The sequence below is a fragment of the Anabas testudineus genome, chromosome 18, assembly GCF_900324465.2.
Source record: "Anabas testudineus chromosome 18, fAnaTes1.2, whole genome shotgun sequence".
Classification (NCBI taxonomy): Eukaryota; Metazoa; Chordata; class Actinopteri; order Anabantiformes; family Anabantidae; genus Anabas; species Anabas testudineus.
This window is the reverse complement of record NC_046627.1, coordinates 29,852,449-30,395,548: the sequence shown is the minus strand read 5'-3', so window position 1 is coordinate 30,395,548 and position 543,100 is coordinate 29,852,449. Positions and strand designations below refer to the sequence as shown.

Below are 543,100 nucleotides of genomic sequence, written 5' to 3'. Positions count from 1 at the left end.
CTGTCTAACCTGGTCACTCCTAAGGAGAACCTCAACATCTTCAACTCTGCTACCTCCATCTCAGCCTCTTGTCTCTTTCTCACTGCTACCGTCTCTAACCCATAGAGCAGAGCTGGTCTCACCACTGTCTTGTAAACTTTTCCTTTGAGTCTTGCTGACACTCTTCTGTCACACAACACTCCTGACACTTTCCTCCACCCGCTCCAACCTGCCTGCACTCGCCTCTTCACCTCTTTTCCACACTCCCCATCACACTGAACTGTTGACCCCAAGTACTTAAACTCCTGCACTTTCTTCACCTCAGCCCCCTGTAACCTCACTCTTCTACCTTAATCCCTCTCAATTAGACACATGTATTCTGTCTTTGTACGACTGACCTTCATGCCTCTTCTTTCCAGAGCAAACCTCCACCTCTCCAGCTGTTCCTCTACCGGCTCTCTACTCTCACTGGACTACTCTGACGTACTTCTCTGCCACTCTCGACAACCTCATACAGTACCACAGCTCCTCCCTCGGCACCCTGTCATACACCTTCTCTAAATCTACAAAGACACAATGCAGCTCCTTCAGACCATCTGTGTACTTTTCCATCAACATTCTCAAAGCAAAAATGGCATCAGTGGTGCTCTTACGGGGCATGAAACCATACTGCTGCTCACAAATCTCCACCTTCTTCCTAAGCCTGGCTTCCACTACTTTTTCCCACAGCTTCATGGTGTGGCTCATCAACTTTATTCCTCTATAGTTGCTGCAGTGCTGCGTGTCACCCTTGTTCTTAAAGATCGGAACCAGAACGCTTCTCCTCCATTCCTCAGGCATCTTCTCACTCTCTAGAATCCTATTGAACAAACTGGTTAGAAACTCCACTGCTGTCTCTCCTAAGCACTTCCACACATCCACAGGTACGTCATCAGGACCAACAGCCTTTTTCTTCTTCATCCTTTTCAGAGCCTTCCTAACCTCATCCTTACCAATCTCTGTTACTTCCTGCTCCACAACATCCACATCTTCCTCCCTTCTTTTCCTGTCATTTTCCACAATCATCAGCTCCTCAAAATACTCCTTCCATCTTTTCTGCACACTCTCCTGGGTTGTTAGCACCTTTCCATCTCTGTCCTTAATCACCCTTATCTGTTGCACATCCTTCCCATCTCTATCTCTCTCCTTCCTTTGTGTCTAACCTGTCATACAGCTCATCGTAAGCTTTCTGTTTGGCCTTTGCCCCCTCTCTCTTCACTCTACGCTGTGCTTCCTTGTACTCCTACTTTTCTCAGTCCTTTCTACATCCCACTTCCTTCTAGCCAACCTCTTCCTCTGGATGCATTCCTGTACTTCCTCATTCCACCACCAAGTGTCTTTACCTTCTTTCCTCTTTCCAGATGACACACCTAGCACCTTCCTACCTGTTTCCCTGATAACCTCTGCTGTAGTTTCCCAGTCATCTGAAAGCTCATCCTGACCGCCCAGAACCTGTCTAAACTTCTGCCTTAATTCCTCACAAGTTTCTTCATTCTTTAGCTTCCACAACTTGGCCTTTTCTGTCTTCCCTCTCTTCTTCTTCCTGACCTCCAGAGTCATCTTACACACCACCATGCGGTGCTGTCTGGCTACACTCTCTCCTACCACCACTTCGCAGTCAATAACCTCTCTCAAATGACCTTATCTACATAGGATGTAGTCCAACTGCGTACTCCTACCTCCACTTCTGTATGTCACTCTGTGTTCCTCTCTCTTCTGGAAGTAAGTGTTGACTACAGTCATTTTCATCCTCTTAGCAAAGTCCACCACCATCTGTCCTTTCCGATTCCTTTCCTTTGCACCATACCTCCTCATCACCTCTGTTGCCCTCACCAACATGCCCATTAAAATCTGCTGCAACAACTAGTGTCTCTCCTCTGGGGATTCTCTCTATGACCTCATCAAACTCACTCCAGAATCTCTCCTTCTCTTCTAACTCACAGCCAACTTGTGGAGCATACCCACTGACTACATTCATCATCACCCTTTCAATTTCTAGCTTTAGGCTCATCACCCTGACACTCTTTTCACCTCTAGAACATTGTTCACAAACTCCCCCTTCAGGATCACTCCTACCCCGTTTCTCTTCCTATCCACACCATGGTAGAACAGTTTGTATCCTCCTCCTATACTACGTGCCTTGCTGCCCTTCCACCTTGTCTCCTGTATACACAGAACATCTACCTTCCTTCTCTCCATCATGTCTGCCAGCTCTCTGCCTTTCCCTGTCATTGTGCCAACGTTAAGAGTCCCTATTCTCAAACCTATTCTCCAGCCTTTTATCTTCTCTCTCTGTCCACAGACCCTTCTGCCTCCACTCTTTCTTCGACCAACAGTAGTAAAATTTCCACCGGCACCCTGTAGGTTAACAGCATCGGTGTTGTTCATTGTTAACATGGGCCTCGACCGATCTGGTATGAAAGTCTTATTGATGATTTGTGTAGCCCGTTGTAGGCTTGTGCCCTACCCTGGCTATCTAAAACCTACACTTCTGAACCTGACTGAGTATCTAAGTTTATTTGTTATACGTTTCCTACTGAGTTTGGGCACAGTGTGATTCAGATCTGTAGGGTACTCAGATTTAGGGTTCTTTGTGTTCATTTATTACTGGGTTCGGTAAGGAGACTGGCAGTAGCAACTCTACAAAGAGAGTGAAAAGACCTCCATCCCACTAGAAATTCACACATACACACTTATGAAAATAGCAAAAGGAATGTATTTATAAAATGTAACAATTAGCAAAAGTGAATAATAAATAACTTATTTCAGACCAATTACTAAAAAATGATAAGAAAATAATTAACACAACATAAATAAACAATTCTTTTCAAGTCAACCCAAATATTCAGTTATCAGTTCTTATTCTTTTCTTGAGTTCCTTGTTGAAAGATTCCTTTTTAACAGTCTCAGTTTCATTTGTTTCAATATTAAACCAAAATTATAGCCAACATATCAAACGGAAAAAATAGAACGAAAGGGTGAATTTCCCTCGAAGAGTGTCTCCTTTAATCTGTTCCTACCACCGCCTAGGAGTGAGGATCTTGGAGTCCTGACGAGAAGACTTCAGCTCCACGACAGCAGAAGAACTGTTCCTCAACAAAAAAAAAAAAAAAAACAGCCAGGATAATCTGCTTAATTGAACGCCCGTCGGGGTTTTCCTCTCGCTCCTTCAATTCAGCTATCTTCTCTAACTCTTTTCACTGGCAGTTCCAGCTCTATGGGCTCTAAACAGCAAACGTCTAGTCAAATGTTCTTCCTAACTTTTATGAATTTCTACTGTTCTTTCCTCCTCCGCTCACACACCTGTCCTAGTTGTGCGGTCTGCTAGAGTCATGATGGGAGTAGAAACTTCCATGTGCCCAGTATCCCAGAGACCTGTTCAGGATGCGTTTAGGAAGACTGTGTAAATCACAGCTCTGAAAAATAACCTGGGTTACAATTTGCATGATTGTTTTTGGCAATTTTTACGCCGGATGCCCTTCCTGACACAACCCTCTCTATTTATCCGGGCTTGGGACCGGCACAGAAGTCACTGGCTTGCAACCCCTGTGGCTAGATTAGAATTTAAACACATTGTTGCTCTGTATTTCTTATTGCAACCAATGACAACTATGGCCCAGTACATGATCATGACAAAAATGTGACCAAGCTTACCGGCAGGTGGGGCAGGGACCTGCTAACTTCAGAGAAAAAGGTTCACTGAATTGTGTGAATCAAGATTCAAAAGATGTTTTGCCTTGTTAGAATTACTCTCATTTCAGACAGAAAGAAAACAAACCACAACTAAAAATGATTTATACCAACAGAAATAAAGAAAAACACCAATAAAATAAACACAGACAGAATATGTAAAGATGGACTAAAATAGGTCAATAATAACAGTCCATGGTGGAATGTACACACAGACGTGGACCAAATTATTGGAACCTTTCTGTTGAAGAAAGAAAAACCCACAAAGGTCACTGAAAAAACTTGAAATTGACAAAAGTTCAGAAAAGACAAGAAGGACAGCATGACCAGATCAACAACTAAAAGGTCAGATGCATACACACACATAAGTTATGTGATGCAGGAGCATGTGGATCTGTGATCACTGATAATAATGTGTTTTATTTAACCTCATCTAGGGAGAGAATACATGTTGGAACAGTGAAAATAATAAACAATAATAAACAATAAACAACAATAAACAGGAGAACCAGACAGATTGAATATGATTTATTATTAAATATTCAAAGCAAATGCTAACATCAGAAAACCATTGCTAAATACCGCAATTTGTAGTTTTGAACGTGTGTCTAGTAAATCTGCTGGGAAATTGATTAACTTTTATAAGGATAAGGGTAGATATGCAGGGGCAGTGTGGCTACAAAGGGAAGTGCATTCCAATAGGGGGCACTCGTCTCAAACCAGTGAAGAAACCAACAATACTTTTTTACGGACTCATCTCAGGGTACTCTTCCATCATGTAAAGCAGACGCTGACACTCATCTAAGAGACCACCTTGGTGTGACTTATGGTTAAAATTACGGATTCTCATTGCTGTGACTTTGTTGATCATTATACTCATATTGGGGCATAAAATATGACTCCAAGAAAACAGACTGATAGAAAACTGAGAAACAACATATTATGAAGAGGGTGATAGGACAGGAGTGAGAGAGAAAAGATATGAGAAAAGGGTCAGTGATGATAAAATGCATAGACAGGTAGACGTGTGCTTCCAAGGTTTATTCTTTTGTTGCATGTACAGCATCAAGATCATTCTTGGCCACCTCCCCCTTCAGACTCACCACTGCCAGTGGGCTGGAGGTTCTCAAATGTATGCTTTCATTATTTACAGCCTCTGCAGTTCCCCAGAACCAGACTTGTAAAACTATACATTTCTAAGCATTAACATCACCTCAGGACATCTTCCCTATAATTCCTTGTGGTTTGTAAACCAAACAGTAAACAGGTCAGATTTCCAGGTTTCCAGCAAAGGCACCTGCTCAGTTGCTAGAACATCTCAATACTCCAAAACACCACTGTAACAAGTGACAGATTGAGTTTGATTACTGCTACAGGGGTCACTCGAGGTGTACCCGATGTATATAAGGCAAGAAACCAAATTGGTGCTAGATTTGAATAATGACCAAGACTATGTATGAGCAACAAAACATTGAAGATGAAAACTACACTGAAACCTACATTGAATAAGTTCTAAGTCTCCTGATACTGAAGCGAATACTTGTGTATTATGAAAACCTAACAGAGTGTTATATGGTGATATCAATACAGTACATAGTATAATATGATAATTTTATTTTAAATGATCTCCTTTTATTAATTTCCTTTTTTATTGTGTTATTGTTCATTATTATCAACTTGAATATGAAAAAACAGAAAACATCCATTTACTTTTACACAATTGATGAGTTACTGTTTCAATTCTTATTTACGTTTTATTCACAGTTTTTGACATTCACTTTTATTTGTCCCATCTGAATGCTGTGTATGTAATATGTATGTAAAAGTATAAACAGGAGGGAAATGTTATAAAAATAGTATAGACATACATTTGTTTCAACAGCCAGATAGGATGTTCCCACATGGAATTCACCTCGAGATGGGAACCAACTGCAATGTCACAAATACCATATTTGTTATATCTTTAGTTACAAACAGGAAAAACATCTCCCTCCCCTCTGAAATCCATAAAAAGAACTTTATGTGCTAGATACTTGACTAGATGCCTCTACATGCTCTGAGTGCATGCTCCCTTGCCCAAGAGAAAATAAACCACTGCCTTATTAAAACTCATCTGTGGTCCTCAGAACTTTGTTACAGAAAGTTTCCTTAAAAACAGAAGTTTTTTAAAAAACAAAGTAATGAAACTGGCCTGGACAAAAATAGTCAAGTCAACTTTATTTATAAAGCACTTTTAAAACAGCAGACTGACCAAAATGCTTAACAATTTAAAATAAAAGAATAGAGCATAACAAAAAGTACAATCACAATAAAATTACCAACAATACATTTAAATCAAATTTCAAAAATGTAAAAAACTAAAAGGAATAAAATACAATAAAAATGGTAAAGCCAAATTTTCATACTGGGTCAAAAGCCAAGGAGAAGAATGAGTTTTAAGCTTTGATTTAAACACAGTCAGTGAGGAGGCCTGTCTAACTTGCAGAGGCAGTGCATTCCACTACTTGGGGCCTGCAACAGCAAATGCCCTGTTCACTCACCAGTCTTCTCTCTAAAGATCTGAAAAATGTCAAATACTGGCACCTAGTCCACAGATAGAAACATAAAGCTTATGTCCCCCTACATGTACTTAGAGGTTAACGTGTGCACTATGACTATTATTATATACTATTGGGAGGCAGAGCCTTTAGCTATCAAGCCCCTCTCCTGTGGAACCAGCTCCCAGTTCAGGTTCTGGAGGCAGACACCCTCTCCACATTTAAGACTTTCCTTTGTTATAAAGCTTACAGTTAGAGATGGATCAGGTGACTCTGAACCATCTCTAAGTTATGCTGATATAAGTCTGTCTGCTGGGGGACCTCTACTGAGAAACTGAGCTCCTCTCCTCTCTCCTTTCTCCTGTATCAATGCAAATGCCACCATTGCATGTCATCAACTTTGTGTCTTCTTTCTCTTTTAGTCGTCCTCCTCTTTGTCTCCCTCTCTTTGTACTTTTCTGCAGGTATCCTCGGCCTGGAGCTGTACATCTCCAGAATCCAGTTGACCTGCCCAATGTTTTGCTGCTGAATATATATATATATATATATATATAAAATTGAATTGAAAAATTGTATTGAGTTGAGCTCTGCTGATACCATTTTGCTGATCAAATAAAAAATAGGAAGTAATTGTAACACATTTGAAAGGTGTAAATGTACAGAAATGACTGATGACTGATGACATGATCAGAAACCAAGCTATGCAACCCAGTGCTGTTCTGCTGCACCCAAGCAGACTGTCTGTCCCTGGTAAAGGACAAGCTAGAGCATTTTGTAATGGACCAATACCTCTCTATACTGGATTACCTCACAAACTGACCACAGTATGTGAGGGTTCGTGACTGTGAATATGACATTGTGGTCTGCGATGAGGGAGCCCCGCAAAGAACAGTTCTGGCTCTGTTCTTATTTTTTTTAGTTAAGGTAGGTTGCTTGATAAATAAGCTACGACCACTGTCAGTTATTGAAGATCTATAAAATCTATTAATCATCTCTCAGAAGATGCGATACGAAAAGTATGTGCAAGTTCTTTGCATAAATACCAACTAGACATAGTTGGACAAACATTTTTTGTCATTGTGTTACTGACCTGCGGTACCTTGCCAGACTTGACATCTGCCATTTTTCAAATTTTCCACTCCACTTTATAGTTTTTTTTTTTTTTTTTTGGCTTCAGCAGTTTAAGTATATGGCAAGATGGTAGTCTAGTACATAATTTTATTGTTGTAAGATCCGTTTAGCTTTTTATCTACATGAATGCGTTTTAACATGTTGCTTTTGTTGTACAGTATGTGTAGACCAGGGGTGTCCAACCTTAGTCCTTAAGGGCCACTGTCCTGCTTATGCTTGTTTCCCAACTATCCCTTCCCTACCCACTGATGACTACATGGATCAGGTGTGTTCAGCCAATCAGAGGCTGTAAATTTTGGATGCGGGACGGGATTGGACAAGCATTTTAAATTTGGTGGCGCACCAAATTCAACCAGTACAACTGAAGTTGAACTACACTATCTACGCGTAATAATGCCACAATAATACATCGAATAATCAGATTTTGTCTTTAAAGTTGCTGCCTTGCCTTTATTCGGGTACCTTTAATTCATTCAGGAATCTGGAGCCAGAGAAAATTTGAAGAGATGAGATGAAGCAAAGCTCTTGGATTAGGTTCCAGGAATGAAGGGGATGCATTCACCGTATATCAATTTTAATGAACAGATTCCAACTATTTATTTTTTTTACAAATCCTATGATTCACAGAACTCATATGTGGGTGGTTTAAAAAAGAAAGGGCTTAAGAATGAAGAAATGTCCTGTAACTACTAGGAGTTCACAACAGGTTTGTCACACTTTTTGGGCATGCATCTCATATTCTCATGACACAAACATACCGCAGATTAGCCTTTGGCTCCTTTCTTGTTCAGTCTCTGTTGAATACATTTCTGAGTATACGACAGCTCCAGGAATGTCTAATGAGGAAAACTGATGGTGTTTCATGAAGACAAAGAGTTTCCTGAGTGACTGCTCCATACCTTATCCCTACAAATCAGTTTCCATAAAAACCTTTCTGGAAACAAATTATTGTAATTATTGTACTCTTGACTCTAAGAGAGACAAAATCATGTTATGTGATTATGTTATGTGAAACAAAACTGCTGTTTTGTTGTTTACCTGATTATTATGGTGATCTCCCACCATGTCTGTAGCTGTTTTCACAAATTGCACTGGAACCCTGAACTTCTCCAGACTTTAGCCTGGTGGGCTGCATGCAAGAACACACATGAGTTATTCAGCTCAGAGATTACCCGGACTTTATCCTGTGAGCCACCTAGTTCAAAGTCTGTGTAATGTCCTTGTGAGCCTTGGTGTGAATACAGCAGGTTATCCAGAGTATTTACATCAAGCAAGTGGGTGTCCCCTTTCAGTCGACCTGCTCAGCACAACATTAGAAACTACAGGAGATACCATGCACTCAGACTTACATACTATACAAAACAGACTTGTTCTACTGATGTGCTGTAAACAAAACAATGAATTTCCACTGTGTACTTTTTTGGTTCACATTAAGCCTTCTGAAACTGACTATTTTCTCTGACTATTTGCCCCAACTATCCTGTGCTGCATGTGTAAATGCACAACCTCCACACAATGTCCAAATATGTCTGCATATGTGGCAGTGGCTATTCATAGTTTTTTAGTATTGTGCCTCACTTGTGCCTGCACATTAAAGTGGGTGATTGCTTAAAGTCAATAATTTGCCAATGTAGTGGATCTGAGTCTGTGTTGTTTGGAATGAGACACCTTCTTTTATATTAGTTAGCCAAAGACAACAATTAACATCCTATGTTCAGTTTTACCAGGAATCAAAACATATTCAAAATACCTGCTGTATATAGAGATCACAACAAGTATTTCCTTAAAGGGGTTCAATAACATACTCTATGTCATATTTGGATGCAACATCATAGTGCTTGTTGTGTTGTAGAGATGTGTACGTGTATAGTGACTTAATGTTTTTTTCTTTATTGGGGCTCTCTAACTCATTATGCCAAGTGGTATTTAGAAAGTTTGTTTGTTAAATCAAGCCTGTATCAGCACTAGCACTGACCCAGAACAAGCACCTAGTTCATGTTGGACCAAAAGCTTTTTAAAGCAAGAAATGTGTTTCTTAGCATTCGGAGTGCTAACGTAGTTAGTGATTTTGTTAAATATTTCAGATGACAGCCACCAGGTGTGAAAAGAAATTGGCAATTTTGAGGTCATATGTGATATTATATGCAAACTTTGTTTTGGCACTAGACTGTCTTCATCACAGAAAAAAGGTCAGTTAAGGTGTTATTAATTCACATTTGTGTTGCTAAATTTTAACTCAAGCAGCAGGAGGCAGCTGTCATTGAAAAAAATGAAAAATCCACTGCCCACTACTTGCTCATTAGGCAGGCATGAGACAGACACAGGGACTTTCTGGTGAAGATATGGGTAGATGCAGGCACAGAGAACAAATGGACGAAGCTTTCATTTTTGTCATTGCAGTTTGTTGTTTAATGGACTGAGAAACACAGACATGGTTGATAAATTGTGTCATCATCAGTAGCCACTAACCATGTTTGAATGCTGACAGCTTATTATAGCTCAGCCAGTTATTAAACTGATGGCAGGTGTTTTGTTTTTCGGGAAAAACAGAGGACATAAGGGAGACAGTGAGCATGGTGAAGGGGTTCATACTTTTTGCCTCTGATTCATAAAAACTGATGGTGAGAGGGAAGCTGCAGATGGACAGAACTTAGACAAACAGCAGGGACATGGAGGCTCATTTCTAGTTTTATTTTTGATTATCAGGCCTTTCTTCAGCTGAAAACATGTCTAACATCAAGATCAAGAGGATGTGGAGACAGAGGATATTAAACAGAGGCCAGAGGATATTGTTTCACAGCAGGACATTGCTGCATTATAGTCCATCCAAAGCATTTGATTGATGATGTAACACATGATGGCAGGAGCAAAATATACCCAGAAGTATATTGAAACATTTTGTCTGCCAATTTAAAGACAGACGCAATCAAACCAATTGAGAGATCTAATATTATTCAGCAAGATAATGACCAAAACACACTGCTAAAACGACAAAGGAGTTCCTAAAGGGAAGGAAATCAGACTGACCAAGTCGATGTCCAGACTTAAAACCTATAGAGCCAGGGCCCCCAACCCCCGGGCCGCGGACCAGCACCTGTCAATTGATACCGGCCTGCACAGAAAGAATACTTACTGGAATACTGGAAACTTACCGGATTCTCTCCTCCATATCTGTCTATGACTCACTCATGATGCATGTCAAGATACTACTTCCTCAGTTACATCTCCTACCTACATCCCCCAAGCAAGCAAAATGAACAAAAAACAAATGTCTTTGGAAAGTTTCTTTGCGCAGAGTAAAAGCGCCAATAAGGGGATAGAAGAAGAGCCTACATCACAGAAAAAGAAAGCTGCATTCAACAGACAGTACCAGGAGTCCTACTTGAAATATGGATTTCTTGAGAAAAAAGCAACACAGAAGATATTTAACAGTTTGCTGTTGTCAGTGGGTCACAGGCTTGATGGAGTATATATTAATATATAAAAATATATTATTCATATAACTATTATCTGTTCCAGTACTTTTGTTCTCATAGAAAGTGGATGGGTTCAAACAAAAGGTGCTATCTGAAATGTAGGTTTTTTTTTTATGTCAAACTCAAATGTTTTGCGTCTACAGCAGATTGCTTCCTTTACCTTTGTTCAATTACACACATCTGGGGGTAGGGATAATTAGGCATAATTGCAGCCTTCAGCTTTGTTTTCCCCAGATAACTTTGGCCAGCTGGAGGTTTCTTTGATATTCTGATTGTCTGATTGTCTAACATTTCTTCTTGTTGGACATGTTCCCAGATCTTGGCAAATATCCTAGTGAGCACTATGTTATTATTACTGATAAAAAAATATGTAGAAAAACACTGAAATACCTATTTCAAAATAAAGTATTTATTGTGTAATAAAAATCAGCTGAATGATTTCTGATCATCTTTTTAGACAACTTTTCCAAGAGAAAGAGAAAAGTACAGCTCGACTCACTAATGGCTGGATTGTGTCTGTATACTAGCTTGGAGATGGGATGACAAAATTCCAAATATAGGTCAGGGGGGGTGAGTCAGAATGTGAGTGACATCCCCTCTGAGAGCCACTCACAGAGCCAGAGCCTGTTTTTGATCAGCACATTCCATTAGTCAGTACAATTACAATGCTTTTTTACCATCTGTGGGACTGTGCTCACATATCCTGTTTTATTTTCTGTATAAAACTCTTCCTATAAACAGTCAGTCCTATGAGGACCATGGTTGAAATTCCATATTATCACACACCCACCCCTCCCTCTGCCCACACTGATATCTCAAGTTTTCATAGGAAGTGAATCTAGATATCCCATGGTCAGAGCAATGATGTCATTTCAAGTGCAAAAACAATTGTAGTATATGCAATGAGACAAAAATGTTTTGTTCAGTTACATCGAACTAGCTTTCTTTTAGCTTTAGCTTCTAAGTTGCTTTAGTGGTCATTTTTTTAATGTTAAAATTCATCCTATAACAAATCCATGAAACGCACTGAAAAGTTCAATAAATGTATTCACGCAGAACCCTTGTCATAGTTTTTAATTAAAAGGTTTTTAACATGTAACAGAAAATAGTAGAAATCAGTTGTTTCTCATATTCCGACCAATAAAATAAAGATGCTTCATATGTGAATGTGGACTTTGTTTCCCCAGCAGTTCAGTGGAAGTGCCTATAATTAGTTGTTACTTTGGCCTATAACATTCATACACCCAACATCTCTGTCTCCAAAACAGTGTAGCTTTCCTCCCATGTTTTATTTATAATTCTGTAATTTGAGTTCTGTAATCTTTACGATGCCTTTGTATTCTTTAATCGTTACAGCTGAAATCTCACCAGCAATTGCAAAGTGTTGCACTGATTGCAGTTTCACACATATTGATATGATCCAAGGCTGCTTTCAAAACATTTCAGGACTGTTTCAAGACATGACCTACTAGTGCAGACATATGAATAAGAGTTACAAAGGTTGACAGATGGCATCTTGATCGAGGTCAAGGTTGATGTCAGCTACCAGCTCCAACATTTCCTGCGCATGATGAACATCTGCATTTTAACCTCTTTTCAGAAAAGAAAAAAGTCAAAGAAAGGAGAAGTCTCTTAAACTGAACATGAATGAGGAAAAACATTCCTATGTGCAGAAATCCCTTTGTATCACCAGGTTTATGGGGTACATAAAAAAGGTATGCCATTGAATTATAACAATTGTACATTACCCAAAAATAGATGATACAAACATAAATACAATAGAACCACAACATACAAGAAACGTTTTGGTCTCAATTCTACTTATTCAAAGTGGTTTGAAATCATTGTTTTCCTAGCATTATCATCTGAGTGCAGAATATATTTTCTGTAAGAGCGATATTTGCTTAGTGTCTCCTTTCACCCACAGCAGATAAGAGCTAATAATACATCTATATCCCTTTGACACAGTTGACGATAACAGTTATTTCTGATATGCTGATAAAATGAACTAAGCCTGAGGATTTTTCATGAAAGACACCTCATCAAGTCAAGTTTTGCTGTCTCAAAAAGACAGAATGCCTATGCTATCAATAAAATGATTACCAAAGACCGAAGCAGAATCTGGCTCCAGCTGTGAAATGCTGACATTAAGAATGAACTACCCACATTATTCTTAGATAATAGTACATTTTTTGACACTGTTATTGAAGACGGTGATAGTTTATAAAAATGTAGTTTAGTGCAACCATGGCGCAATCAGATCTTGTTCTGTGTGGTCAGTGTATGAATTATCAAAGCTATTTGTACCACATAGTAATAGTATGACTTAGTATAGTCATGATGTTTATTGTATCTTTCCACTTCTGTTTGTTGAACAATAGTATCCCAATGAGTTCAAAGAGTGGGCAGTTCCACAGTGATAGAGGGAAAAACATTTGGTTTGTTTGTTTCCAGGTTCATTATTTACTCCTGCTTACCTCTAAAAGAGATTCTGTTAATGTAAATAACAGCTATTCTCCCCCCTTCGTCTAAACATGGGTCTTGACCCCTACTGAGGGGTTAGCAGCTCCCTGTTTATCATGAGCCCCAGAGATCCAGTGGTAGCAATCAGAGGCATTCTTACTGCGTGGCTGAACAGCACAGCGGGTGCAGTAGACAATGCCCAGCACCACTATCACCACAATGATAAGGCAGATTGGCACCAGGAGACCCACCAGGAGCCCGGTGGTGGTCTGTTTCTGTCCTCGGTCTTCCTGGACAGAATCCACAATATCGTCAATCTCTGCAGCCTTAATCAGAGGTGACTGGGAAGGAGGAAGCTTGGTGGGAGGACCTGGGTCCTGGGGCTGTGTGATCTCCACATAGTTCTTTTTCTCCTGCCCCAAATCCTCCACTGGGAAGTGGGAGTTATCTTCTTCATTGTAGTTGCTGAAATCTGTAGGCATATTGACTAGATCATCTGGTTCCTGGCTGGAGGTATCTGACCACCAATTCCAAGCTCCCTCAGAGATTGTGGGGGTGGAAAGAAAGGGAAGAGCTGTGGTGGTCTCCTCCTTGTCATGTTCATTTATGTCTGGGGTATTGGTGTAGCTGGTGGTGGGTGAGGGTCTGGTGGAAATGATGTTAGGCTCAGACTGAGACTCAGACTGAGATATCTGGTCCCATTTTAACCAGTCTGCACCTCCAGTGTCTATGACTTCCTCATCATGTGCAGCTACATGTGTTGGAGGGTTCTGTGGAGCACTGGTCACCCAAATGGCATCAGAATTCACAACTTTGGTTGGATCAGTCAGCCTGTCCACAAACTGATCTTCCTCTGGAGGCCAGTCAGTGTGGCTTTGTTGGGGGTTCCAGTCATAATCCACAGGGTCCCATAGAGATCCAGGCTGGTGTATAACCCAAGGAAAATGAGGGGTGACAGGAGATTGGTCATCTCCTTCCCCTCCTCTTTTCTGACATGAGTATTGATCAGACATGAGTTCATAGCCTTCATCGCAGTGACATTCAAATCCACCTTCATAATTTACACACATCTGCTGACAGGTCCCAGGGATCTGGCACTCATCAGTGTCATGGCATCGGCTAGGGTTTTCAGGCATTGGAGAAAAACCCAGATGGCAGTGACAGATATGTGAGCCTGGGGTGTTCTCACATTTATATTCACACGGATCATTTATACACTCATCTATATCCTTGCATACACCCTCATCATCTGGATAGTAACCCTCCAGACATCGACATTCAAATGTACCCAGAGCATTCACACAAATCTGTTCACAAGGACTCTGTAAGCACTCATTTACATCCAGACAACTACGTTCATCTGGTGCAAGCATGTATCCTTCAGGGCAGGCACAACTGTACCCATCTGAAAGGGGCAGGCACTCAAACTCGCAGGGAGCTCCTTGACAAACATTAGACAGCTCACAACTCTGCCCATTATCTGCTAGCTGATATCCACTGGCACATTCACAGTAGAAGTGAGCACCATCCAACTTGCAGAAATGCTCACATCCACCGTTATCCTTGTCACAACGGTTGTGTGATACAGTGGAATCCCAGCAGATGGGGGATTCTTTTGACCACCCCACTGAGCCATCTTCTTTTAACGTACACAAAACCGACTGCTCCTCCTGGGTGCCTGCTGGGCAGGGCACAGTTGCAACAGTTCCAAAGGGTACATGAGTTAGCAGTGTACTTAGAAGGTTAAATGGTGTTGAGTAGAGGGCATTGCCTGCTCCTTCACTCCACAAGGCAGGACACATTCCTTTGTAAGTATAATAGCAAAGATACCCATCTACAGGGACTGAGCAGGGTCCATCCAGCCATTTTAAGTTATCATTTGGCTCTTGAGTACTGTAGTCCATGACCACGCAGCGTGGCACTGAGCACATACTTGGGGAGTCCTCTCTCTGCCAGTTTGAATACTCTGTGTCCTGGTCACCGGTAGTCCATGAGTAACCACGCAGCAGACGTGTGGTGCTACACTGACGAGGCTGGCGCTGCAGGCCAATCCATACCCGCACCTTGGTTCGTGAGTTGCGCAGGTCCAGAGTAGAAAAAAGAGTGGCGATGGTGGCTGCCTCCTCCTTGCGTTTGATGGTAGCTAGGTTACCACCTTTCGCTTTGCAGGCTCTCCATGAATCCAGGAAGGTTTTGCGTTGAAAATAGACCACATAGCAGCCGTCTGCTTTGCATATTGCATCCCTCTCTGTCAGGTCCTGGCACAGTACTGAAGAAACTTCAAAGAGTAAAGCCAGTAGGAAGGTTAACAGAAGAGCAGCAGCACTAAATATGAGGGAGCCCATTGTTCTATAAAACTGAATACTGTCTATCTCTCCACTCTTTAAATGTCTCTTCCCCTGACTTTCTATACACTTTTATGTCCCTGCCTTTTAACGTTTCTTTCAAAGTGTCTTTCTCTCCTGGCTCACTTTTCTTCTCTATCTGAACTTTTCTTTCTTCATTTGTACCCTGATTTTTTTCCACAGTCTGTGTTCCTCACTCGATCCTTCTGAAATGGATCTGTGCTGGAGTTGAGTGCATGTAGATTGTCCCAAGATTTCAAGCAAGGAGGGAGGGGAGAAAAGGGAAGAGGAGTAGAGGGAGGGCAATATGGCAAGAAGGAGGGCAGGCTAGAGGGGAGAAAAGGGACGAAACGAATTGTATGTTTTTGGAAGGGGGGTGGGGAGTACTATATGTATGTGTGTGAAAATGGGGGGAGGTTCAGCACATTGCATTTCTTTCTTTTTCAGAGCATGTCATATGGTTTTCATAAGCCCCATTCATGCACATGCATGTGCATTCCTCTTTCTGTCTTTGTCAACATTTTCTCTCAACTTTAAGTGGTGTACAGCTCAGAAAAGCATATTCTTAACATAGAGTTCAATACATTTGACACTGTGAGTTTTGCAGCAGTTGACTCCATACAGCATGAGGTTTTCCAGAAGGCATATGCATTATCAAGTTACTCAGTCATTTGACAATGCTTTATATATTAAAGTGCACGTCTCTTTGTTTGATCTCAAGAATGAGAAACCAGCTTTGGACTGGCTTTGGCTATTGTTTTTTACCACACATTTGCCATACTATTCAAGCAACAACTGAAGACTAGAATATAAGATATCAATACTTCAGCAACATAAAAAAAAAACAATGATCTCCTCCGACTCCAACTAGATAAGTAAGGAGAATTCTTAAAGTCACTGGTGTGAAAGAGGGACTTTGGATTTGCTATGAAAACAAGGCAAGCTGCTGTAATGTGTTTTTCAATGAGGGAGTTTGAGGGAAGAGGGTCTAAATGTGTGTGTGTCTGGGAGAGGAGGCTGAGGAATAGAGAATGTGGGGTGGGGCGGTAGCACAAGTGCTGTCTGCAATAAATCCAACTGACTGTTGTTTGAGACTCCATACAGTGTATCGTGCACCTCACAATTAAACAGCAAAAGACAAAAAGTTAAAGAGAACTTGCTCAATAAACACCTGTGAAAGTAGAGTACTACATCAAATGTATTTCACTGAGTGGAAAAAGGAAGACAGATATACAATTTGGTATTTTATTACTTTCTTGAGATGTACTGTACCACAGACAGACAAAAAAAGATATCTGGGGTCTCAACTTCTGAAAACAACACTTACGAATGCTCTGAAGTCCCAATACAAAAGCAAAAAAAAAAAAAAACCCTAAACAAACAAACAAAAAAAAAAAATGCTGTATTGTGATTGTTTTCATACAAATGATCATCAGAGAGGATACATCGGTCAAAGTGAAAAAGATATCCTACCTCTCCTGGAAAACAGTCTCCCACAAATCAATATCAGTTCCCTGACACCCACATATCATATTCAATATTTCAGGTATTTCTTTTTTCCTGTCCTAAGTGGACCTATCACTAGCTTTATCAAGTGTTTATATGATAAAAGTAACAGGAAGCACAACGTTAACAGTCTGTCATAAGTTGGAATGCGAACTGCAATGTAGGCTAATGGATCTGGGTCTGTTTTATATGATCAGCACCTCCCCTCTCAACAACATAATGTACCAGGTATCTCCCAAAACCTTAATTTTCAAAAATGCAAATTAGGTGTGGTAATATTTCTTTGACACTGTTTACTGTTAAATTTTGGATCTAATTCTGTCTCAAACATATGTGGTTGGATTTTTGATTGAAGACATGTCAAGTGATTAATGAGCAAAACCATATAAAATTTAAAAGGTATTGTTTGATTGTGCAACCTCTGGAACCAGCAGAAGAACAGGATAGTTCTCAGTTTTGGTTGAAGCTCAAATGAACCATTGCTAAAATCAGCCATTTTAGATAGAGGTTCAGAGAGGTGCTACATATAAGCAGATAAAGACAGTTTTTTTGGAATTGTAAATCATCCAAATCTACTTCAGTAAAGTCCAATGATAACAATATAATAATAATGATGACAACCCAGATTATGTATAATATGACTATGTTAGAAAGGACTGACAATAACTAAATATATTTATAATAATATATATTAATGAAATAAAAAAAATATCTGAGATAGAAACATAATTGTTCTGCAAAAAAACTGTGTTGTTTAGAAAAGGTACTGTATATATGAGAAATTACATTTTGAAAATTTAGTACCACCCTGACTATGCAGACAATGAACACAGTTGCAAAGCAAATCAATAAATGGAAATATGTGAATTTCTCTCCTAGTGCTCTTTCACCTTGATATATATATATAATTACACATTCTATTCACTGACACTTTATCTGCTGGGTGAAATTCAAACCACAGGTGAAGTAGGACATTTTGCCCCCTGTTGTGAAATCACTCACTCTAGCTGACATGGCTTGGCCGTCCTGTTAGTATGTGATATTTTGAGGTTAAATGGTGTTTAATGACTATAACTCTCCTTTAACACACACAGCATCCATCAATATTCTATGGTTCCCAGTGTGAGAGCAGAGAGCATAAATACCACGTTTGGGTCGCTATCACAAGATAACTGTTCTGCTGCTGTGAACAGTATTTGTGGGCAGGGTGCATGACAGTCTGGCAGCTTTATTAGGTTATTTGTGCACATAGAACTTTCATTCACACACAGGCACATGATGACTTCACAAAAAAATGTGTCTTTAGCACATGAACCACATTTGACCTGTCAGTGGTCAAGTTCTCACAGGATTATTTATATATGTGTTTATGTGTGTGGGACTGTTTTGGTTTATTACAAACTTGGGTTTTACTTTAATAGTTCTGGACAGTAATAGTAGTCTCATTATAATGGTGCACAAAACACATAAATGTATCTCTCTAAAAGTGTCTAATGTAGCCAGAAGCAGACAGGAATACAATTGTAACCTTATTACAATAAATATGCAGAGCATCATGCTGGCTATGAGGAAGTAGAAGATGTTTCAAAACTTTATAGTTGAAATGCATTGCTGGAATATAAACATAACAAAAACAAAATATTTGCTTTGCGAAGGTATTAATGTGTTATTAACCAATTTGAAACTGGTTTATTAGATTGTTTTGTCATACTGTATATTGTATAATCACCATGGGCTTTTAATAATAATAATTAATACTACTTAGAATTAGAAATTAAAATACCGATTTACAAACATTATCTGCAAATGAAAGTCAGAAAGCTGCATCACCTTTTATATTTATGTGCTTCCTTTAAAAAAACACTATGTACTATACATAATGTATCCTAGTTTGAGCTAAGCTGACCTTTTCTGAAAACCAAAAAAAGGCAGACATGCAAGAACAACAGTATGTTTCTTAGGTGAAATTGATTTGAGCAAGATGTGCACTGATGTTTTAAGACATGAGATCGAAATCACATTTACGAAAGAGGAAGGAAGAAGAAGCTGAGGCAGTTAGAAAAACATAAAACACCTAAAAGATCACAAATGAAGTATTCTAAAAAACATTTTTCCACACTTCATTAGTAGAGTGCATATCTATGACTGTGTCTAAAGTTTAAAGTGAGTAAGAGGAAACCTAAATCTATGTAACATACAAGCCAGGATTTTAAAGTTGTTGCTCGTGGTTACAGGTGTGTACAATATGTACAGTGTGATATGGAGTTGATTTAGCTTCCCCTCAATATCTATTGTCTGTATCACTCCAGTGATGGTTAGTTTCATGGCCATTTTGAAATAAAACTCATCATCCTTTGATGCCTCACACTTCACATGTAGTAGTAGGTGTAGTACTGTTTGACACAATGGAAATAATGGCACCTGCAGGTTTGACAATCATCATGAAAGCATACATAAAAAGTCAGCTATAGCTGTGGAAACATTACCATTTGGTTGAGTTTACACACAAAGACAACTGAGTTTGGGTTAGTTAGGTTAAGTGAAAAGATAAAATAAGACTCATCCAACTGCTCCTTCTTCCCACCTGCGTCGACTTTTGGCTTAATATTTAATATTATTGCTGAAGGTAACCTACAAACACAGTACTATATAATATTAGCATATGTAGCCTTGATGTGCCCCCAAACCCTGTCAAGTTCAGTTCAAGCACAGTTACAAACAGTTTTATTAATTTCTAATAATATTAATAAGAAAGCAGAAAAATCTCTAAAAATATTTATTAAAGCCCCAGTGGGCAATAATCAGCCCTTGACTGAAATTAGTTTTACAACATCAGAATTAAATAAATCAATGTCACATTCTCAACTAAATATATGAATGACACACGCTCATAATTACAATTTTGTCAAATATCAGGCTTTCAAGTCCCCACAAAAACCCAGCAACCTAAAACCTAAGTTATGCCTTTCCCAGGAAACTCTCTGGACTTACAAGTCACTATACAAATGAAACATCAATTAACCAGCACTCAATTAAAAAATCTAATTGTATGGCATAGCATATAGTGTACTGTATATTATGTAAATAATTGCAATTAAGTGTATGTTATTAATGTTTCATGCAACCAGAGGGTACAAAAGACTGAGTCAGACCACATCCAATTCCTTGCTTGTTCTTTGCAAACTTGGCCAATTAAGCTAATTCTGATTCTGATACCATACCAAGATGTATGCTATACCATACAATCCCAGGAATCAACCACGCTGTACAATTTTTAAAACAGTTTCCCTATAGAATTTCACCAGTTGTTTGTAAAATACAAATGACGTAAAATGGTATATTAACAATAATGCTCAAATTAACCACTTACCAGAGACCTGAACTGAAGCACAATGACGTGCACCTCATGTGAAGTCTTTTATTAGTTAAGCTCCCTTCCATTAGCACCTGTTCCTCGTTCCTCATCAGATCTCCAACCCTAACTCCATGGATCGTAGATCCTCCAGTCCCCCACACTACACATAGAATGCAAATTAGCACACATAGCATAAGCATTAATATTAGCACAGTATAAATATTTTCAAGTGTTCCTTATTCCCTACTGCATCTTAACCCATAATGTATCTAATAGAATGTCATTCATTAATCAGACGTACCTAAATGTTCACACTCATTATCATGCAGACCCCAAACTCCTATGTACTGTGTTTGTTACGGGAAAAGTAAATGTTTATTAAAGGTAATATACTATATATAATATACTTTAATTAAAGGTTATTCTTTAAATACACTAATTCATTATACTATAATCATGCTTGGTATGAGTTCATGAATGTAAAAGCTTAATATCATGGGCAAAACAGTTTACACAAAATGTAGACGGCTGGATAGTGTAGTGGTAATATCACCGCTCTCCTTGCGGGAGACTGGGGTTTGAATTCCAGCTATGACCTACCTCCACTAGTGGTCCTTAGGCAAGACCACCTTACGCCTACCCTGCATTTGCTTTGTACCCTTTTAAGTGGCTTTGGATAAATGTGTTTGCTAAATGTAAATGCACAGTGAAGGGATTCACTTTCTGATCTTGTTATGCTGACTAATGTGCTACTGCATTTCCAAGCTGATGATTCACAGCTGGACTCTCCTGATATATTTCCATTTACTGGAAAAGGACATTTCTAGACACAAAGAGCGCTTCAGATCCAGAATCCTCTGGGATTTTAATGGTGTCCCGCGCAAGTCTAACACTCTTAATGAGTCATGTCTAAATGTCAGGAAATCTATGCTGATACACAACTATTGTGCAGAAAAAATGACATTTTTGAGTAAATGTGTCACTGCCCACATTTGTTTTTATTCTCTGCATATAATACAGAGTATAGCATATAAAGATGATTTGTAGATCTGGTCGGGTTTCTTCAGTTTCTGCTTATTATTTTACTTAATTTGTGTGGTTAAAATTGTACATATAGTAAATAGTCTGCAGTTACTTTGCATTTCTCTCCCTTATTGTTACTCAAAGCATTGTTTCTTATTCACCTATTTACATACACAATAATTACACATAATCAGTGGTTCAGTGTCTTGCCCAAGGACACTTCAACAGATCCCAGAATGGACACTACATGCAGGATAAAAACCAAGACATGAAGTTCAAGGAACTGCAGACTGCGGTGAGATGTAGTTGAAGACAATTGTATAAAAACTAGGGCAGTGCCAATGAATACTCTAAATTGTGTTATATAATTTAATAGTAAAAAGAAAAAAAAAAAGACATTGTTCTCGGTTTCCCAGCTGTTCTGCCTCATTGCCTAATGCACCGTGAAAGCCATTTAAGCAAAGGGAAACATAAACACTCTTTATGGAACTACACCAGCAGAGACTTTAAAGGCTGTTTAGGCTGTTTGTACTTTGCATGCCAGTTGTCCAGAGGGAGCATATGGGCTACAGTATCTAACTTCATATTCCTTCACCACCCCTCTTCACTTAACCTCACAATTTCCCATAGCTTCCACAACAACAGCCAGGTTTATTATTGTGGGTGTCTGAGTGTGGAGTAGCACTGCAGCTGTGGATAGTGTCAAACGACACCTTTTCCTATGTCACCACTCACTGAGCAGTTGTGACATGCAATCTGCTTGAACTATACTTCTCACACTCCCGAACTTTCATCTTGTTTATCTTACAGAATTAAATGGTGAGAAATTACACTCATTGTTCCAGTCAGTACAGTTGGAGCTGTGAAGGTTTCTATTCCAGAGCAAAAGGATAAACAAGGATAAAAACAGTTAATTAGTAGAATGAAACTTTGAAGGGTTACATGTTTAGCCTTAATTTAAAATCCAATTCAAATTGGAGACTAATGGTGACTCTATTGTGCATGCAGACACACACCATGTTATAAGTGTACTTTCTGGTTTTGTAGAAATCAGTCCTAAATGACAAATGGCACAGGGACTCGATCCCTGCTCAGGCTCGGTCTAAACTTCTCTCACAATGACAATTCGACATATTCGACTTTCCTGGCACAGCAGGCTCAGCAGGACACTGCTCACCTTTTGGATATATGGACAAACTCAGAAGTCTATCTTCTTCTTCCATCCTCTGAGGAGCTGAACAAACTGGATTTATTTGGTTTTGATGGAGAGGTCCAGTATACATGCATATATGTAAAGTTCCAACCATTTTGTGGATGCTAACTTAATTTTAGGACTGAACCTCAAAGATGGACAGATTCTAATGGAATGAGTGTCAGGTTTAGTTCACAGACAAAGTTTAAGTCATAAGTGTTACCAATGCCAAGTATTTGATCTTGTTTGTTCACTCGGTTAGCTTATTAAATGAAGCCACATTAGCAGCTCAGTAAAGCCAAACAGCTAACATAACCAACGTTACCATCTTATAGTCTCTGGAGCAGAAGAAATTTCCGGGGTAATTACACAATGGGACATTCATGTCCGAGAGACACTGCGTGAGTATATGGCGGTAGTGAACTGGATGATGGTAAAGTAATATGTTTATCTGACTCCATTATACCACAAAAGTGTTCACTTTTGAGTGGGTCTGTCAGTGCATATTTTCAGACAGTGTACAGTCACATTTTGGGGATTCAAGGACCTGTCTTTTCAGTCCTACAAGGGGCATGATAAGAACACTTTAAATCCTAATTCCTCTTCTGATTTAATGTATAGTGTTTGTTAATTACTTCAATAAAAACATTTTTTATAGAGCCAAATTGGGGGTGAGTGGAAGGAGGAGAGAGAAAAGAACAACAGGAAACAAAAAACAACAACAAGCAGGGAAAACACTGGGCAGGTTGGTAGGACCAGTAACAGAAATATACAGCTCCAAGGCCGAGGATACCTGCAAAAAGTATGGAGAGAGGGAGACAGGGAGGAGGAAACACAACTACAGGAGAGAGAAGACACAAAGTTAATTACATGTATTAGTGGCATTTGAATGGATAGATGAGAGGAGATGAGCTCTGTGCATCAGTAGACTAATATAGCATCATAACTATGCCAGAGTCACATGAGCCATCTATAATTAAAAGCTTTATAAAACGTTTTTAAGTCTAGTCTGAAATGTAGAGAGGTTATCTGCCTCCTGAACCTGAACTGTGAGCTGGTTCCACAGGATAGATAACTAAAGGCTCTTCCTCCTATTCTACATCTGGAAACTCAAGGAACCAGAAGTGTTTTATATGTGGGGATATTGCAGGGAGCCAATGGAGAGACGATAATCTAGGAGCAATATGAGCTCTCTTGCTAATTCCAGTCAGAACTCTAGCTGCAGCATTTTAGATTGAAGGCTTTTTAAAGCAGTTATTTAGACACCCTATTAGTTGCAAATTAAGAACTTTGTTTTCTATTCATGAAGGCTTATACATCCTCCGCTGTATGATATAAGGGTAGTGTTTGTGCAGGCCTCTTGTGGTCCCATGGTTATCACTGAGTGCAGCTTAGAGTCTAAAAAATGCCTTTAATAATTGTGGACTTTGTGTCTGGGTAACTGCAGAGGGAAGATAAGGGCAGTTATAGTAAATAATGGTGGTATTAGTTGCACTTATGGAACTAATGTATGTTATTTAATATACACCAGTCTCTTTCGGGGTCCTCACATGGTAATGGTTTAGAGGCTTATAAGCCAATGTTGCAGCAGCCTGTCATTGCCTGTCAACATGACCACTGCCACAATTAATTTCCAGTGGGTCATCAGCTACCCAAACAGCCTGCATCTGAGAAAGACACACCTGTTTGGACTTCATCCCATCAATTCGGAGCCAGTACATTTAGATTCCCATATTCAGGAAACAGTCTTGAGGTTTTGAGGCTTACCAACCCAAGGTTTGGCACAAACTGAGGAACAGTTGGGATTGTCCGATTCAAAGGGGTGTGTTGTTTGCATTTCTTTAAATCCTTCTTTAAGTCCCTGGTATTGAGACCAATAGGCTGTCTGGAACACCCACTGTTTGGAAGGAGATGTGCCAATTGTATTATTTTGCACTTTTGTGTTTGTCAAAAAACACAATAAATGTTAAAACAGTTTATGATTCAGCATATTCCTGGTGGGAGCCTCTGCACCTGCTCCCACCATGGACAGAGGCTGTTATGTGGACTCCAGAGGCAGTGAGTGAAGACCTTTTCGGGAGTCAGCCTTTTTTGTCTCTGTCAGGGGAAGTGTGGAAGGGCTAAAAGCTCAGCTAAAATTAACACTGCATCAGGATCTTTACACAGCACTTTTCCTGCTAATGTGCATTCATTGGCAAATAAGATGGACGAGATACAACTCCACAACACTCACACTAAGAGCATTATGGACTGCAATGTAAGGAATCATGGTTACATTGTGGCGTACCCAACAATGTGATTAAGCTAGCAGGATGCTACACATGCCAGGAAGACATGACAGACCAGAGGCAGATGAATGTGCAGTTGACAAAGCTTGATGTCATGGTTCCAGCTCCTCCTGCCTGTCTGCCCCTGATTTCCTTGTTTTCTCCCTCCTCTGTCAGGTGACCTGCTGATTTGCAGATTGTCTTCACCTGTGTCTCGTCTCTCTTTATTAGCAGGTTTGTCAGTCTCCTCTTTGCCAGATAGTCTCACATCAACCTAAGGACACACACTATCTAGCATTTATTCGGACTGACTACTTGTGATTAACCCTGCCTGGTCTGAACCTGCCTCTGCTCTGCCCTTCGGTTCCGTGAATGTTTTCTGCCTGACCTGTTCCTGTTCCCTTCTGCCTCCTTTCCTGTCCTGACCTGTGTTGGATTTCCCTGTGTTGACCTGGATTGATGTTTGGACCTCTGATCTCGCTTTACAGACATTAGTGCTTGGACTTTTGGCTTTTTGTGCATGACCCTGGATTTGTCTCTCACTCTGCACCTCGGATTTCTGGAGAACTATCAACTATTTGTGTTCACTAACCCATTGTGCTTTGCCACTAAGCCTGTTCTGCAGACCATATCATTCCTCCTCTGCTCCCAGTCTACACATGCTTCATTCTGCTGTTGGCCATCTTGGAAGCTCCACCATGTTCTGCGGTCTACAAGCCACCACCACTTATGGTTCACCACTCAACAATCTACAACTCCCCACAGTCTTCTCTCTAGTTCACTTCCCCCTGCCTCTCGACCGCAGCTCACCAAGACTTCAGTGAGTACTTCAATATAAACATTACCCAAGATCCAGCCAGACTTATTCTAACTCTGTCCCCTTTTCTAGACCACCATACTCACCTGACTTTTATCCACCTGGACGCTAATGCTAAACTAGCTATACATGATCTTCATGCAGCCATTGGCAAACAACAGACTGCACACCCGGAGGCTGCATTTATTGTTGGGGACGCTTTCAATCACTCAAACCTAAAGACTGTGCTTCCTACATTTCACCACCATGTTTCCTGCCAGATAAGGGGAACAGAGCTTTGGACTATGTTTACACATACACCCCTGGGGCAGTCAGACCACCTTTCTGTATTTCTCATACCTATGTACTTGCTGCTTGTCCAATGAGTAAAGTCATCTGTGAAGACCACAAGTGTGGCCAGTGGGGACAGACTCATTACTTTAGGACAGGTTTCAACACACACTGTTATGTATGCCTCCCAAGCTGCCTCAGCTCTCATATGGACATGCCTATACCTCCTATGTGTTGAACAATATTAACATCACTCTTGAAAGAAACAGATCAGCTCGTACCCAATTCAGAAGCCATGGATGAACAAGGAGGTGCGGCTCCTGCTAAAGGTTTATGACACTGCCTACAGTTCAGGTGACGCACAGGCCTACAGTACATCCAGAGCAAACCTGAGGAGGGGCATCAAGAGGGCCAAGCACTGCTACAAGTTGAAAGTAGAGGAACAAACTCTCTAACTGTGACTCCTGAGGTCTGTGGCAGGGCATCCAGGCCATCATAGACAAGCCCAGCAACTCCATTCGGCATTGAAAGTGCTTGGAGTGGCTACCCCCCCCGTAGCACTAACACCCATTTTTATGAAGTGCTTTGAGCGACTAGTTCTGGCACACCTGAAGGACAGCGTCCCACCCACACTGGACCTCTACCAAGCTCCAGTCTGATCAAAAAGGCTCACCAGCTCCTCTTCTTCCTGAGGACATTGGAGAAGAACCATCTGTCTTCTTCAACTTCTACTGCGGCACAATAGAGAGCATCCTCACCAGCAGTATCACACTCTGGTATGGGAACTGCATTGTTGCTGAGCGTAAGGCACAGTAGTGGGTGGTGAAAACTTCCTAACGCATGACAGGGACTCCACCTAAAGCCATTGAGGATATTCAGAGGACATGCTGCCTGCGCCGAGCTGGCAGCATTCTTAGGGATTCCTCCCACCCTTCCCATTCACTGTTTAACCTTCAGCCCTCTAGCAGGCACTTCAGGAGCCTCCGGACTAAGACGACCAGGCTCAGAAACAGCTTCATTCCCACAGCAGTTATACTTCTGAACTTACATCTGTGCCCCCCGCTGACCCCATCACTCAACTACACTAATCTAATCTAATCTAATAACACATTAAATAGACGCAGTATAATAATCAGGAAGACTGCACAAACATTTTTATGCTCCATTTTGTTTTAAATTAGTTTATGTTAAGTAGTAAACTGACTATCTTGTATGGTCACATAATATGAAAACTAATCCTACCAGCTGGGCCACTTTAAGGACACGTTACGCCACTATGCTTCCTGTTGCTTCCCGCATCAGGTTCAAAGCACTGACCCATGCCTATAGAGTGGTCAACTCAACAGTACCTAGCTACCTGAAGTTCTTCATCCAGGTCTGCAATCCCTCTCAACCAATGCACTTCACCAATGAACAACATCCAGTGGTCTCCTTTCCTCGGCTCATAAGATCCCAGCCTAAGCTCTTCAGCTCAGTGATGTCATGATAGTGGAACAAGCTACCAAAAACCTGCAGAAAATAGAACTCTTCCGCAACTATCACCATCAATAACAAGGGAAACCAAGACTTACTACAAATGAGAGGCATTGGATTTATCAATGCAAGCTTTAAATTGCACATGGCATAACTTTTCAAAGCTTAGCCACAGTTCCTGGTAGCATGGTACTCTGTACCTAATTCAATTCAATTCAGTTTTATTTGTATAGCGCCAATTCACAACAGAAGTTATCTCGAGGCACTTTACAGTGTGAGGTTTAAGACCTTACAGAGAATATTTATACAAAAAAATTATAGAGAAAACCCAACAATCCCATTTGAGCAAGCTTTAGGCAACAGTGGAGGGGAAAAACTCCCTTTAGAAAAAGAAACCTCCAGCAGAAGCAGGCTCATAGTGGGAGGCCATCTGCCTCGACCGGTTGGGTTGAGTGGAAAGAGAAGAGAGATAAGAACAGCAGGCAATAAGACAACAACAAGCAGCAAGAACATTGGGCAGGTCAACTGGATTCTGGAGGTGTACAGCTCCAGGCCGAGGATACCTGCAGAAAAGTACAGAGAGAGGGAGACAGAGAGGAGGAAACACAACTAAAAGAGAGAGAAGACACAAAGTTAATGACATGCAATGGTGGCATTTGCATTGATATAGGAGAGAGGAGAGGAGCTCAGTGTATCAGTAGAGTTCCCCCAGCAGACTAACTTATATCAGCATAACTAAGAGATGGTTCAGAGTCACCTGATCCATCTCTAACTGTAAGCTTTATAAAAAAGGAAAGTTTTAAGTCTAGTCTTAAATGTAGAGAGGGTGTCTGCCTCCCGAACCCAAACTGGGAGCTGGTTCCACAGGAGAGGGGCTTGATAGCTAAAGGCTCTGCCTCCCATTCTACATTTGGAAACTCTAAGAACCACAAGTAAACCTGCAGTCTGAGAATGTAGAGTTCTGCTTGTAAGATATGGAACTATGAGGTCTTTAAGATGAGATGGAGCCTGATTATTAAGTGATTTATAAGTGAGGAGAAGAATTTTAAATTCAATTCTGGATTTTACAGGGAGCCAATGGAGAGAAGCTAACATAGGAGAAATATGATCTCTCTTGCTAATTCCAGTCAGAACTCTGGCTGCAGCATTTTGGATTAACTGGAGGCCTTTTAATGAGTTATTGGGACATCCCATTAATAAGGAATTACAATAGTCCAGTCTAGAAGTAACAAATGCATGGACTAGTTTTTCAGCATCACTTTGGGACAGGATGCTGCTAATTTTAGCAATGTTTCTCAGGTGAGAAAAGGCAGTTCTAGAGATTTCTTTGATGTATGAAGAAAAGGAGTTATCCTGATCAAAGATAACTCTGAGATTTCTTACAGTATTACTTGAGGCCGATACTAAATCATCAAGGGTGAGGACGTGATTAGACATAGTGTCTCTGAGATTTTTTAGGCCCAAACAGTATAACCTCTGTCTTGTCTGGATTTAGGAGAAGGAAATTGGAGGACATCCAGGCCTTTATGTCTTTTAAGCATTCCTTGAAGTTTGACTAATTGATTAGTTTCTCCTGGTTTCATATATAAGTATAGCTGGTAATCATCTGCATAACAATGGAAATTTATATAGTGTTTCCTAATAATATTGCCTAAGGGGCACATATATAAAGTGAAAAGAATCTGTCCAAGCACAGGTCCCTGTGGAACTCCATAGCTAACTTTGCTGTGCATGGAAGATTCATCATTAACATGTACAAACTGAAATCTATCTTAAAATAAACACTGCTCCAAATGTTATTTGCCTTATGTTCACATGATAAAGAGAGTCCTCAATAATAATAAAAAATAAATAACAACACTAGTAAGGAAAAAAAAAGCTTATGGAAGCTGTCAAAAAATACATACATATTAGCTGCACACTAATGCTATGTTACCTTCTCTCATACCCCAAAGCGGGCTAAATCTTAGCAGGGCAGGACAGTCAGAATGTATGGCTGTGTGCATGTCATTTCATTAAGACTTTTTGGGCGTTGTAACTACACTGAGCTAAAGGTATTATGACATATTGTAATCTACATACAATGAGGTAGGTAAAACTACAGAATGGCTTTGAAGACATAAAACCCCTCTGCCACAGCCCAGAGGCCAGACCTAACCCAATAGAGATGCTGTGAAATGATCTCAACCAAAGGTGGTTCAAAACACAGCTTCACTTACTTTTCCATCATCATTCCATATATTTAATGGGTGTATTCAGTAAATACATGAAATATTGTCAGTACTGTTAATATTAATGACCTTGATGAAAATCAGATCATATTTATGATTACATCCATTCATTTATCTAACCATTTATGGGGCAGTGACTGCTAAACCTCATCTCTTATTTCTTTTCAATTTTGCTTGGTTATCTAAATACATTACATAAGTCATGTGGAGATGAAAATACAGTATATATAGGTACATTTCTATGTATTAAATGTAGTTTATGTTTTTTGTATTGTTGATTTCTGGTGGTTATATAAAAATCTGAGCCACTCATGTTACCATGGATTCAAGCTGTTCTCATTGGTAAGAGGTATTGGTATTAGAAAGAATGTAAAAACTTTTAAGCTTTATAGCTGAACAAAATGGGGTTTTGAAATATCAAGTGCTGCTAAATGTGTTTTTGTTTTTCTTTAGCTTACCTGAAGACACTACATTAGCAATTATAATAATGAATTACTCTCATTATTAACCAAACTGAAATTAATTGGGAAGTGAAGCAGAACTCAGAAAGGGGCATTCTTGGTCACAGGCAGTCCATCTGTTCAGCATTAAGCTCTCAGCATGGTCCATAGCTTCATCTCTTGCTGTGTTCATATAGAAAGTGTAGCTCAACAACATCAAAATGTGAAGAAGTGTCTGTATATCTTTATATATAACCACTTGTGAAGAACAGCATGAAGGATGTGGTAGAGTACACACAGCACCTACAGTGCATGAAATGAGCATCTAGTTGAGATACTAGTCCATCTCTGAAATGAGAACTGAGAACAAGAGGGCCTGGGAACTAACACAGGCTGTATGTCACTGCTGTGACCCCTTATCAATAAATTAATTGATATATGAAGAAAATATGAGTTAATATTCATTAACCAATACTATATTAACACCCACGCAAAACCATGATGGCTTGATATTTGTTTTTTATGCCTTTAATTTGATACTAAGAGTAGAAATTCAAAAAGAGGGGCAGTAAGAGGAGGAGAAATGACCACATTATTTTAATTCTTTACTTGGACTCCCCCTAAAAAGAGAAATTTCAGTTTGTTTTTCAGTTGAGTTGTACAGGTTATAGGTCACATTAAAGGTGAAAATAGTTCTGAAATGATTTATCTTGGTCAAAATTTCTAAACCTGGCATTTTCACAGAGGTTTGTAGACTTTTTACATCCCCTGGAAGTGTCTGTGTGCAGAATATAGCACATAACAGACAGATCTGGGTCACAGATCAAATAAGCCAATTGATCACAAAGCCAGATTCAAAAACTGACATTTCTACACTCTTCACGTGTCCACATCCAAACACTGAAGTAAATATACTGTGTATAAGATATTTTTATTACAAATAGTGCTCCTGCCCAATGTTGCCCAACAAAGCAAATAAACCAAACTAATCTAAACCGCTGACTCAAACATTGCACAATGATAAGACTCCTTACCTCTTGCATGGCCACTCATTGGTCATGCAACCTTTAACCATTTGTAACCTTATGTTATACAGTGTCATTCACACCATATCAAAACAATACAAAAACACACATTCTTTCAACACAGGCACAGTCCTCTGCAAACGATGAGTAACACTGCCTGTAGAGCTCCATTAGGTGAAGGCTTAGGAGGGCAGAGCTGCGTGTGAAATTCGTAGAATCATATGTATGTACTGGTAATCTTTGCTACATCGCAAAGTTAAATATTACTCTTATATGTGAGTGGGTAGGCAAATGCCTTACCGAGATCAATCATATCTCCATACATAAAGAACTGTGTGACATTTTTCTGAGCTTAAGAAACACCAAGACACTGCACAGTTCATTTACACAATTTTCCTTTAACAAGTAACCTTGTAGAATGCAGATCATTTTTGAGAACTTCAGGATCACATTCATACAGCTCGAAACTGTTCCCTCTAGTTGATTAATACAGGGAGTTTTTAGTCTTGTGTCATAGGCAACAATATTTGTAATCAGGAATTTATCTACAGTAGTCTCTGAAGTAAACAGAAAATAAGACAGTAGATAGTCTAGTAGTAAAACTGCTATTTGTTATACTCCTTAGTTGCCCCAGACTAAGAATAATGAAAGTTTAAAACAGATTAGAATTTCAATCAACTGTTAAAATTTTTAGATGTCTGCCATTGGAGGTTTATTTAGCCATATGCCTGTGTATTATTGTCTTTTAGGACTTTCCAGTACTGCACAAAGGGTAAACTTCCCTTGTCATTTAATGGGGAACTTTCATCTAAATTGGCAAGAAATAAAATATAAATGATCTTCATGTTTCTCCTTTGGGTACATGACATACATTTCTCTGGATTCAGTTAGAGATATATGAAATTTCATTAAAATCACAATAAAATGGAAGGGAGTGGATTTCAGTCCACAAATCCAATATTAAACTATTTACACTGCAAATCATTCCTGTGATTTTTGGACTGGGCCCCCACAAATGTTAGGGCTGGTCCTGCTATAACATTTTCTTTAGTGCCTAGGGCCAGATTACATTGAAATGGACTTAGTGTCCTGAAGTGGTGATATTAAGTAAATTTGATGTAGTAGAATAATGACCCTCATCTACTACATGGCTTCAGCCTAATAAAGATGCTGTGTTATGACATTAAGAAAGTCTTTCACAACAAACATCCTAAGAATATGTCTGAGCTGAAGCAGTTCTGAAAATCACTTTGTTGTGCATTGAGTATAAAAGACTGCTTACACTGCATCAACACTGACTAAACAGTTGAGATGTGTGAGATGTGCACAGCAGTGTAAATGTATGTTTAGCCTCTGCGTTGATCCTGGTTACAACAACACTGCGCTTCTCTGACACCACTGATGCCCTCTCGTAACTTTGAACCACAATATTAGATTTCTAATCAATCCCATACCTTTCCAAGAACTATATTATTTTTTAAGTCAGAGCCTCTGTGTTTAACTGAATGGAAATACAGGAAGCTCTCATGAACCCACCTTAGTCTGACCATACTTTACTTTTTAAAAAAGATTCCTGTTTTATTTGCGTGCCACAGACAAACTAGTTTTCTTTCATTTTATCGATATTTGTGGTACCATGTACCACAATCTAATCCAAAATTTAGTTCTCAGTTCTAATAATATTGCTCTTGATGTTTTGCATTTCCAATAGTATTATTTCTATAGATGGTCCTTTGTTTCCTGATTCATCTGACTCACCACACTGTCTTGTATCACACAGCTTTTAGAAAAAGCACTGAGGGCACATACTTTATGTCTGTATGGTTTTCTTTGACCTCTTGGATTGCATAATATCACATTCCGTTTTTCCTGTGAAGCATAACATGACTACAGGCAGCCTGGTTTGCTGTCTGCTAGCTTTTTCCTACATAATCAGGAACAGTAACTGTGGGACTACCTTTTGCTTAATGTTGCATCACTTTCCACATTGGATACTGAAATGTTCATGTTAAATACCTGTGTTTTTGTTTTTCTCTTCTGCTCCACTGAAATCATGTTAAAGTATAATAGTCACAAATAGTCAGTCCCGCCAGGAATTCAGGTTGTTGTGTTGTTGTGATCCAATTAATACAAATTCAGCCAAAATCCACACAATTTAGTAATTTTGTCCCTGCAACTTTTCCACTAATTTGACCTACATTGTGTATTGTCCCTAAACGCCTCAAATGTACAGTGCACCAGAGCTGCACATGGGCACTTGTTAAAGTTACAAAGTGTTTTCTAACTGCACTAAAGGGCAAATAACCACTTTCGACTTTTAGGAGAGGTGAGAAGTCTGTAATAATTACAGACATACATTTCCTTGGAGTACAGAAAACCATTTTGCTCCATGTACAATGTTTTCAACAACAAAGCAGCTGGGAAACAGGAACAAAAGACAAATCACTGCAACTGACATTCACTTCTATCTACTTCAAGTGCTGAAAGGGTCAAGGAAAGTTGCTGCTAGCCATATACCGTTTGTTTTGACACAAGAACATTCCTAAATTTCCATTCTTGCAGGATTTGTGGGTTTGTCAACCACTACAACTTCCAGTCATCACTAACTAATCAGTCTGAGTGTTGCCCACATTCTACTCAGTCATCAGGTTAGTCTGCTTTGATACTATGAAAACCAGAAATCTGTGACAGCTAGTGGAATCAGTCCTTCAGTGTGAACTGTCCAAACAGACTTACTTCAGGTTTGTACATTATTTAACTCCAGGATGTTACTGCTATTAGCACAGGTGTTCCCCCAACTGTAGCATATCGTGCTCTACAGCCTCAAGGATCTTTCCTATACTTACCTATACTCCTTCCCTACCTTACACTGTACTGTAATGTAAATGTCATTTAGTGTCACCATACCAGTGCTACAGCCATTCTTTACTCTGTAGCCTTGTTGGCATTTCTTCAGACTCATCATTAAGTGCACAAAATGTTTTTACTGCTACTAAACACAAGAGCCCCAGCTTGTCTTACACAAAACTCTGCCAACACATGTATGCTACATGCTGGATATATTTACTGCTGTATTTATAGAGCATTTTAGGAGCAGCCACTTTCCTTCACACTTAGGTACAATATACTGTACAAAGACCCAAAAGTACAATTCAAATCATTACCTTTTTCCTGGCCTGTAATTAGTAAATGGGCTGTTTAAACCTTAATTAAAACTCTACACAGAGATGTCATATGTTTTTTAAGACTCTATTTCCAGACATTTGAAAACCCAGACAAGAGGATCCTATAAAGCCATGTTTGAAGATACTGTATGTGTGCTCTATAGCCAAACCAGCATTTCCCTTAAAATGCTTAGGAAAGTTACAGAATAATAAATCACAAGCCAAACAACTCCTCCAAGTCTGCAGGCATCTAGGTTAAAGATAAAGAACTCTCACTTCTTGAGATGCCATTTAACCACAGCACTGAACCTGCCACCTATGACCCTTCAAATCCTTTTGCAGTCAAGAGCTAACAGTCTGGAATGTCTGCTTCTCATTCCACACTGAACTACAAACAGGGGTTCAATAGATCCCAGCTGAGATCTCCTGACATCTACATCACAACCTGTCACAGCTCAGCTCCACTCCTGAAAACCACAGTTTTTGTCAGCTCTCACAATTTTGTTATGAACATCACAGTTGTCAGACAACACATCTCTGACATGACATGACTTTATTTGACCATCACAATCTTTAACCTCACTGTTCCTGACACCATTATGTTTTTCATAGCTTTTGTCTGCATAGCAAATGAACCTGACCTCTAAAGACCTGAGGACATCCAAGTTCTATTATTCCGACTGACACATTTGAGAACATTTTTTGTTAACGCTCTACATTTTCTTGGAATATATATTAATATTCTGGAATATTAATTCTCAAACTGCAAATTTCTTTCTCATTCTCAAGCTGTTTTCCCCAAAATATTGTTTAAAGGTATTCAATCTCATACTCTTCTCTCTCCAGCCTTATCAGTGAGCATGCTGCAGCATGTGATGCCATTTTCACCTTTGACCACCATGAGACAAAACCTTACAGATGTTACAACTCTCCTATTAAGACGAAGTAGGCTTGTTTTCAAATGAATCTAGCCATAGGGGTTGCAAGCCAGTGACTTCTGTGCCGGTCCCAAGCCCGGATAAATAGAGAGGGTTGCGTCAGGAAGGGCATCCAGCGTAAAAATTGCCAAAATAACCATGCGAATCATTCACAAGACTTTCATACCGGATCGGTCGAGGCCCGGGTTAACAACGACCACCACCGATGCTGTTAACCTACAGGGTGCCGGTGGAAATTTGACTACTGTTGGTCGAAGAAAGAGGGGAGGCAGAAGAGTTCGTGGTCAGAGAGAGAAGGGAAAAGGCAGGAACATAGATTTGAGAATAGGGACTCTTAACGTTGGTACGATGGCAGGGAAAGGCAGAGAGCTGGCAGACATGATGGAGAGAAGAAAGGTAGATGTTCTGTGTGTGCAGGAGACAAGGTGGAAGGGCAGCAAGGCACGTAGTATCGGAGGAGGATACAAACTGTTCTACCATGGTGTTGATAGGAAGAGAAACGGGGTAGGAGTGATCTTGAAGGGGGAGTTTGTGAACAATGTTCTAGAGGTGAAAAGAGTCTCAGACAGAGTGATGAGGCTAAAGCTAGAAATTGAAGGGGTGATGATGAATGTAGTCAGTGGGTATGCAGACTTTAATGGGCATGTTGGTGAGGGCAACAGAGGTGATGAGGAGGTGATGGGCAGGTTTGGTGTGAAGGAAAGGAATCTGGAAGGACAGATGGTGGTGGACTTTGCTAAGAGGATGGAAATGGCTGTAGTCAACACTTACTTCCAGAAGCGAGAGGAACATAGAGTGACATACAGAAGTGGAGGTAGGAGTACGCAGATGGACTACATCCTATGTAGACGAGGTCATTTGAGAGAGGTTAGTGACTGCAAAGTGGTGGTAGGAGAGAGTGTAGCCACACAGCACCGCATGGTGGTGTGCAAGATGACTCTGGAGGTCAGGAAGAAGAAAAGAGGGAAGTCAGAGAAGAAGACCAAGTGGTGGAAGCTAAAGAATGAAGACACTTGTAAGGAATTCAGGAAAAAGTTGAGACAGGTTCTTGGTGGTCAGGATGAGCTTCCAGATGACTGGGAAACCACAGCAGAAGTTATCAGGGAAACAGGTAGGAAGGTGCTGGGTGTGTCATCTGGAAAGAGGAAAGAAGGTAAAGACACTTGGTGGTGGAATGAGGAAGTACAGGAATGCGTCCAGAGGAAGAAGTTAGCTAGAAGGAAGTGGGATGTAGAAAGGACTGAGGAAAGTAGACAGGAGTACAAGGAAGCGCAGAGTAGAGTGAAGAGGGAGGTGGCAAAGGCCAAACAGAAAGCTTACGATGAGCTGTATGACAGGTTAGACACAAAGGAAGGAGAGAAGGACTTGTACAGGCTAGCCAGACAGAGAGATAGAGATGGGAAGGATGTGCAACAGGTAAGGGTGATTAAGGACAGAGATGGAAAGGTGCTAACAACCCAGGAGAGTGTGCAGAAAAGATGGAAGGAGTATTTTGAAGATCTGATGAATGAGGAAAATGACAGGGAAAGAAGAGAGGAAGATGTTGATGTTGTGGAGCAGGAAATAGCAGAGATTGGAAAGGATGAGGTTAGGAAGGCTCTGAAAAGGATGAAGTAGAAAAAGGCTGTTTGTCCAGATGACGTACCTGTGGAGGTGTGGAAGTGCTTAGGAGAGACAGCAGTGGAGTTTCTAACCAGTTTGTTCAATAGGATTCTAGAGAGTGAGAAGATGCCTGAGGAATGGAGGAGAAGCATTCTGGTTCCGATCTTTAAGAACAAGGGTGACACGCAGAACTGCAGCAACTATAGAGGAATAAAGTTGATGAGCCACACAATGAAGCTGTGGGAAAGAGTAGTGGAAGCCAGGCTTAGGAAGAAGGTGGAGATTTGTGAGCAGCAGTATGGTTTCATGCCCCGTAAGAGCACCACTGATGCCATTTTTGCTTTGAGAATGTTGATGGAAAAGTACAGAGATGGTCAGAAGGAACTGCATTGTGTCTTTGTGGATTTAGAGAAGGCGTATGACAGGGTGCCGAGGGAGGAGCTGTGGTACTGTATGAGGTCGTCGGGAGTGGCAGAGAAGTACGTCAGAGTAGTTCAGGACATGTATGAGAGAAGTATGACGGTGGTGAGATGTGCTGTAGGTCAGACAGAGGAGTTCAAGGTGGAGGTGGGACTACGCCAAGGATCAGCTTTGAGTCCCTTCTTGTTTGCTATGCTGACGGACAGGCTGACAGATGAGGTCAGACAGGAATCTCCCTGGACAATGATGTTTGCGGATGACATTGTAATTTGCAGTGAGAGTAGAGAGCAGGTAGAGGAACAGCTGGAGAGGTGGAGGTTTGCTCTGGAAAGAAGAGGCATGAAGGTCAGTCGTAGTAAGACAGAATACATGTGTCTGAACGAGAGGGATCAAGGTAGAAATGTTAGGTTACAGGGAGCTGAGGTGAAGAAGGTGCAGGAGTTTAAGTACTTGGGGTCAACAGTTCAGTGTGATGGAGAGTGTGGAAAAGAGGTGAAGAGGCGAGTGCAGGCAGGTTGGAGCGGGTGGAAGAAAATGTCAGGAGTGTTGTGTGACAGAAGAGTGTCAGCAAGACTCAAAGGAAAGGTGTACAAGACAGTGGTGAGACCAGCTCTGCTCTATGGGTTAGAGACGGTAGCAGTGAGAAAGAGACAAGAGGCTGAGATGGAGGTAGCAGAGATGAAGATGTTGAGGTTCTCCTTAGGAGTGACCAGGTTAGACAGAATAAGGAACGAGTACATCAGAGGGACGGCTCACGTTGCCTGTGTTAGCGACAAAGTCAGAGAGGCCAGACTGAGATGGTTTGGACATGTTCAGAGGAGGGATAGTGAGTATATTGGTAGAAGGATGTTGGAGATGGAGCTGCCAGGCAGGAGGGCAAGAGGACGACCAAAGAGGAGATATATGGATGTTATAACAGAGGACATGAGGTTGGCTAGTGTTAGGGTAGAAGATGTTCATAATAGAGTGAGGTGGAGAAGGATGATTTCGCTGTGGCGACCCCTGATAGGAAAAGCCGAAAGAAGAAGAAGAAGGCTTGTTTTCAAATGCAACAGGAACTAGGGTGGCATGAGAAATAATTAGATCATGAACATTCGTGGATCTTCTTTCCAAAGAATTGACACATTTAATAGAATGGAATTCTGTAAGAACCACGAGGTAAGTGAGTGGTATGTGTGAGAAAAACAGAAACATTTTGCATGTGAAGCAGCTTTGAGTTGCAATAACTAGCTATGCATGGTATTTCAGTTGGCTGTCCTACCACTTTGTTCAAAACAAAAATATCTTAGCAACTGACTCCATGTACTTACTACAGTGCTTTGGTTTATGACAAATACATGTACATCATTACTTATATAGTACTTATATATTTATATCAGAATCAGAATCAGAATCAGAAACATTTTATTGCCAGGTGCGATAAAGGGCATTTTACAGTACTAGGAATTTGTCCTGATGTTAGGTGCAGACATAGAATAGAATAGCAGGAAAAACAAACAAACGTAAATACGCATATTCACAGTCGGTAGGGAGGGGGGGATTTGTGCAGAGGTAATCTGGGGGGAATTAGGGAACTGTTCAGCAGGCTGACAGCACCAGGGATGAAACTGTTCTTGTGGCATGAGGTCCTGGTCCTGATGGACCGGAGTCTCTTGCCAGAGGGGAGAGGTTGAAATAGTGCGTGGCCAGGGTGAGAGGGATCAGCTGCAATCCTGGATGCACGTCTCTGGGTCCTGGAGACGTACAGGTCCCGGAGTGATGGAAGGCTGCAGCCAATCACCTTCTCGGCAGAGCGTATGATTCTCTGCAGCCTGGCCTTGTCCCTGGCAGTGACTGCAGCAAACCAGACTGTGATGGAGGAGGTGAGGATGGATTCGATGATGGCAGTGTAGGAGTAGGTCAGCATCTGCTTTGGGAGGTTGTACTTCTTCAGCTGCCGCAAGAAGTACAGCCTCTGTTGAGCCTTCTTGGTGAGGGATATGGGGGCAGACACCCTCTCTACATTTAAGACTAGACTTAGAACCTTTCCTTTGTTATAAAGCTTGTAGTTAGAAATGGATCAGGTGACTCTGAACCAGCTCTTAGTTATGCTGATATAGGTTATTCTGCTGGGGGACCTCTACTGATAAACTGAGCTCTTCTCTCTCCTTTCTCCTCTGTCCATTCAAATGCCACCATTTCATGTCATTAACTTTGTGTCTTCTCTCTCCTGTAGTGGTGTTTCCTCTTCTCTGTCTCCGTCTCTCTCCACCTCCTTGGAGCTGTACATCTCCAGAATCCAGTTGACCTGCCCAATGCTTGGGCTGCTGCTTGTTGTTGTATTTATTGCCTGCTGTTCCACTCACCCCAACCGGTCGAGGCAGATGGCCGCCCACTATGAGCCTGGTTCTGCTGGAGGTTTCTTCCTCTAAAGGGAGTTTTTCCTCTCCACTGTTGCCTAAAGCTTGCTCAAATGGGATTGTCGGGTTTTCTATATCATTTTTTTTATATAATTATATTTTATAAGCTCTTAAACCTTACTCTGTAAAGTGCCTTGAGATGACTTTTCCTACCACAAACCACAAACAATTACAGCAGACTTGAATTGAGGGCTCATGTTGTGGAAAAATGCTTCAATAAGAGACTGCAGACAATAAGAGATTCTACAATGCAGAAAATGACTGCAATTAATCAAATACATCTTAACTATATTATACTTATTCAGCATAGTTTGAAAGCCTCTGTGTGTGGGAACCCTGAGGGAATTTCTCATAATGCCTTCCCTTCATGATCTTAATGATGCCTGAACTGCTCACACAAATACAGAAAGCATAAATATCACTGAATGTAATGCAATGTTTTGCAGAACTGTTGGTGATAGAGTTCATAAACACTCTCTATTTCACTACTGTAATGCTAAATGTGTTTAGAAAGCAGATGGTTTCTTCCTTCCCATGTGCAGTAAGGAATCATACACACACTGTTCTGTCAGCGCCATGATGGTTCGACCTTGGCTTTTGACACAGGTGCACTGTGTATATGTGGCTGTACAGTTTTATCTTGCTGACCAGTTGGTTGAATGCTGTCACATTGCATTTTACCATTGTGAAGCCAGAGTACTGCGCATTATGTTGAGGCGTGATGTTGTGAGTGGATTTGATTGCTTGGTGTGTCCCTTCAGAGTGAAGGTCAACAGGCTACAGACAGGCATTAAATGAGGATCAACAAAGTCTTTCTGAGCTTTGTGCTCCCAACATGTTAGGGGAGGGCAGAGAGAGCAAGAGGCAGAGGCTGCCAAAACAAACCTGGGAGCTGACCTTGTTCTCTCTTCCTCTGATGTGAAGCTGCTAAACTGGCTGAAACTCCAGTGAAACAGGAAGATTAGAGAGAAGTCCAAAGATGCACAGACTTATCATGGTCTAATCAGGAGATCCTGCTTATTTATCCTTAGGTAGCTGCTCGGTTAGAAATTATGCTAATACTTACAGCCAGTCAACTTCAGTAAAGCTACACTATGTAACATTTTCAAATATTTATTGAGTAGAAATAAGTTCCGAAAGGCATGTCATTGTAGAGAGATGCTGCCAACACCTATCATAAAAACTCACCTGGCAGCAAAGCAGATATATTAATGTTAAAATGATTTGGATTATGGCCACTCAACTCTTGGATTAGTAAATTTTATAGCTTTTTATTTATTGTAATTTGATAATGGCTAATACCTGAAGGGCTGTGCACAGCCTGACTTGCACCACACACCATGTAAAAATGATTGGGAAGTGTGGAACCAGCTGAGGAACATGCTGTGGGGCTAAATGTAATTCATGTATGGCTGATTCATGAGCTAGTTATGCTAGTTATGGATCTATTACAATATTTCCATAAAGCTATTAGATGCTGCTATGGGATTCTTTTTTACTACTCACAGCATTCTGCATAGCGCCACATACAGTAAAGCTATGGTACCAAATTCCTTTCATTTGTAAACAGCTTGTCTACCTGTGGACTGATACATTTCTAAGCTCTTTGAAAGTCTTTCCAGTATTATGCAGTTTACACTGCTTCTTTTCTGAGATCTTTTTAGCAAGGCATGTTTTTCTTTAATTGTACTTTTTCCAAGTCAACATCCAATTGTGTTTTATTGATTAGACTTCAGGGGCCTCATGTATACTAGTACACACAACATGAAACATATATGCAGAACTTCCCATGGAAAAGTTGAAACAAATTTCATGGGGGAAATGTGTGTACCTGTATGAAAACCTTGGAGAACTGTTAACACAGATGGTGAAAAGATGAACTGAAGCCAGATATCATGATCTTTCTGAGGATTACAGAGAGGATGACACCAGAATGGGGACTGTACATGGTCATCTAGTTATCTCAATACTTTGTTCCTACTTAAGTGTATTAGAACAGATGGATTCCATCACTGGATGGCATGTTTCCAATTGACTATGTCCTAATAATAAAGGAGACAGAACATTTTTGCATGGTCCCCACCCCTAACAATTTCTACAAAGACACTAAACACTATTAAAAATACTATTATTGAAAACTGATAACAGTAACCTCCAAATTACATGTGAATTCTGAATGTTGTCATGGTTGTCTTACTCGTACTCTTCATACTCTTAGCTCTACTGCCATTAATACTGAAACAAAGACAAAAACTGAAAGGATGAGACTGAAAGGTTCAGACCACTAACAGGCATAAGAGGACACGTCAGACAAGGGAAAGAGGTGGTGATTGCAGGGTAATGGAATCCTAAGGGGGAAAAGGGCAGCTGGTGTGAGCAGGGTTGCTGGAGAGGTGAACGGCAGCCGAGGAAGGTACCGTGTGTGTCCGTATCAGTGCAAAGCCAGAGGCAGACAGAGAATGAGGTCCAGAAATCCAAAACAATACGAGAGTCAGAGAAAACAGGTCACAGGGTCCAGGGAGGCAGTCAGAGAGAGACAAACAAATCCAGCATTCACAATCCCGGACAGTGTTTCAGCCTAGGTCAGTAACAGGTTGGCAGAAGAATCACTTAGTCAGAATTCTGGAAAGTCACTTTGGGGAGAACGCAGACGACGTGGTGGGGAACAAAGGGCTGCAGACATGTTTATATGTTGGAGAAGGACGGCAGGTGAAACTGATCGGGTAATTAGAGGAAGAGGCACAGACAGAGAGCTTAATCTGTCCATATACGGTCAGTGCAGGAAGTGGAAGGCTGGAAATGCTGGAATGCTTATCATCCCATTATAGAATACACAGACGTGGGAGGGCCTTTTTTTCTAAACCACACTGGAGTTAACAGTTATCCTGAGTAAAATCAGAAAATAAAATGTGCCAATCTTTTATGTGTGTCACACTTGTGTCATCCCATGATTCAATCTCTTGCAGGCACATGCACACATACATGAACAGTACATGTCACACAAGCATTTACTGTATACAATTGAAAAAAGTAAGTAACAAAAAGTAAGTGAACTGATTTCACTTCTTTAAAATTTAAACACACCTGTTAAGTATAGTGAATGATGGTGGAAATATAACAGTTCACTTATTATAGCAATATATTTCTGTCATTGTGGATATTTTGCATTGCACAGTAGTCTCAATAAAAGACACACATCTTATTGTAATCTCACATTATTACCATTGATTTTTGTGAGTTGCTCATGTAAAAATAGTTTATTCATTGTTGGGTGAAGTTCCTGGCATGGCTTTAGAAGTATCAGCAAATCTAGGATCAGGTCAAATTAGTTGCTAAACTGTTAACCAGCATATGAAGAATTAATATAAATAAGAACAATACAATGAAAAGGGCTGTGCCAGTATGTTCACAATAAAAAAGATCTGATTAAATTTTAAGCTAGAGGTAAATACATTTATAAATAGATTTCCCTGAAAGAAACAGAAGTCTATCTAATCTCTTGCTGCTCCCCAACCTAGCAGGGAGAGGAACAGCAGCATAAGCAGGTCAGATATGGAGGTTTGCTTTAATGTGTCATTGATAAAACTGAGGTTTGGCTTCAACAGGGTCACTCTCTCTCACTTCATCACAAAAACAAACACAGATTTTTCCATAGTTCCCACACTAAGGTTTATCCAGCTCCATTACAGCTGAAATCACTTCCACAGTCATTTACATTCAATGTAGATAATAGAAAATCGCCCCAGACCACATACACTATGGGCTGTGAGAAAAGATGGAAGATGGATAGCCAGACTACACAGCCACTTTCAGCTTGGATAAACAGTGAACAGAGCTACTGCAAATGCCTCCTCCACTGTGTATTGTTTTTTCACAGCTGAATTGTATGATTATGCTGCTACAGGGTTGGCCAAGCCACACTGTCTCCTCATGGGAATGACTGCATGTGTGAATGCAGAGAGCCAGCAAGGTGGCTGTCATGTCTCAGGCCTGGCTGAGGTATGGTAATTTGTTTAGACTACTAAACTAGAGAGACATTCGCTGCAGTAATGAGTATGAAGAACAATGTTCCAACTTTATAATTATAATTTACCCTTTAATTTATATTGGTCATTATGGTTTTTAACCCAATAACTTCATTAATGATACTTTATTGATCCACTTGGCAAATTGGGGTTGGACAGTCGACAGACAGCACATATGCTTCTACAGGGGTTTCAGTGTCTTGTGCATGGACACCTCGGCAAGTAGCCAGAGATTCAGGAATCAAACCACTCACCCTGGGGTTTGTAGACAACTACTCTACCACCTGAGGCAGTGCCGTCCTGCTGCCCAACTGCCATTACTGACGCTGGGGGAACTTTTAAAATGTTTATTAGTTTTTCAGTTCCTGTTCTCCAGCATAATGTTATAAAGTGCAGTGTTTCACTGGAAAAGCACTTGGAAATTACTGACTGTGAAAATGATTTGGCAGTGTAAACCTAACTAATTGCATTTCTGCCTGGTCTTAGAACTGCAAACCTTCTGAAATAAATTGTGGGAAATGTGTAGTTGAACGATTAGCTAGTAGATGAGTTAAAAAACAAAATGAAGCCAATATGGTCAAACCAGGTATTTAGCTGTTTGGGAAACAAATCCAAAATAAAATCTCTATTCTAATTCTGGAACTCTTTGGGGCTTCTAGACTAGTTCTATGAGGACTTATTAGTTTAATTTTTTTTTGTCTAGTTGCAGCCTTGATGAACTTTGGAATTTGAGTCAACAGCTAGCTGAAATGAATTTAGACAGTTAACCTTTGAAAGAAAGTCAAAAATGTGCGAAGCACTCTCACTTATACTGTGCCACCAACATTTGTGATCATTTCAATTGGTCTAAACACAGGAAAGAGACCAAGAGAGTCAAGGATCTATATTATCCACATCCATTTTTACAGTATCAATGTGAATATTTTCCATTTATATTTACTTGTGTCTGTCAATGTGAATCTTAATTTCACTGTTACTGACTGTAAGTACATTAAGAGACACTTTCAAAGCAGGGTCAAATTCTTTCTATGGACAAGCACACATGCATTTTGATTCTGACACAAATGACTTTAGGCATAAATTAAGCTACAATATTCCATTTCTAGGAATCAAGCTAGTGATATCAAGTAAAATCGTATTTACTCTTATACAAAATATTTCTACATAAACTATTTTAGACTTATATATATACATTCTATAGCTTTAAAGTAATAATTGGGTTGGCGCCAGTCTTCTGTAATTGTTCACTCGTCATCCCCTTCTTCACTTGCTTTGACCTGTGACCAGTATATATTAATGGCGTAAATACAGGGAAATGCCAGATATAATGTTTTAGTGACACACCCAGTATCTATGTTTGGTTTGACACTATTAGCATCTACACCCATGATAAATATTACTATTATAATAAAAAAAAAAAAAACCTGATGATTATCACAGTGCTAAGTGACCACCATAATTAGGACTCTGTTCTATTTTCTGCACTGATTTTCTGTGTGTGCAACACTAAACACTACTTGTTTGTTAATAGTGAAATACCCAAATACAAGTCAATTCAATTCAGTTTTATTTGTATAGTGCCAATTCACAGCAGAAGTCATCTCAAGGCACTTTACAGTGTAAGGTTTAAGTTTTATAGAGAATGATATAAAAAATTATATAGAAAACCCAACAATCCCATTTGAGCAAGCTTTAGGAAACAGTGGAGAGGAAAAAATCTCCCTTAGATGAAGAAACCTCCAGCAGAACAAGGCTCATAGTGGGCGGCCATCTGCCTCGACCGGTTGGGGTGAGTGGAAAGAGGAGAGACAAAAGAACAGCAGGCAACAAAAACAACAACAAGCAGCAAGAACATTGGGCAGGTCAACTGGATTCTGGAGATATACAGCTCCAAGGAGGAGGATACCAGCAGAAAAGTACATAGAGTTCGGGAGGCAGAGGGGAGGAAACACAACTACAGGAGAGAGAAGACACAAAGTTAATGACATGTAATGGTGGCATTTGAATGAATAAATGAGTCTAGTCTTAATGTAGAGAGGGTGTCTGCCTCCAGACCTGGGAGCTAGTTCCACAGGAGAGGAGCTTGATTGCTAAAGACTCTGTCTCCCATTCTACATCTGGAAACTCTAAGAACTCTGAGATTTTTAGGTCCAAACAAAATAACCTCTGTCTTGTCTGGATTTAGGAGAAGGAAATTGGGGGACATCCAGGCCTTTATGTCTTTTAAGCATTCTTGAAGTATGACTAATTGATTAGTTTCACCTGGTTTCATAGATAAGTATAGCTTGGTATCATCTGGATAGCAATGGAAATGTGTTTCCTAATACTCTAATACACTAATATATGCTTGTTTTGTTAGCTTTTTGCAGCAGTGTGAGCCTGGTGGGCCAGAGAATGCACATAGGTAAAAATAATACATTAGTACTAATGATACCTATTTTAATGATTTGTCTGGTGTTATTCAATATTTTCCTATATAGAGCTCTGCAAGTTGACATCACATAATAGAAAAAGAAAAGGTAACCTGTTTATCACAATCAGCAGTAAAATAAAACTACCACATCAAACCACTAGTTGTGAAACTGTTTTGTCTAATCAGTCTAATCACTCACTTTAAAACTCCCCCTGGCTTTAGCTGTTTACACTGTAAGTAGAACTCTATAAATGACTTTTCTAAAGATACTGTCCCAGTCCTATGTGCAAAACATTTGCACAGTCAGCTCCAGTTACACATGTTGTCTAAAGCTTGCTCAAATGGGATTGTTATAAAATGATTTGGTGTTATAAAATAAAATTGGATTGAATTGAAATTTGTACCTATGTACCAAATTCGCAGTGGGCCAAAATTAAAAACTGGGATGAAGTCGCGGGCCAACTCCTTTGTAACCTTCGTTAAAAAATAAACTGCAATTGTGCATGTTTTCTCATCTCTCCAGATATGTAATGTTGAATCTTTTCATATGGAAACAAACTTTAGTTTCGCGTAAACATTGAATCTGGAGCAAGCAAAGCTTAATATTATATACAAATGAGAAATTACATTTGAAATAAAACACACATCAGTGGTATTCGTTTCGTAGAGCAGTTGACTGCCAACCACAGGATTGGTGGTTTGATTCCCGGCTGCCACGTCATATGCCAAAGTGTCCTTGGGCAAGATACTGAACCCCTAGTTGCCCCCGGTGAGTCAGGTCAGCTGCCATCGGTGTGTGAGTGTGTGTGTGCTTGTGTGTGCGAATGGGTGAATGAGACACAGTGTAAAGTGCTTTGAGTACCAGCTAGGTAGAAAAGCGCTATATAAGTGCATACCATTTACCATTTATTATGTCTCTATCTGTAGTCTTTCGAGTTCCTTTTTATTGAAAATCTTTTCTCACAGGCCAACAACAAAACTACCAAAGATAATAATAATTTACTTCAATCTTTCAACTATTAACAGTGCATAAAGACAGCATTCATTCAAGGTCAGTTTGTTACACTCTGATTTATTCTGATTCACACTGGTTCAAGCCAGATACTTGGCATCTCTTCTTAGATGTAAGTGCATCAATGTCTGGGGTTAGGCTCTGAGCTGAGGAAATCCTCAAGATTGAGTGATTTGTGTTCATCAGTGTTTATCAGTGAGACGACTCCTGAGTGGTGTTTGGTTCATCTTCATCAACATAGATGTGTGCTGCCGAACATAGTGAGCATTTGAGCAGCTTGGGCACTGAGTTGGGGCAGTAAACATACAGACACAACTTAGGGTCACATTAGTATACAAATCCTCCTTTTGAAGAACTTGTTGTTGAATGTACATGGAGTCGTCTCACTGATAAACACTGATGAACACAAATCACTCAATCTTGAGGATTTCCTCAGCTCAGAGTCTAACCCCAGACATTGATGCACTTGCATCTAAGAAGAGATGCCAAGTATCTGGCTTGTATATTATATACATTTAGATACAACTTATGGTAGTTTCTCCCACTTCTAACACAAAACACAAATTATTGACAACATAACATAACGTCATTCTGTAGCTTGTAGCGTGGGCCCACACACACTCTTACACGCAAACCAAAATAAAAATAAAAATAAAAATCCTCTGGATTTCCCTCAAACTAACAGCAGCCACTGCAACAATTGAACTGATATAAAGTGCACCAAGAAAGCCACCACATCAGCGAGGCTGACCAAAATATTAACATTTAATTTTGAGTAGCGGTCTAATACACTGCCTCATTTTGAATAAGACCTCAGGTTAGCACATCAAAGAAGATCCATCTAAATATGTCCAATAGCAATTTTTGAGCAGTCAGATGAAATTACAATATGTCCTTTCTAACATAGCACAGACTATAATGAAAGAATGGCAATGATCAAAGCAGTCGGCCAACTCAAAGTGCTTACACAAAGCAGGTAATTACAGCAAGATGGCTCACACTGGAACTGAGGCACTAGGAGGAAATGCTGGTAGATCATGATGATGACGTGTTCGAGAAAAGGACAAAATGCTTCTTCACTAAACTTAGTTAGTTAGTAAATGAAGCTTTACTTATTCACAAGGTCCCGTTAAGATAAAGATCACTTCACAAATTAGACATTTGACACACTAATTAAACATTTGCCAATTCAAAATATACTGTATGTATAAGTGTGAACGAGTTTTCCAGTAGTAAGGCGATAATGTGGCATTGTCTCTCAAAAATGATCTTCCTATGCAACTTAAATGCAATATATTTTGTAAGACACAATCACTGGCTGGATTATGATCCAGTGCAACTATATTCTTTCATTAATAAAGTGCAACATGTATACAGAACTTTACCTGCACTTAATGTTAGAGTAGGATTGTGATTTAGTTTAAAAGCAAAGAAAGACGTTGTGTTTTCTATCAAGCCAGAGCACAAACTTTGCCCTACCCTTTGTTGTTTACCTAAATCAGAAGCTGGAATGCATTATCTAAGATGAGGGTGGAGTAGGGGAAGACAAAGTAATGGTATTCAAGGAGTGGAATTGCCCACCTTAGGTCTACAGACATTATGATGCCACAAACAATTATCTTAGAGAAAATTATATGTGCATGACAATTTGACCAATACAGAAATCACAAAATATAAAAACAACAGTGCTCCTTGAGTTATAGTGGTGATGTGGAAACAGAAACTAGACCAGAGACAGTCTGTACAATAATTTGCAGCATCTAATCCAGGAAATTACTTCTCCCAAGACAGGACGTTAGAAGCATGGATTCACAGACTTGTTTATCGGCCCTCAGTGTATGAATCATTAAATTCAATTAAATTTTATTTGTATAGCCCCAAATCACAACAGAAGTTATCTCAAGGCACTTTTCAGTGTAAGTTTTAAGATCTTAAAACTTATAATTGTATAAAGAATGATATAGAAAACCCAACAATACCATTAGAGCAAGCATTAGGCAACCAGGCTCAGGGTGGGCGGCCATCTGCCTTGACAATTAATGGATTGTTAGAAGCAGACTGTACTTCCTCAAGACTGCTTTCTGATTTGATTTATAGAGAGACAAGTGGCTGGACTTTGTAAATGTTGATTGCTTTTGAATGCTTAAGCAAATAGACAAATACCCACCACATTAATAGCTAGGTGGAACCCTATTTCATTACAGACATTCACTGTATGAGCCCCACAAGCATTAAAGCTGATGCTATATCAGTTTAGAACAGTGAGGTACAGCATTTAAAACTCTATCTAAAAAAAGGCAATAATTGCACAATGTCATCACAAATATTTGTGTTAATTACTTACATGTTGTTAGTTGAAATATTTAGTTTTTAGCAGCTGCAAATTGTTGTCACAACCACAAGGAGAACTGATCCTTCCTGGGCATCACTGTTTGATGGCTGGGTCACAAAGCAAGACATGACACTGACCTCTGTCAGACCTCGGCAGCAAAATCAATACTATTGAAATCTGTCTTTTGGCAAGACTGACATCACTGTCCTTCTTGCTTGCGTAATATAGGTTAAGTTTTCTGTTGGTTTTATAATTGTTGTCAGCACTGTTTGTGCAAAGCAATGTTTATTTTGGCACCTGGTTTTGGATTCAGTTTTAGTCTTAGTTTTCTAAGGAAAATGTAAATTAGATTTTGGCAAATCTTTGTCATTTTATTTTTGATAATTTTAGTTAGTGTTAGTGCTCATTTTCGTCCTGTGTTATATTTATCTGTATACATTAATGTTTGCATAGTATTGCAGTATTATGCACTATTTTTGGGCATATGTAGGCATTTTGAGGCAACAGCCTTCTGTAGGATTTTGAATCATGTTTGACGTTCCTACCTTTGTTTGCAAAGTAACAAGTTAACTGAACTATTTTAGAAAAAAAACTTGTGAAAGTTTATCATTCAAAGCAGACATAACCATATAATATGACACATAGGAACCTCTCTTTTGCTAATAACAGCTGGCATAGTGGACCTTAGTAATTATGGAAACAATCATGAAAGTTAAAATTATACAACCATCACATTTTGGTTAGGACATAAAAACTGCTCTGCTGTAGTCACACTACACCCGCTACTAGACGGGGCAAGGCAAGGCAGCTTTGTTGATATAGCACATTTCAGGCACAAAGACAAAAAAGGTGCTTTACATAAAAGCTTTAAAACCAAAAACAAAATTAAAATAAAAGGAAAAATACAGCTTTAAAAAACAACAGGCATTAAAACCGGAAGACATAATTGAAATCAAATAGCATGCATAAATCTTAAATAAAATAGACAGTCAAAGGCATTTGCTAACTAAGGATCTAAGAGTCCTGCTGGGTTTGGAATCTTCAAGAAGATCAGAAATGTACTTAGGCCCCAAGACATTAAGGGATTTATAAACTAGCAATAGTACTTGAAAATCTATTCTAAAGGTGACAAGCAGCCAATGTAAGGATGAAGAACAGGAGTGACGTGTTCACTTCTCGTAAAGATGTCTTACAGTGTTTTTAGGGAGACCAGACAGAAGACCATTACAAAAGTCCACCCTGCTCTAAATGAAGGCATGAATTAGTTTCTCTAAATCCTTTCTAAACATAAATCCTCTAAGTCTAAGGCTATGTTCTGACTTAGTATGACAGAGGACAGAGGGCAGTATGTGGAAAGGACGGAAGGCTTAATGGTGTGTGTGTGTGTGTGTGTGTGTGTGTGTGTGTGTGTGTGTGTGTGTGTGTGTGTGTGTGTGTGTGTGTGTGTGTGTGTGTGTGTGTGTGAGAGAGAGAGTGTGAATGTGTTTGTGGCCAAACTACCAACCCTGAAAATTACAGAGTGTAGCCCAGCCGTTTCCAGCCACCCACAGAACACAACCACGACTATGCTCAGCTGTCAGCCTGACAGCCACTAATCTAACCGGACTGTGGTGAAGCTTCAAATCAGAGCCTGTAATGAAACACATTATAAGAGCTCCACAGGTTGTAAGGGAGCTGAATCCATAGAAGGCAGACATTAGGTCAGGCTGTGTGGGGCTGTGGTGTGGGAGTCCTGGAGGTTTGCCAGCTTGGTTGTGGGAGAACTGTGGGAGATGTTTACCATGCAAAAGCTCAAGGGAGGTCCAACCATTTTTCCTGTTTTAAATTAGGCAATGTGGGGTCTGCTTTGGCACCCTACCTCCTGAACTTACCTACCTACAACAGAATTCTCCACGACTGTCTCTAGAATGCATATTTTGACTTAAGGTTAATAATTGACAGTTGTTGACTTGTTGAGCTGTAGATGAGCTATAATAGTAGGTAGTAGTAAGGTCTTTACGACGACTCATGACTCTGTTTAAACTAGCACACCGCTGTCTGTTGCTACATAAAGAAGGAAACTATTAGCTCAAACTCATGTGGTTAAGTAATTGGAGATAATGTTTTTTCCTCTCTTCGTCTTTTAATTAAACCTACACTGGGGGGGGGAAACAAAAAGGCTCAAATGACACGTTTTGCACTACCATGCAAACCATGTCATTTGAAGAGGCAGATTTAATCAGCTACGTATCAAACTGTGACAAAAGGTAAAAACATTCCTGATGAACTCTAATAAATCCCAGGCTCTGTGTCCTCACATCGGGGTCAGGTTTACCAATGAAATGTTTGACGCTGTTTGTGTATGTTGATTCAAATACCACTGGGTCAAAAGACAGCCTGCCCTGAAAGCATTCTCACGCTCCAACTTAGCCTTCCCCCAAATACAACAGGAAGTTAGGGGTTAGACCATGATGAGAGGGGTCAGGCAGTGGGGGAATGGAGGGCTGGCTAAACAAGTGAGTCAGAAAAAGACTGATTTGCAAGGACATAGTATTTTAGTGCCATATAAGTCTGTATGTCTATGTTGGAGTTGTCTTTTTTCAGCACTAGTGCATATTTAGCATTTTTCTGGTTCCAGCTGAGTTATATGCAAAATACCAATAACAATAACATCCAAATCAGTCTTTAACCTTGAACCTCTGAGACGCTTTATATCTTCCTCAATAAATAAGCCAATAAAAACAACGATGAAATGTACCCCAGGCACCACATTTTAGCCGGAAGACAACTATAAGTAAATACTATGACATGAATTAGGCATGCTTAATAAACAATAATTCAGTATTATCAGTTACTTGTCCAAATGCAAAAGTTTTGCATTTGTATGATTGCCTAACAAGGTCAACCAAGCTTATGACAAAATGAAGAAGATTATGTCAAATTGTCTCTTTGTCTCTTTGTCCATTCACACAACTACTTCTGTTACTTTTGTGCAGAGCTGGAAACAGTTATGGATGCAATTTTCTATATAGTTATACTGAGAACACAAGCAAAATGATCTAATTTGCACAAGAATGCAAACTTTGTTTTCGAGAGAAAATGAGCAATTTGGAAAAGGGAGAGACTGTGGGATAAAACTAAAGCATAACAAAATTTTGCTTAGATAGAATAAGATACGTAAAAGCATGGTTAAACAATGTTAAATAGTAAATATCTATTAAACCTATTTGTTCTCTTGTAAGACAGATATGTAAATGTTTTAAAATGTGCTTTTTTGACTTTTTAAGAATACATTTCATGCTGATGACCTCCTATAATTCCAAACTATAATTCTCCATAAGGTGACAATAAGAAAATGTTGTTCTTGTTTTGAGGTGTTGAGACTAAGCAAACTGCTTACAACTTGGAAATATGCTAGGAAGCAATGTTGCCATGCTAGAGATAATAGTCTAATAAGTCCACTGAGCTTATAAGAATGTAACTATTCCTAGGTAATACTTATGCCGTCATCCTGTCATTTGAGGGCCAGCTTATGCATAGCAGTTTTGAGCCTCTGACCTTTATAATATCAATTCATTCCTAGGTCAAAACTTATCTGTTTAGGTTTTCATAATCTCTATTAGTGGTAGGCCTTAACATATATCCATACAGATTACATTAACAATTGATGTTTATTTATTTTATTTTATACAAGTATTTTATCTTGTATGGAATTCTGCCATATTGCTTTTATCTGTACGTCCAGTGTCATTATTTTTGATTGATTTATTATTAAAGATAGACAATGTCAGTTTTACAAAGAGAGAGCTGCTTAATTCGGGATGAATGTAAACATGAGACATTGATGCATTTCACGCAAATCATCGTAATTACAGTATTAATCTCACTTATTGATGTTTCACCCCTATTTTACACCATTTGTAATAGAAACAAAAAATAGGGAAGTCCTCACCCATTATACAACTACACTGATCAGCCATAACATTTAAACCACTTGCCTAACATTGTGTACCCACCCACCCCTAACTTGTCAACGCATAAAGTCCACAAGACCTCTGATGGTGTCCTCTGGCATGTGGCACCACAGTGTTAGCAGCATTTCCTTTAAGTCCTAAGTGGCAATGTGGGGCCTCCATGGATTGAACACCCATAGTAAATCCTGGTGCTACCACAAACCAGTAAATGAGACACCCTGTCGCTTGTTTACCTCTGTATGCCAGAAACACACTACAAGAACGGCTGTTTTAGAGATGTTACCGCACAATCATATAGCCATCACTATGCCCAGATCCTTACTCTTGACCATTTTCCCGGCTTTCAAAAAATCATCTTTAGTGGTTTGAATGTTGTGACTGATCAATGTGTATTTGACTGGATAGCAATATTAGGGAGAATTTAACTCTAACTTTGCTATGGTTGCTGAATCAGGCCTGAAACCAGGCAGTTTACACAAACAAACACGTACAATGGTAATGTTTTTAGCCTATTTGTCTAATGCTGTGACCAATCATTAGATTGTCTGAACTGACAGCAAAAGGGATCCAGCACTAGACAAAGGTGAGGTGCTAGACTAATTTTCCCTAAGGCATTCACTGCACCACAGTCTTACATGGGGAAAAACAGGATTATTTGATTAAACATTAAATTGCGCCGTCACATTCTCATCGCCACTACTTCATTGAGGAATGTAACCAAGCAAGTTAAAGTCACCACCGTGAAAAATATGCTGGATATTTTAAGTTCAGAAAACAATGGAAGTGGAGGAAGGAGTATGTACAAAAACAAGCTAAGCTGTAGAAGGGATGACAGACTGTGGTTTCACTGCTTCTCATCAGTGTTTGTCATCCGGATGGAGGGAGAGAGAGGAAGGCCATGGGCAAAAGAGGAGAGATGAGTAGGATGACAAAGTCAGGGGAGGAAGGGGTGTCCTTTTCATCCCAGAAAGAGATGACCTTACTTAAGGATAAAACAGATCAACTCTGCAACCCCCCAAAGTTGCGTCTGGGCTTTTGTATGCTCTATAAATAGCTGCATATGCTCCAGCTGAGTGGGAAAAGGCTGTACCCATCACCCCGAGGAGCAGAGGAGAGAATGAGAATGACAAAATCCCAGTAAGATCCCGTCAACATCTTGCAGGCAACACAAGCTGGTTTCTATCATCAGCTAATTAAGTTGAAGTTTAAGCAAATAAGTTTTTTATAGCACCTTCATGCGCTGAATGTGGGAAAATGCTTCAGTTGGTAGTGAAACAAGTTTCATTTAGATAGAATTGTAGCAAAACCTGTTTTCACACCATCTGTAAGTGTTGGAGCAAGAAAATATGGCCTACTTTTGAACATAGTGTATACAGTATGTGATGCTGTCCCACAGTAAGTATAATACCATCATCAGGATTGATAAATAACCACTTTTCAGATCTCTGCACTGGCTCCATATAGCTGCCCACAACAGATGCTTGCCTTCAAAGTGCTCAACCCAACAGCTAACCTGAACACCCTCATCCTGGTCTACAATCCCTCCTGCCCACTGCACTTTGCAAGCCAACAACGTCATGTGATCCCCTCACCTCACCTCAAAAGATCTCAGGCAAAACTTTTCAGTTCTGTAGTTCCATGACCTACCCACCTCTGCACTCTCAGCTGCCTCCCTGTCAACTTTCAAAAACTTAATACAGAGCTCTTCTGTTTTCTTTGTACTTCAATCTTTCCTTGCACTTAAAACTTAAAATACATTTTTAAATCTTGCACTCATACCTCATGAAACTGAAACATCTATTTCAAGATATGGCATAGATGTTTGCTTTGTACCTCACTTGTAAGTCGCTTTAGAAAAAAACATCTGCCAAATAATGAAATTTAAACCTGATGTATAGTTTTGTGTAGCTTGTGATTTCTGTTCCTATCCTCCAATGTTTTAGGAGGTAAAGGCCTGTTATCTTATCTTACTTAAGATAAAGTGTTTCACCAGCCACGTGATCCTTATTTGTGCTACAGTGTTTCAGGGAAATTGTACTTTGTGAAATTCACTTCAGTGATTTGGCTGAACAGATGCTCCATTAATGGATGAGTTCAAGCAAAAGAAGAACCAATTCAGATAATTGGTCACCAGTTCAGGTCTCATGTTTGGCAGTACCAGCCAGGTTCAGCTGCAACAGGCAGATGGGTTTTGATCTTAACAGGTCTATAACTGCAAGCCAGATAAATGTCACCTCTAGAGAAAGGTAAAGGCATATTTTGCATTTTATGAGATGTGACAAGTATGATTTAGCTCCGTTATGCATGACCTGTTTTAGAAAGACACTGCAGCGCAGACAAATAACTGAAATCTTAACAAATGTGGGACCCTACAGAGCCATAAAGTGGTTGTTGTGATGCACAGAGAAAGACCTGATCAACAATTATTATTATTAAGCACTAAAACTGTTGAATAAAACAAAATAACCAAGGTTGCATCTGCAGGTCTTTAGCCTACCACAGCACTGGAACAGGCCCAGCAGCTATTACTGCCTTTTTGTTCACCTTAATGGTTAATCTACTTTCATTAGTGCCACTCATCAAGGCTTAAATGCCTCAGCTTGCATAATCCCAGTGATGGATGACAGAGAGGAGGCCATTTAAACACAGAGATAGAACCACAGCACGGTCTGACTACTGATCTATCTCCCACAAACACACAACAGCTAATGAATGCAGATGTGGCTGGTGGCTTCTTCCTAATGGAGTATGGTGCCTTCTCCAGCTGATTCCTCAGCACTGCCCAAGTTCAGGGTCATGTTGTCTGCTGCTGCTGACCATGCTTTAGTTAAATTTTGTGTCTATCTTGTCATCATACATCTCTTTATTGTCCTTTCATTTATTTCTTATTAATTTACGCTAATAAATTATTTGATTCTAAATTAATGGCACACTCAGGACAGAAAAATCACAGACATTTAAATAAATTAGCAGATGTTTATAAGAAAAAACATTTTGTGGAGACTGGTGCATCTTAGATATAATTTAGATAATAATTTTCAGTCCAACATAAACAACCACAACGTCCGACTGACAGCTGATCAACAGCTAATCCACTGTCATCAGAAACAGATGTTGCAGCAGATGACTGTTCGGAGGCGAGGATGTCTCATGCCTCTGAAAACCCTGTTTCCCCGGTTCCTCTCTCCTGGAATCTTTTCCTTGCATCCATACATGTATGTTTAGTGGTAGGGACTAAGGCATAATTAAAGGAATTGGGATCTATCTATGGTCACTTTTTCCTGTTCAGTGTTTTTCTTTTTTTTTACTCCTTTTTTACTCAATTTCTTGTAGTTATTGTAATTTACACAAGTTTCTCTTGAGCTTTAATGATCCCTCCTTTGTATATGGTTCTTCTTGTCACCATTTCTCCTTGCCTTTTATACCTGGCATGCTTATGTTGTTTTAATTTCAGTATACAAAATAACAAAGACTATAGTGATTCACATATTGGGTAAAGTTGTTAAGGGTTTTGCACATGGTGGAGCCCCGTGCACTTGAGAACAAGAAGCTTTAAAAGGGAATTTTAATGGGGTTGTGGCAGACAAATGACAAAACAAAGGGGCAAACTAAACATCATTCCTCAAGGAGGAAAACAACATAAAGCTAATAGAGAGCAAACAACTAAAACATGGAGAAACTTTACAGAACAGAATAAAGAAGCAAAATAACTACCTGGACAAGGCATGGGCAAAACTAAGACTGCAAAGTCAAGGCTAGAAAAAGGAAAAACTGAAATACGAAGTGCATAACCAACTCACATAAGAAATCGAGGCAGGAAAACAAGCAACCATGTAGACCATGTACGATGTACTGTACCAGACCAGTTTGCATGTCTCTCCTGTGTAATAAAGCTACATTGTCTACTGACATGGGATTCACAGCCCCAAGACAAATGACACAAGACAGACAAGTGACCTGAAGGTAGCAGTCTTCATACACTGTAACACATCCATTAGTTCTGTGGACCACCTTGACAAATAAATTTGATCTACTTAGGAAGATAGCAATACATCAGACAAAATGCACAGTGTTAATAAACCATGCTACTGCACCATGCAGGTTTAAAGAGAGATATTGGAGTTGCCTAATATGTCCTATCAAGTAGCTTTGTGTGATAATCTTTGGTATTCTGCTTTGTTTATTGTCATACTAAACATGGGGGTTCAATATGATACTGAGCTAAAACTGTGTCCACTTTTTTGGGACTTGGGTGGAGAAATGGCAGTGGTCATTGCTTCCACTATGACCCTGCTTTCTACAAAGTACTGAACTGGACATTAGCACTTGGAAACACTTGCCTGCTTCTGAAAAAACATGCATCATTTCATACAGCTGGGTGTCAGCAAGGGAGTTGAGACAGTCTCGCACAACCTAAATGTTTGGTTTCTTTTTCTCACAACTGGTTTTCACACAGTGCTCTTCGCTGCCATGAGCATATGAAGATCTACAGTCTTATCAATCCCAGTGAAATCCCTATGACACTTGTACAGATGTCAAGTGCACAGTGACTTTTTATCTATTGCTGCTGTTTGCACGTACTCATTCAGTGAGGTGAACTGAAGCTTAACTCTCAACTAGTAAAGAACAACGAAGATGCTATGATGAAGAAATTCTGCAGATTAGCAGTGAAGATGGAAGAGGAACAGGGCTAGGTTATTAATAAAGTTGTGTGTGTGTTTGTGTGTGTCTGTTGGTACCTTGTGTAAAGGTCACATTGCATCATCAGGTTCATGACTACATTACCTGCTGCAGTTAGTGATGTTGGCGTCTGGCATTTAAGGCATCTCCCTATGTGGAATGGCAGTACCAGCAAGACCTGTAGTTGGTGCAAAGTTCTTGTTATCACTCAGTGAAACTTGTTTAATGAATGTTAAGTGTTGAGCAAATAAACACACAATATGACATATTAATAATATCATTGTTTTGTTTCAGTAAATGTAATATACAGAAAATAAAATATAACCTATAATACAAAAATGGTCCGTTTTTTGGAGCTGGACCTAAACATCTCTGCAGAGGCTTTCAGGTGAGTAATTTTTAACCAGTGTGACAGGCAATGTGAAGCCACAGCCACCATCCTTCTGTCTTTTTACATTTCTCCCAATCTATAGCTACAGAGCCAAACACTCAAGTTCAAAGTTCAGTTTCCCTATAAGACAATCTCAGGTTATGAATACACTTGTATACAGCATAGTTAATTTGTAATACTGATAGCATCCACACTAGAACCTTTGTTTAATTTTGCATTATTATTAATACTGAAATTGTGTCATTTGCTTTTTTTACTGTCTTGATGTTTCTAATATGTTGTCTATTGCACAACTTACTCAATCACATCATTGATGACTCCACAGTCTGCATTAACCTCTTAGGACCTGGCTTACACATGAGTCTACATCACATTTTGGGTTCTTGTGCGTGCAAGCTGATCGCAACTGTTACACAGCCTTTCACAAATAGGTGTGTAAAGAAAAGGGCTTGCTTTTTAAAACAAAATGTTTTGAATGTGTTTTAATTTGTTGTTGTAGGCATACGATGTCTTCCTGAAACTGTTTGTGAAAAGATTATGCTTAGTTTTTATACTTATTAGGAATAAAAAATGCATTTAAAATTAGAGCTGGGGTCTTAAGAGGTTAACTTGTGAACCTCAACTTCAAAGCCAGCTGAGACAGGAGAACATTTAACTGCTCAGAAAGAAATCTAAATGTTATCTTCTGTAATAAGCTCCACTAAAGCCACCAAATGGACCTTGAGGTAAGTGCCCTCACCAAAATGCGAGTCTGTGTTCCTTTAGGTCCAGTATGAATACTCTTTTCGGATGTTGATTTTATTTTCTCAAGGTGAGGGAATGAAATAGGAAGTGAGTGTGATTCTGAACCTTGGGAATGAAAGTGCTGGAAGCATAGAAATCACAGAGCAGAGGGCATGCTAATTCTGCTTGATTCTATATAACTCAATACAGAGCAGAGTTTAACCCCTCTCATCTCCCACATAATCACTCACAAAGGTAAAAATATACAAAGGTCTAAGCAGGGGCACTTAAAGTCCACCTCTAATGCAAATTTTGATTTGATTGGAGTCGTCAGTATGATATTTTTTATGTGACATAAAAAGATAAAACATGTCACTGTTGCAAATAAATATACAGTACGTGGCATTTTCTTTTTCTGGATTTAATATTAGGTGATCCCATGGTGTGATACCCCAAGCTGCAGAAGTGTGCTTTGGAAGGCAGGGGACAGATGATAAGAGACCACAGAGATGAAAGCAAAAAGCACACAGATAAGTTGAAAGGGAAGCTGGAAAAGGCCATGTGCACATTTAAAACATCTGAAAGAACTGCTGCTTTCTCATCATTTAATAATAAAAGGTAGTGCTATAAGCATTGTACCTCCTTCTTTTACTAATGTTGTATCGTTACTACTCTCTTAAACTACCCCAGATATATTCACATGCCATAGATTTCTGTATTATTTGTGAGCATTTGGATTGCTAGAATGTACAGATGTCTCTGGCCAGTGCTTTTTCACTTCTGCGTGACACTTCAGTTCAGTGCTCCCCAACCTTTTTGTTTTTTCACACCTTAAGGAATCTCTTGTCACAACCTTTCTTGACTGTACAGTACACTTCTGTTCAAAAGTATGGAGTCACTTTGAAATGTCCTTGTGTTTGAATAAAAAATATATCAAAATGAAGAAGTATTGAACATTATGTTTATTTTTATAGACCAGACAGTCCAGCTGCCCCCACAACAGGTCAATAGATTTGTAATTGGATGAATGTGCTGGTCACTGTACTATAGATACAATACCAGCTGACTGCTTCTTCCCTAAACAGTTCTTTTATAGTTTGGACCTGCACATTGGCTCCTCTTGTAGAAAGAAATTGGCACTATTCAGAGGGTATGACATAGTGTTCAAATAAAGTGATAGCCTTCCTTCTTCAAGATTCTTTGTTCTGTACACTGCTGAAGCAGCTCCAGACCATCACATTGCCCCACCACTTTGCTCGAAAGATGGCTGAGTCTGAGTCAGAAACTCAAGGACGTTTTTCTTTCTTTCTACTCTGGATAAAGCCAGTGAGTGAATAGAGTAACACACAGTGTTGTGTGAGATCGGCACTTTCTTGGCAATTTCTTACATGGAATAGTGAAGACAGAACAAAAATAGATGAACAATTTGAGTCTGCAGTTAAACCCACAATTGCTACTCCAGATCCTCAACCAGTTTGATGATGTCTAGTTTTATTGCTTCTTTAGTTAGCACAACAGTTTTCAGCTGTGGCATATTTCAGATCCTCCATCCATTATCCTAACTGCTGTCCGTGATAAGGGCCACTGGAGTGCTGAAACCAGTGCCAGCTGTCATTGGGAGAGAGACAGGGTACACACTGGACAGGTTGCCAGTCTACTACAGGGCTGACATATAGAGACAGACAAACATTCTCCCTCACATTAACACCTATGGGCAATTTGCCTTTGAACTGTAAGAGGAAGCCAGAATGACACCATACTGCCATATTTCAGATCAGTTTGATGCACAGTTTTGATAGTTGTTGTGCACCTGTATGTGTCCAGCTTTTTTTCTCACTCCTCTCTTTTTCCCATCAGACCACTCCCCTCCCTTTGCCAATTGCACATCTGAGTACAATCAGTGGTCAGATGAAGGGAGGGTGAGGGTATAAAGAGAGGTAAGTTGTGTATGTAGACAGGGAAGACACACAGGGGCTGCACCGTAAATGTTGGTAAGATGTTTTCCCCTTTCCTTGCCTTTTCCCAAGCCAGTTGTCTTCTTCACTGCATGCACGTTAGGTGCTTTGTGTTAGTTTGGGCTGGAGCTTACAGGTCACACAGGGATTCGTCTGTGTAGGTTTAGTTTTCCTTATTTATTAGGTAGGTTATAGGGAGGTGCAGGGAGCAACAGCCCATTGCGTGGTCTCCTACGTTGTGGCTTTATTATTTGAATATTTTTGGGTTATGATGAAGCGTGTGGGTTTTTTTTGTGATAACTTTGTCCTTGGAGTCCTCAAATGTTCCATCCTCAAAACTCCTAGAGCCCTTCTGATTAGTTTTATTAAAGGACCACTGTGGCTCAGTTGGTAGGGCAGTCAGCATTTACCTATGAACCTCAGGCTTGACAGTTCGTTTCCTGGCTCCCGCTGAATCCTGGCCACATGTTAAAGTGTCCCTGGACAAGACACTAAACCCTGAACTGTTGGCGACTGGTGCATGCTGGCAACTACATCAGAGCTTGTTTTAAAGACACAGATGATGAAATATCTATCTGAACTCCAGTGGAATCACAAATGTATAAAGGAGAAGGAGCAGATGACCCATTTTTAAGGACCTCTGTTGTTAAGCTGCCTTGTTTTAAACAGTAGACAATCTGGAATAAAGGCCAAAATAGGATGACAGCATTCACTGCACACTGTGTCTTTTAGAACTGCCATACTGCAATATGAATGATGACAAGTTTCATAAAGATGTGCTTCCATGAATCTTATCACAAGCTGTCATGATCAGCAACAGGAAAGTGATACAGTGTTTACACTGCTGAAAGAGATTCCATCGGTCCGCATAAGTTACATTCTGGTTCACAATGATATGGGTATTTACTGTATACTAAATATACTGTCTGTTCAAAAAAATCATTGGATAATTACTGCATGGATGAATTTTTTTTCAGCTGGCAACAAGTTATTTAACCCTAACTGATGCAGTAAGTAGCTTCTTATTTCTTAAGAAGCTACGTCCTGTGATCTTGGAAAATATGTTAATCTGTTTCAGAAGAGTCAAATTATTGGCATCAAACAAAGAAAACATCTAGGGAGATTGCTGAAACTACTAAACTTTTGTCACAGGCATATTTCAAAGTGACAATGCCAAGATTCATCGGACTCAAATTGTGAAAGAGTGGTTCAGGGAGCATGACACATAATTTTTTTAATAATAATGAATACTTTATTGATCCCCTTGGGGAAATTGTGGGTGGACAGCTGCTAGACAGTATGTCAGCGCTACACTACGGGGTTTCAGGGTCTTGTCCAAGGACACCTCAGCAAGTAGCCAGGAGGAACTGGGAATAGAACCACTCACTCTGGGGTTTGTAGGCGACTGCTCTACCACCTGAGCTACTGCTGCCTCACACATTGGAATGGCCACCACAGAGTCCAGACCTTTACCCAATTAAGAACCTTAGGGATGTGCTAGAGAAGATTTTGAGCAGTGGTCCAACTATCATCAATACAAGATCTTGGAGACAAGAATGAATGCAACTCTGGACGGGGATAAATGTTGTGACATTGCAGAAGCTTATCGAAATGATGTCACGTTGAATGCTTCCTGTAATCAAAGCTAAAAGTGGTCCAACAAAATATTAAGCTAATAGAGTGTGTGAACTTTTTTTGGACAGGCAGTGTATGTAACATATGAAAAAGTGGAAATTTTCACTCAGTCATTTCACTCATCATTACATTCAATCTGATGATAGCAGACTAAAGTCCCTTTTACACATATAGTTCAGTTTATTGGGCCTGGATAAAAGACAAAATAAAATTTGGGGGGAATTTCCTGTTTAAATTTGCTGATTACAAACCAGCCAAATAGAGGAAACCTGCAGTCACATACTGAGAAGGAACTCATTGACTGGCCCTTTGTCCTCTTTTTTATAGTAACAGCTCATTTCTAATTCAAATTAAATTACACATTGCTTTCAAATGCTGCTGCCCCAACCTTATTATTGAGAACCTGTGTAGAAGGTTGGTTGGTATATTTGCAATGCAAACCCAAACCTGTTTGAACATCACACTTTGCACAACCCCTACCATCATATGAAAGTAAATCACCTAGATTCTTTAGTTCATTACTTGTTTCTCAGTATTCCTAAGCTAATCTTGCAGGACAGTGAAGTTTCCTAGCGGATATACTTTTAAACCTTGTGGATACACGCAACATATGCAAAATAGTTCGAAAGTCTATACAAGTAAATATAACTTATTATTTGATGGCATATCCCATGTTTACAATAACTGCATCATAACTGCAGCCTGTCTTAATTTGTTTTGGGGGATTTCTCCTTCTTAGCTCCTCTTCAGCAGGTGAAATGTCAGTTACACTGATTTAAGGTCTGGTGATTGTAATGGCCAAAAATAAATCCTGACTTATTCCAAAAGATTTTTGAATGATCGCTGTACTTTTCTTCAAACTTCAATTTGGCTTTTTGATTCCTACTGCAGAAGAGGGGTTTTCATCTTGTGGTGTAGCCTCTGTATCTCTGCTCTTGTAGATTTATTTAGATATTGGATTTTAATAGGTTGTTGATTATGTCAGTGACTATTGTATGGATTTTTTCAAAGGAACTGACCATTCCATTACTTACTATTACTGAGGGGTAAACTACACAATATATGGACCTAAATCATAGTGGTTAAGAATGTTTTACTGTGTGTTTCAACACTAGCCTAGAGACAGAAGTCTCTAAAGTCAACATGAGTATTGCTTAGTTGCAGCTGATTATAGTTTATCTCACATCCTGAGATAACACCATGACTGCCGTGTAAACTGTGTCCATGCCTGTTTAGTAATTTCTTGGTTGTGGTTATGCTGCTAAGGCTCACAAATTGCATGCGCAAAGGTAGGTGCAAGTGCAATTTTTGTAGCAGAGAGGGATATCTAAAAATAAATTTTTTTTTTTAAACTTTAGTTTATTTAGAGTGTGGCTATGGTTGATATTGGTGCAGTTATGTACTGTATTCTAATATTTACAATAGGGGAAAACACACCCAACAAGTCCTCCTTCGGAGCCCCTTATTTGGGCAAAAAATGTGTAATGTCTGGCTCTCTAATGGGAATGTCAAAGCTCAATACATCTAAAATTGCCATGTGTAGGTTCGTATTGGAGTTAATAAACAGCCAGAGCAGTTACTCTGGGCTGTACAATTGAAACTCCTTAATCTGCACTTATCATTTCTACATTAACAGTTAAACAACTGTGCATTTTTCCTCAAAATGCTTTTCATGGAGTATTAGCTCATAGGTTTTGGTTTATAGCCCACAGCTTCATTGTTTTTTGATCTCTCCCAGCATTCTCATAGGCACAGTTCTCATCACAGGGGACTACATATCCAGTGGTGACAAACAAAAGACAGACACATAGAAGAACTAACTGGCCAAGATGCTAGTGTGTTAAAGAGCTACAAAGCCACTCATCTTTCCCAGAATTTAAAACTAAGGCAAAGGTAATATTGGGTTTTTATTGCTCTGTGTGTCCTGACTATGTGAACAGACAACAGTTTGCTCACATATCCATGTACTAACGTAAGCTGATTATATGTCAATGTCTGTGGTTTGTTTTTATCAGAAAAAAAGGAGCAAAACAAAAGAATTTGCATGTAAACAAGTCAAACAAAGGGGCAGACACCCCCTAATTAAACCTTGTCTTTATCAGCCACCAAAAAGATGTATGTTGTGAGTGTGGGGTCCACTGGTACCCTCGTCTTTCCCCTCAAAGGTGCAGATTTTTGTACTCTGCCCGTGAGCCAAGGACTTATGGTGTTTATACCTTACAGAGGACCTGCATTCTCCAAGAAGCTAATATTGTTTTGCTACTATAACAACAATGAAGTACTAGATTGAAGTTGCCACCATACTTCCATGGTGATGTTATGGTCTAAGAAATATAATCACCCTGGATTATATTGCCACCCTGTGAGTGTGTTGTATTTATGGGCTCAGTGCCACTCTAAGATAATTGAAACTGTACATTTTCCATAGCTCCCAAGTAAGCAGCTCTAACAATAACAGCAGGAATCCAGCAGAGGCTGTTACTGTTAGTATGAAGACAGAATCAACTGCAGTGAAAAGGGTCAAGGTCATTTTCACTGCATACCAGAGAACAGATTCTCCTTAAATTAAAATAGCTTGAATACATGGATGTATATCTTCAGTACAGAAGGAAGCCTGGTTGCTGTAGTGACAGGGGTAAAAGGTCAGACCACACTGAGCAAAACCTCTTGACAATGTTATTGCAGGAGCGCCCCCAAGCTGTGGAAGCTGTTGCTGATGCAACCTGAGACCACAGACGGATGTGGGAAACCTTAAAATACATACTTTTTGTTGTGTTTTCTTTTTGAATTTGTCTTCAAGCTATGATACTAAGTTATATTAAGATTAACTTTTTTTTTTATCTATGTTCTTCACCCTTCTTATCTACTTGTCTATTATTACTTTTCTGTTGGGAGAGATTACATCAGCAGCTTTTCCAGAGTTTCTCAACATCAGTAATTCTGCTACTGTCACAAGGATAATATTGTAGTTACATGAGTATGGATATTTTTTTGAAAACACAGATACAGAGGAGATACTGTACTGCATTTTAGTACTGGGTCTACTCTGAGCATTCAGAAAGCAGTCTTTAGCACTGCAAAGTAAAAGTTGCAGACCTCATTTAAATGAATCACAGAGCTGCTGCTGTTTTCTCATGTAAACTTAAAGTCTGTGTAAAAAGGCGTGGCAGTCAGGAGACTGAAACAGGCATCTTATAACAATCCTGCAATTGTGTCTGTTTTGTTTTAAATGTAAGAAAGACATAGTTTCATTGTGAAGTTGGACATAACACAGGTTTATTCAGAATTATCCAATATCAACATTTTGTCTTCCAGTAAAGTTTGTCTACAAGGTGGCCCATGACGAGACCCTCTCCGGCACAAAAAGTTGCACAAACTCATTTGTGGCTGTAACACAATCTATTGTACATGTCTTTTTTTGTGATTATTAATGTAAAACATATAATATTGAGTCAAGTAATCAGTGTGGCTCTGTTTCCCACTGCTTCCACTGTCAGTCATGGTTACACAGAAATTAAACTGTCACGCAGCTTTTCATTTGACATTAGAAGGCTGACTTCCCAAATTATGGGAAAGTTTCTACAGATCCACGTTCTCTGTCTGAACTATTGTTTTCTTTTACCCACCCACAGCTGTTGAATATGAACACAGATGCAGAATAAGGAGTCTAATCTAAGCAGGCAGGCATTCATCCAGCATATTTTTCATCTTGACGATAGGAGTCATGGCTATATAAGGGTGGTGTGAATACTGTATACTCTCTGCCCCATCTAATGAAACTATGACCTGGAAGATAAAGGCGCTCAATTTTTTTCTGCTCTTTTTTACTGTGTACTGAGATGCACATACACATTATTCTAGTCCTTTTCACTCTTCATACATGTTTACACAACAGAGTGTTGACTAGTCCTACAGTGTGTCCTGGACACAGTAATTAACAGCCTTCACAGCAGATAAAATAACAACCCTCAGTCTGACCTGCCATGAGATCATATTGAAATGCAGTCATCAATAGAAATGCAACACTCACATGTTAAATGAAGCCTGTGTGTATATTTGTGTCTACACATGCACATACTGAGATGGTGAGAGGTACAGGGCAGAAGGGTGAGGGTTAACCAAGCAGTGCTATAACCTGCCAAGGGGCTGATATTGCTGGGGCTTGGCTCTGTTTATTTACTGTACCTGGAGACGAGAATGTTGCTATACCTGAGAGTCTCCTTTTGAGTGCAGTGGGAGGAGAAATAACATGAAGAGAAAACCCAGTGGGACAGACATGAAGTGCAGATACAACACCTTGATCAATCGTTTGGAGAAGATTTACACCATCTGATGAATCAAATAACAAACCATACTGCAAACCTCTTTATAGATGCAGTACTTTAATACAGTTGTCGTTACATATTTACTACAATTTATAAAAGGAAGAATTAAAAGGCAATAAGCATTTTTTCATATTGGCAGCATTTTGTTGTCATTTGTATAATCTGAAGTACAACAAAAACCAAAACCAGTGATTTATTGTTTGAACCTTTATTTATCTGAAAAAAGTACAAAGAAAAGATTTTGAGTGTTTCACTGACCAACATAATTTTATTTTGTGAAATAATTGTCAAAAGAAATATTTCTCAACACAGGATTGCAAAGAGTTTAGGTCTTTCACCATCCACAGTATGTAATATTGTGAAAACATTGAGGGACTCCAAGGAAATCTCTGTGTGTAAAGACTAAGGCCAAAAACCACTGATGAATGTGTAACGTGTAACTTTTAAGTCCTTAAGGGACATTGCATGAGAAAACCTCATGCAAACATGATAAACTTATCCACACAGACCTGCCAGTAAGTTGGAAAATGATTGTCACTTTTACAGTAGACATTCCAATTAAAATTCAGTGTGGAACCCAAAAACAAGCGCATCTCAGCGGTTACAAGCGGCTATTATGCACACTATTTATTAATAGGTCTACTCTACGTAAGAAGCCCCTGTTTGAACTGCCACCTTATATGAATGACCAAATGCCCAAATGACCCTATGAGCTATGTTGTTGGGGGTTTAAAGCCCCCAGTAGGGTCTACCAAGGCAAACAGGTTCTAGGCGACAGGCCAGATGAAGATCAGTTCACAATGAGAAGAAATAAAACAAGCACAGCTACCCTGAAGCTAGGGTAAATTGTGGGAAGGTGCCTAAACGATCCAATCCCTGGACAAGGAATCTGGCTATTGGAACATGGAACATCACCTGCTAGGGGGGAAAGAGCCTGAACTTTTGTGGAACCAGAGCAATACTCAATAGAGATAGTCGGGCCTGCCTCTACACATAGCTTGGGCTCTGCAACCAAAATCCTTGAGAGAGGTTGGACCCTCTTCCACTCTTCTCTCCTCTTCTAGCCTGGGCACCAAGTGCGCTGCAGCCTGGGCAGTCACAGATACAAAAACTTGGAACTGGGAGGAGTTGGGCTAAGCTGTGGAGGAGGAATATCAGACAGCCTTGAAAAAATTCTGGTAAGCCCTTCGACGTCCAGGAAAGGGAAGCAGTGCTCTGCAAGCACTGTTTACAGTGGAGGTGGGCATCTGCTGACCTCAGTGGACGGTGTAAGGAATGTTTAGAGGATTTACTCAATCCCACCACCGTGACTTCTGCAGAGGAGGCAGAGTCTGATGACTCAGAGGTGGATTTGCGTTCATCACCCTGACTGAAGTCACTGAGATAGTCGATAAGCTCTTCAGTGGCAAGGCAACGGGAGTGGATGAGATTCACCCTGAGTACCTTAAGTCTCTGGATGTTGTGGGACTTGGCGGTCGGGAACAGTGCCACTGGAATGGCAGACCAGAGCGGTGGTCCCTGTTTTTAAGAAGGGGGACCGGAGGGTGTGTTCCAACACCAGGGGGATCACACTGCTCAGTCTCTATGCCAGAGTACTGGAGAGGAGAATTAGGCAGGTTGTCAAACCGCGTGGACTTAAAAAAGGCATTTGTCCATGTCCCTTGTGGTATTCTGTGGGTGGTGCTTTGGGAGCACACGGTCCGGGTTAGGGTAAGCCCTCTTTTAGGGGCTGTCCGGTCCCTGTATGACCAGAGCAGTAGCTTGGTTTGCATTACTGGCAATAAGTGAAACCTGTTCCCCGTGCATTTTGGACTCCAGCAGGGCTGCCCTTTGTCACCGGTTTTGTTCATTTTTTTCATGGACAGAATTTCTAGGTGCAGCCAAGGGCCAAAGAAAATCTGGTTTGGGGACCACAGGATTTCGCAGATGATGTTGTCCTATTGACTGTGATGCGAATCAGCACCATGGAGGACATGGTTCTCAACTGGAAAAAGGTGATTTGTCCTCTCCAGTTTAAAGGAGAGATCCTACCTTAAGTGGAGAAGTTTAAGTATATTGACAAGTGAGGGAAGGATAGAATGTAAGATTGACGGATTGGTGCAGCAATGGAAATTTTATTGATAATCAACATAGTCGAAGTGTGTTAATAGTAGAATTTCACATATTTTGAAAGTTCACTCTATAATCTGAAATGGTCATATATTCAATCTTTCATGTCTGCAATTTTGCAGTATGTGAATTTGTTTAATTAAGAATGATGTAATCTGCAAGCAGATTAATTGTATGGGTTGTTGTTGTTATTATCAGAGAATCACAAAATGATCTTCTTTGAGAGAAGATGAACCATCACTCTTACAGTTCAAAAAAATGATGTTAGTCACACTTTTCCTAGTGTGACTTTTCTCTCTTTGGGCTCTTGAATCTCTCTTGAGGCCATTTAATTCCCTTCATTTTAAATTTACCTTTGATTGTTTTCAACTGAAGCTGAGCGATTGTGACAGAGGAGAATGAGGTTCGAGGGGAAGATGTGACAAGACAGAGGGAGAAAAAGAGTGAGGAGATGAGTCAGATGAGAAAAGAGAGGAAAGCAGTGGAGGAGGAAGAGATTGAAAGGGACAGCAGGAAATTAAGAAAGCATGCAGAACTAACAGCAGACTAGAGGTAATGAAGGATGATAAAGAGGACATGGTGACTTAACAGAACAACAGTATATATGTATGTAGCATGTGTATCAGAGCTACAGTATGCTACAAGGGCTGATTCAGTGCAGAGAAAACAAATTCAGAAATTTTAATACCTAATAAGATGCTGAATGAAAGCCACAGTTCATCCATGCTCCTATGTGAGTGTACAGACTTCTACCACAACACGAAAAATGACAGTTTGATGAAACATCCAAGGGGGTGATTACTTTTTGATGTGTGGAACATCGGTTTAGTTTATTTGAATAAAAATCCAGTAGGCTCATTCCTCAGCTTTGGTCAGACTAGAAGTTAAGGAACTGGAATTTTATTTTAATTGTTAGGAAACTTTACAAGAAAATTAGCATTTCCTAAATCTCTAACAAGGATGTGATACACCCATCGAGTTACCAATAGCCACAACTGTAATCTTAAGGCTCAGCTTGTTATTTTCATTTAATTTTTCAGTAGCACTGGAAGAAAGGAGCTGGTGTTCCAGACAGCATACATATATGCATCTATTTTTGATTTCCCCCACTGCTGAAAAATCCATTTTCATTTTAATGCAGTAAAACACAGCAAGGTAGTCTGTTCTATGAATCCTGAAACTCTCAACTGTCAATTAGAATTATCTGCTTTTTAAAAGCTTGTTGGATTCAAAAAAATCCAACAAGACTGGGGAGGATAAGTTTATTCTGTAACATCTCAAGGCCGAGATATAACTAAAGCTTTATAATTCAAACCACACAATATAAGGATTGGAGTGTGTAACTGCGATTACTGGCTCTGTTAAATAATATAACATGCATATAGCATGCCACAAATAAACGTTAAAATTACTTTATTCCTTTTTATTATGTTATGTTATGTTTTTATTGTCAGTATCACATATTGCAAGAAGGCGGTTTGAATATACACTCCGGCCACTTTATTAGGTACACCTTACTAGTATTGGGTTGGACCCCCTTTTGCTTTAATCCTTCGTGGCATAGATTCAACAAGGTACTGGAAACATTCCTCAGAGATTTTTGTCCATATTGACATGATAGCATCACGCAGTTGCTGCAGATTTGTCGGCTGCACATCCATGATGCGAATCTCCCGTTCCACCACATCCCAAAGGTGCTCTGTTGGATTGAGATCTAGTGACTGTGGAGGCCATTTGAGTACAGTGAACTCATTGTCATGTTCAAGAAACCAGTCTGAGATGATTTGCACTTTATGACATGGCACGTTATCCTGCTGGAAGTAGCCATCAGAAGACGGCTACACTGTGGTCATAAAGGGATGGACATGGTCAGCAACAATACTCAGGCAGGCTGTGGTGTTGACACGATGCTCAATTGGTACTAATGGGCCCACAGTGTTCTAAGAAAATATCCCCCAAGCTGTTCACCAGCCTGAACCGTTGATACAAGGCAGGAAGGATACATGCTTTCATGTTGTTGACGCCACATTCTGACCCTACCATCCAAATGTCGCAGCAGAAATTGAGACTCATCAGACCAGGCAACGTTTTTCAAATCTTCTATTGTCCAATTTTGCTGAGCCTGTGTGAATTGTAGCCTCAGTTTCCTGTTCTTAGCTGACAGGAGTGGCACCTGGTGTGGTCTTCTGCTGGTGTAGCCCATCGGCTTCAAGGTTTGACGTGTTGTGCGTTCAGAGATGCTCTTCTGCATACCTCGGTTGTAACGAATGGTTATTTGAGTTACTGTTGCCTTTCTATCAGCTCGAATCAATTTGGCCATTCTCCTCTGACCTCTGGTATCAACAAGGCATTTACGCCCACAAAACTGCCGCTCACTGGATTTTTTCTCTTTTTCGAACCAATCTCTGTAAACCCTAGAGATGGTTGTGTGTGAAAATCCCAGTAGATCAGCAGTTTCTGAAATATTCAGACCAGCCCGTCTGGCACCAACAACCATGCCACGTTCAAAGTCACTTAAATCACCTTTCTTCACCATTCTGATGCACCGTTTGAACTGCAGCAGATCATCTTGACCATGTCTACATGCCTAAATGCATTGAGTTGCTGCCATGTGATTGGCTGATTAGAAATTTGCGTTAACGAGCAGTTGGACAGGTGTACCTAATAAAGTGGCTGGTGACTGTATATCATCCAGGTTTGGGAGGGGGTAGCCCATAATCCTTTCCACCATCTTCAGAATCTACTACAGGTCTTTTTCTATCCAAAGCAGTGCAACAGTATGTTAAAATAATTTCAATTGTGCAGGGGTAGAAACTGATCAACAGTCTCTGAGGAAGCTTTTTACAAGACCATCAAAGAACAGCCTTTGCTGGGCTCTCTTTAAACTTCAGATCAGGTCCTTATTGATATGCACTCCTAAAAACTTGAAACTTGAAACTCTCTCCACTTCCGCTCCATTGATACACAAACTTTGCTTTAAGTTTATAATGATTTCTTTAATAATTTTTGCATTGAGAATGAGGTCATTGTCTTTGCACCAAGGCATGAGTGTCTGGACCTCCTCTCTATAGTCACTTTCATTATTCTCAATTATGAGCCCCACTGTTGCTGTGTGATCAGCAAATTTAACAAATGTGTTGTATTTGTGAGAGGAGATGCAGTCAGATGTAAACAGAGAGTAGAGTGCTGGGCTGAGAACACAGTCTTGAGCGACCCCAGTGCTAATGGTGATGATGGAAGAGTAGTGATGGCCATACTTGACACTAACAGGCTAAACAAACTGATCAGGAGGGCTCACTCTATTTTGGGGGATGACACTGGACCTTCTACATGTAGCTGAAAGGAGGATGCTGTCCAAACTCCTCTCAATGCTAGACAGTCCCTCCCACTCACTACATAGTGTGCTGACTGGACAGACGACTACATTCAGCCAGAGACTGATCAATATCAAGTGGTCCACAGAAAGCGATCCTTTCTGCCTATGCCTATCAAACTGTACCACTCCTCCCCCCTCTGTAAGGGAATGGACTGACTATGGTCAGTATCATTATTCATGTTATCATTCCACTCTGGTCTATAGTTATTGACCCATTTCATCCATCTTTTGATATTGTGCATACAGTGGTTTGTAAAAGTATTCATACCCCTTGAACTTTTTCACATTTTCTCACATTATGACCACAAACAAAAAAATATTTTATTGGAATGTTATGTGAAAGACCAACACAAAGTGGCATACAATTGTGAAGTAGAAAGAAAATCATACATGAGTTTATTTATTTTTTACAAAAAATAAAGGGGAGTGGGGGGGGGGGGGGGGGGGGGGGGGGGATTGTACAGATTGTTGGCCACAGGTACAAAGGATCTTCTGTGGCGCTCTGTGGAGTATTTAATGTTAATAAGTCTTTGACTGAACGTGCTCCTCTGTCCAGCCAACAACTGTGTAGTGGGTGGTAGGGATTATCCAGGATTGAGAGGAGTTTGGACAGCATCCTCTTCTCAGCCACAACATGTAGAGGGTCCAGCTCCACCTCCAGAACAGAGCCAGCCCTCCGAATCAGTTTGTTCAGTCTGTTAGTGTCTGCCACCTTCATGTTGCCGCCCCAGCAGACCACAGCATAGAAGATGACACTGGAACCACAGACTCATAAAACATCCGCAGCATGGTGCTGCAGACGTTGAAGGACCTGAGTTTCCTCAGAAAGTACAGCCAGCTCTGAACCTTTTTGTACAGTGCTGCTGAGTTCTTAGTCCAGTGCAGTTTGTTGTCCAAGTACACTCCCAGGTATGTACTCGGACAGGACTTTCACCTCCTCCCCCTGTATAGAGAGAGGGATGACAGGACTCCTAGATTTCCTGAAGTCCATCACCAGCTCCTTTGTTTTATTGATGCTCAGTTGAAGATGGTTGAGTCCACACCAGTCAACAAAACTGTCCACCACTCCCTGGTACTCTGTGACATCTCCACCCTTAATACATCCAACAACTGCAGAGTCATCAGAAGATGACAGGACTCTGAGTTGTACCTGAAGTCTGAGGTGTACAGGAATGGAGACAGAACTGTCCCCTGTGGAGCACCTGTGCTACAGATCACAGTGTCAGACACACAGTTCTGCAGGCAGACATATTGTGGGTGGTTAGTGAGGTAGTCCATGATCCAGGAAATCAGGGGGGTGTCAACCTGCATGTTTTATAATTTCTCTCCCAGCAGTGCAGGTCGGATGGTGTTGAATGCACTGGAGAAATCAAAAAACATTATCCTCACTAAGCCCGCCGTCTCAAGTGATTGCAGTATAAAGACATGTGTCTGGAAGGGCCAATCACTGGTTAATCAGTATTCCTGGCTACTATTACACCATAAAGACAAAAGAAGCCCTGGAAGGCTTGTTAAGGTAGAGGGTAACACAAATGCGGCAAAATATAGGATGATCCTGGAGGACAATCTTATTTAGTTTATACATGCAACACACAAGCTGACATACCATCAGCTCAGGTGGTAGAGCAGTTGCCTACGACCCCCAAGGTGAGTGGTTCAATTCTCGGTTCCTCCTGGCTACCTGCTGAGGTGTCCTTGGACAAGGGACAAAAACCCTGTAGTGTAGTGCTGACATACTGTCTAGCAGCTGTCCCACAATTTCCCCAAGGAGATCAAGAAAGTATTCATTAATATACTGTAGGTCAATGTCTGATCAAAATAGAAACATGTCAGTTGTGTTATGTGCATATCAAAAACAGGACTGACACTGTGTTATAACCTGGAAATGCTACATGACTTGAAAACATATCTTAAGCTTGATTTTTTTGTATAATGGTGTGCAGGTTGGATATCGTAATCTCTGATGGAGGCAAGAAGAGGTTTGCTAGGATATTTTTAAACAAAACAACAAATTCACCTTATGTTATATGTTTTATGTAGAGCCACTGTACTTTTGTATTCTGTGAAATAAACATGTTCTATTGATAACATCTGGTTTCTGTCAGGAAGTGTTTCCATATGGCCACCCACTTGTGTTGCAGGGGACACACTTCCGGCAACACCAATTCATTACAGGTCATTGATTCTCAGTTCAGTGAGGAAAGCTTTGTTTCACTGAAACACTGGTTCATGACCTCCTTCAGCCCTGCAGCTTATTAAACTGACACTTGGGTTTTAAAGCAGGCGACCAGCTTTCTGTTTTAAAATGTCTACACCCATTTTTGTTGTTTTGTTGAGTGTAGTGCAGGACAACATGCTGCATATGTCAAAAGAGAGAAATTCCTCGGAGCTTTTTAACTGTTAAGTGCTTCTTTCATGTCTTTTATGGTGATCGTCTAAAACTCACAGATCCAACTGTTGATCAAGTGTCTCCTAATATAGTACTCTATCTTCTGTCTTCACCTCATCTGGTCTTTCCTTCCCAGGCCTCTCACCCTCCAAATATGTTTATTCATGTCAGCTACAATATGAGCAAGCAGGCAGAAAAGGAATTTGTCTCCTTACAAATAATACTAAAACAAACCAGTTGAGGCTTTGCTGTGTAGAGTCTGGATCTTCTTCCCTCTCTTCAGGGTGGTTTTATTCAGGTACTCTGGTTTCCTCCCACAGTACTACGACATGCAAGTTAACTGGTGACTCTAAATTGTCTGTAGGTGTGTGTGAGGGGATGGTCACCTCTCTCTGTGTCAGCTCACCCTGTCTGTGACCGACTGTTGACCTTTCTGTGGCCCTGTGTCATTTGAAATAGGCTCCAGCCTATTGCAAGCTGTATTTTTGAACTTGTTGAGTGGGTCGAGCCAAGTTGTTTCATCCTGTCTTATGCTAAGGTAGGCTAAACATAATTTAGAAACCATCCCCAAACCAATAAACCAGACATCTCCTTGAAATAACTATTTCAGGAGTGGGATGTATGCTATAACACCAATACTACATATAGAAAACACCGTATAAAACATTGACAGTGGCAGTTTGTTGTAGATTCAAGTATATACGTGCACAACATGATCATTTATTTTTCTTGAAGTAAAGGTTTCCAAAAGGTTTAATCAAATGTGCGTGTGTGTTAAAGGAAGGAGCTCAAGAAGGAGCGTCATAAAGTCTGATGAATGTGTTCAACTGATCACTTGACTCAGTAGTATTCAGCCCCAATTGATGCCATGTTTGAAATAGAAAGTTTTGGGTGTCAGAAATACATAAGCTTGTCAGGCGCATTGAGATCTAGGCTCTGACTCAGCCACTGAGATGAGATTTCTTATCAGCATCAAGTAAAACTCGCATTTCATCACAGTGTAGCTCCATCACAAACACACAGACCACAGAGAGGACACAAAAAGCCTAACCATTCATGTGTGTATGCTTGGGGTCACTGTGTTCCTGGAAAATATATTGTGCCCATGTAATGTGACATGCATTAAAAATACTTTAATAAGTCATCCAGGGGTCCGACTGAAGCATTGACTGACTAAAAGAATGTTTCCATCAGCCATACAAGACTCCCTGCAGTGCTGCCATAAGAATATCTGAAATCAAATGGATTTTAAGCTTTTGTTGGTGCAGTAAATTCTCCCTCTGACATTCTGCTGCCCCCTAGTCCTATTCATTGGTATTATACATGTGCTGTGTTGCAGGGCTGTTTCGTGTTTACAGATTAGCCACATTGACACCATCTGCTGGTTTTAATATTGTGGTGAACAGAGCTCAGCATTGGGATTGTAATGCTGCCATGATCACCAGATGACAGTACACACAGTGCATCATGGAGCTGCCCGTGGAAGTACTACTAAGATCATTTACTTAAGTAAAAGTAGCAATTTCCCAGTGTGGCACTACTCAATAATCCAGAGCAATAATAATATAACTAAACACCCACATTCAATGCTACTTAAGTAGAAATAATTTCTCAAGAAATACTTTAAGTATCAAAAGCACTGTACACATTATACAGAATTGTAAATTATATTATACACTATTATGATGTTTTGGATCTAATAATTAGAATTATAACTACTATAAATAAAAACAATGTAGTAAGTTAAATCTAGCTACAAGACATAAGTAAGCACAATACTTCTGTAAACGTACTTAGTTACTTTCCACTGATAAAGTAGCTGCAGACTGCTCAGCGTCATACTGACCCCTGGTGGTAGTACTGTGACTGGTTCATTTACTCCTTTTAAAAATATACTGTATATTATTCAGACGTTCAGAAACATTATTATGTTTAATGTTTTGAAGCAGTATCAAATCTCTTTAGAATATGTTCATCTTAAGTATAATAAAATATGTGGTATATGTGTAAAAATAAACATTACAAGGTCATAACATCGAGAGGAAATTGTTCATTGTGCAATCAAGAGACAAAAACAAAGAGATTAATTCCACCGACCTAATGATGCAGAAATAAGAGCACAGACACAGTATGTACAAAACAACTTTATTTATAAACAGATACTTTGCAGTGATTTATCTCTGTAAAAGATTGTCGTACTAAAAGACGTCTCTGTAAGCTCTAATTTGAATTGTACAACAAGTGTGACACAACAGACATAAAATACATGCACATATCTGTACACTCTGTTCCTGTCACCAAAATAGATCTGAATACAAAATATAGTGGTCAATATAAATATCTATAGGTTTCACCAGCTGGCTTAATGTTCATACACTGTTTTCAGAAAGTGTTGCGAGTTTATTTAAAATTCAACTGCAAAGTTTGCAAAATGAGGAGTAGTCTCACTACTGTCTGAAGCCACTGTGTTTCACAACTTCTGAAAATCCACATTTGCAATGTTTCCACATGTGGGTACTGTATTTTAAAATGATGGAACTGCTAAAGTTCAGCAAAAATAGAGTCTCTGGAGGTTCAGCATCTTAAGCAAATACTGATGTGTGATTGTTGGCTGAGTCTACTGTTAAGCAAAGTGTTTTCTTGTTAAATCAATAAAAGCAAAATGAGCATTATGACATTATGTGACATGAAACTCAAAAGCTCCAATCTGCCAAGGACAAGGAAAACGTATTGTTAGTCAACAGCCGTCTCCACGCAACAACATTTGCTCAACGTTTGATTGCTTCACACTACTGTTGGTTCAAACAGAAAGGCATGGACAAAGCCGACGTGGTTAGTCGATCAGAGAATGACCAGAGCTAAGAGTTCAATGACCAGGACAAAAGCAATAGGGACAGGGAGAAAGCCCTGGTGTGTGCCTCTTCTTCAAGGACAAGACTGCATTCTAAATTTCTATCATCACCACCAGTAGCTTACAGGAAGCTTAACAAGATGTGGACAGATAAAAATCTAACTTTACTGGAAGTGATAGTTTTCCTTTAGAAAATAGTGCTCCAATAAGACAGAGATCATAGGATTCTAGGCCCTTGGTTCCGCATGGACAAAATGAAAAGCTTGTAGGAGGTTTCTCCAATCCATCTTTGTGGTTATTCGATTATCTGATTTTCATTTTTAAAAATTAAAACCACTATGTGCAGCATTGTAGAATTCCAGTAATGCACACGCAAATAAATCAATATTTACTGATCTGTGTTGGTGGCAGTGGTGTAAAGCCAAGAATAAGATATAAATAACTATTGATTAATGAACTGATGGTGGAGTTTTGAGGCAGATACTGATTCTTTCTGTGGAAATAAAAGAATAACACCATATATCACCTGAACACTCTTCATCCAAATTGGATTGTTTGTTACAGTGTAGCATCTACACTGATGGTCAGTTACACTGTTTCCAAGTTATCTCACACCTTAATTTGGTATTCTATTCTGCCGTAATTAATTATTAATTTGCTATTAATGAGACTGCAGGAGATTGTGTGTGTGTTGTATTATTTATTTAACAGGACTGCATGAAAAGCATGTGAGCAGTATTCAGCTTGGGGAAGTACACTCAACAGGTAGTGAAACCTCATTTACTTTATCATTATTCTTATTCAGAGAAGAAGTCTCTTTGACATATCCTCAAATAAACAGGGAGTGTATATGCAGAATATTCAAAGTACGTCCACATCAGAATCAACACACAACAACAGCCATTGCCACTGCAACTAAAAAGCTGAAACCACATTTAAGTTGGATAAAGGCAAAAACATCTGATGAATATAACTCTCCATGCACTGTAAAATGTACACATAGCAGCTTTAATTGAGTTTGAAGCTCAGGTATATTGTAACTTCTCTATGATCCGTTTGAAGTTTGAAGTCTGTTTACAGTACTTTGCCCCTAAAATACAAAAACATGGACATTAGCAAGGAAAGACAGAGAAAACCTTAAAGGGGAAAGAACTATGTAGACACTAAATGAGACCTGAGTCAGAGTGACTGGGTCCTTCAGTGACAGCAGCTGTGTCTCTCTCCAAGTGCTCTAACACACTCTGCTGGCAGCTTTCGGGAGTTACAGCGCAACACACGTCACAACAACATACCTTTGTAAACTTAAAAAATTACCCGCCACAAATAATTTAACACGCCAAACCAACGAATACACATGCATGACCCGTTTCAGCCATAGAATCTACTGATTGATTTTCAGTAATATATAAAATGGGTCCACTTATAGATTTATTGCTTAAGACCCAAGCAGCCTTCATTTCACAGTATCAGTATAGCTTATAGAGTGTGCTTGCCATTTGAGTCCTTTGTTACTTTCAGAAGCACCCTAACTATCACCATCTGTGAGCTAGAAACCCCTTCAACAGTGGAGTATGAGGTTACCGAGTCAGACTGTGCCAAAGAAAGAATGATTGTGTGCATCTACACATAAGTTGTTTCACAGCAATGACCCTGGGTGGTTGGGACTTTATATTAAGAACTCAACTGTGACCAGAGAAGTGGAGAAGATATTATATGATTGTGCAGAATTCTAGTGCAAAGGACTGTAACTGTCAAATGTTACATGCTGGGTGTAAACTTAAGTTAAATGAGTAAGCTTGAATCTCATCTTGTCAGTTATCAACAAACTACATTGCTAAGGTCTAGTGAAGCAGTCCAGCACATGGCAGTCAGTGTCATCATGTGTAAAGTCCACCGCTGAACCATATCTAAAGCACTTATCTGCAAGTGAAGCTCAAAACACCTACAAATTCAATCTCTAACTGATTAACAGAGCTATGCTTTACAACAACCCATTAGATTGTGTCTTGCAGAGGTACTCTCACTCAAAGCCAGCGCAAGTTCATATGAGAAGACACAGTTCTGCATGATGACACAGAGATGAACCAGGCAAGGTGTACCGATTACAAATTCTTCCTTGTAAAGACATGGCTGCATAGAACGGTCATATATTCAAATATATAGCACCTAGCTAATGTGGACAGATAACCACGACAGCAAGAAAAACTAAATGCAACAAAAACAATTTGACATTTTTAAAATGCACTACCTTAAAAAAAACTATTACCATGACAATAAGTCTAATAACAGCAGTTACTTTGAGCAGATTGTGTCTCACTTGGGTTTACCTCATGGAATGTCAATTCTACAGTACAATAATGGATGGGCTTTTTCTTTTCTAAGAAATGCAGTATTAACTTCATAACTTAACAATGCCAGTTGAATAACGGGCAATAACTCTAATGTCCAGGAACTTTCCCAGGAGTTAAATCTCACATAGGGCAGTGTGATTCACCCTGGGTGCATCCTGGAATTTTCAAGACCATAAAGCAATTAGTCAACTGACAAGTGTCAAAAACACATTACTACTGCATGTACTATTGTACACATAACAATAAAGATGACTAAATAAAAATTAAATAGCTGCTGAAAAGTTGTCCCATCCTATTGTAGATCACAAGCTACAGAGAAAGCAACATATTTGCACTTCTTTGCAATATTTGCAGTTAGATGCATAACAATGCTGTGGAAAACACTAGCATACCTATGATTAAAGTTCCTGGACATTCAGGAGCGTTAAACCTCTTTTGGCATAAATGAGATGAAGTAAACCCAATTAAACAAATGAAAAAAAAAATCATGCATGATTTTTTCCAATTTTTCACTAAGGGAAATAATCCAATCTTCAATTCATATTTAAGTGTGCTACAACTCTGAATTCATTGAGATGGAGAACATTCAACAATAGTGCTTTCCACCCCCGGAGCGGTCAACCAAAAAAGATCACACCAAAAGCTTTATATACCAGGACTTCACAACAAACTCCAGGGTAATATTAAAACTAAAGGCCTCTCTTGCAATGGATAGCATCAACGCTTATCATAAGGAGACAATGAACAACCATGGTGTTCATGGCTACTCTTCAAAAGGAACATTTCTGACTGTCTACAGTTTGTCCAAGGCCATGTGGATAAATCAGAAGGCTAATGGAAAAATGTTTTGTCTACAGATGAGACCAAAGTGAATTTGGAAGCCCTGTGTTTGAGGGCAACCACACTTTACATGCCAGCACAATAATCTGATCCCATCTTTGCAACATAATGGTGATTTGACTAGTCAGTATTTGTGAAGCTTTGAGTTCCATGTTGTACAAGCTAATTCTAGAGGAAAATGTCATTATATTCCTTAATGATCTGAAGCATAACAGAAAGGGTCTCATGAAGTAGGACAATAAAACGTCTAAAATCCCAGCAAGTCAACGTGTAAAGCTGACAGTTTCTCGAAATGTCTAGATTAAGTTATTGCTGATAGGTCATTTACTAGGTTTTCCTATAAATAACTAAATACATAAACAAACGTAGCTTTTCGTTTGATTTGTTTAAATGGGTTTTCTTTATCTATTTTTAGGACTTGTGATCATGCTTCAGATGCAGAAACTGAAACTTTTAAGCACCGCTGTACCTTTGGTAGTGCTGAAAAGGAGCAATGATGAACAAAACAAACAAACTCACAGTTCCCTTCAGTTAGTTATGTGCTGGTGGCCAACTGAAGCATTTTCTAGTTCCTTTTTGTAGTAAAGCTGTTTATGTGGGTCTGTATTAAGGATATCAACTAGTGCAATGTAGTGATTGGATCATTGAAGTATCCCTACCTTAATCTGCCTTCAAATAGTAATAGTATTAGTCTAACTCTTGAGTTAGATGAAGATCAGATAATGTTTCATGACAAATTAATGCAGAAAACCATAACATTTTGACTTTTTCTTGCCTTATTTCTGATTGTACACCACTTATACGGAGCATAAGTTTTAGTACAGTTTTAGGGGGAGGTATAACAAATATCTCAACCACCATCATCAGCAAAGTAACACTTTATAACTGCCAGCACTGAAACCTGCAGAGGTATTTAAATAACCATTAACGTATCCATTCACATACTGAACAATGAGAGCAAAGTCAGCAAATTACAGCAAGTTCAGCTAAATAAGAAATGCTGCAAAACTGTCACTGTTAAAACCAAGTCAATAACATTAAAAATATGGTGATGTAGGCTGCATTACTACAACCATTTTTCCTAATGGTATCCCTGTACTCCTGAACTCTAGCACAGCTAAAGCAGTACCATCTGCTGTTTATCAATCCTATAGAGGAAAACCACAAAATACAAGAGGCAAAGACCAGAACGCAGAGCAGCCAGAAGATGTGTTGTAGTTTTTAGTGAGGGTTTTAACTCCAAGTGTCTTAACTGGTAAAACAGGATTTTCAACAACCCACAGCTGAAAGCATGTCCAAGTCTTCCTCTAAGGTAATAACCAATAACTAACTTTATTACAGCTCAGTAGAGCTCAGCTGGTGCATAAAGTTGGTTGCCTTTACAATTTAGCTACGTTTTCTCTGATAACCTTGTCACTTAGATGACTCTAAAATTAACCTGAGATATGAAGGTACTTGTTTCAATCAATAACTTCCAGGCTAATGCAAAAAAAAAAAAACTACATTGGAAAATTGATCAAACCTGAACTTAAACCTAAACCGCACCATATGCAACAAAATAGTTTCAACCTGACCTAAAACCCAGATACTTTGTCAAGCCACCGGTTACAAGGACCAACTTCAAACAATTAGACAGGTTGTGAACAAACTCTTTATCCAGATTATCTAAAGCACTTTGTTTGGAGGTAAACCTAAGGGTTGTGACACAATTAGGCTGTTGGACCAACAGTGGGCATCCGTCAGCTAGTTTGGCATGAGTCAGACCCTGTCAGTGGTTTGTCAGCCAATTCAGCATACTGAAACTGTATGAACACTACTGCTTTCTTTATGATTTGTAGCCAAAGTCTTAGGTCTTCTACTTTCCATTCTCATAATATAATACACACTAGCACCAACTGCTGGGAGTTATTGCTCATCACGCTGGCCCAGAACATACATGCTATATGGATACTGGCTAATGTATTTGTTTTTTGTCAACTTAGTGTGTGTTTGCTATAGAATTTAGATCAGTATACCAAACTCATACTGGATATAAACACTATAGATTATTTAAATTAGGGAACAACAAAAGGTCAAAGGTCAACAGCACACACTGGACATTTTATTCAGTCAGGAGACCTGAACAAGGTCGAGCAGCTGGGATGTGCCAGATGTGATCAAAGTTCAATAAAATGCTATTTTCTGGAGTAATAGAGATATTATTAATTACTTTTTAAAAATGGGTAAACTCACAACCATGGTCAAATTGGAAACAGGAAGTGTGGCTGTAAACTGTGACAGATGTTTGAGTTTGAGAAAAAATGTACCTGTCACCCTGGTTTTCTCTTTGGAATAAAATCTGGAGCTTTGTTTACAACCATCTGAATCAATTGGACCTTTATAGAAAGATCACACGCTAGCAATGATCCTGAAGAGTGCAATGCTATTGTAACCAGTGGCTCATTGATGGCCTAGAACTACAAAAAAAACGACATTAAAATAAACCAGCATTAATCTTTAAAAAGACTAAGCAGACATCAATATCACAAATTAATTGAGATCATTGAGTGTAAGAGGACGTGAGGAGGAACTGTCCTTAAGTGTTACATTTGTCTGCACTACAATCACATATCAGGTTGGCAGCATAGACCTGCAATGACACAATATTTCCTTGGAGGTGGACAGTCTCAGCGTCATTGTTGCAACATGAACCACATTTACTCAAAGTGAGTGACTTTGCACAAAGGCTTTAGCTGATTCACTGAAATATGTCATGTAAATGAACTGACATATCAATGGTCCACACACTGTACAAAATGGCTTCAGAATGCCTCACCTCTCCATGGCTACGCAGCCCACATGGCTCTTAGCGCTGTCGGTCCAAATTGGACCTGACCTGAACTCTAACTTGGCAAAAAAAAACAGCCTTGACTGCTTCATCAGCAGAAGGTGACTTGACAAAAGCAGGAAGGTGTGGGGAGGGTTTGCCAGGGGATCAAGAGAGGCAGAGGGAGCTGGGGGAGGAGGTGAGGGTGCAAACCGGTGTGGGAAGGACGTAGTAGTATGGATCAGTGAAAGGAAATAGAAAGAGGAGGAAGAGGAGGACCCCCAGCAGGTAGGAGGAGAGGATGGTAAGGCGGTGGGGATGTTCCAGGGCTGTGCTGATTGCAGGGAAACCCATATAGTTACAGAAGGAGTGGCAGAGGACTGGGCCCACCAGGTGACCTGCAACATAGAGAAACAAAGAAGCATTAAAGGACACATTCACAATTTTTCTGAAGTCTGTTATAAAACTTAAAAAACTGCTTTGCACCTTATTTGGAAAGTTTGGCATTAAATATTAAACTTCCTAATATTAATTTCTCATGGGACAGACATGGAGTACTGTGGATTGTTGACAACTACACCGCAGTAACAGTGTATGTTGACCACACAGGAGAAGCAACTTTCCTAATGTGAGCAGATATCCATGAACGCAGTTCAACTCCCAGTTGCCAGTTTCTGGACAAGACACTCAAAAGACACTCAACTCCAAACAAAAGGCACTTTAAATGCAACTGTTAGTCAACAAGAATTTCCACAAAGGAATTAAAGTATTAATTACTAAGCATTTCAAAGTGGGTAATCACTCTTGACTGGCCAACAAATTCTCAGAGTGATGCAATTTTTAGCAGCAGGAGTGAGAATATTGTATTCTTAACCTAGGAAATCACTCATATTTCACCTAGTGGTGTCATGCAACTTAGTCTGCTTCTTAAGAAAATTGTACAGAGTTATCATTTTACATGTGTTTCTCTCATGAACCTGACATTTTTTATAACTTAATGTGACTCTTGTGAAACTTGCCTTTGCCCTAGTGAGCTAGTTCACCTCAAGACGAGAATCAACTGCAACGTCACAACTGCCATTGCTATGTCTTTACTTACTTAAGCAGAAAAACATCTCCCTCCCATCTGCGATCTGTATCACCATCAGTATCAATCTGTTAACTGTTAACTTTGAATTTTGCCTCTGTCCATGCAAGTTAATTTGAATGTGCAAGAGAAATTAAACTACTGCCTTATTTAACTTATTTGTGGTCCTGAGACATTTGTTACAGAAAGTTTCACCATTTCTATCAACTTGGTTCTTCTCAATATCCTCTGCAATGTCTAGACCACAGGACCTAAGACCGTGCACGGGGGACTCTGGGACTCCTGAGTACAGTAAGTCTTACGGCGCACTTCTACTACAAGAGTGTTTTGCCATTTTGAGAGGTCAGGTTCCCCTGGACGTCTGAGAAGTGACGGGATCGAAGAGAACCAGGACAAGGGATTAATAAGGTAGGATCTACTTTTTAATTAAAGTAAAAAGACAAGAAAACTATGGTAAAAATCAATAAAATAAACAAAAAAGGGGGAAAAAAAAGGTATAAAGTAGTTTTCAATTAATTATGTGATAATCGATAAGTGGGATATAAGAGTAACACATGGTCTCTGTGAGGCAGCGTACATGACCTCACTGTGCTGAACCCTCTTAAAGTTACTTTATTTGATTGGGTTGGTGTGAAGAAAATAATTCTTAATATAATCTGTCTCTATTTTACTTCTTCTTACCTACCAGCCAGCAAATACATGTGCTTATGCTGAATATGGCACATGTATATTCTCCTGAGTTCATGTGGGACACAAGTGAGCTTACTGTAAATGTCAGTTTTTGAAACCAATTTTACATAATTTGTGCTTTTTGGTATTTGAATTTGATTTAATGTTTGATAAACAACATCTGCATGTAAATTTTTACAGGAAAAAAGGTTTAATAGCAGCATGTTCATGCTACTTCAACAGAAAAGGACAGTTAGATGAACCTAAAATGTTTCTTTGTTTAATTTACTACAGGTTTTAACTGTAAAATTTACTGACCAAACTTTGCAGGAGTTCCCTTGTGAGCTAAGGGGAGGAAATGAATAATTAATAAACCATATCCAACTCACCTAAGACAGACTTTTTAACCAAAATACAAATGTATGCTCAATAATTTAACTAGGTGCTGTTGTGTATATAATTAGAACAGAAATTTTTATATGACAAAAACTTTGTGTTAACCATCGAAGAGGGAACAGTATTAGTTTCCATACCTGATACTCTGTGGTTAAAAGGTTTAGTTGAGAGAAAAGATGCCCTGTCAATTAGATTATTATTATTTTATTATTACAGTAGTGTCAATACACTGTAAAATGCAACTTTTTTTTACATCAAGCCAACAAATGCAATTTGTTCTTCTAAGACACCCAAAGGTGATCTTGACTAAGTATAGTCTGCTGTGTAAACTTATTTTTTTGGTTTGGTTGATTTTGATTTAGATTTATATGTTCATTGAACAAGTTAGGCAGTTGCTCTGACTTAAAGATCTAATTTTATTTGGACAATCTGTTTTATTGATACAAGTCAGCTTGATCTAATACTTAAAATGCTCATAGTTTCATTAACTTGCACAACATCTACAATTTTCTCAGTTACTCTGAAGTAACTCTTCAAACTGAGTAGAGCAACTACGGCCCTGCATCTAACTTAATATACTGGCTTCTTCTTGGGTCAGGGAATACATTACAATTATGTTAAGTGTACTGGGGTAGTGACTGAATTCAACACCCACCTCTATCAGTTTATACTGGTGTGAAAGTAAACAACAAAATATCTGTTAAAGACACATAGAAAGTTCTATCATGACTATTAACACCTAAGAAGAACAGTATTTTGAGAGCATTAACTTGATAAATGCATGTTGAGAAATCTACTAATATTCTAATTAGATTTGTATTAAATTATAAAAATTATTATTGTATTTGTATTATTAATATAAAACTTAGATATGTAGGTTAAATTTATAAAAAAAAGGAAGATAATTCTTTCAAGACTGAACAAGAATACTGTTTTAAACAAGATGCAAAGAAAAAAAAACCTAATGGAAACTATATGTGATCAAAAAACAAACCCATCCATCCTCAATCTTTGGGGTTAAACCATGTCTCAACAGGAGGTATGGTACATATGATAAATGAGATATTTTACTATTACTAAAAACATTTTGTTTAGGTTTGTTTGTGCAAAAACATAACCCTCAGGGTAACCTGAAACTAAAATAGTCTTATTCCCACGAACAAAACACCTTTTTCAATTAAATTAAATAAATGTAAAGGGAAGAAATGTTATGATAATGTCTGATAATTTTAGACCAATTCTCAAAATTTGTAGAAATATTTCTTTGCTAATATCCTGAAGCTCAAGATAATAAAAATAGAATTAGAAAACACTGTTCTGTGGTCTGCAGGATTAGTGGAAAGAATTAATAGAATAATTGACTTATCCACCTGAGCCACAGAAAAAAAAAAATGTTCCAATAACTCAACTTAACTAGTGTCACTTATAGAGTTATTGGGATTTTAGGGACACATCTCAGGGCACTCTCTACCAACATGGTAATCATTTAGGAGAACACCCTGGTGTGGCCTAAGGTTAAAATTACTGATTCTTATTGTTGTGACTTTGTTGCTTTTTATAGTCATATTGTGGCATGAAAATATAACTCCAGGAAAAAAAGACTAATAGTATTGAAAAACAACATATTATGAGAAGGGTGATAGGACAGAAGTGGGAGATAAAATGCGTAGACAAGGAGACGTGCTTCCCAGGTCGATTTTTGTTCTATAGTATGCTGTTCAAGACACTAGCGTCACAACTGCCACAACCAGAAAAACACCTCCCTCCCATAATTTGTACTTTCTGTCTGTCATAAAATCGTGTACAATGTATTTAGTCCATAGATATCTTTCAGTGTGTTTCTCAGCAGTGATTCTGGGACACTTGATAAATGTGAGTCTAGAGATGGAATATCTACATGGTGCTTTTTTTAAAAGTAAGTTACAGCAAAAGTGGAAGTGGAACTGGCAAAAAACTGTGTTTTCTCATTGTTAAACCATAATAAGCTTAAACGTCTATCCATTATCTATACCAACGTATCTTTCAGCAACACAAAGGGTCTGGAGTCAGCTGCCATTGAGTCATTGAGTAATGGCATGGCCGTGATTTGTGCAATACAGAGCTTGAGCCTGAGCACCTCTACAACATTAGTTTTCCTGTGACTCGTGCCCTGTAGAAACAAGGATGACATTTACATAAGAAAGCATTGAGTCTCTAAGTTGTGAAATCTCCTTACCTGTTCTGATGAAAATAAAGGCAGTGTAGGCCCCAAACACTGCTGTGTAGGAGAACTGGAACACTGTTGTAGATAAAAAAAAAAAAAGACAAACATGATCAGATTCTTACTGCTACCATTTCTTCAGCACTATGCTCTTTTGAAAAATGACGTTGATCATTAAACTGCAAGTTCTCACCTGCAGAGAGGAAGATTCCTGACAGTGTTCCTTGTCTGAAGCGCAGCAATTCAATGACATGGTGGAAGTGTGCTTTAAGAGAGATGATGGCATTAGAGACCAGAACGCACAAAAATGCAGCAAAGTGCAAAAACTGTAAAGTGAACAGAGGCATCTTTTCTGTCCATGCTGTCAAAACCAAGCATTTAAATGTCAATTTTAAAATTTTTTTAGAAATATTAGTGCTTCTAGAAGTGTTTCTGAGGCATTATTTGCTTACTTCATAGTGTAGTGAGACAGAACATGTTAGCTATATTGGGTAATAATTATTAATGGTTATTAATCCCTCGCACCATTTTTAAAATTTCCCTCAGACAGACACACATGTGCTTCTATTCACACTGCAGAACATGATTGCAACTCTGGACAGTGGGAAGAAGATGTTTGTTGTATTAAACAGAACATCGTGAAGAAGTGGGAAAAAAATAAAATGTGTAACGGCTTCATAAGAACTGTGTCAATAGTGTTGAAAGAACTTTGGATTAATGAAGTGTCTAGTTTACTTGTTTGGTTGATGTGAATTCCAGATTTGCCAACAGTTTTGGGCAGCGCAGCATGCAGTTGTTTTATGTAGGCACGGCCATGCCCTCAAAAAGCTGTATTTTTCCATGCTTTCTTGTGTTTTAACAAAAACAGCAAACAAAGCCAGCTGTGTCAAAACAGGTTTTCCCATTTTGATGTAGAAGACTTTGACTGTCCTATAGAGAACTTGTTCCTGACGTCACCCTCAAACTGTTTGGGAAGGGATGTAACGCTGACTCATCAAACATCATGAGTTTGGTTGCCAACATACTTTGTTCAAATGTTCTTGTACTTTTGGCAATATAAAGCAAAGCAGTATACAAACTGCTTTACATAATGCATTCAAACATAAAAAAATGTAATGAAACAATATACATAATGTAGCATTCCATATTACAATGAATGACAACAAATACATGTTAACTACTAACTACTACTAAAATCTGAAAAGTACTGGTCTTGCCCTTGAAGAGATACAATCTATCTTTACATAAATATGATAATCATAATGCTAAACACAGATTATTTTATACTACAAATTTTTATTTTTCCTCATAAATACATCTTTATGAATTTATTTTAGAAACATTAGACCAGTGGTGTCCAATCCTGGTCCTTGAGGGCCACTATCCTGCTTGTTTTCCCAACTCTCCCTGCCCTGCCCATGCCCGATTACCTGAATTAGGTCTGTTCAGCCAATCTAAAGCTGTAAGTGCAGGGATGTTGGAAAACATTTAGGACCATCGAGTAGCCATCGAGGAGCACAAATGGACACCCGCTTTTAAGGTGAATAACACATATGCTGATACTGTTAGCACTTACCCACTCCAAAGAATAGAGGGCAGGTGAAGATGGCAATTGAAGGGCTAGCACAGGGCACCAACATGGGCAACATGCAGGCCCTAAACACCAGCTCCTCTGTAAGTGGTGCCACGACCTGATTCCTCAGCCAGCGCATGTCACTGCCACACAACATCCAGAACCACGGGTCTGCAGGAACACGAGGGTGGAGGAGGATGTTTTTTTTTTCCATTCCATTCATTACAGTATACTGACAAGTTTTACCATGAAATGGAGTCTATTCCTGTAGTAATGTTTGAGACGAAATTTGATTTTGAGTCGAGGAGAAAGTTGTTCAAAGCAAAAATTAACAGAAAATGTGTCAAAAGCAATGAGGTGTAAAGTTTGATGAGGCTCTAAATCCACAAAGGGAAGACTAAATCCAGAATGCTGGATGTCTCACCAAAGGCCACCCTCATCCCATCCATGAAGCTCCAGGGACAGTCCATGGCCAACTGCATAAGGGGGCCCAGAAACAGGACCTGCAGAATACATATATACACACAAACATTCTCACTTCAGACAGTAGATGTGATTTGAATGGTCATTGGACATTTACTGTCTAACAGCCAGAATATCCTTATATAGAGAGTTGACTTTGAATATTTAGATTACTTTACATTATTTGAAGTGTGACATACAATCAAAAATGTAGCAACAATCAGTTGCTACATTTTTCCTACAGCCCAGTAGACTTTCAACCCACTACAAGTTTGTAAGTCAGTCATATATTGCAAAAATACCTGTCGTATCTTTACAAAAATGTCTGTAAGTGATTCTAAAGCAAGTTCTGGAGTTAAATGCATACATTTCCATAAAGGATTTAACCCCTGCTAGATTTACGTGGATTCAAAGATTTCCTCAGTACCATTTAGTGATTAGTAACCTGCACAGCCAAGAATGCCATGCAAACTGAAACTGTAACTCATACATTTTTAATAAACTTTTAATGGTGCCTTTCACCCAAATATCAACAAATATAGATTAATGAAAACTGGGCTACGTTGTAGTCCACAGCCGAATCACCGGCTCCATTGCACTATTACAGTATCCTTACCATTTACAAAAGCCTCTCTCTTTCACCTCACATGATATTTTAGCTTCTCTCTCTGCAACACTAGTTGCAAGCCAGCAGTGAGGAAGATAAGATTTTTACCATGGTGAGCAGAAGAGGAAGAATGATGGCAGGAATGAGGCCCTCAAGCCGGATCCCCATGAGAGCCAGTAGCGACGGGCCAGTCTGACACACAAACACACAGACAATTAATTAAAAAAAAAAAAAAAGAAAGAAAGAAAGAAAAAGACCCTCTCACAAATGATACAACAGCAAATGTATCAGGCAGCATCACAAGATAACAGTACACAAGTTCAATCCTCAGGTCAGGAGCTGAATGAAGAGTTTCTGAGACATGGACTCACCCTGACACCTGTGAATTCTCTCCAAGCCCACACAAACAGAGGTGACAGAGCAGACACGATCAGGACACTGGTGAAGCGCCTCTTAATCACGGTAGGGTGATCCCTGACAAAGGGCCAATAAAGACACTAATGAACATCACAGAGCACTGGACACGAATGTAGTTAACAACTGGCTTCTTGGCTCTCCGAAGAGTTCGCACTGTGACTCAAATGTATGTAATACACGAGAGGCACAAGTCACATTAAACAATAAAAATGCATTGTCTATGCTCTGTGACATAAAACATACTAAGTGTACGCGGGTGGGGGTGTCAGTAGGTGCCACTAAGCAAACTCCAGCCCTCCAAATTCGTTAGTGGAGATATGGGCGCAGCTCCAGTTCAACAGACCGATCAGAAAGATGTGTGCCCTTTATAACATGTATTGATTGTCATTTCATGTGAAAGCCCATTTACTGCTGAGTGCTAACTTACATATGAAATGAAATATGGCATGATGAATCTGTGGTATAATTAAAGCGCAATAAAACTACATGTCTATCTCCAACATGTTTGTCTCACCTCGGCAGGTCACTCCTCCACACGTATAAACTTCCAACATAAGAACAAGCGAGCAGCAGACAGGACAGGACTGACACCCAGCATAAACCCTCTGGAGGTACGAAGTCGCCATTGCTGTGTTCCAGCTCCCCTCTCAGTAGGTTTACTGATAAATCCTCCTCCGCCGCCATTAGGTCTGCCGGTTGAGACTACCAGACAACTAGTGCGCAGCGGGACGGCTGCTGGACCATCTAACGGGATAAAACATCCACCAACATAAGTTGTGAGGCTGACAATTACCTTCTTTCGAAACGTGAGCTAAGGTACTTAGCGGAAATGCTAGCTGCTCCGTCGCTGTATATCTACGTCATCACAATTAGCTGTTTCTCTTCTTCTTCGAGTTTTCGCCGCCTTTGCTGTTGCTTTACTGCCGACATGTGGAGTGAATGTGAACTTCACTTACACCTGAACTTGCAATAAAAGGAAGATCTGAAAAGAAACACTAACTAAAGAATATTATTCATGAATATGATTTTCTTAGCGTTAACTGGCAGGCCTTTGTACATTTAGTGAAATAAAATGGAAACCAGTTGCTGTCACAACTTACTGTGCTTTTCATAAAACAAGTCAAATGAGATGGGTTGTATGAAAATAGTTAAAATGATCCCTATTTGAATAAGACATGGTTTTATTCATTACAGCAAGTGATATAAAATAGTACAAACTATTGCAGCTTGAGGTTCAGCTTAAAAGTTGAGACAGCAAATCATTCTCTGGAGGCTATAGGCCTACATGTCTGAAGCAAATATCAAAATATCAATTAGATAGCTGTGGAGATTCAAAATGACAACTGGCTGTAGCAGATACTGATAAGGCTCTTTAACTTCAGCTAGATGGCCACATCAGCCTGTTCTTAATTGTTTGAGTTATTGAAGACATCACATTGGAACCACGAATTTACCAGGATCACCTAAAGGCACCACTATTCTTTAACGAGAGAGAGAGAGAGAGAGAGAGAGAGAGAGAGAGAGAGAGAGAGAGAGAGAGAGAGAGAGAGAGAGGCGTTACCGGGCTGTCGGGAGGAATGAACGTGAATCAGTCTCCGATGTAACGTGAACGGAGGAGAATCGATGCTGCCTCTGCAGATGCCCTGCGCTGCTTCTTCCTCCTCCTCCTCCTCCTCCTCTTCTACTACTACTACGACTCTCCTGCTCTGTCTTTACGCTCCCTAGGCCTTACGGGGACTGACACAACCCGCGCGCACAAAGTCCCATCCTGGGGGTGGAATCATTTCAAGCCCATCTGAGCCGGACCTCCGTTGGCAAACATCAGCGGGTACGGGCCTGTTTATCTCATCTGTCCCAGCACCTGTCTTTATTACAGCGGCTCCATCCACAGACAGAGCGGCTGTCCGGCCTGTTGTCTGCTCTGCTGCTTGTCTAGGCTGAAGATGGAGGTTAGAGTCACCTTTTCATTTGTGGACGCTGACTTTGACACCTTTATCTAAACTGACGTGTGTCTTTATGAGGTCAGTTGTTTGGTAAGTGATGTCCAACTGATGGAGGTGATGTGAAATGGAGCTGTTTTGTCTTATTTACCTCTACATGACTGCTGCTGTCCAGTTGCTGCGTTACAGGGGGACGTGTGTCTGTGCGTAAGGAGGGTGTGCGTGCTGATGCCTCCCCTGTGTGGAGTGTGTGTTGTCTGCGTGGTGGAATCCCCTGTGTACAAACCCAGCCTACAATGGCACAATAGACTGTGTGTGTGTCGCCAAACAGCGTTTCTCTGCCAAAACATAAGGAAATACTCTGCGTCTAATTTTCTCTATTGCATGTGAATTTCTTTATAAGCAGAATATTAGATGATCGTGTCCTAATAACGACAAGAACAAATGCGCGTCCGTCCCCCACTGCATGGCCCTAAGAAAACGCAATCCGTTGCAATCCGCGCAGACAGAGCAGGGATGATAAAATGACATAGAGGCCACGTTCGGCTCATCCTGGATCACATTTGAAGCATTTCTGGCGCAATAACATTTTCCTGCAACATTTCCGAGCTTCTAGATGGTTCCAGGGTGAGCAGAGGGCGGGATGCTTCAGGAAAATCAGCTTCTGTGGCTCATTACGCAAAGCTCGGAGCTGCGCTTTGGTGCTGCTCATGATCCAAACATGTTTTTAGTTTGTTGGGTAGTGGCTCGTGTTTGCTTGCTGGGAAATGACAGTGTAGTGATCTGACGGTGAGCCTGAAACAGATCATTGGTGCTGTGAATAGGATCCGGCCGGTAAAGCCAAAATCTGCCAAATCAGGTGGTACAGTCAGTGTTGTCTACTCTGGACATGATACACCTATTATTTCACATTTATTATCCATGTGCTGAGGGCTGTCTCTGGGAGCTTAACCTGAAGTGACGTATTCCTAGACACTTTTTAGTTTATGCCATTTAATCAGTCTCCTATAGCAGTGTTGGAATAAAGAGACCAGTGGTGCAATCTAAGTACCTTTGCTTAAGTACAATTTGGAGTCATTTCGTTTCCTACTTTTTCATATTTAAACTTCACTCCATTTTGTGGCAATATCATACTTTTACTCCACAACTTTTATTTGAGAACTTTAGTTACTTGTTTATCATTCAGATTCAAGTTAAACATACAATAAATTCTAATTAGATTCAGACCACATGATCATTAAAACAGTGTCTAAGGCTGCTGAAGTCTTCTCCATTGTTACCAGCTCCAACATGAAAGTGATGCATCAGTAATTATAATCCAATAATATCATATGAATTGATGTGAAGTGAGTCATCCTAAATAAAGAGCACCTTTATTTCTGCTCATTTATTACACGTTTGAGCTAATAATGTACTTTTACTCATATTTTGTCATATTTTGAATGCAGGACTTTTACTTAACAGATCATCAGGAAGTGGCTGGATAGAGTAGTGGTAGCCATATCCCAGTTAGCAGGGCCACGTACCACAGGGTCACTGGTTGGATCAAGTGTCACATGTCCTGCAGGGCAGTGTCCATGGTGTGTATGTATGTGCGTGTTACTTGATAGTCTCTTTGTGGGAATAATTTCTGCAACTCTAATTGTAATACTCCCACTTTTAGTAGTGATGCTAGTAATGGTTTTAGATTAGTAGGATAACTAGGCAGTAGTAGCAGTAGCCATTACAATATAAGGAACTAAAGTAGGAATGTCAGTATAGGTAGTAGTAATATAGCTGATTGTAGTAGTTTTAGCAATATTAGTGCCAGCAATAGTAACTTTAATAGTAACACCATGGGAGTGCTGGGAGTGGCAATGGGTAGCTGGTAGAAGTACTATTAATTTTAGCAATGGTATTAGTAGTAGTATTACTACAACTTTAGTGCCATTAACGTAAGTAACAGGACATGAAGAATGGTAATAGTTATGGTATAGCTGGTATTAGTAGTAGCACTTGATCTTAATGCGACCAGTTAAAGAACTGGTACTACTAATTTATACTAGGAAGTAGTAGAAACAATACTACATATACCTACAAAAGATCATTTTGATTGTGATGCAGCTTTTTCTAGAAATAATGCAGCAGAGTAAGCTCAAGTAGCAAACAGAGGTAGATCTGCTGCTAAAGAAGCAGTTCAGATACAAAGTAACTGACTACTGAGAATAACTCCTTTCTTAAGCTGTAGTATAGGTAAGACCTGATCATCTCAAAATACATTTGGGTTTATTAGTCAAATACACGATGATGTCTGTTTCAAACCAGATATTCTGTGTGTATGTGAATGTTTGTGTGGTAACAGTAGCAGCCCACCTATCAGAGCCTGTGGTCAAACTGAGGGATAGTGACCCTGCGCTAATACGGAGGGGAGACTAAAAATAACAAAACTAGTATGAGCTGCTAGTAAGATGTTGTGAGATGGTTCATAAAGGTCTGTTTTAAGTCACTTCAAACAGTTTATTGAGGAAAATGGCATTGGTTAGAATCCAGTAGGGCCAATGTAGAATGTCATCACAGACGCTCATTTGCATGTGAATGAGAATACCACACTGATGCTGAGTTACTGAATGGTCCTCCACTGGGTATTTACATGGCTCCAATTGTTTGTAGGAAGACATCTTTATGGCCATCACTATGTAGATTTGGGATTTGCAGCTGGCAAATAAAAAAAGTTATTTTGGTACTGCCAAATCAAGAAAATTCGTGTCACTTCACTTTCCCATAGAAAAGTTGTCGGGAATAGCATCATGTGCTTAATTTTCTGGGGTTTCACAAAAAGCTGACTTCTGGTATCAGAATAACAACCCATGATGATCTATTATGCAGCTCATTAGCTAATCTAATACTTTATGTTGCATAGCAACAAGCATGGTGTAACCATGTGTGGTGCCACTGAGCCTGTGGTTGAGCTTTGAGTTGCACAATCTCAGCACCTGGTTAAAAACTGCTGAGTCACTGGTAACACTTACTGATTGTCCCTTTTTCCTTTTTAGATATTAAATATCAACACACTATCTCAGCATCAGTTCACATACAGTTGCCCACAGAAAGCCATGATGGTGGTATGGTGAATGTGTTGGCCCCTGTCAGCTGTTTGTGTGTCTGCTTTTGATTGCACCACCTTGTGCTTCATACTGAAAGGAGAGAGCAAAGGTGACACGTTCATCTCTACTCCCAAGTACAGGCCTGTTTGGAAAAAGGGCTGTGTGAATCGGCCTTTGTTTTTCCATATTCAAATAGGGCTGACCAGTAGTACAGGTGCATTCTCTGTGGGAGCGTTTACTATTCCTGTTCTGTCTTACTCTCTTTCTGTACCCCAGACAGCAGGGCTGTTTAACAGCAGACAGGACTGTAGGACACATACTCCATCACAGTATAGCAACAACCAGACCCACACGCAGACTGATATATCACCATTGCTAGCTGCCTGGGTTTATCTTTGTGGAGAGAAGTTTCTGGATTATGGAAGTTATGCAGTGAGCATACAGACTGAAGATAAGCCTGATAATACAGTGACACTTGTTAAGTGGTAGACATGGTTGATATAGTGCAGTCTGATTTGTGACAGTTGTACCCAAGTACCCAGAAGCCTTCATATATACTTTATATACTTTTCTTCCATTGATCAGAACATCTATGTACTTAGGAGGCTCAGGAGTAGGTACATCACGCCTGATCCAGCCAGTCTGTGCTTACTGTGTGGGATCTGAAGTTATGTAAACTGGTTGCCTTTTTATCTACTACCAAAGCAGAGCCTCTTTTGCTTCATTTCTGTGGTTTTCAGTATTATGTTGTCATAGTAAACAAATTGAATGTATTGGCATTTTGTAAGAGTCATGTTTACATGGTTTTTATAATATTTACAAGATTTAATTTAATTCAATTTCATTTGTATAGTGCTTTTAACAATTGACATTGTCGCAAAGCAGCTTTACACAAGCAAAGAAACTATGAAGTTTACATGAACAGTGAATGTGTATGAATCATAATAAATAGATTGTATCTGATGAGCAAGCCGAGGGCGACGGTGGCAAGGAAAAACTCCCTGAGAAGGCAACAGGAAGAAACCCATCCTCATATGGGTGATAACAGAAAGCAGGAATTGAGCAGTTTACCATTGTAGACAATACATATACATATTTCATCACATGCACAGTTTCTGAAATCATTATGATTAAATTCTATCATTGACTTGTTTTGTCACATCATTATTATTATTTTTTATTTTTAGTTAAACTATGCTTTTGGTGAGTTAAGGCAAAGGTCTTTAACCAGTGAGACATGAAGCACATGGTTGGTATGTCTCATCAGACTGGAGGGTCTCTGCTTTAGAAGAAGTGCAAATATTGCGTTTGTAATGTAACAGACATGTAATTGTCTGTTGTGTTTTCGTTGTCAAGCTGCAACATGATGAAGCTGGAGAAAACATATGTCCTGATAAATGATGTTTCTATCTATATAAGTATAATAATAATTTCAGATTCTAGATATTGAAATATCTTTCAATTCAGTTTAATTAAGTTTCATTATATAACACAAATCACGTCACAGCACTTTATATTGTAAAGTTTAATGATTATAACAACATACTTTGAGTCCCTAGGAGTGGGGACTGCTCTACTAACTGAGCGAACTGCCGCCCCATATTGTTAGACTTTATATTGAAAACATATACAACTACATATAGTTCTGTAGAAAACCCAGCAAATTCTGTCTTCTCTTTTTACGCTATAGTTAAAGATACAATATGTAACTTTCTTTAGTGTTTTGTTTGTTTACTAGAAATACACGCCAAACTTTATCCTAACTGAACAGCAGTGCAGAGGTACTCACTTCTGTAAGTCTTTGAGTATTGCCCACCCCTCTAAGCAGAGAATTTCAATTATTTCTGTATGTTTAGTAAATGGTAAATGGTCTGCACTTAGATTGTGCTTTTCTGCCTAGCTGGTACTCAAAGCGCTTTACACTGCGTCTCATTCACCCATTCGCACACACAAGCACACACTCTCACACACTCTCACACACCAATGGCAGAGCTGCTATGCAGCTGATCTGACCAACCATAAAACTTTACACATTAAGCTATCATCATTGTAGAAAGTCCAGCCATGTGGACCACAAAGTGTCCTTGGGCACTTTCTTAGTTATTAGATTTAGATTCAAACTTACAAACTATGGATTTGGACTTTTGTACATTTTGTAATGATGTGGAATAAAGATCCAAAAGTAGGTAAGTTTGTAAGAGTTTACTGTATTTCTAAGGACAATGATGAGGCTCGGCAAAGGAAACTGCAGAGACGCTGTGTTGGCTATCTTTTCCGCAAGTGGCCTATATGCACAGCAGTGACAATTAATTCATGACTCCAAAGAAACTGTCCAGCAGAGAAGGGTTACAGACCAGGAGGGGTAGATAGAGGTGAAGGTCCTGCAGATCACAGGTTTGATACACAGGCAGATCAAGGCAGGTTATCAGGCTGGAGAGTATCTGTCCCAGGGGAAGATTGCAATCTGGCAGAGATCAAGTGCAGTCAAAGGGCATGTATAAAGGAAGAGAGTTACCTCAAAGCAGGGATGGGTGGACCTGAACAGAGGGACTTAACCACAAGCAGGGTGGAATCTGTTACCTACAGCAGGAGGAGAGATCGTCTGAGTGAAAATAATACTGATATGATGCAGGATTAAGAAAATGACATGCTGGATTGCATTATGGGAAGTGTAGGCTTAAGTGTGTCTGGGTTTTGACCTATGCTAGAGACAAGAAGTCAGGATATGTACGTTTTTTTAGTTTGTTTCTTTGTTTTGTTTTTTTTAAACAAACAATTGAGCGTATGCCTGTTTACCTAACTTTACAGAAGTGACATATGGGGATATCCCCAAATTCTACAGCACTCATCTCACCCACACATTGCAGTTTATATGCCGCGTTTTTTTCATAGATGTAGCTGGCAGCTAGATAGCTGCTTTGTATGACAATAACATCTCTGGTCTTCCGAGGGAATGGGTTCGATTTACCTGAAAATATCACTAAATAAACCCATGCTAAAACATCATTGGTGATTTAAGATTTAGGATTAAAAAATGAATGGAGCCAAGTGTAAGCAGAAAGAGAAATGTGAAAGAAATTGAGAATGTGGAGGCTGCATGTGGTAGTGTGGGAGTGTAATATAACACTGACTTGTAGGATTTGTACAGTAATAAGTGTTACATAATGTGGAGCAGGCATGCTCTCTGGCTCTCTGATGCTTTCACATCAGAGAACATACACAAGCAATCTGTGTATAAAACGCTGTTTGATACTGTTACATGCATTACATTTTTTTACCTATAATCAGAAAATTATAGCCTTCTACAAAAATCACAGTCTCAGGTACAGTGTCTCAGAATACGTTCAGGTTGAAAAGGAGATACAGTACGAGGAGTTTCATCATGAGGCCATAATTCACTGCTCACTGCAGTTCATTTGTCAGTCGATGTATATTTAGCTCTCTGTTCATTTGTTTCTGTAAGAGACAAATTTAACTCCCCCTTTCTTTCTCTCTTCTCTACACACACACACACACACACTCACCCTAACCCCTGGAGTAGGCGGCTACAGAGAGTGAATTCTGGGAGTGAGGGAGAGGGAATCAAAAAAAAAGTTATGGAAGACCACAAATGACAAATAAAAACAGTATTGGGCTGAAATGCTGAGCTAGAATATGAAAACCATTGACAGCAATTTTACTGTTTTCTTATGGCTAAAATGCCTGTTGTTATGAACTGACGAACTAACAAAGAGATGAGAGGTGGACAAACAAAAAAAGGATTTAATGTCAACTCGGTCCAAAAAACAAACAAACAAAATCACTGCAAGGGCGCGCAAAATACAAACTAACACGCAGACCAACAATACAAAGTAACAACGAAAAACTATGCACTAATGCAGACGAAATACAAACTAACAGACTAAGAAGAAATACAAGGTAACAAACAAAAATCCCTTCAAACGCAGGCAAACTAACTCACAAATAGGGGAAAACCAAGTCCAACAAATGATGGGAAAGTCCAGGGAGTTAGGGAGTATAATCCAGGTAACGAGCAAACTAATGTGTCTAGAGTCATCCAGTCGACTGACGAACGAAAAAACAAACGTGTCATCCTGGGTATGGTGCAATCCAAGACCAAAGCAATCCAACTGATGAACCAATGTGTAGTGAATTGCAACTAACCATAATTAAGGTCAAGGAGCGTGGAGGGTGAGGAAGTCCAAATAAGGTTAAACAGGAAGTGGCTGGCCAGGTGAAACAAACAAAACCAACTAAAAGGGGACGAAGGGAGGAAATGTAACACCTGTGCTACTAAGAAAACATGAAAATGAAACTAGTCGTCCACCAATCGGGTCTTTGGTTTGTTTTCCTGCTCCTCCTGTCATATGATACATTTGATCAAGACACTGAACTCCAAGATGTCCTCAGTGAGTCAGGCAAGTGTAGGACAGCTCTAGCATCAATGTGTGAGTATGTGTGTGAATGGGTGAATAAGAAGCAGCGCAAAGAATAGTGCTCTGTAAATACCGATCATTCATAAAGAGAAAACACAACCAAACACAGAATCGTTTGAATTTGATTGTATTTTCGGGTTTTTCTACATGTTGCACCTGTGTGGGTGCAACATGTAGAAGGGTGGTTGGGTTTTCTATGTAATTCTAATAAACCCACAGTTCTGTTTCCTCACATAGGAAAAGCAACGGGACCCAGTGACTCCACATTATTACCATTCATTTTCCCATTTGTTTGATATTTTTAGGATAAATTAAGTATGTTAAGGCAGTAGATTCACTGAAAGTGAAAACATGGAGCACTAAAGGTTAAATCCAAATGCATGTTGTTAGAAATGTAGTAAATCCATTACAATATAGTAGTAAATAAACCTCAGTGCTAACCTGGAAATCCTTTTTTAATTTCAATGTGAAGTTCTGTTGTGAAGTAGAGATTTTGATGTAGGGCCTTTGTTGCATTGTAATGTTTTATAACAACAACTATATAACTAGCTGACATGAAGTCTGTATTGTACTGCTGTGATGTGTTGAGCTGCGTGGTTTTGCATGGCACACAGGGCGGTGTCATTTACAGTGTGCTGTGTTGTGTAATATTGTGTGTGTGCGTGAGAGAGAGAGGGAGAGAGAGTGCATGTTAAGCCTGAGCATCAGCAGCAGCAGTTGTTCCTACTGCTCTGCTCCTATCAACTGCATTCCCTTTGTCTATTTCCCTCTGTTATTCTCTCCTTCCTTTGTCAGGCAGCTTTTCTTTGTTTCTCTCTCTCTCACTCTCTCTCCACCCCCAGGTTGTGACTGTGGGTTGATTAGAAAACGTGTGGCACAGAACAGGCAATCCATCACCCTGCCAAAGCCTGCCGCTTCCGCACATGCGCATCGTGGCACCTACTCCCAAACACACACATACACCCTCCACCTCGCTGTTCTCTTCTTCATTTTTCCTTCTCTCTTCATCCACCCATATTGGGTGTGCATTCTTTTTCCAGCATCCCACATCTGGCCTGCTTTTCATTTCTGTCCTTTACCTCTCCTTGCCCTCCAAACCCACTCCTTCTCCTCCTCATCATCCTCCCACCTCCCACACCTCCTCCTCCTTCTTGTCTGCATCCACTCATCCAACCAATGGCAGTCATGCCATGGATCATCCTCATTTTGCTCAGTGAGATCATTTACAGTGGAGAGACAAAGGAAGAGGTGGCCACCTTTGCTGTAAAATATTTATTGAACTCTTGTATGTTCAGACAGGCTGAATTCTCATCTCTGCTGCTGCACTGCAGTATCCTTTTGTATTAAAGCCATCAAATCAACGTAATATTAAAAAACACTCACTCACTAGACTTGAATGGTTAGAATGGGGCCTTTTATCCAACATCGTCTTTGGGGCTGTTTCTTTTCTACATGTCTAGGTTTTTCTGTATCATAGGTGTTGGATAAACCAATAAACAGATTTAGATTCAGGCTTTAGAATGCTTATACCTCAGTTTCTGGTCTGACAAAAAGGTTGAAGTCTTTTTTGAAGAACTGGTGGTTCCACAAGTCATCTCAGCCACTGTGAGTCCACATTTTAGTGTTTTCGTTTAACTATAATCAACTTTTCTGTACATAGAAACACTCGAGTAATTTAACAGTACTCTAGGTGTTTGTAATAGCTATCATTTAGAAAATTATCAGACTTGTTTTTTTCATCATAGTGAAGCTAAACCCGTGGGCCTATTTTACAGAATTGTTTTGACTTTAATTTCTTTCAAATACATGGGTTTTTCAGCATTGAACTAGTGCTGATGTTTGACTCCCATTCTTTACCAGTTCAAATATAACATTTAAATTCAGTCATACAACACACCACTACCTGCTAGCTAGCAGCAACATCTGTAGTTTTGTCAGTTAAGGTAAAGGAAAGCCCCATGTAACGACATATAAGAATCAAGAACCGTTTTTCCTCAATATTCTCGCTTGTTTTGTTGTGTGTCACAGTGAAGTTGATGCTGATGTTGATCTGCCAAAAGCAAGTAGATTAAAGTTAACTTGAGTTGAGTCAGCACCACAAGGTGGAAAATGATTCTTCAGATGAGACCAGGGTTTTCATAAGTAAAATTGTGATAAGTAAATGGTCTGCACTTATATAGCGCTTTTCTAACTAGCTGGTACTCAAAGCGCTTTACACTGTGTCTCATTCACCCATTCACACACACAAGCACACACACACGGATGGCAGAGCTGCTATGCAGCTGACCTGACTCACCAGGGGCAACCCAGGGGTTCAGTATCTTGCCCAAGGACACTTTGGCATGTGACATGGCAGCCAGGAATTGAACCACCAATCCTATGATTGGCAGACAACTGCTCTACCTATTGATCCACTCCAGTAATAAGTCCTTCTCACAGATTTTAAATGTATCTGAAGGAAGACACTCGTATTGAATCAGGACTCTGTACTGAAAGAAAAAAGTGAGATAGGCAGCTCCCAAACTTTCCAGCCTGCAAGGAAGCTGAATTTTGACTTTCATTTTTAAGATAAATCATGTTCACTGATTTGCTTCTATTCACTCTGCCCCTGAGTCTTCTGAGTTCTGCCCACTGCCATTCGTCATCTAATTACAACCAGTATTCTCCTCATTTGGTCTCTTCAGATGGCCAAAATCTGATCACATCTAATAGTGACTGTTCAGTTCACTCATGGGTAGTGTAGCCTGTATGGGTTCTAAAAGGGACAGCTTACAGCAAGGAAGAAGAGAGCATTCATACCTAGGATAGTATTTTCTGTATTATTGTATTTATGCTCCCAGGATGATTATCTAATCTGCTCGAAGGGAGAACAAAGCTTGTAGGTCTTTGTCGTGCTTTTGCACCACTCACTTTTTACCATGTAGGTGGTCTCGCCCACTTTTGATTAATAATAGGCTTGAGCATTAAAGACTGGCTTAGAACCTGTGCAGAGGAATTGAGCTTTATTTGACGTGAGTAAAATAAATGTCAAAATAGGCATATGGTAATTTAGTGATCCTGTTCCTTTTACCATTAGCAAGATTCACATTTTTCCACTCTAATTAAATACTTGTCAATGGACATTTCGAATGTGTATTATTTATTTCTTTTATCAGAAAATTGTATGTTTAATCCGATGTGTTGTAATGCCAGCCTCTCAAAGTCATTTGACAGGGCTGCAATCAAAACTATTAAAATGCAATGTTAATAAAGCTCTTGTAGAAGTGAAAGGCTGTAATAAGAAAGGCTCCACAACACTCTGTATTGTTGGCTGTTCCTCCAAGAATAATGCAGCATTCTTGGGCTTTTTTAATCAATTGATGGTTATCTGGTTGTTAACTATAAAAGTCCATAAAGTGGACATGCGCTCTTATTTCCAGGTCTTTTTCTGGTCAGCATATCACTGGCCAGTAGTCACTAAGTATATCTCACCATGAGAACAATGGCGTGGCGTCATTGAGGCCTCATAAAGTATTAATAGAGTTCACAGATCCAGGTATCAGCTGATCTGCCTTTGTGGAAAAAGCTAGATCACTTGTGCCAATTTAATCCTATTAGGATGGGCCAGCTGTTTTGCAAAGGCCCTGGGTCAGCAAACAGAAAGTACTTCAGCTGCATGAAGAGGATGACAATTACCAGAACAGCCACAACGTCACAAAGACTGAAATAGGCCATGCATTTTGTTCTACAGTAATAATGTTTTGGTTTGGTTGTTGTTCTCTGAGACCAGAGAGGGGATCTGTGCACCAATACATACATAAATAATAGTCTGTTTAATATTGAGTTTAGACTGGGATCCACTTTAACATCAGAAAATGGTAAACAATAATGGCCTTTAGCAGTGAATACAGCTCAAATCTACAAAAGTCCTTTTTGATATAAGTGGGTAATGTTAACATGACCTTTTTCATCAGTGTCATCAGGAAAGCAGGGGTTACAGCAGGCAGAAAACACCAAAAACATAATTCAGTGAGGGAGAAATCGACTTTCTCCCTCACTGAATTATGTTTTTGGTGTTTTCTTGTATGTCATGAAATTAATTATACTAAAAAAAAAAAGAAATCTTAAATCAATGTCTGTTTATTAATTTTAAACAGAAATTTCAACAACATACTGTATGATAGTCGTGATGTTCATTCTGCAAAATTGGCAAATTCGATCCACTTGCTCAAATTGAATCTTTAAACAACGTGAACATGTCCTGACAAAATTAAATGTAGATACTGTTACCCACTTTTCATTTAGCAAATATCCAGTCTACAAAATTTGCATATGGAACACATTAACACATATAATTGTGTGTACAACAGCTCAACTTATCTTGCAGTGGAGTAACACACACTTTTTTCTCTCTGTAACTCCATCTACCCCTCCCCAGCAGTGAGCCCCTGTTGTGGCCGGTGGGCATGGTTTTGGAGGGTAGCTCAGAGGCGCTGTGTCCCCCCTCATCTCTGGAGCTGCGCCCATCCTGCAACAAAAGTCAGCCCTCGCCTTCTTTGAGCTCAAGCTCACAACCCCACGACGGAGTTTTCCCGGAGGACAAGGAGCCCATCAAATACGGCGAGCTTATCGTCTTAGGGTGAGATCTTTTGTTTCCTTTCAGAATATTTGGGCTTCTTTTTTAATGAATCTGTACACTCCAGGTATGTTTCTAGATGTCTGTTTTAGAATTCTCTCTGAAGTGCTGTGCTGTCGTTGATTGTCATTGCTATAAGTAGACACCCTCGAGCATCAACTTGGTTCCTAATGAGGATGTCTCCATCTCTTTTCTTTCACTCATCTTTCTTCATGATCTGATGCCAGTCCCTTAATATTTGGTATCTACCAATCTACCAACCTTTAGGGAAATGAGAATTTTAAAAAAGTTGCAAACATTTACCTCCATGAGGAACAGCCAGCAGTGAGAAGGATATCTCTCCCATATGGATGGTATGGTGTTATTCCAGGCACAAAGACACATACAGATGCTTCCACTCCTTGACCTATTGATCCATGCACTGATGCATGATGAGGCTAGCTTCATTGTGATTAGGGGGGGGGGGGGGGGGGGGGGGGTCAAGCATAGGGAGCATGAGCTTTTTAGCCACCACCATTCCTTGATATAGATCTGAGCATTTTAAGCATTTATAAGAGCTTCAGCTGAGCACCCCAGGATGGCCATATTGTGATTGGGCTGTATATCCAGAGAGTAGGCTGTGGAAAGCCATTCAAAGATCAAAAAACAAAAAATGTGTAATACTAGACAAAACCACAGGTGTGCCAGCATCCCTTCCGTAGAGCCACTCTTGTCACAAAGTGGTGACACAGATTGGAAGATTTAGTTGAGTGTTTCTTAGAATAGTGCAGCATTAGCATCATATTAAATCAGATCATTTTATAGTGTGTGTTAATAGGGCAATGAATGCAAGACATTGCCTCTTCCCAAAGATTGACTGGTACTTCTGCACTCAGGTCATAGGCCCATGCCTCACTTATTCTTCCTGAAAAAACAGGGGTGAAAAAGTAAGTAAGTAAATAAAGTAACACAGTCAATTTAGTCAAGATGCCACTACAGCCATTTTGGGATGTCTAGGGGACTCACTATATCTGGAAAAAAAGTGGTTCTATATACTCAGAGATTTCTTCCATTTCCTCAATAAGTTAAACTACAAGTCCACATTGCAGTACAGTGGAGGCGCTGAGCAGCTCCTTCAGTTGCAGACTGTTACACCCTCCATGTAGGAAGGAGCGGTTCTGCAGGTCATTCATTCCAACAGCTGTTAGATTGTACAATGCCACAGTTTAAATATACATGTACAAAACCGGTTATCATGCATCCATAGCCCATCTGACTATATTGTTTTTTACTTTATTTTATTATTACGTATAACATATTATATATGTTTAGTCGTAATAGTGTATATAATTGTACATTCTTGTACAAATGTTTATTACCTTTGTATTTTTTGCACATTTTAAACACCCTTTCATTCTTTTTGCACATTACTGTTGTTTTTTTGCACTGACCTGCTGTAACAATCGAATTTCCCCAATGTGGGATCAATAAAGAATATCTTATCTTATCTTTAGGTAGGTTACCAAATTTAAATTATTTGGTTAAATGCTGTTTACTAAAAACCAATCAATCAAAATTGAGACAAAGTGTTATGTATAGTTTTCATACAAATAAAAAAATGACTAATGTCATTACTTTTAACTGCAAAGCCTGCTTTAATTTGACACAAAATAAGATGTTATATCTCTTTGACATTAATAAAATATCCCATTTAAAGCTACAATATGCAACTAATTGCAAATACTATGTATGCATCTATTGTATGTACTATAATTGCATCTGCATGTAACAGTTGTGTTAAGTAAAGTCTAATTATTTAATTAAATTCAGTTAAAATAAGTTAAGATAACTTAAGTTATCACATTCAATTCAATTTACACTTTACAGTGTAAGGTTGAAGACCTTACAGAGTATAATTATATAAAACATTATATAGAAAACCCGAAAATCCAATTTTAGCAAACAACAAGCATCAAGAACATTGGGCAGGTCAACTGGATTCTGGAGATGTATAGCTCCAGGCCGAGGATACCTGCAGAAAAGTACAGAGAGAGGGAGACAGAGAGGAGGAAACACAACTACAAGAGAGAGAAGACACAAAGTTAATGACATGCAATGGTGGCATTTGCATTGATACAGGAGAAAGGAGAGAGGAGAGGAGCTCAGTGTATCAGTAGAGGTTCCCCAGCAGACTAACCTATATCAGCATAACTAAGAGATGGTTCAAAGTCATCTGAGCCATTTACTTAATAAGAAATAGTAGTCCATAGTTTGACAAATAAATAGAGATTTTGGACATGAATCAATGTCTAGATCTAACCTTGAATAACGACACTTTACACATCTACAGTATCAAGAGAGAAGTCTTGCCTTGTGGGATATATTGAACATTGACACCACATTTTTGGTTCTACAGTTGGAAAATTTGAGGTCACACAGAGTGTTATACTTGTTATACCTAGGCAGTAGTAAAAGCTCCTTTGATGAGACCCAAATGTAAAAGTAGTCCAGTTACAGATAACAGTATTTCTGTTTACTGAAAGTTTCAATTACATTTTCTTCTTTTATTCCACAGGCACAATGGGTCACTGGCCAATGGAGACAAGGGTCGCAGAAGAAGTCGACTGGCCCTTTACAAGAGACCCAAAGCCAACGGGGTCAAGCCTGATGTTATCCACAATGTCTCAACACCTCTGGTGTCAAAGGTAAAAAGTCATAGTACTGGACTTACAGCTGTGGTTGTATTCAGACTAAATGAGCATTACCTGATTAAAAGGGCGACAATCTATATTCTATAACACAAGAAAATAGTTTCTTCTGTAATACCAACTAATTAATTTGCAATCTTTGGTATGTATGAAAACATAACAAGTCAAAGTGGTAATTAAACTGTAGTAGCTTTACTGAGGTGCCGATTCAAAATGCCTAGATAGCAAAGCTCAATAGAAAAAATAAATAAATAAATAAAAACAGCTACTCTAATTTGACCAAAATGTTGAAATATCACAATTAGCCTTTATAGAGATGGAATCTAATTAACTATACTTGTCATATATTTGGTTGTACCATATCAACAATACTAAACGCTACAATAATGATTCAGTCTGATTTTGTTACAGACTGCTGTCTGCTGCTGTTTTGATTTTATTGACATTCACAGTTCAGTTTCAACAGTTACTTTGGTAGGAATGTTGGGAATTTTCCAAATGCCGCTAAGCACTACAATAAACCCAGGGAACTCTTCTTTAAAATTGAGAACTAGAGTAACTGTACATTAAAGCAATAACACTCACCGCATTAGTCAAGAATCATAATAAAGGATGACAATTTTCATGTTTACTATTTTTTCAGCCACGAAGCAGTATGACCAAACATTCAACATCCCCAGAGGATGAATCCTACTGACTACTTTATTCTAGCACCAACATAAAATGTGTGTTTGTCTCTACATTATATGGATAGATTAAGATTAAATTTGTTACAGATGCTCATGATCCCATTAGGATGAATTGTAAAACATTTGGTGGTCTCCTAATTTTTCATTTTAAATCATCATTGGGTCAAATATTTAATTTGTAACTTTGCTTTGAAAATGACATTCCATCTGGGAATGGCTGGTAGTGATATATCATTGAAATAATCACAGAATATGTTAGCATTAGATTATCTTTCTCCATCATAACACTAAGTCAGCTGATTAACTCATTATTAATATCAAATATAAATTACAAACAGAGTTGTTCATCTGCATTAGGAAATGTGGTCTGGGTAGATTTTTCTACAGGACAGACCTTCAGCTTTCCTTGCCATGTGACCTGGCTAATATCTTTTCTATTGACAGGCCCTCAGCAACAAAAGCCAGCACAGCATCTCCTACACATTGTCACGGAGCCATTCTGTCATTGTGGAGTACACCCATGACACCAACACAGATATGTTTCAGGTCAGTGTCTGCACGTTCACACACAAACATGCACATGTGCCGTGCAAATTCAATATTTCAGCATGGTGGCCTACTGTATAATTAATAATTAATAAATATTGGCAGGACAAAAAGGATGTTGGCTTTTATCTTCATTTTTATTTTCCACCAGTACAGAATTAAAAATTATGCTGCAAGTAGTGTGAAAAGTTTTTATGGACATTTTGGCACCACGTTTTATGTGGTGGGTGTATAGTAATAAACAAGAATTGTGACTAATTGTCATGTTTCATTAGCACATTTTAATTTGAGAATTAATAAGGAAAGTTGTTACTACAAAAATGCGAATCAGCAGTAACTGATGATACCAGTAATTTAAGAACCATGCTTTAATCATCATTAATACTGTTGTTGTTACTGTCATTTCACTGTTTTATTCTGGTTATATACGTGACTATAATAGTTACGTATACGACTGGTACAACTGTAGCCAATGAAATTTAGTGAAATTTCAGTATAGTTCCCTAAAGTAGTAATATCTAGAACACTTCACATGTCTTGGCATCATATGTACACTGACTTCAAAAAGTTAAAAAATGGTTTAACCCGTAATAGAGTAAGAGTAAAGTAAATGTACAGACTCTGATGTTTTATTGGCTTGAAAATTCAGCCTTGCTGCTATTGTCATCTTTTTGGTTTATGTGTTAGGCAAACAATCTTTCAGTGCATTATACAGTTCTACAAGTTTCCTGTGACATCATGATTTCATAACATAATGTAGCTACTCATCATCTGCTATCCTTAACCTCTGCCTGAACAAATTCAAGGTCCCAATTTTAGAAGAACATTATTCATGAGACACAATATAGTTACTATCTTAGTTTATTGTTTGTTCTACCAATTCCATTCTTTCAGTACAAAACTATATAAACACTGTTCATAAGGCTAAAAGCAGACTGGGGCTAATTACAACTTGTATTTTATAGCTCATGACCTGCTGGTTCTGAGAAGCTAGTCTCTGCAGGAGTAGACAGAAAAGTTCTGGACTGAACACTATGTTCCCCAGTCTATATGCCTATAAAGGTAGTTTGTTCTTTCCTTTCTTACGACTCACAGGACCATCTCTTGAAATAGAGCTCTTTTGACAGTAAGTGTCTCTTGAAATAGCACTCCAATATAAACTTGCAGATGTCTCTTATGGGGAGATATGGGAAATAACTCCCATGTAGCAGCAGATGTCTGTTAAGGTAGCATCTTAATAGTGACTAGTGTAGGGGACCTTTCTCTTCAAGGAAACTACTATAAACATATTTAGGAATCTGGAACCATAACCAGGTCAGACCCCAGACCTCAACTCAAAAGAGATGCTAAGGAACAACTTTAAGAGAGCCACATACATGAGACGTCCAAAGAATACAACAGAGCTAAAGCAGTTCTGCAGAAAGAATGAGCTAAAATTCCCCCTCAATGATGTGAAGGTCTGATCCACAGCTACAGGAAGCACCTGGTTAAGGTTATGGCTGCCAGTTTTTAATTCTTGCCACTGTATCTGCTTTAAGAGCTCATGCCATAACACCATCTATGTCAGTGTTATGGCAACATTATTGTTTGCATAGCATTCACAGTATTTTCCAACTTGTATATTATATTGTATAGGGTCAGTCAGTACAAGTCAGTTGTCAGTTGTACAAGTCAGTACAACACCTACTGGTTGTAGGCCACAGCTGGGATTCAAACCCCAGTCTCCCACATGGAAGGCAGGGATGTTACCACTACAATAACCAGCCACTTCTTCTTATTATTATTACTTTTTTATCATAATTTTTATGATACCAATGTTTCTGTCTTGGTTCTCTTAGATTGGCCGGTCCACGGAAAGCATGATCGACTTTGTAGTGACGGACACAGTAGGCAGCGGCAGCAGTCAGGGTGGAGGAGCAGCAGTGGAGGGTGGCGGTGGAGGACAGTCAGCTCAGAGCACTATCTCCCGCTATGCCTGCCGCATCATGTGCGAACGCAGCGCTCCCTACACGGCCCGCATCTACGCTGCCGGTTTTGACTCCTCCAAGAACATCTTCTTGGGGGTGAGTGTTCTCTGCCATGGCTGCCTGGCTTCTCCTGGTAGACTACACAAGTACCATGGTTACTAATGACAAACACAGTGAGAGCGACAGGAGGGACATGGCTGTGCCACCCACAGTTGATATAATAGCTATAAGGTCATTATATGCAACCTTCTTAAATACACATGGGAGTAGAGGGAGCTTTATTCTTCTCACATACTGTAACATGCATTATATCAGTGGGGTGGTCTAAAAGAAGAGCCATGTAATACAGCAGAATTACTCCTTAATAGAAGAGACTGCACTGCTTACTTTCATTAATGCAGCACAGTCATGCACCAGCTCAGCAGTCCTCATCTGGACACTCTCTATTGCTGTATCGTCACTTCATTAAGTACAGCTGTCTGCAGCCTCACCTATCCACAGATAACAGCACATGGTAAATGGTCTGCACTCATATAGTGCTTTTTTACCTTACTGGTACTCAAAGTGCTTTTACAATGCTTCTCTTACACCCATTTGCACACACAAGCACACACGCACGACACTCACTGCATGCACTGAATCACCAGGGGCAACTTGGAGTCTAGTATCTTGCTGAAAAACACTTTGACTTATGATGGGAGTAGCTGGGAATCAACTGGTAGACAACAGCTCCCCTTTCCAGAGTCACAGTCATCCTCTATGTAGAGAGACATGAGAGAGACATATAGACAAATTGTAAAATGTAATTGCCCGACCCAATAACGAGTTGACATGTTTTGCTTTTAAATGATTAATTTTTAATAGTTATTAATTTGTTTTCCATTAAGAACACATTTGTTTTTCATGCCTCAGTCTGTAGACTTTTGCTTTGCTTTTTAAGATGTGAAAACCTCCAAAAGCAGACAGCAGAAACAGCTTGAAAATAGGATTTCTAGGTGCCCAATTTATACAAACCAATAATAGTCCTATCTCATGACTGCATGACTTCATCCCATGCAAGATTCATCAGGACTGTCAACCAGGTCAGCAGTCAGAAAGCAAACAAACACACAGTTCACTTCAGGGGTATGTATAACTCCCCCTCCCCCACCATCAGGAAGTTTACACTTACTCTGAAGTATGGAACAAATATTATCCTTCTATTAAAGGTCTGGTCTGAGTTGGGCTCTGTGGTTCACCTCAGTACAATAGATGTGATGCTGGTAAGACACTGTTAAATAATGCATGGTTGTGTGGGAGAATCCTAAAGTACTTTTCATTATACCAGACCCACTTCACACAGTTTGATTACATATGTACGTATATGTTACATATATATATATATATATATATATATACAAAACTGTGCTGCTCACAGCTGTCTCTGTCTACTAAAAACTCATCATGTCATTTGACTGTGCTCACATAAGTCTAAATGTTTTCTCTAAACCTGCAAAGATTGAGTCAAAGATATGAGATATGAGACTCAGTGACTGTTACAGAATTATATATCGTATAAAGATATACTGCATATGAGTTATAGAAAACATTTAAAATTGAGATGTACTGTATTTGAGTACCCTCGATGGACAAAACACCTTACAATTGCTGATGACCCCACCCCAGAGCTTCAGGATTTTGGGTTTCAAATCCAAAATGAATGGATATTTCAAATTAGATGAAGACTATGTTTTAAAACAGCATCCTAATGTTTGGTCAGACTCACCTGCAATACAACATATTTTCCATTCCTAAATAACTTTTCTGAAGGTTAAAAACAAACATGAAAGGATGTCTCAGCTTTGTTGTAGCTTGTCTTCTTACATCAACTCTAAAAACATTTAATCAACAAGTTCATGCTTTCTTCTAAGTTGAGTCTTTATTTCTTCCTTGGACCAAATTGGAAGTAAATATCTTGTCTTATCCTCCCCTAGGGTGCTTCTGTGGTTCATGTTTGATTATTTTCTAGTTATTTGTCTCCCTGTATTGTCCAAGGAGTGACAATAGCCTACATCAACTTCCTGTAATTAGCCCAAAGGTCAGAAACATTCAATAAAGGTTTTAACAATTGATCTTGACCAAACCAAATCTTTTGATCAGACTAAATTCCAGTTCTCTGGTCGAGACCGTGGTCTGAGGTACCTTTCACACCTGCTGCTGAAATTTCCTGTTCTACTCCATGGTAGTCAATTTGTGTTCATAATACATTTTTAATTTTTCTTAGGTATGGGTTATTAGGCATGGGTGTATCACCGTGCTTTAGCCAGCACTGTAATCATTCTGTACTGAGCTAAATAGCTAATAGCTAAATAGCAGCAGAAAAAGCTATAGCTGTTTTTCTCACCAGTCAACTCTGACATCCACCTCCATTATATCCCTCTGTGGTTCCCCATCATTCCCCTAATCTTTAGGTATGCCATTCTGTGTGTTGCATGTGGGGGGGGGGGGTGTCTCTTAGGAGCGGGCTGCCAAATGGAGGACGTCGGATGGGTTGATGGATGGCCTGACCACCAACGGAGTGCTGGTGATGCACCCAGCGGGGGAGTTTGTGTCTGAGCCAGCTCCAGGTGTCTGGAGGGAAATCTCAGTTTGTGGCAATGTCTTTGCCCTGAGAGAGACCCGCTCAGCACAGCAGAGGGGAAAACTGGTAAGACAAAATGGGGTCGATGGGAAAAAGTGTCAGGATGCAAAAACTGCAGCTATTCTGGTGAAAGTTGGTCTATCGCTACAGTATATTGTCTTTTTTTTTTTTTATTGACGTCCCATTACAGGTGGGGAGGTAGTTATTGCCAACAATGTGCAGTTTTATATTTGTTGAATATCCCAAAAACCCTAGTGCAGGGGTGTCCAATCCCGATCCTCGAGGGCCACCATCCTGCTAATTTTCCTACTATCTCTGCCCTACCCACTGCTGCTTACCTGGATCAGGTGTGTTCAGCCAATCAGAAGGTTCAAGATTCAAAAACTTTATTAATCCCAGAGGGAAATTGTTTTGCCTCATTACAGTTGTTGTCAACACAGACAGAAAGAAAGGGAACCACAACCAGGAAAGATCCACACCAACACAAATACACAATAACATCAATACAGAGAACTTAATATATATATACAGAATATGTAAAATAGATGAATGAAAATGGGTCAATATTTATAGTTCATGTTGGAATCACAGCAATTATAAGACATACATTTTCACCTCGCCTCCTGTGGCGCTCTGTGGAGCACTTAATTAAATTAAATTATTATTAATGTTAAGTCTTTGACTGAATGTGCGCCTCTGTCCTCAGTGTGTAGTGGGTGGGAGGGATTGTCCAGGATTGAGAGGAGTTTGGACAGCATCCTCCTCTCAACTACAACATGTAGAGAGTCTAGGTATTTGTATTTGTATTTGTATGATCTCAACCTTTCCACCCTGTATAGAGAGAGGGATGACAGGACTCCCAGATTTCCTGAAGTCCATCACCAGCTCCTTTGTTTTACTGATGTTGAGTTGAAGGTGGTTGAGTCTACACCAGTCAACAAAACTGTCCACCACTCCCTGATACTCTGTGACATCTCCACCCTCAATACATCCGACAACTGCAGAGTCATCAGAGAACTTCTGAAGATGGCAGGACTCTGAGTTGTACCTGACGTCTAAGGTGTACAGGGTGAAGAGGAATGGAGACAGAACTGTAGGCATCTTTAACTTTAGCATACAAGAGGTTCAATGTCCTCTCCCCCCTGGTGGGACAGCTCACAGACTGGGTAAAGGTAGGAAGTGTCTTGGTGAGGGTGGCGTGATTAAAGTCTCCAGAGATCATAAAGAAGGCGTCGGGGTGTCTGGTCTGCAGGCTGAAGGTGACCGCCTGAATGACATCACATGCAGCATCGGTGTTAGCAGATGGAGGAACATAAACAGCGATTAATATGGAGTTAGAAAACTGTCTGGGCAAGTAATATGGACGGTCAGCCAACAGTTCAATATCAGGGCCGCATACATGCTCTTTCACAGTTACAGAAGCTGGAAGTGCAGGGCTGGTTGTAAAACAAGCCGGACAGTGGACCTCGAGGACTGGGATTGGACACCCCTACCCTCGAGCAACACAGTGTAAATAACTTTTAGGCTGTGATACAGCCAACATTGGGCCATTGTGTACTCAACCCCCCTTGGTGGCTTTTTATGTCATTCAGGGGGTGACCATTCTGATTGGTTTGTAATTAAGCAACTAATCAGAGCGGTGCAGTCGAATCACTACACAAAAAGAGAAATGTACAGTAGTGCCATTTACAACTTATCAGACAAGTCTAAGTCTAGGTATTTGATGTTATATCCTGTCAGTATTGGTGCAGGTACTGGCAGGATGGGTATCAGGATAAAAAAAAATCCTCTTAAATAATAACCTTTCTTGTCTTCTCCTGCCTTTTTCCTCTTGTTCTTGTTTTAAGGTTGAAAATGAATCAAATACTCTACAGGATGGTTCTCTGATTGATCTGTGTGGGGCTACGCTGCTGTGGAGGACCCCTGCCGGACTTCGCCACACCCCTACCCTCAAACAGCTAGAGTCCCTTCGCCAGGAGCTGAATGCTGCCCGACCTCAGTGTCCTGTGGGCTTCAACACCCTGGCCTTCCCCAGTCTGGCCCAGCGTGAGATTGTTGACAAGAAGCAGCCCTGGGTCTATGTCAACTGTGGCCATGTGCATGGCTATCACAACTGGGGTTACCGCAAGGAGAAGGGTCCCGCAGGACCTGGGGGCACAGCACCAGCCAGCACTGGGGAGAGAGAGTGTCCCATGTGCCGGCGAGTGGGCCCTTACGTACCACTGTGGCTAGGCTGTGAGGGAGGATTGTACCTGGACGCCGGGCCACCCACTCATGCTTTCTGCCCTTGTGGCCACGTATGCTCAGAAAAGACAGTGGTCGGGTGGAGCCAGATCCCGTTACCCCACGGCACCCATGCCTTCCATGCTGCTTGTCCCTTCTGTGGTACTTGGTTGACAGGAGAGCAGGGCTACATTAAACTCATCTTCCAAGGCCCCGTCGATTGAACCCCAGACCTGGAAATCACTCAGAGGAAAGGTAGGTGTGGATTGGACTGAGCCAGACCAGTGAAGCAAAGACTGTGAGAAAGCAAAGGTGACAAGTACAGGGAAAGCATTGTTGATATGATGCACTGAAGGCGAAATGCAATAGTAAATGCCAAGGCTTCATAAGGAATATGAGGTGTATGGAGACACTGTAAATAAACTGTGTGAAACTGAACATGAGTTTAGTGATGTTTGTTCTCCTCGTTCAGTACAGGTTTCTACTGATCTACATGTGTGACACTGCAGGTTTGTTAAAATAATTGTAAAGGATTATTATTGCTTAATACATTATCATAGTGGGATCGGAACAAGAAGTCAGTCATCCAAGTCATGGTAATCCCAGAGACGCTATATTGTGGTCACTGGACTTGCTTGAAGTTCTTGGAGAAGTGTTGCCTTATTTACTTCCAACTGACTGGTTGGAAATCAACAATCTTCAAGAACTTCAAACAAGTTGAGAATAGCTCCTTTGGAAGAAAAGGAGCAAAGGAACTTGCTTAGAACTACATGCTGGTTGCTTCACAAACAGTATACTCACAGCCACACACACACACACACACACACACACACACACACTTTCCATCGTCAGATTAGGGGATGGTGTGTCTAAACCTTTCTACCACTTTCCAAAAACAACAATTCAACAATTATACCTACTTTATTTGGTGGTTGTCCAGCTGTGTGGAGTGAAAGGGATTGTAGGTTATATTTTTCTCTAGTTTCATTTGAACAACCTAGGGCAAGACTGTGACTTCTTCCATGATCAAATGTCAGAATATTAAGCCATATTGTCTCTCTTACCCTGCCTATATACAGATGCTGGTCATATAATTAGAATATCATCAAAAAGTTAATTTATTTCACTAATTCTGTTCAAAAAGTGAAACTTGTATAATATATTCATGCATTACACACAGACTCATATACTTCTAGTGTTTATTTTTTATTTTGATGATTAGAACTGACAGCTAATGAAAAACACAAATTCAGTATCTCAGAAAATTAGAATATTACTTAACACCCATACAAAGAAAGGATCTTTAGAAATCTTGGCCAACTGAAAAGTATGTACATGAAAAGTATGAGCATGTACAGCGCTCCTTTTGCCTGAATTACTGCAGCAATTTGGCGTGGCATGGAGTTGATCAGTCTGCGGCACTGCTCAGGTGTTATGAGAGCCCAGGTTGCTCTGATAGTGGCCTTCAGCTCTTCTGCATTGTTGAGTCTGGCATATCACATGTTCCTCTTCACAATATCCCATAGCTTTCCTATGGGGTTAAGGTCAGGCGAGTTTGCTGGCCAGTTAAGAACAGGAATACCATGGTTCTTAAACTAGGTACTGTTGGCACTGTGTGCAGGTGCCAAGTCCTGTTGCAAAATGAAATCTGCATCTTCCTAAAGTTGGTCAGCAGCAGGAAGCAGGAAGTGCTCTAAGAGTTCCTGGTATATAGCTGCTTTGACCTTGGACCTCAGAAAACACAGTGGAGCAACACCAGCAGATGACATGGCACCCCAAACCATCACTGACTGTGGAAACCTTACACTGGACCTCAAGCAACGTGGATTCTGTGCCTCCTCTCTTCCTCCAGGCTCTGGGACCCTGATTTCCAAAGGAAATGCAAAATTTACTTTCATCAGAGAACATAACTTTGGACCACTCAGCAGCAGTCCAGTCCTTTTTGTCTTTAGCCCAGGCAAGATGCTTCAGACGCTGTCTGTTGTTCAAGAGTGGCTTAACACAAATGTAGCCTACAGAATTAGACTGAGAGACCATTTAAAGGCCTTTGCAGGTGTTTTGAGTTAATTGGCTGATTAGAGCGTGGAAAAATGCTTCCTTTGTAATGGTGTTAAGTAATATTCTAATTTTCTGAGATACTGAATTTGGGTTTTTCATTAGTTGTCAGTTCTAATCATCAAAATAAAAAAAATAAACACTTGAAATATATGAGTCTGTGTGTAATGCATGAATATAATATACAAGTTTCACTTTTTGAACAGGATTAGTGAAATAAATCAACTTTTTGATGATATTCTAATTATATGACCAGCATCTGTATACTCTTCAATAGATTTAATGTGGTTAGGTGACATATTGTGTGAATCACTCCTGTAATGTTAGCCAGACTTTACACCCAAACGCTGTGCAAACAGTTGTGCTGCTCTCAGTTTGCCAGCCTTTAAATTAAGACCTCTCCCTATGAAAAGTTGTCCCTTGTTAGGTGCAGCCAGCAGAGAGACTGTGCTGTAGTAAGCTGCCGACACCACAGAGTGTCTCTAAGCCGTGCTTCCAGTTTGCAGCGCTAAAAATAACTCAAGGTCACTAGCAGCCCATGTCTCCCTACCAGGAGAGAAAGAGAGAGGAGAGAACAACAGGGCAGCTTTTTTAAAACCTCGCTGCACATCACATAGTCAACACCTAAGGAAATCTGCAATGATAAAGCCTTCGATTTGTCCAGATTCTAGAACCCTGCAGCACATTTCACAAACTGCATCTTCATACATATTATGCATATAACTATTTAGTACTTTTCATCGGATATTAGCAGATTTTGCCTGTATGCTCACCTGTAATCCCACTGCTGATATGATCTTACTGCAAAGCAGATGCAGAGAGCAGCTGCAATCCCACCTCAAGCTGCTGCAGGGTATTTACCCTGCCAGATCCAGATCATTAACAACAACTAGCAAAATTCAGGGTGAAAAATCTCCTCATTTACCATTCCAACATTTCCTTTTGATACAGTCATGCATTGGAGCTGTGTAACCTTCATATACCATCAATGTGTTTGGTTTGTGTGGGGGGTTATTTAAAGGCTCACAGGGAGTGCTAATGGGAACAAATCAAGGACATCCACCATGTGGACGACAGACAGCACGGGTCTACTGTATGTTAACTGTAGTAATGGGGAGGGATATGTTTCCTGTGGTAACTCCAGCAGTACACTCCTATGAAGAGTGTGTTCTGTATGTAACTATCAGAAACAATGCATCCAGAAAGTATTCACAAGATTTTTTTTCACATTTTGTTATTTTACAGCCTTATTCCAAAATGGATTCCATTACTTATTTTCCTGAAAATTCTACAAAAAATACCCAATGTCTAGTACTTCCTTTACCCTCTAATAGTAAGCCCTGACGCCCTAAGCTCATAAAATTTATTTCACCAAGTTGATTTATGAACATCCCTTTAAGTTTAAGAAACAACAGAATGTAATCTAGCAAGATATTCACACTCCTCCTTATAAATTGTCTACTGTTCTGTCTCAGCCTATAAAACAAATCACAAAAAAACGACGATGTCCCCAAATTATAGCCAAATCTATTAAATAAAAGAGAAAAAAAAAAGTAAAAGTACTTTTGTTGAGCCAAATGAAATATTATCTCCAGATGGATGTCATATAACACACTTATATATGTACCTTGAATCTGTGTGTTTAATACTTAATATTCCACAGTTAGGAATCAGTGACAAAACTCTGTATTAAAAACAAAGAAAAAGGAAAGAGGTACAACCAGGTAAGACCAGGCACACACACCAGCTGGCAACCAGAGAGAAAGCAGATAAATAAAATAAAAATACAACAAACCCCCTGTTGCATCCCTGGTCGACACTTGGGAATGTGGTGGCCAAATGCCCTTTCACTCTAGCAAGCAGAACGTTGGAGTAATCACATCCAACCATTGTCAATGTCCGTGTCCAAAAGCTCCACGCTGCCGGGCTAACAGCAGTGGGCAACAGGAGTCAGTTGATCTCTGCCCAATCATACTACTAAACCACTGTCATGACACTTCATTTTCCAATCAAAGTAACAGAATTAAACAACATTGGTGGTTCAAAGCACAAGCACATGTATATAGTACATTGCAACCAAACTACAATATACACATCAGTCCCAATGTAAATTATTTCTATTGACCTAAACACTAAATGAAAAATAAAGAAACTGGAGACAATTTTACAAGATAAAAGAACTGGTTATGCTGATTAGTGAGTATTGAGTATTCTCCCCTACTGTAGGTACATAAGATATTAGTCTAGGGGCTACAAATGTCAAAGTGAAAAAATAATTTTTCAAATTTTACAATTTATTTTAAAATAGAAATTGAAAACAAATATTCACAGTATTTGCCATGGCGCACCATATTAAGCTCTGTTGCAATTCTACAAGTTGATTGGATTCCACTTGATGAACATGATTTGGTAAAGCATATATAAAGTCCCACAGCTACCAGTCCATGTCAGAGCACAAACCAAGCCATGAAGGCCAAGGAATCTTCTTCTTCTTCTTCTTTCATTGTCTTTTTCAGCAGCAGGACCTGGGAGACTAGTTAGGATTTAAGTAAAGATGAATGCAGCAATGTATAGAGACATATTTGGTGAAAACCAGATTCCAGAGCAGACTGGGGCGATGGTTCATCTTTCAACAGGAACAGCCAAGATACCAAAGAGAGATGGAGAGAGCTAAAAATGGCTGTGCACCAACGCTCCTTATCCAACCTGATGGTGCTTGAGAGGTACTGCAAAGAAGAATAGGAGAAATTGCCCTAAAATAGGTGTATCAAGCTTTTAGCATTATACTCAAAAATACTTGAGGCTGTAATTGGTTCTAATGGTGATTCAACAAATTTATGTGGGTATTGTTTGTAGAATTTTGAGAAAAATAATGAATTTACCGCTTCTGCTGGAATAAGGCTGTAACAAAATGTGAAAAAAAAAGCACTGAATATTTTCTGGATGCACCATATATTTGGTCAGATCAATCCATTTAGTCAATTTCCCTAATCAAGAACAGCAACAGCAAACTATAATAATGATCTTTAAATAAATAAATTGTTCTGATGACCTTCCTACCCTTTTCTTTAGCCCAAACACCAGGACAAAACTTTTACATGTGCAGAAAAAATACCAAATTTTTATTGAATTTTCCTGTTTTCTAAAAAACAATAGTCTTTTAGATGAAGCTCAGTGGATCCTACATTTCCTACATCCTACACAAAAGCAGGTACATTTCAACAGGTGTGTAGTGCCCCTTTAACATTAGCATGACATTGTGCCACATGTTGAGTCCTCGTGTCAAATTAAATGAAAACGTGAAAAATCAGTGTACTGGCCCTTTAATATTGTTTTTATACATGGCAATGTATCCCAAATTGCTGTTATGAGGCCGTTTCCCCTTAGAACATATGACTGAGTGTGTGATTAAACAGACACAAAAAAAGAACAAGAGATAATATGGTTTAGTTAATTTGATGACCTAAACCTTTAACTACAGCTGTTTCCTTTCTCTGTTGCCTGTGGAGTGTCAGAGTAGCACGTTTGGCAAAAATGGTGTCAGTAAACAGCATACTTCATACCCAGGGCTGTTTTGTCCCCTGTGAGGGCAACTTTGTGTCAAACAGAGTGCATGCATTTCTTTCTGTGTGCTACCTGCTGTCACTGCAATGCTGAAGGGCAAACAGAGGAATGCTCTCAAACAAGCAAGTGAAGGAGCTGCAATACAGGCCTGACCGGAGTGATACCTGTCAAAACGGTTAAAGAAACACTCCATGTATTTTACACTTAAAGTCACGTTTTCTGCATGAGAGGGGTACTGTTCTTCTCAGACTATGAAAACAGTTTTATGTCATCCGTTAGCCTGACTTCTAGTCTCTGCCCTAATTTGATCTAATTCTGACTTCTATACGTTTTTCAGTGGGAATCTAAGAGTGTAATAAGTATAATAAATACTGCACCTGTAGACAATTCCTTGCATTGGGAGAACATCAGTATCGACAGTAATGTATAGTCTGAGAATAACAAATAGTGTTTTCCTTACTATGCATATGGAAGCTTATTTTTCCATTTACTTCAGTGATTAGAGTTTCAAGTTTGCAGTAATGACACCACTGCAAATATTGTTACATTTATGAAGCAAACATAACATTTGTAATAATTCTACTAAACTGGACACTGGAACATAGCACATTGTTATGAAGACTACTGTTGAAAAAAATGTAGCTTTGATGGCACTGGAATTATCCAGAGTACAGCATTTTACTACATGAGCTGTGAATCAGTGTACAACAGTTTGTTGTGCAGAAAAGCATTTAGGATATTTTATATTTTGATGTTAACAACAAAAACACACACAGAGTTCTACTTATTTGTTAAGTGATAGTATGGGTGAGTGCTCTCTGCCCATCCCAACAATTTTCATACATTCCTATATAAATGTAAAAACGCTACGCCACATCACATGTTCAGGTTGATCTTTTTTATTATTTTATTATATATATATTTATAATATGTACAGAAAAAACATGATCAAACTCAGCAGGGAGACAGCACCAAAGTGAACAAGCCAAACAGAACATGATAAAAGGTGACTGAGGGTCGAGCTCCTGCCCAATGCTTTCCATTAACACCTAGTGAATGCCTTTATTAAGCCACTGAACAGCGATGAATGAGTGTGCAAATGACATGGAAAATACCCTTTTAAGCCAAATCAATACAAAAAAGAGAAGTAAAGAAAAGTGAAGCATTGTTATATCAGAATCACATTCATAAGCAAAAGCCTCCCCCTACAACTTTTCAACCCCACCCAGGGTCCCCTCATACTTCCATGGTCTAGACAACACAGTACATTATCCAATGAAGTCATTAAAAATAGTAGAAGATCAAAACTCGTTAAAATAAAGGTAAAAAAGCAAAACAGAATCAGTCATCAAAGTGAAAAACATCCAGTTTACGTGTGTGACTCCAGCGTTAAGTTTCTAGTGACTGCTTGTTCTGCATCTACTCGAGTGAGACTGGTGTCCAAAAAGCTCAGGAATGTTACACACGACCCTTTCCTGTACTACTCTTAAAAACAAAACACACACACGCACTTATGTATGGTAGTCAGCGTGAGGACACTTATTGACATAATTCATTCCCTAGCCCTGTACTTTCACATAGGCCATGCTAATCTAGTCTGTTTCAATTTTTACCCGTCACGTGTACTGCCTTACCCTAACCCTAAAACCGATTCTTAACCCCAAAACTGCTCTTTTTAAACACCCTTCTCATTGTAAGGACACGCTAAAATGTCCTCACTTGGTAAAAATGTCACTCAAATAGTTAAAAATTAATGCTGGTCCTCTATCTAGCTACACACAAACACACACACAAAGAACTGTTTCCTTCCATTTGTCTTAATGCTAGAATGCACAGCAACGTACAGCATTCCAATACAGTCCTACGAGGCTAAAGACACGTGTACACCGACGCCAATACACATACGGCTCATCCATGAGTGATGCCAACATGATCAGAAGTAATTTCTTCACTTTTTATTTTTCTTTTTGCTTGTGGAAGGAACAACCAAAACAGCCTATCTTGGTTGTCCGAGTTGAAAGGCCAGTTAGGAAGGATCTTGAGGAATTCACAGAGTTGCAGTGTCATGGTTGCTGGAGAGGACAAACAGGAGTTCATATCCGGTCAACAAACCAAGACCAGTCAGTCCCTGAACTTCCAGGTGCCCCGAAACACTACAAACATGGTGAAGACACGGATGCTGCTGTGCATGGTAAAACCAGACCAGAAGGGTCATGGTCATCAGGTGAAAGGCAGGTTGCCACCCCATCACAAGGTCACCAATTAACCTAGCATGTCTTTGGAGGTAGGAAGCCGGAGTACCAGGAGAGAACCCACACAGACATGGGGAGAACATGCAAACTCAACACAGAAAGGCAACCTGCTGACGAATGGATTTGAACCCGGGTCCTTTTTTCTAACTACACCACTGTGCTTGATAATGAGTCATGTAAAAAACTAAAATGTAGAGAAACTACACAAGGCCCAAACTGTGACACTAAAATGTCAGAAACCAGAAATACTAAATAATAATAAAAAAAACAAACAAATGAACCAAGAATCCAAATGGAAAACAACAGGTCATCTCGGGGGAAGGAAGAGCAGTTTTGTAACACCCACAACTCCTCAGCCAACAGACACCGCATCTCTACTCAGCTTCATCTGCAAACAAGCAAGAATAAAAAGCATGCTATGGCCTGCTTTGAATATAGTTATGTACTGAAAATAAGACTTGTCTCCATCAAAAGTTGTCAGTGGGGGGAAAAAAAACACAAACACCAATTGTAAAGTCGATGCAGGAAACTGACAATTTCTTCTGTGTCAGAAACTCCACCACCTCCTCCTCCACCACTTTTATCATGCCTCATCATCTATGCACAAGGTTACCTGCCCTCAGATTGCATTATGTAGTGTCATTCCAGGACATCTCTGCTAAATATTACAGCATTTTGTCACATTTGTTTCTTCTACAGACTAAACAAAAAAACAAAACAAAAACACCATATACAACAGTTCTCACCACCACCAACTCCATCTTTCTTTTACATGTGGAATTAACCATGGTATACTTGGACAAAAATGCATTTGAGGAGTTCTTTTGAAGCATAACAAGCATAGCAAGAGTTTAAAGGTCTGTTCCACAAAATGCTAAAATGCGAATTGTAGACTCAATGTCTACAATTCACATTTTAGCATAGCATCTATGCAAACTGCATACAAAGTCAAGAGAGAGACACAAGAACGGACAACAATTTGCCAGGCATGGTGCAAATTGGGCCAATGAGACATCTGTACTTCTTTATAAAAATACAGAGGAAAGAGGGAAAAGTTGCAAATGAAGGGAAAGAACCAAAGTTCTTTTCTGACTTCTAAGTGAAGTGGCCAATATTGTTACATATTGCTCTAATGAGGAAACACTTTGTTAGACCTTGAATACACACACACACACACACACACACACACACACACACACACACACACACACACACACACACACACACACACACACACACACAAAATGGGCCTCATACAAGAACATTTTCACATTCATTGTAAAGCATCCTCTCTTTCTCTGAGGTTTGTTTATGCAACTGTGGATGCATTAGTTTAATCAATACCCTTAAAATGTCTAACAAACCTGTTTTACTTTTATTGTGAAAATGTTTTTATCCACAATCAACATGTAGCAGTATAAAAGAAGAATTTCAGTGTAAAACTTCAAAAAACAGCAATTAGTTAATTAATTAATTAAAACATGGCAAATATGATTATTCATTTAGCATTAACTTTGTGTATATTAGTAATTCTATTATTTCTGTATCATATGTTAAAAGATCAGAAGAAGTATCAGAAAGAAAGCAATCAAATTGGTGTTCTTTTGAATAGAAATTAATCCAAATAGAAGGGATCAGCTTTCTGTTATTGTTTCATGCTGTAGTGCCCCTGGGTCAACGCCCAGACTGCAACTGAGGCTTGTGTCGCATTAAGCTTTTTTAAGTGACACATTCATAAAGAACATGCAAAACAACCTTTGCATAGCCTGAGGTGCTGGCATTCCTAAATATTTGAGTGAACCATGTTTGGGACCAAGTCTTGAATCAAACGTGTGGACATGTCTGCACCACTTGCTAAGTTCTGGCATTGCCCAATTTTCAAAGAAAATTTGCAATGCCAAGAATGCTTTAAAATCACTCCTATGTTAACAACAAATCTGTTCAAGCAACTGGTTCTTGTATGAGGCCTACAGGTTTGTGAATACATGTATTTAAACATTATTTCCAAGAAGCCTTCATATTACAAAGAATTAGGTTCTTAATTTATATTTTCAAATCAATAATAATCTAATAACTGAAGAGGGTAGCTGCTCCTGTAGTTAATGTTACCACAACTGGCCAATTTCCACCTGCTAGCCACTAATTTTTACCTTGTTTTGGCCCTACGCATATTAGCTATGAAACCCTGTTGCTGTAAACTAATAGTGTGATTGTGCAGATAGGTTTGGACCTCAATGCAAAACAGGTGTATTTATCAGAAATTGAATCAACCCTACTTAAGCCATTTGAGAGGAAGTTGAATAAGAAGGCAGAGGAAGAGGAGGAGGCTCACTGAATGGGCTCCCTGCATCTTCATTAATAAATGGCAATAATGAGACACTTATGTGCTTTTCGGGAACACTTCCTACTGTGTACAGAGCATGTGCAGTGCATGGCTCAAGCACACTGCACCTGTGTGTGACTGAGAATTTGGGCCAGAGTGGGATGAGGGGATGGCAACAGGACAAGATCAGCAAAAATAGACAGAGTCTGAGGGGAAAAGTGACCAAGAGGCTTACATCTCTTTAACCCATGCCACCCAACTAGAGTGTGTGTGTTTGTGTGTGAAGATAAACTTAATAGTATCTAAACTTAATCTTCCACTGGTTCTATTCCACTCGATATCAATAACAATCTTCCCCCATGTGTGTCTTCTATGTGTCTTCTTGGCAGACAGCAAAAGCTGCCTGTGTGTGCGCATGTGTGTGTTTCTCCCTCCCTCACACACTGCTTGCATTCTTCTCTCTTTTGTGTGTTGGGTGTGTACAGGCCTGAGAGTGGCACAGATAATGGGAGGGAACTAGAAAGAGAAGACAAGCAGATGTCAGTGTAGAGATGGTGGAGGTGATGGTTGGGCCAGTGGGGGCCAAGGGGTCCTTTAACAGCAGCCCCCCCCAGACTGCCTGACAGGGGTGCTCTCGATTTTCAAGTTGGGCTTGTCACCACCAGCTGTGGCCCCGGGGCCCATGCGCTTCTTAATCTCTGCGGCCATGGTCATGAAAGCCTGCTCCACGTTGGTGGCATTCTTGGCGCTTGTCTCCAAGAAGGGGATGGCCAAAGAGTCAGCAAACTCCTGCCAGAAAAGACGAGAGAAAATGAAAGGTAAAACCTTCCACACAAAACACAGAGAGCTAGTTGTAGAGTTTTTACAGTTCAGGGTCACATTTGGACTGTGCATAATCCTATAAAGACCTAAATACAGTAATGTTTTAATAAGCAGTTCTTCCAGGTGTATCTTGCTCTTCTGTGCTACAGAGCTCTACTCTTGAGTCATCAGTATACAAACATATCAATAAGACACTGTTGAGATGCTCCTTCATTACCATAAACACAATGTATTTTATTTTGATTGAGCTCCAAATATACTGTACTTACTAAAGCAAAAAACACGGTTGAATTGCCAACAAAGTATGAACTGTTAGTGTGTGCTCAGTATGAACTAATGGTCTTAGAGTCAGTACAGGCAAACGGTTTATTTTGGTAATCTTGAAGATATGGGAAAACAGCAGGCCTGTTAATCAACACAAGCCCTTTTAGGTGAGTCTTCACAAACCATCTGTTTGCTTTAGGTAACAAACTATGTGTTGCTCTGTATACATTCCAAACAGGTGCAACTGCACCAAGCAATTCAATGTCCTAAATAATTAAAAGTAAAAAGCTTTTGTTAGACTATCAACTAACTACACCATGTAGGTCACATTACTTCACCATCCCTACCCCTAAGCCTGATCTGATCTTCATTGCTCGAGTTTATGATACAGTTGTAATTTACTAAAATGATGCTTTGGCCTTTTTGTACTACAATAACTGACAGAAACATTCATCATTAAAGTATGTAATGCAGTGTACTCAACCCTTTCAGTAAATCCAGCAATGAATTACTGAGTTACATTATTCACTCAATTCTACTGCAGATACCATCTAGAAATAACTTTTAACATAGTCTGGTCACTGTGAGTTGATCATAATATCATCAAGCATAATGGGTATGCATTGTTGTACCAAAGAGCTATGTACATTTACCAAGTCAGTCATTATGAAGTCATTTCACCAGACCTCTGTGTTTTTTAGTAGACATGGCCTATGTAAATAGTCCTTTGTTTCGATTAATACTAAACGCTGAACGAAATGTGAATGAATGTCCTATGTGATATGCTCTTCTTATTTCACACACAGAACGCAGCCATACCTTAGCTGTTGTGTAGTCCACTACTTTTTTAGTGGTCAAGTCACACTTGTTGCCCACCAGAAGCTTGTTAACGTTTTCACTGGCATAGCGGTCAATTTCCTGAAGCCACTGCTTGACATTGTTATAGGACTCCTGCACAGTGAGAACAACAATATCGGCATGGCATTAGACACTGCAACTCACCACATTTCTGGTACCTAACCTAACTTTCACAAAACTGTGGCTCCATAAAAGAAACAGAACCCATAAAAAAAAATAATAATAATAATAATGTATACTTTATTGAAATTCGTTTTGGACAGCTGCCAGACTGAGTCGGCGCTACAACGGGGTTTCGGTGTCTTGTCCAAGGACACCTCAGCTAGTAGCCAGGAGGAACCAGGAATCGAACCACTGACCCTGGGGTCTGTAGGCGACTGCTCTACCCCCTGAGCTACTGCCGACCCCCCAAAATAAATTCTAAACAGCAAGTAACAGTAGAAAACATCAATACCAAAATTAATGAGGTTGAAAATAGTTAAGATTCAGCGATGGCTCACCTGATCTGTCACATCATATACGACTATGATGCCATGAGCTCCACGATAGTAGCTGGAGGTGATGGTACGAAACCTCTCCTGACCTGCAGTGTCCCACTGAGAGATGAGCAGACACACAGAGATACAAAGTCTGTTCAACAACTATTTTGTTGTAGGCAATAAAAGAGTAAAACCGAACGCATATAACATTAACACCCTTCCTTTGCCTTCTACCTTCTAAGTCGCTTTAGACTTAGCATTCGCATTTTTTTTAAATGTAAATAAATAAGTGTAAGGAGGTCTTGCCTAAGGACCCCTACTGGAAGTAAGACACAGCCAGGATTTGGACCCCGGTCTCCTGCATCCCAGGCTACATAACGATGTTACCACTAACCTGTTCAGCACAGTGATGTGTTCCAGCATGTTTTGTTGTGAGATGCTTATGCATTGAAGTAGTTTTGCTGTGGAAATGCCTTCATTGTTTTACAAAGCATCATTTTATTAGGTGTCTCTTTAAAGAATACCACACTTCTGACTTTTTGGGATAATGATGCATTTTTGCCATGCCATGAAGTAGAAGCTGGCATAATTTAGAATGAATGTAAACATTGTGATCCATCAATGCATTACATACAGACTGACGTATTTATCTAATCCACCTACTCCAACTCAATTATGTTTGAAGGGTAATTTTAGTTATCTTAAATCACAGATGTCTAGATGAGCCACCTCAATCCTAGATCTCATAACTTCAACAACATATGGACCTGAGCTCTAGGTTTGCATTTGAAAAGATATTATCTCTGGCTACATGATGTGAGGCTGTGAAAGAAGACTGAACAGTGCAAATTCTGTCCCTTGCAGGTCTCCAACACAGGCTAGCCAACTGTCTGCAAACATCAGACTGATGTTTAGTCAACACAAACAGAGCACATGATCACTAAAGGGTCTAAAAGTGTTAGATGTCTAACAAGCATTTTAAAAGTTCAGGCTATGGAAAGCACAGTGTTAGGAATTGTTACATTTCTGCAGTGTGAAAGGCCTAAATGAGTGCGCAAGTACACTAAACTGTGTATTTTTAATTTTATGTGTGCAAGTATAATGAAGCTTAGCTATACATGCTTAACAGGTGTCTTTAAAGTAGAACAGCTTCTACCATTAATCAAAACAGGATGCAGTCACCGCTGGTGTGCATGCACACACAGACACAATCACACACAAGCAAGCCTTTCATGTGTTTTGATAACAAAGATTGAATCTAAACCCTGGACCAGGTGAGGGTTACAGAAAGTGTTCTCTGCATGTGTTTGTGTGTACTCACAATCTGCAGTTTAATGGTCTTGCCATCCAGTTCAATGGTGCGGATCTTGAAGTCCACTCCAATGGTGCTTATGTAGCTCTCAGTGTAGGTGTCATCCTAAACACATCGCAGATACAGTGAAATAGAACAGGACAGAGTCAGAGCAAGAGCAGAATGAGGAAATACCAAAAATGTGTTGATGCAGAGACATAGATACTAGCAGTAATGGAAAAACATGTTTTAGAACGTGAGACAGGGCTACTTACTGCAAAGCGCAGCAAAAGACAGGACTTCCCTACTCCAGAGTCTCCAATGAGCAGGAGCTTGAACAGGTAGTCACTGAAATAAAAACAATGAAGGTCTGAACAAGGAGGACACACTGACTGTGACAACCTATGACTGAAGCCCTTCTGGCACAAACCTTACAGATCAGACTGATAAAGTCACCTGACCAGTACTTTACTAAGTATAAACATGTTTTCCAGACTGACGAAACATGACACTTCCCAAGTTTTTGATATTGCCCTGATGTTATCAGGAGTTCAAGCAGTGTAGGTGCTGAGTATAAGCCAACAGTGTATAATGCAGTGCCGTTTAAGTACAACAATCATGAGTTTAAGTGTTAGGACTGAGAGAAAAACAGGATCACATGAATTTGATACATGGCACAGGCAGATGCGGAGAATTACCCAATGCTAGTGCTATTCTTGTGTCATAGGAAAATGACCCGTCATGTCTCACAGCCTGGCACTAAATCAACTGACACCATCTCTCAAACACTGGATGCAACAACACTGTTGCAATCAGTCCAGATCACATTTCTACATGGTTACAGCTTGCGTTGATGTCTGGTCAGTTTTAAAAGAGTAACCTAAAGCCCGCTTAAGTGCACTGCTTTAAGCTGTGAGGCAATCTGGGCTGCATATCATAAGAAACCTTTCAATACCTGTGACAAAACAATATCTGATACATCTATGATCAGATTTTCCTACAAGTTGATTATATTCCATAAAAAAAACTCATAACAGTCAATAGCAAAATGGCAAATGGCAAAAATCAGATTTTAACTGAGAACTATCTAGTTAAAGAACACATAGACAAGATTGGGAGTCTGACCATCAATCTGAAGACATACAGCACTTTCATTTGTTACCAACAATTCAATAAGGACAACAGCACTCTGTAGGCACTGTTGCAGCCTGTCATGATGTCATCTTCTGGAAAGGAGGTAAAAACTTACTAAGCAAGCAACAATACTTCAGTACCAAGTAAATACCAAAATTCTCAAAATAACTTACGCCAATAACCTTAAATTCACTATAGGTCCTTGAGAATGCAATTACTCTGGCACTGACAAGAGCAGCAAAAAAAGTCTAGTCAGATTTTTAATGCAAAGAGAAAAAGGAAGGTAACATTAACACTAACAACATGAATGCTTCCTCCTCTGCTGATAGGTTTGTGACGCCCACAACATATTTAACACAAACCATGCTGAGCCTACAGAAGCAGACACTGAGGGTAACTTCACAGTTTCCGTAAGTAAATGTCGTAAAGCATTTGTGCTGAGATCTAGTTGCGCTTATGTCATTACAGTATCTACATTTTTGCCCCACTCTGTAATTAAGAACTTTTTATAAAAGGATTTAAAATAGCATAATTGCTTTATAAGTAGTTAATACATCACTTGTAAATCAATAAAATACCATTATAATTATGCACCCAAATACATTTCTCAAAATTTTAATAAGCAGTGATAAATGTTAATTAGCCATTAATAAAGGCTTACAGCGATCACATAAGTGAATGTCTGGATGTATGTCTACAAATTGATAGTGGCCAAAATGCATTAAAGTTAAAAGGCAATTAAAAGATTCAACAAAAATCAAGATGAAAAAGAACAAACACAAGTGAAATTGTTTTTTTTACTAAAACAGCGACTTAGAATCACTCTGTAAACGATTCAATGTTTTGCTAACTATTAATGCCATTACACACAGTAAACCCAGAGTGGACCGCCTCATTAAAAGCTGACACCAAATGTTTTAAGCTAAATAACCAGCCCTCAAATGCATTTACAGGTACCATGTGTACCAAGATACAGTGTCTAACAGTAGGCAATATCACAGCATTTTATGCAGGGCAACAAAGACTGTCTGCTAAGGGTGTGGAGGTGCTAGCTAAGCTAGTTAGACAGGGTTTCTTAAGGATTTAAAGGGAAGCTTCAGCTCTGAGTTTCAGTATACGTTTCACCACGATCCTAGGGATTCAGTGACAAGCCTGTGTCCTCTTATTTCAGTGTTTCAGCTCAGCCGGTTAACACTTGGTACCAGCTACATTGTCTAGCGTTAGCCCACATACGCTCCGCAATGAAGAGAAGCCAATTTTATCAGCTAAATTAAATAGCAGGTACTAAATATTCAGGACCAGTGTTACAAACGGCTGGTTACCAATGTTTAAATTCGGCACCTGCCGAACAGTTTTACATATTACATGTTGTTTCATATTAATGCAGAATGTAGTCAGCTCATAAAAGATCAAAGCTTTACAAAAGCAAATACCGCTGTCTTATTTCGTACAATGCAACCGTACGTCTTAATAATGTTTATACAGACGTATGAATGTATTCCAAAGATGGCAAAGTAAACAGAGATCTCCATATGAATAAACAGTCAAGGCTGTTCACGAAGATACTGGTCGGCCTTGACATTTGTTACTTCACTAATTCATGTAACGTTAGTGTCAAGCTAGCACTGTTCGTCTCCATGCTAATGTTAAGTAACGTTACACGGAACTACGGCAGTGTAATCTGATCGTTTTCCTCTGGTTTTACTAATGAATACAGGAATATCTGTTCATTTGTCTGGTGAAAGGTCGCGTGTCGCAGCCGATACGGTGAGGCACGAGCAGGCTGTCAGCTGGCGACCAGACATGTTCGCAAGACTGACACATTAAAGAAGGTGTCCGCGCCCTGTTCACGAGAGCCAGCCAAGCTAGCTAATGTTTGCTAACACATTTAACACACACTTATATAAAATTACACCATAACTACAAACGTGAAATTGGGTTTTTTTAACGGAGCACAACATAGGGCGCTTTACAGTTGATTGTTCAACTGTAACACTCACTATTCGGGGTTCATGGTTTCACTCTGGATGTGTTTGTCTGTCGGCGACTCGAGTCTTCCTTCCTAGCTATTCCGGCAAAAAATATGACTTGTAGCTCCGGGGATCCGAGGCACTTAAATGGCTGTTGTACCGTCTCCGTCACTGCCTCCAGGTCGCTCCACTGTATTCGACCTTTACTGTTTCATATGTCCTTGATTCTAGCAGACATTTCCCTGTCTCCTCAGCTTGGACCGGTATATTTTACTTATTTTTTTTCTTCCTTTCTGTGTCCGTTGCTTGCTAGAGGGTTAAGATGGCTGCGCAGGTACGGTAGTGACGTGGCACTACAAGCAAATCAGAAAACAGCTGCAGAACGACAGCAAGGCTGGGATTTGTAGTTTAACATAAAAGCAATGTTAAACCATCACAAAACACTTCTCAACAAAAATGTCCTAATGTTTGATTCGAACTGCTACCGAGGCTGGCTGAGATCAAATATATTATTCTCAATCATGTTCAAACAATCACAATCTATATTTTTCATAACATATTTAGTCAGAAACTCACTTTGCAAAATTGATTTATTTACAAAAATAATATGTTTTTATTGTTAAAAAAAAAAGAAAACTGCAATTTATATTTACAGAGGATCTATGGTGCACATACAGTATAAAAGACCAAAATATAAACATAAAAAAGCGAAATAAATGATCAAAGGTGAAAATTATGAGATACCCTGTTAACAGCATAGTAGCCAATTAAGTGTATTACTTATGAAAGCACTAGGGGTTAGATGAGTTGATGTTGAAGTGAAAAACCTTGCACAGGTTCTCGGCTCTCAACTCTGTCTCTGTGTTTGTGTCAAGCAACTCGGTACAGCAGGCTCCCACGGTGGTCATTTCAAGGGGGAGCCACCAAAGGCAGCCTGGAAATGCCTCTGAATCATTTACTGTAAACACACACACACACACACACACACACACACATTTTTTATGGCAGTCAAAGCCCCCCTAACGCCCCTAATGTCACCTAAGCTATGTTAGTTTACCCTGTTTTCAATTTTAAACACCCTTCTCATTGTGAACGTTGCCTAAAATGTCCTAAATTTGTAAAAATGTCCTCAGTCCAATAATTAAAATTTATGCTGGTCCTCAAAATTATAGCCATACAAACACACACACACACAAACACACATACACATCTCTTTCACACACCTACAGTTTACAGGAAGTTTAAGAAAATAATCTTTACAACAGTGTTACATTTTGTGAATTACAAAAACACTCGGCTTTTTAGTAATTAGAATTTGCAGTGATATACTTCAGGTAACCATCCTCAGTTTCCGTGTCTTCATTTCTGGCTGCAGCAGCACCCACAGGATTAGGCAGGTATACATTTTCCCACCTTCCATTGGAGTCTGTCTGTGTCTCCAAAGAGGCAGCTGCAGCAGCAACCTCCAGGCCCTGGTTAATGTAGCTGGCCTCCTGGCTGGCCTCTAGGACTGGCAGCTCTGACAGAAGAACTTTCAGTGTCTCACCCAGTTCCTTGAAGCCAGGCCTCCAGTTGGGTTCCTGATGCCAGCAACTCTGCATGACTTCATAACTGTGTTTCATGTCAGATGGAAGGTGTATTGTAACCACAAGTCAATTACCAGTCTTCCTTCATAAACATAAATTCTAAGATACACGTTTTCTGTTAAGTATGATCATGAAAGAGAATGTTTTAAAATGTATTCTGTTTTAAAATAATATGTTAAATAATTCATTTCACTCACACAGGACAGTATATTTTGAGAGACTACAAAATAACACTTCATTTATTTGTTGTTCTAATTAAAATGTTGTAAATATTTGTGTGTAGCAAAAGAATGTGAATATTGTAAAATAAGGCATGGGTAAATGCTGTGGACCCCTTTTTCCAGGTATAATTTCAGCTGCACATTTCCAGTAACAGTTTATGAGCCCTATGTATGAGCCTTTACTCTATTGCTTTTCTCATGTGTTTAGAGTCATTCTCTTGTGGCATCCCGCTTCAGGTCACACATGATACCTTGACATTACCTATAGAATTTACTTCTAGAAATCAACATTCATTCAACGGTATCAATGATAACAGGTGGTCCTGGCGTCCATGTTTCACAGATGGTATAAGGTTCTTATGCTGGAATGCCTTCTGACTTTCTCAAATGGCTTTGGCTCTTCTCAACTCTGAACACCGTTGTTGTTCAAAGCTCTCCTGATTGTTCAGGATTGTTTTCCTAGACATTACCCCGGGGTTCCTTGTGACCTGCAAGATTATTACACGCCTTGCTAATGGTGTGATCTTTATTGGTCAACCACTCCTGGGGAGGGTAAATATAGTGCTGAATATTTTAAGTTTGTACATGATCTGCCTGACAGTTGACTGTTGGAGTCCAAACTCCTTACGTTTTTAACCCTTTCCAGCCTGTTGAACATCAACAGCTCTTTTTCTGAGGTTTTAAGACATGTCTTTTGTTTGAGCGATAACAAACCTCTACACGTGTGTTGTCAAGATCAGACTTTGATATTAAAGACCCAGATTTGTCTTTAACTAAGGCAGACATTCACAGCTGATTGTCATCCCACTGACACCTGACTCTAATTTCCGCTTTAAATGAACTGATAATCCCAGAGGTTCACATACTTTTTCAGATTTAAGATTTGATTGTTTTTCACAATAAATAAATGAATAAGTTTAATGTCATTGTCTTGTTTGTTTATAGGGTTCCCTTCATCTGGTCTAGCGTTTGTGTGAACATATGATGTTTATATTAATGCAGAAGTAGAGAAAGTGGGTCAAAAACGCAACACAAAATGAGAAACATCTCTGAAGGAACACAGGAACTTACAGTTTCTGGTCACAGTCCTCGGGTGGTTTGAGTCTATGTCCCGACAGCAGCAGATCTAACAGCTCGTGATTATGGACTCCAGGATAAGGAGTCCGCCCACGAGATACAATCTCCCACATGGTCACTCCAAATGACCACTGAGACAACCAGGAACCACAAAATCATAGTTACACTGAGTATATAAAAATATCAAAAGGATCTAATATCTATTTTCAAATGGAGTGGAGACGTAAAGCCCCCCCTCAAGAACTATACTTACCACATCAGTTTTGGTGGTGTAGACAGACTCAGATAGGCTTTCCATGGCCATCCACTTGATTGGCACACGTATAGCTACTCTTTGACGATAATAATCGCTGCTGTAGATTTTCTTGGACAGGCCAAAGTCAGCCACAGACACCCTGAGGTCATCGCCCAGCCTGTAGATTAAAAAAATTGGTTAAAATAAGTGAGGACATTAAATAAATAATATGCATAATCCGCATAGGCGGACTCAGTAACATTGCTTTTATTTTTTGTTCCAACATAGAAAGTGTCCCCTGAGGCCCTTGGATTGTGTCATTCAAAATAAAAGCAGCTTCCTTCCGATACAAGCCACAGCTGAATACTAATGGCTGAGGACAGAGACACAGTCATACATGAACAAGGAGGCCTTGATCTCCAACCTCTATCTTTCTTCCTCTCAATGTCTCCCTCTGATGGACTCACATGCAATTGCGTGCAGCCAAGTCCCTGTGCAGAAACCCTTTGGAGCTGAGATAGTCCATCCCTGCAGCAATGTCAATCATGAAGCGCAGGAGACTCTGATGTGGCACAAACTAGAAGAGAGGGTAGAGGGAAGTGGATCCTTTCATTTATTTTAAGTGACAAAACATACAAACAGGCCACATGTTGTGAGAATGTTGTAGTGGAGGTCGTCATACAGTAAATGAGGGTTTAAGAAATGTAAATAAAAAGATGAGTCATGGAAGCTGTCCTTATTGTTAGGCCAAAACGTTTCACTACTCCAATCCAAGCAGTTTCATCAGTCTGAAGATAGTTGGTTAGAGACCACATATTTATCCTCCAGGTTTGGTTTCACTCCACCCCATGGCCTGAATAGGTTCGTTAGGTGAAACAATGGAAGAGGAGGATGTGAAGGATGTAATAGTCACATCTCTGCCTAACCCCTGTTATGCTCTGAAGTGATGAATTTCAGAGAGATCTGACCAACTATCTATAGACTGATGAAGTTACTTGGATGAGTAGTGAAATGTTTCGTCCTAACAAGTCCAGTTGCCATGACCCAACTTCCAGATAACTTCACCTGGATGATGAGAATCTCCCCCGACATGGTTTAAGGAAGTATTCACCCTGGCAAGTGTTTTTACAGTTTTAGTTTTAATCTTCAACAAGTACAATAATAATGGTTATTTCAGTTGTCTATATATTTAATAAAAATACAATTTACTGCTCGGGTTTAGTTTAAGACAAGCAGTTACAGTAATTAGTAATTAATGAAAGATCAGATGGTGAGACTACAGAATATTATTCTGCAGAGTTGTCTGTTAAGGTATTATCTGTGACCTGCCACATTTCCATGTAGTCTATCCATTATCTATTCATTTTTAATGGTCAAAAATTACCTCAACAAATATTTTTGTCATAGCTCTCTGACAGCATAAGAGCCAATTACTGGCTCTTAATGGTATAAACCAGGACTGACACTGAAAGCCATTCTAAAGCTCTTTTAACTACAGGGTATTACAATGTTGGTTGCAACTCACAATACTTATATATATATTATATTATATATATAAAGTTGTGTTTAAAAGAAACTTCTGACAATGTAATGACATCCAGGAACCAGATACTGATATTGTATTTTACAAGTGCACGTTCACAATAGATCACTTTAAAAACCTGTTTCCTCAAGATAATGGATAAAGTGATGGATAACATGTCAATCACTGTCCAGAGCCAACATACAGTTTGATAGTTTTGTAAGCTGCTGTACAGTGTGTTGGTGTCTGATCTGCCCCTCCTTAATTGATCTCTGACTTGTAGTCTTATTATTTGTCTGTGCTCAAAATAGTTAAACTAAATTAATTTATCTTTTCCTCAGGCTCAGGGGTGCTTTCAAGGAGAGAATACATGCTTAAAAATGTCCATGATTTTGACATAAGATTCAGAGCAATACAAAATCACAAAGCACCTGGCCAGTAGTTGATAGTTACCTAGGTACAAAGGTATTATAATCATTAGGAATTTTAACCAAAGCAGGTTTAATTAATCTTTATATTGTGATAATCAGCCCTATATATGTACATGCGTGTGCTGCACCTGCATCTCACCATAGGAATATCACCATAGCGCGTAGCAATGAGGAAGCGGCGCAGGTCTCCATGTTTCATGTAGGGCAGAATAACCAAAGGAACAGGTAGAGAAGAGTCCTGCTCTCTCTGTAAAGTGACCCCTGCAGGACAGACACAAATCATGTGTCTAGAAGGAAGCATAGATTCTGATCTGACTTAATCTGACATCAGCTGGACAACATCATTTACCTGCATTTCAAAATGATCACCTTTATCACCAGAGATGTCCTTTTACAAAAAGATTAATTTCAGATATGGTTTGGTTACGAGGTAAGGATGAGGGGATTAGAGTTAGGTAAAAACTTATTATGTTTAGGTTGGAGTAGGTTTCCAGGAAATGGATGTGAATATGTACAGTAATGTCATAAAAATATGAATCTGTTTGTGTGCGTGTGTATACTTTGGTTTGTTATTTAGCAGTAGGTCTGAAAGAAACTAACGAACTATGCTCAGACATATACACATCGGGATCGTGAGTGGAGGGGTTTTAAGAGAGAGCGACAAAGTATGTGAACTTTGGGTACCTTTTCTATGCAAATAGAAATCAGCCATCACACTTTTCTTAAATAAATACTCACATAGCCATCATGTTCTAATTTTTTAGATACTTTTAAAATTATAATCAACTAATAATAATGATGTATTATTAGGGATTGACCAGTTCCCAATGTACAACATGTTTAAAATCTGCTCCACGCAATTTAAATTCTACATCATGTCAAGAATAACAAATTCAAAATGTCAGTTCTACTTGTAGGGGAGTATGTTCTAGACTTGCACTTTTACTTAAATTGAATGTGTGTACTTCTTCCACCTCTGTGTGTTCTTATAGTCAAGGTAAGTTTGATATTTGTGAATTGAGTGATGTGTCTTACCAAGTAGACTGACCACATTTTCATGATCAAAGTTCTGCATGATCTCTGCCTCTCTCAAAAACTCATGTAAGTCTTCCTGGCAGTTCAGTCCCACTGCATGTGTAGGACAGAGTGGAATTACTTAAACAAGAATAAGCAGAGTACACCTCTGATATAGAGCATGAGCTGTCACTGTTTACACACCTCTCATGGTCTTCACAGCTACCTTGATGTCCTCACCGTCCTCTGGAGTAAAGACCCCCTCGTAAACAGAGCCAAATTCTCCTGTATATCATGAAAGAAGCAGAAATAGCATCACCCACTGTCAGACCCAAAACAATTATGTTGTAATAGAAATAGTAAGAGAAACAGGATGAATAGTAACTTATTCAACCTATTCATTATTCAGGTCATTCAGTTCATATTCATGTCCTATGTTGTCTAACCCAACCTAAAATTTTAACAGTTTACAGGCAAATGTAAAATTCTTTTTTTGAGAAACCTACTGTAACATTCACACTCCCCTTTAGACCAAAAAGCTGCCAGCTGGGACACACTGATCTACTATTCTACACCTTTGTGAAACTCAAACCCTCATCCCAAATGAGGATTGTTTATCAGGCATCATGAACTGACCTTTGCCAAGCTCCTTGCCCAGGGTCAGCTGGTTACTTTCTACCAGGACGTCCTTCAGGCTGGCCAGCAGCCTGCCGCTGAGCCCCTGTAACAGCTGGGCCACCCCCTCTTCCACTGAAACACAAAGGAGACAGTCTGTATTAGCTATAATTCAGCTGAGGCTGTGCATCCTTGTCTACTCACATAAAAAGAACCTGTACATGTAAATATGTTTTACAATGTCATTTAGTCAAAATACAATGTATATGTGTGCCTACTGTATCTTTGTTATATTTTATCAAATCAATTTCAGTAATTTCGTAATGTAACACTTACTGTTGGCCTGCTGGGGTGCATCCTCCACCACATGTGAACGTCGGTAGGAATTATCAATATTCACAGGCAAAAGTTCAATTTCTTGATCAGACCTGTAGGAAATGTTTAATTTTCATCACTTTAACAGCACAATTGTGATCAAACTTTTATCATCATCCACTAAAGTTTTGACTATGCTGGATCGTTTTCACATGGCACATGCAGGAAGACAGAAGTAGATGGTTTCTCACTTACCAGAGTTTAGTGTAGTTTCTGCGCATGAGGCACAGCGCAGTGGGGATTACAGCCAGGAGCAGCAGGATCCCAAACAAAACACCAACAGCCAGCCATGCGGAGAAGCGACTCTGGTGCTGAGGAGCCGGCTTTCTTTCATGCGCTGAGATATTTAAGTCTGGGTGCACAGTGATCACTACAGGAGGACTTTTCCCTGCAGGAAAAATATAAATATTTAGTGTCTTGGTAAGCTATCTACAACCTACAAGTAGTGTTTTTCTCTTCCTTTTCTATCACATGTGGTGACATAAAGCTTACATACATCTATGAATAGTTACAGTGGCAGTGGATTGAAGTGGTGCCCTCAGCTGGCTCGATACATCATTCAAGGCCTGCAGTGATAGTCTGTAGTCACACTGTGGGTTTAGTCCCGTGACACTGACTGATGTGTTGGTCAAACCAGATGAGTCCGGCAGGAAAATCACATCCTCCCCACATACCTCCCATTGACTACCAACTTCTGTTTTATTCTCACACTTGAAACGATACTTAATTTCCTTTCTGCCTCCCCAGTCATGAGGAGGATCCCACGTCACGATCAGCACTGACTCATTATAATGATGAGCAGTTAGATTCACAGGAGCAGAGGGCGCCTCTGTGGAGATCAGGACAAAGTAGCAAACACATGTTTAGAGCTGCAATAAATCCAGTTATTAAGCATCAATATGATTTAATTAAACGAAAGTATACACTTAGACAGTATACCACTGTGGTATTAATCATGTTTACAGTACACAAATAGTATATTTGGATATAAGATACATATATAATATACATCATATCCATGACAGCCGAAAGAAACAGTGACAGAACCAAAGAGCCTGCTGAAATCCCTAATGCTGAAAATAAAGATAAATGTTGATAAAATGTTAACTGCAACAGTAAAAGGACACAAGTGTCTTACTGGTGCAGCCGAGATCATCAGGGTCAGTCGGCAGGCGGCTGAAATCCTGTAGACAGTCGCAGCTCTGTGATCCTTCCCTGTGTGTCCTGGAATTAGCTGGACAAGGTCGGCATCCGCCACTCTCATTGGCTGATTTGTAGAAGCCCATCCTGCATGCTGGTGACACAGAAATAGTGAGTGTTTCTTTCTGATATGGTCTGGGTTGGTAGGAAACACATTCATTGAAAAATGGTTCTGCATTTGTCACTCTAATCCCTGTGTCTAACACAGGCAGTGACACATACCTCCAAGCCACTTGCTGAAAAGTCCTTGGACAAGACAACTGAAACAATGAAGTATTTAATATTATTTTATTTTATTTTATTTTTTGTATTTATTATTTTTTTATTGCATTTTAGCATCTTGTGAATTAACAAACATCCAGCCCCATCCTAACAATTCCCTAGATTCTAGGGCCTAGAATAACAAAATTTTAGCATGTTATGGGGTTGTGATTGCCGTGTGTGGTTTAAAGTGTATCATTTACAGGGGGGCATGTTGGCAGGGGCCAATCTACAACCTTGTTTAAGAAAAACTCCAGTTCAATTATTCAGTTCCAAAAGCTGTAAAGTAAAATGATAAATATGCTCAAAAACTGTTCAAATCACTGAAACACACAACACAGAGAAAGTCAGTGATCAGAAATAACTTACTAGATGCCATTAATTAAAAACTTTTCACACTTGTCTATTGCTATGTGTGGCTCTGCAATGGACTGGTGACCTGTCCACATCTTTCAGTGGCATCTAGAAGTGTTGTTTTCCCTGTTGAGCAATGCACAGGAAACATGTCAAAAATAAAATAAAAATAGTTACTTAAACTGGGAATTATAGGAAAGAGGATGTGAAAGTCTTGAACTCTGATTCAAGAAGCAGGCACAGAAACAGAGCTTTTCCAAGGTTCTGGTACAGTGTTGGAACCAGCAGTTAACTTGTTACAAAGTAAAACTGTTAACTGTTAACTCTCTCCTACCTCATCCCACAAGAAGACAGTTTATATAGTAACAAGATGGTATTTTTGTTACATATTGAAATATTTTCACAGACAGCTTATAGCTATTGCTATGTTTTGTGTGTGCTGCCATACAATGAATGCAGATCTCAGTAGGCGGAACCCAACATGACACTGCACTTTTACATTTTACTCTTTGGCACATTGTGATTTTTTCATGCATACTGGCCGAAATACAGAAGCTTAAAGTACTTTAAGCACTCTATCTACTGAAAATATATATATATATTTTTAGAATGTACAATAGCTGTCAACACTGCCCATCCAAAAAAAGCCTCTCTTTGGATAATTACTGCATGTATGCTTACGTTTCAGCTGCAGCAATGGAAGAAGGTCATGTGGGCTGATGAGTCTACATTTACGCTGTACCAGTGTGATGGGAGCATCAGGGTAAAAAGAGAGACAACTGAAATCATGCTGATGATAGTTTCCATACCCATCATGGCTAGTATCTACCGTACAAGGCTGTGGGGGCAGGGCTATGATCTGGGGTTGCTGCAGTCAGGTCTAGGTTCAGCAACGTTATGTGTCCAAAGAATGAGTTCAGCTACCTGAATATACTGAATGACCAGATTATTCTATCAATAAATGTTTTCTTCCCTAATTGCACGGGTATATTTCAAGATGACAATGCCAGGATTTATCTGGCTCAAATTGTGAAAGAGTGGTTCAGGGAGCAGGACACATCATTTTCACACATGGACACACAGAGTCCAGACCAGAACCCCACTGTAAATCTTTGGCATGTGCTCCTATCATCAATACAAGATCTTGGAACTCTGGACAGTAATAAATGTTGTGACATGCAGAAATGATGCCACTGCTCTAATCAAAGCCAAAGGAGATCCAACAAAATATGTGTGTGACATTTTTTTGGATGGGAAGTGTAGTTTGTCAGATCTTAAGAGCCTGATTTTTTGAGAAAATATGATTAGTTTGTCTTCCAAAAAGCTGATATATTAAATACATATGTAAAGTAACGGAATGAAATAACTGGAATACCATGTGTATATACCTTGGCAGGTGTCATCCATGACTTCATGCCCAGTTTCACAGGTACAGCTCCCCTGCAGTGGACCCCACACTCCATCCAAATCACACTCTCTAACAGGTGGGGACACCTCCACAGCTCCATTTACACAGGAGCCTCCTAGAGGCCCGGACCCAGCTCCTGTCCTTCCGAACAAGACCAGATGTGCAACAATCTGAGGGCACATCCTGTAGTACAGTCTGATGGATGTCAAGAACACACATGTTCCTGTATAGGAGAAAGCGAGCTGGAAGCCTCTACCGTTCACTGACCCCAGGTTCAGAGCCAGGCTGCGGTTCAGATAGCTGGAGATTTGAGGAACATGATCAGGGAATGGCTTGGTAGTCTGAAGGTCCAAAACTGTGCTACTATCCTGAAATCTTGGGATGGGTGTGTCTGAGTCAAAAAGGTGAACTTTTACTGGACTGAGTTGACCGTGTGGCTCTTCTTCTTGGGCAAATGTAATATCCAAGAGTAGATGGTGGGCTTCTTTACGTTCCATCCACTGGCTTAAAAAGGTTCTTCTTCTTCCTACTCCTGTACAGGCTTGGAGTACAGGAACAGAACCGCCTGCACCAAGTCTCATCTGAATTGTGTTCCACTGCAGTGATAGAACCAAAATCAATGCAGTTATAAACCAAAAGAACATACAAAATCCCCACAAGACCCCCTTCTATTTTCTTATACAGTATTAACAAGTACATTTTCAATTAACAAAGGTGAGAGCCATTTGTTTGTGTGGGGTGTTTGATAGTTGCCCAGTTGGTTATCCAGCAATAATTTATCCTAATGGATGAAGAACACCTTAATATTTTGTCCCTGTTTTTACACAGTGATTAAAATAATAGAAATATTGTCAACATACTGCTCTGTTTGGGTCTGAAGTCCATCTCTGTATGGCCTGTTTCTCAGAATGGAAAATCTCCACTAAGCAGAAGAGATGAGAGTGTGCTGTTAATCAGTTCAGTTGATTTCAAGCAGCAGAAAAAAAAGTCCACCTTTATATATGTGATTGTTTTTGGTTTAATACACAAATAATCCCAATGTTTTCAGCTATCTAGTCTTTATCAGAGTGGTGTCTGGAATTGTTTCCTTTTTCTTTGTACAAACTTTTTTACATTTCAGAGGTTTATATTTTGCTCCAAAGGTCTACGAGAAGACAATATGCAGACAGATACTGTGGTTTAATTTCTTTCAAAAACCTTGGAAAGTAAACATTTTAAAATCTTTTTACCATTAATGAAATTGCTGGTAATTTTTCATTTCTAGATTTTAAATTAATTGACCTTTTGGAATTTCAACGTTTTCTGCATTAATTTGTCATCAAACATGATCTGATCTAAGTCAAGAGTATTAACAAATATAATACATCTAAAATAATAACACAAAAAATTCTGATCTTTTATTTCTGTATTGAGAACGACCATAAAAACCTCATAGTGATAGTGGAAAATCTTTTTGCCATTACGTAATGGACATGCTTCATTGTTTTTATCATTTTCCTGTAGCATCACCCAACTTCTGCAAAGTTTTGGCTGACGTACATACATTTTCACATTATTCTGAAGAACCTTTTGATGCACTGGGGAATTCATCTTCCCCTAAACTGACCAGGCCCTGATGCAGCAAAGCAGGCCCAAATCTTACTTAAATCATACTTAACAGTTGGGATGATGTTTTTATGCTATGCCCTTTTCATGCCAGATGTAGTGCTGAGTGTTCTTTCCAAAAAAAGTATTCTTAGTTTTATCAGTTCACAAAGCATTTTGCCAATACTGCTGTGGACTGTCAATGTGCTCTTTGGCAAATTTGAGATGTCCAGCAATGTTCTTTTTAGTAAGCAGCAGCTTCCATCATGGTGTGCTGCCACAGACGCCCTGCTTGTTCAATGTTTTATCTACTGTACAATCATCAACACAGATGTTAGCCAGTTCCAATGATGCCTTCAAATCTTTGTCTGTCACTCAGGGTTGTTTCTTTACCTCATTATTGAGTGTTTGTTGTGCTTTTGGGGTCATTTTTACTGGCCATCTACTTCTTGGTAGACTAGCCACAGTCCCAAAGTGTCTTCCTTTGTAGATTGTTTTGAAATCACCATATAACCATTTCCAGCTTTATGTAAATCAACAGTTCTTGATCTTAGATACTATTGAAGCTCTTTTTGGTGGGGCATGGCTCACATATTCTTCTTGTGCGGAGCAATCTCAAAAAGTTAGAGTGGTTTCATCAGTCAAAGTAGCTCTAGTCCAAGCTAATTTTGTTTAACATCTGATCTGCCAAATGAGCTAGTTTGAAGTCATTGTTCAAAGGGTTTACATACTTTTTCCACTCATAATGTTTTTACAACTGTTTTGGCATTGAGCTTTTTTTTTCCCATGTATTTTTGTGGTCTTTTGTTACCTCAGAAATGCTGCTGTGTGCACTCTTGGAGTAGAAAGTAACTAGACTGTAATTACGCAGTCAGCTGACCTTTACTGCTCGCTTTGTAGTTACTATGGTGGAATGTAAGAAAACTCTACATGACAGAATGATATCATATGTCACTTTTTCTCACTCTGTAACTGTAACTTCCACTGAATAAAAATGAGAGTAAGCTGTCTTATCTTTTCCTGAAACACTTCCTGCCAACCCTGCTCCACTGGAATATGGACTCTTACAGCAACTGTAATAGCTGAAAACTCACCTTCCTCTGCTTGATAGAGAGTGTCACAGCCAGCGCCTTGTATACAGATCCACAATAACACTAAAGTAAGCCTGACACACCCCAGTACATTGTTACAAAGAGCCATGTTTTCAGCTTGCTACAAGTCTGCGTCATCCACTGCCTTTTCCTGGTTCTTACACCCAGTCTGTCATTCTGCTGATCTGAGTGATTCCTGTGTTTACATCCCCTTATAATTTGGCAACGAAATGTCTGAACTATTGAAATGAGGGTTCCTCCTCTGCAGAACACGCCACACCCCCTTAACCAACATATAAATAAAGACAATCTATTGCCCTCCGTAAATCAATCGTTATGTTGTCTGCAAAGTGTTTTTAATAGGCCATTCTATGTCATTTATGTGTCATTATAAAAGGTCCTTGATGATAATGCTTATACATATGCCTAAAAGGATAGTTATATGTTACAGTTCCTCCCTCTGGCCCTGTCTGCAGCTTTTGTTTTGTTCTGGTCTCACACCATATATGGACTTCCTCCACTTTCCACCCTCCACTCCACACACCGGACTAATTACTGACTCAGTTCACCTGTGCACTCCCTCTGCTTTATAAGCACCCCTCAGTCCTCAGTTGATGGCTGGTTTTGTCACACATTGCCTTCACCCTGATTTCATTCATGCAGCACACTACTCCTCCTAAATCTGGTCAGTTCGTTTGTTTGTCTGTTTTTGGTTAGTAGGTTTGATTTGTTTGGTCTGCGTTTATGCAGCATTTTTAGTTGATACTTTGTCCTGTTAGTTTTGTATGTTTTGTTCTCGTTTTCCTGCCCTCGGCAGTGATTTTCGTTTGTCACTTTGTATGTCTTTTAGTGAGTTGTAGTTTGTATTTTTGTCTAGTGGTGTATTAGTTGGTACTTTGTATGTTTTGTTGGTTCGTCTGTTGCCTGCGTTCCCGCAGCGTTTTGTGTTGATACTTTGTTAGTTTGTGTTAGTTCCCTGTGTCCCCTGCCTTTTGTTAATAAATATCTTTTTGTTCATACCCGTTTGGTCCCCGTCAGTCCAGTCAGTCAGTTCGTAACAGTTATACAGCTACTAAACCTGTTAATATTATAGCTAGGTCTTATTAGATTTTTTTGGTACATAGTGCTAGATTCCTGATTTGGTATTTATATATATTTTTATTAGTTGAGACTGACTAGAATTTAGCAGGATTAAGAAGTGGGGGGGGGGGGGTTTCTAACATAGCTAGCTAGCTATCATCTTCATCAGGCTGACAGCTTACTTTTCTAATGTTTTTTTAACATTTCTTCAAAAGAGTTATTTATTAATTATGATTCATTAGCTTTAAAATGGACATATTCTATAAAATCACCATATCAGAGAGCAGCTTGTTGCCTCACATCTCTTCACTTATTTCAAGTTAAGGTAACTAATAAAGTAATGAAAAACTTGTGTTCAGTGTTGTTCATACATCCGTCCACTGCAGTGTTGTGCAAGAATTTCTCACTTCTTCTTTCTTTCTTTAGAAATGGAAAATTTTGCTTTCCCACCTATTTCCAAGCAATTATTCACCCAGCAATTTTTAAAATAGCTGACAAGGGTAATTTCATTATAATGAAATTTGCAATGTCATTATATTATAAAAGCATTTATTGTCCAATAAAAATGTTGCTGATCAGTAATATTAATTATTATGCTTGTAACGGTGCTTCATCAGTATTTCTCCTATTGGGGTTACTGATGTTTGTTGCCAGGATGAACGGAAGTTTAACTTGCTGAGGTTTGTGTGAAAATAACTTCTTTCTTGTTTTCCTTGGTTGACTGTGTTTGCTGCTCTGGTTTTACTTCCAAAACTTTCACAGCCACTAACTATGAGTTTGGGTTCATAACATATAATAGGAAAATAAGTGTGAATGCCTTATTTATAACAAATACATCAATTCATCAGATTTTTATTGTATTTATTTACATTGCATAGCATGACTGATTTCTCCACTGATGTTTTTTTAGCCTCTTTAAGCTCATTGTTTTTCTTTAAAGGCTACAGCCTGATCAATTTTCAGTGCACTAACCCAAGGCAAGTGTGCACCTCATCTAAAAAGTTGCTCTTTTTCACCTTTCTTGCATTACTGGAATTATGTTGTTGCTGCTGCTGCTGTAAGTTTGGCCTATTGTGATCTATCTCTGATTCATTAGAGGATTGAAACTGGAAGGTGTTTAACAGATGTCAGATGTCGGCATGCTACTAATTGATTGATGCCCTGAAGCTTCCAGACTTTCTGTAGGACAAGGAGAAGGAGCCTGGGAAGGCTTCTTTCACAGAAAAGCAGTTTGAGATCAACTTTACAAATAACACTATTATTAAGCAGAGGTGGTGAAATACATTTACGAGGGAGTCAGATCTGCAGACCAACCAGGATGAAGATTGTGCAAATGTCTATGCAAATGATTGTTTTGTACAAAAGGACTGGGTCAGGGACAGATAGTTAGTCAGACTTCGTGAACTGACACACCTTGTTGTTTGTCAGGGATAGGAAGATCTAGACCCAGAGCTTTGTATGCTTTATTCAATTTGCTTCTAATATTCATTTACTTTATTAATTGATTGTTAAATAAACAGATAACTTGAGACTGAAACTTCTCCTCCTATTCCTTCATAAACAAGCACGCAGGACTTGGCTGTCACATAGAAGAGAGTTTTGCTAGTAGATTGAGCCACAGTCCAACAATTTGGTGACCCCGACGTGATGAAGTGAAGACGGAGGAGGTGACAGATCAAGCAGAGAAAGAAAGAGACAGCGGATGACTGGTGTGGTGACACGAACAAGCAGCGCGGCATCAAAAAGGTAAGCAGACACCTGTTTTATCGAAGTTTTGCTATTGGCTATACCAAAATTGTGTGTTGTCATTATACTTCAAGCGTCCTAATTATAGTAAACGAATAAAGCATTGAAATAAAAGTGCACAGGTTTAAAGTCCTGGAGGTGAAACTCCTCAGAAAGCAACAACTCTGTAGCAGGTTTGAAGTCCTGGAGGCTAGTCCTCAGAAAGCACCGACTCCGGAGCAGTTTGGAAGCCCTGAGTAAAGTTAAAGTCGCATGGCGGGTTGAAAGACATATGAGATAAAGTACACATAAAATAGACCTGCACAGTCAAAGAGGATAGGTTTAAAGTCCTTCGGGTTTGAGGCTCTGTAAAAGCACCAGGTTGGCCTCAGAGGGTTTGACGCCTCCAGAGGAAGATGCATATGCAGGAATGGGCAGGAGTTATGATGAGGGAGAAGATGAAACATATCCAGTTACATTTGTAGGGGCGTTAACCAGACACACACAAGATGGCGCCAGACCAGAAACTGATCAAGAACACAGATACAACAACACAGAGAACAGCTGCAGACACCTAGCAGATACACACAGATGTCACTAATATACAAGGGGACTCAGATTAGGGAAGTGTATCAACCTTTTTCATTCACAGACATGAATTGCATCCTGGATAAAATGTCCCCTCCTACAGAAGGAGAAGGTTCCCGGATGGAGAAATTTTGTCAACACACACTAGAAGAAAAGTTAATGATGCTAAAAAGACAAATCACAAGTTCAACAGCCGCAAACACAACCTAACACCCCAGATTTATATCCAGTACCTGAATGGATACCACAACCTCGTTACAGAGGTAGAGGCAGGGGTCGCGGAGGATCCGGGGTTCGGCCAATCACATGCTTCAGATGTGGCCAGTCTGGACATTGGAGAAAGGATTGTCCTGAACTGTGGGGACCCAGGGGAGGTCCAGCTCCAGCCAGAGGTGGATATGGTCAACAAGGTCAGCCTCAAAGTTATCAGATGGCTCCACCTTGTCAAGTACCCCATGCAGCAGTGGCATCGCATGGACAGTATCCCCAGACCATAGAAGATGGTCAGGGATATGATTATTGACGAGGCGTGAGAACTCAAGGACAGGTGGGGCTGGCAGACCCCTACCTGCAAGTGAGAATAATGGACAAAGAACTGCCTTTTCTAGTTGACACAGGTACGAGATTTTCCACCATCACCTGCACAGTGTCTCGGTCCAATATCTCATCCTCCAGTGTTCAGCTAGTAGGGTCCTTGGGGTAAACAAGAAAATCTGCCTTTGACAACACCTCTAACCACCTCAGTAGCAGGACAGACATTCCTACATCAATACATATCGTCACCTAAGTGTCCAGTTAATTTGATGGGAAGAGACTTGTTGTGAGAAATGTGGGGCTTCGGTTCTGTGTGGACCGGAGGGATTGATTGTGACTTTTCCCAGTGGGTACTCTGTGAACTGCTCTGTGTCAATGGTTCAATCCAGCTCTCAGATGTTGTTGTCAGCTGATGTTTCACCCACAGCTGAAGGATTATGGGCAGACATATACTGGGGTCTCTTGGAACCTGAAAGTAAACAACGGCATACAGACCCTGTATTTCCAGTGGCGACCGTGGGTTCAAATGCTACATCCTTACTCTCCTCCCACAGACCCCCTTCACTCTGTATTATGATAGAGATGGGAATGAAATTTATGAACACGCTTTTTATGAAGAATTATAGGGGACACAGTGGGACATATCATCTAGCTGTATTCTAGTTGGAAATGAGGGTGTGGCAGCTGCAGTTGAATTAACATCAGAACAAATGGAGTGGTATGAAATGACTGAGGAGGCTGTGCCTCATGTGACATTAGCAATACATGCTAATGCGATTTCACCTGGTGCCAGCTCCCTTTATATTCTGAATCTTCCCCTGAGAGAGCTGCCAGATTGTCCTGACCCTGTGTTTGACTTTCCAGCCTTTCTAGTTATCTTGTTTGCTTATGTGTTACAGACCGGACCGTATTCTCTACCCTGAGTTTTTGCCTGCTCCTTAGAAAGACCGTGAATTGATTCTCTTTGCCTTTTCTGGTTTTGGACCCCTGCTCTCGTTTGGTTCAAGCCTCACTGTCTTATAAGCTCACCTCACTTCAGGTCCCCGTGTTCATAGATTCTGGTTCAGATGCTAACTTCCTCGACTGGAAGGTAATTCAAGACCTGCATATACCTACTGCCACATTACCTCAGCCTCTTCAGGTTCAGTCCCTTAATGACAGGCTGTTACATCATGTCACCTTGCAAACTGCACCCCTTACTCTCACCATAGACAACCATGTGGAGACGATAGACTTCTTTGTGATCCGGTCTCCCCATCACCCTGTTGTTCTTGGTATCCCTAAGCTCACTACTCATAACCCCCAGGTAGATTGGTCCTCGGGTCAGATTGTGGGTTGGTCCTCCCGGTGCTCTTCCAAGTGTCTCAGGTCAGCGGTTCCAGAGCTACACCTACCTTGCCAACCACCTGAGTCATTTCCTGATCTGTCCAGGGTCCTAGTTCAGTATTTGGATTTATTTAGTAAGTCTAGGGCCACCTCTTTACCTCCTCATCGGCCATACGACTGCACCATAGACCTACTCCCTGGTACCACTCCGGAACAGCAAGCCATGGCCTCCTACATATCTGAATCTCTTGCAGCCGGCCTTATTCGTCCTTCTTCCTCTCCAGCCGGAGCAGGATTCTTTTTTGTTGGTAAGAAGGACGGAGGCCTTCGGCCCTGCATAGACTTTCATGGTCTTAATGAGATAACTGTTAAGAACCGTTATCCTCTCCCTCTCTTGTCCTCTGCCTTTGAACCCATACAGGATGCCAAGATCTTTACCAAACTGGACCTGCCCAACACTTATCATTTGGTGCGAATCCGAGAGGGGGATGAATGGAAGACAGCATTCAACACACCTTCTGGTCACTATGAATACCTGGTAATGCCGTTTCGGCTTTTCAATGCTCCTGCTGTGTTTCAGAACTTGGTCAATGATGTGCTGGGAGACATGCTGAATAAATTTGTCTTTGTTTATCTTGAGGACATTCTGATTTTCTCCCCTTCTGAGACCGAGCATTCGTCCCATGTCAGGGCAGTTCTCCTTCGCCTCTTGCAGAACAACCTTTTTGTCAAGGCAGAGAAATGCTTATTTCATGTCCCTACGGTATCCTTCCTCAGGTTGATCGTCTCTGCTGGACAGGTCCAGATGGATCCCACTAAAGTCCAAACAGTAGCCTCATGGCCTACCCCTGAGAACCGTAAATGGGTCCAACGGTTCCTTGGATTCGCAAACTTCTATAGAAAATTTATTCGCAACTTCAGTACCATAGCAGCACCACTCCACCGCATCACCTCCGCCAAAAATCGCTTCCAGAAGCCCAGCAAGCATTTCAGTCGCTCAAAGATAGCTTCTGTTCCGCTCCCATCCTCACTCTCCCTGAGCCCAAGCTCCAGTTTATTCTGGAGGTAGATGCCTCTGACACTGGGGTAGGAGCGGTCCTCTCACAACGTTGTGTCTCAGACCAGAGGTTACACCCCTGCGCCTTTTTCTCCAGACGGTTAACACCAGCAGAACGTAATTACAGCATTGGAGATCAAGAGCTTCCTGCAGTGAAACTTGCTTTGGAGGAATGGAGGCATTGGCTAGAGGGGGCCAGTCAGCCTTTCCAGGTTCTGACTGATCATAAGAACTTGGAATACCTTCGTACTGCTAAGAGGCTTAACCCCAGACAAGCTAGATGGGCTCTCTTCTTTGACCGTTTTCAGTTCTCCTTGTCCTATCTTCCAGGTACCAAAAACGGCAAAGCTGATGCGCTCTCCAGGCTGCACAGTCCCAGCACCGAGACAGAAGAACCTGCCTTTGTCCTCCCTCATTCAGCTCGTCTCTGGGCAGCCAGGCTAGACATCGAACAAGAGATATTGGATGTTCTGAGGTCTGCACCAGGTCCCTCCTCCTGTCCTGAGGGGAAGCTGTCCATCCCAGAAGCACTCAGGGCTAAGAACTTGCACTGGGGTCATGCTTCTCGCCTCTTTTGTCACCCTGGGGCTGCTAAGACCTGCTTTGTCTTGCAACGCAGGTTTTGGTGGCCTACCCTGCGGGCAGATGTCAGAGAGTACCTGGCTGCCTGTCCTGACTGCGACCAGAACAAACCCTCCAACAGACGTCCTGCTGGTTTGCTTCGCCCCCTTCCTGTTCCTCTCTGCCCATGGACACACATCTCTGTGGACTTTGTTACCGGCCTGCCACCCTCCAAGGGCATGACAACCATTCCCACTATCATGGACCGTTTCTCCAAGATGGTTCACTTCGTCCCACTTCCCAAGCTCCCCTCTGCCAAGGAAACAGCTCAAGCACTCCTCCAACATGTGTTCCGCCTACACGGCCTCCCCTGCGATGTGGTCTCGAGTTTTGTCGCCTCCTGGGCATCTCTGCAAGCCTCTCCACTGGCTTCCATCCTCAGACGAACGGCCAGACAGAGAGGCTGACCCAACAGCTGGAGACGGCACTGAGACTGCTCTGTGGTCGGGATCCTTCCCTGTGGGCTGAGAATCTGGTCTGGGCGGAATACGCCGACAATTCCCTTCCCTCCTCTGCTACCGGACTGCCTCCATTCAAAGTCGTCTATGGGTATCTACCCCCCCGTGTTCCCGAGCCTGGACCCAGAGACCCTGGTACCTTCAGCTTCTGCTCTAGTCAGGAGATGTCAACGAGCCTGGCGGCGTGCCCGATTTGTCCTCCTTCGCTCTGTCCGTAGTTACGAGAAGTGGGCTAATAAACGCCATGCTACTGCCCCCCTGTATCGACTTGGTCAGAAGGTTTGTCAGAAGCCAGCACTCTCCAGTCGGTTCGTCCTCCACAGACTAATGGAGGATTTGAAGAAATAGTAACAGGGACGGTCACAGGGAAAGAGTCAGCACAGCTAGCTGAACTACAGGGGATGATAGCTGCCTTAGAATGGTCAGGGTAAACATCTACACAGACTCTGCGTATGTCGTAGGAGCAATACAAGTAGAACTCATTCAATGGATCAGAGCAGGATTTTTGACTGCAGCAAAGACACCTATCAAACATGAGAAAGACATCAAGCGACTTGTTGAAGCCCTAATGAAGCCTACAGTAGTAGCAGTAACAAAGTGCAGAGGTCATGATAAAACAGAGACAACAGTAGCCAAAGGAAATCAGCAGGCAGATTTGGAAGCAAAGAAAGCAACAGAATACATAGTCCAGTACATGATGATACAGGCAGGAAAAACAGTGTATGACTTACTCCCAGCATGTGATGTAAATATTGATAAAAGAGCAGCAGAAAGCCTCTCCTCAGGAACTGACGGTATGGAAGGAAAGAGGAGTGATGGAATCAGAAGGATTGTGGAGGTCACCAGAGGATAGACCTGTGTTACCCCCAGGTCTGATAGCTTCTGTGTTACAGGAAGCTCATGGGTTAAACGCATTGTGGCAAATTGCAGATGCAGAGACATCTCACACATTGGTGGCATCCGTTTTTACCAGCGATGATTTAAAATTACATCAGAGAATGTAAAACATGTACAGAATATAATATTAGTACCACAGTGAAGCCACATGAAGAAAAATTTCCTTTAACAAAGACGCCAGGTCAGGAACTTGACTACACTGACATGCTGGGGAGAGTGAAAGGATACAGGTATCTTCTGGTAGCAGAATTTGGTATCTACCTGAATGAATGAGGTCTCCTTTCAAATTCTAAAGGGTTGTTGGCGTCAGTATCAAAATACTGTCAAAGATGCTAAAAAAGAATACCTTTCAAACATTATTGCATCAAATAGCCAAAATCCACGTGTGTTATTTAAAACAATTGACTTTGTTTTAAACCCCACAACAAGAGTGTGCTGCCTGGAATCCTCTGCTGAAATGTTCAATAATTTCCTGCACTTTTTTACTGAGAAGGTTGTTGCCACAGGGGCCTCCATTTCAGCTCCTGCTGTTGATCCATCTGATTGCGCTCCTTGTTTGGCTGTGTTCGATACGCTTGAGCCGGTAACACTCTCACTTTTGGAGGAAGCGATGAGCCACATCAAGCCATCGGGCTCCCCTCCAGATGCTCTCCCTCCTCATTTTCTTAAAGAGGTTTTCCCCAGTATAGGGCAGTTGGTTTTGTCCATTATAAATGGCAGCCTGATTTCAGGTGTTGTCCCGGCAAATTTCAAACATGCCGTGATACAACCCCTGCTTAAGAAACCAGGTCTTGACCACACTGAGTTGGCAAATTTTAGGCACATCTCTAAAGCTGCCTTTTATCTCTAAAATTCTAGAGAAAATTGTTTATGCGCAGTTGAAATCTTTTTTAATTGAGCAAAATCTTTTAGAGGTTTTTCAATCTGGTTTTAAAACTTCGCATAGCACAGAGTCAGCATTGCTAAGGGTTTTTAATGACATTCTCCTGGCAACTGATGCTGGTGATTTTGTGATCCTTGTTTTGCTGGATCTAACTGCTGCTTTTGATACTTTGGACCATAACATTTTATTATCTCGGCTGCAGCATCTGGTGGGCATTCATGGTACCGCTTTAGAATGGTTTAGGTCCTATTTGGCAGACAGAACCATAAGTGTGAACCTTGTTGGTTCTGAATCGTCTTCAGCTCCCCTGTTATATGGAGTTCCTCAAGGGTCAATTTTAGGGCCTCTCCTTTTTTCCCTTTACCTACTTCCTCTGGGTTCCATCCTAAGGAAGCATGGTATTTCTTTTCATTGTTATGCTCATGACAGTCAAATCTACATGCCACTAAAGAAAAGTGATGACTTCTGCCTAAAATCACTTCTGTCTTGCATTAATGACATTAAGGAGTGGATGGCCCTAAGTTTTTTAAAGTTCAACGATACAAAAACTGAGGTGATGTTGATCGGTCCAAATGGCCTCGGTAAACCCTCCTTGGTTGACCTTGGCCCTTTGGCACAGTTTGAGAAGCAGACTGTGTCAAACTTAGGTTTTAAGATGGACTGTGATTTTAAATTGGATCGTCAAATTAGTGCAGTTGTAAGGTCTGGCTTTTTCCACCTTAGGCAGCTGGCTAAAGTAAAGCCTTTCGTAACACGGCAGCACTTTGAAACAGTAATCCATGCCTTTATTACATCTCGGCTGGATTACTGTAATGCACTGTATTTTGGTGTAAATCAATCCTCCCTTGCACGTCTCCAACTGGTCCAAAATGCAGCTGCTCGTCTCATGGTTGGGGCACGAAAAAGGGAGCACATAACTCCCATCCTGGCATCTCTCCACTGGTTGCCTGTGCATTTTCGAGTTCATTTTAAAATGCTTTTATTTGTTTATAAATCTCTACACGGTCTTGCCCCCACTTATCTTGCTGAGCTACTTATCCCATATGCTCCTTCCCGGTCTCTCAGGTCAGCTGACCAGCTCCTCCTGACAGTACCAAAGTCAAGGCGGAAGCCTAGAGGGGACAGAGCTTTTGCCGTTGCAGCACCCAAATTATGGAATGCCCTACCACTGCACATTAGACAGGCACCTTCATTGTCCATTTTTAAAACTTACTTGAAGAATTATTTTTACTCTCTGGCTTTCAATTCAGCATGAAGACTCTGTGTTTGTCTCCTTTGTTTTATTCTTTTGTTTTTATTGCCATCTTATTTATTATTCATTGTTTTAAGTATTGTCTTAATGCTTGTTTTTCTTTTGACTAACTGTGTACAGCACTTTGGTAAGCCAAAGCTTTTTTTAAAGGGCTTTATAAATAAAGTTGAGTTGAGTTGAGTTGAGTTGAATGAAACATGTGGGGGAAATAAAATCATTAAAATATCATTGTATTTGAAATAGAAATTAGATTTGTGTGGGGAAAACAAGCCACATAAATGGATTTGAAAGACAAATGTTGAGAAGCTGAGTAGTTTCACAACAAGTGTGACAGATTAACTAAGATCTTAACAGCAGGTGACTGCAGTGTTAGGACCATAGTAAAATCTCATGTGTGTATAGTGGTTAATGAAGTAAGTCTAAAATAAAGGTTGTTTTTAGTTAAACTAGCAGGTCAGCTTCAGGAAAGGAAAACACATTTGCATTTGTTTCTAGGTAAATTAGGTGGACAATTACTACTGTGAAGTAGGCCTGGGTCTGATGGCCCTGAAAATTGGTATTCAATTACTTGCATTAATGCAACACTTAACACATTCTGTGGTAGCCCTATTGTTGTAGGAAAGTTGCTCAGAAGCTGTTTTACACTCTCAGTGATCTGCTTACATGTGGAGATAAAGAAAAAATGTCGTGGCCAAGTGCAGACTCTTGTAAATGTCACCCATCCATGGAGACATTTGGGAGAAAAGTCAACCACTCCCGGAACAATCCCAATGTGAAGCCAGTCCACTGCAAGATAAGGTTTACTGAGGGCGAAAGGGACACTCTCCTCCTGGTGGCAGCAAAGGAGGCTGCCGTGGACCAGAAACTGAAATTTGCCTATGGGGTGAATGGGAAGTCTTTTTGTGGGGAAGGACTGGGCTTTCAGTGGCTGGACCATTGGGCGGATTGAATTGTATTGCATAATTGTATTTAACTGAAGTGAATTTCGATCCACTTTTGTTGTACTGACAGCAAGATCATCACACGCAGTGACCTGCTTACAAGTGGAGATAAAAGGACTTTTTTTTATTGTTTCTCAATTAGTTCTGTAACGAAACTCTTACAAATGCAGGATTTTGTAATAGAAACCAGATTTGTGTGGGAAAACTACCAAATAAACGGGTACAAAGGGTAACTTTGTGAAAGATTCCTGAGAGCTCAATGGCAGAAGTAAAATTGGTGTAGCTGGCTTTGTTGTGTGAAAAACATGGCTAAAGGACATATTTGTTTTGTTTTTGAATTTTCAACATTTGATTCAAATTACAGCACTGGTGTACAGGGATGTTTAGGAAAAATGTCCGTCAAAGAACAGAAGATGTGGACCGTTCTGGGTTTGTGAACCTTCCTAATATGGGACAGAGCCACCTAAGCGGTCGCCAGCGGTTGATCACAGAGCACGCAGAGAAAGGGTTGGCTGGAAAAAGAACATTTGACGCTTTTAAATGATGTTAGACATGTTTTGTTTGCATCAACCTTGGTAAAATGAATTCCGATGGCCCAAGACCTGCAGTTTTGAATAGATGAGACGTACACAAACTCACCTGGCTGTAAATATCTTTCTGAAAATCAGCATTGGTGCCCACATAAAGGTGTATATAAAGGTGCTTTATATTGGTGTATAGCACATCTTGGTCCCATCTTGCTAGCTGACTGTAGAGGCCTGAGAGTACACGACCATCTGTAAAACCTCTTAAAAAATGCATTGTTTGTAATAGAAAATAGAATTTTGTGGCAAAAAAGCCAAATAACATTTAATAATGAAAGACAAAGCTGCGTGTTCTTTTGAAAAAGTGTGACAGATTAACCAAGATCTCAACAGCAGGTGACCGCAGTGTTAGGACCATAGTAAAATCTCCTGTGTGTGTATATTGGTTAATGGAGTAAGTCTAAAATAAAGGTTGATTTTAGTTAAACTAGCAGGTCAGCTTCAGGAAAGGAAAACACATTTGCATTTGTTTCTAGGTAAATTAGGTGGACAATTACTACTGTGAAGTAGGCCTGGGTCTGATGGCCCTGAAAATTGGTATTCAATTACTTGTATTAATGCAACACTTAACACATTCTGTGGTAGCCCTATTGTTGTAGGAAAGTTGCTCAGAAGCTGTTTTACACTCTCAGTGATCTGCTTACATGTGGAGATAAGAAAAAGTCATTAAAATCATTAAAACATCATTGTATTTGAAATAGAAATTAGATTTGTGTGGGGAAAACAAGCAACATAAATGGATTTGAAAGACAAATGTTGAGAAGCTGAGTAGTTTCACCACAAGTGTGACAGATTACAAAGATCTCAACAGCAGGTATCCCAGTATTCTATTAGGCCAATCTTGTTAAATGATTTGTTGCCAATAAATCGATCTAGTATTACAAGATACATGTTAGAAACTAAACATTCTTGCAATCTGTTTTACAGATAATACTTTTATATAAAATTACCCTGACTCACGTGAAAAATACAGTTCAACTCCACCCCCAAGGCAGGACTGGTGTGGGGGTGGAGCAGAGTAAGTCGGCGGGCGGGGCTTAGACTACCTGAATTCACATAAATAGTGCAGGTAAAGCTCAGTGTCTTCACTTGTGTTTTCACATTTGATCACACAGGACTTCTTTGCCTTTGGTGAAGGATTTTACAACGACTTTTTGCATTCTTTTTACAAGAAGGAGAAAGAACAATGGCCCACCAGACTGAAAAGAGGAAGTAAGTTCACTTATATGGTGTTTTATGTTTCACTTGGGACCTTTCTGTGCACGTCTGACTGTGGCTTTGGAACTGAGGTGATGGATGTGTGTGTTTGTGTGTATGTGTGTGTAATGGAAAGTAAGATTAGACAAGTGCACTAAACTTACGTGTCCCTCCTCTTTCACAGTGGGAAAGAGAAAGACCGTCGTATTGGTCACTGTCTCCTGTGCCAGAAGCCACAGGAGGTTTTATCTGCACACCTAGCCAGGGTTTGCATGAAGGACAGCACAAAAGAAGAGAGGGAGGCAGAGCTGAAGCGAGCCAAGAAGTCGACAAAGTCCTGGACCCGCCAAGGGCGCAACTGGGATTACAGACAGATCTGCTCCATCGTAATGGACAGGGCTTCCAGGATGGCTCTGGTACGGCACCTGGAAGAAAGAGATTTCTTCATTTCTTACAAGCCGGAAGAAGCAGATGGAGTTGTGCTGGAACAGCAGCCCGGCCCAGGTGCAGCGGTGGCCAAAGGAGAGCCCACAGTTGCGAGTGGGACCGCCATGGATGCCGTGGAAGACAGCCCCTGGTCAGACCATGATGAGGAGAATGATGCTTCTGAGGCTCCAACATACCAAGAGTAAGTTTGAATAGCTACACAAACGACTGTTTGGGGAAAAACAAGAGATATAAGTTGCAGTTTACTTATGTTTTTACTTGCTAAATTGAAATGATTACATTTACTTGTAGCTCTCAGTTCAACTGTCAATTTGTTCTAAAATGTCCTAATGTTACATTTTCTCTGTCTTGTTTTCACAGAGCTGCATCTGCCAGCCGGGGTAGGGCACGTTGCAACATGCAACAAACTGGACTGTATGAAAAGTTCAACAGTGACAATCCACTCTTGGTGGAATTCAAGAAATACCTGGTTAATCACATGGAGGTCCCAAACTGCCAACAGGAGGTGAGTTGGTGTTTTCACATGCAGATGTGAAGGAGCGGAGGGGGTTGCTGTGATCAGACTTATTAGCATATCTAAAGGTGTTTGTTGACTCTGAAGCCTGTGCACAAGTAGGCTACATTGCTCAGCTTGCCCAGAGACACAGAGCAGAGGCAGTTGTCAGAAATGTAGCAGTTGTTTCTGAACTGAATTTCTTTCCAGTCTGACCATGATTTCATGCTTATTTCACTACAGGTTGACAATGTATCCAGGATGCTGAGATACATTCAACCGACAGGTGAGGAAATCGACATGGACTTCCTCAGAAAAGGTACAGAGGCCAAGGACTACATTGAGAGTCTCAAGGGGGCCAAGCTGCTTCCACCCACCATCTTAAACTACATCAACAACATGATCCACTTTGTCCAGTTCCTGGCCACCAGGAACATTGACGACATGGAGTTCTACACGAGGTGTGACTCGTACATCAGTCTGCTACACACCCTGAGGAAGCCAGTTTCCAAGGCCATCAACAAAGTCACGTGTAAAACAAGGTAAATGTTGGCCTAATGAACCCTTTAATGATGCTACTGTGCTGGGCACTGTGGGACACAACATGTGATTCACTGACTTTTGTGTCATTCTAGGTATCAACGTTTTCTGGGAAGCCCCAAGAGTGTCAGGGACTGCCAGAAGCTGCTGTCTGTGGCCAAGAATGACATGCTGCGCATTTTTGCAAATCTCCAGGAGGGCAGATTTGTAGGTTCAGATGAAAAGACCCTGTACCGCTATTATTGTGAAGCCATCCTCATTCTAGGACACTTCCAGAGGCCAGCGGCTTTGCAGGGAATGACTGTAAGTTCTGATTGCACTGCGTTTTTCCTCTCAGCATAGACCATTAGACTGAGGTCGTTGCTCTCTCTTTCAACTGTCTAATGGTGTGTCCGTTGTTTTTCAGGTCTCAGAGTGGCTCAACAAAACCCACGTAAACGGAAGAGTGTGTGTGGCAGTCGGCCAACATAAAACGTCCAGCGTGGAAATTGCTACATTTGCACTGACAACAGAGGAGTCTGCTGTAAGTTTGCTAACAGGATGGGATGAAAAAGGGCCAGCATCAATAGTACTTCCACTTTCTCTCCAAGTGGTAACGTCACTCTCATATCTTGTCTCCACAGTTCATAGATGCGTACTACCTATATATCCGCTCTGGCTTGGTGCATGAGAGCGTGGATGGTGGGAGGTTTTTCCTCGGTGCAAATGGACGACCCATCCGCAGTCCCACCCACGACGTTGGTCGTCTTCATATCCAGTGAGTATTATATTCATCCAGGGAAAAGGGCGATAAGATGAATTTGCTATCTGCCTGAATGAATGAATAATAATACACTAGAGACTGTCTCAGGTGATTGACTATTGATTTCTTTTTCATTGTAGCTACAAACTGCCGAACGTGACCAGTCAGGAGATCAGGGGGGTGGTGGAAACGGAGGTTTCCCGCACTTTTAGTGAGGAGCAGAAGGGTCGGGTGGCGCACTACGTGTCACACTCCACACCAGTGGCCAATGTACACGACAGCATGAAGACGCCGGAGGCAATCGTTGCCACAGCCAACGTCCTGTCGAGCCTTGCAGGGTACAGGTCAGTATGTGAGACCACATTTCCAAAATATTTGGTGATCTGTTATATGTTCTGTGAATTAATATTTTCATTTGTGTCTTTCTTGAAGCTCCGACGAGCCAGCAGACGGGATGGTTGGCAGGGGCCAGAAGAGAGCCAGGGAAGCCAGTGAGGAGGACAGCGCTACCTGGAGAGACTTTGCTCAGTTTCTGGAGGTCTTTCCAGTAACACTGACAGGACCACCGCCGACCACGAGGCAGCGAGCTGAGGCCGGGTTTCCACAGGATCGTGTGTTCTATGATAAGTGGAGGGGAGTACAGTTTGCTAAACGGGAAGAGTACCTCTTGTGTAAGTATATATATCGTCACGGAGGAAATGCAGCCGGCGAGAGCGCGCCAGCGCCGGGATGAGGTCCCATGGGCGGCCGCTCCCGTACCGGGCTAAATCCCCTGGGCAGACCCCAACTGGTTAACCTAACAAGCACACCGGGTAAAAGGATTAATGTGTCATCAGAAACAACTTTGAAACTGACATCTCTCTCTGTTTCTCTCTTTTGACAGCCAAATTCTACAGACATACTCCGACTGTGGAGAAAGTGGCGAGGATGATCAGTTGCGAGGGCTGGACAGCCAATCATCCCAATCCGGAGAACGTCGTGGCCAAGTGCAGACTCTTGTAAATGTCACCCATCCATGGAGACATTTGGGAGAAAAGTCAACCACTCCCGGAACAATCCCAATGTGAAGCCAGTCCACTGCAAGATAAGGTTTACTGAGGGCGAAAGGGACACTCTCCTCCTGGTGGCAGCAAAGAAACTGAAATTTGCCTATGGGGTGAATGGGAAGTCTTTTTGTGGGGAAGGACTGGGCTTTCAGTGGCTGGACCATTGGGCGGATTGAATTGTATTGCATAATTGTATTTAACTGAAGTGAATTTCGATCCACTTTTGTTGTACTGACAGCAAGATCATCACACGCAGTGACCTGCTTACAAGTGGAGATAAAAGGACCTTTTTTATTGTTTCTCAATTAGTTGTGTAACAAAACTCTTACAAATGCAGGATTTTGTAATAGAAACCAGATTTGTGTGGGAAAACTACCAAATAAACGGGTACAAAGGGTAACTTTGTGAAAGATTCCTGAGAGCTCAATGGCAGAAGTAAAATTGGTGTAGCTGGCTTTGTTGTGTGAAAAACATGGCTGAAGGACATATTTGTTTTGTTTTTGAATTTTCAACATTTGATTCAAATTACAGCACTGGTGTACAGGGATGTTTAGGAAAAATGTCCGTCAAAGAACAGAAGATGTGGACCGTTCTGGGTTTGTGAACCTTCCTAATATGGGACAGAGCCACCTAAGCGGTCGCCAGCGGTTGATCACAGAGCACGCAGAGAAAGGGTTGGCTGGAAAAAGAACATTTGACGCTTTTAAATGATGTTAGACATGTTTTGTTTGCATCAACCTTGGTAAAATGAATTCCGATGGCCCAAGACCTGCAGTTTTGAATAGATGAGATGTACACAAACTCACCTGGCCGTAAATATCTTTCTGAAAATCAGCATTGGTGCCCACATAAAGGTGTATATAAAGGTGCTTTATATTGGTGTATAGCACATCTTGGTCCCATCTTGCTAGCTGACTGTAGAGGCCTGAGAGTACACGACCATCTGTAAAACCTCTTAAAAAATGCATTGTTTGTAATAGAAAATAGAATTTTGTGGCAAAAAAGCCAAATAACATTTAATAATGAAAGACAAAGCTGCGTGTTCTTTTGAAAAAGTGTGACAGATTAACCAAGATCTCAACAGCAGGTGACCGCAGTGTTAGGACCATAGTAAAATCTCCTGTGTGTGTATATTGGTTAATGGAGTAAGTCTAAAATAAAGGTTGTTTTTAGTTAAACTAGCAGGTCAGCTTCAGGAAAGGAAAACACATTTGCATTTGTTTCTAGGTAAATTAGGTGGACAATTACTACTGTGAAGTAGGCCTGGGTCTGATGGCCCTGAAAATTGGTATTCAATTACTTGCATTAATGCAACACTTAACACATTCTGTGGTAGCCCTATTGTTGTAGGAAAGTTGCTCAGAAGCTGTTTTACACTCTCAGTGATCTGCTTACATGTGGAGATAAAGAAAAAAGTCATTAAAATCATTAAAACATCATTGTATTTGAAATAGAAATTAGATTTGTGTGGGGAAAACAAGCAACATAAATGGATTTGAAAGACAAATGTTGAGAAGCTGAGTAGTTTCTATCTATCACAAAGGGTAACTTTGTGATAGATAGAAACTACTGGACAGAGCCACCTAAGTGGTCACCAGCGGTTGATCACAGAGCACACAGAGAATGCCCACATAAAGGTCTAATTTTCAGCTTTATATTGGTGTATAGCACATCTTGGTCCCATCTTGCTAGCTGACTGTAGAGGCCTGAGAGTACACGACCATCTGTAAAACCTCTTAAAAAATGCATTGTTTGTAATAGAAAATAGAATTTTGTGGCAAAAAAGCCAAATAACATTTAATAATGAAAGACAAAGCTGCGTGTTCTTTTGAAAAAGTGTGACAGATTAACCAAGATCTCAACAGCAGGTGACCGCAGTGTTAGGACCATAGTAAAATCTCCTGTGTGTGTATATTGGTTAATGGAGTAAGTCTAAAATAAAGGTTGTTTTTAGTTAAACTAGCAGGTCAGCTTCAGGAAAGGAAAACACATTTGCATTTGTTTCTAGGTAAATTAGGTGGACAATTACTACTGTGAAGTAGGCCTGGGTCTGATGGCCCTGAAAATTGGTATTCAATTACTTGCATTAATGCAACACTTAACACATTCTGTGGTAGCCCTATTGTTGTAGGAAAGTTGCTCAGAAGCTGTTTTACACTCTCAGTGATCTGCTTACATGTGGAGATAAAGAAAAAAGTCATTAAAATCATTAAAACATCATTGTATTTGAAATAGAAATTAGATTTGTGTGGGGAAAACAAGCAACATAAATGGATTTGAAAGACAAATGTTGAGAAGCTGAGTAGTTTCACCACAAGTGTGACAGATTACAAAGATCTCAACAGCAGGTATCCCAGTATTCTATTAGGCCAATCTTGTTAAATGATTTGTTGCCAATAAATCGATCTAGTATTACAAGATACATGTTAGAAACTAAACATTCTTGCAATCTGTTTTACAGATAATACTTTTATATAAAATTACCCTGACTCACGTGAAAAATACAGTTCAACTCCACCCCCAAGGCAGGACTGGTGTGGGGGTGGAGCAGAGTAAGTCGGCGGGCGGGGCTTAGACTACCTGAATTCACATAAATAGTGCAGGTAAAGCTCAGTGTCTTCACTTGTGTTTTCACATTTGATCACACAGGACTTCTTTGCCTTTGGTGAAGGATTTTACAACGACTTTTTGCATTCTTTTTACAAGAAGGAGAAAGAACAATGGCCCACCAGACTGAAAAGAGGAAGTAAGTTCACTTATATGGTGTTTTATGTTTCACTTGGGACCTTTCTGTGCACGTCTGACTGTGGCTTTGGAACTGAGGAGATGGATGAGTGTGTTTGTGTGTATGTGTGTGTAATGGAAAGTAAGATTAGACAAGTGCACTAAACTTACGTGTCCCTCCTCTTTCACAGTGGGAAAGAGAAAGACCGTCGTATTGGTCACTGTCTCCTGTGCCAGAAGCCACAGGAGGTTTTATCTGCACACCTAGCCAGGGTTTGCATGAAGGACAGCACAAAAGAAGAGAGGGAGGCAGAGCTGAAGCGAGCCAAGAAGTCGACAAAGTCCTGGACCCGCCAAGGGCGCAACTGGGATTACAGACAGATCTGCTCCATCGTAATGGACAGGGCATCCAGGATGGCTCTGGTACGGCACCTGCAAGAAAGAGATTTCTTCATTTCTTACACGCCGGAAGAAGCAGATGGAGTTGTGCTGGAACAGCAGCCCGGCCCAGGTGCGGCGGTGGCCAAAGGAGAGCCCACAGTTGCGAGTGGGACCACCATGGATGCCGTGGAAGACAGCCCCTGGTCAGACCATGATGAGGAGAATGATGCTTCTGAGGCTCCAACATACCAAGAGTAAGTTTGAATAGCTACACAAACGACTGTTTGAGGAAAAACAAGAGATATAAGTTGCAGTTTACTTATGTTTTTACTTGCTAAATTGAAATGATTACATTTACTTGTAGCTCTCAGTTCAACTGTCAATTTGTTCTAAAATGTCCTAATGTTACATTTTCTCTGTCTTGTTTTCACAGAGCTGCATCTGCCAGTTGGGGTAGGGCGCGTTGCAACATGCAACAAACTGGACTGTATGAAAAGTTCAACAGTGACAATCCACTCTTGGTGGAATTCAAGAAATACCTGGTTAATCACATGGAGGTCCCAAACTGCCAACAGGAGGTGAGTTGGTGTTTTCACATGCAGATGTGAAGGAGCGGAGGGGGTTGCTGTGATCAGACTTATTAGCATATCTAAAGGTGTTTGTTGACTCTGAAGCCTGTGCACAAGTAGGCTACATTGCTCAGCTTGCCCAGAGACACAGAGCAGAGGCAGTTGTCAGAAATGTAGCAGTTGTTTCTGAACTGAACTTCTTTCCAGTCTGACCATGATTTCATGCTTATTTCACTACAGGTTGACAATGTATCCAGGATGCTGAGATACATTCAACCGACAGGTGAGGAAATCGACATGGACTTCCTCAGAAAAGGTACAGAGGCCAAGGACTACATTGAGAGTCTCAAGGGGGCCAAGCTGCTTCCACCCACCATCTTAAACTACATCAACAACATGATCCACTTTGTCCAGTTCCTGGCCACCAGGAACATTGACGACATGGAGTTCTACACGAGGTGTGACTCGTACATCAGTCTGCTACACACCCTGAGGAAGCCAGTTTCCAAGGCCATCAACAAAGTCACGTGTAAAACAAGGTAAATGTTGGCCTAATGAACCCTTTAATGATGCTACTGTGCTGGGCACTGTGGGACACAACATGTGATTCACTGACTTTTGTGTCATTCTAGGTATCAACGTTTTCTGGGAAGCCCCAAGAGTGTCAGGGACTGCCAGAAGCTGCTGTCTGTGGCCAAGAATGACATGCTGCGCATTTTTGCAAATCTCCAGGAGGGCAGATTTGTAGGTTCAGATGAAAAGACCCTGTACCGCTATTATTGTGAAGCCATCCTCATTCTAGGACACTTCCAGAGGCCAGCGGCTTTGCAGGGAATGACTGTAAGTTCTGATTGCACTGCGTTTTTCCTCTCAGCATAGACCATTAGACTGAGGTCGTTGCTCTCTCTTTCAACTGTCTAATGGTGTGTCCGTTGTTTTTCAGGTCTCAGAGTGGCTCAACAAAACCCACGTAAACGGAAGAGTGTGTGTGGCAGTCGGCCAACATAAAACGTCCAGCGTGGAAATTGCTACATTTGCACTGACAACAGAGGAGTCTGCTGTAAGTTTGCTAACAGGATGGGATGAAAAAGGGCCAGCATCAATAGTACTTCCACTTTCTCTCCAAGTGGTAACGTCACTCTCATATCTTGTCTCCACAGTTCATAGATGCGTACTACCTATATATCCGCTCTGGCTTGGTGCATGAGAGCGTGGATGGTGGGAGGTTTTTCCTCGGTGCAAATGGACGACCCATCCGCAGTCCCACCCACGACGTTGGTCGTCTTCATATCCAGTGAGTATTATATTCATCCAGGGAAAAGGGCGATAAGATGAATTTGCTATCTGCCTGAATGAATGAATAATAATACACTAGAGACTGTCTCAGGTGATTGACTATTGATTTCTTTTTCATTGTAGCTACAAACTGCCGAACGTGACCAGTCAGGAGATCAGGGGGGTGGTGGAAACGGAGGTTTCCCGCACTTTTAGTGAGGAGCAGAAGGGTCGGGTGGCGCACTACGTGTCACACTCCACACCAGTGGCCAATGTACACGACAGCATGAAGACGCCGGAGGCAATCGTTGCCACAGCCAACGTCCTGTCGAGCCTTGCAGGGTACAGGTCAGTATGTGAGACCACATTTCCAAAATATTTGGTGATCTGTTATATGTTCTGTGAATTAATATTTTCATTTGTGTCTTTCTTGAAGCTCCGACGAGCCAGCAGACGGGATGGTTGGCAGGGGCCAGAAGAGAGCCAGGGAAGCCAGTGAGGAGGACAGCGCTACCTGGAGAGACTTTGCTCAGTTTCTGGAGGTCTTTCCAGTAACACTGACAGGACCACCGCCGACCACGAGGCAGCGAGCTGAGGCCGGGTTTCCACAGGATCGTGTGTTCTATGATAAGTGGAGGGGAGTACAGTTTGCTAAACGGGAAGAGTACCTCTTGTGTAAGTATATATATATAAGCCGCCTCTGATCAGCCTTTCCACGCCGATCCAGACTGGCGCATCGTCACGGAGGAAATGCAGCCGGCGAGAGCGCGCCAGCGCCGGGATGAGGTCCCACGGGCGGCCGCTCCCGTACCGGGCTAAATCCCCTGGGCAGACCCCAACTGATAACCTAACAAGCACACCGGGTAAAAGGATTAATGTGTCATCAGAAACAACATTGAAACTGACATCTCTCTCTGTTTCTCTCTTTTGACAGCCAAATTCTACAGACATACTCCGACTGTGGAGAAAGTGGCGAGGATGATCAGTTGTGAGGGCTGGACAGCCAATCATCCCAATCCGGAGAACGTCGTGGCCAAGTGCAGACTCTTGTAAATGTCACCCATCCATGGAGACATTTGGGAGAAAAGTCAACCACTCCCGGAACAATCCCAATGTGAAGCCAGTCCACTGCAAGATAAGGTTTACTGAGGGCGAAAGGGACACTCTCCTCCTGGTGGCAGCAAAGAAACTGAAATTTGCCTATGGGGTGAATGGGAAGTCTTTTTGTGGGGAAGGACTGGGCTTTCAGTGGCTGGACCATTGGGCGGATTGAATTGTATTGCATAATTGTATTTAACTGAAGTGAATTTCGATCCACTTTTGTTGTACTGACAGCAAGATCATCACACGCAGTGACCTGCTTACAAGTGGAGATAAAAGGACCTTTTTTATTGTTTCTCAATTAGTTGTGTAACAAAACTCTTACAAATGCAGGATTTTGTAATAGAAACCAGATTTGTGTGGGAAAACTACCAAATAAACGGGTACAAAGGGTAACTTTGTGAAAGATTCCTGAGAGCTCAATGGCAGAAGTAAAATTGGTGTAGCTGGCTTTGTTGTGTGAAAAACATGGCTGAAGGACATATTTGTTTTGTTTTTGAATTTTCAACATTTGATTCAAATTACAGCACTGGTGTACAGGGATGTTTAGGAAAAATGTCCGTCAAAGAACAGAAGATGTGGACCGTTCTGGGTTTGTGAACCTTCCTAATATGGGACAGAGCCACCTAAGCGGTCGCCAGCGGTTGATCACAGAGCACGCAGAGAAAGGGTTGGCTGGAAAAAGAACATTTGACGCTTTTAAATGATGTTAGACATGTTTTGTTTGCATCAACCTTGGTAAAATGAATTCCGATGGCCCAAGACCTGCAGTTTTGAATAGATGAGATGTACACAAACTCACCTGGCCGTAAATATCTTTCTGAAAATCAGCATTGGTGCCCACATAAAGGTGTATATAAAGGTGCTTTATATTGGTGTATAGCACATCTTGGTCCCATCTTGCTAGCTGACTGTAGAGGCCTGAGAGTACACGACCATCTGTAAAACCTCTTAAAAAATGCATTGTTTGTAATAGAAAATAGAATTTTGTGGCAAAAAAGCCAAATAACATTTAATAATGAAAGACAAAGCTGCGTGTTCTTTTGAAAAAGTGTGACAGATTAACCAAGATCTCAACAGCAGGTGACCGCAGTGTTAGGACCATAGTAAAATCTCCTGTGTGTGTATATTGGTTAATGGAGTAAGTCTAAAATAAAGGTTGTTTTTAGTTAAACTAGCAGGTCAGCTTCAGGAAAGGAAAACACATTTGCATTTGTTTCTAGGTAAATTAGGTGGACAATTACTACTGTGAAGTAGGCCTGGGTCTGATGGCCCTGAAAATTGGTATTCAATTACTTGCATTAATGCAACACTTAACACATTCTGTGGTAGCCCTATTGTTGTAGGAAAGTTGCTCAGAAGCTGTTTTACACTCTCAGTGATCTGCTTACATGTGGAGATAAAGAAAAAAGTCATTAAAATCATTAAAACATCATTGTATTTGAAATAGAAATTAGATTTGTGTGGGGAAAACAAGCAACATAAATGGATTTGAAAGACAAATGTTGAGAAGCTGAGTAGTTTCTATCTATCACAAAGGGTAACTTTGTGATAGATAGAAACTACTGGACAGAGCCACCTAAGTGGTCGCCAGCGGTTGATCACAGAGCACACAGAGAATGCCCACATAAAGGTCTAATTTTCAGCTTTATATTGGTGTATAGCACATCTTGGTCCCATCTTGCTAGCTGACTGTAGAGGCCTGAGAGTACACGACCATCTGTAAAACCTCTTAAAAAATGCATTGTTTGTAATAGAAAATAGAATTTTGTGGCAAAAAAGCCAAATAACATTTAATAATGAAAGACAAAGCTGCGTGTTCTTTTGAAAAAGTGTGACAGATTAACCAAGATCTCAACAGCAGGTGACCGCAGTGTTAGGACCATAGTAAAATCTCCTGTGTGTGTATATTGGTTAATGGAGTAAGTCTAAAATAAAGGTTGATTTTAGTTAAACTAGCAGGTCAGCTTCAGGAAAGGAAAACACATTTGCATTTGTTTCTAGGTAAATTAGGTGGACAATTACTACTGTGAAGTAGGCCTGGGTCTGATGGCCCTGAAAATTGGTATTCAATTACTTGCATTAATGCAACACTTAACACATTCTGTGGTAGCCCTATTGTTGTAGGAAAGCTGCTCAGAAGCTGTTTTACACTCTCAGTGATCTGCTTACATGTGGAGATAAAGAAAAAAGTCATTAAAATCATTAAAAAATCATTGTATTTGAAATAGAAATTAGATTTGTGTGGGGAAAACAAGCAACATAAATGGATTTGAAAGACAAATGTTGAGAAGCTGAGTAGTTTCTATCTATCACAAAGGGTAACTTTGTGATAGATAGAAACTACTGGACAGAGCCACCTAAGTGGTCGCCAGCGGTTGATCACAGAGCACACAGAGAATGCCCACATAAAGGTCTAATTTTCAGCTTTATATTGGTGTATAGCACATCTTGGTCCCATCTTGCTAGCTGACTGTAGAGGCCTGAGAGTACACGACCATCTGTAAAACCTCTTAAAAATGCATTGTTTGTAATAGAAAATAGAATTTTGTGGCAAAAAAGCCAAATAACATTTAATAATGAAAGACAAAGCTGCGTGTTTCTTTTGAAAAAGTGTGACAGATTAACCAAGATCTCAACAGCAGGTGACCGCAGTGTGTTAATGGAGTAAGTCTAACATAAAGGTTGTTTTAGTTAAACTAGCAGGTCAGCTTCAGGAAAGGAAAACACATTTGCATTGTTTCTAGGTAAATTAGGTGGACAATTACTACTGTGAAGTAGGCCTGGGTCTGATGGCCCTGAAAATTGGTATTCAATTACTTGCATTAATGCAACACTTAACACATTCTGTGGTAGCCCTATTGTTGTAGGAAAGTTGCTCAGAAGCTGTTTTACACTCTCAGTGATCTGCTTACATGTGGAGATAAGAAAAAAGTCATTAAAATCATTAAAACATCATTGTATTTGAAATAGAAATTAGATTTGTGTGGGGAAAACAAGCAACATAAATGGATTTGAAAGACAAATGTTGAGAAGCTGAGTAGTTTCACCACAAGTGTGACAGATTACAAAGATCTCAACAGCAGGTATCCCAATATTCTATTAGGCCAATCTTGTTAAATGATTTGTTGCCAATAAATCGATCTAGTATTACAAGATACATGTTAGAAACTAAACATTCTTGCAATCTGTTTTACAGATAATACTTTTATATAAAATTACCCTGACTCACGTGAAAAATACAGTTCAACTCCACCCCCAAGGCAGGACTGGTGTGGGGGTGGAGCAGAGTAAGTCGGCGGGCGGGGCTTAGACTACCTGAATTCACATAAATAGTGCAGGTAAAGCTCAGTGTCTTCACTTGTGTTTTCACATTTGATCACACAGGACTTCTTTGCCTTTGGTGAAGGATTTTACAACGACTTTTTGCATTCTTTTTACAAGAAGGAGAAAGAACAATGGCCCACCAGACTGAAAAGAGGAAGTAAGTTCACTTATATGGTGTTTTATGTTTCACTTGGGACCTTTCTGTGCACGTCTGACTGTGGCTTTGGAACTGAGGAGATGGATGAGTGTGTTTGTGTGTATGTGTGTGTAATGGAAAGTAAGATTAGACAAGTACACTAAACTTACGTGTCCCTCCTCTTTCACAGTGGGAAAGAGAAAGACCGTCGTATTGGTCACTGTCTCCTGTGCCAGAAGCCACAGGAGGTTTTATCTGCACACCTAGCCAGGGTTTGCATGAAGGACAGCACAAAAGAAGAGAGGGAGGCAGAGCTGAAGCGAGCCAAGAAGTCGACAAAGTCCTGGACCCGCCAAGGGCGCAACTGGGATTACAGACAGATCTGCTCCATCGTAATGGACAGGGCTTCCAGGATGGCTCTGGTACGGCACCTGGAAGAAAGAGATTTCTTCATTTCTTACACGCCGGAAGAAGCAGATGGAGTTGTGCTGGAACAGCAGCCCGGCCCAGGTGCGGCGGTGGCCAAAGGAGAGCCCACAGTTGCGAGTGGGACCACCATGGATGCCGTGGAAGACAGCCCCTGGTCAGACCATGATGAGGAGAATGATGCTTCAGAGGCTCCAACATACCAAGAGTAAGTTTGAATAGCTACACAAACGACTGTTTGAGGAAAAACAAGAGATATAAGTCGCAGTTTACTTATGTTTTTACTTGCTAAATTGAAATGATTACATTTACTTGTAGCTCTCAGTTCAACTGTCAATTTGTTCTAAAATGTCCTAATGTTACATTTTCTCTGTCTTGTTTTCACAGAGCTGCATCTGCCAGCTGGGGTAGGGCGCGTTGCAACATGCAACAAACTGGACTGTATGAAAAGTTCAACAGTGACAATCCACTCTTGGTGGAATTCAAGAAATACCTGGTTAATCACATGGAGGTCCCAAACTGCCAACAGGAGGTGAGTTGGTGTTTTCACATGCAGATGTGAAGGAGCGGAGGGGGTTGCTGTGATCAGACTTATTAGCATATCTAAAGGTGTTTGTTGACTCTGAAGCCTGTGCACAAGTAGGCTACATTGCTCAGCTTGCCCAGAGACACAGAGCAGAGGCAGTTGTCAGAAATGTAGCAGTTGTTTCTGAACTGAATTTCTTTCCAGTCTGACCATGATTTCATGCTTATTTCACTACAGGTTGACAATGTATCCAGGATGCTGAGATACATTCAACCGACAGGTGAGGAAATCGACATGGACTTCCTCAGAAAAGGTACAGAGGCCAAGGACTACATTGAGAGTCTCAAGGGGGCCAAGCTGCTTCCACCCACCATCTTAAACTACATCAACAACATGATCCACTTTGTCCAGTTCCTGGCCACCAGGAACATTGACGACATGGAGTTCTACACGAGGTGTGACTCGTACATCAGTCTGCTACACACCCTGAGGAAGCCAGTTTCCAAGGCCATCAACAAAGTCACGTGTAAAACAAGGTAAATGTTGGCCTAATGAACCCTTTAATGATGCTACTGTGCTGGGCACTGTGGGACACAACATGTGATTCACTGACTTTTGTGTCATTCTAGGTATCAACGTTTTCTGGGAAGCCCCAAGAGTGTCAGGGACTGCCAGAAGCTGCTGTCTGTGGCCAAGAATGACATGCTGCGCATTTTTGCAAATCTCCAGGAGGGCAGATTTGTAGGTTCAGATGAAAAGACCCTGTACCGCTATTATTGTGAAGCCATCCTCATTCTAGGACACTTCCAGAGGCCAGCGGCTTTGCAGGGAATGACTGTAAGTTCTGATTGCACTGCGTTTTTCCTCTCAGCATAGACCATTAGACTGAGGTCGTTGCTCTCTTTTTCAACTGTCTAATGGTGTGTCCATTGTTTTTCAGGTCTCAGAGTGGCTCAACAAAACCCACGTAAACGGAAGAGTGTGTGTGGCAGTCGGCCAACATAAAACGTCCAGCATGGAAATTGCTACATTTGCACTGACAACAGAGGAGTCTGCTGTAAGTTTGCTAACAGGATGGGATGAAAAAGGGCCAGCATCAATAGTACTTCCACTTTCTCTCCAAGTGTTAACGTCACTCTCATATCTTGTCTCCACAGTTCATAGATGCGTACTACCTATATATCCGCTCTGGCTTGGTGCATGAGAGCGTGGATGGTGGGAGGTTTTTCCTCGGTGCAAATGGACGACCCATCCGCAGTCCCACCCACGACGTTGGTCGTCTTCATATCCAGTGAGTATTATATTCATCCAGGGAAAAGGGCGATAAGATGAATTTGCTATCTGCCTGAATGAATGAATAATAATACACTAGAGACTGTCTCAGGTGATTGACTATTGATTTCTTTTTCATTGTAGCTACAAACTGCCGAACGTGACCAGTCAGGAGATCAGGGGGGTGGTGGAAACGGAGGTTTCCCGCACTTTTAGTGAGGAGCAGAAGGGTCGGGTGGCGCACTACGTGTCACACTCCACACCAGTGGCCAATGTACACGACAGCATGAAGACGCCGGAGGCAATCGTTGCCACAGCCAACGTCCTGTCGAGCCTTGCAGGGTACAGGTCAGTATGTGAGACCACATTTCCAAAATATTTGGTGATCTGTTATATGTTCTGTGAATTAATATTTTCATTTGTGTCTTTCTTGAAGTTCCGACGAGCCAGCAGACGGGATGGTTGGCAGGGGCCAGAAGAGAGCCAGGGAAGCCAGTGAGGAGGACAGCGCTACCTGGAGAGACTTTGCTCAGTTTCTGGAGGTCTTTCCAGTAACACTGACAGGACCACCGCCGACCACGAGGCAGCGAGCTGAGGCCGGGTTTCCACAGGATCGTGTGTTCTATGATAAGTGGAGGGGAGTACAGTTTGCTAAACGGGAAGAGTACCTCTTGTGTAAGTATATATATATATATAAGCCGCCTCTGATCAGCCTTTCCACGCCGATCCAGACTGGCGCATCGTCACGGAGGAAATGCAGCCGGCGAGAGCGCGCCAGCGCCGGGATGAGGTCCCACGGGCGGCCGCTCCCGTACCGGGCTAAATCCCCTGGGCAGACCCCAACTGGTTAACCTAACAAGCACACCGGGTAAAAGGATTAATGTGTCATCAGAAACAACATTGAAACTGACATCTCTCTCTGTTTCTCTCTTTTGACAGCCAAATTCTACAGACATACTCCGACTGTGGAGAAAGTGGCGAGGATGATCAGTTGTGAGGGCTGGACAGCCAATCATCCCAATCCGGAGAACGTCGTGGCCAAGTGCAGACTCTTGTAAATGTCACCCATCCATGGAGACATTTGGGAGAAAAGTCAACCACTCCCGGAACAATCCCAATGTGAAGCCAGTCCACTGCAAGATAAGGTTTACTGAGGGCGAAAGGGACACTCTCCTCCTGGTGGCAGCAAAGAAACTGAAATTTGCCTATGGGGTGAATGGGAAGTCTTTTTGTGGGGAAGGACTGGGCTTTCAGTGGCTGGACCATTGGGCGGATTGAATTGTATTGCATAATTGTATTTAACTGAAGTGAATTTCGATCCACTTTTGTTGTACTGACAGCAAGATCATCACACGCAGTGACCTGCTTACAAGTGGAGATGAAAGGACCTTTTTTATTGTTTCTCAATTAGTTCTGTAACAAAACTCTTACAAATGCAGGATTTTGTAATAGAAACCAGATTTGTGTGGGAAAACTACCAAATAAACGGCTACAAAGGGAAACTTTGTGAAAGATTCCTGAGAGCTCAATGGCAGAAGTAAAATTGGTGTAGCTGGCTTTGTTGTGTGAAAAACATGGCTAAAGGACATATTTGTTTTGTTTTTAAATTTTCAACATTTGATTCAAATTACAGCACTGGTGTACAGGGATGTTTAGGAAAAATGTCCGTCAAAGAACAGAACATGTGGACCGTTCTGGGTTTGTGAACCTTCCTAATATGGGACAGAGCCACCTAAGCGGTCGCCAGCGGTTGATCACAGAGCACGCAGAGAAAGGGTTGGCTGGAAAAAGAACATTTGACGCTTTTAAATGATGTTAGACATGTTTTGTTTGCATCAACCTTGGTTAAATGAATTCCGATGGCCCAAGACCTGCAGTTTTGAATAGATGAGACGTACACAAACTCACCTGGCTGTAAATATCTTTCTGTACCTCATAGAAAATCAGCATTGGTGCCCACATAAAATTAGGTGGACAATTACTACTGTGAAGTAGGCCTGGGTCTGATGGCCCTGAAAATTGGTATTCAATTACTTGCATTAATGCAACACTTAACACATTCTGTGGTAGCCCTATTGTTGGAGGAAAGTTGCTCAGAAGCTGTTTTACACTCTCAGTGATCTGCTTACATGTGGAGATAAAGAAAAAAGTCATTAAAATCATTAAAACATCATTGTATTTGAAATAGAAATTAGATTTGTGTGGGGAAAACAAGCAACATAAATGGATTTGAAAGACAAATGTTGAGAAAGTTACCCTTTGTGATAGATAGAAACTACTGGACAGAGCCACCTAAGTGGTCACCAGCGGTTGATCACAGAGCACACAGAGAATGCCCACATAAAGGTCTAATTTTCAGCTTTATATTGGTGTATAGCACATCTTGGTCCCATCTTGCTAGCTGACTGTAGAGGCCTGAGAGTACACGACCATCTGTAAAACCTCTTAAAAAATGCATTGTTTGTAATAGAAAATAGAATTTTGTGGCAAAAAAGCAAAATAACATTTAATAATGAAAGACAAAGCTGCGTGTTCTTTTGAAAAAGTGACAGATTAACCAAGATCTCAACAGCAGGTGACCGCAGTGTTAGGACCATAGTAAAATCTCCTGTGTGTGTATATTGGTTAATGGAGTAAGTCTAAAATAAAGGTTGTTTTTAGTTAAACTAGCAGGTCAGCTTCAGGAAAGGAAAACACATTTGCATTTGTTTCTAGGTAAACAAATGCAAATGTTAATAAGCATGGCTGAAGGACATATTTGTTTTGTTTTTGAATTTTCAACATTTGATTCAAATTACAGCACTGGTGTACAGGGATGTTGAGGAAAAATGTCCGTCAAAGAACAGAAGATGTGGACCGTTCTGGGTTTGTGAACCTTCCTAATATGGGACAGAGCCACCTACGTGGTCGCCAGCGGTTGATCACAGAGCACACAGAGAGAGGGTTGGTTGGAAAAAGAACATTTGACGCTTTCAAATGATGTTAGACGTATTTTGTTTGCATCAACCTTGGTAAAATGCATTGGTGCCCACATAAAGGTCTAATTTTCAGCTTTATATTGGTGTATAGCACATCTTGGTCCCATCTTGCTAGCTGATTGTAGAGGCATTTTTACGAGGCCGAGATGCAAAAAGTTAATGTAACAGGAGATAAAGTCTTTCACATAGAGAAAATATTGGGTGAGCGTAAAATTAGAGGCGTAAAACAGTATCTGGTCAAATGGAAAAACTGGCCAGAAAAATATACCTCATACGTCAGAGCCAGCGATGTTGTGAATGTATAAGAAAGTACTAAAGCTCCCAGCAGCATCCACTTTCGCCGTAGCCATGGTTGAAGGCTTTTTTACGTCACACTTCCGTCCAACGCCAGCTGCGGTATTTGTAAGAACAACACAAGTTCAAATTTCCAGGTGGATTTGGCTCATCACTTAGCCCTCGAAGGCTCATGGGAAGTAGCGGTGACAGATATCTCATACCCGCATACGTGGTACGCTGTGAATAAGGAACAGGCATTTTACCGAAGCATTGATTTATGGCAACAGGGAGCTTCCGTAGTTGGAGAAAACACCCCCTCTCCAGAGTACGATTATATAAATGTTAGCAGAGTAGCCATTGAAAGTGTTGGTTTATGGCTGCTCGGTACCCGCGTTGCTGGAGAAAACGTGCCCTCACCACAGTATGAATATTTAAATCTAAGCACAGTGACCATTGAAGATGCCGTGTATGACGACAAATTTACGATTATGCAGCATTTAAACATTTAAAGCACAAGCCACGGATATTGGCTTGTCTTATGATGAAATCAAAAGAACATTTAAGTGGGTGGGGTCTGGGCGTTACGCCGTGTGTTTCTATCAGCCGCTGTCTTTTTTACTTGGCTTAAAAGAGGGTGAATGGTTCCGGGTTGGACCTGGGCCAATCCTCTCCCCCTACCCGAAAGACATCAAAGCCAGATTCGATCATATCTACATTTACACAGATATTGTGAAGCATCAGGCTGTGGGTGACGCCTACGCCCCACTTCTTCGTTTAGTTAAAACCGAGGGGAGGTACGGCGACGTCATCAGTCAGTCCTTTAATCCGCCGCAGTACATTCCTGACAGGAACTGAGGCTTAGGCAGCTGCTCCTGTTCCAGTTCCGGTCACAGTCACGGCTCCAGTTCCGGTCACAGTCACGGCTCCAGTTCCGGTCACAGTCACGGCTTCAGCTCCTGTCACCGCAGCTGCTTCAGTTCCTGCTTCAGCTTCTGCCTCCGCAGCTGCACCTGCTACAGCGCCAGTCACCGCAGCTGCTCTTGCTGAAGCGCCAGTCACCGCAGCCCCCACCGCAACAGCTCCTGTCTCGCCTCCGGGCGGGTCGACGCAGGGGTCGTCGTCGCTGTCTCCCCAGCCTGTCTTGTCTCCGGGCGGGTCGACGCAGAGGTCGCTCCTCCTGGCCTCCCTCCGCCCGCCCGGCCTGGTGTTTACGGGCCCTCCTCCGGGCCCCCTCCTCGCACCGTCTTGGTTTGCTCGCCTTCCTGGTTTCTCTTTGGGCCGTCTGGAATCCAGCCCTTGCCGGGGGGGTTCTGTCGTGGTTTCGGCCTGGCCCCGGCCGGCCTTGGTTTTCCTCCCTCTGGACTCCGCCCACCTGCCCCTTCTCTCCCTCTGTTCCCCTCTGGCTACAAAAACTCTCCTCAGTCCTTTTCCCCCCGTCAGATCGTCGTCGTTCCCCACCTGTCTCCAACCTGTGTTCCTTGCCTGTTGCTTTCCCTGCCTGTTCCCGGACCCTGCCGGCTCCTGCTCATCCTCCTCAGCCCTGTCTGCTTGCCCTGGACTCTCTGGACTTTGTTCCCCCTCTGGATTTCATTCTTCCCCCCTCTGAACTTTTGGACTTTTGTTACCTGTTTCCCATGTGAGTGTTTTCCTGCCATTGAGCAGCGGGTTTCTTTAGTACTTTGGTTCCTGATTTGTTACTTTGTTCCACGCCATTTTGGTAGTTTTCGGTTGTTACTTTGTCCTCGTGTTTTTGTCTATTTTTGTAGTGTCTGTTGACCACCCCCTTAGTTTCCCTGTTTTTGTAGTTCTCAATAATAAATCACGTTTTCAGTTCATTCCTGCCTCGTCCCCCTCCTTATTCATGACACCAATACATTTTTAACAAAAACAGTTTTACCCGATCCACTTGGACCTACAATCAAGCTTGAGAATGGAGCCTTCAGTCTAAATTCTGTATCTGTTTCCTCCATAATAGTTTGTCTTTTAGTATCCGAATGGAACGCTCTTACTACCAGGCAGCAGACGGCGTTTATCAAAAACCACCCGAAACTTTTTTCAATGGAGGAGTTTTTTTTTTAGCTGAAATCTGCTCTTGTCACGCAGAATCTTGTGCTGTGGCGCTTAAATTGCTGTGGCGGGTACATTGCTGACTCTGACGAGTCAGCAATGTACCCTTCAACCAGATCCTTGACACTGTAAAAATTAATTGACTTACAGCACTCATATGTCTGAGTGATCCCTTTCACATGCAGACACACTTTACCATTTTTGGTCTGATAGCCATAACTTTTAGGTCCAGCGGCCACATACTCTTTAATGGTGTCGCCTGAAAGTTCATCCGCGAGCTCCCCGAGCAGATTGCCTAAGGGTAGAACATTGTCCTTCCCTTTACTCACGTAGATTATGCTATCTGTGTCGTAATAAAGGGCTCGATCCTGTAACAGATCTAGATATTCATACAGTCTGAGACGTGCATATCCTGTTGTGAATGCTGCTGTAAATATGTTATCGGTCCTGTTAGGCGGTGCTACGCATTTGCCACTGTAACATTTCTGAACTATGGCCACTTTATCGTTGACAAATGTGTAAAGTATTTTATCCGGAATTCCCCAGAGAACATGGCTGTGAGGAAGTCTTGTGGATTATTTATTAGCTGCGTCTGTGTCATGTTGCTACGCTGTGCAATCTTGCCTCAGAGACTGTTAAGGCAGAGTTTTGCAACCTGTCTTTTAGCAGGATTGAGGGAGATTTTAGCTCGATCAAGTCTGATTCCCTGTCTCTTGGCATAATCCCTTACGTATCTCTTTCTGCTTTGTGCGTCTACAGCCTCGGCTGGATAACCGCTGGCCTCTTGTTTCCCTTTAAGGAAACCCTTAATATACCCCGTGAAGAGTGAGTGACTTATTTCAGGGAAGTGCCATACCTCCTTAACTTCACCACGGTATCCCTTTTCAATAGCCTTGTTTATTTCCGGGGAAACCCACACACCAATCAGAGCTTGCTCCTCGTCGCTATGGCTACAAGGCCCAGTCTGGTAATTCTCCTCCGCGCATGTGCGGCAGAGCGTGAATACCAACTTACCGCCCAATGTGCGATACGGCAAGACCAGATGAAACAACCCTCTCAGCGTGTAGACTTTAGCTTGTATGAGTCCAAATTAGTGACTCGGGTCCTGAAAGTCTCAGAATGATAATTTGAGGATGACCGATTGGATACAGAAACCCTCAAAGAACATCGGGGTATAACGATGTAAAAATCCACATAAAAACACTTCTCATCGTCAGCGACAGAATAGTGCAGGCGCGTTGGACACGTGCAGCCACCGTACAGGGCATCTCGCGGGATCAGGGGTTGGGGGGCGTGGTAATCTTTGATAAAGTCCGACATGGACTGCTCCGTTTCTGCTGTACACCAAAACTCTCCAACAACCGGAGACGTTCCTCAGTTTGCCTGTATGCACATTCAAAGCTCTCACCCATCTGAGGATTTCTGTCTGTGGGTTTGAAACACTGCGCACATCCGTGATAAAAACATCCTAGAAACTCAAAAGCCGTCTCAGCACCATCAAGCTCAGCATCACCGTCAACATAGAAATTACCAAACTGTTTCTTGCCTCAGTTCAGTGCATGTTGAATGAAAATGTTTTTCTGAAGCATGGTGTATTCCAGCCACTGGATGGCAGCGTCAGAATATCGTTTGCATTGCCGGCGGTAATTTTCCGGACATGGGAATAGCGACAGTATCCGCCGGAAGATGATTTTTTGCGGAAAACATTCATGCAAGCTGCAGCGATCGTAGCGGAGTAAAACAGATCCACAGTCGTCTCGCTTATATAGCTATTTCGAAATAAGCGGCACGCCTTTCTAAGAATGGCTGTGTCATTCCTGCAATAGAGTCCTGCCTCTTTCTGAAAGTCAAATGTACTGTGACAGACCGAATTGTACCAACAGAGAAACTCGTCCCTCTTTTATGGACCCCCATAATTCAGATTTTCAGGAGAGCTAAAACAATGCGGGAAATGACCTTTCTCCTTGTCATCAAAGCCCAAACATTTGGGTAGCTGAGACAGAGGAAAGGGAAGGAAGCAGGCCGAATCTATAAATCTCTGATCATAGTGATTTTCTCAGATTAACACAATCTTGGCACCTTGCATTACGACGTCAGGGTCAACACCTAATTCAACCATGGCTCTGACAATTATCTAGCCATCAAAACCCAGAGAATTATGGGCCACAAAAAACATTTTACTGAACTCTGGTCTCCTGAAGAACAGAATAAATTTTTTGGAGCATTCAATTCCTTCAAAACACCACTCAGTACCATGATCACTTATAGCCGAGACAAAAAAGGGTATGTGGATACCGTTGGCTGTGGGAAATGTCTCGAAATCGTAGTAGATAACTCTTAACTTTTCCTCATCATCAACACTATCATCATCATCATAGTCATCATCGTCGTCATCATCACAGACCTTTACCCGGCTTTTGCTTTGTATTACTTTTGATACTCGCTGTAGACTTTTGCTTTTTATTACTTTTATTGTTTTTCTTTTTCTCTTTCTCATGGATGGGCTGAATGTAACATTTATGAGTTTCTTTTGTCTCTTTTTCGGCATATTCTTTTCCACAAATAATGCAATAAAATGCCGGACATTTATGTTTTTCAAGCTGTTGAGATAACGGCTTGTAATAAGACCGTTTGCAGTCGGGACAATATTTATGTATATTGCATTGACTTGCATATTTCCTAGCTTTAGGTCGCCATTTTTTCTCTTTGTGTTTCTCTCTACACAGTAGAGCGATTGACACATACGCCCGCAATCGTCACATCTAATGAGTTGTTTCGGCTTTGTGCTGCTGACATCACTTATCTCATAATAATGACCCTGGAATAAGAATAAATACAGAGTTTTTGCACTCCTGGGGGTCTGAGTTTCAAAGTTCGACATAGGCCCACTGCCGTGGTTTCTGTAAAACACAACAATTTCTCTCCACCACAGTTTCAAATTGAACAATGTCTGAACAGGAGACGGGGGTCTGTTCCGTTAGGCTGCTTTGCTTCTGAATAATTCTGCCAAATTTCACAGCATCATCATCACTGCACCCGGGGTTGAGGAGATGCGCTAGATTGATGGCAAAGCATAGCTGATTGGTCAGATTACTGACGATGTACAGGCACTTCCGCTTCTTCCGGAGAATCTCACAGTTCAAGTTTTGTCTGCCCGTCTTTTACCCCCACCGCTCTCATTGCGTACAAGCTGGCCAACTATTTCTAAACTATCATCACTCAAAACAGACTGATTGGATTGAGCGATGTGGTCGAGTACCTCTTGAAATAGACTCAGATCAATACCATCAGACGTTGATACAATGGCTGCGGCGTTGTTTTGCAATAAATCACCACGTAACTCCAACTGAATAACATCGTCGTTACCAGAGGCATGTGCCTGTATTTCATCAACCAACTGATGGACCGTGTCCATAATGTGAACATACCCAGCTACAAAATCACCTATACTTCCGCTACCCCTTAGGTTTAAAGGCCGTCTAATCTCAATATTATTGAACTGAGGACGCACATGGACGCTACCATCATCACAGCTAATTTGAATTGGGTGGTCAGGTGCGCCATCTTCAGGATTTACGTTGTCACTACGGGATGTGGAAGGCTTGTTACACCTGCTTGTTGAAGGCTGATTACAACTGGTGGATGGAGCCGGATTAGAAACGCGTGATGAATGAGGATTACAACTACTTGTTGAAGGCTGGTTACTGCAGTTTGTTGAAACTATTGCTCCTCCAGTTTGCTGGTGAAGGTTGTTGACCCAGTAAATTTTCAGGAGCGTTACTCAGGTCTGGTGCCTTGTTTTGAATCTGTCTAGAAATATTTAGTATTTGATTTATTGTTTCGTCATGATCAAATGAAGGGGGGTTGGGGGGTGTGCGGGGTCTCGTGGGTGTCGGCGGAGCACTTGCAGCAGCAGTTCCTCCTTGCATTTGATGAGACAAAGTTTTTATCTCATCAATCAACGGCAGGTAGTTTTGTGAACTGTTATCACTGTGGGATACCGGTTGAGATTCAATACTATTGTCAGACAACTGGAAAGTAAGAGTTCTTATCTCCTCAATCAATGCTTGATATTCGTTTTGCTCAGAAACTAACTCTGATTGAGAGCTACGGGCAGCGAGTTGTTCTAATAGAGCATCTATCTGAGTGAGATTGTATCGCGTTACGTAGTCATCATTGCTAGTGTCAAGGATCGATGTGACAGGTCCCTCATCAGTACGCTGAGATGATGCTGGTGGTGGTAGACCGCTGACAAATTCAGCCAAATATTCCCTCAAATTATTAAGCTCCATTTTCTTACTTAATTTCACAAAATATATGACTATTAATAAGCAATAGCAGCATATAAAACCATGAACCACGAAGCAGGTAACATCAAGATTTTTTCACCCACAGACCAAACATTACATCTTAATTCCACACATTAAACCAATATTGAAACAAAAACAATGATGAAATATACATCCATGACATCCTCATGACACTTTTTTCCGCTCATGTAAGCCAAGCTACACAACAGGATAACCTATAGTAGATGAACAGGCTAGAGTTTAGGCTCAGTTGACACAAATACTATTTTCACTAAGGAATTATGAGGGTGTCAAAAGAAGTTGGAGCGCTTACATCACATGACCCTGTTTCCTGGCACCGGACTCATCCTTCGACTGTTATCCAACGGGGTAGGAAGGACGCTGCCAAGCAGCGAGCAACTGTTGGTAGAAAAATAAGATTGTAAACGCGTCACCGCTGTCACAAAAAAACTAATTGTTGAGCAATGTTAGCTACAATTTGTACTTACACTAACAAAAACTTTGCATTTGAACATCTACTAAATTTTTCATCAGTAGAATAATAGACAATAGAAATTATACTCTACCTATCGGTCAGGTCTGTATGGCTTGTGTCACTTTAGCGCAGCAGTTAAGTGTCAGCCTTATAAGCGGAACGCCCAGGTTTGAAACCCATCAACGGTCTATCACCTGATTATATATATTTATATTATTTTATACATTGATTAATCAATAAAATTATACTTAACATTGATTAAAGAAACTTACAGTTTTTACAGAGTCTGCGCTGCGCAACATCGGCCGTCCTCGTCACACTCCAGCAGACGGACGCTTCTATGACAAACTCTTCAACAGAACTGAGTTCCGACTTTGACGCTTTGACCAAACTTGGACCTTTATATGGACTGGTGAAATTTGACCATCAGAATGCAGGCTGTAGGTGTGCGTGTGTTTGTGTGTGTGTGTGTGTGTGTGTGTGTGTGTGTTTGTGTGTGTGTATGGGGGTTCAATCATTCTCTTTGTTTATCCTGAGCACTCACATCTGTTTTTTGACTTTATGAATGACCCCCTTGTATATTATAACGGTCTTAGAGGGGGTCTGCCGGATGTCTGGAAGCCATTAAAAGGTAATCTAGAAGTAATAAAAGGTCATGTGGAAGTCATTAGAGAGATATTAATATACCCAGGGGGGTTATGGGAAAATAGGGGCATGGTGACCTTTGACCTGAGGGTCATCAATCACTTTTGCCGTGACACTTTGTATTAAGGATTATCTCTATCAATCAAAGACCATAAACACCAACACATTTCTCCAAGCATTATTGTGTTCTCTATTAACACCTCCAACTCGATACAATAGTCAATCAATATACTTCACTTGTTTATAATAATAATCAATAATTTAAGCCCATGGGAACCATTGTTTTGAGTTTTTGTATCCATAGTCTCTCTTGTCTTCTACGCTGACCCTCAGTCCACATGACACACGTTTGGACAAATATTGAAGAGAATGCATCTGAAAGTGGTGTTCCAAAGGAGTGGATAATCTGGCCTTCTCAGTGCTGTGGATATGTTGTTTTAACCTAGTAAGAAGAGTGTTACCTGTTTCTCCCACATACAGTGAGGGAAAAAATTATTTGAACCCCAGCTGATTTTGTAAGTTTGCCCACTAACAAAGAAATGATCAGTCTATAATTTCAATGGTAGGTGTATTTGAACAGTGAGACACAACAATGACAAAAAAAATCCAGAAAAATGCGTTTCAAAAAGAGTTATAAATTAATTTTGATGTATATGTTTAATCAAAGTTTTGCATGGATTTTAGTCTCTATTGTTTGTACCCACTGACAGGACCACTATCTTAACAAATGGCTGTTCAGGTGTTTCATCAAGAATTTGCTGGAAATGATAAAATGCAGCGCCAGGATAACTATCGATTTGAATGATTTCATTAGTATAAGGGGGGTTGTGGAAAAGATTCGAATCGCCCAGAAACCAGATCGGTTTCTGTCCCTGGAATTGCCAATCTAATATTTTCCTCCCTTTTCTAGCTCTATGTTGAACCGGCTGATAAACCACCTCGGATTGTTGGTTTGACGTAAAACTATCTCCCACACTATCAGATGTTGAATCTGAGGAGCGTGTGTCGGTTGTGTCAGTTTCACCCATACATCATGTATGACTGAATTGAGTGGAATCAGATGGGGTCGTTCTACTATGAGATTTAGTGTGTGTATACACTTTTGACCCTTGTATCGTCATTTGTGCACCCACAATCACTTATGTTTTTACAACTGGATCAGGATGTACCGAGTGAAGATGTTTATCCAGCTCCGGCATGGCATTACGCTGTGAGGAGAGAGAAGTGTGAGGATTATTATCCATCATCTCCTGGGAGATTGTTTGGATGTCAAAGTTACACTCTCTTACTGCTACATTTGAATAAAAAGACTTTGAAGTCTGATAAGAGTTATTTTCATGAGTGTTTTTTTGTCCATTCCGTGGTTTTAAACAACCCTCACTCCTATTTCTCCTCTCCTTAGTTGACACTCTCCTCTCTGCCCTGCATGTAAAGTCATCCCTGGATGAGGGTGATGATATCAGTTGTTCGCCTTTCTGGTGTGAGAGAGCTGCCAAGACGTACTTAATGGCGGCACTACGGGAGCCTGTACGTGCGGGCGAGTTGTTACTAGTCCATTAGTGGCTATCTGCACAATAGGAGAAAGGATAAGGGGAGGAGGAGCTGGAGGATTGTTAATCATTATGTTGTGGGTCATAATGTTGTTAGTCTCATGTCTCGTAGGAGTGGACTGTGAGTTTCGAATGTCCGTTCGTTTCTTATGTATAGGTTGCACAATCTCATCTCTTAACATCATGTCCGACGTATTTGTGACAACATTCTGAGATGATGGAATTCCACCAGATTTAAGTAAAGGTGGAAATTCTTCCGCATTCTCTAGATTCAAGTTCAGTAAAATGTTGGCTCTAGATGGTTCCCTTCTAGAGGAGGAGAGAGTATTTGAGACGTGAGATGGTTTAAAGCTATTTTCTAATAAAGAACGGGCTGCGTCAACTGTAATTTGGCTAAATCTGGTTTTAAACGTTTTTGAGCCCAGTTGGTTGCGATTTGAAGGGCGATTTCATTCAGAGGTGATTGATTATGTTCTAATATGATTTGAAGATAGTGGTCCTGGAGAATAAGTAGGTTGTTTTGCATCCACTGTTTTGTATTATTTTCTACCGCTGTTCTAACGTAGTCCGTAGGAGAAGAAGGCTTTATGAAGCCTGTTAGTTTTTTAACGTTTTTGGCCATCCCTTTTGGTGGCAACTGAGTAGTTATGGCCTTGTCAACGATGTTTTTATAATGAACCGCTTGTATGAGTTTAAAGTAACCTTTACAAAGTTGTCTGGTATCCTCATCTAATTCTCTACGGGGAGCGGGAAGGAGGGGGGGTTTTAACAGATGAAATTCTTCTATTCATATTTCTTTCCCTATTTTCTGGTGGTTTTGCAGTCCCTGCTGGCAAACTGAAGTAGGTATTTTTGGACCTGTGAAATAAAACCATAGTCAGTCTACTACGTACCTTGAGGCCGACACTGCCAGGATGTATTGATGATTTTGGCCGCTCCAATATCCAGTTGAAGGTGGGTGGTGTGGAGACGTCCTGTTGCCCAGTGGAATTAAGCTGTCTGAAACTCAATCCTGAAGGCTCAAAGAAGCCAGTCTTTTAATAAGTTCTCGCACTTTCTCTAAAAATGATATATGTCTCAGAAGAGTCATATAGTCTCCATAGCAGTGATACAAGAGTTGATGGTTTATATTTCATGTGTACAGGCCTTGATTGATCCCAGACCAATGTGGTATACTAACTGTTAAAACTTTAAACTTTATTCAGTAATTTCTTTAGATTAAAAAATAAGTCAATGATGGCCCAAACGGCCAATCTTAAAAACAAGCCAAATTAGTTATGAAAAAATATCCAAAAGTTAACTAACTAATTCAGCTTAGGCCCTAACGTTTCGCAAGAGAAGTTGCTTCATCAGAGGGCTGTTTAGCGGGGACTGCATGAAGGATAAATAAAACTTCATTGGGGATGGAGCTTCCCCACCAGTGTCTAATTGTCCCTTTGATTGGTTGAAATCTAACCTGTCCCTCCATAACTTAACCAATCTAACCAATCCTCAAAATGTTTCTTTTATATGGGGAGAGAGGGTTATTAATGATAGGTCCTATTAAATTTGAGTTTAGGATGGAAAGGGATAATAAGTGGAAAATAGGGGAAATATAAGAAGCAGGAAACGGAAGGGGAAAATCATATATAAGAGCTGTAATCTAAAAATATATCTCTATGTTTTAAGTCTAACTTAAAATCCCAGAGTAGGACTAACATGAGTGGTACGTATTCTGAGGTAAAGATCAGCTCTGAATTATTTCCCTAATTAGGGTTAAGAAGAGACTTAGCAGGCTTAATTGTATCATTAAAGGTGAAGCATAAATAAATATAAAAACTGGAGGGGAGGATAAGGGAGAAGAGGGCTCATCCAGCAAGACACCAGGCCTTTGGCATCTGGCTAGGTTAGGTTGAGAGTTATTTGTTACAGTTCCTCCCTCTGCCCCTGTTTTTTGGTTTGGTTTTGTTTGTTCTGTGTCTCACCCTCCTGCCACACACCATATATGGACTTCCTCCTCTTCCCCCACTCTCCACACTCTGGACTAATGACTCATTCAATTCACCTGTGCATCCCTCTGTTTCAAAAGCACCCCTCAGTCCTCAGTTCATTGCTGGTTTGTCGCTCATTCATTGACACTCATTCATGCTCATGGTTCACACTACTTTGTTCGCACCGTATGCTCCACATATCTGGTCAGTCTGTTTGTTAGTATGTTTGTTAGTCTGTTAGGCACCTCTCGGTTTTGTTTGTACGTTTGGATTGTTTGGTCTGTGTTCATGCAGTGTTTTTTAGTTGATACTTTGTCCTGTTAGTTCTGTATGTTTGTTCCCGTTTGCCTGCCATGTGCAGTGATTTTTCTGTTTGTTACTTTGTACGGTTAGTTTGTCAGTTGGTTTATGTCCGCATTAGTATGTGGTTTTTGTTGGTACTTTGTATGTTGTCGGTAGAGTTTAGTTTCAGTTTTTGCCTGTGTTTCCGCAGTGTTTTATGTTGATACTTTGTTCATGTTTGTTAGTTCCCTGTGTCCCCTGCCCTTGAGGTTAATAAACATCCTTTTTGTTCATACCTGTTTGGTCCCCGTCAGTCCTGTCCATCTCCGCTTCGTAACATTATTAGTTTAAAAATTTTCCACATAGTGGTTAAAATTGCACTGGCAAACAAAAGTCTGTGCAGGTTACAGGATGGGCCCTACAACAACAGCTTGGGCAATGCGTCAGGTGCCAGGTCTTCTCTTAGATTATTTGAACTCATATTTTATCTCTTATTTTTGTGTGTTGCCAGGTCTGCAGGAGCAGTCAGAGGTAATGCAACAAGTATGGACCAAGAGCTGTCATCTATAAGAGCCAGTGTGGAGCAGACACACCATAAATTCATAACAGTATTTAAATAAATATTTATTCATTGTGTGTGTGTGTGTATGTGAATAAAAAGAATTAAAAGTGCTAGTTATAAAAGTGTTGGAATAAATACCAAATAATCACACACTACACATAAATATAATATAAATTTCATACATTTTGTGGCTCATATAGAGCTCCACTGAAAGTACCCTAAATAAAATAAAAAGGGAAGGGGAAAGATTAAGGTTTAGGAGTGGGAGAAGGGGAGAGGTTAAGTTTAGGGAAAGGGAGGGGGAAAGGGTTAGGGGGTTAGGTTTAAGGGTTGGGAAAGAGCCGGCCCTGTAAAGAGCCGGTACCCCCTCACGAGGAACCGGAAAAGCACGGGCCATCCCCCGGGTCCTGCAATGTAACGGGGTGTTGTCCCCGTCTTCTGTAGTGGACGTCTGTCCACTCTGCTGGAGCTCCGTAGCTCATAGTTCTGTTTCCAAAAACTGTTATTCGTTGTTGTTGTTATTTTAAAAAATTAAATAAAAATAAGGATGAAATGAAAATGTCGTGTCATTGTTGTTGTATGTAAAAGCAAATGGTGTATTGTTTTTAAATAAAAAAATGTCTTCAAAAAAGTCAAATTATCTAATTGTTATTAACTTAACTTAAATTGTGTTGTTTGAAAAAAATAAAATGAAATTGTCTTTTAATAAAAAAATAAAATCCAGAAAAAAACTCCCAGAAAACAGTAAAAACAGTAAAATACGTGCCCGTCGTGACGTTTCAACCAAGAAGGTCTTCTGCAGACAAGGGCACGACGCAAAACAATCAAAAAACACACAAGAAAGGCCCTCAGGCAGTGAGCAGAGTTGTTCCTTGAGCAGCCAAAGTACAAATGACCTAGCTCCATCCATTCATCCAATATATACCCTCCCACTTTTAGTTTTCTATCCTGCTTTAAGCTACATTTTGTTTAACTCTATAAATGCCAATTGTTTTTATATATTCACCCCTTCCCTATATTTTTACGTAAGTTATCTCCAATCTTTAGTTAAAATTAGTTAGTAGTATACCTTTATTCCCTTTTATGTAACCATAAAATAATAATTAAAATATTTTTTAATATATTTAAAACGTCATAATAAAAAATTAGTGTAATAAATAAACCAGGGACAGTTAGGGCCTTGGGGGGTTGAGGGTTAGGGTTAAGGCCAGGAGGGGTGAAGGTTAGGGCCATGAGGGTTAGGGTTAGGGCCTGGGCGGGTGAGGGTTAGGGCCAGGAGGGGTGAGGGTTAAAATTAATGTTATTTCTTTCTTAATTGAATTCTAGGTGCGCTGGCATCAGGCGGCTAGAGGAAATCTGGTATGTATTAAAATTAGGGTACTGAATGTATTTGGAAATGTTTAACCAATTCTCAATTTAGCTTCCCTTTCCGGATAGTATAAAAGGTGCTGTCTGAGTCTAGTAGATATGTCATATTTAGTTTCACCTATGTACTTTTTTTTCGCAGGAATCACAGGTTATACAATAGACCAAATTTTTTGTCTGAATTGTGCATTGGTCAGGCACAGAACAGGTCGCTCGACTTTGAGAACTGGAGATGTGTGTGATTTTTTTTGTAATGTGTATAATGTGCTTTTGTTGAACCTTGTGGCTGCCGTCGAAATGCTGCACGAACAAGTAAGTCTTTAAGATTTTTATTTTTTCTATATGCAAATATGACATTGTGATATTGAAACTCAGGCAGCTGAAACAGAAAGGATTGAAAGTTACGTTTAATGTTGTGTTGCAGGTCCAGGTATCTGTGGGAGAAGGTGGTTACTAATGGCACAAAGGAGGGAGTGCCATCTTGTGAGCAGGACCGGTTATAGCGGGTGGCAGTGACAAGAGCATTAACCTGTAACTGATTTTGGTTATTGTTGGTTGCAATGGAGGAGCGAGTGGGAGTCAGCCCAGAGAGCGTATCTCTCTTTATCTTCTTTAGGAAGGATCTAGAATAGCCTCTCCGCCGGAGACTCCTAAACAACACCTGTATTGCCTCTATCATGTCAGTAGATTTGGAGCAGATTCTATGAAAACGGATGATCTGTGACTTAACTATGCCTCTAAAAGTATGTTTAGGATGGTAGCTGGTTTTATGGAGAAGAGCATGTGTGTCAGTTGGTTTAAAATACTCTATATATTCTCCGTGGCAGATAACTGTTCAAAGAAGACTGTAGTATCTAAGAAATTAATATGTTCCTTGTGTAATGTGTACTTAAGTTTAATAGATGGGTGATGATTGTTTAATGTCTGAAAAAAATCTATGAAACTGTGTGTGTCATGTGTCCATATTCCTATGATGTCGTCCAGGAATCTCCGGTAAAAGGTAGGTTTAAATTTGGACTTTATTAAAGCCTCATGTACAGGTCTGCATATGAAGGGTTGACCTCTGGCCCAGGGCGGTCCCCTGCACCTGCAAGTAGTGTTCACTGTTAAATTCAAAATCATTGTTATTCAGACAGATTTCTAAAAGTTTTAGAAGATGTTGGTCTGGCCTCTTGGGGTCAGGATATCTATTAAAGACGGTTCGTTCCACTTTTAAACCCATTTCTGTGTTAATGTTTGTGTAAAGGCTTTCCACATCAATTGTAAACAACATAGCAGAGCAGGGGAGCACCATGGGCAGAACAATATCCAGGAAGTGGTAAGTGTCTTTCAAATAGCTGGGATGCCTGCCGGAGAGAGGTCCAAGAAAATGATCTATATATTGCAAAATATGGTAAGTACAACTATTACAATCTGATACTATCGGTCTGCCAGGGGGAACTTCGTGGGGAATTGTCCATGTTTCCGATTCCTTATGTATTTTTGGCAAAAAGTAAAAAAAGTCTCGCTCTAGGATCATTGGGGCCGTACAGATAGTCTCTCTGCTTTGCGTTGATATATTTATCTGTATAAAGTTGTTGTACAATAGACCAAATTTTGAGTTGTGTCTGAGACTGTAAACTAGTTGTAATACGTCTGTATGGTTCTTATTATACAGTTGTCTATGTGCTTCATAAGCATACTGCTGTTTATCCATAATAACTATTTTGGATCCTTTATCGGCCGGTTTAATGATAATATTGTGTTGATTTTGTAATTGCTTAAAAGCTCTTTTTTCGCTAGCAGAGAGATTATCTGCACGGTCCGCTGGCGGTTGGTAACGGGAGAGACACAGTCTTTTTTAATGAGACTTGTGAGACTTATTCCCTCTGTCCTTAATATCCCAGTTAGGGTTTGAATTTACATTAAGTTTAACTGTAATTTTTTGCACCATAGCTTAAGGATGTCCTGCGCCGTCCCCTTGGTCCAGTGGATGTTGTCAGACACTGTGTGGAAGCTGTCCTGTGGAATTCTAGGCAATGAAGGTAAGTTATTTGATATGAATTTATTGATCGTGGCCAGGTTCTGTTTCTGTGCCTGTGGAAGGGAAGCTGAATAGTTAATCAGAGGAAAAAAAATGTTAGCACAGGGAAATACCTCCTTAGCTGTATTGAATAAAGATTTCAGTTGTTTAATGGATGTTTTGAATGGATCCTGATTCCGGTTGTTAAGTCCCACTGAGAAAACCACAACCTTGGTCAGGGGATGTTTTGGAGTTTTCTGTAATAGCTTCATAAAATGATATATGTTCGCCCCAGGATAACCATCAACTTGTATCTGTGAATGTTGGAAGTGTGAGATCCTTGTCAGGTTTGAGTCTCCCAATATCAACACTGGTTTCTTTCCTTCAATTTGCCAGTCCTGCAATTTAAGTCTGGGTCTGGCTTTATGTTTAGAGGGGAAAAATAACAATGTGTTATTTTGGTTCTTGTCTCCTGATAGGAAGTCATCATCTACGTCCTTCTCACCCTGCTCTGAGTCACCTCCCTCACACAGGGAGTCCTGCTGAGCTGCTATGGAGGTATTTTTGGAGGGTTAGATTGCGTTTATTTTATTTAGTTTATCAGTAGTGAACCTTGGGGTGATCAGGTGTTTCGGCCATTACCACTAGACACTCTCGCCCAAGGGTGGCCCCCCTGGAGTGATCATTTCCCAGGGTGTGTCCCCAAACTAGCTAAGTCTATTTGATCCTATATGTCGGTGAAGATTCTCAGTCGTCCAGGTGAAGTTATCTGGAAGTTGAGTCATGGCAACTGGACTTCCTTTAGTTAGTTGAAACGTTTCACTACTCATCCAAGTAGCTTCTTCACTCTGAAGATAGTTGGTTAAAGGCCGCAATTTTATGCTCCAAGACTGGTTTAGGTCAAACAAAGGATGGGGGAGATGTGAACGATGTAATGGTCACACCTCTGCCCACCCCCTCTTAACACCTAAATGGGTTGTTCACTGTGTCCAACCTGGTGTAGGTGTGAACTGGTTCTGGCCTTTTTGGGGATAGATGAAAGGGCAGCATGATAAATAGAAGACAGGTTGTGTCTAAGTCCTCCACCTCTGTTGAGAGAGGGGGTGTTGATTTGCACATGCAGGGCTTCCCTCACCCCTCTCTCAAACTACTTGTCCTCTTTGTCCAATATTTTAACGTCACAGTCCTTAAATGAGTGTCCTTTGCTTGTCTTTGCTCATTAGTTGAAATCTAAAATTTGGGTGTTTGTTAATGTTAATATTATTTGTTGTTTGGTCTAGGTCAAAAGGAGGTCCCTGATGGTTAGAGAAGTTCTTGAGGTGGATGGAGGTTCCTGTTGGGAGCTTGGTCCAGATTAACAGGCTGAGAAGGATGAAACTAATGCGCCTAGGTCCCGGTGTATCCTCGGCCTAACCGCCTAAGCTGGGTTAGGGGATGAAGAATTTGGAGTTTGTGCATGAATTTGAAAGAGTCCAATCTCAAAATGGGGTAAGGAGGTCAGATCGTGGTGTCGTATGTGGTGCAATGTGGGCTGTTGTATGGGTGGAGCTGGTCTCCATAGAAGACTTGGCCACGTTTAAGATCCTTGACGCCGTGGATCACCATATTCCACGTGCTGTCCAAGTGGACCCGGAAAGGCCGTATACTTACCCCTTGTTCAGGTTAACAAATCGGTTGTTGACATCGTTAGGTTACTCCGATTTGCCCAGACAGGGTTGAGAGTGTGTGTCTCATCTTCAGTCTTCTTGGAAGAAGGGGGTGCGCAGTAGTTGAACAGGGAGCTCCAGGACCAGCCACAGTGAGCTGTTGCCTTCCTGGCTCAACCCAGACAACCACAGACCCCACCCGGGTACTGTCTTCCGGGGGGGTCCAGGCCCAGCCACAGCGAGCTGCTGCCTTCCTGATCCCCGGAAGGTTGTTTTGTACCCATCCTAGTCAGGCTAGGGGAAGGAGGGGGGCCACTTGAGGGTGGACAGCCCCCTCCCCATCCCTGGGTGTGCCTTGGAGGACTTCCAGGTTTAGCAGGAGCACCTCACCATCATCCCCCAAAGCAAGAAACCCTGGTGGATACTCAGGACTGGTTGTTAACACCGCTAGGTTTCTCCAGTGATGCATTATGGGTAATAGGAAGTAGTTTAAGGGCGGCAGAATGATGCATTATGGGTGATTGGGCGTGGTCAAGTGTGGAAGACTGGTGCATTATGGGGATTTTGATGTCCTAAAGTGGCTATGATTATAAATTTGTTGTATAATAGGAGGACTGACATGTTTAAATGTGGAAAAGTGATGCATTAGGGGTAATAGGAAGTGGTTTAAGGATGGCAGACTGATGCATTGTGGGTATTGATGTCTCCATGTGGTTGTAGCTGTCAATTAGTTGCATTGTGGGTAAGTGGGCGTGGTTAAATGCGAAAGTGTAATGCATAAACGTGCAGTTGCGTCACAAAGGGGGTGTGGTTATGCAAATTAGTACGAGGAATGGTGCATTGTGGGTAAAACCGTCAGTGAACTTGGTGGTTTGGATAGGGGCCACAAATTGTTCAAGGCTCCAGTTGAGAGGCTGGGGCCACAGGACTCAGCGGTATTGCACCCAGGCTATCGCTGTGTTGTAAAAAAAAAAAAAAAGTTAAAACCATTATAATATAAATAAGTTTACACACAGGTCGTTGGGTTTAGGGTCAGGGAGTTAGGGTTGAGTTTAGGCATGAATGTCTTCTTTTAGAGTTTGGGGATTAGGGTTAAGTTTAGGCATCATGGTTATCTGTTAGGGTTAGATGTTATAGTTAGGGTTAGGGGATTAGGGTTAAATTTAGGCATGAATGTTGTCTGTTAGGATTAGGGTTAAATTTAGGCATGAATGTTGTCTGTTAGGATTAGGGGATTAGGGTTAAGTTAGGGTTAGGGTCAGGAGGGGTGAAGGTTAGGTGAAATGAATTGTCTCAAATGACTCTCCCCGCCTCAGCTGCGGTTTGGCTGGTTAGTGTAGTGTAGTGGTAACATCACTGCCTCCCATGTGGGAGACTGTGGTTCAAACCCCAGCTGTGGTCTACCTCCAGTAGGGGTCCTTAGGCAAGACCTCCTTACGCTCACCCTGCCTACCATTGTACCTTGTAATGACTTGTAAGTCGCTTTGGATAAAAGCGTCTGCTAAATGACTAAAATGTAAATGTAAAAAAATGGTATGGAGAGCCAACAGCAGTGCACGGGCCAGCGCTTGTCACTCTGGTTGGTTGGTCGGTCATCCTGTGATCTTTGTATTTTTGTAAGATCCATTTTAGATTAGTAGATAGATATGTTTTAGATTGTTTAATTTTTGATTGCAGGTCCGAGTTTAGGATTATAGTCTTATGTAAGGCTAAGGGTTATGTTTATGTTGGTTATGTTTTAGGCGTAATTATTATGAAGTAGGTTGTGTTCAGATGAGAATTAGGGTTCGGGCTATCTGTTAGGCACAGCGCTCTCAGGTTATGTTTAGCGTTATATTTTAGGGTTATGGTAATATTGTGTACAAGGATTATGGTTATGTTTAGGGTTAGGGTTATGTTCAGGGTTGGGGTTATGATTAGGTATTGTGATTATTGGTTTGAATTTAAACTACTAAGGTATCATGGTCGTCTGTCTAGGTTAGATTTTTAGTTTTAAGTCTAAATGTAGTTGAGTTAAGACCTGATTATGGATTTATCAGTGTATTATTCTATGGTATTAAATAAAACTATTCTCTTGTTGGTTGTTTATTTTGGTAGATTGATGTTCAGGCCTGTCTAGAGTTTATAGGACAAAGTCACCAGTAGTGGACCTTGGGGTCATCAGGCCACTATCACCAGACGCCTTCTCCCAAGGGCGGCCCCACTGGGTTGATCGAATCCCAGGGTGTGTCCTCTAGCTAAGTTTCTAGTTCTAATGTCTATGTTTATTTTTTCTATTTTATAGTTAAAATTGTAGGAATGGAGGTTTGTATTGGTTGTTTAGTTGAATTTGGATCTGTTTATGAATGTCACATTTAGATTGTAAGTTTCCGGAAAAGTTTTTATTGGTTTTAAATCTGAAAACTTTTTTTTTATTTATTTAAGCTCTTTTTTGTGGGAATTTCCAATGTTTCTTTACTTTTAGGTTTTAAATATTTTTATTCAATTTAACATTTCGTTGTTGAGGTCTTCTTAAGGGTTAGGGTTAGGGTCAGGAGGGGTGAGGGTTAGGGGAAATGAATTGAGAGCCAACGGCAGTGCACGGGCCGGCGCTTGTCACTCTGGTTCCAAGGTACCGTCGGTCATCCTGTGATTTTTGTATTTTTGTGAGGTCCATTTTAGGTTAGTAGATGGATTTGTTTTAGATTGTTTAATTTGTGATTGCAGGTCCTAGTTTAGGATTATAGTCTTATGTAAGGTTAAGGGTTATGTTTTAGGCATAATTATTATAAAGTAGATTGTGTTCAGATGAGAATTAGGGTTCGGGTTATCTGTTAGGCACAGCGCTCTCAGGTTATGTTTAGCGTTATATTTTAGGGTTATGGTAATATTGCGTGCAAAGATTATGGTTAGGGTTATGTTTAGGGGTATGTTTAGCTTTGGGTTTAGGGTTGTGTTCTGGAGTTATGCTCTGATTTGGACATAAAAGTGATGGTTATGTTCAGGGTTATGATTATGGTTATGTTCAGGGCTAGGGTTATGGTTAAGGTTATGTTTAGGGCTAGGGTTATGTTTTAGGGCTATGTTTAGGGCTAGGGTTATGATAAGGTATTATAATTATTGTATAATAAGCTAATAAGGTACCATGGTCCTCTGTCTATGTTGCGTTTTTGGTTCTTAGTCTAAATGTAGTTGAGTTACGGCCTGATTAAAGATCTATTAAGGTATGGTTTTAAATGCTAAACTATTCTCTTGTTTGTTGTATATTGTGGTAGATTGATGATAGATTGAACCGTGTTTGCAGGTGGTGGTTGAAATTAGCTGGTCTGTGGGATTGTTGTGTTAATGTTAAGTTTGTGGGTTGCCTGCAAACAGATGGGAGATGCTTGTTGTTCCCATTTTGTGGTGGCTGGCACTAAACCCAGTCTGCTGCTCTAAGGGCTGTGTTTGAGTTATGTGTTTTTTTTTATATGGGTTGATTCTGTGTGAAGTTATTTTTTCATTGTATGGATCCCTGTGTGTGTTTTTATAAAGGGTGTCGTGTGAGTATTTTCATTAATCCAGGTATCATGCAATTCAGTTTGTTGATCCATTGTCTTTCTGCTCTACGGCGTTGGTTATGAGTCCATCCAGCTTTGTTTTCCAGACCTAATATTCGTAAATTATGTAGGCCGTGGACTTGGAAATGTTGTACCAGTTGTGTGTTTTCTTTCCTTTCCACATTGTATGTTGTATTTGTGGGCACTGAGTCGAGTTTGGAGGGAGTTCCTGGTTTCTCCCACATATTGTTTTTTACATTTCTTGCAGAAGATTAGATATACACAGTTCATGGAGGAAAGTGTGAGGTTCTTTTGTGTAAAGAATCTTTTGTGGTTCTGGTGGTTGGTGATGACGTAGTGCTGTGGGTTTGATTGTTTTTTATCTTTGGTCTTGTAGATTAGGGTTTTTTTTTGTAGGCTGAGTTAAGTTTGTATTCGTTCACCATTTGGATTGTTTGTTAGTTCTTTTTGAGAGTCTAATGGAAAGCTGTGTTAGTGGAGGAAAAAGTGGTGATGGTTTTTGTTTGTTCTTCCGATGGTGTTGGGGTTTATGTTGGGATCTGTAGGGTGTGTGTGTAGGGGTTGTTTTAAGGAAGGAGCGTGAGTAACCTCTTTTCTGTAGTGCTTGGAATAGCGTTTTGGTTGCTTTGTTTTGGTCCGTTATTCTTGTGCATATCGAGAAGTTGGGAGCGTAGAATTCCTCTAAACGTATGTTTGGGGTGGAAGCTTGTTTTATGTAGGAGGGCATGTGAGTCTGTTTCTTTGAAGTAGACTTTGGTGTCCAGTTTTCTGGTTGTTGGAAATGTAGGTCTCTTGAATGTTGTGGTGTCCAGGAAGTGTACTTCGGATTCATGCAGTGTGGGTTTCAGTTTAATGGATTTGTGATGGTTGTTTAAAATATCTACAAATTCTTGGAATTCTTTTTTGGAGTGGGTCCGGACTCCCCATATGTCATCCAAGTACCTGAAATAGGTAGTTGGTTTTTTTGGACATTTTTGGAGAGCTGCACTTTCCCATTCGGCCATGTATATATCTGCGTAAGCTGGTGAGAACCTTTTTCCCATGGCTGTGCCTTTGATTTGGAGGTAGTTACGTCCATTAAATTCAAAGTCATTGCGTGTTAGGTTAAGGTAGAGTAGCTCTATGAGATGTTCGTCCAGTCTTGAGGGATCTGGATTCTTTTCCAAAGTGGTGCGGGCTGCTTGTAGGCCCATGTCAGTGTCTATATTGGTGTATAGGCTTTCTACATCCATTGTAAAAAGGAAGCATTGTTCCGTTAGGTTTAGGTTTGCTACTTTAGAGATGAAGTCGTTGGTGTTTTTGATGTAACTTGGGTGTTGTTTTGATAGGGGGTTGAGGAAGTAGTCAATATATTCAGCTGTGCCGTATGATTCACTTTCACAGTATGAGATAATGGGTCTGCCTGGGGGTATTTTGTAAGGTGTGGACCAGGTTTCGGGAGGTTTGTGAATTTTTGGTAGTAAATAGAAATATCTGGGTCTGGGAGGGGATTGTCCTTTGAGATATTTGAGTTGGGAGTCCCTTAAGTATTTCTCCTGTGATAGTTGGTCCAGGATGTTGTGTACTAGTGTGGTGGTTTGTGGGTAAATTGGGGTATCCAAAGGTCTGTAGTGTTCTGGGTCGTTGTCGACATGCGTCCTGTATGTAGTCTTTTCTGTCCATGATGACTACTGCAGATCCTTTTTTTTGCCGGTTTTATTACAATATTGGTTAGTTCCATGAGTTCCTGCAGTGCTGTGTCCTCTTGTGTGGTCATGTTTGTTTTTTCCGGGTGTATTAGGGTTTGGGCCAGTTCTTTTTGGTCCTGTTTTATGAGTTTGCGTAGTTCCTCTGGGAGAAGTTGGTCATGGGGTTCCCATGTTGATTTGAGAAGGAAGGGCAGTGTATTTTTCTTGGTTGTAGACTTGAAGTGATTTATAAGTTTCAGGCGCCTACGGTATTGCTGTAGGTGTCCTGCTAGAGATTGTCGGGTGTTGGTTTCTCTTGTTGTTGTGGGTATGAAGGAAAGTCCTTTAGCCAGTAGTTGTATATGTTCTTTTGTGATTTTGTGGCAGGTGGAGAGATTGACTACTGTCTTTTCTGAGTTCTTTGTGGGCCCGGGGGTGTGATGTGGTTGTGAGCCCCCGGGGTTTAGCCTAAAAAAGACTGCCAGTGTTCCCAGATGATTCGGTCGGTAGTTGGTGTCCAGTGTATGTCATCATGTCCTGTGTGGAAGTGGGATTGTGGTATTCTGGGCATGTGATGGTCTGTGTTCAAAATTATTTGGTTTAGGGTTTTGAGGTTCCGTTGAAGGTTGGTTTTCAGGTTGTATGAGAAGTTAATGAGTAGTATAAATATGTTGGCAAATGGGAAGCTGTGTTTTTCCGCACTTAGCAGTCGTTGGACACTTTGTTCTAGTAGTGAGGAGTTATTGCGGTTCCGGTTAAGGTTGGTCTTATATAATAATAATGAGATTGAATGGCTAGAAAAACCTTAGTTGCTACAAAGATTCCAAAGCAGTTAGAAAGGTGTTTCCTTCTTAGATTTAGTGTAGAGGCAACATATTTGCTGCCAAATAACGTTTTGTTTATAAACATTGCTTGTACACTACACTACATACACATCTATGGTTTTGTGCTTCTCTCGCTGAGAGAAAGCGTTTGCGACCATAATAATGAGATTGAATGGCTAGAAAAGCTTTAGTTGTTACAATTCTGCTGAGCATACATTCAAATCATTGCTTAAGCATCAAACCATATCATATATTTAAAAGCCCCCCTTTTGGTCTCATTTACATGTAACCAACAAACCAGGTTTATACTGCCAACAAGGCCTCAATGTAACTACCATTCCTTCCCTGCTCTTCTCCTTACAGCAAAGCCACAGTCTCCACTTCTGTCTGTGCCTTCTGATAGAGTGCTGGACTCTTTTTCTCTATGGTACTGACAATCAACCTTTCAAAACAGAGATCTGTAGAATACTGGGGATACAACATCGCTGCAGCAGAGATTAACAGAAAAATTACCAACCATCACCACTTAGCGTGGGGTGGTTTTCCTGCTCCTATAAGTTACTTTCACCTGCTTGCTCCTACTCTGTTCCAAGGTCCTGGCTGGAGGATCGGCTTCAGCACACTGGCTCCAGTGGTAACAACCGTCTCCTTTTCCTTGCAGTCTCACTGTGTGTGAGGTCCTCTCAGTCACATCCACGTTGGCTCCGACCACTTTCTCTTGATCGCCTTCAGCAGGACGCAGTCTGTGGTGGGCGGCGTCTGTCCCCCAAGTTTCCCGTTTTGCTGCTGCAACCTGTTTTGAGAAAGCTGTGATCAATGATGTTAGTTGGTCATAGTATGGTTTATACCTCAGTGGACCGTACTCCAGCTCCTGGAAATTGTTGCCCTGCTGTATGCTCATATGGAGTTTACTGAGCTTGATTGACTGACATTGGAAATTTTCCTTTGTGTGGTTTCACTGTGGCTCCAATATTGTATTCTGTACATGTTTTACATTCTCTGGTGTAATTTTTAATCATTGCTGGTAAAAACGGGTGTTACAGTTCCTCCCTCTGGCCCTGTCTTTTGGTTTGGTTTGGTTTTCTGCTGTCTCACTCTCCTGCCACACCCCTGTATGGACTTCCTCCACTCTTCACTCTCACTCACCGGACTAATTACAAACTCAGTTCACCTGTGCATCACTCTGTTATAAAAGCTCCCCTCAGTCCTCTGCTCATTGCTGGTTTGTTGCTTCACTCATGCTCGTGTCATTCATATACTCACGCTGCTCGTGTCTTGTTTGCTCCGTATCTGGTCCGTTTTTTGTGTTCGTTTGTACGTCAGGAACCTCTGTTTTGTTTGTTAGTTTGGTCTGCGTTTATGCAGCATTTTTAGTTGGTACTTTGTCCTCTTAGCTTTGTGTGTTCTTGTTTTCTCCTGCCTTAAGCAGTGGGTTTCGTTTGCTACTTTGTATTTCTTATTCGTGAGTTTGTTTTTGTGTTCTGTTCATGAGAGTGTGTTAAGTTTCTAGTTAGTACTGTTGCCTGTGTTTCCACAGTATTTCAGTTGATACTTTTTATGTCAGTTTATGGTTTTTTTTTGTGTCTCTCCACCATGTTTTTGGGTCTTTAGTTGATACTTTGTCTGTTGGTGTTAGTTCCCTGTGTCCCTTGCCCTTTTTCTAATAAATATCCTTTTGTTCTTACCTGTTTGGTCCCCGTCAGTCAGTCAGTTCGTAACAACGGGTGCCACTCATGTGTCAGATGTCTCTGCATCTGTGCTTTTCCACAAAGTGTTAACCCATGTGCTTCCTTTAGCAGAGAAGCCGTCAAACACAGGTCTACCATCTGGAGACCCCACTCCTTCTGGTTCTATTGCCCCTCTCTCCTTCCATACTGTAAGTTCCTGAGGAGAGGCTTTCTGCTGCTCTTTCATCCACATCTTTACATCACAGGCTGGGAAAAATTGTAAATCGTACACAGTTTTTCCTGCATGTATTATCATGTACTGGGCTGTGCCCTGCTGCTTTCTTTGCTGCAGAGTCTGCTTCCTGGTTTCCTTTTGCTACTATTGTTCTTGCTTTATCATGACCTCTGCACTTTATCACTGCTACTTCTGTTGGTTTCATTAGGGCTTCAACCAGTTGTTTGACATCCTTCTCATGTTTAATTGGAGTTTTTGCTGCTGTCAAAAACCCTGCCCTGATCCACTGAGTGTATTGCTCCTACCACATATGCAGAATCTGTGTAGATCTTCACGCTCTTCCCTTTTGACCATTCCAAAGCAGCTATCTCTCTTTTCCTCTGACTATTCCTGTTACTGTCCCTGTCACTACTTCTTGAAATCCTCCATTGGTCTGTCCAACTACTGCACAGGCTGCTTTTAGTCCTTCTGTTGGGTGTCTATAGCAACAACCAGCACCTCCTCTGGATCTGTTAGGGGCTTTGATTGTAAGTCTGCTCTGACCTTGATATCTTTCTGCACCCTTTCCTCACAAACGTGGCTCTCCATCTTCCATCTTGTCTGCTTTGATTCCTTCATGTGTGAAAGTTATGTGCGGTTCATTGAGAATTTTTTCCAGTCTTGTTCACATAAGCCACTAGGCTGTGTGTTGTCAGTACTGTCAATACTGTTAACATATAGTTGTGTGCTTCTTTCTGCAAAATCTTTGCTACTCCTGCTGCATGTCTTGTGCATGGGTATGCCTGTCCTTTTGGATCTAGAGTGACACCTGCATACATCAGAACTTGCCTACCTCACCCTTTTTTCTGGAAAAGAACACCATTTACTGTGTGTGATTTTTTTTCAGACACATCTAAGTAGAATGGTTCTTTGTAGTCAGGGACTGCCAAGTCAGCTGCCTGTGTGAGCACTTGTTTTATGGAAATTCAACTGTTCTCTGCCTCTGTTGTCCACTGTAATGGAGCGGACAAATTTCCCATCCCTTGTTCATTACCCATAGCTCTTAGTGGGTGTGTGAGTTCCCCATATGATGCAATGAACTGTCTGCTGTAGCCTGTCAATCCCAGAAATGAGAGCATGTCTTTTACTGTGGCTGGTTTAATGTGGTGGAGGATGGAGGATCTTAGCGAGGGAGACAGTTTTGTTCCCCTACTAGAAATGACCCTTCCTGAGAACAAAACTGTCTCCCTACAGCACTGGAGTTTGGATTTTGAGAATTTAAAATGTGGAACAGTTGAGTCAATAGATACTTGGTAGCCTCTAAGCATGAGACATAGAAAAATGCATTGGCCAGATCAATACAGGAGAACCACTTGTGTTCAGGGGTCAGCACAGACATAGCGATGTATGGATTTGGTACTGGCACTGTAGGGGTTGAGACAGTACTGTTAATGCGCCTAAGATCGTGAGCAATTCTGTATTTCCCTGTATTCTGCTTCTCTACAGGTAAGATAGGAGTATTCTAACTAGACTGCGAGGGTTGTAACACCCCTGCCACCAACAACCCCTTAATGGTGTCTGCCATCCCTGCTTCTGCCTCAGGTTTGTGAGTGTATTGCTTTTGCCAGATGGGAGTGTAATCTGTTAGTTCAAACAAACGTGGATCGACATGTCTGCAGTGTCCAACGTCCGTTGGGTCTGCTTCAGGGCCTTCGCGACCCCTGCCGCTGCCTTTCCTTCCTCCTGTCACACTTGCAGGCCTGCCTCCATAATAAGGTCACTCAGGTACTGGATATAAATCTGTGGTGGCAACTGTTGAACCATCTGATTAGGTGTCTTTTGAATTGTCTTTTTAGCATCATTAGCTTTTCTTCTAGCCTCATCTAATTGGAGCTTAAGGAGCTACACCTGGGCTGACTCAGTGTTCTGCTTATCCTCTTCCTGTTTAGCTTTGTATCTCTTCATGTGACGTATTAAATGTTTTACCATTGCTCAGTCGAGCCTCTTTTACTGCCTTGGGCATCCCAGCCATAACAGTATTCATAAACAGTGTGGTCTGTCACTGTCCTGAACCTGGGTGGCTTCCTGTCTGTCCAGATGCCTTTAGATCTATTCAAAAATGCTGACATGTCTTCTCCTACCTTTATGGAAAAAGTCAGTGACTGCATTGCTCCGGGGGGAATAGAGAATTTATCCCTCATGGCTTTCCTCACCGCTGTAGCTTGTCTAGTGAATGGTTCTGAGTCTGGTTCTGAGTGCTAGTGCCTGCGGCAGTCAGTTTTACCCACATAGCTAGTTGTTTTCCCAGTAATGCTCTCCAATCTCCCATTGCTAATTTATGACCTAATGTATATTGACAAAATTTCTCCATCCAAGGTCCTCCTCCTTTTGTTGGTGGTGGCATTTTATCCAGGATACAATTCAGGTCAGTGATTGAAAATGGTTGATAAATGGTAAATGGTCTGCACTTATATAGCGCTTTTCTAACTAGCTGGTACTCAAAGCGCTTTACACTGTGTCTCATTCACCCATTCACACACAGATGGCAGAGCTGCTACGCAACTGACCTGACTCACCGGGGGCAACTAGGGGTTCAGTATCTTGCCCAAGGACACTTTGGCATGTGACGTGGCAGCCGGTATCGAACCACCAATCCTGTGATTGGCAGTCAACTGCTCTACCTGTTGAGCCACAGCCACCCCAAGGATGGAAAATGGTTGATAAACACTACATCTGAGTGTGTCTGGCGTGTCCAGCAGTTGGTTGCCTTTATGTCTGTCTCTCAAGTTAAATTGGTGTCCTGTTCCGCCTCCTGGTCTGTGTCTGGTCAAGTCCCCCCTGATTGTCACTGGGTAAATCACTTCCTCTTCCTGTGATTCGTCCTCATATGCTTTCACGTTCTAATCTACCCCCCTCTCTAGTATTTCCTCAGCACCTCTTCCTCTCTGTTCCTCCTCCATCAGTTCCCCTAGGTATACATTTTGAAACCAATCTGCTACTACTGCTTCACTATCCTGTAATTGGCTACGCAACCCTGATGGTCCCCCAAAAGGGGTGGAGTTTCTGGCCCTCCCATATGATCAGCTATGTTCATACTAACTTCTCTAGATTCTCTCACTCTCTGAGTCACTTCTCTCGTCAGGTTTTCTACTTATGCAATTCCCTCTTGAAATGCCTTCTCTAATTTTGCCTTAGCTCGCCTTATTCTCCTGTCCCTATCTCTGTCATGTCCATAACTGCTTCTTTAACATACATCAATGGCATCTGTGATGTAGGATAGGGAGGGGGCTGCATCTCAGTCATTTTGGGGTACAATGGTATCGATGGCTGTGGCTTTCCTCCTCCATTCCCTTTTTCTTTGCAAACTTCTCTGTCCCTCCGTCGTCTCTCATTAGTCTCTACTGACATTCACGCCGATCATGTTATGTAAATGAGCTCTTCTCTGTTCTTTTTTTCTACTTCCTCTTGACCCATACTGCCACCACATCCACCTACTACTTCCCCTAGCCAGGAACCTTGTTCCACGACTGCAAATTCTTCACACTTCATCATACTCTTTCATCGCAGCATCTTCCTTTCCTTTAGAAAGACCAGCAACTGATTTCTAGTCTTTTCCCATTGTTTTTTAACAGTCAATATTACACTGGGACCGCATCCACAATACTCTTCACTCTCCCCTTCAGTTGCTACTTTTTTTTCGTTTCTAGATGCAAAAAGCTTAATCCAATCAACTAATTCAGTAAGAAATAGTGTCTAGATGAAGTCTGATAAATTCAAGGCCTGTGGAAAGATAAATGGTTTTCAAAAGAATATAGGTCTGTGCATTATTCTTACCCTTCTAATGTATAGGCTGCCACACTGCTGATGTTTGATATGAAAAGTTCCCTGAGCTTCTAAGTCTTGCCACCCTGTGGTTTTGTCACTGACACTCTTTACTCCTAATCACAGTAATAAATAATAAAGATTCATGTATGTCAGTGTCCACTAGCTCACAATTCATATACATTATCATATTTACCAGCTTCTCCTCTGTAGTCCACAATGTTCTGAATCTTGGGAGGAGTATTGCTGCTTCAATCAGCTCAGGCTCTTTCATGACATCTCCAAAACATTTCAGGACCCCTTCCCGTAGGGCATCAACAAGAGGTCCACACACGTTGCATGATGACTGAAGTCTCTTCAGTTTCTGTGTTGGCAGCATGAAGCCCATGTGTACAGATGATTCCCCTTGGAGGATGTTAAGGGCCATGGCAACAGGCTTCATCACAGCAGTGTACTCAGCCAAAAATCCCATTTCAGCAGGATTGAACCTAAAAAAAAAAAAAAAGCATACAAAATTAGTTATTTCTAGTACAATGTATGTATTGTGCATTGTCCATGTTAAATACACAAATAATTACAAAACAAGACAGTAAAGCTATTTGATTAATATCATCCACAATTATCATTGTCTTGCAAAGTTTACTTAGACAGGTGAATTCCTCCATTAATTATGCATCAATGTTTAAAAAACAATCTAAGCTCTGTCAACTTACATCTTTATTTTTAATGTTGCACAAACATTGCGAATTACATTCCCTCCATAGCAAAGAACAGGGAGCTCCAACGGATCTGATTGGGTCTAAGAAACTGCAGTTTGCTTACACGTTCCACTGTTTCATAAGCCACGGTTCACCTGCTGGTTTTATTCCACAGAGCACGACATTTTTCCTCATACGTTTTTCAGTACAAGAAGAGGAATTTAATTTCCTCGATATTGTTATAAAGACCTTTTTTTCTGTCTTTCTTTGAAATATTATCAATTTTCTACCCAACACATAAACTATTCAGCCATCCATTGCTAATTTTCAATCCTAATGTCAATATGTTATTAGTGTTTCAACCACACTTGCATTCAACACAGCATATCAAACGCCAACTCGCAATTTCGTTGTACTGTTGAACTAACTGTGACAATAAAGGCAATGAAGCTTATCTTATCTTAGAGCACAGCGCAGAATGCTGAATGAGTTAAAGAAGCATCCTAGAGTGTCAGCTAAAGACTTACAGAAATCTCTGGCACATGCTAACATTTTTGTTGGCACATCTACAATAAGGAAAACATTAAACAAGAATGGAGTACATGGGAGGACACCACGGAGGAAGCCATTGCTGTCCAAAAAAAATATTGCAGCACGTTTGAAAGTGAAAAGAGCACCTGGATGTTCCACAGCACTACTGGCAAAAGATTCTATGGACAGATGAAACCAAAATTGAGTTGTTTGGAAAAAACACACAACACTATGTGTGGAGAGAAAAAGCACACCAACATCAAAACCTCATCCCCACTGTAAAACGTGATGAAGGGAGCATCATGGTTTGGGGCTGCTTTGCTGCCTCAGGGCCTGGAGAGATTGTTGTCATTGATGGAATAATGAATTCCAGAGTTTATCAAGACATTTTGCAGGAAAATGTAAGACCATCTGTCTGCCAACTGAATCTCCACAGAGGATGGGGGATGCAACAGGACAATGATCCAAAGCATACAAGTATTTCAACAAAAGCATAGCTTCAGCAGAACAAAATACACCTTCTGGAGTGGCCCAGTCAGAGTCCTGACCTCAACCCGATTGAAATGCTGTGGCATGACCTTAAGAGAGTGATTCACATCAGACATCCCAAGAATATTGCTACACTGAAACAGTTCTGTGAAGAGGAGTGGTTCAACATTGCTCCAGATCGTTGTGCAGGTCTGATCTGCAACTGCAGGAAACGTTTGGTTGAGGTTATTGCTGCCAAAGAAGGGTCAACCAGTTATTAAGTCCAAAGGTTCAGATACCTTTTCCACCCTGCACTGTGAATGTTTACATGTTGTGTTCAATTAAAAACATAAAAAGCATATAATGTTTGTGAACTATTATTTTCAGCACACTGTGTTTTTGTATTGTTGTGAGTTAGATAAAGATCGGAGCACATTTTATGACCAATTCATGGAAAACTCCACCTAATCCCAAATGGTTCACATACTTTTTCTTGCCACTGTACAAATTAAAGTATAAATCAAGTACTAGTGCTAAATGAGTACAAGTTAAAACATTGGTTAAGCATCACATCATATCATATATTTACAATATCTTATAGCTAGAGATGGATCAGGTGACTCTGAACCATCTCTTAGTTAGGCTGATATAGGTTATTCTGCTGGGGGACCTCTACTGATAAACTGAGCTCCTCTCCTCTCTCCTTTCTCCTGTATCAATGCAAATGCCACCATTTCATGTCATTAACTTTGTCTTCTCTCTCCTGTAGTTGTGTTTCCTCCTGTCTGTCTCCCTCTCTCTGTACTTTTCTGCAGGTATCCTCGGCCTGGAGCTGTGCATCTCCAGAATCCAGTTCATCTGCCCAATGTTTCTTGATGCTTGTTGTTGTCTTTATTGCCTGCTGTTCTTTTCTCTCTTCTCTTTCCACTCACCCCAACCGGTCGAGGCAGATGGCCCGCCCACTATGAGCCTGGTTCTGCTGGAGGTTTCTTTCCTCTAAAGGGAGTTTTCCTCTCACTGTTGCTCTAAATCTTGCTCAAATGGGGATTGTTGGGTTTTTCTCTCCATTTTGTATAAATATTTTCTGTAAGGTCTCAAACCTCACACTGTAAAGTTCCTTGAGATAACTTCTGTTGTAAATTGGCGCTATACAAATAAATAAAACTGAAACTGAACTGAATATCGACACAACGTTACCACCATCAGCTTTTACAGCATATCCAGCCCTTTGGGATGCGTTTGGAGACTGGATTGGTCACAAGCTACTATGATGTCGGTCCCGGCCTCGGCGGACATCGGAAGCTGTTTCTTGGAGGTCTCGACTCTACGCTCGATAGTCAAGGAATGGAACTAGTCTGCCTGCAATAACTAACTGGACTCCATATTAACTTAAAATACTTTAACTGTTATACTGGACTGCTGCCTACACAGCATGTAATCACCCATATGAGGATGGGTTCCCTGTTGAGTCTGGTTCCTCTCAAGGTTTCTTCCTGTTGCCTTCTCAGGGAGTTTTTCTTGCCACTGTCGCCCTCGGCTTGCTCATCAGGGACAATCACATTATTATGACTCATACACATACACTGTTCATGTACTGTTCTTTGGTTGTGTAAAGCTGCTTTGTGACAATGTCAATTGTAAAAAGCGCTCTACAAATAAAATTGAATTGAATTGAATTGAACTTCAACCAGCATATCCCAAGCTTTTATACATATATACATTCTGCGCTTGTTGGAATATTTAACACACAATAAAACATCAAATTCCTGTGAGCATAGCTTTTATGAGATCTAACTCAAGGGACTTTAAAACTACTTACTTGGGGACACAAAACCCGCGGCCTTCCATAGCTTTTAAAGAGACTCTAAACCCAAGGGACTCAGCCACCTTATAGTTGAAGCTTTCAGAGTTTTTAACTCTCAGGACTTTAAAGCTGCGGTAAACCTGCTGCACAGTTGGAGCTTTCTGAGGAGTTTCACCTCAGGGACAAACCCATGCACTTTTATTTTAATGCTTTATTCGATAACTATAACTAGGACACTTTTAGTATAATGACAACACACAATTTGGTATAGCCAACAGCAGAGCCAACAGCAGAACTTCAATAAAACAAATGCCTGCTTACCTTTTATACATGCTGCTCTGCTTGTTGTTGATACCACACTGCAGTTATCCGTTGTCTTTTTTTTCTCATTCTACTACCAACTTTCTTCCATGTGTGAGTCAAGTCCCGTGTGTTTTTTTAATGAAGGAATAGGAGAAGGTGTTCGGTCTCCAATCATCAGTTTATGTAACAGCTAATTATTAAAGTAATGAATATTAAAAGTATACAGAGCTCTGGGTCTAAATTTTCCTGTCCCTGACCAACAACAAAGTATGTCAGTTCATGAGGTCTGACTTACTATCTTATCCTGACCCAGTCTTTTTGTACAGAACAGAATGTTGTATGAACTTGCTGAGGTTTGTGTGAAAATAACTTCTTTCTTGTTTTCCTTGGTTGACTGTGATTGCTGCTCTGGTTTTACTTCCAAAACTTTCACAGCCACTAACTATGAGTTTGGGTTCATAACATATAATAGGAAAATAAGTGTGAATGCCTTATTTATAACAAATACATCAATTCATCAGATTTATATTGTAAATATTTACATTGAATAGCATGACTGATTTCTCCACTGATGTTTTTTAGCCTCTTTAAGCTCATTGTTTTTCTTTAAAGGCTACAGCATGATCAATTATCAGTGCACTAATCCAATGTAAGTGTGCACCTCATCTAAAAAGTTGCTTGCTATTTTCTGCCTTTCTAGCATTACTGGAATTATCCTTCTATTGTGATCTATCTCTGATTCATTAGAGGTTTGAAACTGGAAGGTGTTTGACAGACCAGCAGATGTCAGCATGCTACTAATTGATTGATGCCCTGAAGCTTCCAGACTTTCTGTAGGACAAGGAGAAGGAGCCTGGGAAGGCTTCTTTCACAGAAAAGCAGTTAGAGATCAACTTTACAAATAACACTATTATTAAGCAGCACTTACCTTAAAGGTAACCCTTAAAAGTATTGCAAACAGACTGGAGCATGTGGGATGGAGAAAAAGCTAATAATTTATTTTAAAATAATAATATTAATAAGAAAAAATCAAACTTAACATTTGGTGATTCCCGTGTTTTGTAAATATTCCAAGCATACATGTGACAATAGATAGTTTTTACGTTTACATTTACATTTTGTTATTTAGTAGACACTTTTTTTTCTAAGAGACTTAAAAGCGAGGTACAAAGCAAGAAAAATATCTAAGCCAGGGACACAAACTTTAAAGTAAAGAGCTCTAGAATGGGTTGTTTCAGTTTCATGGGGTATAAGTGATTTATTTATTTATTTATTTTGCAGAAAGATTTAAGTGCAGAAAAAGATTCAGAAAGGTTCTGTTTTCAGCAAGTTTTTGTAAGTTGAGAGTGAGGCAGCTGAGCGTTTCCCCCTTGTAGAGTTACTAAGCCCAAAGGTTTTGCCTGAGATCTTTTCAGGTGATGTGAGGGGACCACAGGATGATGTTGTTGTTGCATGTAGACCTGGATACGGGAGTTCAGGGAGGCTGGTGCTGTTGAGTTGATTACTTTGTAGGCAAGGATCAGGGCTTTGAACCTGAAGCAGGTAATTAGCGGAGCAGAGATAATCTATGGGGTGGCTGTGGCTCAACAGGTAGGGCAGTTGCCTCCCAATCATAGGATTGGTGGTGGAATGTCACATGCCAAAGTGTCCTTGGGCAAGATACTGAACCCCAAGTTGCCCCTGGTGAGTCTTTGAGTACCAGAAAGCGCTATATAAGTGCAGACCTGTTACATCTGTCTGTGTTTCAGACACTGCCAACATTCTATATCAAAAACAGACTCTGGGACGTTGACAGTGACTGCAGTACTTCAACAGAAACACATAAGGAACCATGCAAAGCTCCTATTGAATCAGTCATGAGGTGCTGTGGGCAACACAAAGATTGCTCACAGATTATCCTGCATAATACTCAACAAGAAAATATATCATTTCAGCCTCTCAAAGAATTTTGAGATTTCAAACTCAACAGTTCAAAGACAGCATTTCTGCTGGTATTAGTGACTTCTGTGTACTGCACACTGTCATATCTGACACCCAGTCTGCGTAGAGGACATGAATTCAATTCAGTTTAGCTACTTTAGTTTAGCTACTAGAGTCTCTCTGTCCTCTAATGACCACAAACCAAACACTTGACACTAGGCATCACCATGTTGGCTCTTGCAGTTCACTCTGTCATCATCACTCCTCCTATTCATCTAGATGAAGAATACTGTCCCCCGAACTTTGGAGTCTATACCAACTATAGACTAAGCGAAGAAATCAGACTTACAGTATGTTAAATTATTACACAATTTTATCACTGTTAAAACTGAACGTCAGATGTGAATGTTAACCTTAGTTAAGCATCCAGAACGAGGGATTCACATGTTCCTTCTTGCTCAATGCAAGTGTGATTTGATTTTTACCTAAAGCCATGTTAGTTACTGACTGGTTGTTAATTCACTTTATTATTTTGTTTTATAATTTATTATTATTATTATTATTATTTGTTTATCTGTGACAGAGAGCTGTTTCGATTTCCTTTTGCTATTAGCGACATCATCCCTTCCCATTACTGAGAGGAGGAACTACATCATACTCTCTTTCTTTTCAGTTTCTCTCAGTTTATAAGACATTTAAAGATATATCACAATCTACCATTTTGACCATGGTTTTTGAATATTAATATGAATATTTGAACTCATTGGACCAAACTAAATCAGGAATCTATGGACAAAATAATGCTCATTCACAACATACAAGGTCGGTAACATTGTCCAAAAATTCATTGTGTTAAAAATGCAATAACGGCACAAAACATGTAAAGTCATTCAAATCTGTTATATTTTCCAAACATTTCAAACAGTGCAGATTTAACATAAACTCAACACACCTCAAACACAAATAAAACATATTTAACATAAATCCTTTTCACAAGCTGTAAATAATTCACACAAATAGTGGTAAAGCTGCTGAGACCAGCAGTATGGCAACATGAGAACTGCACACATTCACACACAAAATTAAACCTTCCAGGCCCCGAAATGTCTGTTACACACGATCCTTGAACGATTGTAACTTTTCAGTGCAAAACAAGGAGGAACTTTCCTTACATTCTCAGAATATGGAAGCTCCAAATTACTCTGAGCAAATGTTAATACTGTGCTAATGAAGAAGTGGCTTTTTATCATGCACGGACATTCACATCCTTTCCTTTCATTTCAGAAAAAACACATTTGCATGATATAAAAGATATTTTTACAATACTTCAACACTCAAAGTGTTCAATATTTTAACTCTAGGGGAAGTTTCTGTATGTTAAAAATCCTGCATATACACATCTCATAAAAATGTTACTAAGTCATTAACATTAATATGGCTGTGTTTTTTTTTATGTAATGCTAGTTTATGTTATTATTATTCACGCAACATTCATAAGACTTATCTCCTTGGTACCTTCATCCCATCTGCCTTCCTTGGTAGCCATTGCTACCTTTCTACTGGTACCTTCCTGGCCTGGCAATACAATAAGATGTAAATATTTGCAAATCTTTTATATGTTATTATATTTTTATATAAACCCAAACACAAACTTTTTGGTGTATTTATCATTCACAAAAATATTTATATTTAGCTTTGATAAATAAATGAAAGATAAAAATATCCAAGCCTATGCTGACAATAAGCAGTTTTACTGGCATTTATAATGTAGCACATTTGATAATAAGGCAATTGTAGTGGCAAAGTGTCCAAAATGTTCACTGTTTGTTATTTTTGCAGCCTAACAGAACAACTATCCTGCGCACAGATGCAATAGATGCATACATGCAAATACATTTTAGAAGGTAGCAACAAATGTATTCATTTATTTTTGCTTTGTTTGGAGTACTTCTTGAGTATATTTATTGTTTTCTCATGCTGCCTGTGTGTCAGCATGATACACTGAATCCTTGTAATTTTGGATGTTACTGGTAAATATCTCAGTAAAGGTGTTTTCAGCAACCTACACCAGTCCCTAGTCTCCCTAGTCTCTGATTTTTGGCAGTTTAAGTCTATACCAAGAGTTTCCAGTCAACTGATGGCTCTGTTATGTGGGTAAAACATAAATATGTTAAAATCACACTACTGCCCTCTTCAATTACTTTGATCTTTGATTATCAGAGGAAGCCTAAAACACTCAAAGTTGCACGTCTAAAAATAGCTGGCATCTCACAGAGGCTCACTGCTGGAAGTGCATTCCCACCTCATTCTGTGGCTCTTGATCTGCGCTGTTGACTGTCCAGACCTTATAATCCTCCTATCACTACTTTAAACCACACCAATGTGACCAGCGAACGAGGAGCCAAAATCACATCCTTTATTTTCCTTATTTCAGACAGATGATCCAGTGTTAATTGCTGAATGTTGATCCAATCACTGGATGGCACATTTGTCCTTCTGCTGTTTAGCATACTTCAACCTCCGCTGCTCCAGACCTCGCTCCAGACGTTCATCCTCTTCCACAGCTCTGAAAGCGAAATAGGAGAAACAGGGGTTAGGTTAATTGGTGACTTTAAATTGCCTGTAGGTGTGAATGTGAGTGGGAAGGTTGTCTGTCTCTATATGTGTGCCCTGCGATGCACAGGCAACCTGTCCAGGTTGTACCCTGACTTTTGCATGATCTCAGCAAGGATAGACTCCAGCACTCCCGTGACCATTCAGTGAACAGGTGTTCAAGTGGTTAAGAAAATGAATGGATGGAAGGTGTATTCAGGTGTATATTTCAGCTGTCTCACATGTGATGACGACAATCAGATTACTATTAGCAATCTAACAAGGTTATCTAGAGCAGGGGTCACTAACAACGCGGAGCTCGGTCCGGATCCGGACCCAGAAGCTGTCCCATACGGACCGGGAGCTACAGACCAAACCAAACGTTTCGATTCCAAATCTAGCGGGCTACGATCCTACGTTAGTTATTATGGACGCGAGAACGCCTTGGCCAGTTGAATGTGAGTTAAGCCTTCACTTAGCCATCATTCTTGGATCACAGGCTAAAATAGCACTCACAGTAGATGAAGAGAAAGTTCGAGTGGAAATATTAATGAAACGGTGTTAACAGAGACAGAGGAGAGGAGAGATCAGAGACAGAGAGAAGGGAGGGGGAGATACAACACAAGGGAAGAATCGACGAAGAGAGGAGGGAGTGGCAGAGAGAGAGAGATACGACAAGAAGAGGAGGGAAGGGAGAGATACAGACGACAGAAGGAGAGCTCGACGACAAGAGGGAGGATATGAGACGAAGGGAAGAGTACGAGACAAGGGAGAAATTGATAAAGACTGCAAAACGAGTTTTAATTCGGAATAGACAGACTCCTTTTTGGTCTTTGCTGAATGTGTTAGGTGCCCATTCTAAAATGTAGTCTGACAAAGTGTGAAGTTGACATACTGTGCAGTCTTGGAGTAGCTTCTGTCAAACCAGCAAGCCAATGTCAGAAAACTTACACAAACGTGATCGAAGCCTTCAGGTAACACACACTCGTCCCCAAAAGTATTGGAAAAGTGAGGGCAGTTCCTTTATTTTTGCTGTAGACTAAAACCATTTAGGTTTGACATCAAAAGACGAATATGAGAAAAATATTCAACAGTTCCACCTTTATTTCCGGGTGTTTACGTCTGAATCCGATACACAACTTAGAACTGACTTGTCCAGTCTAAAAGCCTTCAACTTCTTGCCCCTGATGAATTTCTTTGTTGTGTTGGCAGCAGTGTGTTTTGGGTCTCCAACTTTCTATAGAATGAAGAATAATGAGTAATGTTTCCATAATCTTCTGAGTTCATTTTGCTTCGGCCATAATGTGTTACATCATCAGTGCAGATTAATGAGGCTTTCCCAACCTGGCCTTCTTATTCTTCTTGCTAATGAGCGGTGTAGTAGATTGTGATACCTTCACTACTTTTTGCTGATGTCACTAACACTTTTATTTATAATAATAATAATGACATACTTTATTGGTTCTCTTTAGAAAATTGGAAAGTAGATGACAGCCCTACTGTGGGGTGTCAGTGTTTGTCCAATGACACCTTAACGAATAGCCAGGAGGAACCAGATATTGAACCAGTAATCCTGGTCTTTTTAGACCACTGCTCTACCAACTGAGCTAACTGCCGCAGTCTTTCTTTACAGCTCTCACCTTCTTTAGTCTATCTGGGCTTTTTTCTTCAGGACATTCCAAATGGTTGTACTGGAAATAGCCAGTTGGTGCAATGGCTCTGGTTGATTTTTCCATCTTCTCTCAGCTTTAGCGTTTGTCTCATGTTCATCGTTTGATGTCAAACCCAAATGTTTTCTGTCTGCAGCAAAAATAAATTAACTGGCCTCACTTTTGGAGGGGGGCGTATGTATCGGTAGATAATGGACGCTTTAGGGAAGTTTTCTTGTTTTTAGCAGTTAAACATTTGAAATACAAACGCTTTGTATAATCATAAACATGCGCTGAAACCCTGTACTACTCCAAACAAGCTGCATGTGAGTATGCAAATGTCCAAATTATTCAGCTCGGAGATTACCCTGACTTTATCCTACAAGCCCCCTAGTAGAAAACGTCTGTGTAAGCTAAGGTATGAATACAGCAGGTAATAGTCTGGAGTATTCACGGTGCGCAACGGGGCATAGATCAGCTGAATCCGCTTTCTGTTGCAGGATCACATTTTTCTCCTGCAATTATATACTGTACATAAAGCATAATTCATGTGACTTGCTCTACTGATGCCCTGTATACAAAACACAATTGATTTCAACAGTTTATGTACGTTGATCCTACTGCACGCTATAAACAGAGAGCACCCCGAAACCAAACTGACTATATCACCGAGTAAGGACATACGTCACCAGCATTCTCATAACCATCTCCAAAACCACAGGAAGTATGAATGGGGGGGTTCTAAAGATTTAGCAGCAAACCAAGCCATAAATTAAAAAAAAAAAAATTAACTTGGAGTCTATTCACTCATCTGCAAAAATGTATTTGAATTGAAATATTTTTTTAATACTTTCACAGCAAACGATGTGTATGAATAATTTAGATGAAAGCATGTAATTAATTACATAAATTTTTTTCTGTTGAGAGCATTTTGATATTGTTGTTCTATCAGACGATTTTCTATCTGTGAGGTTTGTTTGTACGAGTATTCCACATCATATTAAAGGCTGATGAGCTGTTACTACAATAGTCATATCATGTGAGTGGGAAATATTAGACATGTTAGATGTATCAGATGTATCAATGTATTGTTGCAGCAAGACTCTCCTGCACACAAGCATAGCGAGCACATATCTTACCCTCTCTCTTTGGCATCGATATTCTGGACCAGCTCATCTCTCTGGTTGACCAGTGACACCAGCTCCTGAAGCAACAGCTGCTCTCTATGTTTATGAGCCTGAGTCTTCTGCCACTCTACACAGAAAAGCCAACACAAAGAAACACAAGAACAGAAATGGCACACATGAGAACTTGAAGTGGAAAATGCTGGCACTCGCCATCAAAACCTCTGGCATATTTAAGATATTTAAGATTCTACATTATGTTTCTATTTGAGCAACTCACAAGAGGCTTGTTCAACTCTTCCAGACAGTAGCTTATCTCACACACTAAACTCACCCATCAGTTTTCTAACATGTTATTAAAAGTTTGTGTGAATTATGTTCTTCAAGAGGTTGTATAAATAGCTTTAAAAGCTGCAGTCACACACTTCCCCATCAGGGTTGTCATTTGTATGATTTAATTCCATGCAATGTGATGTAGAACTAATATTATTCTTTTAATACTATTATTAGTATTAAACCACAATGAATTGTTTAAAAGGATCTCAGTCTATTAATGAGTGTTTACTGCTGTGTTGTTGAACAGTGTTTGTAAAGTTGTACCTTCAATGGCCATCATGTCTCTCAGCTCTTTGTTTAACAGCTCAAATCTTCGTTCCAAGTCTTGTTCTTCCAGCCTGTCAATCATAACATATGCATTACACAACATTGAAAAAAAGAAAAAAGCTTAGCTTAAAGCAGCTAAGTAGCACTTAGTAGCATTTATGCAGACCAATTATCACATCTCCCTGTCCTCGACAGAGTCCCCCACCAGATGTCACTGACAATTGTTTTCCTTAGTGAAAACTATCTGAACTGTAGCGTTGAAGCCTCTGCATTCTAATACTGCGTTTTCAAATTAGCAAGTTTTACATAGTACTGCTTTAAGGGCGGCTGCTTCTAGAACACGTGATAAAAATTGAGATTTTATCTTCATTATTGACCCATGTGGGTGAGTTTTAACACAGATCAGGTGTACATAAAGTGATAATAATTTTTATTTTATATGCAATATTTGTATGAAAACAATGCAACAATGTCAAGGGTCTGCATGCTTATTTTATTTATTATCACACAATTTAATTCAACAATTAATGAATTTGTGTTGCGCTCATCACTTTAACTGCTGCCCCCAAGTGGCTGAAAAAACAGCTACAACAGCTACAACAAAAGCTCTCAGTTAAAGTAGGAAATTTAAATAAGTCAACTAAGTGGACATTGTGGTGAGGCTGTTTTGTGCATTGTGAACACTGTAGTGTCGTGTCTACAATTTCCACTTTACATGTTTCCAGCAGTGTGTGCTGTCTTACAGTAACTGCAGATGGTCCTGTCTCCTGATTAAGGCGTTCTTCTTGTTGACCAGCATAAACCATTCCTGAATCAACCTCTCTTCTTCTATCTTGTCACAGCCTGCAAGAGAAAATCAATGACTTCTGTTACAGCCTCAATTGGTATAATTCTTTCTCAGAGTTGTAATGTTTAATAGCATCAGAGAAGCTTTTTTATAAGTTGTGCATTCATCTGTAGCCATGAAGTACTCCACCTGTTTCCAGTAACTGTCTTAGTTTCCTCTCCACCACACCTGCTCTGTTATCAATATGCTTCTGTTCTGCTTCCAAAGCTTCCATCTGACTGATCACATACTGGCTGGGGTCCTGGATACATTGATACACAAGCATACACACATTCACAAATGCAATTGTGTACTTACATTGCCTATGTATCAATGGTACAAAATGAGGAAAAACATTATTCACAAGTGACACAGGAAGAGAACATTGAACACAATTTAACAAATTTGGGCTCTACTAAATCCAGAAACGCTTCTAGCAATAAAAACCTACACTGAAAGAAATGGCTGCCAACTTACCTGGCCTTCTGGTTTCCGTTCCTCAACCTCTGTCTCTGTTTTCTCTGCAAGAAAAATATAGATATGAACAATATCATTTGTCTAAATAGGTTCATGGCTTAAGTATTTAGTTCAGACGAAGTCAACAAGCAAAGTTTTAAAAAGATTAGCTTAAGGTAGAAGTAAGAATATTCACAAAAAACGAATTAACACAAAAAGAACTGACCACTCTCTGACTTCCTCCGTTCTTCTTGACTTGCAATAATCTACAAAGTCGAAAAAGCTCTTTAAATTGTGTATATAATGTATTTAACAAAGTAAATGGAATAAATAAATAAATAAATGAAAGGCACCATACCTGTGATTTGTCTCCTTCATCCAGCGACCCACTCCTCCGCTGTGATCTACGTTTCTTGACTAAATCAGCATCTCTCACATGAGAGAAGCCGGACTTGGACAATAAATGAGTCCTTGGTGGTGCCACTGGAGTGCCACCTGCCCCTGCAACCTGCACGCGTTTGGTTCTGGGAGGTGGAACTACCTCCTTACTGGTAATACTGTCCTTCTCTGCTTTTCCTGCAGATCCATTGGTCTCAAGACTTATACCCTCCTCTTGGAGTCTCTGGGCACAGTAGCGAACAGTTGCCTCAGGGTCCTCTTGACGATCCTGGTCTCCCGCTATTGCATAACTGGACTCACTGCCATCCTTGTCTATGTGAAGCACACTGAGCTCTTGGCCCATGAAATGGGTGCGGATCTGGTTAAGGTAAGTCATGACAATGAGACGGTCGGGCACTGCCAGCATGACCATGTCTGAAGGTTCCATCAGCCTGCAAATGCCAAGCTCTGCAAAGCTATCAAAGGCCTGCAACAACAAAAACAGATGGTTAATTTAATTCTTTTAGGCATTATAAACATCATCACCCTCAAAAATGTTATGCTATGTTAATCGTTTTTCTCTACAGATAACCAAAGATTATACCTTTTTGTTGTTGTTCTTGATGTCATATGGGTCCAGCATTTCATAATTACTTTACAAAAGAAAAAAAGATCAAATAAATTCAGAAAACAGTAAGTTTGTATGATGTGAAAGCAGTATTTCAACCATTTCTTACATCTTTTCTGGGTGAAAGTGATGTAAGATGGCACAAAAGGCCAGACCATTCCTCCAGGAGGTGCTGTAGTTGGTGATCTTCACCCCTTTGTGGCCCTGTGTGACTTCCTGACACCATTCCAGTAGAGACTGACTGGACATCACTAGGGTGGGACTTACCAATTGGCTCTAAAACACACAATGCAACATAGGAGAATAATTGAAATATAAATTAGATTTATGGCACTACAATACAGAAAGCTTCTTAGCCAGCTAACTTTAATTGTGTAGTGTTTAATGTGAGGCAGATAGATTATCTTTAGAGTCTACAAACCAAAACAATGAGCTGAAAAAAGCACAGCTCCTTGAAGTTGATGGGAACTGTAGAGTTGCTGACAACTCAAGTTCAGCTCCTTCACACCAAGCAACATCTTTCATGTTACACACAGTCATTTGAGTGAATGTTAATACACATTTATTCATTAGTGCAGCATCAACATACTTCCAGAGAGGTGGCGCCATCTGCAGGTCTTTTCTGAGGTGTTGTTAATTCATTGGTGCAAGCATCTTGTGACTTGGTGCCATCCAGGTGAGAACCACTTAAACGCTTCTTGCCTCTAGGCACAGGTACAGGCTGACTTGAAGTTTCATTAGCTTTCTCACTTTAGCCTGGAAAGACACACAAAAATAAAACAAACACATCAATTCTGCACTGTCTATCAAAACACGGTTGCTTTGTACATTAAAACTAAAACCATAAAAAAACATATACACAGACCATACTCGACCTTTTGAAGTTGTGTTAATGCTATGTTGCCATTTCTGTAGTGTATAGAGAATAAGGGCAGTGCAACACAAACATATTTAGGCAGCCTCAAACACCCTAATGTGCACTGACTAACCTTACCTTTGATCCTCTAAACACCCAGAAGTTACATCTACAGACACAAAGCCAAACTCCACATCTTCATCCCTCAATTCATTCCTTAAGTTTATTTCCATTTCTTCACTGTCCTTATTAGCCTCTACATGCAGCCAGTCATCCTTAGATGCAACAGTGGAAGTAAGGGACCTATCAACCTCTGCTTCCAGGACTTTTTCCCTGTTAACCTGTTCAACAGTCTTCTCTGGCTCATCTTTAACAGGTTTATCTGTAAAGGTCCAGTCTTCAATATTTTCATCCAGTGCCTTCTCAGTACTTTCTATAGAGTCTGGTTGAGGACCTTCTTCTTGCATTGCTGCTAGTACTTCCTTTTCCAACTTTGATAAAACTTCATCTTCACCTTGGACTGTAACAAAACCTCCTTCAGAGATTACACTTAAATCCAGTGATGTTGGCTCTTTCTTTGTTTCCTTGCTAGTGACAGTTGAATCCTCTGGATTGCTGTGAGACAATTCCATTTCTAGATGGGATACACTGTCTGTTGTGCTATCTAAATAAGTTGCACTGAGACGTTTCTTAGCCCGAGGTAATGCAACAGGATAAAGGTTATCAGCTACTGTGGGAGGCGACAAACCAGAAACAGTAACGACATATGGAAATGAATCACTGAGACATTTCTTTACTCTTGGTTTTGGTACAGGCAAGTTTGATGATCTTGGTGTCTTCTCTGAAGTAACAGCATCCTCAGGCTGAACACTGCTGTCAGTGGTTAATCTTGTTGTCATCAATGGTACACTGATAATCTTCTCTGTAGCTGTAAAAGGCTGATCATGCAGAAAAGGTTGTGGAAAATCTTTGCATTCTTGTGCCACTGACAGTTCTGTAGTTGTTGAAGGAATGGATGACTGATTATCTTTTTTTGCTGCCTGTGCCTCTTCTCTACGGAAAGCCTCAGATGTGCTGTCAGTAGCCATAAACTCATCTGGTAAGAAGCGTTTCCTTACACGAGGCCTTGGGAGAAGATGAGTTGGTTGTTTGTCCCTCTCTGCTATCTCTGATGCCTCATCTGATTTCTGATCAGATGATATGTTGATCATCTGAACGTATGTGTCACTAGCAACAGATGAGTGCTTTATCTTTTCCATATCCCCAGTCGTAGTGTTTTCAGTCTGGACCAGTTCTACAGACTCCCTGTCTGTCTCAAGATTTTGTGCTATAATGCCTTTGTCCACTTTGCCAGATTTGCTTAAAGACAATGTCTTACCACGTTGTGGAAGATGTATCTTCTTGATAAGTGAGAAAGAAGCAGTTTGCTTAACATTAGCTACCTCTGGTTCTGGCTTTAATTTAATGATCATAGTTCCCTTTGTTGGTTTCAATGGAAGAATTACATGAGAGGAGGCCTGGACAGATGCATTGTGTTTCTTGAACCATTCCTCAGTGGAAGAGGGTTTCTTTTGTATCTGTTAAGCAGACAGATTCTGTGTCTGTTTGTTGATATGCACTGTCTGCATGCATCTTCTTGTCTTTTCTCCTCAGGGGCTTGAAAAGAGCAGTTTTCAAAGTTTCAGTGGGCAAACTATCATCTCTTCTTTTCACATGAGGAGGAGGAACAACATCCAGGGATATGTGCACAGGTCCAGTTTCACATTTTTGTTTATGATCAACGGCGTATTCTGTTGTATCTTGCACAATACTACTTTCTCCTTTATTTATTCCACAAGATGGGGTAAGGTCATTGGCTTTAGCAAAATTATCAGACTTTTGTATACAGTCTGGTGCTGATGCTGTGACATCTTTCATTTTGACAGGCTGTACTGGAACAGTGTCTTTTTTCTGATGACAAACTTTCTGTTGAGGGGGGACACCAATGTCCACTTGGGGTCCAACTGGACTAGTATTTAGATCCTCTGAGGGTTTATCCAGGAGTAACTCATTAGGTCTGTTGTTGTTAGTAAGTAGATTATTTGATGTAGGTTGCAGGGAAGTACCGGGCATGTCTTCCTTGCTTGTTTTTTGGGGGCTTAAGAAAAAGAAAGGACACACTTCAGAATATGTTGTTCTTGACTTTGTCATACAGTTGTACCATGCATCATCTAATCTGCTTGATCAACTCTGTAAAACACTATTGTCATTTTCACTATTCTGTTTAACTTTCGTATATGCACACAATAAGGGACCATGTTATCATGAAAAATGCAGAACAGGGGCACTGTCACACCATGCAATGAAACACCTGAGTGGGTCACAGTCCAACAAAACTCACCATTTATCCAGCTGTAAAGAAGATGACACGGTTCTAACCTCATTCTGTTCTGTCTCAGTATGGTGCTTTGCTAACAAACCTTCAATGCATACGGAGTAATGTCCTGTGAGTGACCTCTCTTTTTTCTGGCATTGATTAAGCAAGGCCTGTTGTTCCTCTAATTTTTCATCATCTTCTTTTGTTATTTCCGTAATGTCATCCTCTGTCAAAGGGGGCCATTTCTTCATACTTGAACACACTACAAACTTGTCATCACTGTTGGTAGTTGATGAGGGAGATGCTTGATCACCTGCCAAGTTCCATATGTAAGGCTCTGCACTTGTGCTATGTTTGGAGGAAATGTGTTCAAGAGGGCCCCCTATCCTCTGTCTAGAAGTAGTGTTGTCCGTGAATTGTGGAATAAACTCATCTGAAGGAGTCACTGTTTTATCTTTCACGTCCATAGAGGTGAAAGCCTCTATGGGCCTGGGTTGGTGATCCACTTTAGCTAAAGTAGAGCTAGATGGCCCCAAAACGGATGCCACTGTTTCATAACTGTGAGAAACGGATATAGGAGTGAGTGAGGTAAACTGGGAAGCATGCACAAACAATAGTTTCAATGAACATGTAACTAACAAAATAAACTTTTTGCAGACATCAAATTTCAAAAAGCACTATCTACCTGTAATACCATCGATTTAGGAATCTGAATAAAATTTTACAAGTTTTTTTAATTGTCAAGATGACTACTAATAATTGACGAACACCACACAATGTTGCATGCTACACACCATTTTTACATTTGAGACCACGCTTACCCTTTGTGGAATACACCCACAATAGCTTTTACTAATCCTGAGGTCTCTTCCTCCTTTGCTGACAAAGAGGATTCTGCCTGAATATGTGTTATTGGTCCCTCTGCCTCCAGTACTTCCCAACCCAACACAACCACTGGCTCTGATGTGTCCAGTGATTTCTTCATTGTTTGCGCCTCCTCTGCTGCTTTGCTGATGACCCAAATATATAGCACTGTAAGGCATAATCTATAGACAATTTGTAGCCATGCAATACAAAATGTCATATAATTGAGACCTCACAGAGATGCTGAAATTTACCATGCACTGTATATTACGAAAGCTACTCTACTGTATCTTGATTCTAGTAGTTTGTGTTAGGCAGGCACTGGATCTTCCCCTTTCACAGCAAACAGTGCAGCAGAACCGCTTATCAACTTACCCCTTATCTACAGAAACATCTATGTTTTGCTTTGCAAAATCTTTTGATTTCTTCTCTGTCAGCGAAAAGCAAACACAGAAAAAAATATGAAAAGAAACATGATAGAAATAAAAAGTGAATATAATTTTGATCCTTGCACCACAAATGTCTTACCATTTACAGGTTTTGTGCTGCGGTTGCTAACAGATATGGAGGTAACACCAGGCATTCTTGTGTCTTTGTGATATGACTGAGTTGATTGTGCATTAGACAATTCTTGTGATGTAATTGTTGTTTTTTCTGTTGGATTGAACTGTGAAGTGCTGGGGAACCCAGAAATTCGAGTCATAAGTGGACATGTTGGAGCCATTGCTACCATATACTTCATTTCATCTTGTTTTCCTGGAAAATGTGCAATAACAAACACATTCTTGTTGTTCAATTTCTCAAACAGGGACTTGCTGAGTGTTGGCCTGATTTGTATTGTCATACATTCAGAACTAAAAGTTCTTGCTGATGGTAATCCTGGGACAAATGAAACATGCGGAATAGATGTGTATAAGCTGACCATGTTTGGTTGCCTATTTACAGCTTGAGCAGAAGGAAAACCATGCACTCTGGTTTTTGTAGGGCAAGATGTCACTAATGTCACCATCCTTTTTATGTTGCAGCTATTTAGGCAGTCCTGTCCACCAAGTTTCATGATCATTTCTGTCCTCTTCTTCTGAGGCTTTTTAAAGAATGGTTTTGTTCCACTTAGCCACCCTGTGCTTGGGATTGTAGTCATGGATGCAAATCCTTTGAGACTTGAAACACTGGAGCAGCATTGTATAAAATTCTTCATAATATATTCAATCTTGGATTTGGTTTGAGGGGCAGAAGGAAACCCAGGGATCCTGGAAGCTTCTGGACAAGATGGCACTAAGGCCAACATAGTCCTCACAGTTTCCCTTTCTTGATTTGTACTGTGTATCACAAAATCTTTATCCTTTGGGAGCCTATTGGAAAAAGTGTGTGGATCAAAAAGCCAGTGTAATTTTGATCCCCTTTCAATGGATGCAAAACCTGGGAAACTGAATACTTTGGGGCAAAGAGGTACAAGACTTAGTATATTGTATCGGGGGACAGAAGGGAAGCCTGGAATCTTTGATGCTCCTGGGCAAGAAGGAACTAATGCAAGCATGTTGTTTGGTTTTACTATGTTACCTGGTGGGCTGTTGATCTTAAACTTAATATTTTTTTCTGGTCTGTCTATAAATGAAACCAGTTCAACAACCCATCCTTTTTTCTTGTAGCCTTCAACTGACGAAAATCCAGGTATGGTGGAATCTAAAGGGCACATAGGTAAAAGGTAGACTACATTTAGGCCATAATATGAATTTTTGGGATTTGGTATAGATGTAAAACCATGGATAGTTGATATTTTAGGACAGGAGGGTAAACAAGAAACCATATTCTTCGTTGCTGCTTTGTTGTCATGTGACCTGTCAAATATGTCTCTTCTCAACTTTAATAGTCTCTTGAAAGACTCCTCTTTTGTTACCCATCCTATATTCATATCTCCACCAACTGATGGGAAGCCAGGTATTTTGGAAACTCTGGAGCACAATGTGAAAAGGCTGATGATATCTGGATGCGGATAAGAGGGGAATCCTGGTGTCCATGCCACTTTTGGACAGGATGGTACAAGTGAAACCATTACTTTCATTGCTGTCTTATCCCTCTCGCATGTGTAAACCATTGACACTTGCTTTTCTTTCATTTGTCGTTGAAAAATTGGCTCCTTGATCAGTGTCCACTCTTTTAAATTATGAGATGATGGAAATCCTAGTATTTGTGACACTTTTGAGTATGACGTTGAAAGAGTGACCATATTTGTCATGTCAACATTATTCATTCTGGCTTTTGATACAGAAGGAAAGCCAAAGATGTGTGATTCTCTTGGTGAACTTTGTACAAGAGAAACAATTCCTTTCATCTCTTGGACTATTTTGATGTTCTCCAATAGTAATACAAACTCCTGTTTAATTGGCTTCTCCCATAATGGCTGAGGAATAGTGTTCCAGTCTTTGTTGTCAGCTTCCTGCATGGATGGATGGCCAGCAATATTTGTCATTTGAGAACAAGTTTCCAGTAATGTGGACTGTCTGTACTCAGTTTCAGTTGTCACATGATATGGCACACACTGTGGACTCACTGTGGAGCTTACATTTACCATCTGTTCCACTAGATCTGCCTGTGCTGAATGGAGATCCCACTCAGTAGTTATAATTTCATTATCCATGGACGGCTTATTCCAGGTAGACTTGCTGTCCTGTAGGCATTCCTGTGGTTGTTTCACATTAGCAGGGTATTCCATCCTAGCCTCTGTATTTTTCTTCTGCATTTTATTATTAATGTTTGAAATGATTGCAGCACCAGGGGATGATGGGACAATACTAACTATTTCAGTTATCATGTCCATTTCTTCCTCTGATGTATTTACTTCTGAAGTTCTCTTTGGTAGTTCCTCCCATTGTATGGTCCTGTCCTTATGCCATTTTTGTGTAGTTGCCTTTGGTAGCTCCTCCCACTGTATGGTCCTCTTTGTAGGCTGTTTTTCTGAATGCTGCTCAGCATTCTTTATTTCATTATGGCATAGGGGTACCGCAGCACCAGCAACAACTGTGCATAGTGGCTGTTGTGAAACCACGCTTTCATGTCTAAGGAATAGGTAAATGAAAAATTAGGTTAACTGTAGGAATGCATCGCATAATAATCATCACAAAATAGTGTAGGTTTGATTCATTGTTGCTTATTGAGTGGGAGAATAATAATTGCTTCACAGCAGTGTACGATTAAGTAAAAATGAATGTAAATCTAAAACTAATTACAAAATGACAGAAAAAAGTTGGAAGTAAAATTTACTATAACTATATTGCTATTCATTATTTTTTAAGGAGGCATTTTAGTCACATACCTGTAAATTAAACAAACGCTACTAAACAATTTCACTCCAAACTCATACGCACTACTATTAAAGCTAAAACTAGTAGTAGTACTAAAATGCTGCACTCCTTTGATCAAAACTTCATGCCACAGCACACAGAAGTAGATTATGTTGTTGAACACCTGTGTTAAGTGATTACTTCCAATTATATAAAGAAAACCTTCAATTTTAACACTTAAATCTCTTCTCCAACTACTAAACTTTCTAAGTAATGTGCAATTGTTTTCTGCTGCTGTTTTGTTATTTGTTTCATTATGGCAACATATAAGTATCTGTTTCTTCTTTGTGTATAAGTAACACTATCATGTGGCTATGAATTGCACCAAATTAAGCCTACTTATTATGAATCCATACAAAACCATACAACATACATTGTTACACCTACATCAAACTGACATTGCGAGCAGAGGCCATAGTATGATTCTGTCTCAAACTTACACAGGGTATTGCACACAACCTTGGTCCACATTTCATAATCTGTAGTAATGAAATCTATTGAGTCCATGGTAAAAAAAACGTCCTTTGCACTGACTGCAATGGCTAGCTAGTGTTTGTTCTTTAGACCCAAGGCATTGAAACACTAAGAAGTGACAAAGGGGGAAAATTATATATATTTCAGAACCACTGAATAACTAGAGAAACTAAATAACCCAGACAAATGACACATATCAATAGCAAATATTGAGTCAAATTCAGGGTCAGTCAGAAAATCACTTCATTATTTTTCTCTGTGCAAGCCGAGGCAACCCACCTATTCCTAACACTCAATAAAAGCGGCATGTCAGGAATGGAATGCCAAATTCTGCAATGCATGTTTCTGAAAACAGAAAAAAAAAACTTTCAAAGACTAACCCGCTTACATTACATACAGCATTCCAATTCCTGTTCTTCAACTCACTCACCCTTTTTCTAGAACAGCTACTTCTTCATCCTCTTTGGGTATCCAAAAGCCTTGTCCATCTTTTTGCATCTCCAAAGGTGAGCACACATCGGATTCTGTTTTCCTAGCATCAAAATCGAATTTGATTTGACTGGTCTCATCACATAATATTTCAGTTCCATTTACTGTAGAGGATGACTTATTATCTTGGATTTCCAAATATGATGATGGAAAGTCTTTGACAACTGTCTCAATGGGACAGTTTGATGACGCTATTGTCATTCTTTGTAGTACATCTTGGCCAGGGAATATAAATTGCAAAGGTGTCTCTCTCACAGAAACATTATAAAAGGATTGTTCTCCTAGTGACAGCTGCTGACTCATTAGGATTTGTCCTTCCTTTCCAATTCTATTTGTTCCTGACTTCACCAATAGTGTTTTTTCAACTGGCCAGCACTGTCCTGAATGGTGTATATTTGTTGATGGTACCCCAAGAACAGAGGCATTCTTTGGGCAAGAGGACACAAAATGTAACGAACTTGAAAACTGGTTTCTGTCGAGTGAGGGAACTGCTGTTAAGCTAGGCCCTGAAATGGATGTTTGGACAAGAAAGCTCAAGAGAAAGAATAGTCTTCATTACATCTTCCTGAGAACCACGCCTTTCGGGAAATAGACCCAAGTCTTGTGACTGTGTCATCATGTCTGTACTGACCCCTACTTCAGAATCAGAACTAACTGAAGGGAAACCAATTACGCTTGATTGTCTTGGGCAACATGGCAACAATTTTACCATGTCAGAATTATTTTCTACAATGGCATCAGTTGGGGCATGTGAAGCTGATGGAAAGCCAGCAGTTAGGACTTGTTGTGGACACAATGCAAGCAAACTGAGCATCATTCCTTTGTCCTTTTTTGACATTTCCTTATTGATAAAGTCTTGGTAAACAACTTCACACCTTCTATTAAATTGATGCTCCCAAGCTGCGTCCCTGTCCACATACCAACCTTCACATTTTTCTGCATAATGCTTTGCAGGTTGGCCTAAAATTTTAACATGTTCTGGTAAAGTCAATAAGCAATTTAACATACTGGGAGCCTTTTCATCCAACACTACCTCTGGTCTCTCTTCTACCTTAGATGGAATTCCAAAAATATTTGAGTGTTTGGGACAAGATGGCAACATTGATAACATAATTCTAACTGCTGACATTTCTCTAAAATGCATTCCATACTGATGTATCAGGGGCAGTTTTCCCGGGCTTGTCAAAGGCCTTTCCCATACATCTACAGGCCATTTTGCTTCATCAGACTCATTGTGGACTCTAGATGGTATTCCACAAATTCTAGAATGTCTTGGACAGACAGGCAGCAGATTAATCATGTTTGCTAAATGTGCCAACCTCTGGCATGTGACTGCTGAAAAGCCTGCTAAACCGACAGGCATCTTAGAATCAAAACAGGGCACTTCAACATCTTTTAAATCTAATGTAACTACAGACCTATCCCTTGTGTGTAGTATATTCTGTTTTTCTATTAGCCACTCAAAATGTTTGTTGGAGTTTCTTAGTGACATTCCAGGAACTCTACATTCCTTTGTACAACTAGGCAATAAATTCACCATGGTTGAGCCATCTAATAATCTCTGTGTCTGAGCGGAAGGAAACCCGGGTACCCTAGCATTCTCAAGGCAAGAGGGTAATATTGCACTCATACTTTCAGCAATGTCCTTACCAATACATGAAACTGCTTTTAGAATTGTTACTTCCCTATTGATAAAGGGAATCTCCCACTGTAAACTTTTATAAGAGAACCATTCCTTGCAGCTGGACAAACAAAGTTTCTTTGAAGGCAAACCGGAGACTCCACTATGTCTGGGGCATGAAAGCATTACATTGACCATACTGAATTTTAGTTGTGGAGCAGAAGGCAAGCCATAAACGTTGGCTTTTTCTGGGCAACTAATCAACATGTCTACCATATATTTAAGGATTTTTTTGTCTTCTGGTATCCAATGAACAATATAGGTTTGAGTATTCTTCTCCAGTCTCATGTTAATTCCTTTTCTTAAGGCATGCCAGTCTTTATTTTCATAATTCTTTTGATATTGACACATCATACCTGGAGTCTGGGTCTGTTCAGGGCACACAGGCTGAAGACTGACAATACTAGGTGTATTTTGATAGGAATTCTTCCCCATCAATATATGCCTGTCCATATTCAAACCTTGAACTTGGGCACTAACTGTATCCTTGGAGGATAAACCAATGACTTTGGGGTTTCTTTGGCAAGTCAAGCTAGAATCTTGTCTTTTTGCAAATGAAACATCAAGCACGCTGTGTTCTTTTTGTGGCACATAGGGAAAACCAGGAAGGGCTGCCTTCCCAGGACAAGAAGGTAACATATTTACCATATGCTTTATGCATCTGTTATTGCTATGTGGCCTTTTTTGAACCAGAACAGCTTCAGAACTTCTTAAAGGTCTATCCAATATAGATTCTTTCAAAACATGCCAGTTGTGTTTATATGAGGTAACACTTAGTCTAAGTGGTATACCTGCAATTATAGTCTGTTTGGGACATGTAGGAAGGAGACTGACCATACTCACAGTGTGTGAAGCCATCTGCAATGGGTCAGAAGGAAAACCTTGAACACTAGCTTTTCTAGGACATGCTGGCAATATAGCCACCATAGATCTATTCACATTAGCATCATTAGCAGTGTGTTCCTGAACACATGACATGTGGGAAATGTATGCTTCTTTTGTCTTTAATGGTTTCTTCCACAGAGACCTTCTTTTCCAAACATTCTTTTCATATTCAGTTACTAAGCCAGCAGAAGCTATACCTGGAACCTTGCAAATTCTGGCACACATTGGTAAAAGGTAAGCCATTTTTGGCACATATTTTAACGCAGATGGGAATCCAGGAATACTAGAAGAGCTGCAGCAGGACGGTGTTAAATTCACCATTTTGACAATCCCGGTTAAACTATCATCAAGGTAATTTACATAATCAGAATAAAGAATTAATGGCAATCTCTTGCTGAGTAATTTTGGAAAGAACAGTCTCCTGTCATCTGGCCAAGCTATACCTTGTGAGTGCTGTAAGGATGGAATGCCAGGAATGTTGGAATATTGTGGGCAACTTAGAATTGTAGATAGTATTGTAACGGTACTTGGTATTTTCACTGTTGCTGCTATCTGAGCTTCAGGCTGTGACGTAGATGGTAAATGAGAAGCAGAATCCCCTCTTGGACACAGAGGACCAAGTTTCACCTTTGAAGTGTACACACTCATTCCTTGTGTACTGACAGCCAAGCCTGGCACCACAAGTTCCTTTGTAACTATTTTATCTTTTTCTAGCAAGTGTCTCTTCTCCATGGACTGAGCAGCATGTTCAGTTCTATCTTCCATATACTCTTCTGACTCCAAACTACAAACAAAGCTTTTTGTGAAAGACCATTCACAGTTCACATTTTGTTCTTCTCTTTGTTTTGAAAAATTGTCTACTGTGTCTGGCTGTGCTGAGAGAACCCTAAAATGAGAAGTGCATCTTGCAGTGCCTTGGTTCAAGGAAGTTGTTTTGTCTTGTGTTGTGCAAGGAATTTCCTTGTCCATAATTGGTACTGGAACACCAGGGCTGATTTTCCGAATATATCGCTGTGGCTTCTCCCATTGTAAGTTAGGTGCAGTGGACTGTTCTCCAGACTGAGATTCTGGTGTTTTGTTCTTCAACACTGGAGAAAATGAAGAACTGGTGTTTCTGAGACAAGATGACATGGGTGCAGCCATGCTTTCTTTTCTGAAGGAGTAGAGTATAGGCTGATGTCAGGACAAAAAGGATATCACACTTAAGGAAACTTTTAAAAATACCAGAGCACAAATCTACATATTTATAATAATCATAATTTACTTTGTTAACTTGGAGGAACCGTACCATGCCACACTTACCCCAATTCCACAGTCACAGCTTCTTTTATATAGGCCACACCTATCTTTGGTTTAATTTCTGTGTCTGAGATTGCAGTTTGAGATAAGGGCAACAGAGGTCCCTGAAGTGATCTGTAAGTATGCTGGGGATCAGTAGGCTGGGTTACTAGATTCCCTAACTGAATGGACATCTTGGACAAGTTACTTCCTGGTTTAATTAGATGCTCTTTGACTGAAGTAGATGTTGGATCATGAAAATCAGGGTTTTGCTTAGATCCAGTAGGGTTGGGAGGAGGTGCTGTCTGGGTGTGGGGGAATGTCCTGGTCAGCCTTGAGTCTGTCTGATCCATCTGTGTTTTTGGCATCTTAAAATATTTTTGCCCTGGGGCTAAGGGCATTCTGGTGCTATGGGTCAGAATTGAGGCCATGCTCTCAGGTCTGAGGGACAAACAAATGTAGATGAGAGTTATGATGTTAGAACACGGTCTCCAGTACAGTAGTGTAGTTAAATCCAGGCCACAGTGACAGAATTGAATACTACTACAAAAGATTTAAATCAGTGTTTCTCAGTGCAAGACAAGACAGCGTGCCATTGTTTTGTTCAAATTTAAATTTTCTTTCAACAGCATATTTTAGGCAAATAATATTCCATGTACAGTCGAGCCAGCAATGCCAAACAAAGCCAGAGGATTATAACAAGCAGAAGCTGCTGGGTCTTCAGAAGTTAATACAGTGAAAAATAAGGGGTATTTAAAAATATTATCTAAACTGCTTTAATCTATTTATTGTAAGACATATAAACCTGCATTATAAATACAGTAAATACATTTCAGCAATGAATTTGTGCAGTGAATTTTTAAATTTTTGTTGTCATATTTGGCAATTTTGTAAGAAAATAGGCAAACATTTGGCACTGGCCATGGGTGCAACAGAGTTAGGAATTTCTTCTGGAGTTCTGTATCTAGCATTTTTCCAACTTTTTTACATTTACATTCCTTTTTTACAAGTCCACTGTAGCCAAACAAATGGGTGTTTGTGTGTGGGCTGACAAAAGAAGCCAACACTGCTTAACCAAGCCTAGCCAGTTAATGGCAAATGCAACCCAAAGCATGCGATCAACCTTAATGTTGCTTATAAAGTGTTCTGAATCAGCAGTACATGGGCTTAACCCAGAGCAAGACATCAAATTTTAGCAAAAATTGTATTTGGCTCTCTTCACCAGTTTCTCATAAACAATTTTTTTGCAGTAGCAAGGCAACATAAGTAAGCAACATACAGTATGACCATGACTATTATGACTGGCCACGTGGGCCGAGGATAACTGTAACTGTAACCCTCTATAGAACATTTAGCACAATAAACATCTGTTTGGATAGAAAAAAAATTAAAATTTTGAAATGAAATTAATTATTAAACACACTCTTTTGACAAACCTTAAGTGGCTTTGAATAACTCGAATAACATGACATAAAATACAGTTGAACAAGACAAAATGTTTTATATACTAACAACGAATTGATTGACATGTATGACTACACTACAAATGTTCTTAGTAGTAAGATACATACTATATGCAGTACGATTAATATTTTATGTAGATCAAATAAGCATAATATCTAAAATAAATGGTAAAACTGTTAAATACCCATAGCAGCCCTGTGCCTTGCATTTGAAGGCATATTTTATTTAATCTATTCTTGTACACAACCAATCATGTAAGACAAAGAAACGTAGGAAAAATGGTATTACTTGTGAAAGTTCACACCTAATGAAATACAGTAACATCTTTATACTGTTGCTATAGCAATGACAGAATGCAGGTCTCTGTCCAATAATAAAAAACACGATCACACAGATTTAAATTTGTGTATTTGTGTTTCAATTTGTGACATGATATGTGCCAGTCTGCTTTTCTCTATGCAGTATTTGTACTGGCTTTTTGAATATGTTATAAAGTAAATGTTGTGAACTGGTTCACAAAAACTTCTAGGAACTAGCAAAATGTTTTCACACTACACCCTACCATGGCATCTTTGGTGGCTGAAGCAGAAGTCATTCTTGGACTTATTTTGGTGTCCTTTAGACTGTCACTTAACCAAGATTGTCACCTAATACAGAATATCATTCAACTATAGACAAGCATCCTTAAATTAGAACATCAACCCTTAAACTAAGAATCAGGGTGTATTTCAAATATTACTTCAGGCACTATGTGGTGATAGCTCTGAGTACATTTATGTTATCTCCTGCTGCAATAGCATAATACTGTAAATGAGGATAATAAAATATCTTCATTCTCAAAAAAGAAAAGAAAAAAACAACTAAAACAAGCTAAATGAAGAGACTTGGAAGACTTTGACCCTACCACATGAGTATTGTCATAACTATTCCCACAACTAACAAGACTATATTCAGTTGTTAATATGAGCAAATAGCTACTTTCAAAGGCACACATTTAAATACTTACAACTCTTCAGACACATGCAACACTACAAACGGATACCATGTACAGTAACTGCATTGAAGTATCTGAGGGAAGGGATATTTTTTTTATAGCCATGCTGACCACACCACACAATGTTAAAACCATCAATCAAATCTGCTAGAAGACAACCTTGTACATTTACTCACCCTGGTGATGGCTTCACAACCTCAATTTCAAAACGTGCATCTCTTTTGTGTGTTAAAGCCTTTGATTGCTCTGGCTTCTGGCTGGTAGGGGCTCTAGGACCAGGGCCTGTAATATAATATTAGGTATGTGGCAACTGCATTTAAGTATTCTGACAGACAAAATTTTGTGATCATGCTTACTTGAAGGTGTTGTGCACTGATTGTCCTCTTCACTCAGTGTGCTTAACTGTCTTTTGAATTCTAAAGGGAAAGAATAGAAAAGAAAATAATAATAATTATCTAGTCTGAACGTTGATGTTCATTTGCCATCTCTCCGAAACATTGTACAGTCTTGAATCAAGTGTTCAGCTGTGTCAATGAGAACAGCCAACATGAGAAGACATTTGGATTGGATGGATATTGAATTAATTAAATAAATTTCATGCTAAATCTAGAAATTTTCATGTTTATTCTTTTCCTTTTCTGTACCTGTATCTTGGTCACTGGAAGAAGCTATGGCAGTCTGGGATATATGTGGTTGACAAAGAGGCCCAGAGAGTGCAAGAGCAGAAAGACTTAGAGCAGAAGGTGAGGGGCTCTCTTCTGTAGGGGTGAACTGGGGTCTCCTGGAAGGAATAAATCCAGACCCTCCCTGAGGTTTCTGATCTAAAGATTGACCTATAGATGAAACTAACAGGAGGGAAACAGTGGGAAAAGAAGGAAATAACGGTATAGGGGAGGTAGAGGAGAGAGAATGGAGGGAGGGATATAAGTAATGCAAATCAGACAAAAAAATAATAAGCAAAAAAGTTTTCTAGTGAACACTGAGAAGGGCTTAAGGATGAAGCAGAAAAAACAAGTGGGATGGACATGGGAAGGGAAGAATTCAATTGGTTCAATTGGAGCTCTAATGAGTATTTCAGGACTACAATGTGTTAAATGTACTGTATTTATATTAAATGTTCTTTTTCATCCATATCAATGGTTTACAACATTGATAGCCAATAAGGATACATTTAATCATTTGGCAGATTCCAAAGCAACTTACAAGGGAAAGGACACTTGCCTAAGGGCCCCTACTTGAGGTAGGCCACAGCTGGGATTTGGCGGTAATCTTACCACTATACTAACCAGCTGCTGGTACTTGTCTACAGTACAAATTCAGTGACCGTAAGAATCCTCTACACATGCTGATTCAGTAATTCGAAGTAACACATCAGTAGACTGAATGTTTAAGCAGGAGAAGCATGAAAGGAATGATGGAGATGGGGGTAAAACAGGGAGGAGGATTATCAACAGGGGGAGGATGTTAGACTTGAGTGGAGTGTAAATTAGAGCAGCATTACATGGCACTTCTATTCTCTGCTTTTTCTTCTGCACTGCAGACTGTCCAGGATCATTCTTAGAGAGATGCAGAAACGTAGGAGAGAATTTGGGTTGTGCAAGAGGGGCCTTAGATTTAGGAGGTCTCCATTCACTTTGCCAGGAAGCTGAAAACGAGAAGAAAAAAGCAGGGAAGGATAGAGGGGAAAGTTACAAGTAAAGGTGTAGTTACAGTTGTGTAAGGAAGCCCCTTACACACAGGTGATACAGGTGAAGAGAGGTTTGAACTAGAAAAACACCTACACTCTAATTCTGTCCCTCTACCTGTGTCTGGGGCAGATGGCAGACTGGTGGGTCTGGTGAGGGTGGAGTGACCTTTAGGTTGTCTGGGAGTAGGAGGTGATGGAGGTACATGAGGAAAGGAGCTAACAGGAGCTGAGGACGACGAGGAAGAGTCAAAAGAAAAAACAGGAAAGTTCTGCACTCTCCCGATATCGGGACAGTCTAAAAGATGAAGATGGAAACAATGGAAAGAAAACAATGTGGAACAAAAAAATAAGACTAATGCATCAAAAGTGCAGAGCCACAGGTTGAGTCACAATTTTACACTCAATGGAATTTAAAATAAAATACAGAAAAGTGGCATCATATGCACTGCATTTCGGATCTTCAGCTACTTCAGTGTCAGTGAGAAATCAACAATAATGATCATCTAGTACCTGTTTGTGAGGTTTCAGAGAAAGCAGAAGGATGGAGAGGTGGATCAGAAGACGGGAGAGAAGAGGTGGAGAGGGATTTAGCTGGGGTAAAAGAACAGAAAGCCTGGGCCACCCAGCCTTCAGCTGGAGAGGATTCACTGTGGAAGCTATGTGGCCTGCGAGGAGCTGAAATGGGCAAACAGAACACAGGAGAGGATGCATACAATGAGGAAGCAGGGAAAGCAGAAAGACTAATCAAAAGGCAGAAAACAGTGAGTAAAAAAACTTGCCAGAGTGGCCTTAAATCCATAAAATGTCAAAAAGTGCATATTGAACACTACTGTAGGCATTTCCCCTGGCTTCCAAGCTTTATGGTAAGTTAGGCTATCCACATTCTGACTCCACTTCTGTGCTTAACACACAGACATACAAACAGTGATTGAGTTCTAGCTAAACTTTGAGCCCTGCTCACTATTTAACTGGAAAAGCTGCAAAAAGTACAGCAGAGATACAGTAAGGCTCACTCAAAACATGACATCAAAGAGTCCAGTACCATAGCAAATGAGTTACATTAGTACACTACAAACCTCAGCCATTAAAAACATCAATATAACTGTGAAAGAAAACCAAATTGCTGTATTGCATAAAAGTAAATAATTTTTCCTTGTATGATTCCAAAATAATCACTGGCTTGTTTAATTTACCTACAGTAATTCCTAAAAGCCAGGCAGTAATTCTCTGTCATCTTTATGAAAGAATATGTTCAGACATGTTGGCACTTCTGTCCAAATCTAAACTCAAATCTTAACAGTTATATGAAGATCAAAATTTGCAAGGCACTAAAACTATATACAGTATACACAAATCTATTCCAATTTCCTTAACTTTTTTTTTTTTTTTTTCTGTTTGCTGCACATACTATACAGTAGTAAGATCGTTATTTCACTTAAACGAACTTGAACTGAGCAACAGTAGTTGTGGTAACTATAGAAAGTGGTATAAATAATCTGCAAACCCAAGTTTCAGAATATTTGGGAGTTTTTCTAAAATGTTATTACACTCAAATCTTTGTTTGAGATTTTCAGGGTTTGAAACTTTATTTTTGATGTTGTTTTTTAAAATCCCAAATATTCTCGAAATGACAAACCTACCAAATGCATGTCATCCAGAAGACACGAACAAGAATGAGAAACATCTGTTAACAAATACCTGATCCAGCGCTGGGCTGGAAGATTTTGGGAAGGACGGGAGGGTGAGCACGTGCAAAGGCTGGCAATGTGTATGCATAATGGGACGGCAGAGCCTGTTGGGCAGTACTTGGTGGGCGTCTTTGGGTTTGCAGTAAAGAACATGGAAGAGAGGGGTCAGGGGGATCAGGCAATGGAGGACAAGATGGTACGGAGATGGTGGAGGAAATGCCAGAAGATATATTCCAATCCATCTCTGATGTTACTGGATAAGAGATAAAAGATTAAACGAATGGGAGAGGCGGTGTGAGGAGAAATAGACTGGAATAACAAAATGAAAATGAAAAGGTTGGCATGAGGTTTTGCAGTATATTTGTGGAAACAGAATTAGAAAAAAGGGGAAGAGGAATGTGAAAGAGTGGATATACAAAGTGTTATGTGTGAAACACTGGGGGTGTCAAAGTTACCTGAGAGACCTGATTCAATTGCAGGTCTCCAAGCCAGATCATGTATTCTTGTAGTAGAAGGGGCAAATGCTGTTATAAGAAGAAAAGGGAAGACCAAACAGAAAGATTAAGTGAAAGGGGAAGTGTCATATAGGAAACGAAAGAGTATGCAGCAGATTGAGAAAAGCAGTTCGAAGAGGTCAGTCCAGAATGAACTAGATCTGGACTTGTGCAAACTGCAACATGCCCATGCTCATTTTCCTCAGCTCAATGTAGCTAACGGCTGTCTTTGGCTAAGGAACCAGACCAATCCTGTAGGGGGCCCAGATGAGATATAGATGATAAGCTAATGTTTCTTACCAGTAACATGAATAGATTGTCCAAAGTTGCTCCTCCGTTCCTCGCTCACTTCATCATCACTGTCATTAAAGTCATCCAGATTTCCAATGTCGCTCTGTTTCATACTCATTAGACTGGCCAAACTCTGCATGTCCTCGTCTCTGTGGAGAGTAGATGAAAAAATATCTGAAAACAGTGTGTGCATGAATATCTGTGTGCAAAAAATATCACTATTACTCCTTTGAGGGTACAAAATCAAAGTTATAAGATCTGACTACAGAGCTTTGAGGAATTACTGTTCGATGTGCTGTTGAGTTAATGACTTACGTGGCCTTGCCCTCTTTGAGAAAGACACACGACAAGTTGAGTTTAAGTGTGGCTTCCACCACTTTGACAGACAGTGGTTTAAGCTTTAATGTTACATCATACTGAGCCAGCGTAGCACTGGCATACTTCTTCATATTGACTTCAGCTGATGCCAACACTTTCCTACGGCCTTTTGTCTCCTGATAAACACAATAGGCAAAAAGTCAAAGATAGTCTGATGGTCTCCATCATCACAGTTACTAAATAGTGAAACTAAACTACAACCAAGTAGAACCCAGAATTACTGTAGCTGACTCACATTTTCAATGACAAACGTCCAGTCCTTGTCTTCAAACTCCTCTGCAGTAGGCTCCTGTTGACAGACAAATGAGTACTTGATGCCCAGCCAGACTGTCAACAATAGTAGACATTGCCTACAATCCACATAATGTATCAGTCACAAGTACAGAAAGATTTAACTCATACCTTGAAGAGTGTGACAGTGATGTCTAAACTCTCTGGGACCTGCCAAATCACCATGCCTCTGTAGGGGTTCTTTATCCCTGGCTGCCAGCTGTGGAGCTGACAGAAAACACAACAGAATCACTCTCAGAATTGCTGTCTAAATGTACCAGGGTCTGTGTTTTAGCCTCTATGTGTACCTTTTTAATACAAGACTAAAACTATATACTGAATTTGTGTCTCAGCAGTGTCTCAACAGCAGCCCTGTTGAGACAGCAGCCCTGTTGAGACGCTGTTTCGAATGCTTCTAAATAAATCGTATGTTATCATGTCTTCCTTGCTTCTTTACCTTTGTGCTGTGACGTCTGTTTCTCCTGATCCACACCACTCTCAGTTTGTCTGGTTGCCTGAAATCACAACAATGAACAAAACAATGGGTCCAGCTACACTGATCTTTACTGGTCACAGACAATTGCTGATGAAAAACCAGTTAGCCTTGCTGTGTGTCTCACTATTATTTCCTTAGAGAAATCCACTGGCTTCCCTTCCCTGAGAGAAGACACTTCAAAATGATGCTGCTTACTTACAAAGCACTCAATGACCTAGTCACACCTTACTTCACTGACCTCCTCCACCATACCCCTGGCTGCTCCTTTGGATCTTACCACAAACTTTTCAACACTGCAGCAGAGGAGCACTAAACCTTGGGCGACTAAGCCTTTGCTATTGTATTGCCTTTGTGCTGTAGTTTAACTAATGCATCTGAGTTCCTAGAAAAACACAATGGAAAGAAAAGATCTTATTATTATTTAATTTAACTTAATATTAAATTTATTTTACAGTTTGTGTTGCATTTTCATTAGAGATTAGTACCGGTTCCAATATCCTTGGCTATTCCAATGTTTTTAACAGTTTGACCTGCTGATTCTGATTTTCTTTCTTTCTAAGAACTAGAATTGACAGCATAAACAAATATTTTTGTAACTTTTCTATAATGAAGAGTTCAATCCCATCTTTCTCCCACTCTCGTTTAACTAATTCCCGAAATAAAAGTAAAGATGAAGTGCATATTTATACTTGTCCAGATGTAAACAGGTGCAACAGGCAACAGAAACAAAAAGAATTCAACATGGCAGTGAATGCTTTCATGGCTGTTACAGATACAGATAAAACAAATTGGGATTTTTGTGTCTTCATGGTAAAGAATAACCACACTGACAACTTGTGTGCATGTGCAGACCTCTGGGCAGAGAGCAGAGCAGTTTTTTTGTTTTAAAGGAGAGAGTGTGGCATTATATCCTGTTTCAATTTCACTGTGGTACTACTCACAACACAAGCCTGAAACATGTCTAAGCCTGACCCAGAATAATGGCTTTAAGGTGGACAAAGACGTAGGCGAACAGCTCGGTGAACAAGTAGCCGAAACTATCACCACTCCACCGCGCAAAGGATAGCTTATTTGTTATATATTGGGAATATGCCCATGACAGCCTGGGACAGAAACATTGTAAGAGCTGTAAAGAGAGTCCATAAACAACTGTGTCATCAGCAATAACCTTCACAGGGCAGCTGTGAAGGTCTATTGTTTACAGAAGATTTCATGAATAAAAATACAGAGGCTACACCACAAGATGCAAACCACTGATTTGCAAGAAGAACAGAAAGACCAGGCTGGAATTTGCTAAAAAGTACAGAAATGAGTTTTAATAGACTGACAAAGATTAACATTTACCAAAGTGATGGAAAGGCTAAACTTTTTTTGCACAGTCAAGTGACAAGAAATGTCAGATTTCCAGGATATTGTATTAAATTATGAACATCAGAGAGCCACTATTAAAGATCGGGAGACATGCGGGAGACTCCTTTCGCTATAGAGGTGGAACATCTCTTTCAGTTTCGCTCTCAATTTGAGAACAATTACACTCTTAATTTTCAACTACAACTTAAAGTTCAACCCATAACATACTGAATCGGTATTATTATTATTAATAATAATTAATTATAATAATATTATAATTATATTATTATATTATTATTATTGTACGTTGGCCTACTGGCTGAACTGTTGTGACGACAGTGTGTTTATGTCATAACCAATGTGTGGACTGGTGAGAAAGGTTGTGAGAGTGAGAGTGAAAGAGACACAGAGAACAGAAATAGACGCATGCCACACCAAACCTCTCGGAGGCTTAACTGCAATCCTACACCTGTTGCACTATTTATCATAGCCATGTATCAGTGCTGTAGCAACCAGCTGATCTACATGTGTACAACAGTAGCTTTAGCCCTTCTAGCCTGGATATTAGTGGTTTTCAGAATACAGTTTTTCAAGACAGACTACACCTCATACAGTACATGTATCACACACATCAGTAAGTGTTTGTCGTGTGTTTTAAGTATAAAGTGTTTGGGAATTATGGCTAGTGTGAGGGAAGTTGTTGATCATACTACTTCTAAATAGTTTTCACAGGCTGTCTAAACTCTGGGATACTCCTCAGTAATATGAGTGTACTCTAGGTGTTTTTTCCTCCTCACTTTGTAAAGTTAGCCCATCCAGCTGATCCACATTCTACACATTCTTGTCACAGACTGTTGAAGGTACAAGTTAGCTGTCTGTGATTTCTACCATTGGTCGCCATGAGTTTAATTTCCTGCTAAACGTCATTTTCTGATGTGAATAAACAATACCAGAAGGTCACTCTGCCTGACTGAGAGGTCAGTATGCCCTGTCAGATAGCTTCAATAACCACTGACACCTTTGTGATCTGACATCAGATTGGTGGGATACATCCAAGCATTTCTGACCTTCATATCCACATCAGCATAAACAGCATTTGACCTTCTCTGTCTGAGCTTGACATGGGCATCACAATTATTTCTTGAGTTCAAATATTCAAGTCAATTTAATTCTCATCAATTATTATGAAATTTCATCACCATGACATCATGGCTCCTGTATCACATGCCCATCCCCTAAACAAAAAAATATGCTATCAGCTGATGAGTGAATGTTATATATTAAATACTTTATTTAAATGTCTCCTTTAATCATATCTCCAAAAATTATTCTTAATTATTCTTGTCTTCCTTCTAGTTGGATCACCTATAAACACTGTTGATTTCTGATGTAGACTGATGAGATTCATAGGAGCTGCTTCCTTTCCAGTATAATCTGGTTCTTTCTTTGTCTAACTTCCCATAGAACGATTGTAACAAATGGTTAAGATCATCTTAACGAAGGGCATACAACATGTTGACAAGTGACATTCAGAGGTTATATAGGTGTAATTTTCAACTTTGGACCTAGTTGGGCTGGGCTGGGCTGGGCTGGGCTAGGCTAAATATACACTAATTACAACTCTATATTTAACAAACACAGATATTGATCTTTGGTATTGAAAAAAATGAATGATTCTTTTAAGGCCTATCTCAATGCCGGATTGTTAGCAGGGCACTGGTATAAATGTGGCTTCCAACTGTTCGTTTACGCAAGGAACAAATAAAATGAATCAATTCTTGTCACACAGTATAAAACCTGTTTACTACTCATTTCACACAATCAAAAGGGAACACTTGATATGTGTGTTCAGGCTGGAGCTTTCAGAGGGTCACATGACATTATATAAAGTGTGAACATGTAGAGACACAAACTCACAGCGCGCTGGTCTGTTTCCCTCTGTCAGAGAAATTAAGGAAGTACTCTGTGTGTTTAAAACCAGTGTAAAACTAAGTGCAAACATTTCAGTGTAAACATTTACCAAACAGTCAAATACAGCCAGATGGTCTTCAAGTTCTGCACTTTAATCCTTGCGTTACTGTGTGATCTTGGGTGTTATTTCTATTAAAATCAATCACAACAGAATTATGAAAGCCCATTTCTGCCAAGACAAGAAAAAGACTGATGATAAGTTTAGATTAATCACAGATTTGTTCATGTTAGTCAGATCTGGAAATACAATAATTAGACAGGGCATTATTATAAGAAAGTAAGCCAAACATCTGACTTATTACATACATGTAGTATGTATTGTAATTTTTTATAATGTATCAAAATGTAATAATATGATAATTATTAAGCCTAATAAATCATATATTTTACTAATTATCTGAATGAGGACAAAGAAAAACAACTTGACCTGTGTTGAATGAATCGAAATAGGTAGCTTCTGGAAATGTGCATTCGGCTTTTGTGCAGTAACTCTGCCTAGTGCATCAGCTTCATTCTAATAGGTGATCGGTCATATAGCTGTTTGTATTGAATAAAATGAGCTTTGTAGTGTTGTTGGTGATGTTGTTACAGTAGTGCACACACTTTAATACATCAACAGTTTTTTTGCAATAAAATTAACCCCAAAAATCTGATCATATAGCCTTGAGTGTCTCTCTCCTCGCCATTTCAGCCTAAATTTCAGAACCGTTACACCCCTATTATTTTGTCTAACAAGTCTTGAAGCTTAGAACCACCAAAACACCAGACACTGTCATCTTAAAGGTCCTTTAAGATCTAATTAAAACTTCAATTTCAACAACAAAAACAAACACTAGGATTACTATTCAGTTACAGCTTGATCCATCTTTTCTCTGTGTTGGTGTTTTAGGAAATCACAACCAATAAAGAAAAAACAAAGTGAGTGAACTTGCTCAATGACAGCATCTACCAGAAAGAGAAACATGTTGGTACTGGTTGTGTGTGTGACACTTGTTGGAAAGTGAATAAGCAAAATCACAGGAAGGTAGGGTGTCCAACAAGTCAGGTCTGGAGGATTGGAAACACATGCTGACTGCAGCGTGAGTAATGATACTGGAATTAAAGGAACTCAAGCAGTGCCAAGTGTGATGAAGCAGTCAGACTGCATGACTAACAAATGACTAACAACAGTAACAACACAGTAACAGGGCTCCATCACAGCACCCAAAGTGCTCTAATCATCCGCAGCCTCATTTACACACACACACACACACACACACACACACACACACACACACACACACAGACAGCTGATATCATGACATCAGATATATGATTTCCAGAAACTATAGCTGCAAGTATTTTTAATAACTTCCGTTTCTGTCTTGCACAGATGATGCACTTGTTGGGTTTGAGAGCATTATAGAGAGATTAACAGGAGCTTCCAGAGTCTCCAATCTAAGCATGTGCAGGACAGCAGCTACAGGATGAAAGGTCTATAGTCTGCATGATGTAAAACTACAAGATCCAGAAAATCATCACATTTAAAAAGCTCTGCCTGATAAATAATTATTACTGGAGTATCTGTATTATTAACAATCCATTTCTGCAGACTGATTAACCACTAACAGAGCTAGTAAACAATCCTTCCTGACCAATATGTAACGATTGTTAGGAGCCAGGTTGAGCTCCCACGTTGGTGGAGTCCGATCTCTACTGCAGTTAAAATTCAAGAGAGACTAAGTAGATCCCAAAAGACCCAGAATCCCTGTAGTTCGCTTTGTTGTACCTCATGGTATAAACTGCACTACATGTTTTTGTTTTTGTTGTTTGTGGTTGGTGGGGAAAGTGACGTTGTGACCTCATTGTGCTAGCATCCCGGCTACAGCCCGGGTGGTGCTGATGGTGTGGAGGACCGCAGCCTTCCTCCGCCTCACACTAACGTGGCTCCCAGAAATGAGGCTTCAGTCACGGGAGCCCTGGTGAGACGGACGCATGGTGAGAGCCGCAGAGCAGACGCGGAAGTAACGAGGAGCAACGCAGTGATGCACAAGCACGGAGGGAGAGGGACACTTGACTTTAAACAGTCCTCCTGTCTCTGTATGGACAGACGTGGACACAATGACGGAACACGAGAACCGGTTCAACAGTAACGTCACTGAAAAGACACTGGGTCGTGTTGGAAGTCTAAAAAACCACTTTTCATTTATGATGGAGTCACGTTAGCGTTAGCTGAGCATCTCTGTCTTCCTACCAAAACACGTCAGATGTCATTCATTAAACTAATAACGGTGTTTAAACAGTTCCTCACCATTTGTCCGTGCATTCTACGACCAGTTCTTGAAAGGAAGCAACAAACTGGAACTTCGACGCTTTCTTTCCGACCCGCTGGAGCCGCTTCCACACCGACGTCATGATTCAGAGAGTCTCCCGCCTCGCCTCCTTCTGCTGGGACAAACTCCGAGGAAGTATCCGGACGAGCAGCGGCGGCTCCGCTGACAGCTCCTCCCGGGCGGGGAGCCGCTCCTCAGCCAGGCGACAAAACAAACACACGGCCAGCGTCGAGCTGCCGGGATGGACCGGAACACTGAGGAGCGTGAACCTCCAAAATAAAACTCGCGTTGACGGAGTTAGTCAATGAAGCAGACGTGTGTACTGGCTCCCCGAGGACGATGGGAAACAGCAGCACATCCTGTTGGTCACCGGAGGGTGAAATGTGGCTGACTTGACAAGTCCGTCACACCCACAGTGACTTCATGCACTGCAGGATAAAATAATAATAATGTGAGGATGTTGTTGATGTGTGAGGCTTCACCTAAAGCAAATAAAGCATCAAACTAATGAAAGTCATTCTGCAGTCGATATAGAAAAGATACAACAGTGATTGTTTAGCTGAAACCCACATGCTGCTGTCTGTCCATGAACAGATTCCTGTGATTTTAGGGCAGGGCCAGGTTATTACTGTGTATGAATAAATAATTAAAGCAGACATCTCCTCTGAGTTATCTAACACGCACACATAACAGATACAGGCCCGGTCCTAAGAGAAGCCAAACAGTGATTAGTGTGTTCCCATGAAACTTTGTTAAGGGATGTTGTCAAAGACAGAAGACAAAACAGAAATTACCTGTAGGTTCCTCAGGGAAAGCGTTTCCACTGTCCTGAGTGTCACTCAGCTGGGACTTTTCAAATTTCTACTTGAATCTATTTAAAATCTGATGCTGACACATGGAGCAGCTGGGAATATAATGTACCCTCTGAGACCACACACACACACACACACACACACACACACACACACACAGACAAACACTCTGCTCTCACGCTCATATTGAGCACCATTATTATGTTTTCTACATAAATAAAGCTGCAGCACAGTTACAGACACAGGTCTTCCTCATTTACTGCGTGAAAGCAAAAGTAAAATTTGACTTGTTACAATTCAGCAACAATCTACGAGCTGTTGATCTGGGAGCAGCTAAAAAAGTCTATAAACCCAATCTCCAAATCAAAAGATTATTTTGCCATACCATAAAGTACAGGATAAATGTTCAATGTTCCCTCTCTTTGCAGCTCTGCTTGTTTCTCCACCAACTCTTAAAAGAACAACGTGTCTCTCATTCCACTAATATTCACCAGCTAGTCTCTAATTGAATCTGGTGCTGAGCAGGCTCCCACAGCAGTGGACAGTGGGCTATTAAAGATTTTTGGTAAAAAGAAATTCTAAAAATCTTTAATAGCCTCTGGCAGAGTTATTTTAAATTACTATAAAAACTCATTGTGATGTAATTTAGTATAATTTGTTCACATATTCATCTGATAACATTAAAAATTGTGTGTTCAGCTTGAAATATTACCATTACAAAACATTCACGTGAATGTACCAGAATTTTAGGACATATAAGGAAGAAGTTAAGTTAAAATTATATGTGATGGTTACACAAGTCATGTGATCAAATTTACATTGCACGCTGTATGAAGAAGAAGACAACAAAAACCTTTATTAGTTCCACAGAGGGGAAATTGCATTGTTACAACAGCAGAAGTACAGTTCGAATATCTAACAGGCCAATCAGACAAGGAGCAATACATTCAAGAATAGCACAGTTTCTGTGGTCTGTCCATTTGATAGACCTTAAGAACAAACAAAAGTACCACTGCAATATATTCTCCAGGCCTTGAGAACTAGATTGATCTCTGAATGTGTTCTTATCTGGTTTTAACATTCAATAAGTTACAGGGAGGGATGTTTACATTAGCGCGTACCAAGAAATATGACTTTTGTTTTGGAAGCTGTGCAGTCCCTGCTTTTCTCACTACATGTGCTGATATGATCAGAGAGTACAATGATCATTCATGACCACAGCTACAGTGGTAGAGTACGAAAGCGGTACATTATAGTTATAATTATCCCTGTACCAGAAGAGAGATGCTGCGAAGTGCTAACCCAAATAACCTGAATAAGTCTCGCACTTTTCAAATAAGGTTCATTAAAGTGACTCACATCTGCATAAAAGCAAACTAATGTCTATTGTGAAATCAAATTAACTAACTTCACTTCACAAAATGTCAAATCTGGACTCTCCTCAGTGGGTTTTACAAACTGCTCCACAACAACATCCTCTGTCCTTTGACCCTTGAATCAGAAGAAACCTCAAGGAAAGCAACAGAGGAGGGTCCCCTCTTCTAAGATGGACAGAGTGGTGCCGGTATCTACGGTGCACAATTTCTCCCAGAAACCAATTTGTAAAGTTTCTCACACAATGCTTATAGGAAGTTTACACCCCCTAGGATGTTTCCAGTTTTTGCTCTTTCACAACACTGATTCATGATGAGTCCGTTTGGCTGTTCGACCCTATCCATGGGTCGGCGGGGTGCCTTTCTGTGTGGAGTTTGCATGTTCTCCTCATGTCTGCATGGGTTCTCTCCAGGGACACCACTTTCCTCCCAGCTCCAAAGACATACATGTTAGGTTAACTAGTGAATCTAACCTGCTTATAGGTGGGCATGTGAGTGTAGAAGGTAATCTGTATCTGTGTGTCTGTCCTGCGATGGACTGGAGACCTGTCCACGGTGTATACCCTGCCTGTCGCCCCATGACAGCTGGGATAGGCTCCTGCACCCCTGTGACCCTTGATTGGACAAGTGGTTAAGAAAATGGATGCATGGATGGATAAAGTACACTGTAAATAAAATAGTATGTGCCCCCTTTACAGTAACTTGATCTGAAGTTAGTGTTTAGATGTACACAGTTAGTGATGTAATTGATACCAGACCTGGATAACACTGGTTGGTCCAGATGTTCTGCTCATTCAGACACCTTCACCTCCACATTTGTGAAGTCCCACATAGTCTAATCCCAGTACACCATGTCCCACGTGTCTCCATGTGTTGTTATGTGACGTGTCCAGCTCCCAGGCCAATGTCAATGTTTCCGTGACGGGACAGAATGTCTCCTGTGAATGTCCCTCCAGTCCTCCCCGTCTCTCAGCAGTTTCGTTTGGAGGCACAGTGGGAAGCAGCTGCATTTGGGTGGGTAAAAATAAAGCAAGAAAGAAGGAAGTGCAAATGGAGTGTCCACGTGTGGGAATAGAGGAGACGTTGTTGAAAAACTGATGTTTTTGCCATGGTTCTGTTGTGTTTGTCTGGGAAACTATTCTTGGAATTGCATTTCCTGGTTCCTTTGGTTTCATGACAACTCTTATTCTTTTTTCTCTTTAATTTGCAAATAAATACATTGTGACACAGCGATATGGAAAACTAACAATTATTAGCCCGAACTCAAACACAGTGGTTCCATAAAAAAAGCAGCTTTGTTTTCTGCTAAATCTTTTTTTTTTTTTTTTTTTTTAGCAGGGCGGGGGTGGTGAGGGGCTCATGGTAGTAACTACATGGCCATAGTCATTTCTAAACAATCTACTTCCTGTCTGCAGACCACCCAACAGTTGGTGTGCATCCTGTTTTGGAGTCCGGGGCATTGAAATGTAATTGAGTATACATTCAGAGCATTGCACGAGACCAGTAGTGACAGTTGTAGGTCAGTCAAGGTCTTCTGTGACATGTAATCCAATCATCCATTTTAAAAAACAAATATCAGTTGATTCCTGCTTGAGTGCCAACTGCAGCTGGACACGAAGGAGGAAGTGTCATGGAGGACAGCTGTTCCTCAAGGGGGCTGAGAATTGCACACAAAAGGACACTTTTTTCTTTTTCACTGTGATCAGTGAAAGACGAGATGAAATGGCTTTGTTCCTGTCACGGACACTTGTATGTAGGTCACGCATTAGGTTTCTAATACACAGAGGAAAATCCAGTTAGCTTTGTAACAGCATGTGATGTATGTGTCACATTTACTTAAAGTTTCGATTTTACACTGGACTTAAGTTCATTTGTGAGTCATTCATTCTGTAATTGAGTGTTTGAACTATGTGCTAGTTTACATTTCAGTTGAAAATATTCTGCTGTTATGTACTATATGTTACCACTGCTTGTCACATAACACGCAGCTTCCTCCTCTCTGTACTCTGCACCTCTGCTCCTCCGCCTGGGAGCTGTAGGTTTCCAGACTGCAGTTAATGGCTCTAGCAACCTGCCCAGTGTTTTTGCTGCTTCTTGTTGTCCTTCTTCTTGTTGCCCGCTGTCTGTTCTGTTATCTCTCTGATTCTGTCAACCTGTCCTACCTTTCTGTCTGCCCTTCCTCTCAATGAAAGCTGGGATTGTTAAGGTAATGAGTAGGATAATGTCAATGTGGAAATATTGTGATTATGAGTAATTCTGAGTGGCATGGGAGTGGCACCTTGGGAAAAGCTTCTCTGCTTACTACTCAACCTGGATACTAAAACAAAGAGAAAACACCTGGTGTTGATCATTGTTTTTAGTACTCCTTACTCTACCTTACTGCTTTAGGCATAAAATAATTACTATTAAAATGAACTTAGTTTTGTTGTTTTATGTATGTTTTATGAACTGTCGTGTAGGGAGACAACATGTAAAGGAAATATAAACATGTTTTAATCACATGTGAATCACAAAAACACAGAGACAGACATGGGACAATGATTGTCTTCCTGGGTATGCATGAACATACACTTCTGATGTAGCTCTGGTGGAGTAATCAGATCCCTGCTGGTTTCATCTCTCTCCACTTCCATCTATGACCTTTGTAAATATAGCCTGGCTAAGCCAAACACCTGTGAGCCGTCTGTCAGAGACACTGGTGGGGGGGGGGGACAGCAACAGCATACACCACAAATTTAATAAGGCCAAAGATCATGAAGACATTCCCAAAAACAATGACACAACAAACCTCACTGCATAATATTAATGTGTTTTCATGACCTCTGTTGTTTGGTGGTCGCGTGTTTTAGGTGTTTGACAGGATATTAGTTTTAGGATGAATATTATAGTTGCTGGTGTGGTGTGGTGTCTACAGCTGCTTTGTACAAAAAGCCAGATAAATATTAGACTTTATTTAAAGAGGCCATATTAATCTTTTTTTGTATGAGCATCATCTTCTCATAAATGCACACATGTGACTCCGCGCACAACATACACAGTTGCACCTACGCGCTCTTCTATTATGCATGGTTCACCACTCTGGTTCACAGGGAAGATTCTGCAAGCTATCAGAACAGAGTTGACTCAGAGTGCTGGAGGCGCCTTAGGGACACAGCAACATTACAAAAGCAGTATTTGTAATGTTGTTGAAAATCTTGATGTATCCTTTATAGATTGACCTCCTGTCATTATATGAGGTGTTTAATATTTGCACTGCCTTTACTGACTGATATTTCAGTTCCACAGTCTTTTACCATAACTTTTCACCTTTTTGTCAAACTAATCTGCACTAGACGCATTCAGTCTATATTTACGTTATCACCAGCATTAAATTCAACATTGTTTAATATACACTGTTTTCTTAGTGGAGTTTCTTTTGTACTTCAAGTAACATTCAGAGAATGTACTTTATTACTTTTAGTTAAGTAGAAAAATGGTACCTGTACTAAAGCTGCCTGTAGTCCAGTATTTTTCTGGTCAAGCATTTGCACTTTTACTTGAGAATTGAGTTTGTGTTCACCTCTGGCAAATACATAATTTATGCCATGACACCCTTGGCTCTTAGATGTCAATCTGAAAAATACATAAATACTTTTTTATTATACTTTTTTATTATACTTTTATTCTATGAGTCTGTAATAATGATGTGTGGAAGCTTTTCCACTTTGTGTCTCAGCAGTTGTACTGGGGACTGCAGTAAGCTGTGGTATTTGACATAACATTTGACCGCTCTGAGGAGGCTCGTGTATCTGGTGACTGGCCATCACAAGCCTGCCATGCCCATCAGTCATCTCATGTCTCTGCCACAGCCCTGAGCCACAGCGCAGGGCTATGAACTGCTGACTGGAGGAAGAGGACAATGAAGCCACTCAACAGTGACTCAGCTGAAAACACACCAACAAAACAACTCATATTCCACTATTTCTATCAGTGTGACTCTAAAAATGTGATATGTTTCTTTTGTTATGTATGAATTTAGTAATAAATCGTGCGTATGTTCTCAGCCAGGACACTAAGCTCGGGGCATGTTTAACTAAGCTCAGCGTACAGACTGAAAGGAAAAGGAAACATCTTATGTACACCACCTTCATTGTGCACAGTCAACATGTCAGGAGATGACAAAACATGTCTGATGATACCATATGTGAGAAAAAATGAGTGTGTCTGGGTGTGTTGCTTGAGCTGGCAGTGCTGGGCACAGGCTCAGATTGATGGTGACTCCCTCCCATGCTAGTCTGTGCTTTGTACAAACACACCCATAGTAGGAGAACACACAACAGGCCACTGTTACAGCTCCAACTAAAGCAGGCTCCAACTTCACTTGCTCATTAGAGGAACCAAACTTATTGCTTGGATGGTGCGAGTTACATCTGCAGAGTTTCTGCTTTGTTAAAACTAGATCTTATTATTTCAGCCTTTGCAGCCTCATAACTCTCTCAGTTATTACAACACAGTGCAAAGAGAAACATGACAATAACATTCAAGCTTTGAATTAGGAGCTTTTTGATAGGGTGTTGTAACTATGAGGCTCAGTATGTGCCGCGATGTTCCACACCCTCCTTATCTGTACAAACCACACTGACGCTCAGTTCAGTTAAACATTCAACAGCCTTTACTTGACATTTACACATATTAATAATAACACAGCTATAGGACTCAAACCTGATAAAAGAAATAACTGATGACGGGTTTATCATTCACCAGGCCTGCACGGCAGCTGTACCTTCATAAGTTGGCTGTGACACCTTGTGGTCACTTGTGGACCTGTTGTAAGTTCATGTAATCAGTTAGACTCAGAAACTTCTGAGACACTTTTTGATGGTTGCCACAAAAAATTGGCATTAAAAGCTCCAACGTGATGGAGAAGTGAATAAATGAAGGAAGTGAAGAGAAAAGAAGGGAAATTAAACAGCAATTCCAATGATAGTTGGACAAACTAATTACTATAAATACCATACTGCAGATCCACATGACTTGGCAAACCAAGACTGAATTACTGGACCCAAATGCACCAGCTCCACTTCATGGAGTTACCCACATATTATAAATGATCACCAAGAAGTTAATGAACAGTTTTCCAGAGGCTTGGTACTCTTTTAGAATCAATAGTTAGTTAGTTACTTAAAGCCTTATTTCATCAGGAGATCTATCATCATCTATCTATCTGTCTATCTATCTATCTATCTGTCTGTCTGTCTGTCTGTCTGTCTGTCTGTCTGTCTATCTATCTATCTATTTATCTATCTATCTATCTATGAGAAGAAGAAGAAGAAGAAGAAAGAAAGATGTGAGAACACAGTACAAAAATACAGTACATGTATACAAAGTGTAAAATATACTTTATTTACCCAAACAAACATCAGATCCAGTCAAACAGCACTTTGTTCAGTGGGCTTTACAATCTGTACAACCACAACACAGTCAGACCCTAGAATCAGATAAGGGTCATATGTATTGGGACCATCACTGTCAGAAAGGCAGCATGGTCGTCAACGACAACGAGGGGCACAGGAACAGAAATTCAGGACAGGAGCAAAGGAAGAGATGTGATGGGAAGGTGTTTGTGCCATTCTAAAACCAACAGGAAGTAATCTGTATATTTATCATTATGTCCAATGTTCATCACAACATAATTAAAAAGGCTGCAAACAGGCTAAACATGAACTAGCTTTCCACACCTTGTGTAGTGGAGATCAGGTGGTTCAGGTCCTCTGGGGGTATGAAGAAGGGCTCATCAGCTCTAATGGAGTGGAGGAGATGGTGCAGATGGACTGAGAGTAACACTGCTCCTCCTCAGGGGGTTCTTCATTCTGAGGCAGTTCATTGAGATGGAGCCCTTCCAGGTCCCCAAACCTCGGACCGGAGAAGAGACTCAGCACCACACGGACCTGTGGAACCTGAAGGACTGTATCCTTAAAGGTGATGACCACCACCAGGCCCACCAACAGGTAACCTGTGGAGAGAGAAGAGTGTAAAACGGTCAACTATAATTTGTAGGATAAAGTTACTGAAGTTAATTGAATGTGAAAGAACAAAATGTTTCTGTGTGCAGTGACACAAGGTCTTTGTTAAATTTAGAGTTTCTATGAGGCTATTTCGTCTGGAGGAGATCTGGAGGGGACTGCCTCTATAGTCAGAGCAACCACATGATGACATGGTTTACTTTTTGTTTTTAGTTTCCCAACAATCATTCCCTTTTTTATGATTCTGGTATGACGCCCATTGATCATTGATCATTGATTCTGCAGAGGGGAAAATTGTGGCTAGATCTTGAACATGTTGTGGAAAACTTGAAATGTTCTCAGTAAGGTGTCAAAGCACACATAAACTACAATGGTATTCATCTTACATGTAGTAAGAAGTTCCAGCGTCTCCTTGGCTGCTGGGCTCCAGCTTCTCCCCAGAGAGTTTCCCCCCTGACCGACAGTGCTCAGAATGACAAAGCAGTAGAAAAGAGCGTCCATGAAGTTCCAGTCAGGCTCCACCTCACAGATCAGGAAGGCAGGGAGGAGGAAGAGGAGGCACATGATGAGCACAAAGAGAAGGCCGGCGTGGAGGAGGGCGGCCCGGGGGTAGGACAAACCCCAGAAAGTGCTCAAGTGGTGAACAGGAGCGTGTGTGACGACATGGAGGAGGAGCTTGGAAAGGAGGGTGAGGAGGAAGAGGGTGAAAGGGATCCCCAGGGTGCAGTAGATGATACAGAAGAGCTTGGCCTCCTCTGATTTGGGCGTGTAGGAGTCTGAACCTGAGGAGGAACATGCAGTGAATCATCCTGTATAGTCCTGTAACACAGTAATCAGTCTTTCACTTGAACTGCAACAAAGCTGCTTTTAATGATATCTAGTTGAATAGTAGGGTTTGAGTTAACTAACCCAGTTTGTTTTTAGGGATTCCTACTTTAGTCGATTTCCATTTTCTACTTCATACTTTACTGCATAACATTTATTTAATAACTTTACTCACTCACTACCTTTCAGATTCAATGCAAAATATGAACTCCTGCCCTGTGATAGACCGACATCCTGTCCACAGTTCTAATTATTTCAAATACATATTATAGCTTTTGAATATTTTCTTTAAACTTAGAATTATTTATTATTATTTGACATATCACTAAAGCAATAATCATCTTTGCAACATCCACCTCAATGTTAAGAAATATTTCATCATACTACTTGAAGAACAGGAAGTTGCTTTGACTGAACACTGCCTTTATTTCACTTGCAGCAATATCTGATGCACTGACACAACATTCAGCAAATTAAAACCTAGAGTCAAAATATGGAAATAATTCCATTTCCATTATCTTAATTCACTTAGTTATCCTGGACAAAGACTCAAAGACCTTCTGAGATCTAGTGTAGATCATTTAATAAATAACAAAAAGAAGGATAAAAAAACCCACAACATTACAGGTTGGACATGCTTTGTCCTCGTTCTCATATTCTCATATGCTCATATGCTCTTCGTGTCTAAATAAACTTGATAAAACTTCTGCAAATTTGTGATTCATTGTGCAGCACTATTGGAACAGTGAGACCAGTACTGTAGTTTTTGCTGTAGACTGAAAACATTTGGGTTTGACGTCAAAACATGAATGTGAAACAATAGATCAACAGGTGTACATGTGGATGTGATACACGACTCAGAATACAGCACCTTTTTATTTAAACACAATTCATGTGAGCAAAAGTATTGGAATAGATAGATTTTAAATAGACTTAATATATAGTTGCAAATCTTCACTGCAGCCTCTTTCAGTTGTTGTTGGTTTTGGGTGGTTACTCCCTTCAGTCTCCTCTTTAGCAGGTAAAATGCTCCACAGGGTTTAAGTCTGGAGAACGACTTGTCCGGCCTTAAACAGTTCACTTCTTGCCTCTGATTAACTCCTTTGTTGTTTTGGCAGTGGGTTTTGGGTTAGTATCTTGCTGCTGATACTAGCCCAATCAGTTTGGTCGCATCTAACTTTAAATTTGCAGATACAATGTCGGCCAACGCCCAAGTTCATTTTGCAGTGTGAACAGGCAAAACCCAAATGTGAAACTGAGCGTAGACATTCAGTGCTGTTTATTTTTTTGAATATTCAATGTAATAGGACGCACTTGGGCAACAGAACACACCTGTCAGTCATATGCTCCAATACTTTTACTCACCCCATGAAAAAATGGATGGGTTCAAACAAAATGTGCTGTTTCTGTCTCATATTCCTCTTTTGATGTCAAACCTAAATTTATTCAGTAAACAAAAATAAAGGAACTGGTCTCACCGCTCCAATACTTTTAGAGGGGAGTGTAGATCTTGAGTCATTTACACACTTTGGTGGAGCAGGAATACATGATCGCACAATGGCGCAAACAATCCCCATCACTTGATGACTTGATGATGAGTTCAGTCTCCCGAACCCGCACAATTGAGTGTGACCTCTGTAGTCAGCAGGTACTGGGTAGCTACCAGGAGTTGAAAGAGGTGACCTGAACATGGAAAGTTTGGGACAACTAGACTCTTTCTGGGACACCAGGGGAATAGTTGAGATCAAAACCTGAAGATCAACAATGAACTCATTTAGAAAGTGAAAACATGCAATAATCTAATCAGTACAATCATCACCTGTTGCAGCCTTTCTTCATTTATTATTAACTTCCCACTGCTTCTTACCCATGGTGGTCAGAGTGACAATCACAAAGTAGAGTGATGAGGTGAAATCATAGTGTCTGTCATCAGTGTCGGCCTTCAGGACAGCCACATCACCACGGTGAGCAGAGAGCACCTTCCCCAGCAGCTCCCTAAGCCTGCTCTCCTCCACGCACGGGTGCTCCTGCAGAAAGGAGCGGCGCAGTTCCTCCACCTCAGCTCGCAGCTTCTCCTCCACAGGCCGCTCCACGGCTGTGAAAACGGCACCTCCCAGCAGAACAAGGAGTAGGTAACAGAGGAGCAGGCAGGAGATGATGTTTACACGGAACAGCAGTCCCAGTGAAGCCGCGAGCCAGGCCATCGCTGGGTGCCACTGTGGTGTCTGTAGGCTGCAACCAGACACTTGGAGCTAGTCAGGCTTTAAATATTTACAAAGGTGGAGCAGGCCACAGACACAGACACACAGACACACACTGTGGCTCAGTGATGATGAAATGAAGGTTTCAGAACTACAACGGAAACTATTTATTCTATAAAACAGCAGCTATGTACAAGACTCGTCTGAACATTGGAAGTGATCTTGTCCAGTTTCATTGTTCAGTGCCTAAGAGAAAAGTAACCACTGGAGGTGCTGCTTCATGTTCCCTCTTCAGTCTGTGTTTGCAGGCTGTTCATCATAAACTCTTCATCAAAACAAACCAAATGCAGGCCATGCAGTGTGTGTGTCATCTTCGGACTAAACAGTTCAACTGTTGTTGTAAAAGTGAGTAGAAGTCCTCAGCAGGAGATAACTGGAATGGCCGCCCACTATGATCCTGGTTCTGCTGGAGGTTTCTTCCTCTAAAAGGAGTTTTTCCTCTCTACTGTTGTCTAAAGCTTGTTAAAATGGGATTGTTGGGTTTTCTAAGTAATTTTATATACAATTATTCTCTGTAAGATTTTAAACCTTACACTGTAAAGTGCCTTGAGATGATGTGTTTGAACCCACCCTTTTTCCATGTGAGCAAAAGTATTGGAACATGGTACTGACAGATGTGTGTGTTATTACATTGATGATTTAAACATATAGCACTGAATGTCTATGCTCAGTTTCAGATTTGGGTTTTTCCTGTTCACACTTCATTTATAGTCAAGAGGTGTAACCAACATGAAAACCAGAACCATCTATGGGTGAAAAACAAGCAATTGTGAAGCTGAGAGATTGAAAAATCAATCATTACACAAACATTGTCCCCAGTCAGTACCATCTGAAATGTCCTGTAGAAGAAAGAAACCACTGGTGTACTAAGTAACAGACATTGAACAGGTAGAGTAAGGAAGGCAACAACAGCTGATGACAGAAACATTGTGAGAGCTGTAAAGAAAGACCCTAAAACAACTGTTGGTGACATCAGCAACAACCTCCAGAGGGCAGGTGTGAAGGTATCAGAATCTACTGTTGCAGATGACTTCATGAAGATACTAATCCAAAACCCACTGCCAAAACAAAGGAGTTAATCAGAGGCAAGAAGTGAATGTCTCAGGAATTAAACCCTGACTGACTGAAGGGAGTAACCACCCAAAACAAACAACAACTGAAAGAGGCTGCAGTGAAAGCCTGGAAAAGCACCACAGAATAAGAAAGCAACAGTTTGGTAATGTCAGCAGGTCACAGGATTAATGAAAGCAAAAGATTTGCAACTATATATAAAGTCTATTTAAAATCTATCTATTCCAATACTTTTGTTCACATGACTTGTGTTTAAATAAAAAGGTGCTGTCTTCTGAGTCGTGTATCACATCCACATGTTAACATCTGGACATAATGTTGTTTTTCTGTCTCATATTCATCTTTAGATGACAAATTGAAATGTTTCAGTCTGCAGCAAAAATGGAGCAAAAGGAAAAGGAACTAACTCACTGTTCCAATAGTGTTGGAGGGGAGCGTCGGTCACATACAGCAGCTTGACAACTTGCATGATAAAGAAATAAACTGCACATACAACAACAGAGTTTAAATTGGGCATTAAACTGGCATCTATTTTAATAAATGCTGCCCCAGTGATCATAAAAGGTTGAGCTGGCCCTAGTGCTCTGAGGTCTCTTGGCCCTTTATGCAAACACTGCAGTAGTTAAAATACTGGTTAACATCTTCAAATCCCTTAAACAAAGACATTTGTTGCCTTAGTAAACTCTGGTCCAAGTCCTGCTGTGGTGACAAAAAACAAATCCTTGCTCATTTCACACTGTGAACAGTCAAACCTCACTTTGTACCAACGGTGTGACGCTGTGAAGCCTGCTTCTTCAAAGAGGCAGGTGAAGGGAGTATTGGGAACATGTCCAGCGGCGTACAGGTTTGCCCACTCTGCCTATCACAGGCAACTTGTGGGCGTAGGCACGTGGTGGGATGGCAGCCGGAGGCGGAGTAGGGGCAAAGGTGGTCTGAAAGGGACGACGGCCTTGGCAGCGGCGGCCCATCTGCCGCCCACCAATAAGAAAGGAGAACACCGCATGTCCTGTCTGAGGTGATGTGAAGCGAGCTTTGGGGAAAACATCCCGAGACAGACCTGCTGCACGCTGTCCTGAACGTGATGAAGAGGATCTGGAGCGCTGCACAGAGGAGGAGGAGGAGGAGGGCCGAGCAAGGGACCTTGATGGAGAAGAGAAGGTACATGATTGAGTCCTGTCAACCGAGACAATTACTTTATTTTCAAAAATGGTGTTCACTTTACCTCCCTGATCCTGTCACAGCCAGGCAGGGTGGGGGTGGATCAGTGCGAGGACTCCCGTCCTGCCTGGGACTGATGTTGAGGTTTGCGGTCAGCTGGGGCATCTTCCGGGTGGTGTCAGGGTTGGAGGCAGGGCCAGTGGGTTCCTTTCTGGCATTACTGAGCTGGGAGTGGGTGCAGGGAGGAGAGCTGCCAAACCCTGGTCCTGTGCTAAATCTGACAGCCAGGCTGTCTCCAAAGAAAGAGTAGAGTTCACAGTACATAGCAGGAAGAGGGACAGGGGTCCACTCCTCCCAGGGACAGCCGGCCCCACCCACCTGAAGATGACTGGCTATTCCCAGAGCAGCCTCTGACAAAGGCTCCGGAGGGGGGCTGAGGCCAGGGGAGCTTACCCTGTAAGCCACAGCACCCACCACAGAGCTAAGATGACCCCTAGGGGCCCCTTCTGCTGGCTGAGAGAGAGACAGAGCCTTCATCTTCAGCAGGCGCTCCACTGCCACCTGGGGGACAGACTTAAAAATGTCAACTTTAATCATGTTAACTAAAAAAAAGTGTATAGCAGCTGTGACTGTAACCATATAAAGTTAAATTCACTGCAGTACTGACCAAGATGGCTCCATACACCTTGTGTCCATCAGCTTTGACCTGGGCATTGGAAACAGAGTAGTCATCCAACACTGCCTGCAGGTTGGCCCAGTAGGCAGAAAGATGTGGAAAGAGCACTCTCTCGACAGCCTAGCAGGAGAAACACACGAATTACAGTGTAAAAACGCCACTTGTACAATAGAGACATTTCATTGTGTTCCAACAGCCACATGAAGAATATATGTAATGCTACCAGACATGTTCACAAATGCATTACATAGATTACATTACAGACTAAAGCACATGAATGGATAGGGATACTATCTCTAATGAATAGAATGGTGCCTTTTGACTTTTTTTTGACTGTGACTTTTGGTGACCTCAGGAGCCACACATTAGATACATTGATACAGCATAGTTTGTTTATGGCAACAGCTAGCCTGCTATTAGCTACTAGCTATTAACCCTGCAGAACACAGGGAAAAGATCCACAGACGGGAACTGTTTTTTTGTTTGTTTGTTTGTATTTTGACTTATTCTAGATTAGTTTGTTTTTTACTTTCAATATAAAAGTTTGACACTGCTGCATGTGAATTTCCCCTTCGGCAGATAAATAAAGTGGTATTCTATCTTACATACCTTCCACCCCAGAGCATGAAGCCCCACTACAGCTCCATAATGGGAGCAGAGGGGTCTCACTGGGTCAGACAGAACCTTCTGGAGGGACAGCAAGATCTGGTGGTAGAGGCCACTAACCAGATCACCATGAGTCCTAAAGGGAAAAAGAAAAGGAATAGGCAATCACCAGGTGAGGAATAACTCTAATACACATTAATGTTGCTGTGTCTGATTGATGTTGCACATCTTTTATAACTATTATGTGAACTGTGATTGGACTATGCAGCAATCAAGGTTGAGCTCACCAAAAGATGTGGCTGAGAAGCAGCGCAGCGTAGTCCCTGAGGGTCCAGTGGTCATTGAGTGGGTTGATAGAGGCAGCCAGTGGCTCCAGGATGCAGTACATGACACTGGAGACCAGGCTGCGCACGTAAGATCCCAGATACAGGTATGGGTTCTGAACTAGGCTTTTCACCATGTGGAGGAGCCTGTTGAGCTGCTCCAGGTCATGGCTAACTGACTTCACCTGAACAGAAATCAAATGTAAGACCGTAAGAAGTACAGACAAAATATCATACAACTATCATAACTGTGAATTATAATTCACCTACTTACTTATTTTATGCTGTGTGTAATAACTGTTAAACACAGTCAGCTAAACCTACCCCACTGATGACATAAACAAAATATGGCAAAAGAGCAGCAATCTTAGAATTGGACTGGAGGTCCAGAAGAGCCACCTGTGGGAGACAGATTACTTTTTAATACTAACACACTAAGCAGTTGTACTCCCCATCTGTCTGTGTGCAGTTGCAGTTACCTTCATGAGGTGGGGGTCATCTCCCAAGATGGCCCGTGTAATCTGCTGGTAGTACTTCAGCAAGTCATCTGACAGAGACTGTACTGCAGTGGGAACTGAGACAATTTAACAGTCAGGTCAGAGAGTTGCAGATACACTCCTTCAGAGGCACAAGTCACTTTAGAACCTCTTCCACAGTAAACGAATAGTAATACACAGCAGTACTGTCACTGAACTGAAGCTGCTGCTGACAGGCTGCTCTCAATGTACTGACTGTGTAGACAAGTTGTCCAACACACTGTAGTTGTTGGAAGATTCTCAGTCATCTAGGTGAAGTTATCTGGAAATGTCATCATGTCCACTGGACATATTGCTACTGTGACTGAGTCTTACCTGTCCCTTGAGGCTCCAAGTTGCCTCTTCCATCCAAGTAAGACACATTCACTGGTATGAAAAGAGAAAAATACCTTGTAACACACAAGCCAAAATTGTCAGCAACCTGGAGGATGCTTCTGTGTGCACGAGAGGTCTTACCTCGCACCATGGTCTCAGCACAGCCCTTGGGTATGTTGGTGGCCAGAGCCAGCTCAACTAGGTTGATATCACGATCCTCGATGAAGAAAAGCTCACCTTCTTTCACAGAGCGGAAAGGAAGGGCATCCTGGGCTGCGTAGCCACAAATGGCCTTAAAACAGACATAAAGAAGCATAAAGGCAGGCAGCAACTGTATCCTGTACAAGTCACATCATTCACATCAACATTAGGAACACGCTGGTCACTGGGGGAGAACACTCACATCCACATTGCTCCATCTCAGAGCTCTGTTGAAGTCCTCCACTGTCAGCTTCCTCCTCTTGGCATGTCTCATGAACTGAGAGCTGCTCTGTGGGACCCCCCACAAAACATGAAGTCAGAGATACAAACAATTAGTCACGCTAGGCATGCACGTCCACCCAGAAGCCATGAACACCTTGACACCCTACACACGTTCTCCATGCCCCGCGGCACCACTGACCTGTGCTGCTTCCCTCAGCCGGTAACACACGTCTTCAGCCAACAGAGCGGCCACATCGTCGCCCAGCTCCACGCCTGTGCTCTCGGCCATGAGAGTGACAGACTCACGGGAAACCTCGGCGAAGCGACGCTCCTCCCTGTCCGCCATGCTCGTGGCTGTTATTTCCAAAACTGCGGAAAGGAAACAAACTTCTCACGTCGATGCTGGTCGTTTAGATCTTCTTCCATCTTTAGTCTATGTACAGGACGACAGGCTTTTCACAGCTTCGCGCGTTCCCGGAGTTCTTATTCAAACGGAGTCGTGTCGGCTACATCCTGAATATTATTATTGTATTATTGCTCAACTGTTTCGACCACAAGTGTCTGTTAAATAGTGACGACAAGCCAACTATTCTTCAGTTGCCTTAGCACATTTAAAACGACACAGAGTAAACGTTGCTTTTAAAATAGCAGCCAGTGTGGCTAACAAAAATGATGTATGGGTTCTGTCTATCGCCTGGAATAATGCCATCTATAACACAATGGAGTGAATATAAAATCTACTGTATCGCAAGAGAACTAACACCAAATGCTGGGTGTATTCGTGTATGATGCTGGATCACTTGGGTACAAATAAGCTCAAATGTGAAGCAACCAAACAGTGTTTGTGAGCTTCTGTGAGAGGTTGTGGTTAGCTAGCTACAATCACCGAGCGTCATAAGCTAACGTTAATAGCTGGTCGATTACGAACTACAATGAAAGTGCAATGCAAACGACCCAATGTATGGATTTTAGCTTACCGCCGTAGCTGGAAAAGATGAAGTGTGAATATTATTTTAGCCAGGTGGAAAGTTTGTATCACTAGCTGTTCTCTACAGGGCGTGCTCCATTACACTGTTAAGTTAACAACAGGAGACATGACATCCGTCAAAACCTTCAAAATAAAGCAACCGGAGAGCTTCTTCTGTTTTAAAGTATGTTGGACTAATCGTGGAAATAAAACATAGCAGCAATCCTGCTGTATAATGTTCAAAGATAATTACTGGTTTTTCTTGCATTAGGGTGAATTCATTTAACGAAAACCGCACGAGATCTGATTTAACATTTGTTATGTCATTTTAATTGTTACATTCTGACGTTTTCAGGAAACTAGTGACGCGCCGCAAGGTGAAGGTCTGTGATTGGTCGATAGGATCAGTAGAAGACGCAGGTTAGTTAAACACTTCGACACAGACTGAGCACATGTAGTAGTTACCAACGTGAACCGAAACAAGACTAAAGATATTCGATCACTTCTGAAGACATCTCCCTGTTACAATGTTAAGTCCATATGAACATGCTTCAACGAATGGCCTCCGCGCTTGTTTCGGCATCTCCAGCAGAAGTTGGAGCCTGAATCCAGTCAGCATTGTAGTTCAAATGCATCTGAGGTTTCTTTAAAGTGGGTTTGAAGGCAGGAAAGACCCAAACCAACAGGACTCCCCGTAATGAGATCGACTCATTTCATCCATCTTTTAATATTCTGTATATATAGTTTTTGTAGATCTTTTCTGATGTGGTTCAGTTTGAACTGAGAGAAACACAGCAAAACAAATTTCCTCTGGGATTAAAGTTTTGTTTTAAAATCGTGAATTATTGAACTCCATTTCCATCTCCACATACCAACTACCATCCCATGAATGATAATCCACACATTTGACTGCCACACATTGAATCAAAACAAAATCTTAAGAGGTTAAAATTAGTTTATTCATGATGGTTTCTGAGGTCATTTCATTTACTCAGTTTATTCATGAAGTATGTACAATAGTTAAAAATTTGTGATTGAGACCACTGACCTTCTGTTCAGAACTTGTCCAGACAAAAATATCTAGTTAAACAACCTCAATTAAAAAAATATATAATAAGCAGATTTAAAAAAAAAAAAAAAAAAACCCACACAATACAAAAAAGACAACACAGTATATTAAGTGGTGTTCAGTGCCGATGCTAGGTCTAACTAAGGACCAAATGTCGTTACAGCGCCCTGTTGTCCCAGATCTCCTGGGCCTTGCTGCTCTCCAACTGCTGCAGGTGGAGGGCCAATGGCAGCAGCAGGTCACTCAGATGCTGGCTGGAGAAGGTGAAGGCATTATGTGCCATGGCTTCTACAGGTGGGGTGGCGAGAGGAGAGATGGATGGAGGGGGGGAGGAGGAGGTTGAAGAGTTTGGTGAAGTGGAGGTGTAGGGCGAGGTGGGCGATGGTAAACCTGAACTACCCAGGCATGGCTGAGGGTTGAAGGACCCTCCTTGGCTCTGGTCAGAGTTTTTGATCTTGCTGGGGAGGCCGTGCTGGAAGCGACAGCGTGTGCCATACAGGCAGAAGCCAAAGGAGCTGAAGGTGCGGCACAATGCTCCACGAGGCTTCCACTCTTTGGAGTGTGGTTGGTGCTGGGAGCTGTGACCGGGTTGAGTCTTTTCACAAACATCAGGAGAGTCGACACTGCTGCCAACTTCGCCACCCTCAACGTGCAGGAAGTTACAACGAGTGCCAAAAGGACAAACACCAAAGGAGCGAAAGGTGCGACATGGGATGTTCCTGCGGCGGCGCTGGGCAGGACGCTGTTCAGTGGGACTGTGCACGAACAGGCATCGACTGCCATAGTAACAGTAGCCACTTGTGTGATAGCTGCGGCACAACTCCGTCTTGTACTTTGGGTGGCGGAAGGGAACATGGAGCTCATGGAGGCCATGGGCAAACTGACAGCGCTCTGCATACTTGCAGAAGCCAGTGGCAGAGTAGCTGGTGCAGAGCTCCGTCTTGTACCGGGTGGAACAGACCCATGGAATGAGGGGTGGGGAGGAGGACTCTACCAGGGGAAGCAGTGCTTTGGCCAGTGATAGTTCACTGCTGCCTCCATCTGACTCCTCACTTAGCAGCAGATTGTCCACCAGCTCCTCATCTTGGTAAGAAGGCAGGAACAATTCATCACTACTGTTCTGGAAGAAAACAAAAAGTTCAGATTTTGAGGTTGAGCATGATGAATTTCAGTCCTGCTCTGTCTGCTCACTCAGTTATTTTTGAATATAGTGTTTATCTACACACAAATGCAATTTAACTCATCTCTGCTGTCTAAAACCCAAATTATTTGCTCTAAAGTACACCAATGTTATTCCAGACAGGCCTCCTAAAAATGTGTGGTCTTTACATGAGAAGAGGGAACTCTACCATCAACACATTTGACAGGACCCTTTAGTTTATTGACAAGTTAAATATAAGACTAGTCTAGAACTGGACATTTACAGAAGAGGATTAGTAACAGTAGGAAGAAGCTGGGATTCATCAAGGATTTTACTGGTGGGCCCTGAACCAGCCACAGGGATTTCACTACACTACATATTAAGATCTAGGCCTTAGAGAGTTATACAGAGAAACTCAAACTTGAGTTAAAATAAGTTGGAGTGTTGAATAAAAGTCTGAAGTCAAACATTTCTATTGTTCCCACTTCTCTTCAGCAGCCTCTTGTATTAGCAAGTAACATGTAAGTTAGTTTATACAATAGACAGCACAAAACTACCATTCACTCATTTAACACGTCCAAACATACACGCTGCTTATTTGAAAGTTATTATTATTTGACAAAACCAAACTCTTCATCGTGAAGAAAAAGGACTAGAGAACAGGTGAGGTCAGGACCCGATGGATCCTTAAAGCACGACAGTGGAAACACTGCGGACATTAGAAAACGCATTATCTTCCGAATTTACCTCGAGCATGGCTGCAGACTGACGAAGAGCAGCTCGTGGTGCACTCCGGTAGTGTTGGTGTGAAAAGGTGCTGAAGCAGAACGAATGGCCCTTGAAGCAGAACGAATGGCCCTTGAAACAGAACGAATGGCCCTTGAAGCAGAACGAATGGCCCTTGAAGCAGAACGAATGGCCCTTGAAACAGAACGAATGGCCCTTGAAACAGAACGAATGGCCCTTGAAACACCGCCGTCGTATCGTGGAGGTACAAGCACAGAGCTCCTCGTCTCCGCTGCTCTTTTAAAGCGGCTCCCAGTTCCCGCCCTCCGCTCTAACGAGCCTCAGGTGTGCTGCGGCGCTACGTCACGAGAGGGCCGCGAGGGCCAATCGCGTCAACGTGCGGGTACGGACCGATTCTGTTACGTCAGTGTGTGGACGTTAAACCGCATCCATCAGCCACACTGGTTAAAACACAGGTTAACACAGGTTAAAACACAGGTTAAAACACAGGTTAACACAGGTTAAAACAGGTTAAAACAGGTTAAAACACAGGTTAAAACACAGGTTAACACAGGTTAAAACAGGTTAAAACAGGTTAAAACACAGGTTAAAACACAGGTTAAAACAGGTTAAAACAGGTTAAAACACAGGTTAAAACAGGTTAAAACAGGTTAAAACACAGGTTAACACAGGTTAAAACAGGTTAAAACAGGTTAAAACACAGGTTAACACAGGTTAAAACAGGTTAAAACAGGTTAAAACACAGGTTAAAACACAGGTTAAAACACAGGTTAAAACACAGGTTAACACAGGTTAAAACACAGGTTAACACAGGTTAAAACAGGTTAAAACAGGTTAAAACACAGGTTAAAACAGGTTAAAACAGGTTAAAACACAGGTTAACACAGGTTAAAACAGGTTAAAACAGGTTAAAACACAGGTTAACACAGGTTAAAACACAGGTTAAAACACAGGTTAACACTGGTTAACACTGGTTAAAACACAGGTTAAAACAGGTTAAAACAGGTTAAAACACAGGTTAACACAGGTTAACACAGGTTAAAACACAGGTTAACACAGGTTAAAACAGGTTAAAACACAGGTTAAAACAGGTTAAAACAGGTTAAAACACAGGTTAACACACTGGTTAAAACAGGTTAAAACACTGGTTAAAACAGGTTAAAACACAGGTTAACACAGGTTAAAACACAGGTTAAAACACAGGTTAACACTGGTTAAAACACAGGTTAACACAGGTTAAAACACAGGTTAAAACACAGGTTAAAACACTGGTTAAAACAGGTTAAAACACAGGTTAACACAGGTTAAAACACAGGTTAACACAGGTTAACACTGGTTAAAACACAGGTTAACACAGGTTAAAACACAGGTTAAAACACAGGTTAACACAGGTTAAAACACAGGTTAAAACACAGGTTAACACTGGTTAAAACACAGGTTAAAACACAGGTTAACACAGGTTAAAACACAGGTTAAAACACAGGTTAACACAGGTTAAAACACAGGTTAAAACACAGGTTAACACAGGTTAAAACACAGGTTAACACAGGTTAAAACACAGGTTAAAACACAGGTTAAAACACAGGTTAACACTGGTTAAAACACAGGTTAAAACACAGGTTAAAACACAGGTTAACACAGGTTAAAACACAGGTTAACACAGGTTAACACAGGTTAACACAGGTTAAAACAGGTTAAAACAGGTTAAAACACAGGTTAAAACACAGGTTAACACACAGGTTAACACTGGTTAAAACACTGGTTAAAACACAGGTTAAAACACAGGTTAACACAGGTTAAAACACAGGTTAACACAGGTTAACACAGGTTAAAACAGGTTAAAACAGGTTAAAACACAGGTTAACACAGGTTAAAACACAGGTTAACACTGGTTAAAACACAGGTTAAAACAGGTTAAAACAGGTTAAAACACAGGTTAACACAGGTTAACACTGGTTAAAACACAGGTTAACACAGGTTAAAACAGGTTAAAACAGGTTAAAACACAGGTTAACACAGGTTAACACAGGTTAAAACAGGTTAAAACACAGGTTAACACACTGGTTAAAACAGGTTAAAACACAGGTTAACACAGGTTAAAACACAGGTTAACACTGGTTAAAACCAGTTAACACGGTTAACCAGGTTAACACACTAGGTTAAAACACAGGTTAACACACGGTTAACACAGGTTAAACGTACAGTTAAACACAGGTTAACACAGGTTAAAACACAGGTTAACACAGGTTAACACAGGTTAAACACAGGTTAAAACACAGGTTAACACTGGTTAAAACACAGGTTAAAACACAGGTTAACACTGGTTAAAACACAGGTTAAAACACAGGTTAACACTGGTTAAAACACAGGTTAACACACAGGTTACACAGGTTAAACACAGGTTAACACAGGTTAAAACACAGGTTAAAACACAGGTTAACACACAGGTTAACACTGGTTAAAACACAGGTTAAAACACAGGTTAAAACACAGGTTAACACAGGTTAAAACACAGGTTAACACAGGTTAAAACACAGGTTAACACAGGTTAAAACACAGGTTAACACAGGTTAAAACACAGGTTAACACAGGTTAAAACACAGGTTAACACAGGTTAAAACACAGGTTAACACAGGTTAAAACACAGGTTAAAACACAGGTTAACACACAGGTTAACACAGGTTAAAACACAGGTTAACACAGGTTAAAACACAGGTTAAAACAGGTTAAAACAGGTTAAAACAGGTTAAAACACAGGTTAACACAGGTTAAAACACAGGTTAACACAGGTTAAAACACAGGTTAAAACACAGGTTAACACAGGTTAAAACACAGGTTAACACAGGTTAAAACACAGGTTAAAACACAGGTTAACACAGGTTAAAACACAGGTTAAAACACAGGTTAACACAGGTTAAAACACAGGTTAAAACACAGGTTAAAACACAGGTTAACACAGGTTAAAACACAGGTTAAAACACAGGTTAACACAGGTTAAAACACAGGTTAAAACAGGTTAAAACACAGGTTAAAACAGGTTAAAACACAGGTTAACACACAGGTTAAAACACAGGTTAACACAGGTTAAAACACAGGTTAACACACAGGTTAAAACAGGTTAACACAGGTTAAAACACAGGTTAACACAGGTTAAAACACAGGTTAACACTGGTTAAAACACAGGTTAACCTCCACCACTAAAGCTTCTTCCTGTTTTGTTTCATTACTTCCGGCTGGCTGCCATAAGACTCAATCAACATCCCGTGGCAGTGAATCCACATTTCAAGGTTTGCAGCCCAGCTCCATTTGAGATTAGTGGAATTTAACACCTCACTCGGAAGTAGTTCAAAGTAAGCTAATGAAAAGCCGTCTGATAGGTACACAGATGACCAAAAAATTTCCTCTAACTGTCGTACACAAGAAATTCACATATAAAGTCATTGTACAACTTTGCCAAAATAAAAGTGCATGAAAAGTAGAATTTAATTCAGGAATATTTCATTAAATATGATTACACATTTGCCTCAAAATGCTGACCAAGCACATTTCTGTAGTGCTCCATTATGGTACATCCATCAAAACATGAAGTGAAGTTTGCTATCTAACCATATCAAGGACATTCCTCTTTGTTAGCTGCCTGAGGAGAAACTAAAGAAACACAAGTGACAAATGAGCCTATGACTGACCACAAAGAAAAAAATCTTTATTTCTTTTCTTATCAAGATACATTAAAGGATACAGAGACATTGGATTAAAAAACACTTGAGAAAAAGTTTCAATTGTAGCATGTTTGTCTCTCCATCATACAAAATTCAGCACCCTGTTTCTTTTGAATGTCGCCCCGGATCAAACTTCCCAGCCCACCCACCCTATGAAGGAGAGTAATGTTTCACATGTACAGTAGCCTATTAGAGCCATCTCCACAACAATGGAGCAGAATTACACACTTCTGATGTAAAAAAGTTTCCAATATGCCAGTTCTCCACTTTTCTTTACACTGATTACTATTTGCTGCAAACAACACTTCAATTTCTTTTTTTGTGAGAAATATTACAAAGTCCACATTGGGACCAAACTTGCTTATAAAACCAGTGTAACCCCCCCCACCCCAACCCCCATTGCTGTGGGGATACACAGGAATTATAATTACCCAATTAACAACTTGCATTAAGTACTCACCCTTTCATAGTAGTACAAATGGGAAACTAAAATAAACTAAGCAAATGAAAGCACAAGCTCGAACAGCTGAAGATTTGGCATACCCAATCACAAACATCACTCTTGTCCTGCATCATCGGACATTTACAGAAGAGAATTAAGGCCATATGAAAATTGTTCAGAATTAATCCATATTTGGAGAACAAGTCAAAGTTTGATTTTACCCCATTTTTTTTAACTTCAGAACTCAATTTTTGGCCTAACCATACATTTGACATATTCCTACTTCTTCAACAGACCAGTAACATAGTTAGTTCAGTTTCATTCAAACCAACCAAACAGTACATCATTAACAATGCCGTGACTTTAGTCTAACATGACCTCAGGATTAAGAGTGTATACTCACAATAGAACTTTTTTCTTACACATTATGGCTTCATTTTGGACTTCAGCACTCTCAAGCACAATATGTCACAGCTGAATTTAATCTCCCATGTTGGAAAGTCACACAGTAACTTGTGCAAATCCATGGTAGCCACAGTCACTGGAATTTCCTCAAATTACTTTTGATCCCTCTTGCACTCCTAAACATAAATAGTAACAAGCTTCGACTGCCCACACAATCATCTTGGGGTGAGATTAAGAGAACAGGAGCGAGGGTTCTTCACTGTCTCTCTTCACTACTTCAGATTCTTACAGAAATGACTACTGTGATGAGAGTATACAGAGAGTTAATAATGACAAAACTATCAAGTGAGCTCAAAACAATTTAAAGCTGTTAAGTCAGGATAAGTATGTTCTGAGTCAGGATTCAGTTCAGCCTGTACAAACTACAGAAAACCAACAATTCACTGAACATGCCACAATCTTGTTGTATTTAGTTTTAAATTTGGTCAATTTCCCCCCCAACTGCTTCAATATATTCTGAATGCTAAAGAACAATTAACACCTATTTAAGCCTTAATTAACAAGCAATGTATGTGGATGTAATTTAAAAATTAAAAACAATTATACAACATACATGCTCTATTCTGACCTGTGTTTAGATAGAAACTGAACGCAAGAGAAGAGTTAAACAATGAGTGAATGGGCTATGTGTGGTTGAAGGCTGAACCAGTTAGTCTAAAAAATGAATAATTGATCCCAGCTAAATTAAATTGACTCATTAATAAAGACATACTAACCTTAAAATCAATGGGTTTGGGACTGCTGTTGAAGAAAACCCACTCTAAAGATGTCAACTTGAGCTTTTGGAGAATTTACATTTCAATGACAATTTCTTCATTAATTAAGAACATAATTGGCAGATTAATCAGTAATGACAATAATAGTTACAGCTCTACAAGAAAAAAGAAAAAAAAAAAACTATTAGAAGTCGGGTTCTAATAGTGTGGCACTTCAGCTTTTTGAGCAGTCCACCATCCAAAACTCAGTTTACATATTCACAATTTTAAAATTCTGAATACCCTCTATGTTGTCGCTCTCTGTAGTTTTGATCTGTCCTTCCACACCATCGAACCTTGACTTAAACACAGTTGAAGTTGTTTTATGCTCACTCCATATTTTTGACACTGAAAGACTTCTGTACAGATTATAGTTCAAGGTGCAAATAGGCTTTGACTGTGGATTTATTAACCCTTTAAATAACAGGCTTCTTTTTGGCTCATGACTAACGATGGAAAAAGATGACGTTACAGAAACAAGTCAGAGAAAAAATAAAATGGCAGTAGATTGGTCATACACTGTATTCACAACTGAGGGCAGCTCTATCAACATGTCTCCTCAGACCTATGACCATGTGCAGCTAGCAATGATGGCGAGGCAGATTTTTCCTGCTGGAATGAACTAAGGAGTTTATGAGTGACATGTTCAAATAAGATCAAACTAGACCTTTGGGCTGCTACAACTGTCTCACACTGTGTCCTATTCCCACACAATTTGCCTCACAAAGTGTGGTTGTCACTCCATAAATGATGCATATATTTACACCAAGATAGTATCATGGAGGAAAAACAAAGTGTGCTTTATCACAGATGCTTCAGGATGAGAAATACCTTGATTTAAATTACACGTTTAAAAACAGGTGGCATTAAAAAGGGAGCAAAATAACTCTGGAAAAAAAATACTACAGAGCCCAAGGTGTTGTGTGTCAGTGTGTCTGCTTGTTTAATATGACGGAAATGTCCAGTCATCTAAGTGCTTGTGTGTGTGCTGAATGTGTTTGTGTGTGTGTTGAACATCATAACCGAGGACATGAAAAATGACACTGAAAAAGGGAAAATAAAAGACAGTCAGAGATTTCTTTCCTTGGCCTCAGTCTTCCAGAACAATGGGTTCGCTGGTGCTAGAGGGGAGCAGAGGCATAGGCAGGGAGCGTGGGGGTGGCGGCAGCTTGATCCGGACCAGGAGGTGTGGTTTTCTTGCTGCCCGACGCATTTCTGACTGGGTCAGATGTTTCCTCAGAGCCCTGGTTGACCACAAAAAAAAAAAAAATAAAAAAAAAAAACATCACGGTCTTTAACTGTAAAATAAAAAGGATTAAAGCTACTAAGTGGACCCTCAATGAACATCTAGATGAAAAATATGAAAAAATTGGTGCAAGCTGTATTCAAGCAGACTTGTGGCATATACCACACCACAATACATTTTAACTCTGACAGTAAAGCTAACTTCCTAGTTGATGTGGTCTCTAACAGGAAATAAATGAACTGTATACACAAGCCGCTTAAGTGCAAACAATGACCTGTTACTGTAGAACATGTGACACTGGTTCCTTTTTTCTATTTGGCATTTCAAGAATTCTGAAACGATGGACCTTGCTAATATTATTTGAATTAATATTGGATAGTTTTGAATTTGGTTTAACACAAGTGAGACCAGCATCAACTATGTGCCTTTGACTTAACCAGTAGAAACTGATGCAAAGTCCAGTAAAACTTGGATGAGGCAAATATGTTCCTACATCCATAATGATGTGTCACCCAAACAAATTCAGATGACCTAAAGTTCTAAGATAGGGTTTTAATTAATAGAAGTGAGAGAGTGAAACTTACCTGGTGTCCTTTGTAGCCACAAACACCACAGGGTTGGGTGCCTCCCCATGACTGACCTTCTGCCGTTTAATGACCGACTGAGAGGTGGTCCTTGTGCCTGAAGTGTACGGTCTCCCGTTGGCTGGATAAGGAACTCCTGCAGCCTGTGAACCAAAAAAGACCAATTATGTTGTTTCAAACTAAGTCCTGATGCTCACATCATGCACATGTGTAGCTAAGATGTAGGTGCAACATACAGGCTATGCTTATAACAGTGGGTATTAGTTGTCTGTTAGCCCCTCTCTTTTACTTATCATGTCATGTTATGCCAGGTGTCTAAAAGGAAGTTCAGAAAGTGTCTTGTATGAATTATGAGTGTGTGAAGTTTGGGCACAGATTATACAGTTAATCAGGCAGATGCTGGTTCTGTAAAGCTAGTTGGACTGCGCTAGGTAGAGCAGTTGTCTACTAATCAAGGGATCAACTGTTCGATTCCCAGCTCCTTCTGTCTTATACCAAAGTGTCCTTGGGCATGATACTCATCCCAAGGTGCCCCGGTGAGTCAGGTCAGTTGCACGGCAGCTGTGTGTGTCGGTGTGCGAGTGCGTGTGCTTGTGTATGTGAATGGGTAAATGCGAAGTAGTGTAAAAGTGCGTTGAGTACCACTTACCATTTATTAATTTTATCAAATAATATGCTAACAGTGTTGTGAACAGAGTGTGTGTGTGTGTGTGTGTGTGTGTGTGTGGTTGTTTTACTGACGCTGTCAAACCCTCTCTTTCCCAGTAGGCTTTGGCCCACCCGAGGCTGACTGGCCTGGTTTCTGTTGATGGGTGTTGGGGGTCCTCTGGACGCCTTCAGTTTCAGAGGAGCAGAGATGGCTGCAGAGACACGATGTAACTCATCAATAACATCAATCATAGTACAGAGGAGAGAGAAGGTAAACACTCAGCATGTTTGACAACGAGTGCTGTCACATCACTTACTCTTACCTAAATCCTTCACTATAGTGGCCAGAGACTGTCGAGGCACCAACTTGCTTTTTTGCGGTGTTTTTGTGGCTTTGGGCAGCCTGATCATACCTGAAAACAGAGACATGTCCAATCAAATGTTTGAGCACATGTACATACATGTAACTGACTATCCTAATCAGTGAAACAATCAACGTATTGTGGATGTATGCATGTGTGTGCGTGCATACACTCAGCCTTGACAGCATTGGCGTTGATGGAGGCGTAGGGTCGTCGCGCCGCGCGACGAGGCTGCAGGATGTCCTCACACACCCGCCGAGCAATGCGGGTCAGCTTGGTGGTCTGCAGTATGAATGTCTGGCGGTTCTTGGCGAGCAGCTTGGCTCGACCCTCATTGCGGGTGAATGGCGACATGCCCTGAACCTCCTGGCGCGTCATGTGCCCGCGGGGACCTGACTCCTGAATGAGGATGTATTCATTTAAGGGACATGGTTTACTTCTGTAGTGGCTTTAATCAGTTTGAACACAGTGGAAAAAAAAGGATCAGACTACAAGGAGTAATACGTACAGAACCAGCTCGAGCAGCACCCTCTAGCTGTGTGGGGGTCTTCAGTCCTCCATACTTCTTCCAATAAATCCAGCAGGAGGCACACAGTCTGCACTGCATATTTGGAGGCCCCCAAGCATACCACTGAGGAGACTGGGCCGCTGGGTTGACAAGAGAATCTGCGTTAAAGGTGGATACTTGACACATATATTGATGAAACCAGTGATACGTGTCCATCATTCACTGAATTGGTTTAGTGATCTGCTTTGGAATTATAGATGGATTCTGAAATGGCACTGAGGTCTACAGCTTTCTATAGGTGACATGCACTCAAACATCCACAAAGTTAACTTATGACATCACTTCTACAATAACTGGCTGCACCAATGATGTTTAAGGTGGATTTCTACTAATAGTAATGTGCATGAAACTTTGGTTGTAAACAGTGTGATGAATATATAACTTTTAATGAAAAAAATTTAATTTTAAAGGATTTTGTTAGTCATGTTCAAGGAATAACAAAGTCCTGTACTCATTTTTTCTTTCAGATGTCCCGTAAGCGTATGTGTGTACTCACTGTGGCAGCTCTCACAGCTGAGTCCTTTCTGAAAGCCTGATGCCCCGTTCATTCCAGGCTTGCTTCCAGGCACCATGATCTGGTTGGGGTTGGGTTTGGTGCTGTAAAGTTAACAGAGAAGGTGGAGTTGTAAGACAGAGATTGTTCTAATGATGGGAAGGCACTTTGTGTAGCAGTTGACAGTAACACTCACTAGGTGGGGATGTACACCTGCTTCAGCTTGCTGTCTGCCTCTGCTGCCTTTAGTCGTTTCTGATAGAGAGAGAAAGTTTGGGGATGTTAGAATCTTGATTGAAACATGTTGTCAGGACCGAAACGGTATTTATGCTTTTGTCCCACCTGTTGGATATAGCGGTCAGTAGTTTTCCACATGTAGTAGAACTGGACCACACTGGCTAGAGACTTCCAGGGCAGCTGAGGAAGGAAACAAATTGAGTATTAAACCAGATGTTGACGTATAGACTAGATACAGAATAGTTCAGTTCAACTGTCCATCGGACTCAAACACTTACAAAGTCCTGGCGGATGTCGTTGAAGTCTTTGCCATATTTCTCTAGAGCCTCTTCAAACAGCATGGCCTCTGAAGCACTCCACTCCTCCATCTCGTCACGGCAAAGGACTGGACCTCCCTGAGGAACCAGGGTGGACATGGCTTTGGCCAGATCATAGTTGTTCTTCTGCAAAGTGTCCATAGCGTGGAACTAACAACAGAGAGAAAGTAAGAATGAGAAGAGTGGTGGAACGTTAGAGCTTCAGTTCTCCTTAGTGGACACTAATAGAACTATAAATACTGCCATAGTATGATATATTGGTAGGAAGATGATATATTTTAGGAAGATAATCCAAGATCAGCTAATAATTCAGAATGTGTCCCATTTGACATGTGACATCACACACCACTCACACTGAAAGCTTGGTCTGGATTGTTAGTGTGTGTATCTGTCTCACCAATGTGATGTCTCTGGAGGCTGCTGCTGCACTCATGTGGAGGCTGGGCTGGCGGATGGAGCTGCTACAGTCCAGTGCTCGAGCAAATGTCCCCACAGCTCTAAAACATACATGTTATATATCAATACTGAACCTAAAACAAGAACATTGTTTATTCAGTTGTGTGTGTGTGTGTGTGTGTGTGTAACTGTATAAAAGTTTGATTAAATATTTGGCTAGTGAACCAGCAGCAGGATGATTCCCACCAAAATCTAACTTTATGTAATTTTCCTTAAAAACAACTCTTTCAATACATATTTAATCTTGTTGCTGAAGATTCTCAGTCATCCAGGTGAAGTTATCCGGAAGTTGAGTCATGACAACTGTACTTCCTTCTTGTTAGGCTGAAACGTTTCAATATTTTATCAGTGAAACTAGTCGAAGTAGCTTCTAAGAAAGAAGTCCAGTTGCCATGACTCAACACCCACATATTTATTCTTGGTACCATACCACACTGCTAAAACATTATGTTTTAAAGTATAATTAATCTCTGGTATTTTGCGTACTGGTCTAATAACAATATGCTCTTATTACAACACTGATCACAACACATTTAACAAGAAATTGCACTTTCTTCCAAATTTTATGCATTTTTAAAAAAAAATATGAGGTCACAAGTTGCCATGGCAATGACATCTGTGATAGGCGATAAGGATGATGCAAGTGGTCTAGAGATGACAGAGCAACGTTACCTCGCCACTACCAGGAACTGGTCGATCTGTGGGTCTTTGAGCTGGTTGCTGGGGTCCCACACCTTGGTCTCCAACTTCTCTTGGACCCGGTTGTCTGATTCACCTGACACAAAGAGGAAATGGATTCAAGCTTAGAAAGGTGAACTCTTCACAGTTTTTGCTTTAATTAGCATTTTCACAAGTGGATTCTGGAAGGATATTGTTTGCTCTGCGTGTTCAACACAAATTGTACTGCTCACCCTCAGTTAACTTGTCGGGGATCTCGGCCTGGTACTTAGAGCCCACGCGGATCTCGCCCTGGTCTGCCAGTAGAGTCTTCTGAACTGGGTCGAATACCAGTGAGTAGAAGAAACAGTCCTAAACAGAACCCACAGAAAAATATTACAACAACTCACCTAATGCTGTGTGCTCCTGCTATGTCACAGAGTCTTTCTTTCTAGAATGTGGAATTGTACAAAACATGAATAAATTGGTGTTGAAGTGGTGAGATTGACAAATGAACAGCGGCCTTACCTCTTTGTCCAGGTAGCTGGCTAACACATCTGTCTCATTGAGGAGGGTGACATTGCATTTTCCCCTGTGGGCAAAGTAAGGAGCATTCAGACAGCATGATGTACACACTGGACACAATAGTTAGGCTATAAAAAAAGTTAACAAACCAAAACACTTATCAAATGCCAGATAAAAACATGCACAGTGGAACAGAGGTGAAAATGAAAACAACATCCCAACAGACTCTCTCTAAAATAGAAAGTGTGTGTTTGGGTTTGAACAGATCACAGCCTACCTATCTGAGAATCAGCTTACTGAGCAGCTCAGTCCTAATGGTGGACACAGGCTGTGCAAGTTTGAACTGAAGTGCAGCTCTTGTTAGAAAACAAACGTACCGTATGTGAGTAGCAGGTAGAGATTCAAACTGCCGCGACAGGAAGAGTTCTCTGTGCTTGAGCTGGTGTTTGTGTTGTTCAGTGAGCGGTGGCTGCTTCGACTCCTCCTCAAATTCTCCTACAGGCACATTATCACATGACAAAAATCACACCACACACCATCATTCGAAGATAGAAACTTATATACAAGATTCCAAAAATTACCTAGAGGCTTACAAACTACAGACAGTGACAGCCAAAGACTGTCTTCTGTTAGAGCACATTTGTAAAAGTTGAGAGGTCATTAAATGATTAGATCAGAGAAAAATCTGGTCCTCAGTGTTCCCGGTGTAATGTCTATAAGAATTGTCCTCATTTAGGCTGGAGATCATGCATGCAAGAGAACCAAAGACAGTGGACATTTTCAAACTAACTGACGTTCAAAGCATCTCTTTTAATGATAACCAATTATAAGAGATGTGAAAATTAAATGAATAAAATCAGCTGTGTGTGTATGTGTCTTTGGCCACTAGATTGCGCATTCCTAATTTCAGCCTGGTGAGTAATTTGTTGCAAGCTGGAGGGGAGGGACTACATAGCTCCATCTTTGTGGACTCCGCCCCTGCACTCAGCCACAGGAAACCCTGTCAGTGAGGGCACAGGAGAGAGAGAGAGACACTCACACACAGTGAGTTAGAAGGACAGTACCTTAAGCCACACCCCTTTTCTTTTAACCTCTCACCCCCCTCGCTCCTCCTCCTCCTGTCCGGCTAGTCCCTGCCAAACAAAGGAGGAAACCCTGTGTACCCAACCTGAGGTGCCCATCCCCCCCCAACATGTATCCCCAGCTCCCTCCACAACCTACCCCCCCACCCCCCACCCCAACGCGCACACACACTCACACACAAACACAAAGAATAAACCAGAGGGATACTAGCAGGATAGATAGGACTTAAACCACACACAGCAAAGCAGTAACATACTCCTTCTACATGCAAGCACACAGACACACACACACACAGACACACACACACACACACACACTTTCTTAGCTCTGGCAAAGACATAAGAAAGTCAGAATTAACTAATTGTGCGCTATGGCCTTCTGGGACACATCAAGGGCCTTTTGTTCTCACACACAGAACTGATGGGTATATATGTATGTGTGTGTGTGTGTGTGTGTGTGTAGAAGGAGGAAAACAGGAGGGGAAGTGATGGAAAAAAGTGAAGCAGATAAAGTGAGGTTTGGTACAAATGAGCAGCAGAGAGGAAGCGCCTGTACACATCTTCATTGTTGGATGTTGCAACCTCAACCTGGGGAGTGTTTCGTTACACACCAATCCCAATTGAACCATGCTTACTTCTTTGCGGGTAAATGTTTTATAAAAACTGTTCAAATAAGTAACATAAGGGAACATATTCCCCCAGGCTAGACTAGAGACACACTATGTAGACTGAGCTAGTGTTGCAGTCAGTCAGTATATAGTACACAACTCTGAAATTAAAGTCTAAAGAGCTCAGACATTTATTCTCTGTATCAGGGCTGGTTTGCAGACTTCCTCACCTAGTCCATCACAGCAGTCACTGTGCCTACCTGTGGGACTAGGATTAGAGTCAGAAATTTAGACAAAACGGAAAACTATCTCAATCCAGTCAGAAAGAGTTCAGGTTGCTTGATTATGGCCAAGGCCATATTCATGACTAGTTTGGTCAATACTGAGATCGCAATTTTTTAACAATTACTCAACATTATGTATTTAGCGATTAGTCAGCTAGCTTGCCATGATTAAAACATAAAAATGGATTGGAGCTTAAATGATCACCATTTTGAAAGTTTATGACTCTAACAGGCATTTTGATAAATTACGAGTTCTCAGCTTTCTCATCATTTCCTACATGTGTTAAACAAGCTACATTAGTACACAAATGAGACAGACTAGACAGACAAAAACAAATCGCTCACATATGTACTTCATAATAATCCGTTAGAAGCGTGAGGGGACAAAACACCGATTTCATGGCCTAGTTCTTACCAAATATTGGCCTTTTTAAATACTTTTACAGTTTAGCCGTTGTTTAGATGTCAAGTATGGTTTTAGTGCCTTTCAAAGAATAAAAAGCTTTCTGTTAGAGGAAACGACAACATCTGATCACAGTATCATGACTGTATTTAGTCTATGCCACACAGTGTCTGTGTGTGGTGCCAGAAAAAAAGGAGAGAGCGTTAATTAGTTCATTTTGAGTTGAAGCGAATCTGAGTCAGTGTGTAGATGCCTTTGTCTGGAGCAATGCGGCCCAGGATGAGGGAGGGGGAGCAAAGGGATGATGATGATGATGTTGAGGTGGGGGTAATGAGTGAATTTGTTCAGGCTTCAGTATTCCCTTAGCACCTACTTGGCACAAACTCAGCCGATAAGATGATTGGGGTGGGTAGTGTGCCCCTTTCTTCTTAAATTATAATTTAAGAAAGCTTGCAATAAATGAATTTTTTTTTTTTAAAGGAGAGAAGTGATTTAAGTAGACGATTACTCAGGAAACTCAAGAAAGATGAAGTAATCAACACACACAGCTGCTCTGTTACACAAATCCCTCTCCAAACTAGTTTCAGCTCTGAGCCTTAGACAACTGTGATGGTTCCCCTTTAACCCTGAAACAGTCTCTGTGCAGCTTCCAACATTAAAGCTGAAGAGGTGCTTTGAGGTTTTAAAGTGAAACACAATGAGGAGCAGCTTCATTAAAGGTAGTGAGCCGTATCATACTGGCTCTCAATACAAAGAGCTGAGAGCTTGTCTGGCTCTTTGGTTGCTACTCACTTGCATTGCTGTCGGCCAAAGTGTTGAGGTTGCCTGAGATGTCTCGCCTCCTGAACAGACAAACCACCTTTGCCTCAACATTCCCGTTGGCTGTCTGTAAGTGAAAGGTCAGAGGTTGTGCATTAGGGCCACAAGTCTAGTATTCTGCCACAAAAGGAAGGTCTTGTTCTATCCATGCAGTAGAGTTTCAGAGATTGGCACTAAAGCTGCTGTGGTCGCAAATAGTGGCCATCAAAACATATTCTCTCATTTGGTGTTTTGATGATGGTATAAAGAGCGCTGTCTAATACGACCGCCCAAAACTTCCCATAGGTGCTGAGCAGACATTTCTAAGCTTTCTATGGGCCCTTCTCTTTCAGCAGCTATTACAGACTTCATTGTGAAAAATTATTTGAGGGCACCGGTGTTGGTGACTGTTGAGTTTTGACATTCTTGTAGACAAAACTTTCAGGGAGCAGCTTTGCATTCTGCAGATTGTGAATTGTCAAAGTACGGCACAGATCAATTGTGGCTAATTGAGGTTAATTCAGTGACCTGGAGACCTGCCTTCATTTGACCAACTTGTTTGCTAAGACCTTTTAGGACCCTCACCAGTTTGCTCATGTACATGATGTTGAACTGATTGGACCATCAAAATTCAGAATCTTTCAAAATCCAGAAGAAAGACTGCAGTTCAGATTGTGCATTGTCCATGCTGATTAAAATAACTGCTAAATTATCTATAGGCCAGATCACCCATATCAGTACTGTGATGTGACATTTAAAAAATAAAAAATAAAAAAATAAAAACATTAACACATTAAGATTTATGCACCTTCCACATTCCAGTCTGGGCCTGCATCTCTCTCTCTTTTACTATCCATTCATTATGCTAAGCTGCCAACAGCACACAGGACAATGTAGTCCTCCTGGTGCTCAGCACAGGACCCATCAGTGCAAGAGCGTTACATAAATGAGCTTAATCTTTTGACTGGGAAACAAGTCAAATGCTGCTGCTGTTATGCAAGTGGCTCATTTACCGGTGTCTTGTCATTACAGTAGCTGTTTATCAACAGTGTCCTGTTGGCATGAGGGAAGTAGCATGAATGTACAGTATTGCTGACTGGAGCCACGTTAGCCTGTCACTCATCACCACCCTCGAGTATTTGTTAAACATGCAACACTGTCAAAAGAAAAGGAGAAGACAACCAACCTTGTTGAGCTCCTCTATTCTGCGGATCAGGTAAGGGTTGCTGGAGGAGTTCTCAAAGTACACATAGTCTGGAAGAAACAACAGAATAAAGATTAGACTGTGTTCACTCACATACATCAAACACACACACCTCATACACACCACGTTCTGCTAACAAAATTACAGGTCTATTTACACATTAAGCTGGTCCTCTGACAGTTCAGGCATGCTCTGGACTGACACCACACCACTACAGATATTCAATCTCATCAGCTCTGCACACAGTTTGTGGGTGCAATGGCAGAACTGAGCAAATTCTGGCTAACCTGATGGATAGGAAGGCACCAATTCACCCTGACACACATCTCTAATTGGAAGCCTTGTCCCTATAACACTGCAGAACTGTTAGGAGAGCCAGATTCTGCCAGCTCAGTAAGCGACTGGTGTAACATGAGTAAACGGCACAGAGAATTTATGTGATGTCATCATCTAATTTAACGCAGAAGCTATAGTTAGAAGTTAATGTCACAATTGCACACATTATGGGGTGTTACCCAGAGCATGCAGCTATGGTAATGCTCCAGTAAGACTTCTCTTGCACTGCCATGTTTCAGCTTCCTTCTCTTTTATGACTCAAAAGTTTTCTTTTTTATTTTCGCTTTGATACAAAAGAAGAAGTCAAGAATTACATATTTACACAAAAACATATAAAGAAAATTAGAAGAAGTATAATAACATCATTTTGAAATATAGATGTGTAAGTAGATGGAGCAGGAGGTATCTTGCTTTGGGCACCATAAATATCCATAGCAAATTTCAAGCTAATCTGTACATCATCATCATCCATCCCATTACTTGAAAGGATGAACAATTATCCATCTGAATATAGTTGCTAGCATAGCAGCTGCACCGACAAGTCAAAGTCTGCATATTCTAGCTCAGTGCAGCTCTGGACCAGGGTATTTGATAGATGGACAACTAATTGCAGTAAAACAGCTCCAAAACCACCATTCAGTTCAGTTTTCACTACTTTTTTTTAAGGTTTTTGTGTGGGGTGGAAAATTATTACTTTAAAACTTCAAAAAGCTTTTCACATAAGATTGATCACATCAAACTTAAAGGGAACAAAAAAGGGCGGTGTAATAAGTAATATTTACAAACAATACTGTACAGCCCCTGATAGTGTGCCTCTCGTGTGACACATTCGAATCACAGTGCCAACACTCCAAACACTCCCCATAAAGCAATACATGGAGACTGTTGGAGGATGAGGAAACTGTCACCCCTGAGAAACTAAATAATTTATGCTTTTCCTGGACTGAACTGCAGTGCGAGTCCAACTACCTAGAGTGTACAAGGTTCTTATACCTTCAGAATTTAGGTGAGTGTTTTAAAAACAACCTTACAGTTAGAAAATCTCTATGTACTTTATGGAGTATGCAGTTATCAGTGGGACTTGAACATACATATACATAATACCTGGGCTACAAAATATACATCTTGTCCTAACTTTGAACAATAATTATTTATGTAATTTATGTGTGCTATAGCCTTAATTGATAACTGAAAAATTAGCTTTTTTACATCACTAATTATGTTAGAGGAACTGTGGGTATTGAAGCGCTGTCTTACGGAACCTACAAGACTGTGACTGTTTGTATGGTTTCGGTCATGGTTTCAGTATCATAACATCCCCAATAGATATATAGTTATTTATATACCTCAAGGCACCTTAGATTAGACAATTATCTAATTGTCTCTCAGTGTTCTCACTGTAACGGGCACGTGCTATGAATGTGCTCTAGAATCTCAGCACTGTGTCAATTGTGTCAGCTTATGGTAAAAAAAAGTCCTTAAGGCAAAAACTAACAATCACTGTTGTTATTGATCAACTGTCAGTTATGTTAATTAACCAACTGATCAAATGTCAGAATAGCGACGGTTTAGTGAAAAATACACACATCCCTATTCCCTAAGGTGGGACCAAATACCAACAATCCATCATATAGACAGATCATCAGCAGCAAATATATACATTTTGAGAACATACAAGTTTCCAACTTTTCTAAACAAGCATCTACATGTCCACTGGGCACTTGTTAATGTGACAGAGAGCGAAACAGGTTCATTGGAAAATGGTTAGATTGTAGTTAGATGTACACAGACTATGCCCCTACTGCCATATCAAATATCCAACGGCCTACTGGAACCAAATCCAGAAGCTAAACTTAGTTTCCGGTATCAACAGTTGATGTTCTGGCCCTGATGTGGATAAAGTGGTCATCCAGAGAAGCTTATGTGTCTGTTTAAGAGATATCTGCATGTCCAAAGGTTAGGAGGCTACTGGGATAGCCAAAAGCAGCAGAGATGTCAGATGAGCTGACAGGGCAGATAATGTAGCTGTTTGCAGAGTTGAGTGTTCACACATGGAGCACATCAGGAGCTACATTACTGCCCCTGAGCTGGGGAATTTACCTACTGGTTAACAAACATTTAAATGTTGGCATCATGATGCAGGTGGACTCGAAGAAACAAGAATACACTATTTGTGCTCAAAAATCATCTCTTCAGGCTTTTATACTGTCCATGTTTGGAAAGCCTGAAAAAGAACGGTTGATGCTGCAAATGTTTAGTTGTTAACTTATTTTTCCATTTTTGTATTTTTTTCCCTACTTATAACTTTTTAATTTAAATTAAATTTTATCTGTACAGTGACCTGTATGGTCTCCTTGACTTAATATATTTCAACAGTGTAATTTTGTCTTTATCTGTATAGTGACCTTGAGTGTCATGATAGGCGCCCATTAATACATTTTATTATTTTTCTTATTATCTACACAGATTAGCATATTTCACAATAATAAAAATGTTACCTGTAATAATAAAATAGAGATGAAAAAACATATACCATCTGAACATGTATATCTAGTTTGGTGATGACATTGCACATCAGTTAGTGCTACCCAGTAGCATAAATTGATTCTTAATTAACAAGAGGTCATTGTACATTGTCCTGGGTTCTTCTGTTTTTTTTTTTTGTTTGTTTGTTCTTTTTAAATAGGCTCACTATACCAGCAGCTGGCAGCTTGAACTGAGAGACTATCAGTCATTACACTTCCTACTGATCAAAGCTACCTGTCACAGCACTACCACAGATACAGTACTTCCTTGTAGCTTATAATGCAGTTCTACACAGCAGTGTGGCTTCATGTCAAGCTCCATCTGGTACTCCCACAAGCGGGGACAGAGAGCCTTGGGAGAATATCCGTGGCTTTCTGATGCATCACCACAAGAAGAGATGGAGAAGGAGGGATTCAGACGGGGAGGGGATTTCTTGCTCTTTACCCGACCGGAGAAGTAGCACTTACTTCACATTGAAGCAATACAACATCACCACATTACATAACATAGGCTAAAGCACCAAAAGGGGATTTGCCCTTTCATGTCCCTGATATTAATTATTCAAGTTCTAAAGACAAGGTTGGAGTGAGGCAAATTAAAGAATGATCATGTTCTACCAGTGCTGACACCAGATGACGGTATCAATCAGGGAGTTCAGTGATCTAGAAAATAAAACACATTGGGCATCAGAGATCATAGTCTACCCTGCTGATGAAAACAACCAAGAGCATGATCATATCACCTGATAAAAGAGATCAGATAGTTTTTATCTGTGTCATGCACACAAATTACAAAGTTGAAGGTGCAAATCATGTATATTTGTTTTGTTTTTGCCTCTTTTATGCTCAGTCTGTGGCTCCCTGGCAGCCACAAAATCACTATAGCATAGCTGAATTGCCTCTTCAGCTCATACAGCAACGTCTGAACGTTAGGCTTTCATACACTTGACTTCTAGATACAGCAGATCAACATTACTGGGACCATTAAAGTTTTTGTTAGGGAAGGTACGCACGGACAGACACCTCATCCATATTACAAAACGCATTTATGTTTGTAGAGTTGTATCTCTTCAACTTTACAAATTTCATGTTTGCATGACACTGCAGGGGAACCAAATGAGTGTCTCCTAGTTTAGGGTGGGCATCAGGCATTTAGGTGCAAGATCTTGGGCCATAATTTTTTTGGATCATCTCCTTCACTTAGAAAGACCCTTCCCCTAATTATCTCATAATGCATTTAATGTATAGAAAATGTAATAAGATGGTCAGCATACATTGTTCTAAAATCATTTAAAAAAAGAAATTGTGTGGTATGCTTTGGATCATGAGCTGCTCCTTTCCTTCTCTATACTTTTATCTTCCTGTCATTCTGGTACAAGTTCATCTTGGTTTCATCAATATAAACAAAATTGATTTCAGAACATGGAAGACTTTTTTGGCAAAGTCTAATCTGGCTTTCCTGATCTTGAATGTTACCAGCGGTTTGCACCATATATTTATATGCATGATGGCGTCTCTTGACTGTAGATTTTGACCTTCTCCACAGTATTATTGACTTCTGTTGATGTTGAAAAGGGTTTTCCTTTGCCAATGAAAAGATTACAATAACCCAATTTAGTTGTCTTCTGTGGTTTTATAGGCCTTTTGAGGTTGTTCATTATGCTCATCAGTGCTTTTTTCTTTTTAAAAATGTTTAGCCACAACTAAAGACTTCTGCTATCACTCTCATAGATTTGTTTTTTTCCCGAACCTTAAGCCTCCTTCACTCACATTGAGATCTTGTTGAACTTCATATTCTGACGTCCAGTCAAACAGCTGCCAAATGCCAACTTACTACCCGATATCAACTCCAGACTTCTTATCTGCTTCATTTGTCTTTAAGGGCATCGACTGCACCCGTTTAATTAACTTCTTGTCAGTCAGTTGTCTTAAATACCTTTGACCCCCCCCAAAAGGGGATACTCTGTTAAAAATTGCTGTATATATTCAATTGTAAATGCTACATTTGGTGAAACCTCTGAAAATAAATCTAAAAGTCATTCTGATCACATGTTGATTGTTTTATTTCAAATCCATCATAGTATATAAAGTCAGAATCATAAAAACTCTGTAAAAGTGTAATACTGTACCTTTGATCCTATGTAAGTATTTTGTAATTTAGATTGGGTCTGTCTGTGTGCATCTCCACCAACGAAAACCCAAACTGTGACTTAATTGCTGAGTAATATTTACAGATCGATCTCAATATGTAAAATGTATGAAAGTCTAATGTTGAGACGTTGTTCTGTTAATTGAAGAGGCAGTTTGCCAATACTATAGTGACTCTGTGGTTTTATTTGAGCTGTCAGAAGGGGAAAATTGAGCTTGAAAGAGTCTGACAGCAAAAGCAAAAAATCGAGATGAGAGCATGGATTAAGTTATCCCTGCGTGCAGATTACTTAATTTGTGCCGTTTTTCTCCTTTATGACACTTCCTGGGCTTTAAATGTAGCAGCAGAAGAAAAGATGAGAGGAAGTGTGTGCTAAGGAGTTGCTGAGGCAGCTGTGAGTGTTTCTTGTGGACGTGTGCAGCTGGAGTGGCACAGTGGGCCGAGTGCTTAAGGGTGAATGAAGAGGAGGAAGCCCTTTGACTAATCTCTTGGTAGTTAATGATCGTACATGCAGGTTGAACACAGTCTGCTTCTGGAGGACTGGTACTACAAGCGCTCACTCCTACACAACTGCCTGCATCAGCAGGTGCACCAAAGAAATTCTTATTGAACACAAAATCCATTGGCACTTGCTTCAGAAATATGAACTTGTTCGGACAGATTAACAACATTATAAGTGAGGCCGATATTCTATCTAATTATCCATCCATTACATCCGTTCCAGATACGCAGCCATTCACTCTCACATTCACACATACAGTCAACTTAAAGTCACAGATTAACCTAATTGCACATCTTTGGATTGTCAGTAAACTAGAGGAAACATGGCCTAGACTTAGAATTACACTGTAATGTTGTATTTGCCCCATCATACCATTTTCCTGCTGTGGGAAATCCCACTACACTTGAGATGCAGTAAACCAGTGTTTTTGCAAAAAGCCGAGATACAAACACCTCATTTTACACATATGATTTTTGAATCATAGCAAATTGTTACTATTACAGAAAAGGTAGAAACATTTCTGGGAACAACTTTAAGTTGTTTCTTGAAGGGAATGCTCCATGTAAAGGCAAGTTAAATGTCAAAACTGAATGCATTTGTTACTGAAAATGTTTGCAATCCTGTATATGTTGAATTTTGTGCTCGACCGTAGATATTTTTCAGTTAGTTATTGGTCTACAAATGTCTTAAGACGTTAAGCACTGGGTTATGCAGCATATTTAGCAGTGTAGTGTTTAATCACTATGGCCCAAATCGCCTACACACTCTAACGTGACCTAACACAGCGATTAGCCTGTCGCACCGTCTCACTGTCAGTACAGCCACTGACTCTGCTACAACAGACTGTGTAAAGGTACAGTGAACTCTTAACATCCACAAATGCTTACAGACAATACAGAGGCGACAGCTAACAAGCACCCTCTACAAATCGCAGGAGACATAAAACATAAAATACACTGGAGGCAATCTAGCTGGCAGCTGCTGGCTTTTCATTTCTTGTCAAAATAATTAACTCAGCAAATGAGTGGGGTTAAATCTGCAACATTTAGTTGCATCACAGCTTCACCAGGTGAAATGAAAACTAACGTTAGTTATATAACTTTATTTTGCTCGGATGCTCCGCTTCCATCCACCGTAGCGATGAAGTGTCTTCATTCTGATGTACCACAAACACTGAAATTGTTGCAAACTTTTTTTTAGCTTAAATAATGCCATTTTACATTTTCACGTGCCAGTGTTTCATAAGAACCCACGGTGAACTTTGCAATACGGAGTAATTAGTCGTAATAAAGAAAAAAAACAATTAACAGCTAGTATTACATGAAGTTATTGAGCCGGCTAACAAAAAACTACATACAGTGCTCGGCGGTGAGCTAACACAACTTAGCAGTCGATGCTAGCTGCCACGGCTAACCGCTGCATTTGAAGTGATATGGCGGAGGTGATAATGAAATTAACCCACCCCGCCGACAAAGCTAGCTGACCAGCTATAGCTTGCTAACACAGACGCTAGAAATAGTTGAACGCCGACCTATCAACAGCTACCAGCTAATGCTAACTAGCATGGTGTTCACTTCCATGACGTTTCCGTATTTAGCTAACGCTACACGTCAGAAAATGTGACAATTTACGGTTGCTTTGCCGACTTGCAACTACAAGTACAATGATGCAAACTGTGTTGTCCACCAGACTGCATTTATTTGAAGTTAAATGTCAAGCTTCAGAACGTGTTTACGGTGATCAGCAGCCACCTACCACGGGAAATTGTGGCACAGGAAACTAGTATAATATCACAACAATATGTTTAAAAGTTCGTATTCTCACAAAGTAGCTATATAATGCTGGGTATATTAACAATATGCCCAAAAAATGCAGTGGGCAGCTTTGGCTAATAACCACCAAGTAGAAATTAAGTCAGAAAGCTGGAGTCATTTACATTTGTCCACTAGCTTAAGTCGCATTACATTGTTGGATGCTTTAATAGATTTTACGTTGTTTCATGCAAGAGTGGATGCACGTATGGACGCTAGGACAGGGCTAGCTTTAGTTAGCGGCTAACCGAGTTAACCAGACAGCTAGCGCCTAGCTAGCCACCTTACTGTCGAAACGAACAATCACGTTGTGTGGGGGGGTGTCTTAAAAATGTAAAACATTCCTTACCTCCCACTCGATACATGTTAGCCGCCATTCTCTCGTATCCTTTTTGAAAAACAGTCCTAGGGCATTCCCCGCTAAGGTAAAAAGGTCGATGTTGATCTATTTTAATCCTTCATTTATCGCAGACACCCCCGCCGTGAAACAAAGCCGGCCGGGCACAACAACCGAGATGTGGCGGGTAAAAAGTTGAAAGTTTCCGCTAGTAATGTTCCGGAGGTTAATTCCCAGAAAAAAAAATCGAGTCTTTGTTTTCGGTCCCTCCGACGACCTTCCTCTCGTCTTCCTCACTCACTCATTCACAAACAGCTAGCCTGTCTCTTACTCCACTCTTCCTCCCATCCTCCGCTCCCAGCTTCATCCTCCTCTTCTTCACCTCCGCTCAGTTCAGCACACACACTCCACCAACCCCCCTTCGTTCGTAACTACATCGTCATCTTCGGAGATCGTCGACAATCTCCGTTATCGCTCAACGTTTTCACGGCTCCTGGTTTCGGAGATCAATAAATAAATCAAAAGAAAAGTCACATATTACATAATGTGCATGAAGCAGACTGTTGCTAGATCTACATAAAGAAGGGGATTAGAATTACACGACTCCTTCAACGCTTTAATCATTATCATAAGAATTGTAGTCTGTAGGTAAGAAATGTCACAGGAGCGGTGGTCCATGAACCGCAGGGTCAGCGGTTCGACTCCTGGCTCCTTCTGGCCACATGTCTAACAAGATATGTGTGTATGTGTATATGTGTATATGTGTATATGTGTAGCCTACCTGTGACTCACTGAAGTATGTCCAAAAAGAAAAGATATAAACACAAAATCGTAACTGACATGTTTAGACTAGAGTCATTGTGGTGTTGTTCATTTAAATAATCACCTATTCAATTATTTTTGACTTACTCTCTATATTATGCAATTTTGACCTATTTCTTTAAAGGTTAACATTAAAATTAATTATCTATTTTCACTTGCTATCTCAGATTTTGAACACAAAAATTCCCAAATTGGACTTAGTTTGAATTCATGTGTCTTACGTTAGATTTTTTTAAGCGACTCTATTACCCTAAGTTTTTTTCCTTTTCTTGGCAGAAGCTTCCATAGCAAACAGATCAAACTAGCATTTCAACAGAAACATATGTTAAAAAGGTCTGAGCATTTGAACAATTGTTAAATTGTATTTTCTCTCCTAAACTGTTACTCAAATCTCTCTTCTGATATTAAAGAGCAGTGTAGAAAGCTAATTACTACTGCTACTGTAAATCCAACCTCAAGAACAAATACCCAATGCATTGGAAAGTTTCAGCTCCATTTTAACCAGCTGCTCAATTAAAATTGATAATTTCGTGTCAAAGCATCAGTAATATTTTTCAAATAGAATGTTGCATCCATTCATTATCATTATACTTTTTACACTATATATTATATATATATATATATATATATATATATATATATATATATATATATATATATATATATATATATATATATATATATATACTTTTAGGAAAGTAACTTTACAATGTTGTACAGGTACTTTATAATCTATAATATTTTCAGATTAAAATCTGAGTACTTCTTTTACCAGTGACCCACCTACCTGTTATCTTCTCATATGTAAATAAGTTTGTAACTTTCATAAACTGGACTGGATGAACAAGTTCCTACTGTACTAACAAAATTCAGTCTGAGGTTTCCTGGTCTGGGACACTGAACACATGCGTTTCCTCCACATGCAGCACAGCACAGCACAGTTCCTAGAGCAGCACTGCCCACTAGTGACACTTGAAACACAATGCACTTTCCAGTCTTCAGTTATTTATTGTGAGCTTGAGAGATGCATCACAGTATTCCCAAATGTCATTTTAAATACTTACAAAACTGTACTGAAGTCATACATTTTCAAATGTGTTATTAATTAGTCTGGAAAGTTAATTCAACTGGAGCACATTCATCACAGTCTGCAAACATAAAAACAGTTTTAATATTAACTGAGATGTCTACTGAGCACTGTGTAAAGTATGACAATTATGTAAAAAATATTATGCAAACATTTTTAGAGGCACGATGGCCACAATGCAGCACTTTGGTAACGATCCTTAAGCAAGTTAGACTAAATGTTCAGAAATGAGGAATGTTCACTGTGACCAAAGTGTCCTTTGCCACAGAAGTCAAGTAATGTTTGGTACCTGCAAACATACATGACCACTTCTAATGATCCTCGCTCACCACATATCCAATAAATGACAAATATTACGACTTATGGAAAGTATCACACTGCTCAGTTTACCAAGGATTTACAGGGCTATGGAGGTGTGGAATTAGAAAATTCTAATGGAGCCGATTCCTCCTGCACAGTATTCCTCTACATGTTCTGTATGAAACTGATGCTGCAGTGGTGCCACGGAGGACAGACCTAGCCCATAACAGTTTCTGCTTTCCACTGACTGACACCTCTTTTTCTCTACGTGTAAACATTTTCCTTTCTCTCACTCATAATAACACAAGTCTTTCCTAGGTGGTGACAGGTTCTGGAGAGCTGGTGGAACTGGATGAGACTGAGGCCAGTCTGTCCCTGCTATCGCCTGCACTGCCTCCGACCACCTTCCACTGGAGGATGCAGGTGTCCTTTCCTCCCATAGAGAGCAGGTGGGAGTCGCTGTGGGTGAAGCAGACGTTGGTGACGTGGCTGCCGTGGCCATCATACTTGTGGCTTGGTGCCTAGAGAGGAAAGGAAGATAAGAGACTTAGGATCTCTGGATCAACACTATGTAACAATCCACATTACATCCTAGCTCCACTTCCCCTCTTTGTCTTGCGGAAACCTAATATTTTACATCCAGTTAGAATGGAAAAAGAGCCATCTAAAATAATAAATTTCTGTATATATACAGTCTATAAGTCTACACAGCACTTAACGTTTTCCACTTCCAAAATGTATTAAATTCATTATTTTCCTCAAAATTCTTCAAACAATACCACATAATGAAAACGTGAAAGAAGTTTGTTTGAAATCTTTGCAAATTTATGAAAAGTAAAAAATTGAAAAAATGACATGTACATAAGTACAAGTAAGTTCACAGCGTTTGCCATGACTCTCAAAAGCTCTGTCAAGTTCTGCAGCATTGAAGATCTTAAGTAGCACACTGGCCTTTATCATCTGTAAATGAAAGAAGTTGAGAACCACTAGGACTCTTCCTAGAGTGAGCAGCCCTGAGTGATTGAGACAGAAAGGCCTAAGTCAGGGAAGTGACCAAGAACCATGGTCACTTTAAAAGAGCTCCAGCATTTCTCTGTGGAGAGAGGAGAAAGTTTCAGATGAACAACCATCTCTGCAGCACGCCATAAATCAGGCCTGTATGGTAGAGTGGTCAGAAGGAAACACCTCCTCGGTAAAGGTTTGCCAAAATGCACCTGAAGGGCTCTCAGACAATGAAAAACAAGATTCTCTGGTCTGATGACACAAAGATTGGAAGTCTTTGCCCTGAATGCAGGCATCATGTCTGGATAAAACCAGGCATTGCTCGCCACATGGCCAATACCATCCCTTCAGTGAAGCATGGTGGTGGCAGCATCATGCTGTGGGGATGTATTTCAGCAGCAAGAACTGGGAGACTAGTCAGGATGGAAGGAAAGAGGAATGCAGCAACGTACAGAGACATCTCAGATGAAAACGTGTTCCAGATAGCACTGGACCTCAGACTGGGGCGACAGTTCATCATTTAACAGGACAACAATGACCCTAAGCACACAGCCAAGATAACAAAAGAGTGGCTACTCTGCAAATGTCCCTGAGTGGTCCAGACTCTAGCTGGACTTCTAGCATCATTATAAAAAAAAATTGAGGCTGTAATTGGTGTTAAAGTGTTTCAACAAAATAATACACAAAGGCTGTGCATACTTATGTACATGTGATTTTTTTGTTTTTTTATTTTTAATAAAATTGCAAAGATTTCAAATAAACGTCTTTCATGTTGTCATTATGGGGTATTGTTTGTGAAATTCTGAGGAAAAATTTAATCCATTTTGGGATAAGGCTGTTACATAACAAAATGTGGAAAATGTTAATTGCTGTAAATCCTTTCTGGATGCACTTTACATTACAGCACAAATATCGATACTGGCTGTAACCGTTAATTCCATTATGTGTTCATATGTGAATTCTCAAGTTGTATTTTGCTACATCCTTACAACATTGAACTACAAATCCCATTTCCAGAAAATGTAGAATGCTTCGTGATAAGATATCGTCTGGATGGCAGCATGTTTCTCCCAACCTGTTTATATCACTCATGAGACCACGGGACAGTTTTCCACTTCACCTGAGTTCAAATTTAATGAGCTCGGACCCACACACTGAATCTTGCCCCATCCTTACGTCTGAAAGACTCCAGTCGTACTGACCTGTTTCTAGTTTCCAACCTTTAGATAAAAGTGTCTGACTAATGACTAAATAGATAGATAAAGATGTTCCACCAGGTGGACAACTTTTCTTTCTCTTATCTTTCCCCTGATTTATCTTTTCAAAACATGTGTTGGCATCAATTTAAAAAAATTTCAAATTTCTAATTTTCAAATTTCTCAATTTTAACATTTTATTTTTTCGTTTTCATATCACACTGCACACTCTTTATTTACATTATCACAGATTCTAAACTTTTCAGGCAACTCTGTGTAACCTAGTTCCTGCATCCGATGCAAGCTCTACATGGAAATTCCACCTTCGATGTTTTTCTTAAACTGCTGGCAATATTTTATTTGTCTCACTAAAACAGTACATAACAATTCCACTATATAAAGTACATTCACAGTACTGTAATATTTTGCTTTTTAAATCCAGTTCACACATGTCAACCCTTAACCCTAAGCAGGTTTGTCTTGCTTCTGTTAGAACCATTAGAACAAGATTTTCTGGCTGCTCTTTGAAAGTAAAACAAACCTAACCTGGCATTTAAAAATACATATGATGTATGTGAATGTTACCTTTGGTTTAGGACAGGGATACTGGAAGAGGTGGACTTTACAGAAGTCATCAGCAACAGCCACCATCCTCTCACTGTGAGAGCGACATAAGGCATTGATATCTGTTCCGTCAGAGCCTTCTAACCACACACCTGGATAGGCACAGCAGCACAGTGAGGATAAGTTCTTGATATCAGAATATGATCAACAAATTACAAATCTCTTGTGAAACACTCGTCAAAGGTTAGAAACGTTTTGCTTTCCCACCCATGACGTGGAAGCCCAGCACGCAGGTATAAGAGGCCCACTCTCTGTCTTTGCTCTCAAAGCGATTCCTCAGCAGTTTACACCCAGCTGCAATGTCCCCTGTGAGAACATAGTCACAGTGAGTGTTGACAGGCTGTGATGCAGAGTGAAGGTTTAAGGGCAAAACAATATGTTTTAACTTACAGTAAAGGATCTCATAGTCGCCTGAATTCGACATTATGTATTTCCCATCTTTGGACCAGTCAAGGTGAGTTATGAAGCTGGAGTGACCCTGATTAAACACACAAACAGACGGAGCATCACATCACGTATAAAAGACTGAAAGGTTAAAACACAAGAGTGACGTTTCTCTATAGTTTCTACATCTGGTCAGTCTCTCAGGACATCCTGATTTCACTAACCTTGGTCTGATTTGCCACTTAAGATCGAGGTCTATGGATAATGGCTCTCGTGTAGGTTGTAGAGATTCATTTACACAGATAAACTTGCCTGGATGAGAATTTTGCTGATACAAGCACAAAACTACCAAAAAGGCATCTGTTGCAAACAGTGGATCACAGTATAGTAGTGATGCACAACTAATCTATTAAGAGTTAATCAATAAACTGCAGTTGTGATGTCAGCCTGCATGATTATACATCCTTATGTACATATGTTAACGTAACAGCCTGCTGTATTCTGACTTTACTTTAGGTGAGTCGAGAACATTTTTTAATGTTAAATGTTAATATTTGTTAAATGTTTTTAATGTTTAACTTCTCGCCTGTTGTGTGACTCCTTCACTATGAGTTCAGGATGTGTTGTGGGAGCCAATCAATAGACAGAAAGAAGCAGGAAAGAAGCAACTACAAAAAAGCAAAAGTGAGTTTTGAATGGGCTTAAATGATAATTTATTTTCATTGTTTTCCTCCCTGTAAACTGCAGCTTGAAGGTTTCATTTTATTTTCTCTAAACAAACACTGCGTTGTGTGTTAATTCTAATGTCTGGATTTACTTTCCTTATTAAATCAAAGGGTTCACATAATTTTTTCGCTTGCACTACAAGCTTTTTATCATTGTTCTCAATAAAGACATGAAAGAACAGAACATTTTTTGTTATTATTTTTAGGCACATCCTATTTGCCAGTTCAATTCAATTTTATTTGTATAGCGACCTGAGCCTGGTTCTGCTGCAGGTTTCTACTTCTAAAGGGAGTATTTCCTCTCTACTGTTGCCTAATTCTTCCTCAAATGGGATTGTTCGGTTGTCTATTAAATTCCTTATACAATTATACTTTGTAAGGTCTTAAACCTTAAACACTGTAAAGTGCCTTGAGATGACTTCTGTTGTGATTTGGCGCTATACAAATAAAACTGAATTAAACTGAATTGAATTGAATAAATTGAATTTGTTGTGGAGGACTTTGAGCCACATTTGGTGTGCTAGTGACTATTTGGGGCAGCATGATTCTGTACGTGTGGCTGCGTCTAAATAAACCACAGTTTATGCCCATTGTAATGAAGCAACGTGCAAGAACGGGGTTGCAATGAGACTAAGTGATGTAAGTTTCGGAGTTTGATGGCGTACCAGTATCACAAACTGGTTAGTTAGCTTAATCAGTCACAGCCACCATGACTGAACATGCATCGAAATAAAAATGCAAAGTGGATCATGAAAAAATCTCAAGAATGAAGTGGAACATTTCAAAACAGACAACTGATAATTAACTCACATTACATTTCCCGAAGCGGTTATAGCGGCGGCCATTCTCTGTCACACTGTAGATGTAGATAAAGTTGTCGTGAGAGCCGACAGCTAAAAAGCTGCCATCTGAAAACACAACAGCCCATTCATAGAATTAAAGAGAATTTCTACCATGTCTTTCACTTAGGGTCCTTGCTTTTCCCATCAATTGCAAAAAGTGCAAAAGTGGAATTTGGTTTAGTCTTGGTTCAGTCATTGTCTGTCCGAACAGTCATTCTGCTGGGCAGCAGGAAAGTTTTACATTAATGATGCCTGCAGCGTAGCCTACGGGATGTCTTGGCAAATGTGGTGTAAATAATACTTGACCTGCTGTTAAACCCAGCTGAAATTTCTACACTTTTATTACTGAAAGTGTTAAGAGTATAGAAGGCTGGCACTGATCTCCGACCTGGTGAGTATCTCATGACGGACAACTGCTCATTTCCATCAGTTGACTCGGATACCACCTCTCTGGTCTGCAGGTCAACAACCAGCCACCTGTTACACAGGAGAATGGAAGAAGATATTATGGACACACTGGACAGCAGCATGCTCATTTGTTAAAAGTTTATTTCTGATTATTTAGTGTTCCTTACTTTCTTTGGAATCACAAATGTAATGGCACATGTTAAACTCTTATACTTGCGGGAGCAGGAGCCATTTCAGATAGAAAGTCATAAAAAGGTACTGGAATAAAAATGTAATCCAATTTTAAAAAGTCCAAAACTATTTCACTAGAGCCCCACAATAAAAATATAAACCTAAATTATGTATAATATGGCCTCTTTAACAATGGATCAAATAACTATGTGTAATGAAAAAAACATGTCACTACTAATGACAACATCACAGAGAATTATCAGCAACTCTACACTTTAGTGAGCATTTTAGCCTCTTTCAGCTCATTGTTTTGGTTTTACACTGGTGCTTTACCACCTGTCCAGAGGTGAGCGTACTCTCTCTCTGTCTCCTTTGTTAATTGTCTTTTTTAATCATTTTCAACTCATTGCCTGCTTTCACTGTCTTTGTGTTATATTACCTTCCTGTGCTGAGGCCAACTGAAACCACTGATCCATTAGGGCAGAAACCAGCACACAATCCGTACTCCTGTTAGAGACACACAGGGTTTCAACAACACCACAGAACAAAAGAAAGAAGCAATGAAAAGAGCTGTGTTTTAGAGGATTCCACAAAAACTATCCACAGAATATACTAATAAATTGAGTGTAGCAGGGTTGTAAACAGTTTTTTATGTATTTCTGGGGAGTTGGGGCCTCTACAAACATGGATGACCTACACTCTGTACTGTACTGTCCCTAACACAGTGCACTGCAGCAGCTGGACAAGCGGTTGAACAAGAAAATGAAGAGAAGACAAGAGCATCTAAAAAAATAATGTATTATATCTGTTACTACACTGAAAAGTATCTTAATTGTCAATAAAGTCAGCACATAAAGGGAAAGATCGTGTGCATGTCCTACCTCCAGGTTGATGCACCACTCCAGCTTGTGCTCCTCTGTGTTCCACAAACACACCTGCTTATCATGACCACAGGTGATGAAGATGTTCTGAGAAGGGTGTGTAGCCAACCCCCACATCTCATCTACATGACCCTGAGACATTCACACAGAGACACACACAGCCATATTTTGGTGTTAGATGAAATAAAGTGTATACAGTAAAGTGTATACAGTCTACTGGGTTAAATAAAAGATTTTTGTTTGCCTTGCACCTCACTTGTATGTTGCTTTGGATAAAAACGCCAAATGAGTAAATGTAAATGTAAAAGAAAATGTCCCTGTAAAAGTAATTTAACTCATGTCAGTTTGCTAGGATGTAGGATGAATTCAACTAGGTTGTAGGATTCATTCTTCAACTTTTAGCTTCAAATTTTGTTTGGGACACTTCAGGGTTTCCTTTATCACCAACCTTAGGCTACACTGTCAGTTTTAAATTAGAGATATCTCCTGATCTAAGACTACTCAAAAAATGACCACATGCATTCCTAAAGATTTAACTGGAAAATGTGATGAAATCTTATCTCCAGACTTTTACTCCTGCACCACTCTTAGGTCAAAGTTTATATTCCTAGTTCCACTAATGGAACGAGTTTCCACAGAATTACAAATGATCCAAATGTCTCCAAATATTGATTCCAAAAAGATAGCCTCTGTGGCTTGTATGGAAGAGGTTTCAGGACAAAGAGAAGTCAAATATGAGCAGGGAGCCACATTCCTGTGGTCAGTGGAGACATGCTGAAATGCACTGTGATGCCTGCTCATGTCTGTAATATGCTGGATCTAAACAGACCAAGCAAATCTAAGATTCCCACAATAGATTTTCACTGCCTTCACACAATAAAAGGCCTCTCTGGACATGAGGCCTGCAGGTAATCCTCTGTTCCTGTTTATAGTTGAATTTGACTGGTAGGAGTCTCTGTCCGGTTTTCTGACTTGCTGTTGTATGGAAAACTAGTTGCATTGCCATATGCTGCATGAAATCGTAGATGCTCATGATGGATTAGGAAAAGACCAATAGTTGATTGACTATACTGACTAACTCTGCTCTTGTTGGACTTGACAGAATAGGTGCTCAAGGACTGTTTACTGTAGTAGTTGCACCACCATTTCTGTAATATTGGACAATACCTACCATATACAAGCATTTGGCAGCTTCAATCCAAAAACATTTAAGCAAAAAATTTCCAGCAATTATGAGAATACCTGCACTATGGCCACAAATCCATCTGAGAAGGTGCCTCTGAGGATGGCATTGCGTGTCGTACCAACTAATATTTCCTCCCCATCTACGTCAGCTATGGTGCGGACCGCCCCAAACTTTTCTGGAATCTGAAGATATTATCATATTAATCAACAAAGACTTCTTTTGTGACTGTATATTCCAAAACCTCTATACAAACAGCACCTTACACACACATACACACAACTGTGGTTCACCTCACGCTCTCTCTCAGGTGCCAGGTCGGCACTCCAGCGGATGATCTTGCGATCTTTCCCCCCTCCGCTGAGCAGAGCGCCACCCTGCAGGGTGCACAGGGTGAACACGCTGCCTTCGTGGGCTCTGGTCTGACGCATGATCTGGAAGGTCTCTGAGGAGACAAATTAGGCTGATTTAGAGATAAATGAAGGTCAAATGATTCATCCTTCTCAAAAACTTTCAGTTGCAACCTTGTCACTTTAATTTGTCTGGATATGTGCCTATAGTCCAGCAATAGAAAAGTGAACTGAGTGGTCATATAATTCTCTGTAGACTTCCCAAGAGCACAGTGGCATCAACAATTAAAAAACCAGGACTCTTTCTAGAGTTTCTAGATAGTCTTTCTGAGTTGCTCAGTCAAACAGAGATGCAATTATTGGAGAACCTGGCAGAAAGACAAACATCTCAGTAACGCTGCATCATTGAGGCCATTATGGTGGACTGGACAGACAACAGATACACCCTGTTTAGAGTTAGCCAAACAACCAAGTTCTTGAAGTCCAGACATCTCTCCACAAAACATCTGTCGCCAAAATGTTAATTTTATTTGTGGAGCATTTAGTATAATGGCTAACTATATTTATTTTTTAAATCTACATTTTAAAAAATAAAGCGCTTTGAGTTGTAAAGCGCTTTGAGTTGTAAAGCGCTTTGAGTACCAGTTAGGTAGAAAAGCGCTATATAAGTGCAGACCATTTACCATTTTTCTATAAATCTATCTATCTATCTATCTATCTATCTATCTATCTATCTATCTATCTATCTATCTATCTATCTATCTATCTATCCTCATTTTGCATTTTGTACACTGACCTTTGGCTCCTTTACCCAGAGTTTTGATATCTGCAGCTGATTTTCCCCACGTCAGAATGTTTCCTTCCGAGTCTCCAGTTAGAACATCTCCAGTCAGACTAAAAACGAAGCACTGGATGAATTTGGGTTTCTTGTATTTCTAGAACAGAAAATAATAGACTGTTATTAACAACAGTAACAAAAAAAGTAACAATATTGATATGTAATATGCAGTTTCTCTATTTTGAGAGAATTCTGTTGGAAAAATTGGGATAATTTTTTCAATACTCCTCTGCAGAAGCAACATAAAACTACAGACGTGGACAAAATTGTTGGTACCCTCCCGTTAAAGAAAGAAAAACCCCCGTTTTTCTTTCTTTACCAGAGGGGTACCAACAATTTTGTCCATGTGTGTATCTACTCAGCTTGCTGCCAGAGTGATAACCCCAGTCATTTTATTTTTTTGTCCTGCTCTGTATTGTTTCCTGTATTTGAGTGATAAAATCTGAAGCTAGAAGAATCTGGACTCATTAGACCACATGACCTTCTTCCATTGCTCCAGAGTATGAAAAATAACATTTTCAGAATGTGTAAAAATGTTAGTGTCCAGCTCTGAAGGTCCAGAATGAAGCCTGACATCATCTTGTGAAAATATCCATTGACTTCCCAGAAAAAAGACATTGCCTTGTTGACAGCACATATCTGTCGAAAATCCTAATTTTCTGTGTTGATGGAGCCTCCCACATATGCAAGTCACCCATGCTGTGGACAGTGATGCACCCCACGCTGGCCTTGAGCTTTAGGTAGATGTTCCTTTTACCCTCAGGCACGACACCATCACCTGTCACCAATTTACCTGCTAATTGTGGAATCATACACAACAATGTCCCTTAAATATTTTAGTAAAATTAAATAAGTTTCTGTACCTTTTTTGAGTGTGTTGCAGCATCAAACTCTTAATTTGCTTCTATGTACTAAATGGAACTAAGTTGTTAAGTAAAAACACTGCAAATGTTTTCTTTGTACTTTTGTCAGACAAAATCAGATTTAAGTGAATAAAAAAGACATTTTGGAAAAATTCACAACTTGGAAACAGTGTTTGTAGTAGTCATTAAAATCAATCTTCACAATTTCAAATCAGTGTTTGATTGTAATTATGTTTTACCCTTCAGAATTCACAACTTAATGTTCACTTCTCTATGTGGTTGTGTTGTGTTATGCCCCTGACTTCCCTTTTTGACTGAGGAATCTTTGAACCTCCCTTTGCAGTACCAGTACTATGCTGGTTTTATAGGCTGACAAATTGTCAGTGTGGCACAAAGTGTCAGTGTGTGGATAAACTCAAGTGAATCTTACTCCAAAGATGCCTTGTTTCTTGGTAAACTGTCCTGCGCTGAGGGTCCAGAAGTAGACATGGGATTTACCGCAGGTGATGATATTGGTGCTGTCGCTGGGGTTGAACTCCACAGCAAACACAGCCTCATTAGTGCTCTAAAAATACAACACATAAGAAATTGTCAGGACCTAGTTGACAGTACACAGAACGCTTTGAACAACATCTCAAAAGACTACTTCTAGCACACTGCTAAGTCCAGGCCAAAAAGACAAACCTGTTGTCAGGTGATTGTCACAGGTGTATGAGGAGTTACAATGACATTTTTAAAATATGTCACTTCACATTTAAATATGAAACTCTTCAACCCAAAAGCTTTTATGTGAGCAAAGGACACAATGACTGTCTAATGGAACTTTATAGCTAATTATAGATTCTGCTAGACACAAGATCTACCTGTTCACAACCAAACAGCAGACTTAGAGACTAACTCAGTCTTTTTTCCAACTTTTAGGTGCCAAATAAGATAAAGTTAAGCTTTTATAAAATAAATCTGTTACGATTTTGACGCACAAGGTTTGGACAAGGTACCAGTTGCAGTTCTGAAGGGATCACGTATACAGTATACTACAGAGAAGTACCGAAGCATATTCTTTACACAAAAGGCTCCATTCATGGTTGAATGCTGCAAAGTGGCATTTGGACTACCCCACTGCTGTAGAGAGGGGAGGGGGTATAATTATCTTGTTCCTGTTGGATGAACTCCTATATTTATACAGTGCGGGTGAGTGTTGGCCTGTCCAACCCCAAGCTGCTTTCCCACACAGAACCGGATGCTACAAAAAGCTTAAGTTCTTGCAAAAGTCCATCACACTTTTGATATGAGATGATAATAAAAATATATAACACCTACCCATTCATTACTACTGCTGCATTAGAGGACACAAATGTACACACAACTGGACACATCCACTGTATAAAATATTTACACTGTTGCCATGGCACTCAGGCTGAAATGGCTCTCAGGGTAGTTAAGGCGCTTTGGGAAAAAGCTCATTTAAGCAGAGACATCCATGAAATCCTCACAGAACCTTTAACTGTTGTTTTTGTACTTACTAACAGGAATTTTAAACTGAGTAAATTGTATTAGCCTATTTATTTACATTTGGGCAACTGGGCATCAATTCAAGTATGCTGAATTATATAGAAGTCTCAAAGTACGTCAAAAGTATTGGAATAGTGAAGCCAGTTACTTTATTTTATAATATATATATTTTTTTATAGATATTTTTATATATAATATATATATTTATTTTATAATATATTTTATAGACTGAAAACATTTGGGTTTGACGTCAAAAGATGAATATAAGACAAAAGATCAGTTGATTCAATTCAATTTTATTTGTTTAGCGCCAACATAAGTCATCTCAAGGCACTTTACAGTGTAAGGTTTAAGACCTTACAAAATATAACTGTATATATTATATAGAAAACCCAACAACCCCACTTGAGCAAGTACTAAGCGACAGTGGAGAGGAAAAACTCCCTTTAGAGGAAGAAACCTCCAGCAGAACCAGGCTCAGGGAGAGCGGCCATCTGCCTTGACCAGTGGTGGTGAGTGGAAAGAGAAGAGAGAAAATACCAACAGGTACAAAAAAACACGGCATTTCAGCCGTTTTATTTTTATTTGCAGGTTTATGTCTATCTAGAGCACTAAGTACCTTAAATGCATCAATAATCTGAGTGCTACATCCACTAAGCAATGTATGCTGGATCTGCCGAACGTGGCAGAATCAACAAGACAAACTACTGTATTGACTTTTATTAACAAATGTTATTCAGCCACAGTCACAACCAACAGTTCAGGTGTTTTGCTTGTAAGTTCCTTTATATATAAGCATCTGCCAAATGACTAAATGTAAATGTAGCTAAGCTTAATTGTGAAATGAACAATACACAATAATGGGTCCATTGCAAATATTCTTGCTTTGAATATCTATACTTTTAAAAATGTACAAATATCTTTATTAAGTCCACTTAAAATAAATCATGACTTTACCTTAACCTCTGCATGCTTGGTCCCCTTGTTGCAGTCCCATACCGACAGCATGTGTTCATTAGAGTCATCGATTACACACAGGAACGCTCCAGAGTCCTGAAAACAACATCCCCAACAAACGCGGTCCATTAAAAAAAACTTCATCTACTAGATGCTTTTATACAAAGCAACTTACACAAAGGTAGGCAGGGTAAGTGTAAGGAGGTCTTTGCTAAGGACCCCTACTGAAGCTGAGCCACAGCTGGGATTTGAACCCCACTCTCCCACAGGGAAGGCAGTGATTTTACCACTACACTAACCAGCCACCTTCAGCCAGACATACTATGTATAGCTTACACAGCAGTAATTCCATCACTACAACAATAGGATCATATTGACTATTCTCACTTACTTTTTTTAAATACAAGCTGTACTTTAACTAATTATTCCTATGATTTCCCTGATGTATCAACTCACAGCAAAAGAAAAGGCAACTGATCCCACTCCCCTTTGGAAGGTTCCCAGGCCGATCTGCTGCAGTGTGACAAGGGTGGTGGAGTCCCAGATATGAACACAAGGCTGCAGGGGCTAGAAAAGACACACACAAACTTGATTTGCATTTATTCTTAAACAATTACAGCTAGTCCTACTTGTTATTTTAAGCCCAAATTCAACAAATATTATAGACTTTTTATTCACTGGTTAAAAGCACTGAGATTAAATTGCAGCCACCAACTATGGATATAACCAATCCTCAAAGCAAACTGCTTTGTTGTGTTTGCAGAACATCACAATATCACCTTGCCATCTTTATCCACGCCTGCAGTCTGCCCAGATGCCACTCGCACTCTGTCAGGATGGACAGTAAGGCTGCAGAAAAAAAAAAAAAAAGGTACTTAACTAAATCATAAAATGAGGTTGGCTTTCATCTCCACTTTACCTTAGCAGTGTAACACAATTTTAGTAAAAGTAAAAAAATAAATAAATAAAAAATACAGTGGCAAGTAAAATATGTGAACCTTTTGAAATTTTGTTTTCTGCATTAGTTTGTCATAAAACATCTGAATTTCAAACCTGATTATCATCTAAGTCAAGAGTCTTTACAAATATTATGCCTAATATTTAAAAACAACACATTGTAAGACCTATATGCTTTTTGCTAACAGATTATTGCCTGATTACTACAAAGTCAGCACTTTTATCTCAATGTTCTGAAATACACAAAGAAAAAAAAATGTGTCACTGTTTAAACAAAAACAAACAAACAAAAAACTGTTTTGAGACTTTAAAGTAAATTTATTTTGGAAATCAACTATCAGACACCACAAGACTTCCTATTATTTTATACTAGAGCTCTAGTATATCTTTGTTTGTCTGTTTCACACAATCAAAAACCTATAATGTTCCGCACTAAAGCTAAAGTTTATTTATGCCAAAGCAAAGATAGTAGGGAGTTTCCCTTGTTAATACTTAGAACTTAAAAATGGACTCAGGTCAGTTTCCGACATGAAACAAAACACGCTTGTTAAGCTTGGGTCTGGTTCAGCCACTACAAATAGATAAATGCAGCCCAATTTACTACATGCTCTACTCTGAGGACGTGTGTGTTAATATCTTGACTTTCAGTTCACCCAGTAAGGACTGGGAATCAGTGTGATTTGTTGGAAACAGGCATAACATCCTAGTGTACTCGACTGGAGGATGGTGTTTGAAGTCAGACATGGCCAAGAACAGTGCACGACGCATAAAGCAGCAGGGCCAAGGCTTGTCTTCAGCCTGTTTCTTTTTTTATTCTTGCTGTCAAAAAGACAGCAAGAACATCTATTCTTTAAGCTGAGGGGTATTGTGTACAGTGGTGTGGTTAAAGAGGTACAAGAGCATGCAGTAACATGCCAGAGTAACCAGAGTAACTTCCCAGATATCTAGTACACAGTCAATACTGCATCTGCCTCAAAGATCAGAGTTGAATACACTGTTGGATTAGGTGCATTTCTGGTTTCCAGCATGTTGATATATATATCAATCTTAATCTCTGTTTTTTATGTTATAATAAATGTCTTTATATATTGGCTTACAGCATAACACTGTAGTGTTTCTTCTGTTTTTTTTTTTTTTCATATCAATATATATTGAGATTTTATGATTACATTGTCTCCACTGCCATAGAGCAGTTTCCTGTGGGCTACATCTAACCCCTGCTTTTTGCTTCAGATTGGCATTAAACTAACGCCTCTATAACTCTGGTAGGAATTTTTATTCACTTTGAGCAGTGTGGTGATCTACTTCCCAATTTCCAGTATTATCATCTTCAGTCCACCTCTTTTCATCTCCTTCTCAGAAAGTGTGCAAGCATGTTAACCACATGTGTATTTATTGCTCTTATCTACCCAATGCTAAATGTGATTTTATCTTGACAACCAGTTGTCTACTGACCAGCGGACGCAGTCCGTGTGTTTACGATAGTGGCGTTGTGTGCGATTGTTGATGTGGTAAAGCACAATGACACAGGCAATGAAGTACACTGCCTCGCCTGTTGGAAGGAAGTACAGGTTGGCCCGACAGTCCCGTCCCCGGTAACCATAGCTGACGTTACAAGGTCAGGGCAACATTCATGTTAATCACTGGTCCATTGCATTAGTTAAAATTGTCATCGTGACTGTCATAATGTGGAAATCTGAACATGAATTTCTGTCTGGCATAAAGGTGAATAAATAGTGACACTATTTTAGATCTGTGCCTACACAATCAAACCACAGCGTCTGATTGTAACATAAGTCAAAATAACTCAAATATGAGAAAGAGGCTGAGCACTCTGGAAGGATACACCCAGTCCAGCTCCAGTTTCTCTGAGGGTGGCTCCATTTTCAGGTCTTCATAGTTTTGGATGTTAGAGGGGATATACATGGTAATTGGACGGCCTCGGATGAACATTTTGATTGACTGTCCTGGAAGACAAGGATAGAAAAGGAATAGAAATGCAACAATGAACACGCAACCACAACCAGTTTGACTTAATGCACAATTTCCCTCAGTCCTTTATTTGCCTTAATTTGTCATTTATTTGACAGAAGCATTTAAGTTGCCAAATGAAAGGTTAAGGAGCATTCACTATTGTAACCTATTGTTGAGACTAGAAGAAAAGTCAGAGGATCACCAAACTCCAATATTCCCTCTGATTATAGTCAGCTACCAAAAGTAACAGAAGAAGACTGTGCGTGTTATTTGAGGAACAGTGAATGGAATATTACTGGAAAAATACAGTCTGCTCTGTTGACCCAGCATCAAAAGACATAAAGACACAAAGTGACATAACAGGGAGCCTACCTTGGCTGTAGGTTCCTCTCCTGGACCCAGGGGATCCTGTGTGGGAACCAAAGCTCGAGGTCAGTCAGACAATCATCTACATTTTTTGAGCTTTTAGGCTTAATCAACAAGCTTTGGATTTCAAGCTTTTACATTTTCTATTTCTTTTAAGGACTCTGAATGGTGAAGGCAAGCAGCAAGGCGTACCAAGGTGTACCTCTATTGTTACACCATGGGCTAACAATAGAGGTAACAAGGTAAGAGACACCCTGTTTTACATGATTTTATAATGCATTTCTGTGATCTGAACACATGAGCAGAGCAGAGCAGGAGCGAGAGAGGAGCAGGAACAGGTGGATTTTGGGCAGACTACAGAGTGTCATCTTATGACACACTCCAATTTGCCTTCTGTACCACTAACAACAGGAGCCTAAAGCATGCCCAAGCCAGACCTGAAATGCACTTTTCAGTGAGAATTCAACTGTTGAGAGTTGCTTTTAAGTTCTTTCCAACTAAAGGCTACGGTTTAAGCTAAATGTGAAATACAGGTTATTTCCTTTTTTCAAGTAAGTGGTGAGTGGAGCGGGATGCAGTCTGTATTGAGTGGTGTGGCCTGGTGAATCTTTGAGCAGAGGGGGAGTGGAGTGGACAAACAGGTCCAAAAGTGAGGAGTGGAAATTCTCGCCACTCAACTATGTACATGCACTCTGACTGAGTCACTACTCGCACCTGTGTATTCAAGGTGTCCAGCACACCACTTGTGTTTATCTATTGATACTGCTGTGTCACTTCTAAAATGTGGCAATCAGACGGGAGGTTATTAAAGCACTGATAACTTCACTTCTGTAGACATAGTAAACTGACATATTTTCTGGTAACATCCCTGTTGGCACCAGATCTTGACAAACAAATCACAACAACACAAGACACAAGAAGACAATAAGAAGAACTCAACACTAGATTTTAAAAGAACCCCAATATACTGTGTAGAACTCTTAAGGTCAACTTTTTGGTAACAACAACATTTATCAAATAAAATCATAGTCACCTAAAGTTATAAAAACCTGTCTTAAATTATGGGTAAAACAAAGATTACAAACCTGACAAGGCAGCTTTCAATATTCTACAGATATATTTTGTTTGGTAACAAAAAAGTAATTTAAATTGTGTTAATTTGCCAAGAACCATGTCCTATGCCTCCCTTATTTTTATTGTTGCTTGACTGTCAGAAATTTAAAATGATAAAATTATGACAAGCACATCGATGACAAAACCTAACAAGTTAGGTTGGGGTGGCTGTGGCTCAATAGGTAGAGCAGTTGTCTACCAATCATAGGATTGGTGGTTCGATTGCCGGCTGCCATGTCACATGCCAAAGTGTCCTTGGGCAAGATACTGAATCCCAAGTTGCCCCCAGTGTGTCAGGTCAACTGCATAGCAGCTCTGCCGTGTGTGTGAATGGGTGAATGAGACGCAGTGTAAAGCGCTTTGAGTACCAGCTAGGTAGAAAAGTGCTATATAAGTGAACAGGAATAATGAAAGACAGCAGAGGAAGATTTAATAAATGTTTTAGGCATCCTTTTTTTTTTACAGATTTGGCCATCCATCATTCCATAAAGCAAGTCACAGTGGCGCAGCAGCTGAGAAAATCAGAGATATGAGCAGTGTTTAACAAGAAACTAGTTTGCTACAAATAAACCAAATTCAGACTTTCACTAATAAAGTGAGAGTAAGGGAGAGCCCCACAGCATGAATAGTACTGAATGAATGTAGGAATGAGGCTTAAATTACACTCTGCATGAACACATGGGAAAAGGCCCTAATATAAACACAATGATATGTAAAAATTTTTAACAACCTTTTTTAACACAAACAGCCTTTACTAGGGAAAACAGTCCTTGATGTGCTGTTTTTGTATTGGACACCAGATAAAACGGACACCCGCCAATTAAACAGACAATTCTTAAGCTAGCATCCGCCCTGTTCTGTGATGTCTGTCTATAGAAACTATCTGGCAGCATTGAGGAAAAACTGCCAAGAACATCATCAACATTCCATGACGTTTGATGTTAATATTCCAGCAAAACAATACTGTGAATAAAATCACAGTAGCTGAAATAATTTCCAACAGCAGTGACCCTAAGCCCATCCCACTAATCCCTGGTTATTCAGCTCTTTGTTTACATTACTGTGATGGTATCTAGGTTTCTGATTGTCCGTGTGCAGGTGTGACTTTGTATCCTTCATATCCTGGAAATCTTACTTTTGTGCTGAGTTACAACACAGTCATACATTACTGCTCAAACGAATACGGTCACCTAGAAACATCCTTATTTTGAAAAGAAAAGCAGATTCTTTGTAAAATAAAATCACACCAAATTGATCAAAAAACACTGAAATACAGTGTAGACATTGGTAATATTGAAAATATAAGAGTAAGAGTATGGAAACACGTTTTTAAATGGATCTACATAAACATACAGGGGCCTATTAAGTCAGGCAGATACTACAGATTCAGCCCTATTTTTGACCCAATTCAGGCGCGCTTGACTGATTTTAGAATCTGGCTGAATTTGTCGGGTTTGACAGCTGGTCATAAATAGCATTCCAATCCCTGAATAATCACCTGCTCCTGGACGATTGGCTGGATATCTGGCATGTCAGAAATGTTTGTCAGCTGTCTTGCAGTATGATCAGTTCCACTGTCCAATTTCCCACAAGGTTGCTTTCAAAATATCTAAGCCTAGACAAGCGTGAGTCTGTGACTGGTGGAAAACACGTTATGGATGTTGCAGTGCAGTTTACTCCAATCAGCAGCAACATTAAAATCAAGTGTTGTGGTTAATCAGCGTACAGAGCGCTGTGATATAAAACTGACTCACAGCATCTTTCAGCTGTAGTGGCTCCATACTACATTCATTCATACATTCTTTTGCTACTCCCAAGTTATAACATTGTACACAAAAAAGTCACACAGTGTCTGCCCAGCTTTATCAGCCAATTTCTTAACAACAACAGCACAACAGCCAAAAATTGTTGCATTGGTTAAGGAGGAAATGACACTGATCTTCTTTAGATTAGACTAAAATTCTTCTGAAACTTCAGAAATTAACATTATTCAGTATAAGACACTGCCAGAGAAGTGAAGATCTCATAGAATATTATATACTACTCTGTTCACAGAGCAGTGAAAACCAGAAATAAAAGAAGTGGGAGTCTAGTCTAGTTCCTCACAGGTCCTGTGCTTCATTAACCAGTACCCACAAAATACAAATCTGTTGTGGCGGGGTTGCCACAAAAATATCTCAGAGTGATTAACAAAAGGAAAAGATTAAGATGCAAAAAAGAACATAGACACAAGACAGAGGATAATCGGAAAATAATTTTTAAAGACAGACTAATCTAAGTCTGACGTGTGCCAAATTCAAACGAGAAAACTCATATGATGCTGACTCTAACTGACACTGGAGGTGGTTCAGTGAGAGATTTGTACAGGGCAAAACGAATCTTGAAGAAGGAAGGCCATCAGTCCATTGGGCAACACTATGTTTTACTCTATGGACAGGGTTTGGCTGGAACAATTACGTCCTACAACAGGACAATGGTCCAAAGCACAGCTCTAATTTATGCAACATGCAAAAACAATTTAAAGAAACAGCCAGCTGGTATTGCGTCTGTAATGGATTGGCCAGCGCAGTCACAAGATCCTAACCCTATTGAGCTGGTACACAGAGTAAGAAGTGACCATCAACCAATCCAACCTATTGGAGGCATTTCAAAAGCATGAGATGACATCTCTTCAGGTTAACCTCCACAAACAGGCTGCAAATTAAGTTAAAACTAAGTTTTAAAGACTTTATTTCAATTGAAAATCCTTATTTCTAACTTTGACTGAATTTTTTATTCATTTCATGTATGTTTTCATGGAAAAATAGGGCATTTCCAAATGACACCAAATGTTTGAGTTTTTGCCCAATCACCAATGATCAAAAGCAAGAACATTACGGTTCATTCACTCGGTAGTTGGGAGTTTAATGAGGGTTGGAATTAGGTTGAACTGTATGGCATTATCTCTTATTGAACCTGTCCTCGTTGATATAAATGAGGTGTATAGCCCAACAGGTTATAAGAGTGTATAGGTAAGGTATAGGTCAAAGCATTCAAAAATACTTCTAAGATAAGAAAAGGGTTTAAAGATACATCACCTGCACTGGCAATCAGCTCTTTAGCTCGGCTGCAGAGACAGAAAACATTTCATAAAAATAAGTATTATTTATCCACCAGTCCCTGACGTCAAAGTCATATGATGTGCATCTTTGAGATTTTTATGGGAAGGGAATTTTATTATTATTCACATGGGCCATCAGTGTTCCAGCAAGTGTCTCTTTGATGATATGTGAGGCTGCAGCAGCCATAGGAAAAAGTGATCTGTGTGAATGTGTGAGTGATGGCAGTGTGGCTCACTTCTCCAGGCTCGGGGAGCGGGTGAGGAGGTTGGTTGAAGATGCAGCCTTTTTATCCAGACGTTTCCTCTGTCTCTCTGTGTTGCCAAGTTTCTCACTGTTCCTACGAACTCTGGAACACCACAGGAAAAGAATCTGCTTTAGCTTCCAATAAACATTTAGCATGTGTCCATACACTCATTAAATCCCACACATACGGATGCAATTATCCCACTTTTTGCAAAATACCTGTAAATATCATGTGACGTCATGTACGTACACACAGTAATGTGCATGTTCATAATTATATGTCTGATAATTTATGAATTTCATACTCATACTTTCTAAACAACTTGGGTAATCTGGGAACAATTTTTATAGTTCTTGCAATCAGTAATAACACTTTAAACTGACTGCTCTCTCCCAGTTGATACCATTTATTAGCAAGTATCAGGTTTTCTAATCTAACACAGCACATATTGTCGGTCGACTGTGGATTTTGCCAGCAGACGTAACAACAGTTGGTGGCAGATTTGATCAGCTAGCAACAACATTATTGTGGTAATTAGCTGAAAACAGCTTGTCTCCTAACAACTACAACTAGTTATCTTTATTATAGTATCCTGTTATTACAAAAAAAATGTTTACTATAAATTACATTCTGAGTTGCATGAATGAGGTTAGATTATTGTAATTTTTTCCATATATTTTAACTTGTGTTCAAGAGAATGATAATATGCTCATTTTAATTTTATACATTTCATCTCCTAAATGGGCTGACTATGAAGCCACATAAATGAAGTATAAGGTCTTACCTATAAAGGTTAAGAAGAAACCTTGAGATGAAAGTTGTGCAGTAGTACATGGTTTAATTAACAATCCTCTTTGGATGGTAGCTGCATTTTTTATATTAATTATAATCAATTAATTATATATTTTCTCTGCATTTAAGATATCATGGAGAAAACCACAAAATTAGTTTTAATTATACTTTTAACCTCTTGCCTACAACTAATTTTGGCCCTCAACCCAAACCCTAACCCTAAAATTGCCAACTTGTAGAGAAGAGATTTAATATAAAATAATTAAACAATCACATTTCTAAAACTTGTGTTTATGCAGAGGGGCTCAGACTTCAAACAGGCTAAATAAACAAAAACACGTCCAAACACACAGCTGTAAACCATAATCAATCTGCTATTGTCTCTAAGGATTTCTTCTGACACACCCGCATTTCCTGACGACATGCCGTTGTACCAAAAGCATCACCAGAGGAAGTGTTACGGGACTATAAAAAGGTTTTGGTGTCCATCTAGCGTCACTAGCCTTAGATCTAGGAAGTGAAACAGCAGGCAATCAGCCTGTCACCCTCAAATGTCTGTACTAATAATGTTTTGGTATAGACAATCAACAATAACGTGTTGAATGTAGAGTGACTTTCCCAGTACCTCAGGCTCATCCATAGAGAAGCATGACAGAGCTTAGGAACTAGAGCATATGGAATTCATCATGAACACAATCCTTTATACAAGCCACAACAAAGACCAAAAGAACACATGCATGCATAAGCAAATATACAAGTAAACAAAAGCAGCAGTGCTCTGGCACTGTGCTTGCTGATCACTCTTAGAAAGGAAATCGCTTGAAGAGATCACAATGGAAAAATCACAGCATGCAAGAGATCTTTGATTTGAGAGGGAGAATGTTAAACGACGACGATTAAAAGATCAGAAAAAAAATTAATTCAAAAATAAGATTATTTTAAGCAGTTTGTGCAAAACCCAGTTCAATGGCAAATGTTCAGGGGAAATGTGTCAACATCTGCATCACCAAAGCTGTGGCTGCAGCATAACAGCAGAGGCCCCTTTGGAGTTTCTTTTATTGGATATTATAACTCTAGTGTATGCTATTTATGCAGTTATGTCATGTCAAAAATGTTCTGTGCCTGCAGGTTTAGATATGTAAACACAAACCCCTATCCTTCCTACTTTCCTCAGTCTAAGTGTATACATGCGTTAACCTTTGCCATTTTGTACATTATGCTGTGTTCAATTGCCCTCACATCACATTTTCCACTGGGCTCAAATCTTTGTGTGCCGTGAAGCTAATCTTGGCTATGTCACTCAGTGTGGATAAATTCACTATTATGTTCCACTACAGCTTTATGTTTTCCCAGCCCCCTGTTCAAACACATGAAAAAGAAAGCACATGGAGGCTAGAGTGAACATGACGACAGAGCACGTCATCCCGCCACAGGTTTCCTGCTCTAACATAGCATAATTCAAACCATGGCAACGGAACTTGTTTCATATGCAGGTTTGCACCAGAACTGGGGTTTGCAAAACCACAAGTCAGAATCAGGTAAAGAATTGATTTCTCCAAAATATAAAGTCATGCAGTCATGCAGTCAATCACAAGACAGATGATTATTGTTAAGACATTGTGGTGAAGCGAGATCACGCACAGAGCCGTCTTCTCTCCTTCCTGGATAGGTGAAAGGGGCCCATTGCGGGAACTGATGTTCTGGTCTGAGGTTTTCACTGAAGTTAAGGCAGAGCCCGGCTCGTCTGGAGAGCAGCTCCTATGCTGGAATTCCTCCTTTAGGAGCCCTCGGATCATGGTGGGCTGAATGGGCTCCTCCACTGATGATGTCCAACTCAGCTCCTTTTCCTGCTCCCCTCCTGCTTCTTTGTCTTCCTCATCTTCCTCTTCCATACCAGGGACGCGGTGGAGCTTTGCCCGGGTTTCCTCAATAGGCTCTGGAGGTAGAGCATCCTCCAAGTTCAAGCTCTGGGCTCGCCTAGGGGGCAAGACCCTGTCCTGCCCAGCATCCTGCCCAGGAAGGGTGGGCTCTGTCTGGGTTGATCTATCGACTGCTGATGGCCTGGATTCCATTGACACAGGTATTCCTATGTGGCCATTAGCACTGGTCACAGTGCTGTCTAATAGTTGGCTAGAGATGGTTCAAAGATTGAGATCAACACATAACAGTCATACATACAGCTTAAACAGGCATCACACTGACATAACTAGGCATCTTAATGAACCAAAGTGCCTATAACAACACGATAAAATGAAAAAGCCTTGAAGTATAGGCCCTGTACCTGGTGGTAGTTTGGCGGATCCCATCAAAGGCGGAGCTGGAGGACAATCTCCTGCTGCTGGTGCAACCATCTGAGCAGCACACTTGATTCAGTACCCGTGCAGCACCCGGGTTCACTGGGTAAGATGACAGTTGATCATTTGTTACTTTGCAGTAATTCAGTGTTGATTCTGATACTCTTTTTTTTCTAGCTTTTCCATGAATGCTGAGTAAGGATTACAGTGTGTACCATCAATGGCAGTTGAGTTGTACAATACCAGTACAATACCTACATTTTGCCAAAATGATGGATTCCTAAAGGCTAAACATCCACATATTCCTGTTATTCATGGCGAAACTTGACTCAGCTCCTTAATTAGGAAACCTACTGTATTCCTATTATTATTAGGAGAGGCTGTAGACAGAACTAACACTGTTCTCTGTCCTCAAATCTGAAAAGAGTGAAACGGTCACACTATAAACAACCATGTCTGTGTATGTTATAGTTGTGAAAATGCCACAGTAACAACACTGGGCAATGTTCTATTATCAGTGCAGCCTGTAGAGTGGATAGAGCATGTATATTACCCACCTGCAATGAGCTGTTGCTTAAGTAATGGGAGGAGTTGATCATGGAGGCGGATCCTGCGCAAGGCATCAGCCAATGAGGATTTGAGCAGCGTGATCTCATCCTCCTGAGCCTGCAGACGCACTTCCATCATGGATGTTCTGTCTGGGAACTCAGCACTGCTGTCTGCAGATACATCATCTATAAAGGGATCAGAATGGTGCATCACAAATGAAGCACCAGTAGGGCTTACTGTCAAAAACCTGGTTCAAATTAGTCTGAAAAATTTATGTGGATTAAACCATTTTGTTTCACTTAATGTAGATTTGTGGCTGACCTCTGTCACTCACAAAAGGATGCACAAACTGAAATTCAGAGGCTATACTACAGATGCAAACCATTGCTTAGCCACAAAACACCATGGCTATGTTACAGATTTCCAAGAAGTAATTAAAGGCAAAACTAGAGCTCTAGAAGAAGGTCTTGTAGACAGCTGAAGCCAAGATTAACTTATATCAGAATGGCAGCAACAGCAAAGTAAGGAAGAAAGCTGATCTTTACTGACAATATTACTGCTAATGTTATGTAAAATGTAAATGTATAACATTTTAACCCTCATGAAGGCACTTTTTAATTGTTTGTTCACAGACATTCACACTAGTGGCCTGCTAGAGGTCATTTTGTGGGGCTGTGACAGGGCTCATCTTGTTCCTCCTTGCACAAACGAGTAGATACCAATCCTGCTGATGGGTTAAGGACCTTCTAATGCCCTGTCCTGCTCTCCTAACTGCCTGTCTCTTGGAATTTCCTCCATGGTCACATATTGGAATTTCCTCTAATGTCACGTATTGACATGTCACTTGTATCACCTCATGCTACCAATAGTGACACTGACCCTAGCCAAATGCAAAACTTGTGAAGAAACTGTCAGTGTCAGTGTAGGTAGAGATACAGTAAAACCATTCCTGTTTTGGTGGTTGTCTCATTGTTTCCCCTCTAGTTCACATGTTGTTAATTTCATTAACACCAAATCAACTAAAACTGATTAACAACACTCTCTACCAAATCAATATGCCAGAAGTTTAACTGACTTGATGCTAGAGCAAGAGAACAAAAGGAACAAGGCTGTGCACAGTACAAATCAGGAGCATTTTTCCATTCTCCAGCTCCAATCAGCTGTGTTGTAGTTCTCATGATTGCTCAGCCACTAAATCCTTGCTCAGCCATTTTAAGTGTTAGTTTAGCACTGCAGTCCAACAAAGCACACGCGTTAATTGACCAAGGATTTCTCAGGAAATGGTCTACCACACAGTAATGAGTAGGTAAGAGACAACACACACTACTCCTCTCTGTATAAATCATTCAGATTTTAGCATGTAACAATTGAGAATCACAACCTGGAATTATACTGTGCTAGTAATTCTAGTCTACAGCTCCATTTACAAGTGCATCTAAAATTGGGCCCATACAGTGCTCGCCAGATATCCTGCTCCACTTTAAACTACCTTAGAGAGATTTAGATTTTGTTGTAGAGGCTGGAGTTTGTGCTGCTGTCAAACTGTACAACATAATACAAAGAAGTAATATCAAAGATATAAATAAGGTGAACAAAATAATAGTCACTACTTCCTCCAGTCGGTAGTGTGTAATGAATATAATGGATGTAGGTTATGATATTATTGCATAATAAAACAACACTAATCTTGTTGTTTTCATTACTCTACTAATAAAGCTTTCTCTTGTCTAACCCAAATACTCACTATCTATTCCCTGTATCTTCTACTTCCCTGTTTTTGCTTTTTTTTAATGGCCACCAATTCTACAGCTCTGTCACACATATTTGAGAAGCTCAAATGGTATGATCATGCCATGTCTGATGGGCTTTTAAATTGAAGCATGTGCAGGAAGCATTTGTTATCACTGATGTTAAATTAACACTGCTTGAACAGCAAGAAATAGAAATATTTGTAATTGTGTTAAAAAGAGACAGTGGGTACAGAGCTCATTATTACTGTAGTTAGACTGCTTATGAATGGTAACTGTATCATATATTAATGTACAAGTAATTATAGCTCTTTATGTTTTGACTAGCCATACTTAGAAACTAGAATTTAATTGTTTTAGTTGGCTGTTTGAGACATTGCATTTTTTGCACTGTTTAGGTATTTTGAATAAATATGTAGTATGACAGGCAATCTAAACACTATGTCATATCAAGATAAAATGTGGTCTGGTAGGACACAATAATTGTCACTTAATTGCATGAAAAAACAAACTAACAAAAAAACATAAAAACATTAACTGTGACTACAACTAGACCAAGAATCAAAACTGGAGTAGGTCCATAAAAAACCTGTAGAAGCAGATGCCTATGACACCACTACATGCAGCTATGCAAACATTGGACTTGATAGTGTAAATGAACTTGCCTCAGCCCATCTCCTCCACGGCAGTTAGGAATTTATTCCTTTCCGTAGAATGTCAAAGCAGCAGAGAAACAAACGGAGATCCAAAGCAAACATGTTTAATTTGTCTTGTGTTTCACACGCTCAGCTAGTGAGTCAAACAGCAGTTACAGTTCAGAAAGGATGCATGGAAAAGTGTGTTATATTCTTAGAGGGGCAACATGCACACCTGCCATATCCCAATAATAGTCTATTAATCTATTACTATAGTCTAGGTTAATACTAATAGTCTATTAATCTAATGCTATTAATCATTAATCATTAAACATACTCTCATGAAAATGTGTTACAGCTGTGCAGACATTCATGAAAATTGCTGTCTTCTGTAACATGTATTTAAGTAGTTCTTTATGTAGCTCTCAAAAAAAGTCTGCAAGTGTTCACTTCTGTCTGACCTGCTGGTCTCTTCTGATCAGACGCAGTGGTCTAGCGCTTATGGGAAATGCTGTTCACTAACTAGGCTAAAATACAGAAGTCCTTATTTGCATATATGTGCATTTCGATTCAAATCCTTACGGTTACATCTCAATATATATGAGAGCAAAACTTTTTCATTGGAGGACATATACAGTATCTGTAACATCTCCACCAACCGATGATAATAGAACTAGCCTTATGGGTCTTTTGACAAGGGTTTAAAAAAAAAAAAAAAAGAACAAAAGACACGAACATTGCATGAAGTAATTCATATAACACCAAATCTGATTCTTCATATGTGATATTTGTACAAACACCAGTGAGGATACCTCAGAGGCAATGTCTTTTTGGAACTTCAGAATTAAGATTCCACTTTGACCTCTAATGACGTTTTCTTTCTTTCTGGTGCAACCGTTTCACTTGAACAGGCATTTCATCATCAATGCTGTTGCACAACACCTGGAGCTGGCCCAACTCAGCAGAGGAAACACAGCAGAGTTCAGTTATGGAATATGTTTTCACTGCTGATCTCAGGTCTAATGTGAACAGTTTTCCTTTTTCTCTTGTTACATTGATTCGACCAGTATTACTTTACATCAAGGTGTAAAAGGTTCCTCGCTGAATATGAAAAATGAGACGCACATATTCAGACACTTACTCCTACTACTAAGTAGGAATAACAACTGAGAGCAACTGCTTCTACACAGTGGCAAAAAAACAAACCCTTTCACATTCATTTATTCCTCTGTCTGTTCATTGGCAGATTATATGTACTATATAATAACTATATGTTTATTATTGAGGTCCTAGTGGGTGGTGGAGTCGTAATAAAGTGCTCTATGTTAAGAGTTGTTTATAGTGTTTTAGTTACCCATATAAATAAATGAGAGGGCCAAAACATAAGAAACACCTATCAATGTGATGTGAGGCCTAGAGACTGTTGCGGTAGTCACTCCAGTTGTTTAATGTCGGCTTGGTGTCACAGCCTTAAGCTGTTTAATAAAAGCAGGACCAGATTGTTTCTAACATTACAGTGGTTACTGACCAGTTGTACATCAATGTCTTTAATTTATATTAGACAATATGTCAATTTGTACCGAACTGGTTAGTTGATCCAAAAAAAAGATGAAGGAAACCTACACAGGCATGATCCCTAGCTGTGAGGTGACAGTGCTAACCACTACACCACCATGCTGCCCAGTGTGCACATGTGTCAATTCAATAACACAAACTAAACAGTTCCAGTTGTTGGGATCACTTTAATCTCTGGCACTGGGTGGGAGATATGAACACATCTCTGATGAGACTAACCATAAACACTTTCTTATAACTCTCCGTCTTTCTGCCATTTTGTCCTCTACAGTAGTTAAGAAAACCTCCTCCCTACAGTTTCACTTTAGTGGTTCTCTTAAGAGATAAGATTCTTTTCAATTAACTCTTTAATCTTTACCAGGATCTAGTCTTAACTGCAAAAGGAAATTTGTCTTTAGGCTTACGCTGTGTCTCTACTGATTTACAACCTGGAAGAAGGAAGTATTTGATAAAGGGACTTAAGCAAGTCATTGGGATTTTCCAGTGAGACCACACACACGCACACACAATATCTCTTCAGACATACTGTATAAAGGACACATGCCAATACCCACTGTCCATTGCAGCAGTAAGTGCAACACATAACATAACTGGTGGATCAAAGGATTATTTGAGGGAAGAACCTCAAATAATTAGGGCAGACTCAGGTTCAAGCTCAAACTGTGCCCAGGTAGACTGGGTGATGGGGTTACTCTAATTTTCCGTCCTCTTGTCACTCCAGTATCAATATATGAGTAGGTGAATACTCTTTCTATAAAAGAAAGTGGCGAGGAGCAAATCACAACAACAATTACGCAGTTCTGTCCAAAGATTCAAATATCTTTGGAAAATATCTGGAAAAATCTTTCAGACAGTATCTCTGGCTGCAGATCTCATTGACATATTACTCTACAGTATGGGAATGACCTGCCAGATTACAAAATAAAAAATGAACAGATATCTCCTGCAGCAGCTAAAAGCAATCATTTTTTTACAGGATAATTATGAGATCCAAAGTCTAGTTTTCCCACTGTTATAAAAAAATAAAGTGATGACGATGGTCCGTGTGTCTACATTAGAGGCATTCAATTTCATTACATGGGTGGAGGTCACCTATGTTTTTTGCAAATATTTAGTGGGCTGATGTAGCTAATCAGACATCCAAGATTACTGCTGCCAAAGGATTTCACCAATTAGAAATTCAAAGTTTCACTTACCAATTTCCACCAATCAAAAAGTAGCTCTAACCTACACCTCTAATCATGCTTCATTGATTGGACTCCACATAACTTTCACTGAAATCTGTAGTCCAGCAACAATAGCACTTAATGACAAAAAAGATCATACTGTGTTGTATGAAGATCAGATTTTATGACCAATTATTACAGAAAAACAGATACCTCAATATAACTTGCTTCAACATTATGCAAAAAATATTTTGTTTAATCATTTTCCTAACCTCTTGTCTTCTTACGCAACATTGATGTCATTGGGCGAGAGGCATAGTACACACTGCACAGGTCGCCAGTCTATCACAAGCCTGATATAGAGACATGCACACTCACATTCTCACTTATCTGCAATTTACAATAACATGCATGTCTTTAGAATGTGGGATGAAGCTGTCTGTGAAGACCTTAACAGCAGATTTTAATAGCCATCCTCAAAGCTTCTCATTAAAGCCTACCTGATGATAAACAATTAAAATGTTTCAGTCCTGCTTCTGTGATGAAGTTGCTGAAATGTAGGCGGAAAAGGCTGAGAAAAGCAGAAACACGTGTGAACAGCTTATTCCTGTAACCTTCTGCCTCTTTCTACAGGGGAAACTAGCCCTCATCAGTCACAGAGAAGCATCAAAGCCCTAACATCATTAGTAAATAAAGTTTCATTCTGAACCACATGAACCACATGAACCCCAGTCTATGCCAGCACTCAGACAGTAATGGATGGACATATTACTATTAAACCATCCTTGTCAGTAAATCTTCCATGTCCTCATTTTGTAATCAGCTCACATGGGGTTCTGCCATTTAGACTTTCTCTTTGGTAGGATCTGCCCTTGTCTTTTCACATCTCTGTTTAAAAGTTAAAGTAATGGTAACCCTTTCCAGCCTAGCAACCATGGTAGATCTATTGCAAGTCCTATGATAGATAGAGCAGCAAAGAATTACTGCCACTTGTGGAACCAGTTTTCCTGACTGAGAGCGGGTTCTCTGGCTGTTGAAATGATGTTTCAAAATGAAACACTGGCTCTGAACCAGCCCTAAATGGCTTGGTTAAAAAGAACAAAAAAGAAATTAAAAAAAGGGTAATACCCTGACATTGAGAGCTTTTAAAGCAAAAGAAAGAAAGACACCTGCTGAGGAGGAAGCTGAACGTGGTAGGCGTGGACCAACATCTGGCTGCTTGGACCATCAACTACCTCACAGACAGGCCACAGTTTGTGAAGCTGCATGACTGTGTGTCTGATGTGGTAGTCTGCAGCACGGGGGCACCTCAAGGGACTGTGCTCTCCCCTTTTCTGTTCACACTGTAGTCTTCAGACTTTAATACATACTCCCACCACTGTCACCTGCAGAAGTTCTCAGATGACAGATGACTGTACAGCTCACTGATACCACGATGGTGGAATGAGCTGATCTCTGCACGCTCAGCCACCTCACTTGCAATCTTTAAAAAACTGCTGAAAACAGAACTCTTCCGCATCTTCATTTGCACTGTATCTGGGGGGGGGACGAGCAGGAGTACAGGGGGGTCTTCTCTGACTTTGTGCGCTGGTGTGAAACACTCACCGGTGAATATCCAGGGCTCAAACACTGAGACACATTTAAATACCTGGGTGTTCACCTTAACAATAAACTGGACTGGTCTAACAACATGGACGCTCTGTACAAGAAGGGCCAGAGTCGCCTTCACCTGCTGAGGAGACTGAGGTCTTTTGGTGTGTGCAAACAGCTGCTAATGACATGTTTATGACACTGTGGTGGCCTCAGTAGTCCTTCATGGAGTTGTGTGCTGGGCAGGGGGCAGTACAGGCAGAGACAGGAAGAGACTTAACAAACTGGTTAAGAAAGCCGGCTCTGTCCTGGGCTGCACACTGGAGTCCATCGAGGAGGTGGCGGACAGGAGGATGTTGGCTAAACTAACATCCATCATGGATAACCCCTCCCACCCCCTGCACCAAACTGTAGAGGCTCTGACCAGCTCCTTCAGCACGAGACTGTTACACCCACAGTGCAAGAAGGAGTGCTACCGCAGGTCATTCCTCCCCACAGCCATCAGACTATACAACACAGTACTACAGTGACACACTATGTACCTACATGGTGTATTTCATTTGTTGTTGTTGTTGTTTCTGTCGTTTGTTTTTATACTCTTTGGTATTCATTGGTTATATTATTGTTGTTTGTTGTGTAATTTAATTGCTGATAATTTAAAGATTTTTTTGCTTGACACCTTACTTAAAAATGTTTTACTTGATTTTACGTTTCCTGTATAGTTAATACTGATGCTGTCTACTGTAAACTGTTCTTCTATTCTTCTATACTGTTGTCCTATTTAATGTCACCTTGCTGCTGTAGACAAAAGAATTTCCCCATCGTGGGATAAATAAAGTCTATCTTATCTTACCTCAAATTTACCTAATCATCTCAAAAAATGTAGTTGCTATCAATCTTACAGATTATTACTTATTTCCTAAACTGTAACGGAGCTAATGAAAAAAATCTAATATAATACTGCAGCTCAAACAAGAGAACATTCTTCTCTTCAGCTAAGAAGTTCTCATGAGCTCAAATCACATTATGCACACATGGACAAAAGCCAGGGTCCGAGGCTTAACTCTCAGCAGCTGGATGAAATATACATATAGTGCATACAGTGACGTCCAAAGGTCTGAGACTACATCAGAAACTGTGATACTTTCATGCAATCTGAAATAATTTGAAAGGTTTTGAGTGTAGAGATGCAATAAGTTCTTCTGTCACAGTGCAATTAAGAGAATATATTTTAGATTCAATTTTATGCAAAGTAATGCCACTGATCATGTTAACGCAAACTTAGATCTCTGAACTCAAATCAGACATCAAGTGAATCAAATTTCAGTCATTGTTTAACTGTTATAAGTTTGGCTGTGCCTCAAGTTTCCAGAAGAACATTGCTGACCAAGCAACATAGTGATGGTGGGAAACATGGCCTCAGAATTAAGTGAAAGTGTCAGAAGACAATTTCATGTTGTCTGAGGGGGCATTCTTACACAGTATGTGGAAACTGGATCATCTGTATAAAGCACAATCAGGCAGAGCACATCATTAAAGGTACAGCACAAAGCACTAACCAGAGTTTGAGATTTATGACAGTAACTGAAGGGTTTATGTATTCATTCATATAATAGACAGTAGCTCTATTCAGCCATATGATACATAAACATTGCTGCCTTCATCAATCATTAAACACAACGGTTTTTTGTCACTGAGACAACTGTCACTTTTGTGTTAACGTTCCTCACTACTTGATATCTGTTATACACGCATTAGTTTCAGTTGTAGTTGTAGTAATTACAATCAAGCATAAAAGTTGAAGATTTCCAGTGTGGTTTTAAAAGGCCACCTTATGCAAAGACATCCACTATACAACGTTTTTCACATTGATTCTGTGTATTTAACTAAAGCCATGATGAACAGATTGCTCAGAATAAACATTATTTTACTTTTAAGTTATTCTTAAAATAGTTATTTCTAATACCGTCTCCTTGTCAAAACAAGACCAAATACAAAATGTAATCTTTTTCTATATTAAGACATATTTCTAATGTTTTAGCCTCCTCATTTATGTTTCTATTTATTATGTTTCTATTTAATATAGAAGGGTGGCTAAAACATTAGAAACATCTCTTTAAATAATGCACTCCAGTACAACTTCTAAACCCACTAAGACCTGTAAGAAGAGGCACACTTCAAGCAGGCCCAGACAAAGGCTCACCATCATGTCTGAAAGCCTGTGCAACTGGGTTAGCACCCATCTTCACCAGAATCTTCAACCTCTCCCTGGAGCAGTGCAAAGTCCCTTCCTGCTTCAAACGCTCCACCATCATACCGGTCCCCAAGCAACCCTCCATCACAGGACTAAACAGTTACAGACCAGTTGCTGTTTGTTCAGCTGCAATGAAAACCTTTGAAAAACTGGTTCTGACTGGACCCCTGCTGGACCCCCTGCAGTTCGCCTATAGAGCAAACAGGTCAGCGGACGACGCAGTCAACATAAACCTCATCTTACAACACCTTGACTCCCCAGGCACCTACACCCGGATCCTGTTTGTGGACTACAGCTCAGTCTTCAATACCATCATCCCTGAAATCCTCAACCAGAAGCTCACCCAGCTCACAGTGCCTGACTCCACCTGTCAGTGGATTAACAGCTTCTTGACAGACAGGACTCAGCAGGTGAGGCTGGGAAGCATCACATCTGGCATCAGAACCATCAGCACCGGCGCCCCCCAGGAGTGCGTACTCTCCCCATTACTCTTCTCCCTCTACACCAACGACTGCACCTCAGGAGACCCATCTGTGAGGATCCTCAAGTGGGCGGATGACACCACGGTCATTGGACTGATCCAGAACAACGATGAGTCTGCATACAGACAGGAAGTAGAGCAGCTGGCTCACTGGTGCAGTCAGAACCATCTAGAGCTGAACCCGCTCAAAACTGTGGAGATGATAGTGGACTTCAGGTCCCCCCTACTCTGCCCCCTATCTCCATTCTCAACACCACAGTACCTGCAGTGGAGACTGTCAAATTTCTGGGCTCCACAATCTCCCAGGACCAGGACCTCATACATAGACTCCATCAGGAAGAAGGCCCAGCAGAGGCTGTACTTCCTGAGGCAGCTCAGGAAGTTTAACCTGCCACAGGAACTGCTGGTCACCTTCTACACAGGCATCATACAGTCTGTTCTCTGCTCCTCCATCACCGTCTGGTTTGGATCAGCCACCAAACTGGATAAGAGTAGACTGCAATGGACAATTCGGTCTGCATAGAGGATAATAGGAGAAGATCTTCCCTCCATCCTGGACCTGTACAGGTCCAGAGTCAGGAAACGAGGTTAAAACATTTCTGCAGACCCCACACACCCTGGTAATGGACTGTTCAGACTCCTCCCCTCAGGAAAACGGTACAGAGCACTGTACACAAATACAACACATCACAAGGTCAGTTTTTTCCCTCAGGCTGTAGCACTGCTGAACACTGAGTGACAACTGGTCCTCACCAATAACTGTGTTGGAGACTTCCAATAGGCTCACACAAAAACAAGGGCAAAAAACACAACCTACCTCACACTGTACATAATGTATACAAAAGTTCCTACAGAGGGTATAATGTTTACAAGAAGTTCTATATATGCGTATATGCACACGAGTAATTTTTGCACATCTGCACATGCACCTGCAAAATATGTTTACAAGGATAAATGTTTACAAGGAAATTCTATATATGCGTATATGCACACGAGTATTTTGTACATTTTGCACATGCACAACAAAGACACTTGACAGTACAGCACAGTTTATGTTGTAAATAATCACATTGTTTTTCATATTATGTTCCCCTTTCCTGAAAAACACTGTACCTGAGAGCGAAGTGAACCGGAGTCAAATTCCTTGTTAAAGAAATTGGCAATAAAGCTGATTCTGATTCTGATTCAAGACTTCAAAGTAAAGTATGTTTATTATAAGATTTCCAGCAGCTCTATCCAGAAGCTTGGGATACTGCAGTGTATAGAACTGACACCTAAAACTGAGAATCACTACTGCATTGTAGTATTTCAGGAAGATTTTCTAACATCAAATGTATTTGTAGCAGCTGGAAATATCTGGACACAACATCGGTCAATTGTCTTACAGGAATGGCACACTGAGTTGATGTTCTCCTCCAAAAACAGCGTTTATTGGTGAATTTGTCCTGAGGGAAATCTATTAATCACAACCCAGCCTGGGTCCATCGGCAACTACTGTATAGGCACAGTAAATACCAAACTGACAATGAAAGGGAACTGTTGAGAATGCTAGTGAGGACAAAAGCTTCTTGATATTTTAGCCAACATACAGCACGTCAGAAATGTTAAATGCTGTGTCCAAGTTTAGTTTTTTTGCAGTCTATCTTGGGAAAAGCTCTTTTTAGAGTGCATGTTGTATTTATGGCAAGACTGTGACTGGCAGTTTGGTGGTACCACACCCACTGCTATAAAAGAGCTTCTTCACAGGATCTGTTTTGGCAGCGAGATCCTGTATTTGGTAGTTTTTATAGATGGGGTAGATGAATACAGCATTTTATTTTTTCACAGCTACTACCAGTGTTTTAATGTGGGACTGTGACAGGTAAATGTCTAAATGTCCAGATTACAATCAGAAATACACAAGTCAATCATTAGCTTCAGTGTCTCATATTTTTAATATTAAGATTTTACTTAAGAATATGCACACAAATATAACCCAACATTAGTACAACATAAGAACCTGGATGTCTGGCTCTATGATAATTAAACTTCTAAATCTAAATAAGTCTTGATGCACTGTGGGTCAAGCACATCAGATCTGTACATTGCCTAACATACTTTATACATGCATAAACATGGATGAAACCGATTATATTAGCAAAAAAAGTTGAGACATCTTTTCTAACAGAGGGGCTGTGTCCCCTAAGCCAGCATATTATATGTATTCTGTCAATTTTGTATTATTGTATAATTGACAAGATCAATTCTCAGTAAATGTTCTGCACTTATATAGTGCTTTTCTACCTTGCTGGTACTCAAAGTGCTTTACACTGCGTCTCATTCACCCATTCACACACACAAGCACACACACACACACACACACACACACACCGATGGCAGAGCTGCTATGCAGCTGACCTGACTCACTAGGGGCAACTTGGGGTTCAGTATCTTTCCCAAGGACACTTTGGCATGTGACATGGCAGCCAGGAATCGAACCACCAATCCTGTGATTGGCAGACAACTGCTCTACCTGAGCCACCCCCTCAGTCTCAGTAAAAGAACTGGTCTTGCCATCTCATGGATCGCCTTCGTGGTTTCTAGCCAATTATTTAACATGGTGGGTCTAACTGAACCCATTTTGAAATAATAGCCTTTTTCGCTGCAATAGAAAATATATTCAAAAGACATCTATCATTTACGATTATTTCACTAGGTTAATCACACAGGTGTAATAGTGATCATGATGTCTGCGGCATCTGTATTAAAAGAATATGTTGCCTGTTTTTCCACATATTTTATCAGTATTTGTGAATTTTTGGGCAGGTCCAGAAAACATGGCAGTGATTCTCTCAAACAGTGTCACAATTCCTCCTGTACGTATGGCTTAATGAGGTTTGGCATTTTAATTGTTTAGGAGTAATGACATAACGAATTAGTATTTTCCAGCTCACACCAATATGCAGAACAGGAAGTGAAGAAACACATACCACATATTTTCCCATTGATGGCACGCTATTTTAATGTCTCATCTTTTCAGGCTGTGCTCCCCCTCTGCCCCTTTTTGTTGAAATCCATGTTAGGACAGTCAAAGCGAGTGTGTTCTTTAATATACAGAACTATATTTCTCCAAGGGGATCAACAAAGTATTACTATGGCCACTTACTAACCTGCTTTCACACCGAGTTTCATACTGTATCATTGTCTATACAGTACGTTTATAAACCTAGTCAACATCTAAGCACAGGAAAATAGTAAAGCTGTAGTTTGTAAACAGGAAGACAGTTCTAAAAAAAAAAAAAATCATGAGGGAACTGGTGCAATGAGCTGCTTCAATGATTCTTCAGCCGAAAGTTGTTGGAAGTTGCACAGTGCAACATAAATCCTGATCTTTTTTGTGCATCTATGCAACAATGATCCTGTCAGAGGTCAGCCAAGACATCTCTGCAGCAGGGGATATCTGCTCTCAGCAGAGAGCAACCCTCTCAAATGATCATGTGAAGATGCCGACTTTCATCAAGCTGCCTCAAGCTAAATATAAAAGCTGAGTCGACTATCAAAAAAGTTATTAGACGCAATAATGGACTGATTTTCCATTTTTATAAGGACAAAAACACAGTGGACTTACAGACTGTTCAAACTGTGACATGTAAACATCTAACTGCAACACAAGCCCACATTAGCACCACACAAGTTCCCGTTTCATACAGTGGAGCATACCAACATCTACACACACAGATACACACTCACACACATCTGCATGCATGATTGCTTTCCCGCTGTACTCTGAGTGTCTGGTTTTCTTGTTTTCATTTTTTCAGTTACTAGCCAAGACTGTGGGTGAGTCATAGCTATTTGGCAACAGCTCAGGGGAAGCAGGAATTTTGATCCACATAAGAGTCACACAGTAACTGCAACTGAAATCTGGTTAATACTCAGTGTTCATCAGATGATGGGAATGTTGCATTAACATGGTGATTCAAAATTGCTATAAAAATGGATGCAGTTGAACTATCAGGAAATGAGGCAGTTTAGACATGCCTATCAAACATGGCAGCAAGGTGCCTTTTATTTTGTCTTCATGTTTGGAAGTTCAATTTGTTAGCTTATGTTGCCACCACTACAAATCAAATCCAATCAAAGCACATCAGAATGGCGCTGATCATGCAGATTCCATAACTGTAAACTGTTAAATAATAACAAATAGTTAAACATTATCGACAACATCCTAAATTGACAGGCATTTTCTCTGTCAAATCGCTGTACTGTTTTTAAGCTACAGAAACCATGTAATGATTGGCTGTTACAGAAGCTCAGAGTGGAGCAGCAGCACAGCATGTAAGCTGAAGTGAAACTAGCTTGAAAGCTAAGTAAATAGTTATCATTTTTGTATGTGTGCACTGAAGAAATAAAGTCAGTAAAAATATTGGGTTTTTTTGTTAACCATATGTTAACCACTGGTCTTATTTATCTAAACCCATTGATAAACCAAAAGCAATACACTGCTATCTCACACTACTACAACTCTTTATTCTGCACTGCTCAACATTCTGGATGACATTTTTTTATTATTAATGGAGATTATTACCAGTGTTATTGACAGTAAATAGCTACCAGAAGTCCAGATGTTATTTTTGCCTCAGAATTCCCTAACTGGTTAATTCAGCCTACATAACTAAATTCTCAAAGGGAGCTTAAGGAAATGCTAATGATTTATTAATGCTTCCGGTTACGAAGGTAAAGGAACAAGATCAAATCACCAAACATTATATTTTGCTGGTAAATCACACTCCCAACAAGTGAGTGTGAGGCCTCAGTGAGGTTTATGGTATTCAGATGAGAAGCCACAAGTATCCAATGATGTGAAAACAGCAGAATTTGATTTCAAAGCTGGAATTTCGAATCCTCTATTTGTTGTTCACTTTTGTGAAAGGCTCCGGGTCATTCCAGGTCTTGTGGGCGGTTGGCTGGCTGACAGCTGCACAGCCACACACTTTTGGAGTGATCAGATTCTTTGGTTGAGTCTCAGTGCACAGCTACAAAGCCTTTCTTGTCCAACTGGTTGATGTGCAGAACGAGTTTACAAAACCTCCCCATTTTATCCAGCCTACAGCAGAAGAAGCAGCACAAAATAATCAACCTAGTATTAGTTAGTTATACTTTCCATCTATAGTGAATCTGTGTGTAACATGGGTTTCTGCTTTTCTACATACATATTTCAAAGTTGTAAAAGCTCACATGTAAAACTAATGCCTGCTAAAATATCAGCATCAACCTCCAAACTGAAAATTGATCTAGCAGTTAGTTGAGAATCACATGCTGCATATTCTCAGTGTTTATCCACTCGTGCTGCTTAATGACCTCAACCACCTACAGACAACATTTGTCCCAAAGCACAATGTTTTTAGTCCTCTCTTTGATTTTAACGCCTCACTGCTGCTCAACATCCTGTACACCCCTGCACTGGTGTCTACGTCCCATCTGAGAAACGAAACGATAGCATTGTCTCTGAGAAACACTTTCACGTCCCCCGCTGCACCACAGTGACTGCACTGTTTGAATGGTTAAGTTATGCAACGTTTCATTCACAGTGTTCACAGGAGTAAACATTTAACATAAGACGAGTTGGCATGAACTGACATCCTGTGCAAATCTTTGGTGTGATTGCAGCCCGCAGCTCAAGAGCTCAAGAGTTATAATCTAGCTTTGTCTGCACATCTAACAACATAATATTTCAGTATCTTGCATCATCATGACTATTACCACAGGGTGACCTGTGTGATCACCACTGAAAATGTGTCCAGATGATAGGGATGAAAAAAAGACCCCAAGCCTGCCAATTTTATGTTCAATTCACCAGAAGAGATTGTGGACACTTGAAGTTCAATTGCTATCTAGATACATCTATCACCAGACCCTAATTACAGTATTTACCTATAATGGAGTCTGAGCACCAAATTTTTGAGGATTTAAATAAATATATTAGAAGGCTAACCAAGACTACATTGATTCAAATAGCCATTATGCATTAACATTTTGTGATGAAATGCAAACCCACTGCATAAGAGCCAGTAATTCTGAATTGACATATTTTCCAACATTCCCTGCACTTCCAGCTTCTGATTTGCAGATGAGGCAATTAGCAATGGGTAGGGCAGGAAGAGTTGGAAAACAAACAAGGCAGTGGCCCTCAATGACCAGGATTGGACACTCCTGATGTAAAGCCTACACAGAAAAATTTAGGTAAAATAACTGTAAAAAAAAGCTAACTTCAGATGAAGCTGTAGCTACTGTAGGTTCCTCAGTTGTGACGTCATTGGTCGTAGATAGGAAACATGTATAAAAAACTTTTAAATAAACATCTGACAGCAAATGGTTCTAGACTAAAGACTGAAACCTTTACATACACACTTAACACTTTTCTCTGGCAACTGGCAGCACAAACTCTGCCAGATTGACACTGGCCAAACTGGCCAAACTAGGTCCAACTAATTGTCACAATTAAATCATTCACATTCATAATGTGCTGTGCAGTCGTTAAGCCTTTACTCACACTTATATGTTTTTAAGATTGGAGAAAGAACCTTGGTGTCATCATTCTAAGGTCATTAGGTTATTTAGCTTGGGCCTGAACTGTTTTTTAGCTAAATGCTTGCACAGACATGCAAAGACATGGACAGACAGGGAGGGTCTGAAAACACTGTAAACCTGAGGAAAAACCCTCTAAACAGGTTCATCCAGCTGTTCTTTCTTCCATCTAAAACAGTCTGACTTCCATGATATGTAAACAATCAAGAACTGATTCTGATCCTGCTAAAACCTGTTTTAGCTGCACTACACATTTACAGTACTAACTAACAGTAGTCAACTTTCTTAAATTTGGTTCTTCACTCGACAGAGGTTCAAAGTCAACATATGCAGTTAGCTGCCTTAAGGAATAAACGTATCTAGAAATAACTTTCAAAAAGCCAGAGAAGATAGTACATGTATGAGCTCAGAGTGCTGGCAGCAGGTCAAACTGCTGTCACAGATTTGTCAAATATGCAAGACTGAACTCAATCTGTGAACAGATAACAAAACATGAATTATTCTGATGGAACATGAATCTGTGCTGATCTCCCTAAGTGAAGAGTGATGATGTTTATAGTTACTGATTTAACCACTAGAGTCTCAGAGGATAAAGATCAAATTCACAATTAGTTTGTTTTCAGTCAAGAGGCAGCTGAGAACACAAAGAGCATTTCAAATTCTAGGACCTGTAGTTGTTCTCTGTGATGCATTTTAGTTTCCTGTTTCTGTGCAATAAATACAAGGAACTAGTTGGTTAAAAGAACTGTGTATTTATGTGGGTGTATAGAAAGAACAATCAGTAACAGCTCCAAACCAGATGACATAGGCATCTTACTTATCATACTTGATCTATTATGCATCAGTTACTGTTCAACAAACTGGTGATCAGTTGCTGCACACTTCAGCTGCAAACTACTACCATAAATTAAATGCACAAAAGATTTCAGAGATAATTAGCATTGGTTTTCCCCTCATTGCTGCATGTATTTCCTTCATGCTCTTACTGTATTAGTAAAGATGATGATGTCACAATTACTTACTCACATTGCTTAAAGTGCCCCTTTTTGGTCTTAAACAACAGGCATCTGTCATATCAAAAACCCATGTATATTAAAGTTCAGAAAAATGAGGCGCTCCAAGTTACAAAGACACAGCAGCAAGATCACAGAGATTATGTGGTAGCAGCAGACACAGCTGAGCAGCACTAAGTTATAATGGTCACAGATAAACATGCTATTTTACCACCATCCAATCCACTACTGCCATAAAAATAGGTTTCACGTTAAGTCTTTAGTGCATCCTGACTGCCTCACTGTGTAATTAGCCCAAACATTTCTCCTGCTCCAGAGTCTGAGAGAAGGTAACATTAGACCAAAATGTGGATTTTGCTTAATATGGGCACTTTAAAAAAAAGTGTCCACTACAACTACAGTTCTGGCAATATCCAAATATACTATTAGTTTCAGGTTTTAGTTTTACAAACCTTGAACATTGGATGCCCATTCAGGACCCATCAGTAGTTGAGGGTCTGGGTTAGGTTTGGACAAAAATATAGAAATCCTGTTTAGATTCAGTCATGTAAGTCAAACTTTAGGCTAAGCAAGCAAAACTGTGCTTGTAACCTTAGTGTGTCACTTTAAAACAATTCAATGCCCCCCAAAAAAATCCCCCAATTATGAAAGCTCCCACTCCCTGGCATGCTGATAATGTGTCTTTATGCCAAATAGTCTGAAAACAAACCACTAAAACAATTTTGCATTATACTGTTTTGTCTTATAATAAATTATTTTAAGCAAGTTGTAGTTGAAAAAACGAGATGTACATCTTTAAATTGTATTCCTATTCCCCTGTAATATGCACAAAGACTCCTTCAAAACTGTACATTATATTTTGATCAGACAAAAATGTTTGCTGTTCTTACTATCCAACTGGTGCATACCAGTCAACCAGCAATGAGACACACAGTAACAGTTCATCCAGATCAATAATTTAAAAAAATCTTTATTATCAAACATTAGACAAGTATAATCACTGTTAAAGAAAGAAAGCACTGAAACACGTGGCAGCACATTTCCCTTCCATCCAGGACTGAGCCACAGCAGCCTTGCCCACATGATATTCACTGTTCTCCAGTGCCTTGCCACCCCACCATTTTACAACACAAGTAAACAACATCAGCACATCAGGTGGGAGAGTGGAGCCCACAGATGTGCAACTAGAGCAGCATTGTGCAACAGTAGTAGAGCTCCCAGCACTGTGAGGAGAGAGCGGGTGGAGCTTTAACAACATGAGGCTGTTGGTAGCATTCAGTTAGACAGCTTTAGAAGTTTTTTGGTTTGCTTGTTTGTTTGTTAAAGGTAAATGTAGGAATCCGCAGCTTATACAAAACATGATAAAAGATAAGTTTTGTGCAAAAATGTAATGTATTTGTAATGTTTTTGTTATGTGTTTGTTGTTTGTAATGTATTTGTTATGTGTTTGTAATGTATTTGTAATGTATTTGTTATGTGTTTGTAATGTATTTGTTATGTGTTTGTAATGTATTTGTTATGTGTTTGTAATGTATTTGTTATGTATTTGTAATGTATTTGTAATGTATTTGTTATGTGTTTGTAATATATTTGTTATGTGTTTGTAATGTATTTGTAATGTATTTGTTATGTGTTTGTAATGTATTTGTTATGTGTTTGTAATGTATTTGTAATGTATTTGTAATGTTTTTGTTATGTGTTTGTAATGCATTTGTTATGTGTTTGTAATGCGTTTGTTATGTGTTTGTAATGTATTTGTTATGTGTTTGTAATGCATTTGTTATGTGTTTGTAATGCATTTGTTATGTGTTTGTAATGCATTTGTTATGTGTTTGTAATGTATTTGTTATGTGTTTGTAATGTATTTGTTATGTGTTTGTAATGCATTTGTTATGTGTTTGTAATGTATTTGTAATGTATTTGTTATGTGTTTGTAATGCATTTGTTATGTGTTTGTAATGTATTTGTTATGTGTTTGTAATGTATTTGTTATGTGTTTGTAATGTATTTGTTATGTGTTTGTAATGCATTTGTTATGTGTTTGTAATGCATTTGTTATGTGTTTGTAATGTATTTGTTATGTGTTTGTAATGCATTGTTATGTGTTTGTAATGCATTTTATGTGTTTGTAATGCATTTGTTATGTGTTTGTAATGCATTTGTTATGTGTTTGTAATGCATTTGTTATGTGTTTGTAATGTGTTTGTAATGCATTTGTTATGTGTTTGTAATGCATTTGTTATGTGTTTGTAATGCATTTGTTATGTGTTTGTAATGCATTTGTTATGTGTTTGTAATGTATTTGTAATGCATTTGTTATGTGTTTGTAATGTATTTGTTATGTGTTTGTAATGCATTTGTTATGTGTTTGTAATGTATTTGTTATGTGTTTGTAATGCATTTGTTATGTGTTTGTAATGCATTTGTTATGTGTTTGTAATGTATTTGTTATGTGTTTGTAATGCATTTGTTATGTGTTTGTAATGTATTTGTTATGTGTTTGTAATGCATTTGTTATGTGTTTGTAATGTATTTGTTATGTGTTTGTAATGCATTTGTTATGTGTTGTAATGCATTTGTTATGTGTTTGTAATGCATTTGTTATGTGTTTGTAATGCATTTGTTATGTGTTTGTAATGTATTTATTATGTGTTTGTAATGTGTTTGTAATGTATTTGTTATGTGTTTGTAATGCATTTGTTATGTGTTTGTAATGTATTTGTTATGTGTTTGTAATGTATTTGTTATGTGTTTGTAATGCATTTGTTATGTGTTTGTAATGTATTTGTAATGCATTTGTTATGTGTTTGTAATGCATTTGTAATGTGTTTCTTGTGGTTTTTTGTGCATTACCAGGCAGCAGAGCTTACTTTGATGTTGTGACAGTTGTGCTGAAGCCATGAGGGCAGGGCCTCAATGCACAGCTCCACTTAACAACAGCGTCAGTTAGAAACCAAACGCCTGTGGATGTTTCACACTTTTAGCAAACTCTGCAGGCCCTCATTAAGAAGATGGAGAAACGCTGAAAGAAGAATGAAACGTTTCAGTCACGCCTCAAATGTGAGCCGAGCCCTTGTGAATAAAAGCCAGCTGGTTGTAAAGGCGCTGAAAGCGAAAGCAGCCAGCAGCAGAGACTGTAAGTGTTTACCAACACTTCAGGATGTGCGGCTGCTTCTACACACACTCACACACACACACACACGACACAGCCATGCATCACCTAACCTGGTGAATACTTGAGAAAAGAGACATTTAGCATTAATAGGGCTAACGTTATATGTTACTGTACGATAAATATCCAGCTGAATAATTTAACCTTAAGACAGAGATGTTCAAAAGCCACTTGTTGGCTCAGTGTAACGTAAAAACACTGTTTAACCGTGTACCAGCAGAATTCACAGCGCAAACCGGGAAACAACGGTGAAAAGTTTCTTATTAATTAAATGAACCCCACTTTGTAACGTTATGACAGCCACATGTACAACCGAACAGCCTGAACATAGCAGTGGTAAAATACTGCAAGTCATGTCGTCTGGCGTGTGTCCGTTTGCGGAAAAGCTAAATAAAAATAATCACTGCAACATGTTTACGGTCATTTGGAGCAGAGCTCCCTCCGTAACAGTACGAGAAGTGTTGAATAAAGCTGCTGTCATTAAAGAGACACGCACAGTCAAAAGGCGTTTCTGTTTCTTCACTCACCTAAACTGTTCGTAGAGGAATTCATATTCCGAAGTTGAAGTCTGTAAGTGTGTAGTTCCTCTACAGTTTCACTGTGGACTGAAGCACGTCTTCCATGCTGAGAGAGGAGTGTCACAAGTCGCACACGGCGCGCGGGTGTTAAAGTGCCAGGTTTAACGACGTGAAGGCCGGAAGCAGCACTTTGACTTTCCTCTATATAATTTAAAGAATAAAACTGTTTCAAAGAACTCCAAAAACACGACACAAGGAAACATCACATGATAGTATAAAAGTACTATAATAACGGGGTATAGTCGAATAAAATATCGAAAGAACAAACTGTTAGACACACTGTTAGTGGGGTAGCGTACTCCGGAAGTCAGGTACCCCACAATGGCCAACTTGACACAATTTGCGGGATGGGATCAGGTTGACAAGCGTTACTTTTGTCGAAAGCTGTGTTTATTAACTCTCTCAATTTGTTTTTAAACAGTTGAAATAAATCATCAATGATGTACGAACAAATGGGCTTTTAGATGTCGCGTAGCAGAACAAGGCACCGTGATCGTTCCGGGTCAAACACGAGCCGAGGCGGAGCTCTGTCGCCACCACGCGACGCGAGCTCTACAAACCGTACACAATGATCGCAATAGCTCAGTTAAGCTTCCTTTTGGCAGGATCATAGAATTTATCACATTTAATCTAAACGTCCCAAATTCCACTATTAAACAAATAGATTCTTTTAGTGTATGGGAAAACAAGGCTCACAACCCAAATAGACATATCCTAGGTAAAGCTTGTGATCAAGGAGGCTTAACAAACATTTAAGATTCGCACTACACTGTCCAACAACTCCTCTTAGCATTTGCTACTCCTATACTATCTTGAAGAATATTAATTGGAAATCAATTTTGGCTTGTAACAACAAATATTTATGTACTAACAAGGTTAAAGAAATACACTTTCAGACTGTTTTATTATTAAACAAATGCAGAAATGTAATTTCAGATTTTTGCGAATTTAGTCCAGAAACAATTATACATTTTAGGTTGTTGACAAATAACATTTTGTCTGTTTTAATTTATTTCAGGGACCAATGTGGGGTTTTCGTTCTTTAATGGTAGAATTAAAAATTCTCTATAGATAAACAAAGCTAAAGGTGTGCTGAGAGGAAGTGGCGCAGATCCAAGACTCTATCTGCTCTAGTGCAATATCAGAGTTTGCTGGCATCATTTTTTTCACAGTGTCACTAAGCCAAAAACAGAGTACTGTCAGGACAAATTCAGCAACATGTCTGACGCCACTTTCGAGTCTACCCCCTCCACCTCTCTCAGTGCTGATAAACTGCATCCATGGTTCCAATGTCTTGGAGTTTCTGCGGGATGAAAAAGCCGTGGCTCAATCTTCTGTCTTAATTCTACTTGATCTATCTTCAGCCTTTGACATAGTCAACCACCAGATTCTCCTTTCTACGTTTCCTGAGTTGGGCATCACCAGTCCAGTGACATTCATGCTATCAAAGGCCTGGCTTAAGTCCTACTTGTTTGGATGCACCTTCAAGGTATCTTGGCAGGGGCAGGTGTCTCACTCTCAGTGCCTCTCTACTGGTGTGCCACAGAGCTCAGATCTTGGTCCTATATTCATTTTCATCTATACTCCTTGGTTCCATTATCCAGTTGCATGGCTTTTCCTATCATTTCTATGCTGATGACACACAGCTCTTTTTATGCTTTCCACCAGAGGGCTTCACTGTCTTATTACGCATCTCTGCATGCCTCACTAACATCACTGCTTGGATGGAGAGAGGCATCTTCAACTTAAGGGGGTAACCTGCTGCACCATCAAACCCCTCCAGATGATCCTTTTTGATCAACCAAAAAGGACAAATGTTGCACCACGTTTCAGATCTCTGTACTAGGTTCCTGTCGCTGCCTGCATCAGGTTCAAAGCACTGATCCTTAGCTACAAAGTGGTCAACTCAACAGCACCAGCCTTTTTGAAGTCCCTCATCCAGGTCTATAAAATCCTTCTTTTCAGGTCAGTGGTTCCACAATGGTGGAATGACCTATCCATCTCTGCACACTCAGCTGCCACTCTCAATTTTTAAAAACTTGCTGAAAACAGAACTCTTCCAAAGCTTTATCTGCACTTAAATATTTCTCTGTGCTTTAATATTTCTCTGCACATAAAACCATTCTTAAAAACATCTTGCACTTAGACCACATGAAACTGAAGCAGCTGTTTTGTTTGTTTTGTGCCTCACTTGTAAGTCACTTTGGAAAAAAGCATCTACCAAATAACTAAATGTAAATGTAAATGCCTACCACAATATAAATATATATAAATTAGAGATAGATTAAGATTCTTCCTGGCTTAGGATGCAGTAGGACTTTAATACTGAGGAGTGTCTAATGTTTATATATAGTGGCATAGCATCACCAAGTAACAAATCCAGGACCTGGGCATGTCCAGGTACCAAATTTTCATATGTGTGACCCTAAATCTGGGAGCTATGTGTACATTTAATTTCTACAAGGTTTGAACACCTGACAAACACCTTGATTATTAAAGTTGACACACTTAAAGCACATCTTGACTGTTGGTGGTAAATAGAAAAAAAATAATGTTGATGGTTTTTCAAAACTCAGGTCTCCTCCTTAAATCTGTACATGAATAAAACTGAACGAGTTAGCTTTCTGCAGAAACCTGATTTATGATGCACATTTGGAATAAATCTGGACTAGACCTAGACTAAACATTCATGCTATCAAAGTCCAACAGAGAAAAAGACATTATTCTTTTAGACGCAGGTGCTTAGCTTTTCTTCTTGAGTATCCCTAACCCTATTTAAAGTGGTACTCCGTGTTTTACTTAGCTTGTGATACTTTTGCGTACACATGTTAATTTTAAAAATATAGTAAAAATTTGGACTTCAGAACTGACTTTTTGAAACACGGCAATTCAAGTGTGCAGAACACGAATTAGCGGAACAAAGAATTGCGCTCATGTTTCTGTTGTTTGGGGGACGTTTATGTGTGCTGAACCCGGATGTTCTGCCGGCTTCTCAACATGGTGGCGTCCACAGGGAGTGATTTCTGAAGGAGACTAATGTCTTTGAATGGTCGTTGGTGTAATTGGTGAGTATATAGTTGGGGATGTACAGCGATACGTTAGTACATCATACACATCTCTAGCATCCTGAAAAAAGAACGTTTATAAAGAAACCTGAGTCACTAGCTCGGGTCAGTTTACACAGATTCATTAAAGTTAGGCGAGTGTTGTCACGGTTGGAGTAAAATAGGCTTTGTGGCGTGTACAATTATAGGTTTAACGTCTTGTTATTATCTCTGTGCAGCGGAGCTCCCTGAAGGTCAGTGTGATGGTCCGACCATGAAGTGTGCCCGCTGTCTGCATCAGCTGCACGGTCTAAGACTGCTGGGCCAGTCAACCAGGTCTGCTGCCCGGTACGGTGCTGTGGTGCAGTCAGCCTCCAGCAGTCAGATCAGTGTGCTGCACAACACACAGAAACAGGTACAGTGTCATCTCTCTGCAGCTCGCTCAGCAGCACTCAGTGCAAATCCTTCTCTTAATGTGAAACAATTCCCATGTGCAATGCTAAACTAACACAGTGTCTGTACTGCTACAAGTGTTTATGTCCGACGTCTGACTTGTTTTATCTCGCACAGCTCCATGAGACACATGCTTCCTCATCATCATTACCACACTACAGCTTATTTTGACTCAGTCCCACATACTGTAGAACTTTGTGAGACCCCAAATTCTGTGAATTAATCTAATGACTCTGGAAAATCAAAATGTAATTCTGTGTCTCACCTTGTTTCTCTTGAATACAAAGTAAAATTTTGCTCTGTCTGCACATTTTTGCTTTAAGTGTCAAACTTTGAACACTTTGAAATAGTATCACCTTGATCCTTTAATAGAAGAGAGCCAGTCCACAAACATATCTTTAGTATTTCATAGAAAAACAGGATAATATTTTCACACAGTCCTAAAACTACATTAAGAAAAACCCAATAAAAGAAATCACAAAAAATACAGTGATTTGTTTATTTATTGTGGAAAATATTAAATATTGTGTGCAGCAAAATGATGTGGACCTTTGCCTTCACTAACCAGTATCACCCCCTTCTGCAGCAGTAACTACATTTAGATATTTTCAGCTAGCTGTTTATCAGCCCTGTATATCCTCAGTTTGGATAAAAGCAGCTGTCATTACTAAATGTAAATGTAAGGTAGGGTCTTGGGCTTCATTGATGTTGGTGCAAGACAAAACTTTCAAACTCCATTTCATGTTGTGTTGCATTTTGCTGTTCCATGCACCTGTAAACAGAAAACAACGTTTACTTGCAGGTGCTGAGGCATTTTCACATTAGCCCAGCATGTCCCAAGACTCGTCCAGTACCTGCAGAGTTTGTTAATGATGATAACAAGAAGAGGGACAAGTCTCTGATCACCCATGATGATTTGTTCGAGCAAGTGGCCAAAGAGGCCAAAACCAAAGCCACATTTAACAAGGTGGTGGATATCTTCACCAAGAGAAACAAAAGACGGAGGGGTCATGTGGAGTTTATCTACGCTGCTCTGAAGAAGATGCCGGAGTTCGGCGTGGAAAGAGACCGTGATGTCTACAACAAGCTTCTGGATGTTTTTCCTAAAGAGGTGTTTGTGCCCAAGAACTTTATCCAGCGAATGTTCAACCACTATCCCCGCCAGCAAGAGTGTGGAGTGCAGTTGCTGGAGCAGATGGAGAACTATGGTGGGTGTCTGTCACACAATTCTGTACGTTTAGGGTAATCTTGAAATACTTTGTAATGTTTAGAGGGCCATTTCAGGCAGGGAGACCCATAACCTCTCTCCAGATGACCAGAAAAATAATAACATATACAATACTGTATCAGTGTCTGTGTAACATCACTTTAATTCCAGGTATCGTGCCTAACATTGAGACCAAAGTCCTGCTGGTCCAGATTTTTGGAGAGAAGAGCCACCCCATGAGGAAGTATCAGCGCATCATGTACTGGTTCCCTAAGTTCAAGAACATAAACCCCTTCCCCGTTCCCAAGCAGCTGCCGGAAGATCCAGTAGACCTGGCCCGCTTCAGCCTGACTCGCATCGCTAATGACCTGAACGCTAAAGTTTCCATCTACCAGGTACAACTACAAGCTTTGTGTTGCACTTGGATGTTTGTGTGTCAGGTATATGCAGCTGGAGACTGTAAATTGTTGGCTTAGCTCATTCAAAAGCTTTAATCGATATGGACAAGGTTGTCACACAAGTTTTCTTCAACCAGGCAAAACCTAAGGTTTTGTATTGACTTGGATGTTTGTGCAGTCAGAATGTAGTTAAGACTGGAGACAACTAGCCTAGCTCTATTCAAAGTTAAATACTCCTACAGCCAGTTACAGTGATGAACAAACACATGCGCAGATCAGAGTTTCAACTCCAACCTTTCAGCTACAGTCTTAGCTCATGGCCCAAGTTTATTCGAGAAACCACACCTCAGAGTTTTTAGGTGTAGTTTTTATTTTTATTAGATGAAACCGACAAAACGTCAGTGCAGTTTTGAATAAACTTTTTCTACTTTACTAATCAAACTGGAACATGATACAAATACATTTAAGAAATCTAGCTTTTACTGTTTCCACTAGATGCCCTGTACAGACGTTTCAGAGAGCGGAGAAGAGGTAACACTTCCACATATAGTAGGTATGGAAACTCTTTGTTGAACACCATATTGCTGTGGATTTAAATACACCAGAATTCTTTGATACATTATTGTCTATATATGTAGAACCAAATGGAAAGAAGACCGCAGGACCAATTGTAACAAACCAGGAAACTCTACCATAGTCATGAAAAGTAATGTTTAAAATATTGTAATTGGAAAATGACTATGCCACCAGGTATCCAGAGCCCCAGCCAGATGGACCTGCTGGCCAAGCATAACCCGAACAGGCCAGTGTTTGTAGAGGGCCCCCATCCTTTGTGGCTCAGGAAGACCTGTGTGTACTACTACGTCCTTAGAGCTGACCCTGCACTGCCTGATGAGAAGGTGGGGAGGTCCTCTCTTACTATCCGTCCACTATACATCTGTTATCATGTCATCAAACCGCATGCTTTTTTACGTTGCATCATCAGAGGAAATGCACGAGTTAATACAAAACCTATTTGCAGAAAGTTTTTCTAACATGGAAAAATAACTAAAATGTATGTTTTGTAAATTTTCTTGAATTTTAATTTTTCCAGCAAAAGTAAAAATCAAAGAAATTCACAGTTTTCACTGACCAACGTAAAAGTGTTCAACTGTCTGTCTGTCTACATAAGAGCAAGCAGAAAGCACAGCATCCAGAAAACAGCTTATAGTAGGAAACTACAGTTGTCTTAATAACAGAAGTAGTCCTCTAAATGTCTCTCTCCATCACCACTGCAGAACGTCTTTGTGTCTCCCCACAGGTGGAGGACCCCTATGATCCAGACAGGTGTTTGATCTATCCTATGCAGCTACACCTGGATTTGGAGCGTGACCTTGGGGATGAAGAGAGCTTTGATGTGGAAGAGTGTAAGATATTTCCATCTTTCCTTGTAGCACTCATACAGAACAGACACCACAGTTTGCAGTGTGTATGATGCAGCTCTTGCGTGTGTCTTGTATGTCCAGTGGACGAGGGCCCAGTCTTCGCCATGTGTATGACTAGTCAGGGAGACCAAGTCACCCTCAACCAGTGGATCTCTGGCCTCCAGAGGAGCAACCCCATCCTGGGTCAGGTCCCCACTCTGTTTCGTCTCGACACTGGTCCCCGGGAGTTGCAGGGAGTTGACACAGAGTCAGACCACCCACGCAGGCCTGACCCAGAGACCCAGAGAGGGGAGTCGGAGCCTGAAAAAGAACCTGAAGTTATGATGGAAGAGCATCTGACAAGGAACCAGGAGATGAAACTGTGACCAGCAGTCAGTGGTTTTAAGACTGACAGAAAAATCCTGGCCTGTAGTGGCTGGTTGTAGAAGGATTTGTCCATAGTGGGGCTCTAACCACATACCCCACTACTCAGCAGAACCAGACGAGTACTCATAATAATGTTGTTAGGGTCAGGAGCCAAATAAATGAAATGAAAACATCACTGTCTCTTAGTGTCATTTTAAATGATTTTGTGAGTCTGTGGTTCCTCTGGCCCAGAACCTACACAGAGGAAACATAGTACCGCACGAGTTTAGTTTTTCTTCTAATAATAAATATATAAAAAACATTATTTAGTTGAACATGGCAAAACCTTGTGATATGTGCAGGAGAACAGTACGTTTGCATTTGAGGCTTAAAAAGCCAAAAAGGTTGGTTCTAAAGGGGGCAAAAATAAATCATTGGCCTGATCTGAGTTTCTCCTGCATCCATTGAAACATTCAGTCTATCACCTTATATTCGTATTCATGTATACATTATACTTGGATGCTGGAGCCTGTTCCAACTGTCACTGAGCATGAGACACCAGGGCTGTCACAGGATTGACGAACATTCACCCCTTCTAGTCATTTGGAGACTTGCTTAGTGCTGCATGGATATAGCAAGATTATGTGATATAACTTGGTTTGAATACTGAATTTTTTCTGTTGTAGTCGACTCCGTCTGTTTAGCAATGGCTGTTTATATATTTATTATTAGAAGAAAAACTAAACTTGTGTGGTACTGTGTTTCCTCTGTGTAGGTTCCTGGCCAGAGGAACCACAGACTCACAAAATCATTTTAAATGAGAACCTTCCCTGGGTCACAAGTCCCTTTGAGGAAATGACAACAGTACCACAGACCTGAGAACATTTGGACATTAGCTCACCGACATTGTGACAGTCAGTTGCTTTTTATGATATTATATGTGCAATCACATCATTAGGTGTTTTCTTTATGCAACAGCAGAATAGCTTATATTATTATTATTAGTAGTATTATTATAAGTGCTGCTTTGATAAAATAGATGACCTCTGAATTCCAGCATTGTTCCATTGTGATTGTGATGGCAAACAAGCAAAACAAAATAAATCCCATGTTGTCAATAAAGAAATTGGCATCACATAACCACTGTGGAGTATTTAGTGTATTTACTGTGCACACGGTTTTCTGTTGATGATGATTTATTTAAACCTATACAGAATGTGTTTTTGAAAGAAAGGCTAGGTGTGTAAATGTGTACTTACGTGTTAACTTGATCTTCAGTGTGATTAATGAAATGCAGCATAACATGAAAGCAAAATGGAAACAGTGTTAACTGCATATAAAAAATAATTAGAAAATGAATTATTACTTTCAATGAGATGATAAATGGGTGAAAAAAGGTGTCAAGCCATGAGCCCAAATGTAGAAAAGGTTTATTACTGAAAAGGCATTAAAACATTCCCTTTGAACTGTTAAACAAGTCAGAATTACATTCTTTGAAGGTAAATTAGCTTGGTAGCTTCCAGCTATTTACAGCGTGTGGCTGTGCAGGTCATTTCTCTGAGCATGACTGACCTCCACACTCTGTGCTCAAACCAGTATTTCAGCATTTTATTCTTCATGAGATTCATACAAAAATGAGATCAAATAAAATACAGGAATGCATTCCAGAGCTCATCTCCAACAAACAACTGTTCATCCACTTACTACTCATGCAGGAAAGCTTGGATCTCCAACACTCACAAACAAGATACTTCTCTAATGGAACTACTTATATGGACAATGCATCATCAGTTATCAGTTATATATGAAGAGATTCAATAAATAATTAATAAAAGTGCTTAAAACAAGGTGAAACAGTACAAAGAAGAAATTGGCATCTCATAACCACAGAGTATTTAGTGTATTTACAGAGGAGAAGAAGATTTTATGTTGATATGCTGAAAAGAACTCTTGCACAAGTCAGAAAATTGAAACAATGTCTCAATTCAAAAAGATATGAAAGAGGACTCAATGTAAGGTTCAGGGTTTCAACAGCATGTGGAGCAGTTCCTGATGCCCAAGTAACCATGGAACAACTACCAAGGGTCTAGACCTGCCTCAGACCTGATCGCAAACCTGCCAGTCACGCAGCTCTTACAAATATATTACAGTATACAATGCTGTTGTTGTGCTGGATGAATGCAGCTGCCTTCTTAGATCTGACTCACACTGGGGCTTTAACTCTAATTTACTGTATCATTTATTTTCAGCTACTCCAAGTTCTGATATGATTCTGAAAACAGCTAATGAAGCACACCTTTAAAATGTATTTTTATCAATTGAATTTCTTGATTTGTTGAACAACAGGTACAGGTAAGATGCCAAACCTACTGTGTATGAGTCTGACTTAGTGGTGAGACTAGGAGAAGGTCTTGATTGTTCTGGTGTGACACCATTAGCTTATGGTGGCCAATGTTAGATTAACTAACTATAGATAGTGCCATGTCACAAGCACTATTCAGTGTGTTTGCAGACTTCATGACCCTAATCTGCTTGTGCTGCTCAAAAGTTTAGTGAGCTCCATTTTGGAGGTTTGTAGAAGTTTGTTGTGACTGAAGCAAAGGAGATTTCTGAAGACCTCAGAAGAAGAATTGTGATCCACATGAGGCTGTAAATCTAGGAAAGGCCTTTCTCTGAAGCCACCCAACATCCCTGAGTTGAAACTGTTCTGCAAGATGGAACAGGCTAAAGTCCCTCCAAGCTGATGTACAGGGCTGATAAACAATACCTTTTAATTTTTTTTTTTTTTTGGGGGGGGGGGGGGGGGGGGGGGGTCACTCCACAAATATTTACGACTGGATCATTTTCCATAATAAATAAATGTAATGTCTATGTTACCTTTGTGTAGTTGTAGGAGTTTTGGATCACATTTATAGATACTCAGAAATGTCCACAATTCTTAGCAGACAATCTTTTGCTTTGTACTTTTTAAACTTTTATCCAGCAGCAGAGAGTCTGAGGTTCTAGGGTATTTTTATGATCTTACAGATATTCACTTAGTTGCTTTCCTTATGTCTTTAAAGCGTCAAAGTTGAAGTAAATAGCTTAGTAAACCAGCCACTTGTGGTCACAGTCTCAGCTCTCAAGCTTATTACTTTAGCAAAAATGAGCTGGCAGAGTGTTTTGTGGAGTTCAAGGGGAGTGTGAGGGGAATGTTTCTAATTTCTCGTATTGGTCCAATGTCCAAATTCGACAGAATAACTGAAGATTTTAGGAAGCACAATAATAATACAGTAGTAAGTTGTATCTATGTGTCATGTACAGAGACAAACCCAAAACACAATGACTCTATCTTAGTACAGTGCAGTTCACAGAATGTAGTTCCCAGAATGCTGGACCTTTCCTTTAAATGAATTAGATATTGTCCCAGAATCTCAGCTGTGGCAGCTTCAATATAAAAATGTCCATTTGACATATTGAAAAAGGAAAACCTATTACAACACTGATAGGAAATGAGGTAAAGCTGCATTTGGGGGTCAGTGTTCACTGTACAGCATGCACTCTATAGGCTTCCTCTTCTGGCTCGTGGTAATAAGTTGACTAATGCAGTCAGGTTCTCTGCTGATTAGTTCCTGTGTGCTTCTGCAAAACAAACCGCACAGATTTGTTAAATGAAGGAAATGCCAAGAATGTGGTATTCCTGTAAAGCTTAAAGCCAGTGGTGAGAAGAGAGAGCCTGGCTTCCTATAACATTAGGTAGTAATACAGGATCTCAGGTGTCTAATAGTTTCTAAAAAGGAATTGTGATTCTGTGCAGTTCTGTTAGACAACCTGATGCACTGATCAGCCACAACTCTGAGGCTCCCCGCATTATGTCGTACCTGCCAGGGATCTGCTGTGCTGCTGGAGTTGGCTGGTGAAGAAGCGTTCCCGCTGGGACACCTGCTCATCCCAAGCTTCCAGTATTCGCTGTTGCTCCCCTGGGTCCAGCGTCAGGGTGTCTGGGTGGGCTTCATCAATGTGAGCTCTCACCGCCTCCAGGCTGTGAGAGTACTGCAGGTCCCCACACACCATGCACACCAGCAGCTGGTTGAGCGGGTCGTAGTCCATGAGGTAGCGGTTCCTCCACACGGCATCTGAGACAGGACCTTCCTCACCATCGTTATTCTCGTAGTCGGCGAACAGAATCTCTGACTCATCTGAAGACAGAGTAAAAGTAGAGTAAGTTTTGTACTAATATAGTTTATTTTAATGTGCATTATTCTCAGTTCAAAGTGACAGGGGTAATATTCCACCTTCTACCGGTGCTGTGTAATTCGGAAATAATCCTGGGTCAGCGTCCACTGAAGTACTACGAAAGAAAGAGAAGAGTTACATCAATTATTATCCTACATAGTGCCATTAGCAACAAAGACAAAGGGGTGTACAGTGGCAACAAAAGGTATGTGAACCTTTTAAAATGTCATGGTTTTCTGCATTAATTTGTCATGATGTATGATCTGATCTTCATCTAAGTCAAGAGTATTAACAAATATAATGTGCCTAAAATAATAAAACAAAAAATTCTGATCTTTTATGTCTATATTGAGAACAACCATAAAAAAAAGGTATCTGAAGCCTTGGAATAATTACCTCCTAAAAGCTAATTGGAGTCAGGCATTAGTATACCTAGAAGAAAATTATTTTGAAGGTGTGGACTATAGCTACTTCGATAGACAAAGCTTTTGAGTTTGCTCCGCACAAAAAGAATAAGCTTATGTGAGCTACACCTCACCAAAAGAAGCTTTGATGATCTGCAATCAAGAATTGTTGATTTACATAAAGATAGAAAGAATCGGAAAATCACCAGTTTACAGTTTATCAGCAATCAATATACAAATGAAGACACTTTGGGACTGTGGCTACTCTACCAAGAAGTAGATGGCCAGTCAAAATGACCCCAAGAGCACAACAAACACTCATCAATGAGGTAAAGAAACAACCCAAAATGACAGCAAAAGATCATCATTGGCATCATTGGAACTGGCTAACATCTGTGTTCATGAGTCTACAGTACATACAATATTGAGCAGTGGCTGGATAGTGTAGTGGTAAGATTGCTGCCTTCCATGCAGAAGACCGGAGTTCGACGGTGTAGGGGCCCTAAGGAGGCAAGACCTCCTTACGCTTACCCTGCCTTTGCCTTGTACCTTATACCCTTGAAAGTCGCTTTGGATAAAAGCGTCTACCAATGACTAAATGTAAATGAACAAGCAGGGTGTCTATGGCAGGACACCACAAAGGAAGCTGCTGCTTACTAAAAAGAACTTTGTTCTGTGCCTGAAGTTTTCCAAAGAGCACATTGACACTGCACAGCAGTATTGGCAAAATGTTTTGTGAACTGATGAAACCATATCGAACTGTTTGGAAAGACCACAGCACTACATCTTGCATAAAAAGGTCACTGCATATCATCATGAAAACATAATCCAAATCGTAAAGTATAGTAGAGGAAACATCATTTTGGGCCTGCTTTGCTGCATCAGGGCCTGGCCAGCTTGTAGTAATTGAGGGGAAGATGAATTCCCAAGTGTATCAAAAAATTCTTCAGGATAATGTAAGAATGTCTGTATGTCAGGTGAAACTCCGTAGAAGTTGGAAAGGAAAATGACACAAAACACCAGAGCAAGTCCACAACAGAAAAACAAAATCCGCCTTTTGGAGTGGCCAAGTCGGAGCCCAGACCTTAACCCAATACAGATGCTATATAACGACTTGAAAAGAGTCACACATGAGACGTCTAAGAAGATGACAGAGCTAAAGCAGTTTTGAAAGGAAGAATGGGCTTAAATTCCTTCTGAACAATGTGTCAGTTACACTACAAGGTTTTTATGGTTGTTCTCAATGAAGATATGAAAGATCACATTATATTTGTTAATATTCTTCACTTAGATAAAGATCAGAACACATTTTATGACAATTTAATGCAGAAAACCATGGAATTCCATTCAATTTATTCACATACTACTGTATATACAGGAGTGCAAAAGGGGGACAGGTGCCCATTGAGTTTAAACCTCTCTGACTTAGCTAAGGCGAGCTGCTATATTGGCCATGTCTCCCCTGAAACAAGAAAGAGGACATGACCCTGAGTTGGATCTACCTTTTTTAGTGAAATAACCAAAATAAATACCTTTCTGCTGTTGTACTGCAACAAACATGCTCAGCATCTTTCACTCAAGGGGTAAATTCACCCCACCTGCCCTGGCCACCCTGCCAAAACCACATGCCACCCATTAGCCACCCCATGGAAATGTTTTCTGGATCAACCAAGTCCTTTCCCACCTCATTAGATGATCTGAATCCTCAGTTGAGTTCACCCACTGACCCGAATCCTACAGGGATAAGATAGAAAGATAGAAATAGAGAGTAGAAATAAACCAGATGTCTACAAAACATTTAAATCTGTGCTAAACAAATTTAGATTTTTTACACTGTATCAATAGAGTTTTTTTCTTACTGCGCTGACAATTGACTAGACTTTAGTGAATGACGACACTAAAGCACTGATTACGTGTGTACCTACTATTTAAACTAGGCCATGCTCAGTTCCTGTATTTAAAATACAAACAATAGCCTGTATGCTGCCTATATACATAATCAAGTCTGCAACTGCAACATCAGCAAACAGGACGCAAATTACAAGCTGCCAGTGTAGCTCATGATGGAACGCTTTCCTGTTTTCTCTGTCTCTTTATAGTCAATATCTGTCTCTTTGAACATGCCATGTCTCTCTTTGTGGTTATTTTGCATCTGTATGTAGTTGTTTTTCATCCCCTATTCAGAAGAATAGAACAGTATAGAGTGGACAGGATCAGTATTAACTATACAAGAAGAAAAAAACGAAAAACTAACGTAAAATCAAGTAAATCAAGTAAAATCAAGTAAGTAAGTTACTTTTACTACTGAAGTTACCTCATCATTTAGTTTGAACATACTTAGACAGAGCCTGTGAGTTACATAAGTACTGTAAACCTGCACAGCTCTTACCTGTGTCTGAAGGTCCTGTGCAGGTAGGATGGGCCTCCAGTTGTTGGAGGCTCTCTTTGGAGTGATTCCTTTGTCCTGAATGGCCTTCCTGGCTCTTTGCTCCTTCTTTTTGATGCGCCAGTACTCCCGTTTTCTCCTCAGAAAGTCCTCTTCGGACTCCCCAGGGATTGGCTTTGGTGGAACCATGATGCTTATATGTACCAGCTTGGTGGGAATTTGTGTCATATGCGTGGGGCTCTGATGTTGAGCACATGGGATTTTTATGGAACTGAGGGAGGAATTTGGAGTTTGGTCAGGGAGTTCAATGGGTTGCAGGTTGATGATGGACAGTGGGTTGTCTGGAGGCCTTAAAGTAGGTAATGAGGGGGATGAGTCCACATCTGTGCTTCTAGACATCCATTTCTGGGAACCTGCCACAGCTTGTTGCTGACCCCCAGGACCTCCAAGACAGCTGGATATGATCTTTGAAGACCCCATGTTTATATTGTTCTGCTCATTTCTGCTAATGGGTAGTGTGAATTGGAGTGTGTCAGATGACTGTTCATCGTTACATGTTGTAGGGCTAGTGACTAACACAGTAGGGATGCTGGGCATTGCTGTCAGAGTAGCAATTGATGGCCGGGGTTGAATCGTTAGTTTTGCTGGAGGATTTATGCCCTTACCACTGTTGATAATAACGAGACCTGGAGCCTGTTAATAGAATTAACAAAGAAATAAAAAAGGATACGTGTTACTTCAGACATTTTATCCAGAGATCAGTCTTAAACATGAATATATAAGATGTATTTGTCCTAAAATGTAAGTCATTTTGAAATAGATACAGCTACACGTCTCAAAAAGGACACCAGGACAATGTTAAACCACACACTGCATATATGACAACAGCGTGGTTTCATAGTAGAAGAGTCCGGGTGGTGAACTGGCTTGCCTACAATTAAGATCTTTCATCAACTGAAAATATTTGGTGTATCTTGAAACACAGAAGACCCAGGACTGTTGAGCAGTTAGAATCCTCTATCAGGCTAGAATGGGACAACATTCCTCTGAAGAGGAAATGCTGCACTGTGATAAACATGACTCAGTCCTAACTTCTTTTTTTTTTTTTTACATTTTGCTGCTATCAATTTCAAAATTACTTTCTCTTCATAAAATGGTCAATTTTCTCAGTTTAAACATTTGATCTGTTTTTTTGTATTCTATTTAGAATGAAATATGGGTTTATGAGTTTTGCAGATTATTATGTTTTGTTTTTAGGTAGATTTTACAGAACTTATATCATATCTATTAAATGTACACAGACAATATCTGGCAGTACAACTTTTAGTTTTGTGTTATTGCAGTTTTTAAAGGTTGGGCTCAGGCATTCATAACACTTTGTTAAGATTAAGCAAAGATTGGAGGCAGGCTTAATAAAGAAAAATGTAACAGTCACTTCACAAACAATAAACAAAAAATAACAAAAACAAACAAAAAAACTTTTTTTTACCTTAACCAAAGTGCTTTTGTTGTCTTATCCCAACCTAATATTGGACTCTGCACTTTTACTTGGATCTGCAGTTTGTCAGTCCAGCACATTATACAACCTTCATTCAGCCGAACTGCCTCCTTGCAACTAGCTTTCCATTAGAAAATGTAGCAACAAAAATGTTATTGCAGTTGCACTTTAGTTGCATTATAACTAATACATTAGTACATACATTGTTTGCATAAACACAACCACACATTGAGGTATACTGTACTGTATCTCAAATAGATAATGTGATGCTTAAACTTTAAATTTCAATTCAATTCAATTTTATTTGTATAGCGCCAATTTATAACAGAAGTTATCTCAAGGCACTTTACAGTGTAAGGTTTAAAACCTTACAGAAAATATTAATACAAAAAATTATAGAGAAAACCCAACAATCCCATTTGAGCAAGCTTTAGGCAACAGTGGAGAGGGAAAACTCCCTTTAGAGGAAGAAACCTCCAGCAGAACCGGGCGAAGTTCACTGAGACTTTAAAGAAGTCTCAGTGTGATTTTTTAACTTCTTAGAACAAGATTTAGAGAACAAATACAAACGTGAAAGCAACAAAGGCTAGTTAGCAAAGAGAACAGAACTTAAGATCTATATAGTGTGTGATTGTTGCTTCTTATAAACTTTGCCCCACCTCTCATTCCTCTACACAGGCCTTGACAAACATCAATTAAATCAATACAGAACACTGCTGTGTTAAGCATGTTCTGTGTTAATTACTTTTTACCATACTGGATATCTGCTACACTGCAACACAGTGTATCAGCATCCAGACTTTGCAGATTATGCAAAGTAAACACCTGTTACATTACCTGAATGTTTCTTGAGGAAAGGTGACTGCATTCTCCCTGGATCTCTTTCTGCCTGGCCTTCAACCTTGCCCTCTGCTGCCTCTTCATCAGCTTCCAGTACTCCCTCTTCTTCTGTAGGTTAGTCAAACCGCTCTGCTCCATCACCGCACGACTATATCTTTGTGCTGGCTGCAAATTGCTATTTTGGCATTCTTCTTGTGCCTGACACTGTTGTTCACAATGTTGCTCCTGTGGATGGAGTTGATCCATGGGAAGGTGATGTAGCTTTGGTGGCTCTGGGGAGCAGCAGTTTTGATGGCTTACTTTTTTAGTTCGAAGTCTCTGGGTTCTGCGTGGTGATGATGGGCTGTTGGTGGCTTCACTGGAGGGGTTTACCATGAAGTTTGAAGTATTTTGGGTGGAATGTTCACAAGTAGGATTGAGTACCTCATTATAAGGGGGAGCTGTCTCATTAAGGTGTGACAAGTCTTTGACATGAGGGCCTGTTGAACCTGTATGTACCAAGGCATCAGTATCTGGCTGCCAGCTTTTAATCTGTAACGTCAGGTCAGCAGCAATAGGAGACACCTCATCCTTTTCAAAAAATTGATCAGGTAAATTTGGCTTTACATCTTGCTCTGAAGCTTCCACTGTTGTCTCCATTTTGATGTCAATCTGCTCACTTTTTTGTTCTGTCACTGTGCTAAGTGATTCCTCCAGGAGTTTCTTCATAGAGGCCACGGCTAGCAGAGTGGTAGCTTGGCTGTCTGCACTCAGGGCCGTATCATACTCTGGTGTGGGCACTGTAGGTGGTGGTGGGGAGGTTGGGGGCTTGATATCTGGACAGATGGCCTGTTCTGGTTGAGAATCTAGGTCAACTGCTGGCACAGATTCACTCTCTTGTTGTATCTCATTTGCATGAGGCCTCACAGGCCCACTGGTTTTGGAGAGAACTTTTGCTTTTCCTGTATGGCTAGTAAGACTTCTGCTCAGGTGTACGTTGATTAATGCAAGCTGCTTCTGGGCCTTCCTTCTCTGTAAGGCTGCATTGGCCCTTGCATGTAAGACACCCTGTTTCAGCCGCGTTGCACGAGCTGCTCGCTGCTCACGCTTCTTTATCCTCCAATACTCCCTCTTCTTTGCCATCCTCTCCTCCTCTGTCAGCCCTGGATCCACAGAGAGCACTGATAGAGATGGTGCAGTGCTTGAGACAGCCATTTTCATGACACAACCACTGAGGTTTGACCCTATTGTGCATCCCCCGGAAAGGGTATTCAGAGAGGTTTGAGGGTGAGTGAGTGTGAGCTGACCTACAGTTTGGATTGCTAATGAGTGGGAATTAGAAACAGTTGTGCTTTCATGTTGGGAAATCAGTCTGGGAGGCTCGTTCTCTAACTGTCCAGCAAGAGGAAAAGACACTTTCACCTGAGCTGAGCAGAGTGGTTCCGCATTGGGCTGATGTTGAGGGGGTGCTGTTGTGATGAGGGTATTATTAGAATCTATGTGATTTTCTTCCTTACTTTTATGTGCTGCTGTGTTGTGATCTATACCACCCTGGGAAATGGTAGCAGTCACTGTCCCATCCTCTTTGATGAATCCTCCAATGGTCTCAGAGGCATGGGTAAGAGTGTTTCCGGCTGACTGTGTCAGCGCTCTGGCTTTCCTCATCTCCTCTAAGATTTTCTGGTAACGTTTCACTCTTCGCATCAGAGAGTCCTTCTCCTTCAACCGTGCCTTTACCTCCATTGATAGTTTAGCTCGCTGTTCACGCTTCTTAATCCGCCAGTACTCTCGCCGCTTGGCTATAACCTGCTCAGGTGTGTCATTGGGATCAAGTCTGGGGATATTTCTGCTGCCAAAAAGTGAGGCAAGCAGAGGGGATTTACATCTTATATTTCTTTGACTCATTAAATTCTTCTGGGCTTCGATGAACCTCTGTCTAGGTGTTTTACAACGTGTGATTCCTCGAGTAACAGTAGAAAGATGTATATGACTTGAAAACTTTCTCTGCGATTCCCCTGTTTTTTTCACAGCAGTAACATTGGATGTGATGGCTGTCTCTGCTGTCCCGTTCCCAAGTGTTTTTTGTACTTTGATCTGATTTGCTTGCAGGTTAATAGCAGTTAAAGTCGCTGCCCGACTTTGCAGTTTATTATTTTCCCTTTTGACAGATGTAAACAAAGCTTTAACCCGAGCAGGACACTGCTTCCGACCTTCTCCTTGAAGAACTGCTTCAGATGAAAGATGCTGAAGCCTTGTGCCACATACTAGTTCTGTTTTTTGTGCTGTTTGCCTCTGTACAGCCATTTCCATGCACTGCGTCCTCTCTCTGGCTTTGGCTATTCGCGCTGCCAACTTTGCTCTCTGTTCTCGCTTTTTTATCCGCCAGTGCTCTCTGCGCTTGGCTGCTCTCTCCTCCTCGGACTCCGGGGAAGGTTGTGCATTGCCTTTAGCCCTCTGCGTGGTGACCAAGGCACTCTTTATTCTACTTTGAGGTGTTGTGTTTGCTGTTTTACCCTCTGGTTTAATAGAAACAGGGCCACATGAAGAAGACACAAGAATCATACCTGTGGTCACATTGGTGGGTAGGAGTTTAGGCTGAATGCGTAATGCAACCTGTGTCTTGTGTTGCACTTTGGCTGATGATAGGCCCTGCATAGACACACGTGGCTGAGGTGTTGTTTTAACTGAGCTGCCATTGATAAATCTGGTCACTCTGACTGGAGGCACTGAGGAACTGGTATCCAGCTGGGTTCCACTAGGTGTGGGTGAGGTAACAGCTCTGTTCACACCACCCCTCGCTGTCAGGCATTTCACTGTGGCTATGTTGCTGGCAGCTCTGGCTGTGATGGAACATGTTGCTGGCAACTGAGGCAAGACCTTGTTGAGCTTCATTGTCTGCAACCATTTCTCCTTTTGGCTTTGAACAACTTCTAGTGAACTGTCCTCAGCTATACTTTGTGATAGAGGAGAGTCACTGACTGTCTTATGTAACTCATCATTACTCTGCAAAGTAGGAGCAGCAAATGAACCAGATAAAATGGATTTCACCTGTACAGGGGCATTTAGATGTTGGAGCTTTTCCCTGTGACTGTCTTGTGGCTTTTCTCTTCGCTCTGACAGTCGGGCCCTCTGCTCTCGCTTCTTGGTTCTCCAGTATTCTCTCTTTTGGGCGAGTGCAGCATCATCATACTCAGAGGCAGGCCGGTAGCGGTGGGACGTTGAACCACCTTTACCTTTGACAGTTGGCATGCTATTACCAGCCTGGACAGCCCATCAGTTCTAGTCCAACAGTACTGGCTCTTCCCTTGTCACACTGTTTCAGTTCATCCCCTTAGTCCAGAATCATCACTTCCATTAACTTACATCATGTCCCTCCATACTGTGCTGCATGAAGTATTGCTCTGCTGAGCAGCTGCCAGATCTCTCAGACATCCCATCAGTATCCAGACACCCTGAAAAATGGAGAACAATTATTAGATGCATCCTACTTTTTAAATAGAGGATGTGGATCAACACAGCAAAATAATTTTATATAATTTACAAAACCCAACTTTCTAGTGACAGTTAGTACATCTTCAGGTCAGACTGGAGCAATAACTTTTTCTTTGCATAAAACTACACACTCAGTTGGCACATTATTAGGTACACTTTACAACCTATATCAACAGTTTAGTTATAAACTGTACATTCACTGTCTATACTAATGCAATCCAACAGAACAGCCCTCTGTGATTCTGTGATGGTTCCGTCTTGTTGTCACTGTCCAAAGACAATAAACAGCTTTTCCAACTTATCGATTCTTATCATTGATGGCTCCACCTATAAAGTACTATAAAAGCATATTTTAAGCATATTTTGCTTGAAAAGGTAATAAAGCAATGGTGTGTTGCAGATTAATATTCTGTGAATCATCTTCTTGATTAATCGATTTTCAGCTCAATTACAAACTTCAGGGAGGAATAGTTTTACAAACCTAAATGCACCAAAAATTGGACCCTGTGTAAAATCTATTTCTTTCTATCTACATTAATTTCTCATAAAAATCACAACAGAACACACATAAGTTTCATCTGAGAAAATGAACCATTTGTTGAAAAAAAATAAGGTCATTTTGAAATTGCCGGGTCCCAACTTCTTTGAAAAATGTTGTTCCCATCAATTTCAGTTTTCTAATCTTAATATTAGACATTTGATCCGTTTTCTGTGTTCTATTGTGAATTAAATATGGCTTTATGAAATTTGCAAATCATGGCATTTGGTTTTTATGTAAATTTTACACAATGTCCCAACGTTTTTTCCAATAGAGGTTGTAGAAATACATTACAACAATATATATGAAGCCCAGGACAACAACACGTAAGTACAAATACAGTGTGGCTCAATGAACACGTTTCTGAAGGATGTAACAAAAAGTGAGCTCTAGCAGAATAAGTACCGGACTGGATAAGATATCTGGTCAGTATACTTGGTAAGTAAGTAATATTACTTCACTTAGAGCTCAGACATAGGATTTAACCACAGACACGTGTAAATCCCATTTCTCATATGTTTGTCACATGTGAAACATTTTCTATCCGTTGTTGTGGAACTTGATATTAACATAGAAATAAGTCAAATTGTTCCTATTAATAACTGGAGTGTTACCGTTTGAAGTAGATTCAATGCAAAGAGAGGACAATGCACAGACAGCTAAACGCCCCTTCAAGCACAACACTGACGACTTCCATGTGAGTCCCAGTAGCCTGCATCACACAGCTGCTCCAATGTGTCACACAAAGTGTCTTTATTACACTGAATCTTTAGTGAAACACACAAGAAGAAACGTGTCCGCTGCTGTCCAGGAACCAGGAAGCAGCGCAGTGACGCTGTCCCTTTAAACCTGTCCCCTTCTATCACAAATTACATACGTCGAGAGCCATTTTTCTTCTTTATTCTGCTCTGTTTGAGCACAAACGCATCTAGGCCAGCCAGCCGAAGCGTATTTCACATTACATCCACGAACTGGGGGGGAAATAAACGGCCACATTAGAGCGTAACCCGCGTCTGAAGCTCCGTGTCTCTCAGCGACACAATGGACAAGCTCTTCCTCCTCTTGTCCACACGGACTGGCTCCTGTCTGTGTCTGCTGCCTGTCTAAAAGACGCCACAAACCGCGCACATTACTCTCGTAACGCGGGACGCTCGGAAACATGTGGTAGAAAAACATGCACAGCCGTTACCTTTTAGTTACACCTAACTTTCCGGGACACTTTGGGGAACGTTTTTTGTGGACAGATATTTTTTTTGCCAGGACACTGCAGCTACTGTCCGCCAGCCTGCCGTGCTCTGAGGCTGCCTTGACAACGAGAGAAGTACCAGGATGTGGGACCTGGATGCTGTGTGTGTGTGTGTGTGTGTGTGTGTGTGTGTGTGTGTGTGTGTGTGTGTGTGTGTGTGTGTGAGAGAGAGAGAGAGCAGCGTGTGGCGTGGACACAGACCGTACAGTACACTTTTTCAGCCTCTACATAATAAAATCACAACACATGTCTAAACACATTTAAAACGTCATTTGGCTTGAATGTGGTACAAGAAAATTCAATGACAACTCACAGTTTGAAAAAACAGGGCACAGTTATTTCCAACTCAGAACAGCTGGACAAAGGTGATTTATTGATTTATTGGCGTTTTCTACAGATGACCTCCATTGTTCAATAATACGTTTATCTATGGAGACATGTGCATTATTAGTAATATTAGCAGCATCAGTAGTAGTCAGTGGAGTGTGGGGGCCATACATGATTTCTGAATTAAACAGCCAAACCCATTAGATGATGTCATCAGTGATTGGTATCACTGATGGCGCCACATATGATCAATTCTTAAACAATTAAATAGTGATATTGTCTATAAAGGATATTTATATTTATTTTTATTATCATGACATATTCCAGATTAATATTCTACAGAGGTAGAATATTAGAGAAGTACTCATATTGTTAGCTGAATGGCTCATTCACTAGATCAGTGAATATATTAAAGGATGCACTAATGTGTTCATCACTTGAGTAACTGTTAGAACGGTTCAGCAGATAAGCGTGGAGTTTATTTAAACACCTTCTGAGATGATTTTCATGTTGATGATTGTTGTAATAGCAATAATTTGGAGTACTTCACTTAGCTGGGTATAAAGCAGCAAAGAACTGTGCTTAGGTCTACATACAGTATTTTAGTTCCATTCCACTACTGGTGGTGGCAGTAGTAGGAGTACATTTACATTTGTAGTCATTTAGCAGACGCTAATATCCAAAGCAACTTACAAGTCAGTACAAGTGTAGACAGGGTAAGCATGAGGAGGTAGATCACAGCTGGGATTTGAGCCCCAGTCTCCCACATGGGAGGCAGTGATGTGACCACTACACTAACCAGAGTAGCAGAAGTTGTATCACTGATTAGTAGGGAGAGCCTCATTCTTTTCTAACACCAAATATATCTACACTGCTGCTCTGGCAACATGGGATCAAATAAAATAGTATTCCTAAGGTCAGCCAGCATAATGGTAGCTTTAATTAACACAGATGTTACTCTCTAACACAGATGTATGAATTTTATCTTTGTAAATCTTTATTTCTAGATGAAGTGCTGACACAAGCAGCCATCACCGGGTAAGCTAACATACCATTTTTATTTTAGGCAATATGACAATAAATAACACAAAATAAGAACTATGACTGGTATAATTGATTTGATAAACCAATAGGCTTAACTGATCAAATTGATTCTTAGATGTGCATAAAGGTTTGGTCCTGTTCAGACCTATGAGAATAAGAGATTAATCAAACTGAGCAGGTCAATCAATAATCTGAATCCAAATGAGCTTTATTGCCAGGTAGACCTTATATTGACACATGTGACAGAATAGAATGACAGGAACTGTGAGAAATAAAAACAGATATTAAAGAATAAAAATAGGACAGGTAGACAGGGAATAACAGTATACAGGTTAACAGGTTTATGTACAGGTATATTACAATAGACAGTTTTGTATGTGCAGGTTTATTATATGCAAATTCGAAATGGAAACTTATGTAAACGTATGTGTGTTAGATAAATTAGTGTATACGTGTCTAGATAGTGTTGTGTGTATAGGTGTATGAATAGCGTTGTGTGTTTATTGAATAATGAAGGTAACTGAAGTCCTGTGCACAACACCGCCGGCTTTTCTGTGGAATAATCAACAACAAACAGGATTTGATAGAAATACCACATCAGATCCCCAGCGCATCACATTATGAGCTGGAGATAATGGGGCCCTGATCGCAGTGGAGCCGCCTCAGTGTTTTAACCTGTGCTGTGCCGCACCGAGCCGCATGGCTCCGGGAGAACAGCTTAGTATTAGTGTTAGCAGCTTACCGGGGCTAGCGCCTGCTGCTCCGTTTGGCCCCCTCCCTCCCTTCCCCCCTGGGGTGGGTGTGCATTGTCGACGTTGCTACTGTCTCTTTAAATTTACCCAGGAGCCCCTTAAGGAGCCCCAGGGGCCCCTAGTCCGGCTCCCCACCCTGAAGACAAGCAGGAGCCTTAAAATACATTAGTGGAGGCCTTCGCGGAGGCGCTTCCACACAGAGCAGCACGCAGCAGCGGAATACCTGATAGTGAGGCTCTAGGAAAAGTTAACTTGGCTCCCGTGCGGGGCGCGTGGGGGGTACGTCGCGGGGCTCCTCAGCGATGGGCTCGTTATAGAGCGCGAGACAGATGCGTGGCGAACGGCGCCGAGCGGAGTGAACGTGCTGCTGCTGGAACAACATGTTACTGTCGGAACATGTTGTTTGGAGTGTGACATGTCCCGCTACAGCGCTACAGTGCAGTGAAGGAAGGAGGAACACCAGCCACTATTGAAGCAGCAGCCAGGCCAGTGATGGAAGAGAAAGAAACGGGGGAACGCGAGCCTGTGGACCTCCGGTGTGCCGAGCAGGCTGAGCTGCTCTCATTAATAATAAGCGGAGAAGAGGAAGCGACGCAAGAGGACAGTGACTTGGGAGGTAACGAAAAAAAAAAAAAAAACGGCGTTATTTTTCTTGGTGCTTCCCACCGCAAAGTGAATCTGCATGGCTGTCAGAGCCACAGCCATTGTCAGGCAGTCAGTTAATCCGTGTCAGGGACAATACCATGGAGCAGCATGGCCCCTCTGTCTCTGTGGCTCCTATAAACAAAGGCTCAACAGCACGCAGGCAGGCGGAGTGACACACACAGCTGCCACCTAGCGGAGAGCAGGGGCACACACCGCCTCATGCCCATCCACAAACAAGCAGGGTCACTGGATCAAGTCACTAGACAGTTTGGACTGGTATATATGCTCACTGGCCACTATCGGCTACATCTGCACAATGTAATATTATCCAAGGCATGAATTCTGCTTTTATAAAGTTATTTCTCAGGTGGATAAAAAAATAACATAGCTATTGACGTGACATGTACTGAAAGACATGTCACAGTTCACAGTGAGGGCCGGTGAACACGTCTGTTATTTGTTGTTTTTTACCATGTGACAGTTTATCTAATATATCTGCAGTATATTCTAGTTTATCAGTATAGTGCATTTGTACAAAAGGGACTAAATCATCAGTCGTCACATCTTATAGTATATTTCCATTTAGCCTCATTAAGTAGATCAGGCATTGGTTATATCCAGATACAGATTCTTTGTCACTGAAACATTTCTGTTGTACAACAAATCTAAAATAATCTTGGAGTATGACATTTGTATATATAGCTAAAGCAGAAGTTGTTAGCTTATATCTAGTATGGTGATTTCAATCAGGTTTACTGATGATGATGCTCAAAACTATCCCATAACCTGAACTTGCAAGACAAAGCTGGCCAGTTCTGGCTTGCTTTAGCTCTTCTCTTGTGTTGGTTGCTGTTTACAACCTTAAGTGAGGAAGCATGAATGTTTTCATACCAAACTGATCCTTGAAATGAGAGAGCTATTACCCTTAACCAGTCATGTGTAACGGCTTCACAAGCACTCATCCGTCCCTATACCTACCAGTACATGGTAGTTGATTTAGTATTACTTCCCCGAGGGATGCCGAAAAGGTGTGTTTCTACTTGAACTTGAACTTGTAGAATAAAAGTGGTCAGTTCTGCTTTGCCTTTTGCACTCATGCCCCACTAGCACCCACCCTCTCCTACTGGACTGTCCTGGAACTTGATTTAGTTCTACCTCCTGAAAAGCAGATCTGAACCAAGGGGGAAATTTCAGTTATGGGTCAGTATGTTCCTAAAAATGAATCCAAGTATTAAAAATGGTGTTAGAGAAGGTTGATGAAGAGAAGAAGAGAACAATGAAGGTTTGGCTGGCCCTTCTTTACTAGTGCTGTAAGATTTTCAGTCACTTTGAAGAGACAACATAGCAGGATTTATCTGTATCTCTGTCTATGTTCTGTCTTCTTCCTAATAGAAGAGGATGGTCTAATCAATGGTCATGATGTGGAAGAATCAGGGGCTGAGATGGTCACACCTGTCAAATCGCCAGGTACCAGCTACTGGAGCATCACAGAGGGCCCCGACCACCCACCCCTCATCTCCCCAGCTCAGGGGCCCTCTGGACGAAAACCCAGGGTCCAGAGGGCTTCACGCCCAGGCCTCAGCCGGATCCCAGGACGAGACCACCGTCGCTACTATCACGAGTACTGGCGCAGCGAGTACCTGATGGACTTTGATCCCCAGCGGCACGGGATGATCTGCATGGTGTGCGGCAGCTCACTGGCCACCTTGAAGCTCAGCACCATCAAGAGGCACATCAGACAGAAGCATCCGGACTCCCTATTGTGGAGTGCTGCTGACAAGGAGGTGATCCGCTTGGGCTGGGAGAGCCATTTGAACCTGGGGGGAGGTCATAGGTCATATTGCCCTACTGCTGGACCATCACCTCAGGGAGAAGAGGAGCAGCTGGACTCAGGTCAACCTGCTTTCGGTGTGTAGGACTCTACTTAGACTGGATTGTTGAGATGTTTTCTAGAGTTCACACTTGGTGGCAGTATGCGTTTGTGTTATGGTGTGAGGAGAAGAGGATGAAGTAATGATTAACTGACTGAAGGAAGAGGGAAGGACTGTACATAGACATGACTGTACAGATACAGTCTGTTAGGGAATATATTTAATATAATCTTTAAAAAATTAACAATTCTTATATTAGCAAATTTTGACTATAATAATACCGACTAATGGTTATTATCCTGCTCAGTATTTATGTTGTTGGGAAGGTAAATATTTATAGAGGCAGAAATGTTTACTCTAGTTATTCATTAATTGAAGGTAGAGCTTACAAAAAGAAAACAAAAAGAGCCCCCGTACTCAACCATATTCCACCTCTTAAAAGTATGATCAGACACAAAAAACATTTAAACAATTTATACATATATACATTTCGTATATATGTATAAATTGTTTAAATGTTTTTTGTGTCATTCTAAATACTAATTTTTCCCTCTCTTCTAATTCTTAGCTAAATCCCTGGACACTGTGATTCCACACAGTGTCACAGAGCAGCCACAACAACCCCCCAGTTCGTCTCCCCACTCTGAAGAGGGTAAAGCCCCCCACCCCCAGGAGGAAGAGCAGGACCTCGCTGGACCGTCAGCTCAGACTCTGGAACGCTACCTGAACGATTCACTGCATGCCTGGTTCCGCCAGGAGTTTCTGATGGAGTATGAGGCAGAGGCTGGTCGGCTGCTCTGCATGGTGTGTGGAGGAGAGCTGCCCTCACTTCACCTGGACCACATCAAAAGCCATGTGCTGGACACCCACCCAAACTCCTTGGTCTACAGCTCAGAGGAAAAGCACTGTATCCTGCAGGCCTGGGCTCAGACTCATGGTGAGAATAGACATACAGTTACAGTGCCAATAAAAGGTATTCACCCCCTTGGATGTTTCATCCTTTTATTGACATAATAAATCATAAGTCATGGTCATTAAAAGTTGGCGATGTTGACAAAAAAATACCTCATAAATGTCAAAGTGAAAACAGGTTTCTACAAAGTAATGCCAATTAAATAAAATATGTAAGGTGAAATCAGTGGTTGCATTAATATTCACCCTCTTTAAAATGACCTAATCCAACAAAGGTCCAGATATTTGGTGCTAGTAGTCCCACAATTAGTGAAATGGGGATTACCTGAGTGCAATGAATGCGTCTCATTTGATTGTATAAAGTATAAAGACACTTGTGTCTGGAAGGTCCAGTCACTGGTTAATCAGTATTTCTCACTACCATTGCACCATGAAGACAAAAGAACACTCCCAGCAACAGGACATGTAAGTGAGGGGATGTATACAAAAAATCTCCAAGGCACTGAACATCCCCCGGAGTTCAGTGAAATCCATCTTCAAGAAATGATAGGAATATGGCACATGTCTAAATCTGCCTGGAACAGGCTGTCCACACAAACTGTGACTGTGCAAGAAGGAGACTATTGAGAGAGACACTAACACACTGATGACTACTTTGAGGGTGTAGTCATCAGTACTGAGATAGTAGAGACTGTACATACAACAACTGTTGCCCGTGTTCTTCGCCAGTCAAAGCTTTATTGGAGAGTGGCAAGGAGAAAGACACTGTTGAAAAAAATTCATGTTAAATCACAAATTGAGTTCAACAATCGGCACATGAAAGACTCCATGGTCCCGTGGACGAGGGTTCTTTGGTCTGATGAGACCAAAATGATGCTTTTTGTCCATCAGACAAGACGCTATGTTAGACACACACCAAACACTGCACATCACCACAAATACACCCACTGTGAAACATGGTAGTGGCAGCATCATGCTGTGAGGATGCTTCTCAGCAGCCGGCCCTGGAGGGCTTGTTAAGGTAGAGAGTTGAGATGAATGTAGCAAAATATAGGACAATCCTGAAAGACAATCTTATTCAGTCGGCAAGACAACTACAGCTTGGGAGAAGATTTGTTTTCCAGCAAGACAATGACCTGAAGCATACGGAGAAAGCTACACAGAAATTGTTTACTGATAACAAGATGAATGTTGTGGAGTGGCCGAGTCAAAGCCCAGACCTCAATCCAATAGAGAATTTGTGGATGGACTTGAAAAGGGCTGTTTACACCCGATCCCCATGCAACCTGACAGAGCTTGAGCAGTTTTACAAAGAAAAATGACAAAAAATTCTAGTGTCCAGATGTGCAAGCTTAACTGAGACCTATCCACAGAGACTACACGCTGTAATTGCAGCCAAAGGTGGATCTACTAAATACTGACCTGAAGGGAGTGAATAGAAATGCAAACACTGATTTCAAATCCATCCCCTATACCCTATATATTTTTATTCAAATGACATTATTTTGTAGAAAATTATATTCTCTTTGACATTAATGAGGCATTTTTAAGTTTTTTTTTTTTTTCAAAGTCACCAAATTTTATTGACCATGATTGATTGCTAATGTCAATAAAAGGATAAAATATCCAAGGGGGTGAATACTTTTTATAGGCACTGTAAGTCCACAAGTATTCAAGTATTAGAGTGATGATACAGTTTTTGGCAATTTTCCTCTGTACACCACACTGAACTTGAAAATAAACAATAAAGATATGAGCAAAGTCAAGACTTTCAGCTTTAATTTAAGGGGATTGACATTAACCATTCAGGTATTACAGCCATTCTCATACATGTTGATTAAAGAGTTCATTAAAACATAATGTGAACTGTAGTTGTTAAGTAACAAAATAAGTATTTTTTAATATCTTTGTAATCTCTTATGCTTTGTGTCTGTGCTCCCTCACAGAACAGACAGACAAATCAGAGCCCAACACCAAAGAAGACGGCGTGGACCTCTTTGCTCAGGACGTGGAGACCATACAGATCAACACTGACTTGTACCCAGAAGATCATGGCACTTTAACTCAGGACACTTGTCTTATCGGTGAGGACGGAGGCACTCTGCAACAGGGACCCCAGCCCCTCCGCCAGACCAGGAAGAGACAGCTGCGTGGGGGCAACCCATGGCGTCTCCGCCTTGACTACTTGGTTGCCTACGGGCCTCAGGGCCAGGGCACTTTCTGCATGGTGTGTTCTCAGGTCCTGTATGAAACCAAGGTCAGCAGCTTTCGCCGTCACATCCAGGAAAGTCACCCTGAGACCACAACCCTAAGCCGACAAGAAAGGGAAGCCATGGCTGCTGCCTGGACCAAAGATTATTCTAGTGAAGGCACACAAATCGAAAAAGATGGTAAGATGACTTTAGACATTGTTATACTACTTCAGAACTGTAAATTCTTAAATAGTAACCTTTATTTACAGCATTCATTCATATCCCTACTACTGTTTTAATTTCCTGTTCATTCAAAATTAACCTCTTGTTCTCATTCCCTGTTAACTTCATGAAATTAGAATAATGTACCTTTCCACAGCAGCATAAAACATTTATCTCATTCTCACCACTCTGATAGTTAGAGTACTGTTTTCATTCACTAAATATTTCCAATATTGGGGCAGGACAATGTAGTCACGTGTTATATTGAGTAGGTGATCTTAAACAGGTAATTTTTCAGTCTGCCTTTGAAGACAGAAGAGAGTCAATGTTTCTAATGTCTGATAGGAGTGAGTTCCAGAGTGTGAGGGCAGAGCGACTGAAAGCCCTGCACCCCATGGTGCTGAGACAAGCAGAGGGCAGGGTGTGGAAGAGATCAGACAGATATGCAGGTGCAAGGTTGTGGATGGCCTGGCATGGTTTTGTAAATGGAAATATGCAGACCTGGTGAAATTATTGATGTACGACTGGAATGACACCCACACTCATAACCTGATGTTTAATTTTAGGAAGATTGAGGTGAACCAGGATTTTATTTCAGATGAGCAATTGATAAGGGAGGAGGGTGGAAGCGTGGAATTAGATTTGCTGAATTGGTAGAGCTGGGCGTCATCAGCAAAGAGGAATATGAGACAAAAGATCAACATTTCAGCTTTCATTTCTAGGTGTTTACACCTGGACCTGATAAACAGCTCAGTAGATAACACCTTTTGTTTGATATATAAATAGCACTAAATGTCTGCGCTCAGATTTGGGTTTTGCCTGTTCACACTGCAATTAGAGTTAAGAGGTACAACCAACATGAAAACTAGACAACTATCTATAGGTGAAAATCAAGCAATTTTGAAGCTGAGAGATGATGGAAAATAAATCAGAGTCATTACACAAACACTGTCCATAGTCAGTTGGAATGTCCTGAAGAAGGAAGAAACCACTGGTGTACTTAGTAACATTGAACATTGAACCAGTAGAGTAAGAAAGACAACAACAGTTGATGACAAATAAAATACAAGTATACTGTATGACAACTTGTGATATAAGTAAGGCAGCTGTATTTTGAAATAGACAACATCAAAGTAAAGTAGTTTAATGGTGTTTACTTTCCTTCTCATTCACTGACTCTTTAGCAGAAGTCAACCCTAGTGAAGCTTCTATAGGTGAGCTGGATGAGGACGCCTCCCCTAATGTCAGAACCCCGAGTAAAGCAGTGAAGAAAGAGGAGGGTGTGAGCGGGGGGAAGAGTAAAGTGAAGGACAGCAGCGCCACACCTTCACGTCACGGCCACTACCCAGGGAAAGACCAGAAGAGAAACTACCAGGTGCGCTGGCGGATGGAGTATCTGATGGACTACGATTGCAGGAGACACGGACTGATCTGCATGGTGTGTGGAGCCACTCTAGCCACACTGAAGGTCAGCACCATCAAGAGGCACATCCAACAAGTACACCCCAACTCTCTGGACTACAGCCCAGAGGAGAAGCAGCAGGCCCTGCTGAGCTACAACCAGACTGCCTTGCACTTCATCCACTCTGATGACTGCTTCACCTCCCAGGATCACGGACACACCGAGCTGGCTCCCAATCCAGCACACTTTGGCACTTAGAAAGGGCTTCCCTCTGTTGCTCCTTACATGGCACCTATTTAAAAACAGCCCCCCCTTTTGGTCTTAAAGGGAAATCCAGGTATTTGTCAAACATGCCCTTTTTTTCCCTTACTCCTTGTCCACTTTGTTTTTGGCAGATTTCTTAAACTTCCACAATCAAGTGATAAGTAATACGTTATCATACCCTGGTGACATAATAAACAGACAAACACTGGAGTTTCCCTTTAAATCTGAATCTGATCTGAAAGCAGTGGCAGATCACAAGTGCCACACAGGAAATGTACAACCTTAAAATGTCATGGCCTAAAAAAACATCCTGAAAGTCCAGCCACTCATTTAAATCCTTATTGGCATAAGAGCAGTATTACCTGAGGACCTGATGAGATTAAGAAAAGGAATCTTAAATCTGTGCATACACATTTGCATGGATGCAGGTATCTCACCAAATGTTTACTCCCACCTAGTAAAGCATTACTGACCCAGGAGCTCATGTAGCTAAAAACAGTGTGGGAACAGCAAAGATAAAAACATCAGTCAAGTAGCGTCTCACTACAGACTATAGATTATTTTCTGTGTTTGCTATAAAGCGGGCAGTGCTTTGAATTTGACATATTATGTATCAGATCGAGACAAGTTACCATTCAGACATTCCAGCTCAAATCAGGTCTTCAGGTAAAGGTGCTGTCAGACCAACATTAAGGAGCGAATTTAGTTGTGTTTGACCTATTTGTTCAGGATTATTGGTGTGTGGTAGACGTTTGCATGAAATCTAACTTAGCATGTGAACTTTGACACACAAGTTTGAACCCATTGACCAAAAACAAACAGTCTTGACAGTGCTGATGGAATGCAGAGACTACTTTTATACAAGCCTCTACTGCAGAGTGAAGTGCTCCACAATAGAGGCTCTGTTTATCCCAGCATGTGCCTCTTATTACATACATTCACATACAAGTCACAGTGCTAACTCTCTGCATACTGCATAAAGCAGTACGTCATCACCCAAATTCTGAAGATATGTCCTGATTCTTCTAAGTGATTGGAGTTAAAAACTATCGATATCCAGTTCGGTCCTCCTTGAATCAGCGTCCCATTTCTCTCCACAAGAACAACAATGGTGACACGAAATAACATTGTCTTGCTCATTTGTTTTTTTAATAATGATAAAGACAAATGTAAATAGTAAATAAATATATTCCTTCTTTGAATGACCATATTTCCTGATGCCATCTTTGTATTTGTGGAGAAAATGCTAGAGAAATGGGCTAAATTGATACTTTTCCTGGACCAACCACTTGGAAGAGTCTACAAGGATTTGAGAAATGACTTCTTCTACTAGAATTTGCACGAGTATTTAAAAACAGTCAACATGTTCATCTTAACCAGGTAATGTATGAATGTATGAAATGAGAGGCACAAGCTGGGGCTGGAACCTACCATGCTGTACTGTTAGTGGCTAGCTAGCCTGTACAGTGTTAGCTTGGTGGCTAAGGTAGCGTGCTAGTTAGCTTCTCAGGTATTTGCATGTAGCTCGCTGCTTATTTCACAAAGCCACAAATGAATTTAGCTGAGTCACTCTGTAGCTTGAATGATCCTGAAAATTAGGCTTCTGACATGAAAATCACCCGGTTGCTCCAACACCAAACACGTGCCTGGACTTTTAGTTCGTAACACTGACGTATTTGTATATTTCCTGTCTACTTATTAGCATTCAGGTCAAGAGGGAACGTGAGGCTTGTTTCTGGCTGGGGCCAAAGTCTTATGCTCTCAGGAAGTTACAAACGGAGTCCTTGGCGAGGCCGAGCTGAATTAGTTTTACCATAATGTGTCTAAAGACAATACAGCACTTTGTCCCCAAAAATGGAGGAAACCCCAGCTTTCCTCGTGTACAGCCAGTAGAATGAGACTGTTTGATGTTCTTGCTGAAGACAATGGATGCCAGCGTGCAGTCACTGAGTTCAGATCGCTCTTGTATTTAATTCCTTGTTTACAGTGGAGGAGAAGCACGGCCTCGTCTCTCTTGTCCATTATAATGAGATATGTTATCTCTGTGTCATTCTGCATTGTTGATATCCCTTCCTGCATCCTTTTCATTAGTCACAACTCATTGTAGCTATAAGCTGCACAAAAACAACAACTTTTCTTTTATACAAGCACTTTTATGCACCCTGGTTTCTACAGAACGTGTTTGTAATGATGTCCCATTTTTTACTTCGTTCAGCAGTGAGGATGTTTGATGGCTGGAGAACAGCTCTTTGGACTTTTTTGCTCCAGCTTTAGTACTCCATCATGCTTTCATTCACATCTTATGCAACAAAAGAAGCTGAAGAATAATTTACAGAAACAGAAATCTGCCATAAAATGTCACTTCTTCACCTGGAAAATGTAACTCAGGGATTCTGTTTTCATCAACAACCATTTCATCAGGAAGCTTTTATTGGATACATGTGTACAAGGTCAACAGTGCATTAGGGCCACTGTTCAAAAAATAGACAAATAAGAATTAGGTATAAGCTGCATTAGTCATGATGTTGGAGATGATGTGAGGAAAAATAAGTTATAATAATCAATAAGAAATAATCAATATACTAAAAAAGTCAGTATTACAGAAAAGAAATCTTATTTTAACATTTTTAAAATCTACAATATCAAGATTACATTTCAATTTGGAGAAAAGGTCTTGAGAAAAAAGTGGAAAGATTAGAATGAAGTATTTGTTCTTAAGAAGAATATAATGTAAAAAAATAATCAATGTTAGAATCAAATCAAAGAAAGATATTGAGGCATTAGGAGGAAAAGGTGACATATTGTCTGTCTTTTTAAAAAGTCATCATAAGACATGAATAAGACGTGAATAATCTAGAGGTAAAATCTTAATAATGTGAGAAAATGCCTGAATAGTTCTATTTGTATAAAATATTGACTGGGCTGTAAGAAAAGCTTTAACCGGCCCAATCAGCCATCCTATAGTACACTAACTGACTTCCAACACGTGTGTCTTTACATTCAAAATAAGCATTGCCTCAGAACTGTGACTATAATGCTACAATCTTTAGTCTAAATATGTCCCCTGTCCTTCCTAAATGTCTTTTTGCTCTAACAGTGGCCCTGTTACTCTGTTGCACCTGAATGTGAATAATACATCAATTCTAAACTGTTACATTTCTGACTTTTTGATACAGGCAGGAAGTGACATATTTCCACTCCACTGCTCCGCTCTACACGTCTGACATAGCACTTAATTATTTAAAATGAAGGTAACGGTGAAATGAATGACGGAGAATTTGGTGCATTTGCTTGTGTGTTTGTGTGTTGATACTGTGTATGTGAATGATCAGCTTCTCATTGTTCTTCACATCTGCTCAGCTTTCACCTGTACATGGCCAACATGTGAGATATGCATCCTCTTCTCAGTGATCTTTGAATAAATGCTCACTGTGAGGCTGTCTGCTTATTTGTATTGCTAAATATGCGGCCACCACTGTTCATGTACGGTGTCAAGAAAAGATATTTTGGAATTTCATGGTTTTTTTTGCATTAATTTGTTATAAAACATGATCTGATCTTCGTCTAAGTCAAGAGTATTAACAAATATAATGTGCCTAAAGTAAGAACACAAAAACAATCTGAACTTTCATGTCTTACCATTAAAACCTCATAATGCTAGTAGTCATTCCATAGCATCTCTATTGGGTTGAGGTCTGAGTTCTGACTTGGCCCCTCCAAAAGGTGGATTTTGTTTTTCTGAAGCCGTTCTGATGTGTATTTTAGGTCATTGTCCTGTTGCACCACCCAACTTCTACAGAGTTTCAGATGACATACAGACATTCTTACATTATTCTGATAACATTTTTGATACATGTGGGAATTCATCTCCCACCTTATCACTGCAAGCTGGCCCAAATTATAATCCACCGTAGTGCTGTGTGTTGTTTCCAAATAGTTCAATATAGTTTCATCAGTCCACAAAACATTTTGCCAATACTGCTGTGGACTGTCAATGTGCTCTTTGGCAAATTTCAGATGTCCAGCAATGTTCTTTTTAATAAGCAGCAGCTTCCATCATGGTGTGCTGCCATAGACACCCTGCCTGTTCAATGTTTTACCTACTGTACAATCATCAACACAGATGTTAGCCAGTTCCAATGAGGACTTCAAATCTATGGCTGTCACTCGGGGTTGTTTCTTTACCTCCATAATGGGTTCATTGTACTCTTGAGGACATTTTCACTGGCCACTTCTTGGTAGATTAGCCACAGTCCCAAAGAGTCTCCATTTGTAGATTATTGCCAAACTGTAGACTGGTGAACTTTGTAACCCTTTATGTAAATCATCAAATCCTTTTGGTGAGGTAAGAGTGTCTTTTGTGATTCAAAGTAGCTGTAGTTCACACCTCTAAGCTAAGTGTCTTAACTTATGCTAACACCTGACTTCAATTAGTTTAAAATGGTTCACATTGTTTTCCACAATTTCCACTTGCTCTGTGAGGTTTTCATGGTTAAAGACACAAAAGATTAGATTTTTTTATGTTCTTACTTTAGGCACATTGTATTTGTTTATACTTTTCACTTAGATAAAGATCAGATCACATTTGATGACAAATGAATGCAGAAAACCATGAAATTCCAAAAGGGTATTATTATTATTATTATTTATTTATATATATATATATATATATATATATATATATATATATATATATATATATATATATATATATATATATACTTTCCTAAAAGTTCTACAAACAACACGCCATAATGTCAAAGTAAAAGAAGTTTATTTGAAAAAAAAAAAAAAAAAAAAAAATCACATGTACATAAGTATTCACAGCCTTTTTGTCATGACTCTCAAAATTGAGCTCTGGTGCGTCCTGTTTTCACCGATGTTGATGTTTCAACAACCTGTTTGAAGTCCACCTGTGGGAAAGATAGGACATGATTTGGAAAATATATAAAGGTTCCAAAGTTAACAGTGCTTGTCAGAGCACAAACCAAGCCATGAAGTCCAAAGTCTGTAGACCTCAGACAGGATTGTATCAAGGCACAGATTTGTGCAGGGGTACAGAAAGATTTCTTCCTCATGGTTATCTTAGGTTATCTTTCAACAGGACAACAACCCTAAGCACACAGTAGTGGCTATAGAACAACTCTGAGGTCCTTGAGTGACCCAGCTAGAACCCAGACTTGAACCTGCTTGAACATAAAGATCTGAAAAATGGCTGAGAGGACGGAATTGCCTAAAATTAGGTGTGCTGAACTTGTAGCATCATACTCAAATAGACTCGAGGCTGGAATTGGTGTTAAAGGTGATTCAACAGAGTATTGAGCAAAGGCTGTAAATACCTACGTGATTTTTTTTATTTTTAATAAAATTATGAAGATTTCAAAAACTGTTCTCACTTTGTCATTATGGTGTATTTTGAGGAAAATAATGAATTTAATCTATTTTGGAATAAGGCTGTAACATAACAAAAGAACTGTGAAGACTTTCTGGATTGAGACCCAATTAAATAAAAATATAATCAGCTTAACTGTATCAGGTGGTGGAACAGTCAAATATGAACTGCAGGGTCAGTGGGTTGATTCCTGAATCCAGCTATCCTGGTTCTTAAAAAACAAAACAAAAAACAAAACACTTTGGACTTTGTGATCCAGGTTGAAGTCAATAAGTTGGAGGTTTGGATTTAAGGATTTGTTTACGGATAACCTTAAAATCCAGCTTCAAGCCAAAGCAGCAAAAATGGAAGTAAGCAATCTGTTGTTCACCCCAGCGTTCCACCCTCTACTCTACTGTAATCTACTGTAAGATCACTTGTATGACAGCAGCTGACAACACTTCATTCATTATTTATGATTAGATTTGATTCTATTATGTAATGTAATTATGTACATGGGCTTTAAATGGGATGTGCACAGACAACTGTTAATGCTCAGTCGTTTTATTGTGGTGGTTTGGTCTAAAGTTAGAAACTCTTATCCTCTCTCCACCCAAACACCATCACAGACATCAGCCTCAAGCCAAATCTTATTTTAGATATTTCTTATGGAAGTATTTTTAATCCCACGTCCTCCCACACTACAGCCATGCTGCGATAATATCTGTTGTTCTCAAAGCTTTCAAGCAGCCCAGACAGAAGGAAACACAGCCACCAAGTCGTAGTCCCTTGACGTGTTTTTATTAATTTCACTTTGACATCAGTACAGATACCACATACTTTTTTTTTTTTCAGTTTTCTTTTTTCCTGCAACATCTTTCCCAAAGCTTCAAAAATTGGAACCAAAGTCATAGCTAATACAAAACAGGGCTGATGTTAGTGAACAACCTCTAGATACGAGTAGAGCCAAAAGCAAAACGAGACTTCGTCAGAGACAGATAAAGTCAAACACACTCCTGCCACACACTCGCACACACGATGAAAACGGAGGAACAAAGAGGAGAAAAGCAACATGCTGTGAAGGAACAAGTTCACATATGCCAAGATTTCTTTATATTATATATTAAACTCTAAAGAAAGAAGCAAAGTAGGATTCGGAGTAGTATTTATCTATCTAGCATTGGCAGCACACTAAGGGAACATAGCCTTTCCTGAAATGACGTTTCAGTGTAAGGTGCTGTACTCTGCTGTTCGCTCTTCTAGCACAACACCTCAGGGGTGAGGTCAGCTTGAAGAACGCTTGTTGAGTAATAAAGGGTCAATTCAACCAAAACACAACACCTACCTCCAGGTTTTCTAGCCATAAACTCAAATCCCTTTCATTCTTACCCAGGTCAGAGAACTACAGTTCCATGTGTAAATGTATTTGCTTCAGATTACATTCAGTGTCTCTTATTTCAACCTGCAACACAGTGGGGACTAGTGGAATTTAGTTAAGAACAAAAAGGTACAAATGTAACTACTGTTCTCTGTACTCTAGATAACCACACAGTAAGTTTTTGCAGTTTGATTAAACCGACCCTTTAATACTTGCTGAATGTATGAAAAACTTATGAAAATAGGGCCTTTTAAAGCAACAATATGCAACTTCTTCACTTTAAAATAAATAAACAGGATGCATAATTATATCATCAGTCTCTGCATTCAGGCCGATTACCCCTTCATACTTGTTGGGACCGCATGCCCCCCAGCTGAGAGGGTTGGGGGCCTAACGGCAACGTTGCATATTTGGCTTTAAACACAGTCTGGATGGGAAACTGCACAAAGAAGTCAACCAAAACATCTATGAGGTGATCACAGTGAGACGACACACAGTGGAGGGCATGCATGGGGAGGAATGTTCCACCAGAGAAAACATTCAGCACACAGGCAGGTGTCTGAGTACTAGTATGTGAGTAGTTACTGCATTGAGAGGAAATGAAATGATCTTTCACTGCTGACCAAAATAAGCTCAGGAATCTGGGACAGCGACTCTGAGCAACCTCATTGTGTGCTACAATGAAACAGTCACGACAGTAAAGTACTTTCCATACAGTCATCCCTTAAAAACAAGGTGGAGATGTGGTAGTGCCAACATGACGATGGGTTTTACCGCGTTCAGAAACACCATAGAAACAATCACAAGTAATAATCATATTAAACAAATGTCAGGATCAAGAATATGATACAGCCTATTGAAAGGTGAGAATCTGTTTCCAGCTTACACTATGACATGTGCTCCATGACAGTCAAAGAACAAAGTGACAAACCACTCTGCAAACTATTTCCTTATTCTCCAAGCTACACTCTTAAGTTCAAAATAGCATCCTCTACTTCTCCTACGCCAACCTCTCATCTCTAAACTACTGCTGACATTTTGTACAGAGTCTAAAACGTGTCAAAAGTATTCGACAGAGTTTACTTGTAATAAATTCTCTTTCATCTTACAAATTATTTATATCCTGCTTTCCCATTTTCCATTTTATGCTCTGATTTGGTGAAATCACCCACTTTAGTAACATAACCTGTCATTTAACAACAACAACATCATTGAATTGGAATCGATTTGATCATTAAAATTGAAGTTCAATTTTCTCTCTTTGGGAATCATTTTTGAAAAAACAGTAACACGGCCCATTTGTTTTCTCTCAGAGAGGTGTCATCCATACCTCATGAGCATTAAAGGACAGTAGGCGCGCTGTGTTTTGACACATTCTAGACTCAGGTTTAAAACTCAATCCAAGTTGAGAAGCTAATTTTCCTAAAAACAAAAGCAAGCTGGGAAGACACTTGGGATTTAGGGTGTCGTAACTTATCAGAGTCATTAGTCTATCGAACTTCTCGAGGGTCGCCTGGAAAAACCTCCAGTTTAAAATCATTAAGCTCAGTGACACTTAACATAACTCTTGCAATGCTGTTGTCAAGCTTCTAGGGGGTCAAAGCAGCCATCCTATAATTAATAACAATAGAAGTAGTGATAAGAATAATCAAAATTTACAAGTGAATGAGATCTCAACACTTTGTGGCTTGAACAGGTGCGACAAAAAAAGGGTTAGAACTGCCGTAAGTGAGGGAACTGTCCTTTGATATAAAAAGCGAGGCTAACGTGTTCCATACAGCAGAGAGTCTGTAGTTGTCTTAAGGTGTATATACATACAGAGAACTGTCCCAGAGATGCTTCAGATCTATAGATGGTGAACTAGACCAAATTATCACAGCTGGCTCCGTGTCCCAATCCTTTTATTTCAACCTGCTCATTGGTTTAAAAAAAACAAAAACATAAAAGTTCAGTGCATTGCAGAAACGTACATACGAGTGCCTGTAAGGTGAATAGAAACAAAGTCAATAGCCAGGCCAATCAGTAACGGCAAACCCATTACTAGTTTCAAAAAATCAACTCATATCTAGCCATACAACAGCTGCAGAACAAGAGAGCAGGATTAGACTATTCAACACCACCCAAAAGGTTGCTTTTTCCATTTTTTTTAATATTTTGTTGTGTTTTTTTTCCCCAACATTTCAATTATCCATTTACCTTCAGGGAAATGTGTCATTTAAAGTACAGACATTTGCTTTTTGTGACAAACAGCCATCATCCACCTCCTGCTCGCTGTCCACAACAAAACCAGGTCATAGATTCAGTCTAGTTCACTCGACCCTGCCTCCACTCCCCCTGTGGCGCGGGGTCCACCGCGGAATTACATCACTTCCTCGCTAGCGATGCGCTTCCTGTCTGCACAGGCACAGTTCTTTTCTAATGCTTGCAAGTTAAGCTGCGCAGTAGTTTTACATTGAATATTGAGTAGCTCAGAAATGTTCTACCTAGCAAGGTTCAGTGTAGTCAGGTGGTGATGGTAGATGGAGTAGGAGGGGGAGGAGTTAGACTGGGTCAGGGGGTATAACTGGGAGAGGGGTTAGGAGATGGTAAGGATGTTTAAGATGGTAATGGACATGAGGATGATGGTGATTGTTGAGGTTTTAAATGGAGGGGCTGATCATTCAGTTTTGGTGCGCTTCACAGCTCCGGGAAGTTTCTCTTGCAACCTGGGGGAGAGAAACAACAGGAGTGTAATGTAAAACTATATAATTCATTATTGCATAAAAGCTGCAAGTTGTTAAACGAAGAGACCCTTAATGAGGATCAGATTCACTTACTTGGCAACTGTGGTGTTGATTTGAGTACGTGCCAGGTCGATGTACTGATCAATCTGAGTCTGGGTGGAAAAAAACAGAGAATGTGAGTTTAATATATATATATATATATTTATATATACATATATAAACACACACACACACACACACACACACACACACACACACACACACACACACACACACACACACACACACACACAAATCACGAGCTACTACTACTAGTACTACTACTAGTACTACATGCTGTGTAGTAGTAGGTTGATTTTTCTCAACCTGTGACCTTTGGTTCTCCTTCTGCATGAGATCAACTCGACTCGACTTATAGTTTTTTTCCAGCAGGCTTTTGTTTTGCTGCTTTCAGCCTGTACTGAAACTGAATCTATCTCTTGCTGTGACAAAAAGCCACATATCAAGAAACAAGAACGGCATTCTTTCAATATCCTCCTCTCTCTCTCTCTCTCTCTCTCTCTCTGTGTGTGTGTGTGTGTGTGGGCAGTTTCATGCACAGTTTTTCATGCACTAGTGTTATGATGAGCAGCTATGCTAAGGTGGAGCTGCATTTGTTGTCCAAAAAGTAAAACCTGGTACCCAAAGTTAGCAGAGTGGAGTCAGTAGTATGTGGTGGAAAAACACTAACAGGTGCACAAGAGTTTGAATAAGAGTCGGCACCTCCAAGGATGGAAACATGGTGGACTGACTGTTACTTTGGACAACTAGTTGAAGTTCTCAAAGTATCACAGGATTTTCCTTGTGACTGGAGGTCAGAGATGTCATGAGCTCAATAGGAAGACTCACAGTAAGACGGACTCAGCTAATTGTCAAGAATCAAGGTCAGAAGGTGAAGCTCAATCTTTACATGAAGCTACATTGATCAAAGTAAAAAATTCAGCACGACTGCGAAATCTTTACATGTATACAATTCAAAATAATGATTCAATATATTCCATATTATATGACAATACTCAAGTACATTCATATTTTCATACAGCTCCACCATGAAGTGACCATTAACAAAATAAAGAGGGCAAAACATCAAACTTCTGATGAATCCTGTGTCATGACCCAAAATTTTGAATTTCACATTATTCTCAATTTACATCATCTGCATTGTGATGCTGGCGGCCATCTTGTTTGACCTAACAGTACAATGACTTCATGCTCTCAGCAGCTGGACACTGGACAGCAACAAGAAGGATGCAGAAAGCCTTCAGTGTCTGATCAAGACTGGTCATCCAGTGAGCTCACTGCTGATGGGAATGTTTGCTAACCACTGATGTCATTGGTGCTCTTGGGGAGGTGCCTGTGACTCAGTCACCGATGCACTCATGACCTCACCTTGTTCTTCTCGTAGATCGGAGGTACAGCAAAGAGCAGGATGTCAGCTGGAAAACAAAGAGAGGCAGAGACATATTAGGATGTCACATCCAAATACTTAGACTCAATCCACACCTGAGGCATAAAACATCTGTGGTGCTGTGTGAGGGATGGGCAGTAGAGCGCCAATTATTACCAAGTAGGTGTTAAAGGCTGTATGTTGAGTGTCAACCTGATTTTAATCTGGCTGGTGTTCAAAGACAGAGTTAGAGGTGAGGGAACACCCCCAGAATAGCAAAACATCACTGGCTACACAGATAACACTCCTAGCAACCCATAGCAGCATTACACCTTGAGCCAACATGCACCTATTGAGAGCATGCTATGTTGTTGTGTGTTATTGTATGACAAAATGTCTAACTATCATCTGAATCTGTAGACAATACATGAGTGACCTGAATCACTTGTCTAAACTATATTCTGTCCTTTTGTGGTTTACACACAGTGCTCACACCAGCTGAAGTTTAAAAACTGCTGGAGGAAAGATGATCAGTTTGATCAAAAGAATTACAATTACAATTAATCTCAATTACACGAACAAATCTGAAAAAACATAGTTAAGGCCGTTGGACAACTGATTATTTGTTTAGTTCTATAGTTGAAGAGTTCAATTTCAGTGGGCCAACAGCAAAGAGATTAGTTGACCTGACCTGATGTCAGTGCATCAGAGACGAAGTAAGAATGTAGCAGTCTGTACAGGACATGTAAACAATGTGCTGGAAAAAAAAACAGGGAGCTTTGTACAAATGGACTGCTGACAAGAGGTGACTGACTTTATTGTCAATGTGAGCAGTCAACAGAAACATGATGAGTGTGACATGTTTCTGGGATGCCACGGTGCTTACCCAGGATGAGAATGGTGATTCCGTTGAAGACAGCTCCTACGTAGGTGAACAGCCACATGACCACAGCCAGCTGGGGACAGGACAGCCAAATATCAGTCAACGTAACACCTTCAACATAATCCTATATAGCTTTTTGTGCAGTTTTCATTCCATCTGTCATAACATTAAATCTCCTGCTCAGTGTGAGGATGAGAGATTAAAACATTACAGACTAGTAGATGTCAACACAACAAGGCTGAACAATGAGGCTGCACCCATGTGAGGACTGGGAATAGTTTCCCCCACATCAGGCTAAATGGCCACATCTAAGGACGACAGTGGACAGTGAGTGAAGCCTGCAGCTGCTCACCTTCAGGGAGTCCACGAGGTCCTCAACCAGGAAGAGGCGGCTCATCTGCTTCAGGGCTCGGTTAATGTAGGTCAGACTGGCGTCCACGTGCTTGCGGAAAGTCTCGGGGGGGATGCTGACATCCTTATCTATCAGTGCTCTGCGGAGGGAGAGGGGGAGAGAGAGAGAAAATGAGGCAGGGCTTAAAGTGCTGCAGGAAAACATACAGTGCCCTCCAAAATGACTAGGATGATAAGGCCAGCTCATTTGTTTTGCTGAACACATTTGGGTTCAAGTTCAAAAGTCGGATATCATAACGTTAGCTTTTCTTGGATGCCATGTTCACCTTGATAACAACATAGAGCCTTTTGTTTTACATTGAACAAATTTACACCAGTTTTCACACCCGTGTCTTCAGCCTTCACTGAATCGTAGGGAAGATACTGTATAAGTACAGATCGGAACAACGGTATAAGACAATTTCTACAGCTTTCAGTGTTGCTGGGAGCACAGTGCCCTCAATAATTGTGAAATTAAAGAAGCCTGGAACCACCTGAGATGACTTTTGTTGTGGTTTGGCGCTATATAAATACACTGAATTGAACTGCAGCCAAATGCAGAGAACTGCTTAAACAAAACTGCAGTTTTGACAGCAGGTGACGCCAGGTGGCTTCAGCACTTGTCTCTATATATCAATGAGTGGTCCAGCTAAAATCCAGACTTCAACCCCACAGACCTCACACTTTCCATCCAATCTGATAGAGCATGAGAGGATGTAGCTTAATTAATGGTCTAAATACCATCTGAAGCACAGTATACATCACCCACAACGTTAAAACGACCTGCTGGTTTCACTGTTGTGGTAGACAGGGCTCAGCATGGGAAAACTGTAATGCTGGCCATGATTGAGAGGTGTCCCAGCACACAGTGCACCACACTTTGCTGTGTAGGGTTGCATAGCTGCAGACCTGTCACAGTGTGCATGCTGAGCCCTATCCTGCACATCATTAAAACCACCAGGTAGTTTTAGTTGTTGCTGTCACAAGGACACAGCTCCCATCATTTAAATTACTCCTCAGTTAAACCCATGTGATGATTTTGCGCAGAAGTCCAAACTCACTTAAATGAATATCAATTAGTCCAAATTAATAATATAGCAAAGATTCTAAAACACAGTGCATTCAGCAGCTTGTTTCTGTTATTTATTTAATTATATTTTTCTTTGTGCACACTAAATATTTGTTGTCTACCACATGACTATCTTTTCTGTCTGGAGGATCTGACCTTTCCAGAAGACAATAAAAATGTTCAAAGAAACACTGAAAAACAGTTTTCTTCCAATTTTTTTCTTCTGGAGAAGGAAACTACACTGGAGCTTGTTAACATCTAGATTGCCCGTCCAAAAAGTCCCCACCTGGATTTAACAAGCAAATAGGTAAGAGCCTGCGTAATTACTGTTTCAGCTGGAAACAAGTTATTTAACCCTAACTGATGCAGTGAGTAGCCTCTCATTTCTAAAACAACCATGTCCGAAGACACATCCTGCAGCCATGGAAATATGTTAATCTGTTTCAGAAGGGTCAAATTATTGGCATCAAACAAAGAAAACACCTAAGTAGACTGATGAAACTACTAAAACTGGGTTAAGATCTGTCAAATGGAAAAAGGTCATGTAGTCTGATTAGTCCAGATTTACCCTGTTCCAGAGTGATGGCCGCATCAGGGTAAGAAGAGAGGCGGGTGAAGTGATGCACCCATCATACCTAGAGCCTAACGTACAAATCTGTGAGGGCAGTGCTACGATCTGGGGTTGCTGCAGTTGGTCAGGTCCAGGTTCAGCAACATTATGTGCCCAAAGAATGAGGTCAGCTGACTACCTGAATATACTGAATGACCATGTTATCCCATCAATGGATTTTTTCTTCCCTGATGACACAGGTATATTCCAAGATGACAATGCCAGGATTTAACTGGCTCAAATTGTGAAAGAATGGTTCAGGGAGCATGAAGCATAATTTTCACACACAGATTGACCACCACAGAGTCCAGACCTGAACCCCATTAAGAATCTTTGGAATGTCCTGGTGAAGACTTTGTTACTGTAAACATCAACCTCAAAACAGTTTTATTAAACATAGAAAAACAACAGGTAAGAAAAACTCAGGCACAGTATTTTGGACTTGTTTGCACTTACTTAAAGGGGTGTCCCTCGGTGGACTTCTGCACTGCTTGGACCACAGACTTGTAGATTCGGAAGGTGATGGTGACGCAGAGCAGGGCCAGGAGCAGGTAGGAGACCACGCTGATGATGCTGAACGCTGCCAGTGATAGCAGCAGCAGCATGGACAGACCGAAGACCAAGCCCGACTTCTTGGGGTCTCGCCAGTGGATCAGATCGTTAACTGCAGAGAGGGGGAGGAGGAATGGGTTTTGTTAGACTGATTTAATCAAGTATGCATAACTCAAATTTTAATATTAAGTCAAATTAAATAATAAAGAGAAGTATAACATGCTGTTATGGGGAACGCAACGATTAGCAGCAGCAATAAAACCACCAGGTTTGATTGGTGTATAGGTCTTCTAGCCTTCTACAAAGGCAGCGAGGAACAACTCATGAATTTCTCATGATTGATTCAAGACCATAAAGTCTTGTGGTTCTTCACTGGGTGGTGCACATCTACACATCTTGCTGTGTAGTTTGTCACATGGTATAACAGTCCTTTCACTTATTGAGTCAGCTTATGAGAAAGAATAGGGAGCACTTGGTCTGCTGCAGTGGATCTCCCTAGTGCTACAAAACTGAGAGAACAGTTGTCATGTCAGAGTGAGACTACACAGGAGGTATGAACTGAGATTGTGAGTTCAATCCAATCACTGTGCAGTCGAAAGCACAACATGAATATGTGCCATAAACATTTGCTGGAGTCTGCAGCCAAGAACAACAGAAGCACATACCATATTTGTATGGATGTACTGGGAGCAGCCATGCATTTATTAGTGTCTTCACTTTACACAGCAGTTATGTAACATCTGTAACTACCATTGCTTCCCATGTAGGGAAACAGGTGTAAAAGTGATGGAGAAGTCACACGAGCAGAAGCCTAAGGGACAGTTCAGACCTCAGTATTCTAGCTAGTTTAATGAGAACATAAGTTGTTTTATACAGGACCTTCACATATCACATGACAACAACGAAAACAGCTACAGCAAACTAGCTTTGTCACAAGGACACAGCTCCCATCTTGCCATTTAAAGTTTAAGTTAAAGCCGTGTGATGTCTTTCGTAATACAACATCACAATGCATCACAAATCTGTGCAATATTTATATGTTTGCACAGAACTCCAAACTAACTTGATTATATTTCAATACAAATGTCATTGATTAATTAAGAGGATGCATAAGGTATTGCTTTAAATAAATGATCCTTTTGATGTCTTCATCATGCAACAACAAGGTGCTGGGTTATATCACCATGCACTGCAGGTTTGAGTGTGCATCTGCGGAACCCAAGGGGAGGCAGCCAGAGCTTGACGGCCCTTGTTTATTATCTACCTCTCGGTCTCTATGTCTTCCACAATCGCTCTACTCTGCTGAGCTCCAAGTGGCTGCTAAGGCGCAGTGGCCTGTTTTCACTATGCTGCGTGCTGCTCTTAAAGCCACAGACACACACACACACTGACTACTTGAAGTAAAGTCGGAAACCCTGTTGTGTTAGAGACAAAAGAAGAGACCCACTTCTTGCTGCCATTATGTGGACTTCAGTAATAAACGGTTTCTTTGATCAATAATGGCAATGCAGCATCACACTTATACAACCTGACAACAGACACAACCACTGAACTAATTCACTTTGCCAAGTGTATACCCCGCCTAATAACCTACAGAGTTGTGGAGCGGTGCTGCACAGAAGCACTAAAATAGCACAAGCTTGTGCCTGGAGGGGGAGGATTCAACAACACATGCTCCTCTATGGAGCAAGACACAAAATAGAGCTTCGTTTTGAACACTAAACTATTAAGATTAAGAGAACATTTTGGAAACCGTTAGATTATGTGCATTGCTAACAAGGTTCATTAAACAAAGAACATAGCAGCTTTAAAGTGTGTAAGATTTAGAGAGCTCTATTAACAGAAACGAAATATAGTATTGCTAAATATTCACTTACAGAGACTGTATGCTCTTCCTACCTTGGAAAGTGGGGGTTACACTGAATGTGTTACAGCTACATCTGAGGATTACTGTCTACATACCAGCCTCTGTGCAATTTGTGTGTGCAACAGAGATTGTGTTTGCAGAGGAGCGTACTGCAGAACCGGCTGCTGCAACTCCTGAAATATAATGTCTTCCAGAACATTGGTGTTGCACTGTTCAACTTTTAATGTCTGGAGCACAACATTTAACAAGATGGCATAGAGCCTAAACTCCAATAACAAATTAAAGCACCAAAATAATTTTCACTGTGGCCTATTGATATACCACGAGTGTGCTGTGGAAAACTGCATGAAGGCAGAAACCCGACCCCAGGGATTGACTGTGGCTTTCTGCTTCCAAGGTTATTGCCAGCCAATACCGGGCCACCATATTTCAACCCCCACCTACCACTGCTGAGCTTTAAAGGTCAGAGGGCAGGAGAGGGTCATAAGCTTAAGCAGAGTAGTGATCACTAGACCATATGCAGCCTTGGTGTTGATACACTACATCATGGTTTAGCTGCTATAATCTCAGTGACAACTGCAGTCTTCACATCTTTAGTATACTCTCATATAAGCCTCTAGTGCTCTTAAGAGGAAGTTTTTTGTACATTGCTCACAATATTTTCAAACATGCATCATGTTTCTCATCTTTGGGAGGCGTCTCTGTCTAAAGGGATCTGTCTCTAGTATTCACTGCATTGCTCATCACACATTTCAAGAACACCTGCACTAATTACCCAACTGCTTTTTGGCTTTTTGGAGCTGAGATACAACGTCCCATTCAAGATATTTTAATGACACAGCAATCACTCCACTCCACAACAAGGCCAAAACTAAAGTCATGCAATCACTGAAGAAAGCAGGTAGGATATCTTTCACAAGGGATGCGTCAATATCCAGTATTACAGAATGTCATCATAACTGACTATTTTGTTACTGAATGCTGGCAAATTTAGATTAAATTTTGATTTATTAATAATAAAGTTATTGAGAGAAAATTCATCCTGGACCATTCAAATACTTACTAAGATGCATTGATAATTGTTTTATAATCACATTCCAACACCTTTAATCGTAATCAATGAAGTGCCTAAAGATTTCCACCCGTAACATCCAGTGAAGGGTTTTGGTGCATTTTGCCCAAATGAACCACGACAGGGGGAAACAAACCAGAGATAACAATGAACAGAAAAGCAGATATGAGTGACATATCAACAGTGAACTGTTGGACTTTGAAGGGAGTGGAGGAGGAAACCAATTTAAATTTCAATTTATCATTCCAATGAAACAGCACAGCATCATCTAATACAGGTATTAGTGTGTTGTAGTAAGGAAAGGAACAGCAATAATAACAAGAAAAGCCCATGATAATGAGAGTAGTGCTGCAGGAACCAATCATGCAGCTGAAAAAGTTTCACATCAAGTGAGGTTGACGCGCACAGATCATAGTATCAGCTGTTAGCAGCAACACATTGTGCTATTGCAGCTGTTTACAGCACAACGTCAGAAGCAGGAAAATAGGAAATGTTAACTGAAACTTGAGTGACAGCGTTACTAAGGAAAACACTCAGGAATAGCGCAAGGCTCAACACACAAAGATAACGTTGAAAGTGAGCGTGAAGACATTCTGGCTAATTAAATTCTGACCGAGACGTGGCATGACAGGTAATACCATTCATTTTTTTCTTCTGAAGCAGTATTATCCTTTAGAGAACACACAATGCAAGACTTTACAGTCCTGGACCCAAGCAAGTGCTGTTTTTTCCTAGTGTGATACCAGGGCAACAGACCTGATAAGAGTCCACTTTTCAGTACCATGTCTTCAAAACAAAACAAAACAAAACAAAACAAAACAAAACAAAACAAAACAAAACAAAAACAAGGAGACACACGGATATCACACATGTAATAGCATACTTAATTGTAAAAGACATAATACCAGTATGCACATTTAAACAGATTTACACCTTACTTAGGAGTAAAAAAGTAGCTTTAAGCTTGACAGAAATAGTGATCCAAATTATATCGAGATATATATTGATATCAACTGATATGAAAAAAATTATTATTAGATTAAATGTATACGTTTTTTCTTTTCCATATCGCCCAACCCTATAAAATGCATGTGTCTTTTTAGATGTGTTCAACCTATGTCACTTGTGAAATTGTGTGAAATTATCAACTACACTTACATGGTGCAAGTGAGAAAAGGGGTCCTGTTGAGATGACTGCATGAGGTTAGAGGCCTACTGCCCGAAAGGAAGAGGCGTTACCTGATAAGTGGGTTAGTATAGCTGTCAAGACATGCTCAGCAAGATGATAGGCTTCAGCCACCCACTCGTCAATGGCTTCCACCTCTTTGGAATACGTGCTGTCATATGCAAGGTTGCTTTGGGTACATGGAGGGTTAGGAACCGAGGCAAAGGACGACTGCTGTATAGATAAAGCACTGATGTTAGCGTCGTCTTGGTTTGAAGCTTCCTCTTCTTCCTCTTGACTGCTGCCCAGCTCTTTGAGAGCACTAATAGTAAGCTGTTCTTGTTCAAGATCCATCACCATGGTTGGAGTGGGCTGGGAGGGTGGCAAACCAGTTTTGTAGAACTCTGTCTTGGAGGGAACACCTTTGTGCACATTGTCAGCTTCTTCATCCTGTCTTGATTTCAGGCACTCTCTCATGAACTCCACAAAGCTGTCTGTAGGCTCTGAAGGTGAGCTGTCAGGGTCAGTGCCTTCTGGATTACTTGTTGTGGGTGCATGTTGACCTGTTTTAGTGTGTTGCTGGATTGCTGAGTCAATATTCTGCACTGGAAAGGAGTTTTCATTTCTCATGTTGTGTGAGACAGCGTCAATGGTCATTTTTTTACTGACATCTTGCTCATCGATGGTGCTTAGTGTCTCACTCTGGAAAGAGGAATACTCGTCTTGGAAAGACAGAGGAGATGTCTGACCAACTGGTTTGGAGAAGGTTTTATCATAAGTCAGTGAATTAAAGTCATCCAGAATTTTTCTGTCCTCTGGGAAATTTTGTGTAGTGCTTGAATCTAATTTTTTAATTTGGATTTCAGCAGCATCAGACAGAAATCGCTCCTTAGCGTTGTTAAGCCCTTTGTTATCAATGTTATCTAAAGGAGAGGATGCATCAAAATCATAATCAAATGACTGTCTGTCATATATGTCATCTTGCATGAAGCTGGTTTTAGGAATGGAAGTTGTCTCCGCATATACCCCTTTTCCAACTGTGTTGCTTTTTTCTTCTGATTTGGATTGGATGTAGGGAATCGATTCCTTGGATGTAACATCTGTCTTAGAAGATTTGACCAAGATGCATTGTCCCTCGTCTGACCACTCGTCATCATTGTCTGGAAAGTCCACTTCTTCATTTGTGAAGTTTGTGGGTTTGTCATTTACTTTATTGGAAGTTGTTTGTGACACTTCAGCTTGTATTTCATAAAGATCAGATGCTGAGTCCTCTAAAACTGCAGGATTTGGTAGGGCCTCAGATTTTGATACAGCTTCTTGACTGACTCTTCCTGGGAGAGATGTGAGTATCTTGTGTTTGGGAGAGTATTCTGTATCAGAGTCCACAGGAGAAGATGGTGGAGAGTAGCCTTCCATGAATTCAGTTTCTAAGGGGCGTGTCTTGAGTGGTTCATTCATGCTGTGCTCTGGCTCAGGGGTTTTAGGAGCCTCTGTGGTTGAGTCTTTTATAACCTCATAAACTTCATCCCCCTCTGCTTCAAGCTCCATTTCCATCTCCTCGTCACTGTAATTTGGCTCATCTGTCTCAATAACATTGATTGTTGGAACCTGCATTAGCTTCCTCTCAGACTTTGGTGGAGGAGTTATCTCAGTGGGAGCATCAGGAGCTGCAGAGGCAGGAGTAGGATCACTTGAAACTGCCGGATCAGAAGATGGAGAGGAAACAAATACAGGAGCAATGACACCATCTTCAATGACGGTATCATCAGACTCTCCTGAGCTCTCTGCTTCACTTGCCTCTGGGGGCTCCAGATCTCCAGTCCAGGTGGTCTTCTTGTCACATAAAACATTTTGTTTGGCATCAATATTATCTAGAGGGGAGTCTGAAAGAGATGGGGAGTCAAAACCTACTGGAGGTGCAGGTGAAGATGGAAGTTCTGAAACTGGATTTGATTGAACCTGGACATCTGTTTTTTCCTGCTGATCCCACGTGTATGCTGTTGGCAAAAAACTAAGGTCAAACTCTGGCTCCTCCTCAACACTTGACTGCTTCTGCACATCATAGTCATCTTTCAGTTTTGGAGCTTCAACAGGAGAATCCATGAAAGCATCAGGGACACCGGCAAAGGCAGCAACAGCATTAGGTGTTGTAATGTCAGTATCCTTCTCTTCCTTTAATGTAACATTGTCTGAAGCTAGTGGGCCTTTAATTAGATTTACATCATCCAAGTTCGGCACAGGAGGCAAATGAGCCTTCATCCACTCTTCTGTTTCTTCAAATTCATTCACTTGTCTTAAATCTCCAAGTACTTCAAAAGGGGATTCTGGTGACTCCTGGTCAGTAGATCCTCCTTTTTTGTGGCCAGTTGGTTTTATTTTCTCAATGGGAATTTTTTGCGTCTCAGTGGGAGATTTCTCATAGTGTCGATCTCTGAAGTGAGAGAAACCTCCATCGCTTCTAAAATCTGATTCCTTCTTTTTGGCAGCAAGAGCTTCCAGTGCCTTTATTCGTTCAGAAACAGGAGATGTCTTTATCGGTGAATCCGGTTGTCCATCTGGTGGCCCTGCTTCACTGCCATAATGACCAGGTGTGAATGAGCCAGACTGAGAAGGAAAGCGTAGTGATGTCGCTACACCTTCACAGGGCTTGTCAGAGCCCAGGACGACTCTTTTGTCTGCTTGTCATGCAGGAAGAATGACAGCAAAGAAGAAAAAGTGGAAGTCATATAAATCACAGACACTAAACTCCCATGCAAGTCTAATATTATTCAGCCAGGCCTCAATGTTGCAGCCCAAGCATTCATGCACTGCATCATGAAAATGTAAGGCAGATTATATAATAGATGGAATTTTCACTTTTTCATGCTGCTCTTAAGTACTTACCAAAATTGTCATTAAGGACAATTTGGTATGGTAACTAATCAGAATGATCAAATGATGCAAAATAATTATTAGAAATAAAAAAAAAAAAAAAAAAAAAAAAAACAGAGAAATGTCTGTAAATCATGTGTGACTATTGTGACTACATGTCAGTTGCAATTTGTATAGCTTGATATACACTAGACTACAGGCTTGAAAGCAGTTTCTTTGATAGTGTTAATTGATATAGCCATTTCATCAATAGATTCTTTGGGTTGTATAGTCAGTCAACCCAAACATACAGTATCATTCTCCTCTTAATTTAATGTCATTTGTGTTTTATTTACCTACGAGTAAGCTGTAAATAAAAACTGTGAACTAAAAGTGATAATTATTATAAGTGACATTGATATATATTGGATTGATAATAAGCCTTTCCTTGCAATCAACCTTGCATAGTTTATGCCTTCCAATTAGAGAGCTAAACTTCTGCTCAAACAAAATGTGGACTATTTCAACAACAATTAGGAGCCGTTATACCACAACAAAACAAATTATGAACCTCAAAATTCAAGAGTTTTCCACAACTCCAGAGTTGCATTCATTCTTGTGGTCTCTTGCTACATAATGGATGTCTGTTAACTGCCTATTATTACTTCATGAGAATTATGTAACGTTTTGATACCAAAAGGGGGAAACATAGAGTTAGATAATGTGGCTGTTCGCGTTCAGTGAATTAGAGGTCAATTAAACACCACTACTTGATCAGTCACATGGCAAAATAGGCTTTTACAGTCAATATAATGAAAGATCATTCTCTCAGGCCATGTGGTTCTTTGCCATCCTTGAGGCATCAGAGCTATAAAGATGTTCTAAGCAACACTTCCAGCAATCACACGATCTCTTTCAGCACCATTGAATTTCTATGTCATGTTCAGAGAACTGGCAGTTGCATTGGTGATGGCAATGCAAGGTCTCAATTTTTTCTACTTCAAGTAAACTCTGCAAGGTTGTTACCTGTGCTGTCACCATTGTATAGTTACAGATTCTTCCCCAGTATTTACATAATAGACTGGTCCACTTTGCCTTGATAGCACCACCACCCCTCTGCCACAATACAATGCCTTGTTCAAACTAGGCCACATGAATGAACTTTCCATCTCACCAACAGTGTTGTAGTCCTTTGGCTCTAAACCCATAAACAAATTCCAAAACAGTTAATGCTCTGAGAATACATGAACAAGTGTCAGAGCTAGGGCTGCTTAATTAGTACTTAGACTACTGTAAACAGGAAACGGAAAGCACCAGAGCTCAATTTTGAGAAAGGCTGTGAATACTAATGTGAAATACTTATGTGAATACTTACATGAGATTTTTTAATTACTTTATTTTAAATAGAATTGCAAAAATTTCCCCCATTTTTTTTTGCTTTGACATTGTGGGGAATTCATAATAATAAATATGTAATAATAAAATACTGAATTTGATCAATTTCGATCAAAGTTGAGAAAACCCATTATTACTCACTATTATGTATCTGTATGTGTGAACACACCATAAGATATGCACGATGACGGAAAACCGGTCAGGTCATTATGTCTGGACACAATAATGACACAAACCAGCGAATAGAGTTATTGTGTGTTCATATAGTATAGTAGAAAGTAGTAAGCACTAGCTGGGCTCTATGCTGTGAAAGAAGGGTCACCCTCATCAAGAAGAACATAGAAGATACTGGCTCTAAATACATCACTAATGTAGCATGTCAAAGGTAAGTTGCTCAGCTAGCTAATATATATTACTCAAACTTGCTCATAAAAAACACCAGACAAATTGTAACAGCTTGCACTAAAATAAAAATAAAAAATAAACCTAGTAAGTAGACTTTTAGTCAAGTCTGTTGATCTTTGGTATCTACTGAATGCCAAATCACCAAAGAAATTGTTTAGTTTTGTACCGTTAGGCTGGTTAACAAATAAACCTCATAAATATGGTATTTTACATTGCAATCTGAAAAATTGATTTACTGATAAACTACTGTAACATGTAACCCAAATCTGACATTGTTGCTGAAAAGCAAATGAGTCAGTAAAAGTTCAAATTCCAAAGGGCGCTGCCACGACCCATCATTCTTCACTTAAGTGAATAGGTTGGATGCTTGTGATGTAAGAGTTTAATGGTAACATGTGACTAAGCATGCTTTGTGGCTCATATCATCTTCTAGCCTACTAATGTAATGTAATATAATATAATATAATGTAATATAATATAATATAATATAATGTAATATCATGTAATATAATATAATATAATATAATATAATATAATATAATATAATATAATATAATATAATATAATATAATATAAAAGTAAGAAATACTACTTTACAGTAGACACAGTTAAAAAAAGAACCTGAAAATAATGAAGCAAAACTGATTAAAGAAAACCTACTTTTTTAATTCTTATGCAAGGATGTCAGACATGCAAAAAGCCTACAAAGCCATAAGCAGATAGTGGGGTGGAGGGCGGGTGAGCAGCCACAGGCAATGGTGGGCTCAGACCATTGGGCGGTGGATGACATCTCCAGTGCCACTCATCCTCCAGGACCTAGTTGCTGGGGCTTAGGGTGGCTCAGATACTAGGGCAGCGGGAAGGTAGGACCACCCCTCAGGGAAACCAACCTGATCCATTTTTAGGTTTCTGCTCTTGCGCACACAATGTGAACTTGAACTTATCTACTTTCTTAAAATAAGGTGGCAATCATGGGATTATCTTGAACCTACAGTGAGTGCTGCTGACCTAAAAAATAATTGCTAGGAGGTAGTACTGTACGGAATAGATCAGATTTTTGGCAGCTGTGGTGAAGTTTTACACATTTAATTCTTGGTCTCTAAAGATTCTGGAGGGTAGCCAGAACAAGCCAAACTAAGTTCTGAAACTAGTTTTAATTAATCTCACTGACTGCAGCATGCCAATTTGATAAATCACCTCCACAGTAACAAAATCATTCAAAATATACCGTGTACCTGTACTATGTACTATTATACGGTGTATAAACATTGCAGGTACAATGCAAGCTACTAGCAATACACTGAAGAAAAATTACAGAAGTCATACGTCAATGAAAACAAGGGGACTTGCACTGTCCTGGCAACTTACAATTAGTGCACTAATTGAGGGTCAGTAGTTTTAGAAACAAAGGGGAAAACATGACAGAGTTTTTAGGAGGAGAGTTGGGTATAGACCAGTGGAGCTAGAGTTAGGGCTGGAATTCATTATGTTCTTGGTTTCTTTGCAGGTTTGTTCTTTTTTTGTCCAACTGTGACGAGCAGGAGAGGGGCACAAGAAAAAAAACAAAGAGAGGGATGAAGTACAGCAGCAGGCCAGCGTGAGAGTACAGGACAGGGGGAGAGAGCAGGCGAGCAGCATAAGAGAACCATACACTTGCCTTGAGGAGATTGAATGAGAGATACAGGCGAAGAGGAAAGAAAGGAATCTGAAAAAATAAACAGGACAGAAGAATGATCATCCAAGAAGAAGAAAAGAGCTCCTATCCACTGCACCCATTCAAGTGAAATATTAACTTATTCAGCCTTAACAACTCTAGAGGCTATATAAAAACTTCGAATAAACAGAATATTTATAATACATATACTGTATACACTGAAGTCAACAGAGATGCCCCATGTGCATGCTCATTGTTTACTTCAGTAAACCTGCAGTCACTAGCACACAAACTTATATTTGCTACGTAGGTAAGACCAGGACAGTTTACTTAAGAAGCACTCTAAATCCCTTCTCACATAGTTTTATTTGTTCCTACAAGCAGACAGACATGCTTCAAACTAAACTTCTAAAACCGTTTTTCTTAAATTTGGGCTGAATTAACTTAACTGGTCAGCACATAGCCCTGACCTTGACATCAAAGACCTTTGTCATGAACCAGAAGGCCAGACCTCTTCACACAACATAAGTATTGGACCTCACTAATCTAGTGAGTGAGTAGTCTTCTTGTCAATCTTTGCACACATCTCTGCAAACATTTGCTGGAAAATCTAGGTTAGATAGGTTATATCCCACACTAAATTGTTTTCTAATCCTACTCAGATTTATTACCTAATGTTTAACCATTTAAAAATTGTCCAAAAACTGTAGCTGCTTTTATTATTGAGGTTCCTAATCTTCCACTCTGGAAAAGCTGCTAGGTGCTCACTCTAATTGCTTATCAGATGAGTTGCGAATACCAGAAGAGAAATGTCTGTGGGAACTGCAGATTCACTTAGGGGAGGTGTGGCATTTACCTTCAGTTTGGCTCCACTGGAATTCATACAGGCTCAGCAGGTTGGGGTTGGTGAGCCCTGGCGGTGCAACATTCCTTTTCTCAGATTCATTATGGCTATTGCACTCTTAAAACCACACCTTCCCTCGCCTGTCACAACGCCAGCTCAAACTCTTACTTGGTTCAAAAATTCACATCTAATGTATATGCAGACCAAAATAAATGAACATGCGTAAATGTCACTGTTCAAGAAAACCAAGATGGGAAATGCATTTTTAAACACAATACTGCACACACCCACCAAGTCAGGTCAAAATGTATAAGAATGTATGTAGGGCAAGGTGGCAGCTAAACAACAAGCCGATAACATCTAACATCACGTTAAAGTTCTGTCAGCAAACTGTTCCCTATTTAGCAACAACACACACAGTAACCTTAGGAGCCCACCGGTCACATTCATTCTGCTCATGTTCTGGTTTCCTCCAACTCCTGAGAAAAATATCTGCATCCTCAGGTGCCAAATGTTCCACTGCATTCTCATACAGATAGTACACTGTTCACCAGAGTCTTTTACCTTCCTACTCCTGCAAATGAGGTTGATTAGATTAGCATTTTTGGGCCGTTAAAAACCAAAACAAGAAAAACTCAATAGAGCCGAGTAGAAATGGAGAGTTGTATGGTGAGGGCTATCATTATGATTTTATAAATGCTAATAGTGCTGCTCCAACCAAGTACTACAGCAACTACAGTACAGTTAGACATCAAATCCAATTTATGATGAATCATTACCACCCCTATTTTTAAAGTACTGAAGTGGTGTTTTGGTTTCTTGCATTGGTCTTTTGCTTCGCCACTGTTGAGTAGAATTTCAGTGGCATTGGTACCGACTACCAAATGTCTGATATCATGACATCTCTAATAAATTCAGAACCAGATTACAATTAATTATTATTTTTATAGGTCAAAACATGATTTTAACATGAGTACTTATTTTTAGAAAAGACTTTGATTTAAAACAGAAAGTTTTAAAAGAATGTAAATCCACATACATACACATTCATTCACACATGACTAATTAGGTTAACTGGAATATGAACAGTCAGCTTTGGTTTTAGTATGTTCATAGCAACTAACAGGGGGTGGGACCATACAGTTGAAAGTATTGCTTTTCTGCATTAGATCACTTTTAAAAAACAATGAAAAAAAGAGTAATGTCACTTTAAACTGATTTTATACATTAAATCAATTATTGGCAGTGGGTTACGAGTGGTGCAGGGCAGGTCTACAGCCACGCGATCCATTCTTGCCCTAGTGCTCCAGCTATCCTGTACTGTCCACCCCTGAGGGCTATCTGATTGCTTCTGTGACTGCAGTGATATGGTGTGCTCCAGCAAGGGGGGCGGGGGGCACTATGTTCTTTCATGCCTTGTGTGTTTTGTTGTAGTAAGCACCTATCTTGATCAGTGAATCAACAGAATCTGGATATGATAGGATTGTTGAGGAAAATTTTCATTCAAAATTCCCAGTTCCAAATGTTTCACTACTCATGCAAGTAACTATGTCTGAATAGCTGCGTTGAGCAGTAAAACATTTTAAACTAACAAGAAAGGTGTCCAGTTGGCATGACTCAACTTCCCGACTGATGACAATGGTTACCAAACCCTTCCCTGCTAAGAGGAGGAAATTTGCAGAGCTGCAGTCTAAAAGTTGACTGAGCAGAACTGAGTAATATATTTCTACAAAAAGAATATTAAAAAAGCCATCACTACAGTGACTGTTAACCTGTCAGAATAAGAGGATGTTATATAAATACATACTAAAGCAAAGGAAAAGAACTTACAGGCCAATGTGAAAGGTGAAGAGTAAGGCCTGCTGTAATAAGTAAGGTTACTCTGCTCATATTAGAACATTCCTGTGAGGAAATATGAGCACAGAGACAGCTGTAACACCCAACAGTGAGCTAAGGATTTGTATTAAGTGCAAGAGCCTGTGTACTGCAATAATCTCTGAATCTCTAAAGTCTGAATAAAAACAAAACAAAACAAAACAAAAAAGAAATTGATTGATTGTCAAATTACACACATAAATGGATTCAATGGCCAACTACCTCTGGAACGCTGATGTAATGTAGTTTGAGAAATGAGGTCCTCTTCTTGAAGTGTGCCACTTCCTTTGTGACTAGTGTCACTCATCAGTGTGCCAGTCAAGAGAAATTGGCTCATCTACTGAAAGAAGCTACAGAGGCAGAGCAGGCCATCTGGAATCTGTTACATCCAGTACTGCAAAGTAATATATACTACATTCATCTATGAAAAATACTACTAATGTTAGTAGCACATGCCATATGTTCAACAGAAGACTACCCTGTAAGTGATATGGCAATAAGTCCGGGATATATACTGTATAAACACAAATACACACAAATGACTGTGTATACTTTATGTATGCTACTGAAAGCAGTACTGAATGCTCCTGTAGCTTACTGGTACTTAACGTCTGACTAATCAGGACTTGCATCAATTAAAAAAAACAGTATTCCACGGCCATCACTTGGAATGCAGTGACATTTTTCAAATCTGTTGGACGAAATTCTGCCAAAAATATAGCATAAAATAAAGCACTGTTTTGACTGGGGGAAAAATGAACAAAAAAAAAAAAAGGATAATAGGAAAATGGCATTTGTGGACATTAAGTAAAGACACTTCAGTGAAAACTGCATCAAATATTGTCAAAATTTTCAAAACATACTTTCACAACACAACACTTACACAACTTTCTGGCACATAAATAGAACCATCCTTGATTGTTGACTATTAAAGGTGTCTCATAGTTTTTATTAGATTTTTACTTGGCCACTGTTGCTGTCATTGTGTTTAATCATGAGGTCCACCACAGCATTTTAAGCAAGTAGCGAATCATAGATCCTAAATTGTTTCTAAAACCTGCTTTGCACCACAGTACATTTCTAGTAAATGTATCTAGTACATTTCACCTTCCTCTCCTTAGTGATAACAACTTTCAGATCAAACTCGAACTCAGTGATGCATTATGTGCCACACCCTGCCATATCCAGTTGACGCCCATCACCACAATCCTGCAAATGCTTTTGATTACCAGAACATGGGTTTGAAGGATTTTCCGATGCCTCATTTGTCTGAACCGTGGAGCTGAAATCAGATAGAGTAACACACACACACAAACATTTGTACACTCAGTGATGGTAAAGCTGCCACTCCCTGACACAACCTGTCAATGAGGACCTGAGAGGCAATACTGTTCCTTTGTTGCAATTGGACTTGTCTAGTCTGCGTAACTTGAAAAACTGCAAAGCAGAGAAATGAGCCATCAGACAGAGAGGAACAATGGTGATGGAGCAGTGGGAGCGTTCGTCTGGCTCTGGGAAAAATGGGCAATGCGCCTTTAAGAGGTCATTCCTTCATTGGCAGTTGCCCAGTAACAATGCATCTGCAGTGCAGAGCATCGCAACATTTAGCATCGATAACGCTTTGTCACCACAAACGTTGCCCTGAAAAATTCCCTAGATCATCATTATTGTTTTCATTATTTTACTTTACTTATTTGGTTAAAAAACAAAACAAAAAAAACAAAACAAAAAAACATACCCACGCGCAGAACATGACGTAAGAATATTCTAACGGTCACCAGGAAAATGGCTGGTATGAAACGCAGTAAATCAAGTGTTTTTCCACAAATTAGCACGTCTCCCTCTGATATGCTAGTAGCAAGCAGTGTTAATCCATTATTCAACATCTCGCAGCTTCGCTGACCCTTCGGCTAGCAGAAACACACTGCACAGTTCCATATATTACATCATGCTCACCACACTGGTTACGGACTGGCCTCAGCTCAGTAACACGGCGAGGCAAACAGACCGATTGAAGGCGTTTGACGGTTCTCGCCATGAAGACCGAGGCGTGTGTTTCAGAGACGGGCCAGAGCTACGCAACGTTAGTAAAGTCTGGATATGTTCACTACCACAGGTGTGTCCCATAGCAGCTGAAATAAGCTCAAACAACAACGCACTAAATGCCGAAGACGAGTAACTTAGCATAATGTGCATTTCAGTAGCTAACAGGTAACGTTAAAATGTGAACTTGACTTAGTTAGCTACTGCGTTATGGGCTTGACTGTGACGTTAACGTCAACCAGTGAAATCCGTAATGTGCCAGTAACATTATATACAAACTGTGTTTTAATAGCAATAAAGTAAGTTACAACAACAATAACATTCACGTTAACTTGGACTATTTCTTACCAGAAAGCTTTGATTCTTTGGCAGCAGAATTCTGCCCATCGGCAAACCCTGACGATGATATCTGGGCGGACTGAGTCATTGGATCCATTTTACTGTAGTTTGAGCACAATGCGACGAAATGTCTGACGTCTCACTTTAAACTGTCTTATGCTGTTCCTGTCGAGGTGTATTATGTCGTCTGACTTTCCTCAAATTTCCCCAAGAGCGGGACTCGGATCCTCACCTCAACGCAACGTCCGAGCACTGAAAGAAAAACGGAGATGGAGGGAAACAAGGCGGACTATGGAGGAGGGGAAAACATGTCGGGCTAAGGCACGTTCAATGTCTCACTGGTCTGGACAAATAGGATCAAACCATCAAACTATTGTCATAATAATCTGTTGATTTGTCCTCCACGTTTCTTGTCTTTTGAAATATATTCCACCACTCTGCCGTATGAGTAAAATACAGTTGTACCAGGGGAAAAGTGTCATTTTGATTAGAATTTTATTAGCGCTGGAAAATATCCGACAGTACTTGAATGCAGCGCCAGGAATATTATTGAACACCATGTTAAACCAGGTTTATACAAACGTGCGACTTATTGATGCTTCACCATTGAATCACTGGCAGTGTGTGTGTGTTTTAAACAAAATGTATTCTACATATTGTAGGTTGAATATGAAAACTGTGTGTTTGTTCGAGTTTACAACAAGCCAATCTAACCGCATTGATGAAGTTGTTTATAATTAGGATGGAAGTGCAGTTTATAAAGCTATACACTGTGAGGATTTCACTGTAGCCTGCTATGCATTACGTAAGTCTTTATTTTTTAACCTATAATGCATATTAGATAAAGGCATGTTGCTACCCTCTGCTGGGAGTGTTATCGTTTACAATACTACGAACCACATTTCCCATCATGCATGAGAGGAAATTGTGTCGTAAGTGCGTAAGATCTATAAGCACATGGATGAGCCTGTCGGCGTTCAACTGTGCCTGGCGGTGACCTTCGAATCATTGCGAAATCTGCTCTGTAGCGCAAACGCACCGCCTACTAACAGACTGTTAGTGCATTTTGGGCAGACTGAGCTGCGCGGCAAAAGAAGGGGGACACAAACAAAAACATGTGGCTGTGGCTATGAGACAACGGGTATGTATTTTCATACAAGCTGGTCAGATTCCGCGCCAGTGACAGATTAGAGTAAGTCACTGGTGCGACATAATGCAGCAATGTATTTCACGGGAGCATAGTTGTGATCTAAAAGTGATTCGTTTAGCAGTTAGCAGTTCGTTAGCTTGTTAGCTGCTCCTGACAACAGTCGTCATTCAGCCAACTGTTTCCAAGCTGCTTGTCACAGTATGTGCTCTTTTTCAGGTTCAGGCTTATTTGTTTACTTTAGATCACACAATTAAAACGACTTAGTATTTACCTAATAAACAAATATTGATAGCAACCACACACGCGTAGCTAATGTTAACTTAGTCATTTTCAAAGTTAACGTTAGCTTGTTAGCTTACGTCAGCCTCTCGGCTAGCCAATCCGTTCATTTAATGAATGAGTGTGTGCAGAAATACTCTAGCATTTGGATGCTCAGAGAGATTACGGTGTACTAATGTTTACTACGAGTCTCAAGGTTTTTTGCAGCTTTGCACTGGATGTAACCTACCTATGTAGCAGTGGGAGTGCCCCGCCCACCAAAGCGCCATATAGCCAGTTCTGTGGCAATGATGTAACCGGCATTATGTAACGAAACAAGCTGCTCATCAGTGGCTAGTTATTTGTTTACTGTGGAGAAGTGCTGATAACCGTCATCTTATTGCTGTTATCATTGGTGTGGTCATCTGTCCTGATACTAAGCACAATATGCCAAGATCAATATAATATACAGCGTGGAAACATATGTTATTGAACTTGGGGAAATACATAAACACCTGAAGTCATTATTATTTCTCATAATAAGGTTCCTTTGTGGAACTATATTAATGAATACAGCTGGAATGGCTTTTTTTATTGTTTTATGTTCACATTTCCCTGTACATAGTATTAAAGATAATTAATGATAATTATTTTATCAGGAATATGGGGGAAAAAAATTTGAATTAAAAATTCTAAATATGAAATAATACATTTACTTAGAAATCTGAAGGGTGACTTCAAAGATATCCTTCACATGGTTCTATTTTGGGCAGTACAAGTCTATGAATGGGATTAAGCATCCCTCTGCGTCTAGCTAAAACACAGATGTGTTGTGATGTGATGTTACTCAGATGATGCTAGAACCATGCCTTCCTTATCAGGAGTACTTTTCAAAGCATTGTTTTAACATCTGTTTCTTGTACCATTAGTGTGTCATTGATTGTGAGGGGAACTGACTGCTTTGTATCCTCCAGTACTGCAGGTGAGGAATCTTTGACTTTGACTCACAGTGGAAACCATGGGTTTGCACTCAGCACAGAAGAAACACTTTCCTCTGCGGGGGATTGACGGTGTGGTTCAGCTGTTTGATGCTGAGCTCTGCAAGTCTGAGCCAGACCTAGCTCTTCTTTCCCTTGTCTTGGGTTTTGTTGAGCACTTCCTGGCTGTGAACCGAGTCATCCCCATAAATGTTCCAGGAGTGCGCTTTGAACCGCTGGAGCCGGACTGTCCCAACTCCTGCTTCCCCACTGTAGAGCTGGGCATGATCTCTGCACTGTACGAACGCTTCACAGCTCAGATCCGTGGTGCGGTGGACCTGTCCCAGTACCGGAGAACTGCTGCAGGGTCCAGCAGAGAGCTGGTAAAGAAAGTGTCAGATGTTATCTGGAACAGTCTGAGCCGTTCATACTTCAAGGACCGTGCACATATCCAGTCCCTCTTCAGTCTTATCACTGGTACGACATTACTTTTCACAGTGCTTTTTAAAATTTTTATGAGGATATAGAAGAAGTGAGTATAGAATTTGATGTAAATAATTCTTGGTTTCATTTGAACCAGGCACCAAACTGGACAGCTCTGGAGTGGCATTTGCAGTGGTGGCAGCCTGCCAGGTTCTAGGTCTGAAGGATGTGCATCTGGCGCTGTCTGAGGACCACGCTTGGGTGATTTTTGGCAAAAACGGCGAAGAGACTGCAGAAGTCACCTGGCACGGAAAGGGTAACGAGGACAGACGGGGACAAACGGTAACAGCGGGAGTCAGTGAGAAAGTGAGGCCTATCTTCATATTCCTTAACAATCATACCCACTTATTACTTAAATAAATTCTCAAGTGTTGTTCAGAATACATAATAGTTTCTCTCATTCAGATTTATTGCAAAAGCCTGCCATATCTTACACAAAGAGTAAAAATTTAGTGAACATGTGAGGTCACAGCTTTGGCAGCTTTGAGCAGTTAAATCACAGACACACCTCTGCAGGGTGGGGATTACAGCAGTTTTGCATAAATTAGTGTATCGGGTTCTTGTGTTAACACATGCCTTCATTTGATTGCTGGGCATGTGGCTTACAGGGACTACAGAGGATGTTTGGAACATTAAAGGTACAGTGTTTAAGTTTTAATGAGGTCTATCAGCAGGCATTGAACAGACACTGGCAATAGAGGGAATCTTTCTATAGCACTGCTTGGAAGATGAAGAAGGAAGTAGAATACAAGTACCTAAAATAACCTCATCACTTCACAAACCGTTACTTGATGCAGTCGTAAAGGAAAACATGTAACCCGATGGCCACTGCAGGCACTGTCAGGTTTGGAAAGACATGGAATGTGGGGTAGTGGATCTTGAGATGGTTGCAATCTGCAGCCTTAAGACTAGATTTCACTAAATCTTACACACTGCAGCTATAAACGTCATCCCGTTTTTCTGTACATTTTCTATGCTCTTTTGATTGTCTTTGTGAAAAGGACCAACAGTTGACACAGCATGAACACTAAAAGAAAAGGCTTTTGTAGACGACTTAAGTGAAATTACAAGTTGGAAGCTTATTGGTGTAAACAATTAAAAAATGTTTGTAAGTATCAAACTGTTGTTTGTCAAAGAGCTAATTTTCTGCAATAATCTAAAGTTCAATAGAACACTGGACATTTTGTCCAGGCAACTAGGATGATGCTAACGTCTGAGTTGGCCTACAAAAATACATTACATCATGCATCATTCCTGCAGCACTCACACTGGTGTGATGCTCTTTATTGACATTTATTCACACTTTAACCTAGAGTCTGGTAAATGCTTGCTTGTGTAAAATTGATTTTAAAAACAAGAGTTGTAAAATGTCGACAAAGAAAACAACTTGTGATCTACGTTTAAATCACTTAACCTAACCACAGCCATATGCAGTAACTGTCACTTCTTGTGGCTGCCTCTCATGGAAGAACCCTCAACACTTCTTAGTTTTAATGCCAAACAGCTGACAGCAGCTGTCTGCTCTTTTTGTTCTTCAATTGCTTGAGTTCCTTCTGATGCCATCTTAAATTCGTTTAATATGTGATTGTGCTGAGCCCAAGTTTCTGGCAGTGATGTGAGAGGGAAGTCCGAACACTATAGAAAGAAAGATTGTGATATTTTTACCAGGTTAAAATGTCTGTAATTTGTTTATGTGTTGCTTAGAGTTGGCTGTATCTGAAAGGCTCCTACATGAAGTGTGACAGAAACATGGAGGTGGCCTTCATGGTCTGTGCCATCAACCCATCACTGGACCTGCATACTGACAGCTCTGAGCTGCTGCAGCTGCAGCAGGTGAGCAGTACAACTTGTAATGTGATATGAATTATTACTTATATGTTTTCCTATCTGTTATGTAGGAAGTGAAGGCCTAGATGTCAAAGAACCAGGCTAAAACTGAACAGTCGATGTTATGTGTACAGGGGTGGCCTGGAAGGCCACTGTCCTGTTTTCCTGCCGTCCCTGCACTTCCAGCTTCTGATTGGTTGAACACATTTGATCCAGATAATCAGTAGTGAGTAGGCCAGGGAGAGACGGAAAACAAGCAGGACAGTGGCCTTCAGAGATGGTGATTGGCTACCCCTGGTCTAAACCGACATGATTATTCACGTTTAAATTCCCATTATACCCCTAACTGTATTCTACTGTGCTTTTCTCAGTTGGTCAGTGAAACTCGGCACTACCTGCAGATGGGTCACATTCTAAGCCTACCTGGAAACATAGGGATTATGCCCTTTTAAGACAGTGACTCATTAACAGTAGCTTAAGAACAGCAAATCAACTGAAGGCTTATTTGTTGTAGAGCGTGGAAAGGGAAAGTGAATTTATGTGACACGACCTTGTGTTGTGGAAATGTCATTATTTCTCACGTCATGTTTATTTTAAATGTGCATTAACAGCAAAGAGCATTAAAAGGCAAGTGAATTCTGAAACTATGCAATTACACAAAAAACGATCTGTCATGTAATCTTTCCTCCTGTTTTTATCATGGTTTAACAGAAACTCCTGTGGTTGTTGTATGATCGAGGAGACCTGGACAGGTGAGACTTAGTTGGTGAATTTGGTGATGGTATTCAATATTATCTTATAGATAATACTGTAGAATCCTACAGTTTACACTTTGCGTGTAAACTAGAAATCACTCAGTCATCTGAGTTCATATTCCTCTCTGGTTTCCGTTTTGTACCAGGTATCCCATGGCCATGGGCACTCTGGCAGACCTTGAGGACCAGGATCCAATCCCAGGCAAGGAGAGCCCCCTGAAAATCCACCTCAAGGTAAGTCCATAGAGAAGAATCCGCTATATCATTGGCCTTGTTGTCAGATTCTTCTCTTTATGATGCATCATACATTTTTAAAAAAGGAGATAGGGTCTTGATTGCAGCCAGGTCAGTTAAGCATACACACTCTGTAGCTTTGTAGCATGATGTAGCATGTAGCATCAGAATGAGGCCTGACGTGACTTTCTGGGAAAAGACGTCTTGAGGGCAGCATACGTCTCTAAAATTCCAACATACAGCTCTGCAACAATGGTACCTTCACAGAAGTTTCCACTGTCTTTCAGTCCATCTGACATGAGTTCTAGTGGCCCAGAGAACCGGATGCTGTTTCTTCACAGTAATAGGGGTCTTTAAGCAAGACCGCCTTACATTTACTCTGCCTTTACCTTGTACTTCGTAAGTCGCTTCGGATAGAGGTTTCTTCCAAATCACTAAATGTAAAATGTTTGAATCATTTCCCAATATAATGACTGTAGAGTGTTAAAGACCTAAAAGAAGTGAGTCACAACACAGAGCCTTTGGTAGATGCCACTTTTATATACTCATTACAATCCCCTCACCTGTTACTAGTTATTATCCTGGCACCAGGATTATGACTTTGCTCTATTGTTATATTGTTGTCATGTCAAAATAAGATCACATAGGAGTAAGAATCATAGGTTCACTGAGTTCTAGCTGTGAATCGTAGAAGTGGACGTTAGAGAACACGATGTACTTTTTCCCTCTAACTTGAGTCAAATGTGTTCAGCGAATGTTGCAAGTGTGGTCATTTCTTGTGTGTCTTCACAGACCAGGATGTTAAATCATATTTCCTGTCTTTTTGTGCTCTCTCTTGTCTTTCTCCCTGTCTCTCAGGCTGTAAACTCTGCTCAGAAGCACTACAACAACGAGCACATCTACCCCTACATGTACCTGGCTGGTTTCCATTACAGGCACAGAAATGTTCAGGAGGCTCTGAGGGCCTGGGCCGAGGCAGCTCAGGTCATGCAGGAGTAAGTTCACACACTACAAGGGCCAGAGGAGTGGGGAGTGCTGCCAGTGTCTCCACTTGCACATGCAAACATAACTACAGTTCTAAAAAGACAGCCAGATAGAAAATGATGTTGATTGTTTAGGGTTGACACAAATCAGCAAGTTAAATCTGTACTGTCAAGGCATAGTACTGTATATATAGTAAATAGTAATAGAAATAGTAAGATGGCTCCACTGGAGTTTATTTATTCCCAAACTCTTTGGGGCACCATTTATAAACAGAACAGTTTTAATCTAGTTTCATTTCATTAGTTGTCATTTATAAATGCTGCTGTATGTGACACCACACATGTGAGCTAAACAATGTCAATGTCCCATCAGAAAACCGTTTAATATTTCACCCCTACCAGCAGCTTCAGTTGTTATTTCATCAGACAAACACAAGATGGCAGTAAATGCACGTCTGTCTGTTCCCTGAATGCACGAAACGGTACCAAAGAAGACGAATCTTATTTAACAGCTATGTTACCTTTAAAACAACATATTAAGGTGACAGTTGAGTTGGAGCCCGGGTTGACGATGTTCACTGTGCTGGTTTTTCTCGGGCACATCCACCACAAAGAGCAGTCACTCTGATTAGGGTGTGGTGGTGGTGATTGAGCCAGGAAGCGTCCAGCTCTGCCCTCACCTCACACCCTCTCCTCTCCTAAAAAGCTAAAAATACCAACAGTGACCCACCAGATCACACATACCCTCCTCATCCATCAGCTTCCTTTTCCTGCTCCCCCATTGTTCTTCTATTTCACAGCCTTTCCCTCTGTGCACCAGCTACATGAGGGAAGTGTGTGTGTATGTGTGTGTTTTTTAACAGTGGATTCTTTGTAGGATTGTGCAGCAGAGTACTTTTTGTCATGTCTAGACTGCTGTAACACCACTACAGCATGTTTTTCACTGATCACAAAAAACCTCTTTAGACCTGAGCCTTAAGTTGTGTTTTATTATCTAATAGAAAAAAATCGAATAATAAAATATGTATTATTTATTTTTCAGACTGTCGTCTGACTTCTTAATCAAATGTCCTTCCTCCCAACCAGCTATAACTATTTCCGTGAGGACGAGGAGATCTACAAAGAGTTCTTTGACATTGCAAACGACGTTATCCCCACTCTGCTGAAGGAGACTGCCGCGGCTGCTGAGAGCACTGGGGAGGGAGGAGAGGGGGGAGAAGGAGCTGACAAGGTGAGTATTTGCAGCCAGGGAAGGGCTCACATGGGATATGACAGATAGTGTTTGTTTATAAGAGCATCATGTCATAGCTTATTAATGGCTAGAAATCATGAAAAAAATGAAAGTGATTGTAAGTAGTTATAGAGTAGATGTGAACCCAAATTGCAATTTGTGGGGTTCTTTTAGAGAAAAGGACAAATCAAGACATTAATAAAGCCATTATTTAGTTGTAAGCCATGTTGTTAACCATTTTATAGTTTTTAGTAGTTATAGTTTAGTTAATTTATAGTTATATTACTGGCTGTGTTACAGTGTTTTCTTCCTGCACATTTTATTGGCGGGTGCTGCAGGTGTTTCCTGGAAACCAGATTTTGTTTTCTGGTTTTAAATGTGTTTTTCTTCTTGGTTTAGTGTGTCAGTCGACTTAACTTTGTTCATTCCTAAATGGGGGTCAGCAGTGGTGTCAAGTATTTCAGTAGGAAGCAGCAGGAAGTCCTGCTCAAAACTATTACATGATGGTAGATAATTGGCATATCAGTGTTATAATGTAACTGACGTATTTGCATATACCCAACAACATTTTGATGTTTGATGTAATCATTTTTTACTATGGTTTGGTGCTAATCAATATGTTTCTAAATCTATCTTGAACTGAAATATCATGAATACAGTGAAACCATTGATTGATACAGTTCATATAGCCCATTTATACTTGAATTAATATCAGTTTGACAAGATGTTGTCCATATAAGCATCACATGTAAAAGAGCAGCTTCTCAGCAGGCTTCAATATAGGAAGTATATGTACTATATAGCGGCATTAAAATTCCCTCTGCTTATGCTACTGTGTAATGAAGTGTATATTTAACACAGTATAGACTACATGGAAGGCTCAGGAAAGTTCAACAACATTCATATCACCCTACTGATTTTCACAGGAAGATTCTCAGCTCATTTCAAGCTTTCTTTCTTTCTGTCTTTCTTTCTTTCCCAGGAGCAACCCAAACAGGCAGCAGCTTTCTCAGCACTCCAGGATCCAGAATGCTTTGCCCACCTGCTGCGCTTTTATGATGGTATCTGCAAATGGGAAGAGGGCAGTCCCACACCAGTCCTGCATGTGGGCTGGGCCACCTACCTGGTTCAGTCCCTGAGCCGCTTTGATGCTCAGGTGAGAAAGGCAGACTAGCACTGTTCAAAAATCAATGCAAACTGTGTCTGCAGGAGACCTCATGATGGTTGATGTAGCTAAAAACCGGTTTGTGGTCTGATTCCAAAGGTGCGCCAGAAGGTGTCGATCATCACTAAAGATCCGGAGTCCCAGGACGATGATGACCAGTCTAGTGATGACCCCCGGGAGGGCCGCAGGCGAGGCCCAAGGAGAGAGTCAAAGCTGGAAGAACAGAACTCTCCTCCTTCAGCTGACCCCACCTCTCCGCCCACCCTGCCGCCAATAGCAGCATCTCAACCCAAGAAGGTGGGAGAGGGAGCAGGCCGTCGGCGCTCCTCCCAGGGCCTGCGTGCAGGAGACATCGAAGGAAAACCCAAGTCTCCAAGCCCAGATTCCTCGCCCTCGCCCCAGCAGCAGATGTCCCCCTCCCCTGCTGGTCCCGTTGTTGTCTTTCAGAGCGAGAAGATGAAGGGGATGAAGGAGCTGCTGTGTGCAGCCAAAGTGAACTCCAGTGCCATCAAGCTGCAGCTCACCGCCCAGTCACAGGTCCAGATGAAAAGACAGAAGAGCATACCAGCTGGGGATTACTCCATGTCCTTCATGAAGCGCCAGCGCAAATCTCTCTAGACATGTTGATTGTCATGGAGGAGTTGTTGAGACTGTACGACATACTGTGAACAGCAGCACAGACACTCGGTTGACCTCACCCTTGTTTGTAACTTTTTTACTAGTCTTTTCATGCAGATGTCCTTTTCGGTCACTTTCCTTATAGTTCCCAGCAATATGTCTGACTTGTTTGTTTAAAGTCACATATCGGTTTTGGTCTGAAACAGTGAACATTTCATTCACTTTTTATTTGAAAGATTAATCTATGGGCAAATTGCCTCCTGTGATAGACAGGACCCTTACTCATTGCTAGTTTGTTTTAATTGGCAGCCAATTGCGCACTGATTATCAACTTCTCATTGACTTCTATGTGGATGTTTGAAGCCAAAGCAGTGAGGATGACCAGAATTGAACGTACAGATGTGTAAATATCAACTTGTACCATTAGGAACCTGTTTATGACTGAAGCCTTGGAAGTGATTAATTTAGGATAGTTACTGTGTAACATTGTCCACTTCTGCTCTATCAACAGCTTCTTTTTTGCTAGCTCTATGTTGCCTTACTTTTCTTTGTTCTTTTCTAAAGTAGGTGGCCTTTAGTTTTGAGAATAGCTGAGTTAGGCCTATTTCTGATGATTAGAGAAGAGGACGACCATGCACTGTTGAGACACAGCCACATTAGGTGGCCCTGCTATATCCTGTTTGCTTGATGACTTGTGGTTTTGTTCTTGTTTTGTATTTGCGAGTAATAAAAACCCAATGAACACAGAAAGTGGTGAGGTCTGATGATGTGTGTTATGTTAGTGAAATAAATTGACAGCTGCCCTAGCTAAACTAAAAACTAAACTACTACTAACTAAAAAAAAAAAAAAAAAAAGCTCATATAATTGACAGAGATGGTAGAAGTACCCAAACTCAGTATTCAATTCAATGTACGTGCCTAAAAAAGTACTCCACTAAAACTAGAAATATCACTTCAAATCCAATGTAGGAAGTACATGTACATGCTCTGACATCAACTCAATGTACAAATGTTCAAGTTCTCTAAGAAAACATTGTAGTATAAGCAGTGTTAAATCTGGTGTTTTTAATCATTTAGTGTACTGCAGGTTTGTTTGACAAACTCCCAGTGGTGTATAGCAAAGAAAGTAAGCAAGAAAAAATATGCGTCAAATATCTTTCATCTAGCAACTTGGTGAAAGAAAATGGCTGAGTTGGCAACGGAGATGGTTTTAAACAGCTCATGTACTCACAGGTGATTAGTATATTAATACTACATGATCATTCATTAGTTGATATGTTAAGATTTTTGTATCTGCAAGAAGTAACCTGTAACTAAAGTTGTACATTAAATGTAGTAGATTGAGAATTATGGAATAAAAGTAAAAATGAAGCACAATGACTATAAAAAAAGAGTATTTAGTTACTTAAACTTTTCCAACTAAAGTGCAGCCAGCTGTAGTTATCTCCAGAGCTGCTGTGTGTGACGCGCAGGCCCGACGCTCCTCTGATTGGTTAGAAGGGCGAGCCTGTTCCGGGTTCTGTGCGGCTCTGACACAGCCTCAACACAATAAAAGAAGTTATGGAGCACATCTTTGTTAAAAAGAAATATATTGTTTTAAAAAAAACATACTGGGGCTTTAAATTGCACAAGTATGTCAGAATTGTGAGGTCATTAAGAAAAAAAAAAAAAAAGAAATACTGTGAAACCATAATTTAGACATTAACTTTGTGAGTCGAAACGTACTTTTTTAAAACTACTTTTAAAACTCGACCCGTGAATGAGTTAAACTACACTGTGTTTAAACCTGACTTGGACTTTTTACAGTGGGCTCCGTCTTCTCGCTCATGCGTGATCTGGCTCTCGCGCCGCTGCTCGGCTGTCTGCACGCAGACGTCTGCAGTGTGTCAGTGCGCGCGGAGCTGAGCTGTGTGTGGCTGTCAGGGGCTCGTTGGACGTGGACGTGTGCGTCTGCCTGTCCGACCGATACACCTTTAGTCGGCTCCACTTATCTCCCATTAACCAGAGTGTGTTCATCTGCTGCCGCTTTCTCCTCCGACAACAGCAGCTGGGATGTGCGAGTAGAGAGCCCGCCCGGCTCACCCGCAGCACCCAGAGGTGTCTCCAAACATGGACAGGATAGGGGTGTCATTCCTGGACCCTTTGGAGGACTACGAGTTAATTCACCGGATTGGGTGCGGCACATACGGAGATGTGTTCAAGGTGAGTGAGAACCTGGCTTCCCCCCTTCAGGACCTGTTAGTAGATGATCAGAGATTCAGTGAGTGCTCAACCAGTGCTGCGTGTTTCACTTCCTGTCACCAAGGTGAAACTCTTTTTGGGAAGCTGATCACCCATTCCTGTGCTGCATGTGAGAGGTTTCTGAGCCGTCATATACATTTATGACCCATCTGCATGTTAAAAGAAAGAGAATGAAGTCAACATAATCTAAAATCTTAAACAGTGTCAGCACTGAAAGCCAATCACTTCTGTCACTGCTCTATCACCAAGGGATCCCACTATCCACAAAGAGTGTCAGCCTGTTGTATCAGTTATGTTAAAGGTTCATGTTGTTCTCTCAGGAGACTTTGTCTCTTTTAACTTCATGATTCGTCTTTCAGGATACAAACATCCTGTGCTTTTAACCCACCCCGGTGCTTTGTGCATCCTGCAGAAGCAACTCAAGAATTTGTATTGTTTCTATTTTTAAACCCCAGACAGCAAGGCCGGTGGAAACAGTTTAGGGGTCCTGGGTCAGAAAATGAGCAATGGGTCACCAACACTAATTCTTATTAATTTTTTTTTCTTTTTAATCCAACACTGTCTTAAAAGAATAAAGGGAACACTTAAACAATACATCCTAGATCTCGATGAATGAAATCTTCCAGCTGAAAATCTTTATTCATTGCATAGTGAAATGTGTTGAGAACAAAATAAAATAAGGAGGTTCAATAGAAATCCAAATCATTCTCAAAAGAAAAGTGGAAAAGTCAGATGACAGGCTGATCCAACTTCTGTGGTAACTGCTCAAGACAGTTCAAAATAAGACTCCACATGCCTGTGTGCCTTCCCTACAATGTCTGGGCATGCTCCTGATGAGACGACGGATGTTCCTCTGAGGAATCTCCTCCTGACTTGGATCAGGGCATCGGTAAACTCCTGGACAGTCTGTGGTGCGATGTGGTGTCGGTGGATAGAACAAGACATGATGTCCCAGAGGTGCTCGATGGTTGATTGGATTCAGGTCTGGGGAAAGGGCGGGACAGGCATAGCATCAATGCCTTCATCATGCTGGACCTGCTGACACACTGCAGCCACACAAGGCCTAGCATTGTCATGCATCAGAAGGAACCTAGGGCCCACTGCACCAGCATTTGGTCTTACAATGGGCCTGAGGATCTCATCCTGGTACCTGATGGCAGTTAGGACACCTCTGGCTGGCACATAGAGGTCTGTGCAGCTCTCCAAGGAAATGCCTCCTCAGACCATCACTGACTCACCGCCAAACCAGTCATGCGGGAGGATGGTGCATGCTCACTACACGTTTAGGTTGTACAGAGGCCTCTAAAGTCAAAGCACAGACATTAAGCTCCAATTCCAGAAATACAGCAAAAACCAAAACACATAGATAAAACATCTGATACAAATCCTAGCTGATTTTTAAAATATGTATTAAAAATAATATTTAAAAATCTAAATGTTAAATTGTCCCCTGAAAAAATATTGAAATCTTTATCAGTAGTAAAACTAAATTCTAGTTCACTTTTTCCAGAAACAAATGAAGGAAACCGTCATTAAGAGCTAAACACACTTCCCCCTCTCTTTTTTTTAATGAAGTTAAAAGTGGCTTTGAGTTCTAAGTTTAAGACTTTTAAAAGCTACAGAATTTGTTGCATTGTCTGCTAATTTTTCATCTTTTCATCTTTTGTAACGTCTTGTGTTTCCCATGAGAGCTGCAGTGTGGCACAGGAAGTCGTGTGTTTTCAGTTGATTCTCTGTGGTCTGCTCATGGCGGGCGTACCGACGCATTCAATCAGTGCAATCTGCCTCCAAACAGCACAGGGTGTAGCTCAGGCCTCCACAACACATAGATTCATGATTCATCTTTGACCTGTTGATTCCTGTCTTCTGTTTTTTTTTTAATATTTCATGATCTTACCTGTAGGAGATGGAACTCTCTCTACAGATATTTGTATGACTGTGGCCTTTAGTCGCTGTGATATGAAGTGATGTGCTTTTGTCTTGTTTTAGTTTGTGACTGCACATGGTAATGGGATTTAATCTTAATTCCAAACTGTTGTGTATGAAAAGTCTCGTGCAAACACTTTAGCGCAAAATGTTAAGTAACAGGCTAAACACGAGGCGCTTTCAGTATCAGCGTAGGAATCACTATCACTCAGCTTACTTAGCTTATTGAGCTACTATATACAAATACATTTTGGTGTAGTTAACACTTGCTAGTGATAAAGAGCTCACGCACAATAGAGATTTGACACGCTTGATATTCAGCTTCATAGTGTTGTTACTGTATCTTAACTGTACAACAGGAAGCAGTGCACCGAGGACTGAGTGCAGATAATACATGTGTACATGTCATTTCAGTGCACTACGAGTATGAGAAATTCTCACTCAACTACAAAATGTGCACTTTATAGTGAATAGGAAGTGATTTCAGACACAGCAAGTGAGTCAGTGGACCAATAAATAGCTGGTTGACTTGCATCATGAGGAAAGCAACAAACACCCAGCATCTGTTGGCGTCAACAAGATGAATTTAAAGGATGAAAGGTTGACAGTTCTTTCAAATGTGTCTTTTAACACTAGTCAGAGAACGTTTCTTACTCTGTTCATACTGAAGCGATTGTTTCCTTTAAGTGAAGTTAGGGGAAACATGCACAGTGCCTGTTCTGAGCAAAAATGTAATCAAATGTTTTATTCAAAGCTAACATGAGTCTTTAAGAGAGATAGAGAGATAAACCTTTATTGCCATTGCAACATCGTACAACGAGATTAAGGTGCCAAACAGTCAATATATGTATAAGTGCAATATATAAAATAAAACATTAAATCAAAATAAATAACTTCAAATCAGTATGTCCTTGAGAATAATCTAGGCTGGGCTGAGCTTCTTCCTCCTGAAGTCAATAATGACCTCCTTGGTCTTCGATGTGTAAAGGAGCAGATTGTTCTCCCTGCCCAGCACTCATCCCCCCCTGAGATGAGTCCCACCAATGTGGTATCATCTGCGACTTTGACAATAGTGTTGCTGTGGTGAACAGGAGTGCATTCGTAGGTGTACAGGGTGTAGAGCAGGGGGTTCAGGACACAGCCCTGTGGGGAGCCAATGCTAAGACTAAGGGCCTTGGAGGTGTGTGAGCCCACTCTCAAACTCTGACCAACAGGAAGCTCTTGATCCAAGAGCAGGTGGAGTAAGGAAGTCTCAGGTCCATCCCCAGTTTATTCACCAGTTTGTGGGGAAGAATGATGTTAAGTGCAGAGCTATAATCCACAAAGAGCATACGCACATAGTTCTCCTGCTGCTCCAGGTGGGACAGTGGAGGGCTATGACTACGGCGTCCTCTGTGGATCTGTTCGCTCTGTAAACAAACTGGTGCGGGTCGAGGGATGGTGGAAGTAGTGATGTGATGGGACCCCTTACCAGTTTTTCGAAGCACTTCACCACCACTGAGGTGAGTGCAACTGGCCGGTAGTCATTGAGGCTGGTGGGTTTTCTTGGGTAGGCGGACTATGGTGGAGGACTTCAGGCATGGTGGGACAGTAGACCAGGCCAGAGGCTGGTTGAAAATCCTGGTGAAGACTCCGGCCAGCTGGTCCGCGCAGTCCTTAGGCACGTGTCCAGAGACGTGACTAATTTGGGAGGCTGAGGCCTCATATTATCTTCACATACATGTTTTTAACAGGAAATATATATAATGCATGTTCCTCCATCTGTGTAAAATTGTGCCTGCTACTGTTTAAAGCAATAAGGCTGAATCTAAATATTTAAGCTGCAGTTATTACTCAAGTCGTTCATTCAGCTCTAACTTAGCTCTAAATTAGCCGCAGTGCAGAATGACTTCAAAAACACCATCTACACAAAATCCCTGCAACAAATGTCCACATTACAGCCAGCACTGTGCCACTAAAATGCTTGTACATACAGAAATAAGTAATGCTTAGCTGACTTTGACACTGGTATTCTGCACCATGTTTGGACATAGCACTGGGACATATTGCAGCCTGAGTGTCTGCTCTGTGAATGGGAACAGTAGTACATACAGTAACAGACAATAGCACATTATCAGCTCCCACTGCTGCTGTTGGTGGGCTTGGTTTAGCTGCAACTGCAGGAGTAAAGGGTGAAACCTCAGTACATGTGACTGTGTGGGCTTTACGTGGACTCTGATTACACTGCTGTTATTCAGAGGCAGAGTCAGCTCAGAGATTATGTGTGTGACCCTCTTATTATTCTTCATCCATGTCCTACTGGAGCTCTGACTGTGCCAGTAGCTGTTAAATTATTACAATATATGGCAGTCTCTCCAGAATCTATATGTTCCCACTCGACTCCCTCACAAGACTACAGCTTCACAGTTTCACTCCATCACCTAAACCAGGGGTATTCAACTAAAATTTAAAGAGGTCCGGTTACACAATATTTTTGGAAGCAAAGGTCCAGAAGATTATAATGTCTAACTATTTACTGTGATATATTATCAAGTAGCCTGCATGTAATCAATACTTGACTGTCAAATCAAATGAATTCAGTACAATTGAAAAACCTTTTGATAAATGTATTGTTATGTAACATCAAACTGAGCGTGTGGCTCCAGATCCTGGTGGACTGCTCATACTGGGCTCTGAGACTAGCAACTTTCTGTGATCGCACTTCAGACTCTACACACTCTGTCGCCTGTATCTCTCTCCTCTCTGTCGTCCTAATCTCTCCTCTCTGTCGTCTGTATCTCTCTCCTCTCTGTCGTCCTAATCTCTCCTCTCTGTCGTCTGTATCTCTCTCCTCTCTGTCGTCTGTCTCTCTCCTCTCTGTCGTCTGTCTCTCTCCTCTCTGTCGTCTGTCTCTCTCCTCTCTGTCGTCTGTCTCTCTCTCTCTGTCGTCTGTTCTCTCTCCTCTCTCCTCTCTGTCGTCTGTGTCTCTCTCCTCTCTGTCGTCTGTATCTCTCCTCTCTGTCGTCCGTATCTCTCTCCTCTCTGTCGTCCGTATCTCTCTCCTCTCTGTCGTCCGTATCTCTCTCCTGTCTGTCGTCCGTATCTCTCTCCTCTCTGTCGTCTGTATCTCTCTCCTCTCTGTCGTCTGTATCTCTCTCCTCTCTGTCGTCTGTATCTCTCCTCTCTGTCGTCCGTATCTCTCTCCTCTCTGTCGTCCGTATCTCTCTCCTCTCTGTCGTCTGTATCTCTCCTCTCTGTCGTCCGTATCTCTCTCCTCTCTGTCGTCCGTATCTCTCTCCTCTCTGTCGTCCGTATCTCTCTCCTCTCTGTCGTCCGTATCTCTCTCCTCTCCTCTCTGTCGTCCGTATCTCTCTCCTCTCTGTCGTCCGTATCTCTCTCCTCTCTGACGTCTGTCTCTCTCTCCTCTCTGTCGTCTGTGTCTCTCTCCTCTCTGTCGTCTGTGTCTCTCTCCCTCTCTGTCGTCTGTATCTCTCTCCTCTCTGTCGTCTGTATCTCTCTCCTCTCTGTTGTCTTTATCTCTCTCCTCTCTGTCGTCTGTCTCTCTCTCCTCTCTGACGTCCGTATCTCTCTCCTCTCTGTTGTCTGTATCTCTCTCCTCTCTGTCGTCTGTCTCTCTCTCCTCTCTGTCGTCCGTATCTCTCTCCTCTCTGTCGTCTGTATCTCTCTCCTCTCTGTCGTCTGTTAGTGACCCCTGACCTAAACCTCCCTGTTAATTAACATGATACTTTTTCCCTGTTTTCACACGTTTTGTGTAAACTTTGGCTGCACCATGTGCTTTTTGAAAAAGCACTGGTATTCAGTATTATAACTTCATGTCAAAACACCTAATTAACATAGCCTTAGTGTTTCCATTTAGGAAACACTAAATAAATAATCATGCAGCTCTTCTACACTTTCCATATGATGTTGGATTGAATGAATCAAATGTATTTTATAGTTGTATTATTTGCAATAATTCACTCAACGTATGCAATAATGACCTACAGCAGATACAGGATACATAAACTGTTTCGTTTCAATGCATATTTTTAAACTCCAGTTTACTACAGGACATGAAAATTTACAGGTTGTTCTGTGGAATAAAAATAAGCACGGCTCCTCACAGTGCTAACAGGCTATTGTTTTAAATGGATCTCACTAGTGTATAATGGCTATTTTGTAGTGTATTTAGTGGCTTTTATGTGTCTGAAGTCATGTAAAAATTCCATGGTTATGACTGTTAAGCTGACTGTGCAGTTCTACATTTGTGTTTCTGGTTTTGGGAAATGGAGCATTTGAAATGTGTCTTGGCAATCAAGAAAAAAACAACTTTAATGCTAGTGCGAAGTAGATTTGGAGGTGGATTTGTTTTGGTGCATTTGCCAGAGTACACAGGTAGAGTCACACATCCAAAAACTGTCGTGCTTCCTGCAGCTGTTTGTCCTTACGCACAGGAGCAGGTTTGGTAGGAAGCTCCGGTAAAAAAAGCTGGGATTCTAGTTTTCCTGTGAATGCAGATCAGCACAGTGCTTTTCCTCTGTTTCCTTTATAATGTTATGTCTTCCTATGAAACTGCTGAATGTTAGTAGCAATCGGAGCCTTTCGTTAGAAACCTTTGTCCTATGATTCAGATGAAATAACATGAAAATCTGACAGGAGCAGTTCATCATGAGTTAAAGGAGCACTGAGATAGACTGAAACTGTAGTACTCTGTTGGTGGCTGATGCATCATACAGTTGTAGCTGTGATAGACCTTGATGTAGAGGCTGAGACGACGCTGCAGTTTTACTGATTTATGCCTCAAACTGAAAAAAAAAAAAAAGCGGGCAGAGGCCGTGGCAGAGACAGAGCAGAGTCTCAAACTGTGTTAGTACAGAGTAGGAAGCTTACTGGTCTCTACTCTTTGAATTCATACTACTGCAGAGACATATTTCTCTAATAACAAACTTTCAAACTGCAGCAGTGTTGCAGATGTTGTGCTGAGGAAGTAAAAGGTTCATGTTGAAATAGAGACAAAAATTGCACCAAAATAAACATCTAAAATTATAGTCTTTTACTGTTACTATTAGTATGCTATTAACTATTACAGCTTATAAAGGCCAGCAGGGACAGAATAGGACTGAAAAACACAATCTAAGTGCTATGACTATGCTGAACATTGTGAACCTTAACTTACTAAACTGATCAAGGTTGTGTTGCATTGTTTATGGGTTCATATTTTAAATTGGTTTGGAATGGTTCTTTTTTGAACTGTCACACTTAAGAGTCCAAAATAACAAGCACAAGGCTGCATTTCATTTATTATTTTTAGCACTGACAGTCAGTTTTCATTTTCAATGTCGAGTCAAATGTGTTTGTCTCAGAGGGCACTCATACCCCATACTCTACATCTGCATTCAATAGGAACTTGGGTGGTCTCATTATGAAGAAATTACAGTTTGGTCAAAGATTGTATATCTTCGTCTCAGAGGCCTCATCACAGTGCTGCGCAGTTTCCGCTTCCTCCGTCCCATTCGTACACAACCACAGTGACTGTTATTTCAGGCTCGGCATCTCAGAGACATTACTATCACTGTAGTCACAGGAAGTCCTGTGGTAGAGCAGAAAAGAAAACAGGAAGTGAATGCAGCTGAGCCACAGGTTGTATTGAGGCGACCTCCTTATATCCCATTGGTTGCTGCCTCGTTTGTTATGGATGCCTAGAGCAGAAAGCAGTCCAAGTGACGGTAATGCCGTCATGAAAAGGGATGAGTGATGTTCTCAGGAAGAATTGAGGAAGTTGAAAACATGGTTTAGCTACTTTGAAACAACATCCTCCATCATTGCTGCTGTACCACTGTCAATCCAGTTTGGTCACATCTTTATCCTGGCTGGATGAACAGGTTAAGGATTGCAAGTGAACTGGTTTCACTTTATTTGGTTATGTTTTCACTTCAGAGTTGAAATTGCAGTTTGTACTGGATGCATGTGAAAGTCACATGCTTCGACTGATTCACCTGTATCTATTTTTAGGAAACTGTGTGCATTTGAAAAAGATTGAGCTGCTCTTCAACATGAGCCACTTGTCTTGGAGCTAGGAGAGCTAATGACACATATGTTGATTTGGATCTTCTCATGGAATTTGTTGTTGTACTATTAGAAAAATAGAATAAAACCAGCACTGTTCCTGAACTCCAATAGATGTTATTAAGGCATTTGTGCTTGTACTGTGGTACAGTGTCGATTGATGGTGAGGACAGGCAATGTTACCAGGAATCTGCTGTGGATCTTTATGCCTCCCTGATGATTCTCTCTATTGTTTTTGGTGACTCTTACAACAGGATAGTGTTCCCCGCAGTCTATGAAAAATTCTGTGAGGAATGATGCTGCTCAGTTTACGGACTTTGACTTACCTGAGGTTTGTCTGCTGGTAGGAAAGAGCTGACTATGACAATACTTTCAGCCTGTCCTGTGGAATTAGTGCAAGGTTAGAGGTATGACGGCAGGATAAGTTAATTTTAGGCCCTTCATCATCAACATACCATACTGAGCAGCTGGATAGATTCCCAGCACTGTGTTTCATATTAAAGTCAAAATCAGACATGGCAAACGGCTAACCAACTAAACCCCTATAGCCAATAAAATGTAGAAACATAATAAAAAAATGGGATCATCACAGCCTGGGAGAAAGTCTTGAAGGTACCGACTTGTCATTACTACATTTTAAATCAGTGGCAAGTTAAAATACTAGTAATACAAAATAATGAATGACAAGTACTAACAATACCTTTAATTCTACCTTTAAACAGTGACAGAAGATAAACAAAAAAAATAAAACCTACAGAACAGGTTGCACTTCACTGAGTTATTTCAGTTGAGAGCATCTACTTACAAATGTTAGTATTAAAATAGTCGCTTTTATTTAACTTAAGTTGGTCTAACTAGTTGATAAGTTAGGTCAACTTAAACACAACTATTAAAAGCAGCAGTTTAAAGTTGAACTAATAGGTAAACATTAAACAGTTGCTTGGAACTGACATAACTCAGATAAGTTCAACCTAATTTGGAATCTGATATAATCTAGGCGTTGAAGTGATACTCCTAGTGTTTGAGGAGGTTTAATGGTTCTGAATAACGTGCTGACGTGTGTATGTGTACAGTCTTATCCTCATATGATGTTTCAACAGAGGAATAGAAAGTCCTATTTCCACCTTTTGGAAAATGTACAAGGGAAGATAGGAACTATATCTGCCAGGCTTTCGTAAGCTGCCAGGATGACGTGCAGTTGGGTGAGCTCTCAACTTGTTGGGATGTTTATTACTTTGTGTCACACTGTACAGACTGCATTTACATTTACACACTGCAGCATAGGTGTCTTAATAATAATTATATACTTGTATATACTGAATACTAAATGAAATGATTCTCCAAATTCATGGCTTGTTTCAAACCTCAATTTGGTTAATACCTTGTTTTGTCTACTTTTTACCACACGCTGCTCAGTCATGACTAGAACACAAAAAAGGAATATTACAATAAAATATTAGAGGAAAGTAAAAATAATATTCAAAAGACTTGGAGAGTAATTTGCCCAACTTTGGAAAGCAAAAAAGTAGTGTCTGATGACAAAAATACTGTTTATTAAATAATTTGTTTAAAGAGAATAAGAATTCTATGTTTCTCCATGGACTAAATGAAACTGATATAATTGAAACAGCAAGGATATTTAAAAACAAAAAAAGATCAACTGACTGAATGAAACTGCATTGACAGAAATGATAAAGACATTACTGTATCTATCGTAAAACAGGTCAGGTCTGCTATCAGTGTGTGAGTGAGTGTGTGTGTGTGAATGGGTAATGGAGATGCAGAGTAAAAGCGCTTTGGTTTTTACCATATACTATATTATATCAATCTAGAGATGTATTAAATATACTATATGTATATGCACACTGATACTTCCCTACTTATCTCATTGTGGGGAATTCTGGGGGTCAACCTATAAAACGATGACATATTCAATAGCCTTATTACAAAAATGAGCCATACGTATTATAACAATTAAGTAAATTACAAAATACTGCAAATAATGGTTAGAGCAAAATCGGTTACTTCCAGATAGTTTTTCTTGATAGTAAATATGAAATGTATTTCCATTTTAGGAGTTAAGCTCTGTTACATATAAATATGTAATTCACTAATGTTGTTTAAAAGAATGCTGAACAATGAAATATTCAGGGTTAAAATTAATTAATGAATTAATTACTTTATCAAAAAAGCATACAAGTGTAGGCTGGAGCTATACAAGCATTGGTTCTGCCCACATCTTTTTCAGTCCTTGTATGGTTGTTGATTGACTTGTTATATATATATATATATATGTTTTGATTTGTTTTGTATTGTTAATGTATAATGTATTGTTAAAGGGGTTGTGAAGCTAAGGAAAAGGTATTCACCTACTGTAGGTCATGTGACCAACAAACTTTTTACAAAAGGTGGGAAAAACTGCAATGCTGCATCTCTCAGTGCCTGTTAAAAATAGAGAGATCAATTTGTCAAAGAAAGCACAAGGAAGTTGGGAGTGTATAAGAGATTCAGGCCTGACGTTATCAGATGACTTCAGCTCCCTTTCTAACTTCAAAAACTTGACTAGGCTGGAATTTGGAATTTCTGTCACTGCTTTGGTTGTAAAACCTACAGAGCTAGTCGCCTACAGTAAGTGACAGGAAGTGACGGTGCAGATTACTTTTACTGTATCTAAGTACACTTCTGTGCAGGCATTCTCCATCAAAACTTCTCAGTAAACATTTTGGATGTTTTCATTTTAATAACTATTTGAGAACTCAAACAGAACTGTGTTTCTCCTCTTCACAATGGATATCTTCCTATTAATTTTGATACTCTATATAGATACAGATACAGGTTTTGCTGAAAATACTGGTTTATCTTTACTAAAGTTTGTCTTTACATGTATTATTACCTCTCATCTGGCAGAGAACCAGTCCTGTACAGTTTTGTGTATATGCTTCAGTGTGTGTATTAGGGGTTTAACAGTTCTAATGGTCAACTCTATGACTCAGTTCATTCAGTTTTTGTTTTGTTTTCGTTTTTATTTTTTGGGAGTTGGGGTATTCGAAACTTGGATGACCTTCACTATGTGTCCTAGAACACCTCACAGCACAGTTAACCTACACTGGGTACCTGTATTGTACCTGTTATTGGACCTTTGTGTAATCACTCCTAGTGTGTATACGCATACACAGTGTCCTCCATTGCTGATAAAGAAATGTTTTGAACTTGACTTCACATCTATTGTGAAAATCATACAAAAATGATGCACAAGGTTTTATTTCTTTATTAGACTTACCTACATTTTCATCCCCATCAGGCTCGTAACATCAGGACGTCTGAACTGGCAGCTATCAAGATTGTCAAGCTGGACCCTGGTATGTTAACGGTTCAAACAGCATGTTAGGAATCTGTAAATGAGCAGCTATGTGTTGATACAAGTTTATCGGCTCCTACACCATTTGAATTAGCGCTCATTGATGGCTGAGGCTGCAGTGTGCTGAAAGTTACACCAATTGTCTTATAGACAGCAGTAATTGTTTTTCATTGGCTACTGATTGGCTGCATTGCATCATCACACTCCTCTTTCTAATAAAGATAAATGAGTACATGAAGAGATATGTGAAACTGACCTGATGTTAAATACATATCATTCCAGCCTCATGCACCACCTCTCACGACTCTTTTCCTTGTAGCTGTGTGAACTGAGAAGCCACTAAACTTTGTCTCTTCAGGTGATGACATCACGTCTATCCAGCAGGAGATTACGATGATGAAGGAGTGCAAGCACAAAAACATTGTGGCCTACTTCGGCAGCTACCACAGGTGCTTGGACAATTCCTTGGACTGTTTGTGAACTGAAATATGTGGAATTTGACTTTTCTTTTACCCACACTGCTGCTGGATTCCTCTCCCACTCACCCTGTGTCTAGTCAGATTGTTGGCACAGCAACTCGTGAACGATTCGTGGCAGTAAATGTAGTAGTTTCCAAATATTAGGAGATTTTTCTCTAGATTTTTCCTTTTGATACTGAATGTTGCAAAACTGTTTCCCACTCTCTGACAATTAGCAGAGCACATGTCCAACACCAAGATAAAAGTTGTGTGTCTTTCTCCAGGAACACCAAGCTGTGGATCTGCATGGAGTACTGTGGTGGAGGGTCACTTCAGGATATTTACCATGGTAAAATACAAATAAATTCAACATCCAATTTCAGTGTCTTAATTAGTTTTATCTGCATCATGGTTTAGAAAGTGCCACATTATCTGTCGATGTCTTTCCTACCTAGACCTAGGTGATAAATCGCTTTCACTGCTGTGTGGCCAGTACAGCAATAATGAGGCATTCATTGTTGGCACAGAAGTGTACTCCTACTTCTACGCTTATACTCACTCCACATACATTTTTAAGCCAAAATGTGTTGTTCTTATATATACGTGTGTAGCAATGGAAAAGTAAATACAGATACACATGTCTGTGGTGAGGCTTTCGTTTTGTCTCTCATCTGAAAGGCTTTTTTACTTTTGACTGATATTTAAACTAGGACTTGTTAAAACTACAATATTTAACACTTAGAATATTTTCTGGCAGAAATATCTTTTCAAAACATATCTTAATGTGGGGAGGTGCTGTTGATCTTGAGATATTTGCTTTTAAAAAGTGTTGGATCAAGGCTCTCGCTTCTCACCAATCAGAGCGTTCCAGCAACTTCTGCTAGTAAGTTTTGCAGCTTCTTATTTATTGGAACTAACTCATGTGCAGAGTGTGGTAGCGATGGTAGAAGATCATAGTGGAGCAGGAAGAGGCAAACTCCAGGCACATCAACACACCAGTGACAAAAAAAGGCCATTGCTGATAGTTACATCAAAAATATGAGTTTCCTGTGACTGATGCTCTATTTGTCTTCTATATGTTGTCCTACAGCTTATCCCAATACTGTATAATCTGTAGGCCTGAATTTCTAAACAAAAAGTCTTCTAAACATAAGCTGTACTGTACTTGGCATTCAAACTTAGTCTACTTTCCAAACTGACTTGGTTCTTTATCACAGGGTTTAGTTGTTTAACACAGTGGCTTGATAAGAACGGAGGAAATCTGGAGAGAGAGGAATGAAAAATAAAATCATTTCAAGTTTGAAACTAACTTCAGTGCTGTTTCATGCACTGAGTGGATTTGAAACGCAGTTATTTTCAACCTCTGGGTTTGTTCTCTCTCTGTAGCAAACTAAAGCTTCAGAGTACTTCATTGTTGCTAAACCGCATGTCTTGGATTCCATGTTGACTCATGTTTTTGCAGAGTCTGGATCCACCCACTTATATATACTGTACGCCAGAGTACTTCCTCGTAGTACCGTTATACTGTGTGTCTCTCTTTAACACCACCTTGTTCTTCAGTTGCTGCTTTCATTCAACTCTTTTTGCTCTGCCAGATACATTTTCTCAGAAACTTCAAAGCATTGCAAAGCATGGCAGCATCTAGCGCGGTGTATCACCTCTTCTTGATCTAAGACACTGCTATTTCTTGTTGTAAGTTCTTGTTGTACACCAAAATGGTAGCAGAGTTGCTTTAACAGTCACGGGTGATGAGCCGTAGTGTAGCCCCTCTGTGTTGTGAGGTGCTCAGAGATAGTTGAGAGTCATCAGGCTGTTCAGTGAGTCACAGAAGCCTTTGACAGCATCTCTGCACTATAAGATATGTTACGAAACTTACCCACCATCTAGCTAGTATCTCTTCTTCTGATCTCAATCTTTATGCTAAAATAGGATAAACACATGTCAGATGTATTCGAGCTGCTATGCAGCTGGTCTGACTCACCGGGGGCAACTTGGGGTTCAGTATCATGCCCAAGGACACTTTGGCATGTGACGTGGCAGCCGGGAATTAAACCACCAATCCTGTGATTGGCAGACAACTGCTCTACCTATTGAACCACAGCCACCCCGTTTTCAAAGTAATCACCACGTTTAACTTCAAAACATTAGTATAACTCCTGCCAGTGAAGAGTGAAGTCTAAAGAACCAGTTCCACTCTGTTTTTGGAATGTGCCTGCAGGCTCTTTTTTCATCCTCCTCTTTCTGTGAGCTGTTAATCAATCTGTTCTTCACAGTGACGGGCCCATTAAAGGAGAAACAGATAGCATATGTGTGCAGAGAAACCCTGCAGGTAAGGCTTTTTGAGTGAAAGGCAGCTTACTGCTGTTGCATTGTGAAAACTCTAAAGATACACTGCTGACTGAATGAGTCGTGTTTTTTCCCAGCCACAGAAGAGCTAATTGGTATTTAACCTCGCCAGACCACTAAATATACTGGGACAGTAAATGCTGCTGCAGCATAGCACAGTCAAAAGCACAGGTTTAGTGCCAGACTTTGTTTGTTAGTGAGTGCTCTTGTGCTCACTTAAACGTCTCACTGGATTATCGGGTTTGTAGACAACAACCAAAACGTTTTAAACGTCTGAATTTATAATGACAATCATGCCTCAGTTTCATTTGTGGTGGGAACCATTTAAACTAATGTTAAGGGTTATTTTTGGTTGAAAACAGATTTTACATGTGTGCTATTTTTATGAAACAATGGTTTATCATAACCAGCCAGCATGGTGAAGGAGTGATTATTGCTGCTGCCTCACAGCTACAAGGGCCAACAGGGACTTTTCCATGTGGACTTTTGCTTGTGAGGGTTTTCTCCAATTATTGTTGTTTCCAATCCCCCTCTAAGTAAATTGCTCTTGAATGTGACTATGAATGGTACGTCAGATACAAAGATTGGTGATCCCGCCTTGTGCACCTACGATCAGCTGCAGCCTCAATTACTGACCCAATAACTTCATCTAGATGGTGCTAATCTGAAATACTTACTACTATTACAGTGTGGTTTATTATATTACAGTGTATTGTTGTTTTTCAATCAAAATTAATAAAGAATGTGTAAAGGTGACTAGTGACAATAAGTGAATGTAAAAGAGATTCAGTATTTTGGGGCCCAACATTGTAAATAAAATGGACTGCTGGATGTAGACATATGCTCAAACTAATCTGCATAAAGTTCAGCTGTGGCTTTTCTTTTCCAGGGTTTGTATCATCTGCACGAAACAGGGAAAATGCACAGAGACATAAAGGTACAGCTATTGTTTATTTTTGTAAGGTTATACAGTTATAATGGTGATTGTACATTATCATCAGTTGCTTACATTAGTGTGTGTGTGTGTGTGTGTGTGTGTGTGTGTGTGTGTGTGTGTGTGTGTTCTCTCCTCAGGGAGCCAACATCCTTTTGACTGAGCGAGGAGATGTCAAACTTGGTCTGTGGTGATTGTAAACTAACATTGAGTGGATGTAAATGAGCCATGTACGCTGGATTTATGACAGTGTCATCCTTTCTATGACCCTGTGTGTCTCTTATATGTACAGCTGATTTTGGAGTGGCAGCAGAGATCAGTGCGTCAGTGGCAAAAAGGAAGTCGTTCATAGGAACTCCCTACTGGTAAGATAAAGATTTGTTGTTTACACTGCTATGCAGAACCTGTTAAGACGTGCAGAATGACTGGATGAATAAATATTTAATGCCAATAATCTCTGTCTTAGCGTTTGACCAGGTTTTTCCCTTGAGTTTCCTCTTCAGAAGGGAAAATGCATGTTCACTGCAGTTGAGTCTGGTGATTGAGTTGTCTAGCCTTAAACCTTCCACCTTCTCCCATCCTGCTGCTACCACTATGAGTTACATTAGTGAGCTTGTCTTAGAGGCAGGCATGCAGCCCAGGCTAGGTCCCTCCCCCAGTGCTTCACAGAGGAACTTTTATTGTTTGGATCCTTTCTTCTCCATCTTTTTGGCCTTTTGATCACATTAGTAAAGGTTAATCTAGGTCTCATCATAAAATGTAGTTGCAGAACTTTTGTGGATCATCTGTGTTATTTTCTGCGGATTCCAGCCAGGCTGTCTTGTTCTCTGCTCATTAGTGGTTTACAGTCGTGTTCAGATGGTGGATGGTGAAACCTTCGGCCTTGCTCTATGGAGATTGTTGGTGATGCGGACTATTGTTTTTGGGTGTTTCTTCACAGCTCTCACAAACGTCATCAGCTGTTGTTTTCCATGGCTGACTCATTATGTGTTGTTTGTTAAGTACTCCAGTGGTTTCTTTCTTGAATGTTTGTTCTGGTTCCTTCTGTTTGTTTGATTAAAACTACACTGACCAGCAGTGCCACTGCATCTAAGAAGTTGACCACAATGACTAGTCCACACTGAAGCACCAGTAAAAGATTAGCATCTGCTTTAATGTATGCACATTTTCTTTTCTTTTGTCTGATGTTCACTTTCTTTTATGTCTTCTTCTTTGTTTATCTGTACAGGATGGCTCCAGAAGTAGCTGCAGTGGAAAAGAAGGGTGGGTACAACCACCTGTGTGATATCTGGGCAGTCGGGATCACCGCCATCGAGCTGGCTGAGCTCCAGCCGCCCATGTTTGACCTCCACCCGATGAGGTGAGTCAGCACAGACAGCAGGGACTCCGGCTCAGACAGCTGGAACCTAACTTGATGAACTCTGCATGGTGTCACAGCACAGAGATAAACAGTGGAGACTAGCTGCTTTGCATTTTATTCCTAGACAGCCACTGCATATAAACAATTATGAAAACATTTTCCAGCTCGGTGATATTAAAAAAATGTTTCAGGGCGCTGATGTTGATGTCCAAAAGCAGCTTCCAGCCTCCAAAACTAAAGGATAAATCGAAGTGGTGAGTTAGACTGTGTGTTCCTTTAAATTTAAAATCTGATCAATATCTACTGAATGTACAATTCATTGACTGTCTGTGTTTTCTTGTCAATGCAGGTCCACAAGTTTTCATAGCTTTGTCAAGATGGCTCTGATTAAAAGTCCTCGTAAAAGGCCCTCAGCTGAGACACTGCTGCAGGTGAAACAGTTTACATCATAAGGCACTGATGAGGTCATTCTGTTTTACTAGAAACTATTGAAATAAACACACAATATTCACATAGTGCAATACATTCACCCAGGGAACATCTCAAAAAGAATAGAGACGTGAGAAACCTTTCAAGACGTTGGACAGGTGCTATTTTTACTTCACGACTCCATATATGTAGCACTTTAAAAATGTTTGAATGACTCTACAGATGACAAACAGATATAGTTTGTTAGAAGTGTAAAACGTTTTCAGATTTTTGGTAATTGCTTTCCCTTTCTTTATCTGGATTTTCCCCCACTGTGTGCACTCTTACAAGTCTTATGAATTTATTTGCATACAGTGGTAATTTTCTGGTTTTCTGCATTAATTTGTCATAAAATGTGATCTGATCTTCATGTAATTTAAGAGTATTAGCAAATATAATGTACCTAAAAAAATTACACAAAAACATTTTGCTCTTCTGTCTTTTTTGAGAACAACCATAAAAAGAAAGAACTCTTGGAATACTGACCTCCAAAAAGCTCATTTCAGTCAGATATTAGCATACATGAAAGAATTTTTTTGAGTTTGCGCCGCACAAAAAGAATGTGGTTATGTAAGCCATGCCTGGCCAAAAGAAGCTTTCAGAGGATCTATGATCAAGAATTGTTCATTTACATAAAGCTGGAAAGGGGTACAAAGTGATGTCAAGTGCCTGGTTGATATTATTGCTGCCAAGGGGGTTCAACCAGTTATTAATTCCAAGGGTTAACATACTTGTTCCATTAGCACTATGATGTTATTATGGTTGTTCTCAATAAAGACATAAAAGATCAGAATCTTTTTGTGTTATTATTTGAGGCATCATATTTGTTAAGACTCTTGACTTGGATGAAGGTCAGATCAGTCAGAAAACCATGAAATTCTAAAAGCTTCACATACTTTTTTCTATTTTCAAGAAAGGTGTGTTCATACAGTTGACTTCACAATATTCTTCCAAAGACAGGAAATTAACTTAGTGACATCACTGGAGCTTGCTTATAGTATTCAAGGTGGTGATCTATAACGTCTTTCTCCAGCATCCATTTGTGACACAGCTACTAACTCGTAACCTGGTCATTGAACTGCTGGACATGGCCAACAACCCTGAGCTCCACTCTGCCCACATAAGCAGCCTGGATGACAACGATCTGGAGGTGAGATTCTAAGGAGCTTAGTTATGTTTTGTAATACATTGTTCTGTACAGATGGTGGCTAGAAATGGCAGCTTTTTGTAGAGAATAGTCTACAGTCATGGAATAACAGTCACTTTACTGTTTTGTTGACAGGTTGGGGAAATGGCTCCCGATAAGATTCAGTCGGCAGGGAAACATCTGCCTGCAGAGAGGACCCTGTCTGAAGAGCAATGTGAGAAAACACCCACCACACACTAACACACGGACAGATTTTAAAGCAACACTCCATCATTTTGGGAAATTTCGGGTTGTGGCTTAGACATAAACAAGCATTGTGCCAAGCTTCTGGAGTGGTTGTTGAAAGGATTAGTAGGGCAGTTTCCATTGTCTGTACGGAGACCAAAACTAAAATCTGTGCTAAGTGACTACATCTGCTGCTTAGTGCTGTAGCTACAGATTCAAGGCAGAGGGAAAAACAACAAGTAGCAATTTTTACGTTTCTGTTTGTCTGTCTGAGGTGTTGGTTAGGATACAATTGGATTGTTGAACATTATATTTGAGATAAACATATGGATACTACATTAAAAGGCCCAACGTCTAGCCCAGTGACCAACTAAAGTCTTGGAGCCATAGACACCCCCCTGGTGCTCACTGCAGTCTGTGCATCAGCATGTTAGCAGCATCATTGTGAGTCTGTCAGCTTAAAGCAACACTGCACCTCACAGAGCTGCCAGCATGGTGGAGGATCTTTACTCTTGTTAAACTTTGGGCAGTCTTCTCCCTGCTTCTTTATTCTAAGTCCTCGGCGGACGTCGGAAGCAGTTTCTCGGAGGTCTCGACTCAACCGTCGCCCTCGGCTTGCTCATCAGGGACAATCTGGTTATTATGATTAATACACATTCACTGTTCATGCACTGTTCTTTGGTTGTGTAAAGCTGCTTTGTGACAATGTCAATTGTAAAAAAGCGCTCTACAAATAAAATTGAATTGAATTGAATTAAGCTAGGCTAACAATGTTCATGTCCCACTTCTTTGTATTATTGTATATTGCTGTTTAATATTGTGCATTTCGATTTTGAGAGCCACTGAATATACAAGTACACTTGATCCTCCAGTGCATTTGCAGTCCCTGTCTGCATGCGTGTCTAAATATACTATGTTTTGGTTGAACTTGGTGATCAGTCGCTTCATTGTCCAACACAACCCTCAGTTCTGTGCTGTAATCTCCACAATGTGAACAAGGACAAAAGCCTTTCAGTCAGCCTGCTTGATGTCGCCCTGGTTCTGTAACCAGTCCATACATGTGGGATGGACGCTGCGTCAGAGGATGGCACTGAGAACATGCCATTGGTGTGTGACAGACAGTGGTACTTCTATACACTGACCACAGTGATTTCATACTACAGAGCTTCAAAGGGACTTCTTGTGTTCTCGTGTGGCCCAAGTGTTGTATTGTAATAATTTTCGCACCCCAGTACCGGATCACACCTAGTGTTTACCTCAACTTCCTTTTATACATTGTGTTACTCACAAACACATAAGCCACAAACACGTTTAACACTACACTTTAATTTAGCCAATATGGAGTGAAGGGTTATACTGCTGCTAGTACTGCTGGGCTGATATTGCAGTTTTGTTTTTTTTTTGTGTTTAGACATTTAACCTGTGAGAGTATGGGATTCTTTTTAGGCCTCTATGCCGGGATTCTTTTTAGGCCTCTATGCCTGCCTCCAGCAGCACCTGCTGGAGGCAGCATGTGAGGTCAGTGGTGGTTGTAAACCTGTCGCCACAGTCACTAAATTCTTGTGAAAGTGATATTTGAAGGGAATTCCTATAAATGTGGCAGAACTATCAATTTGCATGTATGTCCCATTCTCGTCAATGCTGCCTCATAAACGCCTGGAAGGAATTTCATTACATCCAGATCACGCTTATTAGACTATGAGTTTGGACAGACCTGTGTGTGATCTATAATGTCACTCGTTAAATGAGGCATACAACCACAATGCAGCAATTCTAGTGTTAAATTATAGCATCTTTGTAGAAAAACATGTAAAATAAGGTATTAAAAGTATTGTATCAGCACTACAACAAGGTACTGTATCAGTATTTGTTTAAATACATGAATAAGACTCCACAGCCATTCTAGTAGTTGTGTCAGGCTGTACTCAGTGCTAATGTGGTGGCATTTGCTACAGCTCCACGTACGGCTAGTGCTAATTTGCAGAAAGTACAGCTTAGGCTGATAGAAATATTATTAGCTGTCTCGTTGGGGCATCACAGAGTGACTGGTAGCTTAATGGTTGTAGCAGGTGCCACATCGCAACATCTCTGGGGACCTTTGTTGCATGTCACACCCTCTTTCTTTCCCCATGTTTCCTGTCTACTTCTTACATCGGCACACTTAATCTAAAAATGCCAAAAACAATCTAAAAAACTTTGAAGTCATCACCAAATATTATGCCAGCTGATCTATCAGATGTTCAGATATTGCTCAGTATAAGGGTTAAGATTGGGATGTTTGCGTTTTGTTTTTATTTACATTTAACACAGCACCCCAGTTTTTAGAAATAGGGTGGTATCCTCTGGGAATTGTGAATGTTATAAGTCTATTCAGTAATTGTTTGACTGTAGGCTAAAATGGAGGAATGATCAGTTGACCAACTGACAGACTAAATGATTCTTTCACTGTATTATATGAACTCTTACTTTATGAAAAGATAGTGGAGAGAGAAGACAGAATAGTCTAACAAACGTGACAAAGTAGATGAGATAAGGAAGCTCATAGTTTACAGAGGGCAATAGTAAACACTGAAATGGCATTGCAACAAAGCAACCTCACAATGTAGATAACAGAGCACCAGTTATAAGGTTGGGTAGGTGGTAAGGTGGGTCTCTGGCTAAAATCCTGCTTACTGTGATGGAATTTTTGTTGCAGGCAAGTTTCAAGTCTCTGCAGGTTGATCTTCATACTGTAGTGAAACAACCGACTGCTGGGAAGGTGGAAAAATCCAAAATATGTAGCTGGTAGTATGTAGGTCAAAACACAATTAAAATAAAATCATCTTTGCTATGTGGGTTAATTCAAAAGATTAGTTTTCTAAACCTTTATTTAACTTCTGTTCATATTGAGTTATAAACTGTAAGATGATGATGGAGGTTCCATACTCTATGCAGGAATTCAGCAACACCATGAGAGCTAACTGAGCTGAGACCAGACAGCTACTTCTGCTTTCTGGTTCAGTAGTTTCCTCAACCCCCATCCCCCATCCTGCTTTAAAGTCAAAGTAACAGCCAGTAGCTCAGGTTCTCTATGGTTACACGATGGCACACTTCCTTAACTTAAGTCACCTAAGTTACCAGAGCGTCCAAATCTTCTAAAACAGGGATGGCACATTCTACTCCTCGAGGGCCGCCAGTCTGCTTGTTTTCCAGATGTCTCTGCCATACCTACTGCTGATTATCTGGATCGGGTGTGTTCAGTCACTTAGAAGTGACACCTGAGATTATTAAAATGCTTGAACATCCCATAGCGTTACACACACAACTGGAAGCAATCTGTGGTTGGGGTTGAATTAGATTAGGTGCCTCAATGGCAAAATGTGACAAATAGAATGTGAGATAAATGGGAAAATGCTGGGGGTTCAGGTCACAGGTGAGCCAGGGAAATGGAGGGCAGACGGGGACATCTAGTGGCTGGATGCAGGATTAGCAGGAGGCAGAGATGCAGTTGAAGACAGACAGACAGAACTGTGGCTTACTATCCCCTATCACTATCGTAGTGAATGCTAAAACCCGGTGTGGTAGTGCTAGTGCAAGTAGAGAAGAGGGTTGGAATGAATAGATTTTTAATCCCATGCTAGGACTAGATGTAGTTACATATTGTATGTCTCAGGCTTTAACATTGATCAGCAATTATTAGCTTTTAAAAATACAATTACTGATTTGACCTACTGACTGATCTGGTTGTGAAGGATGTAACAGACCACATTAGCTCAGTGGACACTAACATCAAATTCACTAGGGAGGACACTTAAGAGATCTGGTTGGCCTTCCTGGACTGCAGTCATTATTGGGACAGACGACAAATAGAAATTGAAAGAACAAGAACACAGTAATGTGTGAGGACACACTGCCTTTTATTTCTCATTTTGAACAAACCCACAGTTCTGTGCTGCACTGCTCATTTCATTGTTCTCACGTTTTGTTTGCAGTTGACCAAGTAAAGTTTGGGCCTCCGCGGAGGAAAGTCACAGAGCCTTATCCTGATTTGGTAAAGTACTTTTTCTACAAGATAGTACTGATGACTTACTGCTGTTTACATTTATACTGCATACATGAGTATGACCAAAGGCTTTTGTTTCAACAGGGCTCTTACGATGATGACTGGAGTCTGTCAGGAGATGAAGAGAGCTCACCGTAAGACTATTTTCTTCTTCACTCTTTTACTATAATCCTCACAGCTGTCAGTATGCCTCTCTAAGTGATCAGAAATTAACCTGAGGGCAAAGGGAAAAATGATCCTTAAAATTCCATTATAATTTTCAATAGTGTCCAGCAATGCCCACAAATCCAACAATGTCATGTGAAATGTGTTCTCTTCATATTATTACTCTTTTATGTTGTATTACTTGAATTATAACAATAATATACTCTTAAGACTTCTTAAGTCTTTTTTTTCATCTTTAACAGGAATATTGTATTCAGCATTTTACAGCCTTTTAGGGCTTTGGGGGCATTGTTGGACCCTGTAACACAATCAGGGAGTGTGTCTTTAATGACACGATGAGTGTGGATAATAAAGCCTCAGAATGTTTCTCAGATCTCTGTGCTACCAGCATGAAGCCTTTGTAGTTTGACTTATTCAGTGGACTGATTGTTGCAATATTTATGTCTTATTAAAAGCAGTAACAAACAAAGGAGTAACTGTAGGGGTATGAGTAACAGTAGCAACAATAATACTGCTGTAGAGTAAAAAGCATGCTGCTGGCAATATTTATAGTCTTGATGTGGTTTTAGCTACACTTTGTTCCAGTTATGATAACACTGTACTCACCAAAGTCATCACTGTCATCTGGGCACATGGTGATGCTGTGGCAACAAAGTCAAGTGGGTAAGAAACCGTAGCTGTCGGCTGATCAACAGGTTGGAAACAAACCAGTTCCAATGGTTACCACTCAGACACAAACTCACTAATGAGTTAAAACAAACTTGCCCAAAAAGTACTTCACTACAAGTAGAAGTACCAGTTAAACTGTTCTTATCTAGTAAAAGAACTCCTCTGAGATGATTATATCTGGTCAATGTAAAGGTTCAGTCCATAGTTTTTGGATAAAAAAACCCAAAGCATAGAAAATGTGTAGTATTCAATAAGAAATACTGATCAATAACTCTGTTAGCATACAACCTAGTGAAACTAAACCGGCACAACTGGGAGTGGAGCTGATTTTAACCACTTCATGTACTCACAAGGTGGTTAAGATAAGATAACGCTTAATTACTGAGCTAATTTTAAAAAGTAAAGACTATGATGTGATAAATAATACATTGTTATTACTACTAATGGAAATGAAATGTGAGTTTGCTTGAGTGTATAGGAGTCGACCTCTGGTTCCTTCCCTCACATTGTTATGGGCCATTCAGGCCCGTAGTCAGATAAACACCAGGTCTTCCTGTTGCAGGAGCCTGTTGGAATGTGTGGAGCAAGCTCTGCAGCTGAGGTAGGCCACGCCCGTCACCTCCAGCCTCTCCTAACAGCAGTGTCCCCCCGACATGAATTCACCTGAAATAAGCTGCTTGTGATGATTTTTTTTTGTGTGTGAATATCAGCTAATGCCAGCGTCTTTCACATAATCAGTGGGTTTGTGTTTACTCTCCACTAATCCCATCTCCAAACCTTAAAGTCCTGTACTTCTTCATCAGCTGGGTGTGGCTCTGACTCAGCACAAACCCTCTGGTTCTTAGCTTTTTTGGGTGTAGTTTTTCTTTGTCTGCTTATTTTTGTGGTGTTTCCCCCAAGATCTGTGTTCATGTGCTGCTGTTACTCCGCCGTCGGCATCTTCAGCATCTGCCTTTGTTGTTCAGCTTGTTGTCATGACGATGTGGCTTGGTTTAGATCTTAGCAGATAACTTGACTCTTAGATTTTCACAGCCTGATCAGGATGTTGTTGCTGCTTTGTCTTTCAGGAGTTTAACCATTAGGAGGGCACCATCTACTGATGTAAGTGGTAACTATTCAACTGTGAAGTGATGTGTTCCATTTACACATTTATTTGTATATTTTCTCCTAGGCCTAAATATGTATACATGTGAAAAATAAAAACCAAAGAAATCATAGATACGGCAAAAAAGCTATTTTATCTAAAAATTCAACTATAGCAGGCTAACAAGTGTAAATGCTGGTCACTGTGGTCAGAGCATGTCTGTGCCATTCTCTGAACTTAAAATGTATGTATATTGCTACAAAAGCTATAGGTGTAGGCATCAGCTTTACCCTGTGTGTCACACTCGCAGATTTGTTCCACCCAGTATGCCAGTCAAACTTGTAAATGGCCAGTTGTTGAAGGCTGTGTTGAAGGATAAGTTTCACATGTTCACACAGACCTTGAAGAACTTTATGTAAGTGATCGTGGCCAAAATCCTCAGGCTTCAACCTTCCCAATTAGTCACAATAAGTTGATCTGGTTTAGTGCAGAATTCCCCCTTTTTCTACAAAAAGCCTTGAACTTTAGAAGATATCTACTGGATTCAATAACATCCAATAAAGCCTCATTTATCTTTGACATACACAATATATTTCTGCACAGGACTCTGGATTTTGCCCCCCTCTGACTTCAGTGACAGTGAGTGAAACTTGACCTGTTGTTCTCTTGTGTTTCAGGGAGGTAGGAAAGGCGGCTTATTTAGTCCCTCCACAGCTTCCCTGCCACCCTTTAGGTCTTTAACTCCCAACACAGAGGAAAGAGATCTGACACTAAGACCGAGCTGTACACTGGGTCCAGACGCCGCCATCTCTTCTGACTCCACCTCCACTACAGGTGCTACACTTACCGCTCCAGCGCGTGTTCTAGTTCCTGCTTTGTTTGTAACTGAACGAGCGTTTGTTCGACTTCTTCTAAGCAGAACAAATGCAGACTGAATCCAACAAAGAGTACTTCCTGTGCCCCTCTTATTTTTCTTTTTTCCTTTCATAAGTCTTAGCCAGATGCTCAGCCACACAGGACATCAGACAGCGCTGTGATCCATGTCTGCCTGTGGGGGATGCTGCAGCAGCAGACAGGAGAAAGGTTACACCTGCATCCTCTCAGAAAAGAGACATGCCACTGTCCCCTGAATGGAGCACACTGAGGAAAAACACTGAGGACTCTGTGAGTTCCAACCAAATATCTGTATCTTGTGTGATTCGCTAACCTAATAACTTCCTAAGGCACTAGTCTGTCTGTGTGTACGATGAAAAGTGATGCAACCAAAGAAGATTCGTTTGTAATGCATCTGATTTACTGTTTTTATCCTCCCCTTTGTGGTTTTTTGTGTGTGTTACCTTTGACATTTCTAGAGGGCTGACTGTCATGGACTTCCTCCTACCCCTCATGTCCATGTAAGTGTGAAACCTAACTAAAAGTTGACCAATGGCAATGCTCTAATGACTAACAACAAGAGCTTATTTGCATGGCATTACACAAACTGCACTTAGCCCGCACTACTGTGTAACATCACTACCGATGTTAATCTCCATTAGAGTGTTAATGAGGAATTCCATTACATATTAGCATTGCACTAATAGGCTAGTCTTTCGTACATCATGGCACACTTTCCACTTTCCACCGCACTTTTCAAATGTGCTGATTTATATATCTTTTCTTATGTATGTTTCAGTTTTAAAGTCTTTACCTATCTGCCAAACTGGACACCCACATTCAGGGAGGGCAGGTTTTTTATTTTTTTAAATTGACATGTCCTGCATTTCTTAGTTATTTTGATAACTAAGATATTTTAAAAAGTAAAAATTATACTTACATTTTGAATGGTTCAGTTCAGATAAAAAGGTTTTTGAATGTCTGGTGCAACATTTTATGGAACTTTTTCTAAAACCTAGTATCTTTGGTATCTTTGGAAACCTCCCCTCGACAACATCCACTTACAGCTTGCTGGTACCTGGGAGTCGTGAACACGCCAAGTAGCCTTCTGAGCCTTTAAATACTACACATAAAGTTATTATTACAATAATCATGCTGTTTTGTGTTGGAATGCATTTCTGTAGATGGGTGCCTGCTTCTCAAAAGTCTTCAATGGTTGTCCTCTGAAAATCCACTGTGCTGTCACCTGGATTTTGCCCAAGACAAGAGGTAACACAATAGTTCTCTTAACTGACTCTAACTGCCTCTTTTTCTTCTAACCAATGTCACCATCATGTATGTTAAGATCTTTTATTTGTCTTATGATCCAGTAAAGCATTTTCATTTACTGTATTTTACCTTAAACACACACCTTTCTGCTTTAGATCAGCACCTTATACTAGGGGCAGAGGAGGGCATCTACACACTGAACCTTAATGAACTTCATGAAGATACACTAGAGAAGGTAAGAAAGGGACTGGTCCATGTATTTAACGTCCATAAAGGTAATGCATCAGCTACTGCAGATGTTGACCCTTGCATTTATTAAATGAAGGCTGTGTTTGGTCTGAATGCTCTATAGGGTTCCAGGGTCTTTAGGGTATCATACATAATACATACATGAATAAATGCAAGATGGACCATGAGATTCACAGGTGGACCAGTGGCCTGGTTTCATTGTTGATCATCATAATGTAATGGTGACGAGGGAGCTGAAAGAAAAACGTCAGCATGTTCCTTCCATCATGATCATGAGCTTTGGCATTTGAAATCAGTTTCCTTCAAAGAATGTCTGAGCTCAGACCTTTAGAATTCTCTGTTTGCTTAAGTTGTTACCCTTTAAACAAGAGAAAAAGAAAAATAATCAGAAAAGAATACAAAATGAGCAGTGGGGGCACCTGTAGAGAGAAGATGAGATATTTTAGCTCAGTTTGGTCTGAGAAAGAAATAAAGACTCAAATTAAAGCAACACTTGGAAATAGATTGAGATCACCCAGGAAGAGCTTAGGGAAATGTCTTGTGGGAAGGATGTCTTGGCCCTTTACTTTAGGATTAGAGGCCCAAAGGGTTAGACATGTTTTAAAACCCACTGAGGTTTCAAGGTATATGTATGTGTGTAGTGTGTGTACGTGTATGTGTACTGTATGTATGTGTGCATCACACAGTAAAAGTCCGACTGATTGTCTTTTCTTTCTTCCTGCAGCTGCTCCCTCAGCGCTGTACATGGCTGTATGTAATGAACAACGTGCTGATGTCCGTGTCAGGTAACAAATCCCTTCAAACGATCACTTTGTCAGTCATCACAAAATACTATGTGTTGCTCTAACAATGTCTCCATCCTGCAGGGAAGTCGTCGCAGCTTTGTTCCCACAGTCTGACGGCTCTGTTTGAACAAAGAGGACATGTGCAGAAGAAACACAGCAGTCTGTCACTCGGCACCAACCGCTTCACTGAGAGAATCAGCCACAGGTAGAAGGGCACAGGTGTTGTTGTTGACTTGAACACTGGGTGGCACCAACATGCTCTAGTCTGGAGAGTTTAATTAAAGGTGTTCTTGCTGATCTGACTAGTGTCTCTTGACCCACAGGAAGTTTGCCATATGTGTGAAGATTCCCGACACCAAAGGCTGTAGGAGATGTAGTGTAGGTAAGTGATATAGAATGAACTCTACACATTTGCCCTCTCTTTTCAGTCATAACCACAGGCTCTGCATTTTATTTTGTTCTTTCTCTCAGCAAGAAATCCATACACAGACAGTACATTTCTGTGTGGGGCGGTTCCATCTGGGCTGGTTCTACTATTATGGTATGAGCCTCTGCAGAAGTTCATGCATCTAAAGGTTTGTACGAATGGGTTGCAAATCATATCATTCAGTGGGATAAAATGCTTTGTGTAGAGGTTCACCCCTTATTGTTTTTGCCTTTAAAACAGCACTTTACTCACTCTTGTTTGAGCAGAAGGCAAGTTTAAATAAGTCTGACCTAAGTTACCGTGGAAACAAAGCTCTTCGTCTTAGCCTGGCTAATTTTCAGGTTTGATTAGAACCATTTGTATGGTTTGTGTATTAATTGTAAGTGTGCAGTGTATTCATAGAAAAGATGGCTAGATAGCCATATGGAGGATCATTTAACTGGATTATGTATACATACAGAACTAAAGTTTGTAGAAAAAGCTAATTTATACCATTATTACTAGTAATTACCATAAATGTTATCTGTTGCTCTTTGCAAACATCACCATTTTGTCTTTATGTGTCAGCTTGATATGTTTGATGGCTCGGGCCTGTGTTTCAAAGTATCTAATGAGCAGTTCTAAACTACACCTGATTTACACTCAGGTTACCTTTGATATGATGGAACTGATTTATTTGTATTTTTTTTTAATGGTGGTTCTATTTGTTTGAGAAACAAAAATTGAATTCCTGTTATTTATATTTGATTTCAACCTGCCATATTGTCCAGCACAATGTTTGTTTGTATTGTGAATTAAAATGTCAGAATAAAATTGCACATCATTTCACACTGAAGACACGAAGACATAAGAGATTTAGATTTAGGAATTATTCTGAAAAGGAAAATAAGGTCAATTTCCACCACTGGAATGCCTCCTCACAGGAGGAGGCAGGGTCTTTCTGAAGGTCCAGGAACTATTTGGGTGAAGCCTGCATCTCTGATCATTACTGACTGGTCAGATACAGTGGACACAGATGTAAAAAAAACCCAAAACAAACAGCACATGGGTTTATTTTATTTTGGGCTTATTCTGCTTCCCAGGGCTTCGGTCCTGCTGTGGAAATTCAAATCTCAATTCCTTTAAGCACTTTAATAGCTTTAATAGCATGTAGTGTAAATATTCAGACAGGTGAATTCCAGGTGAAAATAAAACACTTGCCATGTCATAGCAGGTTTTATCTTCAAATGTAAATGTAGATCAGTCTTGATTGTTAACATCATGTCACCTGACCATCTATATTCTGTTACCATCTGCTTGTCATGCAGCACATAGCATTAAGGCTACCGGACTCTCTGCCAATATTTGAGCTGCTCGTGTTGGTGACAGATGAGTTTCCCCAGCTGTGTGTTGGAGTGAGATACTGCAGTAAGGAGAAACCCCCCACCAGCCAGCAGCTCAAGTTTGATATTATAGAGCTGAACGGCACGCCTGCTTCAGTACCAGGTATGATGCACTTCTGTGTTTCTGCTGGTGTTTATGAAGTTCCTAAAGGTCAAACTAAACTCTCACCTTTGACTGTGCATCTGCAGATAGTGGAGCCCTCAGGGCAGACCAGGTGACCCAGCTGGACAGAGACACTGTTCTCATTGCAGTAGAAAGTAAGTTCCTTCTATTTCAACATGCTCTAAATCCTTCTGCAGTTGGTCACACTGACTCATAACATACTCTGTCTCAATCTTGATCCACATCGGATAGAAACTGTTAAGGTTGTGAACCTCCAAGGACTTCCATCCAAAGAGCTGGCTGCTGAAATAGTCTTCGATTTCCCCATTGAAACGCTAGGTAGGAACAACCACTTGAAAAATACAGTGAATGAGAGTCGATGTCCTTCCTGACAGTTGAGTGACATCACATGTTCTCACAGTCTGCTTACAGGACAGTGTGCTGGCTTTCTGGAAACACGGTCTTAAAGGGAAGAGTTTTCGTTCAAATGAGGTGATTTACTGCCTAAGTCAGGCTGAGACTGAGCCGCTGACATCATATGTTTGTCATTCATTCAAATTCATATTTTCACAATATGTCTATAAAAAGGTGAATGTGATATTTGTCTTTCTTGATCTGTAGGTAACACAAGAAATTACAGATGAGAGTCGAGTATTCAGAGTTTTGGGAACGAACAGGTACATTGTCATACCAATAATATAGTAGTAAAAGCAGTACAAGTGGTAGTTTTAGTAGTAATGTTACTATTAATAGTAGTAGTGTTGGTAGAAGTATTTGCATAGACAATACAAGGTTTCAAGCTTCCAAATCAGTCACATGGAAATCTTCCAAAACTGCAACCTCATTTCATTGTAACTTGACAAGGGAAACTCTGTCATACAAGGGAAATTTTAAAAGGCACTTGCAATCAGACTGTGGAAGCATCATATTGCCTTCAGACACATTTTAATATATTTGTGCAAAGAACAAGCACTGTGGATTTTGCCTCCATCCCACTCATTGGAAGGGTTTTATGCAAGGATTAACTCTTGGCCTGTATTAACAGGGAAGGTGGTTTCAGCATTAAAAAAGTCTTTCAGAGTTCATATGGGCATAAGGGTGTTTGAAGACACCAACCTGTCATTTCAGCTAAATATTTGACTTTGTATCAGCTGTGAATTTCTTTGGTTGTGTTTGATCCATGGTCTCTGGATCACCTGTCTGTACAGGGACATCATCCTTCAGAGCAAGCCTACAGGTGACCCTTCAGCACTGAGCAACCTGTACATCCTGACTGGACATGAAAGCAGCTACTAAGAAAAAAGACCCAACTTCATCAAACATCACACTGCAAAGAAAAACACTTGTTTACTATACATGTGTGGTGGAAATGACACAACACACAACAGCACCAGATGCCACTATCTAAGTCCCTACTGTGAACAACACATGTAACCATGGGATTCAGTTGCCTGCTCAAGTTCAAACACACGTAAAAGACTAGGATAGTTCTTGGCAAGCAAAGAGTCTCGTGTAAAGCGCAAATCTTTCCAGCCTAAATCACAGCGTGGCTGCAAAAGAGAAGACTGCTCCATTCCTGCCATTTTAATGAAGATGGCACAGATGTACCATGACATGACACATAAGCTTCTGAATGAGTAACGTTAACGTTGGGTCTGTTGGAATCACCACATTTAGTCAAATGAGAGGACACCTGAGAGGAGCACAGAAGGAATGATCAAGCTGCAAAGACTATAGTGTGAGTATAGTGTGATAGGCTGAGACTCCTGTCAGTAATCCACATGATAAAAAAGAAATATTCCCCTAAACAATCTCACATAATTGCCACAGAGACACACAGTAAACAATGTGATTGAGCTTAGGTCTTTTTCAGAGAATCCCTGTTGAGTTGGCTACTTTTTATAGCATTTGAATGGTGGTACTGCAGCACAAAGCATTTCAACTTGTGGTTTCACCACTTCGCCATAGAGTTTACTTTTGGGGAAAAATCTTTCCACATAGCAATGCTGCATTCATGTCACGTTGGCGGTACCATAATTATCTGCAACTGGTAATGTTTCATAGAAAATAGAAGCTGGAAATAATACAGGCTGCAAAGTTTGTAGTTTAAGATAATCAAACTCCAATTAAATGAATACAAATGCTACAACAACTATCCAACTAGTAAAAGCTCCTAAATCATAAACCATCTTTTTTTTTTTTATCCATGACTAATCTTTATCTATTAATAACATTCTTCATGTACTGTATGACCTGAATGAGTAATTTTACCACAAGGTTATTACTCAAACTGCCAATACTGACATATTTACCACAATTGTATTGTGTATTGATTAAAAAAAATCTTTCAAAACCCCATGTTTTTAGGATGAATCATTCACCACTTTTGACTTGTAAAGTATAAATGAATGTAAAGAAAAGAAGGCTTAACAACATAGTCAAATTTAACTTTATCATGTTAAAATATGAACAAGCCCCCAATATCATATTTGGGGTTTTAAGAAAGAGAAATGAAAGAAATCCTAAACAACATTATGAAGCTAGATTAAAAAGGCAGCTGAATGTTATGCAGAATATTAAGTGTGCATGTAACCAAATTAACTTTTCAAATGTTTTAAATCTAAAACCATCTGATTGTGACAAGTACATTTAAATGTATTTTGAAGATTGTGAAAGTGCTTCCTTTGCATAAATTACAATACATGTGGCCATGTTGAGAGCCTAGAGAAATTTAAAGGGTCGTTCCACTGCAGTTACCCAAGTGTGTCAAACATTAAAGCTGCGTGTCCTCCATCACTAATGGCAATAAAGCTCACACAGGCTAAATGTTCATTTTATTACATGGTGCCATAGAGATTCCACTACATTAGAGTTGTCTTATGAGTTATGTGTGTGTTATGATATTTATGTTATTTATGGAAAGGGAACTGTAGAAGTAACACTTACGTTTCCCTGAGAGATACTTGACAGACAAAATATGCATATTTGTTTTTCAGATGTTTTTATTTTTCTGTTAATGTGTCTAAATGTTATGTATATAACAATACAGTATGCAGTGTGGGGATATTGTAAAACACAAAATAAAGATTTTAGTAGCAGTTGTTGTTGCCCTGGTTGGGGAAACTGATATGAATACTAAAATTGTTGTATGTGATATCAAATAAATAAATAATGATTTGTATTTCTGATTTCCGAACTGAATAAATAGAATCTGTTGATTACAGCTTAATTACAAGCCTTTGTCATTCCATTTAAATATCACAAATATAGAAAAATTATTATATTGACACAAAATACTTAATATAACATATAATATATATATATATATATATATATATATATATATATATATATATATATATATATTTATTACAGATTTGTTAGCAAAATAATCTTGTTAGCAAAGACATTTTGGCAAATTTATTTTAGGTATTAATGTTATTTAATTTTTTTTTATTGTATATACTGTATAGATACATTTTTCTTGAAGGTAATACATCAAATATGCCAATGTATTTCCCCCAGATAACACTGTTATGTCCCTTATTTAAACCATAAGGATGTAGTCTAACTTTTGATAGTAAACGTCTGTTTTGTTTGTCAGTTGTTCAAATAAGTTAAAAAGCACAGTTGTTTTCGTTTGATCTATAATTTATGACATGAGTATTGCCTAATGCATCTTGACACGCTGCCAGCATTCTACAAATATACAGGAAAAAATGAAAGACATTATCACGCAGATACGTGAAAGTACCTGCGTAGGTATAGTACAGTGAGTACAGTAAGTCTAAAAATAATGAAATCTGCAAAAAAACAAAACAAAAAACAAAAAACAAAAACAAAAACAAAAACAAAAACAAAACCACGAGTTCAGAATAGAGACAGTAGTGCAACAGACATCCATCCAGCAGGTGGCGCTAATGAATCTGGATGAGGAAGTTGAAGAGGCGGCCAGTGGCACTGATGAAGCATCGCCATTTCACTTTTCATTCATTAATGTCGAGGCCTACGTTGCGTTATAGGTGAGGTGAAACTTTTAAAAGTTTAATTTTGTTGTGAAACAACATTTCAGGATGATGGCGACATGTGACTATTGTCGTAGTGATGTTATGTATGTTTTCTGTAACGATATGGACTGAATTAACGGGCCAACGCTAGCTAGTGGTCAACTTTAGTTAATGTTGTTGGCTAACTAGCTAATATAGCTAAGTTAGTAGCTTCCTGAGGATATGAGACTTACTGACCCAAACTTTAGAACGCCATTACAATACAGATACAGTCACTACTTATTAAACTAGTTAGCCTTTCATAAATGTAAGTACACGAAACAAATGAACAGTGTTTGCATTCGCTTGCAGGCTAGCTGGCTAGCTGGCTAGCACGACTTGTTTGCTCACGTTAGGCTTATGCCCAAATGACAAACGTCACAGACTGAATGATGTCAGGATCAAAACAGCGTGCTCCATGTCATTACGTGCGAAATTACAGAAGCCAAAACAATATAATTTATGTGTCAGCAAATCAGAAATTGAACCAAATCTGCTAGGTTTACATTTTGCTTGTAGTAGTAGTAGTAGTAGTAGTAGTAGTAGTAGTAGTAGTAGTTGGCTAGTATCGCTGTCTGGGGAGCAACGTATGCATTTTAGTGCAGGTTCACTTCCATACTGCATTCTATTTCATGGTAAGATTGTACATCTAACACACCAGCAGAGGTTTAGTCCCGTGGCACACTCTCGTACCTAAAAGTTACCTAAAAACTCTCTAATCTACTCACAACCTTGCAAGAAATTATACTTCTTTTTAAAGATATATTCAGGATGCTTTAAAACTGTTTACATAGGTGTGTTCAGCTTTACTCAGATGTGGCCTTTAGAGCAGCTGTTTTCTCTCCATGTGAATGTAACTGGGTAAGTGTTTGTGGTATTCCATTTTATGAATGAGGGTAGGCTTAATAACAAGCCCATCTCTGTTTCACTATAGAGAAATACATCTGAATGCACATTATAACTTCCATCTAGGCAGCAGCCATAGTATTAGTATTTATTAATTTAATCTGTCTTGTCATTACTCATTGATTAGGATAAATCCACACTTCTCTTTGCTGTAAAATGTCTGGTGGTTATACAATAATTGTTGACATTTTTCTGTATCTTTTAGGAAACTCAAAATTTCATCATGGTGAAAATTTTTATTGGAAATCTTGCCTGCAATACCACAGCTGAGGAGCTGCGTGAACTCTTTGAGAAGTATGGCAAAGTCTCAGAGTGTGACATTGTCAAAAACTATGGTTTTGTTCACATGAATAACATGTCTGAAGCAGAGGAGGCCATTCAAAACCTCCACCAGTACCAGTTGCATGGCTGGCACATAAATGTGGAGATGAGCAAAGGGAGGCCAAGGTCCACCACCAAACTACATGTCAGCAACCTTGGCGAAGATGTCACAGGTGATGTTCTGCGTGCCAAGTTTGAGGAGTTTGGCCCAGTTGTGGAATGTGACATAGTGAAAGACTATGCCTTTGTTCACATGGAGCGAGTGGAGGACGCCATGGATGCCATCAGTAAGCTGGACAACACAGCCTTCAAAGGTGAACTCTTGGGCTGGGAAAAGTTAGTCTTGTCTGTAGGTACGAATTTGGATTCTGTCGTCGTAAAATCCACTAGCTCATATGAGGAAATTAATGGATAACCTTTACCTTTATTGACCAGGTGGACTGGGAGTAATCACTTTTAAATTTGGAAGTGTCTGTTAAACCCTGTGGCGTGGTATCTGAATAGGCACCGGCAAAAAAATCACCAACACCTGGCACTGAAAGTTTTTCCGCTTGGCTCTGTGTTGGTCGGTCAAATGCATTTAACGTATCTTATAGTCGGTAAGAGCCTTTTGATGTCAGAACCCCACGGTCTCATGCGTGTCTTCTCTCTCCTTAAAAGGCAAGCTGATGAGCGTACAGCTGTCCACCAGTCGGCTTCGCACTGCCCCAGGAATGGGAGATCATACTGGCTGCTATGTCTGCGGGAAGCATGGTCACTGGTCGAAAGACTGTCCAGTCGGTCGGAACGGTAGCCACGGTGAGGGCAGAGGTCGCAGTGGCCGGGCCCCCCCCCCACGGTCCCCTAGGTTATGGCAGGGGCAGCTATGGGATGGTCCCAACTTCAGCAGCTGATTACATGAGTGGCTCTGCATATAGTCAGGCCAGTTATGTAGGTGGGCTACCACCTCCCCCTCGTAGGCTTGGTGGCTATAGCTCTGAGCTCGGGGCGGCTCGGTACACAAGCAGGTCAGCGGGATCCTATGCAGAGAGGTCATCAGCTTACGATCATGACCGTCTCTATAGCAGTCTTGAATATTATGAGAAATACAGAGCTCGCCCTTATGGCTCGAGCTATTTCGAAGATCGTCGTATGTCCTATCTCCCTCCTCCCCCACCTCCTCCTTCCTCCCTTTTAAAGCTTTCCTCCAGCATAGATCCCTACGACCGTCGGCCACTGGTTCCACCTTCGTCTGCTGCCACAGCTGCTGCATACTATGCACGAGACCGCAGCCCAATCAGACGAGTACCGGTCTCCTCAACGAGCTACGTGTACGAGCGAACTCGACTGTCACCGGTGTCACCGTCCAGGAGCTCTTACGCTGTTCCACGAGCCAAGGATCATTATGTTCCACGCTATGCGCCTTACTAAAACTATGCTGCCAAGGTGAGCAACACGGTAAAAAAGTATTACAGTTTATTAGATCCCTTGAGTGGGCCACTGGGATCTCGAAAGTTTAAGGTACTGAATCCTTTGAAGCTGAGGATGATGGGGATTAAGCCCTATTTCTGAAAAAGGATTGCTTTGCTCTCTTTCTAGGTGTGTTATTGAACTGCAGAACTTTTCCTTTGCTGTCTTTTCTTCAAGCTTCATGATTCCATCAGCCTGCACAGTACTCAGCAAGACACACAAGATGTGGAGATTCACATTGGAAATCGTGTCGGTACTTTCCAGGCAGCTGCCCACAGACAAATCATTCTTTCACTCACATCCACATACCATGTTTTCATAAAGGATGATTACTAAAATGCACTGTTTGACATTTATTGTAAAACAGTTTTCCTATTTGCTCTGCAGGTTTTCAGCTCAGTTTTTAGCCATGCCTTTATCTTTCCTTACTTGGGCTTCTTCCTCACACTAAGTAACTTGGTAAATTCACCACGTTAATAGTATTTCTGTTTGTCATTTTGAAGAAAGCTTGAAGAAAGTTTATTCTTCAGTCTTAACACCCTCTTATGATGGCTTCGTGCATAGCTGCTGTGTGCCTCGTCAAATGTAGAGACACAATAGGGACTGCAGAGTTGACTGTTTTTTGAGGGTGAAGGCAACAAATGGGCTACTATGGAGAATAAAAGCTTGATGTGGCCTGAAGTGTCAAGCTTTTATGGAGGCAATATGAATGAATGGAATCCACCTGACCTATTAATCAAAACCTGTTCTGTAGGTAACTAGGGGTCTTCTGTTAATCCATTGCATCAATTCTATATCCACCTCAAGAGTTCTTGTTTCCTTCATGTATAAACATGTATCTTTTCATTTTTTAAATGTTGATGTGGGTTCATTCATGCATTTGGTTGTTGCACAGAGGAGCCTTATCTGGTTACCCTGCACACATTTGAGATGACTCGGTTATATGGATCCTGAGAAAGATGTTTGATTAAAAGATTATTTTTAAAAAAAACTACCACTGATGTCCAACAATATCCTGTGGAGGTCAACAGGTTTTCAGGTATGTTTAGTGACAGCTAAAACCAGTACTTTTATTTATCCTTGAAAGTGTAGTGTCACTAGACATTAAGCTGTCTAGTGTTGGGTGAAATCAGAGCCCTCTGAAGCACATGAATGGACACAGTGATTCAAACACGTCCATGGAGAAGTGAATCCATATCTATGCAGCTGATGTGGCCGAGTAATCAGTTGGGATACAGAATCACATATTGAGCAAATCTAAAACATTCCGGACATTTTTAAATTCCAACTTTAAATGTGTTAAAATATTACTTGGATAAGTTTGTACTTGTTGATCTGAAGTCAAAATACTGTCAAAACAGTCTTTGGGTGATGCCAAACATCATGCATTGTGCAACAACAACAAAAAAAAGAAGTTAATGTTACATATTTTGCCTACATCTAACAACAAATTAACCTGTCATGTAGTTTGGGATGGATGTTTTTTATGTGTGCATGTAGCAGATAAAGACCTGTGAGGCAGGACTCAGGGCTTTGTCGTGAGGCACTTTGTTGAATGTGCCTTTGTTTGTGTTGCATATAAACGGATTTGATGTTTGTATTTTTTCATACTAGCTGTAAAACTACCAGCATAAAATAAAAGTCAATTGAATAATGTTTAGTAAAGCTAAAATTCTTTTTATGTGTGACATTTTTCAGTTCTTTGTTCCAGACATATATGATGTAAACCTTATTGGGTCTTCATGATGGAAATTGTATTCAAGTATTGGGTAAAGTCGCAATATTACTTTTATTATATTACTTTTTTTTTTGTCTTAATACATGTTACAAGTCAAAGATTTGGATACTTTTTTTAAAATTTGATTTCTACTATTTTCTACATGGTTTGAATAAAAAAAGAAAAAAAAAAAGGTGAAAGTATAACATGTTTCAGATTTTAGAGTCCTCAAAGGAGCTACTGCCTCTGTTAGTTTGTGTCTTGACTAAGTTTGTTGGTGGAGTTTCTCGCCTTTTGCATTCAATGGAGAGCACTGATGATGCTCTGCTGAGGAGCAAATAGCCCTAATCAGCTACTGTAGTGATCCAAGCGCTCATCTAAGGAAAGGGAAACTATATGTGATATGATGGTAAATCTTTCCAGAAGACTTCGAGAACTTTGAAAGTTTCTTCACCTGCAGTTGCAAACACCACCCAGATGGCTCACATTGAAAAGAAGACCAACAGTTCTGCAGAGTAGAAGCTTAGAGTGACCATCCAGGCACTGCACCTGACATCCATGCTTTCTAAGACACATCTCAACAGATCAGAGACTGAATCAGGCCTTGGTGAGACAGAAACGGCTAGTGAGGACACTGAGTAGGAGAAAACACAAGGAAAACACATGAGACCAGTAGAAGTGTGCTCTTTGGTCTGATTGACTTTTGATTAAAATGTTTAATTTTTTATTCATCCAGTTATTTCCCTGATACTTAAATCTGATCTTAACAGTTAAGATGCTGAGCGAAGTTATTTTAATGAAAGAAGAGGTTGTTCAAAGTTTCTTTTTACCTTAACTTGCAAATACTGTATGCGGTGTTTATCCTAGCTGCGCAAATTGAGATGCGTATGCAGAAGATAATAATAGAATATTGTTTCTATCCACTATAGTGACTTGTTTTATTTCTCCAGTAAGAGAACAGCTGATTGCATTATAATTGATGTCCTAGCCGTGTGTTTGGTTCACTCTTCTCAGTGGCACAGCTGGTGTTGGGCGCTAGCAGCTAACGTTAGCACTGAGTGCTAACGTTAGCTGCATCCTTCTCTGTTTGGTCACGAGCTGCTGGTGTAACGTCAGTCGGTGAGGAAGCAGTCGCCATTTCATTCTCCGAGGGTCGAGACGCAGACTGCAACTGTAAAAGGTACGAATTCAGTAACCTCAAAATTAATGGAGCCCAGTTATCGTGGTATTCAGAATATGCCAGTGTGCCGTAGTTAGTGAAATAAATTACAACGTCAACAGACATGGATGGTTTCTGTGTAATTTACGGATACGCTATGCTAACTCAAATATGCTATTGGTGTGCAACGTGTTTAGTTAACAGATTAAAAGCGAGGGGGGTGTTATGTAACTAAGTTACCGACTAGAATAGTATTTCATGCCACCATTTAGACAAGTCGATCAAGCTGGTTAACGTTACTTTTTAACCCCTGCTGCAAACGAAAGTAACATTATGTTGCAGGGGCACGATGCATAGGTCGCGCTGTGAATGGAGAAAAATGGCGAGTGAGGGGCGTGCGTTATTTACGTGTCTTTGTCACGTTGCAGTGTTTTCATAGCTGTCGATAAAGAAGATCGATCGTCCAACGTAAATAGTGTAAAAGCCCAACTCCAGTTAAAGTTACAAACGGTTTTCTTCGGGATATGTTCTAGCCTGTGAACCTACTACAACTTATGTAATAAACTGATTTCTCAGTATTGCACTCCTCGGACTGATAGAAATGAGGGAGCAGAGCGTCCTATAGTGGCACAGTAACAACCTCAGAGTACAGGTTGAACAACAACTGGACTTCTTTCAGTCTGAAGAAGAGGCTCAAATGCTAATATTTTTCCACCTTGTGCCTACACATGGTGCCAAAATGTGTATAAAAACTGAAAAGGGTTATTTTTCCTCACAAGAATCAGTACTGCCAGTGGCTATCTATAATAAAGATGTCTTATATATGACACTATCCTGTACTCATTAAAACTTTGATTAAAGTTTAAGAGTTGATGATATTGATATCATAAGAACTTTGGCTATTGTCAGTGTTTAGGTGATAGTCTAGTAATCATTTCTTGTTAGCAGCTTTCATCATGTAGTACATTATGGTTTCCTCCACCTGCTCGCTGCTCAGTTGTCTCAGTACAAGTTGCAGAACCATCTTTTGAATGCATGTAAATAGCAGGATAAATCCAAAGTAAGACTAATTAAGATTTAAGTTAAGTGCATTTAAAGTTTTAATAGTCAGTAGAATTATGGTATCAATAATATTAATTTCTTCTCCTTCCTTAGTGACGTCGTAACTCAACAATGGTGAAAATATTCATCGGGAACCTGTCACCAGACACCACATCTGATGAACTTCGCTCACTCTTCTCGCAGTATGGCAAAATTTCAGAATGCACTATTGTCAAAAACTTTGGCTTTGTGCACATGGATGACAAAACGGAGGCAGAAGAAGCCATCCGCAACCTTCACCATTACGAGCTAAACGGCCAGCCCATGAATGTAGAATTGAGCCGTGGCAAGTCAAGAGGATCCACTAAACTTCATGTTGGCAACATTGCCTGTACCAACCAGGAGCTGAGGGCTAAGTTTGAAGAGTTCGGCACCGTGTTAGAGTGCGATATAGTAAAAAACTATGCTTTTGTTCACATGGAGCGAATGGAGGACGCCATGGAGGCCATTAATCAGTTAGACAACACGGCTTTTAAAGGTGAACTCCTGGGCTGGGCTTATAGGGAGTTTACTTGTATTAACGATATATTATCAAAAATATTTCTGTTCCTGTGAATTGAAGGGTGTTTATGGGTGCACCTCAGGTGAGTAAAAAAAAAAAAGAAACACAAAGGGCTAATGGTAAGCTGAAGAAAGGCAGGTACCCTGAATACTTATTTTAAAGCTGGTATCCGTAATGCCATTGGTGAGATCAATGTGTATGGTGAATTGTTGTGAACACAAGCAGGACCTACTGCAAATTATCACTGACTTGTATGGTCACACGTAATCGGGATGTTAATACAAGAACAGTCAATTGAATACAGAACATAATGAATAACCTTTAATATCTTTGCTTGTTTCAATTAGTCAAATTCAACTGCAGAGTCCCAGAATGACCCACGCACAATATGTGTAAACTTTATTTTGTCTGTGCACATACGTGTTCACGTTTGTCACCACGGTCATAAATTTTGTGCTGCATGTGCGCGGTCTGTATGAACACTTGGCAACACCGGCAGATGATGTGATTTACGTTCAACGGGCTTTCGTGGCTACACAGACTTTATTGATAATTTAGCTATTTAATTTTATCGACTTATCTCAGGTAGCAAGCTTATTTGCAACCATTCACAAGCTCCTACATCATTGTCGTTATTAAAATACTGACTAGAAAAAGTATGTGAACCCTTTGGAATTGCCTGGTTATGTGTTTTAGCAAATTAACAAAACCTTTCGTGCATTATTAAACATTCACATTGCTGGTAGGGAAAAGGGCTATAACATTTTGAAGCTTCTTTGGTAGCAGTAACCTTACACAAGCACTGGGTAAACAAAGCCATGGATATTATGTGCAGCTCTCTTAAGTTTATAACACAGTATGTGTATAGTGTTAAGGACCGGGCTCTGAGTCGGTCACTCCAAAAGGATTTTCTTCATTTGAAGTCACGTTTTGGTATGTTTACTTTGACATTGAGGGTCATTGTCCAGCTGCATTACTAAACACGTGCTGAGCTTCAGCTGGTGGACAACCACATTATCTTGTAAAAATCGCTGTTTAGCCAAAGCAGTCCCAAAAAATGATGCGCCTTTAGTTTAATGGTTTTATGCTAGTATGCAGTACTGCGTGTTGTTCCCTAACAGTTCAGGCCAAAGCTTGATTTACGTGTCTGTCAAATCTTTGCCATAGGTACAGAATAGCTTTTGTGCACCTTCCCTGAAATGTATCTCATTATGGCAAAAGACTGGATCAGCTGTAGTTGAGATCCCCTTGGTGTAACACTGCCATGGAAACATGGTCTAACTTTGAAGTGATTTTTCAGATAACTTTGTGGTTGTTGTAATGAAGCTGGAAATGCTCTATGCAAATCATCACCTTCAACAATAAGTTTTCTTTGACCTCTTTTTTTGTGAAGTGTGGTTCACGTTGCCTGAAACCTTTTTTGACTGTCCATCTCTATGGTTTGCCAGTGTCTTTTATTAGCTTTAGCGATGTCATTAGCATAGGAGGTTCAAATACCTTTTGCAACCTACACTGTGTGAATGACGTAGTCATGATGGATGATACAACATTATGGTTGCTTGTGTTTTAGCAGTTACATTAGTGTTTGCTCATAAATGATTGGAACATATTTTAAGACAAATTTACAGGTGAGTTCAGATAATTCCAAACGGTTCACTTACTTTTTGTTAGCACTGTATCGACATCACTATAGTGACCTTTTGCTAGTGGTGGAGGTACAACTGTGAAGTTACGGATTTCAGCTTTAATAATCATGAAATTTTTTTTTTTTGCGAAATCACAAATCATGTCTTATAGTCTTTTTTTGCAGTATAATGCAGCTTTTTTGCCAGACTCATGGATTAGGAGACTTTGTATGGCAGGCAAACATATTATTTAAAATAAATGCAGGCATGAGTCCTGATTCAGTGTTTTCTTTTTAAGGCAAACTGATGAGCGTGAAGCTTTCGACTAGCCGCCTGCGTACTGCGCCGGGAATGGGGGACAGATCGGGTTGTTATCGTTGCGGGCAGGAAGGCCACTGGTCCAAAGAATGCCCTCTAGACCAAAATGGCTACCACAGAAACGGCTCAGAGCCAAAGTCTGATGGATATGATGCCTCGAGGTTTGGCGGGCGAGGTCGCAACAGGGGTTATCATCCGGACTTCAGTGGTGAGCCAGATTATGGTGGCGGATATGCCTCTGTACATGGTTTTTCCCGGGGTTCTGGTCACAGCAGCAGCATTGCAGGGTACAGAAGGGGTGTAGGCTACGAGAGTGCAATGAGATACGGGCCGCACCCAGGTTATGGCATAAGTGCTGTTGCTGAACATAGCATGGGTCGGATGTACGGCAGTGAAGCAGCATACAGGAGCAACGGTTCACTCTATGGCGCGGTACCAGCCTACCCGATGCGCCGGTCGCCTTATGAGGAAAGGGATCCGTACGGGGTCGTGGACTACTACGAGAAGTACAGGGCCAGTTCTTACGGAGGCAGTTATTTTGAGGAACGTCGTGCTGTCCCCTTGCCTGCTCCATCAACATCCTCCTCTTCAGCTATAATGAGGGAACGTCTGCCCCCCTCTAGCCTCGACCCATATGACTGTCCTCCCCTCCCTCCTCCACCAGCCCCAGTCTCTACATACTATGCACGTGACCGGAGTCCGATTCGGAGAGTCCCTGCCGAGGCAGATGGATACGCATACGAGCGTTCGCGCCTTTCCCCAGTGCCCGCCCTCCCAAGAAGTTCTACCTATGAGCATCCGCGGGATCCCGGCGCTGATCGGGCACAATACACATACTAATTTTTTGTCCCATGCAGACAGATGAGCACTGACTGACATTTAGCAGCTAGATTAGCCTACGTGCCATTGCAGTCAGTCAAAATAACTAGTACACAGTAAATCTGAATGAGAATACCGGGGACAACAGTCAGCCGTGTTTCATGTCTGTCATGTATGTGGGTAGTAAGAATAAATTTACAGTAAAGCTCACCACAGAATGGTGAACAATTAATTTCAGTGTGAATGGCTGAATACGTTCACATTATGCTATGATTTCATTCCAGTTTTTACTCCAAAATGCAGTACAACAATTTCAGTTGACCATCTTTGTCCTTTATACATCTTGTGGTATTGACGCAGTTCTGCTGTGGATTAGCATTAGTGTGAAACTGCAGATCCTGGATTTATTTACAGCTTCGTCAACATCCATTCATGATACTGTAAGAACTGAATTTGTGTTCCTCTGAAAGTAGCTAAATGTTCATACACTATATTAAATCAGTTCTCACAAACACATTAGAGAATGGTGCATGTTTTAAAGGTGAGTTAATTAAATTTGATCATTCTTTTTCAGCAGTATCTAATGTATTACTATATAAATTTTAGCGTTTTGTGTTCACGTTGTCACTGCATACTGTATGTGAAGCAATGGCAAAAAAAACTGGAATACTGTGTCACCTCCTACCTACATTGTTTAACCTATGACTTGTGGAGTGTGATGTCACATCTGTACAAAAAAAATTGATCTGCACACACAAAAATTGTTACACTTTTGTATTTGATTACATCATGCATTTTGTGAAATTAAGTAGTTTTTTTTTTTTAACCAAAATGCATTGTGATAATTCTGTTTTTTTCATTTTTGATAGAAGGCCCATTACTTAAAATAGAATTTCATTGCTGTGACAAAAATGAGGCCTCACATCTTTGACATTTGTTGTAATTTTATTAAAATTTTAAATCAAAACAGCTGTTTGTTTCTTACTATTATCTTCAAATCTGCTCAGTCTAAAATTTGAGACGAATCGGTGCTCTGTGAAAATACATTCTCAAAGGGCAACTTAAAGGACAACCTTTGTTAAACATTCATATAAGGTGACATATAAGAGCAGAGGGAGAAGCACTCGGGTATATTACATCCTGTGCCAACAATGTGATCAGGGAGACAAATAGGAAAGAAAAAGAAGATAACCTATTTTCATATTTAAAATTATACAAAGCTGGGGAATATTGGAAAGAATATTTTTATTCTGGAGAATGCTGTAACCAATATTGAGTATAACTATAACATCACAGAAAACTGCTGCCATCAGGGAAGAGACTGAATGTCTTCTGGACACAGCAGAGGGAAGAACAGCTTCATCCACCAGGGTGTCAGGAGCCTCAACTCTCACCCCCCCTGCACCATTCACCGCCAAACCATTTTTAAAACCTTTATCTGTGTTTATTTGTATCTTGATTTATCCCACCCCCGGGGGAAAGAGTAGCGTAATTTTAATTCTGTATATGTGCTGATCACGTGGAAGAATTGACAATAAAGATGACTTTGACGTGACTTTGAAATAGGAAAATTATAAGACCATCTGGCGCGCTGAAGATGGGTGGGAATATATTTGGATTGATTGTCATAGGAGCCAATAAATTGTCAGAATGAGGATAACAGAAAACTCTGTCCAATAGGATCCCGCCTGTGTGGAGGGGCTTTACCTGGCCAATAGGAGTGCTTTGTACCACGGCGGTCCATCCCACGTCCGTGGAATCATCCTTTGTGGTTTTCTGTTGGGCGCCATTTTGATTAAAGTGCTGTGAGAGGGGTGAGCGGGCAATAGTTTGTTAGATATTTTCTGAGTTTTAACAAATTTATACTTAATTGGACTGACGTACGACAAAGACTAAGACATTTGGATAAATCTAAAATGGCAACGGGAGCAAATGCAACTCCTTTAGGGAAGTTGCACCCCAGTATTGGTGCTAAACGAGGATTTGATGCCGGGCCTGGTGCGGGGAACGGGTTGATGCCAACACCGGGACAGTCCACATCCTTTCCCTCATTACAAGGCTTCCAGCCTCCCATGTCAAACGCATCTTTTCCACCACCACATCAGTTCAATCCAGGGGCAGGTTTTGCGACCCAGTCTCAACCCCAACCAGCTGTAGGGGGCGGAATAGGTAAGACGGGTAAGCTAACTAAACGCCCGCTAGCTTAAGGTTACATGCACTCGATGCGGCATGAGTTAACGCTATCCAGCTAACGTGGCTCAAGCTAAAGGCCCTACATAAAGCCTTGGCCTTGCACGAAATGGAGACGACCATGGTAGTGTTAGTTGAAGTTAGTGAGCACTACTTCATGCTTCAGTTTACTTTAAAAGCTATACATTTTTAGTGTTGACATTTGCAAATATCACGTTGCAGTAATTATGTTTAAATTAGTGTAACCTTTAAGCTAGGCTAGGTACAAGTTGCATCAGAAATGTTAGCACGGCGCCTGTTATATTTGGTTACTGACAGTTCTATTAAATCCTGGAAGGTTGTCCTAAGTGATGAATACTTTACCCTGGAGGTGGCATATTTCCTCTACTGAGAAGTAACGTCGTGTAGAATGGCGTTGGAGTTCATCATGTAGCGTAACACAACGAAGCTGCCTCAAACAACGCATTATGTTAATTTGATACAAATTTCTCTCGGTAGATTTCGGTCAGAAGAAATCAAGAAAGAAGAGTCGCTGGAGCAGCGAGACGCCTGATCAGAAGACAGTCATACCGGGTATGCCCACTGTCATCCCCCCTGGATTGACCCGGGATCAGGAGAGAGCCTATATAGGTAAATGTTTAATAATTACATTTTATTATAAAAAATGAATGTTATATATGCAGCTGTGTTTTATGGTATGTCTCACCACTCACATCTGTTTAAGCTTTCAGTTTTCTTATGTGGTGCCAGTAGTAATGATACACTTATGCACTGTTTGCTAATTTCCCAACAGTTAGAGCTGTCAGTATGTACCCATAAGGTGCATTATTTACTTAAACGTTTAATAACATTTCCTCTTTATTATACAGTAACATTACTGTATGACTCAAAATGGGAAATGTCTAATCTTGCTCCAACTATTAAGACAAAGCAATTATTTCTTATGAGCTATGATTATAACTTGCTGATGCATAGTGTTAATTAAGCTACTTTCTCTGTAATGGAGAGAGTGTTTCTGTGGTTTTACAGTTTGCATACCATGGGACACCCATTAGCAAGAGATATATGATTAAACACCACTGCTTGCTGATATCTGTCCAGAGCTGCAGATCACTGCTCACTGTCTTGCCTGATTTTCTACACATCATCAATATTGTTCCTGTGCATGAAGACGTTACTCATAATGTCCTAACATGCTAAAGTATGCTTCTCTTTATATTGGTCCTAGTGTGAACAATGCTGCTTCAATGGCAAATAAGTCCAACGTATGTAAAATTTTCAATCAGTTTGGTTAAACGTTCATTCCAAATTGGGTAACATTTGATCATTGTTTTTATGCACTTTATTTGGCTTTTTCTTCTTTATTTTTATTTTTTGTTGCCTTTCAGCAGCAGTGTAGCACCAAATACGGTCTTCACAGGCCCTCAGTGGGGTTTTCTGAAGCTGATAAGTCCTTTTGTCAGTAACTGACATTGTTATTGTTAGTGTGAATGTTGTCCACTCATTGATAATGGTTGTACTTCCTTGGTATGTAAACATTCATTTGTACCCACCTTCTGTTGTCACACTTATCGTTTCCTTTACTCATTCAGTAGATCCCCCTAAAACAATCCAAGGAAAGCGTTTTAAGATGAAATTGTTGTGAACCACAATTCACAGGTCCTGTATTCATTTTTACAATTCAGAATAACCATTTCAGTGACCAGTGAATTTCTATGTTTGGGGGGCAATTCATTACAACTTTCATATTGTGCATGGGATGACTGATATATTTTTGCCATTGCCTTTTAAATGTAAGAATTGTTTGTCACTGCAACCCCTCAGTGTTAGATCTGTGGAGTGCAAAGAGTGACTGTGATCACCTGCTTTGTTATTCAAACTTGCAAAACAAATAGTCCAGTCGGATATTTTTGTAGACCTGCTGTGTCCCTAAAATGCCAAAGCCTTTAAACAGTGTGTTACAGAATGTGAAACTCTGTCTTTATGTAAGAAAATCTAGCTTAGCTTTCAAATAGAGGTATGGCAGGCATTTTTAGGAATCATGGTCTAGTCATTTACAGACATGTATCCATGTTTAATCATTGTCTAAAATGCTTAGTAACGTTTATGCTGATATCGGTGACCTTTAAAGCATATTCACTCAGGGTAATGTATGTTTTCAGAAATGAGTAAGTTGCTTCCATGATTTAGATTTGACAGGTGTTCATTTAATCTCTTTTATTTAACTGACTCACCATTTGTTTTTACCTCAGTAATGATTGAGACCGTGCTCTAATTTGCAGAGCGTTGTCTCTCTGATGTTGTTGTGGTAACCACATTTCTCTCCATCCTTGTTTTTCTTTCCTAACCTGAATTCTTCCAGTCCAACTGCAGATTGAAGACCTGACTCGTAAACTGCGTACAGGAGACCTGGGAATCCCTGTTAACCCTGAGGACAGGTCGGAAAAAGATTAAACCCACAAACAGTAACATTTTCTCTACCTTCTTGACTTTTTTGGAGACTAATGTTGATTTTCAGTATGTCTGTGGTTGTTAGCATAAATCTCAAATTGCATAGTAGTTTTTAGATGTAGACTTTATTTAGCTGTCTCCTAACTGAAGGGCAGTGCTTGTCTTATGAAGATTTGAGGCTGCTTTTTATTCACCAGTAAATGTATGTAAGTGTATTCACCAGTACGTGTATTTACCAGTAGCTTTAGTATATGATTTCAGATGTATGCTTAGATTGGCTGGTATTTGTGTAAGAGAGAAATCTTTAGGGTCTGTATCAATAATTTTTGTCAAATTCAAATAGGTAAAATTGGACATGGTGACTAATTAGAAACTTTACACTGGAGTGTACAAATATCCTTCCCATATAAGGATTTGTTTTTGTCATTATGGCTTTAATATGAACAGTTAGCCTAGCCCAGTGCGAAATTTTATAAAATTATATATTTGCCAAATGTATACTGTATATGATAATATTATGATAGTGGAAGTGGAAAAGATTTTAAATCTAAATAGAGGAGAATGTTTTAATAAATTAAAACAGCAAAGAGTGCAAAGAGACAGGCAGGTTATATATATTATATACAGTGCAAGTTGAGTTTAGATGTATTTCAGATGTATTCCTCGTTTTACTCAACAGTTAATTTGAGTTATTGCTTCAATTAAGCCTTTTAGTATTTCTGCATCTTGATTTCACCCACTGCTTGTTTGTCTCTGATGTAGAGTGCTGTGTGACTGATTACATATATGACGCATAATGCCTAAAGATTTTTCTCTGAAACAGGTTTGGGTCAGTACACCCACTACATAACTGCTTTAACGCTGATATTATGGCTGGGTGATAGGGCCAAAGAAATTATTACATTATATCTTTTCATATTGGTCAACATTACAAACATGTATTTAGACATTTAATATTATTTACTGAAAAATCACCTCCAGGGTACATACTACCAATATACTACCACTGAATTAGGTTCCTAGGCTATGTATCTAAGATACTGAAATAACAACTGGAACCTATATAGTGTGCACAGCTTTAAAAAAAAAAAAAAAGTGTTGGCGCCTCTGTCCTCATAAACAACAAGTTACTCACAGAATTAAAGCTACGGTATGCAAGCTAGTTAGTGCCACCAGGACACCATGTCACCATCAGAAGTTCCCACTATGCTGCGCTTGGAGTCTGGCTTTAACCTTGTGTACATACTGGGCACATTCTCTCCTGCGTTAGAAGTGCTTTGTTTACAAAGAGAACAGAAGTAGAATTACTGCTGAAAACTGCACAACAATAGTTACGATATCGTTCCGCTTTTATTATGAAAAAACTGTTAAAAAACATAATCAATCTTCCAATATTACTACAACACTTATACTTCAAGCTTAGGATTACAATACATGGCCAACATTTTGTGTGCGTTTGTGTTTGAGCACTCTGTTCATGAAACATTTCTCTTTTTTACTGTACAAAATATTTTACACACATAGCCTTGAAAAAAAATACACAAGAACAGGTAACACATTTCTACTTTAAAGCAAATCAGGCTAAAAATGTATTTACTAGCTGATAGCTATTTAGTATACTGCCTCCTGCTACCAAAATACAGAGTTGAGCATATTTTATCAGTGTCTGAACCCACAAGACTCACCGGTGTGTCCAAATTTCATATAAACATTTTTTCTTGAACTTTCACTCACCTGTGCAGCAGAATGCTGACTGTTAGAGCCCAAGAATTACACATCAGTTGATCATTGTTACCAGGCAGTAAGAAAGCTAGTCTCTGTCACCCAGCCCTAATTAATATTTAGGATTTTGTTAGCTGTAATGCAGAAATATTTTAGGTGAATTGGCTCTTTTTAGGAATATTTGTGGGAATATAGATAAAGGCAATGCCAACTCATAGGCATCATCTGACTAAATAAGTATTGAATACTTTATTTTATTTTATTTTATTTATTTTTTTTAGGGGGGGTTGGTTTTTGTTTTGTTTTTACCAGTAATGGCTAAGCTCGTGACATGTAGCTTACATCATAATGTCTTTATAATATTTGTCCTAACAAATGATTTTTCACTGGTAATCTCTGGTTTTCCTATAATGTTGCTTCCAACATTTCCGCTCAGGGGATGGGGGGTGGGGGCACGTTCCAGTTTTCCCTGTTGACTATTGATGTCTGGAAGAACACAGCCAGACTTTTGTGTCCTGGAAAACAGTGGCCATCTTATGACAATGTTGCCATTAGGATGTGTTCCTGCAGGAAGTGGCTTGCTCCCAGCAGTGTGTGAAGTTAACCCTTCTTAGCTAGAGTCCCTGTCTGTACACTGCATAGGATTTCCCATCATAATCGGACATTTCCACAGCAACCAAAAAGCTGATTGCAAAGCTGAAAATCATTCCCTAAAACTAATGTGACAAAACAATGGGGGGTGTTTCAGGTTGTCACCGTTGGAAGTTTGAAGCATAAAAGGAAAAAACTATATTTCTCACTCTTCACATCACATGGACACAAATGTGGCTCTCTGATGGGAGGGCATAGGAAAAGGTGGATCTCTAATCTTAATTCCTTTTCTCTAACCCAAATTACCCCACGTCAACCTAACCCTTTTTCAAGCACAGAGTCTCCTTAATGCAGCAACGCAGGTTTTCAGCATCCAAGGGGAGGTACGGACCTCTACCGCCACGTCAACACCAAGCAACTCTCAAAGCCAGCGTTTCTTTTTAGGATTGCACATTTTGCTTTGGTTTCTTTTTCTTACCTCCAACTTTCCTTTCTTGTAGGCCAACAATCCTGTATACAGGTTTAGCTATGGCCATGTATTTTTTTATTATTTTTTTTTTAACTGTGGTTGATGCCCCTCCAGTGTATTGGGTTAACTAACCCTGGGTTAACTACTACTATACAGCTTTGGTTGCTCCCTTTTACCATGAATTTTAAGGGTTCTAGCCTTTGAAATGTCAGTGCAGAGTTCCTACATAATTTTCTTTTTGTGTTTGCACTAGTAATGAGTCACACTCAGAGAATTCTCTAAGTGCATCCACTTTTCCAAATTTTTTTAAATGCAACATAACCTCTTAGACATGTCAGAACTCATTAAGTCCAAATTCTTGCAGAAGATTTTAAATTCCTCAAGTCTTAGTTAGCTGTAGGGAGCCTATGTAATTGTAACTGGCAGAGCTCCAATTCGAGGAAGGTATTGATGATTTCTTTCTTGTCTTTTGTCTGCCAATTTCAGGTCTCCCTCTCCAGAGCCCATTTATAACAGTGAGGGCAAGAGGTTAAACACTCGCGAGTACCGCACACGGAAGAAGATTGAGGAGGAGCGCCACTCCCTCATTACTGAGATGGTTGGACTGAACCCCGACTTCAAGCCTCCTGCAGACTATAAGTATGGTTTATTTTTTGGCTTGCACTAAAAAAAAAAAAAAAAAAAATACAGTGACATTTTTATTTACCAGATAAACTTCTGGTTCAGCTTGTGGCTTCAAGGAGACTAAACAGGTTGTCAATTTCTTCCTAGTAAATCCACATATTGTATTCTTTTCTGTTTCTTGCAGACCTCCAGCCACCAGAGTCAATGACAAAGTTATGATCCCTCAAGATGAATACCCTGAAATCAACTTTGTCGGCCTGCTGATCGGCCCACGGTATACTGCCCTTACCTGTTGCATTTTGCATTGACTTTAAGTATAGCTAGGTTCTCACTTCTTTTCCCGTCTTTGATCAGTGGTAATACATTGAAGAACATCGAGAAGGAGTGCTGTGCTAAGATCATGATCCGTGGTAAAGGTTCTGTGAAGGAGGGAAAGGTAGGCCGAAAAGATGGACAGATGCTCCCAGGGGAAGATGAACCTCTGCATGCCCTGGTCACTGCCAACACAATGGAGAATGTTAAGAAAGCTGTGGAGCAGGTAAAATTACCTCTTGGCTCTTCTCACAAGCAGCTATGTCTGGTGATTTCTGATATCATTCTATTGCTCTGAGCATTCACTGCACATTTGAATGTCCATTATGTACAGTATGGTAATGGTAAGCACTTTGGGTCCACAGATTCGCAACATCTTGAAACAAGGTATTGAGACACCTGAGGATCAGAATGACCTACGAAAGATGCAGCTAAGGGAGCTGGCCAGACTCAATGGCACACTGAGGGAAGATGACAACAGGTCAGTGAAACAAGTACTGTATTTTGAGTGGTTTACTGTTGACCACTGTATGGCCACCAGAAAATACAGGTTCAGACATGAGGGTTCATTGTAGTTAATTTAAACTACAGAGCACTAGTAAAGACTGTTTGTCTTTGTAGGATTCTCCGTCCTTGGCAGAACTCTGAGCCACGCAGCATCACTAACACCACCCTCTGTACCAAGTGTGGTGGAGCAGGCCACATCTCTTCTGACTGCAAGTACACCAGGTGACAGCAGCTAAACAAGTCACAGGATTTTAGCAGAGAGAATTATTACTGTAGTTTATGTGGGTGATAACAGAGTTTTGTGTTTTGTTGGCGTAGCACATTCACTACCCACAGACCAACAGGTAGCGAGCCTCCTCAGTCGGCCCAAGACAAGGCTAGAATGGACAAGGAGTACCTCTCCCTCATGGCTGAGCTGGGGGAGGCACCAGTGCCCACATCTGGTGGCGGACACTCAAGTACCCAGGGAGGAGCACCTCGGGCCTCAGGTCCCAACAATAACCAACCACCACCGGTTAGTTGGTGACACATGATTCTTTAATTGTAGAACAGGTGTGTAGAAAAGTTTCTCCACGATTGATGACTGTTTGTGTGCAGCAGAACCGCCCTCCTTGGATGAGCTCTGGCCCAACTGAGAACAGGAACTTCCATGGCATGCATGGAGGCCCTAGTGGCCATGGAGGTCCCCACAACTTCCCCCCTCCTATGCCCAGTATGGGAGGCCCTCCAATGCCCCCAAATCCCAACGGCCTGCCTCCTCCCTGGATGCAGCCGCCCCCTCCACCCATGGGCCAGGGTCCAGGGCCTCATGGACACCCCATGGGTAAGAGCTGATGTTTTGCTTTATGTTTTCAGATTTTAAAGAGCTGACCGAAACTGGAAAATAATTTGAAGTGGTAATAATTGCAGGAGCTCTCAAAGAAGGCCTTTGACTTTTTGTTTCCTTGTAGGTTTGCTGCCTCCTCCAATGGGTATGATGCCGCCTCCACCCCCTCCCCCCAGCAACCAACCGCCTCCTCCCCCCTCTGGTCCTCTACCACCATGGCAACAACAAGCTCCACCTCCCCCTCCAACGAGCAGCATGGCAACCAGTACACCGCTGCCATGGCAACAGAGTAAGAACTCACACAAACTATATACAAAACCATTGATTCATTGACTAATCAACTGTCAGCAGACATGCAAGGAGCCACATTGTACCCTAGTGATTTGTTAGTGTGTGAAGTCAAACTGACTTTCCCATAATGAACCACCCCCTTAGATACCACCACTACCTCCAGCCCTGGCACCGGAACCCTGCCTCCATGGCAGCAGCCCCAGCAGCCTGCAGTGTCTGGAGCCCAGCCCCCACCACCTATGGGTACCCCATCTATGGTGCCACCTCCCCCTGGTGTCCAGCCACCGTTGCCCCCTGGTGCCCCTCCACCTCCACCTCCACCACCTCCAGGCACAACCGGCATGATGTATGCCCCACCACCGCCTCCACCACCCATGGACCCTTCCAACTTTGTCACCATGATGGGGATGGGGGTACCAGGCATGCCGCCTTTTGGCATGCCTCCTGCCCCCCCGCCTCCTCCACCCCAGAATTAATCCTGCCACAGAAGATTCGTCCTCACACGAGAGTTTGAGTGCTGCAGCACATTATTGACCAGATACCCAATAGACTGATGTTAAATACAGAGAGTCTGTGCTCACAGAAAAATATAACCAGTGCTTTATTTTTATTGATTCTTGATATTGTGAAAACATCTCTGAAACACTGAGAGGCTGTGTTAGTTCAATTTGTAAGGTTGTGTAATTTAATGAGTTACGTTCCTGTTTTTAAAGTTTGTATTAACACAAAGCTTCTTGTGTGCATACAAACATTGTTGCCCTTGGGCACGTGTCCTGCAGTGCTACAATAGTTTCTGTCATGTTATTTGTTATCTAAATAAACAGCTCCAATAGCCACAAGTTTAATTTGTGCTGAACAATCTTAATTGCATCAGATGTTTAAGTCAGACCTGAACACTTAACTTTGATGACATATAACATATTGAAGTTGCATGATTCATTTTTAACATCTGGTTAAAGTAACACATTTCTACTTCGTTTCCCCCTGTCGGTTGAATAAGATTAATATTTTTGTAATAATGATATGTGAAGTGTATCTTAGTTCTGTCAGAGAACCTTTTTTGTAGTATTGTGTCAGATTGTTTTCCAGAAATGTTGGGGTTTTAATTTTTTTTTTCTTTTTTGGTTCGGTTGTGATTGTGTTGAGTTTGAATAGGTGGATGTGGTGCTGCAATCTGCAAGCTTCTGGCCCTGCACTACTTGAATGCTGAGAATTTGATATATTCTTGTTTTTGCTTCTCTCTGCTTTAAGGTGTAAAGTGCACCGTTTGTGTTGCTTCTGCAGGGACGAAGTGACACATTTGTGTCTCAGCTTATTGGAGAAGAAAAATATTAGTTTTACTGTTCCTGGAGTCAGTCTGTTGTGTTATGGCCTGAATGGATAGCTGTTGAAATCTTGCTTGGTTTTGCATTAAACTGATTAATTTCACCTTTTTGTGTCTTGGTTCAGGCTGATTTCTCTTTTTGTGTATGCCAGACCCTCTGTAGGCCGAATGCTTGCCAAGAGTGCTTCCCCCATGGCCCCCCCACTGAAACGTGTTACATAACAGGCTTTTGTCAAGGTTGTCTGCCGCCTCCTAAACTCCAGGAAGTCTGCGTTTGAAGAAGCTGTGTACAGTTGATCTGGATTGAAATGACGAGTGATGCTGAACCACAGGGCAGAAACATTTAACTCCCTATTTACTGGAATTTAATGAAAGCGCAACTATGTTGTAATCACTTCCTGTAGAAACAAATAGTCAGTGGGGTCACATTGAAACACATCTGTGTTTGCTTCTTCCTGTGCTGCAAATAAAGCATTGCAGAAAACTGTGAAAGAGTATCTTGAATGTAACTGTTTAAACGGAGTGAGTTTGAACAGGTGGCATATGAAGGTTTCTATGTGGTTTAAGGATGAGTTCGTCTCTTCATCAGAAATAACGTTTATTAGCTTGCTTTTTCCCCATAATCTACTTGTTGATCTTGTCCCATTTAGTGGAATCAGAAATGCTAAATGTTCTGTTAGCATTTGAGATCACACAGACTGTATTTCTACTATAGCTTCTGTACTTTGAGCATATCTGAAGAATGCAGCGTCGTGGGACTGCGACCGGAAGTAGGATGTTTACTTACAAATAAAAGCCTGTCAGTTATCTGTAAGTTATTTGGATAAAAAAGGTATATTGTGATTTGGATTTAAAATCGGCTATATTTGAAATGTAGTAGCTAACGTTTTTACAGTAAACCATAAATCCACTTTTTACGATGATAATAGAAATAAGTTATGAGGCATATGACGCACTTACTAATGGTGTCCGAGGCCTGCTAGCTGGCGCAAATTCGTGTTTTATTTTGAAAGAGTTACATGCCGGAACATGCCGTTGACATCGAGCACATCTCATATAAATATCATCCGTCCGTCAGGCTGAGCTGCTGTGGAGAGTCGGTGGAGGGGAAGACAGGCTGCCGGGTGAAACTGCACGTCACTTTCAGATCATACTAAACAGGAAGCGTCAGTAAAGATGGCCAAGCCGCTGACAGACCAGGAGAGGAAGAAGCAGATCTCCGTGAGGGGGCTGGCCGGGGTGGAAAACGTTGCAGACCTGAAAACTAATTTCAACCGGCACCTCCACTTCACCTTGGTGAAGGATCGAAATGTGGCTACCAAACGAGACTACTACTTTGCCCTGGCCAACACAGTCCGAGACCACCTGGTGGGCCGCTGGATCCGGACGCAGCAGCATTACTATGAGAAAGACCCCAAAGTAAGCAGCGGTCTGATGCCGCAGTCCTGCACGTACACACAGCTGATCGGGGCAGGGGAGGGGAGGAGAGGGGGATGCAGGGCTTTCTGCAGCACAGCTGATGGGCATGTTTTACTGCTCTGCTCTTCGCATCCATTTATAGAAATGTTCCGGTTGCTTTGTGTCGACGACGCGGGCTCGTTATGAAACAGATTGTGAGCGCTTCTCTGCAGGAATCCGGTCCAGACTCGGCTGATTTCGCTTCTGCTCAGTTCGTACATAATCGGCTAAGTGACCTTGACGTGGTCCAAGCTGCGCCATTGAGGACTCATCGCGTCCCCGGTGCTGGAGACGAGCACAGACCACAGGTGTCTCTGTGAGGCCGTTAGGAGGCCCCGTCGGATGTTGACTGATGCGTCACGTAGCAGCGCGTCGTGGCCTTTTTAATATTCACCATCACACACACACACACTGGTAGTAGGCACGTTAAGATACAGTTGTCTTTTATTACACAGGATCATATATTCAGGTAACATCCTCAGTCCAGCACATCCTGCGCTTCCTGGTCTTCGTGCAGAATCGCAAGTGAACTGTGTAATAAATGAATGACAGCTCTGCACAGTCTGCGGTCTCACACACAGCGTTAATGTGCTGCTGTTTTTATACATCCAACACAAAAGCTAAGGTGAAAGTACGCGTTGAAACATGTCTGGGGATATTTGTGATTATTAATATGCATCAAACGCGTCCTGTGTCACGTGTTCACTGGGTCCTGATCCTTCATTAACACTCAGCCCACTGGAGTTTATTAAAGTCTCCTACACCTGTCCCGCCGGCCCACATACCAACACCATATGTACTGTAGATAAATCCGCAGCTCGAAATAGTTCCCAGCACATGCACTGTTTCCATCAGTTTGAGAAACTACTGAGCCCTTAAAACAACAATTTTACACAGGAATCTGCACAAAGCTTAACATTAAACTGACAGACGTCAGATTCACAGCGGCGTCTTTTGGCAGACTTGGAATTTGAAGTATTTTGCTGTGTGTGTGTTTACTTTATACTGTGACACATCAGTAGCTTAATAATTACACCACACACAGCTATTGAATGTAGCCACTGTTCAAATCTATTATGCAACAGAACCTTTGGAAAAGAAGCACAGCCCCTGATCTCCTATTTTTCCTGAGAGCCTGTAACTTTAGCACATACTGCTTTTCCATGTCTGCTTCCTGATCTCAGATGTCACATGTTGGGAGGTCAGAGGGGGTTGGCTACATGTCAGCCTGGACACACACAACACACGGCCATCACACCATACATGAATTTTGGAGTGTTTATTCCTTCCTCTCACTCAGCTGTGAGGAGACGTCGTGCTGTGTGGCTGCGTGCTTTCTTGTGTTTGCTTTCCTCTCTGTGTGAAGTGGGAGAGATCGTGTTGGAGGAGCTGCCAGTAATAGCTCTGCTGTTGTCCTCGGCATCAGCTGTTGTTTTCTGCCTGAGATAATGTTGCAGGGTCACTAGGGACGCCACATTGACACACGTCTTATCCTTTAGCAACCCTTTGATAATTAGTGCTTCCTGAGGTTTTTACTCTGCTGTCAGTCTGTGATCATCCTGTCAAACTGTGGATATCTAAAGAACAGTAATGGAAGTAGAAGTAGTAAGAGGTAATATTAAGTAGTACTTAGTCCTGAGCAGCATTATATCAGGTGAAAGTCGACTGAAAGCCTCAAAGTGTTCCTGTGTTTTCCTGCAGCGTGTCTACTACCTCTCCCTGGAGTTCTACATGGGCCGGACTCTGCAGAACACAATGGTTAACCTTGCCTTGGAGAACGCCTGCGATGAAGCCACATACCAGGTGAGTCAAAGGATCATGGGAAAAGACGTGTCTTAAAACGGTTCCACAGAGCTTCTAGCACACTGCAGTCAAGATCATTGTTTTCTGTAGCAGTAAGATTTCCGCTGACTGAAACCAAGCGTACAAAGAGAACTAAAGAGTTCTGTTGAAGTCTGTGGGCAAAAATACTGGTGGGCCTTCTTTAATGGAATAATCAATGTGTACACAGCTACATTTAGTTAGGAACACTGGTTGGTTTGCTTTGACACTGCACATTTTATAAATCCTAAACCACCACAAACACAGTGTGACGTGTAAAAATAGTCCAATAATTATTTTACAAAGCAGGAAGACTGAACTGTTATGACATCAGTTGTGTACAGAGGTGTTCTACAGGTATTTGTGAATGTGTATTATGTTACTTTAAGGTCGCTACTGAGGATTCTACTTTAAACCACTGTTTATCCGGAGTACTTTAACCTCATCATTAGCTGTTTATGTTTTGGATTAATAACTTGATTCAGCAAATTCAATCAAATATAGGGGAGTAAAACATATAAACACTTACCTCCAAACTGCAGCGGAATAGAAGATTCATTAAATGACAATACGTGAAAATGTAAGTACCTGACTGTAACACAGACTTTATGGAGGAATCAAGAATGTATAACCCTGATGACACCATCAGGGGAGTTGAAAGGTGTCGTCCACAGTCGGTGGAGTGTTTTACTCACAAGACCTGTGGCTCAGGCATTAAGAAAAGACCACCACTGGCCTGATATCTTCATAGTTAAGTCAAAATGTCAAGCTTTAGGGGGAAAGGCATGATGCACATGCATTTAGCTTGAGCTTGTGCTTGTGATTCTCAGCTGGGTCTGGACATGGAGGAGCTGCAGGACATCGAGGAAGACGCCGGTCTAGGCAACGGAGGGCTGGGTCGTCTGGCTGGTGAGCTCTTGTTTCCTCCCGTTTGGCTGCTGGCAAACAGTGATGCTTTTTCTCCCCTCCCTGCCCCCTCCTCACTTCTCTCTGTGTTGCCTTAGCTTGTTTCCTAGACTCCATGGCCTCTCTGGGTCTGGCTGCTTATGGATACGGTATCCGCTATGAGTTTGGCATCTTCAATCAGAAAATTGTCAACGGCTGGCAGGTATTGTTAGTGATGTGTCTGCAAAGCCCCTAGTTAGTTGATAACCCGACACATTAACACTATTGTTAAATGTTTACAAGCAAGGTTCTATAACATTGTGTAGTGTTAGAGTTGGAGTCAAAGAAAATACCAGAGTGACCCGTTTTCTCAGGTGGAGGAAGCTGATGACTGGCTACGTTACGGTAACCCCTGGGAGAAGGCTCGCCCCGAGTACATGCGCCCTGTTCATTTCTATGGACGAGTGGAGCACACAGCTGAAGGAGTGAAGTGGGTCGACACACAGGTTAGTAAAGACCAACCTAAGCAGAACTGGACTATTAGCTGTTCAACGTGTTCAGCTTTGAGTGTTTGCTCTTAATAAATAAATATCCACTGCTTTAAATATGTGTGTTTTTGATTGGATCTAGGTGGTGCTGGCTCTTCCCTATGACACCCCCGTCCCTGGATACAGAAACAACATTGTCAACACCATGAGACTGTGGTCTGCTAAGGCTCCCTGTGACTTTAACCTCAAAGACTGTGAGTGTTGTTAATAATCACCACGCACGTCCACACCATTCTGGGACTCAACCACAGTTAACTGTTGTCCCACAGTTAATGTTGGTGGCTACATCCAAGCTGTGCTGGATCGAAACCTGGCTGAGAACATCTCCAGAGTTCTCTACCCCAATGACAATGTGAGTGGCTTTGTAATATCAACTCTTCATATCTTCAGTACTAATCCGATGGCACAGAAGTAGCTCTGGTACAAACTGATTCGCATGTCACAGCTGTTTTAATAATGACGTGATGGGAAATTTCCTTCTTTGTCTTTGTTCTTTAGTTCTTCGAAGGGAAAGAGCTGCGCCTCAAGCAGGAGTACTTTGTCGTAGCTGCAACTCTTCAAGACATCGTTCGTCGATTCAAAGCCTCCAAGTTTGGCTCCACAGAGTTTGTGCGGATGGACCTCTCTACACTGCCAAACAAGGTAAGAGATCCATCATCACATAATATCAAATCATCCTCAGCTGTATGTTAGATATTGGAACATTAGATTTAGTTGAAATTGTCTCAAAACTAGTGATGATCAACGAGCACTGTTCAACGAGTTGCTAGTTCAGATTACCTATTTACATGAAAACATTTCTTTACAACCAGTGAGGTGAGAATGTGTGACTCTAATATAATAAAATCCTAATGTTTGGTCTTCAGGTGGCCATTCAGCTGAATGACACTCACCCTGCTTTAGCCATTCCTGAACTGATGAGGATCCTGGTGGACCTTGAGAAACTCACTTGGGAGAAGGTAAATGACCTCAGTGTGCTGCCAACAAAGTGCCTGTCTGACAGATTGTCTAAGAGCATCAGACCCACTGTCCACATGTGTGAGACTTTGACACACTGTCACATTGTTGGACTCTAACCTGCTAAAAAGTCAAACTGTTGCATTTTGATTAGATTGTTCTGTGGTCACGTGTTCCTGAATCGTTCTGCACTGCATTAACAATGAAACGGCAGCAGCCGCAACAGAGTGACGCGTCAGGCAGAGTTTAGGTCAGCTACTGTGCCAGGATGTGAGCAAGCAATCATTGAAAACAGCTGAACAGTATGGTTCACACGTTTATATGAGGCAAGATTCAAAATCTCTTTCTGAAAAAGAACTCGGATTTACTGTATTTCTCAAAAGAAGGTACGTATTTTAATGTCATGTTTGTATGACATGTCAGGTGTTTCTAACCCGCCCCCCTGTGGCTCTGTCCTCTCTGTGTGCAGGCCTGGGACATCGTGGTTCGTACCTGTGCCTACACCAACCACACAGTCCTGCCCGAAGCTCTGGAGCGCTGGCCCGTCGACCTCTTCCAGAATCTGCTGCCTCGACACCTGGAGATCATCTATGAGATCAACAGGAGGCACCTGGAGGTTACTGACTTTCTGCACTTGGTGTTTTAAGGATTTTAGGTGTTTAGCTGACTGACTCTGTGTGCAACTGAATCGATCAATTTGAAATGACTGCACTCTCGGCATACTTGGGCTTTAGAGGGTTTGCTCTCTGTTCAATCTTTGGACATATACATTTCCATAGAGAATGGGGGCTCATTGGTTTACATAGATGTATCTTTTCTTTGCTCCACCCAGCGCATCAGCAAGCTTTATCCTGGAGACACTGACCGTATGCGTCGAATGTCACTGATCGAGGAAGGGGATGTCAAGAAAATCAACATGGCTCACCTGTGTATTGTGGGATCTCATGCTGTCAATGGAGTGGCCCGTATCCACTCTGAAATAATCAAAAACACTGTGTAAACGAACAGCTCCCTCATGTCTTCATAATACATATGAACATAATCATTAAGCCTCCAAATCAGTTTGTGATTGTGGCTCCTCTCCTCCAGATTCAAGGATTTCTATGATGTTGATCCTCAGAAGTTCCAGAATAAGACCAACGGCATCACACCCAGGCGCTGGCTGGTCATGTGCAACCCTGGCCTTGCTGAGGTCATCGCCGAGGTCAGTTTGTCCTTGTCTTCATATAGACTGAGACATATATAGCTCTGATGTAAAAGGAGTTATTTTGGGCAGCCAGAGCTCTGGAAGTCTAAGTCCACTTCATTGTCAGCATAGATAATGTTAGTGTAGCAGCCAGAGTATGTTCTCCAACTGCCAGCCTAACAACTTCAAATGACATCATCTGGAGGAGTTTTCAGCTAAGAGCAGAAAGAGGTTTTGATACATGGCAGAGAGAAGCATAATACTGTTCATATACATGTGCTCCTAGAACTAGCTGTATAGCAAGGCAGCTCTTTTTTCAGGCATTGGTGGAGACCAAAACAGAGCTGCAAGAGAGTGAATGTTGGACGTAAATTCATCAGATTGACAAAAACATCACTCCAACTGAATGCTAATGTTGCTGTGTTTCTACTGCATGAGTCAAGAGACAACTGCTGTGACTTTATAAGGTTAAAGTATGCGAGTGTTATGTTTGCAGCTTGTGGCTGTGCCTCTGAGCGAACAAAAAAAAGTCAGTGAATACAGTTTAATGAGCAGAGCTGAAGTTTCCACTTTGCAGAACCACAGGGTTTTGATGTGACACCTCGACAAGTAGCCTGGAGGAACCAGGAATCAAACCGCTAACCCTGGGGTTCGTCTCACATGTTTTTCTTGTAGAGGATTGGTGAGGACTTTGTCCGTGACCTGGACCAGCTGAAGAAGCTTGAAGAGTTTTTGAATGACGAAGCCTTTATTCGGGATGTTGCCAAAATCAAACAAGTGAGAAGTTAAAATGCATAAAAGAATTTGAAGGCTTATTCTGTCTTTTTCCTGCTTTGTAAACACCCCGTTCTGCTTGATGTCACAATGAAGGAGAATAAGCTGAAGTTTGCAGCTCATCTCGAGGAGCACTACAAGGTAAAGATCAACCCCAACTCCATGTTCGACGTCCAGGTGAAGAGGATCCACGAGTACAAGAGACAGCTGCTCAACTGCCTGCACATCATCACCCTGTACAACCGTGAGTACTTATTCTTTTACTGACAGCCTCTTCTTTTCAGAGAACAAATCTGGATTCTGAGTTAAGTTAAACTCTTTTTTCTTTGAAAGGCATCAAGAAAGAGCCGAGCAAGTCATGGGTCCCCAGGACAATCATGATTGGAGGAAAGGTGAGCAGCATGCTGTGCAAACTCTGGACAGGAGGCTTGGATGCTGATCTATAGATGTTTCATGACATTAATATAGCAAGTAGTAAAAGCAAGTAGCCAAACTTAGCACGAGGAGCAGTTAGCTTGGTTCTGTCCAAAGTTAAGGGGGAATTATTGTCATGGTCCTGTGTACTTTCAGGCTGCTCCAGGTTACCACACTGCAAAGATGATCATCAAGCTGATCACATCAATTGGAGACATTGTCAATAATGACCCTGTGGTAGGAGATCGCCTGAAGGTCATCTTCCTGGAGAACTATCGTGTCACTCTGGCTGAGAAGGGTAATGATACTGTTAAACTTATTCAGAAGACGTTCATCTATATTTTAAACCACCATCACCTAAATATATATTTTCAGACTGAGTCTGAATGCTGATAGCCAGGTCAGATTAGTGATTAATCAGTGGGATCTACTGCACATGTGTCATTCCTCCGGATCCCTCTCTCTGTTTTCTCTGTGCAGTTGTCCCTGCAGCTGACCTGTCGGAGCAGATCTCCACAGCAGGCACTGAGGCTTCAGGCACTGGAAACATGAAGTTCATGCTGAATGGTGCCCTCACCATTGGCACCATGGATGGAGCCAACGTGGAGATGGCAGAGGAAGCTGGAGAGGAGAACCTCTTCATCTTCGGCATGAGGGTGGACGATGTGGAGGCTATGGACAAGAAGGGGTGAGCTTCATAACGGTGTAAAACATCCTGAAATAATGGATGAATAATGGAATAATGGAGTGTAATAATGGAAACATCATTACTCACAGTAACATAGTACAGCAGAGTCATTAAGTCAGTGAACTGATTCAGTAAAGTTAGTTATACAGTTATGAGACAAGTGCTCAGTGTCATCAAAATAAAAGCAGCTTACTGTAGAAGTCAAGCTCGCTGCGAGGTGAAGTAAACCACTTTATAGCTGCATAAATAAACAAAATATAAGATGCTTAAAATGATATTTGTCACTCTGTAACAAATAGTCTCTACAGCTATTATTCAAAGTATTTAAAGCAAAACGATATAATTATTAAAAATATGTTGAGAGTTTTTATCTTAAATACCATAGACACAGTACGCTATGTTATTGTCATCTGTTTAATTCAATTTAATACAGTTCAATTCAATTTGATTTATTTTAGTTGGTGAGCTCTTTCAGCTATTGTAGAAGCTATGTTAGCAACATAGTAACTACAGTAACCGTTTTGTAAATGTCTTTTGTTCTTAGCTATGATGCTGTGTCATACTACAACAAAATCCCTGAGCTAAAGCAGGCAATAGACCAAATTTCAGGAGGCTTCTTCAGCCCCAGCCAGCCGGACCTCTTCAAAGACCTTGTCAAGATGCTGATGCACCACGACAGGTTGGAGTTCACTCATACTAAGCACTTTTATCTTCACAGTAATTTAGTGTTATCACTGGACCTGCTGCAATTGAGACTTTGACTTCTTCAACTATGTGACGTTAAGCAAGTCGGTCAGTAAATGCGGCAGTTACGTGTTGTATGTGTGGATCACGCCCACGGATCACATTATTGTAGCAATGAGTTAACCAAAGCTTGTTCATTTAAACTGCATATCTGTGTTACAGGTTCAAGGTGTTTGCAGACTACGAAGACTACATCAAATGCCAAGAGAAAGTCAGCCAGCTCTATAAGGTCAGTACGGCAGCAAGACACAGTCAGGGGGCCTAAGGTTACAGTGACTCGATCAAGTACCAGCATTTTGATGATCCAAACACACAAACACAGCGGAAAGTGCCAAGAATGGCTATTAACTAAAGATTGGACTATTCTGAAGTGGCCTTCTATGAGCCATGACCTGAATCCATATGAAACATGTATGGAAAGAGCTGAAACATGAAACATGCAGTCTGGAAAAATATTTCAGTTCAAGGGTCCCAGCTTTTGTGTCTATGTCGTCAGTATCATCTGTACAATCTCTATTTGATTACAGTATTTCTTTTTGTCAGTTTAAAGTGATTTCAGAGAAAACTGTGGGTAACAACACATTGTCTGTATGTGACTGTGCCCTGAATCAACAGAACCCCAAAGAGTGGACCAGGAAGGTGATCCATAACATAGCCGGCTCTGGTAAATTCTCCAGTGACCGCACCATTTCCCAGTATGCCAGGGAGATCTGGGGAATGGAGCCCAGTCTGGAGAAGATCGCTGCCCCCGATGATCCCCGCTAAACCACAACGTGTCCTCTCCACTGTAGCTTACCATGTGGTCCATCCATGAGAGATCAACTCTGTAGCTTTTACTCTGTGTACTGTAGTAGGATTATTTATTGACATTATTAATCCCTGTATAACCTCTGTTACTTCCAGTTCATCTTGCTGTAACATGTATTGAAATAGGCTGATTCAGAATCAGATTTATTTTTTTCACTCGGTGCTCCAGCAATGCATATTGTCACTGTTTGAAAACCTCCAACTGTCTCCACGTTAGCCTTTCTGCAGCTAAGAAACAGGATTTAACCATGGAATCATGGCTTTCTTCAGTTTGAGGGGCAACACTGGCGATATACTTTATGTGCTCATAGTTTAAAATCTCTGACTCTTGACTTTTTTGTGCATTTAACCAGTTTTATGCAACAGTTTTCACAAAACAGTGATATACAGTATAACCCAAATTCTAACTACACTGCCCTTCAACATCTGAGCCCTAATGTCTACTAGAACCTCAGATAAAAAGGCAGTAAACCTCAGCTCTGTTTTTGGTTCCAATCTGTGTCTTCCATGGACGAGCTCAGGGAGACGCAGTGGTTCATGTACACCAGAGCCTCAAGGCAGCACAGTGTCTCCAAATTCACATTCATATTAATACTTCATATGAAAACACTCCAACTGCACTGTCAGTGTTTTATGGTGTTTGCTGAATGTATCCATTTATGTGTGTATTATCAGTGATGATCAGGGGAGGCCTGCGTGTGTTGGCCCATCAGTTTACCTGTGATCTCCTCAGCATGTTTGTCTATATGTCATCCTGCTTCCTAAAGGTGTCCTGTGTTAGAACAAAACAAAGCGTTTGCTGCTTATAGCCAACATGACGGAATCTGTCTTTGGAAGGTCTTTTCTGTGCTATAACTGCCTCATGAAACAGCAGATCCAAGACTGTGGATATCAGCTTGACTGAAAACACTGTGTGAGCGTAAAGTCTGCTTCAGCTACTCTATCGGACTGCCTGACTGCTGTGGTTCTGCAGCAAGAAGTGAACCTGAGCATTTCTACTTTTTCTTTTTAAGTCAATAAAATAAAAGGTACATTGACACCTCAGACGTCTCTGTTCACTTTTGCACAACATACTAACACCACCATTACTACTTTGGCACATACATATCAGTTTATGTGTCATGGGGATGGTGTACACTGCTGTGAAAAGGTATTTGCCCCCTTCCTCATTGGTGTGTATTTATAGTGATGTCAAAGAGTAATTGCCAGTTATCACAAACACTTAACTGCAGCTCTTGCTGCCAAAATGGTACAATAAGTTATTTGGTTTAGGGGCAGTTACATTACATTAAGTCATTATACACTTTTATCCAAAGTAACTTACAAATACAAGGCAAAGGACCTCTACTAGAGGTAGCCCACAACTGGGATTTAAACCCAGCCTCCTGTATGGAGGGCAGAATGAACTCATCATAAAAACAAGCAGGATGAGGCAAGTGTAGATTGGGATCAGAGGTGGAACGATTCAATTCAATTTAGTTTTATTTATATGGTGCCAATTAACAGAAGTTATGTCAAGGCACTTTAAAGTGCCAGATTTAATACATTACAATTATACAAAAAATGTTTATAGAAAACCCAACAATCCCATTTGAGCAAGCTTTAGGCAACAGTGGAGAGGAAAAACTCCCTTTAGAGGAAGAAACCTCCAGCAGAACCAGGCTCATAGTGGGCGGCCATCTGCCTCGACCGGTTGGGGTGAGTGGAAAGAGAAAAGAGAAAAGAACAGCAGGCAATAAAGACAACAACAAGCAGCAAGAACATTGGGCAGGTGAACTGGATTCTGGAGATGTACAGCTCCAGGCCGAGGATACCTGCAGAAAAGTACAGAGAGGAGGAGACAGAGAGGAGGAGACACAACTACAAGAGAGAGAAGACAAAGTTAATGTGAGACTATCTGGCAAACAGGAGACTGACAAACGTGCAATCAGCAGGTCACCTGAGAGAGGAGGGAGAAAACAAGGAAATCAGGGGCAGACAGGCAGGAGGAGCTGGAACAGGTAGCTACCATTAGCTACTTAGTATTAAACTAAACTGTAACTTAAATTATTATTTTTAAATTATTATAATTATTGTTAATTGTAACAAGAAATTTTTTTTCCCCCACATAAATGAAATGAATATGGTTTATTTAACTTTTATTTTGTTTATGTTTATTATGTTTTAATGTTTCTTACAGTAATCAATTTAGGATTTAGTTTAGTATCAATTAAGCCTCCAATTAACCTGATCGAAAGTGTGGGAGGAAACCGGAGAACCCGGAGTAAACCCACGCAGACATGAAGACCCAGTGCTAAGCACCAAGCGTTCATGCTGCCCTTAACAACTAAGTCGGTGAAGATTCTCAGGGGTCCAGGTGAAGTTATCTGGAAGTTGAGTCATGGCAACTGGACTTCCTTCTTGTTAGGCTGAAACGTTTCACTACCCCAATCCAATACTTTCTTCAGACTGATGAAGCTGCTTGGATTGGGGCAGTGAAAAGTTTCAGCCTAACAAGAAGGAAGTCCAGTTGCCATGACTCAACTTCCAGATAACTTCACCTGGACCACTGAGAATCTTCACTGACGTAGCATGACTCAACCTCCTTAAGTTTCCCAGCACACCCACTGACAGCTGACATCCATTTCCCACAAGAGTGTTGACAGAAAATGTGCATGTGATGGTAACCTCCCATGCACACTCTATAGAATTCCTGTGTGAAATCCATCAGAGAGTGGTGCTGGAAAACCTCCATAGGGCTGCATCTGTGCCTGAGATGTAGAAGACTGAATCCCTTTCAGTCTTCTTCATCGCAGGCACCGGTGCAACTAAAGACTGTCGTCCTCATCCAGGAGAAGAAACGCCTGAAGCAATTCTTCTTCTTCCTCCTCTTCTTCTTTTTCTCCTCTTCTGGCTCTGTGTCGACGGAAAATTTAAAAGTCAGTTATCTTCAGCGGAATTTACAACAATGTTATAACCTGAACAAATCCGAAACATGAGTGGAGATGAGCATTTTCTACCAGATGTGGCGCAACTGAGCTCCATGTGCCCCTGTTCGATGTCACACTCCTCAGGCACAGGGGGCTTCACATTGTCCAGACATTTATGAAGATCCCTATCCTCTGTATCACTGTCAGAAATGTCCTCCAGACAATCCAGTGGGCTAAAAAACACACCCAGTTATTACCGTCATGGTGTTCTGATGATGTGCAATGATACAGTACAAATTCTGCCTAATCTGCTGTGGTGATGGCCTAACTTCTCCAGTTAGTTCCTGTATTTAATGACTGACATGTCCAGAGAAAATCATCTCACCAAGCACCACTCTGCTCCTCATTGTGCTCATCCAACTTGAGGCAGCGTTCAGGTGGAGCAGGCCGCACCAAGATAACACCTGGAGGTACTGTTTCTGAAGCTGATGATACATCAGATCTGCTGCTGTCACCCAAGCCGTGGAATGAAGACATGCAGTTAATCAAAGACCCCAGACACCAAAGAGACACCAAATCATTTTTTATTTAAAAAACAACATGACTTTTTAAGCAGAGAAAGCAGTCCTACCTGGTGCTAGGCCTTCCTAACCATATTTCATCCATTAACAAGCTCAAGTCGGACTGTGAAAACCCGGTTAAATTAAAACGTGGAAACAATGATGTTCCGACGATGTTTCTGTAGAATGAAAACAGGGGCAGTTATTGGCAGGTTCAGTGTAATTTAATTAGAACTCGCTAGTAGTCACAGGCTAAATCAGCAGTTTTTAAAAATTGTCACTAATGTTCCTGTTTCTATTACCTTTCCTCATCCCATAGCAGAGCAGCAGCAGTTTGTGGAAGCTGGACAAGATGTGGTGGTAATGTTGAAGTCGTTCCAGTGATTTTATTTGGCATGCTGAATGAAGACAGGCAGTTATTTAAGGTTTTTATTTGTTACATTACATGCTGACAATCATTGACTCAGCTTTTGGTGATTATAATAACTCTATAATAAGTGATCTGGTCTGGTCAGTTATGCTGAGCTTGGATTAGCTTTGAATCTGATCATTTAACAACTATCCTAGTGGTTGCACCACCATCAGGTAAAGAAACTGATGTGTCAAAACCTACTAGTCATCAGTCTCGGCTTGCATCTTGGTTTCATCAGCCAGGATGGTTTTTGGTTCCGGTGCCTGGCTAGTTCCTGGTTCTGGTGTCTGTAGGTTCCCTGCTTCAGTTGTGTGACTAGAGCTGGACTCCAGAGGTTCACTGCTGCCAAAGGAAAATGTTACAGTTATTTTCATGGCTGTAAATAAGTGTTATTCAAATGTGTGAAGCAAATCCATGTTACAAATTATAACTCACACAGGCCCTGGCTCAGAGCTATGTTGGAGGGTCCCTCTGGTGATAAATGGATGGTTCAGGACTTGATGTGGGGTGATCCTCTCCCTGGCATCAATATGAAGCATTGCCTTCAGCAGATCAATGCATTCCTTCCTCTCATCAGCCGTCACTATATTCAAGTTCTCCAGGGACAACTAATGTTGGATACAAAGAGCAAACCCGCCTTGAGTAAATTACTATTTAAAAGATTCAAAATGATTCTCACACAGTGTATGCTTTAACACCTACTGTTTCTATACCATCCAGGCTTTGGAACTTGTAGGTCCTATAGTCTCTGTGGTATACAGATTTTTTCCAGTACTCACGTGGTGTCTACAAAAACATTTAGTGTATTTTCAGATGTCAAAGTAACTGATTTTCTCACTTTTGGAAAATATTCATAGGATTTAAGTGTTATGTGAAAGTTAGGGATGTGATGACTTTAGATCCTACCTTCAGTCTCCAGTGATCAGGAGCTTTTTTAAAATAGTAATTTGAGTACTTTGCATCATCCAGAAGACTGTCTGCAGGTAAACCCAGGAGATCAACTATGTACCGCATCTAGAGACAGAACAGGGCATCACATCAATGCATGCAACAGGATGCTCCTAGCGCCATATTGTAGAAGAAAAAACATATACATTATATATGTTAAGATTCAAAGGCCAAATGACTTTACAGCTACAAGACATGAAGCCAGGATGTGAAGACATAACAAACCAAATATGGTGCTAAGTTTGAGATTGGTTAAATCATGTCCACTGCTAGTGGTGCAGGATGAGGACATTATCACGGGTGGAATTTTCACCAACAGGAGCTAGTGGCTATGCAGTGGTACAGACTTATATAGAAGGAGCTAGAAGAAAAAGAAAGCATTAAATGACTTACTGCCTCATATTCAGTGTCCCCTGGGAAGAGCTTGTAACCAAGCACCAGGAACGCCATCACAACACCGACAGACCACATGTCGATGGCTTCTGAAAATGGCAGTCCCAAGATAATTTCTGGAGCCCTGAATATGAAATAAATGTAAAACCTACAATGAGGAACACTCTCTGTTTGAGCAGATAAGAGAAATGTGCTGCATAGTAGTCAACCCATGTTTCATGTCTCTTTGTAGCTCACCTGTAACTTATTGTTTGGCGAGTGGCACCCTGCCTCGCTTTACAGGTGGGAAACGCCAATCCAAAGTCGATGAGCTTGACTCTGAGGGGCCGCTCTTCATGATCCACCAGCATGATGTTGTCTAACTTTATATCTGAATGGATCACTGCAACATTCTTCAAGGCCTTTAGTGCTGTGGCCATCTGTAAGTGCAAAGGTCAGGGATGACTTTCACAGAATACACTAACGAGGACAGCTCTCGGACTTTAATGTATTGTATGAAGCTACTGTGTCCAAACCTGTTGGATGACACTCCTGACGTCGTGTAAATCCAGAGGGCTGAAGTGCCTCAGGTCACAAATGTAGTCCTTTAACGTCATATCCAGCATCTCGAAGGTCAGAGCAGGTCTGTTGTCCTTCAGTGTGAACGAGTCAATAAACTTGACAATGTTGCACTTGTCCAGGTTGTGCCACATGAAGAAGTTCAGTAGATTGAACTGGACATAAACAGTACATGACAAGTTTAATGCTTATGCTGACACATAATTGAGATGTTCACAAGCACAAAATGCAAAGAAACTTGATTTCTTGATATTAAAAACAAAGGTGCTACCTCATTGTTGAAGCTGTGTCCGTATTTAGGGACCTTTACAGCAACAGTCTCGTTTGTGTCCTTTTTAATACATTTGAGCACCTCTCCAAATCCACCTTGTCCCACACATTTCACCAGCTTGTAGTTGCTGGGGAACATGTGCTTAAGGGTGAAGCAGCGGAGGTTGTGGCGCCCAAAAGTTGAAAGAAATGATGCTGAACTGCTTGGTTCCATCGTAGGGTGATTGTCTTGAATAGCACCAGAAAGAAAATGGACAAAACTACAATTAGCTTCATCTCTTCAAAAATAACTAGAAGGTGTCATTAAAAGCAAAGATAATGTAACACAGTGGTAAACGATACTCTATACCGACACACATTTTCTAGAGTGTCCTGCAGCATCAAACTCTAAAAAAGCGTGAAAGCACAGAACATCTTGTCTTCGTGTTTTTGTTAAATTAATAGTAATAATATTAATAATAGAGTTTAGTTTATGTTGCATTTAAGAAGAAGTTGGAGTTTGTCCTTTGGCATTGGTACACTTTTCCCTAACCTTCAAAACGAGTAACAGTCAAAGTAAACAGATATTTATATTGTATTTTTATGTATATTTCTGACTGGACGTTGACTCACTTACCTGTTCGATCTCAGGTCTTCACTCAGCTGTAACGTTAGGGTTGGTTCAGCACTGAACTGTCCACTTCTACACACCAACAGAACTAACTGAAAGGTTCCGGACACTACAGTGTGAGACTTTGGAGAGTTCTAAAATATTACCGTGATGTCATATTCTATACATCTATATGCAAATGAGGGATTCTTCATCAAAATAACTCTACACACAGGTGGAAAGACACTAGCAACATTTATTCACTGTAGTGTGGTGTAATTTTGAATTTGTGACACCTTTCAAATGTCCATTTGTGAGATGATTCACTTTTCCTGCACAGAAATAAAGATTTGGTGAATTGTTATTACTGTTTGTGATGATTGCAATCACAGATTGTTATTTTCCAGTTAATATTCACTCAAACATGAGACACAGGAGATTTATTGCTTGGTTTCCTGTTCTCAGCTATGTGATCTACAACATGTAATGTTTCTGCTGTCATGGCCCCTAGAACTAGGCTTGTACCACACAGTAATTCATAACAGAATTTCATTTACGCACATTAAATTAATTTCACTATATAACTAAGTAAGTGGTAAATGTTCTATCTAGACACATAATATTTATGTCTCTCCATCTTTTAATGATCAACAGTGATTTCTCCTTCAGAAAACAGTTTAGATCTGTTTCCAAATAGAATCATCACTATGTGAAATACATGTGTCTCCAAGATTTGAATTAAAATGTTTAAACCAGTTTCTATTTTGTACCTGAGCCTGTTTCTGTTGACTGCCACTAGAGGGGACTGAAGATCCTAGATTACTGCTGTTTAAATGTTTGAAATCAGGAATAACCTCTGATGCTGGGTTTTATTCTTGACCTTTGTGGCATTTCATTTTTATGTTAGTTATAGTAGTTATAACAAATATAATTTGGAGTGACCTTATACTATAGTTAATTTTACAGTAAAGAGTAAACAGGAGAGAATGCAATGTGACATGCAACAAAGGTCTACAGCCAAACTTAAATTGGGTGTATGTGGTGTTTAAGTAGTGGCACAACAATGGCGTAACAATTTAGCTACAACAATGCTCCAGAAGCACTGATGTTTAATCTGAGGTTTAACGTGACTTTCACAGAATACACAAACTGTGACAGCTCCTTGACTTCAGTGTTGTATGTAAAGCTACTGTATCCAAACTCCTGACTTCATGCAAATGCAGAGGGTCTCGAAGGTCAGAGCAGGTCTGTTGTCCTTCAGTGTGAACGAGTCAATAAACTTGACAATGTTGCACTTGTCCAGGTTGTGCCACATGAAGAAGTTCAGTAGATTGAACTGGACATAAACAGTACATGACAAGTTTAATGCTTAGTTGCTGACACATAATTGAGATGTTCACAAGCACAAAATGCAAAGAAACCATTCTTGATATTAAAGCAAGACGAAGGTGCTACCTCATTGTTGAAGCTGTGTCCGTATTTGGGGACCTTTACAGCAACAGTCTCGTTTGTGTCCTTTTTAATACATTTAAGCACCTCTCCAAATCCAGATGTTTCATCTGAGAACAATTTCTCAATTGGAAAACATGATTGCAGGTTTCATAATATTTATGGGAAAATAAGGTATGGCAAGGAAATCTAACAGCTGAAGACATATCATGTGCATGGGTATGATGGGTATGATTACATGTGTAGACTGGGCCAATGTGAAATATTTACAATTACTTGTCATATTTAGGTAAGCTGTGTGTAAATACCTTATATAAATATCCATGGACATGTGCAAATGAGGTCAATCTGTTGCTTTTGCCCCTCCCATTTTAACATAATTGACACTTGTCCGTCACAACTTGCCCCCTCCTGTCCAGCATATTAAGTCCCATTCCCCCCTGTGTGGTCTCTGTTTCCTCCACCTGAGTCCCTAATTCTTTACACACTGGGATGGACTGCAATACTAACGGTAAGACACTTCTTCTGATCGGCGTTTTCATCTCAGTTTTAAACCAATTTTGCTAAATGTTTCTTATTATTTAATCTGGGTATTCTTCAGTAAAAAGAGAATAATAATAATAATAATGCAGACTGACCTATATTTTTCAAAACACAATAAAATACAGTTTTCTTTTTTACGTCTTCATGGGTGAGGTAGAATTTTAATTGCTGACAAGTACTGTTTAAGAAAGACTTAAAATGTCTTCTATGTGCAAGCCCTGTTTATTATATTGGTCTATATACTATGTACAGTGGCAAGAAAAGGTAAGTGAACCCTTTGAGGTTACGTGGAGTTTTGCATGAATTGGTCATTAAATGTGCTCCGATCTTCATCTAACTCACAACAATACAAAAACACAGTCTGCTAAAAATAATAGTACACAAACATTATATGTTTTTATGTTTTTATTGAACATAACATGTAAACATTCACAGTGCAGGGTGGAAAAAGTATGTGAACCCCTAGCCTAATGACTTCTCCAGGAGCTAATTGGAGCCAGGAGTGAGCCAACCTTGAGTCCAATCAGTGTGATGATATTGGATGTGTTGCTGCAAGCTGTCCTGCCCTTTAAAAACACACACTAGTTTTAGTTTACTGGTTTCAAAAAGCACTGCCTGATGTGAACCATGCCTCGCAGAAAAGAGCTCTCAGAAGACCTACGATCAAGAATTGTAACAACAACTAACAAATAACGCAGAGTAAATTAACAAATTTAAATCAAATAAACAAGATTGAGGTTTACACAATATTTAGTGAATTAAGCTGACATAGATTTTTAAGTTCAATTAATCATCACATCTAAACCCTCTGGTTACGGAGGGCACATACCCACAGCATCCCTGGTTTGAGTCCAGCTGGGGACCTTTGCAGCTTGTCACACCCTGCTCTCTTTTCCCATGTTTCCTGTTTGCCTCTCTTCCGCCATTACTAGGAAATAAGGACAAAAATCTTAATAAAAAATGAAAAACATTTGGTTGTGTAAGAAGAACAATTTGACTTGATCTAAACTCTTTCACTTACATTATTAAGTTAAAACAACATGTACATTTACAGTATAATACCTGAGATATACTCATTTATGTACTATGATTTGTAAACCATATAAATCATATATGTTTGCTTAAAATGTATCACTTACAGTTAACAATGGTCATCTGCAAATAGTACTTGAAAATGTAACTGTTTTTGTCAGATCGGAGTTTTGTCGTAGTTATTTTACAGTGTTTTAACAAAGTACTTAGATGTGGTGTGAAAATCCAACAAACCTCCTTGATTGTCTTAATGGATTTTATATCTGTCCCAGAGCTGGACACCCTGGATGTCCCTCCTCTTACCCCGACTAGTAAGGAGGTCCTGAGCCAGGCAGTGAAGGCCAGTTTTGCTGGCTTCACCCAGGAGAGGATCAGCCGTCACTTTCCACAGGGTACTGGTTGAATCAGCTGCTAAATAGGAACGAAAGCAGAGCTTTATACATTTCACAATTGTACATTTATGTACTTGTGTATGTCCAGATCCCACGCTGTGGTCTGAGTGGGAGGTGAATCACTGGCTGGACTGGTGTCAGGCAGAGTTTGGTCTCCACTGCCTGGGCTCTGACCTGAGAGGCCTTCAGGGTAGTCAGCTGTGTAGTCTGGACCGAGAGGATTTCCTGGGCCTGATGTCTGACTGCACTGCAGGGGAGATCCTGTGGGAACATCTGGAGACCATGAGGACAGGTGAAGACATTTTTTTGTCAGAGAGTGATGATTTCGAAAGCATCTTTTTGCAACTATACTGCCTTGTGCTTACTTTGTTCAGTTCAGTTACAAGACCACTTTCAACAGACGTTAGATTCTTGAGTGCTAGACTTTTCTACTAAAGAATTTCAGTTCAGTTTCAAAAACCACACCAGAGTACACCAGGTTCATTGCACTGACTGTGAATTACCTCAAAGACCAATGTTTAAACAGGGCAATGTACATGCGTATACATATCTACTAATACAGTATATCTAGCTATTGGTTCATAGCATTATTTTTATAAAGATATTTGTCAGTTGTTTGGTGTATGACAGAAGATAATTCATATTTGGTTCCTGCTTCTAATACATAGAATGTGTTTATGTGTCGATACTGTACTGTATGTGCAGGTGTTATTATATGACCATACTAACAACTTCGTTTGTCACTTGATGTTATTTCACCAGAGAATGAATATGAATGTGGTTCTTTATTACCCATGTTCCCAATACCATCTCACTGGCAGCTTCAGTTCAACAAAGGTAAGTAATATTGGGTCAACTGTAGTTATGCTAATTAACAAGTATTAGATTTAATTGCCAAATTGTTATATTTAACACTACTATTCTCAGTGTGTTTATGATTCTGCTTCTTTGTTCCTACAGAAAACTATGTGGAGTATGTTGAGGAGCATATTTACCATGTTCAGTATCATCCAACTGAAATCACAGACCTCCACAATCTGGACCCTTTGACTGTACAACATCAAGACTACTATGTGATCAAAACACACGATCCCAGCAGAGATGCATCTTCTGCTGTGTCACAGGAAGCAGGAAGAATCCAAAGTAAGAGGGCTACTAATCAAGACAATCATGACAGTGATCACTGCACCATTTGTTTTAGGGCAGAATACAATGACATGTTAGCTTTCCACCTTTCAAAATAACATAAACATAACATAATAATAGTTTTCAGGTATCTCACAAAGAAATGTAACATATAGCAATTAAACAGTATATATATATATATATGTATATATATATACATAGATACAGTATATGTATATGTATATATATATATATGTATATATATATATATACATATATACCACACCAGCGTTCATTAGCCAATCTGACTGCCACAATCTATTATCACCTAAAAACAAATCTTCTCAGTTCCAGTGTTTCTACTTCTCTGTACTTTTAGAGACAGACATGGAAGTTGACGTTGCTCACAGGGATGATTCCGATACTCTGGGCTCTCTATCGTGGACCACTCCACTCCAGGACACAGATCCTGTCATGGAAGAGAACATGGCGGAAGATGCCTTTACTTTGCCTCAGCCACACAAGACTTTCAAAGAATATGTAGGCAACAAAACAGATCTTGGCAGAGCTGTGATACCAGCAGCCATCCTTGCTGGTTACACTGGTGGGTGGGACATGTAAATGAAAGAGATAAAACATTTGTATCTCACATGGTAAAAGATCCTCTCATTTGTGCTGCAGGTCTATGTAGGTATTAATCCTTATCCTGTGATTATGTTACAACAGGAAGTGGTCCTATTCAGCTGTGGCAGTTTCTCTTGGAGCTTCTGACTGACCGCAGCTGCCAGTCATGTATAAGCTGGACAGGAGATGGGTGGGAGTTCAAGCTGACAGACCCTGATGAGGTACACACTGCCTATGAGAACTGTACTGGATATAAAAGTAATGATAATGAAATACTTATTTGATCAACCTTGGGGAAATTGTGGTTAGACAGCTGCTAGACAGTACATATCGGCGCTATTACAGGGTTTGGTATATGTGTATATACCAAACATATAGTTAGTCAGAAGATCAATATCAGTTTTGCATAGATTATGTAGTTTAGCAAAGACACTGAAAACTGGGGGAAATGAGCACAGTCAAAACTTTAAACAGTAGCTAACTTGTAGAAACACCAAGATCACAGGTGATTACAGGTGCTTTGGGTCCTGCCCGGAAGCTGAGCAAATGAGCCTTCCTCTTTATGAACTAATACAAAACAAATACAATGGTCACATTACATTAACAGTATTCTATAGACCATTAGCACTGAAGAGTTTAGATCCATATAACGAAATACAATATCAGTCTCATATTATTATATTATATAGTCCAATATAACAACTCCACTGACTGCTGTTATCACACATTAAACACATTCAAGGCTGTTAATCATCATTATTCTGCCATCAGATGATGAAAAAGCAAGTGGAGTAAGATCCTTGTAGCTCTAGGACCACTACTAAGATGTAACTTTGTCTCTAGGTGGCATTGCTGTGGGGTCAGAGGAAGAACAAACCCAAGATGAACTATGAGAAACTGAGTCGCGGACTGCGCTACTACTATGACAAGAACATCATACGGAAGACGGCTGGCAAACGCTATGTATACCGCTTTGTGTGCAACCTGCAAGGCCTGCTGGGATATGAACCTGGGGAGCTGCATGCTATGTTGGACATCAGGAGCAAGACTCATTAATGGCTCAACAAACACTGAAAATAACAAGCAAAGAGACAGGTTTTTTTTAGTTCATGAGATTGATCCAGCTGAGGCTTGTTGTATTGATGTAGTGTGTGGGTGCAGTACATACACATACATTACATCTGCAGGTTTGAGCCAGGTGACATGTAGCACTTTTCCTTGCTTTGACCTTGAAACTGTAAAGTCATATATGTACTATAGTGGATGGATTAGTTAACAAATAAACAATTAAATGTTAATATTTTTAGTACAGTACAAATTATGGACAAACGAAGTCAAATAAGACTCTGTTTGTATATAATTCGAATAACTAGTTGTGTAAACGCGGACTCAGTTTTCTCTTACCTTTTATTGGAAGGTGTTAACACACGCTAAAATAAAAGGCGATGAAAGGAAAACACAACTGAAGTGCAGCCTTTCATGTGTTTTTGAACCTCCTAGCTTTCCATGCTTGTCCATAGGTATGAATGTGTTTTCTTAGGGAGCTCTGACCATATTAATATAACAGCCTCCTAGTAAATGTCACAAAGAATATTAATTATAATTGTAAGTATTTACACACTGTTCAGTAGCACAATTAAATGCAATTAATAGTCTTTCCATTCTGTGATTAGGTTAGGTTCAGATAAGTCGTTTTTATTTATTATGGAATAATATCTTGTTATATGTAATTATATGCTTTCAATTTAGCACCAAATTCTATAGCCCAACCCAATAAGCCTTCTGTTACAAACAGGGGTTTAGAACTTAATTATCACAAAAATAATTCACAATTCACAAAAAGGTTCAATGAAAAAGATTCTAATAGCTAAAGGGTGGCAAGAAACGTGGCAAAAGACAGTAAAAAGAATAATCAGAAATGCAAAAGCCAGCACAAAGACACAACCAAAAACACGGTGGGACAAAGTCCCACAAAACACAGACACACACAAAACAGAACATAACAGGAAACATTAGTGGGTACAAAAGTAACAACAGAAAACACAAAAGACAAAAACACAGCAGAATATCACTGTTTTGGTGCAGGCACAAATCTCACAAGACAATAATGCAATGATCCAGTCGCAGAGAATCCCTGACAGGAGGTGTTTTAACACAGTTCAGCTGGTGGTTGGGCTAATGGAACCTGATTGATGTATTCATGCTTGCTCAGTCATCCCTTTGTGTCTTTCACTTCACTACATACAGCCTGTGAAGTAGACTGTGTGTGGGTGGAATTACCTGTTCCTGCAGAGATTTCAAACGGTTGAATTTAACATATGTGATCCCACTTCAGACAGCCAGAAGATTCATTTCTGCTCCAGTGAATTTCAGTCTGACCCTGTGGGGTAGTTTATCCTCATGCAAATATACAAATGTGTTCTGGTGATATTATACTCAGAGTCACTATACGTTATAATGTCACATTTTTGACAATAGGAACAGAACAAAGTGTGTGTATGTGATAATTAATGTGGCTAACATTGAATACTACTAATATTTCATATCCACTTCTTAATTAAGGTACTATGTACTATAAACATTTTGCTTGGTTTAATAGGTTTTCTAGCTTATAATGCTACTTGTACAGCTTCATGTGTGGATTTCCTATAAATGCAAGATCCATGAAGCTTGAATTACTGCCTGATGAATGTAATTTATGTGCACATGTTTCTGACTTATATGGTTATTAGTTTATACATGCTGACATGTGTGCCTGATATACTGTCCACAGTGAGCTTGGCCTTTGACGATTAAAATGTTACCAAACTCCTCATGAAGTTAATGATTGTGCGCATTTTGAAGATACTGCCTCATGGAGTTCCTGTGATATCACATTTAGAAGAATGGGATGGATGGACAGGACAGATGTGAAGTCACAGGGACCTTGACCTTTGACCAGAATCCAGTCATTTCATCTTTTAGTCCATGGAGACATTAATGCCTAATTCAAAGATACTCTTTCAAGGCATCCCCATCTGTACCATTCATATTCAGAAGAATGGTACAGATGTGAGGTAATCTTGACCTTTGACCATAAAAATCTAACCAAGTGATTCCCTCAAAGCACACTTGGCAGTAGAGGCGATATTGTGCTTAAAATAATGAGAATAACAGCTGGATGGACTGACAAGCCAAAAACAGAATGCCTCCTGCCATGTCTCAGGGGTATAAAACAGTTGGACATACTTTGTTGCACATTAGAAGGTCTGTATGAATCCTGACAATTACCAAAGTTCAACAGAACAGACAACCTTATTGTCTATGACTCCGTTTAGTTTCTTTTGTTAATTCCAGCTCTCAGGGGGAATCTGAGCCGGTATAAATTACAAGGCTGCTGTCCTATTCACCAGCCCAGAAAAGAGACTAGTTTTGTTCTGATCAGTGAATCAACTTCGACAACACACACACAGACAAAAACACACACTCTCCCCCCTGTCGGCTTTTCTATTAGCAGGCCTTGACAGTGGAAGTGGTGGAAGTAATCCTCACACTGTTTCTATCACGTGTTCACTGGTGGATAAAATCAGGTCAGCATTGAACCATTTCTCATCAGATTCTGTTTTATTTTCTGGCTACATATGAACAGCAGCCACCTGAATGTCTCAAAAACAACAAAGTACTTTACATTGTTATGTACAACACGCAATACACACGTATAAAGAACTCACTCACAGGTACAATGACTAAAATCCCAAGTTTAATCTCTTAGTCCTGATCACGGAGCCCATCTTTAAACAGGAGTTATGAGCTTCACACATACAACCACCTGTCATCACATGAGCTATGCTCTGTACTTGCTGTAGGTACTTTAACCCTTACATTTGGGCAATTCCATGAACTAATGAAAGCTCCTAGCCAAGCTAGAGGATCCTGATTTGAAATAATGTGTGAGAATTTTTTAGCATTCCATTATCTATAACAGCTTGTGTTTTATACCAGAAAAAATGACTGAGGCTTCAGAATCCATTATAGATGTTTATTATTGGTTCAGTCACACATTTAAGATTCATTATATACACTCATGCTCAGCGGCACATCTAATGTTCTGTTAAATGTTGATACCATGAGGAGAATTACTTATTATTTATCTTCTAATCAATGACTGACTAAGAGGAGCTGATGAGAATGTTGAGTTAATGTTGTATATGGTTTTATTACGATACTCCATCTTATCTTAAAGACTTCATAGTTCTGTATTTTCCCAGCAGAACTCTTTAGCTATCAAGCCCCTCTCCTGTGGAACCAGCTCCCAGTTCAGGTTCTGGAGGCAGACACCCTCTCTACATTTAAAACTTTCCTTTTTTATAAAGCTTATAGTTAGAGATGGATCAGGTGACTCTGAACCATTATGCCACTATATGTTAGTCTGCTGGGGACCTCTACTGTTTCAATGCTTCATTTCATGTCATTAACTTGTCTTCTCTCTCCTGTAGTTGTGTTTCCTCCTCTCTCTCTACTTTTCTGCAGGTATCCTCAGCCTTTACATTTACATTTAGCAGACACTTTTATCCGAAACAGTACAGGGGTAGGCAGGATAAGGAACAGGTACTGGTGGTAGACCACGGCTGGGATTTGAACCCCAGTCTCCCACATGGGAGGCAGTGATGTTACCACTACACTAACCAGTCTCCACCTGCCTCCTTCTCTTGGGATTCCCACCCCAGCTCACACCCAGGTCTACTACTCTGTTTAGTTATTGCTCCCACCACTCACCTTTCCTCAGTGAGTATTTCCCACCAAGATCATCATATCCTTGACTCATTCAGAACCCTGCTTAACTCTGTCTCCTCTCCTAGACTGCCATACTCACCTGACGTTGCCTTCTTCATTCAAACTCATTCCTGCCTCTGTGTGGTCTCTGGCAATGAAGTCTGAGCCCGGCCTTGTGACATTGACGTTCCCTGAGATGACTTCCATTGTGATTTGGCACTATACAAATAAAATTGAATTGATTTGAATACACTGTTTTTAGCTGCCCTTTGCAGTGAATGGCTGCCTTAAGTCTGGAACCACAGCCATGACCAAATGCAGAGGTTCTTCCCTTGAGTTGTTTTGCCAGGCCTTTACTGCAGCTGCCTTCTGCTTGTTTGTGGGGATTTCTTCCTTCAGTTTTATCATCGGTTAGTGAAAATCATGCTGTTTTGTGTTGAGGTTATGTAATTGACTTGACTAGTGAAGAAGATTGCAGTTCTTTGATTGAGATGGTCTTAAGTAGCGCCTAGACTAACGCATCACTAGACACACAGCACAATGATAAATGCACTTATCCCTTTGACTGTCAACGCTGTTTACAACCTGTTCATCGTTTAACTACATCCCGTTCTGGTATTAATCTTTCATTAGATTAAAAAACAAACAAACACTGATGACCCCTAGAGGCTGATAGTGGACACACTGCTTAATGAACATTTCAGCTCAACAATTTGAAATGAAAGAAAAAGCACAGCGCAGAGTTTGTGATTGAATAATATACGTTGAAATGGGCTGTTTAAGGCACTTAAACACACTTTTCACGTCAAGTCGAATTCCTTCAACAAACTTCAGGGATGAGGCATGGTGTGTTATGTTTCACCATTTTACAATTAATTTGATTTTACTAATAACTAGGATGTCTATTGGCATTATCTAGGCTTTTCCGGACTCACGATACCTGCTTTTCATTTGCAGAAAAATGCAGCACGTTGGTCACCAAGGTCATTATTTCTAGGTTTGTTTATGTTATTTGTCAATCTAATTTGAAGTCATGTAAGTCAATGCCCAAACGTCATTCTCTCCCACTGTATTATGCAAGGGGGAAGGGATTTCCCCTGCCTTGACATGCAAAGTTCAAAATGAAATGAAAAATGATTTTTAGGAAACAACCGACAAAGACAAAATACAGCATCAAATATAATTTTAATACCACCAGGAAATTCCATTGGATTTAAATGTAGAACAGTGGTTGAAATGGAAAACAATGTTTGCTTTCTAATAGAAATCATAAACTGATGTGAGGATGAGACAGTGTTTGTGTCATTGGGACTTTTGCTTCTCCCACTGTTCTGGTGTGAGGGTCTTCTGTTCGAAAGCGTGGATCTCTTTCAGCTCCTCAGCTAAGCACGAATTCACCATCCTGATAACACATAACACAAATCACACAGTGTTTATACTGTATATGCACAGTAATGATGGCAATAACAAGGTGCAGTGGTTAGTAGTAGTCAAAACGAAAGAGCATTTGTCCAAATGAAACTTCACTTTAAGGTTTGCATCGTTTCCCTTATTGTCATGTGACAAATGACAAACAAGACCTCACAATTCCTGGAATAACGTAACGGATTTGTTTTGTAATTGATCGAGTAAAAGCTCTTTCCAGTGTATTTGGTTCCTTGTTATCCAAAACAGGTAAAAAAGAGAAACCCAAAGACGGAGCCCAAACTCTGTAAAAACACTTCCTAAATAAAGGTCACTAACAAATTCCTTCAACAACTACACAAGGGTTGTCCTATGTCACATAAGCTACCGCCCACCAAACAATCTATCTATCCTAATTAATTATTGCTTTATTACTGCAGCATTATTAGCCACTTCACCTCTGTTCTTCACCTCCACCCATTAGACAAGATCTTAGCGGAAAAAAGCAACTCTGGATGGGAATAAATGTTGTGACATTGCACAAGCCTATTAAAACGATGCCACATCAAATGCATGCTGTAATCAAAGCTAAAGGTGGTCCAAAAAATATCGCTTTTTTGTTTCGACAGGAAGTGTTTTTGCTGTCATTCCACCCTGGGCGATTATTATTCACCTATTTCATTCAACTTCACATTTGCTGTGAATATACAGAGTTTTTGTGTATGGGTGTTATTGTGTGTGTTTCCCTTTCTTGCTGTTTTAATTGAGAGCAAGTGTAACAAGGCAAAATTATAAGTTTAAGTTCAATCTTGAAGTTGAGTTTTTTGAATCTTGTTACAATTGTGCTTTGGACCATGAAACGTGGGACGTCAAGGTGTTTTGACCTCATATTGCCATCACTAGATATCACTCCTAACATTATAATGTACACTTTGATAGTTACTACAGTGTTTAATACCTGTGTCTCTGTAACAGTGGCTTTCCCTCAAACTGGGGCGACACCACCAGGACTTTGAAGCTAGCAGCACATCTGTTTGGTGATGTATCCTCCACATCCTGGAAAAGACAGGATACATGTTACTGCTGGTTCACTGTGTGCCCTATGCTGCTTCCAGGTCTGAATTACAGTATAACTAGTCTGGGTGAGTCCTTGAAACCTGCCAGACCTTAGCATGTTCATCTTCTACTTTGCTCATACTTTGTATGATTGGCTCAGGGCCTGTTTCAGCCATTGGCCTCATGGCTTAAACCAAACTCAAATTAAAAATCATTCCTTTTTAATGGTGCATCAGATGTTGGCCGTGCAGCTTACACTATGTGCAAAATTGCTTCAAGCGTGAAATATTTATAAAATGTATAACTTTGCTGGTTTATGATTGAACAGATCACAAAACGTTTCAATTTCAGCAGGATGTCTCTGATCACAGCAGCACACAGTCAGAGAGATCATTTGATGCAAATAATACACGTACCACGTGCACTGCCGCGAGCTCCGTGGTAAGTTTATTCCGAATGTGATCAGCTGTTACAGCCATCTCTTCATGAAGCGAACTAAATGTATAGCTAACGTTGTTTGACAGCAAGACCGAAAGCTTAGCTAGCGTCAGCTAGCTTATTTATAGCCTACAGTCAGAAAGAGAAGCTGGCACCGGAAGTGATCTGGTATTTTATCTATTCTAAAACACTGGTATTGAACAGCTGTAAACTACGATTTCATTTTAAACGCATTGTCCAACAACGAGCTATGGATGCGGAAACATGGACGTCAGCCACATCATTACGTACCGAACAAATGTCCAATCACATTGAAGCTAGCGTCGAGCATGGACTCGTCTGTCCAATCAGAGGCGGCGTGTTTATTTCAAAGTAGCGAAGGGAAATATTAGGGGTCCTTACAAGACAACACACGAAATGTTTATAGTGGTTAATGTAAACTGAACCACATGTTTTGAGATAACCAAATTTCATATTTAGCAGTGTTACGTAGCTGTTTTATATCATCTGACATTATTATTTGTATCTCAGCGAGACATATTAGGTATGTTTTTATAAATATTTATTCAGGCAGCTTCTTGGGCTACTAAGACAGAGTGCTTACATTTGAGCGTATGCTGCGGTTCATTTGAGAAAAATCAAATGGCTAACTCTACATCTGTCTATGGGAAAAATGTTAACGCTTATTTGTCTGAGTTTAGTCAAATATTTAAGAGTAGTGTTCCTTTTTAATTATTAATTTAAATAGCTTACATCTTACATAGATTGCATGTGCTATTTCTGTTCATGGCTCCACTAGCTATGCGGTGCACCACCTTAGCTAACTTCTTAACAAGTTAGCTTTTCGCCAAGTAGCCATGGATGTTGTAACTTTGCAGCGATTGTTTAAAAAGTCACTTAATAGTAGTATTCTGCTTATTGTCATACAATGGTAGTCGAAGTAGAAAGCTTCTTTGGCGTGTACATGCTGTACTGCACCAATCAGAAATTCAAAGGCCGTATCTACATCGGCTTCACTGTGAATCCTGAGCGGCGGATCGGACAGCATAACGCAGGACGACACAAAGGTGGGGCCAAGAGAACCAGTGGAAGAGGCCCGTGGTATGATCTGACAACCTACTGTGCTACTCCACACACTGAATGCTGATACATGACTTCATACATTTTATTTGACATACTTTCCTCTATTTTTTCCAGGGAGATGGTCCTCATTATACACGGCTTCCCCTCTGATATCGCTGCCCTTAGAGTAAGTGCAAGTTTTAAAATGAACAGTATTTTGTGCGCAAGTTGGTGATCTTTACCCGTTACTGTGGTCCAAAGTCTTCAGTATTTACTGGTATTGATCTGAGATGCAGTATAATTCTGGTACAGCATCACCGTTCTATAATTGATCCACCAAAGAGCAGTGTCACTGTTAATCTGTGAATGTTATGCCCAGGAATTTTGCTAAACCCACTGAAAATGTCAGTTTGTTATGGGTTGTGTAAACAGATTTAGAGAATCAGCTAATATGCTGTGTGATTACTCCATTTTATTTGTAATTGTTTTGACTGTTATGGGTGTAACTTCCCAACAACCAAAAGCAGGATGAATAGAGTTACTGGCAGTTGATGGGACAAAGTGACTGTGAGAAACAGAATGTTTCGTTATATGCAGATTGTTTCACCGCTCTCACTTCCTGAAGCCGAACTAAATAGCCAGAGGCACTCGTCAAAACACACTGGAGAGGATTTGTTGTTTTTAATGTGTGTAATTTGTCTTAGTGGATCCTTTTTTTTTTTTTTTTTTTTTCCCGAATTAGCCTTAACTTTCTTGGCAGAAATCGTTATTCGCAAGTTTAGTTCCCGAGTTTAGTTTTGGCTCAAAAATGTGGGTATAATCAGTTGAATTTAATATAATAAAAAGATGTTAAACTAAATTATACTTATCATCATATCATGGTATTTCTTCAGTTTGAGTGGGCATGGCAGCACCCTCACTCCTCCAGGCGTCTCTCCCATGTCTCTCGGCGCTCCAGAAAGGAGTCAAGCCTGCAGTTTCACTGGCGCGTCGTCTCTAACATGCTGCGGGTGGCACCATGGAACAGGCTCCCTCTGACGGCCCGCTGGCTCAAACAGGAGTACAAGTTGGATTTTGAACCTAGTCTGCAGCCTCCTCTGCACATCCCCATCACTTTTGGCAGTGTAAGAGCTAAGAAGGCGCTGCCTCTGCAAACTGCAGGAGAGGAGGAGGCGACATCCAGGTGTTTTCTCTGTAAAGGCTTTGTCAAGGTAAAGAACCCGTTAGGTGTCAGATCAGAATATTGTTCAGGTTTACCGAAAAGGTTTTCAGTTTTAGTTTTTCAGTGCCCTCAAATCCTGCAAGGTTAGCGGATTCCGAATGAATCTTTCTCCTCCGTTTTACTCAGGCGTTAGAAAAGCTGAGCTGTTTCCACCCATCCTGTGGAATGAGCAGTCATGTAATCTGCCTTGCCAAACGTTTCTTGAAGTCTGAGCCATTCCACCTCCTGCCTGTGGAAGGAGAATGCCCGGCCTGCCATCGCTCATTGCTGTGGGGGAATCTCATCCGTCATAAACAGGGCTGCTTCGGAGACCTGGAGGAAATCACGCCATCTTCATCCCAGGTAAGTTGCATGTTCACAGAGGATAGACGGAAGACTCATTTTACTCCCCCATATATTTAGATATTGATTTATTAATCAAGTATCATCTGTCAGGTTCCTAAACTCTTCTTTCCCCTGAGGTTTATCTTCCACACATAAAGTGTCAATGCAGTTTTTGCATTACTAATTTCTCCTCTGATCGTCTACAGAGCCACTGGGCAGATGAACTGCAGATTTGAAAGAGCAGAGTCTACAAAACTGAACTTTGAAGTATTTGATGAACTGTGGTGCTGACAAAGAATTATGTTGGTTTTTGTGTAATTATGTGAAATATGAATTTTCTAACTGTACAAAACTTTAGAAAGCAGACTGACAGAGATCAGTGTGTGTGTGTGTGTGTGTGTGTGGGGGGGGGGGGGGGGGGGGGGGCGCAACTTCTAAATGTATTTGATAAATAAAAAATAATAATAAAATACTTTTTCAAAATTGTTGTAATAGTGTCATGTCACTACTCAGTATACTACTCAGTTTAAACAACATTGATCTGAATGTCAATACCATATTTTCATCTTGTCTGTTTGTAGTAAATGGTAAATGATTGAAACGCACAGATCGTACAATGTTGTTTCCTTATAAGTAAAATGTTAACAAACCTTTCTATGTTAAAGCTGTTGTGTGAGGAGGAACAGGCTAAAATGATTTGCAGGGCGGAAAAACAGTTACTGGAAACTTCATACATCAAAGAAATCTCTAGAACTGCCTTTTTTCACCTGAGAAACATTGTTAAAATTAGGAGCATCCTGTCCCAAAGTGATGCTGAAGAACTAGTCCATGCATTTGTTACTTCCAGACTGGACTATTGTAATTCCTTATTAATAGGATGTCCCAATAACTCATTAAAGAGCCTCCAGTTAATTAAAATGAGTTCTGACTGGAATTAGCAAGAGAGATTATATTTCTGTAAAATCCAGAATTGTATTTAAAATCCACAACTCCTTTTTATGTGTTACATTTTTAATATCCACATCTGTAACAGCATTTTTCGGTAATGATAATCAGAACTAAATCCACAATCTGAGCAAACATATTTCAATAAAAAAATGTAATTTGTAATTTTATCAATGTTGAAAGCATTAAAACTTGTTACACAGTGACGACTGATTTAAGTGCAGCAACCTCTGAAATAGGAAATAACATTAGTTTTGTTACAAAACAGCTGAATTTAGAAGCAACATAATATCAGTAAATGTTAGCAAATGAGTTACATACCTGACCTTACTACCCTGTTCAGTGACTTCATTACTTTCTCTAGTTGTTCGACTCTTACACTTCTTTTACACATTTCACATTATCATGTAACTGCTTCTGCCTCCTTTAACAGTGGCATCTTAATACTGTGCAGACACTTGAAGGGAAGGAGTCATTTGTGCAAAGTGTAGCATCTTAATTGATATTCATATTCATTTTCCAGAATGACTACATAAGAAATCTAAAAATGTACAGCAAAATGCAACTGTCATTGTTGTAATTCTGTTTTTTTAAGCTGCATCTATTGATTTATTAAACCACCTGGGGGCTATGTTAGCAGACAGTTGCTTATTTACAGATTATGCAGACTCAGTTCTCTGTGTCTGTCTGTCACTCTTCTGCCCTTGTCATGAATCCCACTGTCTCCTCACTGTTGGTCTGGAGGGCTTGTACAGTGATCACTGGCTGACAGGGACAGAGAACAAGGAAAGCAGGAAAATAAGTGATTTTATTCTTGTATGTTTGGTAAATTTAGACATAATTAAGGAAAGCTGTAATTTGGAAGAAGATCATGGAGCCAAATACTGGCGTCCTGTCAGTGTCTACTCACCGTTTTTGGAGTTGGTGAGCAGCAGTTGACCACCTTGCAGCAGTAGGCAGCCAAAGTGACAGAGATGGCAAAAAGAAGAGCCTGAATAACTTCACTCTCAGCATAAAAGTTCATCTGGGCATCCTGTCAGTGGGACAAAATCCGACATACTACCAATAATAATAATAACACAAGAAAAAAGAAACTCACTCAGGTAAGACAACCACATTATCCCTGTTCTCTTTCCTCTGTGTTCTTTTTCTCTTCCTTCACTTCTCTTCGTCAGCTTTTGTAGGGTGTGTGTGCTTTCTTAATGCAGTTAGATCTCACTACGGTCTCCATGATCTAATCTTAATGTAAATCTAAAACTTGTAATTGTCCAAATTTGAAACTGCCTCTCTCTCCGCTTCTGTCACTGTCACTTCAGTGCTGTGTGATTCGACTCTCCTCTGCCTTCCTTACGGATCATAATTTCAATTTGAAAATGTAAATTTGAATGTATAGTATATAATGTATGTCCATAATGAATTATATTACACAACATCACCACCAAAATGTCATATCTGACTAATCAAACTCCAAAACATGTAAATACCACTCTTCTAGAGAGGACATTGATGTGACTCACCCAGATTTTCCGGCAGGTGTCAGAATGGAAGGGGTCATTGTAATCATAGTAAAAATGCCAGCAGACAGTGGCCACAGCTGCTAAGTTCAACATGGACCAGATCATGTTGACAAGGGAGGCACCACATGCCACAATCTGCATCCCCAAACATACTCTCAACTGAGACACACAGAGAAAAGACAGGGAACAACGTTTTTCTCTGAACTGACATGTGACTTGTTTGGTTCTACAACACAGGAAACAGACAAATAAGAATAAAGTTGGGAAATAAGTTGGGAATGATGTTTAAATTTGGGAATAAAAAACGAATTGTGTTTACATTCTCATTGGTAAATTAACAACTATTTAGAAACAGTGGAAAGCATTACACTCATCTGCTTCTTATTCCACCACTGCCAGGATTGTAGTTATCTTCTCCTCCCTGTTGCTGACAGTCATATCTGCTTGTCTCTGTCCACAGTGTCTTCTACTCTATTAGTCCTGGCAATTTTGTCCTTTGGCCCATGTCCACCTGTCACTCTGTTATATTGTGGATTTTCTGCTCTCTAACTCTGGCTGCCACCGATAAAAGAAGCAGCACAACTGAATGTGCATATATAACGTCTTGCTTTTCTGAGAACAGATGTCAGCCGTATCTGTATCTGGTATTTGGTGGTTTTACTATTTTTCCTGGCCATTCAAGTTACTCACCATTGGCAGGTGGAGGTTCTGTGCTGCTACAGCCACACTCCCAGCTATTAGCACCTGTGAAGACCACAACCCCAACAATCAGTGTTCATTTTGACAGGAATGTTCAATTTAGTTTTAGTCATTGTCATCTCCTGAACATTTTAGTAATTTATTTTCTCTTAATTTTAATCTAGACTTAATCAGTAAATCTTTAGTGCACTGTTATCATTTCTAATAATCACTTTATGAATGAGTAATTGGAATAATAACAAAAATACATCTCTAGGTTGACAAGAGTTCTGAGTAGCAGCCTAACTAATAATGAACTAACTAATTAAATCCTGCATGAAATAATCTCCATTATTATAATCTCCACCTTATTTTCCATTATGCACCTAAATAATGAATAAATACTAAACTAAACACTGATGCTTGATTGATTTTGTCATCAGCTGTGCCTGTGTTCAGTATTTGGTTATTGCCTCTAATCATTTTCCTCTGATCTATTCTCAGTGTAAAAACTGCTTCTGTTTCTTCCATACACAGCTCTCTGGCTTCTATGATTTATTTATTTTTTAACAAAAAAACTATTTAGGTGTATCCAGCATCACATAAGAGATAAACTCATGAATAATATCCATTGTTTATCTTAAACCAAAATGTATTCAGTGTGTAGCAAAACCACCAACTAGATTCAAGATACAATAGGCTATATTAAACCTTATCATTCCAATACTTTTGAAAGAGTATATGTAATAAAGGAAGAAAGAAATGATAGTTAGCAGTGTGTAGCACACACACACACACACACACACACACCAACAATAGCAAGTTTGGCCTGATTTCAGCTTCTGGTCATATTTAGTGGCGTCTCCATATAGGGCACCACATCATTAAAACCACCAGGCAGTTTTAATGATGTCACTGATCAGTGTAGAACATTTTCATTAAGCTTACCAGCAGAGATGTAATGAGGAACGGTATCTGAGGTATGGGACAAAGATGTTTGGCTTGAAACACACTCGCACAAGTGATGTTGAACAGACTCAGACAGATCTGAGTGATCTGGAAACACAGAGCATATTTAAGGTCCAAAAACATTGGTGAGCAGAGTTTGAAACATATCACACACACACACACACACACACACACACACACACACACACACACACACACACACACACACACACACAGTATACCCCCAGAGCTTTGGGTTCAGCCTCCAGATACTTCTGTTTCCTGTTGACGTTTTTCTGGAAGCTGACTTCGACCAGGGGGCTCTGAACTGGGCTGATTCCTTCCTCCACAACTGCTGCTTCATCTGGACACACACACAAAAACTACTCTTCATTTGATTTTTGGTAGAATTCGCTCGTGCAGCTACACAACAACATCATCCCTTTGCACCCACAGCAGCTTTTCCCGCCGCAGTTTCTGCAGAAAACAAAGCGTCTTTCTTTACCTGCCATGATCACGGTCTCCGCTAGAACCTGACGAGCAGACGTCTTCTCGTTTTGGTGTTTGTCAGCTGACCCCAGGCTGCAGATCGGAAGTTTTGCAACAACTCTGTGGATCTGGATGATCCGAGTCCCGCCCCGCTGCAACACGAGTCCAGCTGCTCCTGTCATGAAACGGGGATCCTGATTGGCTGAGTGTTGAACTTCAGCTGTTGTTGTTGTTGTTGTTGTTGTTGTTGTTGTTGTTGTTGTTGTTGTTGTTGTCTATTATTTAGCACAGTAACAGCTAAATGTTGAAACACGTCGAATAGAGCTGTCTAGAAATATGGCAGAGTTTATTAGACGACCTAAACCCTGATGTCAGAGTGGAGCCCAGGACGCAGAGACACAGTCTTACACACCTCTCTGCAGCTTCCTCACAGCTGTCACCCCCAAAACTACCATAACCCCATAGAGACAGTGTCTGTTCCCAGACTATCTAAATTATATACACAAGTGGACAAAAGTAATAATAAATACAAATGTACAAAAAATGAACTCATTAAAATCCGACTTTGCTTTTGAGTTGTGGTTCAACAGAAGTTTTTAAAAAAACAAACTAATGTCTATGTTCTATGAAAATAGAAGACGACAGAGGAAGACTCCACTGATGAAAGCAAAATCGTGAAAAAAAAAAAAAAATAGGTAATGCATATTGACAAACCACAAAGGAACCATCTCTTAGTTATGCTGATATAGGTTATTCTGCTGGGGGACCTCTACTGATACACTGAGCTCCTCTCCTCTCTCCTTTCTCCTGTATCAATGCAAATGCCACCATTGCATGTCATTAACTTTGTGTCTTCTCTCTCTTTTAGTTGTGTTTCCTCCTCTCTGTCTCCCTCTCTCTGTACTTTTCTGCAGGTATCCTTGGCCTGGAGCTGTACATCTTCAGAATCCAGTTCATCTGCCCAATGTCCTTGCTGCTTGTTGTTGTCTTTATTGCCTGCTGTTCTTTTCTCTCTTCTCTTTCCACTCACCCCAACTGGTCGAGGCAGATGGCCGCCCACTATGAGCCTTGTTCTGCTGGAGGTTTCTTCCTCTAAAGGGAGTTTTTCCTCTCCACAGTTGCCTAAAGCTTGCTCAAATGGGATTGTTGGGTTTTCTACAAAGGTTTTTACACAATTATAATCTGTACGGTCTTAAACTTTACACTGTAAAGTGCCTAGAGATGACTTCTGTTGTGATTTGGCACTATACAAATAAAACTGAATTGAATTGAATTTCTTTTTTTCTGCATTTCAAGTCCTTGTTACAGCAAATGGGCCAGATATACTGTTTCTGCCAGGACACATCGCATAAGGCCAAACATGGGTTTTTGCTTGTGGGAGGTGATGATTGTACACATGTACAATTTGTCCTCCTCACAGAAACTGAGGATGTGTATAGGAATCATACAGATTGTTTGTTTGACTCAACGGTGTCATAACAAGTATTATTACACAAAATAATTTAGTCATTCTGAGAAAAGGCGCTTTTTTTAAAAACTTAAGATATGTTGAGTGTGGAAAAAACTGTTTTTAGGTGAGTCAATATAAGATTTTTACTTAATTACTTGCAGTAAAGAAAGGAGAATGTATGTATGGTCATTCTCCAAATTCAGAATTACACACTTGTGAAAAATGCAAAACCTTTAAGAATGGCCTCCTTCACCAGATTTGCACCTCATGTCCAAGGAATTGTTTCTTAGTAGATCACAAACAAAACTCCCACACACAAATGTAGTGTTCGTTATTTGGGATGCTAGTAAATCTGGTCCTGTGGGTTCATCAGAGCTGTTTAGCTAAACCTGGTGTTGGCTTCACATAGGTTTGTTGAGAGTGAAGAAAATAAGATGCTAAAATAGTTTATTTTAGTTTTTTATAAAGTTTATTTGAGTGGTGGGTAACTGCATGATTGGTAATAATTCTCTGTTAGTGCATCATTAGTAGCAAGACAGTTCAAATTATACATTGATCCATATAAGCATATAAGAGTATTGATTAGTAACAGCTCTCTGTGTCTGTCTGTCACTCTTCTGCACTTGTCATGTATCCTACTGTCTCCTCCTTGCTGGTCTGAGGGGCTTGTACAGTGATCACTGGCTGATAGGGACAGAGAACAAGGATAGCAATTTAAGTCACATATATGTTGACTTAATAAATAAAAAACAACATTGTTAGGATACTGTGTAATCCTTACTTTGTGTTAAGACTTTTATTTCTGTGGGGTTGTGATGTAACTACTTCAAAACATGCTATGCTATGATGATTTATCAGTCATTACCAGTCATCTTGTGTTTGATAATTGAAAAATTTGGAAAACCAGTCATTTGGAAGACCTTCAAAAAGAGTCAGATGCTACAGCAGCTGTCAGTGTCTACTCACCGTTTTTGGAGTTGGTGAGCAGCAGTTGACCACCTTGCAGCAGTAGGCAGCCAAAGTGACAGAGATGGCAAAAAGAAGAGCCTGAATAACTTCACTCTCAGCATAAAAGGGCATCTGGGCATCCTGTCAGTGGGACAAAATCTGACATGGTTATATTTGCTCTAAAAAAATAAAATAAAATAAACAATAAAAAGAAATGCACAGACTTTTGAATGTGAGCTTAAACTTGAACTGGCACTGCAACTGTTGTTATGTCAGGTGTATGGTAATTGGTATTTCAGCTGCTTTCATATCTTACTCACATTTCAACTGCTCTGATCTGGTAATATCCAAATCACACTTTCATTGTACAACTCACGCTTGAATTCCTTTCATCTCACCACTGAAATAAAGCCAAGCACGTTTTCACTCTGGAAGACAGACTTACCTAACTGTACGCCCCTTCTCTTTCCACTGACTTCTCTTCGTCAGCTTTTGTAGGGCGTGTGCTTTCTTAATGCAGTTAGATCTCACCACGGTCTCCATGATCTAATCACTTGTAATTGTCAAATTTTAAAACTGCCTCTCTCTGCTTCTGTCAGCTGTCACTTCAGTGCTGTGCGATTCAACTCTCGTTGAACAACTTTCTCCCATTTCTTACTCTCCACCTCACACTTGAACTACTTTTAATTGTTAGTCTCCAACTAACACAGTGGCAAGAAAAAGTACAGGATTAAAGCATTGCCATTGTTCACTTTAACTGTTTCCATCCCACACTTAAATACAATAATTAAATTTTCTTTTTACCATTTTAATGTTGTTTTAATTTATCTGATTGTACTTTTTTTAGATTTTAGTAATCATTTCCATCACATTCAAGATTTTTAAAATCTGAGATGAAAACTATACAACTGTTCAAAGATTATGTCACCTACAATTTCACAAACAAAACACTGCAAAATAATGAGGAATGGTATCTTACTGTTGATGGTTCTTCATAGCAGATTTAAAATGCAATTGTGAATGTATAGTATGTAAAACTGTTCATAACAGTACATGATATTACACAACATCACTACCCAGAATTTTATATTTGACTAATCTAACTCTAAAACATGAAAATACTGCTTTTCTAAAGAGAACACAGTGATAACTCACCCGCAATTGATAGCAGATGTCTTCATAATCAAAACTCTCATTGTAGCTATGGTGAGTGTTCCAACAGAAATAGGATGCATATTCCATTTTAACGATGGTACAGATCATGTTGATGAGGGAGGCACAACACGCCACAATCTGCATCCCCAAACAGGCTCTCAGCTGAGACACACAGAGAGAAAACACAGAGAACAACGTTAAAACTGCATGAGGATGATTGTTTGCTTGTGTCACTTTGATCTGTATTTGGTGAATGGTATAATCCAGTTTGGTGCTTTGCTGCTATTTACCGTTGGCAGGTGGAGGTTCTGTCCGGCTACAGCTACAATCCCAGCTATTAGCACCTGTAAGGACAACAAAATACTTTCATTAGTATGTGTATGTGTGTGTTTGTGTGTCAACAGCTGATGTGGTTTCATTTGTTGGATAACTATTTTTTTATGTGATCTTTATTTCTAGGACAAGTTGTGCTCTGTACTTGCACCATTGGTCTGTCCAGACTAGAAAAGCATTCTTTCCTTTATTGTTCTTCCTGAGGTCTCTTCCATTTTTTCCTGGCTTTGGTTAAAAGTTTGAACTCATCTGATTTGTGGGTCTAAGGACAGAGAGTGTCATTGTGAAGGCAAATTCCCTGTTTGACATTTAGTGTTAATTAGATTTGATCTTACAACCTCGGTGTGAAGCAGTTTGAATTTCCACTGTGTATGAAAAGTGCTATTTATATAAAACTCCCTTCACTTGACTACTGAGTTGGTTCCAGTCTCAACTGAATCCATTTATCAAACCCAGTACATAGTATAGTCCATGTAGTCATGCCATTCACCACAACTCAACACAGAGACCCACCAGATGCCATATTCAGCAGAAATGTGTCAGGTTTGTATCCCCGATTTAAAGGAGAGTATAATAATCTGGTATAAACAGTCCTCAAAATTACCATTGTTGTAAACAGGGCTCAGCATGGGAAAACTGTAATGCTGGCCATGATTGACAGGGTCAGAGCACGCAGTGCATCACAGTTTGCTGTGTGCGGATGCTTAGCTGCAGACCTGTCACAGTGTGCAAGCTGAGCCCTGTCCTGCACATCATTAAAACCACCAGGTAGTGTTAATGTTGTCGCTGATCAGTTTCAAACTTTAAATGACCGTTGAGCTTACCAGTAGTGATGAAACCAAGAACGGTATCTGAGGCGGCAGGCGACAAACACGGTTGGCCAGAAACACACTCGCACAAGTGATGTTGAACAGACTCAGACAAATCTGAGTGATCTGGAAACACAGAGAATCCAATACGTTTTTTAATATTTACATTAACTTACAATTATTTCCTGCAGACTTACAGTAACCCTAACAGTTTACTTACCTCACCTCTAACCCTGACCTAACCCTTAACCCAAGTCATAAAACTCAATGATTTCAATGAGGACAGTGTCCCCACAAAGTGATTAAAACATGAACCTCTCTCTCTCTCTCTCTCTCTAACACACACACACACACACACACACACACACACACACACACACACACACACACACACACACACACACACACACACACACACACACACACACACACACACACACACACACAGTATACCCCCAGAGCTTTGGGTTCAGCCTCCAGATACTTCTGTTTCCTGTTGACGTTTTTCTGGAAGCTGACTTCGACCAGGGGGCTCTGAACTGGGCTGATTCCTTCCTCCACAACTGCTGCTTCATCTGGACACACACACAAAATCTACTCTTCATTTTATGCATTATATATTAGTATCTAGCAGAAACACAGTGGTCTACGCTGCAGACGTTTGTGCAGCTCTACTGAACACAACATCTGGATTTCATCCCTTTGCACCCACAGCAGCTTTTCCCGCCGCAGTTTCTGCAGAAAACAAAGCGTCTTTCTTTACCTGCCATGATCACGGTCTCCGCTAGAACCTGACGAGCAGACGTCTTCTCGTTTTGGTGTTTGTCAGCTGACCCCAGGCTGCAGATCGGAAGTTTTGCAACAACTCTGTGGATCTGGATGATCCGAGTCCCGCCCCCGCTGCAACACGAGTCCAGCTGCTCCTGTCATGAAACGGGGATCCTGATTGGCTGAGTGTTGAACTTCAGCCCTGTGTCAGTCTGATGTTATTTAGCACAGTAACAGTTAATACGAAGTATAACTTAATAATGATGTTGACCACGTCCTGACAATGAATTCATGCAAACACGAGTTGTAACGAGTTTAGCTCTAAACACAGGGATAAATCCATATGAGTTATAAATACACTGAGAAATATAGCTACATATAAATATATTCTAATATATGAGAAAACTTCTAACCATGTAAATAACAGCTAAACTAAACTAAAACTAACACCTTTATTGTTCTTTTCTATTAGAGGCTACATTATTTTAGTGAGTTAACATCTATTAAATAAGCTCTGAATTATCAGGGGTTGCAGACGTGTGCCCCTGAAGCTGAATGCACACTGACAGTCTTTCTTTGTCCTGGTCTCCAGTCTCTGCTCTGACCCCTGCTTTATATGGTTCGTTTCCTGTTTCTCTCTTCACTCTGTTCCTCTCCACTCTCCCTCCACTCTGATTGCTCCGTTTCACCCACATTTAAGCAGGTCTGCAGCCTTTTGTTCCTATGAGATTGTGCCACTTCTTTGACAAACCTTCCAGCCCTCTGATTCTCTGCCTGACCCTCTGTGATTGACGGTGCCTGATTCTCCAACCTGCCTGCCAACCCCTTTGGATTTTTGTGAGTCTCTGATCTGAACCTGAACTGTTTCTGACCTGTTTCTGTTTGCTCTGACGTTGGTAATTGGATTCTGGATTTTGGATTATCTGCTAACCCTCAGACCTCCCTGGATTTTGAACTGCTTTGCTGTTATGTTTCCAGATATTCTCTACAATTAAATGGTAAATGGTAAATGGTCTGCACTTATATAGTGCTTTTCTACCTAGCTGGTACTCAAAGTGCTTTACAGTTATCTCTCGTTCTGTGTTTTGTTCACAAGCTGTCGTCTGCCTTACTCACCTCCTCTCCACAGAATCATGGAAACCCTCCTCACTCACCTCCTCTCCATCGATGAATCCCTCCATCTGGATCCTGTGCACCGTAACCCCCTCGCTCTCCAGTCCCTGTTCTCCCTCTCCTGAGACTCTTAAAATAAGCATTGTTTAACCAGTTGCTTAGTCGAGTCCTTATTGACCAAGGCCAAACCCTCACATTCTTTATTGTGTGCAACATCTTTCTTAATTTCTCTTGGCAGGCATTTTAACATTTTCTAGTAGATTTCATTTGCTCTCCAAAAGCACATATAAGTTTGATCTGTATTTGGTTTGTTAAAATACTGTTTGTGCTTCAGGTAGTTTAGCAGCCTGTATTATAGACTTTTATTGGTCTGCAGGATATCTGCCTATTCCCAGTTTTACAGTTGAGGCAGATGTTTCTGAGTCTGGGAGGTCCTGTCTTATCTAAAGAAGAGAAATCTGGGTCTTTTCTGTTTTTCACAACACACGTCTGTAGAAGTGTGTTAAAGCTTGAACACAGAAGATTTCTGAACACTTCTGAAGAGCTTAGGAGAGTTGTTGGTGCTTACCAGGCTGGAAAGGATCAGAGATAGATCATGTAAAAGTAGAAGATGCTATACACCATTGTTCAACTCCCCGAGAGTAGTCGACCAACAAAGATCACACAAAAAGTAGGTGTGCAATGATAAGTAATGTCTAGGATACTGAAGGCCTCAATTGCAGTGACTAATATCAGTATTCATGAGTCCACTATAAGAACATTGAACGATAACAGCAGAATTGCAAGGTCACGTGGATAAACCAGAAGACCACCGGAGGAATGTACTGAGGAACCCTTGGGCTTGAATAAGAAGTGTGTTGTTTGGTGACAATGAATTGTGAGTTTAAGAAACAAATTCTGCAGGTATTCATGCATGAACTGAAGCTCAACAAAAATGAGTCATGCAAAAAGATAATGACCTAAATAACCAGGCTGTTGAAATAAAGATTTGTAGAAGAAATGTAAATGTTTTGCAATATTTACGACCAGGTGATTTTTCCCAATAAATAAATGAATATGTTTTAGTTTTGTCTCATTTGTTTATTTGTGTTAGCTTTGTCTAGAGGATATTCTAAAGAGTGAGCAAATGTTCAAGCAAGACAGTATATTACCATATGTCCCAATTTTACTAGCTTCACACTATCCACTATTTTGTTTACTAGCCAGAAGTCCACTCTTGAGTTCATGTATTGATATTCATCAGAATCAGTGTGAAAACAGAAGAGCAGGCACTGCAGACGCTTGTGCACTTTCAGTCACCCTCAGTATATCAGATGATGTTTTATACACTGACGTTGAATCTTTATCAAGTCCCCCCAGGATGCAGATGTGAAATTCTACAACAACTTTGTGGATCTGGATGATCCCAGCCTGCATCTATTAATGCAACATAACTCCAGCTGCACGTTTCCTGGCTGTCCTAAAATCACCTGAAACCTCTGTCAATCACAAAATATAATAGGCATACAAAGAAATGATATGACGAGATCATATTATCTGTTCTATGTGATCAATGTTGAACCACTTTATTGCAACATAATTTCTCATTAATTAATAAAAGATTTACTTGGAATTAAAGAGGGGAAGTATTATTTTTAAAATGTAGCACTCAGCTACACACTAACATCTATACAGAATATTATACACATCATACTGCAAAATAGTTTGTGCTTTACTAACTTACTAGCCAACTGATGAACTGCAGACATGAAAGAGAGAGGAGTCTACAAAACTGAACTTACTGAACTCACAGTACTTCATGAACTGTGGTGCTTTCAGAGAATTGTACATGAAAATGAGGATTTTAAGTAATTACGTGAATTATTACTTCTTTAACTGAACAAAGGTACTTGTTTAAGTAATGCTATCTGACATAGATCACAATTATGTATGACAAATGTATTAAAAAGGGTTGCATAAAAATACCAGAAACATATTTTTGTGTTGCAGTGATTATAATCAATAATGGGCTGATTGTTGATTAGACATGAATAAGCAACAAAAGCTAGGAACATTTAGACGTATAGTAACTGTGTTTTTAACTGTTTTTTATTAGACTGAATCCAAAATAAAAGATTAATCATTATCAAATAATCAATAGTAGTGCGAGTTGGACTATGGGTGACCCCACAAGCTTCTTTGCTGCCGTCTGCTAGGACAGCAGCATCGGAGCCACTGAAGACAACAAGCGGAACAAACAGTCGTCACATCTCAGAAGACTCTGTGCTGGGGACAGACTGCTGACTGTCCTGGGGATCCGCTCACTCCCTCTTCCCGGCCTTCTGGCCAAACAGTTGAATTGCTTCTCAAAATGACTTCTCCAGCTCCGTAGTGACAAAGAAATGCTACACGAAGTCGTTCCTGCCAAAAGATGTCACCCTGTACCATGATTCTACTCTGACAGTGGAACTAACTTGTAGCCTGACATTTTTCTATTACTTATTACTTAGTTATTCTTCACTCATACAATAATGCAGCGTTTATCAAAACTGCTTTAGACTTCTGTGGATGTTGCTAATGTCGTAAGATTCTGGTGTGGGCATATATACAGTACATATATATCGGGTATAGGGAAGTCTAAGGCACATTCCATGGAAAATCCAGCACCTGACAATACAGATTTTTAGATTGTTCACCTGACTTGTTCTACCGGCTCATGTCTCCAGGAAGTTGCTGTCTGTTCTCAACAATTATGTTTTGTGTTGTGTCTTTTGTGTTGTTATTGTCTACTAACCATTTCTCTCTCCTCTTTCCACTCATTCTAGTAAAGAGAATTTTCCCTCTCATACACATAACATAAAACCACTACTCTTACGTTGATCACTCACATACACACACACTCACATGTGACTATGCATCCTCTTGTGTAACTTGTAAAATCAGTTGGTGACACCAGGAATGATTTTGATTTCTAATAACAAAGGAAGCAAAAATCTATGCAGTTCATCTGTGGATGCTGAAAGCATCAAAACTACACTTGTCATACCTGTGCAGTTGTATTACAAGTATACAGTGATGACTGATTTAATTGAGACTGCATGAAATAACAGTCAATGCAACACAAAAATCCACATCACAGGGCTTTACAGGTACAGTATTAGTTGGTCCAGTATATTAAGGTGTATAATCAGCTAATGTTAGCAAATCTTATATATTTAATGACTAACTTGACACACTTGATGATTTAATGATTTTCTCTAGTGCTACTCTCGCACTTTCACATTTAACATTACCATGTAATTGCTTCTTGTGGCCACAGTTCAGCATCTTCAAACACTGTTGATTTAACCATTTAAGGGCAACAGCTGGAAATTTAACACTGACATAACTCTTCAAATTTGTTATAAAAAATGTGTTAGCATATGTTTTCCTCTTTATACAATTAGTTAGTGCAACAAACACTGTGGCATTTCTTTGACTGTACACTCTCCTGCACTCGTCTCCTCACTGTTGAACAGAGGGGGGTTGGACAGTGATCACTGGCTGAAAACAAGGAACGGACAGATGTAAGTCACAGAATGGTTAACTTCACACTTCACATTATGGAGCCAAATGCTACAGCGTCCTGTCAGTGTCTACTCACCATTTTTGGAGTTGGTGAGCAGCAGTTGACCACCTTGCAGCAGTAGGCAGCCAAAGTGACAGAGATGGCAAAAAGAAGAGCCTGAATAACTGCACACGCAGCATACAACTGGGTGCGGATTTCCTGTAAGTGGGAAAAAAATCACAGAGCCTCAATAAAGACAAAAAGCACAGAGAACTTTCTTTGGGTTTTCTATTTAATTCAATGTGTGTCAGTGTAAGGCTCCTTTAAACAGCCTTTTTAAATGTGAGATTACATTTAGACTGCATCTCCATCTGTTTTTGCATGTCATCTGTTTTTTGTTTTGGTCACTATTTCTAGTGGGATTTTAAAAATCTGAGCTATGAAACGTACAAAATTAGAATAAATTCTGACAGTAAATCACTGTTGCTTGTTGACTTAAAATGTAATGGGATAGTATGAACTGCTGTATTGTATTACAGTCCATCACTACCTAAAAATGTATAACTAATCTTATACTGTATAATTCTAAAATATGAAAATATTGTTCTTCTGAACAAGATGACACTTACCTCAATTCTCAAGCAGGTTTTCCTGGTATGCAATGTGTTGTTGCCATAGTTATAGTGCCAGCAGTAATAAGGCATATCATTCACTTTAACCAGGGTACAGACCATGTTGACAATGGAGGCACCACATGCCACAATCTGCATCCCCAAACAGGCTCTCAGCTGAGACACACAGAGAAAAGACAGGGAAACACACGGATCACAGACACAAAAAGAGAAAAGGGCTTGATATCCTTATAGTTGTCCACAGTATTTTAATCAGTCCTGGAATATGGATACTCATGTACACTCAATTCAATTCAATTCTGTTTATTAATATCGTGCCAAATCACAGCAAAAGTCATCTCAAGACACTTTACAGTGTTTACGGTTTAGGACCTTTAGGACGGTTTAGAATATTACTGTATACAGAATCATCAATTACAGTCAACTAAAACGTACTGCATGTGCTACACCTGCTTGAGAAGGATAAACTTTCCACACAAGCAGCTGGTTATCTGTAGTCGTCATTGAAATAAGAAATAAGAAAGCAGAGGATGACTGGATGATTTATGCCATTAGCAAAGAAGCATTATCTTACTATTTCCAAACCACTCTCAAGTGCTACAGATGATTTGAAACAGACTACTTTTGGTTACCAGGTTGTATGTCTGTATGTTGTATGTATGTTAACTCACCACCGGAAGATGAAGGTTTTCTGCTCCTATAGCCACACTCCCAGCTATTGCCACCTATTGACCACAATAAAGTGCATAAAGTGTTGAATAAAGTGCTCTGAAAATCTGTATGAGATCAAATTATAATTTAAAGTCTTAAGTATTAACAATATAATGTGCCTAAAATAATAACACATGTTCACTGAGCACACGATGGCAGTCCAAAATGGACCCATGATACAACGTGCTGTGAAGAAGATATTGAATTCATACTCTGTTTACTAGCTACTTTATATCACAAACTCCAACCTGCTGCAGCTCCCTGGTGCCTGCATATAGGCTGTTTGCAATCATGTGACGATTATGATGGGCAAAGTTGGGCAAGAAGTGAAAAGCAGAATAAATGAGTAAGAGAAAAGCCCACACTGTGCTAGTTCAGGTGATATTACATGAATAGGTAAAGGTGTGTGCTATATGGGCCACCCCTGTATACAGTATGACTAACATGTAGTATCAGTTATAAAGAACTATTTTCTGAGACATGAAGAACAATGAGAGAGCTAACACGGGTATAAACAGTTAAAAACTATTTTGTCATCTCACTTTTACTTTCACATCCCCCAACGCCACTGTAGACGTGGCACTTAACGTTGTCATGAGCTTACCAGTAATGAAGAAACGAAGACGGGTATCTCAGTCTCCTGGTGACTCAGACCTTTGGCCACAAAAACAGTCGAGCAAGTTATGTTAAACAGACTCATCCCAATCTGAGTGATCTGTGGCAAAGAGAGAGAGTTTTAGGTCAAATAAGTGGTGAGCAGAAACACACACACACACACACACACACACACACACACACACACACACACACACACACACACACACACACACACACACACACACAGTATACCCCCAGAGCTTTGGGTTCAGCCTCCAGATACTTCTGTTTCCTGTTGACGTTTTTCTGGAAGCTGACTTCGACCAGGGGGCTCTGAACTGGGCTGATGCCTTTCTCCACAACTGCTGCTTCATCTGGACACAAACAATTTTATGGATTATACTGTATATTAGCATTCAGCAGAAACCATGCAGCGACACGACAAGTGCAGCTTCTCTAATGCAGAAGTTCACCAAAGAATATAAAACTGGATTATATCGAACTGCAGTCGACATATTTTGTGGAACCTGACCCGTGGAGTCAAAAACAAATACAAATAATACAAACAAGTACAGTTAAACACAGAAATATTAAAATGACCTTTAAAACATGTCATCGTTTCTAATATGTAATGTCAACTTATGTGTTTCCACCAACATGTAAGCAAACACAACTATATTGATCAATATACTGTTTCTTTAATGTCTCCAAATGCATATTTCAAAGTATAAAGGATGTGGGGATCTCTACTTATTCTGTCACTGGAAAAACAAGGCGGGATCAAATGTAACAGGATAATGTCAGCTGGCATGGATCATACAAGTTCAGTTTTTGTTAAACAAATGTTTGAAAATGTACTTTCCTGCCTCAGAAAGTAGTTTTTGATGAGAGCAGAACAGCAGAACACACGACATGACACCAGCATGTTTCTGAATATGTGAAATGAGTGCGTTACATTTCACCCCACTACAGGAGGAGAAGAGCAGGTCCTGCTTCAGCCAGCGGAACAACAGCACATCTGGATTTCATCAACCTGCACAAGCAGCACGGATTTCCCCATCTCTGAATCCAAACTGTGTCCAACCAGATCGTGTCTTTTTGTTTTTTTTTTTTTTTTTTTACCTGCCATGATCACGGTCTCCGCTAGAACCTGACGAGCAGACGTCTTCTCGTTTCGGTGTTTGTCAGCTGAACCCAGGCTGCAGATCGGAAGTTTTGCAACAACTCTGTGGATCTGGATGATCCGAGTCCCGCCCCCGCTCAGCTGCTCGTTTCCTGTCGGCCATGAAACGGGGATCCTGATTGGCCGAGCGGGGCGTGAAGACCCTCTAATGCTGATTGGTTTCATGCACAGCGATACATCTGTGTTTTATATTTATATAAACATTTATCTAAACGTTATTATACATAGAATGCTGAAATAAAGGGTGAAATGGTAAGTGGCTAACCCTGAAAAACAAATGAACAAATACAATTAAACCTTAATCTGGAACCAAAACAATAAAGAAATAAGCTTCATTTTAAATAAATACAGTTTGAGTTAGAAAATTAAAGCTAGTATGTTGGTGGTAACACTTTGTTTTAGATCTGTCCCTCAAACTAAATCTCAAACTTGACTCGTATTTCTTTGTGTCAGATTGAATTGATAGGACATCATTTAGAGAAGCACACACCTTCTTCTAGCTTCTTTCAGCATTGGCTGTCTGGGCTGAGTAACTGGAAAAGAAGGGCCTTGGCCAGGGAGGTTATCAAGAACCCAACAAGCAGTTTAACAGAGCTTCAGTGGTGGCAGAGACCTTCTCAGTGACAGGAACAGTGGTTATAGTTGAAGAAAAGCTGTATCCGTGAAGAAACCCTGCCTCAAAGTGCATTACTCCTGAGACTGGAATTAGACAGTGTGACAATGAACTGAAGCAGAGAGCCAGGACCTCACTGGAGTGATTTGTCCTTGGTGGGCCTTACCAAGGTCCAGACTTGAGACCTGGAGATGACATTTTCTATCTGATAAAGCCAGAGAGGAACAGGGAATAAACTAACCAAATCCTACATATCCAAGAAGAGTCTGTGCTGTAGTTACAACATACACTACTGTTAACAGTTTGGGGTCATTTAGAAATGTGTGTTTTCCATGAAAACATGTTTTCAGCTGTGCCGATATAAAGGGTTTCTTAACGATTGATCAGCTTTTAAACTGCATTAGTTAAAGTTTAACATACCAGTGGAACACAATACTGATGTTTGCTGATGATAGACCTCTGTACGTTTATAAGCTGCAGATAATTGATGGATGGATGGCTGGAAATGAAAGATTTTATTTTGTTTGGTGGGGGTAACTGAAACCTAGGACTTTAGTTCATTTGCATTAAGATGGAATAAAAATATCTATGTTTCACAGAGATGGTGACATACACTAACAAATATGACTGAGATAACATTGTTGAATGTAAAGTGATAAGTCATGGAGGTTAACACAAAAAATGATCTGTTCATATATTTCACAATTGGAGTAATTTACATTATACTTTAACAATATCTTTACTAAGAAAACCTTTTCAAAACGGAAGAAGTAATGCATCCAAAGTTCTTCAGTTTTAAATTAAAACTACTTGTTGGCCTTATGGTTAAATAGTTCTCTGAAAGGAAAAACACACACACACAGACACATCTAGAAACATATCTTTCTTTATTAGAACCAGATGTTAACAGCTGAAAGTGTTCTCACATGGTGGGCAACTGTACATACAGCAAGGTTCCTCATTTCTGTTTTCATTTGATGACCAAATAGGTTGCTCCACGTGCCACACCACTGTTTAATTACACTTATACAGGCACACAGAGTGTTGAGTGAAAGTCTAATGTATTCCTTTTTTTTGAAGACACATAGGTTTTGTTTTACTTGTGCAGATGTGAACTGTACAAATAAAACTGTGAACTGACCCTTTAACAGCATGTTCCATATTCAGTTTTTCTTGAGAAGACTTCTTCTATTCTAGATAACTGCGCAAAAGCAGCTTCATGGACATCATGATGAGAGTTTCACTTAACGCAAACACGATCAGTCTTCAATTGTCAGTTCTCCATGTTTAAAGAAATAGTTCAACCTTTTTGGTAAATGCGTTTTTTGTTGTAGTTTCAGAAAGAGGATCAGTATGACTGTATACGTTAAGGCAGTATAGTGTATTAGAGCAGACTTGGCAAAGAAGTGATGAATCAGGATCTAATCAGGATCAAACTACACGCACAGATGGTTCATCCCTGTATTTGTAGAAAAACACAACTTCAGCTACATAAAATTATAAAAAAAGACAAGAGAATCAGTTGTAACGGCAATGAGTGCACCTAATGATTATCACGAAGAATCAATCAATCCCGTTCAAACATCCTTAAAATGCCCCCGATGTGCTCATTAAGATAATACATACACAGTCAGCGTAATCACCAGAAAGTTAGTGATTAACAATAATAAAATCCCTGGGAGACAGAAGGTTTCACACATAATGCTAAAATAATGAAAGAATCTGGTTGGAATCATGTGACAAGCTGTATATAGTTTGTAAATCATTTACAGAGAACAGATGGAAGAAACTGACTCATTGGATTTTTCTTCACTATTAATAAAAATAACATTATCATCACAGTACTGACCACTATAAAATGAGCTGTCTAAAAACCTACACTGATTCTGATGAGACATTCAGGTCAGTTTTTACACATGTCTACATGAGATCAGTTTCATTATCAGTATTGTCATTGTTAGTGTCCCAGTATAAAGAGTCCCTTTTTTAAAAGCTTGGCTAAAATTAATAATATTCTGATTGTGTAACTAATTCTTTGGCAAGAAATTATTTTACAAAAATTGTCAATTGGCATGTTAAATTAAAAAAAAAAAAAAAAGGCTTTTATTTGTGTTCCAAAATCCTATGTATGGAGTCTGCCGCATGCCACTGGAATAACAACTGAAAAAAAGCTGTTATAAACTGATCAACTGATTTAGCATTTCAAATATGTATTATTAAAGTCAAAACTCATGTACAACCAAATATACCAAGTAAGAGTAATTCTGTTTCCTGGTCACATTCAATGATTAAGTGACTAATTAAAATCACTCAAGTAAACAGATTTAAACCCATCTCTATGCTAAATGTTAAAGCAGAAAGCAAATTGAGATGAAAATTGAATGGAATAAAAAAAAAAATAAAAATGCAGTTTGTTGCGTTTGAAAATACAAATTATTGTTTACTTTGAACATCAATGATGTGTCTACTGCAGCGTCCATACTAAGGAACCTGGAGATAAATCCCTGCTCATACCAGTAATTTAGGTAAACTAAAACATCCAAGAAGAATAAAATGGCTGTGAAGGCTTCAGTGGAGGTGCGCTTTAGCTCCAGAGAAAGATCATGGCCTCACTGACTTAGAAGTATATCATTGTATTGTGTCCAACACCTCTCACAAAGACTGGTAGCCATCGGTCCTCTTCTTGCGGCTAACAATGTAGACCACCACCACGATGACGATGAGTATCAGCAGTGCCACTCCCACCCCAATTGCAACTCTGTAATCAGGCTGGTCAGCAGGGCAGAAGTCACCTGGAAAACATAACACAGTAATTCAGAAATGGTAAACAACATATGTGCCCTGATTTGTAGGGACAACATAATAAAATGTCAGGAAATCAAAAAGCTCATTAATTAAAAGCCCCATTTGAAAGTTGTCATTTCATTAAGCAGGTTTATTTTCTACAGTATGTAGTATAAGTAGTATAAGTATGTGACCCTTTTGGAATTCTGTGGTTTTCTGCATTAATTTGTCTATCTGATCTTTCTCTAACTCAAGAGTATAAACAAATATAATGTCCCTAAAATAATAACACTTAAAAAAATCAGATTTTTTTATGCTTTATTGAGAACAACCATAAAAACCTCATAGTGCCAGTAGAAACGGCTTGTTAAGAAAATCATTTTGAGGGTGTGGACTAGAGCTACGTTGACTGACAAAAACCACTCAAACTTTCGGAGTTGCTCAACAAAAGAAGAATACGCTTATATGAGCAATGCCTCGCCAAAAGGATCTTTGATCAAGAATGAATGATTTACATAAAGCTGGAAAAGGTTACAAAGTAATTTTCAAAGATTTTAGAAATTCACCAGTCTACAATTAGGCAAACAATCTTATTAAATGGAGACACTTTGGGACTGTTGCTACTCTACCAAGAAGTGGGCAGCCAAAATGACCCCAAGAGCACAACAAACACTAATGAGGTAAAGAAACAAACCCTAGTGACAGCTAATTCATTCCAAGGGTTCATACAGTGTCTATAAAACAGATTCACATTAACAATTTCAAAGCTTATTTCATGTATAATGTCATTAATGTGGCAGAACATATTTTTGGCAACAGTTATGAATTTAAAAATTATGTATTACACTGCAATTTGATAAAAATAATTATATTGTGTAATACATTACTCATACACAAAATAATTAACAATGAAATTTAATTAAATATTTTTTTTATATTGGCAGATTGGAACTTCTATAACTGTAATATTTCATTATTAACCTTTGTCATTTGAAAGCAATGTCCAAAAAATGTGCAACAAGAGCAGTAGCCTATATATTTGTGATTACTTTATGTTTTATCTCTAATAGTTTTTTTACAGTACATGTTGTAAGCTGTTCTGCTATGAATATTGTTCACTTAAACCTTTTAAACACTGTTGTTTTGCCATCGCTTGTAACCTGAACATATCCAAATACACATTCATATATAGGGGCATTCTGTTTGAAAAAAGTGACACCATGATTGTAATCATCTCTGCTATTCCCAGCCTGCAGGCAGTTACAGATAAAGTGCATTAATTAACTGCACAACTGTTACTACACTGACATTAATGTGACTAAACTTTATTCTTCATAACTCACTTCATTCTGGTGTTCATTTACCAACAACTGACTAATTAAATATAACTCTAATGATAAGACTACTTTCAATATTAGAGAATGACTTTGTCTCTATGATCATTAGCCTTCATTATATGTATGTGTTTTTCAAATTAAAAAACCGTGAGCACAGACATCGTCATTACTTAGTAGTATTGAAAGACATTGTTAGAGATTTGAAAGCTAAATTTCAAAATCAGTCAGGGAGGAATTATAAAGTAGCTTTTTTTTACAGTAACAAATGTAAAATTCAACTAAAGTCATACATGTATTCTTGATGCTTTCTGCTGTGGTCAGTGGTTTTGTACTTACTCTATATCATGTGTGAATCATGTGATCTATTGCTGTACATGGCACTCTTGTCAGTTTCGTTATGTTGATTTGACACAGTGAAACAGTGAACTTGTTTGTTCTGTTATGGCTACAAGTTCTAAATCTTTAATACTTATTGCAGATACTTCTGTACTTTTACTGTATGCAGTAATTGAACCGGTAGTATTTGTTGCTGTCATTAAGGGATTTAATACTTACTTCGGCCAAAGGCACTGTTGGTCAGATTGTAGGCCTGCATCTGGTCTTTAGTCACATCCAGGTATAAACCATTCCCCATGTAAAGTGAATCCTTCTTGCAAGAGTAGGAATGTCCGATCTTAGCAGGGAACAGATGCACAGACATGTTGTTGGCGGTGTACGGGCCATTAGCTGTCAAATAAAGCAATGCTCAGGTTATTTCAAGACATACAGTAATGATGATTCCCATTAAAACAAGGCTGATGTTCAGAATGGGACCAAACTTGTTAGACCACATTGTACTGGAAAGCATCACATGCTTAACAAAAACTCCACAGATCATGTCTATACATAGATAAACACCCTGACACACAAACAAGGAAGTTACTGACTCTTTATTTCTTGTCTATGCTATTTTCTGCCACTCTTGTGTAACGTGGATACAGTAACATAACTAGAACAATCTGATGTTTAATGAGATGGCAATAAATCACAGAGAGAGAAAGGAATGAAAGTATTCTCTACTTACCTCCACTTGAAGGGTAGGAGATGCTGAAAGACAGGGTATCAACATAGACAATGTTCTCAGGAGTGCTCTGAGGAAACAAGAGATAATAGGATAGGCTTTCATCAAGCTTGTTATTGTTGTCCCAATGGGTAGTAAAGGTGCAGCTTTTCAAAATTTGTGAAAAAATGTGAGACACTGGTTTTTATTTCAGTGAACAAACAAGAAAGGCAGGCTCTACTTTTCTAATACACTGAATGCCACAGTGTGGCTGTCACAGTGTCACACTTCTGCATGTGGGACATTTCTGGTTTCTCCCTGCCTTCACATCCCCAGTTGTTCCTGCCCTATGTTACAACAAGCAAAAAACTGCTTTGCCATGCTGCTCCCACCGTTCACTTAAAGAGCTGCTATATGTTTAGAAACGTGTACATTTGCAGTGTGGGTACACATCCATCAGAGGGCAACCAGCTAATATGTTTTGCAGCTTATTTATTGAGGTTACTGACTAATGCCATTCAAACAAATGTAACTGTTACGTAACGTGAGCTTTAAAACTAATGACATGAATCACCTAACACAACTCCTTTTAATGTTCCATTTTCCGATTAATGTCAAGTGAACATGACACATCATAAACACCATTAACACACTTCATGTTTCTGACTGGCGGTAGCAGCCAGTATGAGATCAAAGCTAAAATTAGAACCAATACTCCGTCAGTTCTAGTGCTTACGATATTTTTTGAAAAGGCTGAAGCCTGAAGTGAACATTTTCTCCTCCAGTCTTACAACCTTCAGTTAACAATCATGACATAAACCCCATCAGGGTCTATACTGTTTTAAAAAAAATTTTTTAGTGTCCAAGCCAAAATAACATGTTAAGATAAAGTCTGACATATGCTGGTAAAACTTGTTGGAACTTTTATGGCTAAGCAGGGTGGTAGATAGAATAGCTTATATAAATGTGTACATTAGACCTCGGGATTACAGAAATGAAAATAACTGTCAGTAACTGTCTGAATATGAAGCCATGGCTCTCTATAAAGCTAAAATCTGAGCTTCTTTCAAAGGGAACCCTGTCTATTTGTCTGGAAACCAATCACATTACATTACATTCAGTAAAATACTATACAACCCCAACTCTTGTTCACAGATCTTTATTTTATTTTGTAGACTTTTGTAGCCCTTTTCACGTGTGAACTCCAGACATTTCTGGAGAATCAAGTCAACGTGCAGGGTTGTACGTTCACAAATGCAGCACAGCAGGAGAAAGTCTACGTGACATAAATTCTCACTAGTGGAAATGTTCAGGGTGGGGGGGGCAATCGCTTTGTAGAGCGTGCAGGAGAAACGACATGACACAAAAAGTACTCTGCAGAAATCAACTATGTTTTGTTTACAATGCACATGTAGAGCAAGTCACATGATTAGAAATGATGCTTTATATTTAACTATGGTTTCACAAGTGGGATCCAACAACAGAAAGCTGCTTTTTAACTCCTAAACTTTGATCTCTCTGCTGTTGTGCCGAGTAGATCAACTGAATGGAAACCCCCCCTATAGCTGCATTTGTGTATCCAATTAGCCTGTTTAACATTCAGCCTGTTCATCTGATGTGTCATTTTGAAAAAAACACCAAAAATGAATCACACAAGTGTTGCAGAGTCAGGCCATGTGATGCACTTTTCCTGTCATATGATCTTTGAGAAGGCCTGTCAACTACAGTTCCCCTTTTTAACAGGTATTTTTGATTCCCGTTCCTATGTAAAGTTGTCAGTCATACAATTTAATTTAACAAACAACTGAATGGGTTACCTGTTTTAATACCACTGTATTTGATTTTTTAATGAGTTTTATTTAAATGCCAAAACAGTGTGAGCAGGTCAGAGATGAAATATTCCGAAAAGACTGACTTCCCCTACCACCAGTGTTTGACATTATAATGTCATGTTTGAGCAAAGCATCAGGAAAACTAAAGTACCTTGTTGAAAATGAAGGTGATGAAGCCCTCTTCGAAGACAAGGGTGAGGTTGGCTCTGGTTTCATTACAAACTCCTACCGCTGTTGTTTTGTTTGGTTGAACAATGAAGGATAAATTGGACTAAAAGAAGAACAGAGAACAATTAGGCATTTTGATGGGCAACTAGTTTCCCAAAGGTTAGATGGTTGCTACAGTGATTCAGTAGAGAAACACAATTGTCATGCAAGACATCTAATTGTATAATGACAAAAATTCAACCATTTTTTTGCAGTAATCAATGAGGAAATTAAAACCTTAAACAAAAAAAGGGTTTCTCATTTCCTGAAAAAAGGATGCTGACAATGGCATTTCTAAAAGCTGAGTCAGAGGCTGCAGAAAGTTCTGTCCATGCTGTCAAATTCCTAAATTGCTTAATATACTATTAAATGACATTTCAAGGTTAAAATCTAATCAGATACTTAGCTAGTGCTTTTAACTTATTTGTTGGCTACAAGTGTCTGTTATGAATTATGAAATGTACCTTGTCAATTCGGAGCTCTAGTGCCATCGTAGCCATCACGCAAGTTTTATTGTCTTTATGTACATAGTAGGTTCCTGGAGTTAAGTTGGTGGAAGGTGTAGGTGTAGGGGCAGGAGGACCTTTGGTTGTAGTCGTTGTTGTGTTAGGGGCAGTCGTTGTTGTGTTGGGGGCAGTCGTTGTTGTGTTGGGGGCAACTGTTGTCGTGTTGGGGGCAGCCGTTGTTGTGTTGGGGGCAACTGTTGTCGTGTTGGGGGCAGCCGTTGTTGTGTTGGGGGCAACTGTTGTCGTGTTGGGGGCAGTCGTTGTTGTGTTGGGGGCAACTGTTGTCTTGTTGGGGGCAGTCATTGTTGTGGTGGGGCCAACTGTAAACGCTTGGGCAGGGGCTACAGTTGCAGAAGGTTTGGACTTCCTTGCATCCTCAGCCACTGACAGCACTACAGTCAAAAAGACACACAGGGAGAAAAAAAAAATACTTGGTTATATTCTACTTAACACTAAAAAAATCCCTGAAAGCTTAAAAAAGGTTAAGGCTTACAGAATCTCAAGTCAGAGCCCACTTAAACATCTATCCACAAAGACCTAAAGCAACAGTATCATTCAGTTGTAGTTGTACCACTAAACAAATAGAAATGCAATTATCTCCTTTACCTTTATTTTGAATTTCACAAACTACTGAGAAAGACAAATCTTTAGCTGCTCACATTCTTCATCAACTGGTCATCAACTTTGTCTGTCTGCTGTTTGGTGCAGGGCTGGTAGCGCAGCTACTTCTGCTGTAAATGTCACTTATATTTTCCTTTGCACTTTGCTTGCCTTGTTCCTCACTTGTAAGTCGCTTTGGATAAAAGCGTCTGCTAAATGACTAAATGTAAAATGTAAATGTTATATTATTATTTGTAGCCTGTTTAGCCAAAACAATGAGCTCAGCCTGTCTCCAAAACACCAAAGAGCTGAATGGGCATTAACAATATCACTGACACCACGAGTACGTAGAAAGTGTAGTGTGAGCAGCATGTTACCAAAGCAACAGCAGCCGTTTTTGCCTTGCTTGTGTCTACACAGGAGGCGTTTGGGTCTAATATTAAGTACAGCTTTTGGAAGTGCTCAGAGCACAATACACAGTCACTGTGGTTATGAGCGTAAACGCAGTAAAATAGTCTTGAAGCCCATGGCCGCAAACATCGTTAATGCAAGTACACAAACGCCGCCCGTTCAAGCTTCACAAGGTCTGTTTTGCCTGTTGTTGCATTCATAAGAGTGTTGCTTTAAATCCAGACGTGACACAAGCACAAGCTGCCATCTGAGCGTTGCCACTAGGGGCACTATAGCATTAAACTACGAGAGAAAGCGGATGCTATCTTTTTGGGTTGTGTTCTGTTCTAGCTGGATGTGTCAATACAACTGAAAATGCTGAGCTGAAATTTGCAGTATCCTGCAGTACACACTGATCCACAGATGCCATGTTCATGTACTAACGGTGCATGGTAGCTCATGTTGAGTAGTCCGGGGAAATGAGAATCTGAGACAGATGCACTTGGTATGATTGCAGTGTAATTCTCTATATTGTATATTCCAGTAACTTAATTAATAATAACTGATCTTCTGCATCTATTATCACCAACTCCAACATGATCCACTCAGTTTAGCACGAGTGCCACAGAAATTCCACTGCCAACTAGTGGTTTAGTGGGTGAATTGCAGAATGTTTTGACAGACCACTGCAAAAATATAATGTGATGTGCAACAAATCACCCTCAATCTTGTTCTATGGAGTTCTTCTATTGAGTTTTCCACAATGATGGTGATTTAATAAATCCTAGAACTGCCGTGTTTTCTCTTTCACCTCTCCCTCACCCAAACTGAAAAATCAAGGTGTGAACTGAACAGTGGATTTGGAGAATGAAACTGTTACACCCCCTAGTGTTGACCTGTGAACTGGGAGCAGCTTAGTCCTTTAATGCTATATAGTAAAATTAGAACTTTATTGCTTGACTGCTTTTCATGTTGACCAACTACTATCACCATTTATGTCGGTCTGCAGCACTTTTATGATACTTTGTGATGTGTTTCATTGCTGTTTATCAGTAGGTTCAGGTCACAGTTGCTGTTTTGCCCCATTTCAGCAGTCAGATAAAAGGTGATGAGGCTTTATACTAGATAACTATATTAGTTCTCATGTAACTGACTGTACTTAGCTGGAGCCCTGATTTGAAGTGGAAACAACAGAATTAAAAACAAACTATGACCAAAATTAAGAAAGTAATAAAATTTAAATATAACACCTAATAAAAAAAATAAAAAGAGAATGTGTGTTACTCAACATCTATTTTGTCATCAATTAAACTTAATTACCCTTTGAGTAGACCTAATTATACCTTGTAGTTCACAAAGTTGCAGATTCCTCCTGCTATAAAAACCACCGTCCTCTGTCAGCAGCATGTGACTAAAACCTGCAACACAACTGAAAGACTGCGGAAATTTCTGTTCCCCAAACAATCCAGGAAGTCACACTGTCAAAAAATATGTAACGTCTAATTTATACAGCGGCTATTACTTTAAATGTCAGCTTTAAATGTCCACTTTAAAAACGCTCATTTTAACGGCGACAACGCGAAACAACAATTATTCGTTGTTTGAGAACTTAATGTTGACGTTGTTGCAGCTAAACAGCAACAAATGTCTACAAATGAATTCCTGCCTCGAAGAAGTTAAAAGACGAAACTTCTTTTAACTCGTCTTCGTCGACGAACTGTCAGCGGGCCCTACCTGAGACAGCGCAGCAGCTTAAAATGACGATCACAGCGGGGGTCTTCATGCTGACAGGTGCTCACTGGCCGGCGGAGCTTCTCGGCTGCACTCGTCCTCTCTGACTGCAGCAGCGCCCGCGGCGTCCGCGCTGATAAGCGCCGCGGCGGGGGGCCTCGCCGGAACCTGCTCAGCAGGTGAGTTTCGACTTCAAAATAAGAGCATCAGTCGCCGAACAGTTAGGAGACACGCTCGACTGTGCGGAAGTTGCAGTGGAAATATGATGGTCCAAAGCTTTTTGATAAAAGATTGCATGAAAATTAGTTTTCATTTCATTTTATTCCTTTTCATATAATCATTGATAAATACTATTCGATATTTTACTTTGAGAAATCAAGATAATTACACCTTAAATTTCAGGCAGTTGTAGAAAGTAACTGTACAATACATTAGATACATACCTACTGAGGTTCTGTGCTTATGCTAAATCTTTAGGTACTTCTAATTTATATGAGTATTTCCATCTTGTTTTACTTTTATTTTAACTACAATATGTCTCCAATAGAAATGTTTTTTCTAATACAAAATATAATTTACTAATTAATAATAATGTGTGGATTTATCAAATCCTTAATATACAAGCTCATTACTGATGATTATTGCATTGATTATTTCCAGTTGTATTGTAGTAATGATCATTTCCTAAAGTAGAATACTGAAGTAATTCTTCCATCAGTGCTCAGTAGTGTCTAATGAAATACTTTTCCATCCTATCACAACTGCTCTCAATAGAGACATTTGCTTCTTATTTTTGAGTAAGTACTAGAATTTCTTGTCATATTTTTCATCATGTGAAATATTGATGACCAAACAAATATATTTCTTGTATTTTTGTACCAAGTCAATAAGTAGATCATTTAAAATTGTCCATCAATACATGCAGTCTTTGTGCACTGCGAATTTATTTTGAAAGCCCCATCCGGAAGATGCTACTCATTGTTTTAAGTCCCAAGTGATGTGAATGTTTGAGGAAACGAAACTAACTTAAGAGCAGGGAGGGAAGCCCAGGCCTAGATCTGCAGAGAATAAAACGAAAGCTGAAGTCACCAGTGGAGCTGGCCTTAGGTTGGTTCATGTGACTCAGGGTCACATTTCTTTGGCCAACACAATACCAGAACAGCAGATTTGGCATCACTATATCCTTATTAAAGTACTAATAGACCTAGACTAATCAGAAAGTTTCCAGTACAGTACAACATGTGAGGTCCTCCACTCTCCAGCTGCTACCTCAGGTCTGGCAGAGGCAGCCTGTGTCAGATCTGTGTTAGTCTGAGGTCAAGTTTTGTTTTAACCTCCATAACAGGGAAGTGTAAGGCTGCAAGCAGGGACATGTTGTCATTATTAGTATGTCTGACACAACATCTGCTGACTGCTCATTGTGGAACATTTATGAAACTTAAATTCCCTTTTTTTATTACCAGATAAAACCCCCAAACGTCACGTTTACTGTAACAGCAAATTGGGGAATGTTCACATGGTACAAGTCAAGTTTAAGGATTTTTGCTTAAAGCAACATTAATTATGAAAATCACCATTCTGTTTATAGTAAGAACACTACTGCTGCTACTACTACTAGTAGTTATGTAGTAGTGGCTATACTAGCTGAGTTGTTAATATAGGATTGTAGTTCAGTATAAAATATAGTAATAGTACGTAGCTTAATTGCAGTAGCAATATGAAGAGAAATAATAGTTAAAATAATGGTAGAAGTAGAAGTGTTTGTAGACATAGCTGTAAATGTGCAATAGTAGTAATACTATCTAATAGTACTATTATTCAAAGCTTTAAGTAATATTATTTCTGTTCACAGTTGTTGAGGTGTAATAGTATAGATAGTGTTCTCAGTAGAGGTAAAAATAGTATCAGTAACCGCCTTTATTTTACAGTAATTGTAATAGTAGGAGTATAAATTGTTATATTACTAACGGTAATAGGAAAATAATACTACAGTCCTTGTAATAATGGTAGCAGTGGTGGTAATAATTATAGTAGTGGTAGTAATAATTTAGTTATTATATTTGCATGATAACTGACATGGTAGTAGATGTATACACTGTATATTCTTATCTATGAATTTTGTGGAAATGTCAAGTATTTTTTAAACTAATTTAACCAAAATATATAATAATAGTTTTTCTTTTTACTTTAAGTCTTAACTCATAATTTTAAGTATAAGTTATATGAATGAATTTCTTAGAGTTTACTCAACTTCTTAAATTAAGTTGATAAAATACAAAACAAATTAGCATATAAGTAATAAGAAAACCTTTATTAGTAGTAGACTTCCCTGCATGCATTTGTCAAGTTAATGCTCTTAAAATATTGTTCTTCTTAGTTCTTTAAAGAAAATAGTAATGGTGGAAACTTACTATGTGTCATTAATACACACATATATTAGATCACAGTTGTTTATTTTCACACCAGTGTAAACTATGTGAGCCATGATAGAGGTCAGTGTTCAATTCAGTCCAAACCCCAGTACACTTGGGATGTACCACTTAGTGCAGCTTAATGTGATTGTTATATGTTCATTTTAGTACATTTTGCATTTTACATTTTTCCAAACTAAGACATACATTTACACAGCATACAATATTCAGTTGTGTTAGAAGAACAAATTGCATTTGTTATCTTGACGGAAAATGTTAAGGCAGCCCTTTGACTTTAGTTTTAAATTGAAAGAACAAGTAAAATTTTACAGTGAAGTGGTATCATAATAATATAGCTGTAGTAGTAACAGTACTAAGCACAATAGCAGTAGTAGTAGTAATAATACCTGTACTATAGCAATGTCAGAGCTGTAATAGTCCATATAGTAGTAACCGTAGTGATTGTAGTGAAAGTATTGGTAAAATACAAAATACAAAACAGCACAATAAATAATACAAATAAAAAGAAAGCATGTTTTATTAAGTACATTTTATTCCAAGTAAGAGTCAGTGTGCTTCACAAACACAGGAAAAAATACAGTATCTGCAGGCGACCCAGCAGTACAGGTAGGAAACAGATCAGTGAAGATATAGTAATATTATTGGGAGTCAAACACTAAGACTTTTTTGATTTTTTGACTTAATATAATCCAGACATTAGCTCTTACTTAAGAAGGTGGTTTACAATGACACTGTTTAATCCCTTGCTACTTCACGACAAATTAAACATATAATAGTCTGGAGTTGATATCAGGTAGAAAGTTGGCATTTAGCAGCTGTTTGACTGGAACTACCAATATTTCCTTGGTGTAGAAAAACACTTTTACAACATCAACAGAAGTCAATAGTACTAGGTCTCTCTACAGTCAAGCAACACCTTAAGGTCTACATTGAACCTTAATAGAAATTAAGGTTATATTTACAATTATGCCCTTTTGTGCATTATTATTGAGCCCCTGAAAATGGAGGTACTTTGCATGAAATGGCTGTCCTAAATGGTAAATGACATATTCTGTGAAATCTAAATAAAGCTAAAATTCAGTCCAATCACACCTTGATTGTTTTATTTCAAATTCAATGGGGTGGTGTATAAAGGAAAAACAAAACAAAACAAAAAAACATAACAAAAAAACAACCAAAACTGTTATTTTCTTAAAACTACTTCTAACTGTAGACGTATCTTCCTCCTCAGCCCTGTGATTGTACAACAGATGCTTCAGACATTTTCCCCTGTGCCCAAACACGTGCCTTACACTTCTGTTCCTGCTCATTTTTGTGCTGCTCGTCCTGTTTTTCACAGTGGCTACACATTAAAGGTATCAGCCTCAACTCACTGAAGACAGAGTCGAATCATAAAAACAAACAATAATCAGTTTTAGTTTCGTTTTTATGGCTAAATCAGACCTAGTGAGACTAAATGTACTGTTCAACTGAAGCAAACTTTAAAAGGACACTTCCCTAAGTTTCCATTTTAAAGTAAATTTCAATCAATACATTCTATGTATATTAACAATATATGTTTAACTATGTGAAACCACTACACAGAAATGTCCGATTACATAATGTTTGATTTCTTCCCAAATTCATATGGTCAAACATCTACCTCCTCCGCTCCCTAAGCAACCAAACCCAGTTGAGTCTCTGTCTAAACTATGGCATCACAGTGTTTTAAATTCCCCCATTGGTTTAATTTCCCGGGAAAATGTTATGGTAATGAGCTCACTCTCAACCAATCCCGATGCTGCCAGCTCCGCTAGCCCCACCCGCCATGACGACAAACGAGAGGAAACTGTACAACGCCATAAAAGGGAAATACTCACGCTTGCGCAGTGGCTTCAGTTTTGTTTGAAGTGAACTGCCCCACAAGCTGCAAAGTCGCCAAGCATTTAATTGTAACAGTATATATTTCATATTTCCTTGATATTCTTTTAGTACCTCTATGCATCGTAGACATGATGTTAGGCCATCAATATCCAAGTGTCGACAAGTCGCAACAACTGGTCAACTATGTGGAGGATTACCTGGAATGTGTGGAGTCTCTGCCTTTGGACATACAAAGAAATGTTTCTCTGCTTCGAGAAATTGATGCAAAGTATCAAGGTATTGTGTTTACGCCTCTTTATTATTAATTACAAGTGCGCGTATCAAAGTGGCAAACATTAACGGCAGTCTAACAGGGTGGGCTGAAATGGAGCAGGCGCCAGCCTTGTGTTCCCATTTTGCAAAAACCGAGCGCCCCTTGTTCTTATCTTACTTCGATAAACCGCCTTTCAATCGGCTAAACTGTGGATAATTACACTGACGAGCCATGTGTGAAATAAACAAGTCAGCCACACGGTAGTTAGCATAGCCCGAATACACTCCGTCCTGTCTTGTTTATGACACCAAACTCAATGAGGAAATTCAAACATTTCAGTTATCCTTCTCTCGGCAAACGTACATGAATAGTGTGCCAGGATACAAGATCTAATATGAATACTTGATGTTCGAAGACTGTTTCGGCATTAGTACAATATAAAACTAGCTCAAATTTATCTCAAAATCTTAACTTTTTTTCAGTAGGTACACCTCGCACACTGCCGCCCACTGTGGTGTGTCCGCGGAGGATTATTGTGAGAATGTCAGAAAACAATAAAAAAAACTTGGTCATTTTTTTGACATAAACACTTCTTGGTGTGTTGGTTGTATGCCGATGCCCATAATGTTGAATACTGCATCACACCAGATGATAAATGTATTCAGTGAAGTATGAACCTCTTCCCGGTGAACATGGTTAACAGACACGACCGTTTTTAATATGTAAACTGGTGTAACACTCTGCATACGAAAGCGCTCTGCTTAACAGTTCGTTTTCGCCTCGTCGTTTGAGAGATGTGGCGAAAATGGAGCTGATACACCATTATGAGTGACACTGGAGTATACGGTCAGGTAGCTGGACTTGCAGACATTTGTTAAAAAGCCCACAGTACAGAAAAACGATTATCTTTGTTGCTTTATGTTGGCGCAGAGTAAGCAGCGGCTTAAACCGGCCTCCGATTCCAGGAAGTTCCTCAAACCCATCAGCAGATAACGACATCCATCTATTTCGTTAAAGACGCATTCGCTTTGAATTATGGTTAAGCGACATTGACATGTATTCGTGATCTTGTGTCGTGTCTGTTCTGGGACTGTGCTCCGTCGAGTGTGGACCGCAGACCCGGAGAGCTCGTCTTCTAGGCACCCCCCCCCCCCTCAACAGCTGACTGCGTCACTTCCTGTAGGCGGGACCTCGCTGCGGCTCAGCCTTCATCCTCCTCCAGGCTCTGCTGCTAACATGTCCAACTTCACTTTCACTTCAGTAAAAGTTTAAAATGTCTGCTGAACACGTGAAGAAAGATACTGCTGGAACTCGAACTAGGGTTCAAATAAAAGTTAGCACTTCGTTTGTCAGATAAAAATGTGTGAACAGTGGAGATCAGTCTTTCATAATTCACAGCGCACAGTATCGCTGACATTTCCCCAGTGACAGTTAATTATCAACCAACATATCAACTGATACCTATAAGTGTGATAAGGAGACATTGTCTGATTAAACAGGTCAATGTATAAGGAAATGTAAAATATTGTTAATTTCTAACTGATCATATTTGATTTATGTTTTTTAAGGTTTCGTGTGCTCCTTAAAACTGTTAAACACACATGATCCTTTTAGGATGAAGGCTAATGGCTGAAAATGGAGCTGATATACCATTAGGAGGGTTTCAAATAGAACATATATTGGGTTTATGTGTTTGTCTAAGTTTAAAAAAAAAAATGAAGTGCCATCATTCTCAAGTGTATTTTGCTGTAAATCGTAACATGTTGGCGCCAGTAATTTAAAAAAAACAAACAAACTATGACTTGGACTGATTAACTGAGTCAGACCTCAGTTTCCATTTGTCCATCACTGCAGGTTATGACTGACTGACTTGCATATCATGCTAATGGGCTAATGGGACGCTACATGCTAGAGTTATCATGTTAATGTAAGCATGATGGTGTTTCATGGTGAATTCACCAAAAAGCCGTGAATACAGGGAATGATTAAAAAATCAAAAATGTCATGCACAAATTAGTAAAGCAGTTTCATTCATTTTTGTGTCCTATCCTTTGCAGAGGTGCTGAAGGAGGTGGATGAAGTGTTTGAGAAGTACAAAGGTGAGCAGGATGCAGCTCAGAGAAAGCGCCTGCAGATCCAGCTACAGCGGGCGCTCATCATTAGCCAGGAGCTGGGGGACGAGAAGATCCATGTGGTGACCCAGATGACAGAGCTGGTGGAGAACCGCTCCCGCCAGATGGACTCCCACTCGCTGTGTCTCCAGGAGCCCAGCGAAGCAGAGCGGCTCACCACAGAGCGGCGATCCAGTGTCCAAGAGCCTGCGGCTCCTGAACGCACCTCAACACGGCGCCCACGACGCCAGCGCAACAGTGAGAGCCGTGACTCCAGCCATGTGTCGGCCAATGGCTCTTTGGTGGATGACGCCGTGGAGGAGCTGTCCATCCCTCCGCCTCGGGAGAAGAAGTCAAAGTCTTCCAAGAAGAAGAAGCGCAAGGCCAAACAGGAGCGAGACGCTTCACCAGTCGACTTTCCCATCGACCCTAATGAGCCCACCTACTGTCTCTGTGAGCAGGTGTCTTACGGTGAGATGATCGGCTGCGACAATGACCAGTGCCCCATTGAGTGGTTCCACTTCTCCTGTGTGGGTCTGACCTATAAGCCTAAGGGCAAGTGGTACTGCCCCAAATGCAGAGGGGACAGTGAAAAGACCATGGACAAAAGTTTAGACAAGAACAGAAAAGACCGCCGGTCCAGGTAGTGACCTTCATCATGAAGATGTGTCTAGCCTGAGGTGTGGGACCTAGGTCGTAGTTGATAACAGTACTTTTGATGTGGTAAGAGCACAATTGAATTCCATTAGTAGCAGCGCTTATTATTAATCAAGGACAGGTCGTGATTGAACTTGTGCTCTTACTTCACTGATTGTTCCCTCTGGCTATAACTGTGCTGTAGTCTGCGGGGAGTCCAGCTGCTGAAAGAATCATCAGCTTGAAGCTGCCATCTTCCTCCAGTGTTTTGCTTTTTGTGAGACTTTTTTTTTTTTTTTATGCTGTTTATGAAGGGGAGAAGTGAACGCATCATTTGATTGACGCTCCTATTTTTCAATCTGGGTTTGGTATTAAGGTAATAAGGTATTCCTGCTAATGGTCATTATTTTCTTCAGTTCTGGCCAAACATAGTGCTTTTCTTTATTTGAAGTTTTTAAATTGTAATTATTTGTTATTTGAAATCTATGTCTGTCTTGATACGATAATGGCTTGTAGAGAAAGACCTCCACATGTGATATGTTTACAAGAGATTGATATTTAATTGAGGAGACGGGGGTTGATGGGACACTGGAACAGAACATCATTTGTGGACTTTTTTCACTGGTTCACTATCACTATTGTGTATATTTCTTTTCTGTTCATTAAAACAATGTATTGTCATTCAGTTATCATTTAGTTTTGCCTTCTTTAATGACGGGTATACAAATAGTATGACTCAGGCTGTACATTTTGCTGTGAATATATTTTTGAGTCATGTTAGCAACATGCTGCTGGGTTGGGGATGTTAGTCACCAGTGCAGCGAACTGGCACACACACATTTGAGACACAAATGGTCCTCCTGAGATAATTAAGATGAAGCCAAATGGTGCTGGCGATCCTTTCATGTTGCATATACTGTAGTACTGGGTTTAGATTTCTACTTGTAGTTTGTAAGTGGGTAAAAATGACACAATTTGACAAATTTTCTCTCTCCATTATGCACCATTCAAGTTCAACAGTTTGGTTTCCATAATTAAATTCTATGTAGTACAACTTATTAAAATATAATAAGATAAGATTAATGTAATTATATTACATACCACCACAGTCTGAAAGAATTCCACATGTAATTAATGTTGTAGTTTTAATATGATCGGTTGCTAACAAATATCTAACTGCTCATAAGTCTCTCAGTTTCAAGTGTTATTTTTAGTTTAACAGAACGGTTTTGTTAGCTAATATTATACTGGTGCGAGAAGTGGTAGTGAAACACTAAAAGGCTGATTTGTGGAAGTGATCAAATATTATGAAATGCTCTACTAAAGTGAAACACATGACTTGTAATGTTGCGGAAACTGATTTTACTCAGACAGTTCACTGATTCCATGACTCTGTTTCTGTTACTCTACTCTAGATTTAAGTTAATAGTTAGTACTAAATTGTACTAAAGCGTACCTCATTTGATCCATTTTATGCAAGTGCCAAGTTCCACTCCACTGTGCCTCCACCTGCAGTTACTAGTTAAAGAGAGGTACATCAGTACTATATAACCCAGTAATATCAAATAGAATTTAGTATTCAAAAATTATTTTATACTAATAGAGTATTTCTACAGTGTACTTTACTTTTTCTACTTTTGATGACTTGTGGTTCCCAAGCTAAAACTAATTGAACATTTCTGCAGTTTATCTCAATTTATTCCAGAAAGTCAGATTTACCATTGATGGAGCACTTTGTAACATGAACTGGAACCTTGAAGGTTATGATGTTCAGGTTTTGTTAAAACTGTTAGAAGAAAGTTAGGGTTGTGTTGTATAATGTAACATATTCCACATTGTCTGATGTGCATCTATAATGTGATCAAAAGAACACCGGGGGGGCACAGTGCACCCTATGAATCCATCTTCCTTGCTGCTGCTGGAAATAAGTCGGCATCTTTAGAGAGTTTAGTTGCCGGCCTGACTGTCCTGGATGTCGACCTGACACTGATAAGGGTGGAGCTGCGGCTCAGGCCAAGTAGGACCGAAACCTCACACCCATGAATCAGCTTCATAGATTGGACGCGGGTGTCCAGTGTGAGCACAGACAGGATGCTGCATGTCTCCAGGTCCCACATGCTCAACTGTCCTGGATGATTAAAGCATAGTTTTGTTCCTCCGCTTTTGGAGTGATGTGTTATAGTCCTAAAGAAATATATTTATGTATATTCTGCATGATTTGACACCTAGTTATTGGTCTTAACAATACAAGTCCCATGTTATGTTTCCCTCATTCATCATCATCCAGCAAGTTGCTCTAGTGGCTATTTGCTACAGTCAAGCACATGTTCCTGATAGAGTACAATGTAATGCTTTAGAAGAAAAATGAAGTGTAAACAACATTTTGGGAAGGAATGTCAAGTAATAATTTCTATGTTGGCATTGCATTTCAAATGTATGACTCACAAATGACAAAAGTGTACATTTAAAACTAATTGTGTCTTCACAAGTGGCTGAAGTGAGAAGGTCGTACACTTCTACGGTCCAACAACCCAGGTTATTTCCCTCATTTTGGTAAATTAGACCTATTTTCAGGACAGAGTGGGTGTGAACAGGCTAAGCTTGATTGACATCTTCCTCACTTTCTTGCTGACTCGTTCAGGGTGGGAATAATTAACCCTTTGTCAGTCTAATTGGCTTGTACAAACAATGAAAAAAAAAACCAGCTGTTCACTGGTTAATAATAATAAAGTACTGTAATAAACATCTGAGCACTTCTGAAAAAGAAGAAGAAGATAATGTATCAGTTTGTGATTTTTAATAAATACGCAATAAACTGTGCACACAGGGAAGGGATCTATGGCTTCATAAAGCCCGAGTACAACAAACTGCTACTAATGACATGTTTAGATCAGAAACAGTTCTTCTGTTTGGGCCGCTGGCAGCATCATTTAAATAACTATATTAGTATCAGTCTTCTTATTACAGCCTTATTCAGCACTGACTGTGCTGATTCCCCTTTCTCCAAAGTGTAAAAACACACTGTAATATGCAGTCGTAATGTGAAAAAAATCGTAGGGAAACAGTTGATTTTTAGCAGCACAGCGTGAAGACAAACAGTTTGCTCACTCACATGACTGAAACCCTGATCTTCACATGCCTTCACAGGAGCTTTTAATAACTTTCAGTTCTGTTTCCTACCTGACAGCAGAACAGCTTTGTTTCCTCCCTCTCTCATGTAAACCTTTCAATCTTAAGTTTTTCCCACACTTTTAGTCTGTCAAATCTCAGACAGCTGTAGGTCCTTTAACAGTGGTGGGAAAGATTTGGTATTGGCTAGGGTTGTATTAAGCTCTTGGAAGTCTCTATGAAAAAAAAAGAGTACAAAGAAGAAATATCTAGTGTGAGGGTATTTTATCTTGTGAACTCTTAGATCTCAGTGACATTAATGTGCGTAAGTTAGAAAGTGGTTAGTCTAGCTTAACATAAAGCCTTAAAAGACCGTTACATACCTCTATACCTTTATAGCTTTCTGCTATACAATACATAGTCAGCACCAGAACTACCCAAAGAATATAATAAAAGAAAATCACATAAAATGAGGTTAAAATAGTTAGATTGAAAATGAGTTTTAAACTAAGTAAGTAGCCAATGTAATTCAGCATGATTGGAGAGCTCTGTTGTCTATGCTGTCTGTCTATGCTCTTGGGTGATACATCAATATAACAACAAGCATCATCAGTTTTATTAGTGTTTCACTGCTCCAAGCCTTTGAGTGTAGCAAGTCAGTATTATAGGGAATCCAGACTGATGCAATTTTCTGGGCTAAACTGGACACACCACTGAGTGCCATCAGCCTAGGACACAGTGCTGTAGTGACAATGACATGTTCAAGTCATTTAAAAAGGCTAAAGATATATAGCTGCTGCTTCCTACAACCCTTAACACAATTCTATCTGCATTGTCTGTCATAACTGTGCACCACCTCCAGGCTTATTCCTCAATCTTTTCTTCGCCTAACAGGACTTAAAATAACAAGGAGTCAAATAACCCACAAGGCGGTCAGAGAGTGACGGTTTTGGCAACAAACATAAGGAATATTTGTTTTAAAGGTATTTAATAAACCTAAAACTTAAACTATAGACAACTTTGACTTCCCATCGTTCCCTTTTCCAGGTCCCACAGAGTGATATAGGATATCCTCTGGTTGTGGTTAGTTAGCAAGAGGTGACTGCCGGTGTGCAGGTAGAGGTCCAGCTGTGATGTTTTATCCTCCAGGGTGTGGAAATATTCCTGGGACATTAAGCTGGACACCCTGAGGTGGTGAGCAAAGTAGGAGCACGCAACCGTTTGAGCAAGAGTGTCAAATTTAGAAGCCAATAATACAGCAACTACTGATGGTATACTGACACTTGATTTAATAAAAGCCAGTTATGGAGTAACATTTGTTTTCACACTATCATTAAAAAAGAATTAAGCTAAAATGACCTCAAGCAAAAAGAGTCTCATTTTCCTCGTTAAAGTATGCTTGTACAGTACTGTTTCATCATCCTAGAAGTCAGCCTATGGGTTGTCTATGTACTCTCCATTAAGGAGAAACTGGTCTGTAGAGTTCCATTTTTCTCCATTTGTGCCTTTTGCTTCTTTAAAGACTGGTTCTCTGTCCGACTATCCCGTGGTGTCACTATGTGAAGGAAAGAAAACACAAAGTTACTGTGAGCTACAATTTTATACATTATGAGCATATTCTGTCATAAAGCCAGTAATTTCATGTTTTGAAGGACTGAGAGGGTAAAGTAAAGTCTCTTCCTCATCTCTTCTGCAAAATCTTCAACCTGTACATTAGACCGTATAGCGACACACTTTCTAAAACAGATAGTGCCAGAAATAATAGAACCCCTGCTGACAATCATAAACTCCTCACTCAGCTGTGGGTATGTCCCAAAGTGTTTTAAATTAGCAGTTATTAAACCGCTAATCAAGAAACCTGATCTCGACCCCTGTCAGCTGTCCAATTACAGGCCGATATCAAACCTCCCCTTTATCTCAAAGATTCTCGAAAAGATAGTAGCTGGGCAGCTATCCTCGTATCTTCATAGAAATAACATACACGAACTCTATCAGTCAGGATTTAGGCCTCATCACAGCACAGAGACGGCACTTGTTAAAGTAGTAAATGACCTCCTATTGGCCTCTGATCAGGGTAGTGTCTCTATGCTTGTGCTACTCGACCTCAGTGCAGCTTTCGACACCATTGACCATAGTATTCTCCTTCACAGACTAGAAAATGTTGTTGGAATTAGGGGAACGGCCCTCTCCTGGCTTAGGTCCTATTTGACTGATCGTTATCAGTATGTAGATCTAAATGGCGATTACTCCACATGCTCTCCAGTGGAGTTTGGTGTTCCACAGGGTTCAGTGCTTCACATGCATCCTCTGGGCAACATTATCCGTAAGCATGGCATTAGCTTTCGTTGTTATGCTGACGACACACAGTTATATGTTTCATCAAAACCAGATGAGATCAAACTGCTTAATAAAGTTGAGCAATGTGTAAAGGATATACGAGACTGGATGCTAATTAACTTCCTTCTGCTAAATCCTGACAAGACAGAAGTACTAGTTATAGGATCATCTGCAGCTAGAAGCAAGATTTTAGATCATACCGTAACTCTAGATGGCCTTTCCGTTACATCTAGTGCAACAGTCAAAGACCTTGGTGTGATTCTAGATTCCAGTCTTTCATTTGAAGCTCATGAAGATAATATCACCAGGACAGCTTTCTTTCACCTCAGAAATATTGCCAAGATAAGGAATATTTTGTCACTAAATGATGCAGAAAAATTAATCACCTCTAGGTTGGACTACTGTAATGCCTTACTGTCTGGCTGTTCAACCAGGTGCATAAACAAGCTTCAGTTCGTTCAGAATGCAGCAGCGAGAGTCCTCACTAGAACCAGAAGATACGAGCACATCTCGCCTATCTTATCTACACTTCATTGGCTCCCCGTGAAATTTCGCATTGATTTTAAAATACTACTTCTTACATTTAAAGCATTAAAAGGTCTTGCGCCGCAGTATCTGAGTGAACTGCTGGTGTCTTATGATCCACCACGCCTACTTCGATCAAAGGATGCTGGCTGACTGTCAGTACCTCGTATCATAAAAACTACAGCTGGGGGCAGAGCCTTTTCTAACAAAGCCCCAAAGTTATGGAATAGCCTTCCAAATAGTGTTTGGGACTCAGACACAGTCTCAGTGTTTAAGTCTAGGCTGAAAACCTACCTATTTAGTTAAGCATTTGAGTAAATAGATCTGGGAAGGACTCATGGACGTAGAGCATTATGGTGAACTGGTATGTTTAGATGCTGTCTTCCCCACTCTCACTGATCACTCGGGTTTGTTGATGGTGAAGTGATTGGTTGCTCTACATCCCAGGGAGCCCTCATGTCTGTGTTTCCTTCTGAACCCACCCTTTTAGTTAGGCTGTCATAATTAGTCCTGCCGGAGTCCCTGCTGCACTATTCTACATATACATTCACCTCAAACTTTATCTGACTGTGAATACAACTAACTGCCATCTCTCTCTTTCTCTACCTCTCTATTTCCCTCTTCCTGTCTTTTTGTCGAGCTACACGTCATTCCACCCTTTGCCCTCTGGACCTGTTTGACTCGTCCTGATACCCCACTTCTGGCTGGAGATCTCGTCGCCTGGATTCACCGTTTGCCCTATGGGATGCGTTTGGAGACTGGAGTTGGTCACACAATACCATGAAGTCGGTCTTGGCCTCGGCGGACGTCGGAAGCTGTTTCTCGGAGGTCTCGACTCAACGCTCGATAGTCAAGGAATGGAACAAGTCTGCCTGCAATAACTAACTGGACTCCACATTAACTTAAAAGACATTAACTGTTATACTGGACTGCTGCCTACACAGCATGTAATCACCCATATGAGGATGGGTTCCCTGTTGAGTCTGGTTCCTCTCAAGGTTTCTTCCTGTTGCCTTCTCAGGGAGTTTTTCCTTGCCACTGTCGCCCTCGGCTTGCTCATCAGGGACAATCTGATTATTATGACTCATACACATACATTGTTCATGTACTGTTCTTTGGTTGTGTAAAGCTGCTTTGTGACAATGTCAATTGTAAAAAGCGCTCTACAAATAAAATTGAATTGAATTGAATTAAAGTATACCTCTATCTACTACATATGTTATAGTCTTATTTACTTTTATCTGTTAAAGTGAACAAGACTATCTGTCCCAATACTTACTCTGTTGTGGGTTCAAACAAAAGGTGTTATCTTCTAAATTGTTGATCAGATCCAGACATAACACCTGGAAATAAAAGCTAAAATGTTGATCTTTTGTCTCATATTCATCTTTTGATGTCAAATCCAAATCCTTACAGGCTACAGCAAAAATCAAGGAACTGGCTTCACTGTTCCAAAACCTTTGGAGGAGAATGTAACTGTTGAAATATTGGTGATTTTGTTGTCTTATGATGATCAAACCATTAACATACAGCATTAATGTATATCCAAAAAGCTGCTGTCAGAGCATAGAGGAAAAGTAGAGAAAGTCAGGAAGCCTCTTGAGAAGAGTTTTCACTCACTGAAATGCTGCATTTGCACAGCAATTCTTCAGTGTGTGTGTTTTTTTTTTAATATATACTTTCTTGGCCCCCATGGGAAATTAAAATTGCATCTTGTCCTGCCTCCTGCACGCTCTACTCCTCACAAAAACCCAGTCAGGAGGTGTCTGACATGAAAAATCTGCTGATGATGTGTTCTACATGTATGAAAGGGCAATTCTGGACAATGTCTGAACTTGGTTCTCTTAAAGTTCATATGAGAAAACAGCTAAAGTGCGTAATTAACATCCAGCTACACTCATCAGTCATGATTCTGCAAGAGCAGTATTTCTGTTTATTCAAAGTCTCTTATTAAAAGGTACTTCTTTCCACTGCAGATCCCCATGCAGAAGCGCAGGTCAAAACCCAGCCCTGCAGGCAGCCCTGCACAGATGTTAGACCCACTGAGAAACAAACACCAGAAAGGCTGTGGCTAAGTATGGTCACACTCAGCTGCTACCTGTTTGTAGCACTGTCAAACAGATTACTGTGAAGCGTAGCCCTGTGAATAATTTAGGCAGCTACCACTAGATGGAAGCAACAGCACGAGGTTACCCTGGACACAGTCACAGTTTACTTAGAAGGCACTCTTCAAATGCTCCCAAAGCTGCTTTTCGAAAGTGAAATGAATAATTGCCCCTTGTGTGATCACCATGTTGCACACAAATCCCACCTACATTGTTGATTGCAGATTTACCATTCTATGAATAATGATTGATTGTTGATCCCTTCACAGTTTCTCTTCAAACAGCACTTCTAGATTCCCTCCATGTGTCCTGTTCGGCTTAAACTTCCCCATAATTTCATCATTATTTCTAAACTACCTTCCAGTGTACTTTGTGTGTCTTAAGTGCACAATTCTTCTTGTCTGTTAAACAACCTACATCTACATCTAATATTATTAGTAGTAAACTTTCATTACACAATTTAAATAACATCAACAAAAACAAAATGTTAGATTTTTGCTTGATTATAAATATTTACAGCTACAATGTGAAATTTAAATAAGACTGGAAATAAGACTGCTGTGCTGTCCCACTACCTGATCTGCTGCACAATGATGTGCACAGCCATTCATTAGTTATCAAACAACAATAGAGAAGAAGCTGCAAACTAGCTACTAATGCAAGACAGACCTGCTATTTAGACCTGATACTTAGGTTTGCTTTATCTAGAACTGCTTTCTATGCGAGGGGTCTAGTCAACTGATGATTCATCATTTTGTGGCAAACGACTGGGTACCTGCATGCTGCAATTTCAATACACCAATAATCTTTGGTGAGTACTGCGCGGAAGCAAATTGTGTCTTTAGGTTCCAGGTGACTAGCTCAGTGATGCCTGTAAGGAGAGGAGCAAACATGGCTCAACACAACATGAGTGCCCTATGAAATACAGTCCAGGCTGCAGCCCAGGATACTCCATAGGTACAGAAAAGAAACAGTGCTGAATACCTCAATGTGGAGGATTTCACTGGCCTATCTGACACAGACAAAGTACAGTGGGTGGTAAGAGACAGTGGGTGTAGTGACACTTGGCGTGGTATGTCCCTCAGGCGTACCTGAGTCATAATTACACAAAATCATCCCATCCCTCCCTGTTCATTTCTTCTTCTGTAGTATCCCCTATGCTGCTTCTTGTTGTACCTTTGTTGCCTGCTGCCTCTCTCCTCTTTCTGCTCACCCCAGTAGGTCAAGGCAGATGCCGCCCACCCTGAGCCTGGTTCTGCTGGAGGTTTCTTCTATTAAAGGAAGTTTTTCCTCTCCACTGTCGCTTAGTGCTGCTAAAATGTGATCATTGTGTTTTCTATATAATTCTATATACAGTAATATTCTGTAAGGTCTTCAACCTTAAACACTGTGAAGTGCCTTCAGGTGATTTTTGTTGTGATTTGACACTGAGACCTATCCACAGAAACTCCATGCTGTGATTGCAGCCAAAGGTGCATCTACTAAATACTGACCTGAAGGGAGTGAATATTAATGCAAATACTGATTTCACCCTATATACTTTTATTTAACTGACATTACGATGGAAATGTATTAACAGGTGCCAGGAGTGTGAGGAGGTAGGAAAGTGTCTAGGAGAGGTGCCAGGAGAGTTTCTGACTAGTTTGTTGAACGAGATCTTGGAGAGTGAGAGGATGCTCCGTAAATGGAGGAGAAGTGTACTGGTGCCAATTTTTAAGAACAAAGAACATGTGGCAACTAAAGAAACATAAAGCTGAAGAGCCATACAATGAAGCTGTGGGAAAGAGTAGTGGAAGCTAGGCTAAAGGCAGAGGTGAGTATTTATGATCAGCAATCTGCAGCGCTTAAGATGTTGAGGTTCTCTTTGGGAGTGCAGAATAGCATCAGGAATGAGTGATAGCCAGTGTCATCTTCTATGCTGTGGTCTGCTGGGGCAGCAACATGAAGGTGGAGACACTAACAGACTAAACAAACTGATTAGGAGGGCTGGCTCTGTTCTGGGGGTGGAGCTGGACTCTCTACATGTTGTACCTGAAAGGAGGATGCTGTCCAAACTCCTCTCAACCCTGGACAATCCCTCCCACCCACTACACAGTGTGTTGGCTGAGGACAGAGGAGCACGTTCAGCCAGAGACTGATTAACATCAAGTGCTCCACAGAGAACCACAGGAGGTCCGTTCTACCTGTGGCCAACAATCTGTACAATTCCTCCCCTCTCTGTAATTGATGTCTTATAATTGCTGTGATTCCAACATGAACTATAAATATTGACCCATTTTCATTCATCTATTTTACATATTCTGTATATATATATTAAGTTCTCTGTATTGATGTTATTGTGTATTTATATTGGTGTGGATCTTTCCTGGTTGTGGTTCCCTTTCTTTCTGTCTGTGTTGAAAACAACTCTAATGAGGCAAAACAATTTCCCTCAGGGATTAATGAAGTTTTTTTAATCTTGAATGAATAAATCAGATGGACAGCCTAAGATGTTTTGTAGATAAAATCAGAGACACCAGACTGAGGTGGTTTGGACATGTTCAGAGGAGAGATTGTGATCATATCGGTAAAAAGATGCTGAGGTTGGACCTGCCAGGCAGGAGGTGTAGAGGGGGACCAAAGAGGAGATCTATGGATGTAGTGAGAGAGGACATGAAGTTAGTTGGTGTTAGAGAAGAGGACGCACAGTATAGGATGAAATGGGGGCAAATGATTTGCTGTGGTGACCTCTGAAAGGGAATACCCAAATGAAAAGAAGAAGCAAATAATCATTATACCTGACAATACCTATTCCAAATGTTACTCTCCTAGGGAGGGTAACAATCGTATATAATGGAAATTACAAATTCCTTTATGACCTTTTTCAGCCTGGTGAACATCAACAGCTCATCTTGTAGGGCCTTTAGTCTCCCAGACTAAACAACTGATTAACATCCCACCGACTTAACCACCTGACTCTAATTTCCCCATTAAATGGAGTGATAGTCTTAGATGTTCACATACTTTCCACACACAATACACACACCAATATGTAAAACTGGACAATGTTTCTCAGTAAATGAATGAACAAATGCATTTTTATCTCATTATTAGTGTGTGTGAAAATCTGGTCACAGAAAGTCACAACAGATAGTAT

The 543,100-nt window shown here is 40.3% G+C and overlaps 33 protein-coding genes and 1 pseudogene across 69 annotated transcripts; 15 read left to right on the top strand and 19 right to left on the bottom strand.

The window, feature by feature from the left end:
• Positions 1–11,659: 11,659 nt before the first annotated feature.
• Positions 11,660–15,896, bottom strand: cd248a (CD248 molecule, endosialin a). Its single transcript, XM_026353505.1, has one exon. The coding sequence runs from the start codon at positions 15,658–15,660 to the stop codon at positions 13,381–13,383; it is 2,280 nt and encodes a 759-aa protein (XP_026209290.1). The 5' UTR covers positions 15,661–15,896; the 3' UTR covers positions 11,660–13,380.
• A 61,335-nt stretch (positions 15,897–77,231) lies between these two features.
• On the bottom strand, positions 77,232–92,207 carry rce1a (Ras converting CAAX endopeptidase 1a). The gene is made up of 8 exons (XM_026352989.2): positions 91,874–92,207; positions 91,314–91,416; positions 91,051–91,134; positions 90,298–90,376; positions 89,877–90,044; positions 88,494–88,565; positions 88,316–88,378; positions 77,232–84,346 (listed from the first exon to the last, which is right to left on the bottom strand). The coding sequence occupies exons 1-8, from the start codon at positions 92,041–92,043 to the stop codon at positions 84,117–84,119; spliced, it is 969 nt and encodes a 322-aa protein (XP_026208774.1). The 5' UTR covers positions 92,044–92,207; the 3' UTR covers positions 77,232–84,116.
• A 720-nt stretch (positions 92,208–92,927) lies between these two features.
• peli3 (pellino E3 ubiquitin protein ligase family member 3) lies at positions 92,928–116,583 on the top strand. Of its 2 annotated transcripts, none has more exons than XM_026352440.1 (7): positions 92,928–93,187; positions 105,239–105,436; positions 107,988–108,117; positions 109,254–109,355; positions 111,194–111,418; positions 113,820–114,008; positions 115,790–116,583. In XM_026352440.1, the coding sequence occupies exons 2-7, from the start codon at positions 105,264–105,266 to the stop codon at positions 116,387–116,389; spliced, it is 1,419 nt and encodes a 472-aa protein (XP_026208225.1). In that variant the 5' UTR covers positions 92,928–93,187; positions 105,239–105,263; the 3' UTR covers positions 116,390–116,583. The 2 variants fall into 2 exon arrangements, with proteins under 2 accessions (XP_026208225.1, XP_026208224.1); XM_026352439.1 differs by having other exon boundaries at positions 105,236–105,436.
• Positions 116,584–126,821: 10,238 nt separating this feature from the next.
• rab1ba (zRAB1B, member RAS oncogene family a) lies at positions 126,822–133,509 on the bottom strand. Its single transcript, XM_026352738.1, has 6 exons — positions 133,208–133,509; positions 130,349–130,421; positions 130,104–130,199; positions 128,804–128,899; positions 128,265–128,396; positions 126,822–127,148 (listed from the first exon to the last, which is right to left on the bottom strand). Exons 1-6 carry the CDS (start codon positions 133,219–133,221, stop codon positions 126,954–126,956), a joined length of 606 nt encoding a protein of 201 aa, XP_026208523.1. The 5' UTR covers positions 133,222–133,509; the 3' UTR covers positions 126,822–126,953.
• A 300-nt stretch (positions 133,510–133,809) lies between these two features.
• Positions 133,810–146,341, bottom strand: si:ch73-40a2.1 (tyrosine-protein kinase receptor TYRO3). 2 transcript variants are annotated; one of them, XM_026353312.1, is made up of 15 exons: positions 146,155–146,341; positions 144,337–144,398; positions 143,457–144,072; positions 141,392–141,547; positions 140,750–141,082; positions 140,449–140,641; positions 140,215–140,306; positions 139,900–140,013; positions 139,468–139,548; positions 139,285–139,377; positions 138,389–138,510; positions 136,764–136,873; positions 136,315–136,474; positions 136,056–136,192; positions 133,810–134,788 (listed from the first exon to the last, which is right to left on the bottom strand). In XM_026353312.1, exons 1-15 carry the CDS (start codon positions 146,258–146,260, stop codon positions 134,479–134,481), a joined length of 2,685 nt encoding a protein of 894 aa, XP_026209097.1. In that variant the 5' UTR covers positions 146,261–146,341; the 3' UTR covers positions 133,810–134,478. The 2 variants fall into 2 exon arrangements, with proteins under 2 accessions (XP_026209097.1, XP_026209098.1); XM_026353313.1 differs by lacking the exon at positions 144,337–144,398 and having other exon boundaries at positions 146,155–146,291.
• A 2,255-nt stretch (positions 146,342–148,596) lies between these two features.
• LOC113157736 lies at positions 148,597–164,123 on the top strand. The gene is made up of 12 exons (XM_026353364.1): positions 148,597–148,687; positions 148,797–148,977; positions 159,213–159,309; positions 159,479–159,922; positions 160,102–160,246; positions 160,478–160,776; positions 160,870–161,077; positions 161,181–161,297; positions 161,398–161,531; positions 161,657–161,860; positions 161,949–162,187; positions 162,400–164,123. The coding sequence occupies exons 3-12, from the start codon at positions 159,284–159,286 to the stop codon at positions 162,516–162,518; spliced, it is 1,935 nt and encodes a 644-aa protein (XP_026209149.1). The 5' UTR covers positions 148,597–148,687; positions 148,797–148,977; positions 159,213–159,283; the 3' UTR covers positions 162,519–164,123.
• Positions 164,124–165,153: 1,030 nt separating this feature from the next.
• On the top strand, positions 165,154–176,348 carry LOC113157682. 4 transcript variants are annotated; one of them, XR_003298514.1, is made up of 11 exons: positions 165,154–165,308; positions 165,478–165,921; positions 166,101–166,245; positions 166,477–166,775; positions 166,869–167,076; positions 167,180–167,296; positions 167,397–167,530; positions 167,656–167,859; positions 167,948–168,186; positions 168,446–169,844; positions 176,270–176,348. XR_003298514.1 is itself a non-coding variant. In XM_026353278.1 (10 exons), exons 1-10 carry the CDS (start codon positions 165,283–165,285, stop codon positions 168,562–168,564), a joined length of 1,935 nt encoding a protein of 644 aa, XP_026209063.1. In that variant the 5' UTR covers positions 165,154–165,282; the 3' UTR covers positions 168,565–170,731. The 4 variants fall into 4 exon arrangements, 3 of the variants coding, with proteins under 3 accessions (XP_026209063.1, XP_026209065.1, XP_026209064.1); XM_026353278.1 differs by lacking the exon at positions 176,270–176,348 and having other exon boundaries at positions 168,446–170,731; XM_026353280.1 differs by lacking the exon at positions 176,270–176,348 and having other exon boundaries at positions 165,155–165,308; positions 167,948–168,148; positions 168,239–168,549.
• LOC113157681 lies at positions 171,930–175,860 on the top strand. 4 transcript variants are annotated; one of them, XM_026353274.1, is made up of 10 exons: positions 171,930–172,096; positions 172,266–172,709; positions 172,889–173,033; positions 173,265–173,563; positions 173,657–173,864; positions 173,968–174,084; positions 174,185–174,318; positions 174,444–174,647; positions 174,736–174,974; positions 175,239–175,860. In XM_026353274.1, exons 1-10 carry the CDS (start codon positions 172,071–172,073, stop codon positions 175,355–175,357), a joined length of 1,935 nt encoding a protein of 644 aa, XP_026209059.1. In that variant the 5' UTR covers positions 171,930–172,070; the 3' UTR covers positions 175,358–175,860. The 4 variants fall into 4 exon arrangements, with proteins under 4 accessions (XP_026209059.1, XP_026209058.1, XP_026209062.1 ...); XM_026353277.1 differs by having other exon boundaries at positions 171,931–172,096; positions 174,736–174,936; positions 175,031–175,342; XM_026353276.1 differs by having other exon boundaries at positions 171,931–172,096; positions 175,031–175,342.
• Positions 176,349–212,765: 36,417 nt separating the features above from the next.
• LOC113157716 (EH domain-binding protein 1-like protein 1) lies at positions 212,766–222,503 on the bottom strand. Its single transcript, XM_026353332.1, has 11 exons — positions 220,730–222,503; positions 220,250–220,416; positions 220,117–220,165; positions 219,493–219,999; positions 219,361–219,400; positions 219,156–219,199; positions 218,829–218,940; positions 218,596–218,695; positions 217,850–217,923; positions 217,265–217,379; positions 212,766–214,450 (listed from the first exon to the last, which is right to left on the bottom strand). Exons 2-11 carry the CDS (start codon positions 220,387–220,389, stop codon positions 214,357–214,359), a joined length of 1,275 nt encoding a protein of 424 aa, XP_026209117.1. The 5' UTR covers positions 220,390–220,416; positions 220,730–222,503; the 3' UTR covers positions 212,766–214,356.
• On the bottom strand, positions 220,772–246,644 carry LOC113157714 (mucin-5AC-like). 16 transcript variants are annotated; one of them, XM_026353320.1, is made up of 20 exons: positions 246,554–246,627; positions 245,738–246,187; positions 240,088–240,145; positions 239,763–239,858; positions 239,596–239,649; positions 239,298–239,476; positions 238,992–239,131; positions 238,653–238,721; positions 238,208–238,450; positions 237,020–237,184; positions 236,625–236,804; positions 236,324–236,467; positions 235,467–235,667; positions 235,179–235,238; positions 234,999–235,104; positions 224,745–227,272; positions 224,592–224,646; positions 224,174–224,362; positions 223,377–223,910; positions 222,521–223,133 (listed from the first exon to the last, which is right to left on the bottom strand). In XM_026353320.1, exons 2-20 carry the CDS (start codon positions 245,839–245,841, stop codon positions 222,548–222,550), a joined length of 5,691 nt encoding a protein of 1,896 aa, XP_026209105.1. In that variant the 5' UTR covers positions 245,842–246,187; positions 246,554–246,627; the 3' UTR covers positions 222,521–222,547. The 16 variants fall into 16 exon arrangements, 12 of the variants coding, with proteins under 12 accessions (XP_026209116.1, XP_026209105.1, XP_026209106.1 ...); XM_026353321.1 differs by having other exon boundaries at positions 236,625–236,735; XM_026353323.1 differs by lacking the exon at positions 223,377–223,910.
• A 6,698-nt stretch (positions 246,645–253,342) lies between these two features.
• On the bottom strand, positions 253,343–257,505 carry LOC113157132 (potassium channel subfamily K member 1). Its single transcript, XM_026352420.1, has 3 exons — positions 256,639–257,505; positions 254,333–254,728; positions 253,343–253,936 (listed from the first exon to the last, which is right to left on the bottom strand). Exons 1-3 carry the CDS (start codon positions 256,973–256,975, stop codon positions 253,686–253,688), a joined length of 984 nt encoding a protein of 327 aa, XP_026208205.1. The 5' UTR covers positions 256,976–257,505; the 3' UTR covers positions 253,343–253,685.
• A 1,101-nt stretch (positions 257,506–258,606) lies between these two features.
• On the bottom strand, positions 258,607–263,384 carry taf6l (TAF6-like RNA polymerase II, p300/CBP-associated factor (PCAF)-associated factor). 2 transcript variants are annotated; one of them, XM_026353488.1, is made up of 12 exons: positions 263,118–263,384; positions 262,340–262,509; positions 262,121–262,207; positions 261,859–262,009; positions 261,718–261,768; positions 261,346–261,440; positions 261,191–261,265; positions 260,831–261,051; positions 260,547–260,679; positions 259,929–260,057; positions 259,326–259,822; positions 258,607–259,243 (listed from the first exon to the last, which is right to left on the bottom strand). In XM_026353488.1, the coding sequence occupies exons 2-12, from the start codon at positions 262,484–262,486 to the stop codon at positions 258,898–258,900; spliced, it is 1,932 nt and encodes a 643-aa protein (XP_026209273.1). In that variant the 5' UTR covers positions 262,487–262,509; positions 263,118–263,384; the 3' UTR covers positions 258,607–258,897. The 2 variants fall into 2 exon arrangements, with proteins under 2 accessions (XP_026209273.1, XP_026209275.1); XM_026353490.1 differs by lacking the exon at positions 263,118–263,384 and having other exon boundaries at positions 262,121–262,202; positions 262,340–262,432.
• Positions 263,385–264,104: 720 nt separating this feature from the next.
• Positions 264,105–266,195, bottom strand: cth1 (cysteine three histidine 1). Its single transcript, XM_026353215.1, has 2 exons — positions 266,065–266,195; positions 264,105–265,296 (listed from the first exon to the last, which is right to left on the bottom strand). The coding sequence occupies exons 1-2, from the start codon at positions 266,071–266,073 to the stop codon at positions 264,334–264,336; spliced, it is 972 nt and encodes a 323-aa protein (XP_026209000.1). The 5' UTR covers positions 266,074–266,195; the 3' UTR covers positions 264,105–264,333.
• Positions 266,196–269,742: 3,547 nt separating this feature from the next.
• mta2 (metastasis associated 1 family, member 2) lies at positions 269,743–289,982 on the bottom strand. Its single transcript, XM_026352914.1, has 18 exons — positions 289,590–289,982; positions 281,900–281,967; positions 280,708–280,801; positions 277,916–278,033; positions 277,542–277,605; positions 277,268–277,385; positions 277,029–277,131; positions 276,298–276,397; positions 275,862–276,050; positions 275,689–275,763; positions 275,543–275,601; positions 275,350–275,450; positions 274,794–274,933; positions 274,456–274,684; positions 274,247–274,336; positions 274,017–274,135; positions 273,276–273,418; positions 269,743–272,689 (listed from the first exon to the last, which is right to left on the bottom strand). The coding sequence occupies exons 1-18, from the start codon at positions 289,615–289,617 to the stop codon at positions 272,536–272,538; spliced, it is 1,992 nt and encodes a 663-aa protein (XP_026208699.1). The 5' UTR covers positions 289,618–289,982; the 3' UTR covers positions 269,743–272,535.
• A 1,400-nt stretch (positions 289,983–291,382) lies between these two features.
• eml3 (EMAP like 3) lies at positions 291,383–335,973 on the bottom strand. 3 transcript variants are annotated; one of them, XM_026352299.1, is made up of 25 exons: positions 335,841–335,952; positions 335,012–335,163; positions 315,121–315,297; positions 314,551–314,665; positions 313,911–314,399; positions 311,469–311,579; positions 311,210–311,238; positions 307,026–307,061; positions 306,526–306,646; positions 306,135–306,284; positions 304,502–304,571; positions 304,179–304,289; positions 303,723–303,818; positions 301,684–301,818; positions 300,349–300,487; positions 299,496–299,647; positions 299,262–299,387; positions 298,020–298,151; positions 297,578–297,645; positions 296,948–297,036; positions 296,528–296,625; positions 294,999–295,086; positions 294,816–294,914; positions 294,570–294,700; positions 291,383–292,307 (listed from the first exon to the last, which is right to left on the bottom strand). In XM_026352299.1, the coding sequence occupies exons 2-25, from the start codon at positions 335,040–335,042 to the stop codon at positions 292,101–292,103; spliced, it is 3,000 nt and encodes a 999-aa protein (XP_026208084.1). In that variant the 5' UTR covers positions 335,043–335,163; positions 335,841–335,952; the 3' UTR covers positions 291,383–292,100. The 3 variants fall into 3 exon arrangements, with proteins under 3 accessions (XP_026208084.1, XP_026208085.1, XP_026208086.1); XM_026352300.1 differs by lacking the exon at positions 335,012–335,163 and having other exon boundaries at positions 335,841–335,973; XM_026352301.1 differs by lacking the exon at positions 313,911–314,399.
• Positions 335,974–338,857: 2,884 nt separating this feature from the next.
• ecsit (ECSIT signaling integrator) lies at positions 338,858–343,902 on the top strand. The gene is made up of 8 exons (XM_026353545.1): positions 338,858–338,956; positions 339,175–339,350; positions 340,191–340,596; positions 340,767–340,990; positions 341,489–341,546; positions 341,744–341,892; positions 342,294–342,399; positions 342,499–343,902. The coding sequence occupies exons 1-8, from the start codon at positions 338,938–338,940 to the stop codon at positions 342,780–342,782; spliced, it is 1,422 nt and encodes a 473-aa protein (XP_026209330.1). The 5' UTR covers positions 338,858–338,937; the 3' UTR covers positions 342,783–343,902.
• Positions 343,903–345,557: 1,655 nt separating this feature from the next.
• On the bottom strand, positions 345,558–357,440 carry si:dkey-28a3.2. Of its 2 annotated transcripts, none has more exons than XM_026353054.1 (7): positions 357,304–357,440; positions 352,103–355,536; positions 349,771–350,460; positions 349,066–349,115; positions 347,037–347,092; positions 346,623–346,940; positions 345,558–346,383 (listed from the first exon to the last, which is right to left on the bottom strand). In XM_026353054.1, exons 2-7 carry the CDS (start codon positions 355,331–355,333, stop codon positions 346,367–346,369), a joined length of 4,362 nt encoding a protein of 1,453 aa, XP_026208839.1. In that variant the 5' UTR covers positions 355,334–355,536; positions 357,304–357,440; the 3' UTR covers positions 345,558–346,366. The 2 variants fall into 2 exon arrangements, with proteins under 2 accessions (XP_026208839.1, XP_026208838.1); XM_026353053.1 differs by lacking the exon at positions 357,304–357,440 and adding an exon at positions 356,729–357,260.
• Positions 357,441–359,576: 2,136 nt separating this feature from the next.
• si:dkey-106g10.7 (uncharacterized protein C11orf95 homolog) lies at positions 359,577–370,393 on the top strand. 2 transcript variants are annotated; one of them, XM_026353517.1, is made up of 5 exons: positions 359,577–360,099; positions 361,521–362,036; positions 362,568–362,936; positions 364,858–365,301; positions 366,513–370,393. In XM_026353517.1, exons 1-5 carry the CDS (start codon positions 359,976–359,978, stop codon positions 366,983–366,985), a joined length of 1,926 nt encoding a protein of 641 aa, XP_026209302.1. In that variant the 5' UTR covers positions 359,577–359,975; the 3' UTR covers positions 366,986–370,393. The 2 variants fall into 2 exon arrangements, with proteins under 2 accessions (XP_026209302.1, XP_026209301.1); XM_026353516.1 differs by having other exon boundaries at positions 366,510–370,393.
• Positions 370,394–373,244: 2,851 nt separating this feature from the next.
• Positions 373,245–397,216, bottom strand: rtn3 (reticulon 3). 3 transcript variants are annotated; one of them, XM_026352772.2, is made up of 9 exons: positions 396,912–397,216; positions 391,805–391,852; positions 385,572–388,172; positions 381,298–381,505; positions 379,125–379,263; positions 378,776–378,845; positions 377,892–377,938; positions 376,557–376,615; positions 373,245–376,445 (listed from the first exon to the last, which is right to left on the bottom strand). In XM_026352772.2, the coding sequence occupies exons 1-9, from the start codon at positions 396,997–396,999 to the stop codon at positions 376,397–376,399; spliced, it is 3,309 nt and encodes a 1,102-aa protein (XP_026208557.1). In that variant the 5' UTR covers positions 397,000–397,216; the 3' UTR covers positions 373,245–376,396. The 3 variants fall into 3 exon arrangements, with proteins under 3 accessions (XP_026208557.1, XP_026208554.1, XP_026208556.1); XM_026352769.2 differs by lacking the exon at positions 385,572–388,172 and having other exon boundaries at positions 396,912–397,194; XM_026352771.2 differs by lacking the exons at positions 385,572–388,172; positions 391,805–391,852 and having other exon boundaries at positions 396,912–397,190.
• A 669-nt stretch (positions 397,217–397,885) lies between these two features.
• On the top strand, positions 397,886–407,182 carry men1 (multiple endocrine neoplasia I). The gene is made up of 10 exons (XM_026353346.1): positions 397,886–398,043; positions 399,285–399,764; positions 399,868–400,076; positions 401,475–401,603; positions 402,309–402,349; positions 402,499–402,586; positions 403,445–403,581; positions 404,656–404,800; positions 405,783–405,956; positions 406,065–407,182. Exons 2-10 carry the CDS (start codon positions 399,329–399,331, stop codon positions 406,581–406,583), a joined length of 1,878 nt encoding a protein of 625 aa, XP_026209131.1. The 5' UTR covers positions 397,886–398,043; positions 399,285–399,328; the 3' UTR covers positions 406,584–407,182.
• A 1,253-nt stretch (positions 407,183–408,435) lies between these two features.
• map4k2 (mitogen-activated protein kinase kinase kinase kinase 2) lies at positions 408,436–441,368 on the top strand. 2 transcript variants are annotated; one of them, XM_026352661.1, is made up of 32 exons: positions 408,436–408,785; positions 420,097–420,154; positions 420,512–420,602; positions 420,896–420,960; positions 422,885–422,940; positions 423,847–423,894; positions 424,032–424,074; positions 424,184–424,256; positions 425,120–425,251; positions 425,443–425,505; positions 425,601–425,682; positions 426,753–426,869; positions 427,002–427,080; positions 431,063–431,121; positions 431,218–431,267; positions 432,530–432,568; positions 433,035–433,068; positions 433,729–433,885; positions 434,043–434,215; positions 434,404–434,445; positions 435,109–435,193; positions 435,349–435,428; positions 436,167–436,227; positions 436,309–436,432; positions 436,551–436,609; positions 436,699–436,802; positions 437,962–438,139; positions 438,226–438,294; positions 438,392–438,478; positions 438,561–438,631; positions 438,761–438,816; positions 439,348–441,368. In XM_026352661.1, exons 1-32 carry the CDS (start codon positions 408,693–408,695, stop codon positions 439,433–439,435), a joined length of 2,616 nt encoding a protein of 871 aa, XP_026208446.1. In that variant the 5' UTR covers positions 408,436–408,692; the 3' UTR covers positions 439,436–441,368. The 2 variants fall into 2 exon arrangements, with proteins under 2 accessions (XP_026208446.1, XP_026208447.1); XM_026352662.1 differs by lacking the exon at positions 432,530–432,568 and having other exon boundaries at positions 408,693–408,785.
• A 698-nt stretch (positions 441,369–442,066) lies between these two features.
• On the top strand, positions 442,067–446,542 carry LOC113157710 (annotated as a pseudogene).
• A 1,083-nt stretch (positions 446,543–447,625) lies between these two features.
• rbm4.1 (RNA binding motif protein 4.1) lies at positions 447,626–453,054 on the top strand. The gene is made up of 3 exons (XM_026353214.1): positions 447,626–447,758; positions 448,893–449,316; positions 451,264–453,054. Exons 2-3 carry the CDS (start codon positions 448,911–448,913, stop codon positions 452,121–452,123), a joined length of 1,266 nt encoding a protein of 421 aa, XP_026208999.1. The 5' UTR covers positions 447,626–447,758; positions 448,893–448,910; the 3' UTR covers positions 452,124–453,054.
• Positions 453,055–453,891: 837 nt separating this feature from the next.
• Positions 453,892–463,513, top strand: sf1 (splicing factor 1). Of its 4 annotated transcripts, none has more exons than XM_026352725.1 (12): positions 453,892–454,271; positions 454,791–454,922; positions 456,655–456,730; positions 460,012–460,164; positions 460,334–460,423; positions 460,504–460,687; positions 460,827–460,942; positions 461,083–461,190; positions 461,287–461,482; positions 461,566–461,791; positions 461,919–462,083; positions 462,230–463,513. In XM_026352725.1, the coding sequence occupies exons 1-12, from the start codon at positions 454,019–454,021 to the stop codon at positions 462,559–462,561; spliced, it is 2,031 nt and encodes a 676-aa protein (XP_026208510.1). In that variant the 5' UTR covers positions 453,892–454,018; the 3' UTR covers positions 462,562–463,513. The 4 variants fall into 4 exon arrangements, with proteins under 4 accessions (XP_026208510.1, XP_026208508.1, XP_026208511.1 ...); XM_026352723.1 differs by having other exon boundaries at positions 454,019–454,280; XM_026352726.1 differs by having other exon boundaries at positions 454,019–454,271; positions 461,569–461,791; positions 462,230–462,561.
• A 1,072-nt stretch (positions 463,514–464,585) lies between these two features.
• Positions 464,586–474,730, top strand: LOC113157511 (glycogen phosphorylase, muscle form). Its single transcript, XM_026353058.1, has 20 exons — positions 464,586–464,828; positions 466,569–466,670; positions 467,519–467,597; positions 467,693–467,796; positions 467,948–468,079; positions 468,204–468,315; positions 468,391–468,473; positions 468,620–468,763; positions 468,988–469,080; positions 469,548–469,694; positions 469,911–470,074; positions 470,168–470,282; positions 470,940–471,041; positions 471,135–471,282; positions 471,372–471,430; positions 471,609–471,750; positions 471,933–472,140; positions 472,685–472,819; positions 473,047–473,113; positions 473,500–474,730. The coding sequence occupies exons 1-20, from the start codon at positions 464,586–464,588 to the stop codon at positions 473,647–473,649; spliced, it is 2,529 nt and encodes an 842-aa protein (XP_026208843.1). The 3' UTR covers positions 473,650–474,730.
• Positions 474,731–476,290: 1,560 nt separating this feature from the next.
• On the bottom strand, positions 476,291–480,444 carry LOC113157709 (homeodomain-interacting protein kinase 2-like). Of its 3 annotated transcripts, none has more exons than XM_026353314.1 (14): positions 480,358–480,444; positions 479,743–479,969; positions 479,429–479,626; positions 479,151–479,332; positions 478,914–479,037; positions 478,479–478,586; positions 478,275–478,358; positions 478,008–478,180; positions 477,774–477,914; positions 477,463–477,558; positions 477,232–477,339; positions 476,986–477,108; positions 476,691–476,833; positions 476,291–476,586 (listed from the first exon to the last, which is right to left on the bottom strand). In XM_026353314.1, the coding sequence occupies exons 2-14, from the start codon at positions 479,953–479,955 to the stop codon at positions 476,468–476,470; spliced, it is 1,812 nt and encodes a 603-aa protein (XP_026209099.1). In that variant the 5' UTR covers positions 479,956–479,969; positions 480,358–480,444; the 3' UTR covers positions 476,291–476,467. The 3 variants fall into 3 exon arrangements, with proteins under 3 accessions (XP_026209099.1, XP_026209101.1, XP_026209100.1); XM_026353316.1 differs by having other exon boundaries at positions 476,986–477,105; XM_026353315.1 differs by having other exon boundaries at positions 477,774–477,911.
• A 1,781-nt stretch (positions 480,445–482,225) lies between these two features.
• Positions 482,226–486,875, top strand: LOC113157829 (protein c-ets-1-B-like). Its single transcript, XM_026353445.1, has 8 exons — positions 482,226–482,290; positions 483,627–483,746; positions 483,835–484,038; positions 484,509–484,583; positions 484,707–484,889; positions 485,251–485,475; positions 485,598–485,716; positions 486,339–486,875. The coding sequence occupies exons 1-8, from the start codon at positions 482,272–482,274 to the stop codon at positions 486,549–486,551; spliced, it is 1,158 nt and encodes a 385-aa protein (XP_026209230.1). The 5' UTR covers positions 482,226–482,271; the 3' UTR covers positions 486,552–486,875.
• Positions 486,876–491,415: 4,540 nt separating this feature from the next.
• Positions 491,416–493,398, bottom strand: zgc:112271 (BolA family transcriptional regulator). The gene is made up of 3 exons (XM_026353568.1): positions 493,124–493,398; positions 492,610–492,707; positions 491,416–491,649 (listed from the first exon to the last, which is right to left on the bottom strand). Exons 1-3 carry the CDS (start codon positions 493,184–493,186, stop codon positions 491,550–491,552), a joined length of 261 nt encoding a protein of 86 aa, XP_026209353.1. The 5' UTR covers positions 493,187–493,398; the 3' UTR covers positions 491,416–491,549.
• Positions 493,399–493,530: 132 nt separating this feature from the next.
• On the top strand, positions 493,531–496,151 carry slx1b (SLX1 homolog B, structure-specific endonuclease subunit). Its single transcript, XM_026353567.1, has 5 exons — positions 493,531–494,246; positions 494,343–494,394; positions 495,101–495,418; positions 495,556–495,771; positions 495,960–496,151. Exons 1-5 carry the CDS (start codon positions 494,074–494,076, stop codon positions 495,987–495,989), a joined length of 789 nt encoding a protein of 262 aa, XP_026209352.1. The 5' UTR covers positions 493,531–494,073; the 3' UTR covers positions 495,990–496,151.
• Positions 496,152–496,755: 604 nt separating this feature from the next.
• Positions 496,756–500,562, bottom strand: LOC113157912. The gene is made up of 7 exons (XM_026353570.1): positions 500,347–500,562; positions 500,084–500,205; positions 499,842–499,949; positions 498,906–498,959; positions 498,216–498,374; positions 497,609–497,731; positions 496,756–497,463 (listed from the first exon to the last, which is right to left on the bottom strand). Exons 1-7 carry the CDS (start codon positions 500,510–500,512, stop codon positions 497,389–497,391), a joined length of 807 nt encoding a protein of 268 aa, XP_026209355.1. The 5' UTR covers positions 500,513–500,562; the 3' UTR covers positions 496,756–497,388.
• Positions 500,563–502,230: 1,668 nt separating this feature from the next.
• On the bottom strand, positions 502,231–507,163 carry LOC113157535. Its single transcript, XM_026353096.1, has 8 exons — positions 506,948–507,163; positions 505,789–505,948; positions 505,479–505,600; positions 505,041–505,151; positions 504,174–504,227; positions 503,884–504,045; positions 502,747–502,869; positions 502,231–502,464 (listed from the first exon to the last, which is right to left on the bottom strand). The coding sequence occupies exons 1-8, from the start codon at positions 507,047–507,049 to the stop codon at positions 502,390–502,392; spliced, it is 909 nt and encodes a 302-aa protein (XP_026208881.1). The 5' UTR covers positions 507,050–507,163; the 3' UTR covers positions 502,231–502,389.
• A 1,808-nt stretch (positions 507,164–508,971) lies between these two features.
• Positions 508,972–513,651, bottom strand: LOC113157536. Its single transcript, XM_026353097.1, has 7 exons — positions 513,495–513,651; positions 512,625–512,746; positions 512,380–512,490; positions 511,736–511,789; positions 511,062–511,220; positions 510,529–510,651; positions 508,972–510,428 (listed from the first exon to the last, which is right to left on the bottom strand). Exons 1-7 carry the CDS (start codon positions 513,499–513,501, stop codon positions 510,390–510,392), a joined length of 615 nt encoding a protein of 204 aa, XP_026208882.1. The 5' UTR covers positions 513,502–513,651; the 3' UTR covers positions 508,972–510,389.
• A 1,385-nt stretch (positions 513,652–515,036) lies between these two features.
• LOC113157382 (macrosialin-like) lies at positions 515,037–524,746 on the bottom strand. Its single transcript, XM_026352863.1, has 6 exons — positions 524,598–524,746; positions 521,832–522,265; positions 521,312–521,431; positions 519,353–519,419; positions 518,845–519,015; positions 515,037–516,960 (listed from the first exon to the last, which is right to left on the bottom strand). Exons 1-6 carry the CDS (start codon positions 524,644–524,646, stop codon positions 516,821–516,823), a joined length of 981 nt encoding a protein of 326 aa, XP_026208648.1. The 5' UTR covers positions 524,647–524,746; the 3' UTR covers positions 515,037–516,820.
• Positions 524,747–528,909: 4,163 nt separating this feature from the next.
• ing2 (inhibitor of growth family, member 2) lies at positions 528,910–532,574 on the top strand. The gene is made up of 2 exons (XM_026352380.1): positions 528,910–529,165; positions 531,200–532,574. The coding sequence occupies exons 1-2, from the start codon at positions 529,018–529,020 to the stop codon at positions 531,898–531,900; spliced, it is 849 nt and encodes a 282-aa protein (XP_026208165.1). The 5' UTR covers positions 528,910–529,017; the 3' UTR covers positions 531,901–532,574.
• Positions 532,575–543,100: the final 10,526 nt, after the last annotated feature.

Bases quoted from the DNA above. Each gene is read 5' to 3' on its own strand.
- eml3 (XM_026352299.1), bottom strand. From the start codon at position 335,042: ATGGCTTCAGCACAACTGTCACAACATCAAA. The intron at 303,819-304,178 runs GTGAGTTGATAC...TGTTGTTTTCAG, and splicing joins CAGTTGCCTTTTCTTTTGCT to GACTCTGGAGCGTTCCTGTG. The intron at 299,648-300,348 runs GTCAGTGTACAA...TTGTCTCCTCAG, and splicing joins TCTGGGTAAAGGAGCCAAAG to AGACCTTCCAGATCATGCGT.
- peli3 (XM_026352440.1), top strand. From the start codon at position 105,264: ATGGTTTTGGAGGGTAGCTCAGAGGCGCTGTGTCCCCCCTCATCTCTG. The intron at 108,118-109,253 runs GTAAAAAGTCAT...TTCTATTGACAG, and splicing joins CAACACCTCTGGTGTCAAAG to GCCCTCAGCAACAAAAGCCA. The intron at 114,009-115,789 runs GTAAGACAAAAT...TCTTGTTTTAAG, and splicing joins CACAGCAGAGGGGAAAACTG to GTTGAAAATGAATCAAATAC.
- ing2 (XM_026352380.1), top strand. From the start codon at position 529,018: ATGATGTTAGGCCATCAATATCCAAGTGTCGACAAGTCGCAACAACTG. The intron at 529,166-531,199 runs GTATTGTGTTTA...TATCCTTTGCAG, and splicing joins AATTGATGCAAAGTATCAAG to AGGTGCTGAAGGAGGTGGAT.
- LOC113157535 (XM_026353096.1), bottom strand. From the start codon at position 507,049: ATGCTTATTTTAAGAGTCTCAGGAGAGGGAGAACAGGGACTGGAGAGC. The intron at 504,046-504,173 runs GTAAATAGCAGC...TGTGTGTCTCAG, and splicing joins AGAACCTCCACCTGCCAACG to CTGAGAGCCTGTTTGGGGAT. The intron at 502,465-502,746 runs GTGAGTAGACAC...TGTCCCTATCAG, and splicing joins GCTCACCAACTCCAAAAACG to CCAGTGATCACTGTACAAGC.
- cd248a (XM_026353505.1), bottom strand. From the start codon at position 15,660: ATGGGCTCCCTCATATTTAGTGCTGCTGCTCTTCTGTTAACCTTCCTA.
- mta2 (XM_026352914.1), bottom strand. From the start codon at position 289,617: ATGGCGGCTAACATGTATCGAGTGGGAG. The intron at 274,685-274,793 runs GTACGTATTACT...ATCCTCATTCAG, and splicing joins GTGCTGCTCGAGCTGGTTCT to GAGTCAGGTCCCCGCGGGCA. The intron at 273,419-274,016 runs GTCAGTAAAACA...TTTGGTTCACAG, and splicing joins GAAAGAGAGGGTTTGACAGC to GCTGCAGGAGTTCCTTATCC.
- rce1a (XM_026352989.2), bottom strand. From the start codon at position 92,043: ATGGCGGCGGAGGAGGATTTATCAGTAAACCTACTGAGAGGGGAGCTG. The intron at 91,417-91,873 runs GTGAGACAAACA...GCCCTTTGTCAG, and splicing joins TGGAGGAGTGACCTGCCGAG to GGATCACCCTACCGTGATTA. The intron at 84,347-88,315 runs GTAAGGAGATTT...TCTATGTTGCAG, and splicing joins CTTTATTTTCATCAGAACAG to GTCACCTGGTGGGCCCAGTC.
- LOC113157682 (XM_026353278.1), top strand. From the start codon at position 165,283: ATGGCCCACCAGACTGAAAAGAGGAA. The intron at 165,922-166,100 runs GTAAGTTTGAAT...TTGTTTTCACAG, and splicing joins GAGGCTCCAACATACCAAGA to AGCTGCATCTGCCAGTTGGG. The intron at 167,077-167,179 runs GTAAGTTCTGAT...GTTGTTTTTCAG, and splicing joins CGGCTTTGCAGGGAATGACT to GTCTCAGAGTGGCTCAACAA.
- LOC113157536 (XM_026353097.1), bottom strand. The intron at 512,491-512,624 runs GTATACTGTGTG...TCTTTGCCACAG, and splicing joins CTGAACCCAAAGCTCTGGGG to ATCACTCAGATTGGGATGAG. The intron at 510,429-510,528 runs GTGAGTAGACAC...CCTTGTTTTCAG, and splicing joins GCTCACCAACTCCAAAAATG to CCAGTGATCACTGTCCAACC.
- LOC113157714 (XM_026353320.1), bottom strand. From the start codon at position 245,841: ATGACGTCGGTGTGGAAGCGGCTCCAGCGGGTCGGAAAGAAAGCGTCG. The intron at 240,146-245,737 runs GTGAGGAACTGT...TTGTGATTTCAG, and splicing joins GTAGAATGCACGGACAAATG to GCAACCAGACAAACTGAGAG. The intron at 224,363-224,591 runs GTAAGTTGATAA...TTGGGTCATCAG, and splicing joins GATGTTTCTGTAGATAAGGG to CAAAGCAGCAGAGGAGGCGC.
- sf1 (XM_026352723.1), top strand. From the start codon at position 454,019: ATGGCAACGGGAGCAAATGCAACTCCTTTAGGGAAGTTGCACCCCAGT. The intron at 454,281-454,790 runs GTAAGCTAACTA...TTCTCTCGGTAG, and splicing joins GGGCGGAATAGGTAAGACGG to ATTTCGGTCAGAAGAAATCA. The intron at 461,483-461,565 runs GTTAGTTGGTGA...GTTTGTGTGCAG, and splicing joins ACAATAACCAACCACCACCG to CAGAACCGCCCTCCTTGGAT.
- slx1b (XM_026353567.1), top strand. From the start codon at position 494,074: ATGGTAGTCGAAGTAGAAAGCTTCTTTGGCGTGTACATGCTGTACTGC. The intron at 494,395-495,100 runs GTAAGTGCAAGT...GTATTTCTTCAG, and splicing joins CTGATATCGCTGCCCTTAGA to TTTGAGTGGGCATGGCAGCA. The intron at 495,419-495,555 runs GTAAAGAACCCG...CGTTTTACTCAG, and splicing joins TCTGTAAAGGCTTTGTCAAG to GCGTTAGAAAAGCTGAGCTG.
- rab1ba (XM_026352738.1), bottom strand. The intron at 128,900-130,103 runs GTGAGTACACAC...CTCATCTCTCAG, and splicing joins AGACCATTAAACTGCAGATT to TGGGACACTGCAGGTCAGGA. The intron at 127,149-128,264 runs GTATGGCTGCGT...CTTTTCTGGCAG, and splicing joins TGGACTACACAACAGCTAAG to GAGTTTGCTGACTCTTTGGC.
- LOC113157736 (XM_026353364.1), top strand. From the start codon at position 159,284: ATGGCCCACCAGACTGAAAAGAGGAA. The intron at 161,298-161,397 runs GTAAGTTTGCTA...TTGTCTCCACAG, and splicing joins TGACAACAGAGGAGTCTGCT to TTCATAGATGCGTACTACCT. The intron at 161,532-161,656 runs GTGAGTATTATA...TTTTCATTGTAG, and splicing joins GTTGGTCGTCTTCATATCCA to CTACAAACTGCCGAACGTGA.
- LOC113157829 (XM_026353445.1), top strand. The intron at 484,584-484,706 runs GTAAGTAATATT...TTGTTCCTACAG, and splicing joins GCAGCTTCAGTTCAACAAAG to AAAACTATGTGGAGTATGTT. The intron at 484,890-485,250 runs GTAAGAGGGCTA...CTGTACTTTTAG, and splicing joins GGAAGCAGGAAGAATCCAAA to AGACAGACATGGAAGTTGAC.
- si:dkey-106g10.7 (XM_026353516.1), top strand. From the start codon at position 359,976: ATGGAAGAGAAAGAAACGGGGGAACGCGAGCCTGTGGACCTCCGGTGT. The intron at 362,037-362,567 runs GTGTGTAGGACT...TCTAATTCTTAG, and splicing joins CTCAGGTCAACCTGCTTTCG to CTAAATCCCTGGACACTGTG. The intron at 365,302-366,509 runs GTAAGATGACTT...CTGACTCTTTAG, and splicing joins CACACAAATCGAAAAAGATG to CAGAAGTCAACCCTAGTGAA.
- LOC113157716 (XM_026353332.1), bottom strand. From the start codon at position 220,389: ATGTCCAGTCAGTCTCTACTGGAATGGTGTCAGGAAGTCACACAGGGC. The intron at 220,000-220,116 runs GTATAATCTTTG...TTGTTGTTGCAG, and splicing joins TCAAGAACAACAACAAAAAG to GCCTTTGATAGCTTTGCAGA. The intron at 217,924-218,595 runs GTAAGACAGCAC...TATGATTGACAG, and splicing joins CAGGACCATCTGCAGTTACT to GCTGGAAGAACAAGACTTGG.
- LOC113157382 (XM_026352863.1), bottom strand. From the start codon at position 524,646: ATGAAGACCCCCGCTGTGATCGTCATTTTAAGCTGCTGCGCTGTCTCA. The intron at 521,432-521,831 runs GTACATTTCATA...TTCTTCTTTTAG, and splicing joins TAGAGCTCCGAATTGACAAG to TCCAATTTATCCTTCATTGT. The intron at 516,961-518,844 runs GTAAGTATTAAA...TATGTTTTCCAG, and splicing joins CAACAGTGCCTTTGGCCGAA to GTGACTTCTGCCCTGCTGAC.
- LOC113157912 (XM_026353570.1), bottom strand. From the start codon at position 500,512: ATGACAGGAGCAGCTGGACTCGTGTTGCAGCGGGGCGGGACTCGGATC. The intron at 498,375-498,905 runs GTGAGTAACTTG...TGTGTGTCTCAG, and splicing joins AGAACCTCCACCTGCCAATG to TTGAGAGTATGTTTGGGGAT. The intron at 497,464-497,608 runs GTGAGTAGACAC...TGTCCCTGTCAG, and splicing joins GCTCACCAACTCCAAAAACG to CCAGTGATCACTGTACAAGC.
- si:ch73-40a2.1 (XM_026353312.1), bottom strand. From the start codon at position 146,260: ATGGCTCTTTGTAACAATGTACTGGGGTGTGTCAGGCTTACTTTAGTG. The intron at 140,307-140,448 runs GTAAGTGAGAAA...CATTTCCTACAG, and splicing joins AGAAACTACACTAAACTCTG to GTCTGATCAAGAAATTGAAC. The intron at 139,378-139,467 runs GTGTGTAAACAG...CTACACATGCAG, and splicing joins AGCTGTGAAGACCATGAGAG to TGGGACTGAACTGCCAGGAA.
- taf6l (XM_026353488.1), bottom strand. From the start codon at position 262,486: ATGGCGGACAGGGAGGAGCGTCGCTTCGCCGAGGTTTCCCGTGAGTCT. The intron at 259,823-259,928 runs GTCAGTACTGCA...TCTGTCCCCCAG, and splicing joins AGGTGTATGGAGCCATCTTG to GTGGCAGTGGAGCGCCTGCT. The intron at 259,244-259,325 runs GTAAAGTGAACA...TTCTCCATCAAG, and splicing joins GCTGTGACAGGATCAGGGAG to GTCCCTTGCTCGGCCCTCCT.
- LOC113157681 (XM_026353273.1), top strand. From the start codon at position 172,071: ATGGCCCACCAGACTGAAAAGAGGAA. The intron at 173,564-173,656 runs GTAAATGTTGGC...GTGTCATTCTAG, and splicing joins AAAGTCACGTGTAAAACAAG to GTATCAACGTTTTCTGGGAA. The intron at 174,648-174,735 runs GTCAGTATGTGA...TCTTTCTTGAAG, and splicing joins TCGAGCCTTGCAGGGTACAG to TTCCGACGAGCCAGCAGACG.
- LOC113157709 (XM_026353314.1), bottom strand. From the start codon at position 479,955: ATGGAACCAAGCAGTTCAGCATCATTTCTTTCAACTTTTGGGCGCCAC. The intron at 479,627-479,742 runs GTAGCACCTTTG...GTTTATGTCCAG, and splicing joins GACACAGCTTCAACAATGAG to TTCAATCTACTGAACTTCTT. The intron at 478,359-478,478 runs GTAGGATCTAAA...ATGTTTTTGTAG, and splicing joins CTGATCACTGGAGACTGAAG to ACACCACGTGAGTACTGGAA.
- map4k2 (XM_026352661.1), top strand. From the start codon at position 408,693: ATGGACAGGATAGGGGTGTCATTCCTGGACCCTTTGGAGGACTACGAG. The intron at 435,194-435,348 runs GTAACACAATAG...TTTCTGCTTTAG, and splicing joins GATTTTGCCCAAGACAAGAG to ATCAGCACCTTATACTAGGG. The intron at 436,803-437,961 runs GTTTGTACGAAT...CTTGTCATGCAG, and splicing joins AGAAGTTCATGCATCTAAAG to CACATAGCATTAAGGCTACC.
- ecsit (XM_026353545.1), top strand. The intron at 340,597-340,766 runs GTGGGTGTCTGT...CTTTAATTCCAG, and splicing joins GGAGCAGATGGAGAACTATG to GTATCGTGCCTAACATTGAG. The intron at 341,893-342,293 runs GTGGGGAGGTCC...GTCTCCCCACAG, and splicing joins CTGCACTGCCTGATGAGAAG to GTGGAGGACCCCTATGATCC.
- men1 (XM_026353346.1), top strand. From the start codon at position 399,329: ATGGGTTTGCACTCAGCACAGAAGAAACACTTTCCTCTGCGGGGGATT. The intron at 401,604-402,308 runs GTGAGCAGTACA...ATGGTTTAACAG, and splicing joins AGCTGCTGCAGCTGCAGCAG to AAACTCCTGTGGTTGTTGTA. The intron at 402,350-402,498 runs GTGAGACTTAGT...GTTTTGTACCAG, and splicing joins GATCGAGGAGACCTGGACAG to GTATCCCATGGCCATGGGCA.
- zgc:112271 (XM_026353568.1), bottom strand. From the start codon at position 493,186: ATGGCTGTAACAGCTGATCACATTCGGAATAAACTTACCACGGAGCTC. The intron at 492,708-493,123 runs GTACGTGTATTA...TGTCTTTTCCAG, and splicing joins AGCTCGCGGCAGTGCACGTG to GATGTGGAGGATACATCACC. The intron at 491,650-492,609 runs GTATTAAACACT...ATGTGTTATCAG, and splicing joins CCACTGTTACAGAGACACAG to GATGGTGAATTCGTGCTTAG.
- LOC113157132 (XM_026352420.1), bottom strand. From the start codon at position 256,975: ATGGCCTGGCTCGCGGCTTCACTGGGACTGCTGTTCCGTGTAAACATC. The intron at 254,729-256,638 runs GTAAGAAGCAGT...GTTCCTCCTCAG, and splicing joins TGTCACTCTGACCACCATGG to GTTCAGACTCCTACACGCCC. The intron at 253,937-254,332 runs GTAAGATGAATA...CTCTCTCCACAG, and splicing joins GCTGGAACTTCTTACTACAT to GTTACCTGTTGGTGGGCCTG.
- si:dkey-28a3.2 (XM_026353054.1), bottom strand. From the start codon at position 355,333: ATGCCAACTGTCAAAGGTAAAGGTGGTTCAACGTCCCACCGCTACCGG. The intron at 350,461-352,102 runs GTAATGTAACAG...TTCTATTAACAG, and splicing joins TTTCCTCAAGAAACATTCAG to GCTCCAGGTCTCGTTATTAT. The intron at 347,093-349,065 runs GTGGGAAAGGAC...TTTCTTTCGTAG, and splicing joins GATTCAGATCATCTAATGAG to TACTTCAGTGGACGCTGACC.
- rbm4.1 (XM_026353214.1), top strand. From the start codon at position 448,911: ATGGTGAAAATATTCATCGGGAACCTGTCACCAGACACCACATCTGAT. The intron at 449,317-451,263 runs GTGAACTCCTGG...TTTCTTTTTAAG, and splicing joins AGACAACACGGCTTTTAAAG to GCAAACTGATGAGCGTGAAG.
- rtn3 (XM_026352772.2), bottom strand. From the start codon at position 396,999: ATGGATCCAATGACTCAGTCCGCCCAGATATCATCGTCAGGGTTTGCC. The intron at 391,853-396,911 runs GTAAGAAATAGT...TTATTTTTTCAG, and splicing joins CAAAGAATCAAAGCTTTCTG to ATTCCTTTCTTTCCTCTTCG. The intron at 376,616-377,891 runs GTGAGGTCATGA...TTTTCCACCCAG, and splicing joins CGATCTACGAGAAGAACAAG to ACTCAGATTGATCAGTACAT.
- LOC113157511 (XM_026353058.1), top strand. From the start codon at position 464,586: ATGGCCAAGCCGCTGACAGACCAGGAGAGGAAGAAGCAGATCTCCGTG. The intron at 464,829-466,568 runs GTAAGCAGCGGT...GTTTTCCTGCAG, and splicing joins ACTATGAGAAAGACCCCAAA to CGTGTCTACTACCTCTCCCT. The intron at 468,080-468,203 runs GTTAGTAAAGAC...GATTGGATCTAG, and splicing joins TGAAGTGGGTCGACACACAG to GTGGTGCTGGCTCTTCCCTA.